At 46.3% G+C, this 545,242-nt stretch overlaps 4 protein-coding genes and 1 non-coding gene across 9 annotated transcripts; 4 read left to right on the top strand and 1 right to left on the bottom strand.

Moving 5' to 3' along the window:
- Window positions 1-7,574: 7,574 nt before the first annotated feature.
- Window positions 7,575-31,189, top strand: amn1 (antagonist of mitotic exit network 1 homolog (S. cerevisiae)). The gene is made up of 7 exons (XM_087997499.1): window positions 7,575-7,656; window positions 19,103-19,235; window positions 19,900-20,041; window positions 23,148-23,365; window positions 27,727-27,783; window positions 28,725-28,836; window positions 29,572-31,189. The coding sequence occupies exons 1-7, from the start codon at window positions 7,622-7,624 to the stop codon at window positions 29,643-29,645; spliced, it is 771 nt and encodes a 256-aa protein (XP_087853625.1). The 5' UTR covers window positions 7,575-7,621; the 3' UTR covers window positions 29,646-31,189.
- Window positions 20,458-57,567, bottom strand: etfbkmt (electron transfer flavoprotein subunit beta lysine methyltransferase). Of its 3 annotated transcripts, none has more exons than XM_087997498.1 (3): window positions 57,087-57,567; window positions 46,730-46,860; window positions 20,458-20,557 (listed from the first exon to the last, which is right to left on the bottom strand). In XM_087997498.1, exons 1-3 carry the CDS (start codon window positions 57,536-57,538, stop codon window positions 20,547-20,549), a joined length of 594 nt encoding a protein of 197 aa, XP_087853624.1. In that variant the 5' UTR covers window positions 57,539-57,567; the 3' UTR covers window positions 20,458-20,546. The 3 variants fall into 3 exon arrangements, with proteins under 3 accessions (XP_087853624.1, XP_043564800.2, XP_087853623.1); XM_043708865.2 differs by lacking the exon at window positions 20,458-20,557 and adding an exon at window positions 29,633-30,508 and having other exon boundaries at window positions 57,087-57,494; XM_087997497.1 differs by lacking the exon at window positions 20,458-20,557 and adding an exon at window positions 42,335-42,451.
- Window positions 57,568-84,388: 26,821 nt separating this feature from the next.
- LOC122559492 (DENN domain-containing protein 5B-like) lies at window positions 84,389-444,122 on the top strand. 3 transcript variants are annotated; one of them, XM_043708993.2, is made up of 23 exons: window positions 84,389-84,670; window positions 202,990-203,061; window positions 205,043-205,152; window positions 244,208-244,874; window positions 279,805-279,992; window positions 307,353-307,892; window positions 315,471-315,702; window positions 327,315-327,465; window positions 329,620-329,716; window positions 334,911-335,021; window positions 337,265-337,396; window positions 341,511-341,663; window positions 341,782-341,860; window positions 349,452-349,533; window positions 352,166-352,294; window positions 360,997-361,118; window positions 364,453-364,598; window positions 365,181-365,299; window positions 366,148-366,335; window positions 367,764-367,846; window positions 430,083-430,209; window positions 435,756-435,930; window positions 439,746-444,122. In XM_043708993.2, exons 1-23 carry the CDS (start codon window positions 84,556-84,558, stop codon window positions 439,927-439,929), a joined length of 4,002 nt encoding a protein of 1,333 aa, XP_043564928.2. In that variant the 5' UTR covers window positions 84,389-84,555; the 3' UTR covers window positions 439,930-444,122. The 3 variants fall into 3 exon arrangements, with proteins under 3 accessions (XP_043564928.2, XP_043564930.2, XP_043564931.2); XM_043708995.2 differs by lacking the exon at window positions 334,911-335,021 and having other exon boundaries at window positions 84,390-84,670; XM_043708996.2 differs by lacking the exons at window positions 202,990-203,061; window positions 334,911-335,021 and having other exon boundaries at window positions 84,390-84,670.
- Window positions 444,123-465,558: 21,436 nt separating this feature from the next.
- Window positions 465,559-490,888, top strand: LOC122559493 (SIN3-HDAC complex-associated factor-like). The gene is made up of 7 exons (XM_043708998.2): window positions 465,559-465,671; window positions 470,951-471,068; window positions 478,692-478,849; window positions 478,980-479,079; window positions 479,575-479,701; window positions 482,564-482,714; window positions 488,037-490,888. Exons 3-7 carry the CDS (start codon window positions 478,722-478,724, stop codon window positions 488,197-488,199), a joined length of 669 nt encoding a protein of 222 aa, XP_043564933.1. The 5' UTR covers window positions 465,559-465,671; window positions 470,951-471,068; window positions 478,692-478,721; the 3' UTR covers window positions 488,200-490,888.
- Window positions 476,192-476,374, top strand: LOC122559865 (U2 spliceosomal RNA). Its single transcript, XR_015760521.1, has one exon. It is a non-coding gene; the product is annotated as a U2 spliceosomal RNA (small nuclear RNA).
- Window positions 490,889-545,242: the final 54,354 nt, after the last annotated feature.

Genomic DNA, 545,242 nt, shown 5'->3' with positions numbered 1-545,242 from the left:
GGTTCCTCTCTCCCTTTCACCTCCTGATTTACAGTTATCACTTAAATGATTTGTATCCTTTATAGATGCAAGTAATTTGTTCATTTCAACCTCCATTTCCTCATTATCTATGAATAACTGCCATTTTCACTATCGAGAGGATCACCATTTACTTTGCTTATTCATCCTTTTCAGATCACTGTAGAAGATGTATTTTGACGATCAACGGCATTTCTTAATTGTAGGTGACCTGCTATTCTATGATGGAAATCAGTTATTCCAGTTTCACTTTGGGAAGATCTCCTAGAATGGATACACTATGTACCCCTGAGTCAGAGCCCAGTCAATTGTGTGTTAGCTTGAGCTCTTGTAATCCAATCTGAAATCTGTGGCAATATAAGGCTGGCTGCAGTATTTTCCACTTCTATCATCATTGGCAAGGTTCTGAACACAAAGTGTCAGGACTGAGTTATAAGGAGACATAAATTAGAAGAAAGTTAATAATCATCACACCCTCACTGATTCCATTGATGACTATTTAACTGAAGTTATTCAGATGTCAACACAGCCTGTGGAACAAATAATTATGGTAGAATCAAATCTGATGTCAGATACAAGCAAGGGAGCAGGTTCAGGTAGAATATTTCATTTCCTTATTCTCCAAGGAGGATTTGTCATTATCAGTGACATACATTGTGCTAACTATGGAATAATGCTCCACAAACAAATACATTAAGGACAAAAGGGTAACTAGGGAGCGAATAGGGCCCCTCAAAGATCAGCAAGGCAGTTTTTGTGTGGAGCCGCTGGAGAAGGGGGAGATACTAAACGAGTATTTTGTATCAGTGTTCACTGTGGAGAAGGACATGGAAGATATAGAATGTAGGGAAATAGATGGTGAGACCTTGAAAAATGTCCATATTACAGATGAGGAAGTGCTGAATGTCCTGAAACACATAAAGGTGGATAAATCCTCAGCGTCTGATCAGGTGTGCCCTGGAGCTCTGTGGGAAGCCAGGGAAGTGATTGCTGGGCCTCTTGTTTGTATCATCGATAGTCACAGGTGAGGTGCCAGAAGACTAGAGGTTGGCTAATGTGGTACCATTACTTAAGAAAGGTGATAAGGACAAGCCAGGGAACTATAGACCGATGAGCCTGATGTCGGTGGTGGGAAAGTTGTTGGAGTGAATCCTGAGGGACAGGATTTACATGTATTTGGAAAGGCAAGGACTGATTAGGGATAGTCGACATGGCTTTGTGTGTGAGAAATCATGTCTTACAAACTTGATTCGGTTTTTTTGAAAAAGTAACAAAGAGGATTGATGAGGGCCGAGCGGTGGACACGATCTATATGGACTTTAGTAAGGCGTTTGTCAAGGTTCCCCATGGGAGACTGATTAGCAAGGTTAGATCTCATGGAATACAGGGAGAACTAGCCATTTGGATACAGAACTGGCTCAAAGGTAGAAGACAGAGGGTGGTGGTGGAGGGTTGTTTCTCAGACTGGAGGCCTGTGACCAGTGGAGTGCTGCAAGGATTGGTGTTGGATCCATTACTTTTCGTCATTTGTATAAATGATTTGGATATGAACATAGCAGGTATAGTTAGTAAATTTGCAGATGACACCACAATTGGAGGTGTAGTGGACAGCGAAGAAGGTTGCCTCAGATTACAACAGGATCTTGATCAAATGGGCAAATGGGCTGAGAAGTGGCAGATGGATTTTAATTTAAATAAATGCGAGGTGCTGCATTTTGGGAAAGCAAATCTTAGCAGGACTTATACACTTAATGGTAAGGTCCTAGAGAGTGTTGCTGAACAAAGAGTCCTTGGCGTGCAGGTTCATAGTTTCTTGAAAGTGGAGTCGCAGATAGATAGGATAGTTAAGAAGGCGTTTGGTATGCTTGCCTTTATTAGTCAGAGTATTCAGTACAGGGGTTGGGAGGTCATATTGCAGCTGCACAGGACATTGGTTAGGCCACTGTTGGAATATTGCGTGCAATTCTGGTCTCCTTCCTATCGGAAAGATGTTGTGAAACTTGAAAGGGTTCAGGCAAGATTTACAAGGACGTTGCCAGGGTTGGAGGACTTGCCCTATAGGGAGAGGTTGAATAGGCTGGGGCTGTTTTCCCTGAAGCATTGGAGGCTGAGGGGTGACGTTATAGAGGTTTATAAAATCATGAGGGGCTTGGATAGGATAAATAGGCTTGGGTGGTAGGAGGGGAAATGAGCAGTGGTGAATATAATTAGATACAAGTATGTAATGGAAAGAAAAAGCCTGGCTAGATTTTAAGGTGTTAAGGTTGTATCAGATTTAAGACTCTGAAAGGGTTAAGGCTGAGGATTGTATTATGCACTGCACAATATGATGATATCACAGATTTGGTTGGGAGAACAATTCTATATCTCAACGGAGACAAACCTGCTATCATGGTCTTAATAAAAATGTCTATCAAAATAATGTTTCTGGATTGCTATCGTGCAAAAATCTACATCCTGTTTAAAACAGCAGTTGGTGGCAATTGGACTATCTGGTGATTTTCTTTTCCCACATGAGTGCAGTCAGGCTTTTTAGATCACAAGAAAAAGGGAGAATCTTTGATGTATCTCTCACCAATCTGACTGTGGTAAAAAAAATCTAACATACAACAGTTAGTGAGTCCTGCAGATGTTCTTTTGCCTTACATGTCTCTGAATCCATGGAGAGTGCTAACATAGAAACACGGAAAATAGCAGCAGGAGTAGACCATATGGAACTTCAAGCTTGCTCCACCATTCAATATGATCATGGCTGATCATCTAACTGTTCCCACTTTCTCCCCAGACTCTTTGATCCCTTTAGCCCAAAGGACCATATCTAACATTCTTAAAGACATTCAATGTTCAACCTCACGGTGACTCAGTGGTTAGCACTGCTGCCTCACAGCACCAAGGACCCAGGTTTGAATCCACGCTATGAACTGTCTGTGTGGAGTTTTCACATTCGCCCCATGTCAGCGTGGGTTTCCTCTTGATGCTTGGGTTTCTTCCCATAGTCCAAAGCTGTGCGGGTTAGGTGGATTGGACATGCTAAATTGCTCATAGTGTGCAGGAATATGCAGGCGAGGTGGATTGCCATGGGAAATTCAGGGTTACAAGGACAGGGTAAGGGGGTGGGGCTGGGTGGGATGCTCTTCAGATGGTCGGTGGGAACTTAATGGGTTGAATGGCTTGCTTTCACACTCTAGGGATTCTATGATTCATCAGCCTCAGTCAATTCCTGTGGCAGAAAATTCCACAGGTTCACCACTATCTGACTGAAGAAGTTTCTTAATCATTCTTGGTTCTCTTCTCCTAGTTGAAACCATCAACAAGGAAGGGGGGTAAAGTCAGGATCAAGTGACAGTATGTAAATTAGCTCTGACGCTAATGCTCAAATGGGGTGACGTTTTTCCTGTGTACCATTACTTCAATGCCTGATATGTGGACACAATAATTTCTGCCGTTCCAACACACATAAGCAGCAAATAAATTCACCAACTTACTTTAAAAAACATTCTGATGTTGTCACTGGCTGTGTTACTTTTAGATTGTCACAGACACAGGATCAAGTACCAACAGTGCTGAGGTAGGTGAGCTGAGCGAGGCAGACACCATAATAAACAATACAACACAATAAAACAAAATGGCTGCGACCATGAAGGAATGCAGGCTCTCAAACACCACTGGTTGATCAGTTATATCTGTGATCCCTGTGAGTTACAACTGGCCACGAGAGCATACATTCTGATTTCCACAATTTCCCAACATAGAATCATAGAATCCCGACAATGTGGAAGCAGGCCATTTGGCCCATCGAGTCCACACTGACCCTCCAAAGATGGTCCCACCTAGACCCCCCCCCCCACCTTATAACCCTGCATTTCCCATGGCTAATCCACCTAACCTACAGATCCCTGGATACTATGGGCAATTTAGCATGGCCAAACCATCTAACATCATGATTCTTAACTGGTGGTGTCTGGGCATTGTAATTCCACCAAGTCAGGTAAAGGCTGCAGTCAGAGTTGTCATGTTCCAAAGGCACAATCAAAGGTTGAAATGGTGTCAGTCTCAGGGACTGGGTTGAACTGTTTCTGAACTGGCTGACTGCCAGCTTGGTGCCAAAGTACAGGAACTCTTTGGAGGTCATGGCTACTGCTATTGCCTGAACTTTAAGTTGTGAATATCTCGTGACATTGCCAGCTAATGTGAAGATTGACCCAAAGTGAAATGATTCTCTGTGTGCTCCCAATATGTGAAGATTGCAGCTCTGCTAGACAGGCTTTCTGTGCTCCCTCTGCCAGATGAACATGCATGTATACTAGTCCAATTCAGACATTGTAGACAATACAGAGATTCAATTCTACAAACCCTCACCACCCTCCTCAGCCTGAGACCCCTTGTCCTCACCTTCCACCTACCAACCTCCGTATACATCACATCATCCTCCGCTATTTCCGCCATCTACAAACGGATCCCACCACCAGAGATATATTTCACTCCCCACCCCATCCGCTTTCTGTAAAGACCATTCCCTCCACAACTCCCTTGTCAGGTCTACACCCCCCATCAATCCACCCTCTCCTCCCGGCACCTTACCCTGCCATCACAGGAATCGCAAAACCTGCGCCGACACCACCGCCCCCCCCACCTCACCTCCGGCCAAGGACCCAAAGGAGCCTTCCACATCCATCAGAGTTTTACCTGCACTTCCGTACAAGTCATTTACTGTATCCATTGCTCCCAATACGGTCTCCTCTACATTGCAGAGACAAGACACCTACTTGCACAGTGCTTCAGAGAACATCTCTGGGCCACCCGCACCAAACAACCCCACCACCCCATGGCCGAATACTTCAACTTCCCCTCCCACTCTGCCAAGGTCATGCAAGTCCTCGGCCTCCTCTATCGCCACACCCTAAACACCCGACACCTGGAGGAAGAATGCCTCATCTGCCGCCTCGGGAGCCTCCAACCACATGGCATCAATGTGGACTCCACTAGTTTCCTCACTTCCCCTTCCCCCACCTTATCCCAGTTCCAATCTTCCAACTCGGCACCATCCTCATGACCTGTCCTACCTGTCCATCTTCCATCGCACCTATCCACTCCACCCTCCTCTCTGACCTATCACCTTTACCCCACCTCCATCCATCTATCGCACTCTCAGCTACCTTTCCCCCCAGCCCCATCCACCTCCCGTTTATCTTACCACCCCCTCGGCTCACAGCCTCATTCCTGATGAAGGGCTTTTGCCTGAAACGTCGATTCTCCTGCTCTTCGGATGCTGCCCTACCTGCTGCGCATTTCCAGCACCACACTCTCGACTCTGATCTCCAGCAATCTGCAGTCCTTACTTTTGCCTGATATCTTAGACATTTAGCAATCCCACAGCCGCTCCAAATTTCTGCAATAGACGTAGAACATAGAATATAGAACAATACAGCACAGAACAGGCCCTTCGGCCCACGATGTTGTGCCGAACATTTGTCCTAGCTTAAGCACCCATCCATGTACCTATCCAATTGCTGCTTAAAGGTCGCCAATGATTCTGACTCTGCCACTCCCACAGGCAGCGCATTCCATGCCCCTACCACTCTCTGGGTAAAGAACCTACCCCTGACATCCCCCCTATACCTTCCACCCTTCACCTTAAATTTATGTCCCCTTGAAACACACTGTTGTACCCGGGGTAAAAGTTTCTGACTGTCTACTCTATCTATTCCCCTGATCATCTTATAAACCTCTATCAAGTCACCCCTCATCCTTCGCCATTCCAATGAGAAAAGGCCTAGCACTCTCAACCTAACCTCGTACGACCTATTCTCCATTCCAGGCAACATCCTGGTAAATCTTCTCTGCACCCTCTCCAAAGCTTCCACATCTTTCCTAAAGTGAGGCGACCAGAACTGCACACAGTACTCCAAATGTGGCCTAACCAAGGTCCTGTACAGCTGCAACATCACTTCACGACTCTTGAATTCAATCCCTCTGCTAATGAACGCTAATACACCATAGGCCTTCTTACAAGCTCTATCACCTGAGTGGCAACTTTCAAAGATCTATGAACATAGACCCCAAGATCCCTCTGCTCCTCCACCTTACTAAGAACCCTACCATTAACCCTGTATTCCGCATTCTTATTTGTCCTTCCAAAATGGGCAACCTCACACTTGACAGGGTTGAACTCCATCTGCCACTCCTCAGCCCAGCTCTGCATCATATCTAAGTCTCTTTGCAGCCGACAACAGCCCTCCTCACTATCCACAACTCCACCAATCTTCGTATCATCTGCAAATTTACTGACCTACCCTTCAGCTCCCTCTTCCAAGTCATTAATAAAAATTACAAACAGTAGAGGACCCAGAAATGATCCCTGCGGAACTCCACTTGTAACTGGGCTCCAGGCTGAATATTTACCATCTACCACCACTCTCGGACTTCAACCGGTTAGCCAGTTTTCTATCCAACTGGCCAAATTTGCCTCTATCCCATGCCTCCTGACTTTCCACATAAGCCTACCATGGGGAGCCTGATCAAATCCCTTACTAAAATCCACGTACGTTACATCCACTGCTCTATCCTTATCCACATGCTTGGTCATCTCTTCAAAGAATTCAATAAGACTTGTAAGGCAAGACCTACCCTTCACATATCCGTGCCTGGCTGTCCCTAATCAAGCAGTGTCTTTCCAGATACTCATAAATCCTATCCCTCAGTACCCTTTCCATTACTTTGCCTACTACCGAAGTAAGACTAACTAGCCTGTAATTCCCGGGGTTATCCCTATTCCCTTTTTGAACAGGGGCACAACATTCGCCACTCTCCAGTCCCCTGGTATCACCCCCGTTGACAGTGAAGACGAAAAGCTCATTGCCAACCGCTCTGCAATTTCCTCTCTTGCTTCCCACATAATCCTAGGATATATCCCGTCAGGCCCGGGGGACTTGTCTATCCTCAAGTTGTTCAAAATGCCCAACACATCTTCCTTCCTAACAAGTATGTAATAACGTAATGTAATGTACTTAACATAAATGAAACTGAGTCGAAAAGTGTGGTGTTAGAAAAGCACAGCAGGTCAAGCAGCAACCGAGGAGTAGGAGAGTCAACATTTCGAGCATAAGCCCTTCATTCTGCTGCTGCCTGACCTGCTGTGCTTTTCTAGCACCACACTTTTGGACTCTGATCTCCAGCATCTGCAGTCATCAGTTTCTCATAAATGAAACTGACTTAAAATTGATAGGCTTCATAAACTAATGAATAAGTTCAATTTGTAATTGCTTTTGCAATTGTATTGAACTTTAATGAAATAATAATTATCGTGCCCTTGCAAGATGTTGCTTTGGTGTACGTGGCCTGTCAGTGCTAAAAGCTGACCATCCCTGACTGAGACTGAAAACCCAGAGGTAATGGGCTGGCCCCTGTGGACGAGCTTTCCCATGTACCGCAGCCTACATCTCCCATAATCCATCAGGACACCGTATCGCACGTCACGCCGGCGAGCTAAGGACTACAATTCCCATGGTGTCCCTTGACTACAGTTCCCAGAGTGCCGCGGGCTCCCTTCCCATGCTGCCCCGGGGTGTGTTGTTATTGTGACTGAGGAGGTGCCTGCTGCGGGATGGATGCTGCTTTCCGCTTCTCACTGCTCGATCTGTAAGAGAGCGAGAGTTGGCCCGGTTCGGCGTCTACACCTTGTTTTTGCAGTGACAGCCCTAACCTTCCTAATTCCCACCCTCCCATACTCGTTCCATCCCACTCACCATGACTAATGCTCCCCCTCCCTCCGCCATCATCGCCCACCCCCAGTCACCCCTCCCCCATCATCCCCCAACCCACCCCCTCCCCTCACCCCTCCCCCAACCCACCCCCTCCCCTCACCCCTCCCCCCATCATCCCCCAACCCACCCCCCTCACCCCTCCCCCATCATCCCCCAACCCACCCCCCTCACCCCTCCCCCATCATCCCCCAACCCACCCCCCTCACCCCTCCCCCATCATCCCCCAACCCACCCCCCTCACCCCTCCCCCATCATCCCCCAACCCACCCCCCCTCACCCCTCCCCCATCATCCCCCAACCCACCCCCCTCACCCCACCCCCATCATCCCCCAACTCACCCCCCCCTCACCCCACCCCCATCATCCCCCAACCCACCCCCCTCACCCCACCCCCATCATCCCCCAACCCACCCCCCTCACCCCTCCCCCATCATCCCCCAACCCACCCCCCCTCACCCCACCCCCTCCCCATCATCCACCCCAACCCTCCCTCACCTACCTCCCACCATCACACCTCCCCCATCACCCTCCTCCCCATCACACCCCCTCCCCATCATCCATCCCATCCCTCCATCACCCCCCTACCCCCATCACCACCCCTACCACATCACACCCCTTCCCATCATCCACCACAACCTTTCCACACCCCCATCACCCCTTCCCCATCATCCACCCCAACCCTCCCTCACCCCTCAATCACCTACCTCCCCATCACCCCCTCCCCAACACACCTCCCCCATCACCCCCTGTCCATCACCCCCCTCTCCCATCATCAATCCCGCCCTCAACACCATCACCCCTCTCCCCCATCACCCCTCTCCCCCATCATCCATCCATCCCTCTCTCACCTCCATCACTACCCCTCCCCCATCATCCGCCCCAACATCCCCCTCCCCTCTCTCCCCCCATCATCCCCCTGCATCCCCCCATCATCCCCCTACATCCCCCCATCATCCCCCTACCCTCCCCATCAACCCTCTCCCTCCCCCCATCACCCCTCTCCCTCCCCCCATCACCCCTCTCCCTCCCCCCATCACCCCTCTCCCTCCCCCATCACCCCTCTCCCTCCGCCATCACCCCTCTCCCTACCCCATCACCACCCACCCTCCCCCATCATCCCCCTCCCATTACCCCCTCCCTCCCCCATCATCCCCCTTCCCCCCTCCCCCATTATCTCCCTTCCCCCCCTCCCCCATCATTCCCCTCCCCCATCATCCCCCTCCCCATATCATCCCCCTCCCCATATCATCCCCCTCCCCATATCATCCCCCACCCCATATCATCCCCCTCCCCATATCATCCCCCACCCCATATCATCCCCCTCCCCATATCATCCCCCTCCCCATATCATCCCCCTCCCCATATCATCCCCCTCCCCATATCATCCCCTCCCCATATCATCCCCTCCCCATATCATCCCCTCCCCATATCATCCCCCTCCCCATATCATCCCCCACCCCATATCATCCCCCACCCCATATCATCCCCCACCCCATATCATCCCCCACCCCATATCATCCCCCACCCCATATCATCCCCCACCCCATATCATCCCCCACCCCATATCATCCCCCTCCCCATATCATCCCCCTCCCCATATCATCCCCCTCCCCATATCATCTCCTCCCCATATCATCCCCCTCCCCATATCATCCCCCTCCCCATATCATCCCCCTCCCCATATCATCCCCTCCCCATCATCCCCCTCCCCATCATCCTCCCTCCCACCCCCCTCCCTCCCATCATCCCCCGCCCTCCCATCCCCCTCCCTCCCATCATCCCACGCCCTCCCCCGCCCTCCCACCCCCCTCCCTCCCATCATCCCACGCCCTCCCCCGCCCTCCCACCCCCCTCCCTCCCATCATCCCACGCCCTCCCATCATCCCACGCCCTCCCACCCCCCTCCCTCCCATCATCCCCCGCCCTCCCACCCCCCTCCCTCCCATCATCCCCCGCCCTCCCTCCCCCCTCCCTCCCCCCTCCCTCCCCCCTCCCTCCCATCATCCCCCTCCCTCCCACCCCCCTCCCTCCCATCATCCCCCTCCCTCCCATCATCCCCATCCCTCCCATCATTCCCCTCCCATCATCCCCCTCCCTCCCATCATCCCCCTCCCTCCCGTCATCCCCCTCCCTCCCATCATCCCCCTCCCTCCCATCATCCCACGCCCTCCCATCATCCCACGCCCTCCCACCCCCCTCCCTCCCATCATCCCCCGCCCTCCCACCCCCCTCCCTCCCATCATCCCCCGCCCTCCCACCCCCCTCCCTCCCATCATCCCCCGCCCTCCCACCCCCCTCCCTCCCATCATCCCCCGCCCTCCCATCATCCCCCGCCCTCCCACCCCCCTCCCTCCCATCATCCCCCGCCCTCCCACCCCCCTCCCTCCCATCATCCCCTGCCCTCCCACCCCCCTCCCTCCCATCATCCCCCGCCCTCCCATCATCCCCCGCCCTCCCACCCCCCTCCCTACCATCATCCCCCGCCCTCCCACCCCCCTCCCTACCATCATCCCCCGCCCTCCCACCCCCCTCCCTACCATCATCCCCCGCCCTCCCACCCCCCTCCCTACCATCATCCCCCGCCCTCCCACCCCCCTCCCTACCATCATCCCCCGCCCTCCCATCATCCCCCGCCCTCCCACCCCCCTCCCTCCCATCATCCCCCGCCCTCCCACCCCCCTCCCTCCCATCATCCCCCGCCCTCCCACCCCCCTCCCTCCCATCATCCCCCGCCCTCCCACCCCCCTCCCTCCCATCATCCCCCGCCCTCCCACCCCCCTCCCTCCCATCATCCCCCGCCCTCCCACCCCCCTCCCTCCCATCATCCCCCGCCCTCCCACCCCCCTCCCTCCCATCATCCCCCGCCCTCCCACCCCCCTCCCTCCCATCATCCCCCGCCCTCCCACCCCCCTCCCTCCCATCATCCCCCGCCCTCCCACCCCCCTCCCTCCCATCATCCCCCGCCCTCCCACCCCCCTCCCTCCCATCATCCCCCTCCCTCCCACCCCCCTCCCTCCCATCATCCCCCTCCCTCCCATCATCCCCCGCCCTCCCACCCCCCTCCCTCCCAACCCCCTCCCTCCCATCATCCCCCGCCCTCCCACCCCCCTCCCTCCCATCCCCCTCCCTCCCATCCCCCTCCCTCCCATCATCCCCCGCCCTCCCATCATCCCCCGCCCTCCCACCCCCCTCCCTCCCATCATCCCCCGCCCTCCCACCCCCCTCCCTCCCATCATCCCCCGCCCTCCCACCCCCCTCCCTCCCATCATCCCCCGCCCTCCCACCCCCCTCCCTCCCATCATCCCCCGCCCTCCCATCATCCCCCGCCCTCCCACCCCCCGCCCTCCCATCATCCCCCGCCCTCCCTCCCCCCTCCCTCCCATCATCCCCCGCCCTCCCTCCCCCCTCCCTCCCATCATCCCCCGCCCTCCCACCCCCCTCCCTCCCATCATCCCCCGCCCTCCCACCCCCCTCCCTCCCATCATCCCCCGCCCTCCCACCCCCCTCCCTCCCATCATCCCCCGCCCTCCCACCCCCCTCCCTCCCAACCCCCTCCCTCCCATCATCCCCCGCCCTCCCACCCCCCTCCCTCCCAACCCCCTCCCTCCCATCATCCCCCGCCCTCCCACCCCCCTCCCTCCCATCCCCCTCCCTCCCATCCCCCTCCCTCCCATCCCCCTCCCTCCCATCATCCCCCGCCCTCCCATCATCCCCCGCCCTCCCACCCCCCTCCCTCCCATCATCCCCCGCCCTCCCACCCCCCTCCCTCCCATCATCCCCCGCCCTCCCACCCCCCTCCCTCCCATCATCCCCCGCCCTCCCATCATCCCCCGCCCTCCCACCCCCCTCCCTCCCATCATCCCCCGCCCTCCCACCCCCCTCCCTCCCATCATCCCCCGCCCTCCCACCCCCCTCCCACCCCCCTCCCTCCCATCATCCCCCGCCCTCCCACCCCCCTCCCTCCCATCATCCCCCGCCCTCCCACCCCCCTCCCTCCCATCATCCCCCGCCCTCCCACCCCCCTCCCTCCCATCATCCCCCGCCCTCCCACCCCCCTCCCTCCCATCATCCCCCGCCCTCCCACCCCCCTCCCTCCCATCATCCCCCGCCCTCCCACCCCCCTCCCTCCCATCATCCCCCGCCCTCCCATCATCCCCCGCCCTCCCACCCCCCTCCCTCCCATCATCCCCCGCCCTCCCACCCCCCTCCCTCCCATCATCCCCCGCCCTCCCACCCCCCTCCCTCCCATCATCCCCCGCCCTCCCACCCCCCTCCCTCCCATCATCCCCCGCCCTCCCACCCCCCTCCCTCCCATCATCCCCCGCCCTCCCACCCCCCTCCCTCCCATCATCCCCCGCCCTCCCACCCCCCTCCCTCCCATCATCCCCCGCCCTCCCACCCCCCTCCCTCCCATCATCCCCCTCCCTCCCACCCCCCTCCCTCCCATCATCCCCCGCCCTCCCACCCCCCTCCCTCCCATCATCCCCCGCCCTCCCACCCCCCTCCCTCCCATCATCCCCCGCCCTCCCATCATCCCCCGCCCTCCCACCCCCCTCCCACCCATCATCCTCCGCCCTCCCACCCCCCTCCCACCCATCATCCTCCGCCCTCCCACCCCCCTCCCACCCATCATCCTCCGCCCTCCCACCCCCCTCCCACCCCCCTCCCACCCATCATCCTCCGCCCTCCCACCCCCCTCCCACCCATCATCCTCCCTCCCACCCACCCATCATCCTCCCTCCCTCCCTCCCACCCACCCATCATCCTCCCTCCCTCCCTCCCACCCACCCATCATCCTCCCTCCCTCCCTCCCACCCACCCATCATCCTCCCTCCCTCCCTCCCACCCACCCATCATCCTCCCTCCCTCCCTCCCTCCCACCATCCTCCCTCCCTCCCACCCACCCATCATCCTCCCTCCCTCCCTCCCTCCCACCATCCTCCCTCCCTCCCTCCCTCCATCCTCCCTCCCTCCCTCCATCCTCCCTCCCTCCCTCCCTCCCACCATCCTCCCTCCCTCCCTCCCTCCCACCATCCTCCCTCCCTCCCTCCCTCCCACCATCCTCCCTCCCTCCCACCATCCTCCCTCCCTCCCTCCCTCCCACCATCCTCCCTCCCTCCCTCCCTCCCACCATCCTCCCTCCCACCCACCATCCTCCCTCCCTCCCTCCCTCCCATCATCCCCCTCCCTCCCATCATCCCCCTCCCTCCCATCATCCACCATCCACCCTCCCCCCCCACCCACCATCCCTCACTCCCATCATCCTCCCTCACTCCCTCCCATCATCCTCCCTCACTCCCTCCCATCATCCTCCCTCACTCCCTCCCATCATCCTCCCTCACTCCCTCCCATCATCCTCCCTCACTCCCTCCCATCATCCTCCCTATCATCCTCCCTCACTCCCTCCCATCATCCTCCCTCACTCCCTCCCATCACCCTCCCTCACTCCCTCCCATCACCCTCCCTTCATCCTCCCCCCTCCCACCCTCCTCCCTCCCACCGTCCCTCCCATCCTCCCTCCCTCCCACCCTCCCTCCCACCCTCCCTCCCATCCTCCCTCCCTCCCACCCTCCCTCCCACCCATCCTCCCTCCCACCCTCCCTCCCTCCCTCCCTCCCATCCTCCCTCCCACCCTCCCACCCTCCCTCCCTCCCACCCTCCCACCCTCCCACCCTCCCACCCTCCCTCCCTCCCACCCTCCCACCCTCCCTCCCACCCTCCCTCCCACCCTCCCTCCCACCATCCGCCCACCCACCCTCCCTCCCATCATCCTCCCACCCTCCCTCCCATCATCCTCCCACCCTCCCTCCCATCATCCTCCCACCCTCCCTCCCACCATCCTCCCTCCCACCCTCCCACCATCCTCCCTCCCACCCTCCCACCATCCTCCCTCCCACCCTCCTCCCTCCCTCCCATCATCCTCCCATCATCCTCCCTCCCACCCGCCCTCCCATCATCCTCCCACCCTCCCTCCCATCATCCTCCCTCCCACCCTCCCTCCCATCATCCTCCCATCATCCTCCCTCCCACCCTCCCTCCCATCATCCTCCCTCCCACCCTCCCTCCCATCATCCTCCCTCCCACCCTCCCTCCCATCATCCTCCCTCCCACCCTCCCTCCCATCATCCTCCCTCCCACCCTCCCTCCCATCATCCTCCCTCCCACCCTCCCTCCCATCCTCCCTCCCATCATCCTCCCTCCCACCCTCCCTCCCATCATCCTCCCTCCCACCCTCCCTCCCATCATCCTCCCACCCACCCTCCCTCCCATCATCCTCCCACCCTCCCTCCCACCATCCTCCCTCCCACCCTCCTCCCTCCCACCATCCTCCCTCCCACCCTCCCTCCCATCATCCTCCCTCCCATCATCCTCCCTCCCACCCTCCCTCCCATCATCCTCCCTCCCACCCTCCCTCCCATCATCCTCCCTCCCACCCTCCCTCCCATCATCCTCCCTCCCACCCTCCCTCCCATCATCCTCCCTCCCACCCTCCCTCCCATCATCCTCCCTCCCACCCTCCCTCCCATCATCCTCCCTCCCACCCTCCCTCCCATCATCCTCCCTCCCACCCTCCCTCCCATCATCCTCCCTCCCACCCTCCCTCCCATCATCCTCCCTCCCATCATCCTCCCTCCCACCCTCCCTCCCATCATCCTCCCTCCCATCATCCTCCCTCCCATCATCCTCCCTCCCATCATCCTCCCTCCCATCATCCTCCCTCCCATCATCCTCCCTCCCACCATCCTCCCTCCCATCCTCCCTCCCTCCCATCCTCCCTCCCATCATCCTCCCTCCCACCCTCCCTCCCATCATCCTCCCTCCCACCCTCCCTCCCATCATCCTCCCTCCCACCCTCCCTCCCATCATCCTCCCTCCCACCCTCCCTCCCATCATCCTCCCTCCCACCCTCCTCCCATCATCCTCCCTCCCACCCTCCCTCCCACCTCCCTCCATCATCCTCCCTCCCATCATCCTCCCTCCCACCCTCCCTCCATCATCCTCCCTCCCACCCTCCCTCCCATCATCCTCCCTCCCATCATCCTCCCTCCCATCCTCCCTCCATCATCCTCCCTCCCATCATCCTCCCTCCCATCCTCCCTCCATCCTCCCTCCCATCATCCTCCCTCCCATCCTCCCTCCCATCATCCTCCCTCCCATCCTCCCTCCCACCATCCTCCCTCCCACCCTCCCTCCCACCATCCTCCCTCCCACCATCCTCCCTCCCACCCTCCCTCCCACCATCCTCCCTCCCACCCTCCCTCCCACCATCCTCCCTCCCACCCTCCCTCCCACCATCCTCCCTCCCACCCTCCCTCCCACCATCCTCCCTCCCACCATCCTCCCTCCCACCCTCCCTCCCACCATCCTCCCTCCCACCATCCTCCCTCCCACCCTCCCTCCCACCATCCTCCCTCCCACCCTCCCTCCCACCATCCTCCCTCCCACCCTCGCTCCCACCCTCCTCCCTCCCACCCTCCCTCCCATCATCCTCCCTCCCATCATCCTCCCTCCCACCCTCCCTCCCATCATCCTCCCTCCCACCCTCCCTCCCATCATCCTCCCTCCCACCCTCCCTCCCATCATCCTCCCTCCCACCCTCCCTCCCATCATCCTCCCTCCCATCATCCTCCCTCCCACCCTCCCTCCCATCATCCCTCCCATCATCCTCCCTCCCACCCTCCCTCCCATCATCCTCCCTCCCACCCTCCCTCCATCATCCTCCCTCCCACCCTCCCTCCCATCATCCTCCCTCCCACCCTCCCTCCCATCATCCTCCCTCCCACCCTCCCTCCCATCATCCTCCCTCCCACCCTCCCTCCCATCATCCTCCCTCCCACCCTCCCTCCCATCATCCTCCCTCCCACCATCCTCCCTCCCACCCTCCCTCCCATCATCCTCCCTCCCACCCTCCCTCCCATCATCCTCCCTCCACCCTCCCTCCCATCATCCTCCCTCCCACCCTCCCTCCCATCATCCTCCCTCCCACCCTCCCTCCCATCATCCTCCCTCCCACCCTCCCTCCCATCATCCTCCCTCCCACCCTCCCTCCCATCATCCTCCCTCCCATCATCCTCCTCCCACCATCCTCCCATCATCCTCCCTCCCATCATCCTCCCTCCCATCATCCTCCCTCCCATCATCCTCCCTCCCATCATCCTCCCTCCCATCATCCTCCCTCCCATCATCCTCCCTCCCATCATCCTCCCTCCCATCATCCTCCCTCCCATCCTCCCTCCCATCATCCTCCCTCCCATCCTCCCTCCCATCATCCTCCCTCCCACCCTCCCTCCCATCATCCTCCCTCCCACCCTCCCTCCCATCATCCTCCCTCCCACCCTCCCTCCCATCATCCTCCCTCCCACCCTCCCTCCCATCATCCTCCCTCCCACCCTCCCTCCCATCATCCTCCCTCCCACCCTCCCTCCCATCATCCTCCCTCCCACCCTCCCTCCCATCATCCTCCCTCCCACCCTCCCTCCATCATCCTCCCTCCCACCCTCCCTCCCATCATCCTCCCTCCCACCCTCCCTCCCATCATCCTCCCTCCCACCCTCCCTCCCATCATCCTCCCCTCCCACCCTCCCTCCCATCATCCTCCCTCCCACCCTCCCTCCCATCATCCTCCCTCCCACCCTCCCTCCCATCATCCTCCCTCCCACCCTCCCTCCCATCATCCTCCCTCCCACCCTCCCTCCCATCATCCTCCCTCCCACCCTCCCTCCCATCATCCTCCCTCCCACCCTCCCTCCCATCATCCTCCCTCCCACCCTCCCTCCCATCATCCTCCCTCCCATCATCCTCCCTCCCACCCTCCCTCCCATCATCCTCCCTCCCATCCTCCCTCCCATCATCCTCCCTCCCATCATCCTCCCTCACACCCTCCCTCCCATCATCCTCCCTCCCACCCTCCCTCCCATCATCCTCCTCCCACCCTCCCTCCCATCATCCTCCCTCCCACCCTCCCTCCCATCATCCTCCCTCCCACCCTCCCTCCATCATCCTCCCTCCCACCCTCCCTCCCATCATCCTCCCTCCCATCCTCCCTCCCATCATCCTCCCTCCCATCCTCCCTCCCATCATCCTCCCCTCCCATCCTCCCCCCTCCCATCCTCCCTCCCATCATCCTCCCTCCCACCCTCCCTCCCATCATCCTCCCTCCCACCCTCCCTCCCATCATCCTCCCTCCACCCTCCCTCCCACCATCCTCCCTCCCACCCTCCCTCCCACCATCCTCCCTCCCACCCTCCCTCCCACCATCCTCCCTCCCACCCTCCTCCCACCATCCTCCCTCCCACCCTCCCTCCCACCATCCTCCCTCCCTCCCTCCCATCCTCCCTCCCACCATCCTCCCTCCCACCCTCCCTCCCACCCTCCCTCCCACCATCCTCCCTCCCACCCTCCCTCCCACCCTCCTCCCACCCTCCCACCCTCCCTCCCACCCTCCCTCCCACCATCCTCCCTCCCACCCTCCCTCCCATCATCCCTCCCACCCTCCCTCCCACATCCTCCCTCCCTCCCTCCCTCCCACCATCCTCCCTCCCTCCCTCCCACCATCCTCCCTCCCACCCTCCCACCATCCTCCCTCCCTCCCACCCTCCCACCATCCTCCCACCCTCCCACCCTCCCACCATCCTCCCACCCTCCCACCCTCCCACCCTCCCCCCACCCTCCCACCCTCCCCCACCCTCCCACCCTCCCCCCACCCTCCCACCCTCCCACCCTCCCCCCACCCTCCCACCCTCCCACCCTCCCCCCACCCTCCCACCCTCCCCCCACCCTCCCACCCTCCCCCCCACCCTCCCCCCACCCTCCCACCCTCCCCCCACCCTCCCCCCACCCTCCCCCCACCCTCCCACCCTCCTCCCACCCTCCCACCCTCCTCCCACCCTCCCACCATCCTCCCACCCTCCCACCATCCTCCCACCCTCCCACCATCCTCCCACCCTCCCACACCCTCCCACCACCCTCCCACCCTCCCACCCTCCCACCATCCTCCCACCCTCCCACCACCCTCCCACCACCCTCCCACCCTCCCACCCTCCCACCATCCTCCCACCCTCCCACCCTCCCACCATCCTCCCACCCTCCCACCATCCTCCCACCCTCCCACCATCCTCCCACCATCCTCCCTCCCTCCCACCCTCCCACCATCCTCCCTCCCTCCCACCCTCCCACCATCCTCCCTCCCTCCCACCCTCCCACCATCCTCCCTCCCACCCACCCTCCCACCATCCTCCCACCCCTCCCACCCTCCCACCATCCTCCCTCCCTCCCACCCTCCCACCATCCTCCCTCCCTCCCACCATCCTCCCTCCCTCCCACCATCCTCCCTCCCACCATCCTCCCTCCCTCCCACCATCCTCCCTCCCTCCCACCATCCTCCCTCCCTCCCACCATCCTCCCTCCCTCCCACCATCCTCCCTCCCACCATCCTCCCTCCCACCATCCTCCCTCCATCCTCCCTCCCTCCTCCCTCCTCCCTCCCACCATCCTCCCTCCCTCCCACCATCCTCCCTCCATCCTCCCTCCCTCCCACCATCCTCCCTCCCTCCCACCATCCTCCCTCCATCCTCCCTCCCTCCCACCATCCTCCCTCCATCCTCCCTCCCTCCCACCATCCTCCCTCCCTCCCACCATCCTCCCACCATCCTCCCTCCCTCCCACCATCCTCCCTCCCTCCCACCATCCTCCCTCCCTCCCACCATCCTCCCTCCATCCTCCCTCCCTCCCACCATCCTCCCTCCATCCTCCCTCCCTCCCTCCATCCTCCCTCCATCCTCCCTCCCTCCCACCATCCTCCCTCCCTCCCACCATCCTCCCTCCCTCCCACCATCCTCCCTCCCTCCCTCCCACCCACCATCCTCCCTCCCTCCCACCCACCATCCTCCCTCCCTCCCACCCACCATCCTCCCTCCCTCCCACCCACCATCCTCCCTCCCTCCCTCCCACCCACCATCCTCCCTCCCTCCCTCCCACCCACCATCCTCCCTCCCTCCCTCCCACCCACCATCCTCCCTCCCTCCCTCCCACCCACCATCCTCCCTCCCTCCCTCCCACCCACCATCCTCCCTCCATCCTCCCTCCCACCATCCTCCCTCCATCCTCCCTCCCACCATCCTCCCACCATCCTCCCTCCATCCTCCCTCCCACCATCCTCCCTCCATCCTCCCTCCCACCATCCTCCCTCCATCCTCCCTCCCTCCTCCCTCCCATCATCCTCCCTCCCATCATCCTCCCTCCCTCCCTCCCCCCCCATTCCCCTTCCCCCCCCCATTTCTGACGATATAATGTTTCTTCATGATAATTTATTTTCATATCTAGATGCATTTACTCTCTGGTCAAGTCACTTTCTCGGTATTCTGATGATCTACAAACTTTGCCGCCAAACCTAAAAGACAAATTAATTAAAATCATGAGCTCACATGGGATTATTACAGATGAAAATATGCATCAGGTGAGCAAAAAGATAGCTTGTTTGACAATGTCTGAACTCTCTTATTCCGAAAATCTCTTCCAGTGTCAGTCAGCAGCTGACTGTTGCTTTTATTCTGCACATTGTTGCTTTGTGTGTTTCTATTAATCAACACACGTCATTGGAAGCGTTCACATATTATGGACAGATTTATCCAGTGTGAATAATCTCATACCCGTTAGCGACAGCAAATCTATTGCAGGGGAATACTTCTACTGATCTGATTGCATCATTCACTAATTGTGAACCTAGATATTGCATATTGAGAGCTTACTTGAATGTGGCGTCTTTGTAAGAGACTCCACATTTTCTGCCCTTATCCATTCCTGAATACCCGATCTAAGGTTCTTGTATATCTTGTGCGGCAATTGTTTCTTTCAATGTGTTATTTTTTGCCACCATGCACGCTTATTGATTCAAGCAGGCAAACGTGCGAGTGAGGCTTGAGTGCTGTCTTCTGGGTTGCTGCATATTTGAGGAAATATTAACTCATGCCATTTGAATCCTCCTCCTTGTTCAATGCTGCCCATAAAAAGTTCTGCAGATTCAAACATTTCTTCAGTTGGGTGATTTCACTTGGTATTTAAAAGTCCGACTTGTATTCCAATGTAGCGTTACTTTCTAACGGCAGGTTCTTTACGTGCAGGTTTTGCACCCAGGACTTCAGAAACTGGATCTCAGTGCCTGTGACATTACAGATCATGGATTAATCATGCTTCAGATTTGCACCCAACTGAGAGAAATTAACTTGAATTCGAGCGACTGCAAACTGTCTATAACGTCTGAAGGTATTTTAAATATCGAGTTCATTTTGTATGCAACAACCGTTGAGGGGAAAACAGGGCAATTACTCTCGTTTCAGTCTTTCATTATCTCATGGGAAGACTGGATTGTTTCCTTGAGGTGTAAGTAAAATCAAAATAGTCATATCCTCAAGGCCTGAAATGAGATGGACACAGCTCCTTCAATGGACGAGTTAAGGATATATTCTTTACAGTGGTCTGTGAACAGATCATCAGTCGGTCTGGCAAATGAAGCAGGACGTCCAGAACTGGTCAGCCTGATTTCTGACATGATCATGTCAAGACCATTTCTGTGACCAGATTAAGTTGCCAGCTCACTTACCTATTCAGTTGGACAAAGTCGGCTCGAATTGTACATCAAAACATGCCAACAACTGTGGCGGGCAGGGGCTGCAGATTCTCCCTGTGTGCCACCAAACAGGATTTTTATGGAAAGTAGGCATAGATGGAACGGCAAACTGTGGGCCGGGCATCCGTACTGGGGCCTCCGTCATTTACAATCTGGTAATGATGTGGACAAAGACAGAACAATGGATTAAAGTTTGCTGAGATTCAAAGCTAGGTGTGAATGCAAGTTGCGAGAATGATATTTAGATTAGATTAGATTAGATTACTTACAGTGTGGAAACAGGCCCTTCGGCCCAACAAGTCCACACCGACCCGCCGAAGCGCAACCCACCCAGACCCATTCCCCTACATTTATCCCTTCACCTAATACTACGGGCAATTTAGCATGGCCAATTCACCTAACCTGCACATTTTTGGTCTGTGGGAGGAAACCGGAGCACCCGGAGGAAACCCACGCAGACACGGGGAGAATGTGCAAACTCCACACAGTCAGTCACCTGAGGCGGGAATTGAACCCGGGTCTCTGGCGCTGTGAGGCAGCAGTGCTAACCACTGTGCCACCGTTCAAAGACACGTAGGTCAGGTGAGTGGGCAACAAGATGGCAGATGGAGTATGATGTAGCATGACATTGAAAGTGTGACATTTTCACTTGTTTATAACAGAAAAGCAACATATTTTCTTTCTAAAGTTGGGGAAATTTTTAAATGTCGATATTCAGAGAGACTTGGTTCGGATTGTGTAAGGAATACGACATTAGCAAGCAAGTACAGCATGCAATTAAGAAGGACAATGGCATGTTGCCCTGTACTGCAAGGTGTCTGGAGCACAGAGGAAAAGTCTTGTTACAATTGCTTGGGAGTTTGTTGAGAGCCCATCTGGAATACAATTAGCTGATTTGGTCTCCATACTTAAGGAATCATATATCAGAGGTAGTACAATGAAGGTTCACTAGATTGGTCCCTGCAGCTTTAATACGTACCAGCAAGTTCAAGAACAGCTTCTGTTCTGCTGTTATTCGACTGATGAATTGACTCGGTAACTTCAAATAGTGCTGATCTTGTTAATATTGATCTTGTCTAGCACATGTCCTGTGCGGTGTAACCTGTATACTCTATCCAAGTTTTTTTTTTCACCCTTGCTTACTCTGATCTGCCTGTGTCTGTACTGCTCCCAAACAAAGCTTTTCACTATACTTAGGTACATGTGACAATAAATTAAAAATCAAATTAGATCAAATGAGACACTGATAAATTGGAACAATGTTCTTTGGATTTCACAAGAGTGAGGGGTAATCTTAGAGTCATAGAGATGTACAGCACAGAAATCTTATTGAAGATTCTTCAGCAGGCAGAGCTGGTTTCTATAATTGGAGAATCTAAAACCTGGAGCTGAATATTAGGTAAAGGAAAAATAAATTTAGGACTAAATCGAGGAGATATTTCACTTGTGTTGTAAATCCTGGTATTGTTTACTCTTAGAGGTTTGGAGATACTCCATCATTTGACGTCTTTACAATTGGACTACAGAGGAACCTCGATTACCCAAACGAGATGGGCGGGCAGTATTTATTCGGATAACTGATTATTTGGATAACTGATTCAGTGCCTCTCCTCTGGGGCTCAGAGTTTTCTGAAGTTTTCTTTTTCCTCGCTCTGCCTGCCTTGCTGCCTCTCTCTGTCTCAGGGTTTGTTTCTGAGGGGACACACAGTTGTGTGTAAGGGACCTGCAGCATTGCTGTAGCCTCTCGCCGCCGCTGCTTCACTTCAACGGGATTGACAGAGTGAGCACTTGCTATGTTTTCTCCCCATTCAGGAGACTAGGCAGCAGCACACAATACAATAACCCCTACCCCCAAACACACACACACACAATGAGCCCATGCCCCTGCCCACCCTCCTCACGCACCCCTGCCCCCAGAAAGGTGAGGACAGCTGGACTGGACACCAACAGTAAGACTGCTGCCGCCTTTGCAGGGCTGATTGCACGAGTACATGCGTGCATGCGCACACACGCAGCTACACACACACACACAACTGTTTGACAAGTTCCACCTTTGCCCTGTACAGGACAATGTTTGAGAGATTATCTGTGGAAGGGGTGGTTTTCGGTACACCCCTGTCTAGAACTCCAGGGAAAGTTTGAGAGAGAGAGACAGAGAGAGGGTGCTTGGGCTCCCATCGATGTCCAGGACTGTTCTCGGCCGCATTTCTGTAAGCCGGGTTCACTTTTAATCAGTGTAAACAAAAGACGCGATCAGTGTTGGTAACACCTCTTGATGTAATGTTTCTATCAGAACCTTGAGATCTCCTTCTGATAATCCGAAATTCGGATAATCGATATTGAGATATTCGAGGTTCCTCTGTAGACAGATTATTAAAGTGTCAGGGATTATTGGGACCAGATGGGAGAGTTGTCTTGAATCCAATGATCAGTCTTGATGAATTGTAATGAATAGCGGAGTAGGCTTGACACCCTGTACTGTTTACTCATTTATTTTCATCTAGTGCTCTGCTTCGTCTGGAATACTGCTTTCTCCCCATCCACTCCCTTCTAAGTTAGAACCAGACAAAAATAATGTCTTCGTAGGAATAATAATGCAGACTGCATACAAAGACTTGGTGTTGTGCTTAGACTTTTCACAAAGTATTAGAGTTGGTTCATTTATGCTAAATGAATTGTCATTGAAGTATTGACGTAGTGCCACTTTAAAATCCAAACCTCTGACTTTATGGCATTTTGCAGGATTAAAGGTGATTGCTTCATCTTGTCCCTACTTGTCGGAAGTCTGTCTTCGAAGATGCCGGAATGTTTCGGATGAAGGAATCGTCGCCCTTGCACAACAATGTAGACTGCTCCAAGTAGTGAATATCAGTGGCTGCTTGGGGGTTACAGATGCCAGTTTACATGCACTGGGCAAGAACTGCAAGTTTTTGTATAGTGTTGATTTTTCAGCTACCAAGGTACAGTGCTTTTAGTTTTATTTTACAGCATTTGTCTTATTCGCCTAAAATGAATGTAAAATTTTGTGAGTCTTCCTTCTGTAGGTCTTTCTACTTTACTGCTTTGACTTTCATCTTTTGGATCCAAAATATGAAGTGTGCCTAATGGCAGCTCCTCTGTTCTTTTCTCCACATCTTATGGTCTTTCAGTTTCCTCTTCAGTTTCTCACAGAAGCCTCCCATGTTCAATTTCAAGTCGTCAAACATCGTCATCCTTCTCCCCCTCCCCCTTCATATCCCTGTAATTTTCAATCAGTCCCTTCCTTGTTTTTGTTGGTGATCTTCACTAAAGATCTTTCCCCTTCCACCATCCTGAGAACCCCTTTTTTACTTGTGTACTTTCCAAATAACCTGCTCTAGCCTTTTCCAGATCCACAATTCACAGCTTGTTAATCTTCGGATGTCTGCTTTTCTCAAACGCCTGTATTTTCCAAATTATAATCTGGATAATTCTCTCCTTACGTTCTCTACTCATTCCTACAATTGAGAAATTCTTTATATTTGGAGAGTGTATTCATATGGGAGTAACCATCTTCTGACAGGATGCTTCCCAGGTACCTCAATTAGAATAAATGCAAACCAACAGAAGTGGAACTAGAGAAAGATGAAAATATTTCCCAGGATGGTGTAAGGCCTCATCTTGTGGAGTGTGAAATACCTTGAGCCAGTAAAAAGTTAAATGTAGGAAAAAAACAGAAGAATATAATGGAATCCCTGTTGAAATAAGAACTTGGAAAGAAGGCAACATGAGAACTGATGAACCGTGTAAAGGGATCTACACCAAAGGAGAATGGTTGGAAAGGTTCTTTTCAAGAGGACAGTGGAGAATAAATGAAACGATACAAAATGCAAAGAGCATTACACCATAACTTGGATTATACAAGTATCCAAGGTAATGTTAAAAATCCGAGCTAATAGATTGGAAGCCAAAGCAAGCCATTACATCAGCTGTGGTCATTTTGACTTTAGAAAGGATTGTGGACAAGGGAGGCTGTAGCAGCATGTTAAGAAAAAGAAGCATAGAATTCCAAAAAAACTACCAAAGGACATGCTGTATGGATTGCAGAAATGTTTCCGATCAGGTGAACTGACCAAAGCTATTAAAAGTGCTGAAGACAATTAGAGTTGACAGGAAAGACGAAAAGAATGATTGCAGCTCTCTAGGTGAGACGTACTGCTACTATCAGTACAGTGTTTGGTGAAACTGAACCTGATGTAATTTGGCATAGCATTTGGTATCTTCCATAACCATTGCTTTTTAACATCTATGGGAAATCTGTGTTATGAGAACCTCAAGATAAAGTGCAAAAAGGTGTCAAAGTAACAGATCAGTTATTGAATGTAATGAGATTTACAGATGCCCAAATCCTAATGGGTAACACAGCAGAAGACACTAATGGAAAGAATAAATGAGTTAAGTAAAAACAACAAATTACAATTAATGTTAAAAAAAAAACAGGAATGAAGATCAGAATGATGGGAAAGCATGAGTCAATTTAAATGGTCATCAGTTGGAATTGCTATCACAGATGGTATCTGGGACAGCATATACCGCTGGGTAATTCAGCTGTGTGGACATCACAGTTCTGCCTGATTCTGCCCATAAAGGCACCTCTTACACATGGATGACAATCAAGATTCTCTCTGCTTTCAATCCTGGGGCTAACAAAGCCCATGATTCTGTCTCATCTGGAGTTAAGTATCTTAAGAGAATTGAACATGGACTTTGCATAATCTGTTCTGCAATGTGATTATATACCAGTCTGCAGGGGACAGTGGTCTGAGAGTAACTTATAGAGCTCGTTCCTTTACCTACTGCACTGTTTTAAATTGCACAACAAGCTGCTGACTTCTCCCTCATGTAGTCTCATGGGTGCCAGCAATTGGTCCAGTACTTTGCTTATGTAAGCAATGTTCTTGTATGATTCTAGATGGTGGCATGTATGGGTGGAAGGAGGTGAAACCAGAGCAAAGTCTGAATCCACACTCAACCAATATTTTCAGCACACTCAGCCATAGTTCCTATATTGAAGTCAGTAGGAGGCATTTAGGCAGTTGATACACTCCCCCTGTAACTCAGATATGGAAACCAACTGTAGCACTGGTCTGGCATTTGTTCTAAGAGCAGCTAAGTCAGCATAGACTCAGGGACTTTTATATTTGTTGTAGCTCAACTACTAGCAACCTAGTGTGGCTTCTGATAAGCTCTAGATAATTATGTTAGTCAGAAACCATTTAATTTGATAACATGAAAAATAAAGTTCACTTCCCAGAACATCATTAACAAATCAATATTCCACAAGAAACATAATTACTTGTAAGTCTAAAAGCATAGATTGTTCTTTAATTAAAAATGAAGAAAATTAGTCGATAAATTGGAACTGAGCTGCACTAAAGGTCATTCCTATGTACTAAATAATGTTTTTATGCATAGTGTAAATTAACAGTAACAAGGTCATTGTTTTGGATGACTATCTCTATGGTCAGTTTCTCTTGGCCTGCAGGGTTTAATGTTAATACTAAATGAAAAAGTGATGGAAGGTGTCATCAACATGTTATCAAGCAGCACCTCTTAGCAACATCCTGTTGTCTGATGTTCCGTTTACATTTCGCCAGGGTCACTCCGCTCCTGACCCCATTACAGCCTGGCTTCAAACATAAACAAAAGAGCTGAATTCCAGACGTGAAGTGAGAGTAACAGCCCTAGAAATCATGCCGCATTCGACCGGTGTGTGGCGTCAAGGCATCCGAGCAGAGAGAGAATGTTGAAACAAAAAAAAATTATGCATCCCTGAAAGCCTAGCACTTTCCTTGCTCTCAAGGTAGTATGTCAACCGGATGATCTCTTATAAGAAATAAAAATCTTTAGTCTCAAACCATACAGTGTAGAGTGCCCGGAATTTGATTCCTAGTTCCTAGCAAGGTTGTCTAATCTGACATGGGGTACATTTAACTAAGGTTTTCACTGTATCTAATCTGCAGTGGCACTTTTGAGTCTAATTTCAGAGCTTTTTTTTCTCTTTTCTGTTTCCAACGGACTTTCTACTAAGTGCTCTTGGACTGCCATTTTATTGCATTGTTCATTATACAGGAATAAGGGAGATTCTGCTTTACTTCACATTGCCTCCTTAAGGGCTGTCAGGTAGCCTGCCTGTTTCTACCCCATTACCCCACAGGTTCTGAAGAAGCGTCACTGGACCTGAAATGTTAACTCTGCTTCCTCTCCACAGATGCTGCCAGACCTGCTGAATCTTTCCAGCAGTTTCTGTTTTCATTTCTGATTTCCAGCATCCCCGCAGTTCTTTCAATTTTGTTTGAGAAACGGGATGTTGGGTGCTGGCTGCAGGACTTCTCCTATCACTAGATCTGTATCCATACAACATTTTAGTGGGTTGCAAAGGGGAAACAATGGTTTTATCAGTGCAAGCTCATCAACCTGAAACTGAACTGTGAACTGTCTATCTTCACATATGCTGACTGGCTTGATGAGTATTTCCAGTTTTTGTTTTGTTTCTCGAGGTTGTGTGTGTGTTGTGGGTGCAACATTTAGCCTTTTGGTCTGGAGTATAAAGTCAGGCAGTATTCATGCCCAGTGATTCCTTCTGAAAAAGCTGAAAATGTGTTGCTGGAAAAGCACAGCAGGTCAGGCAGCATCCAGGGAACAGGAGAATCGACGTTTCGGGCATAAGCCCATCTTCAGGAATGGCTGATGAAGGGCTTATGCCCGAAACATCGATTCTCCTGTTTCCTGGATGCTGCCTGACCTGCTGCGCTTTTCCAGCAATACATTTTCAGCTCTGCTCTCCAGCATCTGCAGACCTCACTTTCTCCTCATTCCTTCTGAAAAGGCCTGCATGGACCTCATCTGAGAACACTACCACGTTTTGCTCTGGTATCTCCCCCTCACAGTCAAATCAAAAATTCTGCCAACTCTCAAAGATGACAGAGCTTGCACACAAATAATGGACACTAATGTATAGTCCTGGAGGCTTACTATTGCATCTGGAATTTTACCCAGGAAGAATTCTGTACAGTCAGAAGATAAGAGGAAAACAAATCAATGTCCTTTCATGCTAGATATCCATGACAACTACAATTGAGGTTGGAGAAAGCACTAGTGATTACATAACACAATAGTACATTGCGAGTAAGAGCCCACAGGACCTGTCTGGTAAACCGTGTGGAGAAATACATTGGAATGTATATCAAAGATAGTGCACCTGAACAAACATGACATTGAGTAAACTGTTAGTAGGAGTTGGTTTCTTGTAGCTTAATGTTGACACCTGTTTGATGAGTATTGCTGTTTTTAATCTTGTCAGGTTTCAGATGCAGGCGTAATTGGATTGGTGAATGGAGTGTGTTCCCATAACTTAAAAGTAAGTTTTGTATTAATTATTCCTTTGCTGCTGTCCCTGTTTGAATATTGTCCATCTCTGCATTTTCTCTCTCTTCTAATTGACATCTACGGGTCCAAGAATAGTTAGACTATGTGTACAATAACAATCCTATGTTCCAGCTGTTTGGGGTGTAAGCTGAGTTCTGAGACGGAGGGAATGAGGGCAGAAGTGTAAGAAGTGGAACTGAGACGTCGAGATCCATCGCCCATAGCGGACGGTAATCTTTAGGTTGAGGACAAAGAATATATAGGGAAGCATAGGTATTGAGTTTCACATCATTGAAACAGAGCTGATAGAGGTAGAGTAATGGGATAAAGAAACAGATCTCTTTTAGGAAGCAGGTAGGAGTGTTGACTAGGCTGTGGGAGTCAGTGGCGTCAGTGGAAATCAATCCAGGGTTGGAGAGACACCAGTTAAGAAAAGGAAGAGTTAGAGATGAACCATAAAGGAGAGGGAGAAACCTAAGTTGGGAGAAAGGTTGATGAGAGTGCCCAGTTTGGGTGAGACCAGGAGAAATGAGAACTTCCCAGCACATTGTCCTACCCTTCTTCCAAAATTTAATATTTCAGTTATGGCATTGTTTCAGTCTTTTCTCTTTTTGCACACTTCAAAGGGACCACATACTCTTGGTGCTTTTTAGAAAGCAGGAATTTTTCCTGAGCTAACATTCCTCCCACAACCAATTCCCCTGAAAAGAGAATCCATACAATCTGTGTATCTTTTCATTTCCTGTTGGCTTTGTATTAAAAATAGCTGCTGCACTTGTCAATGTGGCAATAACTGTTATGCCTCAAGGTCATTGACTTTATGTGACGTTGCTGAGGAAATTACTTACTATTATGTGAGTGCACTTTAATTTCCTTTTGAAATCGGACTTCACCTTTTCCAAGTATTTTAACATTTGGACACCCTTTCTTTAGGAGATCCATATGGATCGCTGTGTGAATCTAACTGATGAAGCAGTGGAAAGTGTGCTCATTTTCTGTCCCCACGTTTTCATACTACTATTTCATGGCTGCCCACTTATCACAGGTGAGTCAGTGTGCAAGATCTATCCTATTTACTTATGCCTTTAGTTTTACTGCTGTTGCAAATATGGGGCAATGGCCTAGTGGCACTCTTACTTGACTACTAAGTCAGAGACCGAGCTTATGTTTTGGGTTCAAATCATGCCATGGCAGATTTTTAAATTTGGTTAAAAAATATTCCAAATTAAGAATTATTGAAGTAAGTGATTTGGTTCACTAATGTCCTTTAGGGAAGGAAATCTGCTGTCACTATTTTGTCTGTCTTTTGTGTGATACCAAACCCATAGCGATGGGGTTGACTTTTTAACTGCCATCTGGGCAATTAGTGATGGGAAATAAATGCTGGCCAAGCCAGTGATACCCACATTTCAGTGAATTTTTTTTTTAAATGCTTTGTCCTGCATGTAAGGTTCCAGGCTTGGCCCCTGTTCTATGCTGAGGTGACAATTCTGAGTACCTCAGCTGGTTGTCTGATCATTGTTCACCATGTGTTATTAAGTGGAAATCTGGCTACATTTTTATGTAATAGTGTGTAACTGCAATGCCCCGCAAGATCAATGAGCATGCTGATGCTTGTCGTGTGGGTTTACATGAATAATGCCTCCCTGTGAGAGATACTGAAGGCACCTGTTGAATCATCAAGATTTAGCGCCTTCAGTAGAGAAAGAAACTTCAGGAGAGGATCAAGACTTTGGCAAATGTTCTCTTCAACTCCGTTCCACTTTATTTCTGTTTCTAGATCGTTCAAGAGAAGCCCTGCAACAGTTAGCCTGCCCTAATCAAATGAAACAAGTAACGTGGACCGTTTACTGAATTAACTTTATTGCTACCATTTAATATTTGTTAATTAAACAACCAATGTTCTGTCATTTTCATACAATAGCAACAACTGCTGTGAGCATTTAACAGTGAAATTTATGTGACCAAGTAATTATCAATTAAATGTTTAATTTAATTCAATCTAATTACAGAGAAAGTATATAATCTTTGTATATGTGCAGTGTAGCACATGGTAATATATATTAGTACCGTTCCCATTATGTTGTGCTGTGATGTACAAATAAATGTTGGTACAAATGAATTTGTGACAGTTGCTGGGTTTGACTGATTAATGATTTGCTTTTAAGAGTCAGGAAGGATACAAAAGTGTACTTAGTACAGTCCTGAATAAGCAGTTCAAATCCCACTCCAGTTTCTAAAAAAAGTAAAAGTGGGTTGAATCAGAAAAGAAAGAACACACCCCGGTCTGTCGTACATGCAACTAAATTAAGTGAGTATTATGTTTTTGGTATCCAGGATTCTCACTCCTGCCCACTAATATCCAGTTATGTCTGATGACAAAAGTCTCCACACACTGCTGGATATCAGTCCATAATTCTCCTGTCTGCTAATCTCGGGAAGCTCATACTCAATTACCTTCTGCAGGCAATTCTGTGCAGCATAATGTGTGAACTGTGATCTTCCTGGATCCCCAATCAGAATCTCTGATCCGTGAAGCTGCTTGTATTCTGTTAACCAATTGTGAAGACTGGCAGCGAGTTCTTCATCATAAAACATGTCACCTAAAAGAATCACATCCCATTTTTCTTCCATCTTTCCAACTAAACTTTCTGTTGCCACGAGTAGTGGTGGTATTTTGTTAAGTTCACAGTTCATTTGTATGGACACTGCTGCAACTGTAGGACAGCAAAATAAAACAATTTAAACAAATATGACAAACATTTATAAAATTATCACTATTTGAGCGCTTGGATTCTAAAGTGGAGGAATGCTGTATGGCTTTATGTTTTTAATATTGTGCACATTAAGGGGAAAGACAAAGTTTTAGTGTCATTTTTTGAGTTTGAGTGTGACAGCAGCTTGTAGATTTGTTCGCACGTGCACTTCTGAGAGGGTTTGCAGCCTTGGAATAGAACTCAAAGTTAACAGTTCAATGTATTGAAAAACAAATAGGGAAAATTGTGCCATTGCTTAGGAACAAAATCAAATATCCAGAACACTGGAGAGTTAATCTCCATATATGGGCATTAAGGAATGGAAGCTAAAGTGCTAGACGAGTTAAAAAAAAAACTGGTGAGAGAACTGCTGGAAGTGAAATTTCTGGAAACTCATGAATTTGCTTTTAATTTACTGTAAGATATGAAGAAAGCTCCAGCAACAAATTACAGCCATACCAACTAAACGAGAATCCTTAAGAGTGGAGAAAGGGATGAATGTTCACTAAGATTCAAGAGTCTGATGTTGTTGGAGTAATTTGTGTTGAATGTTTCTTTTTGATATTTACTATAAGACTAAGTCAAATGTTGTATGTTTTTCATTTACTTAATAAAATTTTATATTTTGTTAAAAGTACTGGACATTGACTGCCTCTTGTGAATATGTTCAGCAGACTGAACTCCATGGTAGACAAAGAGAAAACGATAAGCTTCTGAACCATCAAACCAAATCTCAATCCGGGATTTGAATTGTCCAGAATTATCATCAACATTTTAATTTTAGCTAGTTTAGGTTCCCCTAACCATTATTTGACTTATAAACTTGTGGGCAGCATGGTGGCATAGTGGTTAGCACTGCTGCCTCACAGCGCCAAAGACCCGGGTTCAATTCCTGCCTCAGGCAACTGTCTGTGTGAAGTTTGCACATTCTCCCTGTGTCTGCGTGGGTTTCCTCCAGGTGCTCCGGTTTCCTCCCACAGTCCAAAAATGTGCAGGTTAGGTGAATTGGCCTGTAGTGTTAGGTGAAGGGATAAATGTAGGGGAATGGGTCTGAGTGGGTTGTTCTTCGGAGGGTCGGTGTGGACTTGTTGGGCCGAAGGGCCTGTTTCCATGCTGTAAGTAATCTAATCTAATCTGAATGAGCATCACTATCTCAGATATCAAGACTTTACATACTTTGAATGTACCTTTGCTTTTATTCATCCATGGGAAGTGGGTGTCTTTGGCTAGACTAGCACTTATTGCCCGCAATGTCCAGGAGCCACATAAGAGTCAACCACATGGCCGTGGATTTGGAGTCAACTGTAGGTCAGACCAAGAAAGATGGCAGTTTCCTTCCCTCAAGGACAACAGTGAACTAGATAGCTATTTCTGACAATGCTTTAATCCCAGATTTCTATTGAGTTCAAAGTTCACTAGCTACTATGGCAGGGTTTGAGCCCAGGTCCCCAGATCATTACTTGGGTTTTTGAATGAACCATCCAGCAATAATACCACCAGACCATCGCCTGCCCCTTGTTGGACCTCTTGGGGTAGAACCCTTGTTTTATTGTTTCTCCTTTTAAAACCTTCTACTTTTACAAGCAAAGATGGAATTTATTAAAGGTAAGTCTTTTAAGACAGTTGATCGTGAAGTAGAGATATCCAATGGTTTTTGGAAGGCATTTGACAAGTGTCACATAGGCTTTCCAAAAAGCAAGTAGATGGGGTCATAGGGAAAGTGGCAGCTCAGTGGCCAAATAGCAATGGATGGTTTTTGAACTGGAAGGTAGATGGTAGTGGCTCTTTTTCAAAGGGTTGGTTTTCAGTCGATTATTCCTGGCAGTTTTTAAAAGACAAGCAAGAACATGGACAGAGTTATCAAACTTGTAAGTGATGGGAAAATTGTCAAAATTGCATGTAATGATGAGAATAGTTGCAGACAATTCTAGATCCCATATTCTAGGAACGCCATAAAAGCATTTTTTTAAAATGACAGGATTTTTACTAGGATGTTTCTGTAGTGAGGGACTTCAATTAGAGAAAGGTTAGCACATTTTTTTGAACAGACAAGGTTGAGATGACCTAGAGAGCTTTCAGGTGTTAAGAGTTTTTGATAAAGTTTGTGAGAAGATTTGTAGCTCGGGTGCTCGTTGTTGTGGTTCTGTTCGCCGAGCTGGGAATTTGTGTTGCAGATGTTTCGTCCCCTGTCTAGGTGACATCCTCAGTGCTTGGGAGCGTCCTGTGAAGCGCTTCTGTGATCTTTCCTCCAGCATTTGTAGTGGTTTGAATCTGCCGTACCAGACAGCTGGAACTGACAACCGGAAGCGGCAGATTCAAACCACTACAAATGCCGGAGGAAATATCACAGAAGCGCTTCACAGGACGCTCCCAAGCACTGAGGATGTCACCTAGACAGGGGACGAAACGTCTGCAACACAAATTCCCGGCTCGGCGAACAGAACCACAACAGTTTTTGATAAATTACAAAGTGAGGAAAGCATTTCCAATGGGCTGCTAGTTACACAAAGTAGATACAAAATCTCTGGTAAAATGAAAGGAGATCAGAAATGTTACCATTGCATTGTCAAGATCTAGACTATTTCCTGAATAGATGGTGGAAAATGGATTTAGTAAATAGTCTTGAAGTAGGTTTGGTCAGATACTGAGCAATAACAACAACACCAGAAATTGCTCGAAAAACTCAGCAGGTTTGGCAGCATCTGCGGAGAGAAAACAGAATCAACTTGTGACCCTTTACAGAACCCAAACTTTTCAAGAAATTTTTGTTTTTGTTTCTATTTTCAGCATCCGCAGTTCTTTGGGGATTTTTTTAAATGTTTACTGAGGATGAGGAACTTGCAGCAGTGCTCCCCAAACTTTTCCACACTGTGACCTTATGTTTGAGACTTGAAAAACTCAGTGACCCCAGATTTCTGACAGGGGAGGAACTGTGAGAGTCAGGGTTTGGAGGGTGAGGGGGAATCTGGATTAGAGGTGCTGGAAAAGCACAGCAGTTCAGGCAGCATCCGAGGAGCAGTAAAATCGACATTTCGGGCAAAAGCCCTTCATCAGGAATGCTGTATTCTCAAATGCCTCGTGAACTGCTGTGCTTTTCCAGCAATTCTAATCCAGAATCTGGTTTCCAGCATCTGCAGTCATTGTTTTTACCTAAGGTGAGGGGGAAGATAGAGTGCTGTGTGGAGATTGGGGTGCTATTTTAGACTGAGGGTTTTCAGATAAAAAGCACGTACCTTTTCACTAGGTTTTTCAGGACAGAAATCTGTAGTATATCTATCAATATTCTCTGTTCCTTGCTGAACAACAACAGCAATCAGCTTCCGCCTTTTGAACACTTCAAATGCATTTATATTACTTTGAGAAAGAGTTCTAGATTTCAATTAACCTTTGGAAAATAAAATACTTCATGAGTCCTGCTTTGCCTAAAGTTAATCATAAAAATACTGCTGATTTTAAATAAAAACAAAATATTTTCACTAAGGGCAAACTTAAAAAAAAATCAAGGGCTGAGGAGGAGAAAGTTACATAAATAACACTAAAATGAAAATAGATTAACACCTGCTTAAAGGAATATTTTAATGCAACTCTATAATTCAGTGCTTTTAAAATACCAAGATTAATCCAATGTTTAGTCATCTGATTTTTATTCCAACAGAGGAGCATGAGTAATCAAATGCTATGTGCTGCTGAATCACTCTTCCTTCCATTAAAATTGGCAGCTAATCCATCTACTTGCCATTCAAAAAGTTGAAATCAGTCTCACGATAAGCTACTCATATTTCAATTTAATTGTTTTCTTAATAAGAGCCCGAGAATATCTCTGCACCAAGACTAATGAGAAAAGCTCGACGTGATTGTTTTTACCTTTTTGAACCTACTTACTAACCAAACTGCTCAGGGATGTTATTACACACATCTTTGACATGATTGATACTCAACAAGTCTAATACAAAGCCTATCAGCCTAATGTTAAGACTGAAAAACATTGCAGGCAGCTTGTGCAAAATGCTATCAAGATATTCGTGTTCACAACCTCGTGGAAAGTGGATTGTATGAGTTACTATCCTGCCTGGTGAAATTTTGAGGAGAGCCTGAAAAGGTAGTGTTGATGGAGCACTCCAGGGTTCACATTCCAAGGTGTTGCTGTATCCAATTCTCAACTCCTTGATTCATTCTCATTGCCTGGGTTTACCAGCAGCCTCTTTTTGAGCTTTCAATCTCACTGAGATCCCATCTGTAGTGATTGTAATGAGGTCAGCCAGCTGGATCTTTTGTAATATGAGGTCCCCGATTGGGGCTGTTAACCTCGTCCAATCAGGGAGCCCTGGCTGACAGATATCAGCAGGAGTGACAGAGGTTCTGCTCACTCTGAGAGCTGGCTCTGAGGGGGTTGAATCAGCATTTCCAAATAAAGGGTGACCTGGTGATGGGATACCGGCACCTATGGAGTTACTTCATGATCTCTTGGACAAAACTGTCCTAAAGCCTGCCTTAAGATCTCCTGAGGTGGTCAGCCTAAAAAAAAGAAAAAGAAAATAAGCAGGAGTGACCGAGGTTCTGCTCACTCTGAGAGCTGCCTCTGAGGGAGCTGGATCAGTGAGTGAAGGACTCCATTTTGTGTCAAGGAGGGGGACTGACCTCTGAACTACCTGGACTATACAGTCAGTGTATTCATTACTGCTGTTATTGTTTCCCTTAAGAAGGAGCGTTTTCCTTTTTTGTCTCTCCCTCGTGTTTCAGGTAGACTTTGCTTTGATAATAAGATAAAGAAAATAAACAGGACTGACAGAGGTTCTGCCCATCTGAGGGCCGACCCTGAGGGAGCTCAGTCAGTGTCAGGGACTCTCTCCGTGTAAATAAAGGGTGACTTGGGATGGGATCCCGGTCTCTGTGAAGTTATTTCACCATCTATCCCTCAAATGATGTAAAATATCCCATGGCACAGAAGAGTGGGGGGGGGGGGGGGGGGGGTTGGTTTCTCCAGTTTTCTCTTTTGATAACAGCACGAGGAGAGATTATCTGATCATTAATCTCCATATTATTTGTGTGAGCTTGCTCCGTGAGCACCTTCACTTTTCCTACCTACATTGCTGCCATAACTACACTTAAAGATGGTACTTTTTCTCGCATGTTAAGTATTTGACTGATGAAAGTTGTATAAAATGCAAGTCGTTTTTTATTTCTTTGGGCTGGACTGCTTCTTTGCTGTCAACTCAAACAAAAACAATAGGTATTTCTTCAAGACCGGGAAGAGAACCCCTCAATTTACTGCCGTCCAAGTGCTTGTCCAGTAGTCACTTAAATGTCCCTAATGTGTCTGACTCTACTACCACCGCTGGCAGTGCGTTCCACGCACCCACCATTCTCTGCGTAAAGGACCTACCTCTGACGTCTCCCCTTTACCTTCCTCCAATCACGTTAAAATTATGCCCCCTTGTGACAGCCATTTCTGCACTGGAGAAATGTCTCTGGCTATCTACTCTATCTATACCTCTCATTACCTTGTGCGCCTCTATCAAGTCTCCTCTCTTCCTTTTTCTCTTCAGTGTGAAAAGCCCGAGTTCACTCAACCTGACTTCATAAGACAAGCTCTCCAATCCAGGCAGCATCCTGGTAAATCTCCTCTGCACCCTCTCTAAGGCATCTACTTCCTACAATGAGGTGACCAGAACTGAACGCAATATTCCAAGTGTGGTCTAACCAGGGTTTTATGGAACTGCAGCAAAACCTCGCGGCTCTTAAACTCAATCCCCCTGCTAATGAAAGCCAAAACACCATACACCTTCTTAACAACCCTATCAACTTGACTGGCAACTTTGAGGGATCAATGTATGCGGACCCCAAGATTCTGCTGTTTCTCCACACTGCCAAGAATCCTGTCTTTAACCCTGTATTCAGCATTCAAATGCGACCTTCCATAATTAATCACTTCGCATTTATCGTGTTTATTGCCTATCCCTAATTGCCCCTTGAATTGAGTGGCCTGCTCAGATATTTCACATTAGATTAGATTAGATTACTTAGATTAGATTACTTACAGTGTGGAAACAGGCCCTTCGGCCCAACAAGTCCACACCGACCCGCCGAAGCGCAACCCACCCATACCCCTACATTTACCCCTTTAACCTAACACTATGGGCAATTTAGCATGGCCAATTCACCTGACCCGCACATCTTTGGACTGTGGGAGGAAACCGGAGCACCCGGAGGAAACCCACGCAGACACGGGGAGAATGTGCAAACTCCACACAGTCAGTTGCCTGAGTCGGGAATTGAACCCGGGTCTCTGGCGCTGTGAGGCAGCAGTGCTAACCACTGTGCCACCGTGCCGCCCACATTGCTGTGGGTCTGGAGTCACATCTGGACAAGACCAGGTAAGGAAGGCAGTTTCCTTCTCTCAAGAGCATTGGTGATCTCTTGATACACTAAACCATCATTAGAAGTTAAAATGTTCTGCCATAATTAGGTTACCTGTTTCAAAGCGAATGTTACAAACAAAACAGATGTTGCCTCATGATTGATAGCACGATGCTCACTTCTAGGTATTACACTTTGTAATGTTCATAATTTAAGGTCATTACCTGTTAAATCTGGATCTCACTGGTTCTTATGCCTGAGCGAGGAGTGGCATTTTTTATTTGCTGTCACCCTAAACCATTGCTTTTGAGAAATGTTGGCTTCACTTCTGCCACTGGGATGAACATTGAGATGGTAGATTTCCATTGGCACAATCTCTTTATTTTGATGAGCCAGTTGGCACATATCATCCATGACCTGATTTGTGTCTCCAATCATTGATGGATGTTGGCATTGAACAGGTACTGACAACCTGCCTCCAGCCACGCTGATTAATTAAAGCCACTTCTCACCTTTATAATTCGGACATTCCTTCGCTATGAAAGTCAAGTTTCTGTAAACAGAGACTTTGATCTGTTTCATGTGCCATACACTAGTGTGCAAGCCCAGTGTTAACGAATACTCACTATACTATATAGTTTATTGTAGCTCATTTTAGGAGAGGCAGCGGCCAAGTGGTATTTTCACGAGATTGTTAATCCAGTGACCCAGGTAATGTTCTGTTCCATGGCAGATGGTGAAATTTGAATTCAATAAAAATCTAGGATTAAAAGTCTAATGTTGACAATGAAACTGTTGCCGATTTGTTAGGGGTGGGGGGATGCCCATCTGGTTTACTAACGTGACTCCAGACACACAGCAATGTGGTTGATTCCCAACTCCCCTCTGGGAATTAGGGGTAGCCAATAAATACTGGCTGGGCCAGTGATGTACACATCCTGAGAATGAATTTGTAAAAATAAATTTGGATCAATGAGTAAAACTATGAGTAAGATGATCATAGAATCTCTACAGTGTGGAATCAGGCCATTTGGCCTATCACGTCCACACCAACCCTGTAACCCTGCATTTCCCAGGGCTAATCCACCTAACCTACACACCTTTGGACAGTGGGGAGGAAACCCACATGGACACAGGGAGAATGTGCAAACTCCACACAGTTACCCGAGAATCGAATCAAACCCAGGTCTCTGGCGCTGTTAGGCAGCAGTACTAACCACTGGGCCACCATGCCACCTGGGTTAACTAATTTCACACACAGAAGCCAAATGATACAATATAATGGATCAAGAATGGATACAGTCAATAAATTTAAGAAAATTGACATTGATGCGGAGGGGTTCAAAGTTTTAAAAATAAATGGCTGTTACCAACTTCAAGGTTTTTTAAAAATTCTCTCATGGGATGTGGGCATTGCTAGCTAGCCAGCTTTTATTGCTCATCCCCAGCTGCCCTTGAAGAAGGTGTCAGTGAACTGTAATCTTGAGTTGTTGCAGCCTTAATTGGTGTAGGCACACTTGCAATACCATCAGGAGGGAGTTTCTGGATTTTGACCCCATGAAATTGATCAGCTGGTCTGCTCCCTTGTGGAACACAACAAAATGATCTGTAAAGTTTTGTATAAGTCAAGCAAAGAGATCAACAAAGACCCAGCAATGGAATACAAAAATGCCCATTGACTGCAATGCAACTGTACAGGGGAGCAGTGTACAGCAACCAAAAGAAATCTGAAATTAAAAACAAATTATTTGAAATGGACAACAGATTCAACAACATCAAAAGAGAAAAAAAACACAACAAATGCTAAGAGTCAAGATCTATTGTGGGCATGGAAACAGGTGACTGTAATAAGATTGGTGGTACGCTGGCTCAGTGGTTAGCACTAATGCCTCACTGTAGCAGGGAGACGGGTTCAATTCCAGCCTCGGGCAACTGTCTGTGTGCAGTTTGATATGATTTTGTGTGTTTCTCTCACACACACACACACTTTACCAAAATTTCACACACGCAAACACACACTCTCGCATGCACTCACACACACTCATTCTCTCTCACTCTCTCATGCACGCCCACACACATATAAGTCTACGGAGTGAATCTGTATTTGCAGAATTGTGTTTGCAGATACACTTTAGTTTGCTCAAAAAATGCACAATCTGCAGGCAGTCAATGCAGGCAGTCAATACATGTAATGTTTTGTAAATTCCGCTTTGGAAATAGAACCAGTCTGACTCAGGATTGGGATAGACAGAATCACGCCTTTAATGCATTGTCGGAGCTGAGATGTCACCTTTTGTTATAAAACCTTAAGTTATCTCGAGAAGGTGACTTAATAGAAGTTCTGGGATTTACATATTAATGAACCAAAACCTGCAACCCATTCTAAAAGATGAAAGACTGAATAACAATCCAAGTTTGTTCAATATATCATTCCAGTTGCTATAAATTCTGTGTCTTATGGTCTTATACTCCACAACCACCTGATGAAGGAGTGTCGCTCCGAAAGCTAGTGCTTCCAAATAAACCTGTTGGACTACAACCTGGTGTTGTGTGATTTTTAACTGTGTGGAGTTTGCTCCATGTCCTCCCACAGTGTAAAGATGTGCAGTTAGATGGATTGGCCATGCTAAATTGCCTACAGTGTGCAGGCTGGGTGGATTAGCTATAGGAACGTAAGGGTTACAGGGATAGGGTAGGGGGTTGGGATGTTCTTCAGAGGGGGGGTGTGGACCCGATGGGACAAAATGGCCTGCTTCCACATTGTAGGGATTCTATGATTCAGCAATTCAAAGACTGGGTGGGGTTAAGAGGAGAACAGGAATCTAAACTATTGACTCTTGTCACAGAGTGGGAGTTCATAGGTAAAATATCCAGTCAACCAGTGTTTACAAGAAGTTGAGAGGAATTGAAAGCTATGCAGAATTTGCTCTGTGTGGAGAGAAAGGCATTAGGAGTAATTGAAAGACAATGAAAAAGCATTCAAAAGGACATAAAACAAAACATAATCAAAATGGAGGTGCAAGAAATGGTCAAGAAAATACAAATAAACAGAAAAGGACACTGAATGGTACAAGATTCTGAATCAAACAAGATGTTAAAAACCCACAGAACATCTGTTGGCACACACAAAAAAAATGGCTATTTTCTGAAAATAAGTCCATACATCACCCTAAAATGTCACCATGTCTCCCTTTGTCTTGAAGCTGTGGTGACATTCATCCCCAGAACACCACCTTCCATGAAATGGGAGAGGTAGCTAAGGTCTACAATTGCTAAAAGCTAACTTGTAGATCAAAAGGCGAACCCTGCTTTAGAAAATAAATTCGACTTTGTTTGTGAAGGCTGAGCTGAGCTTATGTGAAACCTTTGTGAGGGACTAAATGCAGGAGTCAGAGTAAGAATGAGAGATAGACTTAGAGTTATAGAGATGTACAGCACGGAAGCAGACCCTTCAGTCCAACCCTTCCATGCTGACCAGATATCCCAACTCAATCTAGTCCCACCTGCCAGCACCCGGCCTGTATCCCTCCAAACCCCTCCAAACCCAAATTCATGTACCCATCCAAATGCCTCTTAAATGTTGCAATTGTACCAGCCTCCACCACATCCTCTGGCAGCTCATTCCATACACGTACCACCCTCTGCATGAAAAAGTTGCCCCTTAGGTCTCTTTTATATCTTTCCCCTCTCACCCTAAACCAATGCCCTCTAGTTCTGGACTCCCTGACCCCAGGGAAAAGACTTTGCCTATTTATCCTATCCATGTCCCTCATGATTTTATAAACCTCCATAAGGTCACCCCTCAGCCTCCGACGCTCCAGGGAAAACAGCCCCAGCCTGTTCAGCCTCTCTCTATATGCGAAGGGCCTGTTTCTTTGCTGTCTGAGTCTATGATGTTATAACTGAAACATCAACAACCATTTGGAAAGCTGCTGGAAGCAATGGGGGAGAGCTCGAGAAATGCTGTGGAAGGATGAGTTAAGGTGGGGTAAGTGTATTTTTCACAATATGGATATCCCCGAGGAGATGGCATCTTTGAGATGCAGAAAAGGGAAGGATAAGTATAACAGGTAGAAGGATTGTATTGTAGTTGTGGAAATGACAAAAGGTGAAGTGGTGAACTCAGAAACGAGTGTGAGGAAAGGGTAGAGGGTGGGGCTTACAGCAGAAGCAGGAAATACATGGGAAGGATATGCTCAAGGTCCTGCTAATCACAGTCAAGAAAAATCTCTATTAGGAAAAGAGGCATTCAAAGCTGCTTGGTGTGAAAATTTGAGTCAACACTAAGGTACTGGGAGAAGATTGTCAATGAAGATTCTAATGCCTACCCTCAATCAGAGGTGGCATGGTGGCTCAGTGGTTAACACTGCTGTCTCACAGTGCCAGGGATCTCGGTTCGTTTCCATCCTAGGGCGACTGCCTGTGTGGAGTTTGCAGGTTTTCTCCATGTCTGCGTGGATTTCCTCAGCCACTCTGGTTTCCTCCCACATTCCAAAGATATGTAGGTTAGGTGGATTGGCCATGGGGTATACAGAGTTATAGGGTCTGAGTGGGACACTGGTTGGAGTGTCGATGTGCTGAATAGAGGTTTATAAAATCATGTCCACATTGTAGGGATTCTTGGAGTAAACAACCTTTGTAGGGGTACATCCACACTCTGGATGGCTGCTGTGATGTCAGGACTTTGTCCTTGCACTTAACATCTTGATCTGGAATTGACTTTATTTTCTTAAAACTGGTTCCTTAGTGCTTGCAGTTAGTTCCTGTTCAGTTAGGTCAACAGGGTCACCAATATCTCCCGAAAGAAGGAGCTGAGCTAGAGTTCTAATGAGTGAGTTTCCAAAAGGATTAATGCCACCTCTATACATCACCCAAATGGCCATTCTGATAAATCCAGACAGTAGATATTCATTGGCAAAAGAGTTGGGGGCTGAGAGAATCAGAGCAATATGATGTGGACACCACAGGAGGTGTTGACACCACGGTACTAGTAATCCAAAAGGCTAGTGATCTGGGACATGGGTTCAAATGCAATCACAGAAGCAAGTGGAATGTAAACTCAATTAATAAATGGGAATACAAACATGACCATGACACCACCATGGGTTGCTGTAAAAACCCTTCTGGTTTGCTTATATCCTTTAGAGATGGAGATTAGTCATCCTCACCTATTCTGGCCTACATGTGACTCCAGACCCACATCAATGTGATTGATTCATAACTGCCCTCTGAAATGGCTCAGCGAGCCAGTGAGTTCAAGGGTACTTAGGGATGGGTAACAAATACTGGCCTCGCCAGTGACACTCACTTCTCATGAGTGAATATAGGAAACAAAAATGGAGCTGTTCACCCACCTCTATCAGTTGTCGTGATTTTAAAGATGCTGGTGTTGGACTGGGGTGGACAAAGTCATAAGTCACAATGACAGCAGGTTATAGTCCTGACGAAGGAGCAATGCTCCAAATGCTTGCAATTTCAAATAAACCTATTGTCATGTGACTTCTGAATTTTTCAGCCATTAGACTTGGTATGGGGTGGACCTGCAAACTAAGACCACAGGTTAGTAACCCCAGTAACAAACTACCCCATATTTCATGTAAAGATACTTGTAAAGAATTAGTTTAAGTTTTAATGAAGTTTGTGCTTTCTGTTTGAGGCATGATCTATTGATGACGGAGGGTATGGGAGCTCTGGCAGGCACGAGACAATATTCAGATTCCTCATCTTCCTTATATACCTAGTCCAGATATTTCAAAAACACAAACCATCTCACTATCAAACACTACAGGAACCCTGCAGTCACTCTGCAAATGACACAGCACAGACTCATTTTGCTTCTGAGTTAAGAATCTAAGTTATTTGAAAACTGTTCTTGGAATCCTGCCAAGAATGTAATTGGCATTTTTGTTTTGTTTCCAATTCCTCACCTAAATGGCATCATATTCACATAACTGCCTGCCTTGTGTTTTATGGCATGCTGTCTCCTGCTGTGATTACAGTCTCCTCACGTTGCTATTAATAGAGAATTGTTTTATTTCCAATGACTCCCAACCGGGGTACACCCACATTTGCTTTGATTCATGAAGCTAAGAGAGTGAGTGCAGTCTTTATTATCAGTTTGTTTAATGCTGTAATTTTAAAAGCCTTCAACACCGATTGCCACACGAAAGAGAAATGCTTCGACCTGTTAAAACAATTGGGTTCAATTTCCGATCCGTATCAAGTTAGATTATTTCAAATGTGAAAGCAATTCCCAGTAATTATCTATTGCATTCCTGAGCTTGGAAAAGGGGGTAAAAACAATCCCAAGACTCCTGATATGTATTACTAGGCCATAGTATAGGGCTTGAAAATGATGCCCACAATAGTGCTAAGGCTCACAGATTGGGGCAACTGTAAAGATTTGACAGCAGTACATTGAATTAGTTGGTATTAGTAAACCCACACCTAACAAGATTTAGGAACTTAGAACAGGAATTCAGCAACTCCAGCTTATTCCACTTATCATTTTATTTACAGCTGACCTGTACCTGAATTCAATTTGCTCAACTTTGCCCTAGCTCCTTTATAGCTCTTTTAATCAACACATGTTTTGATACAAGTGCTAATTGGATTCATGTGCTAATTGGAGCTTGCTAATTAGACACAAAATTGGCTTGGCAGTAGGAAACACAAGGTGGTGGTGGAGGGCTGTTTTTCAGACTAGAGGCATGTGACTAGCAGTGTTTTGCAGGGATCGGTGCTGCGCCCACTTTGTCATTTTTACAAACGATTTGGATGAGAATTTAGGAGGCATGGTTAGTATGTTTGCAGATACACTAAACTTGGTGGTAGGAGGTCATCTAAGATTACAAAGGGATCTTTGTCAATTGGGCCAATGGGCTAAGAGCGGCGAATTGAGTTTTATTTGGATAAATACAAAGTATAACAAACAAAAGCAGGACATACACAGTTAATGGTAGGGCCCTGGATAGTACTGTTGAGCAGAGGGTTCAGGTACATAATTGTCTGAAAGTGCTGTCACAAGATGGTTAAGAAGGCGTTAAGCACACTTGCGTTCATTGCTCACATTAATGAGTATAAATGTTGGGAGGTCATATTGAAGTTGTACAAGATGTTGGTGAGGTCACTTTTGGAGTACTGTGTACAGTTCTGGTCACCCTGTTTTGGAGAGCATTCAAAAAAGATTTATCAGGGTGTTGCTGGGACTTGAGGGTTTGGGTAATAAGGAGAGGCTGTTTAGGCTGGGACTTTTCCTTCTGGAATGTAGGAAGTTGAGGAGTGACCTTACTGAGGTTTATAAAATCATGAGGGGTATAGATAAAGTGAATAGTACATGTCTTTTCCCTATGGTTGGGGAGTTCAAAACTAGGGGGCGTATTTTAAAGACGAAAGGAGAAAGATTTAAAAGGGACCTTTTCAAACAGAGGGTGGTTCACATGTGGAATGAACTGCCAGAGGAAATGGTGGATGTAGGTATGGTTACTGCACTTAAAAGATATTTGGACAGGTACATGAAGAGAAACGGTTTAGATGGATATGGACCAAATGCAGGCGAGTGGGACTAGTTTAGTTTGGGATTATGATCAGCTTGGACGAGTTGGACCAAAGGATGTGTTTCTGTGTTGTATGACTGTATGATCTCTGGGACAGGTGGGACTTGAACCTACAATTTCTGGCCCAGAGGTAGGGACACCACCACTGGACTGCAAGAACATAAGAATTAATTGCTAGAGTAGGTGAGTTAGTCCCTCAAGCCTGCTCGGCCACTTTATACTGTTATTGTTGATCTCACCTCTGCCTCAACTGCACTTTCCTGCCCGCTCTCCATAACGACTAAACAATAAGATAGAGGAACAGAGTTGGTCCATTCAGTCCACTCCACTATTTGATCATGGCTGAGACGTTTCTCAACCCCATTGTCCTGTCTTGTCCTGTTAACCCTTAATCCCCCTTGTTAACCAAAAACCTATCTATTATGGAAAATAAAGAGCATGAAAGCATGGGAAGAGTTAAAGCATGAGGACCACTGGCGATCTGTTACAAGGGGTCTGTGGAATTGTTACACTAGTGAAAAGGTCACTGTGGCAGGATGAGGTAAGAATAGTGGAATGCTGCTACACTAACTAGCAGAGTCAGATTGGGGCTGAAAGGTCACTATGGCGGGCTGAGAAAACAACAATTAGTAAAGTCAGCCTCATCTACTAAATTCCATCATGGCAGGTTGTGACAGGCCGGGGACAATAAATATTTAGGACATGACAATAAATATCTAATCAGTCGTTAGCAGGGTCAGCCTGGGACAGAAGCCCCTTGTGGTAGTGGGTTAGTAAAATATCTAGTCGTGACATTAGAATAATATTCAGTAGATGTTGGACAAAACCATAGTGACAGAAGTAGAGAGAAAACAGGAACTAACATTATTGGTTCATGACATATCTGGAGAGAGATAACTCTGACTACCACAGTTGGGCATGCTGATAAGCTAACAGAAACATGATAACAAAAAAGGTATAAAGAGCCACGGACTCTGACGTTTGGGGGCAATCATGAATTCGCTTTCTGGTTGTCACGGTTTTTTGTTTGCAAATAAAAGACCTACTTCTTGAAGAACTCTCTCCTGGTGATTCTCTACATTTTCTCCACGACACTATCTCTGTGACACAATGACTTGGCCTCCACTGCCTTCTGTGGCAATGAGTTTCACAGATTAACCACCCTCCGACTGAAGAAATTTCTCCTCATCTCAGTTTTAAAGGGTTGTCTCTTCAGTCTGACGCTCTGCCCTCGGGTCCTAGTCTCTCCTACTAGCAGGAACATCTTCTCCCCGTCCACTCTATCCAAGTCTCTCAGTATTTGGTAAGTTTCAGTAAGATCCCCCCATATCCCTCTAAGTTCCATCGAGAACAGATCCAGAATCATCAACTGCTCCTCATATGACAAGATCTTCATCCACAGGATCATTCTTGTAAACCTGCTCTGCATCCCCTCCAACACCAAGGCATCATTCCTTAGATCCGGGGCCAAAAACTACTCAGACCAGAAATATACACAGTCTCAGTGGTACATCCCTGTTCTTGTATTCTAGCCCTTCTGAAATGAATGCTAACATTGCATTTGCCTTCCTACCTACCAACTGAATCTGCATAGTAACCTCAATAAAATCTTGAACTGGGACTCTCAAGTCCCCTTGTGCTTCAGATTTCAAAAGCCTTTCTCCATTTAGAATATAGTCTACACCTCTACTCTTCCTACCAAAGTGCATAACCTATATTTTCCCACAGTGTTTTCCATCTGCCATTTCTCTCCCACTATCCTAGCCTGTCCAGGTCCTTCTGCAGGCCTTCATTCCTGATGAAGGGCTTTTTCCTGAAACGTCAATTTTCCTGCTCCTCGGTTGCTGCCTGACCTGCTACGCTTTTCCATCACCACTCTAATCTAGACTCTGATTTCCAGCGTCTGCAGTCCTCACTTTTGCCAGGTCCTTCTGCAGCCTCCCTGCTTCCACAACACTACATGCCCTTCCATCTTTCTTTCTGTCATCAGCAAACTTGTAGCAATGCCCTCAGTTCCTTCATTATGTGAATAGTTGTGGTCCCAACACTGACTCCTGTGGAATTCTACTAGTCACCATCTATCATCCTCAAAAAGATCTTCTCTATCTCCTTTATACTCTTAATGAACAAAATTGTCCCAATCCTAGTCTCGAAAGTTTTGACTGGGCCAGCACAGGAGGTTGAACTCATAGCTTTCCATGCACTGTTGATTCTGTTATCATCTACAATGACAGATTTGCAACATAGATTTCAGTCTGTTGCTTCTTACCTGGGTCAATGTCATTGGCAAGAACGTGTGATGCTCCACTCATAGAAGCTGCAATGGCAGAGGCACCACAGCCACTTCCCACGTCCAACACCCTCTTTGACCTGGTGACCGCAGGGTTATCCAGGAGGTATCTAGGAACAATGTTTAGAACAAATGAGTTTGGATGCTTCGGGCTCCTCGGAGCACTGCATCATCACAAAACTATTCTGCCCCTCTTTCCTCTCCTTTTCCACTGCTGGATTTGACTTTAGGTACATCATCTACAGCTGCCTATGGCTTTATGAGGTCACTATTTATAATGTATAAGCCTGAAGTTCACTGATCACTGACAAAGTGCTGAAACGTCATATTCACTCCGAAGCAGCCTTGGCTCAATGGTCGCACTCTTGTTTTTGAATCAGAAGCTCCTGGGCTCACACCATGTTTTTGAGATTCAAACTCAAATCTATGATGACATTCTACGGACAGATTGGGACCAGTGGAGTCATAGAGTCATAGAGATGTGCAGCATGGAAACCGACCCTTCAGTCCAACCCGTCCATGCCGACCAGATATCCCAACCCAATCTAGTCCCACCAGCCAGTACCCGGCCCATACCCCTCCAAACCGTTCCTATTCATATACCCATCCAGATGCCTCTTAAATGTTGCAATTGTACCAACCTCCACCACATCCTCTGGCAGTTCATTCCACACACGTACCACCCTCTGCATGAAAAAGTTGCCCGTTAGATCTCTTTTATATCTTTCCCCTCTCACCCTAAACCTATGCCCTCTAGTTCTGGACTCCCCCAAGCCAAGGAAAAGACTTTGCCTATTTATCCTATGCATGCCCTTCACAATTTTGTAAACCTCAATAAGGTCAGCCCTCAGCCTCTGATGATCCAGAGAAAACAGCCCCAACCTATTCAACCTCTCCCTTTAACTCAAATCCTCCAACCCTGGCAACATCCTTGTAAGTCTTTTCTGAACCCTTTCAAGTTTCACAACATCTTTCCGATAGGAAGGAAACCAGAACTGCGTGCAATATTCCAAAGATCCTGCACTTGAAGGAGGCATTTAACTGAAAACCTGGCAGACCTCTCAGATAAACGTAAAACAATATCCATGGCACAGATCTAAGAAGAGCAGGGAGCTCCCACTCTCCAAGCCAATAGTTATCCTATCAACAATAACGCAAAGGTTGTAAAGCTCAAGCTCCACTCCACAGCTTGAGTATAAAGTTGAGGCTATCGTTTCCAGTGTGACACTAAAGGAGTGCTGCACTGACTGATTTTGATTTCAGGTAAATGTAAAAGACCCACAGTCTGAACAGTTGTAGGGAAGCTATCCCCAGTCTCCTGGTCAATATTTACCCCCTCAATTAACACTACAAAACAGATTATCTGGTCCGTAGTGTATTGTTTGTGGGAGTTTGGAATGTGAACCTTGGTCACTCTGTTTCCCACAGTGACTATGCTTCCACAGTGGTTCATTTACTGTAAACGTCCTTTGGGACAGCCCTTGGTTATAGAAGTGACCAAAGAAACACAAGTCTGTTCTTTTTTTCTCAACCATATTAAAACAGACATAACAGATTTCTTTGCTTTCTGTGGGAGCTTCAATACGATGGTATCGTCATAGTGAGTCTGAGCTTCCAGTTACCTGACACTTCGAAACACCACTGTGTTCCTTGGCCACCATCTCTGTCCTGGGCCTACTGCAGAGCTCCAGGGAGGCTCAGCACAAGCTGGAAGAACAGCATCTCATTTTCCACTTGGGAACCCTGCAGCCTTCAGCTCTTAACATAGAGTTCCATAAATTTAGGGCCTGAATACCTCCTTTCACGACATACCCCTAGCCCTGTCATCACAGCTAAACCCATTTTCACCTAGTCATTGTCAGCTTTACTCTTTCCCTGGCTTCCCATTATCTGCCCGTCAATCTTTCCCTCTCCATTTCCGCCTATCTGTTCACTCCTTTGCCCCTCATTCCCTGTCATCAGCATAAATACCATCCTTTCCTAGCTATTATCAGTCCTGAACATGGGTCACTCATCTCAAACCACAGATACTGCCTGCCCTGTGGAGTTTCTCAGCAATTTGTTACTTATTTGGAATGTCCTGACAACATTATTTTAAATTGCAAATCTTCCTTCCTTTACACACTGCCATTTAATCTGTGAGTTTCGTTAACTGTTAGTAACATAAACATACTCACTTTGTGATTTTTACAAATGACTTGGTGAGGAAGTGGAAGGGTGGGTTCGTAAGTTTGCTGATGACACCAAGATTGGTGGAGTGGTGGATAGTGTGGAGGGCTGTTGTAGATTGCAATGGGACATTGACAGGATGCAGAGTTGGGCTGATAAGTGGCAGATTGAGTTCAACCTGAAAAAGTGTGAAGTGATTCATTTTGGAAGGTAGAATTTGAATTCAGATTACAGGATTAAAGGCAGGATTCTTGGCAGTGTAGAGAAACAGAGGGATCTTTGGATCCATGTCCATTGATACCTCAAAGCTGCCACCCAAGTTGAAAGGGTTGTTAAGAAGGCATATGGTGTGTTGATTTTCATTAGCAGGGGGATTGAGTTTAAGAGCCGCGAGGTTATACTACACCTCTATAAATCCCTGGTTAGACCGCATTTGGAATATTGTGTTCAGTTCTTGTTGCCTCATTATAGGAAGGATGGGGAAGCTTTAGAGAGGGTGCAGAGGAGATTACCAAGATGCTGTCCAGACTGGAGGGCAGGTCTTATGAAGGTTTTGGGAGCTAGGGCTTTTCTCATCGACGCGAAGAAGGATGTGAGGTGACTTGATAGAGGTGTACAAGATGATGAGAGATATAGATAGAATGGATAGTCAGAGACTTTTTCCCAGGATGGAAATGGCTATCACAAGGGGGCATAATTTCAAGGTGACTGGAGGAAGGTTTAGGGGAGATGTCAGACGTCAGTTCTTTACACAGAGAGTGAAGGGTGCGTGGAATGCACTGCCAGCAGTGGTAGTAGAGTCAGATACATTAGGGACATTTAAACTACACTTGGATAGGCACATGGATGATAGTACAATGAAGGGTATGTAGGTTAGTCTGATCTTAGACAGGATAAAAAGTCAGCACAACATTGAGGGCCGAAGGGCCTATACTGTGCTGTACTGTTCTATGTTTAATGTACTTACAGATCTGTATAATGAGAGGTGGATGCCAAGGAAATGAGTGGGTTTAAAGGGGACATTAAAAACATAATTGAAGAGTTCTGAAAACCGAAAGAGATGGGTTGACACAAAATCATTCAAACGAACAAAGTTTATCATCAAGGAGCAATGTGATCCAGATATATTTATTTTACAAATTATTGCCCAATATATCAAATTGACTGCTGAGTTTAAGTCAATGAATATTTTATATCTAACGTTGTCACTGGGATTTAAATAAAGCAAGATGTTGGATGCTGGGAATTAATCTTTATATGAGCAAATCTCCCAAGGTATTGCTTGAAAACAACTCTCTTTATATATCACGGGTTATTATCAATCAGGTTTGACAGGATAATGCTGCAGGAAGTATATGTATAGGAGGCACACAACAGTGTGATAGATCAAAGATATATCTTGCAAACTGAAAAAAGCACTGTGGTAAAATCACAGGCGTGTCCTTTCAGGATGGGTCTGGAAAGAGCATTTTGAGCAATAAAACACTCATTAAATTTGGTGATTAAAGACAACAGTGGAGAACTGGATGGTGCAAGAATAAAAATTTAAAATGGGGATTCAAGTATATTCTTTAAAAGAATCAGGTTAATGGAGAGACTGACAAGGACAGTGTTAATTGGCAATCATTTCCCATTCATTATAAGGCTGAAGATACTCCAGATATGGCATTCGATAAGGAATCCCAAGATACTGACTAATTGAGGCTGACAGAATAGATAATATGTCCATTTTAGGATGGTGTGTATTGGAAGGAATATTTGAGCTGATGGTTTTCCCATGCTCTTTCTGGTATTGACTATCAAACACATTAAGTCAAGTGGCGAAGGCATTCATTGATGTAAATTACCACGAAAGTTATGTACAAATTCCAATAATCGGGATCTAATTGTTAAACTTGTTTCATCAAAGTGGCTCCAACACTGACATTTAAACAAATTCAGTTCCATGGAGAAGGGAGAAGTTGGTCTCAGGACTATAACTTACTGGTGGTACTATCAGTCTTGTGGGGAAATTTCCGCAGAGTTGGCCTAATATAATTTCAGAGGTGTTCTGCTGCCTACCTTTGGGGGTACTTTCAGTCTTCAGTTATTGGGAGATCAGAAGATCTGATCCAATGTTGTTTTAATTTGGTTTTGGGAAGGAGAGAGATAATCCTTATATTTATGAAGGGAATGGGCACGTGATGATATGGTGATGTATTTTAATGGCATTTTCAAACTTTCACTAAAAGTGACCTGTAGAGGGCCACATAGAGTCATAGAGATGCACAGCACAGAAATAAACCCTTCAGTCCAACTTGTCCAAGCTGACCAGGTGTCCTAAACTAATCTAGTCCCATTTGCCAGCACTTGGGCCATATCCGTCTAAACCCTTCGTAATCATGTACCTATCCAGATGCCTTGTAAATGTAATTGTACCAGCCTCCACCAGTTCCTCTGGCAGCTCATTCCATAAACGCACCACCTTCTGTGTGAAAATTGTTGTTCATAGGTCCCTTTTACATTTTTCCCCTCTCACCCTAAATCTATGCCCTCTACTTCTGGACTCCCCCATCTCAGGGAAAAGATCTTGTCGATTTACCCTATCCATGCTACTCAGGATTTTATAAACCTCTACCAGGTCACCCCTCAGCCTTCAACGCTCCAGGAAAAACAGGCCCAACCTATTCACCCTCTCCCGACAGCTCAAACCCTCCAACCCTGGCTACATCCTTGTAAACCTTTTCTGAACCCTTTCAAGTTTCACAACATCCTTCCTATAGCAGGGAGACCAGAATTGCACACAATATTCCAAAAGTTGCCTAATCAATGTCCTGTACAGCCCAACTCCTGTACTCAATGCTCTTACATCTCTTAAAAGCAAATAAATTGTGAGCACAGATTCTCCTGCTCCTCGAATGCTGCCTGGCCTGCTGTGTGTTTCGAGCACCACTTTTTTCAACTCTGGTCTCCAGCATCTGCAGTCCTCACTTTCTGCCAGATTACATGTAAGTTGACTATATTCATTCATCAGGGAGAGCTTGGGTTTAGCATGCAGCATTTATGCACAGTTAACCGTAATGTTTGCCACAACACTTTTTCTCATCATCTCGCCATCTGGGTAGTTCTTGGGGATGTCAAGGATGCTTCAAATGGCTGATTGGACAATCCTGCCAAACCATCAGAGCAGGAGAGATTTCTACAACATCACCTGTACTTAAATTGTGCCATTAAGTGTGCAAGATGTTTCACACTTGACTTTATAAAACAAAATATAGCCCGGGTTTAGTTATACAATTATACAGCACAGAAACAGACCCTTCGGTACAAACAGTCAATCCCAAATCGAACTAGACCCACCTGCCTGCGCTTGGCCCATGTCCCTCCAAACCTTTCCTATTCAGACGTATCAGATGAATGAGACTCCGGGAATTTTTTCAAGGTGCCAGCAGTGATCCCACTGATGAAACGGAATAGTCATCACAGGGATCGTAGAGAAGCGACCAAAGAAGGAGTCAACTTTGACCCCACCGGAGGGCTGCTTCCCTGGACTTGATATGTGTGCTCAAACATTCAGGAAATATATAAATGCCAAGTTCATCAGCCGTACTCACAGGGTAGACCAAAACATCACCCGTTCACAACACAATGCCATCCATGCTCTCAAAACCAATCACATTGTCATCAAACCAGCAGATAAAGGAGGAGCCATCGTCATTCAGAACAAAACAGATTAATGGAAGGAACACCCAGGAACACTACAGGCAACTACTAGCTCATCAGACCAAACAGCACACCCGTGAACTAAACACATTGATCAGGACTTTGGATCCAGTCCTTCAGAGTTCCCTACGCACCCTCATCCCATGTACTTCTCGCGTAGGCGACTTCTATTGCCTTCCAAAGGTACAGAAAGCCAATAAACCAGGACATTCCATCATATCAGGCAATGGGACCCTATGTGAGAATCTCTCCGGCTATGTGGAAGGCATCTAGAAACCTATTGTACAGGGGATCTCCAGCTTCTGTCATGACACTATGGATTTCTTACAGAAACTCAGCACCCATGGACCAATCAAACCAGGAACATTTCTTGTCACAACGGATGTTTCCGCACTCTACACCAGCATCCCCCACAATGATGGCATCATGGCAACAGCCTCAGTACTCAACACCAACAACTGCCAATCTCCAAACACCATCCTACAACTCATCTGCTTTATCCTTGATCACAACGTCTTCACCTTTGACAAACAGATCTTCATCCAGACACATGGAACAGCCATGGGGGCCACATTTGCACCCCAATATGCCAACATCTTCATACACAGGCTTGAACAAGACTTCTTCTCTACGCAGGACCTCCAACCAACATTATACACCACGTACACTGACGACATTTTCTTCCTCTGGACCCATGGCGAGGAGTCACTGATAAAACTACACAGTGACATCAACAAGTTTCATCCCACCATCAAATTACCATTGTCTACTCTCGACTATCTGTCTCATTCTTGGACACATGCATCTCCATCAAGGATGGACACCTCAACACCACACCCTACCGCAAAACCACAGACAACCTCACAATGTTACACTTCTCCAGCTTCCACCCAAAACATATTAAAACTGCCATCCCCTATGGACAAGCCTTCCGCGTACACCAGATCTGTTCAAACAAGGAGGAATCTGATGGGGACTTGGAAGTACTCAAGGATGCCCTCATAAGATTGGGGTACGATGCTCAACTCATTGACTGCCAGTTCCAATGTGCTACAGCAAGGAACTGTAATGCCGTGCTCAGGAGACAGTCACGTGTTGCAACTGACAGGGTACCCTTCGTTGTCCAGTATTTCCCAGGAGCCGGAAATCTATGCCATGTTCTTTGCAGTTTGCAACACATTATCAAAGAGAATGAGCACCTCGCCAAGACTTTCCCCACACCTCCACTGCTCGCCTTTAAACAACCACCAAACCTCAAACAGATCATTGTTTGTAGCAAACTGCCCGGCTCTCAGGACAACTCCATACAACCCTGTCATGGTAGGCGCTGCAAGACGTGTCAGAGTGTGGACGTGCACACCACCATTAAGGGTGGGGACACCTCCCACCATGTACGTGGCAGGTACTCATGCGACTCAGCCAACCTTGTCTATCTTATACGTTACAACAATCAACAGACAGGAGTGTTCCCTCCCAGTCAGAGAACACTTCAACACCTTGGACCTTCGGATGACCATCCTCCAAGGTGAACTTCAGGACAGACAGCAGCGAAAAGTGGCCGAGCAAAGGCTGATAGCTAAGTTCCGTACCCATAGGGAGGGCCTCAACCGGGACCTTGGGTTCATGTCACACTACAGGTGACCACCATTGCACTACACACACACACACCTATATCTACACACACAGGCACTCCTATACACAGACACGCACACAGAGACTCACACACACTCCCACACTCATACATGCCCCCTTTCACAGACTTAGACCCCTTTACACTCATACACACATATACACTCTCTCTCACAGACCCTCACAACCCCCCACCCCAGACAGACACACACGCACAAATATACATTTGTGGGGTGAATTTATACTTGCAGAGTTACATTGTACTTTGCTCAAAAACTGCATGAATCCATGTAAGACTCTGTTAACTCATCTTTTAGATTAGAATCAATCTAAACATTATGACACAGACAACAGCACACAGGGGGCTAACACCTTCAACATATTATCTGGCTGACACCAATTGTTAAAGTTAGCCTGAGAATGTAACTTTTTAAAAAAGGTTTTGTGATTTACATATGAAAGAAGTGAAACTAACATTGTCACTCTAACAGATATGAGACTTAACAAACAATCAAGGATTTTTCAATGTATAATTTCAGTTACATCACACTGTAGACTTTTGCTATAAATTCTGTGTCTTACAATTGTGTCCTCCACAACCACCTGATGAAGGAGCAATGCTCTGAAAGCTAGTGCTTCCAATTAAACCTGTTGGACTATAACCTGGTGTTGTGTGATTTTTAACTTTGTACACCCCAGTCCAACACCAGCATCTCCAAATCATTTCCTATTCATGTACTTATCCAAATGTCTTTTAAACATTGTAACTGTACCCACCACTTCCTCTGAAGTATATTCCACACATAAACCATTCTTGGTGTAAAGAAAAATTCCCCACGTGTTATTTTATAAAAGTCTTTCTCCTCTCACCTTAAAAATATGACCCTTTGTCTTGAAATTCCCCACCTAGTTCCCAGATTGTGCTGAGTTACCTAACCTCAGTTGGGGTGAAGTAAAAGGTTGCTTTCTGCTTTAAGAGAGGATAAAATTGATGGAACTTTGGAGAAAATCTGTTGGGTATAAGGAAGTGCTGGGGTCTGAATAAAAGCCCTAGAGCTCAAGTCATTAGATAATGTTTGACATAGAATGTGAATGTAGAACTCAAAATATAACCTGTCATGATAAGGTCATGCTCTATATTGAAAGAAACTGAACAGTTATATGGGGCATCGATTGGGCAGATAGGGAGAAACGTTTCCCCTTACTGTAGGGGTCAGTTACCATGGGACAGTTTTAAGGAGCAGCAGGCGTTGAAGAATTTTATTTGATTCCGAGGGTGGTGGGTATCTGGAACTACCAAAAAAGGTGAAGAGTTGGAAACCTGCCAGATGTTTAAGAAGTATTTAGAGCTCTCGAAACCTCACAGCATACAAGGCCACAAGGTTCACGTCCCACTTCCCCAAAAATGTCTCGACACGTGATTAATTCACAATATCTGGTCGGCAGAGGCGAGTTGGAACGGAGGGTCTGTTTCCATGCTGCACCTCCCTATGACTCTATGTCTCGACAGGTTGATTAACATAACTAACTGCAAGGCCTTGGTTCAAGTGCTCGAAAATGGGATTAAAATAGGTAGATGCTTGATACCTGGCACAGACACGATGGGCCAAAGGGCTTTCTTCTGTGCTGTAAAACCTTCACATATACTTTGCAAATTTTAGGAATAAATATCATTTTGGGCGGTGGATGGGGGAAATCCCTTGGGCAGGAACATTGTGTGCCAAAACTGTCTGACTGTCATGTGATTGCATTCAAAGACCTGTAAACGCCACCTTCAGGACAAGAGGGCACAGGGATGGAATTAATACCAAATGGCATGCTCCAAAGTTTCAATCCCTTACAAAAACAATTCCAGGAACGGAACACTTCACTTTCAAGGACAGATTGAAGAATGTGGGACTATTCCCCTTGGAAAGGAGATGTCAGTGAAAAGATTTGATAGGGGGGTTTTCAAAATCACGAGCGAGGAGGACACAGTTGATCGGGAGTAATTGTTCCCACTCACAAAAGAAAAAGCACAAGAGGGCACAGATTTAAAGTGATGTGCAAAAGAAGCAAGGTTGATGCAAGGAAAAAAACGTTTTCACACATGGAGTAGTTAGGTTATGGAATGCACTGCCTGGAAATGTGGAGGAGGCAGGCTTAATTGATGCACTCAAGATCATTGGATGAAATAACGTGCATCCATGTGGGGAAAAGGCCAGGAGATGGGCACGCAATAACAGAACAGGTGAAGGCACAGTGGGCTGAATGGCCTCCTCCTGCACAGGAGGATTCTGTGGCATGGTGGCTCAGTGGTTAGCACTGCTCCTTCACAGAGCCAGGGACGTGGGTTTGATTGCTGCCTCGGGTGACTGTCTGTGTGGAGTTTGCACATTCTCCCTGTGTCTGTGCGGGTTTCCTCCCACAATCCAAAGATGTGCAGGTTAGGGTGGATTGGCCATGGGAAATTGCCTCTAGTTTTTCGGGATGTGCAGGTTAGGTGCATTAGTCAGAGGTAAATGTTGGGGAATGGGTTTGGGTGGGTTACTCTCTGGAGGGTTGGTGTGGACTAGTTGGGCCGAAGGGACTGCTTCCACACTGTAGGGATTCTAATTTGTCCATAGTGTTCAGGGATGTTCAGGTCAGTTTGGCAGTTTAGTGATGAGAAATGTAGGGTTACAGAGATTGGGGATGGGGATGGGCGAGCTGCTCTTTGGAGGGTCGGTGTGGAGTCAATGGGCCGAATGGCCAGCTTCCACACTGCAGGGATCCTGTGATTCTCAGGAGGTCCTGACACGCACTGGTTCGGTGGTGGGGGGGTTAGGAGTCCATGCGGGTGGAGAAGGGCAGATACCTGGAGAGTGCCTGGCCCCCCGGCCAGTAGATAGCCCAGTAGGGATCGCTGAAGGGCCACATGTGGGCCGGCTGGCCCCAGAAGCGGCAGCGGGGAGTCAGCAGTCTCAGGCTCACCTCCGGCGTGAGGTGCCCTCTCACCGGCTCCGTGTTGCCGCCGATGAACGCCCGCAGGTCGGGCGCCGCGGCTCCGCTCAGGTGGCGGAGAGGCAGGCGCCAGCGCAATGCAGCGCCGGCCAGCCTGGTGCCGAGCAGCATCCCCTCCCCCTGGAGAGCTGCAGGCTCCTCTCTGTGCCCTCTCCCCTGAAAGCAGCCGGGTCCTCCTCCTCGTTGTCCTAGCCCAGACTGCACAGAACAGCGCTCCTTCCTGCGACCAACTCTGCAGCGTGCAACTCCAACCAGACGGGAGTGTGCACACACACAAACACATACAACTTCTGGGTCCAACTGCATTTGCTCTCCCCGCTGCCCGCCGCTGCTGCAGGCTCGGGTTCTGCCTTCCAGTTTGGTCCTCACTGTCAATTTGAACCCTGCCCACCCCATCTGCCAACTCCCGTCAGGTTCCCGACTCTAGTGACAATCTGGAGGAAGGGCTCTCTCTCTCTCTGTCCCGTTCATTACAAACCTGAACAGGCTAATTCAAAACACAATTGTGTCACTGGGCCGTGTCCCCTATCTCTGGGCTAGAAGGCCAATGTTCAAGTCTCATTTTGCCCCCAGAGGTGTGTCATATCCAAACAGATTTGTTGATAAAATAAATATCAAGGAAATTTGTAGCGTTTACCTCAATCACGGAAATACACTCTGACCTGCTGAGTGTTTCCTGCTTTTATTTAGGAGCTAAAACAGTCACCTTATTTTATATAGAACAGTACAGCGCAGGAACAGGCCGTCCAGCCCACCATGATGCTGTTCTAAACTAGCCCATCTGCTGGTACTGTACAGAACCAAATTGCATTTGTGACTATCTTGATAGAATCCCTACAGTGTGGAAACAGGCCATTTGGCCCAACAACTCCACCCTGACTCATTCCCCTACCCTATTACATTTACTCCTGACTAATGCTCCTAACCTACACATCCCTGAACACTATGGGCAATTTAGCATGGCCAATTCACCTAACCTGCACACCTTTGAATTGTAAGAGGAAAACAGAACACCCAGAGGAAACCCACGCACACACGGGGAAGAATGTGCAAACTCCACTCAGTCGCCCGAGGCTGGAATCGAACCTGGGGCCCTGGCACTCTGAGGCAGCAGTGCTAACCACTGAGACTATGTATATAAACTTTTTTTTATTCAATAAAGTATAATTTTGAAATTAAAACAAAACTCTGCCTGCACGTGGTCTGAAACCCTCTATTCTCTGCCTGTTCATGTGTCTGTTTGAATGCCTGTTAAACATTGCTATGGTATCAACTTCTCCCACCTGCCCTGGGAGCATCTATATACAATGTTTTGCAGTGTTAGCTAATGAAAAAGTAAACACAGATTATCAAGCAATTCTCAGTGATGGATGGATGACACACTGCCATTGAAATACATGATCCAATGTTCAGCCTTTTGTGAGTCGTTGCAACTGGACGCAGCAGCCCCAGGGTAGAGGATCCATCCTTCTGATTGTGATGTAGTGATCCCTCTGGTGGTTCCCTGTAACACTGAGCTTATGATGCAATGTGTCTCCAGAGGATGGGAAGAATTAGACCCTTCAATCATGGGATTACTTGTTTGACCGTGTGTAATTGGCTTTGCATGTAAATTTGAATTAATACCCAAGTGTTTTTACTAATGGTGGATAATAGTCTAAAAAGGTTCACAAAGAAAAAAGTAATGGTGATTTTGATGGTGGGAAAGTTACTCAGTTGTGTATGATAGAGAGAAAAATAAATCATATCACTAGACTTGTAGTCCTCTGGGGATGTGAGTCAAGATTAGAGTGGTGCTGGAAAAGCACAGCAGGTCAGGCAGCATCCGAGGAGCAGGGAAATCGACGTTTCGGGCAGGAGCCCTTCATCAGGAATGAACAGGGCTCCTGCCCAAATGCTGCCCGACCTGCTGTGCTTTTCCAGCACCACTCTAATCTTGACCCTGACCTCCAGAATCTGCAGTCCTTACTTTCGCCTCTGGGAATATGAGTTTAATCTCATCACAGCAGCTTTGAAAATTAAGTCAATAAACTATGGAGTTGAAGGATAATCTTAAGTAAGTATTGAAACTGTCACCTTTTGTTGCTGGTCCTTCAAGGAAGGAAATCTGCCACCTTTACTTGGCCTGGCCTACATTTGACTGCAGACCGGTAGCACTGCCAGTCAAATCTTATCCCCCCCTCTGAAATGGCCAAATCACTCAGTTCATCTTCTGGAGATTATGGATTCAATCCCACTTTGGAAATTCAATTGCACATTTTTGCTTGACTCTCCAGTGCAGTATTGGAGGAATGCTGCACTGCCAGAGGTGCCATTCTTCAGACAAGCTGATAGAATAGGTTTCCGACAGTGTGGAAACAGGCCCCTTCCGTCCAACAATTCCATACCAACCCTCTGAAAAGTAACCCACCCAGACCCATTTCTCTCTGAGTAATGTAGCTAACACTATGGGCAATTTAGCATTGCCAATTCACCTAACCTGCATATCTTTGGACTGTGGGAGGAAACTGGAGCACCCGGAGGAAATCCACGCAGACACGGGGAGAATGTGCAAACTCCACGCAGACAGTCACCCGAGGCTGGAATTGAACCTGGGACCCTGGTGCTGTGAGGCAGCAGTGCTAACCACTGAGCCACCGTGCTGCCCCTAGGATAAAAACACCACCAACTTGAGGTCCTAACTAAAGCAACGATTGGGGACTCGAACCCACACATGCCAAGCACAGTGAATTAGCAGTCCATAACCTTAGCCTCTCGGCCACCTCGTCACCCCCTAAGTTAGTTAAACTGAGGGCTGCTCTCACCCCTCTCAGCGAGACTTTAAATGGGCATGATGCTGTAAAACAAGAGGAAGAGCTGTCTTAGATGAAAATGTGTTGCTGGAAAAGCGCAGCAGGTCAGGCAGCATCCAAGGAGCAGGAGAATCCTGAAGTTCCTGAAGAAGGCCCATTCCTGAAGAAGGGCTCATGCCTGAAACGTCGATTCTCCTGCTCCTTGGATGCTGCCTGACCTGCTGCGCTTTTCCAGCAACGCATTTTCAGCTCTGATCTCCAGCATCTGCAGTCCTCACTTTCTCCTAGAAGAGCTGTCTTAACCTAAAATCATCATTGCAATAGATGGCATGGTCATTGTTGCATTATGTTTGTAGGATCCTGCTGTGCAAATTGTCATGCTTTCACACATGATTATGTGGTTTCCTGTGTAATCCCCCACTGCCAATATAATATGATCCGTTGTTAGTTCTTGTACATTACCACAAAGATTGGGTTCTTACTGAGGCAGATATCTTGAAGTTTATCAACCCCAATACTGTGTTACCTTTTGTTATTTTTGAGGAATTGAGTTTCAGAACCATGAGGTCTTGCTGCAGCTGTACAAAACTCTGGTGTGGCCCACTTGGAGTATTGCGTACAGTTCCGGTCACCACATTATAGGAAGGATGTGAAAGCTTTGGGGAAGGTCCAGAGGAGATTTACTCGGATATCGCCTGGTATGGAGGGAACATCTTATGAGGAAAGGCTGAGGGACTTGAGACTGTTTTCGTTAGAGAGAAGAAGGTTGAGAGGTGATTTAATTGAGACATACAAGATGATCAGAGGAGTAGATAGGGTGGACAGTGAGAAACTTTTTCCTCAGGTGGTGATGGCTAGCATGAGGGGACATAGCTTTAAATTGAGGGGTGGTAGATATTGAGCAGATGTCAGAGTTAGTTTCTTTACTCAGAGAATAGAAAGGGCAAGGAATGCACTGCCTGTAACAGTAGTAGACTCGCCAATTTTAAGGGCATTTAAATGGTCATTGGATAAACATATGGATGAGAATGGAATATTGTAGGTTAGATGGGCTTCAGATTGGTTCCACAGGTCGGCACAACATCGAGGGCCGAAGGGACTGTATTATGCTGTAGTGTTCTATGTTCTACTATTTGCACTGCTTTTGGATTTCAGAGTTGCTTAGATACAAAGATACAATCAATGCAAGCAGACTACTATTATTATGACTTCTACTGAGGTGAAGCAGGTACTTTATACTAGAAGGAGAAAGTGAGGACTGCAGATGCTGGAGATCAGAGCTGAAAATGTGTTGCTGGACAAGCGTAGCAGGTCAGGCAGCATCCAAGGAGCAGGAGAATCGGCATTTCGGGCATGAGCCCTTCTTCAGGAATGAGGAAAGTGTGCCAAGCAGGCTAAGATAAAAGGTAGGGAGGAGGGACTTGGGGGAGGGGCGTTGGAAATGGGATAGGTGGAAGGAGGTTAAGGGTCGGTTTTATAGATAGGTGCTGAGGAAGGAGATGTCGGTTCCGTAGGTAGGTGCTGAGGAAGGAGATTTATACTAGAATGTCACATTCTAGTATACAGTTCAACTGTTTTAAAAAGTACGTTGCCCTGCGTGGTCTCAACTCTCTGCAGAAGTGCAGCATATGACAACAATGACGACAACAAGCACTGAATTGCCATAAAATACCTTGGGAATATCTGAAATCAGGAAAGACTCAATACAAAATTAAATCTTTCTATCCCCTCACACTCTCACATGAAGAATGGACATTTGTTCAAGGCAACAGAAGAATACCATCTCTAGGACTGGATCTTAGTGAGGAACAGCCTTCATGATGATGGCTAGCAAGCAGAGGGTAAAAATCATAGCAAACTATATTTCAATCAAATAACTTAATAAGGAATGCATTCAATGTATAGGTGGTAAACTGAAACTTGCACCTGCAGATCAACAACCTGCAAATTAAAACAATAGCCAGTAAAACTAACGGGCAATAAATACTAAACACAATAGAATGTAGTTTTGTTTCCTGTAAAGTGAGTGCTGCACTGACCTTTCATTAAGATTTGCATTAATTGGTTGCATTTATAGTGCAACTGTTTTTACAACCCCGACATGCAAATACTTCTTGATTTAATTAGTACACGTAACTGGTGCAAGGAAGTTTCGAAATACAAATGTTCCAGCACCGTGGTTGTAATTGTTCAGTGTTGATTCTGTTATTGGTTGCAGGATTTTAATGAGTTTATATTTGACCCCTCACCCTGATATCAATGTGCACAACAACCCTCAACCTTGATTCATGATGTAAGCCAATGTACTGTGTTCGTGAGAGGGTTAAAACAAGTCCATCTGTCGCTCCTCTCCAGATCTTTGGTCACAGGCTGTTTAGAACAGTGTGTAATGATGTGCTGATTTATGTTTCTCACATTCTGTTTCTTAACAACAACCAGTTGTATTTGTAGAGTGTCTTTCACATAATAAAATGTTCCAAAGGCACTTCACTTGAATGCAATAAAACAAAACGTGACTCCGCACTGCATTGGGAGGAACTGGGGAAGGTGACAGAAAGCTTGGGGAAGAAAGGGATAAGTATTGTAAAGGAGGAACGAGCAGTGAGAAGACAGCATGAAGGTGTATGGAGGCTAAAGAGCAGAAAGCATGGTAACCAACTGTGGAGCAATTTGAAACAAAAACAGAAGTTGCAGGAAAAGCTCAGCAGGTCTGGCAGCATCTGTGAATGGAAATCAAAGTTAACGTTTCGGGTCTGGTGACCCTCAAAACTGCTGGTAGCTAGGAAAATGTCGGTTTATATGTGTAAGTTAGGGTGGGGATAGGGGGTTAGGAGTAAACTATGGGTGGGGATAGAGCCCAAAGAGAGAGAACAGTTGGACAGACAAAGGAAAGGATAACGATCTGGCTTGGAGAGTGAATAGCTGTTAATGGAGACTGTTTGTGGCTAACAATGGGTTGTGTGTAATGGCAGACTCTGTCTTGAAGAAAGTTTCCTCCTCTCTCTACAAGAATCTCAGGGAGAAACCTCTCCCACTGCAACTCCCAAGTCATTTCCTCTGCCCTGAAGACTCTATGCTATTTTCTCCCCACCCCCCACCCTCCTCTAGCTTATCTCTCCACGCTTCAGGCTCACTGCATTTATTCCTGATGAAGGGCTTTTGCCCGAAACGTCGATTTCGAAGCTCCTTGGATGCTGCCTGAACTGCTGTGCTCTTCCAACACCACTAATCCAGAATCTGCTTTCCAGCATCTGCAGTCATTGTTTTTACCTCTGTGATAACAAGGCCTGGTGTGTGGGGTAGTGGGCTAGGACATGGGGGAGTTCAGGCCCTAAAATTATTGAACTCAAAATTGAGTCCAGAGGGCTGCAGGGTCCGCACGCAGAAAAGCTATTCTTCCACTGAGCTTCACTGGAACGCTGCAGCAAGCCTAAGACTGAGATGTTGGCCAGGGAACAGGGTGGTGTGTTAAAGTAGCAGGCAGAATGTAGATGTTCTGGGAAGTGGTCACCCAGTCTACGCTTTGTTCCCCAATGCAGAGGAGGCCACATTGTGAGAAACGAATGGAGTAGACTAGATTGTGTGAAGTGCAGGAAAAGGGCTGCTTCGTCTGGAAGGTATGTTTGGGCCCGAGGATACTGAGCAGGGAGGAGGTAAATGAGCAGGTGTTACACTTTCAATGGTTGCACAAGAAGGTGCTGTGGGGCTGTAGGGAATTGTTGGGAGTGAAGGAAGAATGGACCAGGGTGTCCCGGAGGGAACGGTCCCTGCAGAAAGCAGACAAGGGAGGGGAGGGGTTTTAACTCCCCCTCCCACTCTGCTGAGGACATGGAGGTCCTGGGCTTCCATCACCACCGCTCCCTCACCACCCAGACGCCTGGAGGAAGAACGCCTCAACTTCTGCCTCGGAACACTTCAACCCCAGGGCATCAATGTGGACTTCAACAGTTTCCTTATTTCCCCTTCCCCCACCTCACCCTAGTTCCAAACTTCCAGCTCAGCACTGTCCCCATGACTTGTCCGGACTTGTCCTACCTGCCTATCTCCTTTTCCACCTATCCACTCCACCCTCACCTCCCTGGCCTATCACCATAATCCCCTCCCCCACTCACCTATTGTACTCTATGCTATTTTCTCCCCACCCCCCCACCCCCCTCTAGCTTATCTCTCCACGCATCAGGCTCTCTGCCTTTATTCCTGATGAAGGGCTTTTGCCCGAAACGTCGATTTCGCTGCTCGTTAGATGCTGCCTGAACTGCTGTGCTCTTCCAGCACCACTAATCCAGAAAGAGGGGAATATGTGTCTGGCGGTGGCATCTCACTGGAGGTGGCAGAAATGGCGACTACTGATCTACTAGATGTGAATGCTGGTGGGCTGGTAAGGAAGGACAAGGGGAACCCTATCGCTGTTGCAGGAGGGAAGAGGGGGTTGAGGGTGGAAGTGTGGGAGATGGGTCGGACCTGGTTGAGAGCCCTGTCAACAACGATGCTGGAGAATCCTCGGTTGAGGAAGAAGATGGACATTTTGAAGGCTCCCTTGTTGAAGTTGATCTCGTCACAGACATGTACGATGAAGATAGAGGAACTGCGAAAATGGAATGAGGTCTTTACAGGAAGCAGGATGTGAGGATGTATAGCCCAGGTAGCTGTGGGAGTAGGTGAGTTTATAGTGGATAATAATGGCCAGTCCAATCCCAGAAATGGAAACAGAGATGTCAAGGAAGGGAAGGGAGGAGTCAGAAATAGTCCATTTCAGGGCCTGAACTCCCCCATGTCCTAGCCGCCTACCACACATACCAGGCCTTGTTATCACATCGTCTGCCATTACACACAACCAATTGTTAGCTACCAACAGTCTCCATTAACTGTTATCTATAAGCTCTCGTAGCCAGATCATTATCAGCTCCTTTATTTGTCCAACTGTTCTTCACTCTTTTTAGGCTCCATTCCCCTATCTATCATTTTCTCCTTACCATCCCCACCCCACCCCACCCCACCCCCCCCACATCCCCCCACCGCTATTATATCTTCTGCATGTAAGTAGGTATTTTCTTAGCTAATATCAGTTCTGAAGAAGAGTGACCAGATCTGAATCGTTAACTCTGATTTATCTTCACAGACACTGCCAGATCTGCTGAGCTTTTCCAGCAGTTTTTGTTTTTGTTTCTAATCTACAGCATCTGTGGTCCTTTCAGCCTTTGTTTTGTGCAGCAAATTGAAACTGGGTACACTCAAGAGGCCAGAAAAGCAAATCTTAGCAAGACTTATACACTTAATGGTAATGTCCTAGAGAGTGTTGCTGAACAAAGAGTCCTTGGAGTGCAGGTTCATAGCTCCTTGAAAGCAGAGTCGCAGGTAGATAGGATAGTGAAGAAGGCATTTGGTATGCTTTCCATTATTGATCAGAGTATTGAGTACAGGAGTTGAGAGGTCATGTTACGGCTGTACAGGACATTGGTTAGGCCACATTTGAAATATTGCGTGTAATTCTGATCTCCTTCCTATTCGAAGGATGTTGTGAAACATGAAAGGGTTCAGAAAAGAATTTCCAAGGATGTTGCCAGGGTTGGAGGATTTGAGCTATAGGGAGAGACTGAACAGGCTGGGGCTGTTTTTCCAGGAACGTCAGAGGCTGAGGGGTGACTTTATAGAGGTTTATAAAATCATGAAGGGCATGGATAGGAGAAACAGACAAAGTCTTTTACCTTGGATGGGGAGTCCAGAACTAGAGGGTGTAGGTTTAGGGTGAGAGGGGAAAGATTTAAAAGGGACCTAAGAGGCAACTTTTTCTTGCAGAGGGTGGTGTGTATGGAATGATCTACCAGAGGATGTAGTAAAGGCTGGTACAATTACAGCATTTAAAAAAGCATCTGAATGGGCATATAAATAGGAAGGGTTTAGAGGGATATGGGCCAAGTGCTGGCAAATGGGACTGGATTAATTTAGGATATCTGGTTGGCATGGACGAGTTGGACCAAAAGGTCTATTTCCATGCTGTATGTCTCTATGTCTTTATTACTGCAATATTTCAGACTAAAGAAGATTAATAAAGTAGAAAGTGCTGATGCTATGGAGGAGCTTGAAAGCAACGAAGAGAATTACTGGGACATTACTTAACCAGAAATCTAAGGTTAATAAGTGGAGGGAGTGATTGATGAATGTAAATTTCTTTGAGGTAGGGGCAAAGGCAGCAGTGTTGGATGACTTCAAGTTTATAGAAAGCAGAATGTGAGAGGTAGGCGAAAGTGAGGACTGCAGATGCTGGAGATTAGAGTCAAGATTAGGGTGGTGCTGGAAAAGCACAGCAGGTCAGGCAGCTTCCAAGGGGCAGGAAAATCAACGTTTCAAGCAAAAGCCCTTCATCAGGTAACCAGGTCTAATTGGAACAAAGACATGGTGCTGAGGTGTGAATAGAGTCACAAACAGTGGTCTTGGAGATAGTTTTAAAAAACCCAAAAGAACTGCAGATGCTGGGAAATCAGAAACAAAAACAGAGATTGCTGGAAAAGCTCAGCAGGTCTGGGCAGCATCTGTGAAGAGAAATCAGAGTTAACGTTTTGGGTCCGGTGACCCTTCCCCAGAACTGATGGTAGTTGGGGAAAAGTTCTTTTTTTATACAGAAGATGGAGTGGGGAAGAAGGGATAAGAAGTAAACAACTACTGTTATCAAGTTAGAGCCCCAAGAGAGAGAAAATGACAGTTGGACAGACAAAGGAATGGCTAACAATCAGCTGAGGAGAATGCATAGCTATTAGTGGACAATTAGGGGGTAATGGTAGTTAGCTGAAAATATGTTGCTGGAAAAGCGCAGCAGTTCAGGCAGCACCCAAGGAGCAGGAGAATCGACATTTCGGGCATGAGCCCTTCTTCAGGAATGAGGAGAGTGTGCTCAGCAGGCTAAGATAAAAGGTAGGGAGGAGGGACTTGGGGGAGGGGCGTTGGAAATGCGATAGGTGGAAGGAGGTTAAGGTGAGGGTGATAGGCCGGAGTGGGGGGGGGGGGCGCGGAGAGGTCGGGAAGAAGATTGCAGGTTAGGAAGGTGGTGCTGAGTTTGAGGGTTGGGACTGAGACAAGGTGGGGGGAGGGGAAATGAGGAAACTGGAGAAATCTGAATTCATTCTTTGTGGTTGGAGGGTTCCTAGGCGGAAGATGAGGTGCTCTTCCTCCAGCCGTCATGTTCCTATGGTTTGGTGATGGCGGAGTCCAAGGACCTGCATGTCCTTGGTGGAGTGGGAGGGGGAGTTGAAGTGTTGAGCCACGGGGTGGTTGGGTTGGTTGGTCTGGGTGTCCTAGAGGTGTTCTCTGAAACGTTCCGCAAGTAGGCGGCCTGTCTCCCCAATATAGAGGAGGCCACATCAGGTGCAGCGGATGCAGTAAATGATGTGTGTGGAGGTGCAGGTGAATTTGTGGCAGATATGGAAGGATCCCTTGGGGCCTTGGAGGGAAGTAAGGGGGGAGGTGTGGGCGCAAGTTTTGCATTTCTTGCGGTTGCAGGGGAAGGTGCCGGGAGGGGAGGTTGGGTTGGTGGGGGGCGTGGACCTGACAAGGGAGTCACGGAGGGAGTGGTCTTTTTGGAACGCTGATAGGGGAGGGGAGGGAAATATATCCCTGGTGGTGGGGTCCGTTTGGAGGTGGCGGAAATGACGGCGGATGATACGATGTATATGGAGGTTGGTGGTGTGGTAGGTGAGGACCAGTGGGGTTCTGTCCTGGTGGCGATTGGAAGGGTGGGGCTCAAGGGCGGAGGAGCGGGAAGTGGAGGAGATGCGGTGGAGACTTGACCTTGGTAATGGTAGTTGGTGTGTAATGGAAGACCATGTAACAACAAAGCCTGGTGTGTGGGGGTTGGGGTAAGGATATGGGAGAAGATGCCTCATTCCTCCCCCCAATTTATCTTCTGCATAAAAACCAATATTTTCCCAGCTACCATCAGTTGTGAAGAAGTGTCACTTGACCCGAAATGCTAGCTATGATTTCTTTCCAGCAATTTCTGTTTTTGAGTCTTGGAAAGGGTATTGGTTTGTGGACGGAAGCTGGTGTCAGGGTGAAATAAGACGCCAGGATTGTCATGAATATTCTGGCTCAACTTCAGGAAATTGCCAGACAGAGGGATGTTGGAATCATAGAAAGTTTGAGGTTTAGAAAGAGGCCACTAGGCTAATCATATCTGCTCCAGCCAAAGAAAAGCGAGTCATTCAGTCTAATCCCACTTTCAAACATTTAGTCCATAACCCTGCAGGTTCCCACACTTGAGTTGCAGATCTAGACACATTTTAGATGTCCCAAGGATTTATGTCCCTATTACCCTAACAATACCCTTTTGCCCTCTCAGGGACAAACCTATATTTTTTCTCCCCTCTAATTGTTCTTTAAATCTATGCCCACTAACCTCTCTGCTAAAGTGACAAAACAATGAATTTCTGGCAGGGACAGAAATCAATATCTTCAGTATTCTTAATATTTAATTGGAGCAAATATCTTGTTATCATGCACTAAACACTGAAGAAATAAGAAAGGAAGCGTATGTCAGGTACAGACAGGATACATCGAGTGAATCCTTAGAAGAATATAACGGCAGTAGGAGTACCCCTTTATACGTAAGAGGGAAATCAGGAGGGCAAAAAGGGGACATGAGATAGCTTTGACAAATAGAATTAAGGAGAATCAAAGGGCTTTTACAAATACGTTAAGGATAAAAGGGTAACGAAGGAGAGAATAGGGCCCCTCAAAGATCAGTAAAGGCCTTTTTGTGGAGCCACAGGAGATGAGGGAGATACAAAACGAGTATTTTGCATCAGTATTTATTGTGGAAAAGGACATGCAAGATATAGAATGTAGGGAAATAGATGGTGACATGTTGAAAAATATCCATATTACAGAGGAAGAAGTGCTGGATGTCTTGAAACGCATAAAAGTGGATAAATTCCCAGGACCTGATCAGGTGTACCCTAGAACTCTGTGGGAAGCTGGGGAAGTGATTGCTGGGCCTCTTGCTGAGATATTTGTATCATCCATAGTCACAGGTGAGCTGCTGGAAGACTGGAGGTTGGCTAACGTGGAGCCACTGTTTAAGAAGAGTGGTAAGGTCAAGCTAGGGAACTATAGACCGGTGAGCCTGACGTCGGTGATGGGCAAGTTGTTGGATGGAATCCTGAGGGACAGGATGTACATGTATTTAGAAAGGCAAGGGATTAGGGATAGCCAACATGGCTTTGTGCGTGGGAAATCATTTCTCACAAACTTGATTGAGTTTTTGAAGAAGTAAAAAAGAGGATTGACGAGGGCAGAGCAGTAGACATGATCTATATGTACTTCAGTAAAGCATTCGACAATGTTCCCCATGGGAGACTGGTTAGATTAAATTAGGTTCCCTACAGTGTAGAAACAGGCCCTTCGGCCCAACACTGACCCTCCGAAGAGTAACTCACCCAGACCCATTTCCCTCTGACTAATGCACCTAACACTATGGCCTGCACATTTTTGGATTGTGAGAGGAAACCGAAGCAGACACAGTGAGAATGTGCAAACTCCACACAAACAGTCGCCCAACCTGGGTCCCTGACGCTGTGAAGCAACAGTGCTAACCACCGAGCTACCATGCCGCCACTTAGCAAGGTTTGATCTCACGGAATACAGGGAGAACTAGCTATTTGGATACAGAACTGGCACAGAGGGTGGTTGTGGTGGGGGGTGGTTTTTCAGACTGGAGACCTGTGACCAGTGGAGAGCCACAAGGATCAGTGCTGGGTCCTCTACTTTTCATCATTTATGTAAATAATTTGGATGTGAGCATAAGAGGTACAGTTAGTAAGTTTGCAGATGACACCAAAATTGGAGGTATAGTGGACAGCGAAGAAGGTTACCTCAGATTACAACGGGATCTTGATCAGATGAGCCAATGGGCTGAGAAGTGGCAGATGGAGTTTAACTCAGATAAATGTGAGGTGCTGCATTTTGGGAAAGCAAATCTTAGCAGGACTTATACACTTAATGGTAAGGTCCTAGGGAGAGTTGCTGAACAAAGAGACCTTGGAGTGCAAGTTCATAGCCCCTTGAAAGTGGAGTCGCAGGTAGATAGGATAGTGAAGAAGGCATTTGGTATGCTTTCCATTATTGGTCAGAGTATTGAGTACAGGAGTTGGGAGGTCATGTTGCGGCTGTACAGGACATTGGTTCGGCCACTTTTGGAATATTGCATGCAATTCTGGTCTCCTTCCAAACGGAAAGATGTTGTGAAACTTGAAAGGATTCAGAAAAGATTTAGAAGCATGTTGCCAGGGTTGGAGGATCTGAGCTATAGGGAGAGGCTGAACAGGCTGGGGCTGTTTTCCCTGGAGCATCGTAGGCTGAGGAGTGACCTTATAGAAGTTTATAAAATCATGTGAGGCATGGATAAGCTAAATAGACAAAGTCTCTTTCCTAGGGTGGGCCAGTCTAGTGCTAGAGGGCACAGGTTTAGGGCGAGAGGGGAAAGATATAAAAGAGACCTAAGAGGCAACTTTTTCACACAGAGGTTGGTATGTGCATGGAATGAGCTGCCAGAGGAAGTGATGGAGACTAGTACAATTGCAACATTTAAAAGGCTCTGGATGAGTACATGAATAGAAAGGGTTTGGAGGGATATGGGCCGGGTGCTGGCAGGTGGGACTAGATTAGGTTGGGATATCTGGTAGGCATGGACGAGTTGGACCGAATAGTCTGTTTCCGTGCTGTACATCTCTGTGACTCTAAAAAGTCTGACAATTTAAATGATTTGGAGATGCTGGTATTGGACTGGGGTGTACAAAGTTAAAAATCACACAACACCAGGTTATAGTCCAACAGGTTTAATTGGAAGCACACTAAGGAGCGTCGCTCCGAAAGCTAGTGTGCTTCCAATTAAACTTGTTGGACTATAACCTGGTGTTGTGTTATTTTTAACTTTGACAATTTAAAGACATACAGTCGGTTCTGCCATAATGTGATAGTTCCATTCTCATGCAATCCTATGTTATAAGGAAATCGCATAATAGCAGCACCATTTAAACCAATGTGGAGCGGAATCGCATTATAACCAATACATGCTTTAAAAATTCACGCTTTAGAAACAGTCTCCCCAATTTGTCAGCTGCATTATAGAGAATTCACATGAACAAATGTGCATTTGACCTGTCGTTTCTCATCTCTCACTTGATTGTCTTACATATAGTCCTGTATCTTGATGAGATTGCCTCTTAGATTTCTCTGTTGCAGGCTCAAGAAAGAGACTGTGGAAAAGCAGATCTGGATGTCTTCAGCATATGTGTGGAAGGTAACATTGTGTTTTTGGATGATTGTTGAATTCCTACAGTGTGGAAGCAGGCTGTTCAAACCATCAAGTCCACACCACCCTTCCAAAGAGCATCCCTCCTCAACCATGTAACCCTGCATTTCCCATGGCTAGCACACATATCCATGGACAATACGGGCAATTTATCGTGGTCAATCCACCTAACCTGCACATCTTTCAACTGTAGGAGGAAACCAAAGTACCTGGAGGAAACCCACGCAGACATGGAGAGAATATGCAAATTCCCAAGGGTGGAATCAAATTCGGGCCCCTAGCACTGTGAGGCAGCAGTGCTAACCACTGTGACACAGTGCAACCTGATGTTAAACATGATTCGGAGATGCCGGTGTTGGACTGGGGTGTACAAAGTTGTTGGACTATAACCTGGTGTTGTGTGATGTTAAACAGGGCTGTTTATAAATGACTATTTAAATAGATAGGCCCAAGGATAGATTATTAGGTGATAATAGAGATACCAGTAAGAGAGTAAGGAATAGAACCCATTGAGTTACTCTGGCTACAATTAGATAGATAACAATGGAATCAAATGAACAATATCTAAGCTGGATAGGCATGTTGGAGGAGATTGATGCATTCAACTGTGTACAAAGGCTGCAGAATGCTTGAAAAGGACCAGGAGAGAGATTTTATTTTTGTCACAGTCAAATGGGATGTCAGTGGTGACAGTTCCTGTACTGTAACTGAGGAGTAAACATGATCAAAGAGTTTCAAACATGAAGTTCTGGGAAAGAAGTTAAAAATCACACAACACCACGTTAGAGTCCAACAGGTCCTGTTGAACTCTAACCTGGTGTTGTGTGATTTTTAAATTTGTCGACCCCAGTCCAAAACTGGCATCTCCAAATCCTGGGAAAAGAAAGAGTCTAGATTTCAAGATTGTTCAAGGGGAAGAGGGTAAGTTGGAAATGGGGTGGAAGCTTGCAAGGACAATATTGTCAAGGATTAGTTTTTATGAGGAGAGGGCTGCTGCAGGAAGCTGTGAAGGAAAGCAACAGGAGACACAAATTATTATATCCTTTATAAAAGGTTGACAATGTTCGCCCAATCCAAATATATTGGGTTTTTTTAAAAGAGTAACTGAATAGGGGAAAAAAATGTTTCTTTGGGAAATAGAATTGAGAGGTTTGTTTTCTGCAAAATGTGGGTGCAACAAGGTCTGAATCACAATGAAAGAATGGAGAAACTGGGCCAAACAGCCCAGTAAGGAATCAAAGAGCTGATCTTGTGGAGAGAGAGGATCTTTCAGAAGATAGATCAGGGGATATGGGAAGGGGACTCTTTATAGAGTCATAGAGATATACAGCATGGAAGCAGACTCTTCGGTCTAACCCGTCCATACCGACCAGATATCCCAATCCAATCTCGTCCCACCTGCCAGCACGTGGCCCATATCCCTCCAAACCCTTCCTATTCATATACCCATCCAAATGCCTCTTAAATGTTGCAATTGTACCAGCCTCCACCACATCCTCTGGCAGCTCATTCCATACACGTACCACCCTCTGTGTGAAAGAGTTGCCTCTTAGGTCTCTTTTATATCTTTCCCATCTCACCGTAAATCTATGCCCTCTAGTTCTGGACTCCCCAAACCCAGGGAAAAGACTTTGTCTATTTATCCAATCCATGCCCCTCATAATTTTGTAAACCTCTATAAGGTCACCCCTCAGCCTCCGACGCTCAGGGAAAACAGCCCCAGCCTGTTCAGCCTCTCTCGAGAGCTTAAATCCTCCAACCCTGGCAACATTCTTGTAAATCTTTTCTGAACCCTTTCAAGTTTCACAACATCTTTTCGATTGGAAGGAGACCAGAATTGCACGCAATATTCCAACAGTGGCCGAACCAATGTCCTGTACAGCCGCAACATGACCTCCCAGCTCCTGTACTCCATACTCTGATCAATAAAGGAAAGCATACCAAATGCCTTCTTCATTATCCTATCTACCTGCAACTCTGCTTTCAAGGAGCTATGAACCTGCACTATAAGGTCTCTTTGTTCAGCAACACTCCCTAGGACCTTACCATTAAGTGTATAAGTCCTGCTAAGATTTGCTTTCCCAAAATGCAGCACCTCGCATTTATCTGAGTTAAACTCCATCTGCCACTTCTCAGCCCATTTGCCCATCTGGTCCAGATCCTGTTGTAATCTGAGGTAAGCCTCTTCGCTGTTCACTTCACCTCCAATTTTCGTGTCATCTGCAAACTGACTAACTGTACCTCTTATGCTCGCATCCAAATCATTTATGTAAATGACAAAAAGTAGAGGACCCAGCACCGATCCTTGTGGCATTCCACTGGTCACAGGCCTCCAGTCTGAAAAACAACCCTCCACCACCACCCTCTGTCTTCTACCTTTGAGCCAGCTCTGTATCCAAATGGCTAGTTCTCCCTGTATTCCATGAGATCTAACCTTGCTAATCAGTCTCCCATGGGAAACCTTGTCGAACGCCTTACTGAAGCCCATATAGATCACATCTACTGTTCTGCCCTCATCAATCTTCTTTGTTACTTCTTCAAAAAACTCAATCAAGTTTGTGTGACATTATTTCCCACGCACAAAGCCATGTTGACAATCCCTATTCAGTCCTTGCCTTTCCAAATACATGTACATCCTTTCCCTCAGCATTCCCTCCAACAACTTGCCCACCACTGAGGTCAGGCTCACCGGTCTACAGTTCCCTGGCTTGTCTTTACTGCCCTTCTTAAACAGTGGCACCACGTTTGCCAACCTCCAGTCTTCCGGCACCTCACCTGTGACTATCGATGATACAATATGTCAGCAAGAGGCCCAGCAATCATTTCTCCAGCTTCCCACACAGTTCTCAGGTACACCTGATCAGGTCCTGAGGCTTTTTCCACCTTTATCCATTTCAAGACATCCAGCACTTACTCTTCTGTAATATAGACATTTTGCAAGATGTCACCATCTATTTCCCTACAGTCTATATATTCCATATCCTTTTCCACAGTAATTACTGATGCAAAATACTCATTTAGTATCTCCCCCATTTTCTGTGGCTCCATACAAAGGCTGCCTTGCTGATCTTTGAGGGGCCCTATTCTGTGGAGAAAGTGAGGTCTGCAGATGCTGGAGATCAAAGTTGAAACTTTATTGCTGGAACAGCACAGCAGGTCAGGCAGCATCCAGGGAACAGGAGATTCGACGTTTCGGGCACAGGCCCTTCTTCAGGAATGAGCAGAGAGTGTTCAGTAGGAGAAGATAAAAGGTAGGGAGGAGGGACTTGGAGGAGGGGCGTTGGAAATGTGATAGGTGGAAAGAGGTCAAGGTGAGGGTGATAGGTCGGAGTAGGATGGAGGCGGAGAGGTCAAGAAGAAGACTGCAGGTCAGGAAGGCGGTGCCGGGCTGGAGGGATTCGGCTGAGACAAGGTGGGGGGTGGGGGGATGAAGAAACTGGTGAAGTCCAAGTTCATCCCCTGTGGTTGGAGGGTTCCCAGTCGGAAGATAAGACGCTCCTCCTCCTACCGTCGCGTTGTTGTGGTTTGGCGGTGGATGAGTCCAATGACCTGCATATCCTCGGTGGAGTGGGAGGGGGAGTTGAAATGCTGTGCTACAGGGTGGTTGGGTTGGTTCATCCGGGTGGCCCAGAGGTGCTCTCTGAATCGCTCCGCAAGTAGGCGGCCTGTCTCCCCAATATAGAGGAGGCCACACCGGCTGCAGCGGATGCAGTAGATGATGTGGGTGGAGGTGCAGGTGAATCTGTGGCGGATATGGAAGTTTCCTTTGGGGCCTTGGAGAGAAGTGAGGGGGGAGGTGTGGGCGCAAGTGTTGCACCTCCTGCGGTTGCAAGGGAAGGTGCCGGGAGTGGAGGTTGGGTCGGTGGGGGGTGTGGATCTGACAAGGGAGTCGCGGAGGGAGTGGTCTTTACGGAAAGCTGATAGGGGAGGGGAGGGAAATATATCCTTGGTGCTGGGGTCCGTTTGGAGGTGGCGGAAGTGACGGCGGATGATGCGCTGTACATGGAGATTGGTGGGGTGGTAGGTGAGGACCAGTGGGGTTCTGTCCTGGTGGCGGTTGGAGGGGCGGGGCTCAAGGGCGGAGGAGCAGGAAGTGGAGGAGATGCGGTGGAGGGCACCGTCGACCACGTCGGGGGGGAAATTGCGGTCCTTGAAGAAGGAGGCCATCTGTGTTGTACGTATTTTGAACTGGTCCTCCTGGGAGCAGATGCGGCGGAGACGAAGGAATTGGGAGAATGGGATGGCGTTTTTACAGGGGGAGGGAATTTGGGGGAGGGGCACTGGGAATACGATAGGTGGAAGGAGGTGAGGGTGAGGGTGAGGGTGATAGGCCGGAGAGGGGGTGGGGGCGGAGAGGTCGGGAAGAAGATTGCAGGTCAAGAGGACTGAGATAAGGTGGGAGTCCCAACCCTTGGATTCAGCACCGCCCTCTTGACCTGCAAACTTCTTCCTGACCTCTCCGCCCCCACCCCCTCTCCGGCCTATCACCCTCACCCTCACCTCCTTCCACCTATCGCATTCCCAGCACCCCTCCTACAAATTCCCTCCCCCCTACCTTTTATCTCAGCCCGCTTGGCACACCTTCCTCATTCCTGAAGAAGGGCTTATGCCCAAAACGTCGATTCTCCTGCTCCTCGGATGCTGCCTGGCCTGCTGTGTTTTTCCAGCACCACATTTTTCAACGCTGGGTACTCTAGCATCTGCAGTCCTCACTTTCTCTTCCATTTGCAGTCCTCTCTCACACAATGCGACATCAGACACTCTCACAGCTAGTCCCAGCCTTTAAGATAAGTGTTCAGACCCACACATGTGAATGGACCCCTCCTGATCTGTGTTTGCAATGTCAGTCCTTCTGGCACCATTCAATCCCACACTGAAGCCACTTTTACTTAGACAGAACTAAAATGTGGTGGATTCTGCAAATTTGAAATTAAACCAGTAAATACTGGCAACACTCTCAAGCATGTTTCAAGAGGAAAAACAGAGCTAACTTTTCAGGTTGATGATCACAAATATTTATTCTGTTTTTCTCTCTCCATGAATGCTGTCTGAGCTGCTGAGTATTCCCAGCGTTTATTGTTTTCCTCACACTTTTACTAAGAGTTGGATAGTCACAAAAAAAAGGAAAAGCTGTTGCTGTTTTGCTGTTAGGAAAGATTTAATTTTTGTTCGTGCTCAGGGGTCTTTTTTTCCCCAATTAAACACGTTTGCACTGTAGTTAAATAACTGCGGATCTGAAACCAAAGCAGTGAATGCTTGAGAAACTCAGCAGATCAGGTAGCATCTGTGGGAGGAGAGCAGAGTTAAAGTTTCGAGTCCAGTATCAGTTCTGAAAAAGAGTCACTGGACTCAAAACATTAACTCAGTTTTCTTCCCACAGATTGCTGCCAGACCTGCTGAGTTTCACCTGCAGAGTTGTTACTGCAGGAAACACGGCAGTCAATTTGCATACGGCAAGCTCCCACAAAATGCAATGAGATAATTACCAGATAATCTGGGTTTTTTTTTCTGAAGTTGCTTATTCCTCTTGAAGATAAAATAGTGTCAAAGCAAAGAAGAAAGAAATAGTGAGAATACAGGGCCAATGTGTTCCCACAAAGAGTGGGACCAAGGCAAGAGAACCCTAAATATGAAGGGACATAAAGGTTAGGATTAAGAAATAAAAGAGAAGCATATAGAAGATACCGAGGGCTCAATATGGCAAAGTCCCGACAGGACTGTAAAACGTGCAGGGAAGCTTAAAAAGGAAATTAGGAACAATAAGAGAATGCATGGGGAAAGGTTTGATGTACAGAAAAAAGGAAAACTCAAAGGGATTTTCTAAGTATATAAAGAACAAGAAAGTAACTAGGGAAAGAGTAAGGCCCGTGAGAGACCATAGAGATAATTTGTGAGTGGAGCTAGAGACATGGGCACAGTCCTCGATGAATACTTAGTGGCAGTTTTCACAATGGTATAGACATCACGGTAGAGCACTGTGAAACAGTGGAAGAAATTAAAATAGAGAGAGGAAGTGTGAATGGGCTGTACATGAATGATTTATACTGAAAATATTCATAGATTTATTTATTTGTTACAAAATACATTCAAATGTGTTGCCACTCACCAGAGCCATCTTAAAACACACAAAAATAAATCAAAACATAGAATATAAAGGCAAAAAAAAGAAAAAAGAAATAGTGTTCAACGTTACAGTCCTTCTTGCTCAGCTATGGGCATGTTGGCTAGCCACGAGGTACTGCCCCGGCTCAAACTTGACTTCGGTGCTGCCATGAATCTGCTTTGGCCCCACCTCCCTGATGCAGCCACGGCTGATCCCACTGGGTCTTGTAATGTGCCCAAAATATCCTCCACCGCAGCAGCCGTGAGTCAGCACTCGGACCACCTCATCAGAGAAATCAAACTCATCTCCAACATGGCTGCCACAAGTCCGCACTGCTAGGCCCACTCAGTCCACACTGGGCCCACTCTAGTCCACGGGAGAAAGTGAGGTCTGCAAATGCTGGAGATCAGAGCTGGAAATGTGTTGCTGGAAAAGCGCAGCAGGTCAGGCAGCATCCAGGGAACAGGAGAATCGACGTTTCGGGCATAAGCCCTTCTTCAGGAAGAAGAATTCCTGAAGAAGGGCTTATGCCCGAAACGTCGATTCTCCTGTTCCCTGGATGCTGCCTGACCTGCTGCGCTTTTCCAGCAACACATTTCCACCACTCCAGTCCACATTGGGCCCACTTTAGTCCGAGCTGGGCCCATTCCAGTCCACACTGGGCCCACTTTAGTCTGAGATGGGCCCTTTCTAGTCCACCCTGGGACCACTCGAATCCACGCTGGGCCCACTCTATTCCACACTGGGCCCTCTTTAGTCCAAGCTGGGCCCATTCTAGTCCACCTTGGGCCCACTCGAGCCAACGCTGGGCCCACTCTAGTCCATGCTGGGCCCACTCTAGTTCACACTGGGCCTGCTCTAATCCACATTGGGCCCATTCGAGTTCACGTTGGGCCCAATCGAGTCCACGCTGGATGCACTCAAGTCCACACTAGGCCCACTCTAGTCTATTGCATTTCCAATGCCCCTCCCCCAATACCCTCCTCCCTACCTTTTATCTTAGCCTGCTGGACACACTTTCCTCATTCCTAAAGAAGGGCCCATGCCCGAAATGCCGATTCTCCTGTTCCTTGGATGCTGCCTGACCTGCTGCGCTTTTCCAGCAACACATTTTCAGCACCACTCTAGTCTGTACTGGACCCAACTGAGTCACCACTGGACCCACTTGAGTCCACACTGGGTCCACACTAGTTCATGCTGGGCTCACTCAAGTCCATGCTAGGCCCATTCAAGTCCATACCAGGCTCACTCATGTCCACACCATGCCCATTCTAGTCCATGCTGGTCTCACACATCACACTGGGCCCACTCTGGTCCATGATGGGCCCACTCACATCCACATTGGGCCCACTCTAGTCCATTCTGAACCCACTGTAGTTTGTGCTGGGCCAACTCTAGTCCACACTGGACCCACTCTAGTATACACTGGACCCACTCTAGTCCATGCTGGACCCACTCTTGTCTGTGCTGGGCCCACTCTAGTCCACACTGGGCCCACTCTGGTCCATGCTAATCCTACTTGAGTCCAGGCTAGGCCCACTCAAGTCCGTATTCTGCAGTAGAGTAGTGGTGCTGGAAAGCACAGCAGTTCAGGCAGCATTCAAGGAGCAGGAAAATCGACATTTCAGGCAAAAGCCCGTGCTGAGCCCACTCTAGCCCATGCTGGGCCCACTTGAGTCCATGCTGGACCCACTCACTGCCGCCAATGCCATCACTGCATCTGCTCTCTTCCCAAGAGGTAAGTACTGGAAAAGAAAAACAACAAGAAAAGTGAGGGAAAAAGAAAAAGAATGAAGATAAAAGCAGATGAGCTCAGGCTCAGGAGCCCTATTCCACCGCCTAATTAGAAACACTCATAACATTTGAGCAGGATTTAGGTATTCACTTGCATTACCATAGCCTCAAGGGCTAATGTTGTCAGATCTTTGTTGACTTGTGCCGAAACAATGGGCTGAATGGCTTCCTTCTGTTCTGTAAACATCTGTGAGTCTGTGAGTAATTACACAGTGTTGCAGTAACGTGCTGTATCTATTACTGTATAACCAGTATATTACTGACATTGTCAAAGCATATTCTGAACAGATGCTTCCTGTCTAGCGATTATATCAATGCACCATATGCTAAAGAGCCCCACTTTTTTTTACGCTTAATTTTCAGTTGATCCTAAAACAAGCATTTGCAATCAGACTATTACTTCAAAAAGTAATAGTCTCTCTTTCTCCCTGGCTGATGGAGGCCTGATTACAAAATTGGTGGGCATAATGGTACACATGAACTCAAGTCAAATATCTTTCAGCAGATACAACAGGCAGCAGTCTGAGACAAAGAATATATTAGTCACACTAAAGACAAGAAACAAAATACCAATGGGCTGGGTTCACACAAAACAAATGCCTAGACAAGTTTTTCTCTGTTTAATGAAGAACGCACTGAATGTTTAGGACATGCAGCTCCTTTTCTGTGAACCTGTAGGTGTCATAAACCTATTTTCACTTAGTCCAATATGGTACAAAGGACAATAAACTTTAAAGGGACTGAAATAGCATTGTAGAATTATAAATCAAGGATTTACATTGAGAAAGCACCCACAATTCTCAGGATATCCTAAAAGCCAGTGAAGTGCTTTTCAAAGTCGAGTCACTTGTCAAATAGGAAATGCGGCAGCCAGTCTGTACACAGTAAGCTCCCACACAACATCATTAAAAATCACACAACACCAGTTTATAATCCAACAGGTTTAATTGGAAGCACTAGGTTTCGGAGCGCTGCTCCTTCATCAGGTGGTTGCCTGATGAAGGAGCAGTGCTTCGAGGGCAACTTTTTCATGCAGAGGATGGTAATGTATGGAATGAGCTGCCAGAGGAAGTGGTGGAGGCTGGTACAATTGCAACTTTTAAAAGGCATTTGGATGGGTATATGAATAGGGAGGGTTTGGAGGGATATGGGCTGGGTGCTGGCAGGTAGGACTAGATTGTATCTGGTCAGCATGGACAGGTTGGATCGAAGGGTCTGTTTCCAAGCTGTACATCTCTATGACTCTGTTGGAATATAACCTGGTGTTGCGTGATTTTTAACTTTGTACACCCCAGTCCAACACCGGCATCTCCAAATCAACATGATCTGATAAAGCTCTGATGAAGAGCCACCTAGACGCTGACTGATCTGATCATCTGCTGGGGTATGAATTTTGCTCAGACTCTGGGCTCATTGCTGTTCGCCGACTCATGTCACGGGTTACTAATGTGAGAGGAAATGTCTGGCCTCCTTAATCCAGCACTGGGGTATCAACCCAGAATACATGGTTACGTTTCCGTCTTGTGACTCATACCGATTACCTGCTGAGTCAGAGGCGAGAGTGTTACCACTGAGACACAGCTGACAAGTTAGAATTAGCATATGATCCGACCTGACAGTAGTTTTAAACTATTGAGAATAAGACAATACACAGTAAATGTAAATATTCTGGGAGGAGGAAATAGAATCAAAGAGCTGTCCAGCATAAAAACAGACCCTTTGGTCTAACTGCTGACCAGATACACTAAATTAATCTATTCCCATGTGCCAGCACTTGGCCCATATCCCTCTAAACCCTACCCATTTGTATACCCATCCAGATGCCTTTTAAATGTTGTAATTGTACCAGCCTCCACCACTTCGTCTGACAGCCCATTCCATACACATACCATCCTCTGCATGAAAATGTTGCCCATTACATAACTTTTATATCATTCCCCTCTCACCTTAAACCTATGCCCTCTAGTTTTGGACTCCCCTGCTCTGGGAAAAAAGACCTTCACTATTCACCCTACCTATGCCCCTTATGATATTATCAGCCTCTATAAGGTCACCCCTCAGCCTCTGACGCTCCAGAGAAAATAGCCCCAGCCTATTCAGCATCTCCTTATAGATCAAACCTTCCAACTCGGGTAACATCTTTGTAAATCTTTTCTGCACCCTTTCAAGTTTAATAACATCTCTCTTATAGCAGGGAGACCAGAACTGAGTGCAGCATTCATAAAGTGGCCTAACCAATGTCCTGTATAGCTGCAACATGACCTCCCAACTCAATGCACTGACCAATAAAGGCAAGCATACCAAACATCTAGTGAGAGGTTCTGAAGAAGGGTCACCAGATCCAAATCAGATTAACTCTGATTTCTCTGCACAGATGCTGCCAGACCAGCTGAGAGTTTCCAGGAATTTCTGTTTTCTGTGTCAGATTTCCAGCATCTGCAGTTCTTTCAATTGTTTTCTTCCATAAGATAGCAGTACAGGTCGAGAGGCTTAAAGAAGGCATATGGAAAGCTCTCCTTCATTGGCAAAAGTATAAACTACAAAAGTAGGGGTACAATAATAAAACTGTGTAAGACTCTGGTGAAGCCACAGCTAGAGTATTGTGTGCAGTTCTGGTCACCACATTGCAGGAAGGTCACCACATTAAAGAAAGTAATTGTTTTGAAGAGAGTGCAGAGAAGATGTTGCCAGGCTGGAAAGGTTGGAGAGGTATGGACTGCTGTCCATGGAACAGAGAAGGCTGAGGATTGACATGATTGAGATACACAATAATGTAAGGGGCATAGATACAGTAGACAGGAGGGAGCTTGGCAGGGAGTTCAAAAAGCAGGTTCATAGATTCAAACGAAGGGGCAGAAGGATTAGGAGGGACGGGAGGACAGGTGTTATTTACGCAGAGGGTGGTGGGTATCCGGAGCTCACTGCCTGAATTGGTGGTGGAGCCAGAGACCCTAAACTGTTCAAAAAAGTGCCTGGTTCTGCATGTAAGCTGCAGGGCCATGGGCCGTGTGCAGGAAGATGGGATTAGAAAGGGCATCTGCGTATCTTGGGGTCAGCATAGACAAGGTGGGACATGTGGCCCCTTTCTGGCTGTGTCATTCCTATGATTTTCAACTGAGACTGACTCATGAGGAGAGGGTGCCTCATTCTGCCTCACACTTGATTTTCTCTAGACAGGTTTAGCGCCTGTGCTAAAGGTGAAAATAGTTCACACCAGTGCTCAACTTTTCACCCTGAGGTTTAAATTGTTTCTTGTCTCACACTCTCTGTACTTCCAAGGCCCTTTGAATTTCCAAACTAACACCCCGTAAATTTGTCAATCTTCCATTCCTGCCTCTTCCCTCCCCTCATCACTGGTGGCATGCTGTTAGTTACACAGAGGCCTCCCTCTGTAAAGGTGGGGGTCAGCAGGCCCTGAGGTGTTGCTGTCACAGAATTACAACAGTCCTGCTCCTGCTGGAAGAGAGAGAGTTGCTCTCAAACATCCACTTCTCCAATCCCCACCCCCTTTCTCAGGCCTTTCCCTGACCTCCAACCACACAGATCACTCCATTCCTTCTTCCCACAGATTTTCATAAACCATAACATAAGAACTAAGAGTAGGCCATCCTGCCCATCGAGCCTGCTCCGCCACTCAATAAGATCATGGCTGATCTTTTTGTGGCTTCAGCTCCACTTACTCACCCCCCCCACCCCCCTCGCCCTCATCATAACCCTTTATTGTTATTGTTCAAAAAAAATCTATCTTCGCTTTGAAAACATTTACTGAAGTAGTGTCAACTACTTCACTGGGCAGGGAATTCCATAGGTTCACAACCCTCTGGGTGTAGAAGTTCCTTCTCAATTCTGCTCCCTCTAATTTTGAGGCTCTGCCCTCTTGTCCTAGTTTCACCCGCCAGTGGAAACATCCTGTCTATGTCTACCTGATCTATTCCTTTCATAATTTTGTGTTTTTCTATAAGATCACCCCTCATTCTTCTGAATTCCAATGAATACAATCCCAGTCTACTCAGTCTCTCCTCATAAACTAACCCCTCAACTTCAGAATCAACCTAGTGAACCTCCTCTGCACCCCATCGTGTGCCAGTACATCCTTTCTCAACTAAGGAGACCAAAACTGCACGCAGTACTCTAGGTGTGGCCTCGCCAGCGCCCCATACAGCTGCAAAATAATCTCCCGGCTTTTCAACTCAATCCCTTTAGCAATAAAGGACAAAATTCCATTTGCCTTCCCAATTAGCTGTTGTACCTGCAGACCAACCTTCTGTGATTCATGCACAAGGACACCCAGGTCCCTCTGCGCAGCAGCATGCTGCAACTTTTTACCATTCAAATAATAGTCCTTTTTACTGTTACTCCTACCAAAATGGAAATCCTGAGGGATCACCACAGATTTCAAGGCTTGATAGTGGGGAAAGGAATTTTGAAAGCTCATACCAAGGATTAGGTGGGATCTGGTACAGAAGATTGTAAGAAGTCAATAAAATCATGAGGGGCACAGATAAGGAGAATAGCAAAGCTCTTTTCCCTGGGGTGGGGAAGTCCAAAACAAGAGGGCAGAGGTTTAAGGTGAAAGGGGTGAGATTTAAAAGGGATCTAAAGGGGCAACTTTTTCACGCAGAGGGTGGTGTGTGTTTGGAATGAGCTGCCAGAGGAAGTGGTAGAGGCTGGTACAATTACATTTAAAAGGCATCTGGATGGGTACAGGAATAGAAAGGGTTTAGAGGGATATGGGCCAATTTGCTGACAAATGGGACTAGATTAATTTAGAATATTTGGCCAGCATGGACGATTTGGACAGAAGGATCTGTTTTCATGCTGTACAACTCTTTAACTGTTTCTTCCTTTCAGTATCCAGTATTCCCGTTTAATGCGTACTCCCAGCAGTTTAAAACTCAATTCATATCCTGTTACTTGTCAGCTGTTTCCATCCCTCTCCCTCTCTCTAAGGCTGGGGGGTCTGGACTTCAGGTGCTGACAGGAAGAAGATGACGAAGGACTGAAGAAATGAGTGAAACACAACAAAGGTGAAGATGAGGGATTGGAGACTGGTTCGAAATTGGCGCCTGCAGTGCGTCAGAAGGCAGCGTGGGGAAGGGAGTGTGCACTCTCTCTCTCTCTCTCACACACACACACAGACACAGTGTTGAGAGTGAGAAGGAGGCAGGCAGAGAAGCCGCGCAGACTACAACAGGGCAGACAGGCAGAGGGCAGCGCTCCAGCCTCCGGGAGGGTGAAGCCTGAGATATGGGCAAGGCGGAGAGAGAATGAGCCGGAGATCCCAGCTCCCAGCAGCAGGAGCAGGAGCAGGAGCAGAGCAGCGGCGCCCAAGATGAGTAGTAACAGCAGCAGCAGCAGCCCCGGCTCGGGATCATGCCGCTTCGCCGATTACTTCGTGGTAGCGGGGATCGACACTGACAGTGGGCTGGAGCCTGATGAACTCTCGGGTAGGTGAGCGGGGCTGACCCCGGGGTGGGAACCGCGATTGCAATGGGGTGGGTGGGTGGGGAGGCTGCCTCTATATTCCACTGACTGTAAACATTCACGGGAGGGGTCTGTACATTGAAATACACAGGAGCGGTTAAATATAGACCTGTTTGTTTATTTCAGTATCGGCCATTCTCTTGTAGATCTCAGACGGAATGATTCTCCCTCTGGATAAAGATGGGTTCCTGGGTGTGTGTTTTGTTCCTTCTGTATAATTTGACTAATTACAGTTAGTGCAATTCGTTTTGAATTCCTTGTCCGCTCCCACGCTCCCAACCCCAGTTTAATTTAACGGGGACACAGATTCACACACACAAGCCCAAGGTGGCTGTTCTGAGACAGTGTTGGTCATTCGGCTATTCGACCAAGGTGGGCATTGCCGCGTAGCCCTCATCCCGCCCCCTGCTTCACCGTCTCCATCTGCAGAGGAGAGTTGCTTGCCTCTTTAAGAACCGAGCAAGTCTCCTGTCTTACATTTGCATCCCCCACCCCAACAAGTTCCCTAAACCCTACGCCGTGTTTGAGGGTCGACGCGGCCTTGTCGATGTACCACGAAAAGAATTGCCACTAATTGGATAAATCCAGAAGTTTCCACAGCATTGGAGAAACAGACTGGCTGCCTCCACCAAAATACTCTTCCCGTCTGTAGTTTCTTCAAATCCGTGATGTGGAAGCAAGCAGATACCTTGAAAGGTCCCTCAGACAGAAATGTTCTGCATTGCTGTTGCAACAGGGACTTCCCCGGACTGTTTTGTCCAGCAAAATTCCCTACTGAGTAAAGCTGACCTGGGTTCCACTGAGCAGTTGATGTGGGGATTGGGTTAGAAGTGGTTTGTTTGAAGTGTGGGTGTCCTTGGTGAAGTGAAATTCATGTCTTGGGCAGCTGTTCACAAATGGTGTAATCTGTGTGGTTTGGTCTGCAATGTGTCCTGCTACTGTGTTAACAAAAATATTTAAAATATTAGTGAAGCAAAATGTGAAACCTTGGCTTAGTTAGAGAACATCTCAACTCTGAAGGCTGTGAGTTCAAATCTCACTCCAGAGACTCAGCATGCAATCTCTCCAATGTAATGCTCAAGGGAATGTTGCAAGTATTCTCTTTTGCTGGAGATGTTAAACTGAGAGGTAATATTTCCTCTAGGGTGGATGTGGAAGGTAATGTGGCACTACTCAAAGAATAGCAGTGGATTTAATCCCAGTGTTTTTCCATAGTTGTTATTCCTTAATGAACAAGGTTTAAAATAAATTATCAAGTCATTATTTTGCTGCTTGTTTGTGGGACCTTGCTACTAACTTTGTTACACGACAACAGAAACCACTTTTCAAAAGTACTTCGTTTGGTTTCAAATATGCCAGACTGGTCCCAAAGCGGTATTTAGACAAAGCAAGTTTTCTTTCTTTTTTTAAAATTATGTTCATCACCTTCTTCTGTGTTATCCAGGTTTCGGTTATATGGTTACTCTTATCTATAATGGGCACAGACTCAAAAGAGACAGAAGTGGGTACTACAGTTGCTGGAGATTAGAGTCAAGGTTAGAGTGGTGCTGGAAAAGCACAGGTCAGGCAGCATCTGAGGAGCAGGAAAATCGATGTTTCGGGCAAAAGCCCTTCATCAGGAATGTATAGCCCAATTCTACTTGTATTAAGGTTGAATGTATTGAATTGGATACTAGTTGTCATTGGATACTAAATTGATTCTCCAATATCAACACATCATCTCAGATACCCAGTGACTGAATTAGATCTTTATTTGGATTAATCAAGGCTGGTCTGCGCAGAGTTGGCTCAAATTGGCCGGTTGGCAGTAGATGCCATTGTAATTGGATGGGGCTTTGTTTGGTTAACTCTTACTAGACAGTGCATGGAGTACCAGATGTAGCGTGAGCCTAAGATTGGGTGAAGTTTTGATGGCCCCTCATGACTGAATGAACTGCTTGAGGATTGTGTTACTCAAGAAGACTATGACAAGATAATGGAGAGCACATAACAGTGCATGGAACTGTGAGGCATCAATTCCGGGGACAAAAAAGAAACTGGCCTCAGAATGCTCCAACCCAGACAAAATGGCATTAAACAATTGCAAATATGTTGTGCTGCACAAATGACAAACTTTTAAGTTTAATAATTCCGTATACTTCAAGCTAAACGAATTAGATTTCTTCTAGATGCTGAGATAGATTGTGTTATAAAATGTTTGCAATATTTTCAGTCTTGGCAAGGTGTTCCTTTTCTCCTGTGCCTCAGCTCAAACTTGGGTGAAACAACCTGCATTCTGCTGCATTATGCAATGATGCTTTGAAATACCCAGAGGTGCAGTCTCTGCTGCAATGTTAAAATTATCTGAATGAATAAAGGATCCCCCTGGTGATGGATGATGTCTGCCTTGCTGGGGCTATTACATATTTGCATTTTATAGCACAAATCATTAGCACTGGGTGGTTAAGTTAACGAATTGAAGAATTACATTCCAAACCCTCTGGCTTAATGCAGTTCCAGGGCTGAATAATAATTTTGTGATGTCCTGTTTATTGGATTTATGGTATTCAGATGGAGCAACTCTGAATTGTTTAGCTTGTAGGGCAGTTAGTTATTTAAATGCAGCCGTAGACTGTTTCATGATGGATAATGGCACTTGCAACGTTGGGTTGCTATTACAGCCTTCAGGGTTTTAAAAGAGTGAAGATTGGAAATGTTCATCATTATCAGAAACTGGTATAATGTCTTAAGTGTCTACTCTCTGTTTGAAGTGCAAGGTACATAATAAGTGAGCACTTTTCCAAGCATTGGAATTATTTCTTGTTTCAAGGTATATCCACATGCATTCCATTCCTATTGTTGAGGTGCTGAAGTGGGAAGACGTACTGGGATGCTGTGCTCTACTAGATATGACTTATTGTGGCAGCCACGCCTCTCTGCTGGTCGCACTCTTGCCCCTCAGTCGTGAGGTCAGGGCTTCAAGTCCCACTCCAGAGAGTTGAGTGTGCCTACGGTGATGATTCTAATTGGGCACTGAGGGAGGGCTGCAATGTCAGAAGTACAGCTCTTTGGGTCGACATGACAGATCCCTGGTAATATTTGAGCAAGAGCAGAGTTAGTCTCCCCAGTGTCTTGGCAAATATTTATCTCTTAAGCAACATCACAAAAACAGATTATCTAGTCATTATCCCATTACTGTTTGTATAATCCTGCTGTGTACAAACTGTTATGCTGCGTTACACTGCAGAAAAAGATTTCAATGGCTGCTAAGCACTTTGGGATATACTGAGGTCATGGAAGATGTTATATATGGGTCGGTGTGTGTTGCTGTGCAAGCCTATAGCTCTCTAGACTAATGTTCTTTGGTCATGTCTCACTGCCACTATTATCCATGGGGTACAGCTTGTCTCGATAATTGGTGTGTGGGGGTTGTTGCTGAAGATACCAAGAAGAGAAATTCAATTTCAAAAGATTACTCTTGGTTCTGCATTATGGAGAGGGGTGAGAGTCGGGATATAATTTGTGTTGGACAGGGCTATTTTGTATGTGGAACTTAGCACATTTGCGCGTCAAAAGTGCTGTGTTTTTCTTTACAAAACACTTCGGTGTTTGATTTGCTAGCTTTGATTTGTTGGTGAGCAAAACCTTTTTTTTAATGCATAATTCCTCATCAAAGCACAAATCTTTAAATTGAAGCACAAATCTTTAAATTGTTCTCCAGCATCGTACTGATCCTGAGTGATCTATTCTGTTCGCTGCGTGGGGGCTGAATTAATAAGCATCTCAGCTTGCAACTGCTGAATCAGTCTTTCGACACCTGGAATCATGTTTATGGCAATCTCCCATTGTATTGTATTTCAAATATTGACATTATGCAATTTTCCAAATGGTCCTGGAGTAGGAAATGTTTCATGACTGGCCATTGTCCTGCTCAGCACTCCCTGACACCCATTCTGCCTTGAATAGCTTTTGTTTTGAATTGGCTCCCTGCTATTTCCCCATATATTCAATCCAACACAAACTACAGCAAAAACATACACAACAATCCTTATCCTCCTCTTTGTCACAATGAGAAGGAGTTGAGAGATTATTTGGCACAGCATCTCTCCCATTTGCCCTGATGCCTATTCTTGGTTAAGACCCCCTTTCAGTACTTTCCAATCTCAGTGAATTTAAAAGGGCTGAAAGATTGAATTATGAGGACATATATTGCATTTGGTTTGGTTTGCTGCCTTTAGAATGTTGAAGGGTAATCTAATCAAAGTGTTGAAAATGATAAACAGATTCAAAAGGTGGATAAACTGCTTCCAGAAAGCGGGGGTATGACCTTTCACTTAAAGCCGTGATATTTGGAAGTCAATTCAGGGAGTGTTTTTCCTCCCTCTCACTTGGTAGAATACATCATTAAATCACTGTCCAAAAAGCTATTCAGGCTGGGAATTGAGTGCAGGTGTCAGAACCGCCACTTACAGACATTTGATGGCCAATTTAAAGGGTTACAGAATCAAAGTGGGTAGATGAGAGTGAAGGCACCCACCAGATGCGGTTGGCTGACTGACAGAACTGGGAAGTGGGGCTGAACGAACTCTGCTCCTTGTTGTTCAGACACATGGGTGAGGAAAGTCTCCTGTTTTAGCCATTGTCCTGTGGCAGTTGAGTTAAGGGAGTTTCAATAAAACAAAGCTACTGGCAGTGAAATGGTGCCTATCACCTAAAGCTCCGAGCACATTGTTCAGCTTTTTGTTTCCTGGCACTGCTTTCTTTTGCCTTGCTGGTGGTACAGTCTGGGCCAGAGATTTCTCCACAGCCACCATCAAAAGCCTTTAAGATTGTCAGCAGGGAGTGGGATTCATGCTTGCCCAAGTGACTATATCCATTATCTCTCCATTCCTTTAGTTGCCGGGTACCGCAAAAGATTGGCATCCTGCCAGCTGTGATGTTGATCTGACTTGGGCACAGATAATTTTTACTGTTGCGTTGTCAGATTGTGCTAACTGTTTAATATTCTGGCAGGATGCCAGCTGTGGCTCAGTGGGTAGCCCTTTCACGTCCGAGTCAGAGACTTGTGGACTCAAGTTCCACTCCAGAAGTCAAAACACAGAATCTAGGCTCATGCCTTAGTTTTATTTGTGGAGGTCCAAGAACATTCTCCCCTGACTGATATTTTAATCCCTCGATATCAGGCACAGGCACAGTAGCTCAGTGGTTAGCACTGCTGCCTCACAGCACCAGGGACCTGGGTTCAATTCCAGCCTTGAGTGACTGTCTGTCTGTGTGGAGTTTGTACACTCTCCCTGTGTCTGTGTGGGTTTCTCTGGGTGCTCTGGTTTCCTCCTGTAATCCAAAGATATGCAGGTTAGGTGAAGTGGCCATGCTAAGTTGCCCATAGTTTTCAGGGATGTGTAGGTTAGGTGCATTAGTCAGGGGTAATAGGGTAGGGGAATGGGTCTGGGTGGGTCACTCTTCAGAGGGTTGGTGCAGACTTGTTGGGCCAAATGGCCTGTTTCCATGCTATAGGGATTCTGTGACTCAATCTAAAAACGGACGTCGTTTAACACACTTCTGTCTGTGGGATTTTGCTATGCACAAATCAGCTGCTTGCTTTCCCACACCACACAAGTGACAGTAATTAGCACTATGCAATGGTCCAAAATCATGAGCGGTGCTATGCAAATGCAACTTTATTTGTTATATTTTGAGAGAATGGGCTTCACAATTGTCCTCAGCCCTGGCGCCTATCCAGTGGCAGTGAAGAACACTTTCTGTGTGATGGTGAAAGTATTTTGTGATTATTCCCAAAGTGATTGTTTTGCGCTGATATTTTGGTGAAACAAGATGGTGGCTGTGTGTAAAACCTGTCCATTTGAACTGTGAAGAGTCAAACAATCTCAGATGCTACCAGTCCACAATTAGGTTTTTAAAAGTTAGTTCTTTAGATCTGGATGTTGGTGGCACAGGCTCCTTAACGTCGTACTCTGTAAAATATTGTCTGGATGTCAAGAACAGTCACTCTCCTCTTGTTTGTAGAATTTAGATTTTCTGTCCTTGATTGGAGAAAAGATGTAATAAGATCTGGAGAACATTAAAGAGCTGTTTATTCTTGTGTAAACATAAATGCTAGAGCTTTCAACAGCGTTCTCCATCAGAATGCTCTCTGATTAAACTGAGAGGCTGGTACTTGGCTGGATTGGAGGTGTCCTGCTTTTTTATTGTTGGCTCATATCTCAAGTCATGGAGTCCTACAGCATAAAGGACAGGCCCTCTGGTCCATGCTGACCGAAATGTCCATCCACGTTAACCCCATTTCTCTGCACTTGTTTTATCCTTCTCATCCTTTCCTATTCATGTATTTGTCCAAATGCCTTTTAAATGTTGAATCTAGGCCATTACCCCATTGTCAAGTTGATCCCTCCAATGGTAAAGCTTGACTAGGAGCATAAATCTTCAGGATGGATGTTGTAAGGAGCCATAGCCCGAGATGCACTGAGTCGTCTTTATATGGAAGAATGAGTCATATTAGGTGAAGATTAATATCTGAGATGGTGGAGACATCAGGACAAGGGGCATTTCTGGCTTATTGTAAACACTTTACTACTAACCCACCACTAATATGAGGATGCTCACTGGTTCCTCTAATTAGCTGTATCATTTTCCGCTGTATTTCAAGGTGGGTAGTGCAGCACTGCGGAAACTGGATCCAATTTGTTGGCTGTGGGATTTGCTTTACTCTGTTTGTTGTTCGCAGCTTCCAGTGTTAAGCATGTCAGCAATTCTGTGATTGAGTTTGCCGTCTGATTTTCAGGTCTGCCTAGTGCTGTGCGTGACATGCTCTCCTCATCAAATTCAAGTTTGGTCCCATGGCATTGTGCAAATGGGAGAGTGAGAAATGTGCTGGACCAGTCATAAGGTTAGACATTGAGGAATATGATTCTACTGCTGCAACTGGCCTACAGTACCTCATGGAGGCCCAGTTTGTACCTGCTAGTTCTGTCCAGCATCTATTCTATTTAATACAGTGGGAGCTTCATATGACATGGTGGGAAGATGGGATTCATATCCATGGGGACACTTGCATCTGCGATGGGTAGATTGACATGGGCAAGGTCAAGTTTGTTTTCTCCTTACCTCGGTGCTGCTATAGAGCCACTCTTTTTTGGACCCAATGTCGTTCACCACGGGTATGTTCCATATCCTTGCTACCATTTGTGCTTCTTAGAAATGTTGCTGATGTGGAAGAGTATTGATTGATTATCTGGAGGGGGGGGGGGGGGGCGCGGAGGTAGTTGGTGTTTAGGTGGGGCTAAGCAACAGGAGGTTCCATTGCACATGTTTGACTATGGTGTCACATGAACGGATGGTGTACGGAATCAATATTGAGGGCTAACAGGAGATGTCCTCCCAATTGTGTTGCCATTTGCTGCCCCGTCCCCCCGTCCCAGACCAGTGGGAAAGAACATACCTCAGTATGATGAGACAGGAGTCTCACACCAAACCAACTCTTGCAGTTGATGTGTATGATTAATTTGTGGAACAGCTGTCCCGTTATTAACACAGATCCCTGGATATTACTCTAGAAGATTTTGCAGTGTTGCCTGCCCTGCGTATGTCTTTTTGAGGTGCCTTGTTGTCCAATTTTATTGTTTATTATCATTTTGCACAGCAATGGATTAGAATATAAAATCATGAGAGGCATGGATAGGGTAAATAGACAGGGTCTTTTCTCTGGGGTGGGGGAGTCCAGAACTAGAGGGCATAGGCTTAGGGGTGTGAGGGGAAAAATTTAAAAGGGACCTAAGGGGCAACTTTTTCACACAGAGGGTGGTACGTGTATGAAATGAGCTGCCAGAGGAAGTGGGGGAGGCTGGTACTATTACAACATTTAAAAGGCATTTGGATGGGTATGTGAATAGGAAGGGCTTAGAGGGATATGGGCCAAATGCTGGCAAATGGGACTAGATTAGGTTGGGATATCGATGGTTGGCATGAACGGGTTGGACCGAAGGGTCTGTTTCCATGTGGTACATCTCTATGACTAATTGGGAGCTTGTTAAGCTATTTTGGATTCCACCATTTGATTTGATGCCAGACTGAGTAATGATGGTGGATTTGTTTCATTAGGGAATGTTAGGGAACCAGTTGAGTTTTTAGGATAATACATTAATAATACTAGATTTTAGTTCCAGGGTTATTCAATTAAGTTTGCTTCTAGCTGTCACTGTAGGATTTGAACTCCTCCCTCTGGGTCACTATCTATATGTTTGGGTCACTAACAGTAAAATAAAGACTGTTAGGCCCATTGATGTAGTGTATATGGAGAGTCAAAAGACTTTATCAAAAGTCTAATAGAATGAGCTTGTAAAGAAAATCGAAGTCTGTGAGTAATTAGTAATTTCATGGAAGCATAATTGGCGAAGTGGCAGGGGAACAGAGGTGAAATATTGTTTATCAGATGGACAGTCCGCAGAGACTAGTGCTGAGACCAGTCTATATTATTTTATCATATATCATTTTGATTAGGCCTGAGGCATAACCTCAAAGTTTGCTGAAAGACACTGAACCCAGAAAAGTGGTACACAGCAAGGAGGAGAACAACAGACTACAGGAGGACATAGACTTGATAGTGAAACGAGAAGGCATATTATCCAGTTGAAATTAATATGAAATCAGGATGCAGATACGTTAAGAGGTTCAAAAGGCAAATGGGCTTGTTAGTTACTGCAAGGGAATTGGTCTGTATAGTGGTCTATAAAAACCACCTTGGTACAGTTGTACAAGGAGTTGGTGAGACGACATCTGCAGTACTGTGTATAGTTTTCATCTCCTTGTTTAAGAAATATTGACTAGATTAGATTCCCTACAGTGTGGAAACAGGCCCTACAGCCCAACCAGTCCACACCGATCCCTCCAAAGAGTAACCCACCCTGACCCATTTCCCTCTGACTGATGCGCCTAACACTATGGGCAATTTAGCATGGTCAATTCACCTGACCTGCACATCTTTGGACTGTGGGAGGAAACCGGAGCATCCAGAGGGATCCCACACAGACACGGGGAGGATGTGCAAACTTCACACAGACAGTCGCCCGAGGCTGGAATCAAATGTGGGAATGTGGTGCTGTGAGGCAACAGTGCTAACCACTGAGCCACCGTGCCACCCATTAGAAGCAGTTCAGTGAAGATTGACTCGACTAGTTCCTGGAATGAGAGAATTATCTTGTGAGGAAAGGTTGGTCAGACAGGATCTGTGTGCACTGTAAGTTCAAATAGTGAGAGGTGACCTCATTAAAACAGTTAAGTGAGAGCACTTGATAGAGTGGATGCTGAGAGGACATTATCCTATGTGAAAGAGACTAGAACTAGGGGACAGTTTTGGAAAAATAATTTAACACCAATATTAAGGAACACTGTTTCTCTGAGGACCATGAGTTTGGAACTCTCTTCCCAAACAGCCATGGAGACAGAGTCATTGAATATCTTTAAGTTAGACGTGGATAGATTCTTGTCTAATAAGGGAGTCAAAAATTATCGGACTAGTTGGGAATGTAGAATGGTGAACACACAAAAGTGTTTGAAGTTGCGATTGCTTTTGAAAAGGCATAACAATCCTTGGTTTTATAGAGGCACAGAATACAAAAGCAAAGAAGTTAAGCAAAACCTTCACTCCAGCTGAGGCCTTACCAATAACATGTAATGTGTTCAATTCTGGGCACCACGCTGTTGCAATGATGACAACAGTTGATAAGGGTGTGGAAGAGATTTCCTCAGATAATACCAGGGATGAACGGTGCCAATTATGTGAAGAGGTTAGAAAGCTAGGGTTTCCTGACTTAAAGCGGGGAAGGTGATGAGATGATTTGAAAATCTTGATTGATTTAAAATTTATTCAAATGGCAAAAGCGTCATTTAAGGATGGATACAGATTTCAGATCATTGATAAAAGAAGTAAAGGCAACCTGTTAAAAAAAGTTATGCAGTGAGTTACTTTGGCCTATTATAGCCATTGCCTGAAAGGGTAATGGCAGCACATTCAATAACGATTTTCAAAGCAAATTAGCTAACTATTTGAAGGGGGAGCATTGCTGTGAGGAAGGAGCGGTGAAATGGAATGATTTTGGATAACATTTTCAAGAAGCTGGCATGAGCATGATGGGCTTAAACCAAATCCTTTGTGTGCACAATATTTGCTAGTGAGCCTTGGAGGCAATGGGTCACATGATGATTCAGTGCTGCCAAATTTCATTAGTAAATTGACTGCACCACGCTGTGCATTTAAAAACCGAAAGCAGGAAATTATAGCGGTGTCATTAAGCTGTCAGTAAATTGTAAAGAGGGTGGAAGAATTTCCTTACAATCTTTGCTTCTACTGCAGAGGCCTAAATAGCCCCATACTTAACGTCTTCCTAAATGTGGGTTGCCATTGAAAAAACATGTTCAAATCACAGATTTGTACAGCCAAGGAGGCTACTTTGCCCATCCTGCTGGTGCCAGCACTTTGAAAGAGCTATCCAATCTGCTAAGGAGTTCCTCAATGCCGGAGAGTCCAATTGCTTTGATTGGAGATTTGAAAAGATTTTATTTAATGTAGTTTGATGGTTGAGGAATATAAGTGAAATACAGTCTGTTCTGTTATAACACGATAGTTCCGTTCTCAAAGCTGTCATCAGAAAGACTGATTCGGGCCCTACAGTGACAGCGCCTAATCAACCACATTGAGCTTCACACCCCCAGGCCATTAAGTCGCACAAGAGTGTCCAAGCACAACTCACTTGCATTATAAGAAAATCGCGCAATTGCCACGTCATTTAAACTAATGGGGCCAGAATTGCGTTATAGCCAGCACAGGTAAGGAGAGTTCGTGTTCCACAAATAAGAGTATAAATTCTTCTCTCTCATTTAAGCCAATTCGCGTTGAAGAAACGCGTGTTGTAGCAAAACCAACTATACTGTTGGGTAGAGATTAACAACTGGTGGGAAAACCAACTTAAAATGATGAATGAAGAGCATTGCAGGTTTAATATAATTTTTCACTCCTCATTCCCTATATTAGTTGCAATTAGTTAATTTTGTTCGAATCAGTCATCCTATATACTAGGGGTAAATGAGACATGGTATGTCGTGTTGGCATTGCCAACAGTGGGAATTTGAGATGTGGTTTGTTGTGCTTTGTGGGACTGAAGAAACCATCTCAGAATGCAGAATTAATTTATGCTATTTTGTACAAGCTTGACTGAATATTAATGCTTGTATCAAACTCCTTCAGCCCATCTGCAGAGCCAGCGAACAGATAATAGGGTAGCGCTGCTCAGTAAGCATCTCACCTCTCGTTGTTTTACTGACGAGCTTGAGAGGAATTCCGTGAATCTGGGTCCCTCTAGTAATCTATCAAACCTCGTCATTTTCAGCAACAACTCCAGCTTCTGATTATTCAAAGCTGTCAAGTCCTTCACGTGAATGGATGCCCCACACAAGTTAACATCTCTGTGTGTTTGCTTTCAGTGACCAAATGGTGTTCAAACACATCTGAACTCAAAGCCAGTCTTAATCAGTGAGCAGGGGTAGTTAAGTCATAAATCCTTACTGGATTTTCTGAAATAGCACAAGTGAGTTGTGCATGGACACTCCTGTGTGACTTATTGACCTGGGGGTATGAAGCTCAATGTGGTCGATTAGCTGCTGTCAGTGTAAGGCCCGAATCAGGCTTTCTGATGACAGCTTTGAATCTGTGAAAGCACAAGCAACAGAGCATGCCATGAAGCAGAGAATTACAATGATCTCGTTATGAAGAATCTGCATTTTGTCAACTAACTCATACTCCAATGCAGCACTGGGGGAGTGCTGCACTATTTGAGGTGCCATGTTGCAGGTGAAATGTTAATCAAGGCCTTGACTGTCCTCTGAGGTGAATGTAAAATATCCCAACGTACTATTTCGCAGGCAGGCAGTGATGATCTCCCAGGTGCCAATATTTGTCCCTCCACATCACCAAAGCATGGTGAGTGTAATAACATTGCAACTTATGGGATGTTGTCTGCAAATTGGCTCTCCTGTTTCCGACATTACAACAAGAGATTATACTTCCAGTATCTCTTCATCAGCTGTAAAGCACTTGGGGCGTTCTGAGATTGGGTATGGCACTGTTATAATGCAGCTTCTTTTCAATATGTTTCTAATATGCTTCCATTTCACTGCTTGTGGTTTTCTAAGAGTTTTACAACAGAGAGAGAGAGAGAGACGTCCTTCAATACATCATGTCTACACTGCTTATCAAACATCTATGTATTTACGTCCCATTTTCCATCATTTGAGCTTTAGCCCTGTGGATATTTCTTAATCAACCTGTTCTTACACATCTCTGGAGCAGGTGGAACATGAACTTGGACCTGCTGGCTTAAAGACAGGGACATTATCACTGTTCCACAAGAGCCCTTAAGCCTTGTATGCTTTGGCATGCAAATTGTTCATCTGAGTACGACTTAAACATTGAAATAGGTGTCTCAGTAACTTTGCAGTTTTTGCTTTGATTTTATTCCTGGACCTTCACATTGTGATTAGTTTAGACCCTTTAAAGAGGGAAATAAGCCTTGTTGGTCAGTTAAAATGAATACATCAATGCAGTGGGCTATCTATCTATCTTATTAATCTGTGAGCTAAGGCCTGTTGCTGCAAGATGGTGAATTAGTATGGAAAAAAAACCTTACTTTTACAAGTAGTAAATCCAATTTTCTTATCTTGAAAATTGGACAGATTTTGTTTGTTTTCAATATTTTGTACTTGTGCATTTTCACTGACTGGACACAGAAAAGAATAATCTATGATTTTTGTCTTGATTCTATCTGGCTTTGCGGTCCGTAAATCTCAGCCTTAACTGAAGCAAATGAAAAGTTGGATTTAGCGGTGAAGCATTTGCTTGGTGCCACTGGCTTATCACAATCCAGGCTGAGGAATGTCCACTCAGCTTCTACAATCTGTCCTTCACAGCTTTTATTCAGAGCAGATTTAGTCAGAGATCTAATGTAGACATCTTTTGTCATTTTTACACAGAAGCAAGACTCTCTTTCTCTCTCCACGTAAACATTATAAATAAAGAGCTCATTCGCTGAGTTTGTTAAGTGCATGGCTGATCCCTGTTATGTTACCAGATAGCTAAGAGTGACCAAGAGCTACAGAGAGGCTATCACAGTCTCCTATTTGTGCATGCATCCTACTATTTAGGAGGATTTTAACTGAATGTTGAAGGTGCTATATAAATGCATTTCGCTGCTGTTTTCTTGTACCCCTCCAATTCTTTCATGGAACAAATTGTCCTCTTTTGACTGGTCTATTGGTCACTAGCATATTCTAAATGTTAGTTTGGCTCTCCAGTGACAATAGAGTTATCTGTCTAACTATGGTGTTCCAGTCTATAGCTTTTATCATTGAGATGATATGGAGGTGTTGGATTGGATTGGGGTGGACAAAGTCAAAAGTCACAAGACACTAGGTTATAGTCCAACAGTTTATTTGAAATCGCAAGTGTTTGGAGTGCTGCTTCTTTGTTAGATGAAGTCATTGAAAGCTTGTGATTTCAAATAAAGCTGTTGGACTATAACCTGGTGTCTTGTGACTTCTGACTTTGTCAGTGAGATGCTGCTGAGATATTGGAGCGCACCACTTTGTTTTGTAGTTTATGAACCCTGGATAGTAAAGACTCATCATTTGTGAATTTTCCTATCCACATAAAACATTGCACAGGTCCAATGTTCAATTTTGAGGCAAAAATACTTGTAGAAAATGTCGAAGATTGACAAAGAGCCTAAATGAAAGTAAAATAAAGTTAGCCCACTGTGTTCATTATTGTTTCAATGTTGTTGTGATGCAGTCAAAAGGAGTCTACAAGGGGGTATAAATAGATTGAGTGCACGAAAACGAGGCAGATGGAGTTTAGTTTAGGAAAGTGTGATATCGTGTGCTTTGGTAAAATGATTTAAATGTAGATAGATTCCAAAATAGCACAGTGTGGATAGATCTGGGTTTTTTTTGCAAGAAACACAAAAAGTTAGCAAGTGGGTTCAACAAGTGATTAAATGGAATTTTGACCTTTATTGTTGGGGGCAGGGGGTGGGGGGGGTGGGGGGGTTGAAGTTTTAATGTAGTGACGTCTTGTTACAATGGTACAAGGTGTTGCTGAGGCCACATCGAGAGTACTGTGTATAGCTTCATCCCATATTTGAGAAAGGACATTGGAGTTCAAAAGATATTGACTAGGCTGATCCCTAGGATGAAATGGATTGACTTATCAGGAACAGTTGAACAGGTTAGACTGTTATTCATTAGAGTTTAGAAGAATGAAAGATGATCTTATTGAAGCAATCTGAAGGGGTGCTTGATAGAGTAGGTTTGAGGGTAATGTTTCCTGTAGTAGGGAAATAATGAACAATGGGACTCCGTGACAGAGTAAGGAGACACTTAAAACTGAGAAGAGAAGAAATATCTTCTCTGAGAGAGTAAGTGAATATTTGGAATTCACTACCTCCAAGAGTTGTGGATGCTAGATGACTGGAAGTATTTGAAGGAGGAAGGAGATAGGTTTTATTTTTAAAGATGGAGAGTTGTGAGCGATGAGGAGCTGGCACAAAAGAGGATTTGAGACTTGGGGTAGATCTACTTCTCCTATGTCTTATATTCTTAATAGATGATTATGCATTTGTTACAGTATTCAACAATTTGTCCAAAAGGACCTTTTTATATGTATTAAAAATTTGATTTTATTGTCTTTTATCTTCTACTATACTCTGTACATAGCTATACTCTGTGGGCGGCACGGTGGCACAGTGGTTAGCACTGCTGCCTCGCAGTGCCAGAGACCCGGATTCAATTCCCGCCTCAGGCGACGCTCTGTGTGGAGTTTGCACATTCTCCCCGTGTCTGCGGAGCACCCGGTTTCCTCCCACAATCCAAAAATGCGAAGGTCAGGTGAATTGGCCACATTAAATTGCCCGTCGTGTTAGGTGAAGGGGTAAATGTAGGAGAATGGGTCTGGATGGGTTAAGCTTCGGCGGGTCGGTGTGGACTTGTTGGGCCGAAGGGCCTGTTTCCACACTGTAAGTAATCTAATCTAAATATTTGAATGGTTGGAACCTATACAATTAACACCTATTAGAAAGGATGTTCAGTATTTGTGAATATGACTAATAGGAATGATTTACTGTATACCTTGGATTGTGAGATTAATTTCCATCTTTTGGTTTTAATCTGGTTTCCGATAAACCCACTGTACTGGTGTCCTCTGAACAGACGTATTGTTTTCATGGATTTGCATCTTACAGATTTGCTTCCTCTTGTGTTCCCTTTGTTCATATATTCCTGGTCCCCTTCGAGTATGCACTAATTCTCCAAAAAGCATCCTACCCCGAGCCACAAGCCAAATCTATCCCCACAACCTTGCATTTATCATCTAGCCTAGACATCCTGGATACTACGGCGCGATTCAGCATGGCCAATCCACCTAACTTGCAGATCTTTGGACTGTTGGAGAAAGCTGGAGCACTAGAGGAAACCCACACAGACACGGAGAGCACATGCAAACTCCACACAGACAGTCACCTGAGGGTGGAATCAAACCCCAACACCTGCTGTTGTGAGGCAGCAGTGCTAACCACTGAGCCACCATTACCGCCATATTGACAGAGATTTGATGTCTCCCTGGGCCAAGTTGCTTGGAGATTTTTAAGCGCCCTTAACTCATGGAAAAGAAAATTGCCACCTTGACACTTTGAGTGCAAAATCTTCTGAAGAGGAGAAACAAGTAAAGTTTTGAGGTGGGGTGGAGTAGCTCTTGAGTTGAAGTCGAAGACCAACAACAATCAAATAAACACGATTTTGCGCCGAAACCTGATTTTAGAATGGGGCTGAAGAATCAAGTGATAGAGAGTTCCAATTTCAGACCCTCAATGATGTCCTGTTCTATATCCTCTTAAGTGCTCTGTCCTTATGTCGTACATGGACTAGTCAGGCTCCAGTTTGACATAAAGAGTTGCTCTCATTTGGTGAATAGGCCACATACGGTGCTTGGGAAAATGCCATTGAGGCATGAGGTTGGTGAAAGGGACACACTGGATGGATGTTTGGAATGATGCATACTGACTGTGGTACTGTAATCTACTCTACCAGGCTTCTTGACTTTAAAAGACGTAAGATATGGCTGTTACAGTCGGCTTGATGCCATCTGAAAGATGAAGAGGGTCTCTAATCCAGAATCTCTAGTTGAAATTCTAACCAGTTATTTACTTCCAGGTACAGACTTGTGAATTATTCTCAATATTTATTTTTGAGCATTTGCTACTTTCCTCTTTCTTATTTCCACCAGCTTTCAGTTTTGCATTGATATTGGATTTATCTTTGAGAACTTCTATGAAATAAATATTTTTTTTTGCGTGAGGCTTGTATTCAGATAGCAACTCAAAATATTCCAAACTGTTGAATGTGCTTCTGAGGTATGGGCTATGTTGTAATTCAGGAACAGGCAGCTGCCAAGTTTATGTGCAACAGGATCTCACAAAAGGCGATGTGATGGTGAGCAAAGGGGGCTGCAGGTGGGTGAACCAAAACACTTCCTCACTGATGAAGGAGCAGATAACTCGGTTCACATAGTGAGTTCCCCTGTACACCTGTGAGTGTGGCATAGACCTGTTTGGCTGACTTGTCTAGTGGAGGATGGGGAGTCTTAAAGATGTACAGCATGGAAACAAACCCTTTGGTCCAACTTGTCCATACCAACCAGATATCCCAAATTAATCTAGTCTCATATGCCAGCATTTGGCCCTTTTCCATCTAAACCTTTCCTATTCATGTACCCATCCAGATGTTTTTAAAATGTAGTTTACAGATGCATTATAGTTCTTTGTAAAGCAGATGAGGATGGGCCACACAAACATATATCATTTCCAGGTTAATTATCTTTCACAGTGATGGGTTTATTGTAACAGAAACTTCAATGATCAATGGGCAAGATTTAGAATGTATTCTGAGACAGTCATCTCAGAATGTTTAACATTTGTGTTTGTCAGCAGCTGACTGGAGTATTTTACTAAGCAAGCGCTGCCAAACCAGTAAATAATGCATCAGATTGGATTCTTTTCCTGCATGTATGGCGAAAACCGGTGTGCAGTGTATCAGATTCAAATTGGATGTGTTTCAATGTTGCAGTCTGCCCAATCTTGCCAGAGGGTGCCACAAGGATTCCGTATATATTACCCCACACAGCCCCTGCACCTCTTCCGTCTAGGCTACAAACTCACTTCAGGCCTTAAAATTGTTAGGGTCCCTTTTCTTTTAAAAGGCAAGTCGTACCTTGTTTCCTGTGACATTATAACCCATGAAAGAAAAATAAGCATAATGCTCTTCATGGGGGGAAAAACCATGAGGTAATGATGCTTGTTTCAGGAGACAGTTCAGACACTATAATGGCCTCCTGTGCTACAAAGATTCTGTGAATTTTTTTGCAAGTGATTCTGCGTCAGATTGATTAGGAGCGAACAGGTCAAGAATTTTATTCGGCATGCTCACGGAGCCATACCATTTACAATGCAGAAGATGGAAATGTGCTCCTCCATATCTATGCCAGTTCTTTACCAGACCAAAGCAAAATTAATTTCACTTCCCTGTATTTTTCGTTCCTTCTGTCAAATAGTTATCTGGTTTTACCTTAATGGGTGAAATTCCCTCTGTGCCTCCTATTCCCAGTGGAGAAGCTTTCAATGGTCGGTAAGTCCTGTGTGGTCACCCTTCCCCGTGTTCTCTATGACCTTGTCAACTCTTCACCCAATTTTCTCTGACCTGCCAAACTTCAGAGGAAAAAGATTGAAGAACTGCAGATGCTGGAAATCAGAAACTAAATGAGAGATGTGCTGGAAAATCTCAGCAAGTCTGGCAGCATCTGTGGATAGAAAGCAGAGGTAATGGATGATGACGTCATCTTCTACGAGGGGGCACAACTACAAATTGAAGGGTGATAGATTTAAGACAGATGTCAGAGGCAGGTTCTTTACTCAGAGTGGTAAGGATGTGGAATGCCCTGCCTGCTAATGTAGTCAACTCAGCCACATTAGGGAGATTTAAACAATCCTTAGATAAGCACATGGATGATTTTGGGATAGTGTAGGGGGACGAGCTGAGAATAATTCACAGGTTGACGCAACATCGAGAGCCGAATAGCCTATTCTGCGCTGTATTATTCTATGTTCTATGTTCTTAATGCTGCAGAACCAATGATCCTTCTTCAGAACTTCTCATGTTGTTTCAGCCAAACATGGAGAGCTGACATTCCAGACTTACTCTGTTAAAACTTTCCATAACTTTAAAACCAATATTGAATTTTCCACTCGCTTTCTCTAATATTCTGTCTGTCTCAAGAATCTACCCGTCTCAAGAACCTACCCCACATCTCTCAGATAAGGCTAGAAAAGTCACTACAGTAAAACTCATACGACCTGGCCCACATCCAGGACTGGGTGGTGCTGAGTCGAACGTGGAGGCTCACCCTCTCAGTTTGAGGTAAGTGTAAGAATCAAATGAAAACATGAAATCGAGTTTCTTGTCCCCCCTAGAACCTCTGCACCTTTGACTGTTTTCACTGTAGATGCTCAGGGGAAGATAGTTCAGCCTTCAGAATTACCATTTGATGTGGGGCTGGATGATGTAATTTTTGTTTTGAGGAAGGAAGATCAATAATGGAGGCAATGTGGACTTGACAAGGATTAAGCTCTAAAATCAGTCATTGGTCAGCTGAAATGTTTAGAACCTTCCCATAAATCACTGCCAACAGCCCAGATGGGTGATTCCCATCTGTTAGTCAAACTGCCTGTTTTCTGCCATCTCTATTTTTTTCTGTTAACTTTCAACCAAAAGCAACTTTATTTCTTTAACATGAAAGGAACGCACATCCTATTTTTTCGATTCCTGTAGGATTTTTCTTCTGATACAGTCTAAAAGATTGATCATTCTCGAGATTCTGGAATATTCCTGACGGGTCTTTAACTGTAACAGCGTGCGCGAGAGTGAAACAAAGTTAGGCAGCTGTTTTTTTTAATGATCTTTAATGGAGAAAAAAAAGCAAGTTCATATGTAATTTTCCAAACCTAACTGTTATATTTGGGCGGCACGGTGGCACAGTGGTTAGCACTGCTGCTTCACAGCGTCAGAGACCGGGGTTCAATTCCCACCTTGTGGAGTTTGCACATTCTCCCCGTGTCTGCGTGGGTTTCCTCCGGGTGCTCCGGTTTCCTCCCACAGTCCAAAAGATGTGCAGGTGAGGTGAATTGGCCATGCTAAATTGCCCGTAGTGTTAGGTGTAGGGGAATGGGTCTGGGTGGGTTGCTCTTCGGAGGGTCGGTGTGGACTTGTTGGGCTGAAGGGCCTGTTTCCACACTGTAAGTAATCTAATTCATGAAAAGTGAACATTCGCTGTTTATGCGAAATGGCAGGAGTGTGGAACTAATTGGATAGCACTTTCAAAGAGCGGGTGTGGATAGGATGGGCTGAATGGTCTACATCTGGGCTGTATGGTTGTGTAATTCTATTGTATAAGAGACTGAAATTACACTAATCTTCAGGCTAGAGAGGCGTGGAAGATTTGGAAGGACATTCCAAAGGCTTGACAGCTGACAACACGACTGTCAGCAGTGGGCAAAAGGCCAGAGCTGATTCAGGAAGAGAGGCCACGAACAGATGTAGGAGTATTAGAAATGTAAAATTCAGAGGCATTGACCTTGGTCAGGTCCCGGTCTCCCAGTGAGCACAGGGACGAATGGATTGTGGTGCAGGATGGGATGTGAGGTAACAGCGTTTTAGATGCAAAAACGAGAGAAAGGTCAGTTTAATTAAACTGGATAGTGAAAGGTATTGTGGTCTCAATATACAAAACAAAGAACTGTGTATCCAGGAAATCTGAAATAGAGAAATTGCTGGAGAAACTCATCACGTCTGGTACCACCAGAAAGAAGGCAGAGTTATGATTTGGGTCCTTCTTCAGAACTAGGTGTTCTCACACTGGGAATTAAGTCTCCTTGCTATGCTGCCTTGTTTGAGTTGTAGAAACCAATTTAACTGAAATAGATTTGAAGAACAGCAGAAATTTAGCATCTTGTATTTTTTCTGCTATGAAATCCTATCAGTAATCCCGTCTTCTGCTCTCCTGCTTTTGTTTTCTTTGAGTTTCAATAGTCCATGAGCATCACTGGCAATGTTGCCCATTGCTAATTGCTCTTGAACTGCGTGGCTTACTAAACTATCTCAGAGAACAGTAAAGAGTCAACCACATTACTGTGGCTCTGGAGTCACTTGTAGGCCATAACAGATATGAATGTTGGATATTGTCTTTTAAAATATGTCTGGAATTTCTCCAGTAAATGAGGGAACAGCTCTCTGGATTCACAGTTGCTGTTCCTCTTGTGTAAATTGCAGCGGAACGGAGCAGTTGGCTTTTGTGTTGATGGGATTAAGTTTTCCAAGACTGGCCAATTGTTATAAACATGCTAACAATTTCTGCAACAACCATTTTCTCAAGCAGATGTTCTGTCTCAACTGACTGAAATGACAACTATATTTGTGAGATATGATGGTTTAAACCACCCAAACAAACCAAGTCTGCATATCCAAGTGATCAAGGAAAGACCAAGCCAGACAAAACCTCAACATGTAGTCAGTCCCTGACCTTTGCTGAAGCATTGTTGCAGTTTAAACAAGATTCATTACCTCTACCCTAATTTAGTCAACCTAGCCTCCAAACTAAAATGCCTTATCTGTCGTCTCTTTCTTCTTAACCCACAGGCAGCTGAAAGATAAACTTGCTGCCAACTAATCAGTGCTTCACTTAACTGTTTGTAGGAACTTGCATTGCATAGATTGACAGTAACTCACTACTTTGTAGCCCAGAACTTTGGGTATTGCTGCAAAAAGGAACATACTGCCAAAGCTTTTCAACAACAGTTGCTCCTTTTGAGATATGTATTCTTGCAGTTCTGTCCTGATGAGTACACGATGGAAAGTTCCAACAAGTCTTTGTTTTTTGCCTGTTGGCAATAATAGTGACTTCAGACGTACTGCATTGATTGTATAGGATTTGGACGGCCTTGAGTTGGGAAAGGCCCTATAAAATTACAAGTTGATTTCTCTACTCACCTTCTCTCAACAATAATAATGTTTCAGTCTCTTGGGTCTGAATAGCTTTCTCATAATGGGAGCATAGACTATTTCTGGCCCTCTTCCCTTACTGTTAGTGAAGTTGTAATGCAGTGTACTCATTCCACTTGAAATAGATGGGTGTTTTGTTATCCCGGTAAAGTGTATGAAGTCGACCCCAAAATTTTCTGCAACCATTACCTGACAATAAAGATAACTGGACCAATCTTGGCAAGCCTACAGAAACAATGAAGACTCGTCAATTGATATATGGTTAATGTCTGAAATATCTTAACTGTTGGCTAGCGATGCAGCCGCTACTGAGTAATCTGATAGAATGTGGAGTAAGTAATTAATCATAATCCATTAAATGACATAGGCATTTTGCTCCATTAGTGAATCACAATATAACACAACCCTATCCAATTGGGGGGTGAGGCATTTGTTGTGTTGATGGTTTACTATTTTGCCGCAAATATGGAACTCGTGCATTTTGTTATATTTAAATACAGGTAGTTCTTCTATAAAGTAATGGTTGCGTTTTTGTGCAACCCCATGTTATAGAAAAATCGCCCTTTAGACACAGCACTTAAAGTGTTGGCAATGTAATTGTGTTCCAACCAGCACGTTTTAAAAGTTCACGCTTTAGAAAGTGTCCCCAGTTCATCAATTGCATTACAGCAAATTTGCGCTAACGAAACGCGCGTTACGGCAGAATGACCTGTATTGGATTGTGATAGGCTAATCACAGAGGTAAATGGCTTAGGAAATGCAGTGAAATGGGTGCAGCAAAATATTGGCACCAGGACTCTAAACAGTATGAGACATGAGTGCACTTGGAGTGTGGGGCTGAAGTAATTGTTTGCAATCCAGTTAGTCCCCAGTAATGGTGGATGGTGATCTGTAATCAACAGCCAAGTAACCAAAGATGTTAGAGCTCTTGTGGTGCAGTGGTAATGTCTCTACCTCTGAGTCTGTAGGCCTGGGTTCACCTGCTCCAAAAGTGTGTGATAACGTCGCTGAACAGGCTAATAGAGATAATAGCTAATCAAAATCATTGAAACTAGCATTCAGCAATTAGCACCTATGCATAGCAGGCAAGTCAATTGACAATTAAGTAAAAGTAACACATACGATGTTTTAACAAAAATAGACATTAACATCAACTAAAAACAAACTAAAATCTAAATGTAGCATCAGTTGATGCTACATTTAGATAACAATGCAAAGACCACCATTGTAAGTTGACTGCAGCAGAATATTGCTTTAGAAGCAGCTGGGAAACCTGCTTTGGGTCTTGGATCTGGGTTTTTGAACAGATCAGAGAAGGGAATCAATTCTCTTGAATCTTTCTGAGAGGATTTCTCCCCTCATGGGGATACTTAACGTAGGAAATAGTTTCAGAATAAGGCAGAGAGGAAGTGTTTCTTTCAGAAGATGGTGATTCTTTGGAATTCTCTGCACCAGCGGACTGTGTGGGTTAAGTCATAGTGTATATTCACAGTACAGAGAGGCTAGATTGAATTAATGGGGAATCAGAGATTATGAGGAACAGAGGGAAGAGTGGAATTGAAGACCACGCCCTCCACCTCCTCCAAGACTTCCGTTTCCCCGGCTCCCAACGCCTCATCTTCACCATGGATATCCAATCCCTCTACACCTCCATCCGCATGACCAGGGCCTCCAAGCCCTCCGTTGTTTCCTCTCCCGACGTCTCCAACAGTACCCTTCCACCGACACTCTCATTCGTTTGGCCGAACTGGTCCTCACCCTTAACAATTTCTCCTTCGAATCCTCCCACTTCCTTCAGACCAAAGGGGTAGCCATGGGCACACGTATGGGCCCCAGCTATGCCTGTCTCTTTGTTGGCTACGTAGAACAGTCGATCTTCCGTAATTACACCGGCACCACTCCCCACCTCTTCCTCCGCTACATTGATGACTGCCTTGGCGCCACCTCGTGCTCCCGCGAGGAGGTTGAGCCATTCATCAACTTCACCAACACATTCCACCCTGACCTTAAATTTACCTGGACCATCTCTGACACCTCCCTCCCCTTCCTGGACCTCTCCATCTCCATTAATGACGACCAACTTGACACTAGCATTTTTTATAAACCCACCAACTCCCACAGCGACCTGGATTACACCTCTTCCCACCCTACCTCCTGCAAAAATGCCATCCCGTATTCCCAATTCCGCCTCTGCTGTATCTGCTCCCGGGAGGGCCAGTTCCACCACAGAACACACCAGATGGCCTCCTTCTTTAGAGACCGCAATTTCCCTTCCCACGTGGTTAAGGATGCCCTCCAATACATCTCGTCCACATTCTGCACCTCCGCCCTCAGACCCCACCCCTCCAACTGTAACAAGGACAGAATGCTCCTGGTGCTCACCTTCCACCCTACCAACCTTCGCATAAACCAAATTATCCGCCGACATTTCTGCCACCTCCAAAAAGACCCCACCACCAGGGATGTATTTCCCTTACCATCTCTTTCCGCCTTCCGCAAAGACCGTTCCCTCCGTGACTACCTGGTCAGGTCCACGCCCCCCCCTACAACCCACCCTCCCATCCTGGCACCTTCCCCTGCCACCGCAGGAACTGCAAAACCTGCGCCCACACCTCCTCCCTCACTTCCATCCAAGGCCCCAAAGGAGCCTTCCACATCCATCAAAGTTTTACCTGCACATCCACTAATATCATTTATTGTATCCGTTGCCCCCGATGTGGTCTCCTCTACATTGGGGAGACTGGGCGCCTCCTAGCAGAGCGCTTTGGGGAAAATCTCCGGGGCACCTGCACCAATCAACCACACCGCCCCGTGGCCCAACATTTCAACTCCTCCTCCCACTCTGCCGAGGATATGGAGGTGCTGGGCCTCCTTCACCGCCGCTCCCTCACCACCAGACGCCTGGAAGAAGAACGTCTCATCTTCCACCTCGGAACACTTCAACCCCAGGGCATCAATGTGGACTTCAACAGTTTCCTCATTTCCCCTTCCCCCACCTCACCCTAGTTCCAAACGTCCAGCTGAGCACTGTCCCCATGACTTGTCCTACCTGTCTATCTTCTTTTCCACCTATCCACTCCACCCTCCCCCCGCCCCCGACCTATCACCTTCATCCCCTCCCCTACTCACCTATTGTACTCTATGCTACTTTCTCCCCACCCCCACCCTCCTCTAGCTTATCTCTCCACACTTCGGGCTCACTGCCTTTATTCCTGACGAAGGGCTTTTGCCCGAAACATCGATTTTACTGCTCCTTGGATGCTGTCTGAACTGCTGTGCTCTTCCAGCACCACTAATCCAGAATCTGGTTGCCAGCATCATTGTTTTTACCAAAATCAGACCAGCCATGTTTTTATTAAATGGCAAAGCAGAAATGAGGGGCTGAATGGCCTTTTCCTTCCAGATTAGATTCCCTACAGTGTGGAAACAGGCCTTTTGGCCCAACTAGCCCACACCAACCCTCCAAAGAGTAACCCACCCAGACCCATTCCCCTGACTAATGGACCTAACTCTATGGGCAATTTAGCATGAACAATCCACCTGACCTGCACATCTTTGGACTGTGGGAGGAAACCAGGGCACCTGGAAGAAACCCACACAGACACGGGGAGAATGTGCAAACTCCATACAGACAGTCGCCCGAGGCTAGAATCGAATCTGGGTCCCTGGCACTGTGAGGCAACAGTGCTAACCACTGTGCCACCCTCGTTCTTCATTTTGTTATGTCCTTGTGATCTTAAGCCCTTCAGTCCTATAACTTCTCAAGAGTTTTGTTTTCCTCTAACTCTGGTTTCTTGTGCAGCTTGTGCTGCACTTTTCCCCAGAAATATACTTTACTTGCATTCCTAAGATTTGCAAAAGCACATTATGAAACATTTTGACTTGAGAAATACAGACCAATTCACCTTGTCGCCGTACAGCAAATTTCACTCTTGGATGTATCAATGCAATATTTACAGTATGAACTCCATGTCCAGCAAAGAGCTGAGGGCAAGTGAATTCACATTTAAATCTACAGCACGTGTAATAGAATTAACCTTTACTTCAAGTTGTGTGTTCCATTGTGAGTGCCTCAACATGTTGATTACTCTGCTCAGTGCTTGATATCTCCTCTGAAAGATTGCACCTTGGATAATGCAGCAGTGCCCCAGTGCTACTCGCTGAGTGTTGGTGTAGAACGCAGGCCCCAGTGTCTGGCATGGGTCTTGAACCCATAATTTTGCAATGCAAACCACAAACTGCATTAACCTAATTGGATTGCTGCACCAGAGCTTTGTGCTGAAGTGTGCCAGAGTAAACTCAAGGAGAATATTGTGGTCAGCAGAATATTCAGGCACAGCAATCAACATCAAGAGCTGATTTGGTATCTTCAATACTTAATCTTTGAGGGAATCAATTGATTGTTTATTTAAAATGGGCTCATTTTATATACACCGAGACCTCAATCATTTTTGCATAACTTTCTGACAATGAAACAATTTAGGACAGTTGGAACCAACACTCCAAGCACAACACTGTAGTCGTTTTAGATTCTACAGAGCTGGAGTTCCCTACTTTTACTCTGAGCCAACCCACAGGCGTATATAACTCAATACAATTACTGACCTATGGTGACGGTGCCCATCCCTCGCAATCATAAGGTTCTGGTCAAGGTTCACCCCAGAGACTGGAGCACATAAGCTCAGCTAACATTGCTGATGCAGTGCTCCACTGTCTGAGGTACTGTTTTTTGGATGAGGTGAGCGAGTTTTGAGAAGATTTGTAGCTCAGGTTGAGGTTCAGGACGTGGTGTTAAACAGTGGCCCTGTCCCCTCCCTCTGGAAGATGTAAAAGATCAAAGGAGCAGGACAAAGGAGCAAGTTACTTAGATATTACCACATCACTGTTTGTGGGATCTTGCATTGTGAAAATTGGCATATTCCGCATTGCAATTGGTGACTTCGGAAAGTATTGGATTGGTTTGGAAGCTGAAAAGGTGCTACCTAACCAAGCATGAGTCTTTTTCGATTTCTAAAGGTGGAGGGACAGCGACTCTGACAAAAGCGAGGAAAAGTAGCTTCCAACATCCTGCAAAACCATTGACAGGATAGGGTATTCCAATATCAGTGTCCTCTCTGAGGCAAACATCCCCAGTACTGAGGCACTGGTTACTGTCAATCAGCTGCACTGGGTGAGCTATATGGTCCATATTGAATATCCTTTTTATTGTCACTTGTATTCCAGTACAGGAATACAGTGAAGCGTTTATACAATGGCTGCCTTTACTGGTGCCATCATAGGTACAAGTACCTAGGTACAAATCTTACAAAATAACAAAATATAGTGTTGTTATACAAAAGAGGATTAAGAGGAAAGCAACGTTTAAGAATAAGTTAGAAATGAGGCAGTTATAACATGGTGAAAAAAATTTATATCACAGTCCGGTAATGAATTCCAAACAGCAGCAGCTCAGCACATGGCGTCAGGCCCTGGTCCAACAACTGTCTCACATTGCTCCAGCCTTGAGTCTGCTCCTCATTGGCACTCAGCAGCAACAAGGTATGTTGCACTGTATGGGGATTTGCTTCACCTCATGCCACACCAAGACTTGGGTTTCCCCTCATGTTGTTCCGGTATTTGGGTTTTCCCACGTGCCGCTCCGGGACTCTTTTGGTTCCCCCCTATGGGAAAAATATTGTGAAACTTGAAAGGGTTCAGAAAAGATTTACAAGGGTATTGCCGGGTTTGGTTCTACAGGGAGAGGCTGAATAGGTTGCCTGGAGCTTTGGAGATTGAGAGGTGACCGTAGAGTTTTATAAAATCATAAGGGGCATGGATAGGGTAAATGGATAAGATCTTTTCCCTGGGGTGGGGGAGTCCAAACTAGAGGGCATAGGTTTAGGGTGAGAGGGGAAAGATATAAAAGGGACCTAAGGGGCAACTTTTTCACACAGAGGTGGTGCATGTTACTGTTTTGGATTGGATGAGAATGGTGAACATGCAAATTTAACATGAGTGCAGTGAACGAGTAAGTATAAAGTTTAGATGCGTCAACTGTTCCTCAGAAAGGGGAACAGTTCTGGTCTGGTGGAATTTTTTTGAAACAATATTTATTATGAGCCATCACCTCAGAGGAACCTGTTTGAGGCAAAGTTGGTAAACTATCGTCATCTCTGTTGTGGAATGTAACTTTTGATGTTAACATGAATACCTCACTTCAGTCAAGAGTTGACTGGGGACAAATGTTCATTCATTTTCAGTTCCAGCATGGAGTTGATTTCTGAGCTGCACATGTATCAGATTTCAAATAAAATGATTTGACTTTAAAGCATTATCTCCAAATGTCAAGACAGGAGTTGTATATTGCAGCTAAATATATGGAAATACAAATACCTACACCAGTGAACCCCCACTCCACAGCTGTTGGCATCCATTTTAACAGGCAATAATAGCACCATAGGTCTCTGTTGTGGCTGACTGAAAACAGAAAATGCTGGAAATCACAGAGAGTCAGGCAACATCCACAGAGAGAGAGCAAGCTAACGTTTAGAGTCTAGATGACTCTTCATCACAGGTGATGTGAAGGGACTGTTATGGCTGACTGATGTTTGGGGAGGGCTATCTACGCACACGCACACGCACACACACGCGCACACACACACACAAACATGCACACACACAGACACAACACTTATCCTGAATGTTTGGGAACAGATACTGCTGAAATTGGTGATCTGACGTGAACTATTCCTGGGGGAGGGGAGGCACAGTAATTGGGTGTTATGAAATGTTTAGGTAGCAGCACAGGATCATCGAGTCATAGAGGTTTACAGCATGGAAGGAGGCCTTTGGACACATCATGTTGATGTTGTCCATGAAGCCCCTATCTACTCTAGTCCCATTTTCTAGCACTTGGCCTGGAGCCTTGCGGGCGACAGTACTTCAAGTAATCGTCTAAATACTTCTTAAATGTTGTGATGGCTCCTGCCTCTACCACCCTGTCAGTCCCACCCACTCTAGGTGAAAAACAAAATCCTAAATCCTCTCTAAACCATACCTTAGATCTTTGCCCCTGGTTACTGATCCATAAATCATTAATGTCTGCAATACACCCCTCTCCAGAGATACAATCAATATTTTCAAAAGGCCAATTTTAGAATTCCTACAGTGTGGAAACAGCCCAACAAGTCCACAACAACCCTCCGAAGAGTAACCCACCCAGACCCATTCCCTACATTTACCCCTGACTAATGCACCTAACCTACACATCCCTGAATACTACGGGCAATTTAGCAGGGCCAATTCACCTAACCTCTATACCTTTGGATTGTGGGAGGAAACCCATGCAGACACAGGGAGATTGTGCAAATTCTACACAGACAGTCATCCAAGGCTGGGATTGAACCCAGGTCCCTGGTGCTGTGAGGTAACAGTGCTAACCACTGTGCCTCCCTAGATTAATCTATGAATACTAAGCATAAGCAAACAATGGGTTAATATACTTTATAACTGAATGATCTGTTGATAGTGAAGTTGGGTGTACTCAATATACTTTTACACAATTAAGATTTCCCTTTACGTTTTGAGGAACTCTCCAGGAAGTTAACCACCATGGTGTTAAATTCCCATCCAGTTTTGATGACACATTTTAAATGATGTCACTCTGGAAACTCCTCTGTGGTGTTCCTGGGATTTTGGAAGATTTCAGACCCTGTCATCACGCAGTACAAGTGGGGGCTCTGAATTTAGAGCCTTGGCCCATCTCAGTTCAGGACTTCAGCTCATGTCTGTTTGAGAAGACAGTGATACAGTCTTGGCTGATCATTTTGGACTGAGACAAAGTAAAATGACTTCAGTTCAAGGGCTGTGAATATTTGGAATCTCTTCACCAGGCTATGGTTGCTCTGTGAAGCCATTTATGTCTGGGATAGACAGAGTTTTGGTCTTTTGGAATTGAGGGATGTGTGAAGCAGGCATGAAAATGGGTTTGGAGTTCAAAATCAGCCACAATTATATTGAATTGGAGGGCAATGCATCATGTGGTGAATTGCTGCTATTTTTGTGTTGTTGTGGCTTCAAGTCTCATCGTAGGAACTTGAGCAATCGAATCTAGGCTGATGCTGAATTGTAACACTGGGGGAATGCTGCACTGCTGGAATTGCTTTGTAGTTCAAACCAGCGATTAAGCCAAAGCCCTGTATAATAGTCTGAAAAGATTCCACAGCACTATGTGGAGAAGAGCAAGGAGAAATCTCCATGGCTGAGGGAATGTTATTTTCAAAAGTTTAATAATCAAGTTACTATCTCATCTGGTTCAGTTCTGGTCTCCCTGCTATATCAAGGATGTTGTGAAACTTGAAAGGGGGCTGAGTAAAGATTTATACTTAAGTTGACAGGGTTGGAGGTTCTGAGCTATAGGGAGAGACTGAATAGGCTGGGTCTATTTTCCCTGGAGCATTGGAGGCTGAGGGGTGATCTTATAGAAGTTTATAAAATCAGGAGGGCCATGGATGGGTTGAATAGACAATGTCTTTTTCTCAGGGGAGGGGAGTCAAAAGCTAGAGGGCATGGGTGAGAGGGGAAAGATTTAAAAGGGACCTAAGGGGCAACTTTTTCACACAGAGGGTGGTACTTGTATGGAATGAGCTGCCAGATGATGTTGTGGAGGCTGGTACAATTGCAACATTTAAAAGACATGTGGTTGGGTATATGAATACAAAGGGTTTGGAGGGATATGGGCCAAATCTGGCAAAAGGGACTAGATTACATTAGGATATCTGGTCAGCAAGGAAGAGTTGGACTGAAGGGTCTGTTTACCTGCTGTACAGCTCAATGATTCTATGCTGCATGTGGGAGCTTGTCTAATTGAATTGACTGCCAAGAATCCAACATTACAACACGGGCTGCTCTTGACAAAAATGACAATTAAGTGAAAATTGCTGAGGTGCTATAGCAATTTGTTTAAATGAAGGAACAAGTATTTGTTTGAGGAGCTGTTGAGCTCCACCATTACAACTAAACTGGACCCCAGGCAAGCACCGGCATTTTCAGCCAAGAACGAGTGGAAATGGTTGGGCAGGAAGGGTATTGGTGCTGGATTCATGATTGGGGCCTTTTTTTTATTAAAGATTAGATTCCCTACAGTGTAGAAACAGACCCTTTGGCCCAACAAGTCCACACTGACCCTCTGAAAAGTAACCCACCCAGACCCATTTTCCCTCTGAATAATGCACCTAGCACTATGAGCAATTTATCATGACCTTCGCATCTTTTGGATTGTGGGAGGAAACTGGAGCAACCAGAGGATACCCACGTCGACACGAGGAGAATGTGCAAACTCCACACAGACAATCGCCCGAGGCTGGAATCAAACCTGGGTCCCTGGTGCTGTGATGCAGCAGTGCTAACCACTGAGCTGCAGTGGCCTAACGTCCAGGACAATCATCCATTACCTATTTAAGTACCTGAAACAAAATAATGATGAGCGATACCACATTTACCTTAGACTCTGAGCACAAGTGGCCAACAGAATGGCTTACATAATGGCTTTCTGCTGTGAATCAATGTTACAAGCTTATGATTAATGCAATGGATAATCTTACATGGCAACAGGAAGTAACAGGAGGCAGTTCCACATTGCCATTTGATTTTAGTTGTAAGCTCGGGCACTTTTTTTTTGTAGATTGGTATTTGTTGAGCAGAGCACACAGTGTTTCGAAAGATACTGTCCTGCTTTGGACAGAATCCAGCAAACGTTTTATTGCCCAGTACTGTGATTCGTCATTGGATTATAGACAATTGGCTGACGTTGCTTTTACTTTAAGCCGAACGTTTTTTGACCAGCAAAAACAAACTATGTATATGCAAGAAATCTGGAATCAAAACTGAAAAAGCTGAAAGCACGTGACAGGTCAGCACAGCATCTGCGGAGAGACAGAAAAAAGCAAGACACTGTTTCAGGTCAATGACCTTTTGACAAGTACTGCACTACTACTGTCAAACCTAGTGTCCTCATCTCTGTCTCTTATTGTTTCGACAGCTATGGCGTCCAGAATTTATAGAACAATAGATTCTATCCACATATGCAAATAGTGACCCCGTACCCGGGATTTCCCACAAGTTGTGTCACTTTGCTGGGGATTGTCCATAAAGATTAATATTTTCCTGGGGCTTCCCCCCTGTTGATGTGAACTCTCTCTGGAACTTCTTGGAAATGCTGACATGGCCCCATTAAAAAGGAAACAACTTATGAGGCAATCGAGGTTCATAAAGTCATGAATGGAATGGTTTGGGGGAAGTCCAGAACTAGAGGGCAAAGGCTGCTAGATCTCCATTTGGAGATTTCACATACCTATCGTTGCAATGTTTTGTGACCTAAAGCATACTTTGGTGATGGCAATGTTATTGACAGCAGAACCCTGGGGTGTGAGAAAGAGGAACAAGTGCAGTGAGCGTGTATGGGTGCCCATTGAAGGCAGAGATGGGATTTGCAGCGATGCCTTACATAGTTGACCTAGCCGGCTGATGTTTATGGCTACTCAGGCAGAGTTTGATTAGTCTGTGTGGGTGTCACATTTTGGTCTAAATCACTTCAAATTTACGTTCACTTTTACTTGCACCCACCCTCACAGAAGCAGCTGAAGCGACTGGGTCACATTCACCAATCATTTTAGCCTCTGCTCTATTTCATCTCCAACACACTCAGTAAGGTCCCCTTTCCCTCCCCCTGCCCCAGACCCCCTCTACATTGACAATCAGGGTGACCAATGCAGCGATCTTTTGGACAGTCTAGCTTTCAATTGAATACCAGTCTGGGAGGTCTAACGTACTGTGGGGGGAGGTGGGGGGGCCGACAGAGATTTGCTGAGCAGAATGGGATTTCTTTGTCTGATTTTTGCTGTTCTTTTTGCAAAAGGGACAAAGCCATTCCTGGGATTTCCATGTTTTTATGAAAGTGGTAAAACTTAGAAACCACTCCTTTCGCTTAAATTCTCTTGTTATGTTCAGAGTTTAATCAGAGTGGAAAATGACTTTTCTGATTTTCCATACAAACAGAAAGCACAAAGGGAGCCCGTCTGAATTACATTCTTTGAAAAAGCTTGCATGCCGGTCCCACTCTCTTGTCCTTGCCCTCTAATTATTTCCCTCTTTTATCGACGTATCTCATTTTATTTTGAACAATATCATTGAATCTGCTCCCACCACTGTTTCAGACAGGACATTACAGATCAGAGCAACTCACTGAATAAAAAATAAATTCTCCTTGTCTTCCCCTGAGCTCTTTTGTCAATTATCTTAAATTTGTGACATCAGGCTACCAAGCTTTCCCATCTGAGGAAACGATTTCTTACTCTGTCAAAACTCCCCATAATCTGAAGGCCCAAGAGATGTCGATGTCCCTATTCATCTAATAATAAGCAAGAGGCCTGGGTTCAAACCCCACCATCACAACTGGTGGAATGTAAATACAGTCATTAAAAACTGGAACTGAAAGCTCGTCTCAGTCCTTGTGACCACAAAACAATGTTGCTATTTGTTGTAAAAACCTATCTGCCCTTTACAGAAAGAAATCTACCACCCCTGTCAGGTCTGACCTCCATGACTCCAGACCCACAATACACCAATGTGGTTGACTCTTAACTCCTCTCTGAAAGGGCTTAGTGAGTCACTCAGGTCAAAGGTCATTAAGGATGGGCAACAAATGTTGGCCTTGCTGATGATGTCCCGTATCCCTTGTGTCAAATCAGTTAAATTACCCCCATAAGATTACTTAATAATCTTGAGTCTTAGATTGTTAGATTTTAGGATATGAGGAACCAAGGTGGTTGGAGGTTAGAGGACACAGATCAGTTACGATCTTAATAAATGATGGAGCAATTTGGAGGAGTTGAATGAACTGTCCCTATGACAACATTCCTTGCTCTAAAAAAGAAAATGCCAAAGTCTCTGGTCTCCACATGAATGAAGTCCCACCTCCCGGGTATCTGGTAAATGTGTTCTGCACCATCTACGAGATCTTGATGACTTTTGGAAACCAAGGCAGGACTTACCCAGTTAATGATTAGAGTGGTGCTGGAAAAGCACAGCAGTTCAGGCAGCATCCGAGGAGCAGTAAAATCGACGTTTCGGGCAAAAGCCCTTCATCAGGAATACAGGCAGAGATAAGTGAGAGGAGGTGCACCCTTCAGGCTCTCTGCCTGTATTCCTGGTGAAGGGCTTTTGCCCGAAACATCGATTTTACTGCTCCTCGGATGCTGTCTGAACTGCTGTGCTTTTCCAGCACCACTCTAATCTAGACTCTGGTTTCCAGCATCTACAGTCATTGTTTTTACCCAGTTAATGGTAGGACCCTGGGGAATGTTGTTGAACAGAGGGACCGAGGGGTGCAGATTCATAGTTCCCAGAAAGTGGTATCACAGGCAGACAAAAGGATGTTTAGCACACTTGCCTTCACTGTTCAAAGCATTGAGAATAGGTATTGGGACGTCATGTTCAGCTGTACAGGACATTGGTGAGGCCACTTTTGGAATACTGTGTAGAATTCAGGTTGCCCTGCTATAGGAAGGATATTATTAAACTGGAAAGGGTGCAGAAAGGGTTTACAAAAATGTAACTGAAACTGGAGGGTTTGAGTTATAAGGAGAGGCTGGATAGACTGGGAGTTTTTCTCCTGGAATGTAAGAGGCTGTGGGGTGATCTTATAGAGCTTTATAAAGTCATGAGGTGGATGGATGGGGGGAAATAGCCAACGTCTTTTACCCAGAGTAGGGGAGTCCAAAACTAGAGGGCGTATGTTCAAGGATAGAGGGGAAAGATTTAAAAGGGGCAACTTTTTCACATTGATGGTGGTGGTACATATGGAACGAGGAAGTGGTAGAGGTGAGTACAGTGACAACATTTAAAAGACATTTGGACAGGTACATGAATAGGAAAGGGATATGGGCCAAATACAGGCAACTGGGATTAGTTCAGTTTGGAAAACTTGGTCAGCATGGACAAGGTGGACTGAAGGGTTTGATTCCATGCATTATGACTTTATGACTGACTGATAGGATGACCAACTAATGCAAATTCACCAGGAACCAGGAACTGCACGTGCAACTTTGACACAGATATCCAACAGCAGTTGTGCCTGTGGTTCTGCTTTCTTATGATGTATCATTTATTTAAGCCTAATGCCAATGTCCTAAATATCTCTTGTACTCAGTTTCTCGCTCTGCAGTAGATTGTACACATTGAATACAATAAAGGGTATTTGACAGTGCAGAAAAAAACCTTTTAGTCCAAATGGGATCTGTTGCTAGTTATGCTCCACAAAAACTGCGTTCCACTCTACATCTCACCAGCTGGTCCTTTCTCCCTCATGTGCTTAACTAACCTCTTAATCATCGATATATTCATCCCTAATACCAGTGTGATAGTGAATTCCACACAGTTACCAATTACCTCATGTGGAAATACCTCCTCAATTGTTCATTGGATTTATGAGTGTCCACATGATCACCAGTTTGTGACTAATCATAACAGTGACCTTCATCTTAATTGTTTATGTGTTTTTTTGTATAAGAGCATTCTTGCCAGGGGACAGGAGTGTTTTATACAGCGCAGTTTGTGGCTTTCTGCAAGGTTCCACACTATGGCTAATGAATTCCCTTTTGAAGTGCATTCCCTATTGTAATGGGGGAGAGACAGCAGTAAATGTTTACACAGCAAGCACCCACAAGCAGCAATGTGATAGTGATTGGGCATGTTGCTATTTGAGGGATAAATGTCGACTAGTGCGCCAAAGAAATCTCTCTGCTCTTCAACGTGGATCTTCCCCTAATGCAGTACTCCCCAAGTTTGGTAGTTAAGAAGCAATCTGGATTATAACTTTAAGTCTTCAGAGTGAATCCTGAACCTATAGCATTCTCTCTCGCAGCCAAGACTGCTGCTGACACCTTTGTCTTGGGATTTGTTAGCGTGTTGCAATGTGCATTATTTGGATGTATTCTGGGGGTAGGACACAGTCTTTTGTGTGTCACTGATTGACACAGTCACGGAGGCATTCCTACAGCTGAACAAAGTATTTTCAGCATGACACTCAGGAGCGCCCTTTGAACCTTTGTATCACAATCTCCAGCAATCGTCAGTTTGATTGCAGTTAATCGTGTCAAGGTTCACGCTGGGAAATATTGGATCTCATTCCCTTTGCTGACGAGATTGTGCTGTTTGAACCAAACCAGTCTTGCTTTGTTTCAAGCAGTTATTTTAGAATTCGGCCTGAATTAATCTTGAAAGTCGAACTTGTGTCTGGAATGTGAAGCAGAGTGACAAATATGATTTTGCTCAGTTCCTAGGGTGTGTGAGTTTAGCTGACAACCTGACCTGTAACTTCAGGAGCACTGCTTGAGTAACTCCTTAAATGACCTTAATGGGATAGATCCAAGTCTTGGTGCAGCTCCTTTGGGTGACGCTCTTTCTCAAATATGTTGTGGGTTCAAGTGTGGACGCCCCTGTTTTTGTGTCCTACTTTGTTACTGGTTCTGCCTTCAGCAGCCTCTGGATTTCTCTTCATCAACTGCTCTGCCTTTGTTTCCTTTTTTGAAAACAGTCCCATTTTGTCTCCATAACCCTGCATTTGGCAGTGTCACCACCTGACAAATAAACCTTGGGATGGTTTGGTGCTCTAAGGACATTATATAAAATGCCAGTAGTTGTTGGCCTCAATCCATCTGGGATGAAAGTGGTCCATGCCTTGCTTTTAAGATGAGCAAGTAGATTAGATTACTTACAGTGTGGAAACAGGCCCTTCGGCCCAACAAGTCCACACCGACCCGCCGAAGCGCAACCCACCCATACCCCTACATTTACCCCCTACCTAACACTATGGGCAATTTAGCATGGACAATTCACCTGACCTGCACATTTTTGGACTGTGGGAGGAAACCGGAGCACCCGGAGGAAACCCACGCAGACACGGGGAGAACGTGCAAACTCCACACAGTCAGTCGCCTGAGGCGGGAATTGAACCCGGGTCTCTGGCACTGTGAGGCAGTAGTGCTAACCACTGTGCCACCGTGCCGCCTGTATGGACCTTATACAGTTGAATTGTCCTTTTCGAGTGTCCCTCTTTGAGAGTTCCTTTCGTGCTGTGAAACAATTATGTATTGATGACATTGTACACTTGTTACCTCTTCTCTGGCAGTAAATAGTTCAATATCAGTGAAACGCAAGCGGTCATCTTGGCTGACGATTTGCTGATTTGCCGATTTTTTTTTTGGAGCAAAGCGGCTTTCGTAGACACAGTGTAACCCACATCTCGGATTTTGCTTTCTCTCTCTCCCTGCAATTCTGGTTGCTCCTGATCGCCGGAACATTTCACTGCAAGTGCATTTTGATCCTCAAAGCGTAAAAGGGGGTGGTGGGGGTGGGAAGAGCAGGAAGGTGGAACCTGCAGCAAGCCTGTTAACAACTGACGTCACAACAAGTACAGATCACATTGCAAACCCTAGGAATGGAAGAATGAAATCGGGATTAGTCTGGAGGTCTGTGAGCTCTGTCAGCATGCCTTGTACAAGAAACAGCTCTCTGGTTTTACATAGCATGTTACTGTATCCTCCAGATATCTCAAGGCACTTTGCCAATTCGCTTACTGGAATATAACACCCCACATAAAGACGTGGTTCCCTGGGAATCAGTCACTCTGAACAGAATTGCTGAACCGAGAGGTTACTTTTGACCCATCAGGATTGAGTGAAGGCTGGCACATTACTTAGCATCACTCCGTGCCCCAAAACTGTTGTTACCCAGAGTCCGTGTCTACTTTAGGGTGATCAGATCAAGATGGTAACTTGTCACTTCACCACTGCATTGTGGGCAAGGGACAGTCAGTGCAGGTGATGATGAGGAGGTCGGGAAGAGTGCGGAGTGTAAAAGTAGGGACTCATTCTCACGAGAATGTTGGAGCACTTGGCAATTCACATAGTCTTTCGACAGTTGTGTGGTGTGAAAATGAATACCACCTTGAATGGATAGAGATCAGTCTGATTTACAGCCCTTGCACCATTTACCATTGATAGAACTTACACTGGTATAGCACCTTTCAAGAATTCAGGCCCATCCCTGAGTTCAAAGAGTATTACAGCCAAGGAAATTCTTTTGAAAAGTAGTCTTTGTTGTAATGTAGGGAAGCAAGGCAGTCCATGTTCATATAAATTCCCACCAAAGCTTGCCCAGACATGAGCCAAGGAACATGATGGGATATTCTCCACTTGCCTGGATAAGTGCAGCTCCAGCAACACTCAAGAAGCTCGATACCATCCAGAGCAAAGCAACCCACTTGATTGGCAACATCCACGACTTGAAACACAAGATGGCAGATGAGCTCAGTTTTCCCCACTCCACACAAAGCGACCTAACCATTTGGCACTATCGTATATCACTGTTAAACCAGGCTAAACAGCTCAGGTCTTTCAGACAGTTCATCATTTTCTCACACTTTTTAATCATATAAATCCCTTTTAAGGCAGCCTGTCCTCATGTGCAGCACACCTTGGGTCAGACACAGCCTTGTCCTGATAAGGAGCGGTAGCATTTGTGCCATACAAGTGTCATGCGATTCCAACGAGAGGGGGTCCTTGCTATTTCAATGACATTGCCGACGCTGAATTGAGAGTTACCATTGCCCAGGTTACCATTGGACCAGCGAACTCAATGGTGTGGCCTCGAGCAGCTTAGAGGCCTGCGAATTCTGAAACAAATGACTCACCACCTGACTCACCAAAGCTTGTCCAGGCATGAGCCAAGGAGCATGATGGGACATTCTCCACTTGCCTGAATAAGCGCAGCTCCAGCAACACTGAAGCTTGATACCGTCCAGAACAAAGTAACCCATTTGATTGGCAACATCCATTACTCAAAACACAAGACGGTAAATAGGAGGAGAGTGTAGTGATTATAATGAGGTCAGCCAGCTCATAGAAAATGAACTCCCTGATTGAGCTTGTTAGCTTGGCCCAATCAGGGAGCCCTGGCTGACAGATATAAACCAGAGTGTCAGAGGTTCTGCTTACTCTGAGAGCTAGCTCTGAGGGAGCTGGATCAGTGTCAAGCACGTCAAGCAAATAAAGAGTAACTTCGTAAAGGGATACCAGCCTGTATGGAGCTACTTCAGAGCTGGACATTTAGCCCCTTAAACCAGCTAAACACTACCTCCTCAAGGGCAGTTAGGGGTGGGCAGTGAATTCAGGCCCAGATTCATAAATGAATGAAAATCAATCTCTCCATGGATCATCCTGTGTCCATTTTGAAGACAGGATCTCTCTCAATGCAACCATGCCCACACTTCACAAAGACTAGCCTGGCTGTAAAATACTTTTAGGGTACATTCAGTTCATGTAACACACTGTGTAAATGCCATTAACATCTTTCATTAACTCGCTGAACTAGAATCCCACCCATTAGTTCCATTGCCAATCACTGCTTTCAAAAACATATCCTGTCACTTCAGCATTTCTGCACTCCTAATCCTTCAAACTGTAATTTAGGACTATTGGCAAATGCTTTGTCTTAAGTCCTGTACAATTTATCTGTTGATCCCTTGGGTCTTGCCAACAATAATCTTAGGGACAAAACTGGAATAGACCCTACTTTCTGCCTCCTTCCTCGAACCTGCTGTCTCTTTTGGTGTCACTAAATGGCCACATAGTATCAAACTTTGAGCAGATGAATCACATTGACACCAAAAGGTTCCCTTTTTAAGAGTACTACACAGTGTGTTACATGACCTGAATGTATCCTAAAAATATTTTCCAGCCAGGCAAGTCTTTGTGAAGTGTGGGCATGATTATATCGAGAGAGATCCTGTCTTCAAAATGGAGACAGGATGATCCATGGAGAGATTGATTTCCATTCCTTGATAATGAGAGGTGTCCATCATTGTGGATTAAAGTTGCACTAATTCTGGCATTACTTTATGGGAATGTGGCTTTGAGCATTTACTCTGTGTCTAATTCTTGGAATGTGTCTCTCACTTGCTTGAAGAACCATTGTCATTTCGTAGTTGGGCCTTCTTTGGCTGTGAGCATTTAGCAGTGTTTTTTGTCAATCTATGGAAACAGTTAATTGGAAATCATGTGTTGAAAGTGTTTCTGCAGCATGTTAACGGTAGTAGGTTTGAGGTCCTGAATTACAGGAAACTGCTGTATGGCTAATGAGGTCTGGTCACAAGGCAATGTTTGTCAGTTAATTACTGACGGTGTTCAACTCTGCTCCTTTGTCCCACTAGTTCTCTCTGTTCTCTCTGCCCTCTGACCCCAACACTCGCAAATGGATCTTATTGGCAACTGTTTTCAGCAAATGCAACTACAAGAGGCATTATTGGCTAATTTAATCTTGTCCAAAACCAATCTGTACGCAGTTCGGATGACTGGATCAGGAGGATATCTGCAAATATTGACACAGTTCTGGAAAACATTATAAGTATTAAACCATTCTCAAAGGTCCTGTAAAAGCAGACACACTCCCCAAGGACCCCCTGTAAATACTGACACACTCCACAAGGACCCCCTGTAAATACTGACACACTGCCTGGGGTTCCCTTGTAAATGGGTAAAAACAATGACTGCAGATGCTGGAAACCAGAGTCTAGATTAGAGTGGTGCTGGAAAAGCACAGCAGTTCAGGCAGCATCCGAGGTGCAGGGAAATCGACGTTTCGGGCAAAAGCCCTTCCTCAGGAATACAGGCAGAGAGACTGAAAGGTGGAGAGTTCCCTTGTAAATACTGACATATTGGAGATAGTGAGGACTGCAGATGCTGGAAGGTCAAAGTTGATAAAGTGTAGAGCTAGGAAAAGCACAGCAGGTCAAGCAGCATCAGAGGAGCAGGGGAGTATGAACCTTCCTGATGAAAGGTTTTTCCAGCTCCACACTTTATCCCCCTGTAAATACTGACACATTCCCTGGGGACCCCCCCTGTAAATACTGACACATTCACTGGGGACCCCCCTGTAAATACTGATACTCTCCTCAAGGACCCCCTGTAAATACTGACACATTCCCTGGGGACCCCTGTAAATACTGATACTCTCCCCAAGGAACCCCTGTAAATACTGACACATTCCGTGGGGACCCGTGTAAATACTGATACTCTCCCCAAGGACCCCCTGTAAATACTGACACATTCCCTGGGGACACCCCTGTAAATACTGATACTCTCCCCAAGGACCCCCTGTAAATACTCACACATTCCCTGGGGACCCCCCCTGTAAATACTGACATATTCCCTGGGGATCCCCCTGTAAATACTGACACACTCCCCCAGGGACCCCCTGTAAATACTGACACACTCCCTGGGGATCCCCTGTTAATACTGACACACTCCCCCAGGACCCCCCCTGTAAATACTGACACATTCCCTGGGGATTCCCCTGTAAATACTGACACACTCCCCAAGGACCCCCTGTAAATACTGACACACTCCCCGGGGACCCCCCCTGTAAATATTGACACATTCCTTGGGGATCCCCCTGTAAATACTGACACACTCCCTGGGGACCCCCTGTAAATACTGACACACTCCCTCCTGGGGATCCCCTGTAAATACTGATATAATCCTCCCTGGGGACCTCCCTGTAAATACTGACACATTCCCTGGGGACCCCCTGTAAATACTGACACACTGCTCCATGGGGACCCCCTGTAAATACTAACACACTCCCCCTGGGGACCCACTGTAAATACTGACACACTCCCCTGGGATTCCCTCTGTAAATACTGACACACTCCCCCGGGGATCCCCCTATAAATACTGACACACTCCCCCCTGGGGACCCCCTGTAAATACTGGCACACTCCCTGGGACCCCCTGTAAATACTGACACACTCCCCCTGGGGATCCCCCTGTAAATACTGACACACGCCCCCCCCCCCGTCCCCTGGGGACCCCCCTGTAAATACTAACACACTTCCCCGCCCCCCCCCCAGGGAATCCCCTGTAAATACTGACACACCCCCTGGGAACCCCCTATAAATACTGACACTCTCCCTGGGGACCCCTGTAAATACTGACACACTCCCCCCCCCGGGATCCCCCCCTGTAAACACTGACACACTCCCCTTGGGACCCTCTGTAAATGCAGACACACACTCCCCCCTGGGGACCCCCCTGTAAATACTGACGTACTCCCTGGGGATCCCCCCTGTAAATATTGACACACTCCCCCCTGGGGACACCCCTGTAAATACTGACACACTTCCTCCTGAGGATCTCCTGTAAATACTGACACACTCCCCCCAGGGATCCCCCTGTAAATACTGACACACCCCCTGGGAATCCCTCTGTAAATTCTGGCACACTCCCTGGGGACCCCCCTGTAAATACTGACACTCCCCCCTGGTGATCCCCCTGTAATTACTGACACACTCCCCCCTGGGGATCCCCAGTAAATACTGACACACTCCCTGGGGAGACCCCTGTAAATACTGACACTCTTTCCCCCCTCGGGGACCCCTGTAAATACTGACACACTCCCCCAGGGACCCACTTGTAAATACTGACACGTTCCCCCCTGGGGACCCCCCTGTAAATACTGACGCACTTCCTGGGGACCCCTCTAAATACTGACACTCTCCCCCCTGGGATCCCTGTAAATACTGACACTCTCCTTACCGCCCCCCCCCCCCCCCCCCCCCCCGGGGACCCCTGTAAATACTGACACACTCCCTGGGGACCCCTCTAAATACTGACACACTCCCCCCTGGGGTCCCCTGTAAATACTGACACACTCCCCCAGGGACCCTATAAATACCGACACACTTCCCTGCCCCCCAGGGGTCCCTCTACAAATACTGGCACACTCCCCCTGGGGACCCCCCTGTAAATACTGACACACTCCCACCCAGGGACCCCCCTGTAAATACCGACACACTTCCCCCAGGGGACCCCTGTAAATACTGACACACTCCCCCCTGGGGATCCCGTGTAAATACTGACACACTCCCTGGGGACCGCCTGTAAATCCTGACACTCTTCCCCCCCCTGGAGACCCCTGTAAATACTGACACACTCCCCCCAGGGACCCACCTGTAAATACTGACACACTCCCACCCCAGAGATCCCTCTGTAAATACTGGCACACTCCCTGGGGACCCACTGTAAATACTGACACACTCCCCCCTGAGGACCCCTGTAAATACTGACACACACCCCCAGGGACCCCCCTATAAATACTGACACACTCTCCCTGGGGACCCCTGTAAATACTGACACACTCTCCCTGGGGATCCCCTGTAAATACTGACACACACCCCCAGGGGACTCCCTGTAAATACTGACACACTCCCTGGGACCCCCTGTAAATACTGACACACTCCTCTGGGGACCCCCTGTAAATACTGACACACTCCCCCTGGGGACCCCCTGTAAATACTGACACACTCCCTGGGACCCCCTGTAAATACTAACACACTCCTCTGGGGACCCCCTGTAAATACTGACACCCCCCACTGGCGACCTCCTGTAAATACTGACACAATCATCAGGAATTCTTGTGCATAGTGTCAGATTCTCACCTGTTGTCTGACTTTCCAAAAAGTGACGCTTTCCTACAATGGTAAATCGTAAACGATAAGCCCTTTCATATCTGTAAAGCGACCGACGTAGTACAATGAGCAGGGGAAAATGTTGAGCATAAAATTATTGAAGTTCCTGTCTGATAGGTGTCTGCAGGGGAACCCACCTCCCAGTTTCCTCCCAAGGAGCTCCCCTTGAAAACCTGTGACCCTTGCTCACTTTAGCGCTTGTATTAAAAGATGACTGGTTGACTATGATAAGCAGCTGCTCACATACATTATCTCAGTTTTGGCCACAATGTGTAAATACAGAATGAAGTGGGACATCCATAGTCTTACAGTGAAATTGTGTGGGTCTATGTGTCGCTGTCATTCACTAGGCCTTGAAGGAGAGAAAGCCATATTGAGTTCAAGGTTTTCATCCCCCTGCTTCCAGTCTTTTTTTGATACGAGACTTTATCAGCGATCTAACCCTGTCTCTCTATGCTCCTTTGTATCTTGTATTAGAGGCTGTTACATCAGTGAGAGAATGGCTGAGGTGATTTGGATCTTAGATGTGTCTTGCTGTTGTAGGTTCTGAGGTCCAGAATACAGACACTGTTGATGCCACGATAGCTAAGGTGAAGGTACTAGTTGCTGCTGGATCTGTGAGGCTTGACAGCTTCTTAGCTATTCTTGACAAACTGGAGGAGCTGAAGTCATTTGGATAAATGGAAACTCTGTGTGTTTCCCTCCTGCATCGACTCACCCCTCCCTCTCCCTCTCCCTCGCTGCCTTCTGTCAGAAGCTGACACAGAGTCATCTTCGATTATCTCAGCGTTGACAGCACTCTTCATCTCTGGGGTCATAAAGTCACCAGTTCAAGCTACCGGCCTCTTGGGGCTGAAGCATGCAATCTGTGTTCAACTACTGCCCTGGGAAGAGGAGACAGTGCCTGACAATGGAGTGGGGAGGGCCCTGCAGTTGCAATGAGGATGCGTACACTGAGTCGGTACTGTTCTGGGGAGGGATGGATGGGTGCTACATCGACAGAGAGCTGCATGGTTGCATGTGCTCTCTCTCAAAGGCTTTGTCTGCCTTCTCAGCTGGTCATAAGAGCTCAGTTGGCACCGTCTGCAGTAAAAGGTGTTCCCCCTGGTGCCTCAACTAATGTCTATCCCAAAAGTCGGATTACAACAAAGGGAGTGTCTGCTTATTATCACATTGTGGGATCTTTCTGTGCATGCATTGGCTGCTGCTACAATATTGCAACAAACACCGCACTTTGAAGAAGCTGTATGGGCTGTTAAGGCCAGCCTGAAGTTGTGAAAGACGTCGTATAAATGCAGTCCAGACCTGCATGCAAATGGTTTCTTAACTTCCATTTCAGAGATCCAGCATGGCTGTAGCAGGCTGAATGGTCTCCTTTTCTGCTGTAGAATGGAACAAGGATATCAAATAGACACCCCAATCTACACGACACATAATATTCCAAGGAGTTTGAAGGGGAAGATCCTGAGATAACATCCGCCCCCCACCCCCATCCCTTTTGCGAGGGATTCCAAGCCTTGAGGGCACTGTTTCAAACAAGGACTCTCTCATTTAGAGAGAAGATGAGGAGGATTCTTTCTTCCGTCAGAGAGTCATAAACCTGTAGAATTTCTCCCCCAATGAGCAATGGAGGATGTGCCATTCAATAAACTGTAAAACTGAGTTAGATCAACTTCTGATTGACAAGGCTGTCAAGGATACTGGGATGGGGCAACTGCAAACAGGAAGGTGGGTTTAAAACGATAATCAGATCAGACATGATCTTGCTGAATGGGAGAGCATTGGAAATGAGCTGAATGGCCTACTCCTCCAGTTTCTTACATTCTTAATGTTTAGTGGGATCTGTTCCTTATCACAGCGACTGGCTGCATCGTAGTGTCCCAGTGCTGTCAGACCATGACTTGTTTAATGAAGAGAATGTTAATATATGTGATGATTTGTGTGACATTCCATTATTTCTATTGTCTGGGCTTGTGGGCGGGGGGGCGGGGGGGCTTTGGGTGGTGTAATTCCCTCATTGGATGTAAACATTGTGGGAGGGGAGAGTATTAACTATTGATGTGTCAGAGTGATGGAACCCAACCTTCATAGTAAATACTAGAAATGCAAGCATCTGTGAGACAGAAAGCTAGTGAATGTAGGTGGGGTGTAGACTCCACAGCCAGTTTAATACAGTGGGGAGAAACTAGAGAACTAGATGGTTATATGTTAACTACGGGATAAGCGGGGAGCTCCTGACTGTGTCAAGTAATCAGAAAGGTTGACGTTTGTCATGTATGAACTGGAAATAAAACTCTTGACTCAAAAAAAGGGCTCTCTCGCCAACACTTTAATCTCCGGTATTTAACAAGAAAGAGTTTGGGGACAAACATCTATATCAGAAGGATTAAGTGATTGGGCTAACGGGGCTATGCATTATTTAGAAAGGAAAATGAGGAAACAGAGCTGCTGACATGGCTTGCTTCTTCTATAACCGTGGTTTCCTGCCCACCGTGATTGACAGGACTCTTAACCGCATCTGACCTATCAGCCGTGCTTCTGCCCTTGCCCCATTCCTATCACTCACAACAGTGTGATTGGGTCCCCCTTGTCCTTACTTTTCATCCCACCAGTCTCTGCATTCATTCTCCACCATTTCAGACAACTCTAGCAGAATGCTACCACCAAACATCCTCCCCTCACTCTCCTGTCTGTGTCTCACAGGGATCGTTCTCTTCAGGACACCTTAGTCCATTCCTCAACCATCAACACCACTCCCCCTCCCCACATAACAGCTGGAGGTGCCCCTTCCCCTCCTCCCTGCTCACCATCCAAGGGCCTAAACAGTCTTTCCCGATGAAGCAGCATCTCACCTGGACCTCCTCCAGTTCACTAAATGCAATGCGGCCAACTCTACATTGGAGAAACCAAGTGCAGACAGGGTGACCACTTTGCAGAACACCTGTGGCCTGTGCACAAGCATAACCCAACCTTTCTGTGGCTGGTCATTTGAACACAGCATCCTGCTCGCATGCCCACGCGTCTGTCCTCGGCACGCTGCAGCGTTCCAGTGAATCACAGCGCAAACTGGAGAAACAACATCTCATCTTCAGACAAGGTGCTTTACAGCCTTCTGGACTTAGTACTGAGTTCAACACCTTCACATTGTGAACCACCCTCCAATTCCTTCCCTTTCTTTTTGTTTTACTTGTTACATTCTGTGTCACCATGTCCTCTCTCCCCTACCCCCAACCCAGTGGAACTGTCTGCAGTTAGACACACCATTGTTTTGCCACTCCCACATTTTGATCACTTTATCTGCACCATCAGAGTGCAGTATTTTGCTCCTAGAAAGTGAGGATTTGTTAGCCTGAGTCAGGAGACTGAGTGTCCCCACTCCAGAGATTGAAGCAGAAAATCTAAGTTGAACTTCAGTTCGGTGTTGAGGGACTGCCGAAGGGCTGTCTTTCAGACGAGGCATTGAAAGCTGTTTGCTGCCTGCCCTCTCGGGTGGGTGCGAGAGATTGCACAGAGTAGTTTCAAAGAACACTGAGTTCTCCCCGGGGTCCTGGCCAATGTTTACCTCTGAGCTAACATCACCGAATCAGATTCTGTGGTCATTAACAGGTTGATCTCAGTGGGAGCTTACTGTACATAAATTGAATGCTGCGTTACCTAAATTGCAACGGTGATCACAGTTCAAAAGTGCTTACCCTGTTGGCTGTGAAACACTGGTTTTGTCTCTTCTGAAAGGTGCAATGTATGAATAAGTGCAAATCTTCCTTTAGCGAAAAGCGCAAATCTTGTGAGATCGTTGAGCTATTGTGTATTTGACTTTCATGAGGACTGGTCGAAACAAACTGTAAAGCCAGTTCACATTGCACCAAGCCGTATTTTTGACTTCATTCAAAGTATAGGAGCAGGAGGAGGCCATTTGGCCTTCAATACCTGCTGTCTCACTTACTTATAAGGTCATTGTTAATCTGATGGTGGTCTCAAAGCTGACCTGACTTACCTCTGGGTTACAATGATGTATTTTTTTACCATAGAAGCAAATCTTGGAGTAAACCCAGCAGTGAACTAGGGTCACCCTGTCCTCCTTTGCCAATCAATAAAAATAAAACACTTTATTCGTTTTAATTCCTCATGCTTTTATATCATTGTATTTGATTACAGTCTGGCTCTGGGTGGTGTTATGCACTGTCACAGTCCACCTACCTTTGTCTGTGTCAGTGAGTAGATCACCAGTTGGCAGCTTTCGTCACTGGTTGAGAGCAAATTTAATTTGCAGGTGACCAGAATAAAACCCGAGTTCATCGTGAACAGCAAAGTAAATCTGGCAGTGGTTAGCACTGCTGCCTCACAACGCCAGGTTCGATTCCAGCCTCGGGTGACTGTCTGTGTGGAGTTTGCACATTCTCCCCGTGTCTGCGTGGGTTTCCTCTGTGTGCTCCGGTTTCCTCCCACAGTCCAAAGATGTGCAGGTCAGGTGGTCTGGCCATGCTAAATTGTCCCATAGTGTTAGTGCAGTAGTTAGTAGTAAATGGGTTTGGGTGGGATACTCTTCGGCGGGTCGGTGTGGACTTGTTGGGCCGAAGGGCCAACACTGTAGGGGAATCTAATCTGTCTAAAGAAAACTAGTTTGCTGGCAGCAGCAAAGGTGCCATTTAAAAGCCTGCAGCCCCAATATCCTCCCCCAGCTCCTCAATCTGCCTTTTTAATCCCTTTGCTGTTGTGCCACACTTTAATTTAAACAATTTGGGGGTGGCATGTTGGCTCAGTGGTGAGCACTGCTGCTTCACAGTGCTAGGGACCCAGGTTCGATTCCACCCCTAGGCGACTGTCTGCGTGTGGTTTTGCACATTCTCCCTGTGTCTCCCTGTCCACAGTCCAGAGGTGTGCAGGTTAGGTAGATTGGCCATGCTAGATTGTTCAGCAGCATCAATAGAGGTGTGGTTAAGTGAATTACCCATGGGAAATGCAGGGTTACAAAGATTTGTGGGACTGGGATGCTTTCAGAGGGTTTGTATGACTCAATGGGCTGAAAGGCCTGCTTCCACATTATAGAGATTCAACGATTCTCATGTTGTCCCCTTCTTAGGGTCTTCCATCAGTTCCTAGTCTCTGCTGTTGGGCACTACAAGCACACCACCTTCAAAGCCTCCATGTCATCAATAGCTTAACCCCCCCCCATCCCCCCTAAATAAAACCAGTGGCTTCTCATTCCTTGAGATTTTACACTTGATTCCGATTGGAAAGGCTTACTACAGGGTGTTCCTTTGTTTGAAGGTGGGGGTGGAAGGGGGAATGCATTTGCTATTGCTTAGTTGGCACCAGTGTGTGGGTCAGTGACCTGGAGCTTCCCATCCCCCACCCGTCATTGCCAATTGAAGGGTTTTGCAGCCTCTGTAATTGAATTCAAAAGCTGTCCCCACAGGACTGGGTAATTACTATACAGACACTACCCATCCAGAACCTCATCCCGAACGGATGTTTATATTATTCTGCAGTCAAACGACCAAATCTTATTCAGAGCAAAGTTCTTCATGAATCAGTCCTTAATTAGAAGCTTTCAGTAGCAATCATTAACGAAATGCAAAGAGAATCAAACGCTTGCTTCCCGATGCGTAGTTTGAGAGCAAGAAGGCCCACAGTAGATTGTGCAATCAGCAGCTGTCACCAAGTGCTTTTCTCAATGAAGTCCAAAAGGAATAGGGATGGGATGAGGCCTTTCGGTCACTTGTATCTGCTTCACCATTCATGGCTGATCTGACATTCCTCACATCCCTTCCCCAAAACCTTCAATTCCCCGACTGACCAGGATAAGAGGGCTGTTACAACATAGAACACACAGCAGCCAGCTTTCACACAGCAAATGTGAAGGTGGGTTTTTTTAAGTGATGTTGATTAAGGAATCAAATTTGGCCAAGGTACTCCCCAGTTCCTCTCTGAACCAGCACTATGGGACAGGGGAGGCTGAGATTTCATCACTCATCCAAGAGGAGGCACCTCCTGACAGTGTGACGCTCCCTCAGCGCTGCACTGCAGCGTCAGTCTGGATTTTTGTACTCAGGTCCTGGAAGTGAAGTTCCAGCTGGTGACTCAAAGTGAGAGTGCTGCCGATTAAGCTGGGGTTGACTCCCTTGTTGTGTCTGCTGGAAGGTGACGGGCAACAGGAAGACTCTGCTTAATAACTGCACCTTGAAACCGAGTATTTGGTCTCCTCATGTCTCCCCGTGATAGCTCAGTGGCAAAACTCTGAGGCAGGAGACAAGTGATCAAATGCCACTCGCAACTCTTGAGCTCGTAATCTTGGCTGACCTTTCAGTGAAGTGTTGAGGGACTGTTGCACTGTCAGAAGTGGCATTTTTGGATGACTTGTCAAACTGAGACCTCACCCACCTCTTGGATGGACCAATGGGTGGCATTTTGAAGAAGAGCACCATTATTGTGGTGTTCTGACTGATTTATTCCCCGAATTACGAAAACCAAATGAGCCAGGCCTTTATCATCTTGCTGTTTGTGGGACCGTCAATGTGGGCTACTATGTTTCACACAACGCAATGGGGACTAAACAAAAAACCGCTACATTGGTTGCAAGTCCTGAAGTTTGTTGATCCCGGAGATCAGGCTCCCCTCTGCAGGTAAGTCCCCCGAAGCGGCCGTGGACATCTCCGCTGCTGCGGGTGGGGTTGGGAAGGGGTCCCTGTCTGTTGCGAACTGCGGGAATTTTTTCCCTTAGTCATTTAAAAAACAACACCAAACTATCCAGGTTTGATGTAAAATGACTAACTATGCTGGGCAAAAGCTAACTAAAATGATTTAAAGGTTGTGGTGGAGGTGGGGGCCCCACTTTGCCCGAGTCTTAGGCAGAGCACTACAGACTCAGACTTGCTGGGTCGCCGCCATTTTGAATCTCGGTTGCAAATCATGAGAGGTGATATATAAATGCATCATCCCTGTACGGACATCAAATTTTGTTTGATTACATTGCTGTGAAGCACCTTGTTTTACGATGTTGAGAGCGTCGTTAAGTGCAAGTTGTTGCCTTCATTGACTTTGTGATCGCTGTGTAAACCTGGAGCTAACCCCAGTTTGCTCATTTTGGGGTGTCAGTGCTGAATTCCTCTGGAGGAATTGGTTTTGCGATACATTTTTGATGTCACTGCTGGTCTTTCAAAGCTGTGTCTCTGTGACTTTCAAAGGCAATTATATTATGCTAATGGCAGAGTTTAAATTGCACTTGTTATTAATCTGTTGGGTAGGGATAATTGGCGGATGGTTATGCAAACTATGTGCATGCGTCCTTCAAAAGCCCTGACTATTTTGGATCTCATTAGTGCTTAATAAGCTAACTGGCCATTGAAATGATTCTTTTTCTGGGGACGACGTGTGCTGTTGTGCTGGGCACTTTGTCTCAATGAGAGATATCATCAACAGCCTTCAGCTGAAAAGGAACTGAGAAAGATGGCTTTTGCTTGACAAAATATTTTGCCCTTTGGCTAACAAAAGAGTGCACTGAGTGGTCAAAATGACACAAATAGCAATGTCCAGTTGCTCAACTCATTAAGTAAGGCATGATATTGGGAGTTTCTCAGGAGATGCTCAGACTGGGTTTAGTTGAGGCATGCCGAACCTTGAAGAATTGGGAATTTGGTGAAGTAAGACCAGGGTCGATTTGTTAGAACTCCACAACTCTGTTCCCCAGCCAGGCATGCTCATGCCAAATCTTCTCCTCTTTCCAGGGATCTATGTAGCTAACGCTTGAAGTTCGCATGTTGGAGAATGCTTTCATTCTCTCGTGCCACTTCAGCCTCCTTTGGCTTGCTGCTGATTATTTTTCATTGGTGCTAAATGCTTCTCTTGGCTGGGGAAATGAGGATAGAGGGGTGAGGGAAGGCCCGATGTGTCTCGAACCATGGGTGCAGTTTCAGAAGCTACTGAGGACAAAGATGCGAGTGAATATCTTGTCTCTTAAGGTACTGAATCTTCATCATTGTAAATATTTAAGACTGGGATCAGTAGATTTCCAGATAATAAAGACATCAAGGATAATGGCAATAGCCTGGGAAAATGATGTTGAGGTAGATGATCTAGAGGGGCTGAATGGTCCACTCCTGTTCCTATGTTCCTCATCTTATTACCTTCCTGGGAAGCACGTTGGTGGGTTTTCCTACATCAAAAAGCTGTATCAATCTAAGTTTTGTTGATGGACCGTTTACCCCATTGGCAAGGAGGTTTTGGTGGCATGCAGGAGGGGGTGGTGCACAGTTGGCATCGTCCCCCTGTTGCTCTGGTCTTGGTGCACTATTCTTAAGGATGGGTGAGCAGAGGCGGGCTCTGCGGTGCGGCAGGTACATGCTGAGGTTATCTTGGTTGCAATGAGCAATGATTTGGAGTATAATTTATTTCAGTCAGTGCAGTGCTTCCCGTACTATGTTACTCCCTGAAAAGGGAAAAAAAGAAACAGTGAGGTGGGGGGAGGGAAATGTTTTCAACGTTCTTCATCTCCGGGAAAAGCTTCGAATTGAGAGCAGAATGATGGAACCGTAGCTCGCACTCAGCAGGTTACCTGAACTTTGACCTTTCGTCGAAGCAGATCTTGGGGATATTAGCCCATAACATGAAACTGCTTCCAACTCGATACCACAACCATGGAGTGTCTCTTGTAGGATATACAGACGTTTCCCGTTGATACAACAGGGTGTTGAGCTGTGTTGTTGATTCAGATTGAATTTTACTCTGTTACAGAGTCATAGAGATGTACAGCACAGAAACAGACCCTTCAGTGCAACTTTTCCATGCCAACCACAGATCCCAACCCAATCTAGTCCCACCTGCCAGCACCCAGCCTATATTCCTCCAAACCCTTTCTATTCATATACCCACCCAGATGCCTTATAAATGTTGCAATTGTACCAGCCTCCACCACTTCCTCTGGCAGCTCATACACATACCACCCTCTGCTTGAAAAGATTGCCCCTTAGGTCTCTTTTATATCTTTCCCATCTCACCCTAAATCTATGCCCTCCAGTTCTGGACTCCCCCACCCCAGGAAAAAGACTTTGTCCATTTATCCTATCCATTTCCCTCATGATTTTATAAACCTCTATAAGGTCACAACTCAGCCTCCGACGCTCCAGGAAAACCAGCCCCAGCCTATTCAACATCTGGATGTAGGTTTGCTCGCTGAGCTGGAAGGTTTGTTTTCAGACATTTCATCATCATACTAGGTAACACCATCAGTGAGCCTCCGGATGAAGCACTAGTCGTATGGCCCACTTTTTATTTGTGTTTAGATTTCCTTGGGCCGATGATGTCATTTCCTGTGGTGATGTCATTTCCGTTTTTTTTCTCATGGCATGGCAGTCCATGGCACTCCAACCAGAACTCTATCAACAAACACATTGACTTGGATCCCATTTACCCCTGAGAAAAAACAGAAAATGACATCACTACAGGAAATGGCATCACAAACCAAGAGAAACCTAAACACATAAATAAAAAGCAAGCCATACCACCAGTGCTTCGTCCAGAGGCTCACTGATGATGTTACCTAGTATGGTGATGAAATGTCTGGAAACAAACCTTCCAGCTCAGTGAGCAAACCTACATCCAGAACCTCAACCTGTGCTACAAATCTTCTCAAAACTCACTGGTCAACCTCTCCCTATAGCTCAAATCCTCCAATCCTGACAACATCCTTGTAAATCTCTCCTGAACCCTTTCAAGTTTCACAACATCCTTCCAACAGGATGGAGACCAGAATTGCCCGCTATATTCCAAAAGTGGCCTAACCAATGTCCTGTGCAGCCGCAACATGATCTCCCAACTCCTGCACTCAATACTCTGACCAAAACATACCAAAAGCCTTCTTCATTGTCTTGTCTACCTGTGACTCCACTTTCAAGGAGCTATGAACCTGCACTCCAAAGTCTCTTTGTTCAGCAACACTCCCTAGGACCTTACCATGAAGTGTAGAAGTCCTGCTAAGATTTGCTTTCCCAAAATGCAACTCGCATTTATTTAAATTAAACTCCATCTGCCACTTCTCATTTGCCCATCTGGTCCAGATCCTGTTGTATTCTGAGGTAACCCTCTTCGCTGTCCACCACACCTCCAATTTTGGTGTCATCTGCGAACTTACTAACTGTATCTCATGTCCCCTTTTTGCCCTCCTGATTTCCCTCGTAAGTATACTCCTACTGCCTTTATACTCTTCTAAGGAATCACCCGATCTATCCTGTCTATACCTGACATATGCTTCCTTTTTCTTAACCAAACCTTCAATTTGTTTAGTTTTCCAGCATTCCCTATACCTACCAGCCTTTCCTATCACTCTAACAGGAATATACTTTCTCTGGACTCTCGCTATCTCGTTTCTGAAAGCTGCCCATTTTCCGGCCGTCCATTTACCTGTGAACATCTGCCCCCAATCAGCTTTTGAAAGTTCTTGCCTAATACTGTCAAAATTGGCCTTCCTCCAATTTAGAACTTCAACTTTTACATCTGGTCTATTCTTTTCCATCACTATTTCCCGCCTCAGGCGACTGACTGTGTGGAGTTTGCACGTTCTCCCCGTGTCTGCGTGGGTTTCCTCCAGGTTCTCCGATTTCCTCCCATAGTCCAAAGATGTGCAGGTCAGGTGAATTGGCTACGCTAAATTGCCCGTAGTGTTAGGTAAGGGGTAAATGTAGGGGTATGGGTGGGTTGCGCTTCGGCGGGTCGGTGTGGACTTGTTGGGCCGAAGGGCCTGTTTCCACACTGTAATCTAATCTAATCTAATCTATTTTGAAACAAATAGAATTATGGTCACTGGCCCCAAAGTGCTCCCCCACTGACACCTCAGTCACTTTGTCTAGTTTTGCACCTTCGCTAGTAGGTACATCCACATACTGAATCAGAAAATTTTCTTGTACACACTTAACAAATTCCTCTTCATCTAAACCCTTAATAGTATGGCAGTCCCAGTCCATGTTTGGAAAGTTAAAATCCCCAATCATAACCACCCTATTTTTATTTCAGATAACTAAGATCTCCTTACAAGTTTGTTGCTCAATTTCCTGTTGACTATTAGGGGGTCTGTAATACAATCCTAAGAAGGTGATTATCCCTTTTTTATATCTCAGTTCAACTCAAATAGCTTCCCTGAATGTATTTCCAGGAATATCCTCCCTCAGCACAGTTGTAATGCTGTCTCTTATCAAAAATGCCACTTCCCCTCCTCTCTTGCCTCCCTTTCTGTCCTTCCTGTAGCATTTGTATCCTGGAATATTAAGTTGCCAGTCCTGCCCATCCCTGAGCAACATTTCTGTAATTGCTATGATATCCCAGCCCCACGTTCCTAACCCTGAGTTCATCTGCCTTCCCTGTTAGGCCTCTTGCATTGAAATAAATGCAGTTTAATTTATCAGTCCTACCTTGTTCTCTGCTTTGTTCCTGCCTGCCCTGACTGTTTGACTCGCCTCTTTTCTCAACTGTACCAGTCTCAGATTGATCTCTTTCTTCACTATCTCCCTGGGTCTTATCCCCCCACCTTACTAGTTTAAATCCTCCCGAGCAGCTCTAGCAAATCTCCCTGCCAGTATATTAGTCCCCTTCCAATTTAGGTGCAATCTGTCCTTCTTGTGCAGGTCACTTCTACCACAGAAGGGATTCCAATGATCCAAAAATGTGAATCCTCCTCCCAAACACCAGCTCCTCAGCCATGCATTCATCTGCTCTATCCTCCCATTCCTACCCTCGCTAGCTTGTAGCACTGGGAGTAATCCAGATATTACTACTCTTGAGGATCTCCTTTTCAAATTTCTGCCTAACTGTCTATATTCTCCCTTCAAAACCTCATCCTCTTCCCTTCCTATGTCGTTGGTACCAATGTATACGATGACCTCCTGCGCATCCCTCTCCCCTTTGAGAACATTCTGCATCCTGTCTGAGACATCCTTGATCTTGGCACCCGGGAGGCAACACACCATTCTGATTTTTTGCTGCTGCCTCAGACCAGAGAGTCCCCTAACACAATTTGATCTCTTGGAACCTGAGGTGGTACTCATTGCATTCGAGCCAGTCTCAATACCAGAAACTTGGCTGTTCGTGCTATATTCCCCTGAGAATCCATCACCCCCTACATTTTCCGAAAGAGCATACTTGTTTGAAATGGGGATAGCCACATAAGACTCCTGCATTACTTTCCTACCTCTCTTACCTTTCATGGAGTTAAACCATCTATGTGACTGTCTCTGCAACTTTTCTCCCTTCCTATAACTGCCATCCATTACACCCCCTTGCTCTTGTAAATTCCTCATTGCCTCTAACTATCTCTCCAACCATTCCATTCAATCTGCTAGGATTCGCAATCAATGGCATTTATTGCAGATATAATCCTCAGTAACCTGCAAACTCTCCCTAAACTCTCACATCCGATAAGAAGAGCATATCACTCTCCTCGAGGCCATTTTAGCTTCTTCCAATCTATAGACCCTGGAAATAGTACTTTCTTATTTCTCTCCAAAACACTGTTCCAGGCTAACTTAATACTTATGGCTTATAATTTTAAGTTTAATCAAGAGACATAGCTCAATAAAACATATAATCAAGGAAGAACCCACCCTACTCACTAATGCAGACTTACAGGAAGGCCCCAAGGCCATACTTAAAACTATTCACTTATCTGTTTCTGTGCTGTGACCTTTCCCAAACAGATTCCTCCAAGATCAGTTTTGTTAAGTAGTGTAGGTAAAATACTGGAATACAATTGTGACATTAATCCTAAATCAAGTAGCAAGTATTCTACCGAGAGCAGACTTTGAGTATAATGCCCAGTACTAAAACATAAGGGAAACGTTTGAGCGCTCAGAGCTGTTTTTGAGAAAGGCCTAAGGCTGGTGCCTTGTGCTGGTCCTGAAGAAAGGCTGGCGAAGAGTGAGCTTTCCAATTTGGACAAAAGGTGTCTGATCTCTGAGGATGTGCATTGAATTTACAGCACATCAAGAGGCTGTTTAGCCCAAGTCGTCTCTTCATGTTCCGTATTGGCCCACTATCAACCAATTTCAATTCCCACAAGCATAAAATTCTGTTCTGTTCTCTCCCTGACCCATTTATCTATGCTTATTCCTCTTAAATGTAATTATGTTATCCACACTCCACTCCCAACAACTCCAAGTGAGTAAGCTGGTCCTGAGTTCCTCTTGTTTGAGTTTGTTACTATCTGACTTGAATGATCTATATTATTGGGCATCCGACAAATGGAAAAGCTTTCTCAAATTTCTTAATCGTATCAAAGACCTTTTATCAGTCTACCCCACTGCCTTCCCTTTTCTCAAGGTCAGAGTTGCAGTTTGTTCAAAGTCTTTCCTGATACAGTTTTAACCAGCAAGTATGGCACAATACTTGCAAATCACCTCTTGCATCTCTCCTGGTTCATCTCTCCTTTTTGATAACATGAAGACCAGCATTCCAAGTGTGGCCACAACAAGTCTCTAGAGATGTTTGATGCAACATCTCTCTTACATTGAGGATTGAAAGGGGGACATCCAGATTAAACTTGGTGCTAATGCAAGAGATCTAACCAGTGAATGTTAACTTTAGGTTGGATGTACGGACATTCTTCTTCGTACACAAAGTATCAATGATTAGAATGGATAATCCAGCAAAACAAGTGGGTGGAAAAATCTTTGTGTCATTTGTGACACGTTTGCAATCTGAATGTAAGTTCAGACACCAATGGAATGTGTAGTAAGAGCTGTTGTGACTGTAAGATCGATGACATATCATTGCTTGGTAGAAACTTTCAGAGATAAGTGCGTTCTGCAAGATAAACAGGATTGTACTTTTTAAACACATTGAATTACTGTTAACAAAATTAAAAATGCTGGCTCCATTCGTAAAGACCCAAACCTCTATATATTTTTTTGAAAAACCTGAACAGAAAGATAGAAAGCTGTGTAAAAATAAATATCTCCAAAGTTCTTATCAACAGCTTTAATACCATTTTCCATTCTAACTTTGCAGAAAGCATTTATGCAGGAGCTTGTCATCTGTTAGAAACAGCTCCAAGAGGTTCATAAAATAAGTTACTTTGCAATTTTGGTGAATTTTACTATGACCATAACAGCAGCCATTTTGCATGTTTCAATATTTGAGACATACCTAATCCGTTAAATTTGGATTGTGGTGGTTTGAAAGGGGAATGGTGATGATGTAATGCCCTGGAATCGTTTAACATCAATCTGAACAGACATGGGGAATATGTCACCCACAGGACAATGTCACACAGCATTTCATCACTGTAGTGTCAGCATACCTGACGGGGGTGAGGGGCTTAAGAATCAATCACTGAGCTGACTGAAAGATATGGGGAGCTGTAAGTCATTGATTTGATATGTCATTGTTTTTATCTGCACTCAACCTGCAGGATTTATACTCATGCCATGGTTGGTTCAATATTTCACTTTTTTTAACCCAGTGTTAACGATACTGTCTTCCTTCAGAAGTAAAGACTGCTGTTTGCCTTCAACAGTTGACCTTTAGTGGTTTCTCCATGGGCCCTGGTTATTATCACAGAAGGCTGGGAGCCGTGTGCATTCTTGTAATGGTTAGAAACCTTCGTGAGAGGCATTGATCTCATAAGCCCAGGATTTCTTTTATTTTCTCTTCACACAGGATACAAGAAATAACAGCAGGTATTGACTGGTCAAGCCTTTTTCCACCATGTGATCAGGACTGACTGTGGGCTTGAATTTCTCTTAACCTGCCTGCTCCTCCTATCCCCCGACATCCTGAGAGACCAGTTGTCTATCCCATCCATCAACAATGGGGCAATGACAACCCTCTGGGGTAGAAAACTCCGTAGAATCACAACCCTCTGAGTGAAGTAATTTCTCCTCATCTCAGTCCTAAATGATTGGCCACTTATCCTGAGACTGTGCCCCCACCCCTGTTTTCGATTCCCTGGAAACAATCTCTCAGCATGCTCTATCAAACCTCTTCTGAATCTTGTATGTCTCAATGGGATTATTGCCCATTTGTCCAATTTCCAGAGAGCATAGACCCAATTTACTCATCCACATGGACCACGAAGCCTCATGTGTCATCCTGCCTGTGATTTGAGAATTGGCCTGTTCACTCAAGTGGACCCATGGCAGGAGCAGGAGCCTCGTGAGTGGATGTCAGACCTTGAATTGAGGGGCAGCCAATGACAAAGCTAGCCCCAGGTTTATTTCTTAACGTTGTAGCGAAGAGCGAGAGATTCCTTCACTGGGAAAGGTTTATCCTGTTGTGTTCTTGTTCTTGCCAATGTCTCATAACGTCCTGAATTATGAACTTAGTTTGCCCATTTCAGAGTGATGAAGGACATGTAGGTATTTTGCTTGAATTTAACGTTAAGGCTATTTAAACATGAACTCTGCACTCAGCCAACTGAAATAATTCACATAAAACCCCGAACAGAGGAAAACTCATTTCATTGTGGTTTCCACTTGTATTATTAATGAAAAATTTCAATGAAGTCGATAATGTGAGATGTGCTACTTTTGCAGTTCATCTTTTTTGACATCTCCAGTTGCCACTGGCTATCACAGTTCATGGCTGACATTGTACCTCCTGCTCCTTTACCCTAGTGTTAGATAGTTCCAAACAATCTCTCCAACCACAAACCAGCGCTGCAAAGCTCTTAATCTATAATTGTAGCATTGAATAGCTTTAACAACCATTCACATGTGGCCGGGAACTGGATTGCAGTGTGGCTGTTTCACACAGTGTGCCGTGGATATAGTCCTGCCATCCTGCTGGGAAATGTCTTCATGTAGTTCTGCACTTGGACTGAAAGTGAGGGCAAGCTAACAATTCTGAACATTCGAAAGTTTGTGTTGCTGCTTTGTCCTGTTTTCTATTCATCCTTAAAAATCCCAAACTGAGCAAGCTCAGGTAGAGTTGTTCCCCGTAAAGTGGATGAGTGGTGGAGGCAAGTTCAACTGAGACACTCAAGAAGGCATTAGATGATTATTTGGATAGGAATAGTGTGAAAAGGCCAGGGCATTGGCACTAGGTAATGATGCTTGTTTGAAGACTTGGTGCAGTCAAGCCACCATAGTCTTACCAGACCATAAGGCTGCTCTCTCATTAGAGAGACTCACAACTGGTAGTGATTTAATCTGAGAGCCACTACACCCCTGGTGAGGGCACAGGTTGAGAAGAAGAGTTCTTTATGGTAACCTTAGCCAGTATGGGGATTGAACCCATGCTATCAGCACCACACTGCTTTGTAACCCTACTGTCCAGCCAGCTGAGCTAAACCAACCCTAATTGGTGTTGTAACAATGGGCCAAATGACTTCCTTCTGCACCATGACAATTCTGTGACTAGTTAAATCATAGGGCTTTTGTTTCTCTATTTAAGCCTTTGCTATGGAGGGTTCTCTCACTGGGGAAAAGTAACTGTCCCTGTAGGAAAAATCCTTTTAAAACCCCCCAATCAACAAATCTGTGGATTTCCCCCTTGTTATATTTGTATTTTACTTAAAGTGAAGAGGAAAGTGGGGAATATTAAGCAGGCCAGAGCTCTGCTGCTTCCATTACCTAGACTAGTTTGTGTGTTTTGGGCTCATGCTGTTGCTTCTTGCTTTTGTAAACCAATCCCTGACTGACAGGATTTGTGAGTCCTCACTCAAAGCTGTGCCGATTCTCCTCACGATTGTGTGTTTTGGTCATGGCTGCAGCTAACGAAGGCAGCAAAAAATGCCATTGCACGGCAAGCAGTGTTGCCAGGCTGGTGACCGGTCCTGGGAATAACTGACACAGACCCAGCATCTGGAGCTTTTGCTTCTTGTCGGGAGGCCTCTGCAAACCGATGTGTTTTTTTTAATTGAATGTGGCTTTTTTGGTGCTGAACTTGCCAGCTGTCCAATGATGCAGTCTTGGTGCTTGTCAGTGACGCAGCACCACAGAGCTCTCTGAAGGTCACAGAGACAAAATGCAATGATGTAATGTCAAGCTCAGGCGATTATGAATTCAGCCGGGCTCTCCAGCATCTGAAGCAGTCTGTGTGTCAGCGTCTCGCTGGTATTATTAACCGTTCAGCACTTTGAGCCAGTGAACAAATTTGCAGAACAGGAATACAAAGTAACAGCCATGGTGGGATCTAACCAGCTTGTGTGGATAGCCTCAGATCTAACTGAAATGTAATGACTTCTCACTTTATGGATCTATTCCCGTGTCCTCCTGTTAGTTCAGTGACAGTTTCTGGAAGTCCTGGCATTTCCTGAGCATCGCTCCATGGAAGTGTGAGGATATTTCTGAAAGAAGCTGGTTAGCTCAGAATTATGGGGTTCAAGACTGCATTGCCCCCTCAGGTCTGTGCTGTGTGGCTAGGACCCAGAGCCCTCAGACCCCCGAGGTCAGGAACAGTATCATGAGCCAAGACTGACATTGATGGGACAAGAACGTGACATTGGATTGTGTCATTCCTAAACTGAGTCCAAAGGCTTGGGATTTAATTGTTTATTTTGAAGAAACTCAGTGGTTAGCACTGCTGCCTTACAGCACCAGGGTCCCAGGTTCGATTCCAGCCTTGGTCGACTGACTGTGTGGAGTTTGCACATTCTCCCCGTGTCTGCGTGGATTTCCACCGGGTGCTCCGGTTTCCTACCACAGTCCAAAGATGTGCAGGTCAGGTGAATTGGCCATGCTAAATTGCCCATGGTGTTAGGTGCATTAGTCAGAGGGAAGTGGGTCAGGGTGGGTTACGCTTCGGAGGGTGAGTGTGGACTGGTTGGGCTGAAGGGCCTGTTTCCACACTGTAGGGAATCTAATCTCAAATCTAATCTAACAATAAGATTTTTAATTTGGATGGGAGGATGGGTAACCACAAAAGAACCGCAGCTGAAGACAAATATAAGATAAAGTCTCTCGGAAAAATAAGCAATTACATTGCAGGCTCCAGTCTCACCGGTGCTTTCTGGTTGGTGGCCCAGAGGAGAAGATTGACTGATCTTGAACCTTTCAGTTCTGCGTGTGGAAAGGGTGACAGATGCTGAATGAGTAGATACATCTGCTCTATCAATGGCCAAAGTGCCGTTTTAACTAGGGGTGCCGGTCAGTGATTGCTGTTCAGCTCTTCAAGCCTGAGAGAAGATATTGCATTATTTTCTAAAATAAAGAAAACACATCTGAAAAACACTGAAAGCAGTTGCACCTTATTGAGTATTTTGTGCAGCTTATTACTCAGGCAATCGGCAGTGAAGAGGAGGAATGTCGAATTAATTACCATCAAGTGCAGGTGGTGTTTAATTCAGTAAGAGGAAGCTCTTTTGAGACCCCTGCTGCATATACCTACAATGCGTCTGCATTTTAATTACAATGTCGGTTTGAGTCTTACTCAGAGCAGAGGACGCTTTCCAAAGTGTGCCTGAGAAACCTACTGTCCATTGTGATGAAGGAACGCTGATAAATGGCCTGAAGCTGGCCCTGGGGAAAGACAAGGCAGCTGCTGGATAGCTTCCACCACTGTGCTACGGATTAGTGCTGCTTTGGTTTCATAACAGATTCATTCCCGCCAACACTTTAATCCTTCCTGCATTAATCGAGCACAACTGCATCTCGGGCGACCGAATCGACACGGACATTTACTATAAACTGACCGATTCCCACAGCTACCTAGACTACACCTCCTCCCACCCAGCCCCCTGTAAAAACGTCATCCCATATTCCCAATTCCTTCGTCTCCGCCGCATCTGCTCCCAGGAGGACTAGTTCCAATACCGAACAACCCAGATCGCCTCCTTCTTCAAGGACCGCAATTTCCCCCCCAGACGTAGTCGACGATGCTCTCCTCCACATCTCCTCCACTTCCCGCTCCTCCGGCCTTGAGCCCCGCCCCTACAATCACCACCAGGGCAGAACCCTACTGGTCCTCACCTACCACCCCACCAACCTCCATATACATCGTATCATCCATCGTCATTTCCGCCAACTCCAAACGGACCCCACCACCAGGGATATATTTCCCTCCCGTCCCCTATCAGCGTTCCGAAAAGACCACTCCTTCCGTGACTCCCTCGTCAGATCCACACCCCCCACCAACCCAACTTCCACTCCCGGCACCTTTCCCTGCAACCGCAAGAAATGCAAAACTTGCGCCCACACCTCCCCCCTTACTTCCCTCCAGGGCCCCAAGGGATCCTTCCATATCCGCCACAAGTTCACCTGCACCTCCACACACATCATTTACTACATCCGCTGCACCCGATGTGGCCTCCTCTATATTGGGGAGACAGGCCACCTACTTGCGGAACGTTTCAGAGAACACCTCTGGGACACCCGGACCAACCAACCCAACCACCCCGTGGCTCAACACTTCAACTCCCTCTCCCACTCCACCAAGGACATGCAGGTCCTTGGACTCCTCCATCGCCAGACCATAGCAACACGATGGCTGGAGGAAGAGCGACTCATCTTCCGCCTAGGAACCCTCCAACCACAAGGGATGAACTCAGACACAGAACTTATAGCAAAAGTTTACAGTGTGATGTAACTGAAATTATACATTGAAAAATACTTGATTGTTTGTTAAGTCTCTCATCTGTTAGAATGACCATGATAGTTTCACAGCAGCACGCAGGGGGCTAACACCTTCAACACATTATCTGGGCTCACACCAATTGTTAAAGTTAACCTTAAAATGTAACTTTTAAAAAAAGTTTTGTGATTAACATATGAAAGAAGTGTTTTGGATTTTGGATAATAGCTCCTTTCAACAGGGCCTCTTGGGAGATGGGAAGTGAAACGTGGGTTTGTTTTTGTCTGTATTCCGTCATTATTTACCTTGTGTCAACTACCAATGCCATCCAACAGCGTGAGGCATATTAAAATGGAATCATATAATTCCTCTTGTTTACCTATCAGTCAGTAAGAATGCTGCTGTTTGAGAGTGTGGTAAGGTACTGGAGGAAGAGCTGGTGGTGAGTCTCGTTAAATTACTGTCGCAGCTAATTGACAAGAGTCACAATGTGTCAAATCGCCTCCATTGTGATACTGGAGTAGAAAGTCAAGGGTCATATACCAGGCTATTTATGATTTGTGACCTATTTCCACCCTGTCACACTAGATCAGTTTCTTATGCCCATGCTTCCTATCTCCTAGACTTGTCTATTCCAACTCAGTCCTTCGCGTTCACTAACACCTAAACTTGGGGTCATTAAAAACTCTACTGCCCACGGCCTAATTCATAGGAAGTGCTATTCTTCTGTCACTCCTGTGCTAACTGACTTATTTAACTTCCAGTCAGTTTTGTAAAATTCTTATCCTTCAGATTCCTCAATGATCTCATCCTTTCTCTGTAATATCCTCCAACCCTGTGACCCTCTGTGATACCTGAGTCCCTCTAATCCTGGCTTCTTGACCATATCCATTTTTAGATACTTTACCTTCCTAGGCAACTCAACAATGACTCGCTTATGTATGTATGTTATTGTGCCATTCAGACAATGAGGAATCATTTCCCCAGTATCCTCATGGAAATGTCTGGTCATAAGTATAATTGGTCTTGTTTTGTTTTCGGTTGATGTTGCTGGAATATCCATTTTGGGTTAGTTAATTTAGATTTTAAAAAACACAGATACAGCTTGTTAAGGGGGAATTTACTCATGTCAGTCAGAGTGTGACAGGGTACAGCCTCGGATAGCGAACCCATATTGCAGTAACCAGAGACAATGCTAATAAGTTTGGGGATGATTAGCTTGTAAATGAGTTTTCGCCTAGAATGGTAATAGAGATAAATCATAATCATAATCATGTAGATTAAATCAACTTATTAGTTTATAACTAGCCTCATCGTACTGAAGTAATTTCAGGTCTGAGTTCAAGGGACCTTAGGAAATGCTGACGTCACGTTTGAGATGACTGGTCCGACAGCAACAACCTGCATCTGACAAAACGTCCCTAAGTGCCTCACATAAGATTTGCGTTTATATAGGGCCTTTACCATCCACCAAACATATCAAAGTGCTTTACAGCCAACAAAATGCTTGTGCAGTGTGGTCACTGTCGGAATGTAGGAATTACAGCAGTGCACAGCAAGCTCCCAGAAGCAGCAGTGTGATCATGACTAGACATTTGGTGTTGATAGATGCATAATCATTGGTGCTCCGGCTACCTGAGACAGCTCCCCTTTGAATTTTTGTTTTAATTCATTCACAGAATGTGGGCGATGCTGGCTAGGCCAGAATTTATTGCCTTTCCTTAATTGCTGTGAGGCCAGTTGAGAGTCAATCACATTGCTGTGGGTCGGGAGTCACGTGTTGGCCAGACCAGTTGAGAATGGCAGATTTTCTTCCCTGAAAGACACTGGTGAATCTGGATGGGTTTCTATGACAATTGACTGTGATTTCATGGTGATCAATAGATTTTTAATTCCAGATATTTTTACTGAATTCAAATTCTACCATGGCAAAATTCAAACCTGGGTCTCTAGAGCATTAGTTGAGTTTCCGGATTAATAATACTTCTAGGCCATTTATTGTCTCCCAGTAATACCATGGGATCTTTCACATTCAGTTGAGCAGACCCCTCAGTATTGATTTTGGTGCTTCAGCTCTGAAGTGGGATTTGAACCTAGGACCTTAGTGAGTCAGAAACAGGAGTGCTGCCCACTGAGCTATGGCTGGCTATTTATTATCAAGCAAAGTCATTGCTCAAGTAACAGAGTGGAGGGTGGGAAACATGCCGTTCCTCACGGACCAGAGTGGGAGTGGAGCCACAGGCTGTTGCTGGGGTAACCATGAGGGGGTGGGGCAACAGGCCCTTGCCAGGGGCACAGAATGGGGTGTGCTCACAGGCCATTGCTAGGGGAGCAGAGTGGGTGTGGGGCAGCATGCTGATGGTGGGTGGGGAAGAGTCTGGCAGTGGGACCACAGGCTGTTGCTAGGGGAGCAGTATGGCAGAGGGACCACAGTGTGTTGCGAGGGAAGTGAGTGGGTGTGGGGCTGCAGGTCGTCGTGAGGTAAACAGCCTCCAAGAACAGATTCCAAGACTGCGTCAGCGGTGGAAGGTGGCTGTGGCGGTGGTGATAGGGACACAAAGTGGCGGCAGTGAGTCAGCTGTGGCAACAGCATCAGTGTTGGTGGGCCCGGCACAGAACACATGGTGACGGTGGTGAGGCGGTAGTGGGTAGCCCTAGGGAAAGCCCACGGAGTGCTGGCTGAGGCAGTGCAGGAAATGATTGTTGTGAGCCGTGTATGAAATGAGCTGCCAGAGGAAGTGGTGGAGGCTGGTACAATTACAGCATTTAAAAGGCATCTGGATGTGTGTGTGAATAGGAAGGGTTTAGAGGGACATGGGCCAAGTGCTGGCAAATAGGACTAGATTAGGTTGGGATATCTGGTTGGCATCTCTTTGACCTCGCTGTGTCTAAGCACCCAATGATCCGAATGTCTTTGTATGTTCTGATCGACCTGTACTACTCACAAAACAAAACTTTTCACTATACTTAGGTACATGTGATAACAATAAATCAAACCAAAGCAAAAATGTGACAATAAATAAATCACATCCAATCCATCACACTGGGTCTCATGAAGAAATTGTCGAGCTAATGACTCAGGGCTTGAACAGAGTGGTAAATTTTAAGAAGTGTCTTTCAAAGTCTGAAAGGTATGTAGAGAGGAGGAAAAGTGCAGGGATGAGGGCAATGGGAGGTATTTCAGTGTTTCGACTATGGCTGCTAATGGACAAGTGATGGCAAATTTGTAAGGCTCACCAGGCCAGCATTAGTGCAACGCAGACATCATAGAAGTGCTCGAGAGAACATTACTGAGATTGGGAGGGACGAATTGTGGAGGGATTTATCAAGGATGGTAATCTTAGTATCATGTTGCTTAACCCGTACCAATATGTAGGGCTGAAAGCACCCCAGGGTGACTTGTGTTGAGATATGGGCAGTGGCATTTTGTCTGGCTGCACACCTGGGATCTATCACTGGTATGAAATAAATCCAATTTCTCTTTGTGGATACGCTGGACTATTATCTGTTTCCAACAGTAAATGGAACAGAGGAAAGATTGTCCAGCGAACTAGGATGGAGGTTGAATTGTACAGCTCCAAATATTCACAGCAGGGTCTAAATTGTATTGTACTTTACACAGAGAAGGCTGTACAGGAATGGAATTAATTGTATGTACGGATTCAGCTGATTTTAATCATAAGGCTGACACATGTTCATTATAGGGACAGGTTTTTTTGATTTATTTTTCCCCTTTTCCCATTTGTCTTCCCAGCCTTTTCTCTTGCTGGGCTAGAGTTTGACAGAGGTCACTGCTTTTTCAAGTGGCTGTTCTTGGTGGGGTGAGTGTAGCTGGCAAATGTTAGCAACCTTTTCAACAATGGGACTCTCGGTTGTCAAGTCAGGCTTTCACTGATGGTGTGAGCTGACAGTCCCAGAAGGGTCAGTTGAACAGTCGTCAGAGTAGGAGCACGGTTGGGGCTTTCACCTTTGCCCTTTGACCCTTTTAAAGGTTCCCCCTTCCAGAGCCCCTTTGGTGTTGCTTCCCTCCCTGTGGCTTGTTCCTTCACTCACCCAAGGATGAAGAGAAGGGGGAAAAAAAGATCAGATTTGTGTAATTAAAGAAGAAAAACTTTAAAGGGCTGAGGGCTGAGTTTTGGAGGCTGTGGGGCTAGTTGGATGGACCTTTCAAAGAACTGGCAAAATCAGTGTGGGCAAAATGGCATCTGTCTGGACTTTAAGATATTCAGCTTTCCTCAGTAAGAAGTGGCTGACCTATAAAGTCTTATACTCTGTCTGGCTCAGGTACTCTGCTTCTGTGGATGGGTCTGTGGGCAGTGGGACACTACAGTGTGATTTCTCTTCCCTCAGCTGCGGGTGTTTTAGTCTTGTCGCTGCACTTGCTCTGATGGCTCTGGCCCTGGGTTTGAGATTCTGGGTGCTGCCAGTGATGCCAACACTTTGCAGCAACCCTGGCGTCACTCTGCACTTGAGTTTATTGCTCTTTGGAGACCAGCCCACACACGCACACTCTCATTTTGGCAGCAGTTTTGAAATCCAGTGTTGGAGAACATTCTTCTTCCGAGATCTCCGTTTCGTTGTTGCTGCAACGTGATATCGAAGCTGCACCAAAGGCCGTGGCTTTCACCTTTGCCCTCCAACCCTTCTAAATCAGGCACCCCTTACACCACCCCTTTGATGTTGCTCCCCTCCCTATCGCTCTGCCCTGTTGGGAGGGGCAGACCATCCCTTGACACAGAAGTGGGTTCTGCACGCTGCACATTCCTAATGTTTGTGTCACTTTCAAAACAGGGGCATGTTTAACACAGCAGCATGGTCCCTCGATCCATGAGAATGGGAGGTCTTCATGTGGAAAGACCCTCAAAACTACCTTCTTTCGGCTTGCATGCAGGCTTGCTTGTCAACTACACTTCCCTGAAGTAAACGTGTCACCATCAGGTTCCTCCAAAATCCCGTTTCTGAGGGAGATAGAGAGAGAGGTGTTCCTATGCTCACCAGTAGACATCAACATTACCTCCCCTACATGAAAACTGTGTCTGTGTAGGTGGGCGTTGTTGGCTAATTAGACTGGACTTTGTTTTGTACTAACACTTCATTCCCTGCCCCTCCGCTCAGCTGGCAGCACTTGCTGCCTGGGTTTTGTAATTTGAACGTAGTGGCCATTTGGCCTGAGACATGAGAGAATTGCTGATACAATGTTGATCCAGTTTCCCGGGCAGAGCTGGCAACTTTATTGGAACACAACCAGCTCCCACTTCTGTGGACCCAGAATCCAGATAAATACACATTTAAAATAAAATTAACAGCACTGACAGCAAGGGGGTTGATGTCTAGTTCAAGTAAGCTGGAGAGAAGACTTCGACAGCAGTAAATTTGGTGAATAAATCAATATGGAATTAAAAGCCATAATGATGGTTATTTAACCCAAATTCCTCTGGTTCACTAATGTCCTTTTAAGGAAATGGAATCTGTCATCCTTAGCTAGTCAGGCTGTGGTTCCAGACGCCCCAACAGCATTGAGTTCCTAGCCACCTGCTGAAATGGCCTCATGAATGTCACTGAGTTAATCGAAATTAGGAATCAGCAATAAAAGCTGGTCTTGCCTAGAAATGTCCCCATCCACCGAGCGAGAAACAGAATGAGGGTAGGGCCGATCAGGGACAGTGGAGGGAACTTGCGCCTGGAGTCGGAGGAGGTAGAGGAGGTCCTGGATGAATACTTTGCTTCAGTATTCACTAGTGAAAGGGACCTTGATGTGTGTGAGGACAGCTTGAAACAGACTGATATGCTCAAACAAGTTGATGTTTAAGGAGGATGTGCTGGAAATTTTGAAAAACATGAGGACAGATAAATCCCCTGGCCCAGACAGGAAGCGAGGGAGGAGATCGCTGTGCCTTTGGCGACAATTTTTGCATTCTCACTGTCTACTGCAGTAGTGCCAGATGATTGGAGGGTGGCAAATGTTATTCCCTTGTTCCAGAAAGGAAATAGCGATAATCTTGGGAATTACAGACCTTACATAGGTGGTGGGCAGGATTGGAGAGGATTCTCAGAGACAGAATTTGTGATTACTTGGAAAAGCATAGCTTGATTAGAGATAGTCAGCATGGCTTTGTGAGGGGCAGGTCATACCTCACAAGTCTTATTGAATTCTTTGAGGATATGACAAAACACATTGATAAAGGTAGAGCAGAGGATATGGTGTACATGGATTTGAGCAAGGTGCTTAATAAAGTTCCCCATGGTAGGCTCCTTCAGAAAGTAAAGAGGCATGGGATACAAGGAAATTTGGCTGTTTGGATACAGAATTGTCTGGCCCATAGAAGACAGAGTGTGTGAGTAGATGGAGCTCGGTGACCAGTGCTGTTCCGCAGGAATCTGTTCTGGGACCTCTGTTCTTTGTGATATTTATAAATGACTCTGACGAGGAGGTGGAAGGGGGTTAGTAAGTTTGCCAATGACACGAATGTTGGTGGGGTTGTGGATAGTGTGGAGGCCTGTTGTAGGTTTCAATGAGATATTGACAGGATGCAGAACTCTGCTGTAAAGTGTCAGATGGAGTTCAACCTGGAAAAGTGTGAAGTGATTCATTTTGAAAGGTCGAATTTGAATTCAGATTACAGGGTTAAAGGCAGGATTCTTGGCAGTGTGGAGGAACAGAGGGATCTTGGGGTCCATGCCCATAGATCCTTCAAAGTTGCCACCCAAGTTGATAGGGTTGTTAAGAAGGCATATAGTGTGTTGGCTTTCATTAACAAGAGGATTGAATTTAAGAGCCGTGAGGTTATGCTGCAGCTCGAAAAAGCCCTGGTTAGAACACACTTGGAACATTGTGTTCGGTTCTGGGCATCTCATGATAGGAATGATGTGGAAGCTTTAGAGAGGGTGCAGAGGAGATTTACCAGGATGCTGCCTGGACTGGAGGGCAGGTCTTATGAAGAAGGGTTGAGGGAGCTAGGGCTTTTCTCGTCGGAGCGAAGAAGGATGAGAGGTGACCTTATACAGGTGTACTAGATGATGAGAGGCATAGATAGAGTGGATAGTCAGAGACTTTTTCCCAGGGCGAAAATGGCTATCACAAGGGGGCATAATTTTAAGATGATTGGAGGAAGGTTTAGGGGAGATGTCAGAGGTCGGTTCTTTCTGCAGAGAGTGGTGGGTGTGTGGAATGCACTGCCAGCAGTGGTAGTAGAGTCAGATACATTAGGGATATTTAAGCAACTCTTGGATAGGCACATGGAAGATAGTACAATGAAGGGTATGTAGGTTAGTTTGATCTTAGAGTAGGATAAAAAGGTCAGCGCAACATTGAGGGCCGAAGTACTGTGGTATACTGGTCTATGTTCTCTTATGTAAGAACTGACAGCTCAGCAGGAAGGCTTACACCTGATAGCTGCTTGCAAGCTTTCAAGGCTGAATGAGTTGGCTGCTTCTGCCTTCTAATTTTGACTATTGCTTTTCATATTGTGCACTCTGGGATTTCCCCGCAAGTTCTTTGAATTGCTGAAAGTGCATGAGGGCAATTTTGTTTTGAAAGAATGGTCAAGGATGAAACCATATCTTTCAATTGATCCGAACACATTTCATTGAGAAATCAAAATGGAGGTCCCAACCCACCGAACAGAATGCAAGGAGGCAATAGTTATTGGGTGATGTCAATTTTGAGTTTCAAGAGACTGAAGATTGGAAGGAGGAAGAGAGATGGAAATAAGGAAGTTTCCAGTTTTGAGGTCCCAGCAATGGAAATGGAACAAGGTGCAAAGTGCCCTGATTTAAATGCACCGCGAGTGTGTGAGATGGTCACTTAGGAGGAAAGTTAATGGATAATTGGGACGAGCACTAACTGCTGGCACTCAACAACAACCTGGATTCCTACAATGCTTTTAGTGACGTAGACCATCACCAATCATAACAGGAGTGGTATCAGACAGAATTTGTCCCTGAGCCACATAGAGTCATAGAGATGTACAGCACGGAAACAGACCCTGCATCCATCTTGGCCGGATATCCGAACCTATTCTGGTCCCATTTACCAGCACTTGGCCCATATCCCTCTAAACCCATCCTATTCACGTATCCATCCAGATGCCTTTCAAATGCTGCAATTGTACCAGCCTTCACTACTTCTCCTGGATGCTCATTCCGTACACACACCACCCTCTGCATGAAAACGTTGTCCCTCAGGTCTCTTTTATATCTTGTCCCTCTCACCTTAAATCTATGCCCTCTAGTTTTGGACTCTACTACCCTGGGGGGAAAGACTTTGTCTATGTATCCTATCTATGCCTCTCATGATTTTATAAACCTCTATAAGGTCACCCCTCAGCCTCCGATGCTTCGGGGAAAAAAAGCCCCAGTCTCTTCAACCTCTCCCTATAGCTCATATCCTCCAAATGGAGATAGTAGAATAGTTTGCTCAATGGGACAGATCTGAAGTAGCATTTTATAGGAACATATGATACAGAAGCAGAAGTAGACCATTTGGCCCCTTTAACCTGCTCTAGCATTCAATATGATTGTGGCGATCTGTTTGCGTTTCAAGTTCCATCGTCACATCGACCCTTTACCTTTTGATTCTGATACCTGGTCAAGGACTTTCAAGAAGAGTTTTGATGAGACAGTTTTCGAGTTTCGGTCCGGGTGAACGCTGGCTGCCGATGCTGGCGCAGTGTAAATTCTGAATCAACAAGAGATCAGATTTGGAACAGAGACACACACACCCAACAAACAAAAAATAGCGACCAGGGCATTGAGATTCAGAGATATGTTGGAGACCAGAGTTAAATGGAAAGGATCACCTATCAAATGTAGATGTTTTCCAAGCCCCAACCCAGGAGCCTTGAGAGAGACATCTGCAACTAATTCAGATGTCAGAAGGTAACCAAGCCGTACAAATCTGGCAAATTCTCCAAGGACTTGCTTTTGAAGTGTTCTGGCCTGGTGAGCACTCCAGCTCCTCCACACCAGGTATGCATTGCATTGTTCGCTCTTGCGAGACAGTTGAAAAGTGATTCTGTATCACTGGTGTTTCCCACGGAAGATAACAAATCAGCCAAGTCCAACGTGAACTTGTGGCTCACAGTCTGGTTTTTTTCAAATAGAGAGGCAGCTATTAGAACATGACAATAAGCAAGGGTTCCTGCAGAGCTGACTGACTCATTGTCACTCTGGGGATATGTTCTGTGATGGTGTGTGTTGGCTGATGTCTACTCAGTGTCATGAAAATAATTCCTTCATTGAAACACAAACACTTACAGTCATTATTTTCCAAGGAATTGCTTGTTTGAGCAGCTTTTCCTGCTTCTGTTTGGTTTGTTTTTGCCTGATACAACATGGAGGGCTGATAGGGTTAACTATGCCAACCATGATTTAGTCAGTAGCATTTTTGTTCAAAGTCTCAAAATTGTGAGCCTTCAGTTCCATTTGCACACAAGTCCAGGTCTGCAGTCCAGTGCAGTGCTGAGGGAGTGCTGCACTGCCAGAGGTGATCTTTCTGGTAAAAACAATGACTGCAGTTGCTGGAAACCAGATTCTGGATTAGTGGTGCTGGAAGTGCTGTGATCTTTCTGATGAGCTGCTAAACTTGTCTACTCTTAGGGTGAATTCAAAATGAAGCCAACACATTATTTCAAAGAATAGTTATATACCCAGTCTCCTGGTCAATATTTACCAACATCATATTAAAATAAACAGATTACCTGCTCATCATCACATTGCTACTTGTGAGAGCTTACTGTGCACAAGCAAGGTGTCACGTTTCCCATCTTAGAAGAGTGACTGAAGTAACATGAAGACTGTAAAGTGGACTGTTGCGAAATTGGAATGCTATGTGAGCGCAGCAATAAGTGTATACGCATAGAACTGTCCACCCAAGGCTTGTTTGTTTTCAGTGAGGCATTTTGTGGCTAAATACCAAGTACGACACAGCTCATTAGCCTTGCACACAGATTGTAGATAATGATCTTAAATTCCAATCTGAGAGCACAGTGTTTGCGAGATTCCCGCCCTGAAGGCATTGACTCTTTCCTCGGGTTAAGGGTCTGCAGGGACCAATCATACTCCAGTACCAGTCACCCTAATGACTGATCTTCTTCTATGAGTGTTGTTTGCTATTCCACCACTGGGGTATCACCTCTTGTCTGGATCGTCGGCTCACATGAGGTGTACACTCCATGAATGCATCGCGCACACTCTGCGTGCTAGCCTCCATCCTTATTCATGGTAGTCTTCATAAATCAGTCTGCTGTTCCTCTGTGGTATGTGATTAAATTGTCGTCTGCAGTTTATATTCTCGATTGTACTATGTGCAAAACTATAGTTCACAAGCCAACAAGTGAAGTGGGTGTTTCAGTGGGATCTACATTACCCCATTATCCAATGCATGGCATGTTCTAAAGAACAAGGAGCTGTAAAATGCAGGAATGGTGACTTTACCAGGATGGATTAGTGGTCTCCCTCACCTATGTAGAACTTTGCAATGTGTTTTCACAAAGCCTTTCTCCTAGAGGGGAGACATCATTTATAACGCTATCTGAAATTATTGTTTTCAGAATCAGATCCCTTCAAAATGTAGCAAACTCATTAAGAATGAAATGAGGCCTTATGAAATCATATAGGATTCTTTGGGATTTCACAGGGTAGATGCTGAGAGGTTGTTTCTCCTTGTGGGAGATTTCAGGAACCAGGAGGCATAATCTGAGTAAGGGGTCACCAAGTTAAGGCAGAGATAAGGAGGAATTTCTTCTCTAAAGGTAGTGAGTCTATGGAATTCTTTACTGTAGAGAGCTGTCGAAACATAGTCATTAAGTGCATTCAAGGTTGAGATTTTTAATCAGTAAGGAAATCAAGGATTATAGGGAAAAGGCAGGAAAGCTGAGTTGAGGGTGATTAGATCAACTGCGATCTCATTGAATGATGGAGCTGGCTCAGTGTGCTGAGTGGCCTCCTGCTCTTACAGCTTATGTTGTGGAGGTAAGGAGACTAGATTTTACTGATGGTGCTTGTCCACCTTTAAATGCCACTGGTGCGTTTATTTTGTAATCAATGTTTTTGATCTTTGGAGCATCTTTTGGAAACAGTACATATGCAAATAGATGGTAAACATCGAACCCATTTTGAGGGACAGATGACTTGTGCTAAGCAAAGTAAGATGTAACAGGAGCCAGTGATGAATCAGGGTGCGTGAGTAAGAAGAATAACCTACTGGGAATGAATAACAGGAATATGAACACATGAATTTGGCTGGCTTTAAAATGGGGATTGGATTAAATTTGCGTATCACAGTTTAATTATACCACATAGTGGTGTGACAGTGCTCTGGAGTCAACATTAATCAAAAATTACACGCATTCTTTCATTTAAAAAAAGCCTTTCCTAACCCTGTTTTCTGCTGAGGTGGAAATTTAGCCCACTATTTAGTCTATTTTGTTTGACATATCGGTGAGCTGGAGGGTGGGTTAGTGACACTAAGACCATGCCAAGTTAATGGGAGCAATGTTGAGAGAGAAGAGGGAATTAAAGAGCTAAAAAATTCTGAAGGAGTAATGTTCCTGACTCATAAATGTTGATAGGTTTTCTTTTCCTGAAAATAAAAGCTTCTTTACTTTTCCCTAAAGAGGTTTTTGAGTTGAAAATTGATGTTGCTGAGTTATAAAAACAGATTTCTTATGATTGATTGGTAATGGATCAGAACGTGATGGATATTTGTAAGTAGTCTTGAACGTTTGGTCCAGGGAGACCCACGTTTGTTTCTTTTAAGGCTTGGTTGTGATTATTTGTGAGCATGTCGACACTGTCAACCTCCACAATTTATTCCAGCTGTCTCGCACACACAGGTTTCCTACCTCCGCTACCTAGGTCCCTAACCAACCCATTCCTATCATTCAGTGCCATAAGTAACTAATACCTAGCTTTTGGTCAGGCTGTTCAGCAGTGCTTTGCTGTCCTCAAGCCATTTGATTCAGTTCAGGATAGGCAACAAATGCTGGCCTTTTCCCTGATGCCCACAACCCAAAACACACACGTTCTGTAAACAGCCCATCCCCGCCACAATCATTCAGTAACAATCCCTATCACTCAGGTACTCACCAGTACAGGTTTAACAAATCCTGTTGCCCAGTGCCAGTGTAATGCCCCCTGTTGCCCAGTCCATAAGATATAGCAGAATTAGGCCATTGGTCCTGCTCCACTATTCGATCATGGCTGATACATTTCGCCACCTCATTCTCCTGCCTTCTCCTCATAGCTTTTGATCCCCTTACTAATCAAGAACCTATCGCTAACTTAAAGACATTCACTGGCCTCTATAGCCTTCTGTAATAATGGGTTTCACGGATTCCCCACCTCTGGCTGAAGAAATTCCTCCTCACATCAGTTTTAAAAGGTCGTCCCTTCACTCTGAGTCTGTGCGCTCAGGTCCGAGTCTCTCTTACTTGCGTAAAACATCTTCTCCATGTCCATGCTATGCAGGCCTCTCAATATTCTGTAAGTTCCAATAAGATGCCCCCCCCCCCCCCCCCCCTCCCCCCCTTAACTCCATCGAGTACAGACCCAGATTCCTCAACCACTCCTCATATGACAAACCCTTCAACTCCAGGATCATTCATGTAAATTTCTGGACCTCATCATCCTTCCTTAGATATGGGACCTAAAACTGCTCCCAATATTCCAAATGCAGTCTGACCAGAGCTTTACACAGCCTCAGCAGTAAATCCCAGCTCTTGTATTCAAGCCCTCTTGAAATGAATGCCAACAGTACATTTACCTTCCTAAGTGCCAACTGAACTTACATATTAACCTTAAGAGAGTCCTGAGCTAGGAATCCCAAGTCCCATTGTGCTCAGATTTCCAAAACATTTCCCCATTTAAAATATAGCCTCTATTCTTCCTATCACAGTGCATAACCTCACACTTTCCCAAATTGTATTCCATGTGCCACTTCTTTGCCAACTCTCCTAGCCTGCCCAAGTCCTTCTGCAGCCTCCCTGCTTCCTCCACACTACCTGTCCCTTCACCTATCTTTGTGTTATCTGCAAACATAGCAACGATGCCCTCAATTCCTTTGTCCAGATCGTCAACGCAAAGTGTGAATAGTTGTGATCCCAACACTAATCCCTCCGGAACTCCACTAGTCAGTGGCGACATCTTGAAAAAGACCCCTTTATCCCCACCCTCTTCATTCTGCCAGTCAGCCAATCCTCTATCCATGCCAGTACATTTCCCTTAACACTGTGGGGCCCTTATCTTATTGAACAGCCTCCTGTGCAGCACCTTGTGGAAATCCAAATAGATCACATGCACTGGCTCTTCTTTGTCAAACTTATTCAAAGAATCTCCTTGATGAAGCTGTGCTGACTCTGCCCTATTTTACCATACACTTCCAAGCACTGCGAAATCTCATCCTGTGCCAGCTTAATACCCCTATTTGCCCAGACCAGTGCCGAAGTAATGCAGCTTTTGCCCAGAACAGTGACAGTGTAATTCTCTTACTGCCCAGGCCAGTGCCAGTGTAATGCCCCCCACATTTCCCAGGCCAGTGCCAGTGTAATACCCCCCACATTTCCCAGGCCAGTGCCAGTGTAATACCCCCCACATTTCCCAGGCCAGTGCCAGTGTAATGCCCTCTACTGCTCTGGCAGTGCCAGTGTAATGACCTCTGCTAACCTGATCAGTGTAACTGTAATGCCCTCTGCTGCCTTGGCCAGTGCCAGTGTAATGCCCTGCACTCAGGCCAGTGCCAGTGTAACACTCCAGTTGCCCAGGCCAGTGCCAGTGTAACACTCACATTATCCAGGTCAGTGCCAAAATATATCCCTTGTTGCCCATGTCAATGCCAGCATAATATTCCCTGTTGCTCAGGCCAGTGCCAGTGTAACACTCCCTGTTGATCATTACCAGTGCAGCACTTCCTATTGCCCAACCTCCACGAGTGTCAGTGTAACAAAATCTATTCCCCTGTGCCACTCAGTACCAATCCTAATTGTCCGAGGCTTTTACCAGTGCCTCTCTGTTGACCAACCATGCAGTAGTGCCGCTGGATAGCCCTGTCTATTGGTATTCCACTCAATTGCCCATTTTATTCAAACGCCCTTTGTTGGCGCACCCCACAGTTTGTGCTTTTCAACAACATGATGTTTCCTTGGTAACAGTCAGCAAGGGTAGCTCCCGGGTTGCGTGAGGGTTCAATGTGACAGCTGAAAGCCATTGATCCAATACTTTTATCGTCGCCCCCTCCCCCAAATCACATAGACGCACACTTCTACTCATTAAAGCATGTATTAATTTCCACTGTAATTTAACAGACGGCATAAAGTGCTAAGAAATGCATCTATTAAACTCTCCCTGGCCCTGTTCAGCCATACATCACATTGTGTGTGAAATGATCTGGAGAGGCAGTTTGTGATACAGGTCTTCAGTAGGTCAAAGTAATTTCTGCCGTGACTTGATGAATGCCATCTAAAGTGATGAAAATGCATCATAGATAATAACGGTTTAACCTAGGTGCTGGCAGTGGGTCGGAAATTATCCCATTGTCCCTTCAGAGCTATAACCTACACATCTGTTATATTTCCAGGTTCCCGTTCTTATCTGCTCTTTTGACGATAGTTCCAAGTGGATTTTAATCCATAAGGCATTTTCTGAACCTGCAGGAAATTGGGATTAGTGCACTTTTCGTGGTAGTTACGTTGGTGCAGACCTAGTGAGCCAAAGGGCCTTTTCTGCACTGTATGAATCAATGAAAAGTGGGGATCAGCACTTTGCTTCAATGGTTCAAGCTCTGCTTTCCAGTCTCTTCCTCCATTTGATTTTTCTTCTTTATGACAACAGGGTTGTGTAGTTGTAAGCATCAAAAAAGCTGAAGGGGGAGCAGGCTCCATTTGGAATCATAACTCTTTGGGTTTGATGTGCGTCTTGTCCCCACACTCAACTTTTCCATGCTTCTTCCTGACTGGACCCACACTCCGCACTTTGTGAGAATTGGAGGCATGGGAATTGTCCATGAGTAAGTGGTAGCACCTCTGCCAGTGAGTCAGTTGTGTTCCAATTCTAACACCAGAGGCCTGAACACAAAAGTCTTGCAGTTCAGGAGGGCTGCACCATCACAGATGCCAACCTTTGGTTGAGATATTAAACTGACCTTCCGTCAGTGGTTTTGCAAGACCCCATGGAACGATTCAGAAGAAGAGGAAGGGAGCAGTCCCCATTTTTTGAGGAGGCCTAGTGGTATTATTGCTAGACTACCAATCCAGAGTTAAAAACAGAAATTGTTGGAAAAGCTCAGCAAGTCTGGCAGCCTCTGTGGAGAAAAATCAGAGTTAATGTTTCAGAACTATTTGTTTCTGATTTCCAACATCCATAGTTCTTTCGGTTTTTATTTAGTACTAATACAGGTCGTGCTGCCGTAATGCGCGTTTTGTCAATGTAAATTCGCTTTAACGTGATCGACGAATAGGGGACACTGTTTTTAAAATGTGGAATTTTAAAGCCTGTGTTGGCTATAGCGCGATTGCATTTCTAACACTTTGTGTTATTTGTATTGCGCGATTCTTATATAGCTAGGGGCCAAACACATAAAAGAAATGACTGTTCAGAGACCCTGATCATGTTCTGGGGACCCAGACTGAATCACACTGTGGCGGATAGTGGTATTTTGAAACCTGAATTCAACTTTAAAAACCTGGACTAAGGATCTAACGATGACTGAGGAAATTATTGTTGATGGCCATAAAAACTCATCTGGTTCTTTTAGTGAAGGCAATCTGCTGTCCTTACCAACATGTGACTCCAGAACTGCAGCAATATGGTTGATTTTCAACTGCCCTTTGGGCAATAAGGGGTGGGCAATCAATATTGATCTAGCCTGCAAGAACAGCTCATGGCCCTACAACACCAGAAATCGAAATTGCACGGTTTATCTGACAGTTTGCGGGATCTGGCTGTGCTGTTTTCCCTCGGCGACAACAGTGACTACACTTTGGGAGTGCTCCTTTGGCTGTAAAGTGTTTTCTAATGTCATAGAGTTGGGGGAGTTGCTGCAGTAATGCGGCACATGTTATCATATTAAAAATCACACAACACCAGGTTATAGACCAACAGGTTTAATTGGAAGCACTAGCTTTCGGAGCGACACTCCTTCATCAGGTGGTTGTGGAATACACCATTGTAAGACACAGAATTTATAGCAAAAGTTTACAGTGTGATGTAACTGAAATTATACATTGAAAAATGCCTTGTTTGTTTGTTAAGTCTCTCATTTGTTAGAATGTCCAAATCATTTTCTCATGCGTTGCATCCTGCATTTTCCAGCTCAGTCAACAGGCCAAAGGTGAAGTGGGTTGGGGGCTGGCGCAAGTGTCCATGCACGCACCATCACACAGTGACACTTCCAGCCACTGAAATTCCCAGGCTCTTGCCTGCTGCCTTGGTATCGGCTTGGAGGCTGGGAAAATAAGCTGTTTTATTTTAAAATCAGTTGCCTCACCCCAAAGGAAAGTCTCTCCGTGTCAACGGTTTGAGATATTTGTGAACGGCAGGGATCACGGGGTCTGAACTTGACATACAGTAAAACACCTATGTGGATTGCAAAGGCAAAATCTTGGACTACATTGTAGATCCAGAACATTTCCATTTCTATCGTTGTGGTGTGGGTTTCTGAGGAGTGATCAGTCTATACCACTAAAGAGATGTATCTAGAATCTGAGGAATTCATTGACATGTTAATAACTGTACATCTGGGCTTAAGATGAGAAGTCTGGTCTACTGCTTGTCCATCAATAACACTTCACCACTTAATCACCTCCTTCTTTGAATGCTCAAGTTAACTATTTACTTGCCATTCAGGTCTTGCTGCATATTGTAGAGACCGTGTCTTTTACTTTTGTATGATTTTAAAAACTGTGGACTGAGATGAGAAGAACAGGTTTAAACCAAGGGTGGCTGCATGTTTCAAAGATAAGGAATTTGATGTGTTTTGTGAATTCTGTTTGTGTGTCTGTGTTCAGCAATATGCAGATGAACTGGAGTCGGTAGGTCGTTCAAAAGTGGAGCTGCTGGGTTGGTGTGAACTAGGGGCCAATTATCTATGAGAAAGGTCCACTGCCTGTCAACAACAAAATGATTGGTTGTCAATTCGCTGAAGAGCTTGGGTTGCGAGTCAATAGATGTGAAGCTGAAAAAGTACAACAGGTCAGACAGCATCTGAGGAGCAGGAAAGTCAATGTTTCAGGCCAAACCCCTTCAGTCCTGATGAAGGGTTTTGGCTTGAAAAGTTGACTTTCCTGCTGCTTGGATGCTGTCTGACCTGCTGTGCTCTTCCAGCTTTACACCTATTGACTCTGACTTCCAGCATCTGCAGTCCTTACTGTCTTCAAGCGTGGGCTGTGAGCAGGTCAGAGAGAAACTTTATCAAACCAGAAGAGAAACCAGTTCTGCAGCAGCCAAAAAAATCTTTCTTTCCTTCCTTCCTTTCTCTCTTTCCCTTTCTTTCTTTTTCTCCCTTTCCCCCATCTTTCTCTCTCTCTCTCTCTTTCTTTGGAGAGTAGAGAGAATAGAGTGGCTTTTATTTATCATTTCTACCATATACAACAGATACTGTAAAAATGAGACAGCGTTCCTCCAGGACTGAGGGTGCTACATGGACAGCGCAAACTACACAATCGTACATGGCATAAAGTGCACAAGAAGTTCAAAACATGCAAATTACAGTGTAAGAGAAAAACGAGAAATAATAGACATTGTTCAAGAACAATTCCAAGTCATGCAAAGAATTGCAGATGGGAAAGAGTCCGATCATACTGTGTTAAGGAGCCTGATGGCTTGGGGGAAGAAACTGTTGCACAGTCTGGCTGTGAGAGACTGAATGCTCTGGTATCTTCTGCAAGATGGCAGGAGGGAGAAGAGTTTTAATGAGGGGTGTGTGGGGTCTTCCAAAATGTTCTTAGCCTTTTGGATGCAGCATGTGGAGTAAATATCTGTAATGATGGGAAGAGAAACCCCGATGATCTTCTCAGCTGTCATCACTAGCGGTTGTAGGGTCTTATGATCCAAGATGGTGCAATTCCCGAACCAGGCAGTGATGCAGCGGCTCAGGGTACTCTCAATTAACCCTCTGTAGAGTGTGGTGAGGATGGGGGGGTGGAATGTGGGCTTTCCTCAGCCTGCGTATCAAGTACAGATTATCTCTCTTCCCCCCACTTTCTTTTTCACTCCCTCACTCTTTCACTCTCCGCCTCTCTCTTTATTTCTTTCTCTACTTCTTCCCCCCTTTCTTTTTGCTTCCGCTCTCTTTCTCTCTCCCCTTTCTTTCTTTCTTTCTCACTTTTTCTTTCTTTCGCTCTCAGTTATCTGCAGTAAAACACTGTAACTCAAACAAAGCCAGCTTACCTCTATTCCAGCAGATACTGTGAACTAAGTTAGAAGGCATTTGTAAGTAATTCAGCCACCCTGTACCTCTTGCAAAGCAATGAAATTATTTAGAAGAAGAAAGTTAGAGAAGAAAGGTCAACAGCAACATCCTTGTAAATCTTTTCTGAACCCTTTCAAGTTTCACAACATCTTTCCGATAGGAAGGAGACCAGAATTGCATGCAATATTCCAACAGTGGCCTAACCAATGTCCTGTACAGCCGCAACATGACCTCCCAATTCCTGTACTCAATACTCTGACCAATAAATGCAAACATGCCAAAAGCCTTCTTCACCACCCTATCTACTTGCAACTCTACTTTCAAGGAGCTATGAACCTGCACTCTAAGGTCTCCTTGTTCAGCAACACTCCCTAGGACCTTCCATTAAATGTATAAGTCCTGCTAAGATTTGCTTTCCCAAAATGCAACACCTTGCATTTATCTGAATTAAATTCCATCTGCCACTTCTCAGCCCATTGGCCCATCTGGTCAAGATCCTGTTGTAATCTGAGGTAACTTTCTTCGATGTTCACTACACCTCCAATTTTGTTGTAATCTGCAAACTTACTATCTGTATCTCTTATGCTTGCATCCACATCGTTTATGTAAATGACAAAAAGTAGAGGACCCAGCATCGATCCTTGTGGCACTCCACTGATCACAGGCCTCCAGTCTGAAAAACAACACTCCACCACCACCACCACCACCCTCTGTCTTCTACCTTTGAGCCAGTTCTGTAACCAAATGGCTAGTTCTCACTGTATTCCATGAGATCTAACCTTGCTAACCAGTCTTCCATGGGGAACCTTGTCGAACGCCTTACTGAAGCCCATATAGCTCACATCTACTGCTCTGCCCACATCAATCTTCTTTGTTACTTCTTCAAAAAACTCAGTCAAGTTAGTGAGACATAATTTCCCACGCACAAAGCCATGTTGACTATCCCTAATCAGTTCTTGCCTTTCCAAATACATGTACATCCTTCCCTCAGCATTCCCTCCAACAATTTGCCCACTTGGGCTGTTTTCCCTGGAGCATCGGAGGCCGAGGGGTGACCTTATAGAGATTTACAAAATTATAAGGGGCATGGATAGGATAAATAGACAAAGTCTTTTTCCTGGGGTTGGGGAGTCCAGAACTACAGGGCATAGGTTTAGGGTGAGAGGGGAAAGATATAAAAGAGACCTAAGGGGCAACATTTTCACACAGAGGGTGGTACATGCATGGAATGAGCTGTCAGAGGAAGTGGTGGAGACTGGTACAATTACAACATGGAAAAAGGCATTGGGATAGGTATATGAATAGGAAGGGTGTGGAGGGATATGGGCCGGGTGCTGGCAGGTGGGACTAGATTGAATTGAGATATGTGGTCGGCATGGACGGGTTGGACCGAAGGGTCTGTTTCCGTGCTGTACGTCTCTATGACTTTGTGACTCTAAGAACCCTCCAACAGATTTCGTAAATAAAGACAAAGGAAGTATTTTCTCAGTTTTCTTTTTTAAATCCCCTGCTTATGTTTGTTTTTCTGTGTATATTACCTTCAGCATCACCAAATGAGTATCACCAAAACAGAATATCAGCTCATTACCACATTCCTGTATTTCCTTCATCAGCAGAGTGACTATGCTTCAGAAGTTCCTCATTGGCTATAAAGTGCTGTGAGTTGTCCTGTGGTTGTGAAAGGCACTATATAAATGCAAGTCTTGATTTCTTCATGGTGCTCCAGGATTGGCTTGGAATCTTCAGGACCTGAAGTTTCACCTGAAGTTTCATCTCCAGGTCACTGCTGGGAACATCCCTATAGACAAATCATTGATGCATTAAAATGGATACGTTTTCAATGTTATTTGAGCACTTCAGTTTATTAATTGTAAGAATTATTGGAAATGGATGGCTGCTTTAGTGACAGTCTTCACTGGATATGTGGTGTGCTCAGAATGGATATGTTGAGTAATTGATGCTGTAAGTGTGTGGTCAGGCAAGAGGCCATGGGATAAAACCTTATATATTGGCAAGCGTAGTAACACTGCTATCGTGAAGAGCTAGCATTTTTGAGAGGGGGAGGTGTGTCGATGGATGTGTTTCTAGCATCTGTTTGGAAGATCATAGAACGACCAAATGTGGAAGCAGGCCATTTCACCCATCATGTCTACACTGATCCTCCGAAGGGCATTCCACACAGACGCATCCCCCTACCCTATCCCTGCATTTCCCATGGCTAACCCACCCAGCCTGCACATTCCTGGACATTGTTGCATGGCCAACCCACCTAACCCCCACATCTTTGGATTCTGGGAGGAAACTGGAGCACCTGGAGGAAACCCACGCAGACAGGGGGCGAATATGCAACACAGACAGTCACCCAAAGGAGGAATGGAACCTGGTCCGGAGCACTGTGAGACAGCAGTGCTAACCTCTGAACAAAGAAGAATTCTATGTTTCTCTAGCTTCAAGCTGGGGTGAGGAATTACAGCCTCTCACTGCACTAGTGAGATTTTGTGAAGAATTCATTCCTTGACAGAGAAAGACTGACGATACAGGCATTTCGCCATTTCAACCACAGAATGTCTTTTGAAATCAAGCTCAAGTTTCAAAGGTACAGTGTCCTCAAAAGTTTGAGCCTGCTGTTTTCAGAAACTGGAAACAATTAATTTGCAAAGAACAGTGCGGCATGGTGGCTCAGTGGTTAGCACTGCTGCCTCACAGCACCAGGGACTTGGGTTCGATTCCACCCTTGGGCAGCTGTCTGTGTGGAGTTTGCCCATTCTCCCCATGTCTGCGTGGATTTCCTCTGGGTGTTCCTGTTTCCTCCCACACTTCAATGATGTACAGGTTAGGTGAATTGACATAGCGTTACGTGCATTAGTCAGGGGTAAATATAGGCTAGGGGAATGGGTCTGGATGGGTTACTCTTTGGAGGGTCGGTGTGGACTTGCTGCGCCAAATGGCCTATTTCCACATTGTAGGGAATCTATTCTAATATCTATCAAATGGTGTTGTTCTTTGACCCTTGTAAAGCATGGGTAAGAGATTTGTGTAGATTCCCAATCAACATCCCCTTGGAGCATCAAGGTTATTGTGAAATCCAAAAATAGCTGAAAGAAGGCGAGGTTCACAAGCAGGAAGTTGGTGATGTGGCCCAGAGGGTTGTAGCCTGTAATTCCTTTGTTTTTTTTTCACCCAGAGGAAATGGGGAATTCCTTAAAAGATCAAACACTCAAAGAATTTAAAATAAGATTTGAAATTGCAATGAATGATTGTGTCAAGCGTCTGCTGATGTCATTGAGTAAATTTGGAAAAAGTAGTTCAAAAGAAGATTGTTCCTTTCCCCCACACCCTCAGTCTCTCAGTCTCAGTCTTTGTTCATGTTTCTAATCCTTTTGCTTTCTGTCTGTCTGCTTTTCACACCTTTTATTATTTCCATTTCTCTATCTCTATCTCTACCTCTCACACACTTAACTCCCTCTCACTCATTCTCTTTCTCTTTCACTCACACTCCACTCATGCACACACACATAATGACCACACATGCACACACAAACATACACAGAAACACCACACACTTGCTCGCGCACAGACACACACACATACACACACACACACACACACACACACACACACACACACACACACACACAGTAAATTCTTCTTTCAGTTTTTTACTTCATTTACAAATGTGGGCTTCACTGGCTATGTCAGCATGTATTTCCTAACCTAATCGCCCTGAGAAAGGTGATAGTGAGTAAAGTAATTAGAACAAGACCTGGCAGGTGGACGTCACAGAATATGCCAATGTTGAACTGGGGAGCACAACGCTAAAAATCACACAACACGAGGCTGTAGTCCAACAGGTTTATTTGGCAGTATGAGCTTTTGGAGCACTGCTCCTTCAATAGGTAGCTGTGACAGGTAGTGTGACAGCTACCTGATGAAGCAGCAGTGCTCCAAAAGCTAGTGCCTCCAAATAAACCTATTGGACTATAACCTAGTGTTATGTGATTTTTAACTTCATAGAATATGAGTCCCCTGATTGGGGCTGTTAACCTGGCTGTCAGATATAAACAGGAGTGTCAGGGTTCTGTTCATTCTAGGAGCCAGCTCTGAGCTAGCTGGGTCAGTGTCCTTTACTATGCACTTATAAACAAAGCTGAAAATGTGTTGCTGGAAAAGCGCAGCAGGTCAGGCAGCATCCAAGGAGCAGGAGAATTGATGTTTCGGGCATGAGCCCTTCAGCCCTTCCTGAAGAAGGGCTCATGCCCGAAAAGTCAATTGTCCTGCTCCTTGGTGCTGCCTGACCTGCTGCACTTTTCCAGCAACACATTTTCAGATCTGATCTCCAGCATCTACAGTCCTCACTTTCTGCACTTATAAATAAAGGGTGACCTGGTGATGGGACACTAGCTTTTATGGAGTTATTTCAGTGAGCTTCTTTCATGAATTGCTCATAAGGTGGGAATTTCAGGAATTATTGACTCAGTGACCGTTAGTGAACAATTAGTGATATAATTAAGACTGGATGGTGTGTGCATTTGGTGGGTGAGGTGGGGGATGCGGATCTTACAGCTGGACGTATTTCCATTCTTCTACTGCCCTTTTCTTTCTCGATGTCACAAGTTAGGAACCTTGGTAAGCCTCTGCTGTGCCTTGATTGGATGGTACAAACTTCTGCCACTATGCAGTGTGGCAGTGAGGGGATTGAATGTGGAAGGTGGTGGACAGATTTAGAAATCAAGCAGGCTGTGTACTGGATGGGGTCAAGTTCTCGACTTGTTGATGGAACTGTATCCAACACACTCCTGATTTGTGCTTTGAAGACACTGGGGAGACCGACTAGGAGAAAGTGTGGACTGCAGATGCTGGATATCAGAGTCGAGAGTGTAGTGCTGGAAAAGCATCCGAGGAGCAGGAGAATCAACGTTTCGGGCATGATTCCTGATAAAGGGCTTATGCCCGAAACATCGATTCTCCTGCTCCTCGGATGCTTTTCCAGCACTACACTCTCGACTCTGATATCCAGCATCTGCAGTCCACACTTTCTCCTAGTCGGTCTCCCCAGTGTCTTCAAAGCACAAATCAGGAGTGTGTTGGATACAGTTCCATCAACAAGTCGAGAACTTGACCCCATCCAGTACACAGCCTGCTTGATTTCTAAATCTGTCCACCACCTTCCACATTCAATCCCCCCACTGCCTGACCTGCTGTGCTTTTCCAGCACCACACTCTCGACACTGGGGCGATAGATGTTGACTTACATGCCACAGTATTCCTAGCTTCTGACCTGCTCTTGTAGCCACAGTGTGTGTGAGTACATTTCAGTTTCTGGTCGGGGTAACCCTTTAGGACGTTGGTACCATCAGCGATGATAATGCTGATTATATAATAGTAATTAAATGGGGAGAGGGTTAGTTTCTCTATTGTCGGGCATAGTCATTGCCTGGCACTTATGTGACATGAATGTTGTTTGTCATTTGTCAGTGCATGTCTGGGTATTGTCCAGGTCTTATGGACTATGGACACAGACTGCTTCAGTACCTGAAGAGTCGCGAATGGTGCCGAACACTATGCAATTGTCAATTGTTGCAGCCAGTTCAGGAAGTTACATGAGGGGACCAACAGATCATACAGAAAGGGGGCAGGAAGCAATGATAGCACTGCATTGGAAAGAGCTTGCTGCTACGTTGTAACAAACAATCCACAAGCACTAACCAGCATGAAGCAGGGGACTCCGTTTGCTGTGTACAGTTCAGATCGGCCTGCTATTGGAAGGATGTTTTTAATGGAGAGGATTCAGAAGAGATTTACCAGGATGTTGCTGGGGGTGGAGGGTTTGAGTTATTAGGAGAGGGTGGATAGGCTGGAACTTTTTTCACGGGAGCATAGGAGTTCGAGGGGTGATGTTAGGGAGGTTTACAAAATCATGAGGGGTGTAGACAAGGTGATTGGCAGGTATCTTTTCCTTTGGATGGGGAATTTCAAAACTACAGGGCATATTTTTAAGATGAGAGGAAAAAGATTTAAGAAAGACATATGGGGCAATGTTTTTATACAGAAAGTGGTTCTTGTGTGGAATGAACTGCCAGAGGAAGTGGTGGATGTGGGTACAGTTACAGAGCTTAAAAGGCATGTGGATAAGAAATGCTTGGAGGGATATGGGCCAAGTGCAGGCAGGTGAGACTAGTTTAGTTTGGGATTATGGTTGGCATGGACTGGTTGGACCAAAGGGTCTGTTTCCGTGCCTTATGTCTCAATGTCTCTTTTTTTTTCCCCCACTGGATGATTTGCTCTGCTGTGTGAGAGAGGATTATCTAAATTTTAGATGAAACCTAATTAGCCCAGCTATACCTCTGGTGAGGCGGGTTGTCTTAGTCAGTGTTCTCAGGGTTCCCGCTCTATTTTGAAGGCCTACTGGCTTCAGAAGGCTGAGGAAGAAAAATTCCAGGCTACCGCCTCTTCCCAGAGATCACCAACTTATTTAAATACAATTAGTTACAAACCATTTGTCAGATTTGCAAAATCGGCAAGGATAAGGAAAGGCATAGTCCAGTGATGTTTGTGGGAGCTTGCTGTGTGCAAATTTCCTGCATTGCAACAGTGACTCCACTTCAGAAATATTTGACGAATGGGCTGTTATGTGGCGTGAGGCTGTGAAAAGCACGATTATGAATGCACGGGAGAAAGTGAGGACTGCAGATGCTGGAGACCAGAGTTGAGAGTGTGGTGCTGGAAAAGCACAGCCGGCCAGGCAGCATCCGAGGAGCAGGAGAGTCGACGTTTCAGGCATTAGCCCTTCATCAGGAATGAGGCTTGTGGATCGGGGCTGAGAGATAAATGGGAGGAGGTTGAGGTTGGGGGGGGGTAGCTGGGAAAGCGATAGATGGATAAAGGTGAGGGAGAAGGTGACAGGTCAGAGGGGGCAGTGATGGACGGGTCTGAGGGCGGGGCCGAGTTGGAGGCTTGGGGCTGGAATACTGTGGGGGGAGGGAAATGAGGAAGATGTTGAAATCCATATTTATCCCATGGGGTTTCAGGGTCCCAAGGCGGAATATAAGGCGTTCCTCCTCCAGTTGGTACCAATGTCATCTACTGTATCCATTGCACCCGGTGTGGTCTCCTCTACATCAGGGAGACAGGACGCCTTCTTGCGGATCGTTTCAGAGAACATCTCTGGGACACTTGCACCCATCAATCCCACCACCCTGTGGCTGAACACTTCAACTGCGCCTCCTCAACCGCCAAACCCTTACCACCCGACGTCTGGAGCAGGAACGACTCATACTCCGCCTTGGGACCCTGCAATCATACAAGATAAATGTGGATTTCAACAGTTTCCTCATTTCCCCTCCCCCCACATTATCCCAATCCCAAGCCTCCAACCCGGCCCCACCCTCCAGACCTGTCCATCACTGCCCCCTCTGACCTATCACCTTCTCCCTCACCTTCATCCACTTTCTCAGCTACCTTCCCCTAACCCCATTCCACCTCTCATTTATCTCTCAGCCCTGACCCATAAGCCCCATTCCTGATAAAGGGCTTATGCCTGAAACATTGATTCTTCTGTTCCTCGGATGCTGCCTGACCGTTTGTGCTTTTACAGCACCACACTCTCGACTATATAAATGCATGTCCTTTCTTTGTTGAAAGCAAGTTATTTGTGGTAGCTGTCATATTAATGATTGGTAGCTGATTCTTAATTGAATCTGGTAGTTCACCTTGAATCACCTCTTCGGGAAACCCATTTCTCCTGTCGATCTGTCTGAGCAACAGGATATTTTCAATGCCATTAGCTGTTTTTTTAAAAGTAATGAGCCTGTAAAACCACAATTCCTTGCTATTTTCAATCACTCAACTCTAATTAAGAGTGGCACGGTGGTTCAGTGGTTAGCACTGCTGCCTTACAGCACCAGGCTCTGAGGTTCGATTCCAGCCTCTGGCGACTGTATGGAGTTTGCACATTCTCCCTGTGTCTGTGTGGGTTTCCTCCGGGTGCTCCGGTTTCCTCCCACAATCCAGAGATGTGCAGGTCAGGTGGATTGGCCATGCTAAATTGTCCATAGTGTTAGGTGCATTACTCAGAGAGGGAAGTGGGTCTGGGTGGGTTACTCTTCGGAAGGTCGGTATGGACTGGTTGGGCTGAAGGGCCTGTTTCCACACTGTAGGGAATCAAATCTAATTTGTAGACTGCTCATGGTAACATCACAATTCCGGGTCAGAGTGAGATATCATTGTCCAGACATGCTATAGGTGACTGGGATTGAAATTACTCAACATAATTTGTACCTAACTATCCATCACCCACACATTGTGCTGGAGAAATTGCTCTGTCATCATCAGAAATATCGGAGAATGGGCTAGGCAGACAGATAGACAGGTGGAGTTGAGATGGAAATGTGTTGCTGAAGATTCTCCTGTTCCCTAGATGCTGCCTGACCTGCTGCGCTTCTCCAGCAACACATTTCCATCTCTGATCTCCAGCATCTGCAGACCTCATTTTCTCTTCAGGTGGAGTTGAGACCAGAACCAGATCACTCATGATCTTAAATGAACAAAGGAACAGGTTTGATGGAGCCCATTCCTGCTCCTAAATCATATGTGCTTATGTTGCAACAGTTTTGTTTGCTGTAGTTTGTAGAGATTTCTTTTTAAATGGACTCTGAACCATTTGGTGCAGTGCATTGTTTGAAAGAGTTTCTGATTGCTGTATAAACAGACTTTATTACTTATTGCCATGAATCCTACTATAAATCTCGCCCTCCCTCATTACAGTCTGACCCAACAATGCCAGTAGATGCAGCAGTTTACAGCTGTTTTACTTTAGGGAATAATTATAAGTAAATAAAATTAGTGAGGAATTGGACTTGATGTCTCCACCTCAACCACATGTGTAGTCCTCACATGACTCACTAAATCATTTTGACATGTGATCGGGTGCTTTATTATCTTTAGAAGTGGTGGCTGGTACTAGCAAGAGTGTTTTATTTCATCAAAGTGAGCTACTTCAGATAAAGCTGATCACCAAGGTCACAGATTTGTGTTGTTTTTCTGTTGAGATTTGGACCAAGTAACAGAACGCAATCCTCCCACGTTACTCCATGTGAATAAATATAAAAGGAAATTTGAGTAGTTTAATTCATCATAAACAAGCAAGCCTAATTATAAACTGGTCAAATTGCAGAATTCAATCTTCAAAGCACTGGGTTGAAATTCCACAGGATAATAAATTTGATTCACTAAGTCACTGTATATTGTCTTTGGGGATTTGAGCCCTGCCTCGAGTCCATCTTTTGAGTTTGAAGAAAAATAAAGGAATTTTTTTTATACAGTGAATCTCTGGAGGAGAGAGATTAAGGCAAATGGTTATTTATTTTACATATCCGCACTTAGCCTGCTCCAGATCTCCTGTAGCTATCCCTCCCCCTCTCTGGCTCGTAAGATGTCAGAAAGGAAGTCACCCTCTCAGCGTATTTAGTAAAATTGTGGCTGATCTGATCGTCCCCCAACTTCACTTTCCTGCCTTTTCCCCAAAACCCTTGATTCGCTTCCCGATTAAAATGCTGTCTTTAACAGCCTTGGATATACTCAATGACCCAGCCTTGACAGGTCTGTCTGGTAAAGAATTCCACAGACTCACTGCCCATAACCCTTCACCAATGATTTGAAACCTTGATTCCGAAATTCCTCCCCAAAAGAATAAGTGGATGGTGATCAGCTGTGATGCCTGTTTGTTCCATTTCATTCCAAAACTGAAGGATTCGTAAGTTAATCTTAGCATTCCCATCTGCAAACCTAGTTAAATCAGCTGCCTCTGCATTGACAAAGGCAATCCATTCTGGTCTCACCTAATGCCGATCTCAATTCTCTTTTTGTACGAATAGATTGCTATAACTCTGTAATGGAGGGGGGGGGCGGGGTTGCAGACGTGGTCATTACTCAGTTGGGTGAATGGTTGGTTTGTGATGCTTGAGTTCAATTCCCTCACCAGATGTGTTTCCCATGAAGTACTCTCCTTTCTCAATCTCTCCCATCACCTGACACCTTGTGACTCTCAGATTAAACCACCACCAGTCGCTTCTCTTTAATAAGATGGCAAACCTATAGTTCGGTAAGACTGTAATAACTTTACTATAACGCTGCAATAGGACTGGCAGAAAATAAATTGCATAGCGGAATCTCTCTGTGGTACTTGGGTGACATTTTAACCGAGATCAGTGCAATGTGGTAGAAAATTACAATTGAATACAATGCAAGGAAATTATAAATAATAAATTTGGACTTTGAGTAAGTCATAAGAGTCATAGAGATGTACAGCACGGAAACAGACCCTTCAGTCCAACCTGTTCATGCCAACCAGATATCCCAACCCAATCTAGTCCCACCTGCCAGCACTTGGCCCACATGAACCTTCCTATTCATATACCCATCCAAATGTCTTTTAAATGTTGTAATTGTACCAGCCTCCACCACTTTCTCTGGCAGCTCATTCCATACACGTACCACCCTCTGTGTGAAATAGTTGCCCCTTAGGTCTCTTTTATATCTTTCCCCTTTCACCCTAAACCTATACCCTCTAGTTCTGGACTCCCCCGCCTCAGGGAAGAGTCTTTGTCTATTTACCCTACCCATGCCCCTCATGATTTTCTAAACCTCTGTAAGGTCACCCTTCAGCCTCCAACCCTCCAGGGAAAACAGCCTCAGCCTATTCAATCACTCCCTATAGCTTAAATCCTCCAACCCAGGCAACATCCTTGTAAATCTCTTCTGAACCCTTTCAGATTTCACAACATCCTTCCAATGCTATCACATAGGGAACCAGTGTTTGAGATCCAAGCCCTAATTTGAGTTGCAGGCCAGTTAATTTCTGATGCTTCAGAAAGTGGAAAGCTCGAATAGGTCTTAACATAGCATCAAAATTCATCCAGTTGGTCTATCTCTGGTTGCTGTTAGGAAGGGCACGGACCTCAAGCCTGTCAACCTTCACAGTTCAATAGCCCAGAAATCCTGGTCAGCACTTGTGAATGAAGATTGGGAGTAAGGTATGAGGCCTTGTTGGCACTATTGAAGCCTATCCCAGTAATGCATGTTTCCTAGGAAGGAGAAACCTAAGGAGAATTATTGCCGCAGTATTCATAAATTAATGTCCAATCAGTGTGACCCTCTGGCAGCTACCGGACTATAGGTTTGCCATCTCATTAAAGTAAGTCTTATCGAGAGAACGTTAACATTGGTGTGAACTTGACAAGGTTTGAAATACTTCAAGGCTGCCTTGCTAGGGCAACGACAAAGGATAGTCAACTCCGCTGAAGTGAATGTTGTAAATCTTTCTGCTTGACCCACTTTCCTCTGTTCTATTCTGGGGACATATTTCTGTCTACTTCATGCAGCCTACATAGAAAGGCAACAATTCCTCCTCTGAATGTAACTATATAAAGAAGCTGATACCGACAGATGCCAGACTCCCTTCCATAAATAACACTGTGTAAAGCCGGCGTCACCCTCTGTCTGTCTTCCAGCAGCAGATGTATTTGAAGGTCAGATCTTTCAGTGCAGATCAAAGCTTTTAATTATTACATCTCTGTGTGTATCCTTTGAAACAGGGGTTGGCAAATAATTGTCAGGGCAGTGATTTTAGATAGGGTCTATATTTTGAGGCTGGAGTTCACCAACTAGACAAAGGCTGTGAGAGTCTCCGTCCTTTGGCTCCATGTGAAATGCATTTGGAGTACTCTCCCTCATTCTTTGTGTTCTATGGGGCATATATGCCCGCTGGTTGGCTTGAATTGGCAGCCTCTAGCAGTAAGATTTGGATCGAAGCTGTACTGGATGCTTTTCCAAAGTTGGGGTCGGATCAGTCCACCTTGACCTGGGATTGACAAATGCAAACGTCAAGGAGATACTTGAGGTGTGGAATCAGAGATAGAGCTGGGCAGAATCTCAGTGCCTGCTCAATGTACAAGGTCCCCAACAAATGACTCTATTGAAAGTAGTAGAACTGAATAAAGTGAGGAATGTCTAACAGGGAGCAGATAAGGATGTGTCTGTTTCATCTCCCTGCCAAATCATTAGAATCTCTACAGTGTGGAAGCACGCCATTCTGCCCATCAGGTCCACACTGACCCTCTGATCAGCATCCCACTCAGACCCATCCCCTATCTATAACCCGACATTTCTCATGGCTAACACACCTAGCCTGCACATCCCTGGACACTATGGAGCAATTTAGCATGGCCAATCCACCAAATCTGCAGACCTTTGGACTGTGGGAGGAAACTGGAGCATCCAGAGGAAACCCGTGCAGACACGGGGAGAATGTGCAAACCCCACACAGTCACCTGAGGCTGGAATCGAACCTGGGTCCCGAGCTCTGTGAGGCAGCAGTGCTAACCACTGAGTCACCGTGCTGCCCTGTTTTGGTTTATAACCAAAATCTCTCAACCGTGACTAAATAAGACCACAAGACATAAGAGCAGAAATTAGGCCATTCAGCCCATCGAGCCTGCTCCACCATTCAATCATGGCTGATAAGTTTCTCAACCCCATTCTCCTGTTTTCTCCCTGTAACCCTTGATCCCCTTGACAATCAAGACCCTATCTATCTCAATCTTAAATATACTCAATGACCAGGCCTCCACAGCCTTCTGTGGCAATGAGTTCCATAGATTCCTCACTCTCTGGCTGAATAAGTTTCTCCTTATCTCCATTCTGTAGGGTCTTCCCTTTACTCTAAGGCTGTGCCCTCGGGTCCTCGTCTCTCCCAACAATAGAATCATCTTCCCAACATCCACTCTTTCCAGGTCATTCAGTATTCTGTAAGTTTCAATTAGATTCCCCCCCCCCCCTCATCCTTCTAAACTCAAAGAATACAAATACGTGGCATTATTTTTGTGAAGAAATGATTCAATCTTCAGCTCAGCACCTGTTATGACGGAGAGCAGTGATGACAGAAATCCATTCAGTTTTGATTCCCTTACCTTGATCCCAATAGGTCCCTGAGAGTGAATGTATTTTAATTGTTAAAAATCACACAACACCAGGTTATAGTCCAACAGGTTTAATTGGAAGCACACTAGCTTTTGGAACGACGCTCCTTCATCAGGTATTTTAATTGGACAGAGATGCAGCACATCTTAGGGAACCAAACCATTGTAGGGCTGAGTTGCCCAATTTGAGCTGGGACTGTGTGTCTACCTGAGAGTCAGAGAGGCTCAAATTGGCCTCAGCACCCCGGGACAGCAGGGTCAGAGAATCTTAGTCAGGTTAGTGAACAGAAGGAGGCCAATCTGAACATTATGCCTGAGTCAGCGCTCTGCAAGAGCAGTTTAACTAGTCCCACTCCCCTGCTCTGCGCATATTTTCTTTCAGATGCTTATCCATTTAATATTTGGAAGGCACAATTATACTGGCCTCCATCACGCTGTCGAGGATTGCAAGCCAAATCATAACTAGGTTTCTCCAAATGTTCCATAGAACATAGAACATAGAATATAGAACAATACAGCACAGAACAGGCCCTTCGGCCCACGATGTTGTGCTGAACATTTGTCCTAGCTTAAGCACCTATCCATGTACCTATCCAATTGCCGCTTAAAGGTCACCAATGGTTCTGACTCTGCCACTCCCACAGGCAGCGCATTCCATGCCCCCACCACTCTCTGGGTAAAGAACCTACCCCTGACGTCCCCCCACATACCTTCCACCCTTCACCTTAAATTTATGTTCCCTTGTAAGACTCCGTTGTACCTGGGGAAAAAGTTTCTGACTGTCTACTCTATCTATTCCTCTGATCATCTTATAAACCTTTATCAAGTCACCCCTCATCCTTCGCCTTTCCAATGAGAAAAGGCCTAGCACTGTCAACCTATCCTCGTACGACCTATTCTCCATTCCAGGCAACATCCTGGTAAATCTTCTCTGCACCCTTTCCAAAGCTTCCACATCTTTCCTAAAGTGAGGCGACCAGAACTGCACACAGCACTCCAAATGTGGCCTAACCAAGGTCCTGTACAGCTGCAACATCACTTCACGACTCTTGAATTCAATCCCTCTGCTAATGAGCGCTAATACACCATAGGCCTTCTCACAAGCTTTATCCACCTGAGTGGCAACTTTCAAAGATCTATGAACATAGACCCCAAGATCCCTCTGCTCCTCCACCTTACTAAGAACCCTACCGTTAACCCTGTATTCCGCATTCTTATTTGTCCTTCCAAAATGGACAACCTCACACTTGACAGGGTTGAACTCCATCTGCCACTCCTCAGCCCAGCTCTGCATTATATCTCAGTGTCTTTGCAGCCGACAACAGCCCTCCTCACTATCCACAACTCCACCAATCTTCGTATAATCTGCAAATTTACTGACCCACCCTTCGACTCCCTCTTGCAAGTCATTAATAAAAATTACAAACAGCAGAGGACCCAGAACTGATCCCTGCGGAACTCCACTTGGAACTGGGCTCCAGGCTGAATATTTACCATCTACCACCACTCTCTGACTTTGACCGGTTAGCCAGTTTTCTATCTAATTGGCCAAATTTCCTTCTATCCCATGCCTCCTGACTTTCCGCGTAAGCCTACCATGGGGAACCTTATCAAATGCATTACTAAAATCCATGTACGCTACATCCACTGCTCTACCCTCATCCACATGCTTGGTCATCTCTTCAAAGAATTTAATAAGACTTGTAAGGCAAGACCTACCCCTCACAAATCCGTGCTGGCTGTCCCTAATCAAGCAGTACCTTTCCAGATACTCATAAATCCTATCCCTCAGTACCCTTTCCATTACTTTGCCTACCACCGAAGTAAGACTAACTGGCCTGTAATTCCCGGGGTTATCCCTATTCCCTTTTTTGAACAGGGGCACAACATTCTCCTCTCTCCAGTCCCCTGTTGACAGTGAAGATGAAAAGATCATTGCCAACGGCTCTGCAATTTCCTCTCTTGCTTCCCACATAATCCTAGGATACATCCCGTCAGGCCCGGGGGACTTGTCTATCCTCAAGTTGTTCAAAATGCCCAACACATCTTCCTTCCTAACAAGTATCTCTTCTAGCTTACCAGTCTCCTCTTCAACAATACGGTCCCTCTCGTTTGTAAATACTGAAGAAAAGTACTCATTCAAGATCTCTCCTATCTCTTCCGACTCAATACACAGTCTCCCACTACTGTCCTTGATCGGACCTACCCTCGTTCTTGTCATTCTCATGTTTCTCACATACGCATAAAAGGCCTTGGGGTTATCCTTGATCCTATCTGCCAAAGATTTTTCATGCCCTCTCTTAGCTCTCCTAATCCCTTTCTTCAGCTCCCTCCTGGCTATCCTGTATCCCTCCAACGCTCTGTCTGAACCTTGTTTCCTCAACCTTATGTAAGCCTCCTTCTTCCTCTTTACAAGACATTCAACCTCCCTCGTCAACCAAGGTTCCCTCACACGACCATCTCTTTCCTGCCTGACAGGTACATACATATCAAGGACACGTCGTATCTGTTCCTTGAAAAAGTTCCACATTTCCATGACATCCTTCCCTGACAGCCTATGCTCCCAACTTATGTTCCCTTTTGTTCTCCTGGCAATGTGTTAAAGGTTAATTCTCTGGTTCTTGATTCTAATGTAACCTACAATTATACAGCAGTAGGTCTGTACTGACCCTGTACTATACAGCAATATTGTACAGTGACAGACCTGTCCCCACCAGTACTGTACCCCAGTGTTATACAGTGACAGACCTGTCCCCACCAGTACTGTACCCCAGTGTTATACAGTGACAGACCTGTCCGCACCAGTACTGTACCCCAGTGTTATACAGTGACAAATCTGTTCCCACCAATACTATACCCCAGTGTTATACAGTGACAGACTTGTCCCCACCTGTACTATACTCCAGTGCTTTACAGTGACAGACCTGTCCTCACCAGTACTGGACCTCGGTGTTATACAGTGACAGACCTGTCCCCACCAGTACTGGACCCTAGTGTTATACAATAACAAACCTGTCCTGACCAGTAGAGTACACTAAAACTGTTCAGATCGCGGTACTCTTGAAAACCGTTTGATGTACAATCCGCGATGTTGTGTTCTGCACAATTCAAGTGGACAGACCGTGAAAGTTGCTTGTATCCATCATTATGTTTTACTGCAATTCCCACACCCCCAGTCGGAACCTGGATTGCCTTGTCCATGTTAATTGATCATTGTCATTAGGAAGTGAAAGGGTTGCGATTTGCAATTGAGACGTTGCCTCAAGTCATGCACAAAGTTGGCAGTCCTCCTGGAGAAGGGCTCTCAAACGAACATCACTCGCACTATGTTGAGCTCTTAATCACAGGGATCATGCACATCAGTGACACTCGTGCACAGGAAGTAGAGATTAGAACCTGGCATTTCTTTATTTCATCTGGTCATCATGCAGCAATATTTTATGTCCATGCTCAAATCTTGAATAAGCAGCATCAAAGTTGTCAATGGCATTACCATGAGTGAGTGCCCCACCACCAACATCCTGGAGTTACCATTGAATTAAGCAATCCATGTGTCCATTTAAGAGCAGTGTATACCATCTATAAAATATATTGTAGTAACTACCAAGCCTCCCTTGACTGCACTTCCAAACTCATGGTCTCTACCCCCTAGGGAACAATGGCAGCAGGTATGGGGGAACACCAGCACTGACAAGTTCCCTTCCATTCTCACTTGGACCTGGATTGCCATTCCTTCATCTTCTGTGAGTCAAAATCCTGAAACTTTCCCTAACAGGTACTTAGGAGAAAGTGAGGACTGCAGATGCTGGAGATCAGAGCTGAAAAATGTGTTGCTGGAAAAGCGCAGCAGGTCAGGCAGCATCCAAGGAGCAGGAGAGTCGACGTTTTGGGCATAAGCCCTTCTTCAGGAATGAGGAGGGTGTGCCAAGCAGGCTAAGATAAAAGGTAGGGATGAGGGACTTGGGGGAGGGGCGTTGGGAATGCGATAGGTGGAAAGAGGTTAAGGTGAGGGTGATAGGCCGGAGAGGGGGTGGGGACACAGAGGTCGGGGGAAGAGAATGAGGAAGCTGGAGAAATCTGCATTCATCCCTTGTGGTTGGAGGGTTCCTAGGTAGAAGATGAGGTGCTCTTCCTCCAGGCATCGTGTTGCCATGGTCTGGCGATGGAGGAGGCCAAGGACCTGCATGTCCTTGGAGGAGTGGGAGGGGGAGTTAAAGTGTTCAGCCACAGGGTGGTTGGGTTGGTTGGTGCGGGTGTCCCAGAGGTGTTCTCTGAAATGTTCCGCAAGTAGGTGGCCTGTCTCCCCAATGTAGAGGAGGCTACATTGGGTGCAGCGGATGCAGTAAATGATGTGTGTGGAGGGGCAGGTGAATTTGTGACGGATATGGAAGGATCCCTTGGGGCCTTGGAGGGAAGTGAGGGGGGAGGTGTGGGCGCAAGTTTTGCATTTCTTGCGGTAAGTGGAGGAGATGCGGTGGAGATCATCGTCAACCATGTCTGAGGGGAAATTGCGGTCAACCACAAGGGATAAATGCAGATTTCTCCAGTTTCCTCATTTCCCCTCCCGCCACCTTATCTCAGTCCCAACCCTCTGACTCAGCACCGCCTTCTTGGCCTGCAATCTTCTTCCCAACCTCTCTGCCCCCATCCCTTCTCCGGCCTATCACCCTCACCTTAAACTCCTCCCACCTATCGCATTCCCAACGCCCCTCCCCCAAGTCCCTCCTCCTTAGCTTTTATCTTAACCTGCTGGGCACACTTTTCCTCATTCCTGAAGAAGGGCTTATGCCCGAAACGTCGATTCTCCTGCTTCTTGGATGCTGCCTGACCTGCTGCGCTTTTCCAGCAACACATATTTCAACCCTAACAGGTACTTACGCCACATAGACCACAGCAGTTCAGGGAAGCAGTTCACCACCATCTTGTTAAGGGAAAAGGTGATGAAGGTATTAGATGCCAGACTAATAAAGGATGCCCACATATCATGAATGATATATTAAAAAAATTAAAATTTTAAAAGACTTTACTTCCATGAGCTTTAAGGTCTGGCTGCATACTTTCAGCAGTTTAAATCAGAACAAAGTGATAGTGTCTGCCTGTGACACTCTTTGTCCCACGGATTTCCGGAAGCACTTGATTTATCGCTGTCTGACATATTTCACATAGTGACCATGCCACCCGGATAACTGCTACAGAACGACAGGGCTGTGTGGGTGGATCTCACCATCTCTCTGTTGACTTGTTAGCAGAGATGAGCAAAGTGAAAAGGCACATTGAGGCCAATGAGTGTCACCACGTGGGATCCACGGACTGTGTCTAAAAACACAGAGCTGCAACTATTTGCGTGGGATATGAGGAATTATGCAGTGCGGAAACAGGCTATTTAGTCCATCAAGTCCACACCAACTCTCTGAACAGCATCCCACCCAGACCCACCCCATTCCTGTAACCCTGCATTTCCCACAGCTGGTCCGCCCAGTGAACACTATGGGCAATTTAGCATGGCGAATCCACCCAACCTGTACATCTCTGGATTGTGGGAGGAAACCGGAGCACCCAGAGGAAACCCACGCAGACATGGGGAGAATGTGCAGACTCCACACAGACAATTACCCAAGGGTGGAATTGAACCTGCGTCCCTGTGCTGTGAGGCAACAGTGCTAACCAATGAGCCACTGTGCTGCCCCTTGGAAGGGGAGCTTTGTCCAATGGAAGTCTTTGCCATTTACTTAATGATGACGTTTTAGCTGAAGGTGTCATGATGAAGGGCTAATGCTGGAAACATCAATTTTTCTGCTCCTCAGATGTGCCTGACCTGTTGTGCTTTTCCAGCACCACACTCTCAATTCTGAAGGGGTCATGGCCAACATTAGTCATTCATATGACGTGGGCAACACTGACTAGTCCAGCATTTATTGCCCATCATGATCACCATGAAACTAGCTTTTCGATTCCAGATTCTAAATATTGAACTCGAATTCCATAAAGCTGCAGTGGAGGGTTTTGAATATATTTTCCAGAGAATTTAGCCTTAGTCCCTGCATTATAATGACATTGTTACAATGCCATAGTCTCCCCTTGTCTGACATTATTCCTCATACAGTAGCGTGAGAAACAGATCATAGAATCCTATTCGGCCCATTGAATCCACACTAATCCTCCAAAGAACATCCCACCCAGATTTACCACCCCTACCCTATCCTTGTAATCCTGTAATTCCCATGGCTAATCTACCTAGCCTGCACACTATGGGCAATTTAGAATGGCTAATCCACCTAACCTCTCACAATCTTTGGATTGTGAGAGGAAACCCACGCAGACACGGGGAGAATGTGTGAACTCCACACAGACAGTCACCTGAGGCTGGAATTGAACCCAGGTCCCTGATGCTGTGAGGCAGCATTGCTAACCACTGAGCCATTGTGCCATCATTTGATCTGCTCATTATGTAGTTGCTGATTGTGGGATTGTGCTGTGCACCAGTGGTACCATGTTTCTTACATTACAATAGTAACTATGTTTCAAATGTACTTCAGTTGCTGTATAGTACTTAGGTAGACAAGCAAGATGCTGGAAGAACACAGCAAGCCAGGCAGCATCAGGAAGTGGAGAAATCAACATTTCAGGTGTAACCCTTTTTCGGGATTCAAGTCCTGAAGAAGGGTTACACTCAAAACATTGACTTCTCCACCTCCTGATGCTACCTGGCTTGCTGTGTTCTCTCAGCCTCCTGCTTGTCTACCTTGGATTCCAGCATCTGTAGCTGTTTTGTCACTAGTAAAGCACTTTGAGCCATCACAGGCTGCTATAGAAATGCAAGCACTGTGTTTCAAAGCCCAGGCAGTTAGCAGGGACATTAGAAACCTCCTCTAAGGCTAGGGGAAAACTGAGACACTCCCCCCCCCCCCCCGCCAAATGGCGATGGATGCTCGGGATCATTTGGAGCTGTTAGGATAAGAAAGAGATACATTTTTATGAGTTAGGAAACAGTAAAAGATACAGAGTGATGATGAGTAAATAAGGACAAACAATCATGACCCAACAGCTTTGAGGGGCTGAATGGCCTTAGTGTTCCAATGTTTTAACTCATGTGTTAAGAATTTTTTGAGCTGCAAGAACATTGAAGACATTTTGTTTCACAGAGAAACAGGGTTGAAACTGCGGCCCTTAGGCAAATCAGTCTAAACCGTTGATCTAACCACTGAGCATCTATTGAATCATTTTTAACTTAAAGTATCATTCAGTTCCAGTTCCTCTGCGAGTACATTTGAAATTCATGGGCTGTACAAACCTTTTGCCCAGTTTGATGACTTGCTTGTAATAAGCTGCATTTAAGTCTTGATTACACACTAGACCCGATCGATGTACAGTATGCAATTTTAAGAGAAATTGGTTCTCCGATAAAGAGTGGTGCAATCTACAGATACATAATTACAGAGTATGAGGTAGACATCTTCTGGTACACAACACTTGGTAATAACAGTAATTTAAGTTAGCTTCCCACTATTAAGCTGCCAGTTGTTATGTCTTTAAGGTGTAGCAGAAATTGGGGTAATGATGAGACAGTTTATGTAAGGTTTGATTGTGAATCTTCCACTGCTCACCCGACTTGCTACATTTGGATGACACTGAAATTACCTGGAAAGGAATGACAGCACACAGGAAAACGTAAATTAATCCCTCACCTGAAGCATGGTGACTCGATTCTGTTTGTAGTTGAATACGACTGGTTTGAACTGGGACACGTGTGCACTGTGCAATTTAGATATGATAGTTTAGTTGCTCATTTAAGGGCCTCAACTTTGTTTGGAAGGAGGTGGTTGTGTGGTTGGTGTGGTAAAAACAATGACTGCAGATGCTGGAAACCAGATTCTGGATTAGTGGTGCTGGAAGAGCACAGCAGTTCAGGCAGCTTCCAAGGAGCAGTAAAATCGACGTTTCGGGCAAAAGCCCTTCCTGATGAAGGGTTTTTGCCCGAAACATCGATTTTGCTGTTTGGATGGTGTGGGCAACAAAAGAATGCAATGAACTGAGGTTGACGGTGGGCAGAGTTGAGAGCTAGCAAGGAGAAAGGAGGTAAATTCCAAGCAGCCTTTGACTGTAGCGGTGTGTAAATAAAAAGAGATTGTGATGCAAAGTTTGTATGCTGCAAGTGAGAGGATTGCTACTTGGAGGTGTGAGTCCCTTCATGAAAAGCTATTTTGCCATAACAGCAGTGTTCAGGACCTCTTTCATACAATCCCTACATGCACATAGAGGCCATTTGACCCATCAAGTTTGCACCAACACTCCAAAGAGCATCCCACCCAGACACATCCTATCCTGGTAACCCTGGATTTACCATGGCTCAACCAGCTAAACTACACATCACTGGAAAGTACAAGGAAAGTTAATGGCTGTCTATGCAGAGTTTGCACATTCTTCACGAGTTTCCTCCCACAGTCCAAAGATGTGCAGGTTAAATAATTTGGCCATGCTAATTTGCCCATAGTGTCCAGGGTCAGTGTGGACTCGATGGCTGCTTCCACACTGTGGTGATTCTATGATTCTAACTTGCAAACTCCACACAGACAGTAGCCCAAGACCAGAATCCAGATCTGGAACCTTGGTGCTGTGAGGCAACAGGGCTAACCACTGAGCAACAGTGTCACCCATTTGGACATTAGGAAGTTAAGGAGAAGGGAAGAATTTTGTCATGAAATAGCAACCTTTCTTGAGGGCACCTTTAACAATGAAGATGTGAATCCCTACTCTGGTGAAAGAAGTTTGTGAGACCCATCGGATTAATTGCCGAGGAAACTTTAACAATAAGATGGAGGGGAGGTTGCAAAAGGTTCAAATTTTTATTGAATCAGTAGTACATGGATTGATTAAATTGTTTGGTACCTGTAACTTGTCATATGCCAGGGATCCAGTGAATGTTTCCCACTTAGCAGAATCTGAAACACTTATTAGTGTTAGACACCAACAATGGGATTGTGTATTGCAGCATTTTCTGCCCTGCTGATAATGAGGTGCAGATACTCAACATTGTTTTATGACAATAGCATTTCCCTCTCAATGGTTAATCTTGATGAACTGTTTGGCCAATTTGGGGTTAAAGTCCCATCGAATTGTGATGAAGAATTTTTAAAGATGCCATGTGTCACTCTGGAAACGCCTCCCCTTGTCCCTATTGGCTTTCAAAACATTTTCAGACACCGTCGATATCACATGAACGTCAGAAACATTTTCAGATACTGTTGATGTCACATGAACTACAGCTTTAAAAGCAGGGCTTTGACGTATTTAGGCCCAGCTTCTGTTTTGAGAGTGTATGTGATTGAGGGGTATTAAAGTTGGAAAGGATTTTCACAGGATGAATAGGGTGAAGTTGATCCTCACTGGATAGTGAGTTAGTAACAAGAAGTTAACAAGTTAAGTTGTCACTTAAATGAGTGAAGAGAGGGGCCCAAAGAAAAGGTAACATGAAAATAATGATTGAAGCAGAGACTTGTGTTTATAACAAATATGGAAAATTAGCACGCAGGTATACAAGCAGTTAAAATGGCAAATAGCATATTGGTCCAAGAACAAGGAAGTCTTGCTGCAGTTGGACAGATTTAGTCTCCATATCAAAGCAAAGTTGCACTCTTTTAAGCAAAGGTTCACACTATTAGTCTTAGAGTCATAGAGATGTACAGCACAGAAACCCGACTCTTTGGTCCAACTCTTCCATACCAGACAGATATCCCATTTGCCAGCATTGGCGCATATCCCTCTAAACCCTTCCTATTCCATGTACCCATCCTAATGCTTTTTGAATGATGTAATTGTACCAGCTTCCACCACTTCCCCTGGCAGTTTATTCCATACACGCTTAACTTTCTGCAAAAAACTCACTTCCCAGGTCTTCTTTAAATCTTTCCCCTCTCACCTTAACCTACACCCTCTAGTTTTGGACTCCCCCACCCTGGGGAAAAGGTCTTGGCTATTCACACTATCCATGCTCCTCATGATTTTATAAACCCACTCAGCCTCCGACACTCCAGGGAAAATAGCCCCAGACTATTCTGCCTCTCCCTATAGCTCCAACCCTGGCAATATCCCTGTAAATCTTTTCTGAACCCTTTCAAGTTTAACAACATCTTTCCCATAGGAGGGAGACCAGAATTGTACGCAGTATTCCAAAAGTTGCCTAACCAATGTCCTGTACAGCCGCAACATGACCTCCCAATTCCTATACTCAATGAACTGAGCGATAAAGGAAAGCATACTGAACACCACCTTCACTGCCCTGTCTACCTGCAACTCCATTTTCAAGGGACAATGAACCTGTACCCTTAGGTCTCTTTGTTGGACAACACTCCCAGGACCCTATTATTAAGTGGACATGTCCTACCCTGATTTGCCTGACCAGATTAGGTGAGAGTTGTCACATGATGAGAGACTGAGTATATTGGACCAATTCTCCCTGGAGTTCTGAAGAATATCAGGTGATCTTATTGAAGTATGTACAATTCTGAAGGGGCTCGACAGGATAGACAGTGAGAGGTTGTTCAGTCCAGGTTGGGGAGTCTAGAACATGGGCACTATCTTAAGATTATGGGCTGATAATTTAGGACTGAGATGAAGAGATTTGGTTTTTAAATTTGAGGATTGTGAGTTCTCCACCACAGGGTTGTGGTGCTCAGTCATGGAACATATTCAAGACTGAGGTTTTGGTGTCTCAGAGGGACAAACCAGTAAAGTTGACAAAGGAGACACACTGATCTGTCTTGTGTTAAGTACCTAAAAATGGAGCACCAACGTGAGCAGGACATTCATCCCTGAGTTATTATTGGTTTTATCCTCTGGAAGGAGATTCAAAAATATGGGGAGAAATCACAATATTGGAACTGAGACAAGCGATTGTGTTGAATGATGGAGCAGGTTTGAGAGACTGAATGGTCCATTCTTGAGGCTGTTTCTAATGTTTTTATATTCAAAGACCACAGCATCCTTTCAAGAAACAGCAGAGGAACATTTGTAACAGGGGAAGGAAGCTGCTGGCCTCTGAAGAAATGAAAAGATTAGTGAGATTAGTTTGGGATTGCTGTAATAAAACACTGTTATAGATTCAATGGTCTGAGTACCTCCCTTGTATATGGCTTTCTTCTGTTGTTCTGGTCAAGTGCATCACGTTGGCGTAAATACTGATAGAGGCGATGGCCTAGTGGTATTATCGCTGAACTGTTAATCCAGAGACCCAGGTAATGTTCTGGGGACCTGGGTTTGAATCCTACCACAGCAGATTTGAACAGTAGAATTTGAATTCAATAAACATCTGGAATTAAGAGTCTAATGATGACCATGAATCCATCATCAATTGTTAGCAAAATCCAGCTGGTTCACTAATATCCTTCAGGGAAGGGAACTGCCATCCTTACCTGGTCTGGCCTACATGTGACTCCTGACTCACAGCTATGTTGTGAATCTTACCTGCCCTCTGGGTAATTAGGGATGGGCAATAAATGTTGACCATGCCCTTCTCCCATGAACAAATAAAATGCTGGTCTGATACTGGAATGATGTGAGGCATATCCCATGTGGATATTTGATGTAATGAATACAGAAGTTGGGAAGTTATGTTGCAGTTGGTTGGTGAGGCTGCACTTGGAGTATTAGCTTCAGTTTTGGTCACCTTGCTATAGGAAGTATGTTATTAAACTGGAAAGAGTGCAAAAGAAATTTACAAGGATGTTGCCTAGACTCAATTGTCTGAGTTATAGGAGAGATTGCACAAGCTAGGACATTTTTCTTTAGAGTGTAGGAGACTGAGGGGGGACCTAACAGAGATGTATAATCATGAAAGGCATGGATAGTGTGAATGCACTCAGTCTTTTTCCCAGGATTGGTGAATCGAGGACTAGAGGGCATCAGTTTAAGGTTGGAGGGGAAAGAATAAAAAGGAACCCGAGGGGCAACGTTTTTACACGGAGGGTGGTACACGTATGGAATGAGCTGCCAGCAGAAATGGTTCAAGTGGGTACATTAACGGCATTTAAAAGGCATTTGGAAAAATACACGAATAGGAATAGTTTAGAAGCATATGTGCCAAGTGCAGGGAAATGGGACTAGCGTGGACAGACATTTTGCTCAACATGGACCAGTTTGGGCCAAAGGGTCTGTCTCCGTGCTGTAGGACTCTAAGACTCTGTGACTCAAGTTGACTTGCGTTTTGCTGTGATATCGAAGCAGATGTTTGTGGGTTCAGCTCCCACAACATTTCCTCCAGAGGGAGAAGAGAGTCAATAAATTTGCCTCAAGAACACCCCTTTTTCTTTAACAGTGACACTGTTCCCTGTCAGTCAGATAGTTGTGGTTCTGAGTCCTACCGCCTTAAAACCTGGACATAAAATAGAGTGCAACTCCATGCCGTACTTAGAGAGAGCTGCACTGTCTGAGGTACTGCTTTCTGGATCAGATGTCAAACCGAGGCCCTGACTTCACTCTCTGGTGGAACGAAGAGACCAAATGTAATATTTGAGGAAAAGTGGGCAAGGTCTCCCCAGCTCTGGCATATACTCATGTCTCGTATTTACAGGCAATGAAGTGATTATATTGTGTAGTCACTGTTACAATTTAGGTAGAACTGCAGCCATTTTGTGCACAAAAATCCCCCACAAACAGCAATAAACATATGACCAGGTAATCAGTGCTAGTGGTGGAAGAGTTAAATTTCTCCTGGACATTTTGGTGTGAAACAATGAATTATAGCTGAGTCTGATCCTGCACTTTATCTTTTTAAAATATTACTCCTGTGTATGTCTCTGATGAGGCTAGTATTTAATGCCCAGCCCTCGATGGAAAGCTAGTGGGTGAGAGTTGTCCTTGAGCCAATCTACTTTCCTGTGTGATAAAGGTAGTTCCACAGTGTTGTTCAGTCGGTTTTTCCAGGATTTTGGCTGAACAATGATGAAGGAATGGTGATAATTTTGAACTAACAAGTGATGTGTGACTGCCAGGGTGTCCATATGCCGTCTATCGCTGCAGGTGGTGGAGATCACCAGTTTGGGATGTTCTGCTGAGGAGTTGTGTTGATACCTGATAACCAGTAACCTCAGCAAGGTCAGGATCAGAAGTAGTGAATCGTGTTAAACGTTTTTAGAGTCATAGACATGTACAGCACAGAAACACACCCTTCAGTCCAACTTGTCCATGCTGACCAGATATCCCAACCTAATCTAGTCCCATTTGCCAGCACTTGGCCCATATCCCTTCAAACCCTTCCTATTCATATACCCATCCAGATGCCTTTCAAATGTTGCAATTGTACCAGCCTCCACCACTTCCTCTGGCAGCTCATTCCATACACACATCACCCTCTGTGTGGAAAAAGTTGCTGCTTAGGTCCCTTTTAAATTTTTCCCCTCTCACCCTAAACCTCTAGTTCTGGACTCCCTCACCCCAGGGCCCTTGTCTATTTATCCTATTGATGACGCTCATGTTTTTTTTTGTCAATATTTTTGTTAAAACCGATTCTCATTGAATCACTAAGGGTGGAAGTGGGCCATTTCGCCCATACTAACCCTCCTGAAGACCTTCCCACCCAGACCCACACACGTACCTCTGTATTTCCCATGGCTAACCCACCTAGCCTGCACATCACTGGGCCCTATGGGCAACTTAGCACGGCCAGTCCACCTAACCTGCACATCTTTGTACTGTGGGAGGAAACTAGAGCACCCAGAGGAAACCCATGCAGACACAGGGAAAACATGCAAACCCCACACAGACAGTTCCCTGAGGGTGGAATCGAACCCAGGTCACTGGTGCTGTGTGGTAGCAGTGCTATCCACTGAGCCATCGTGCATTTTCTTGCATATCTGACTCTTGCTTTAGTTCAAACCATCCAAACTCAGTCTGGAGCTGGAGTTTGTGCAGAGTCACTTTGAGGAACTTGATACCAGTTAAGTAAGACATATAGAACAGTACTTTTATACATAGTATGCAGTTCACCTTGTGTAAAACCCCAGCACTAATTTCTAACTTGCAACAAGTACCGATTCACCCATTCATTGACTGCTGATCTGGTCCTCATCAAATTTAAAATTCTTTTCATTATTTGTCCATCCAGCCATGGCCTTGAGCCTCCATACACCATCTTCAATCCGACAGCCTTTTGGAGAACATCATGCGGCCACAATTTCCTTCAGCTAAGAATTGGATATGAGGATTCCCTCCCTTCTCCATTCTTTCTGAAGAGGCCTCCCCGTCCTAATTTCAACTCCCTTGGTTGGGGTTGGACTTTGCCTGAGAAGGCTTCAGGCCAAAGCATTTGGCAATGGCGTCTCAATTATAAAATCCCTACAGTGTGGAAGCAGGCCAAATGACTCCATTACAGGAGGATGGGTCTTGAGCAGAGGTCTGACGCCTAGTGTTCAGGTATGTGCAAGTTAGGTGGATTAGCCATGGGAAAGGCAGGGTTATTGGGATAGGGTCAGGTGGGGATGGGGGGAGTGGGGCAGGTGTTCTGGGTGGGATGTTCTTCGGTGGGTCACTGTGGACTCGATGGGTTTATTACCTGTAAAAGCATTCTTTAAATCCAAGTTGTCGCTAAAACTCAGGTACAGTTGAGAAACCCAGAAGATGGGACAGCACGGTAGCTCAGTGGTTAGCACTGTTGCCTCACAGCACCAGGGGCCTGGGTTCAATTCCCACCTCAGGCGACTGTGGAGTTTGCACATTCTCCCTGTGTCTGCGTGGGTTTCCTCTGCAACTCAATGATGTGCAGGTCAGGTGAATTGGCCATGCTAAATTGCCCATAGTGTTAAGTGTGTTAGTCAGGGGTAAATATAGGGTAGGGGAATGGGTCTGGGTGGTTTAGTCTTCAGAGGGTTGTTGTGGACTTGTTGGGCTGAATGGCCTGTTTCCATACTGTAAGGAATCTAATCTAATTAAGGGATCAGGAATGACTGATGGTTGCAGATGACCTCACTGGTGTCTCAAACAATGAAGCTCACTGTTGCTTATTATGTGTTCTGCAATCCTATTGAAACCATTCACGCCAACATTAAAATGTTGTCTGTCGTAAGCAGCATTGTGTCCTCACTACTTTGAAAACTGTGTTTGGGAGGCCTGACTGCTGCACAGCCTAACTATACGACTCAGTTGTAGTTTGCCACTTCAACTGCTTTGAAAATTGGAAGGGACACATGTTCCCCCATAGTGCAGCCTCGGAGGCATATGATCTTATCAGAGTATGACACCGATTTGTTTCTGAAGCAATTAAATCGAAGTGCATGTGCCATTTGAGGATCCTGTTTACCAATTCTGCAGTTGGCACGATTACCCGAGGAGCTCTCTCCCCCCTACCCCAGCCCAATTCTCCCCTCCAGGCTGACCAGTTGGCTGCCAGTACAATCTCGCTCAGTGATTCAAGGGAAATCTCATTTTCACAAGAAGCTTGCACCATGCCTGATGTGATTTAAGCAGCAGAGGCGGTGTTCCCTTGAGTTTAGAAGGTTGCAGAGGGGGACTGGCGGGGGGTGGGATCAGATTCAAAGTATTTAAATTAATTAAAGGATTAATGGGATTGAGCGTGATATTTTGTCAGGAAAGCACAGATTAAAATGTCAACCATTCAGGATCAAGTAAAATCATGGGTGATAATTTCAGTCAGATATGTCTGTGCTAGCTCTTTGGAAGATATGTTCCAGTGCCCTCCATGTTTCTTGTAGTGCCTTATAGTGAGAAGAAGAGAGCAGTGCAAGTCTGGAACTATTTCTGTCATTTCTCCCCCTACACAGCTCTGGAAACTGGGTTGATCGAACTTCTTAAGATTTCAATTGATGGGTTTTTTTTGTTGTTAACTTGAAAGTGGCATGTTGACTCAGTGGTTAGCACTGCTGCCTCACAGTGCCCGGGTTTGCTTCCAACTGCGGGTGATTGTCTGTATTGAGTTTGCTCATTCTTCCCGTGTACGTGTGGGCTTCCTCCGTGTGCTCCGGTTTCCTCCCATAATCCAAAGATGTGCAGGTTAGGTGAAAAGGCCATGATAAATTGCCCATAGTGTTCAGAGATGTGTCGGTTAGGTGCATTAATCAGGGGTAAATGTAGAGTAATAAAGTCAGCAAATGGCTCTGGGTAGGTTACTCTTCAGAGAGTTGGTGTGGACTTGTTGGGCCAAATGGCCTGTTTCCACACTGTGGGGATTCTGTGATTCTCTGAAAAGCTGTTGACAAAGTCTTGCCTTACACTCAGCAGAGTGCTAAGACGGTGATCAATCTCAACACTTTATTCTACAGGAAAAAAGTGACAGAAATGATGACTGAATGGTCCCATTCTGTGCTGTAACTTTTCAATCGTACTAGGGTACTGGTTGGCTGGTGCGTTGATTCTAATTGGCCAAGGCATTGCTCCAAAGAATGCAACAGAGATCTGTGGATAATTCAGAAATGGCCCAAAGCTTTGAACGTGTTCCTTTTGTTTGCAAAGGGTGGATCCCTGTATGTGAACCTATGAATTTCTTCTTATTAACATCAGACCAATCAGAGTCAGCTTGCCAACCAATTGGCCGCTTTTTCTCCTGTCGTATAAATTGTTGTGATTATTTGAAATTTTGCACTCTTGTAATCTGTCCTGATGAGTGTGAGACGAAAAGGCTCAGCATCGTGTTCGCCTTCTTCAGCAAAAATTTACTGTATCACCAAGTGAGTAATTTTATAAATTAAAGGGAGTCAGGCTATAGACCAGCGACAGGTCATTGCAGTTGAGGTGCAGGCCAGCTATAATCTCTCTGAACGGCAGAGCAAAGCTGAAACAGTCTACCAGTTTTTCTGCTACATTGATTATTGTAACATAACTGTGTTCTCCTTTCTGCTATATTCTCCAATTATAGCATTACTTTCCCAGGTCAGAAACCAGAAGCTTGGAATGGAAAGAATTACTGGGATGGAAAGTCCCAGCCAAAGATATTTGAAATCAGCCAAACCAGAGCAAACATCAAATCAGATTAGCTCCGGTGATAATCAGGTTTCTGAGATTAATCTCTGCTGATTTAAAAGAAGTATTAGGGCTCTCTTGCAGCTTAGTAGGAGTGGGAGGCCGAGGTTCAAGTCCCAGCTGCTTCAGAGGTGGGTAATAATATCACCGAACAGGTTGATTGGAAAAATAGGTTAAATAATACTTTAAGAAAAAATGGAAGGAATATTAGGCCCCTCTTGTGGTACAGCAGTAGTGTTCCCAAGATGTCCAAGTTCAAGTCCCAACTGCTACTGAATACATAATAACATCTCTGAACAAGTTGTTTCGAAAAACTAGGTTAAATAAAAAAAAAGAAAGGAATATTAGGGCCTTCTAGTGGCACAGTGATAGCATCCCTAACCCTGGACTGAGAGGCCTGGGTTCAGAGATATGTGATAAGAGCTCTGAATAGGTCGATTAGAAAATTAGGTTAAATAACAAAGAAAAGGAATATTAGGTCCTCTTGTGGTGCAGTGGTAGTGTCTTCACCTCTGGACTGCAAGGCCCAGTTTCAAGTACCCCCAGCTGCGGAGGTGTGTAATAACATCTGTGAACAGATTGATTTTTAAAAAAAAGGTTTTAAAAAAACCTGAAAACGAATATTGTGCTGAACCTGAACCCCCACTCCCACACATTAGCCTGGTTCCCTTCAATTAGAGAAGGTGGGGACTGCAGATGCTGGAGTTCAGAGTGGAGAGTGTGGTGCTGGAAAAGCACAGCAGGTCAGGCAGCATCTGAGGAGCAGGAGAATCATTCCTGATGAAAGCCTTATGCCCAAAACATCGATTCTCCTGCTCCTCGGATGCTGCCTGACTTGCTGTGCTTTTCCAGCAACACACTCGACCCATCAATTAACCGGACAGTGCTCACTAACTAATTTGCTTTAGTTTCTGTGAATGTGTGAATTGAAGGAGGATCTTAAAATTAAACTGTTTTATGCAGGCATCTTTTAATATTAGCTTTCTAATATTATCTATTTTTATTCGCCAAGAAGCTGACTTGTGTATGCCATCGTAATTAACAAATATCTCTGTAGTGTTCTTTGTCATTTTATGTTATTTACAGTCTGAGTTACTCACTGATTGGACTAGAAAATCTGATTGAAAAATACCTATTTTTAATGCTATTTTGAGCCGGATTAGTCAAACTGCACCAGCTTAAAGGAATACTTCCTTGTTACAAAGCGAGGCTCTCTCAAAGGCTCAAGTAAGGCGGTTTCTGATGGCTTGTACACTTGATGAAGAGAGAATGAGTTTGAGCAAGACCTTGCCAAACTAGCACTTCTGTAAACTAACACAATAAGCATCCTGATCACCGATTGTTGGGCCAAAGGCCTCTCAATTTGTGTCTGAGAGCTTCAGTAGAAAATCTGAGTGCCTTAAGAATGGCACATTACAATTGTTCAGTGAAGGACAGTTTGGAGAACAATTTTGGTTGCAGGATTTATGATCGATTCTCACAGTTGAGTGAAATTTTTTAATACCAAAGAAGGAGAAAACTTTCAAAGGTCAGGCGTTTCAATCTGACCTAATATTCATAAGCAATATTTCCATCGAACACAAGCACAAAATAGCAAGGAGCAAGAGTCAAAGAATATTAACCACATACACACAAAACATAAGACATGTTAGAGTAACAAAACAAGTGGCTAATATGATACAAGTAGAATCTCGCTTATTGGAGGCAAGCCTGAGATACCTCTCTATCCACGATGAAATGTGCATTGAATTTTGTGTGCTGTTCCCTATGTAGCAACAGTTTATTTAAAACCCATACATTGTCACTGAAGAGTTGCAATTTAACAACTTATTAACATTAAGTCCGTTCCCTGAATAGTGTATCATAACATGCAAATGAAAATAACACACACACACATTGTGTGTCAGTTTCAACTCAAAAGAATAAGTCACAGCCATTCTCTGGTTCATTTCTCTGGGCAATGCCCTTATCAATTGGAGTCAACTTGCCTCGTTTTCAATTTAGACAAGGCCTTGGAGTTAACTGTCAGTCATCATTAACTGGTGCTCTCTCTATGGTAATGCCTCGATCCATTAGAATTTACTTGCTAACGCTTTATTCTCATACAGTAGAAACATCTATTTAATTAATTTGGGTTTTCCTGTGAATTGGCCTGGTGAGTGTATGGCATAAAACTTCAACAACATGTATCTTTTTTCAGCAAAACTCCAGTTCCGTTATACCAAGTGACTAAAAGAACTGGTTGTGAGAGAAAAACGAAAGTCAAAATAATGGGGAAACTCTCGATTCATTTCTTGATGACATGGAAAGAAATGGTAACATCTGAAGGAGCAATTGTGCAGGGGTTCCAATGCTCTGGTTTCTGCCAGTAAACGCCCAAAATGCTAAGGACTAATAAAGTCAAAACCCATTCCCTCCTATAAATTTTTTGTGTTGGTTCTTGCAATGCAACCAGATAATCGCCCAGGAATGCATGTAGCTGCAGGCATTGCATAGCACGTGAGCCAGAAATCTGAAATAGATTCTGTGGTTTCATATCCACTGTGTGTGCTGTGAATGTGTGTTTCCCATGGTCTTATCATGTGATGAGGATTAATTGTACAATATTAATACATACAATTACACGTGATTCTAACCTTGACCGTGCTTCCACAATAACTTCAGCATTAGATTGAAGCAGTTCAAAAGTGATTGGAAGTACCTATGCACACAATGGGGATGTGGAAAACTGGAGCTGATTTGATTTCATTTATTCATTGTCATGTGTATCTTGTTACAAAACACAATGAAAGGTGTCGTACAGTTTCGCCATGCTCCAGCGCCATCTTCAAACACAGAAAAATAAACCAGAACATAGAGTGTGAAAGCAGAAAAATAAAGAAATAAAGAAAAAGTGTTCAGCTTTACAGTTCTTCTTGTTCAGTACTCCACCAGATGACCAGGCACGGGTCCCTTTCACTGCGCCAATGCCATTGGAACAAAAGTCGCCACTCTTCAGCGCCATCTTGACTCCACTGATGCCCTTGAGGAGAAAGTGAGGTCTGCAGATGCTGGAGATCAGAGCTGAAAATGTGTTGCTGGAAAAGCGCAGCAGGTCAGGCAGCATCCAGGGAACAGGAGAATCAACGTTTCGGGCATAAGCTCTTCTTCAGGAATCCTGAAGAAGGGCTTATGCCCGAAACGTCGATTCTCCTGTTCCCTAGATGCTGCCTGACCTGCTGCGCTTTTCCAGCAACACATTTTCAGCTCCACTGATGCCCTCACCACTATGAGTCCTGACTGGACCTCGCCAATGCAGATGACACTGGGCACCACACTGGCTGAAACTCTACTCTGCCGTTGCCATCTGTCTGCATCGGGTCCGCCTCATCGATTCAGCCATTACCGACGGGAACTGAGCCCAAACTCCCCTCCGCCTCCATGAATCTGCAGTGGACCAGATGCCACCGGGAACCCAAAATCAACACAGCCGTCACGAGTCAGCGCTGGGCCCATTCGCTGCCGATGCTGTTGCAGCAACTGAGCCCTTCAGCAAGACCTAAGTAAAATAAAAGAGAAAATCAATGAGGAAACAAAGGACAAGAGGGGAGAACAAAAAGGAATGAAAAGAAAAGTGGATCGCGAAGATGAGTGCTGGACTCTGAAGCCATACTCCATCTTACAGGAACTCTTACCCTTACACAGCCATCGAGGCAATGTTAATTGATAATGTTAAACCCGACTAGAATTAGACCTTAGCTGTGTCAGGGTCAGAAGGAACCAAAATAGATAAATGGATTTACGATATTGATGTTATGTTTTGATATTGATTTCCTGACTTCATGCCTGAATGATCAATTTTCAAATTCTATTCCCTTGTTCCTGATTCTTTCACAAGAGGGAATGGTCTGCAAGTCATTTTAATTTTAAACACTTCAATTAGGTCAGTCTTTTTCCTTTTTTTTTAGAGGGAATAAAAGTCCACATAACATGTTATGTCACAATTTAACCCTTTAAGTCCTAGTCTGATGTTGGTCAATGTTTCATTGAACTCCATTCCATGGCTAATATTTCCTTTCTGTAGCATGACACCCTGAACTGGTCACAGCTGGCTTGTTACAAAGGCTGCAAGCAGCCAAATATCCAGCTGAAAGTGAGAGCGATAAGTGTTTCCCATCATTCCCTCCCTCGACCTAGGTGTTTGATGGTGAGACACGCTCGAGGAAGCCTAATGGGAATGGTTGAGAGGAGATTGGTCCAAGCTATTTAGCATTGTGAGGGGCCTGCATAGAGAGAAACTGTTCCCTTTGGCAGAACTGTTTACAACCAGAGTGCATTGATTTAACGAGTGTGGCAAAAGTGACATGAACACTTTGAGGGGAGGAGATGGCTTAGTGGTATTATCACTGGAATGTTCTGGGAATGTGGATTTGAATCCAACCACACCAGATGATGGGAATTGATCACAATAAAAAAAAATCTGGAATTAAGAATCTGACAACGACCGTGAATCCATTGTTGAGTGTTGGAAACCAACCTCGTTCACTGATCCCCTTTCAGGAATGGAAGTCTGCCATCCTATGTGACTCCGGACTCTCAGCAATGTGGTTGACTCTTAACTGCACTATGCGTAATTAGGGACTCCAATAAATGCTGGCCAGCCACGCCCTTAACCCGTGAATGAGTGAAAAAAAAAGTCATAACACGTGGTTAGAATCTGTCATGCACTGTCTGAGAGTAAGATGGAAGGGGATTAGTCATGGTTCTCAAGGGAATTGGATTAATATCTGTGTGCATGGGACAAACTGAATGAGTATTGCTGAAAGCCAGCACAGATTTGACAGGCTGATTGGCATTGCATTGATAATAGCTGTAACTATAATACGATTCTGCTGTTTTAAATAACATCTGATTGTCCAAATGAAACAAATATTAGAATTGGCAGCACTGAAGGGCACTGTAGTAGTAAACTCCAAATCACAAATGAAGCTCACAAAATGGTGCGGAGGAGTCATTTTGGAAAGGCTGGGGAGGTAGATGATCCACCTTCGTCCCCAGTGAGCCCATCGGTCATGGAAGGTCTGACAATGTGTACCACATGTTCCCTCTTAGATGTGGGCATAACCATAGAAGACAGAAGGGTAGTCAAATAGCATGGCTCATTGCCTGGACCTGTCCATACACTCTCTAAATCTGTGTCAGCCTGGACACCGACACAATGTTGGAGCCCGTTGCTGTACCTTTTAACTCACGGGAATATATGCCTGGCAATGTTGAGAATTGATAAGAAGTTCTTGCAGTTGTGTCCAGTTGAATTATTCCTGGTGCTACACAAAGTTTTAGGCACCAACATAGATTTTGTATTTTTCTGAATAAGATGAAAGATCAAGTAATAAATGGAATGAGAAGTAAATCTGTAAATAGTGATTAAATTGTGGGTTTGAACAGTCTGCAGCGAAAAGGGGAAGGTTGAGAGATGTATATAGTTTCCCAGTTTCACGGCACTGGGATAGAATGAGCTTGACGGTGAGATCATTGCAATGGTTTGAACAGAGACATTCATTGGGTTTTGTCAAAAGGCAGCTGCTGTTGTTGATTGGCAGAGCTGTCTCCTAGCAACTGAAGATTTCAGGTACATTGGGAGGAAGGAAGAGTGTTATTGGCTTGCTAAGAACGTTACATGAGAAACAAGAAGTGTGTGGGGAAAAGAGAAACCAGGAATCATTTCTCAGTTGGAGTTTGCAGTCATTTGAAGATACGTGGTTAGAAAACAAAACTCCTTATTTTTGACTGATCTTCATTACTGGCAAAGCTCAAAGAGGAGATGGACTGCAATTACCTTATGTTAACATTGATCACAATCTCTGAGTAACCCATCTCCTTTTAATCAGACGTCTTGTCAGTTTGATTTTTAAATTCTGTTTACTCAATTGTGCCTCCCACCTGTTTTGAAATGTGAGTGATTGGATCCATTTATCAGTGGGTGGGGGAGTAGTAATCTTGTTCAGACCCTGTTAGAATGTAGAATCATGGAATCCCGTGCAGTGTGGAAGCAGGCCATTCAGCCCATCGAGTCCACATTGATCCTTTGAACAGCATCTCACCTACCCTGCCCCCGTAACCCAGCGTTTCCCATGGCCAATCCACCTAACCTGCACATAGAGTCATAATGATATACAACACAGAAACAGATCATTTGGTCTAACTTGTCCATGCGACCATATATCCTAACCTAATCTAGTCCTATTTGCCACTACTTCACCCATATCTCTCTAAACCTTCCCTATTCACATACTCATCCAGATGACTTATACATGTTGTAATTGTACCAGCCTCCATCACTTCCTCCGGCAGCTCATTCCATTCTCACACCATCCTCTATGTGAATAAGGTGCCCCTTAGGTCCCTTTTAAATTTTACCCCTCTCACCCTAAACCTATCCTGTCTAGTTCTGGACTCCCCCTTGATGCATCACAGTTGGCAACACAATTGTGCAGCTAGTTGGCTTAGCTTGTTTTGGCATCCAGGTTAATCAATCAGGAGCCATGAAGATGGTTACAGTTTAAAAATGAGCCCATATTGCACCCCACCCCCACCCTCACCCTCACCACCAGCTGAAGCTGGCACCAGGGTTGACAATTGATTGCGGATCTTTACATGTAGAGTTAGATTTGTACCTGATTTTGGTGATGGGCCTCTCTTCTGAGATACTCGTTCTTTTCCTTTTCTGTGGAGGTGGTGGTGGTGATGGTGACCCAGAACTTGTGTTTCTACTGCACTCCCTTCAGGATAACTGGCAGGGACAGCTAAATAGAGACCTCTGACCCTCTGTACTCGGGAGAGGGCTGCCATGTCTCATTGCATGTCTTTTAACCCTGCTGACTTGCCTTGTGGCTATTGGCACTACTCAAAGGAACGTTTGAAGTGGTGGGGGTAGGGAGGAGACTGTGACTCATCTGCTGCAACATGTCTTTGTTAAGAAGGTCTGGAGAGACATGTAGTGGTTTTTGTCAAGGTTCATCTCAAGCAGCTCCGTGACACAGGACTCTGTGCTGTACGGGCTGTTCCCCGGGATGCACACCGAGACAAACATCGACTGTGCCTGGAGGACCATCAACTCGGTGAAAGATGTTCTTTGGTCTGCCCGAAACATGTTAGTCTTCCAGGGCAAGGAGTTAAGCTCAGCCGAATGCTGCAAACTGGCACGTTCGAAGGTTCAGGACTACGTGCTGAGGGACACGTTAAAGCTTGGGGCAAGCTGCCGCCGAGGCGCAGTGGAGAAAGACCACTGCTGAAGTAAAACGAGCGTCTGTTCAATGATCAGACCCTCTCATTGCCTCAATGTATGTAAATAGTGTCCTGCATGAGTAAGAAATGCCTTTGGTGTCTGCAACTGCAGGTAATGTCAAATTCCCGTGTTGGTATGTAAAAACGGGACAGAACTGATTTAGTATCGATGAATGTAGATTTTTTTTTATTGGTAAAGCAATAACAAAAAAGCACTGCTTAAAAGAATGGTAGTGGAAGGAACTTATTAATCCTTAAACCAGACGTTGGGATGGGAGAGAATTCTGATGCCATAATGAGCTGAGCTGCTGTCTTTGTGCTGTGCATTTTATTGTGTGTTTAAAACGGTCTGTGTACACTTGTTGTGTCTTTCTTAACAGTTTAATGTTCCTAACCACCTTTCGAAGCAATTTTTTTTTTACTTTTGCATTTATTTTCACCCACCGTTTTGTCTCTTTTATTTGTGTTGTATAGCACTATGCCAGTGGCTAGAAGCAAAGCGATATAGCAGGAGACAAGACACTCCATGTCCAATCAAAGCTTCAGGTAAACAGTGGAAAACATGCAAGATCTCTCACCTTTCTGTTTGCTCTGCGAGTGCATCACCCTCTGCTTTCCCGAACTCTGGAAATTCTGCTGTCATCCCAGCTGACCCATCATTCCAGCCTGAGCAGGATTCTGGGTCTTATTGGGATGCAGCTGCTGCAGTTGACTGTAGAATGTTTTCCTCTCGCTAAACTAGGCTAGCACTGTCTTCCAAACTAATGATCCTTCACTTCTCCATCTTCAACAATCCACGGAGACCTTTGCTGGCTTGAGTAAAATTTGGGGGTTGACGTCTTGTATTAGTTTACTGGTGTTGGTGATGGGCCTCTCTTCAGAGACACTCGATGTTCTCCTTTTCTATGGTGGTGGTGGTGGTGGTGGTGGTGACCCAGAACTTATGTTTCTATTGCACTCCCTTCAGGATAACTGGCAGCTAAACAGAGACCTCTGACCCTCTGGGCTCAGGAGAGGGCTGCCATGTCTCATTGCATGACTTCTAACCCTGCTGACTTGCCTTGTTTTACTATTAATTTAAACAAATTAGGCTGTTCCTGCCAATCATTAATTCTAACTCATAATATCCTGAAAAGATTTAAAAATGGGTAAGAATGGGTAAGCTCCTTTCAACTGTTGGCTAAGTATTTCTATTTACAAGTGTTCATATTGTGATTAATGCCTTTCCTGAATTTGCAGTGATGTTGAAATAATCTGTGCCTGTTTTTGACCAGTTTGGGGATGTTTAATGTTTTTTTTTCTCCCCTTCTCTGCCTGGGACACTGATGTATGATTTTTAGAGCTTATTATACATATTTCTGATTTTTTTCATCCAAGTTGCCACTGGTTTCGATGTGAGGCAGGGCAGTGAGCTTGGCTGAGAAATTTGACTATGACGGGCCTCACCTGCAGCTTGCGATTGTCACCCAGCTTCCACCAGGACACATTTTTTCAGTGTGTCGAACAAGGAACCCAAACCCATTATCTGCTTGCTCCCCTCCCTCCCCCTCAGGACCCCAGAACCACTTGCAGTAACTAAGCCTGAGAGCGGTCTGTGAGAAGTTGGACTGCACGATTCAGTTTGACGCCTGATATGCTGGAATATTCTTGCAATGATGGCCGTCGTAAGGGTCCCTTCAATATAGAATTTGGCAGCACAGAAATAGGCCATTCAGCCTCACTCTTCAATGGTGATGTTCATGCCCCAAATGAATCTCCTCATCTCACTCTATTAACATGTCCTTCTATTCCTTTCTCCCATCTGTGTTTCTCTAGGTTCCCGTAGACGCACTCACACTGTCCATCTCCAATACTCCTTCAGTTAGCAAACTCTGCATTAACACCAGCCTCTGCGCTCGAGTGTTTACACTAAATTCCCCTTTGGATTTATTCATGATTATCTTGTACCTCTGGCCCACAGTCTAGATCTCCCCAGTGATGAAAGCACCTTGTCTGTGTTAACCCTTCCAAATTCGTAAAAGACCTCAATCACGTCTCTTCAGTAGAGGATCCTAATCTCTTCTGATGATATCTCAGTTCTGGTATCAGCCTTGCATTTTTATTATGCAACATCCCCAGTACCGTTCTGTAACATGGAGACAAGAACTGTATCATAAGTGTTGGGAACCGAGTTCACATATTATCATTTCCCATTCCTTGAGTTTGGCTGGTCCTGCTTGGGGAGGAAGAAGTAGCAACACCTTATTAAGGGTCGGTTCTGGTGAGTGTGTTGAAATTAGACACTATCCTGCGCTATTTAGCACGAGGTGATGTGTCTGCAAATCCTGAGACCTTTCCGAGTGCTGCTGCATGGATTTTTTTTATCTTTATAAAAGCCCAGATGTTGGTAATGCAAGTTTTTGAAAGATGTTCTCTCAATGAGGTAAGTTTTCAATGTTCACTATCTTTCGACAATGAGTTGGAGAGCCATCTGTTGAAGTTCCATGGTCATTACTACATGATTTAATTCTCTCTTTTCATCTCTTAGGAGAAAACTTTGATCAAAGCCCATTGAGGAGAACGTTCAAGTCCAAAGTTTTAGCTCACTATCCCCAGAATGTTGAATACAACCCTTTCGATCAAGATGCAGTCAATATGGTGAGTAGCGAATTGTAAAGCCCTTTTTATTATTAGCCATACAGCCAATGGATCCAGACCCATATATGAACCCCTTGGTTTTTCTAAAGCTCCAAAGTAAATAATTGGTATGCTCACTTCTATCCATTGCAGACATGCAGCAAGGACTATGACCTTTTCATCTCATTTTTACCCTAGTCAAGATTTACTCCTCAACTTAAAATAGACCACCTGGCCATCTATCTTATTGTTAGTTGCAAGAATATGCTGCATGCAAATTGGCAACTGTTTTTCCAACAGTGACAACACTTCACCAACTATGTCATTGGCTACAAATTGCTTTGGGTCGTCCTGAGGTTGTGAAAGGCATTATACAAAAGCAAAGTTGAGAAGTCTGGTACTGGAAAAGCACAGCAGGTCAGACAGCATCCAAGGAGCAGAAGAATCGACATTTCGGGCATAAGCCCTACATCAGGAATGGCGGGAAGGCATGCAGGAGGATGGGGGTGTGGCTGGGGGGAAGGTAGCTGGGAAAGCGATAGATGGATGCAGGTGGAGGGTAATGCCACAGAGGGTGGTCTGCTTGAGGTAATCTACAGGACAGGAGAGGGTTGATTTCTGGATGCCTGTCTCGGAGGCTCCCTTTACCTACCATTCCAGAACCACATCTTGATGAGGTTTTTGTGGGGGATGCAGGTCTAACTCAGAATTAGTTACTGTTCAAGTCAAGTTTGACTGTCAATTGTGAGCCCTAGCTTCTCCCAGCAGGGCAAAGGTAACTAATGATTAGATTACCTAGAGTGTAGAACCTGGCCCTTCAGCCCAACAAGTCCACAGCGACCCTCCGAAGAGTAACCCACCCAGACCCATTTCCCTCTGACTAATGCACCTAACACTATGGGCAATTTAGCATGGCCAAATCACCTAACCTGCACATCTTTGGACTATGGGAGGAATCCGGAGCACCCAGAGGAATCCATGCAGACACGGGGAGAATGTGCAAACTCCACACAAACAGCTGCCCGAGGCTGGAATCGAACCTGGGTCCCTGGTGCTATGAGGCAGCAGTGCTAACCACTGAGCCACCCATGTAGGGCACAATTGAATTTCTTTCTCACCTTAATACTTTGTTGTGTGCAATCTGCTAACCCTGAGGTAAATCTGGAATAGAAAAAGCCCTTGGATAGTTATTTCACCCCGATATCTGGATTCATTAGTTGTTCCAGTGTTAGCTAATTCATGGGAGTTACTTTGGCATTTCGGCAACTGTTGAGGACCGTTTAAAAAAAAATGCTTTAAGTTTGTTTTGGGCGTGCGGGTCTTATTGGTACTCATTGTCCACCCCCTCAATTTGCTTCAGAAGATCTTGTACAGCTGACACGGTGACAATACTGTCCCAGTGTATTTCAATGGGGAAATGCAGGGTTTTGACTCTGCAACAATACAGCAAGCAATATGATCACATTGGGCTGGGTAGCACCAGTCTTGTGTGCGCTGTGGAGATCAGGACTGTGTCGGATTTATGTGTACTTAATACGCCCTTTGGGGACTACGTTGCATAAGTGCAATAAGCACATTTTGTTGGGCCTCAGACCTTCGTGAGTGAGTACACTTGCTTCCTCTGAAAGCTGAAGTAGCATTTCTTGTGCCCAACCACAGACTGTGTGACATTGGTAGAGTGGGTGAAGCCAAATATTAACCCCTTCACAGTCATTATCTTGTATAAGACACCTCCATATAATTGACCCTATGCCTGTGTGTCATTGCTGGATACAGTCTTGGTTAGAATGTTGGATGTTTCCAACAAAAGTGCTTGTTTCTTGCCACTGATACTTTTCTGAAGCACAGATAGTGCCCTCTCTAAAACATACAGCTGAATTCATCTCAAAATGAAGGAAGGACCTCCCCCCTCCCCCCCCCCCAGCCCAAATTAAAGGGATCATCTGTGGTTAGTTGTGGGTTGCTTGCTTCAGGACCTTGCTATGATTCCTTACATGTTTAATACTTCCTATAGCTCTTCCAATCTGTAGTCAAAGGGATGGTGTGCCAGGAGCTAAAGGATTTCTTGCTGGTTCCTCAGCTTGTGCACAAGCCAGTTACTCCCAGACATTGGTGCACTCATGAGTACGGTGGCTCAGTGGTTAGCACTGCTGCCTCACAGCACCAGGGACCCGGGATTCCAGCCTCGGATGACTGTCTGTGTGGAGTTTACACATTCTCCCTGTGTCTGTGTGGGTTTCCTGCAGGTACTCCGGTTTCCTCCCACAATCCAAAGATGGATATCAAACCCACAGCTCAGAGAGCAAACCTACACCCTAAACCTCAACCTGAGCTACAAACCTTGCAATCCAAAGATGTGCAGGTCAGGTGAATTGGTCGTGCTAAATTGCCCATAGTGTTAGGTGCATTAGTCAGGGGTAAACGTGGGGGATGGGTCTGGGTGGGTTACTCTTCAGAGGATTGAAATGGACTTGTTGGGCCAAATGGCCTGACTACACCAATAGGGAATCTAACCTAATCATGAATGGTGCAGGATTGGGAAAAGCAGTGGTGGTCTTTCCCTAAGGAAATTAGAAAGACTGAAGGGTTCAGGTACGAAGTTCATTGAAATGTTGCACCACAGGTAGGCAGGGTGGTTAAGAAGGCAAAAGTGGGTACTGCAGATGCTGAAGATTCGAGGGGTGCTGGAAAAGCACAGCAGGTCAGGCAGCATCCGAGGAGCAGAAAAATCGATGTTTTGGGCAGAAGCCCTTCATCAGGAAGGGGGGTTAAGAAAGCAAGATATTCTTTACTTCATTTCACAGACCATTGTGTCCAGGAGTTGGGATGTCATGTTGAGGTTGTTAAGGATGTTGATGAGACCACTTTTGGAGTACAGTTCTGTTTGCCCTGCTATAGGATAGATATTATTAAATTGGAGAGGTACAGAAAGATTTACCAGAATGTTACTGGGACCGAAGGGTTTGGGTTAAAAGGAACATAGGAGACTGAGGGGTGAGCTTACAGAGGCTTGTAAATCAACAGGGACATAGAAAAAGTGAATGGCAAAGGTCTTTTCTTTAAGATACGGGCATTCAAAACTAGAGGGCATAATTTTAAGTTGAGAGGAGAAAGATTTAAAAGGGATCTGCGGAACAACTTTTTTATACAGAGGGTGGTTCATCTGTGGAATGAACAGCCAGTGGAAGTGGTAGATGCAGGTACAGGTACAATATATTAAAGGCATTTGGATAGATACATGAATAAGAAAGGTCTAAAAGTATATGGGCCAAACGGGACTAGTTTAGTTTGGGAAATTTGGTCAGCATGGGCAGGTTGGACTGAAGCATCTGTTTCTGTGCTGTATGACACTATGACTCTCAACGCTGGACTAGCCTATGCCACTCCCCATGAAAAGCAGGTCGGTGAAGTTCTCTGTCGAATGAGAGTTCACTTGATTTAATTCTCTATGTAAAATCAGCAGGTGAACTGGGCCCTCGACCCTATTTGAGTTGAAAGCCGCCCAAGACTGCAGTTGATTGCACACGCATTGCTGGGGCTACACATCCAACACTCCCATGTCCCCGAACCAAACAGGTTTCCATTCCCTTAATGTCTGGCTGGTGTGTGACCAAAGGAAGAGGGTGATGAAAGTTCAGGTCCAAATTCCTGGTAGCTGTCATATTGTCTTCATACTGCTGTGTCATCTCTACTTGGGGCACTGCAACAAACCAAACCAAGTCAAAGACAATTTAGCAACAAAGATTACCACGCACACATCTACATGTACATGTGCATGTGCACACAAGAACACACAAAACACCACCCATACACACATGAACACACAGAAACACACACACACAAAACACCACCCCACACACACACAAACTCACTCACCACACCTAGACACACAAACACCACACACACCGCACACCTGTACAAACACAACACACACACACAACCACACCCTCCCATATACACACATGAACACACAGAAACACACACACAAAACACCACCCCACAAACTCACTCATCACACCCAGACACACAAATACCACACACTGACGCACACACAAACACCACACGCATGCATGCACTCACACAAAAACACCACACACAGATGCACACGTACCACACACATGCATGCACTCACACAAAAACACCACACACAGATGCACACGTACCACACACAAACACCATACACATGCATGCACTCACACAAAAACACCACTCACAGATGTACATGCACCACACACACGCAAACACCCCACACATGCACGCACTCACACAAAAACACCACACACACACAAACACCACACACATGCATGCACTCACAAAAACACCACACACAGATGTACATGCACTACACACACGCAAACACCACACACATGCACGCACTCACACACAGACCCCACACATGTAAACACCACACATATGCATGCACTCACACACAAACACCACACACTCATGCACACGCAAACGCCACACACATGTGCACAGTCACACACACACACACACACAACACACACACACAAACACAAACACACAGAAACACACGCACAAAACACCACCCCACACACACAAACTCACTCACCACACTCAGATGCACACACAGCACACACGCGCACAAACACAACACGCACACACAAACATACCTCTCGCATATACGCGCGCGCACACACCTTCCACATATTCGCGTGCGTACACACACACACACACGCAGAAAATTATGATAACAATGAATTGCCTGACGGGACAGCCCTCCACACCACTGGCACAATGAGCAGCTGAAGAAAAAGGAAATGAGCAGCTTTCCTAGACAGTTCCTTTCTGGCCAGGGCTGTCCTCACAGGACTAACCCTAGTGGGGAGAACAGTTAGTTTGCCCCTGGTTCTCTGTTCACCAACAGAGCCATGCTTTCCATTCCTTCGGTCGCTAAACGTCACAGAATTTTACGCGGCCACAGTGTAGAAAAGGGGAAGCCCCCTCCAAATTAAACATTTCAAACTGAGTTATCAATGAAAACATGCCCATGTTGTAAATGAATGTAAACCAGTGAGCAATTTGGGATGAGGGAAGGTGTCGGTGAGTAAGTGGGGAGTTAAAGGGTCAGATATAAAGGGGTGTACAATGTGGCTAGTTGGTGGGTGATGGGGTTTGATGGTGGATGAGTGTTGGGATTGGTGGGTTATGAAAGAGTGTTGGTAGTTTAGCAAAGGTACAATCAGCAGTGACAGAGGCTGGTATTGCTAGCATAAGTCACCTGGAGAGATTTTTAGTGACCTTGAACTTGTGTCTGGTCATTTAACACTTGTGGTGCAGCATCCAGGTCTCGACAAGTTGATCTCTAAATTGTAATCCCATAGTTATCAGAGCTCATTAAAATTCGATTCTGTCTGTGGAAAGCCATTTTCTTTTTCCCCTGTGCCCTCAGGACACTTCTCCTCCTTCCTACTTTCTCTGAAAAAAACGACAAACACAGTTATCCGAAACCTGAGAAACCAAATGTTGTCCTCTAATGCAGTTTCGAAATTGTTCTGTTGGAGTGCTCCCTTTCTGAATAACTCCCAGCACTTCATCCACCTTGGATGCAACACCCCAGTGAGGTACAGCTAGCTCTCAGTGACATTGGAAGGTTACTATTCAGGGCCCCTGCTGGTGGGTGCAGCTCAGGAGCAAGACTTTTTGCACTAGTTGTAGATGAAACTCCGTGTATCTAAACAGGCAACTCAAAGTTGACCTGCTGCCTGTGTTTTTATCACTGGGTGTATTTTTGAAGCTATTCAATTTAGTCCCGCTTGACTTGTTTTAAAATTCAAGATTAGAGTGGCACTGGAAAAGCAGAGCAGGTCAGGCAGCATCCGAGGAGCAGGAAAATCAATGTTTCAGGCAAAAGCACTTAATCAGGAATAGAGGGCAGGGAGTCTGTGGGGTGGAGAGTTAAATGGGAGGGGGGGGGGTAGGGCTGGGGAGAAGGTGGCTGAGAGTGCAATAGGTGAATGGAGGTGGGGATGACGGTGATAGGTCAGAGAGGAGGGTGGAGCAGATAGGTGGGAAGGAAGATTGGTAGGTAGGACAGGTCATGAGGATGGTGCTGAGCTGACAGGTTGGAACTGGGGTGAGGAAATGAAGAAACTGGTGAAGTCAACATTGATGCCCTGAGGTTAAGGTGTGCCGAGGTGGAAGATGAGGCATTCTTCCTCCAGGTGTCGGGTGGTGAGGGAGCGGCGGTGGAGGAGGCCCAGGATCTGCATGCTCTCGGCAGAGTGGGAGGGGGAGTTGAAATGTTTGGCCATGGGGCGGTGGGGTTGATTGGTGCGGGTGTCCTGGAGATGTTGCCTCAAGCACTTCGCCTTACATTAAAGTTTGTTAATGGGACGAGGTTGTCACTGGTTAGGCCAGCATTTATTACAGTTAAGAGTCAACACTCTGGAGCAAGGATGACAATTTCCTTTCCTAAAGGACATTGGTGAACCAAATGGGTTTTTCCAGTAGTCGGCAATCGTTTCAGGGTCATCAGTCGAGTATTAATTACAGATTATTCACATTCCACCCTGTGTCATAGTGGGATTTGAACCCAAGTTCCCCCAGGACACTACCTGGGTCTACTGCATTAACAGTCCTGCGATAACACCACTAGGCCATCGCCTCCCCACTTATGTTAAAGTTATTTTGTGTAGAGAAGTAAAGTGTGATGTGTGGAATGAGTTGCCCACTTTGAGCATTATTTATAGAAAATAAAGAGAGAAAACTCATGAAATAAGGGTTTAAGATGATAAAAACTAGGAATAGCAGTAGACTATTCCGCCCCTTGAACTTACTCTGCCATTCAATAAGATCACGGCTGCTTTGAGTGTGGCCGTAACCTCACTTTTCCTGACTGTTCAATACTCTTTCCCAATAAAAATACATCTGACTCAGTCTTGAATGCACTCCAGGACCTGGGCTCCACTGTTTTCTGAGGAACAGATTTCCGAGAGAAAAATGTCTCCTCACCTCGATGCTGTGTCGAAACCATGTGCTATTGTTTTAGAACCCCCCCCTCAATCCCACATCATCCTGTGAGAACACACATCCTCCAGCTCACCAGGGCAATTCGGGATGGGCAATCAAATCAAATCAAAATCCTCTGAATCTTGCATATTTCAATAAGGTGATCTCCGAACTGGTGGAATGCTAAAGAGGCCATTTGCTTTGGGAGCTGCTCCAGGGCATTTTGCATAAACCAACTACCACATGCTGTTGATGAGACTCAAACCTTCCAGAACCTATTGCATCTGCAAGGGTGGCCCTCACCTATCCACTGTGCTGGATAGAAATTTCCCAGCTACAAATCTGATTGGATAAGTGATGTGCTCTATGTGCACCAGTAATGGCCTGTTGCTGTGTCGAAGGGAGTTTGTTGTTTAGTGATAATTGTGAAACAGTCTAATTGAACAATGCTGCTTTATGTCTATTTACGTCCTGTGGGAATACAGCGTTTCACAAAAGAAAATTAGCTGCAGCGCTAATTCTGAGTTCCTGAGATAAATCTTTAAATGTCAATTACTTTCCCCTAGTTCGTGAGTCATGGTGAGACAAGAAAGCATTGAAATTATCATTTCAATTTATTCCAAACTATTTTGGAAAGAGTCCTGGGATCAGGTGGTCTTTGTAAGTGCTGGAAGTCAGGAATAAGGATTGCTTTCTAATATCAGTTAATCTTAGATTGAGTGTTGAGCATGATGAATGTCCCTTCACTATGTTTTTTAAACAAACCAGAAACGCTGCTTGCAAAAGCGCACAACTTTATCAAAGGTTGTGGTGCTCATCGTGTGAAATCCCTTTTCCACGGCTTTGCTAAAGTGGGTGATGTTGAGGGACTCATCTTCTCTTCAATACGGGCTCCTGAATGTATTTGCCTTTTGAAACAAAAAGAGAAGTTGCTGGAAAATCTCAGCAGGTCTGGCAGTATCGGTGAAGAGAAATCAGAGTTAAAATTTCAGGTCTGGTGACCCTTCCTCAGAACTGATGGTAGCTAGGAAAATATAATTTTTTATGCAGAAGATAGGGTGGGGGGAGAGGGTAAGGAGTAAACAGTAGATGGGGATATAGCCCAAAGAGACAGTTGGACAGACAAAGGAGTAGGTAACGATCTGGCTAAGAGGGTGAATAGCTGTTAATGGAGACTGTTAGCGACTAACAATGTACTATGTGTAATGGCAGACTGTGTGATCACAAGGCCTGGTGTGTGGGGTAATGGCGATTGCAGATGCTGAAGATCAGAGTCGAAAAGTGTGCTGCTGGAAAAGCACAGCCGGTCAGGCAGCATCCGAGGAGCAGGAGATGTTTCAAGCATAAGCTGTCATGCTTGAAACGTCGACTCTCTTGCTTCTCGGACGCTGCCTGACCGGCTATGTTTATCCAGCACCACACTTTTTGACTGATATGTGGGGTGTGGGCTAGGACATAGGGAAGTCCATGCCCCAAAGTTATTGAGCTTGATATTGAGTCGGGAAGGCTGCACGGTCCCCAAGGGGAGAGTGGGGTGTTGTTCTTCCAGCTCACGCTGTGCATCGCTGGAGCACTGCAGCAAACCTGAGACAGTGACATTGGCCAGAGAACAGTCCTCTTTCGAGTTTGGAAGGGGGTGCTGTAATTAGACTATTTGGTAATCCAGTGACCATTGAAGCAGTCCTTGGCCAAAAGTTTTGGACCAAAGGTACTTAACTTTTCTGCTTTATTCTTCCAAGGGATGTTGAAGTTACTGGAATTTGTTACCCATCCCATGGCTTTCTAAGTCACCTCAGATGGTAGGTAAGAGTTAACCGCATTACTCAGAGTCTAGAATCACGTGTAGGCAGATTTCCTTCCCTAAAAGAACATTAGTGAATCAGATGGTTTATTTATGACAACCAAGGATGGTTTCCTGGTCACCATCAGGATGCCCTTATTCAAAAAGGGAAAGAAACAAAGAAACTGACACAAAAGGCCAGTTAGTTTAACATTTGTCACTGGAAAAATGTTAGAGTCTCTGATAAAGAATGTAATAGCTGAGCATTTAGACATATATAATCAACAGAGTCAGTTTGGCTTCATGAATGGGAAATCATTTGTGTCAAATTCATTAGAATTCTGTGAGGAAATAACAAGCAGGATCAATGAGGTGACACGGTGGCTCAGTGGTTAGCACTGCTGCCTCACAGTGCTCTGGACATGGGTTCAATTCCATTGGGGTGACTGTGTGGAGTCTGCACATTGTCTGCATGGATTTCCTTCAAATGCTCTGGTTTTCTCCCACGGTCCAAAGATGTACACATTTGCTGGATTGGCCATGCTACATTGCCCCGTAGTTTCCAGGGATGTGCAGGCCAGATGGAATTAGCCATGAGGAAATGTGGAGTTACAGGAATAGTGGCGCTGGGTAAAATGCCCTTTGAAGGGGTTGGTGTGGACTTGATGGGCTGAATGGCCTGCTTCCACACTGTAGGGATTCTGTGAAATGAAACAATTAACTAAATATATATGGATTTCAAATGGTGCTTGATAAGTTCTGACAGCTGCAGTTTAATAAGATAAGAGCCTATGGTTTTATAACTAATATAATTGATAGAAATTTGACTAACTAATAGAAAGAGAAAGTGAGGACTGCAGATGGTGGACATCAAGGTCAAAACGTGTGGCACTGGAAAAGCACAGCAGGTCAGGCAGCATCCCAGGAACAGGAATATCGACGTTTCGGGCATAAGCCGTTCATCAGGAATGTGAGACAGGGGAAGGGGGCTGAGACATAAATAGGAGGGTGGATGGGAAGGGGCTGGGGGGGGAAATAGTGGGAAAGAAGATAGGTAGATGCAGGTTGGAGGTGATTGTGATAGGTCAGAGGAGAGAGTGGAGTGGATAGGTGGGAAGGAAGATGGACAGGTAAGACAGTTCAAGAGGGCGATGCTGAGTTGGAGGGTTGGATTTGGGATCAGGTGGTGGGGGGGAGATGAGGAAACTGGTGAAATCGATGTTGATGCCATGTAGTTGGAGGTCCGAAGGCGGAAGATGAGGAGTTCATCCTCTAGGCATCAGGTGGCTTGGATTTGACAGTGGAAGAGGCCCAGGACTTGCATGTCCTTGGCGGAGTGGGAGAGGGGAGTTGAAGTAGTCGGCCACAGGACGGTGGGGTTTTTTGGTGCGTGTGTCCCAGAGATGTTCCCTGAAATAATCCGCGAGTTGGCGTCTTGTCTCCCCAATGTAGAGGAGACCACATCGAGAGCAACAGCCACAGTTGATGAGATGTTTGGATATAGAGGCAAATCTCTGCCTGATGTGGAAGGATTCTTTGGGGCCTTGGACGGAGGTGAAGGGGAAGGTGTGAGCGCATGTTTTACACCTGTTATGGTGGCAATGGAAGGTGTCGGCAATGGAGGGTGGGTTGTTGGGGACATGGACCTAATGAGGGAGTTGCAGAGGGAATGGTCTCTGCAGAATGCAGATAGAAGTGGGGAGGGAAATATATCTCTGGTGGTGGGGTCTGACTGTAGGTGACGAAAATGACAGAGCATAGAATACAGAGGTAGAAGGGGAGCATTTTAAGGATGACAACTCGTATTTCGCGGAGTGCCAGAGGGATCAGTGTTAGGGCTGCAATTATTTACAATATATATTAATAATTTGGATGACGGGCATGAATGTACTTCTGCGGAATTTGCAAGTGACACAAAATCAGGTGGGAATGTGAGGGGAATGGATGATACATAGAGTCTGCAGTGAGTCAGAGACAGGTTAAGGGAATGGGCAGAAACTTGGTGGATGCAATATAATCTGAGGTTATGCATTTTGGCTGAAAGAACAGAAGAAACAAATCCCGTTCAAATGGAAGGGAGACTACAGAAACTGCAGCACAGACGGATTTGGGAGTCCCATAATAGAATAGATCATGTAAGTAGGAAATTCTTGTTAAAACAGTAAAACTACTCAGAGCACAGCTGGAATACCATGAACAGTTTTGGTCCCCTTATCGAAGGAACGATAATGTTGACATTGGAGGTTCCAGAGGAGGTTCACTCGGTCGATACTGGGAATGGAGGGATTTTCTTACAAGTACAGGTTGAGAAGGTTTGGGTTATACTCAGTGGATTTTAAAAGAATGAGAGATGACATGATTCAAACTCTTCGGGGAGCTTGTTGGCGCAGATGTGGAGAGATAGTTTCCTTTTGCGGGAGATTTCTTGGACAGACATTTGAGACAGAAATTGAGAAGAATTTCTTCTCAGAGTGTAGTGAATCTGTGGGCTCTGTCAAGGCCGGGTCATTAAGTATATTCAAGGCTGAGATATACAGATGTTTAACTGGGGGGAGGGGGGGAGCGCAGCGAATCAAGAGCTATGGGGAAAGGGGAGGGATGTGGAGTTGAGGATCATCAGATCAGCCACGATCTCATTGTACAACAGACCAGACACAATGGACTGAATGAACTAGTTTACTCCTGTGTCTAATAGGCAATGCAGTTGAACCATTGTCTCAGCTGATTAGCCTGGATCTGGGTTTCTTGTCAAGTGACATTGCAACAATGCCACCGTATCCCCCTTGTTTTACAAACCTACTGTTCTTAGCTCTTATGCAGACTGAGGGGTGAGTAGATTCAATGACTTTCCACTCTCTAACATTGCTGTATCCTCATGAGGATTCTTTGAACCATGTTGGAAGTTACCACCCAAACATTATCATCCGTGATCTCGCGTTTGTGGGAGCGTGGCTTCAAGTTGATGTTTCTTTTGCATAACATGACCATAAACAAATATTGTCTGTCTTGATGGGAAACTTAATCCTAACAGTGAAGACAAGATACACCACCCTGTTCACCCTGTGGTTCCATGGAATCAGTATTCCGCTTGCGAACTGCAGTAACAACTGGCATTCCCAAACTCCACTACGTCGATGACTGTATCGGCGCTGCCCCGTGCTTCCACGAGGAGGTTGAACAGTTCATCAACTTTACTAACGCCTTCCACCCTGACCTCAAATTCACATGGACCACCTCTCCATCCATCTCTGGCAACCGACTAATCACAGCTATCTACTACAAGCCCACCAACTCCCACAGCTACCTAGACTACACCTCCTCCCAACCTACCTCCTGTAAAAATGCCATCCCTTATTCCCAATTCCTGCACCTCGGCCACATCTGTTCCCAGGATGACCAATTCCACCTCAGAAAGTCCCAGATGGCCTCCTTCTTCCATGATCGCAGCTTCCCTTTCCACGTGGTTGACTATGCCTCCAGTGCATCTCCTCCACTTCACGGTCAAGGTTAGAGTGGTGCTGGAAAAGCACAGCAGGTCAGGCAGCATCCGAGGAGCAGGAAAATCGACTTCTCATTCCCGATGAAGGGCTTTTGCCTGAAACATCATTTTTCCTGCTCCTCGGGTGCTGCCTGACCTGCTGTGCTTTTCCAGCACCACTCTAATCTAGACTCTGATCTCCAGCATCTGCAGTCCTCACTTTCGCCGACTTCCTCCACTTCACACACCACCACCCATGAACCCCACCCCTCCCAACGCAACAAGGACGGAACCCTTTGGTCCAAACCTTCCACCCAACCAACCTCTGCATTTGCATCATCCTCCATCACTTCCGCCACCTCCAAACGGAACCCACCACCAAAGATATATTTCCCTCGATACCCCTATCAGCGTTCTGGTGACACCATTTCCTCTGCGACTCCCTCGTCAGGTCCACACCTCCCACCGCAGGAAATGCAAAACCTGTGCCCACACCACTCCCCTCACCTCCATCCAAGGCCCCATGGGATCCTTCCACATCTGTCCGAAATTTACCTGTACCTCTACCAATGCCATCTAATCTATCTTTTGCACCTGATGTGGTCCCCTCTACATCGGGGAGACAGGACACTTTCTTGCGAATCATTTCAGAAAACATCTCTGGGACACCCGCACCTACCAACCCCACCACCCTGTGGCTGAACACTTCTACTCCCCCACCCACTCCATCAAGGACATGCAGGTTACTACCCAATGCCTGGAGGAAGAACGCCTCATACTCCGCCTTAGGACACTACCACACATGGGATAAATGTAGATTTCAAAAGCTTCCTCATTTTCCCTACCCCCACAATATCCCAGTCCCAAGCCTGCAACTCGGCACCACCCTCTGGACCTGTCCATCACTCCCCCCTCTGACCTAACACCTTCTCTCTCACCTTGGTCCACCTATCGCTTTCCCAGCTACCTCCCCGAAAAACATACCCCCCCCCGCCCCATTAATCTCTCAGCCCGGCTCACAAGTCTCATTCCTGATGAAGGGCTTAGACCCGAAACGTTGATTCTCCAGCTCCTCGGATGCTGCCTGACTGGCTGTGCGTTTCCAGCTTCACACTCGCGACTCTGATCTCCAGCATCTGCAGTCCTCACTTTATCCTATTTCCAAACTGATTTCTATTTCCAAATAAATGGCCCAGTTTTCATGTTTGTTGGGTAACAAGTTGAAACTCTTACCAGCTTTAAGTCTGCGCCCCCACTGTAAAGGTGCAGTGCGGTACCTTGGGGTTTAACACAAACCTCTGCACATAGGTTTCAGATGCTCATTGCTCTAAAACTGGTCTTTACTTGAACTCAGCAAGCACCTTGGTCCTGAATCTTTCTGCTCCCTATCTGGGGCTCTCCACCACACAGGGAGAGCACCGCACAGGGAGAGCGCCGCACAGGGAGAGTGCCGCACAGGGAGAGTACCACACAGGGAGAGCGCCGCACAGGGAGAGCATCGCACAGGGAGAGCGCCGCACAGGGAGAGGACTGCACAGGGAGAGCGCTGCACAGGGAGAGCACCGCACAGGGAGAGCGCCGCACAGGGAGAGCACCGCACAGGGAGAGCACCGCACAGGGAGAGGACCGCACAGGGAGAGCGCCGCACAGGGAGAGCGCCGCACAGGGAGAGGACCGCACAGGGAGAGGACCGCACAGGGAGAGGGCCGCACAGGGAGAGCGCCACACAGGGAGAGCGCCAGACAGGGAGAGCGCCACACAGGGAGACACCCACACAGGGCGAGCGCCGCACAGGGAGAGGGCCGCACAGGGAGAGGGCCGCACAGGGAGAGGGCCGCACAGGGAGAGGGCCGCACAGGGAGAGGGCCGCACAGGGAGAGGGCCGCACAGGGAGAGCACCCACACAGGGAGAGGCACCCACACAGGGAGAGCGCCGCACAGGGAGAGGGCCGCACAGGGAGAGGGCCGCACAGGGAGAGGGCCGCACAGGGAGAGGGCCGCACAGGGAGAGGGCCGCACAGGGAGAGGGCCGCACAGGGAGAGGGCCGCACAGGGAGAGGACTGCACAGGGAGAGCGCCGCACAGGGAGAGCGCCGCACAGGGAGAGCGCCGCACAGGGAGAGCGCCGCACAGGGAGAGCGCCGCACAGGGAGAGGACTGCACAGGGAGAGCGCCGCACAGGGAGAGCGCCGCACAGGGAGACCACCATGCTAAGCCAAGGCTGTCTTTCTCCTCCTTCAAGTTCTCTAGCCTAGTTGCGGACCTGCAGCCTCGGTCTCGCCCATGATTCTGGATGGGATGAGTCATCCCAGTTCCTGCTCCTTGCTCGCTGGGAGACCCCAGACTTGAGGGTGGAGCCGTGTCTGGCTCACCCTGGCATTGCTGCAACCAGAGGGCTCCTCCTTCACCCCCATCCTCCTGGCTTTAGAGAAAAGAAAGAAAGAAAAACAAAATGTTCATCCTTGTGCTCCAATCAAGTTGTCCCTTGCTGTCACAATCACCTTCTTCAGTCCTTTAGGCCTCTGAAAGCTCTGTGTGTCTCCAACTCGGTGCTCTTGACCCTCACCCCTATCCTTTACTCCGGAACTGGAGGCCGTCCATTGGCCAGGTTCGGGGTCAGCCATCTGCAACTCTGGAGCCACATCGGGCTTGTTCACTTCACATTTCCAGCTCCCAAACTGTCCCCGTTAGACCGCATTCACCTGGGGGAACAAAAAAACCTTTGAAAAATTTAAATCAAGAAAAATAATTGCCATGTTTATATTGTGGAAACAGAAGGTTAATTGTCGTGCTGTACTTTACAGTTCCAAATGAATATTTTAATGGAAAACACCATGTTCTAAGTAAACCTTGTTGAGTGTGACACCTCCACCATGGTTGTGGATAATCCTTGACTCAAGCAACAGGTTTCACTGTTATCATTTCTAATGGAGCTGAAATGGTAACTTTTCTGAATGTGCTATTAGCAGGATTTTAAATCATAAGAATCCATACGCAAAAAAAAACTTAATTCTATACGTTTAAAATAAAAACTGTTTTCAAGATGAATTTACTAACTTATGAAGAAAACATCAAAATGAATGTGATAATTCAGAGTTAGATCCATTTTCTACTTCTTGTTTGGTGCAAATGCGTAATCCTGTATTTTATGTTAATTTCATTGGAAGTTATACTTTTAACAGTGTCATTTGGCAGTTAAGAAGTGTTTCCATTTTGTCGTAAGGTCTCCAGGGTCTTTCATCTTGACGTTGCTTTTAAAAAAAGACCCTAGATTAAATAAGGTGACTTGGACATTACATGCTGAATTCCTTACTTTCTTTAAAAAGAACATTAATGGAATGTAGATGTCGCTAGCACTTATTCCTTACACCGATTATTGCTTGCTCTCGGGAAGTTGGTGGCGAGATGCTCTTGAACCACTGCAGTCCTTGGGGTATAGAGACGGCCACAATGCAGTTAGGATGGAAGTCCCAGAATGTAAACATGGCAACATTGAAGGAGCAGCAAAACAGTTTCAAATCAGGATGGTAAGTGGCTTGAAGGGGAACTTGCAAGTTCACATGTATCTCCTGCCCTTGTCCTTCCAGATGCGGGGTTGCACGGTGCTGTTAAAAGAACCTTGGTGATCTATTGCAGTGAATCTTGTGGATGGTAAACACTATTGCCACTGTACATTGATAACGGGGTGTGGGATTGAATGTTGGAGGTATGGTGGATAAGGCGCTTTGTCTTGCATGGTGCCAAGTTTCTCGAGTGTTGCTGGAGTTACAGTCGTCCAGGCAAGTTGGGGGTATTCCATCACATTCCTGACTTGTGTGTGCAGGCTTTGAAAGTCAGGGGGTTATCACTCACTACAGGATTTCTATTTTCCTGGCCTGCCTTTGCAGCAGTCACAGTATTTATATAGTTAAAATTCACACAACCCCAGGTTATAGTCCAACAGGTTTATTTGGAAGCACTAGCTTTCAAAGCACTGCTCCTTCATCAGGTGGTTGTGGAGTATATTTATATAGCTAGCCCAGTTCAGTTTCTGGGCAGTAGCACCCCTCAGAATGTTGCTGGTAGAGGATTCAGTGATGGTAATGCAATTGAATGTCAAGGAACGATAGTTAGATTCTCTCTAATTGGAGATGTATTTTCCCGAGTGCTTGTGTTGCGTTTATGTTGTTTGGCACTGAACAGTCCAAGCCTGGATATCATCCAGGTCTTGCTACGTGTGGACAAAGGCTCTTTGTTATCTGAGGAGTCACAATTGGTGCTGGATATTGCCCGATCATCAGCCAACATCCATCCTTCTGATTTTAAGATGGAGGGAAGTTATTTGATAAAGTAGGCCAGAGGCTTGATTAAAATGCCAACCCCCCATTACACTCACTGTTGAAACTTACACCCACTGCATTACCTCTCGGTTGGTATGGGACCCTTGGAACATGAGCTTTGCTGGGAACCAATACTTTAAGGAGACGTGTGAGGGAATGGGAGAAGACTAGTGCAAATGTGGGAAAGAGAAAAAGTGCACTGCAGAACAGGTCAAAATTGTATAGGATGTCAATAGAGTTGGCAGAAACTGTTGACAAGCACATTCATCATCACAGGACAGATAGTTGGCGAAAACGTCAGGGAGGAGATGCAAAGACTTTTTTTTATGATGAGTTGTTATGATGTGGATTGCAGTGTGTGAAAGTATGGCAGAAGCAGCTTCTATAGTAACTTATAAATGAGAATGAGGAAGATACTTGAAAAGGTATAATTTGCAGGGCGATACGGAAAGAGCTGCGAGTAGGATTAGTTGCATAGCTTTTGCAAACAGCTAGCAGGGGCATGATGGGCCGAGTGACCTCCTGTGCTGTGCTTTGATGTGATGCTAAAAGATGAATAGCAGCAACATGAATCTTCTCACCTTCCAGAGAATTACTGTGTCAATGGCAATTCAACTTGCAGCAACTTGAACATGTTTATAAATTGTTTTATGAATCACAGTTCAGCACGTAATTATTCTCACTGCTGTTCAGACAGTTCTTTCTCTCAACCAGCTGGTAAAGTGTAGGACTGATGATTACTTGAGATAAAAATTTATGCATTACCCAGTGAAGCTAACCTGCGAAAAGGCATTAGCAGCAATGATTTAAGACAGCTGAATGCAGAGTTTGGAGAGTGATTCCTTTTCGTCATGCAGTTGGCTGCAATTTGAAGCAGTTTGTTAATAGCTGCTTTGTCTTCTGACACATTCATGTGAGCCAACCTAGAAGATCAGCAAAAGCTGATCAACAGCTTAAAATGAACTGGTAAATCTCAGGACCATTGGCCAGAAAAAGAAACAGATAAACCTTATGACACATGAAAGTAAGGGGTTAGGAGGGACAGGGGCTTGCCAGTATTACAGCTAATTGCAGAATTGACATAGAATGGATGGAGGCCATTTAGTTCATCGTACCTACATCTGTTCTGCTATCACCTGCCAATACCTTCCCTTTCCCTCCATGTACCACCATTTCTATTCAAATAATCATCCAATATCCTCATGAATGCCTCCATTCAGGTTGTTTCTACTACATTTCCAGGCAATGTCCACACTATTCTTTCGGAAGGATGTTATGAAACTTAAAAGGGTTCAGAACAATTTACAAGGATGTTGCCTGGATGAGAGGTTTTGAGCTAACGGGAGAGGCTGAACAGGCTGGGGCTGTTTTTCCTGGAGCGTCAGAGGCTGAGGGGTGACTTTACAGAGGTTTTTAAAATTATGAGGGGCATGGATAGGATATACAGACAAGGTCTTTTCCCTGGGGTGGGGGAGTCCAAACCGAGAGGGCATAGGTTGGAGGTGAGAGGGGAAAGATTTAAAAGGGACCTCGGGGGAAATCTTTTCATGCAGAGGGTGGTGCGGGTATGGACTGAGCTGCCAGAGGAAGTGGAGGAGGCTGGTACAATTACAACATTGAAAAGGCATTGAGGTTTATGAATAGGAAGGGTTTGGAGGAATGTGGGCCAAATGCTGGAAAATTGGGACTAGATTTATTTATGAAATCTGGTCAGCATAGACAAGTTGGACACAAGGGTCTGTTTCCGTGCTGTACATCTGTGTGACTCTGTGACTCAACTCACAGATTTTTCCACATATAACCGTTACTTCATTTGGACATCACTTTAATCGATGATACACTATAGTGTTACTGAAGATCCTGTATATGAGTGCTGCTGGCATGGGAATTATTATCCAGTAAAGTCATGGAGCTTGCTCCTAACTGTTGAGTTAAAGGAGCTGAAGTGCCAGTTAATATCGACAGCAAAGAACAGAGTTTTCTCGATTAGTAAATGTAGCTTGCAGTGCCTGCAAATAGGCCACACTGCAAGCCTGACTGACAATCCTAAATTGAATGTCAGCTTAATTCTTAATGCCCTCTGAATTGTTTAGCATATTATTCAATTGCAGAATCGCAAGTTGTGCAAGTGTGCGTTGATTGGATACAGCCTGTACCTTCCTTGTTGAGAGCAGCCAAAAGGTTTGTTATCATCCACCAGCTTTTGGGATATGTGGCCTACATACTGACCATCAAACCAGCACTAAAATTTATATAACACATTACTATTTGCATAAAAGGCAGAATATCTTTCTAGCTTGAAGATAGCTTCCCTATTGGTGGTGAGTATCGCTAGTGTTGCTACTGCACAGATTCATAGAGCATGAAAGACTCATCGAGCCATCAAGTCATGCAGCACGGGAACAGACCCTTCGGTCTAACTAGTCCGTGCTGAACATAATAGGAGAAAGTGAGGACTGCAGATGCTGGAGATCAGAGTTGAGAGTGGGGTGCAGGAAAAGCACAGCAGGTCAGGCAGCATCCGAGCAGGAGAATCAACATTTCGCGCATAAGCCTGATTCCTGATGAAGGGCTTATGCCCAAAATGTCGATTTTCCTGCTCCTCAGATGCTGCCTGACCTGTGCTTTTCCACCACCATACATGCCAGACATAATCCCAAACTCAACTAGTCCTATCTGCCTGCTCCTGGCTCCAAATCTTTCCTATTCATGTACTTATCCAAACACTTTGTAAACATTGTAATTGTACCCACATCCTCCACTTCCTCAGGAAGTTCATTCCACACGTGAACTACCCTCTGTGTAAAAGATTTGTCCCTCATATGTCTTTTAAAATTTCTCTTCTCTCCCCTTAAATATGTGCCCCCTAATCCTGAAATCCCCCACCCTAGGGAAAAGACACTTACCATTAACCCTATCTATACCCCTGGTGATTTTATAAGCTTCAATAAGGTCTCCTCTCACTGTCCTATGCTCCAGTGAAACATGTCTCAGCCTATCCAACCTTTCTTTATAACTCAAGCCCTCCATGCCCAACAACATCCTGGTAAATCTCTTCTGAACCCTCTCCAGCTTAATAATATCCTTCCTATAACTGGGTGACCTTGAAAGTGGAGTTGCAGGTAGATAGGATAGTGAAGATGATGTTTGGTATGCTTTCCTTTATTGGTCAGAGTATTGAGTACAGGAGTTGGGAGGTCATGTTGCGGCTTTACAAGACATTGTTTAGGCCACTGTTGGAATATTGCGTGCAATTCTGGTCTCCTTCCTATCGGAAAGATGTTGTGAAACTTGAAAGGGTTCAGAAAAGATTTACAAGGATGTTGTCAGGATTGGAGGATTTGAGCTATAGGGGGAGGCTGAACAGGCTGGGGGCTGTTTTCCCTGGAGCATCGGAGGCTGAGGGGTGACCTTATAGAGGTTTACAAAATTATAAGTGGCATGGATAGGATAAAAAGGCAAAGTCTTTTCCCTGGGGTGGGGGAGTCCAGGACTAGAGGGTGAGAGGGGAAAGATATAAAAGAGACCTTTTTCACACAGAGGGTGGTACGTGTATGGAATGAGCTGCCAGAGGAAGTGGTGGAGGCTGGTACAATTGCAACATTTAAAAGGCATTTGGATGGGTATATGAATAGGAAGGGTTTGGAGGGTTATGGGTCGGGTGCTGGCAGGTGGGACTAGATTGGGTTGAGATATCTGGTTGGCATGGACGGGTTGGACCGAAGGGTCTGTTTCCATGCTGTACATCTCTTTGAAAAAAAAAAGAGGTTTTACTAATGTCCTGTATAACCTCAACATGACTTCCCAGCACCTATACTCAAAGACAGCAGACACTGTCTCTATACAATGTACACAGATGGCCAGTCATACTATCATTAGACAAGTTGACATAGTTCCATTTGAAAGAAGTTGCTTCAACCATAGGTGATCTATGTGGTTTCTAACATCTCTTAGTCTTTGGTGAAACTTTCACTTGTGAACTGGTTCATAGCCTCTTCCCAGTTAAAATCCAGCTGTGAATTTCTTCATCCCCAGCTTCTTCCCCATTATTATTCGACTTCTGAATGGACCTCTCCAATTTCAAATTTAATGTTGACCTTGCTCTTTGAGCACCTTGTCTGCAGCTGTAACTTTGTATTCCTCGCTCTGTTCGATTACCCTTACACACTTTGCATGGGATCTGACTGTACTGCATACAAGACAAAACGTTTCACTGTACATAGGTACATGTGACAGTAATAAATCAAACCAAATCAAATTTCAGTTCTTAATGAAATATGAATGGGGCAGATTAGTCTTCGTTCTTATCCCTGTATTCATCCCCTGCATGGCTGCATCCTTTCCCGTCCCTGAAATTTTTATGTTCCTGCAGTTCTGGCTGCTTAGCTTCCCATTTGTCTTCATTCTATCAATATCAGTCATGTCTGGAGTTATTCAGGCCCCATGTTCATTTCCTAACGTCCTACTTCTCTCTCCTCCTTTGAAGACAGGGTTTAAATCAGCAGCTTGTTCACCTATTGCTGTAACATCTGTACAGCTCATTGTTAAAAATCTGTACACGGCGTCACATAAATGCAAGTTGGTACTTCATAAATACGGCCCGCACAGAGGAAATTCAAATTGCTGGGAATCCGTCGAGAAGCTTTGGATGTCAGTGAAATTAGACTCAGTGTGCCCCTCATGCCGAGGGAATGTCATTCTTTGTGGAAATAATGCTGCTGAATCAAAGAATTTGCTTCTTAATCGTTCAGCATGGGGGATGATGTCATTACAATCTTTCAGCTGTGACTCCTCCTTCCACCAGACTCTGAGGCAGCTGTGGCTGCATTACAGACCGCAGTATTTCTGCATCTACCAATTTGACTCTTTTGAGTTACATCTCAGGAGCGTCTCCACGTTACAAAAGAACGAATACACAGTAGAAATTAAGTGACTGCCTCAGACAGCACGGGCAATACAGGTGGAGCCCCAGTTTAAATTTGCAACGTGATGCAGCAAGTGAGAACAATACAATCAGATCAGGAAAGTGAGCGACACTAATCTCCTTCAGACAGCAACTGTTGCCAAGGGAACAACCGTTTCCATGGGGCTGCCAGTCTCGTACAGTGTGGATTGCAGTTGGTCAGAATTACACAGCATGGGCCTTCAGAGAGAGTGCAATGTCATCAATGACGAATGGCCCTGTATTGAACCAACCTATGGCCACTGTATGAAATAACAGTTATCCTCAACCTCCTGGGATATCATGCAGGAGAAAAGTTTGTCTGTTTCTGAATTACAATTGAATCATAGAATCACTACAGTGTGGAAATAGGCCCTTCGGCTCAACAAGTCCACACTGACCCTCCGAAGAGTAACCCACCCAGATCCATTCCCCTACATTTACCCCTGACTAATGCACCCAACCTACACATCCCTGGACACTGTGGGTAATTTAGCATGGCCAATTCAGCTGACCTGCACATCGTTGGATTGTGAGAGAAACCTGGAGCACCCACAGGAAACCCACGCAGACACGGGGAGAATGTGCAAGCTCCACACAGACAGTTGCCTGAGGCTGGAATCGAACCTGGATCCCTAGCACTGTGAGGCAGCAGTGCTAACCACTGAGCCATAATGAAACATTAACCAACTCAACAGTTCGATAAATACTTTTGTTTCTCTAAAAGTCTGGCAGGTCTTTTTCTTGCAACTAACTCTCTGCTGCAGCTGGGATTCTAAACCAGGTGTATAATACTGTGAAGGAAACATTGTTGGGCCAGGTCTGACAGTACAGAAGGTGTCCGTTTGGTCCATCAGCATGTGTTTTTGAAAGAGCTGCCCATTTCAGAACTGGAATTGGGATTCAAATTAGAATTATTATCACATCTACTCATACGAGTACAGAGAAAAGTTTACAAGTCTCCACCACTTGTGACCGCCATTTTAGGTATAGACGCAGAAGTACAAATTCTTCGGGGAAAAAAAATACAAAAATAAAGAACTAAAAAGTCCTGCAATAAGTTAGTAAACTACAGAAATAAGTGTTGAGAATAACAGTCCTTGCAAGCCAGCCCACACTGGGCTTCACCTCGGGGCCGAGAGTCCTATATCCCAACCTTCTCCTCATAACCTAGTAGCTGTTCAAATGATAAGGCCAGTTCTCTCAGACTTGATATTGTGTTGTGCGGTCATGACTGTCACAGAATAGCTGTATGTGCTGAGATTTATTGTGTAAATCCTTCATGTGAATAAGAGCAGCAGAAACATCAGACCAACTGGGCCCCACATTTGGGAATTGTGATTACCTTTCCTCCCTTTAATATTTGCCTGTCTGACCCTGCAATTGTTGACCACTTTCCATATCACCTAGACCATTTTCCTTGTGCCCAATCTGAGAGAACCTTGGTGCATTTGACATTTTATTGGACTCTATGTAAATGGACATTGTTGGCATTCATGTTTTCAGTCTGCGATTGAGGAGCCTTCCGCCTCAGTTTCAGACCACACCAGGCTTTTCCCCATCCACTCTCCCGACTTTACTCGTGTCGTATTTTCTGAGCTACCCTTTATAGAATTGCCAAATTAGTGCCCAACAAGAGGAACTGGACTGTGACTCATCATTAGAACATCTATTAATGTTCTGTAATCTGCAGTAAAACATGTTAAACATGTTAAAACGATCAGGCAAAACATAACAAAAAATTTTGGGTCTGATTTTGCTGAATGATCTAGATTGAAAGTTGACAGTCCCTGCTGCATCCTCATGCCAATCATTGTCCAACTAATCAGCACCCTCTTCTCATTCCTGTTAAAATAACTGTCACTCAATCCTGAACATTGCGAGACCAAAAGCGCTGAGTTTGTGCTTCTTTTAGCATCGTCCAATTCTTTAGAATTCACCTTCAAAACCCCTCTCCCTATTGAAGAGTTTACTTAAGAATCACTGTTTTGACCAAGGTGTTAGATTTGCAGCCAGTCGAAGATATAATCCCTTCAGTCTAGGCTGAACTGAACTTGGGTTTCAGATGTATGTTGGAAAATTTTAGACACCTTAGTTTCCTGTATCCTGCTTGGTGGTCTAATTCTTCATGAAGAATTCAAATGTATACTGACTGCAGATTGGGATAGTGCTCTCTTTGATTCAAGCTTATAATTGTTGCAGTGCATGTAGGTCAAGTTGAGCATGAAAGTTTTTTCCCCATAATTACACTCTTGTATTAGGCATTGTATAAATAATTCAGATTTTTAAAATAATTTAAATTCAACCTTTTCACACAAATGAGGAAGCGTGCATGTATGCAAGACATCAAGATATTCTTGTAATGTGCTGCCCTGTATGAGCTGATTTGTGTAGTTGTGAGAAGGAAATATGACTGCTATCTTGTGCACAAAGCAAGATGTCACGATCGTAGTTGGAATGAATGAGCAGTGAGATGGTTTTTCGTCAGACTGTCACTCCACTGGAGAGCTCTCCACTGCTCTGGAATATGGGTTGTCTTCATGGAATCCCTGGAGTGTGGAAGCAGGCCATTTGGCCCATCGAGTTAACACCAACCCTCTGAAGAGCATCCAACCCAGACTCATCCCCAAACCCTGTATTTCCCATGCCTAACCCAAATGGCTTGCGCATCCCTGGCCTGTGGGAGGAAACCAGAGCACCTGGAGGAAACCCACGCAGACAAGTGGAGAATGCAAACATCACACCGACAGTTGTCTGAGGCGGCAGTCCTGACCACTAAGCCACCATGCCAGCACCATTTTGTGAGGAACGTTTGGAGGGACTTGTATCCACCAGAGTTTTGAAGAGTAGGAAGTGGCTTGATTGAAAGATCTAAGATTCTGAAGTACTTTTAGAGGCTAGATTACTTAGTGTGGAAACAGGCCCTTCGGCTCAACAAGTCCACACCAACCCGCCGAAGCATAACCCACCCAGACCCATTCCCCTACATTTACCCCTTCACCTAACACTACGGGCAATTTAGCATGGCCAATTTGTCTAACCTGCACATTTTTTTTGGATTGTGGGAGGAAACCGGAGCACCCGGAGGAAACCCACGCAGACACGGGGAGAACGTGCAAACGCCACACAGTCAGTCGCCTGAGGCGGGAATTGAACCCGGGTCTCTGGCGCTGTGAGGCAACAGTGCTAAGCACTGTGCCACCGTGCCGCCCACCAAGATGCAGAGAGAATGTTTCCTTTTATGGATGAAACTACAGCTTGGCGGTGACTTGTTAAGAATCAATCGTCACCCATTTATAATTGAGAATAACCAAAATGTTTTCTCTTAGAGCAATGAGAATCTTTGAAGCTCTCACCTTGCAAAGGTGGTCGAAGCAGAGTCTTTAAATATTTTTGAGGCAGAGGTACGTAGGTTCTCATTGACCTAGGGTTAGGCAATGGCACTTAGTTGAGAAAAGTTATCAGGTAAGCGAGAGTGCAAATTTGAGGTTACACTCAGATCATCATTGATCTTATTGAATGTAAGAGGAGGCTGGAGAGGCTCAATGGCCTGCTCTTGATTCTTGGTTGTACATATTTGTTCATGTCCCAAATAGCTGAGCTGAGCTGCAGCAAAGGAAGGCAATATTTAGTTCAAATGGAGAATATGTTCATGAGGAACCGAAAGAATGACAAGGCAATTGGGTTATTTCGGGAGAACATGGTGAGGTGGCCACAACTTTTAGAATGGATTTTCCTCTGACAGACAATGTTTATGTTAGGTAGTTAATCTGCAGTAATATATTCCATAATTCCAGCACACAAACTGGTCAAATTTTCAATGTGCTTGTCAGACCAATTGTTTGAGGGATTATGAAATTGAAAAATGTGTCTTACCATGTACCAGGTCTTATTTTCATATCTTCTCTATCCTCATTTGCATCTGCTGTACCCAGTCAGCCATCTCTCCTGCTAGTGTCTCCTTGTGCTCTGCAACCCTCCAATAAAAATACTCTCGTCGCAAGCCACCTAGGTTCAAAACAGTAGCTTGCTGTCTCTCCATGGGTTGCTGCCTGACCCACTGTGATCGCCAGCACTTTTTGTTTCCTGTCCCCTTGTCGAATCCTGCCCTCTTGAAAACTCTAACATTTGTCCCTCCACTATTACCTTCAGTTGCCTAAGGCTCTAATCTCTGGAATTCCCACTTTCCAGCTACTTAAAACCTCCTCCTTTGACCTAAGTCAAGAAACTTTACAAAGGTTTACTTGGGCTTTCTGACATTTTAGCGGATGTATTTACTTGCTCAAGGTGGGCATCATGTTGTCCGAGATCCGATGAAGTTTGTTTAATTTTTGGAAGCTGTATTTTTACTCGAATGGATCGTAAACAATTATTACAGAACCACGGTTGCTTCCATGGACAGGTAAGTACTCCACAAGGGAGAAGCTGATATCTTATTATGTCCAAAATACTTTGAACTGCTGCTATTGTTCACACCTTTGTTATTGTATAAAATTATAGATGGATGTTTTCAATTAAAGTCAGTGTGTGGATCAGATAGGTGTGTACTGAATCTCATACCTTCTACAACATATCTCCCACTTCATATTATCGAGATTCATTCTGGGGAAATGAGCAGTTCTAGAAAAATCAGCAACCGTTGCCCATCCCAGATTGCCATTTGGAAGTTGATGATGAGCAGACACCTTAAAGTAGTGCAATCTGTGTGGTGTCAATACTGTTATGAAGGGAGTTCCCATTGACACTGATGTGATATGGCTCCCAGGTTAGGACTGTGTGGGGCTTGGAGGGGACCCTGAAGCTGATGGTGCTTCTCTTGTCCTGTTGTGTTAGCTCTGCTTCGAAGTGTTGACTCAAGGTACTTTATTTGAAGAATAGCAACACTGAATGATGTTGGGAGACTTTGCATTTCAGCTCTTTCCCTTGATCTTGTCAGCCTATTCCATTGGATTGGGTGAAAATTAATGATCCCAAGGCAGTATATTTGTGGGAACGTTGCATGAAACAGTGGGGAATGCTTGTACAATTACTGTTCAATGCAGTTGCCTTATGGTAAACTACTTAGAATAGTGACTGCTATGCACTGTGCTCACACTGTGACCACTAAGATCCTATAAGGAGTGTTGGAGTTAATTGAGGAATTATTCCAGATTGGTGATTCAGTGTGAACAACTGCAGCAGAGAAATGAAATTTCAAGACTTGGTCAGTGCAACTACTGTGCCATTAACAGAAGATTGGCATCAGTATTGGTAGTGAAGAAGGCGTTTGGTATACTTGCCTTCATTGGTCAGTGCATTGAATGTATGAGTTGGGAGGTCCTGTTACGGGACTGGACACTGGTGAGGCCCCTTTTGGAATATTGCATTCAATTCTGGTCTCCCTGCAACAGGAAAGATGCTGTTAAACTTGAAAGTGTACAGAGAAGATTCATAAGGATGTTGCTGAGGTTGGAGGATTGGAACTCTAGGAATAGGCTGAAGCTATTTTCCCTGGAGCTTTGAAGGCTGAGGGTGGCTTTTTAGAGGTTTATAACATCACAAAGGGCATGGATAGAGTAAATAGTCAAGGTCTTCTTCCCGGGCCAGCAGAGTCCATAACTTGAGGGCATGGGTTTAATGTGAGAGGGGAAAGATGTAAAAGGGGCCCAAGGAGCAACTTTTTCACACAGAGGGTGGTGCATCTGTGGAATAAGCTGCCAGAGGAAGTGGGGGAGGCTGGTACAATGACAGCATTTAAAAGGCATCTGGATGGGTATATGAATAGGAAAGGTTTAGAGGGATATGGGCCCAATGCTGGCAAATGGGACTAGATTTATTTAGGATATCTGGTCAGCAACTTTATAAGACTTTGGTTAGATCACACTTAAAGTATTGTGTTCAATTCTGGTTGCCACATTATAGGAAGGATGTAGAGTTTTGGAGAGGGTGCAGAAGCGGTTTACCAGGATGTTTGCCTGGATTAGAGAGTATGAGCTATAAGCAGATGCTAGAAAAGCTCTGGTTGTTTTCTCTGGAGCAGCGGAAGCGCAGGGGAGATTTGATAGAAGTCTATAAATTTATGACTCGCTTAGATAGGGTTGACGATTGGAATATTTTTCCCAGAGTTTAAATGCCTAAAGTTTGTGCAAAGATTTGTAGCTCGGGTGCTCGTTGTTGTGGTTCTGTTCGTCGAGCTGGAAGTTTTTGTTGCAAACATTTCGTCCCCTGGCTAGGCGACATCATCAGTGCTTGGGAGCCTCCTGCGAAGCGCTTCTTTGATGTTTTCTCCAGTGTTTATAGTGGTCTGTCCCTGCCGCTTCCGGCTGTCAGTTTCAGCTGTCCGCTGTAGTGGTTGGTATATTGGGTCCAGGTCGATGTGTTTGTTGATGGAGTTTGTGGATGAATGCCATGCCTCTAGGAATTCCCTGGCTGTTCTCTGTCTGGCTTGCCCTATGATAGTAGTGTTGTCCCAGTCGAATTAAATGCCTAAAACTTGGGGGCATGCATTCAAGGTGAGAGGGGGAAAGCTAAAAGGAGATAGAATCATAAAATCCTTAATATCGTGTATGACACAATTTACTTGACCTCTTCAAATTCTAGCCTCCATATTACTTCCCCTCATATTGAGCTCTGCAGCCATTTCCCTCTCACTCAGACGGGTCCAGGGCTCCTTTGGTATGATGTAACTCAGTTGCAAACAGGCCATTTGGCCCAACAAGTCCAATCTGACCCTCCAAAGAGTAACCCACCCAGACCCTATTATTCTACATTTACCTCAGACTAATGCACCTAACTTACACATCCCTAAACACTATGGGCAATTTAGTACGGCTAATTGCCCTAACCTGCACATCTTTGGATTGTAGGAGGAAACCAGAGCACCCAGAGGAAAGTCACGCAGACACGGGGAGAATGTGCAAACTCCACTCAGACAGTCACCCGAGGCTGGAATCAAACCCAGATCCCTGGTGCTGTGAGGCAGCAGTGCTAACCACTGAGCCAGAGAGTGGTAGGAGTCTGGAATGCACTGTTAGAGGTGGTGGTGGAGGCAGATAGGGCATTTAAGAAACTTTTACATCGGCACATGAATATGCAAGGAATGGAGGGATATGGACCAAGGGCAGGCAGAGGGAATTAGTTTAATTTGGCATTGTGTTCGGTGCAACATCATAGGCTGTACTGTTCTAGGTTCTATATTCTATGGACGAGTTAGACCGAAGGGTCTGTTTCTATGCTGTATAACTCTATGACTCTAATATCCTTGAGCTCAGATTCAGCTTTCAGCCTTGAACTTATTAGTTTTTCTTTTATGTTTCTCCTCCATGCTCTCCCTGCATTGATATTAACTCTTCCTCCTTGCAATCTCTGACACATTAATATCGTGTATGACACAATTTACTTGACCTCTTCAAATTCTAGCCTCCATATTACTTCCCCTCATATTGAGCTCTGCAGCCATTTCCCTCTCACTCAGACGGGTCCAGGGCTCCCTTGGTATGATGTAACTCAGTTGCCAGCATTTCCACATCCGGAGTCAGACGATTGTGGCTTTGAGTCCCCCTCCAATGAGCACATACGACATAATCCAGGCACGTATTAAAGTGGTGCATTGCAGGTGTTGTGCATGTCAGCGCTGTTATCTTTAGGATGAGATGCCCATCCCTCTCCTGGACCAACATCAACCACTACCTAAAGCAGGTGTTACTATCTCATTGTTGTTTTTGGGATCCTCCTGTGCATAGACTGACTGCCTTTCCCTCACTTGTGACTACACTTCTTGAATTGGTTGTTAAAGTGCCTTGGGATATCTTGAGGTCAAGAAGAGTGCACTACCAATGCAAGTCTTTTGTTTAAAATGTCAACAGGCCTGTAAATAAAACGTGATTCAAGCAGCAATACTTTGTCTTTGTAAGTCGCAACTTAGTCCCATGAGCTGACAGACAAAATTTATCACGGAGCATTGATTCCAGTAAATCTCCTTTGGAGATCTCATTTCACACAGGCTAAAGAGTGGAGCTTTTCTCAATCTAGTTAACAACTCCTGCAGTCAGCAGTGAACAGCTCTGCCTCTTGTCTCTGAGGTTATATAATCAGACCATGGAGTTATCAAAACCCATAGCCTCGGGCCAGCCTGATGAAGGAATTTGGCCGGAAACATTGACTTTACTGCTCCTGGATGTTATCTGACCTGCTGTGCTCTTCCAGCTTCACATCTATTAACTGAGATTTCATAAGGGATGACTTGACATGATTGAGGAGTGGTGCTGGTGAGTGGGTTTAGTTAAGGTGGTTTTTTTCCAGGGGTTGGTCAGCGTGAGAGGGGGCTACTGTCCATATACTGTGAGCAGGGCAGTATTACAGGAGGACAGTGTAATACATCTGTAGATGTGTACTGCACATATAATCTTCAAAGTACTCTCCAGTTGTGATGGGCTTTGAATCTACAGAACCTAGGCCATTGCAGAAACAAACAGCCTGGGGCACTGGGAAATGCCCTTATTATGAGATGATCCCATTAAAACCAGGACGGTCTGATCTGTCTTTCCCTGCAGTCAACTGAGCCTCTTCTGTTGCAGTGGTACAGCTAAATTACTTCCAGCCAAATGCTACTGGCATCTTCATGTATGAGCTAACAGGATTCTTGACCACCGGACGGTGCTTTGGTTGCCACATCTTCCTTTTTGGTAGGGACCTACAGGGACTGTTTGGTCAACTGGTAGAGAGAAACCACCTGGTGGTCTAAAAACATTATAGCTTTTCTGTTTATTGCATTATAGTAACCAGGTACCAGTGAGTTAGTGGGATAGATATTGTTACAGAGGCTGGGGAGGGGGAGCGGGGGGGGTACCTAGATGGTAGGTCTTAAAACCTTCAAGATAAAGAGCTCTTCTGCCTTTCCCCATCTAAGTCCTTAGGACATCGGCATTTATACATGCCAGCATTAACCCTTTCAGAAGCATTACCAACATTCCCCTGCATGCATTGTTCCCTATCATTAACACTTGTACATTCATACGTGTACAGTAGTTACATTTCCTCCGACTCCATCTCCCCTCAGTGGCTAACTTCACAAATTCAGGCAGTCTGGAAGTCTCTCAATTCTTCCAAAGCACGTTCTCCTCACACTTGGAAGGCTGGTAGGTCTTTGGTCTGGGGGCTGCTGACTTTGGTTCTGCTCTTGACTGTGTGGGGTCGTTAAGTCCTTTTGTCTCTTGACTTTTCATATCTTGCATCGTTAATCTCTTGGATGTCTTCCATGGAGGACCTTGTTTCTGCAGTAAAAGGCAATTAAAATAACATAAGGGAACTTTTCATTTGATGAATTTCTTTCGAAGAAGACAGATGTTCAGTTGAAATGGACATTTTCTTGCTGGCAGTTTCATTATTCCAAATCTGTGGAAATAGGTTGACCCACCTCTATGGTACCTTCCATGGAATCATATGCAGCCCATTATCTGGGCAAATAAATCTGCTGGTCAATCTGTGCTAATATATGCAGACTCTGTTTCAGCTTGTTAATTGGCTTGGATATTTACATTTTCACCTGTGTCTACTGGTAAACCTAATACGTTTACTTCCTCAGTTTACTGCTTGAGGATTGCTGTTTATTCAGCATGATCATCTCCCTGCTACTGGTTCAGTGGTGCTGGAAGAGCACAGCAATTCAGGCAGCATCCGAGGAGCTTCGAAATCGACGTTTCGGGCAAAAGCCCTTCATCATTCCTGATGAAGGGCTTTTGCCCGAAACGTCGATTTCGAAGCTCCTCGGATGCTGCCTGAATTGCTGTGCTCTTCCAGCACCACTGATCCAGAATCTGGTTTCCAGCATCTGCAGTCATTGTTTTTACCTCCCTGCTACTGGTGCTTATTCCTTGGAAACCGAAGAATCAAATGTTCATCTTGAACTTTTTCACCTTGTCATCTGAGGTCTGACTCAAATGTGCCATAATGATTTGTGTGCCAGGCTGTGTAGCCACTTGAAAAACTTCAGTAAGGTTCATCAATGAGCTTTAATAGGTCACATTGTTCAGTCTCTTTCAATTAATTTATGTCTTTGTGCTAAGTTTGCTGATTGTTGTCATCTGAACTCCCTTCAGTGTTGATAGTCATTGAGATGCACAGACCTTTTAGTCCACCTTGTCCATTCTTACCAGATATCCTAAATTCATCTAGTCCCATTTGCCAGCATTTGGCCCATATCCCTCTCGACCCTCCCTATTCATATACCCATCCAGATGCCTTTTAAATGCTGTAATTGTACCAGCCTCCACCACCTCCTCTTGCAGCTCATTCCATCACCCTCTATGTAAAAAATTTACCCTTTTAGATCCCTTTTAAATCTTTCCCCTCTTACCTTAAACCTATGCCCTCTAGTTTTGGATTCCCCTAGCTTGGGAAAATGACCTTGGCTATGCAACCTGTCCATGTCCCTCTGGTTGGAGTGATAGAAACTAAAACACAGCCTTTATTTCTGGAGAGAGTTTATTGATTTGCTCAGTCTTGAAACTCTCATGCAACACCCCAATATTTCAACTGCCCCTTATTAACAAATGTTGAAAGTTGATTGATATTCACCATCTCTTTCTCTCAGCCTTAACAATGACATTGACAAATTGTAACAATGTAATTGACATTCACCAGCCGTGTGTGTGTGTGTGCGTGCATCTGTCTGTCTTGAGTGTCATGTTAGGCACGGCTGTGATGATGAATTGACCGGTCAACCTTCTTACACAGAGCTTTTGCATTACTTGGACACCAAGTCCATCTGAAACAGAATCCTGCCCTTAACCCCACCCAACCCCCCAAAAGGGATACAGAGTAAATTGTGTCAGAACATAATGAAGAATGCGAACTCGAAGACTTTGCTGATTATTCCAAATCCGTCATTTTGTTAAGATTCTCCATTTTAATCTCTTGAATGGGCTGTCCATTTTGAACTCTCTTGCAATGATGTCACCAACTGTTTTGCCTGTTCAAGTAATGCATTGAAGCTCTCACAATCTACATTTGGAGATGAATCTCAAACTGATTTAATAGCTGGGGTCCTCTAGGTAATTCGGTAAAATCGGATACACTTCCAAAGAAATACAAGTCGCGGCATTCTCGCAAAGTTGTCACAAGGCTGTTGACTGACAGCAGCCTGCGGAACATGTGAGGCCCCCAGACATCACTGGCTGCTGTGTGTATGGTATCAATCCATCTGTTTCTGTACCTGGGAGGCCAGTCTACACAAAATACATTGTGTTTTGTATTGACATGGGGTAAACCCTCCTGCTTAATTTAAACCAGCAACACAGAAAAGATTTAGCCTGTGCAGTAACCTGTGAAAATTTGAGAGACCAAGAACTATTTAAAGTAAAAATTAACAACTTTATTTTTTAACTTATAACAGAGAATATTTAACTAACAACTAATTTACAACTCCTTGCTCTAACTTATCTTTTGCCTTTTCTTCCATAATACTAGTCTGAAAAAATCCTTCCATTAAGATTTACCAAAATTCAACTTTTCAAAAACCAGCCAGATGCCAAATCTTCTTTTCTTCCTCTTTGGGATTTCTGCTTCACAGTCATGGATAAAGGTACCTTTAAGAGAGCTATTCTCTGGGCAGTCTGCAGAAGGTTTTTCTCAAATGTTCAATTTTCCCTGGTCTTATACCCCCAAAGTATCAGATTGTGTCATTGGCTTTTAAGATTGTCAATATACTCAATTCAAACTTGATTGTAGTTTGGTATTTTTTGGGGTAAACTTTAAACTGATTGGCCTAATTTGAATCTGTTTTGTCATTTCCAGGCAACCAGCTAATCTCGCTTTCAACCAAGTGTTACACTGTTACCTTATTCAGAACACTTGGTGCTGTCAGGTAGTTCTGCTAGCTTTTAACTCTCTTAAAGGTACAGTACACCCACATCTTCACAACAGGTTGCCGATTCACAACTATTTGTGATTGCCCAGTAATGATTTTAAAAGAATGAAACATCCCCCATGATGAAATGGCAAAGCAGGTTGACTAGCCTGAATGGCCTAATTCTGCTCCCATGATCGTATTGAGCCTGGACCAGATGGGGTCAGCATTATGGGCTGTTTGCGCAAGTGTCAGCTGAAGATCCAATGTTAATGGCTGTTGAGGCTGCCCATGTGCTGTGCCAGACTGACATGATAACTTACAGCAGGGAAGGCTAACCTCCTTCTCAACATGGACAGTACTGCTGCACTTCCCGTGACAACACGTGGGGAAACTCCACAAGTTGTCACAAGGTCTGAAGCCAGTCAGCCAAAGGAAAACAATGTTTTACAACAACCACCTGCATTTAACTTGATGCAAAATGTTGCAAAGCACTCCACAGCAGTGTCAGTGAAGCAAACCCGGACACCAGACCAGCTATAAAGTCTTACAGCACAGACCCCAAAAGCTTGGAGGGAAATTAGTTTTAAGGCATGCCTTAAAGAAAGAAAGAGAGATTGAGAATATTTAGACTAAAAAATTTACAGTTTAGTCGAGAAGGTCCTGAAATTTCACAATGATGGGCAGAATATGAATTGAATGCAGGACCTTTGTGATATCTACATTGACCTCCAGTGACCCAGGCTTGAAACCCCATCGGTTATACAATCCGTCCCCTCTGACAGAGCAACATGGGTAAATTCGGCCTCCATTAGTCAGCACCTGTCACTTCACCTGTCGTGTTAGCAATAGAGTAAAATGATACGATAGTGTGTGTAAAGGTAAAAAAAAATGAATTCGCACTCCCATAGAGCAAAGAAAATATGCCGCACAGGAGAGCATTGAGCCCATTGTGTCCATGCCTATCCCACCTTCCTGCACCAGGTCTGTAGCCCTGCATGTCAACTCTTCAAGTGGACATACAGGTGTTTTTTTAAATTTGAGAGACTTTCAATCTCTACAGTCCTTTCAGGCAGTGAGTTTCTGAACACTCGTCACTTCCCCATCTCCTCACTAATCCTTTGTGGCAGCACGGTGGCTCAGTGGTTAGCACTGCTGCCTCACAGCGCCACGGACCTGGATTTGACTCCAGCCTCGGGTGACTGTCTGTGTGAAGTTGCACATTCTCCCCGTGTCTGTGTTTCTTCCAGGTGCTCTGGTTTCTTCTCATAATCCAAAGAAGTTCAGGTCAGGTGAATTGGCCATGTTAAACTCAGAGGAGAAAGTGAGGTCTGCAGATGCTGGAGATCAGAGATGGAAATGTGTTGCTGGAAAAGCGCAGCAGGTCAGGCAGCATCTAGGGAACAGGAGAATCGACGTTTCGGGCATTAGCCCTGAAGAAGGGCTAATGCCCGAAACGTCGATTCTCCTGTTCCCTAGATGCTGCCTGACCTGCTGCGCTTTTCCAGCAACACATTTCCATCTCATGTTAAACTCAGAACAGAGTTAGGCTATTTAATAGTAATCAGGGATGTATAGGTTAGGTGCATTACTCAGGGGTGGATGGGGTAGGGGAATGGGTCTGGGTGACTATCTCTTTGGAGGGTCGGTGTGGACTTGTTAGCCTGAAGGGCCTGTTTCTACACTGTAGGGATTCTATGATTCTTTAACCAACCCCTAGTTTTTGACCCCTCGGTTATTTACTAAATAGAAACCAAAATAATTGTGAATGCTGTAAATCAGAATCGAAAACAGAATTTGCTTAAAACGCTCAGCAGGTCTGGCAGTATCTGCGGAGAGAAATCAGCATTAACTTTTCATATCCAGTGACCCTCCCTCGTTTGTTTACTATACCTAGGCTCTTCCGTGAACCTTACTTCAAAGACAGGGGTCTGAACCTTGGGGAGGAAGCAGCAAGAGATTGGGTTCTGTTGAGGATTGTGACCTTTAGCCCAGTGCTGTTTGTGCCAGTTTTAAATTGATCAGCAAAATGAAGCTGTTCTTGTGTGGTTCGAATGCTTTTTGTCCTGGTGAGTCGGGGTATTAGAAGGACAACTTTGTCAGAAAGGACAAAATATCAACTTGCCAGTTTTTTCTGCCCCACACCCACCCCAGCCTACTGCCCCCTCCAACCTCATCTCTCTCTCTCTCTCTCCATATCTCTTTTTTCCCCTCTCTCTGCCTCTAACCCCTACCAAAAGCTACCTCATAAACTTTCCTCGGAGCCAATAGAAAATCAAGGCCATTGACTGGAAAATAAAGAGTGAGAAAAGTCCCTCTCCTAGTCCTACAGGCCACTGAACCCAGTCCAAAGTTTGGCATTATCAGATTAAATGACAATTGTTTTCTCTTACATTTTTATTGAGAAGACAGATACTCTGTCAAGGAGGTTAGAAATTTTATAATGGTGCAGCTAATTTCTGGCATCCATAACTATGGCATTTCTCCCTGACAATAGGAGGCAAGCTTTGGTTCGGAGATACACATTGCTTCAGTGTACCCTGCCAAGCGTGCAAACTGTAGGTTCTTAATACCAGCCGACATGGCTGACATTCCTATTTGCTGGGCTTGCTGTGTTCTTCCAGCCTCCTGCCTGTTTATTCCTATTTGCAAGCCCCCCAATAGCTCAACTATTGATCTCTGATGAGTCACTGCAACCAGACTGACGCAAGCTGAGAAACTCCATGACAGCAGGAAGTGACAACTAACAGAGAATGTCCCTCAGCTCGCACTTTGCCGCTCCCTACTGACTGGCCATGTTGCGGCACCGGAGGAGCTTTGTGGAAATGTCCTCCCCCTACCCCCACACAAGTCTTCAGTTTGAATCCAGGAGATGCATTTTCAAAGGCAAATGAAAGGAACACATTGGGGATTTTAAATGCACCAGAGTCTCCTCGATAGTGGAGAAAGGTGAAACATTCATGATGAGTGCATCAATGCTGACCTTGAAACTTGTAGAGCTGAACTTGAATCTCCCGTTTCAATGTTTTCTCTTACAACCTTGAAAAGGCAGGAACTGGATCTGAGAAGTGCCTTCGAGACAGGGAGTGGTGTGTGTCTTGTCATGACAAGCACACCAACTTGGGAATGAAAAATCTTGTCTGCATTTATATATGTGACATAAACGAACTGCACCTAATCCTCCATTGATTCCTACTGTGAAAGGAATGGCAAGGAAGTTTTTTTTTGTATCATGCTCTTAATGACTCCCGGGCATCCGAAAGAACCTTGTAACCAATGACATACTGACTGCTTGATGTGTAATTCCTCATGTAATGTAGAGAAATACCTCTGCCATCTTATGCACGGCTAGTACCTACAAACCACAATGAGATAAGTTCACAAGTCATCTGTTTTTTTCGGATTGAGAGATTTATTTTGGCCAGTGTACCAGGGACAACTCCCTTTCTCTTTGAAACCTTGATATCCATCAGTGAGGGCAGTTTAACACCTCACCTAAGAGAGACAGAGTCTCCAAGAGTGAAGCATTCTGGGGCTTGGACCAGACTAGCTCCAGCTCAAATAAAACTGCACCCATTCGGCTGAAAATGACACAAGATGCAGTTCTGATTCTTGAATGTTTTGGCGGATGGAAAGATACGTTTTTGTTCTTCCCCCTTAAGTAAACACTGTTTTCTGGTTGTTGTAAGTTATATCTTAAGGTCAACAGGTTCGCCTGTGCCAACAAATTCTCTGATCCTTGAACAAGACGGATTTTCAGGCAGTGAAGAGATTTTTTTTCTTTACCTCATGTCACATAGAATGTAGGCATCGTTGGTTGGACCAGCATTTATTTCCCATCCCTAGTTGCCCTTGAGAAGGTGATGGTGAGCTGCCTTCTTGAACCACTGCTGCAAGTAGACCCACAATGCCATTAGGGACAAAATCCCGGGATTTGAACCCAATGTCATTGAACGAACTGTGATATATTTCCCAGTCAGGATGGTGAGTGGCCTGGAAGGGAATAAGGTGACAATGTTCCCATGTATCTGCTGCCCATATCTTTCTAGGTGGAAGTGGACGTGCGTTTGGAAGGTGCTGTCTAAGGACCTTTGATGAATTTCTGCAGCACATCTTGTAGTTAGTATGCACTGTTACTGAGCATCGGTGATGGAGGGAGTGGATATTTGTGGATGTGGTGCCAATCAAGCTTTGTCCTGAGTGGTGTTAATGTTCTTTAGTGTTGTTGGGGCTGCACCCGTCCAGGCAAGTGGGGAGTATTCCATCACACTCCTGACCTGAGCCTTGTAGATGGTAGACAGGCCTTGGGGAGTCAGGAGGCGGGTTACTTGCTGCAGGATTGCTAGCTTCTGACCTGCCCTTACCGCCACTGTGTCAGTGTCTTGTCAAAGGTAACCCCTGAAGATTTTGATAATGGGGCCTGTAGTGTTAATGTGTCCGTGTCGTTGATTCTTCTATTGGGCTACAAATGAAATCTAACTAAATTCTAAATCAAGTCCAAATTGATGATGACAAGGTGTTTAATATCATCAACATGACTCCATCTTGCTGTTTTGAATATCGCAACGTATAGTTTTAAATGTTGTTTGGTGCGTGTCACATTTGACAAACAATTTGTGGGTAAAAACCATGTTGTATTTCAGATTATGGCTGATGCCATCAAAGTGTTTACTGTCACCCTTATACAACTTCACATTAATGCAGTGCTGGGAACGTTGACACCGATCCTGTTCATTGAGTGGTGGGGCACTATGCCGAGCAGGAGGCTTGAGGTTCAATTTGCAATCTGTGATTGATTCAGTGTTTGGGATGTCATGTTCATCCTGAACTAGTGAGAGTGGAAATCAGCCAGGGTTGGGCTCTCAACAATCATTGGCTGAATCATTACTAGTTTGAGTTTGAGCTGATCAGGCTTGTAGAACTCTCTCCAGCCAACAATGGAATCTGTTCTTTGGGAAGCCAATGGCAGAAAATCAGCCAAAAAAAAAACTTGAAGTATGATGTTGCGTTTTTAAAGCACTGTTCATAACTTCAGGATTTCCCAAAGTGTTTTACAGCCTGAAGTCCTTCCGAGGTGTTTAATGTATGGAACTAAGACAGCCAATTTGCCCACAGCTATACCCCACACCCAGCAATATGCTAATGCTCAGATACTCTGTATTAGATTCGAGCTGAGGGATAAATATTGACCAGGATGCCTGGAGGAAATGTCTGCTCTTGCAACTAGCATTATTGGGACTGTTACATGAGCCCAAGAGGCCTCAGTTGAAGAGATTATCCAATGGCAGCACCTTTAACAGTGCTGCACTCCCCCAGCACTGCACTGCAGTATCATCATGGATTACATTCTCCGGGGCTTGAACTCAAAGAGGAGAGTTATATCAAACAGGTCATGGTTAACAACTGATCACAGTATAAATCTTGAATGAATGGGCCTAGTTTTTTAACCTTCAACTCAAGCTGCCAGTCTCTGTGCAACGTGACAGTAATGAGAGTGACAGGAGACATTGTGACAGTCATTGTCCACAATTCCCCATCTCCCCTGGAAAGGGAAACAGTGGATGGCATGTTCAATCTGGAAGTAGGCTTCATTAGGGTGAGGTCAATGATGATCGGGAAGCCTACTAGGCTGGGGAAATGAATGCTTTAAGCTGGTTGAATATGATCAGTGCTATTTGCTGTGATTTTTAGGTGTTTGTAGACGTTCTCAGTATTTAAAATGTACAATTTTGTTTTGCACCTTACCCAACCCCCTCAACAGCTCTGCATGCCAAAAGGACTTTCGTTCCGAACGCAGTCGGAGAGCAGAGAGCCGCAGTTCCATTCCTTCCTCATCACGCGCGAGGATGGCTCACGTACCTACGGCTTTGTGCTCACCTTCTACGAAGAGGTCACCTGCAAGCAGATCTGCAGCGCCATGCAGACGCTCTACCAGATGCACAACGTGGAGCAGTACAGCGGCGTTTACGCTTCATCCTCGTGCAGCATGGACTCGCTGGCGAGCAGCATCGACGACGGCGACAGCACCTCCCTGGCGAAGCTTCAGCGGTACAACTCGTACGACATCAGCCGGGACACCCTGTACGTGTCCAAATGTATCTGCCTCATCACCCCACTGCCCTTCATGCAGGCCTCTCGCAAGTTCCTGCTGCAGCTCCACAAGGCGGTGACCTCCCAGCAGCCACCGCCCCTGCCCCTGGAGAGCTACATTCACAATGTCCTCTATGAGGTGCCCCTGCCTCCTCCTGGCCGCTCGCTAAAGTTCTCCGGGGTCTACGGGCCTATCATCTGCCAGCGGCCGGGGCTGACTGAGTTGCCCCTGTTTGACTTCCCACTGAGGGAAGCCTTTGAGTTGCTGGGCTTGGAAAATCTGGTTCAGCTGTTCACGTGCGTGCTTCTAGAGATGCAGATTCTTCTGTACTCACAAGGTAAGCAGGTTCGAAGTCAGCAGTCACCCTCAGCTTTGTCAACTCAACGCACAGTCGGAGGCTGGTGCAGTTACTGCAGGGTTTGCACGGAGGAAGGAAGTTAGCAAATGCTCAATCAGTAAGCCTGCTGGAAGTAGTCAGTGAGGCATTTTCTTTTTAAAATATCATGATGGGATCTGGGCATCATTGGCTAGGCCACTATTTATTGCCCATCCCCAATTACCCAGAAGGCTGTTCAGAGTTAACCACATTGCCGTAGACCACATGTCAGTCAGACCAGCTGAAAGTCAGCAGACTTCCTTCCCTAATGTTTACAATAACTGATAGTGGTTATTAGGTTGCTATTACATTTTCAGTCCAGATTGAATTCACTCTTCACCATGGTGAGCTTTAAAACCATATTCCTCAAACATTACCCTGTAGTTCTGGATTACAAAACCACTGCCTCCACCACCCCCACCAGTTATACATTAATTAGAAGCTGCAGGGTGTAGGTTAATGGGTGATTTTCAGATCAGCCTGTCAGAGATGACCTTGTCAGCTTAACACACTACTTTCTAAAAGTGTGTGGAGGCTCTTGTGGTGCGATGGTAATGTCCCTTTTTCTGAGCCTGAAGGCACATGTACAAGTCCCACTTGCTGCAGAGGTGGGTAGTAGCATCTCTGAACAGATTGGTTTAAATAAAACCTGAATGCTGAATCAGTATCACCGAACCAAACCCCCTGGTCTCTTCTCTACAACAGCTCTGAGGATGGCATTTTTTAAATTTGTTCATTCATGGGGTGAGGGCATTGCTGGCTAGGCAGCATTTATTACCCATCCCTAATTGCCCAGAGGGCAGATAAGGGTCAACCACATTGCTGTAGGTCTGGAGTCACATGTCGGCCAGACCAGGTAAGGATGGCAGTTTCCTTCCCTAAAGGATATTAGTGAACCAGATGAGTTTTTCTAACAATCAACAATGGATTTGTGGTCATCATTAGACCTTCAGTCCCAGACTTTTTATATTGAATTCAAATTCCACCATCTGCCGTGGCAGGATTTGAACCCATGTCCGCAGAACATTATCTGGATATTCTCTGGCTTAACAACCAGTAGGCAATTGCCTCCTATTTCTTCCTCTCTGACTGTAGGTATATCTCAGAAACTCATCTTTAGAAAAGATGAGTTTCTGTAGGTATATCTTTCATAAAACGCTACAGACATGTCAGGGGATGTATCAATAAAGAGGGGAGTACCTGTATCTAGCTGAGGAACTGCTGAAAATGCAAAAAAAAGGCCAAATCTAGCAAGAGCTGTCAGCTAAGCCACCAAAATAAAAGAAGGGAGAATAAAATACTTAGCTTCTCAAGCTGGAGGTTGTATTAGACTTGGGGAAATGAGGGTAGTTGAAACTTTATTGCTGGAACAGCACAGCAGGTCAGGCAGCATCCAGGGAACAGGAGATTCGACGTTTCGGGCACAGGCCCTTCTTCAGGAAATGGAGGGTGTAGGTTAATGGGTGATTTTCAGATCAGCCTGTCAGAGATGACCGTGTCAGCTTAACACACTACTTTCCAAAAGTGTGGAGGCTTTCCTGAAGAAGGGCCTGTGCCCGAAACGTCGAATCTCCTGTTCCCTGGATGCTGCCTGACCTGCTGTGCTGTTCCAGCAATAAAGTTTCAACTTTGATCTCCAGCATCTGCAGACCTCACTTTCTCCTCGGAAATGAGGGTAGTCACACGCGGGGTGAGGGGGCACAGGGAATGGAACTCCAAGTCTTGGTGTTGAGAATGTCAATTTTTTGAATTGCCTCTTTAATGCTGTGAATCGTTGAGTTATATGAAGTGTGATCTGAGTAATGTTTTGTAAGAGTGGCTCATTCACAAGATTGATTATGTCCATTTGGTGTCAGATGCAGTGTCAAAGGAATGAGGGGTTTCTCCACAGTCTTTATAAGAATGTGAAGCTGGGCTTAATTCCTTGTTGCAAAACCACTAGGCCAACCCTGAAGAGGAAGCCATTCGGGCCATCTTGCTGTGTAGCTGCCCAATGCTATCCAATAGCCTTGGAAATGACTTTCAGCATCTACCTCCACTTATCCACCTTGCAATCCTTTCCAAGAGTCTGGCTCAGTCTTTGTCTGCTGGAAATGTGAACAAGAAAAAAGACCACCAAATTTGTCTTTTAGCATCCTGGTTGGTGTGATGTGATAATTGTGGAGTTGTTGACAATTAGAATGATGAATAAATTAACAGACCCAGGCCCAACATGAGAGAACCCCCCCGCCTAATTGTCCCTATGATAGAGTGTAAACTCACCACTTACCACATCATCGTACTCAATGGAAGAATTCCCTGCTCCCATTTGAAGAGTATCGTGAGATCTTGAACATGTTCCCAACCGCTATAGCCCAGCAGCTCAATCTTCAGTTCAGCAACTCACCAGAAAGACAGCACCTCTGACAAAGCAGCATTCCTTTAGTGCTTCACTAATGTGTCAGCTTAGACTGTGGGCTCAAACAGTTTCAACCCAGAAATGTCTGTCTCTGAAGCACGGCTGCTACTGAAGGAGCTAAGCTAGAAAGCACAAGAGGGAGAACAGAATAAAAGAGGAAAAGACTTCTCACTCTCTTCTACTAATGTGTTAATCCTACTGCCCTACCTGCTCTCAATCATAATTAGATATTGTGGTAAGAAACATGTCATAATACTGTGACATTCTCACTTTCGGTTACACCTCTGTTTTTGTCACACCTGACAATTGTATATCACTGGATGTTAACCATATTTTCCAGATCACTAGCATGCAATTTATTCACTCAATGCATATGTAAATCTCTGGTGGTACAGCTGAGCTTTTGTTACTTTGCCATTTCTAACAGATATCGTGGATTTGGCTCCCTGGTCCTCATTTGCGAGAGGATGGCAAAATAGCCAGAAGTTTGGCAGCTTTTGGAAAAGCCTACTGTTTATGCTAAGGCTTTTTTAAAATGGCATTCCTGCTATTGAAAGAAAGAGCACTGGCATTTTTATAGCATTCTTAATACCTCTGGTTATCCCAAGATACTTTAGACCAAGATATTGTGTTTGAAGTGTGTTTTGAGGTCAAAACTGGCAGCCAATGTACGCACAGTCAGATCTTGTAGGCTTTTAATCATCAATGATTGGTTATTCTATTGTAGGCATTTTTGACTGGGGTTTGAATATCGATAGAATTCCCAAACTGCTCAAAAGTGTACCATGGGATGTTCTATGATCATGTGAGAGGCCAAGATATGCTCTTAGTTTATCATTTAATTTTTTAAAAAACACCTCTGACGGTCCAGCACTCCCTATCAGCCAATGTTGTCTATACCAGTCCTCATTCCTGATGAAGGGCTTTTGCCCGAAACATCAACTCTCCTGCTCCTCTAATGCTGCCTGACCTGCTGTGCTTTTCCAGCACCACACTCTCGACTCTAATCTCCAGCATCTGCAGTCCTCGTTTTCGCTTGTACCAGTCCTGAGGGCCCACCTCCCACCAAGCTATCAGCTCCAGGATTTTACTAAACTGTCGTGCTGTGGAGGGTGTTTCCTTATTCCCACATCTCCACCCCCCCTTCCCCCACCCCCGACAAAATGTTGAGCCTGTATTTAGTTCATATTTTGACAAATGCAAAGTTCACATGATGCAAATCACTTTCTTAAAGCTCATTCTCAGGATGTTGGTATCACTGACTAGGGTGACAATAAGTTCTCAACCCTAAATGGGCACTACTGACTCATTCTTAAGCTTTATCTATTAAATGCTAGAGTCCCTAACTGCCTCAGGGCAGTTAAGAACCAACCACCCTGTTGTGAGTCATGTAAACCAGACCAAGGAAGGACATCAGATTTCCTCCCCTTGTGCACTAGATTTTTTTTTCACAACCATTGACACTGACTACATGGTCACCATTAGGGTAGCTTCTTCTCTTAGGAATCTATTAAATTCAAAGTCTACCATCTGCTGTGGTGGGGTTTGAACCAATATCACCAGATGGGTTATCCCAGAATTCCAGGTTACATTCCAGTGACATTACCACAGTGCCACCACAAGCAATACACCTGATGGTGGCTTGAAAGTCCAATGAATATAGAAACACAGCATGATACAGCACAGAATGAGACTATTCAGCCCATCTTGCTCATACAGGTCCTTTGAAAGAGTGGCAGAGTTACCTCATCAGTTCCCCATTTCTGCTCCATTCTAGTTGCCAAATAAGTTCTTAGCTTCTTAATTTTTCTGGAGTGCTGCAAACATTGGATTTGTAGGGACTTGGGTGAGACACTGAAGATTGAAACTTTTGCAGAGGGTGTATGTTGTTGAGCCTTGCTTAGTTAGGATGGAACATAATGTTTGTTTGTAGTTTATGCTATGTGGGCATCACTGGCTGGACCAGAATCTATTGCCCACCCTTAATTACTCTTGAGAAGCTGGTGGCGAGCTACTTTGTTGAACCACTGCAGTTCTTGAGGTGGAGAGACACTCACTGCTCGGAAGGGAGATCCAGGATTTTGGCCCAGCAATACTGAAGACATGGCAATATATTTCCAAGTTAGGCTGGTGAGTGGTTAGGACGGAAAGCTGCAGGGGGTAGTGGTCCCATGCATTTAATGCCCTTGTCTCTCTAGATTAGCGATTATGAGTTTGAAATGTGCTTTTGAAGGCATCTTAGTGAGTTGATATCTACAATATCCATGGAGGTACAAAACAGCAGGCTGAATTCAATACAGGTAAAATAATTAAACTTTCCGGGCAGGATATACTGATTCCCACAGGAACTGTGGAATCTCAGAAGTTATTCAAAGCATTTGATGGGTATGTGCTGTACCTCACACACCCATGGCTCAGGAGCCTCCTACCATTTCAAAGACTAATGGAATGAGGATGTGCTGTGGAATGAGAGGTGAAATTGTTGCACAATGAAACCTGCTGCTTTCTTGTAGCTTTTCTACCAATTTTCTTTGGCTCCTTTTTGGGATAAAATTCCATGGGCAGTAGATGTCCCCTTGTGCCTTACCCAAACCCCACAAGTGTCCATGAACCATGTGTAAGCCATGACCGTCTCAGCAAGATGCGGAATTGGGAAAAGGGGTATATCATTGATAAACCCTCCATTTATAGACTCCATCTATATTCTCTGCTGCCTCAGAAAGGCAGCCCACATAATCAAAGACCCCTCCCACCCCAGCCTCTTCCATTGGGCAGAAAATATAAAAGCTTAAACTCACGTATCAACAAGTTCAAGAACAACTTCTTCCCTATTGATGTTAGACTTCTGAATCGACCTCCCAAACTTTAAATTTAATGTTGACCTTATTTTGGTGCAGCTGTACCATTGGATTTCTCGCTCAGTTCTGTTACCCTAATGCATTTTGTATGGTTGGAACTGCCTGTATGGCGTATAAAACAACACTTTCACTGTATGTTGTTGTGACAATAATAAATCAAATCAAAACGTTACCCTATTCCCATGTAACAATGATAAACCTAGATGTGCTCCATGTGTAGATGATGTGAGGACTGTAATCCCTAACTCTAAGACAGTAGTGCTGAGGTCAGTCCTGGTCCTATTTGAATCAGGGGAGATCAAGAGAAGACCCAAGATTGAAAGTGGAAAGGCCAGGCACTGGAGCTCAGCACTGAGGTGTGTAAACTTGCTGAGTTATCAGGCAGTCTAACCTCTGCCTTTGTTTCGTTTTGTGAGATATTTGTCTTCAGTTCATTGATAGCACAGTGCCATAGCAGGATCATTACTGTGTGAAGATGTTTCAATAATTTCCTACCTGCTCACTTGACAATCCTGATCAATGCAACAATACCAAGAAAAAAGGTCAAGCATATTACAGTCAGTTCATCTATAATGCAATGGGTGCGTTCTTGCGCAACTCCGCATTATAGAAAAATCACGTTTTAGAAACAGCCTTTACAGTGGTGGCGCTGTAACTGTGTTACAGCCAACACACATTTTAAAAGTTCGTGCTATAAAAACAATGATCCCAATTCAAATTTGCATTGACCAAATGCACATTATAACAGAACAACCTGTATCTTGGGTTTTTCTGAAACATCTCTAGGGTTTAGAAAGCCCTTGAGGTAAGACACTGCTCTGGAAAGATAATGCACAGTAGAAAAACTATTGTCGGGGCTTTTTTTTTGACCCATAATAAGGCTTCCTCACACCTGCAACCACGCATTAACCTGGTGGGTGGTCAGGTCAGAACTCTGGGGATATCACGATCGATATAAACGTGTCAAGGATCCAAACAAATACTCAGCCCCCTCAATGTAGTTCCTCACGAAGGGACCTTCCAGGATTGAATGATGACTGTGTTTAGATCATTGAGTGTTTTTACACCAGCCAGTTACGATTGAATATGACTGCAACTCACCAACCATCAATTAGAATGCGCACAACTCCTGATGGAATGAATTAATTCTTTCCAGCCACATCATCTGAAGGGAAGTCAGACAGTGCACCATGCACGACAGTTTGTTTATTATCTTATAATTAGCCCTACTCAAATCTTGCAAAAGCAAATACTGAGGAGATATAAATAGTTGTAGACAGGGTCAACTTTCAATTGAACAGAGGTTATAAAGGCAGTTCAGTGAGCGTCAGTGCTAATGTAAGGAATGATGATCAAATTAGAGTTGACATCAGTGTCTGAGACTACTCCCAATTGATAAATCTTAATCATCACTCAATCTTAGAAGGTTGCTCCGTGAGGAACTATTTTGAAGAGGTTAAGGATTAATTTCAAATTATCTCACCAGATAATTGACAAATTCACAGCATTGGGTGGACAGTCTATTGTTCGAGTCTTTATGCAGGCCACTGGTAATTCACTATTTTATTAACAGCTTGAATGATGGGCTCTTGGGGTACATTGGTATTGTCCCTACCTCTAAGACAGGAGACTTGAGTTCAAGTCCCACCTGCTCCAGAGGTGTGTGATAACATCCCTGGATACATTCATTATATAAAAAAACAAAGCAATTTAAATGATAGGGGGTGGGGAACGAACGCATTGCACAAGATTGTGAAGGCACAAAGGGAGGTAAGCAATGAAGGTGGAAGTTTAAAAGTACATGGAATAAATGGGCAAAACTGTGGCAAATAGATTTCAACTGTGGCAAAACCTGAGGTCGTCCAATTTCGACCTGGAATGGATGGAATATTGTATTTTCTACATGGTGACAAACAAAAAAGAGTGGAGGTCTACAAAGACTTTAAGGCCCAACATGTAGATTATTAAAAATTAAGGAGAAGATGCAAAATGTTCATGGAATGTTGGGTTTTAGATCTCAGGAAACTCAAATGCAAGTGAATAGAAGTTAACTTTCACCTATACAAGCTCTGGTTGGACCTGGACTACAATGAATAGTTTTGTACACCACATTTAAGCAAGGGACAAATTGGCCTTGGGGAACAGGTTGTGCTGATTTTTCAGAATAACGTCTTGGCTCCAGAGATTAAACTGCACAAACATATAATATTACCCTGGACCTTAGCATGTCCAAGGATTTGATCAAAGTCTTTAGGAAGATTAGGGGCTCTGAAGTTATTTCTTATGGTTGGGAAGGCTAGGACTCTGGAATTAATGAACATTTAACATTAGAACAAGAACATGCAGAGTGAAATAAGAAAACACTTACACACACTGTGGTAAGAGTTTGGAACTCTTCTGCAGGGGCAGTTAATGCTAAATCAACTATTCATTTTTAACTAACTCATGTCCATCTAATTCCTGACACAGCTAGGGAAGGAATTCCAGATAATATCCACTTTCTCTCTGCCTCTGAATACTGTCCAGAGCACCAGAGAAAAGAGAACATGTGTCTCAGAGTCTATTGATTTTCAATCAAATAAATATCTGGTTTTGTGAATACTCCTCCCCTTGCTTCTGCCTCGACCTCCCATCTCTGCTATTCAGTGAATGTCACTATCAGGGTCAGTACTGTCATTGCAAGTACATTCCAGTTCTAGTCATAGAGTCACAGAGATGTACAGCACAGAAACAGACCCTTCGGTCTAACCCATCCATGCTGACCAGATATCCCAACCCCATCTAGTCCCACTTGCCAGCACCCGGCCCATATTCCTCCAAACCCTTCCTATTCATATACCCATTCAGATGCCTTTTAAATGTTGCAATTGTACCAGCCTCCATCACTTCCTCTAGCAGCACATTCCATACATGTACCACCCTCTGTGTGAAAAAGTTGCCCCTTAGGTCTCTTTTATATCTCCTACCATTTCCTGTCCGTTCTCTCTTTAATAAGAAGGGAAAGAAAATACATATGTATTATTTATATAGCACCTTTCTCAACCATATAAACTCAAAGTGCTTTCCTGTGAGTGAAGTATGATTTGCAATGTGGTCACTGTTGTAATTTAAGGAACCCGGCAGCCAATTTACCTGCAGCAGGTTCTGACAAACAGTTTGTAATGGCGTCGATTGAGAGATGAATGCTGATCGGGGGCTGGGCAAAACTTGCCTATTCATTATTTAAACAGTGCCAAGACACTTGTCCATTACCGAAACACTCTCAACTGGGTTTCCTAGAAAGCTGTTGAGATTGGGAGTGAAGGATTCTTTGTTCACCAATGGCTTTAAGGGTTACAGAATCAAGTCGGGTGTTGAATTTAATGTGCAGACCAACTCTGATCTTATTGAAAGTGGAATCGGCTAGAAGGGCTGAAATGCCTGATCCTGGATCTGCATTCTTTTTTCCCTCCCACAAATCCAAGTAATCTTGGTTCACATTGCCTGTGGCGTGGCTAATTTTGTATTTTGTTGTTCTTTAACTGTTAATATTAAACTGGGTTTATGAAGAATTTCGATAAACAAAAAGTCATTTTCTAATTCACGGTTACATACACTGTCGTCATTGTAGACGTTCAGAGATTTTTTTAGATTAGCCACAATTAGGCAGAGCAGGCTTGGCCAACCATGTCATCAACTCTTCTTTCTGGTTTTCTTGTGAGCTAGTGAGTTATACTCACGAATCAACTGCAGTTATATCTGTCTCCTCATTGGAACTTTGGAAAGGATGGTGTTTTCACTTGCAACCTGAAATCAAATGTATCATCAGAGACTTGTGCTGAACTCCTTCATAAATCACAAACTTGGCTGTTGACTGTGTTTGCGAGGGCCGTTTCAACAGTTGGAAACATTGAATATTTGCTTTGAGCGACAGTTGCAGAGTTATCTGGGAAGACAAAGCAAGTTACATTTCCTACGATCTGCTGCACAGAATATTTAACAATATGAGAAAATTACAAACTGTTTGAGCGTAAGAATTGGAACTTGCATGATTGGACATGTTGAAGGTTTAGTTAGAAGCGTGAAAGAGCTGGCTTTATGAGTAGTTCTCTCCTTTAGTGCGTACAAGAAGTAGTCACTTCCTTGGCAAGTGTACAGGTGAATGGGTGTGGTGCAGTGGGAGTGTCCATACCTCTGGGTCAGAAGGTCTGGATTTAAGTCCCACATGTGTCATAACACATCTGAACCGGTCGATTTAAAAACGTCTACAAGCTAAATAGGGGTCATGTATTAGGATTTAATGACCATATTTCCAGGAAAGGAACTTGAGTTTAGCGAAGTTACTTTTAATGTTGAGGTTTAAAACAAAGCATGCTCCTTATGAAGGCACCAAGACAATGTGTGGATAAAACACCAATAATTTTGATTGAATGCTAACAAATTATTCCTTCGTATTATTTCCCAAATGATAAGGACTTTACCAACCCGTCACACTAATTGGCTAATATCTCATACCCATTGTATTGCAAGTTTTGTTTGGAATGGTGCCAACTGGCCTTCAGTGTGAATACAAGCTGATAAAAATAGAAGCATAAATACCATACAACTACATACATCACACCATAATCACCACACAACTACATATGTAACACCATAACCACCACATAACCACATATGTCACACCATAACCACCACATAATTACATACGCAATACCATAACCACCACACAACATACATCACACCATGACCACCCACACAAATACATATGTAACATCATAACCACCACGCAACTACATACATAACACCATAAACACCATACAACTACATACATCACACTATAACCACTACACAACAGCATACGTAACACCATAACGACCACACGTTTACATACGTAACACCATAAACACCACAAAATAACATATGTAGCAGTAAAGACCAGCTTTGACCAGACTTAGAAGAATGCAAGAGAGTGATTAGAAGATTATGATACTTGAGTGAAGCAAGCCAACCTGCCGAGGTGGAGTTTTAAAATATTCCATCTTTAAAATAACTGAAGAGGTATATGAAGGCAATCTCCCTCGAGGTGAAACAATAGTTTGTTAGATTTTGGACAGTCCACATTGCACATGCTCGGGTCTTTTGCAGCAGTTACTCATTCTGCTGTAGTGAGATGATCTTTATATAACTTCTGGGTGTTTAATTGTATGAATTGGGAGAGATCATCTAAGCTTTTGAATATAGGAATAGAAATGCTGTTGGTTAGCAGCATGATATGTAATGTGTAGCTCTGAACATAGAAAGCAGTGTATAAGGATGAGTGTTCAGTGCCCTTCATTGTCTGGCTCTGAATCCAAACACGAGACGATCCAAAGCAAGGCCCGAAACTCATGACAATGCATGAAACCTTGGTGTGCAACTTTGTAGTTCCTTGAATGTGGAGTTGCAGACAGGCAATGTAGGCAAGAAGACGTTTAGTATGCTTGCCTTTATAGGTCAGCGCATTGAGTATAGGAGTTGGGAGGTCATGTTGCAACTGTACAGGACATTGGTTACACTACTTTTGGAATACTGTGTTCAATTCTGGTCTCCCTGCTATAGGAACAATGTTTTGAAACTTGAAAGGGTTCAAAAAAGATTGACAAGGATGTTTCTGGGATTGGAGGGTTTGAGCTGTCGGGAAAGGCTGAATAGGCTGGGGCTGTTTTCACTGGAGTGTCAGAGGCTAAAAAGTGAACTTATAGAGGTTTATAAAATCATGAGGGACATGGATAGAGTGAGTAGCCAAGGTCTTTTTCACAGGGTAAGGGGGTTCAAAACCAGAGAGCATAGATTTAAGGTAAGAGGGGAAAGATTTAAAAGGGACCTGAGGGACAACGTTTTCACGCAGAGGTTGTGCGTGTATGGAATGAGTTACCAGAGGAGATGGTGGAAATGAGTTCAATTCCAACATTTAAAAGGCATCTGGATGCATACATGAACAGGAAGGGTTTAGAGTGACATAGTTCAAATGGTGGCAATGGGACTAGATTAATTTAGGATATCTGGTTGGCATGGATGAGTTGGACTGAAGGGTCTGTTTTCGTGTTATGATTCTGTAAGTGTTTGCGTGACTATTCTGCAGTTTCTTTTTGATTCTGATGTCATTGCAAAGTAATTGGAAGGTGGGAAGGCTTCAGGCTGGATTGCTGAAATTCATCCTGCTGTCAGGTGTAAGGTATACATCCTTCAAGACAGTGTTTGTATCTCAAGAAAGCACTACAAGATGTGGAAATTCAGGATTCACTGATGGTTGGGTCAGTTTGAGGTCATGGTTCCGAGTATCAGGCTGCAGTAATGGGGAATATACACTAGGCCACTCTCGCTTTGGTAGCTGAGCTTTGAGTTTCATTCATTTGCAATGGTTTCCTATCTAACGCACTAGTGTTTGAAGAAACCATCTCATACATTATCAAGCAAGATCCCCAAGCTCAGTTCTGGCTGTATTGTGATTTGGGTGGTTTCAGAGAACAGTGGGAACATCACAATGGGCATCCAAGACCTCAAGATAGGAAATGCAAACCTAGGTTTATGGTTCTGAATATTATGGCATTGTACTGCTTTATTAAAAAAAAAAGGTAGGTTAGTATGCAAGGTGATTTGGTGAAGTCAAGGCTGTACCTATTTCAAAGACCTGTATGCCTGCTAACTAGAATTGCTGTCTACACTACTTGAAGAGTTAATACTTTGATGAAGTAATGGATGGCTGTGGATGTTGGGGCTATGACTGTAATCATTAGATATTTATTGGTTAATGGAGCAAGATATATGTAAAAGCAATTATAAGGGAGGTGATGACCCAGTGCTTTATCAGTTGGCTGTTAATCCAGAAAGCCAGGTAGTATTCTGGGGACCCGGGTTCGAATCCTGCCATGGCAGATGGTGCAATTTGAATTCAATAAAAATTGGGAATTACAAATCTAATGATGACGATGAATCTATTGTCGATTGCCAAAAAACCCATTTGGTTCACTACTTTCCTTTAGGGTAGGAAACTGCCATCTTCACCTGGTTCAGCCTACATGTGACTCTAGACCCACAGCAATGAGGGTGACACTTAACTATCCTCTGGGCTATTAAGGATGGACAATAAATGCTGACTTAGACAGTAACGTCTATGTCTTGTGAAAAAATAATTGCCCTCTGGGCAATTAGGAATGGATAATAAATACTAACGTAATAAGCAGCATCCTCATACTGTGAATGATTTTTTAAAAATGTTGAATGGGCAAAATGATCTCTTCATGCTATCGTCCTGGTCATATCCTACAACAGTACTTCAGTGTGGGTCATGTTTTTTCATGAGAAAATTGGCAGAAAAGAGGAATGGAAGATAAACAGAAGTGAAGTGATTTCTTTCCAGTTCCACCCCAATTTCCTCTACCCAGGGAGGGAGAGTATCCCACTCCTCTCTTAAGGTCAGCGATTGTCTTGCTGATCCTGAAATGGACACATACATCTGATCTGTGGCTCAGTAACTGAATGGTGAGCAGCCTTGCTATCCCATCTTTCTTGATGTAGTGGAGAGATGAGCACAGCCAAATCAACGTTTACATCAATTGCACTTTTTCCAACTACAGTATCCGCTGGAAGCTGTGACAGTGATTTCAGGTGACCTAGATTTTTTTTTTGCAGTATGCAACTCTCAGAAAGTGAGGTAACACAACATTGAAACCAATCAGAAATTCTCACTTTTTTAACTGAGCTTTGAGTTCAACAATGTCCCCTTCCCCCCAAGCTGGAATCCCAAAGCAGAGTGGAGACAGACATGGGTCTGTGTGGAATGCCAAGACAGGATGATTGGAAAACACATATCTAACCCTGGGACTTTGTCCCAGTTAATTCAAAAAGTATTAAGCACTTTAACCCTTACTGGTCACATCCTTACCTTGCACTCTCAGCCCCTAGTCTCTCTTAGTCCTTAATACCCTCCATGCCACCTACATAACCAGTCATCAATATTCACCCTGCGCAGCCCACTGGAGCTGTGTGGAGGCAAAAGAAAGCCAATAACAATCTAATACAATTCTCACTCATACAAACTTGTAGTGAAAAATATTCCGTTCATGAAATCCATTCAAGGCTTATAAAGATCTTGAAATACAGTTTGTTCAGTTATACCGTGTGTTTCGTTAACACAATTGACGAAGTGGGGACACTGTTTCTAAAGAGCAAACTTTTAAAATGTGTGAGGGCTGTAACATCATCAACACTTTAAGCGCTGTTTCTAAAGAGCAATTTTCCTATAATGCGGGGTTGCATAAGAACGCAGCCATCATGTTATAAGAGAACTGCCTGTAGTAAGGCTTCTGTACATACAAACTTCTACTTAGACTCCCATCAAGAGAGCAGATCCTTTAATAATCTTTAAAACTGTCAGTCAAACTATGAACTCAGAAAAACCTACCAGGAGGAAGGTAACATTTGAAACTCAGCCAAGCATTTTTAATTTCTCACAAAGCTGTTAGGAAATATCAACAGAGATCTCCAAGATATATGGACTTCAGTAAGGCATTCAACAATGTTCCTCAAGGTAGACTGGGTGAAGGTTCGATCACATGGAATATAGGGAGAACTAGCCATTTAGATACAGAACTGGCTTGAAGGTACAAGACAGAGGGTGGAGGGTTACTTTTCAGACTGGGGGTTTGTAACCAGCGGTGTGCCACAAGGATCAATGCTAGGTCATTTGTTTTATGTCATTTATATAAATGATTTGAATGTGAACATAGGAGGTGTACTAAGTTTGCAGATGACACCAAAATTAGTGGTGTAGTGGACATCCAAGAAGGTTACCTCAGACTACGACAGGACCTTGATCAGATGGACCAATGGACCAAGGAGTGGCAGATGAAGTTAAATTTAGAGGTGTTGCATTTTGGAAAGGCAAATCAGGGCAGGACTTATACTGTGGTCCTGGGGAGTGTTGCTGAACAAAGAGGCCTTGGAGTGCAGGTTCATAGTTCCTTGAAAGTAGAGTCACAGGTAGGCAGGATAATGAAGAAGGCATATAGTTTGCTTTTCTTTATTGGTCAAAGCACTGAGTACAGGAGTTGGAAGGTCATGTTGCAGATGTACAGAACTTTGGTTAGGCCACCTTTTGGAATATTGCGTGCAATTCTGGTCTTCCTCCTATGGGAAGTATGTTGTGAAACTTGAAATGGTTCAGAAAGGATTTACAAGGATGTTGCCAGGGTTGGAGGGTTTGAGATATAGGGAGAGGCTGAATAAGCTAGGGCTACTTTCCCTGGAGCCTCGGAGGCTGAGGGGGTGACCTTTATAGAAGTTTATAAAATCATGACAGGCAAGGATAGGGTAAATAGACAAGGTCTTTTCCCTGGGGTGGGGGAGTCCAGAACTAGAGGGCAGAGGTTTAAATAAGAGGGGAAAGATATAAAAGGTACCTATGGGGCAACTTTTTCACGCAGAGGGTGGTGCGTGTATGGAATGAGCTGCCAGAGGAAGTGGTGCACACTAATACAGCTATAACATTTAAAAGACATGTGGATGGGTATATGAATAGGAAGGGTTTAGAGGGATATGGGCCAAATGCTGGCAAATGGGACTAGATTAATTTAGGATGTCTGGTTGGCATGGGCGAGTTGGACCGAAGAGTTTGTTTCCATGCTGTACATCTCCTTGACTCAGTGAGTCTACATAGTACCAAAGGAATGAATATATTTGCACTGGATAGCCTGTTAATTAAACAGTCTGGAAGGAGTATTTTTATATATTCAGCGATAGCTGCAGCCTGTTCTTTTTAAAAAAAAAACTTTAAAGAGCAGTGATTTTTTTTTTTGAAGAATTTCAAATTATGACAATTATAGAGGCCTTATCAAACCGTCAAGAGTATTGTGCCTTGGCTGACTGTCTGTGTGGAATTTGCATATTTTCCCCATGTCTGCATATGTTTCCTCCCACAATCCAAAGATGTGCAAGTTAGGCGGATTGTCCATGCTAAATTGTCCAGGGATTTGCAGGCTGGGTGGGTTATAACATTTAAAAGGCATCTGGATGGGTATTTGAATAGGAAGGGTTTGGAGGGATATGGGCCAAATGCTGGCAATGGGACTAGATTAATTTAGTCAGGTTGATGATAAGTATGTAAGTTAACTTGAAGGTTTGGTTTCAGACGTTTTGTCACCATGGCTGGACAACATCATCAGGGAGAGTCTCTGGTGGAGCGCTGGTGATATGTCCCACCTCTCTATTTATAGGTCTTAGTTGGCACGGACGAGTTGGACCAAAGGGTCAGTTTCAGTGCTTTATATCTGTCTCTGAATCTAAATTGTACCAAAACAATTAACATATTTGCACTGGATGACCTGTCAATAAAAACAATCCGGAAGAGGTATTTTAATGTATTCAGTGGTAGCTGCAGCCAGTTTGTTAAAAAAAAACTTTTACATGCGGGATTTTTTCCTTGAATAATTTCAGATTATGACGATTATACAGACCGTATCCAACTGTCAAGTGTATTGCATTTATTCGATCAAGTCAAAGCCCCCCACACTGCCACTTGCTTGCAACAGTCAAAATGACTGTTTGAGCTCAGCCTAAATTCAAATGGCCCGACTGAGTTTGTGTTTCCTTTCTGTGTGAATAAAATCCCCATCTGTAGGGTGACATGGTGGCTCAGTGATTAACGCTGCTGCCTCACAGCACCAGGGATCCGTGTTCAATTCCAGCCTTGGGTGACTGCCTGTGTGGAATTTGCACATTCTCCCTGTGTCTGCATGTGTTTCTCCCCACAGTTTGAAAATGTGCAGGTTAGGTGGATTGGCATGCTATAGTGCCCAGGGATTTGCAGGCTGTGTGGGTTAGCCATGGGAACTGTGATGGGTCTGGGTGGGATGCTCTTCAGAGGGTTGGTGTGGACTTGATGAGCTGCCTGCACACTGTAGGGGGTTTATGATCCCCAATTCTAGTTCCCTCCTGCCATTTTTAAAAGTCTGTGGAATCTTCCTAACTCTGTGGCAATTTGACCCCTGTGTCTTGTTAATTCAAATGCACTTTATCTTTCAGTGTGACCCAACAGTACACTGAAACGGTGAGCAACTCAGGCTCTGTGGAGCTGAAATCCTCTCGTTTCTTCTGGCTGCCTGTGGCAAATTTTCATTTAACAGAAGAAATTCTGATGTTGGCAAGCTCTCCTACTGTTTGGTGTGTGGTTAAGTAATGCCTGTTAGGATTGAGTGAGTCATGGTATTCTTGAGGCTAATTGTTGGTCTCACATGAAGTCAGATAAACCTGACAATTCAAGCGTCTTCAACTTCTTGCATTTGTTCAGGAAGTAAATGAGCCGCTCAGCAGCAGGCACTTTAAATCAGGGATAATGTTATGCTTCAACATCAATATTTGAGAGGGCTGGAATTCATGTTTCACCATGACAGTTTGACAACCTGAATTTGAATTTAAAAATCTGGAATTAACAATGAAACTACAGGTAAAAGTAACCACAAAAGGGTTTGATTGTAGTTAAGACCCATTTGGTTTATTGACATCTTAAGGGAAGCAAATCTCCCATTCATAGAATCATGCAGCATGGAAATAGACCCTTTGGTCCGTCCAGTCCATGCCGATCATGTTCCCAAATTAAACATTTGTGAATCCACTCCCATTTCAATATCACTGACTCTTCCAGGTTTCCTTCCCAAAGGGGGCATTAATGTACCCACAGGAGTTACAATTTCACAATTTCATGGCCACTCTTTTGACATCCATTTCTTATTTGTCGAATTTTACAAGAGATATTAAATTCTCAAAGTATAATTGGTGAGGTTTGGACTCTCATTCTCATGTAAAGTTCAACCCTCTGGCATACGAGGTCAATCACCGAGGCATTGCACTTCAGCACCCAGAGCTGACGTGCTGGGGCTGGGAAATTGTGCAACTTTCAGATCTGACCTTACCCAGTCTCGCAGTGCAACTCTGCCAGGCCGACTGGGGATTTTAAACTCAGCCAATCCAAAAATATTGCCATGCGTTTTTCAAATAATCAGCTATTACTCAGCAGTATTGCTCTGGCCTCTGAATCAGTAGGTCATTGTTTCAAGGATTCATTCCTGGAATTTGAGTACAAAATCTACAGTCGTATAAAGCTACAGTGCAGAGACCATGCCACATGTGAATAATATTTTAACCCCTCTCAGTCTCGAAGAAGAACCATGTCCTTCTCTTTGTGAATACTGATGCAAAGTATTCATTAAGGACCACTTCCTCTGGATCCACATACTATCTCCCTCCTTTGTCCTACCCTTTCCCTAGCTACTCTCTTGCCCTTACATATGTCTAAAACACCTCGGGATTTTCCTGTTTACCCAAGGTGGGTGGATGCTGAGTCTAGAGAGGGGCATGTTGATATTCTAGAGCATGTGGACATAAAAAAGGAGGTAGTCATAGAGTCATAGACATGTACAGTACGGAAACAGACTCTTCAGTCCAACTCATCCATCCCGACCAGATATCCCAAACCAATCTAGTCTCACCTGCCAGCACCCGGCCCATATCCCTCTAAACCCTTCCTATTCATATACCCATCCAGATGCCTTTCAAATGTTGCAAACATACTCGCCTCCACCACTTCCTCTGGTAGCTCTTCCACACAAGTACCACCTTCCACACAAAAAAAGTTGCCCCTCTGGTCTCTTTTATATCTTCCCCCTCTCACCCTAAACCTATGACCTCTAGTTCTGACTCCCCCACCCCATTTATCCTATCCATGGCTCTCATGATTTTATAAACCTTCATAAGGTCACCCCTCAGCCTCTGCACTTCAGGGAAAACCGCCCTCTCCCTGTAGCTCAAATCCTCCAACCCAAGCAACATCCTTCTAAATCTTTTCTGAACCCTTTAAAGTTTCACACTATCCTTCTGATAGGAAGGAGACCAAATTTGCACACAATATTCCAAAAGTGGCCTAACCAATGTCTTGTACAGCCGCAACATGACCTCCCAACTCCTGTACTCAATACTTTGACCAATAAAGGAAAGCATACCAAATACCACCCTCACTATCCTATCTGATGTTGGGTGTTTTTGAAAAGCATTAAGGTAGAAAATGAACTGCCAGAGGAAATGGTGGAGCCTGGTACAATTACAGCATTTAAAAGACATGTGGATGGGGTACAGGAATAGGAAGGGTTTAGAGGGATATGGACCCAGTGCTTGCAAATGGGACTAGGTCAGATTGGAATGTTGGGTTGGTGCAGATGGGTTGGACCGAAGAATATGTTTCCTTGCTGTATGACTCTGACTACAACTTAAACAGGAAATGTCTGTAGCGTCCTGGTCAAACATCGCTGAAACAAATTATTAACTTATTGTCCTTTTGCTCTTTGTGGGAATTACTGTATGCAAATGAGATGTCACATGCTCTGACATGTCAACAGTAATGGCCTTTCACCCATACCTTGGCAGTTATGAACTTCAGGATATCCTCCAGACATGATAAACTTGGTATGAATCCAACTACTTCCTTTCATTAAAATCACACAACACCAGGTTATAGTCCAACAGGTTTAATTGGAAGCACTAGCTTTCGGAGCAGCGCTCCTTCATCAGGTGACAGTGGAGGACACAGTTGTAAGGCACAGAATTTATAGCAAAAATTTACAGTGTGATGTAACTGAAATTATACATTGAAATACTTTGATTGTCTGTTGGATCTTTCATCTGTTCGAATATCATGACAGTTTCACTTCTTTCATGTGTAAATTACAAAAACCTTTTTTTTAAAAGTTGCATTCTCAGGTTAGCTTTGTGGTGCCAAGGTGGGCTTTGCTATTAACTGGTGAGAATGCCAGCTAACAATTTTACAAATGTGTCCTCCACAACCACCTGATGAAGGAGCAGCTCTCCGAAAGCTAGTGCTTCCAATTAAACCTGTTGGACTATAACCTGGTGTTGTGTGATTTGTAACTTTGTACATCCCAGTCCAACACCGGCATCTCCGAATCATGCCTTTCATTATTGACATGTTCCCATGTCATATTCCATTATAAGATCATAAGAAAGTGGAGCAACTCATCAAGCTTGTTTCATCACTTAACATGCTTGTTGCTGATTTGGTGGGGGCTTTTAATCCTTTTTCCTGCCACCCCTGCCCCTCCATAACCCTTGAAAACCCTGTACATCAAAACTCTGTCTAACTTGGCCCCAACTCTCCATTTCAAACATTCTTCTACTCCCTCCCTTTATGATTGATTTTGACAGTGCTCCAGGGACAGATCTTGGATTCAGTGGCCTATGTTCACTGTTTTCCATATTCCTCCTTCCTTGGCTCAAGATGTTAACACTTGCTATTTTCCCATCTCCTGGGGCCTTGCCAGAATTTTGGGAATTTTGTAGGATTGCAACTGGTGGATCCACTGCCACTGCCATCACTTCCTTAAGGATCAAGATTCTTTTGATTTGATTTTAACTTTGTTTGTTATTGTCACTGGGTACAGTGAAAAGTTTTGTTTTGCATGCAGGATCATACCATACAAAGTGCATAAGTGTAGTAGAACAGGGTGAGTAATACAATGTTGCAGCAGCAGAAAGGCTGTGGTGTCCAGGGGATAAGTCAGCCATTAGTTTTTTTTCCCCATTGAACACAAAAAAATACTAGATGTCACAGCAGATCAGGCAGCATCCATTACAAAGAGAGCAGCAAGAGTCATCTCGACTCGAAATGTGAGCTTGCTCTCTCTCCTTGGATGCTGCCTGAACCGCTGTGAGCTCCAGCATTTTTTGTTTTAGTACAAATTTCAGCGTCTGCAATGACCTCGTACTTATTTTTATTCTGCAGTGGGGAAGTTTTTATTTAAAGCTGCGTCTTTCTTCATTGAGGTTGTGTTGCAGCTGTTTGTGCAATACTAATGCATTTCGGGAATGGTGCTGCTTCAAGCCCTGGGGCTGCCCTGAGCAATTTGTGCTCATCAAGGGGATTCTTTGTTAATTGAGTTCCAGTTCTTCAGCTCCCTGTGCGAGTGACTCACACAAAGATCAGTGTCTGTGCTCCATGTTACATTGGAATTTCTGCCCCTCTGGGCTCAGCTTTCTAATCTGGATGCAATGGAAGTCGCTCCCTTCTGTGCTAGTGTGAAGGTTCAAAGTGAAGTGTGCTTGGAATGAAAGAGAGCTTTTTGTTTGGCATAGAACTTTCCACGATTGCTAGATATCTCGAAGCACTCGATGTTCAGTCAAGTCCTTTTGACATGTCTCCACTGTTATAATGAAGCATAGAACATAGAACATAGAAGAATACAGCGCAGTACAGACCCTTCGGCCCTCGATGTTGCGCCGATCCAAGCCCACCTAACCTACACTAGCCCACTATCCTCCATATGCCTATCCAATGCCCGCTTAAATACCCATAATGAGGGAGAGTCCACCACTGCTACTGGCAGGGCATTCCATGAACTCACGACTCGCTGAGTAAAGAACCTACCCCTAATATCTGTCCTATACCTACCCCCCCTTAATTTAAAGCTATGCCCCCTTGTAATAGCTGACTCCATACGTGGAAAAAGATTCTCACTGTCGACCCTATCTAAACCCCTAATCATGATTAGATTAGATTAGATTAGATTAGATTACTTACAGTGTGGAAACAGGCCCTTCGGCCCAACAAGTCCACACCGACCCGCCGAAGCGTAACCCACCCATACCCCTACATTTACCCCTTACCTAACACTACGGGCAATTTAGCATGGCCAATTCACCTGACCTGCACATCTTTGGACTGTGGGAGGAAACCGGAGCACCCGGAGGAAACCCACGCAGACACGGGGAGAACGTGCAAACTCCACACAGTCAGTCGCCTGAGGCGGGAATTGAACCCGGGTCTCTGGCGCTGTGAGGCAGCAGTGCTAACCACTGTACCACCGTGCCGCCCACAATCATCTTGTACACCTCTATCAAGTCACCCCTAAACCTTCTTTTCTCCAATGAAAACAACCCCAAGTGCCTCAGCCTTTCCACATACGATCTTTCTACCATACCAGGCAACATCCTGGTAAACCTCCTCTGCACCCGTTCCAGTGCCTCCACATCCTTCCTATAATATGGCGACCAAAACTGCACACAATACTCCAGATGCGGCCGCACCAGAGTCTTATACAACTGCAACATGACCTCAGTATTCCGGAACTCAATTCCTCTCCCAATAAAAGCCAGTACGCCATATGCCTTCTTCACAGCACTATTTACCTGGGTGGCAACTTTCAAAGATCTGTGTACATGGACACCAAGATCCCTCTGCTCATCCACACTACCAAGTATCCGACCATTAGCCCAGTACCCCATCTTTTTGTTACTCTTACCAAAGTGAATCACCTCACACTTAGCTACATTGAACTCCATTTGCCACCTTTCTGCCCAGTTCTGCAGCTTATCTATATCCCGCTGTAACCTGCCATATCCTTCCTCACTGTCTACAACTCCTCCGACTTTCGTATCATCCGCAAACTTGCTCACCCAACCTTCTAACCCCTCCTCCAGGTCATTTATAAAAATGACAAACAGCAATGGTCCCAAAACAGATCCTTGCGGAACACCGCTAGTGACGGCACTCCAAGATGAACCTTTGCCATCAACTACTACACTCTGTCTTCTTCCAGCCAGCCAACTCCTAATCCAAACCTCCAACTCACCCTCAATGCCATACCTCCGTATTTTTTGCAGTAGTCTACCATGGGAAACCTTATCAAACACCTTACTAAAATCCATATACACCACATCTACCGCTTTCCCCTCGTCCACCTCCTTAGTCACCTTCTCAAAGAATTCAATAAGGTTTGTGAGGCACGACCTGCCCTTCACAAAACCATGCTGACTATCCTTGATCACATTATTCCTATCCAGATGTTCATAAATCCTATCCCTTACAATTCTCTCTAAGATTTTGCCCACAACAGAAGTGAGACTCACCGGCCTATAGTTACTAGGGTTATCCCTACTCCCCTTCTTGAACAAGGGAACCACATTTGCTAGCCTCCAATCTTCTGGCACTACTCCTGTAGACAACAAAGACATAAAAATCAAGGCCAATGGCTCTGCAATCTCCTCCCTTGCTTCCCAGAGAATCCTAGGATAAATGCCATCAGGCCCAGGGGACTTATCTATTTTCACCCTTTGCAGAATTTCCAACACCTCTTCTCTACATACCTCAAAGCCATCCATTCTACTTAATTGTGACTCAGTACTCGCATTGACAACAATGTCCTGTTCCTGATTGAATACGGATGAAAAGTATTCATTCAGTGTCTCCCCAATCTCTTCAGCCTCCACACGCAACTTCCCACTACTATCCTTGAGTGGACCTATTCCTACCCTAGTCATTCTTTTATTCCTGACATACCTATAGAAAGCCTTAGGGTTTTCCCTAATCCTACCAACTAAGGACCTTTCATGTCCCCTCCTTGCTGCTCTTAGCTCTCTCTTCAGGTCCTTCCTGGCTACCTTATAACTCTCAATCGCCCCAATTGAACCTTCACGCCTCATCTTTACATAGGCTGCCCTCTTCCATTTAACAAGGGATTCCAATTCCTTATTAAAACACGGCTCCCTCACACGACCCTTTCCTCCCTGCCTGACGGGTACATACTTATCAAGGACACTCAATAGTTGCTCCTTGAACAAGCTCCACATATCAATTACGCCCTTGCCTTGAAGCTTACTTTTCCAAGCCACGCATCCTAAGTCATGCCTCACCGCATCATAATTTCCCTGCCCCCAGCTATAACTCTTGCCCTGTAGTGCACACTTATCCCTCTCCATCACTAGAGTAAAAGTCACCGAATTGTGGTCACTGTCCCCAAAGTGCTCACCTACCTCTAATTCTAACACCTGCCCTGGTTCATTACCCAGAACCAAATCCAGTATGGCCTCACCTCTTGTTGGCCTATCTACATATTGTGTTAGGAAACCCTCCTGCACACATTGGACAAACACTGACCCATCTAACGAACTTGAGCTATAGCTTTCCCAGTCAATATCTGGAAAGTTAAAGTCCCCCATAACAACCACCCTATTACTTTCACTCTTCTCTTGAATCATCCTCGCAATCCTTTCTTCTACATTTCTAGGACTATTAGGAGGTCTGTAAAAAACTCCTAACAGGGTGAGCTCACCTTTCCTATTCCTAACCTCAGCCCAAACTACCTCAGATGGCGAGTCTTCATCCATCGTCCTTTCCACAGCTGTAATACTATCTTTGACAAGCAATGCCACACCTCCCCCTCTTTTACCCCCACCTCTGACCCTACTAAAACATTTAAACCCTGGAACCTGCAACAGCCAATCCTGTCCCTGTTCTACCCATGTCTCCGTAATAGCCACAACATCGAAGTCCCAGGTACCAACCCACGCTGCAAGTTCACCTACCTTATTTCGTATACTTCTTGCATTGAAGTATACACACTTCAAGCCACTTTCCTGTTTACAGGCACCCTCCTTTGAAATTGATGCCATGTTCCTAACCTCCCTACACTCCAGGTCCTGCACCCTAAAGCTACAGTCTGGGTTCCCATGCCCCGGCAGAGTTAGTTTAATCCCCCCCCCAAGAGCACTAGCAAACCTTCCCCCAAGGATACTGGTGCCCCTCAGGTTCAGGTGCAGACCATCCTGTTTATAGAGGTCCCACCTTCCCCAGAAAGAACCCCAGTTATCCAAATACCGGAATCCCTCCCTCCTGCACCATCCCTGTAGCCACGCATTTAACTGTTCTCTCTCCCTATTCCTCGACTCTCCATCACGTGGCACGGGTAACAAACCAGAGTCAACAACTCTGTTCGTTCTAACTTTGAGCTTCCAACCTAGCTCCCTGAAAGCCTGCCTAACATCCTCAGCGCTCCTCCTACCTATGTCATTGGTGCCAATGTGGACCACGACTTCAGGCTGCTCCCCCTCCCCGCCTATCTGTGCCCCGAACTATCGAGTCCCCAATTACTATTGCTCTGCTCTTCTCCACCCTTCCCTTCTGAGTAACGAGGACAGGCTCCGTGCCAGAGGCCTGAGCCCCGTTACTTACCCCTGGTAAGTTGTCCCCCCCACAAGTATCCAAAACGGTGTACTTGTTCTTGAGGGGAACGGCCGCAGGGGGTCCCTGCGCTGGCTGCTTCCTCCCAGTCCCCCTCACTGTCACCCATCTATCTGCCATCTTTGGAGTTACTACTTCCCTAAAGCTCCGATCTATGACCCCCTCTGCCTCCCGAATGATCCTAAGTTCATCCAACTCCAGCTCCAGTTCCCTAACACGGTCTTGGAGGAGCTGGAGATGGGTGCACTTCCTACAAGTGTAATCAGCAGGGACGTCCATGGCATCCCTCACCTCAAACATGTTGCAAGAGGAACATTGCACTGCCTTCACTGCCATCCCTCTGAAAGTAACCTTTTATATAAAAAAAAAACTGGGTCTAAAGAATACAACAAGCAAAATGCAGCACTTACCTACTTACCACAATGGGTCTTATTATTTAGGTTAGAGGAGGAGGGCGGGTGGGAGGCACTACCTCTGTAGTGCCTCGGGTTCTTCTCCTGCGTGCTTTTAAAGGGAAAAAAACCTACCCGGCTGCCCCTCTGGTCTTCGTCACTTCCCCCTGCTGCTCCCGCTCTTTCTGTAAAGAGAGAAAAAAACACCGCTGCCCGCTACCGGTAAGTAATTTTAAAACAAACTGTCTTACCTTAGCTGCAGCTAGTATCAAGCTCCCAGATATAGCAACATAATAATGACCAGATAATTTGAGACATCAGAGGTAACTTCCCCGATTCTTCTTTCAAATAATGACATGGGCTCCTCATCTGAGAGGGTGTGCGGTGTTTCTGTTTAACGTCTAGTCTGATGGGCACACTTCCAACATTGCAGCGGTCCATCAGTATTGCACTGGAGTGTCTTGGTTTCTGTTCTCAATCTCTGGTGTGGAGTTTGCCCACCTTGTGGCTCAGAGGCTCAGTGTGTCACTGACAGAGCCACTGCTGGTGGTTCAGGCAGGGCCTGATCAATTCTAAGTATGGGTGAGCCTGTAATGCACAAAGCTCATCCACCATTTACAAGGCACATGCCAGGCGTGTGATGGAAGACTCTTTAATTGCCTTGATGAGTGCAGCTCTAACAACGTTCAAGAAGCTTGACAAGCAGTTCTTTGAAAGTGGACTCGCAGATACACAGCTGAGTGAAGAAGGCGTTTGGTATACTTGCCTTTACTGGTCAGTGCATTGAGTATAAGAGTTGGGAGGCTGTACAGGACATTGGTTAGGCAACTTTTGGAACACTGCATTCTGTTCTGGTCTCCCTGCTATAGGAAGAATATTGTTAAATTTGAAAGGGCCCAGAAAAGATTAACAAGGATGTTGCCAAAGTTGGAGATTTTGAGTTATGGGGAGAGGCTGAATAGACTGAGGCTATTTTCCCTGAAGCATCGGAGGCTGAGGGGTGCCCTTAAAGACGTGTATAAAATCATGAGGAGCATGGATAGGATGAATGGTCAAGGTCGTGTCCCCAAGGTAGGGCAGTCCAAAGCTAGAGGGCATAGACTAAGGTGAGAGGCGAAAGATTTAAAAGGGTCCTAAGGCGCAACTTTTTCATGCAGAGGGTGGTGAGTGTATGGAATGAGCTGCCAGAGGAAGTGGTGGAGGTGGGTACAATTACAACATGTACAAGGCATCTGAATGGGAACATGAATAGGAAGCATTTAGAGGAATATGGGCCAAATGCTGGCAAATGGGATTAGATTAGTTTAGATTATCTGGTCGATATGGGCGAGTAAGGCCAAAGCATTTGTTTCTGTGCTGTACATCTCTATGACTCTATGACATCCAAAGCAAAGCAGCCCTCCTTATTGACACCCAACTGAACCACCACCATTGCACACTGGCAACAGTGTGGATCATCTCAAAACATGCTGCAGTAACTCACCAAGGATCATTCAACAGCTTCTTCTGAACCCATAACGTCTACCTAGCAGGACAAGGGCAGCAGATGCATTGAAACAACAGCACCTAAAAGTCCCCCTCCAAATCATACCCATCTTGAAACAATGCCCTCTTCCCGTCACTGTTAATGCTCAAGTCGTGGAGTCTCTTAATAGCACCATTGTGCTATACCCCAAGAGTGGCAGATGTTCAAGAAGGCAGCTGACCACCACTTGCCCCATGAAGGATGATCAACCTTAGCCAACGATCTCATGAATGACTGAACAAAAACTTTCCATTTCAGTCTATCAGACCCTCTGGGTTAAAACAGGAAATGGAGAAGTTGTGAGTAGTGTGGAAAGGGTGATATTTCTAGGGTTGAGAGTGCAGGAATTTGTTGAGACCATTCCTAAGATCGCAAATGTGTATTCAACTCCCGAACACTGACACTATTGAATGTGAAATTTGCCGAAATGGTGCCATTCAGATATATTTTGGGACTTTGAGCCAAATGGCTCAATTCAGCAGATTTCAGTGTATAATGTTAGTTAATAAGAACCTTGAGCTCAAATAACAGCGAAACACCTCCTATCCAAGGAGAAATTTCAAGTCCAATAAATTACCATTGCTATTGAGTTTCAATCAAACCCCCATGTCAACTAATGGTTCCACAGTAAAAATCCACAAACAAGAAATCAAGTTAAAACCAACCTTTTTAATCAAGCAAACACGCAGACACACAGCAGGCCTGGCATTGTCTGTGGAAAGAGAAACCGTGTTTAACGTTTCAAGTCTGGTATGAGTCTCCTGCTCCTCGGATGCTGCCTGACCTGCTGTGCTTTTCCAGCACCACACTCTCGACTCTGATCTCCAGCATCTGCAGTCCTCTCTTTCTCCTTGGTGTGACTCTTCCACAGAAGAATCTTTCAGTTCTGATTGACAACTCTGTTTCTCTCTCTTCAGCACTCTCTGTACTTGTTACAGACTTTCAGCATGTGAAGTATTTTGCCTTACCATTTTTAGTCACTCGGCCTAACATCTCCTTCCTAACATCCGACTATGCATCGGTTGTGTCTGATCGCATTCCCGTTTAGCTCAGTGAAATGTTTTGCAGTGTCAACGGTGCTATGTCAATGCAAGTTGTTGTGAGTAACCAGCTAGTGGTGGCATTGGTTGGGAGACACTGGGATTAGCCATTGTTCAAGCAATATTGGCTGAGAACAGGGAGAACATCCTGTGATTTTGAAGAAAGGTCGGATCGACAGGGCTTATACTTGCCAGAATTTTTAAGAATGGGGGGGGGGGGATATCTCATAGAAACATTTAAAATCATGATGGGACTGGACAGGCTCAGTGTGAGAAGAACGTTCCCGATGTTGGGAAGTCACAGTCCAAGAATAAGGGGTAAGCCTTTCAGGACTGAGATGAGCAAGAACTCAGAGTTGTGAGCCTGTGGAATTCTCTCCCAAATAAAGCTGTTGGGGCCAGTTCGTTAGATTCATTCAAGAGGGAGCTTGACATGGCACTTGTGGCTAAAGTGATTAAGGGGTATGGGGAGAATGTGGGAGTGGAATACTGAGATTGCATGATCAGCCATGATCATATTGAATGGCGGTGCAGGCTTGAAGGGCTGAATAGCCATCGTCTCTGCTTATTTTCTATGTTTGTTTGTAAATTTACTTGGAACTGCTGTAAGAGGCAGATAGGTCTTAAACTCAGCTGTAATGCAAGGCACCTCTGGTGATGTACTTACCAGTCTGGAATCTAGTTTCTAATTTTGGATTGGACCTATAGGTGCAATCATGCTGGCTCTACAGTGTCAGTACTGCCAGCAATATTTTCTTAATTCAGTTTCTTGATTGTGGGAAAAGCATGTATTCGACTGTCAGTCATGGGAGCACTCTCGTCTCTCAGTTGAGATGCAACTGATTCAAGTATTGCCGCAGGCTTGGAGGGCCAAAGGACCTGTTACTGTGCTGTATTGGCACAGCCTATGCCCCTCCAATCTATTGGGTGGATATAAAAAAATCCCCTGGCACCATTTCGAAGAAAAGCAGACCATCTGGGGTCCTGGTTGACTTGTGTCTCTCAAGCAATATCATGAGTTAAATAGCTTGTTTATGGGATCTTTCTATGTGAAAATTGGCTGTAGCATTTACTTCTTTACTATTGTGACTGCAAAGTAGTTCGTTGGTTATTAAAAGGCTTTGGGTTGTGGAAGGTGCTGTTTAAGCAAAGTCATGTCTTCATTGTCAAACTGTACAGCTCAGGTGGCCATTCAGCCCATTGAATCCGTACAGGCTGTGTGAACAAGTGACCCAATTAGCCCGAGCATATATTGGTCAACTCATCCTCAAGGAAGAACAAGGTACCAAGTTCTAACTTTGAGAGAGGACATAGAGGACAGTGATAAATGGATTGAAGAATGCATGACAGGAGAAGTGTAATGATGAAACGGTTCTGAAGTCATTACGTTGGCCAGTACAAAATGATGAATGTTTTCTGAATTGCTCAGCAATCTTTTGTGTATAAATGCCTTGAACTGGAGAAATCAAACTCCCAGGACTAAACTGCAATGTTTTCCAAGGACACCTGATTCCTTACGCTGACGTGTACAATCGACACATTGTTTGTAAGGATTGATGAAAGCTTTTCTAAAGACGGACATCTGTTGTGATTCCATTAATATTGACCCAACAGATAATGTTACCCTTCTAATGCGCAATCATATTGGATCATTCTAGGGAAGTGGGGCAAGGCTGTCAGCACATCACCCACCTCGAGCACATTCTCTGGTGTCCTGACCAACATTCCCCTCTCAATTAACGTTCAGAAAAGCAAATGAAGTGCTCATTCATCTCATCGCTATTTGCGGGGCCTTTGCACAATGATTGCTGAGCATGTCATCACCGAACAGCCGAAAGTGTACCAGGTTATTTAATCTGCCTCGTTGCTTTAGGGAAATTTGAGTTGGGTAATGCAGCACAAATGATATGGATACGGCCATTGTCCCATTTCAGGGAAGGTGGCCTCAATAGCAGTCAATTACTGTCAGCCAGGTTTAACAAGCAGGATTTGCAACCACTGCTGTCTGCACTCATGGGGTAAGAAAATGAGACACAAAACAGCACGTGAACACAGGTTATAAGCTTATGTCTGGACATTGAGCAACTGAAGTATTAAGCTGTGTCAGCCTCTATGAATGGCAGGTCCTGCTATCTGAGCTAAGACACAAAGGTCAGGCAGAATCTTATGGGAAGCGGGCTTGATGTTGGTGGGAATGTATATGTGAAAACACACTCCAGAAAGAGTCTGCAGAGAGAATGGATTTTGGAAGGTGGAGAGGAAAAGAGAAGATTCCACACACAAACCCTGTCATCTCTAGTCTGAATTTAAACTGAAAACGTTTAGAATGTTTGATGAAAAATTTGAAATGAGAAACCTAAGACGATTTGGATCAAGTGTTAGGCACGAGTGAAAGTTGCTCACGGCTGCTTCGTAATGTTAGAGGCACAGAACAAAGCAACCTGCTGATCTAGTCACCTTGGCAACAGGGAGTCTAGAGCATGCTGGGGCTATCTCCTTAGTAACTGAGCATGCTCTCAGGTGATGGACGTACGTGCAGCTTGCAGTCAATGTTGCATCCCGTCTTGAAGGGGCGTCGAGGGGATTGTGAAATAATTCACAACACTGTGATTAGCCCCGTTGTTCAAGCAATCCAACATAATAATAACCCGCTTTGATTAGTGATGCCTACAGGAATTGAAAGGGGGTTGGTCTGAGTGGGACTGCTGACCTCTACTGCTGAAGCCTGGATTTACTGCCCCTCTCGCTCTTGCCTTTATTCCTCATGATAGTCAGCACTTTTGACAAGTTACATATCAGGCTGTTTAGAATGGATTAAAACGAGCAGGGTGACTCAGTGGTTAGCACTGCTGCCTCACAGTACCAGGGACCCAGGTTCGATTCCACCCTCAGGTGACTGACTGCCTGTGAGGAGTTTGCACATTCTCCCTGTGCTTGCGTGGGTTTCCTCCGGGTGCTCCGGTTTCCTCCCACAGTCCAAAGCTGTGCGGGCTAGGTGGATTGGCCATGCTAAATTGCCCCATAGTGTTCAAGGACATGTGGGTTAGCCATGGGAAATGCAGAGTTGTGAGGATGGTGGGCTAGGTCTAGGTGGGATGCTGTTCAGAGGGTCGGTGCAAACTTGATGGACTGAATGGCCTCTTTCTGCACTGCAGGGATTCTATGGATGTCTGTGAGGTAATTGTAAAATTAACCATCCGACACTTGGTTCAAGCGATTTCAAGCAGCGAATTAAAAATATAACCCGAGCTGTGTAATTAATTTCAGGGCTAATGTTCGTTTAGATCCAGCAACCCTGGTCAGTCCTTTAAGTGGTCTGACATGACATGCAGTCAGGAGTGTATCCAAACTGTTTGGTCAAATTCCAATGATATGGTCCTGCCTCGCCCAGGCAATAAGAAAAATTCCTTCCGATCTGAATTGGGAATGGTATTTTCATGTATACCCCAAAAATAAATGTCTGCAATTGCACAGTGGTTACACAGATGAGACAAGGCATCAGTCTGATCTATTTTAGAGATGGAATGCTGGTTATATTCAAAATTCACCCACATCTCTTAACGCTAAGGCCCCTTTTATGTACTTTGTGCAGACAAAAAGCAAATATTTGCATTGCTATGATCAGTGTTATCCTTTCATCCTACCGTGCCCTCTCTAAACCTGCAGCCTTTCTGAGCTTTATTGAGAGAATGGTAATCGCTTGATTCAGTTTTGATTCATCTACTTTTGAGTCAGAAGCTTGTCAGTTTAAGGTCTTGAGGTTCATTGGAATTTGACCAAACAGTTCAGATACACTCCTGACTGCATGTCATGTCAGACCACTTAAAGGACTGATCAGGGTTGCTGGATCGAAACGAACATTAGCCCTGAAATTAATTACACAGCTCGGGTTATATGCTGCCTGAATTTGTTTGAACCAAGGACGTGAGCACATAGTGCAGTTTGAAACCCCTGTGCCAGGCTGAGGGGGTGCTGCACTGTTGGAAGGGCATCTTTCACATGAGGCATTAAAATAAACTTCTCTGTAGCTTGATTTGAAACACCCAGGAACTTGAAACAAGGGTACATTTCGGCCTATTGTTGTCCCGGAGCTGTCAGAGGCATCTGTGCTCAACTTGGTGGTGATGGGGTGGAACATGGTAGGAACCAGGAACTGGGAGGGGGGCCTAGGGGTCTGGACCAGGAACGTCCAGAGGTATTTTCTGTCGCTGACCCTAAAATGACCCCTCTGGCATTATTTCGATAAAGAACAGGGGCATACTGGTGCTGGCCCAACATTTATCCATGAACCCGTATCACTGCAGGAGATTACCTATTTATTTATCACATTCTAAAAGTTTGCTGTCACATGCTAGCAAATGCGGTCACATATCCTGTATGAGAATGACTTTAGTTAATTGATTGTGAAGAAATTTAGAATATTCTGTGGTTGTGTAAGATTATAGAAAGCAGATCAAATCTTTTTCAATTTTCTTTTAAAACCACTTTGGCAAAACTATTGTTTACTCCTCCTGATATCTCTTTCGGTTAGCATGGCCTCCATTTTTAAGAGGTAGTACGTAAATGCAAATTGCCCTGGCAATGGTGCTGTTTTCAGTGGGGTTGCTCACCACAATCAATTCTCTGGTTCTTTCTTTCAGTGGATATTTCCGACTGACTGATTGACTGGTTCCCCAGTTTTCTGATTCACCTCCTTTCCCCTGTCCTGGAATGGAAATCAGCAGCGGATCCCTGATCATTTCTGTTCCAGGGATTGGCCAATCCCATTGTTTTAGGTGTCACCTTCCCCATCTGTTCTTGAAATGAAGAGATTCATCTGAACGTAATGGCCTCACTCCCTGAAGATTCTGTGTAATTCAGGTTGCAGTTCAATTACGTCGAATTTTCAAGCCAGGAACAGGCCACCTCACAGTCTCCTTCAATCCATCAGCATCATTTTCTGTTTCTTTCTTTGCCATACAGGACTAATTTAATTATGAAAACTGGCCGGCATGGACATGTTGGGCCGAAGGACTTGTTTCCATGCTGTAAACCTGTATGACACTTTCAGATCCACATTCTGAATGCTCTTTGGGTGATGAAGATCTTCCTAAATTGATGAGTTGACAACCTTAGATTAATCTATTTCCTGATCTTGCCCACATGTGCAAACATTTCCTTGACAATGACTGCATGTATGTTATCGGTCTCCGATCAGAACTCTTCCACCAAAGTGAAACATCAAGACAATAACAGGAAAAGACAAACTATTTCCACTGGTTGGGGATTCTAGAATGAGGGGGACAAAATCTGAGAAATAGGGCCAGCCCGTTCAGAGGTGATATTAAGATTAAATTCCCTACAGTGTGGAAACCGGCCCTTCGGCCCAACCAGTCCACACCGAACCCTCCGAAGATTAACCCACCCAGACCCATTTCCCTTGGACTAATGCACCATACACCATGGGCAATTTAGAATGGCCAATTCACCTGGCCTGCACATCTTTGGACTGCGGGAGGAAACCGGAGCAAACCCACACAGACACTGGGAGAATGTGCAAACTCCACACAGACAGTTGCCCGAGGCTGGAATTGAACCTGGGACCCTGTTACTATGAGGTAGCAATGCTAACCACTGTGCCAGTGTGCCACCCCCAAGGAAACACTTCTACACACAAAGCATGGTAGATGTTTGGAACTCTCTTCCACAGGTGGCAGTAGATACTCGGTCATTTGTTAATTTTATATCTGAGTTGGCTAAAGTTTGGTTATGTAAAGGGATATGGGCTAAAGGCAAGTATGTGGAGTTAGGCCACAGCTCAGCCAAGATCTCATTGAGTGGTGGAACAGGCTCCAGAGGCTGAATGGCCTACAGGTAGTTCTCCTATAATGTGAAGGTCGCACCCTTGTGTATTATAGAAAAATTGCAGTTTAGAAACACTGCTTAAAGTGTTAGCGACGTAATCGTGTTACAGTCACCACGTGTTTTAAAAGTTTGCACTTTAGAAACAGTGTGTCCAATTGTCTTACAAAACATGCGTTACAGCAGAATGAGCTGTACTCCTCTAACTTCGGAATAAAATCTCAAACAAATTCTTCAGTCCCTGAGAGGACACACAGAGGATGACAACATCATTTGCAGTTTGGAAGCACTCAATTAACAAGGTATCTACCACTACTTTTACCCTTTTGAACAACTAGGAGAAACTGAGGACTGCAGATGCTGGAGAGTTAGAGTCGAAAAGTGTGGCGCTCGAAAAGCACGGGAGGAATTATGCCTGAAACGTTGACTCTACTGCTGTTTGGATGCTGCCTGACCCGTGGCGTTTTTCCAGCGTCGCACTTTTCAACTTTTACCCTTTTGAACTTTGTTGTGATCTCTCAAATCTACCCATTGAGACATTAGATGCAGAGCTTCAAATGTACTTGTCTAAATTCTGAAATTCACTGCCCACCATGACTGCACACACCAAACAGCCAAGCTAGAGCAGGTAACCTCGGGGAAATATGAAACCCATGTGGCTCTTTCTCAGTGGAGGAAAGGGTGCCAGAGGAGTTGAAAACAGTGGGATGAGGGGAATGAAGCACGTCAATTAGATATTCCACTAAAATTGCCACGTTATATTTCAGCAAAAATCTTGGTGTTCAGGCAAATATGCGTAAATGAATTGTTGACCAATTATAAGTGACCTTTCTTCAGAACTGGAATCGAAATGTTGACTGTGCTTTCCCTCCATTGATGCTGCCAGACCTGCTGAGTTTCTCCAGTAATTTTCTGTTTTTGTTTCAGATTTGCAGCATCCACAGTTCTGTGTTTCATCCATCGAGTCGCAGTCATAGGGCCATACAGCATGGAAAAGGACCTTTCGCTCCAACTAATCCATGCTGACCAAGTTTTCCATTTGCCTGCATTTGGCCCATATCCCCCTAAACCTTTCCTATCCATGTACCTGTCTAAGTGTCTTTTAAATGTTATAACTTTACCCCCATCTATCACTCCCTCTGGCCATTCATTCCGTATGCAATCCACACACTGTGTGGAAAAGTAGCCTCTCAGGTCTCTTTTAAACCTTTCCCCTCTTACCTTACATATATGCCCCCAGTTTTGGTAGCTTAATGCCTTTGTTTATCTGTGGGCTTGCCAATTCCAATGTACTCCTGGCCCCTCTCATCTTACACCCTGTGCAAGTCTGAACTCATCCAAGTCTCTCCTACTCCTATTTTAATTTTGATGGAATCCCATCCACCTATCCTCCTGCTGACCACTGCTGGCTCTTTCCTGGTACTGCCTCAGTTTTAAAATTCTCATCCTTGTATTCTGAGCACCCAGCACGCTCACCCCACTTCCCACCTGGGCCTAGCCCTGTGGTTGTGGGATCGCCCTCTAATTCTACAACCCTCCAAGATCTCTGAAAGTCTTTTGCTGCCATATCGATATGGGTCTGTTAAACATCGCCAAATAGATTGTTTAAAGGTAACTATTTTGCAAACGGCTGTTCTGTGAAGTAGCTCAGCGTAGAGACTTTGACAACAGACTGTTGAAAAAAACTGAACATTTGGTGGGATGATGGTTTTTGTTAACTCTTTTTTTTAAAGTTTTGAAACCTTCCTCTCCTGTGCTTCCCATCAAGAAATAAACACCAATAACTGTCCGCTTTCAGATTACCAGCGGCTGATGACGGTAGCTGAGGGAATCACGACGCTCCTCTTCCCCTTCCAGTGGCAGCATGTCTACGTTCCCATTCTCCCGGCTTCCCTGCTGCACTTCCTCGATGCTCCTGTTCCATACCTGATGGGCTTGCAGTCCAAGGAGCCCAATGACCGGTCCAAGTTGGAGCTGCCGCAAGAGGTAAGAGCAAGAGTCTGGGTGAGGCAGGGGCTCCACTCCGTGGCTGGATAAACACAGCAAGCGTTGGGATAAGTGCATCCACGCTAACGCTTCCAAGATGGGACTTGGCCTGTAAATAGGAAGGGATGGTGACATCAGTACTCTCAACCCCAGGAAGGGAGTTGGGGGTTGGAGAGCAGGGACACTGCAATGAAAATCGTTTGATGTTAATTCTCTGAAAGGCTGCTGGGCCACAATTTTTGTAGTATACCTAACTTAAAGCTGTCCTACCCCTCTTTCACAAGAATGGTGCGGTGGCTCAGTGGTTAGTGTTGCTGCCTTGCAGCACCGGCGAATCGGATTCGATTCTAGTCTCGGGTGACTTTTTTTTTGTGTGGGTTCCCTTCCACAGTCCAGGGATGTGCAGGTTAGGTGGATTGGCCATGGGAAATGCAGGATCACAGGGTAAGGGTGTGGCTCGGGGTGGGACGCTCTTCACACGGTCAGAGTGGACATGATGGGCCAAATGGCCTGCTTCCACACTGAGATAAACTAGCAGGCCATGCATGGACTGCTCAACCAACTGCACCATTCAATATGTAAATATCCTCAGCTCAACTGCACTTCCTTGCATTATTCCGTGATTCTTCCAGTATCTGAAATCTCTGATTGCTATGTGTCAATGACTGACCACGCATAGTGAATAGCAATCCCTGTCTCAGATGGCTGTGTTGGTCCAAGTCACATTCCATAATCCGAGCAGCATAATCCTGCACAATGAGGGAGTGCCATATTGTTGGGCATTCCTTCTATCTTTCACATGAAAGATTTAAACAGAGGCCCTGTCTTTCCTCTTAGCGTATAAAAGGCACTAAATATGGATGAGGTTTATCACTTGGTGTACTGGCCATTCATTTATTCCTCAATCAACGTTCCACACACAAAAAAATGTTATTTGGTTATTATTTGCTGCTTTTTTACTTCATTGTTGTGGTTCTGTTCGCCGAGCTGGGAATTTGTGTTGCAGACGTTTCATCCCCTGTCTAGGTGACATCCTCAGTGCTTGGGAGCCTCCTGTGAAACGCTTCTGTGATCTTTCCTAATCTTCTCCCAAACCTTTTACTTCATTCACGGGAACTGAGTATCAATGGCTGGCCAGCGTTTATGGCCCATCCCTAGTTACCCTTGATAAGGTGGTGGTGAGCTGTCTTGTTGAACCACTGCAATCCACCTGCTGTGGGTTGACCCACAATGCTGTTAGGGAGTAACAGTGAAGGAACAGTGATGTATTTCTTTATCAGGAAGATGAGTGGCTTGGAGGGGACCTTGATGGGGTGGTGTTCCCATATATCTGCTGCCCTTGTCCTTCCAAATGGAAGTGATTCTGGGTTTGAAAAGTGATGTTGGAAGAGCGTTGGTGAATCTCTCCAGTGTATACTGTGGATGGTACCCACTGTTATTCCGGAACATCAGAAATGGAGGGGACAGATGTTCATGGATGTGGTGCCAATCAAATGGATTGCTTTGCCATGGATAGCGTTGAACTTCTTGAGTGTTGTTGAAGCTGCACTCATCCCGGCAAGTTCATCACATTCCCTTGTGCCTTGTAGATGTTGGACAAGCTTTGGGAAGACAAGAGGTTAGATATTCGCTGCAGTATTCTTAGCCTCTGACCTGGTCTTGTAGCCACTATATTTATATGACTGGTCCATTTCAGATGCTGGTCAATGGTAACACCACACCATCAAACACCCCACCACCCCATCCCACCCAGAATGTTGATAGTGGGTGGATTCAGTGATGGTAATGCCATAGAACATCAAGGGTGAATAGTTACATTGCCTCTTGTTAGAGTTGGTCATTTCCTTGCCCTACCTGACACAAACATAACTTGTCACTTCAAACCTGGAAATAGTCCGTGTCTTACTACATTTGGGCATGGACTGCTTCAGTATCTAAGGAATCATGAATAGAGCTGGAAATTGTGCAGTCATCAGTAAACTACTCCACTTCTCACCTGAAGATGGAGGGAAGGTCATTGATGAATCGGCTGAAGATAGTTGAGCCAAGGATACCACCCTGAGAAATTTCTGCAGAAATGTCCTGGAACTGGGCTGGCTAACTCCAACAAGCACAACTATCTTCCTGTGTTCCAGGTATGACTCTAACCAGCGGAGAGTTTGCCCCCCTGATTCCCATTGATTCCAGTTTTGCTCAAGCTCCTTGATGCCACACTTAGTCAAATGCAGCCTCGATGTCAAGGGCTGTCACTCTCGCCTCCCCTCTGGAATTCAACTCTTTTGTCCAAGTTCGAGCCAAGGCTGTAACAAAGTCATGAGCTGAGTGGCCCTGATGGAACCCAAACTGGGCGTCAATGGGTAGGTTATTGCTGAGCAGGTGCTGCTTGATAGCACTGTTAATGACACCTTCCATCACCTTACTGATGATCAAGAGGAGGCTGATGGGACAATAATTGGCTGGATTGGATTTGTCCTGCTTTTTTTGTACAGGACGTGGCTGGGCAAATTTCCACATTGTCAGATAGGTGCCAGTGTTGTGACTGTACTGGAAGAGCTTGGCTAGGGGAGTGACAAGTTCTGGAGCACAAGTCTTCCGTCCTATTACTGGAATGTTATCAGGGCACGTGGCAGTTTTCAATGCCTCCGACCATTTCTTGCCATCATGGGAAGTGAAATGAATTGGCTGAAGACTGACACCAGTGATGTTGGGGACCATTGGAGGGGGATAAGTGCTTTGTGGGAGCTTGCTGTGTCCAATTTGGCTGCTGTATTTCCTACATTACAACAACTATAGCATTTCAAAAATGCTTATTTGGCTGCAAAGTGCTTTGGGATAACCTTTGGGTATGAAAGGTACTATACCATGAAGGCTTCATTGCCTTTTAAGAATATTACATTTCATCTCAAGTGCAGTTGCTGATCATTGAGAGTTTATCAACAGCCATTTTGTTGGTCTCTTGCTGAGTGTTAGAATAATAGACAGAGGGGGAAAGCTTCTCTCTTTTATCCTTTGCAGTTATAACCAGGAGACGTTTAACAAGCTCTTGCTTGCGCTGCCCCATACAGCAGGAGGAGGTAAAACCTTTTCGATCCTCAGATCATCTACAGCAAAGAGGCTACCAGTTTAACCAATTCAAAAAAGTACAAATCTGGCACTTATTCCAATACCCTGCCCCTTCCAAAAAAAACTCAATGAATAGAAATTCGCAAAAGTGAGTTTCATAGATTTTTGTTAGGTAAAGGTGTCAAAGGATATGGATCCAGGGCAGTTAAAAGTAATTGAGGTACAGATCGACCAGGTTTTAATTAAATGGCAGAATAGACTTGAGGAGCTGAATGGCTGATTCTTGTTCCTGTTAGACTGAGAGATAGCTCTAACTCCAGTGTGGTGTTGTGTCCCGTCAGGCTTTCTCCTCTGATTTTGCCACAAGTTACTGAATGAGGAGACTGGTGTTCAAAGATTGATGGTGGAACTGGGTCTTGTGCTTGGAAGAACATTACTCTTCCATTGGATCCACTGTGTGGCTCTCCAGTCCAAGACTTCACTGTTATCCAATATTTACCTGGGGGAAGGCATATTTATCATGTCTGAACTGTAATAGACGGCAACACCAGTGGATATCAAGTTAATAGCTTAATTCAAGTGGTTATAATGTGCTCTGTGCTGTTCAACAACAATGCTGGGTTTGTCAATGGCTATCTAGCCGGTTTGCATATATAATTGGCTCATTTAGGATCTAAAATGAGGCATATTTCAATTAGTTTTATTTGTACAGTTTCCCAGCAATCTCTACTTCTTGGATACTCTTGGTCTCCCAATGAAACAGAGCACAATTGTAGACATTTCCTATTTGTTTCCCGTTGTAGGAATCTAGAATGTAATTCTGTTCAAGAGAAAGAAGCCTTGACCTGGATTTACCAGCACTGGGAGTGCCTTCTACCAAATAAGGCTGGTACATAATCCAGATTTTAATCTCGGAATCACAATTTGGATCATTTCGTGATGCTCCAGTTCCCCGTCCTGCCTGGCTTGGCCTGCCTATGCCTTTTACATGGTGCAAGAGCTTCTAGCTCTGTCATCTCTGTGTCCCTACTGCAGAAGCTCTTTGTGTCTGTAGGTCCTCAGCAACACACTCAATGCGAAGGTGGAGGTGGCCAGGTACCAAGGCCACCTCAATAACTGGGACATTGGGCCCACTTCTGAAAATGAGTATCAGGCACCTCAAAGTTTAGCATATGCCTCTTCTTTGCAGAGAACAGGCCCACGCAAGTGAATATCTATAACTTCAGGCAACTGCGTATAAGCTGTGTCCAGATGGCTGGTTAATCAACTCAGTACATCTCTTCAGTTGTTCATGTTAAACAGTGTGCTCAGTCTGTGCTTACACACCCAAACCAAACTGTCTGTTGTTAGATGTGATTCTGTGATTGGGCATCACTTGCTGAACAATTCTGAGTATGCCAGTAGCTATACCATTAACTAATTTAGTTGAGTTTGTAATGTGTTTCATTTGTATTGCTGGAAATGATGTATGTTCAAAAGCATGATTCAGGAGCCTGATGGATCACAATCTATGTCTCTGGATGAATAAAGCTCCAAGACAAAACTCAAGCAGCTCAGCACCATGCTGGATAAAGCACTCCATGTCTCTCTCTCCATCACCATCCCACTGTGGCTGAATACATACCACCTCAAGGATGTACTGTAGCAAAGACTCTTGTTTGTCAACAGCTTTTCTAAAAGCAGTAGCTTCTACCAACTAGAATGGACAGGCAGGAGGGAGAACACAGCAAGCCAAGCAGCATCAGGAGGTGGAGAAATTGATATTTCAGGTCCCAGCATCTGCAGTTTTCTTGTCTCTGTCATCTAGAAGACAGCAGAAGCAAGGGAAGACCACAAGTTCTTCTGCAAGCCACACAGCATTCTGATTTGGATCTGTTTTGCTGCCCCTTCATTCTCACTGAGGTACAATCTGGGACCTCTCTCCTGAACATCGCTGCAGGTAGAGCAATACCATATGGGTTGCAGTGGTTCATGAGGCAGCTAATTGCTGCCTTCTCCAAGACAGCTAGAGTTGGGCAGTTATGTTGGCTGAGCCAGTGATACATGCATTCTATGCATAAAGATCTATAAGTGGTCATGCTAAATTGCTCATAGTGTTAGATGCATTAGTCAGAGGAAAATGGGTCTGGGTGGGTTACTCTTCGGAGGGTCAGTGTGGACTTGTTGGGCCAAAGGGCCTGGTTCCACACTGTAGGGAATCTAATCTAATCTATTTAAAAGGAAAATTCTCCTCGCGGGAGAGGGTTTGATCCAGCAGGATTTTATACAATAGGAGTGAATGTATTTTGCAACAGAAATAACTATCTTAGTAAATTTCACAGAATCCCTACAGTATGGAAGTAGGAAATAGATTTCAAAATGTAGACAAATCCTGAGATGCCCAGTGCTAGATCCCAAAATATCAGCAAAGGGATAACCTTTTGAAATCCTATGGGGCTGGTTAATGTCAAACTCACTCAAACGAAACAAGAGCATGATCAGCTTTATTCAGGAGGTTATAGAGGTTCCTTATGGAAAGCCTTGTAACAACTGACCTAGATAGCATCAACCTTGAGACTGTTTAACTGTGTGAAACAGCTGCATTTTTAACCTGATAGCACAGATGCATTACACGGATTGCAGCAAAAAAGGTCTGTCTATTTTTACATTTTTCGAACATACATCAGACCCTACTTTGTCCAGATACATTAATTCCAGTACCTCAAGCCCCATTTCCACAGCATTCCAAAACAGCCTCACGATCTTTATTTTTAAAATCGACGTCAGCTTTTAATCCCAGATTTTGAAAAATAAGCTGAATTCAAATTATCATATTGTCATGGGTTTTGAACACACTCTGAATTCGTCACTTGCTAACATTGAGGATGAACAACTCGTCTAATTGAGGCTTTGATGATGAAGAGCAGATTTATCTATTGGAGCTGAAGAAAAGCAAGTTCTCTGGGTTTGTGGGAATCATGGTGGGGGGGGGGTGGTTGAAAATGAGAGTGAGGTTATTTACTGATAATATCCATTCACCAACATGGACTGCAGCGGTTCAAGAAGGCAGCTCACCACCACCTTCTCAAGGGCAACTAGAGACAGGCAATAAAACATTGGCCTGGCCAATAATGCTCATGTCCCACAAGTGAATAAATGAAAAAAGTCAAAGTTCTTCATGTGAGGAGTAAGGTTGGATCTTTCCCACAAAAGGCTGGGGTTCAATGAAAATGCCTGAACTAAGTTTAACAGATTTTTGTTAGGTATTGATGTATTACGGGCCCAAGGTGAGTATCTGCTTACAAATCTGCTTTTTTAAAAAGTCCAGCATTTATTGTCCATCCTAGAGAGGAATTAAGAGTCAGACATGTTGCCATGGGCAACATGGGAGTCTCATGTAGTCCAGACCAGGTAAGGGTGGCAGTTTCCTTACCTAAAGGGCATTAATGAACCAGATGAATTTTTCCTGACAATCAACAATGGAGTCATAGTCATCATTAGAATCTTAGTTCCAAGTTTTTTTAAACTGAATTCAAATTCCACCATCTATCTTGATGCGATTTGAACCTGCATACCCCAAACATTACCTGGATTAATAGTCCAGCAATAATATCATTATGCCACTGCCCCACTACTTTGGAATGGTGGTGCAGGTTCAAGGGGCTGAATAGCTTACTCCTGTTGCTATTACCACCAAAAACATGTAAAAGTTACAATGAAGACCATGAAAAGATGAAAAAATCATGATAGGGAATAAGCAAAACCAACGATGAAATGCCAGCTGAGTTAAACTGCAGTCTGTAACAGACAAGGACTAGCAATTTCCAGGTCTTCAGTAGAAATGTGAAAACTGTATCAAAGAAATACTGATTACTTGGTGTGCGGTTTGAATTATCCTGATTGCTTTGAATCTATGCAATTGTCAGATGATTGTTTCATTGGAATACAGACTTACTTCAGCCCAAATCGAATTTCACCATTTTCCAGAGGATGTGTGTCAGCTTAAATGAAAATGTGTTTTGAACTTGTGAAAGACTGTAAGAGCAATCTTCTTCAATGTCTCTGTCTCTAAAAAGCAAATATACATTTGGCTACTGCAGATTCTTTAGCCAGAAATAGATTAGCAGAATTAAGTAGACAATGAGAGATTTTAAGGTCTGGAGACTGGACTGATACCGTCAGATTTATACACTCGAATTCCCAGAAATAGGCTGTTTGATCATTTTCAGTCAACCCTGCACACTTGTGTCAGCGTTCACAGATCATCAGTATTGCATTTGAAAATTAAAGAGATTATTAATGGTGTGAAATTGGAGCAGAAGTCCAATATGCTGCTAGTTAAGTAAACACATTCATTAGTAACCAGCCATTTGCTTGTCCAAAGCTTGAGTGCGGTGTTTAAAACGAAGAGCAATACAGCACAGGAACAGGCCCTTCGGCCCCTCCAAGCCTGCACCAACACATTTTGCCCTTCCGTTCCAAAACTGCCTTCACTTACAGAATCCTTATCCCTCTATTCCCATCCTTTACATGGATTCATCCAAGTGCCTCTTGAATGCTGTTATGTGCAATGTGTCCAGGCACTCACCACTCTTTGTGTGGAAAAACTTGCCTCACAAATTTTTTTCAAATGTTTCCCCTGCACCATGAACTTGTAATTGACTCCTCCACCCTGAGAAAAGGGCTCATACTTTCTACTCTATCCACGTCTACTCTATTCACAATCTTATAAACTTCTATCAGATAGCCCCTCAACCTCCTACATTCCAGTGAAAGCAAACTCAGTCTATCTGACCTTTCTTCATAGCTAATATCCTCCATACCAGGCAACCTCCTGGTAAACTGAAGCTCCAATTGTATTGTGAGACAATTCACGCAATAGCACTGAGCTCTACATTGGACTGGATCTAGCAACTGTGCTTTTCAGTGTCCCCAGCTAGCATAGGACGATGCAGAAAAATGCTATTCAATCCAAGTTTATGTACCAACTGTTTGAAATAGCTATCCAATCGTTCCTATTCCCTACTGTGTTTCCATAAGCATACAAACTCATTAACAAGTTTCTATTGAAGTTTTCCTTGAAAACGTTCAATGTCTTGATCTCATCCTGAGCTCCTCCATCTTTTGAGGTGTTTATGAAGCCTGCTTACTTTAGTTATTGAAATGTCTGTGATCATTCGTGACTGTGTGTGACAGGACTATATTGCTTTGGTCCGATCCATTGGTTTTAATAAGGGTGTGACATTATGAGGAAAGATGTGACAGTCGCTAATATCTGATTCACCTGATTGCTTTACAGTGATCCTTGCCTGCATTAACTGAAGATTAGAGCAAGGAACTTATTATAGAAATGCATAATACCTTTGTTGGATCACAGCTACAGGACAGGTCAAATTGTTGCAGAAAGGATGTGATCACACTAATGAGCCAACATCAATTTATGAAGATGTTGCCTGGTCTGGAGAATTTTAGGAAGATAAGGAACGGTGTCATAGCCTGGAGTTGTATTTTTTTTGGAACAGAATAAGCTGAGTGGAGATTTACTAATATGATGGAATAGTATAAAATTATGAAGGGCCTAGATTGATTAGATAGAAGCTGACTTACACTGGCTGTGGTCCAGCCATAGATTTAAAGTCATTATTAGAAGCATTAGAGAGGTTTTGACCATTCTTCTTTACTGAGGTTAAGGGGGATTTGGAACTTGAGGCTGAATTGATTTGGGGATACAGTGGGTGATGAGAAGTCCTTGTTGTCTTTCTAAAGTACTTGAATATACACATTAGGCTGCGAAATGCCAGGTGTATCAAAGTTTTTGGAGGGTCTCTCACTGTGAGGCTGAACGAGTTTCCTCACTGAGTTTTACCACGTAGACCTCATTAATTGCTTACTCTATCCCTCTGGCATCTCTCCTGTTTGATTCTAGCCCCATCCTACCGTGCACCATTCCTGGAACAACATGTCCACTGCCAGGATATCCCAGAATTTACTGACCTCACCAATTTTAAATGGCGATTGTGCACCCAAGCAAGCACTGTCAGTCTGGAACTTTCCTGCACTGTTCCTAACATTTGTTCCAGTCATGATATACAAGGAAAAATTGGTGCCCAACATTGTGGGCATGGATCTGGAGCTCTTGCTGGTGAGGATGGTACACAGGTGAATCATAGAATCCCTACAGTGTGGAAACAGGTCATCAGGCCCAACAAGTCCACACCGACCCTCCAAAGAGTAGCTCACCCATTCCACTATCCTATTACTCGACATTTACCCCTGACTAATGCATCTAACCTACACATCCCTGACCACTGCGGGTAATTTAGCATGGCCAATTCACCTAACCTGCACATTTTTGGAGGAAACCAGAGTACCTGAAGGAAACCCATTCAGATATGGGGAGAACATGCAAATTCCACACAGACAGTCACCAGAGGCAGTAATCGAACCCAGGTCCCTAGTACTGTGAGGCAACAGTGCTAACCACTGAGTCACCGTGCCACCCCATTTGGTGGGATGTCATTGTCCCCCAGGACCAGCAGGGAAGCAATGACACTCAATCATGCCAACCTGGAAGATTACCACCGGGTCAGTGCAGTCTCACTCATCTGGACGAATGCCCAGCACTGGAGGAAGAGGTCAGTGGCCTCCTCCACTCCACCATCATCACGTCCAGCATTTTCTCTTCAATACCTCACATTCACTCAAACTCCTGTGCTCTCCTGACCTCACACCAAGGCTCATTCTCTACCTCTCTCACTATTGCATGCAACATCTTCCCTCACCCACTCTCACCCACCCCAACCCCTGACTCACTAACCTTCCGTACCCTCTGTGCTGCCAGGTTTCTCACTCGGGACACATCCCTACTTGCACCAGCTGAACCACCCACTTTCAGCTCTGTTAATATCCACCTCACTCTCATTCCAGAGGGAATACAGCCCATAAAAGGGCAGAATGACTCTGAGTGGGCGGTGGGCTTCTTGTCATTTGCCTCCTCATCCCCCAAGTGCAGACAGTCCTGACTCTGACCATCCTGGTGACTGACTGACTGTGTCTAGGCCTCTGGAGTGGGATCAGAGGCTGCCCATGACTTACTATGTAGGGACTCTTGGCTTGACTGTGCTGATAACCATGACAGATCTTGTGTCTATGCTAAATGATGTGGCAATACTGCTGTCCTTGGACATATCTCTGGCCGAGGGGCCAAGTGGGACAAAAAGTTGGCTCAGTAGTAAGCACTGCTGTCTCACAGTGCCAGGTGCCCAGGTTCGATTCCAGCCTTGCGTGACTGTGTGGATTTCCTCTGGGTGTGCCAGTTTCTCACACAGTCCAAAGATGTGCAGGTTAATGGGTTGGCCATGCTAAATTGCCCATAGAGTTCAGGGATGTGTGGGTCTAGTGTGTTAGTTAGGGGTAAATGTAGGATAATAGGGTAGGACTCTGGGTGGGTTACTCTTCGGAGGATCGGTATGGACTTGGGCCGAATGGTTTGATCCCACACTGTAGGGATTCTATGATTCTAAGCGCAATAAAGGTGTTGCAAAGTTTGGGCTGCTGTGAGTATCCAGGCAGTTTTAGAGTCAAGTGAGCATTATGGACAGCTGGAGATGCAGCCTGGCCCAACTAGGAGCTGGGGGCTGGTCCCTGAACACACAATGTCCTTGCTGCAGCTATTACAACAAGAATCGTATTAAAGTGCAGAAGCTCTTCTCAAGGGATCAGAGATGAGGGTTCTCAAAGGCTGGCACATGGCAGATGTCAATGTCCATGAACTTAGGGCGGGTGTATAGCTAGTACCTATGGAGCGAGCCCTGAAACATTGATGCCCGGTGTCCAAAACCCGAAGCAAATGAAATTGTTGGGTACCCATTCTGGCTTCCATGTCACAAATACTCGATATCTAGCTTGTTAGGCGAGTTTGCTAAGATAGGAGGCTGAACATTAATGTGGTATGTGAGGTGTTAATGAGGCATTTAACAAACTACAATACCCCCCATAACTGACAACCTTCCCCTGCCTAATGACAAACTCACTTCATCACTCGTCAGAAGTATAAAAGGGGGGCAAGTTCCTCCGACACAGAGTCTGGTGAAGCCAGACTTAACCTAACACAAATTTCACCACAGCCTCATAGATTCTTTTATTTTAACTGTAAAAGAAATAAACCATGTCCAACATGAAAGTGACTCCATTGCCTGCAATTTACTTACTAGGAGAAAGTGAGACAGATGCTGGAGATCAGCGTCGAAGAGTGTGGTGCTGGAAAAGCATAGCCGGTCAGGCAGCATCCGATGAGCAGGGGAGTCGATGTTTCAGGCATAAACCCTTCACCAGGAATAAGCCTAATTCCTGATGAAGGACTTTGCCCAAAACATCGACTTCCCTGCTCCTCGGATACTGCCTGACCAGCTGTGTTTTTCCAGCACCACACTCTTCAACTGCAATTTGCTTACTACCAGCTTTGTACAATGCAACTGTAATGAGAGTGCTGTCAGTTTAAACCATTACCATCCATGTTTGCCTGGGGTCTTGTTACTAGCAGAGGTTTGCAAGATATATTACATTTGCAGCTCCTGCAATTTTGCACGTCTGCCATGAAATGAATGCGTTGGAACCTTGAGACTGCAGTCGGAGTAGCTCTGGGGAGCTTTAATGAAGTTGGCAGTGTAGTGATACACCAATGAGCCTGCTAGGCATCACTTATCAGTGATGACTCCATCTCACTGATGATGTGTCTATAAAGCATACTGCTGTCATTCAGGGCGGTGAGACAGTTAATTAAGGAACCAAGAGAAAGACATGGAAGAATCTTGTAACATGAGTCAGTATTGGTTCAGCGATAGTTAGCAACATGAGTCAGTATTGGTTCAGAGATAGTTAGCAAAGTAAGGACAAAAGGTTATTCTGAAATCGGCATCATGTGATAAGTCAAATGTACCTCTGGGAGTCTGTTCTGGAAACTCAGCTTCTCACCCTCCGCTCTCAGTAACCTTGATTATAGAGTAAAGTTAAATGTGTTGGGTTTGCAAATATCTCTTAAGTTAGGAGGCAAAGTAAATTGTGTAGATGGAGGCAGGACCTTATAAAAGGAAATAGGAACATTTAATGGGAAAATCCAAGGAGAGGGACCCTGCTCTTCTTGAAGATAGATCGGGCAGGTACCATGAGTGAATCCATGAGGAAAGGCATCATCACCCTCATCTACAAGCAGAAGGGGGAGAGGGAAGAAAGTAGAAATTGGAGACCGATCTCACTGTTAAACACAGACTACAAAATCTTGTCAAAGGTCATCGCCAACCGGGTCAGGTCTGCTCTGGGATCGGTGATTCACCCTGACCAAACCTGTGCTGTACCGGGCAGGAAGATCGCTGAGAGTCTCGCACTCCTCAGAGATACAATCGCCTACGTGCAGGACAGGGGGGTGGACGCCTGCCTCATCAGCCTGGACCAGGAGAAAGCCTTTGACAGGATATCGCATACATATATGAGGGATGTCCTCTCCAAAATGGGCTTCGGGGAGGGAATCGCTAATTGGATCAGACTGCTCTACACCAACATTGTCAGTGCAATCTCAATCAATGGGTGGGAATCAGATAGCTTCCCAGTCTGATCTGGAGTCAGGCAGGGCTGCCCTCTCTCTCCTGCCTTGTTTGTGTGTTGCATAGAGCCATTTGCCGAGTCCATCAGGAAGGATGCGAGCCTGAAAGGGGTGACTATTCCTGGCAGCGGGGGTCTGCAGGTTAAGGCCTCCCTGTACATGGATGACGTCGCCGTTTTCTGCTCGGATCCGCTGTCCGTGCACAGACTCATGTGCATTTGTGACCAGTTCGAACGGGCCTCGGGGGCCAAGGTAAACCGAGGCAAGAGCGAAGCCACGCTCTTCGGGAACTGGGCCGACCAATCCTCTATCCCCTTCACCGTCAGGACTGACCACCTGAAGGTGCTGGGTATTTGGTCCGGGGGGGGGCTGGGGCGTGCGCCAAGACCTGGGAGGAGCGGATCAGGAAGGTGAGACAGAAACTGGGCAGATGGGAGCAACGGTCGCTCTCCATCGCGGGTAAGAACCTGGTCATCAGGTGTGAGGTGCTCTCAGTATTGTTATACATGGCACAGGTCTGGCGTATTCCCAGAACCTGTGCCGCCGCAGTCACCCGGGCCATCTTCCACTTCGTGTGGAGGTCAAAGATGGACCGGGTCCGAAGAGATGTAATGTACAAAGACCGGTGCAATGGGGGGAAAAAACACACCCAATGCAACCCTCACCCTGATGGCCACCTTTTTGTGTGGCTGCATCAAGCTGTGAGTGGATCCCCGGTACGCAAACACCAAGTGTCACTACGTACTGAGGTTCTACCTGTCCCCGGTGTTGCGAAGGATGGGCCTGGCCTCGCTGCCGCGGAACGCTCCGAGTAGTTGGACCGTTCCGTATCACCTGTCCTTCGTGGAGAAATTTATCAAGAAAAACACCTTTGACCACAAGTCCATCAGGAAGTGGTCAGCACGTAGTGTCCTTGAGACCTTTCGGGAAAAGGAGAGGGCAGATCCTGTTGAGCGGTTCCCTGAGCAGACTGTCAAAGCCATTTGGCAGAATTCCTCATCGCCAGGACTTTCCAACAAGCACCAAGACATGGCTTGGCTGGTGGTGAGAAGGGCTCTGCCTGTGAGATCCTTTATGCACACCCGGACTCTCTGCCGCACCGCACGCTGCCCTCGAAGCGGCTGCGGGGGGGACGAGACTGTCACACACCTCCTTCTGGAATGTGCCTATGCAGAGGAAGTCTGGAGAGGAATGCAGTGGTGTCTGTCGAGGTTCGTCCCGAGCAGCGCCGTGACGCGGGACTCCGTGCTCTACGGCCTGTTCCCCGGGACGCACACCGAGACGAACATCAACTGTGCCTGGAGGATCATCAACTCGGTGAAGGACGCTCTCTGGGTGGTCCGAAACCTGTTGATCTTCCAGCTGTAGGAGTTGACCCCGACTGAGTGTTGCAGACTGGCACATTCCAAGGTCCAGGACTACGTGTTGAGGGACGCGCTGAAGCTTGGGGCAGCTGCCGCCAAGGCGCGGTGGGGAAAGACCACTGTGTAACATCTGCCTGCCTAAGAAGAACAGGGGGCCCACGCAGTCAGTTGGGCTCTGCTGGCGTCTGAGCTCAATGTAATCGCACTAACCTGTGAATATGAATGATTACCCTGTTTCGATACGTAAAGAAATGGAATGTTTACAGAATGATGACATGTCCAATTGTATAGATTAAATATATATGAATAAAGTATATTTTTGAAATTTAAAAAAAAAATAGATGAAGAGGTCTGATTAGAATGGCCCATCTGAAAGATGGTACCCGTGACAGGATTCCATCTGTAAAGGATTCTGTACTTCATTCAGATGTGCTGTGTTCATTTGAACTTGCTACCACTGAGCTATGTCAGGGCAGGGACATGCTGTACCAAGGTGTGTGAGACCTTTGTACACTAGAATGTGATTGCTAGATTATCAGGTTGGACAATTGACGTCTAGGCACTGAATTAATTTAAGAAGCAGCTAGATTGAGTACTAGTCGGGTGGTGCTGTCCCTGGGATGAAGTCAAATGGGCTTTTCTTCATCTGAATACATCCTGCTGACTATAAGTATTCCAAAACCAGAAGAAGTGAACCCTCTGAGGAACTGTTCTGTCAGAACATCATGATAAATATATGATCCTAATGAATCACTGTAACTATTCCCCTTTACACAACCAAACAAGATATCGGCAGCGCTTTATTCAATTCATACTGAAGGATGCACAGACTATATGGTACAGAATATGTGTCCTTCACAATGTACTGAGTGCAATAAAGAATGTGTCCTTCAGACCATATCATGCAGCACACAGTGTGTCTTATCTTTCTGTAAGGGAGAATGCAATATACTGTTTGTGTCCTTCACTATATACTCAATGCAGTAAAGAATATGTTTCCCTCAGATTGCACTATGGAATATAGTGTGAGAGAGCCTTGCAGTATGTTGAATGCACTTTGCAGTATGTGTGTGTCTTTCACAATGTACTCAATTCAATAAAGTGTGTGAGTCCTTCAGATTGTACTATTCAGTTCACCGTGTGAGAGTTCCACAGTGATATAGAATGCTTTGGGCAGTGTGTCCTTCACTCATATCAACAGCAGTAGGCAATGTTGTTTCTCCAACATGTATTGAACACAATCCAGAGTATCAATTAAAGTGCTGATTTGCAGATTTAGATTGGTCTCTAAATGCAGTAGGAGTGAGTCAGAATGGCATCAGGTACAGCTGTGCTAAAGGCACTTCAGTATCGGGTCCAACGTGAAGACTAGGCACCCTGGCAGGAGGACTAGAAAGCTGTTGGCACCTCAGAAACTACAATAAAGGCGCTGTGCCTTCTAGGGAGGAGAATAGAGATGATGAAATAAGCTATCCTTTTTATTTATATTAAGTTTCCAGAATTATTACATAAACATCATAGGGGTGTGGATGGATAAAATCTGGAGATCTGTGTTCGAGATGGTCTTACATTGAAGCTGATGCTTTTAACATTGGTGAGCTGTAAAACATGACTCCTCAGGCATGGTAGCCAGAGACTCTCTTGAGATATATCAGGAACTTAACAGGATAGAGAAAGTGCACATAGAGTTGAGGATGAAAGTCTGAATTTCCAAACCCGTACAGAGGAACTTCCTCCTTAGTACATTTGCTGTGGAACCAACCATTACCAGAGGAAGTTAAAAATCACACAACACCAGGTTATAGTCCAACAGGTTTAATTGGAAGCACACTAGCTTTTGGAGCGACGCTCCTTAGTGTGCTTCCAATTAAACCTGTTGGACTATAACCTGGTTGTGTGATTTTTAACTTTGTACACCCCAGTCCAACACCGGCATCTCCAAATCATGACTACCAGAGAGAGGCTGTGGTAATACTTACGAGACTAACAATCTAGAGTCTCAGACAAATGATTGAGATAAAAGAGTTCAAATTCTACGATGGCAGAGGGTGAAATCTGAAATCACTAAAAATGTGAAATAATTGTTTTTAAAAAGGTGGTCCAATGATGACCATGGTCAATATTTGTAAAACCCCATGTGGTTAACTAACGTCCTTTAGAGGAATAAATCTGCCACCTTTGCTTGATCTGACTTTCACGTGACACCAGACCCATAGCTATGTAGTTGACTCTTAACTGCCCTCCTAAATGGATCAGCAAGCCATTCAGTTCAATGGATTGAGAATAGGTAATTGTGTCGTCAGTGACAACCACATCCTGTGAATGATTTTTTAAAAAATGGTTGGTGTGGAATCCTCATTGAACACATAAACAGTTTAAATTCCCTCCTCCATTCTGAACTGGGTCTAGGGCTAGGGGGTGACCTTATAGAGGTTTTTAAACTAATGAGGGGCATGATTAGGGTCAATAGCCAAGGTCATTTCCCAGAATGGGGGAGTCCAAAACTAGAGGGTGTGGGTTGAAGGTGAGAGGAGGAAGATTTAAAAGGGACCTAAAGGACAGCTTTTTCCAACAGAGGGTGGTGTGTGTATGGAACGAGCTGCTAGAGGAAGTGATACAGGTTGGTACAATTGAATTTCAAAGGCATCTGGATGGGTATATGAATAGAAAGGGTTTAGAGGGATATAGGCCAAATGCTGGCAAATGGGACTAGATTAATTTAGAATATCTAGTCAGCATGGACAAAGTGGACTGAAGGGTCTGTTTCCGTGCTGTTTGACTCTATAAGAGCCTATATGGTTGAGGATGAATCACCACCAAGCCTTAACAAGAATGGTTACTTGTTTGTGCAACAGGATAGTTAGGAAATCTGGCATAGGCTCAAGTTTCCTTAAGGTCTGTAGTGGTTCAATGATACCATTAACCTCCAGGCTAGAAGGACTAGCTTAAACCTATCCTAATGTTTCTAAACAAGTAGATTAAAAATATTTACAAGTTATATTGACTTGTTAGATTCAGTCGCCAAAGTGTTTGGTATGCTTTCCTTTATTGGTCAGAGTATTTAGTACAGGAGTTGGGAGGTCATGTTGTGGCTGTACAGGACATTGGTTAGCCACATTTAGAATGTTGCATGCAATTCTGGTCTCCTTCCTTTTGGAAGGATGTTGTGAAACTTGAAAGTGTACAGAAAAGATTTACAGGGATGTTGCCAGGGTTGGGGGATTTGAGCTATAGGGAGAGGCTGAATAGGCTGGGACTGTTTTCCCTGGAGTATTGGAGGCTGAGGGGTGACCTTATAGAGGTTTATAAAATCATGAGAGGCATGGATAGGATAAATAGACAAAGTCTTTTCCCTGGGATGGAGGGAGTTCAGAACGAGATGGCATAAAATTTAGGGTGAGAGGGGAAAGATATAAAGGGGACTAAATGGCACCTTTTTCACACAGAGTGGTATGTGTATGGACTGAGCTACCGGAGGAAGTGGTGGGGACTGCTACAATTACAACATTTAAAAGGCATCTGGATGGGTATATGAATAGGAAGGGTTTAGAAGGATATGGACCAAGTGCTGGCAAATAGGTTGGGATATCTGGTCAGCATGGACATGTTGGACTGAAGGGTCTGTTTCCATGCTGTACATCTCTGACTCCATGTCTCTATAATTAGGATGATCAGGAAACAATGATGTTGCATCTGTCTCCAATGGGATCTGAAACTAAACTCTCCACCTCAAGGTAATTAAATTGTCAGATTGAGTGGAGTTAATGCAGTTTCCAAAATTAACCCTTTCAGAACTATTATCCAAAACAACACTTGCATTTGCCATCTCTCTCATTCCTCCTTTTACAAGTACGAGTTGATCTCTCCCGATGAGTGGAATGGCTATAAATGGGAATAAAGTTGGATCGATGGAAAACTGGTTGACTAATGAAGAATGGGTTTGGCTAGATCCAATTCTTGGATTGGAATCGGTTTTAATGAGGTGTATACCTCGTGGAATAACACCGTAACGACCTCACCCCTTGGTGTATAATTGATTTGAATTGGAGTTGAGGGTCAGTGCTCAATTGTGAAGAGCAGCAAATTTTTGGTGAGGCTACACCAACATATCAGAGAGATGTGGAAGCCTTGAGAGAGTAATGGTTAGCTACCACGGCAACCTTTCTTCACCAGTGATCTTTCACGAGCAGGATTAGAGTGGTGCTGGAAAAGCACAGCAGGTCAGGCAGCATCCGAGGAGCAGGAAAATAGATGTTTCGGACAAAAGCCCTTCAACAGGAGGGGCTTTTGCCTGAAGCATCGGTTTTTCTGCTTCTCAGATGCTGCCTGACCTTCTGTGCGTTTCCAGCGCCACTCTAATCTTGACTCTGATCTCCAGCATCTGCAGTACCCACTTCCGCCTAGCCATCTTTCACGAGCAACCTTGGGAGCAGTAACAAACTGTTGTGCTAATCTTTACAGCAGGGTGTCCATAACGTTCATGTGGAGGGGCACAGCTCAGTACTTTTCATATGCGGACTGGTAAGCAAATTTCAGAAAGATAACCATTGTAATGACAGGAAACAGGAATTTCAGGAAATAAACGATTCCAAAGCAATTAATAATTAATTAAAATGAATGATTAATAACCATCATAGTGCCAAGCAGCCAAGCTAACTAATAAAAACTTTTTTTTGTTGTTGTTGTTGGTTTCCCATGTAAAGAAGCTGAGCTAGAGAGAGAGAGAGAGGGAGAGAGAGAGACAGACTGGACCTCATGTCCTGATTTCAGGGCAGGAGATGGGGACTGGGCTGAGCTAAGGAGCTGGGTTTCATTGATACTGACCTTGGTTCGCCACTCGTGGGGCACACTGGGAGTCTGCCATGACAGATTCCACATGGGACTGAGGAGTGCAGTGGATTGCCTTTCCGTCTTGGTTTATTCCCTCCTCTCCTTCTTGGTGGATGGGTTTTCCGAAGAGGAAGAGGAGGGAAAGGATGGTTGTATGTTTGGCTCAGTTTCACTTTCTCCACACTCTCCCAACCATTTGTACATCCATCCACACAGCCAACCACCTCACACATTCACTTACCTACGAACATATGTTCACTCACCACACATAAGTCATTTTACAGCTCACATGCATTCTCTCTCACACACACACACCTGTATCAATTCAACCATACACACATTCACTCTCACATATGACCACAAGCATTCACTTATTTACTGGTACATATATCAGCGTTCGCTTACCAACTCAGTTACCACAGTCAGCGACATTCACTTACTCATTGACACCCATCCACTTTCATCAGCTGACACCCATTCTCATTCATTCACTCACTCACGCCCACCCTCATTCACTCACTCACTAAGTCCCACCCTCGTTCATTCACTCACTCATCCACTCACTCACTCAGTCAATCATTCACTCATGCCCACTGTCACTCACTCACTCTCCCCATCATTCACGTCCACTGTCATTCACTCATTCAGACCCGCGAGAGCTCGCTGATCAATATCACTGACCTGTATCACTGAGAGGCACAACCTGTGACTGTGATGGTGCCAACACGCACTTCCCCCCTGCTCACTGAGTCCTGGGCTATGTTGTTGCTACAGCCACCATGATTGGGAGATTTCCCATCTCCCCTGACCAGCCCTGCTGACTCATATTTCCCTTCTTCCCCAGTTCACCATGTAACCCTCGCTGTTCTCCATTCCCTCAGACTCTCAGTTGTGGCTCCAGCCCTGGTTTTGAGTGAAAGCACTCACTGTGCAACTCTCTGCTCCAGTTGCAGACAGTTTCTGTCTCGCAGCTGATGGTCTCCCTGTTATCCACAGCAAATGCAGGAGAGGGATGGTCTCTGATTGGAGGAGCAGCTTCTTGCAAAATCTACCAGCCGCATTATTGGTATTTTATATGAATAGCTTGGCAGGAGCTGTTCTGGGCTGCCTGTTGGACAAGCCTAGCTTAGAGGATACAGAATGTACATTAATAACTTGCATTGAATAGAACATAGAATGTTATAGCACAGTACAGGCCCTTCGGCCCTCGATGTTGCACTGACCTGTGAAAATAATCTGATGCCCATTTAACCGACACCGTTCCATTATTATCCATATGCATACCCAATGCCATTTAAATGCCCTTAAAGTCGGCAAGACTACTACTGTTGCAGGCAGGCCATTCCCTAAAATGCTCCAAGGCACTTCACAGAAGCTTCATCAAACAAAATTCGATACTAGGCCACCTGAGAGGAAATTCGAACAAATGATGAAACGTTTAGTCCAAGGGATGGGTATATAAAGGAGCAGCTGGAGGGATGTTGGAAGGCTGTTCCAAATGTTGATGCCTAGACAGCTTGAGACAAGGCAGCCAGTGGTCGAGCAGGGAAAAACACACAGACCTTGAAGGGAAATGAGAATAGGGATGAGAACATTAAAGTTGAGGCTTTCCAGGAGCTGAGGCCAGTGCAGGCCCTGGGGTGGGAGCAGAGGAATGGGATTGATTGATCTTCAAATGCCAATTCACAGGCATGTTGGGCTGAATGGCCTCTGGGCCAATTGTAGAATTCAGTGAATACCTGCTGGCAAAGGTCAGGATATGAATTCTGATCATTTCCTGAAGGTGATTTAGTCCAATCTGCTCTCCCTTCTCTTGTTCTCTGCATTAATAACCAGAATGCAGAAGAGCAAAGCTATGATTGATGTACAAATTCTACTTTAAGTCACGTGGAATTGGTGCTTAATGACTTCTTTCTTTTAGGCTTCATTGTGTTGATGGAATTGTGGATAGTGCTGAAGGTTGTTGCAGGTTACAGAGAGACATAGATAAGCTGCAGAGCTGGGCTGAGAGGTGGCAAATTGAATTTCATGCGGAAAAGTGTGAGGTGATTCACTTTGGAAGGAGGAACAGGAATACAGAGTACTGGGCTAATGTTAAGGTCCTTGGTAGTGTTAAGGTCCTTGGTAGTGTAGATGAGCAGAGAGATCTCAGTGCCCACGTACATAGATCCCTGAAAGTTGCCACCCAGGTTGATAGTGTTGTTAAGAAGGCATATGGTGTGTTAGCTTTTATTGGTAGAGGGATTGAGTTTCAGAGCCATGAGGTCATGCTGCAGCTGTACAAAACTCTGGTGAGGCCGCACTTGGAGTATTGCATACAGTTCTGGTTATCTCATTATAGGAAGGATGTGGAAGCATTAGAAAGGGCATAGAGGTATGGAGGGAAGGTCTTATGAGGAAAGGCTGAGGGACTTGAGACTGTTTTTGTTAGAGAGAAGAAGGTGACTTAATAGAGGCATACAAGATGATTAGAGAATTAGATAGAGTGGACAGTGAGAGCCTTTTTCTGTGGATGGTGATGGCTAGCACGAGGAGACATAGTTCTAATTTGAGGGGCGATAGATATAGGTCCTGAGATATTGATATAGATATAGATACCAGATGTAGGTTCTTTACTCAAAGAATAGTAGGGATGTGGAATGCCTTACCTGCAACACCTAGGTAATGTTAAGGGCATTTAAATGGTCATTGGATAAGTATGTGGATGATAATGGAAAATATAGGTTAGATGGGCTTTAGATTGGTTTCAAACGTCAACGCAACATCGAAGACTGAAGAGCGCTGTAATGTCTGGTTAACGTGTTATCGGAAGGATATTATTAAGCTAGAGAGGGTTCAGAAGAGATTTACCAGGATGTTCCTGGGTATAGAAGGTTTGAGTTATAAGGAGAGGCTGGATAGGCTGGGACTTTTTCATTGGAGCAAAGAAGATTGAGAGGTGACCGTAGAGGTTTATAAAATTGTGAGGGGTATAAATAAGGTTGATGGGAGGTGTCTTCTCCCAAGGGTGGGGTATTTAAAGACTAGGGATTGAGAGGAGAGAGATTTTAAAGAAACATGAAGGGCACTTTTTTTACACAGAGGGTAGTTCACCCGTGGAATGAACATCCTGAGGAAGTGGTGAATGTGGGTACATTTAAAACACTTTGAAAAGTACAAGAAAAGGAAAAGTTTGGAGGGAAATGGGCCAAGTGCAGGTAGGTGGGACTAGTTGAGTTTGAGACTGTGGTTGACACGGACTGGTTGGATCGAAGGGTCTGTTTCTGTGCTGTATGACTCTTTGACTCCATAATAAAAGAGGTCAGCATTTAATTCTCTGACTTTATGCTCCTTTCATATGAATATCATTGACTTGTATTTATTTTGGTCCTAATTAAATCAATAGATTGTGTTGATGGTTCTATTTAAAAAAAACATGAATAAGGTTTTCAATTATCTTCAAAACTTAGTCACTTTTCAGCACTCACATTTTTTCAACTAAGATTCTCGGCTGGTGTATTTATTTTGATTCAGTGAAATTTATTTATGTTTTATTTATTTTAGTCTGGTTCCGTGCAAATTAATTGGAAAAGAATAGATGAAGTATTTGAATTGTTACTATAAATACTTTTTGAAAATGTTTGCAGCTTGCATTGTCCTTTGGGATGAATATGAGACATTTGAAATCAAATGCTAATGTATACAAAATGTGTAATAATAACTCCCTTAAAAAATTCCACTCATCTTGTTAAAAATGTGATGGTTATGGTTTGATTTTGAGACCACTGACAAGCCTAGGTCTTGAGCTTGTGTTCCATCCCAACTTGAGGGAGACCATATCATCCCCCCACATTCCAGTTCCTCCCTCGCTTGCTCAAAAGTCATTCTTACAATTCCTGCCCCTAATGGTTAAGGGGGGGGTGGGGGTGGGGTGGGGGGCAAGAGTTGTCCTCCGTGCTCTGGAGTTCAGGAGAGGCTCAGATTGGATTGCTGCTGCTGCTTAAAGTCCAACAACTCCTGATTGACCGTACCAATTGTTTCTGAGCTTTGAGTGACAGAAGGAATGGCTTTAGCTGTGGTGCTGCGACAGTCAAATAGTCTTCTAATATCCCCTGTCTTCATGCTTACCTTCATGTACCTACATTCTTGTACTTTTCAAAGTGTTTTAAATGTACCCACATTCACCACTTCCTCAGGATGTTCATTCCACAGGTGAACTACTCTCTGTGTAAAAAAAGTGCCCTTCATGTCTCTTTAAAATCTCTCTCCTCTCAATCCCTAGACTTTAAATACCCCACCCTTGGGAGAAGACACCTCCCATCAACCTTATTTATACCCCTCACAATTTTATAAACCTCTATCTTCAAAGAATGGCCTTTTAGGGGCTAAGGCAGACAGTATCCAGTACTCACCGACCCTACCCCCGATGTGTTCTACCTTTTGTTCAATTCCAAGGGACTCCTGTGATTTGCTTATTGCCTTTGCCTCCTGTTAATTCCAGGAAATATTAACTCAACCATGCCTGATTCTAACTTGAACACTAAGTGGTCATTATGGAAACCAAATAAAATACTGCAACACCCCAAAATCCCCTGGAGGTCTCAATTAAGTCATCAGTCTGGGCCTGTCTTGATATTTCTATTTAACTAAAGTGGCTATTAACATGGAGTGCAGCCATTTAACAGACACAGCATGTTATTGATAGTGGTTATGAATAGATATTTAGCTATTTTTTGCCAATTTTCTCTCCTTGTCTCCTGAAGGCAATGAAGATTGTGCCGTACAGAGTAAGATAGACCTGGCCTCTGCTTGACACTAGCTTATAATGTCTAGCACTTACACCTGACATTGCTGCACATACAGTGAATTGCTGTGAAATGCAGTCATTGCTCATTGGGTATGTTAACCTGGGAATCCAGTGCCCTTTAATATGCACCCATTTGATCTGTCTTCATGCACAAGGTCAGGCAAGATTGGTCACGCTGTTGTAAGGGGATCCTCCCCTTTCCTCACAATGTATCCATGAGTGGACATCTTGCAGATGCTGGATAATGATTGACAGCAAGAAGATTGGCCTAATGTTCTTTTCCACATGAACAATGTGCCCCTTGTGCCATCCGGCGAAAATAGTATTGATCTACTAATCTTCCAGATTCAAATAGGGCAGTGAGTTTGCCAATTGTGACATCAAGAGAGCAGGCACTACATGTGCCCGTGATAGTGATGATGGCACCAGACTGGCTAAACCCACAGGAGCATTTTCTGGTTATAACTCATAGAGACTATAAATTCTGACTCTTCGTAAGCCAGAGTGAGTTTGGGGCAAGCACTATCTTTTGAGTTAGATACATTTGGAGTGAATTAGTATCTGTTGTTGGAAGAGGTCATGCTAATTGGAGAGACTTGGTCCAAAGGACAAATTACATTGAATCAGCCAATGTGTCAGTATTGGTACATGTTCAGTATTAACTAGGCAGTGTCAGATTACTTTTGATTTGATTTGATTTTAATGTTGTCACATGTACCGAGATACAGTGAAAAGTATTGTTTTGTGTGCTCTACAGGCAGATCATACTATACAAAGTACATCAGGTTAGCAGAACAGAGTGCAGAATACAGTGTTACAGCCGCAGAGAAAGTGCAGGGAGAGAGAGAGATCAACATAAACATTTGACAGGTCTTTTCAAAAGTCTGATAACAGCTGGGAAGAAGCTGTTCTTGAATCTGTTCCTACGTATATTCAAACTTATAGATCATCTGCCCGATGGAAGAGGTTGCAAGAGAGTATAACCAGGGTGGGAGGGGTCTTTGATGATGTTGGCTGCTTTCCCGGGGCAGTGGGAATTGGAGATGGAGTCAGCAGATGGATGGTTGGCTTATGCAATGGATTGGGCTGTGTTCACAACTCTGTGTTGGGTCACTTTGAGACTGTCCGGAAAGCTTTTTCTGCCTCAGACAGACAAATCTTCTAACATTACCACTCTGACCCCATCTCTAAGGGAATCACCTTTCATGCTGCTGAATGTTTCATGTCCAGTCAATCTCACATTGTCACTCTATGTGAACAGGCATAGAAATCAAGTAAGCTACCTATCATCGGTACACAATTCTTTGAAATTTGCGTCACATGTAGGCAAGGTGATTAAGAAGGCGTTTAACGCACTTACCTTAATTGCTCAGAACTTTGAGTATTGGGATATCATGTTAAAGTTGTACAGGATTTGGTGAGGCTTCTTGTGGAATATTGTGTGCAGTTCTGGTTGCCCTGCTACAGGAAGGATATTAATAAACTAGAGAGGGTTTAGAAGAGAAGAGATATACCAGGGTGACTGCTTGGTATGGAGGGTTTGAGGACTTTTTCTAATGGAGTGTGGGATGTTGAGGGTTGACCTTATTGAGGTTTATAAAATTTATGAGGGGCATAGATAAGATAATGACAATAGTTATTTTCCCCTTGGCTGGAACAGTTCAAAGCTAGGGGGTGAATTTTTAAGGTGAGAGGAGAAAGACTTAAAAAGCGGCAACTTTTTGCAAGAAAGTGGTTTGTGTGTGGAATGAACTATCAGAGAAAGTGGTGGATTTGTGGGTACAGTTACAACATTTAAAAAACATTTGAATAAGTTCATGAATGGGAAACGTTTAGAGGAATATGGGCCAAGGGTGGGCAGGTGGGACTAGTTTAGTTTGGGATTATGATCAGCACGGACTGGTTGGACTGAAGCTGTATGACTCTATGACTGTATGACCTCTGGGTGGTGGAACATCACCTCATGCCGGCTTGGGGTTAAGTAGCAGATGTTAAATGAGTTGAGGAGTCTCAAGCCTGGGATCACAGCAGGAAGTTATGGCACAGCTTGGTCCAGATTTGACCTGGTCTCCCACTCAGAACATGAGGTAGGGGAATGGGCTTAGAGCCTTGACATAGATGGGGGACACTTTGGACTGGAGACCATTGGGGCAAGGAAGTTCATTTGGTTTATCCGAAATGAGTGAATGTGGCTGTGTATTAATGCCAGCTTCCTGGCATCCACGATGTCTTGTCGAGTTACACCGATGGCGAATCTGTGAATCCATTGGCTAGTCCATTGGCTCTGCGCCTGACCTGCGGCAACCAACTTTAACAGTTGTCCCCTGGAATCAAATTTCAGATGAGATGAATGGAAGGCCATAGTGCTGTCACTGCTATGTTGGTATCCCTCATCTTGACCACATAGTTCACTAATGAAAGGGAAACTAATGAAAGGGTGAACGATAGTGGACCCACTTTGTAATGTGCCTGAGACAGCAGAGTAAGTGATTGGTGAATTACATCCACAGTGTAAGAGAGATGACAGGGTATCATATAATGAAAGCGATTTCAGTGGGAGCCCATGGGTCTTTAAATCCAATTCTTGACGACTGAATCTTTGAATCTCCAGCTTCATTTTTATTTTAACCTTGACGTACTTCAAGATAATATGTTTCATTACTGGAGAATGACTGGTTCTCAGGCTTATTAAGATTTGTTTCCACCATCTTTACTCTTGGGGACAGTAAACCCAATCATCTTGTGCGATATAAACTGCAGCTCATAAGGTGCTTGATTCATCCTCGGAAGGTTTTAATGCCCATTTGATGAGTTTTTAACCATTGCAGGTGAAATGAGGGGTGGCAGATCATGCAATCCCAGGTTTTTTGGTGAACAGTGACTCCCAAGGAGCACAATGCTCGTTAAGTTGATTAAAAACAGGGTGATCGGCAGCACTAAGAGAAATTCCAAGCCAAAAGTGGACACAATCAATCCCCTGATAGCTAGCAATAGCAGTCTGGACAGTTACCCAAGTGTCTTATGTATTGTATAGATAATGGCTGGAAATTTTCCGGCTGGACAGGCAAGTCACAGAATGCAATCAGGTCAAATCTAACCACCAGTTGCTGACTTATGACTCCTCCAGTATATCAGCCTCTCTTCCTTCCCATTGCAACTTCAGACCCCCACTTAAATCAGCCAATAGTAGTTTATTGACTTATCCAATAAACTCTGTGCTGACTTACTCAAGGCTCAGCTTGTGGATTAGGCTGGAATCCCCAAGCTAAGATCCTGAAGGGGAGAGGGGCTTCAAAATGACCCACACTGAGGACCAGTACATGAAGTTGAACTGCACCCACACCCCTCTTGGAGCTCTTTGTTGGGGTTCCTGTCGACCAGATCAGAACGGTATTGTCATTTGATTGTGAATAGGTAGAAATGTTGTGGGGAGGTGAACTTGAGCAAATACCTTCCACATAAAAAGCCTTTATCAAGAGACTCCTGAAAACTGAAATAGAGGAATGGATAATTTCTCTGGCAGTCTTAGAGAAAAGCCCTCTATTTCCATACCAAGCCTCTGCGTTACAAAATAAAGAAGTCCTTTTTCCAAATCCTTGCTGAGGTGAATTCCTAAATTATTGAGTGGTAGAGCAGTCATTGGAATGTTGTGAATTCCAGTGTCTAAGTGGTGGAGTCTTATTTGTATGGAGCAAAGCGAGAATTCTCACTGCTTTCTTTTCTCGATTTTCCCCTCGCAGGCCAATCTGTGCTTTGTGGACATTGACAACCACTTCATCGAGCTGCCAGAGGACTTCCCACAGTTCCCGAACAAGCTGGAGTTTATCCAGGAGATCTCTGAGGTGCTGCTGCAGTTTGGGATCCCACCCGAGGGAAACCTGCACTGCAGCGAGAGCGCCACCAAGCTGAAGAACCTGGTACTGGATGACCTGGCCAACGACAAGAAGAACGGAAACCTGACCGGCAACACCATCAACATGTACGAGCTGCTGAAGGGCAACGAGACATTGGCTCGGCTTCAGGCGTTGGCCAAGCGCACCGGGGTGGCTGTGGAGAAGATGGAGATCACTGCCCCACCGGCTGCGGCCAAGGAAAAGGACACAAAGTGCCACAGCAGCGAGGATGAGCTGCGGGATTACAAGCTCACCGTGCAGCTCCGTGAAGTGTTCGCCAATCGCTTCACCCAGATGTTTGCTGACTACGAGGCCTTCGTCATCCAGCCCACTCAGGACATGGACGCTTGGCTCACCAATCGGGAGCAGATGCAGAATTTCGACAAGGTAGTCACTCTCGTCCTGCCCACAAGTGTACATTGTTCCACCCCTTCGCAATGTCAGAGGTACAGCTAGCCTGGCTTCTATCACCTGTGCTGCTTTCTAAGATAGAGCATCTCTCATTGACCCAAGACCTCTCAAAGCACTTCACTTTCATGATAGTATATCTATTAATGTCCAAAACGGACAAAGAAAGGGCAGCATGGTGGCTCAGCAGTGAGCATTGCTGCGTCACAGCATTAGGACTCCAGGTTCGATTCCTGACTCTGTGGAGTTTGCACGTTCTCCCCGTGTCTGCGCGGCTTTCCTCCCACAGTCCAACAATCTGCAGGTTCGGTGGATTGGCCATGCTAAATTGTCCCATTAGTGTCCAGGAATGTGTAGGTTAGGTGGGTTAGCCATGGGAAATATGGGGATAAGGTGGGCCTAGGTGGAATCCCCTTCAGGGCGTCAGTGCAGACTCAACTGGCTGAACGGCCTCCATCTGCACTGTAGCGATTCTATGATTCAATGAAATACCCTTTGAAGTGTGATTGCTGTTATAATTTAGGACATACAGGGGACGTGGGCACAGTACTGTCTGCTATGGGATAATACAGGGACAACAGTGGCTGGACTAAGCTAGAGGCTCAGAGGTTCAAAAAATAGCAAGGTTCAAAACCCACATTGGCAACATTCAGTTCATAAATGTGCAAGTTAAGCTAAGGTTCAGTATTCATACCGTGAAATTACCATTTGCCGATGAATTGCATCCTATTTTGCTTGGGCCACTGCCAACCAGTACCACCTATTACATAAAGGATTGCAACAAACCCATGGTAGGCGTGAATGTAGAATGCCAGCCTATTCTGGGAGTCAGTGAATGGTAGGCGTGAATGTAGAATGCCAGCCTATTCTGGGAGTCAGTGAATGCAAGAGACTGTGGCTGACATGTTGAGGTGACACAGCATGATTCCAGTTCAGGTATGATTCCTGGAAACAGGGCCAAACATCTCAAAAAGCCTCTCCCCTTTCCCTTCAATTTTACATACCCTGAACCTGTGAGTGGAGTTAGGTTAAATTTACAGATTGGTTATAGCACCTCAATCACCCATGGGTGGCCCGGGTGCATTTCTGATTCTTAGACGTCAAACACTTCATTTCCAAGTGTGTATCCAATTCCAATTTCCTAAAACCCTGTCAAACTTTGGAAAAAAAAAGTCAAAACAACAGCAGCTTTAAAAGGGAGAAGAACAGACAAAGGAAGCACATGGTGAGGTCAGTGCAGGAGAGAGAGAGAGAGAGAGAGAGAGAGAGAGAACCTGCACAGTTACTGCTTTTGCTGTTTGAATTCATATATCACTGGACACCGGAGTGCATCTGGAAAAATTAACAAACAGTGAGATTCACAACTGATCTTGGAGGAACTGTTGGGCGAAGTTCACATCACAGAATCAGATAGGTTAATTGTTGTTTTAAGTGTGGCCTACAGAGAATGTGCAGTAGTGAGTAGAGTAGGTTCTTTCTTGATTATATGTTTTTGGAGATATGTCTCATCATTAAACTTAAAATATAAGCCATAACTATTAACTTAACCTGGGGCAGTGTTTGTAGAGGAATAAGACGGTGTTATTTTCTGGGTCTGTAGATTGTGAAGGAGGAAAAATGGCCTTTAATAGAGGGATATGTACTTCTTGTCAGATGTGGGAACTTATAGAGAGTTTAAGGGTTACTGCAGATTATATCTGCCATAAATGCTGCTGGCTGCGAATCTTATCAGATCGAATGGATCGGTTGGAGAAACAGTTAGAAGCAATGAGGAATTTGCAACAGCAACAGTATGTGATGGATGGCAGTTATAGGAAGGGGGGAAAGTCTCAGATGCAGTCACATAGATGGGTTAACTCCAGGAAGGGTAAGAGAGGTAGGCAACTAGAGCTTTTGTGGATATACCCATTTCAAACAGGTATGCTGTTTTGGAAAATGTAGGGGGTGATGGATTCTCAGAAGAATGTAGCACAAACAGCCAAGTTTCTGGTATTGAGACTGGCTCTAATGCAATGAGGAGTACGTCGGGTTCCAAGCGATCAATTGTGTTAGGGGATTCTCCAGTTCGAGGTACACACAGACGTTTCTGTGGCTAGCAGCGAAAAAGCAGAATGGTGTGTTGCTTCCCTGGTGCCAGGATCAAGGATGTCTGAGAGATGATGCAGAATGTCCTCAATATTCTCAAGGGGGGCCAGCAGGAGGTTATTGTCCACATTGGAACCAATGACATAGGAAGGGAAAGGGTGGAGATTCTGAAGGGAGATTACAGAGAGCTAGACAGAAATTTAAAAAGGAGGTCCTCAAGGGTAGTAATGTCTGGATTACTCCTGGTGCTATGAGCTAGTGAGGGCAGGAATAGGAGGATAGAGCAGATGAATGCATGGCTGAGGAGCTGGTGTATGGGGGAAGGATTCACGTTTTTGGATCATTGGAATCTCTTTTAGGGTAGAAGTGACCTGTACAAGAAGGACAGATTGCACTTAAATTGGAAGGGGACTAATATACTGGGAGGGAAATTTGCTAGAGCTGCTCAGGAGGATTTAAACTAGTAAGTTTGGGGGGGGGTGGGACCCAGGAAGATATTGAGGAAAGAGATCAATCTGAGACTGGTACAGTTGAAAAGATTTACAAGGATGTTGCCAGGGTTGGAGGATTTGAGCAATGTGGAGAGGCTGAACAAGCTGGGGCTGTTTTCCCTGGAGCATCAGAGGCTGAGGGGTGACCTTATAGAGGTTTACAAAATTATGAGGGGCATGGATCGGGTAAATAGGCAAAGTCTTTTCCCTGGGGTTGGAGAGTCCAGAACTAGAGGGCATAGGTTTAGGGTGAGAGGGAAAAGATATAAAAGAGACCTAAGGGGCAACTTTTTCATGCAGAGGGTGGTATGTGTATGGAATGAGCTGCCAGAGGAATTGGTGGAGGCTGGTACAATTGCAACATTTAAGAGGCAGTTGGATGGGTATGTGAATAGGAAGGGTTTGGAGGAATATGGGCCAGGTGCTGGCAGATGGGATTAGATTGGGTTGGAATATCTGGTTGGCATAGACGGGTTGAACTGAAGGGTCTGCTTCCATGCTGTACATCTCTATGACTCTATTCTGAGCTCCACCATTGTGATAAACCGTCTGAACTTACTTCAGCAGCCATCCAAACTATTGGCCCTGCAAAGTGAAATGCTAAGGGGATGAAGAGACAGTTGGCCAATTGAAGTAATAGCTATGATTGCAGAATGGGATGTGGGATTTTGGTCGGGTAAATGGGGGAGGAACTATGTCCATTCACTGACAGGTGGTTTGATCACCGGTAACTAGCATTAGAGCCAGTGACTTTGGAGGAAACATTGCTTTACTCTGAGTTGTTCCAGTCCAGAATCCTCTGCCTGAAGGGATGGTGAAAGCAGAGTCAACATTAGCTTTTCAAAAGGGAATTGGTTATAATTTCTTTTTTTTAAAAGGAGTTAGAGGGCTGTAGATCTATGCATTGGGTCTAAATAGATAGAATGACACTGGGCATGATGGGCCAAAATGGCCTCCTTTGATGCTTCATTGTTCTGTCACCTGCTGTTGTCAGTACAAATATGAAGGATACAATTGAAAGGATGCTGTAACTGGGCTGTTCATCCTAGAAAGGAGCTGGCTGAATAAATATATTGAAGGTGTGAAATGTTGGAGCAATCTGGAGCACAACCTAATTAAACTGAAACAGTGGAACCGTGGGCCACAGGTGCAAATTAACTACAAGTCACATTTAGCTCTGGGGTAGAAATGCTCTCCTCCACACAAAGATTTATCATAGCTTCAAACCAACAGCATAACTGAGTAGTTTCGCTTTTACCACTTCATGGGAGAGCTGGTGAACTCACAAACTGGGATGGTTTTAGAGAGGGAACTGACTGTTGTAGCAAACTCAGGTTCCCCACTTCCCAAAGGAACAATCCAATGGACGATTTGATAGGTCCAGATGCTGAGGTGGACAGTGGGGTTTTCCCGTTTCTCCCCTTTCCGTGCATCATGTGGAATGGAATCCGAAGCAAGGCAAGAATAGAGGAGCCACTTTTGCAAGCAAACACTGCTTTTGTACACATTGAGGCCCCACAGTCAGCAACCTGCTTTTGGTTGTGTGAACATTAACCAGGCATACACTCATGCAATTCTTTGTGGGGATTGTTTCAACGTCCAAGGATACAGTTTGCCATCTGGAATAACCATAAGGTTGTATCCATCAGCAAAGGTCGCACAGAGGTAAAAACAAGTAGTACTGGACCAGTGAAGCACTGTGGAATTTGGGACCTGTAGCTAAAACTGGTCCTGCCACCAGTAAGATTGGTCATTGTACTGGTCAATGTGCTTGTGGCTCTGTTTCCCCAAGAAAAGGGAGGACTGATAGATGACTGGATTGAGGTTATAAAAGATAGATTAGATGTAGAGAAGATGTTTTCACTGGTAGGAGAGACCAGAGCTGGATCTATAGAAATGAGAGAATCACTTCTAAATGCAATGCATTTAGCCAAACAATGCTTACATAGTGGAATTCACTACTACAGACAGCAGTTCATGCCATAAATGCATTTAAACAGGGTGGGATAAGGAGGTGTAACTAACCTGTAAACTAATGGGTAAAGTCAGAGACTTGAGGTGGATGTGAGAGGTGTAAAGTTTTAGGAGGAAGGCCAATTTAAATGGTATTAGGCAAGAAGCTGTCTGGGAGTGGATGTTTGCAGATAAAGGGACGGCTGGAAAATGGGAAGCCTTCAAAAATGAGATAACGCGAGTCCAGACACAGTATATTCCTGTTAGGGTGAAAGGCTAGGCTGGTAGGGAAAGGCTAGGGAATGCTGAATGATGAGAGAAATTGAGTTTTTGGTTAAGGGAAAGACAGATGCATATATCAGGTAGAGACAGGATAGATCAAGTGAATCCTTCGAAGAGTATAAAGGAAGTAGGAGTATACTTAAGAGGGAAATCAGGAGGGTAAAAAGGGGACATGAGATAGCTTTGGCAAATAGAATTAAGGAGAATCAAGAGGGATTTCATAAATACATTAAGGATAAAAAGGTAACTAGGGAGAGAATAAGGCCCCTCAAAGATCAGCAAGGCAACCTATGTGTGGAACTGCAGGAGATGGGTATTTTGGATCAGTGTTTATTGTGAAGAAGGACATGGAAGACATAGAATGTGGGGAAATAGATGATGACATCTTGAAAAATGTCCATATTGCAGAGGAAGAGGTGCTGGATGTCTGAAATGCATAAAGGTGGATAAATCCCCAGGACCTGATCAGGTGTACCCGAGATCTCTGTGAGAAGCGAGGGAAGTGATTGTTGGCCCCTTGCTGAGATATTTCTATTATCGATAGTCACAGGTGAGGTGCCGAAAGATTGGAGGTTAGCAAACGTGGTGCTACTGTTTAAGAAAGGTGGACAAGCCAGGAAACTATAGACCGGTGAGCCTGACATCGGTGGTGGGCAAGTTGTTGGAGGGAATCCTGAGAGACAGGATTTACATGTATTTGGAAAGGCAAGGACTGATCAGAGATAGTCAACATGGCTTTGTGCATGGGAAATCATGTCTCATGAACTTGATTGAGTTATTTGAAGAAGTAATGAAGAGGATTGATGAGGGCAGAGCAATGAACGTGATCTATATGGACTTCAGTAAGGCATTCGGCAAGGTTCCCCATGGGAGACTGATTAGCAAGGTTAGATCTCATGGAATACAGGGAGAACTAGCCATTTGGATACAGAACTGGCAGGAGACAGAGGATGGTGGTGGAGGGTTATTTTTCAGACTGGAGGCCTGTGACCAGTGGAGCGCCACAAGGATCAGTGTTGGTCCACTGTGTTTCATCATTTATATAAATGATTTGGACGTGAACATTGGAGGTATATTTATTAAGTTTGCAGATGACACCAAAATAGGAGGTGTGGTGGACAGCGAAGAATATTACCAGACTACAACGGGATCTTGATCAGATGAGCCAATGGACCAAAGAGTGACAGATGAAGTTTAATTTTGATAAATGTAAAATGCTGTATTTTGGTAAGGCAAATCAGGGCAGGAATTATACACTTAATGCTAAGGTCCTGGGGAGTGTTGCTAAACAAAGAGACCTTGGAGTGCAGGTTCATAGTTCTTTGAAAGTGGAGTTGCAGGCAGATAGAATAGTGAAGAAGGCGTGTGGTATGCCTTCCTTTATTGGTCAGTGCATAGAGTATAGAAGTTGAGGTGTCATGTTGTGGCTGTACAGGACATTGGTTAGGCCACTTTTGGAATACTGTTTTCAATTGTGGTCTCCCTCCTAGCGGAAAGATGTTGTGAAACTTGAAAGGGTTCACAAAACATTTACAAGGAAGTTGCCAAGGTTGGAGGATTTCAGCTATAGGTAGAGGCTGGGGCTGTTTCCTTGCAGCATCGGAGGCTGAGTAGTGAGCTTCTAGAGATTTATAACATCATGAGAGGCATGGATCGGGTAAATAGACAAAGTCTTTTCCCTGGGGTGGGGGAGTCCAGAACTAGAGGGCATAGGTTTAGGGTGAGAGGGGAAAAATTTAACAGGGACCTAAGGGGCAACTTTTTCATGCAGAAGGTGGTACATGTATGGAATGAGCTGCCAGAGGAAGTAGTGGAGGCTGGTACAATTACAACATTTGAAAGGCATACTGATGGATTTATGAATAGGGAGGGTTTAGAGGGATACGGACCAAGTGCTGGTAAATGGGACTAGATTAGGTTGGGATATCTGGTGGGCGTGGACAAGTTGGATGGAAGGGCCTGTTTTTGTGCTGTATGTCTCTATGACCAATGTAAACATGTATAAAAGATAGTTTACATCATCATTGGGAAGTGATTTAAGATCTAATGATGAGGAGATGGTCCTCGCTAGCAGCCCATGACAGAGGTGAAGCCTTGACCTGTATATAATGAATGTTCATTCTGTTTAATCGAAAGGTCCTTGACTCTAGATCAAAAGCCTCCTGAAAAATTTACCAACCACTCTCCCAGGCCCAGTCACAATGTAAGGGGATGCTGGATAAGCACATACAGGAGAGAGGAATAGGAGGTTAGGATGATGGGGTTGAATGATGTGGCTGGGGTTGATATGGAGTGTAACCACCAGCATGGACTGTTGGGCTTAATGGCCTATTTTGTGCAAGAAATATTGGTAATGATTGCCTTGCTCATACCATTTGCCAATGCTGTGGTCCCTCAGTAGAACATACTATTGTTGGTTCAGCCTAAGGCGTTTAAATCTTTTTGAATACAGTATTTTCTGACTGAAAGGCAAGAGTTGCTACCTGTGAACCAAGCTGATACTTCAAGCATTTGAAAGAAATGAAAGACAAGTATGAGTCATATGTTTGTTGTTAGGACTGGGCCACAATAGAAAAGCCATGAATTCTCGTCTTCAATCTAATTTTATTTCATGGAAGAGGTATATTGGACATAGGCCAGCAAGCTTCTGCTTTAAATCAAAAATAAATTTGTATCTTGACTTCCAATGTTTTTCATAAGACTGTTTTAAAAACAAAAAGTAATGGACTATTTACTTTCATTTTAGGCCTCGTTTCTGTCTGACCAGCCAGAGCCCTACCTCCCCTTTCTCTCCCACTTCATAGAAACGCAGATGTTTGCAACTTTCATTGACAACAAGATTGTATCACTGTGGGAGGAGAAGGAGCCCCTTCTCAGAGTGTTTGACTCACGCATTGAGAAGATGAAGATCTACAGCGTTCGCATTCCCACGTTACGCACCTCAAATTATCAGAAATGCACTGTCTTGAAAGAATCCGGTGAGTGGCAGCATTTGTTAGTTTGGGGAGGATACTCTTGTGTGATCAGGTTGGTGCCCTCAATCAGGCTGACCTCAAACCAACTCTCAGCTCACAATATGGAGCTGCCAATGCAGAGACAAGTTCAGCTACATCACTGATGCTGTACTCTAACCTTGGATGACACTGAGGTCAATCCATGTTCCTGAGGCCACATATTAAGTGGACAACACATTGAGAGGACGTCTTGTTTTGTGTTTGTTGATGTTTAAAAACCAAATGAATCTCCAAATTGCTGCTGCAGTGTTGCTACTAACAGTTAGGTTGACTGTTCCTGGAGGATTATCTGACCCTTGAATGGAAGATCATTAATTGATGGCAATGGTAATGAAGTCACTTCCATATCCAATTCCAGGGAAGTGCACCAGAATCAAATGAGTTGTTAGGAATTTCAGAACTTTTACCAATTCAATGACATTGGCACTTCACCTCTCCATCTCCTGTTATCTCCCTTCTTAATCATAGGAACATGGGAAATTGAAGCAGAAATCAGCAACTTGGCCCCTCAAGTTGGCTCTCCATTTACCTATATTGTGGTTGATTGTCTATCTCAATGTAATTTTCCTACACGATCCCTCAAAACCTTTAATACCCAAATTAAATTCTCGGACCACTACAGCCTGTGACCATCGATTCACCTTTTTTTTCACATGTGCTAACTCCCATGACCTTACACCTTACTCCCTGTCTCACTCTGTCTTCTTTCAAGACTAGCTTGAGAATAACAGTTCTTCAGCTTTATCCTGACCTTTCACCCCTAGCCATGAAGCCTGCCTAATGTCTGATCAGTGCAATAAAGCCAGAGAGATGAGGAAAATTGAAACTTACAGAATGAGGAGATTAGAGTTTAATGGGGAAGGGTGTCAAAAGGTATGAAGCAAGGCTGGCTAACTCGAGTTTAGGTACAGATTAGGTCTTTTCTAATGGAACTGTGGAAATATATTACAGAGAATGAATAGCTTACTCCTGGTTTAAATCTTCCTTTCTTTAAACTGACCAAACTGAGATTAGGGATTCTTTTTGTGACAATCATGAAGAGACTAACACTCATTTGACTTCTCCCATCACCCATCAACAATTACAGTGTTAATGGCCAGATTATCTGTTTCTGTGAGAAATAAATGTGGACTAAGACACCAGATAGAATGTTCCTTCTCTTCCTTGAGATATCAAGAGAGTTTTGCATTTGCTTGAGAGAGTGCTTGAAACCTATAGTCTCAAGTCTGACCAGAACCCCCAACCTTCCTGAAGAAGGGCTCATGCCCGAAACGTCGATTCTCCTGCTCCTTGGATGCTGCCTGACCTGCTGCGCTTTTCCAGCAACACATTTTCAGCTCAGAACCCCCAACCTTCAGTGTCTGAGGAGAATGTGATACCACTAAGCCATAGCTGACACCAATTCAACTCCTGGTCATTGAAGGACCTGATGGTAGCAGAACTAGCATTAGTTTCAGGACCCTGGGTTAAGAATGGTTAAAATGAAAAGCTCCCTCCTGGGATCTCTTCCGGAATATCTGTGGGATATGGTTACTGGGCATAATTCTGCAACTCTGTCAAAGTGTCCACTACCACTTGACAACATGTGACAGTGGGGAAAATTCTGGCGAGGAGAAGGCTGCTACTGGCAATCAACATCAGTTAACTTTTCTTTTCCGTTAAAGTGTAAAATGGATCGCAAAATGTCACTATTTCCCCGAACTATTGTGGAAATGGAGCTTCAATGTCAACTGAAAATACCAGCATTGAGTTCTGCTGACACAGCCAAGTCTGCAGAAACTCAATTAACTGTCACAAACATAAGCTTGTTCCATGTTACACAGACCGTATAAATGCAAATACAATTTAAATTAAAGGGTTACTATTGCATTCAAGAGCTAGGCCATTGCGTTTCATTTTAGTTTCCCTGTCACACTGTTGTAATTGCGTTTCCTCTAAAGACCCACTGTTGAATGCTCTTCCGGAAAAGTTACTAGTTTTGACTTGAATGGTTGTGTTGGACACACATTCATTTCCCATGCTGCAGTGGCCCCCATCTCAAACAATCTCTGAAGGTGTTTTTTCATGTCAGCATATTAAATATGCCCTTTTCAGCAGTTCAATGCTTTCGATATCTTGCCTAAGTGAAGTAAGTAGCGGCTCCAACTGGAAAGGAATATTTGGCTGTTGAGGTTGGTTAAATAGCTGTCGAATAATGTTCCATTGGTATTTTCCATGGGTATCTAGCCCAGAGTAGGAACCATAGAACATAGAACATTACAGTGTAGTACAGGCCCTTCAGCCCTCGATGTTGCACTGACCTGTGCTTATCTATCTGATGCTTATCTATCCTACACTATTCCATTTTCCTCCAATGACCAAGTTGGAGAGTCTCCTACTGTTGCAGGCAGGGTATTCTATGCCCCTACTACTCTCTGAGTAAAGAAAGTACATCTGACATCTGTCCTATATCCATCACCCCTCAATTTTAAGCAATGACCATCCGAGGAAAAAGGCTCTCACTCTCCACCCTATCTAACCCTCTGATTACCTTATACCAACTACTCCAAAGGATAGTAACTCAACTTTAACCCTTCAGCTGAGATCCCCCACAGGGATAATTGGTTCTGCCAGTAGACAACATCAGTCTACCAACAAGACATTGCATGTCCAAAAGGTCAAGGGGGAGAAGATCACCATCTTAGCCAGGAGCATCTCAAACGAAGAGAGAAATCCCAAGTGCAACCTACAATCGAATTGGAAAATCTTCACTCATCCAACTCCATTCTAGAACAATGTGGTTGAATGAAGTACTCGATCCCTGTATCCAGACCTTTGGGATTGAGCATCTTGATCATCAGAATCTCCTTGACAAAAACAATGGCTCAAACACGTGACCGACTAGGACAAAGCCAAGTGGGCTCCCTGCCTGACAGAACAACTCAAGGTCAAAACCCGAGAAGGAAGTATTCCAAAACCTCAAGGCTGACGTCCAAAGAAAATTCTGAAGAATGAAGGGCATGTTGTAGGCGAAGGAAGTTGCGCCAATCTGCTGACCATCAATGTTCCCTCTACGCAGTACAGCCACTGGGAATGTCTGTGTCCATCAGTCAGCATGATGACTCATAGCTTCCATTTTCAGAAGCTGCTGCCATGCATCGTCATTGGAGGCCCACACAGTATGTGGAAAAACCAGAGGGAGCGTTGCTAACCATCACAACATACAAAGCCTTTTTTTGTGGGACCATCAAAGCCAACGTCAAACGGACAAAATCCTCTTCTTCCACGGGATGGTGTTCCCTCTTCTTAAGGGTGACAGTGTCCCGTGTCAACACCAGGGGTTTGAAAAATATATTTTCAACAATTCCTCCACCGTAAAACAACAGAGACAGCTGATATCCTGCAGTCTGTCCTCAGTACCCTGTGGTTCAATCCATTTGTGAAGCTCCATGATTCAAGAACCGAAACAAGCAATCAAACGATTGAAAGACACCAAAACCTGAGGCTCCAGTGGTCTTCTAGCAGCAATCTTAAGGCTTTTGCATACATCGGATCTTCATGTAGTCATCCCATGAATTTAGGAGGAAAAAGAACACCCCACACCAGGAGTGTGACAATTGTAAGTACCTTTGAGAAGAGAGAATGAATTCCTGCTGTGGAGACTGTCGAAGTATTTCCTCCTTGTTCATATCCGAGGAATTCCTGGCATTCATTCTCCTGAACCGCCCATTTCCCATGGCTGAGGGGATCCTCCCAGAGTCGCAGTGAAGCTTTCAACCAGAACTTCTGACAGGGGTTCGTGTGGCAACAAAGACCGAGAAAAATGCTCAAAGAGCAAATTCTTCATTGTGTTCATCAACCTGAGCAACCCTCAGTAAATCGCAGGGATCTGTGATTAGGCTGGAAGGATTTGGATGTCCAAGATACAAGATCCTGCAACCAATAATGATGGCAGAACCGCAGCTGTCTTGAGTGAGAGATCTGAAACAGATTCTTTCACAATCCAAACCAATGTCAAGCAAGTATGTAACAGACCATTTTCCCCCCCCCCCCTCTCCCACTCCCTCTGTGGCATTTACCATCTTCCTTACAGTCGCTATTCCACCTCACCATAGACAGATGCTACTTGGTGTCAATATCAAATACTGTGTAAATGGGAACACCCTTTACCCTCAGTCACTAATGTGCCAACACTAAACCGACCAACATGGACCTACAAGAGGACTGAAAAAGCTAGAAAGTGTGGGAGAAACTCAACAGGGCTAGCAGCTCCTGAGTTAGCATTTTGAGTCCAATATGACTGCTTTTCCAAACTTGTGTTTCTCTCTTTGCAGACACTGCCAAATGTGCACAATATTTCCAGCCTTGGTTTAGTTTCAGGTCTCCAGTATCACAGTATTTTGCGTGTCATTACATTGTGCGATGACTGCAGTGTCGTTGTCCACTCTGTCCCAGTTTTGCAAGAAACTCTTCACCTCTTCAGTTCTACTTACTTACTTACTTACAGCCTGTCCTTGAATGTTGCCAGGACAAAATATCAACCCACACCTGGCCAGCCAAACATTCCCCATCTCATTTAGAGACTGTGGAATATTTTGAGCACTTCCTACACCTTGGCAGCTACCTCTCTCAAAAGGGCACCATTGAAGAGGAGAACAACACCAGATCAGTTACATCGGCTCAACTACAGCACTGAGTATTTGGCAACAAAGATCCCAGCACATCAATAAAAGTCCTACTGTTGAGAGTAATTGTTGTAACTTCACCCCTACAGTGAGAGCTGAACTGTGTATCAGCGATAAGTAAGAGTATTAGAGAATTTACTACTACTTCAGATACAGTGGATGGACTGTTGAATTAGTGTCCTTTGTGAAGCCAAAACCACAAGCATTAAGGCAAAACTCCTGCAAAATCAATGTCAATGGATTAGACGCTGTGTCGGGATGGTCAAAAATCATCTCCCCTACCAAGTCCTGTTTTACGAATTATCAAGTAGCCCATGTCCAGTGAAGATAAATTAAGGTTAAGTCATACTTCCCCTTGGTGGCATTGACGGGAACAAGGTTGCTTTCAACTATTCAGAATGATAACAACCCGCTCATTGAGCTGCCTTAAGCTTTGACCCACAATGTCTAACCAATGAGGCAGAACAGTGGCAGAGAAGAAATGCAAAGGATGTAAATCATACCCTCCCCCGATCCTGCTTTCTTGTGGACCATCCTGGCCCATGTCCCCAAAGATGCATGGTTGAGAATTGACCTCCTTCCGGACAGGAAGCCCCTGTGTCAGAAACCTGTGACCCTGAGTAGATGTCACAATTCAATGGAGGGTGAGACGTGTCGCCCATAATCGGTGAGGAAGCTTTTACAGTTGGTCTGAAATAAGGTTTTTGTCCACATATTTTCTAGCAAGGATCAGTGATAGCCACCAGGAGCAGGAACCATGGCCACTCCTACCCTCCAATGCATGCTAGCATATTTGTATCTCCTCAGCTGAGGCTGGTGAACATGCCAATTCATTGGATTGATGACATTGCTGGTTAAGGAATAAAGCACAGCACAAACCAACTGAAATGTTTCAATGAACAGTAATTATTACATCAGTGACAAGTTATTTTGTTGTCTGTTTGGGCCATTCTAAGGCAACGAAAAGCACAATATAAACCCACAACCTTTTCTTTTTCATTGAGACTGAGGCTCCCCTGGTGAGAAAACCTTCTTGCTACCGTGCTGATGAGATTGACAGGGAGATGCCTGAACACTGATTCCCAAATCCCAGCCGAGCAAGCTGGCAGGACTGGATGCAAAGGTAAAGAGAGACATACAGGAGGTTTAAAGGGAGCAAAGCAACAGAGACCCTAGAGGAACTGAAAACAGAAAATGCTGGAAATCGCAGTGGGTCAGGAGTATCCATGGAGAGGGCAAGCTAATGTTTCGAGTCTAGATGACTCCTCGTCAGAGCTTAGAGGAGCTTGGAGACGCAAGAGGAGTGGAGAAAGTGCAGGGAAGGCAGTCAAAGTGTCACATCTTGTGTGTGACCTCTGTTGTACATGCATTTATGCCACAGCAAATAGGCGGGGGAAAGCTCTGGTAAATGTTGAGTTGATATTTTGTCCTGAACATTACGCAGTTGTTTTCTCAAGAGGGCTGAGATCATCAGGGGCAACACGTAAATCTGAAATTGTCCGCAGAGGTGTGAAATATCCTTGTGGAGCATGTTCATTTAATACCTGCAGTGACTGACTCCAAACACTGGTGACCAATTTTCTTCCACATTCACCAGCATGACAATTTATTTCTCTCTCTTGGTCACGGAGAGTTATGTTCCCGGTTATAGGCCTAATGCTAATCAATAAGCTTTTCTGTTCTCCCTGTTGTACTTCAGTTGTTCTCGTTCAGCTAACCCCTGAGGGGATTCATACAGAAAAGATTTTCATATCGAGTACTTTTTTTTCTGTTTCCAGACAGCTGGCTTGCTCGAAGGCACTTTTCCTTCGATATCCAAGCACCAGAGCCTCACATGCTTTACCCAGAAGACCAGGAAGCAGCTGATCAACGTAATAACAGAATTACTATTGACTTTTCCACAGCTAATTCCGTGGAGTGGACGATGGAGTGAATCACTGCCTTGCCTAACAACAGCACTTGATAATAACCAGCGCATCGCAATAGAAAGCAAACTGAGCTTTTCTCTGAATGAATAGACATGAAGGAAATCTCGTGCAAAATGACCAATTTGATCAAATTTGCCAGACAATTCTAAATGTAGTTGCACAGATAAGCCAGTATGGTATTCATCCATTCAAACTAGATGCTGCGAGTGTTTCACTCTCCTCCCTGCGCTAAGATTCTCAACCCCAACTAGGGCAGTGGGGAGTTAGCTCCCTTCAGAGAGCAGAAAGATAAATCATTTATTGTGTTTTTACTGCATCTGCAGTAGACCCTGATGGGAAATTGGATGTGACTGAACAGAGGAGCTCAAATGCGATTCTTCTCAGGTCCAGATTCTAGTTATCTGCAGTCAGTGTCAAAAGCTTCTCCAGAAAGAAAATCTGTTGAAATAAATGTCAAGGGTATTTAGAAAAAAAATTAGCAGACTTTTAAATCCCTAAACTGCTCAGTCATTTTGCAAATTATTTGAAAACAACTTGGTTGAAATTTGTTGCCTGACCTTGTAACAGAACTACGCAGGGTTTTACAATCTCCTTAAACAGGATAAAAACTCTGCCTGACATATTTATGTAAAAATAGCCTTTCCTTTAGCAGATTTCAAATATGTTGGTCTTGGAAACGCTCTGCAATTACTAACTATTGACTTATTACAGACTCTTAATGGGCGGCACGGTAGCACAGTGGTTAGCACTGCTGCCTCACAGTGCCAGAGACCTGGGTTCAATTCCCGCCTCAGGCGACTGACTGTGTGGAGTTTGCACATTCTCCCCATGTCTGCGTGGGTTTCCTCCGGGTGCTCCAGTTTCCTCCCACCGTCCAAAGATGTGTAGGTCAGGTGAATTGGCCATGCTAAATTGTCGGTAGTGTTAGGTAAGGGGTAGATGTAGGGGTATGGGTGGGTTGCGCTTCGGCAGGTCGGTGTGGACTTGTTGGGCCGAAGGGCCTGTTTCCACACTCTAAGTAATCTAAAATCTTAAAACTGCTGACCTGTTTTCAATTATTGACACCCTCACACAATCTATTTAACCATTGACACACTCCTGGGGCCCCACCTGTTAGTACTACCAACATCCTGAGGGTAACCATTGATCATAAACTCAATTGGACCACCCCCCCACCCCCCCCCCCCCCCCCAATATAAACACAGTGGCTACAAAGAAGATCAGAGGTTGGGAATACTGTGGTGAGTAGCTCACCTCCTAGCCTGTCCACATTCTACAAAGCAGAGATCAGGAGTGTGATGGAATACTCCCCACTTGCCTAGATGGGGGCAGCTCCAACAATGCTCAAGAGGCTTGACACTAAAACAATGCATCCCACTTTATTGGCACCATATCCACAAACATCCACTCCCTCTGCCACCGACACTCAGTAGCAGCAGTGTGTACTATCTACAAGATGCAGTGCAGAAATTCACCAAAGCTCTTTATATAGCACTTTCCAAACCCATGACCACTTCTATCTAGAAGGACAAGGGCATCAGGTATATGGGAACACCTCCATCCGCAAGTTCCCCTCCAAGCCACTCACCATCCTGACTTGGAAATATATCGCCGTTCCTTCACTGTCACTGTGTCAAAATCCTGGAATTCCCTCCCTAATGGCATTGTGAATCAACCCACAGCAGGTGGACTGCAGTGGTCCCAGAAGGCAGCTCATCCCCACATTCTCAAGGGCAACTAGGGACCAACAATAATTGCTGGTCCAGCCAGCAACACTCACATACCAAATAAAATAAACTACTGACATATTCCTAAAGACTCATTGTTTCTATTGACACATCCCCAAGGCATCCATATTCCTATTGATCATTCCTGGGGAATCTCTGTTACTATTGACACATCCTTGTGCCACCCACATTCCTATTGACCGTTCCTGGGGACCCTATGTAACTCTTGGCTCATTATTAGCGACCCCTTATAATCCTCGATACATTCCCCCAAGCTGACCCTTGTAACACTTGTTAGGACAATTACCAGAATAATGTTTCTTAATCAAGTGACCGATCACGGCGACAGATTTGCCAAGTGAGCGACACCTGAAAAGCCCAGGAGCCATTATTTTAACATAAGCCTTGATTGAAGTACCAATAAAAGTCAGATTCTGTACGATACAAAAGAAGTGATCAGCTAAAGATAATGACAGGATAAAGAGAATCTTGAGCATTAAGCTGAAAAAATCCAAGGTTGTGGAAGTTGATTGAGCTGCCTGTCTCTTTTCCCGCTGGGTGTCATTAAATGCAGTAATGAGTGAGACAGCAATGGTAGCACACACTGACACATAAACCAGCATTAATTTGGTAGCAGTTCACTTAAATCTAGATACCCCAAAAACTTGCCAGTTTGACCCGCAAAGGAAATGACCATATGGTGCTTCCCCACCTAAATGTACTAACTGGGCCATCAGCCCCTCCACCTTGTATTGAAAATAATTACACTCTGCTTCTAAGGTTTAATTTCAAAGACTTTGCAGGTACTGCAAGTTAGGTGACGAATTATTCAGGTTGAGCATTTGATTTGCTCGGGCTTATCAGTAATTAGAGTTTCAATGTGTTGTGTGACTTCTCTTGGTGTCTGTTCGATCTGACTGCGTTTGCAATTCTTGCCACGTTTAGATTTGCTGCAGTTATCATAAAGTTACAGAAATGTACGGGAAAGGAGCAGACAGCTCGGCCCATCACGTCCGTTCCAGCTGACAAGTAGTGAATGAACTAAACCCCATTTTCCAGATCTTGGTTTGTAGCTTAAAGGATCTCTGCATTGTTACGCACCCTGGCAGTGAGCCCTAGGCCCACATAAAACAACCTCAGCCCATCCAATCTCACACACCCCTTACACACACATGGGCACACAGACAGACACACACACACACAAACAGATGCACGCATGCACAGACACACATGCACACACACGTGTACATACACACAGACGTACATGCACACACACACACGTGGGCTGACACACACATACATAGACAGGCACACACACATTCACAATTCGACATCAGACATACAGAGACACATATCCATACACAGACACAAACATGCACAGGCGCACACATACAGACATACATATATACACACATGCACAGATAGAGACACACACAGACAGACAGACACACATGCACAGACAGGTACACACACACACACATACATTGACATACACACTTGCATGCACATATTGACACGGTCATATAATGCAACCGTATTCCACTCCTCAACTCACCTCCAGAATGTGGCGACCATAATTTCACGCAACAGTCCAACTATGCCTCAATCAGTCAAGTTCCAGAACAACCTTCCATATTCTACACGTCGGCTGATACAGGAAAGGATCCCAGATGCTTTCTGACCAACATCACCCACGCACCCAGCCATCCAGCAGATATCATGTTGGTCCCTGATCAACACCATCCAAGAGGAAGAGTAGTACAGATCAGATGAAGAGTAAAGCTCCTTTGCACTGTTACAGACAAGTTACAGTCAGTTCATTCATTCCAGCCAGGGAGTCTAAGGCGGGGATAGGGTTACAGGGTGTGTGATGCAGCTCTGGTTTGGTGTCAGTAATGAGTGGAAAAGAGTTTATCAACTGATGTCATGCTATTATCCATCTGATAGTAAGAATCAAATCCACAAAACTAGATTCTCCAGAAAGCAACAAATTCTCAATGTATTCCTCTTCTTTTTCCAACTCTCTGTCAGGACTTTTCCAATTCTGTGGCCTTTCACAGACCTTTTCTAGAAAAAAAAATCACACTGATGATGTAGGCGCCGTGTCTAGGACAGCATTTATCTCTATCCCTGACTGCACATGAGGAGCTGGTAGTGAGCTGCCTTTTTGAACTGCTGCAGTCCTTAAGACTGAGGAAAGGAGGTTCCAGGACTTGGGCCCAGTGATAGTGAAGGAATAGCAATAAAGTTCTAAGTCAGGATGGGATGCGGCTTACAGGTGGTTGTGTTTCCAGGTGTCTGCTGCCCCTTATCTTTCTCAGTTGCAGAGGTTGTGTGTTTTGGAAAGTATCAATGCCTCAGTCCAAGTGTCCAATTTTGCTTTTTGATCCTGGATAGTGAGTGTCAGTGAGACCATTCCAGGAAGTCTCAGGCGAGGCTGAATCCCATCCACGCACCTTTCCAACAGGAGGTGGCATAGTTAAATCTGAAGCAGGAACACTCATGCCCCTGAGCCAGGAGATCAGATGTCAATGTTCATTAGTTTCCAATCCTTGGCCTGGCTAGAATCACTGAACGTAGAAGCACTATGGATTAAACCTGAGACCTTCTAGTACAATACTCCCTTGTGTTTAAAACTGAGTTGTGACATATGGATGACTACCCTTGATCTCACTGAATATGACTAGCTGCACAGTTTGCAACTAATGCTGGTTTTGGTTTTATTTGGCTGCACCAAGTCCAATGTCACAATGCAATCCAGGTTCCCAATTGCTCAGTATTCACTGGGGAAGAAGACTAATTGTATCTAGTATGTTTTACACTAACTTTGCATTCAGTCACTCAGCCATTTACAGGTTGATTGCTATGGTCCTCCCCAATTCTTGCTGCTAACGTACTGCTATTTCAAACTTAGATTGAAGGGACCCTATACTCACTGACAGATTGTTATTTCACTAATAGTGGTAAGATCCACAAGTTACCTTTTTAGTTTGAAGCTTACTAATCATACATTATCTCTAAAAAATGTTACTCAATGCTGTCCCTTCACCAAGTGTTTCCAGGGCACGGTGCATGTTTATCTGTGTATCACCCAGACCGAACTCAAAAAGTACTGAAGACGTGGAACGCTGCCCCAGAGCCTTTTTCCTTCATCTCCGACTTGGACATTGTCTGAAACAATTGGGGGCGTTTCTTTCTCATGCTCTGGACTTGTCTATAAGGGCTGGTTTATAGTGTGTTTCTGTTGTATTTCTCAGCCCTAGCCATTGAGCAGCGCCTGGTGAAGATTGACCACACTGCCATCCACCCACATCTGCTAGACATGAAGATCGGACAGGGCAAGTATGAGCAAGGATTCTTCCCCAACCTTCAGTCTGATGTACTGTCAGCAGGCCCAACTAACAACAAGTAAGTATGCCATAAAATTTAGAGAAAATGTATTCCTTCTCTGTGTGTTGTATAAGACAGAATCCCTAACAGCACAACATAGATACCTAAGTTCCTGGACTGTAGCAACTCAATACAGTAGCTCACCACCACCTTATCAAGGGCAATTACAGATGGGGCAATAAAAGCTGGCCCAGTCCGAAGAGTCCACCAATCTCGAACAAATCATCAAAATTACTCCAGTCAAGGCTTCCAGAAAAAGGAGATGTAATCTTCAAATTGCAGATGGAAGACTCAGAGAGGAAGTCAGGAAACACTTTGTCAAGCAATGAGAGGTAGAAGTCGGGAATTCTCTTCCCAGACCATTGGCGGAGCTGGAAATCAGCGGTAATTTAGAATATTTTTTTTCACTTCAAAGCATCAAGTGATATGGAGCAAGGGGCGAGGAAGGGGGTTAAGATACAGATCAGGTTTTATCTAACTGAATGGGAAAGTAGAGCTGAGGGGCTGAATGGCCTCTGGTGAAGTAAGCATGAGAGACCTCTAGAACCTTGACATTTTCTAACTTTATCTGAAGCAGTCCCATTGACCAGTCTGGCCCAGGATCGGTTGGGCTGGCTGATTGGAGATGGATTGTCAGAACAGCAAGAGAAATCCATATGTTCGAGGGGAGGGCAAGATGAAGTTTCAGTGTCAATGACCTGGTGCCTTTAAACACGGAGAATGCACTTGTGAGATTGGGTTTCACTGCAATGTCTAAATAGCTCAGAGGCACTTGTCTGAGGATGAAAGCTTTGTACCTTCCTGAAGAAGGGCTCATGCCCGAAACGTCGATTCTCCTGCTCCTTTGATGCTGCCTGACCTGCTGCGCTTTTCCAGCAACACATTTTCAGCTCTGATCTCCAGCATCTGCAGTCCTCACTTTCTCCTAGCTTTGTACCTTGCTCAGGGAACTATAGCCTAGGAAAGATGTGCTGGTGGGATAATCAGTAATGTGGGGTATGTATGTAATGAAGTGGAGTGATACACCGTCATAGGCCCGAGTGTCCCACTAAGCTCTTCTTTTTTTTTGTTATCTCTGCATTTAAAGATGGTAGCTCCAATACGTTTATGTTTGAGAATTTTGCCCCTAGCAACTTGCAAACTAGGAGGATGGGGGCTAAGAGGGCTCTGTGTAAGTCTGGTAAGGGGCGGACATATGTGTGCTCAACAACATTGTGGGAATGGGCAACACATACTCTTTGCAGTCCTATTGCTGGTAGGTTCAGTGTGGAAAGTGGAGGGGACCTCAGGTGGAGTTGGGAATCTATTTGAAAGAAAATGGAGCTGCAAAGGATTTAACCTTCTGCCCTAGGTGACTCTTTGAGTGTGTCTAATGATTCTTAATTAACCTTGTCAAAGTAGTGACTAAATCTGCTGAGAAATGACCTTTTAGAGCAGCATGGTCTGGTGATCAAACTGTGTCCCTGCGTCATTCTTTAATGCAGCACACAGTTACTGCCATTCATCAGCTGTGTGTATTTTTAACTTGTTCCTAAAATCTCAACCTCCCCTCCGCACTCTTGCTGGAGAGCAACATAATTATGGCTGCAATATTGTCGGTCTCTTTGTACCCCTAAAGGGGATTTGCAGAGTCTGCTGAGGTAAAGAAAACCAGTAACTTTATTTCAGGAACACCATCCCGTGGCTCCATCTTGCCAGGAGGCCGCAAGAACCTGTTATCACTTGCTGCTATGATGAATGATGTGTCCCATTAGCTTGTGACACAATCAGAGCTTTCTGCTTTATCACAGTGTGTCCATCCTTCTTGTGAAATTTAGGTGATGAGTGTCATTAATGTATTGGGCTTGGATGGAAAGTGGTAGCTCAGACTCCCCCAACAAGTAGTAACTATATCCTTTCGGGTAGTGTTATCAAAGATCGATCAGGATTAGGAGGCATGGTGAATCCCAATCCTGTCCTCTTCCTGATCTCCTGACCTGGGGGCAGTGAAGCCAGTGTTCGTCCCAAGCTGCTGTTTCCAGCGACCGGAGACCACACCACCATTTGAGCAGATGGCCTTCCTTGGAGGGGTCTTGCCTTAGCTGGATGAAGCTCTTGCTCTTTTCCTACAAGGCAGGGTGTTGTTAATGGCTGTACATTAAAACTCTCCTGTTGTTTTTTCCATATCTGAAGTCGATGGGCCAACCGAAGCTCCACAGCACAGCAGCGAAGGAAAGACCGGCTTCGGCAGCATTCCGAACATCTGACTCTGGACAATGACCTGAAAGAGGTACATGATCTTCTGGAATATTCCCACTTGACTATTCTTGTTACACAGTGATTATAAGTGTCCTCATCCCACAGTGACCTTTGAGTGCTCTCACCCAACATTGTCCCCCAGCGCTCTTGGCCTGCAGTGACCCAAAGTGCCCTTGATCTGCAGTGACCCAGAGTGCCCTTGATTTGCAATGTCTCAGAATGCCCTTAGCCTGCAATGACCAAGTTCCCTTGACCTACAATGACCCAGAGTGTCCTTGACCTACAATGACCCAGAGTGTCCTTGGCCTGCAATGACGCAGAGTTCCCTTGGCCTGCAATGACCCAGAGTGCCCTTGGCCTGCAATGACCCAGAGTGCCCTTGGCCTGCAATGACCCAGAGTGCCCTTAACCTGCAATGACCCTGAGTTCCGTTAACCTGCAAAGGCCCAGAGTTCCCTTGGCCTGCAATGACCCAAAGTGACCTCATACCAGTTTGAACCCTGACTATTCATGTGCCAGTCCTGAGTGATGAAGATGATGAAAATAAATGGACCTGGCATTGCAACCGCTATATTCTCAGGACTTTAACAGGGGGACTTAGTCAGCGAGGTGATTTTTATTCCAGCTTGACCTATGGAATGGTGAATAGGTGGAGGTTTGGTGAACTGTAACAGAGCCTCCTCTCTTTACTTTTACTAAAGAAAGGAAGAACAGACAGCATTTGGTTTGAAAGTGTAAGCATCTGCAGTTCACAGTGGTTCATACATTTCCAACTCAGGGAAATGAGTGGCTTGGAGAGAAACTTACAGATGATGGTGTTCCCATGTATATGCTGCCCTTGACCTTCAAGATGGTGATGGGTTTGAAAAGTCTGAGGATCTTTGTTGGATTTCTGCAGTGCATCTTTGTAGATAGTACACACTGCTGCTACTGAGAGCCGGTGGAGGGAGTGGATGTTTGTGGATGTGGTGCTGGATACTGTCCAGATCTTGTTGCATTTGAACATTGACTGCCTCAGTATCTGGGGACTCACGAATGGTGCTCATTAGTTACCACGTCAGCCCAAATTTGGATTGGATGCAGACTGTTTCGTTGAGGAATTGCAAATGGTGCTGACTTTCGTGCAATCATCAGTGAACATCCCAGTTCTTACCATGTGACGTAGGGAAGGCCACTTGAAGGTGATGAAGATGAATGGACCTGGCAGTGCAAACACTATGTTCTCAGTTAGCCAAAGGCTGGGTTGGCAAAATGGGGACAATGTTCTATTTCGTCATTGTTGTCCACCCTCGAGCACTTCAAGGATCTCCTCAACTGAGACTCCAGTGTGAGATAAGATTGATTATGCTAACTGCCGAGGGATCTCTCTGCTGTCCACCACAGGGAAAGTAATTGCAAAAATCTTCTGAATCACCTCCACCTCCTGTTTCTATGTCAATTGGTGGGGATTCTATGGAGCTGTGTCCTCAGATTTGGTTGAGCTTTGAATTCCAGATGGAGTCTAACCCATGTTCTGTGTCAGTACAACACCATTTCTAATTTAGCGCCTTTTCTCAGGGATTTATGGACATTCTCTCTGTATAGTGAATTCAAAGACTTGAAGAACGCAGGATCACAGTAACTATAGGCCAGTGAGTCTCACTTCTGTTGTGGGCAAAATCTTAGAGAGATTGGGCGGCACGATGGCACAGTGGTTAGCACTGCTGCCTCACAGCGCCAGAGACCCGGGTTCAATTCCCGCCTCAGGCGACTGACTGTGTGGAGTTTGCACGTTCTCCCCGTGTCTGTGTGGGTTTCCTCTGGGTGCTCCGGTTTCCTCCCACAGTCCAAAGATGTGCAGGTCAAGTGAATTGGCCATGCTAAATTGCCCGTAGTGTTAGGTATGGGGTAAATGTAGGGGTATGGGTGGGTTGCGCTTCGGCGGGTCTGTGTGGACTTGTTGGGCCGAAGGGCCTGTTTCCACACTGTAATGTAATCTAATCTAATCTAATTGTAAGGGATAGGATTTATGAACATCTGGATAGGAATAATGTGATCAATGATAGTCAGTACGGTTTTGTGAAGGGCAGGTCGTGCCTCATAAACCTTATTGAATTCTTTGAGAAGGTGACTAAGAAGGTGACGAGGGGAAAGCGGTAGATGTGGTGTATATGGATTTAAGTAAGGCGTTTGATAAGGTTCCCCATGGTAGGCTACTTCAAAAATCTGGAGGTATGGCATTGAGGGTGAGTTGGAGGTTTGGACTAGGAATTGGTTGGCTGGAAGAAGACAGAGGGTAGTAGTTGATGGTAAAGGTTCATCATGGAGTGCTGTTACTAGCGGTGTTCCGCAAGGATCTGTTTTGGGACCATTGCTGTTTGTCATTTTTATAAATGACCTGGAGGAGGGGCTAGAAGATTGGGTGAGCAAGTTTGCGGATGATACGAAAGTCGAAGGAGTTGTTGACAGTGAGGAAGGATGTGTCAGGTTACAGCCGGATATAGATAAGCTGCAGAGCTGGGCAGAAAGGTGGCAAATGGAGTTCAATGTAGGTAAGTGTGAGGTGATTCACTTTGGTAAGAGTAACAAAAAGATGGGGTACTGGGCTAATGGTCGGATACTTGGTAGTGTGGATGAGCAGAGGGATCTTGGTGTCCATGTGCACAGATCTTTGAAAGTTGCCACCCAGGTAAATAGTGCGGTGAAGAAGGCATATGGCGTACTGGCTTTTATTGGTAGAGGAATTGAGTTCCGGAGTACTGAGGTCATGTTGCAGTTGTATAAGACTCTGGTGCGGCCGCATCTGGAGTATTGTGTGCAGTTTTGGTCGCCATATTATAGGAAGGATGTGGAGGCACTGGAACGGGTGCAGAGGAGGTTTACCAGGATGTTGCCTGGTATGGTAGGAAGATCGTATGAGAAAAGGCTGAGGCACTTGGGGTTGTTTTCATTGGAGAAAAGAAGGTTTAGGGGTGACTTGATAGAGGTGTACAAGATGATTAGGGGTTTAGATAGGGTTGACCATGAGAACCTTTTTCCACATATGGAGTCAGCTATTACGAGGGGGCATAGCTTTAAATTAAGAGGTGGTAGGTATAGGATAGATGTTAGGGGTAGGTTCTTTACTCAGCGAGTCGTGAGTTCATGGAATGCCCTGCCAGTAGCAGTGGTGGACTCTCCCTCTTTATGGGCATTTAAGCGGGCATTGGATAGGCATATGGAGGATAGTGGGCTAGTGTAGGTTAGGTGGGCTTGGATCGGCGCAACATCGAGAGCCAAAGGGCCCGTACTGCGCTGTATTCTTCTATGTTCTATATATTCTATATCAACATTTGATGATTATAGGACGAGTGCTGAGCCTAATGACAAATTGGCATATCTCCACATTCTGGGAAATTGAAGGTGCCAGTGAGTCCTGAAACCTGAACGTGTTTACAATGCAGAACACTGGCAGCCTCCCCAGAGTGTAGAGGACATGCCCTTTTTCCTGTAATGTGTTAGCAGTTGAGTTGTTGTGAACTGCTGGTTTTGAGGAGAGTATGTTTCGTTAGTGACCGTTAACAAGTTTCCTCTGATTCCCAGACAGAAAAATACAACATGCAGTTCATTTAGTTAGTCTCGGTCTAATCCCCAGTGGGCACAGGCTCAGAACATGCAGCTAATTGGGCAGTAATTGGCGTTTATTTGGCAGCTGTACACAGAGACGCTTCAATGGGATGTGACATGTACACAGGAGGGGTGTAGGCTTCAGTGACAGAGAGACTGGGATGTACTTTGTGAGATATTTACCAGCTCAGCTAAAAACACTGGACTTGTTCTGGAGGATAGCTACATGGCTGTGAGCAGCTCTTCGCAGTCTCATCATGTGTTTGTAGATTGTCAGGGGCCATTTTGATGGTGAGTGTTACCATGGGAACATAGGAATAGGAGCAGGCCATTCAGTCCATCAACATTTAACTAGATCATGACTGATCTTGTACCTGATTGCCCTTTTCACCTACTCTGTCCAGATCCCTTGTCTTTAGAGTGTACAAATCAACTGATCTCCGACTTTAACGGACTCAGTGACTGGTCCTTTCTGAGGTGAAGATTCACCACCTCTCTGAGTGAAGAAATTCCTCCCTGTCTCAGTCTTAAATAAATTGCACCTTCTTCTGAGAATGTTACCCTAAGCAGCCCCCCACTACCCCTACCAAACCAAGGAAGCAGACTTTCTGCATCTACTCTGTCAATCTCTAAGAATATTTTATGCCGAAATAAGATCACTGATCAATCTTTGAAACTATAGAGAATATAGGCTTTCTCTCCTCACAGAACAATGCTGGGATCGGTCTTTGTTGCACTCCCCTCCATGGCAAGTATGTCCTTCCTTGGGTAAGGAGACCAAAACTATAGACAATACTCCAGGTGCAGTCTCAGTGGACCTCAACACACTTGCAATAATAGTATCACAACTGAAGCTGCTGCCAATTTTTCACTTAGGAGCAAGAGTTAGTGGATACAACTCAGAAATGACTTCTGATATGCATCTCCTGTCCCTAATACAGGGACTCTGCTATCAACAGTTGGTTTGGTGTCCTCTTGTAGCGCAGTGGTACTGTCCCTATCTCTGAACTGGGGAAACCAAAGTTCAAGTCCCATTGGCTCCAGGGGTGTGTAATCACATCTCTGAACAGATTGATTCGAAAAATTGGTTAATTTTAGAAAAAAACGAGCTGCAGGCCCCTGAGCCGTCTTGTGGTGCAGTGGTAGTGTCCCTACCCCTAGACCGTGAGGCCCAGTTTCAAGTCCCAGCTGCTCCAGAGGTGTACAGTCATATCCCTGAATGGGTTGATTAGAAAAAAATACATTATTTGCTTTAAAAATCAATGGTTGTCTTGGGGACCTCTTGTGGTAGTGTCCCTATCCCTGGACCCAGAGGCCCAGGTTCACGTCCTACCTACTCCAGAGGTGTGTAATACCATCAGAACAAGTTGATTAGAAAAATAGGTTAAATTTTTTTAAAAATCAACAGTTGGCAGCAAAACTGTACACACAATCTGATCAGGTTTCTCTCAGGCCAACTCTACTAACCCCTCTGCGTTTTGCCAGAATGGATCCACCAGGTTTGGAAACTTTGCTTATCATTCGTGTTACTTTTGAAGATGGTTTGCCTTACTTTTTGTGTTCACGTGCCTCTTTTCTTTACCAACTTCTGTTCTTTCTCTTGCCCTCGCACATTTTGCATTGACCTTTCTTGCCTTCAGCCAGCTGGAAGCCTCCTGGTCCAGCACAACTCTATGGCTTTCTGGGAGTGGGACCAGGGGCAGCACCCACCTGTACGACCTCCCAAAAAATCCTTCTCCGAGTGCTCACTGGTATGTCGGGCTCGGGCTCTGTGTGAAGGGGTATGATAAGACACTCTAATAATCCACAGCTTTGATTCACGAGATCTGTCAGGCAAGCTCACCGAAGCAGGATTTGCACTTGGCTGACTAAACTCAAACTCCTTCTCCAACGCCTCTTTCAAGTGTCTGATAAGATTAACTCAAAAGTCAGCATTGGTCACTTGTCTTATTCTTTTCTGTCAATCAAGCGCTGGGGAATGGACATGATTTTTGGTCCTCCCAGAGCCAGAAAAGTAGGAACAAGAGTCAGCCATTTAACCCTTTGTGCCTCCCCCATAGCGTAGACCGTAGGTGATCTGCCATTGAACTCTTTTGCTTTTCTTCCAAGTACTCAGACTTGAAGATTGACTAATTGTGATCTTGAAAGCTCTGATCGTCCAAGTGTCCCCAACTTCTTGGAGAGAGAGTTCCAAGTTTCGTAACAGGAGCTTCCTGATTAGCCTGACTCTAATTTTCTAATGGTGTCCCCTTGTTCTAGCTAGCCCACACATCAGACCAAATAGATCCTCCGTAACAAGGATCTTAAAACTCTTTTCAACAATATCTTACTCCAGTCACCCTTTAATCGCTGATGCTTAAGAGACATTTAAGCAACCTATCCTTTCACAATAAGCGGTCTTTTATATCGAGCTGTTCTGAGATGTTATCACAGACTAATGGAGCAGGTGGGACTTGATCTCAGGCCTCCTGGTCCCTAGGTAGGGATACTGCCCTTTCACAAGAGTCCTCCCACTGCTGTTGCATGCTGGGTGAAGCCTCTATCTGCTCTGCTCCAATGATCACCCCCATGTTACCCACACAATCCTATCCCAAAGGCTTGTTTCTTATTTTGCATAAGTCATTTCAGTTCGATGTTGCCAGTTTAATTCCAATTATTGGTGCGTGAGCAGTGGATTGTGCCATAGGCCTGCTTTGAGCTGGCATAAATGTGCTCCAACCCAGTTTTAAAGGGACTCTGATGTAGCAGTGACCCTACAGTATCTCCTTCACCCAACTGCACCTTACCTCACTGCGTCTCCCCGAGACTTGTTCTGTCAATTGCTCACCTTCACCTCCCCGCCTTGTGTACTCCCTGCACTGCTCATCCACTCAGACCTTCCTCATCGCTCAACTCATGTGATGTGATGCAGAGTGGCACTTGAACTTTGACTCCTCACTTCACCCTTTGACTGAACAACACGACTGTGCATTTGTGGTTTACCGAGAAAATTAACCTGTTCTGTTTTGGTAATTTGTGTTCTGGAAAGCAGTCAGTGAAATCTGATTCTGTTTGAAGGCAGTAACGGGAAGAGGAAATGTCTGTCTGTCCTATAGGAAGGATTTAGTTCTGTAAAGAGATAAGGATGTGGAAGAAGTCACGGAAGACACTGGCTGTGCAGAAAAATTGTTAGGTCCAAAGAAAGTCAATTGCTATGCGATCGAACAATATTACCAGCTTTCTCCTCACATTTTCTGTTGTTCATATTTAATGAGTTCTCCCTCCTCCTCTCCTCCCTCTCTCCTCTTCCACCCTTTCACTGCTCCTACCTCCTTTCCCTTTTTTCTCTTCTGCCACTTCCTTCTTTTCCTCCCCCGTCTTCTCTTGCTCCCCCTGTCTCCTCTTCCTCCCCTTCCCCACTTCCCCCCTTCTTCCCCCTTTCTTTTCTTCAAGTTGCATGACTTCTGAACATTGCTGTCCCTGTCCTGCACCATTTATTCATCATTCCTGTTTGATGATCTACATTAGTTTGTGATCCAAGAACACCTCAAATCCACAGTTCTTAAATAAAAACAGAAAGGGAGTGATGCTCAAGCCCTGGGTCTCATTGGATTGACCAGCGATTGGCATATTAAGAAAGATCTAGCCCCATCCCTCTCCTCCCATCACAAGGAGTCACTATCTAAGGATAACGGGTAAACCATTTAGGACTGAGAGGAGGAGCAATTTCTTCACCCACTAAGCCTGTGGGATTTGCTACTATAGAAAGAGTCGAGGCCAAAACATTGTATGATTTCAAGAAGGAGTTTGACAGAGCACTTGGGGCTAAGGCAGTCAAAGAATGTAGGGGAAAAGCAGGAACAGGCTATTGAGTTGTATGGTGAGCCATGAATGGCCCACTCCTATGTTTTCTGTGTCATTTGTATTCTGATACGGGTCAGTGAGGGATGATATCACAGGAGTCTGTTGGATATTTCAATGGAGCCAACGTCAATACATCTGCTCTTGTTAACAGAAATACATCCAGGAGGCCAGGAGTATTGGAAAAAGCCTACGGCAACCCAAACTCTCCGACCTCTCCCCTGCTGTCATTGCACAGACTAACTGGAAGTTTGTCGAAGGTCTGCTCAAAGAATGTCGCATCAAGGTAACCTGTTTGTTTTGTTTTTCTCAGTTATGCAAAGATCAGAGTACAAAGTTAGAGCAGGTGAATGAAGTGGTTAATTCTTCCCCTCCCTCTCTCTTTTGCCTGGTACTGAGTTTTAATTCCTCATCTCAATGGGGTTTCAGCTGCTGTTGGGGCCTTCGGTACAGAGAGGTGGAGCTGTTCTGACTCCCGAACCTTGACAGGGTTCATGCAGGAAGGATGTTCCCAGTGGGGCAGCACGGTGGCTCAGTGGTTAGCACTGCTGCCTCACAGCGCTAGGGACCCGGGTTATGATTCCAGCCTTGGGCGACTGTCTGTGTGAAGTTTGCATGTTTTCCCCATGTCTGTGTGGTTTTCCTCCGGTTTCCTCCCACAGTCCAAAGATGTGCAGGTGAGGTGGATTGGCCATACTAAATTGCCCATATTGTCCAGGGATGTGCAGGATAGGTGGTTTAGCCATGGGAAATGCAGGGTTACAGGGATGGGGGAGGAGGCGGTGGCAGTGTTGGTCTGGGTAGGATGCTCTTCGGAGGGTCAGTAAGCACTCAATGGGCCTACTTCCACACTGGTTGGAAGAGCCACTGGGGTGTGGTTCCGCATGGGATGCTCCTCAATGGGTGGGTTTGGACTCGATGGGCCAAATGGCTTGCTTCCACACTGTAGGGATTCTACAGTTGTATGATGTCTGTGAAGGTGGCAGGACAGAATTAAAAAAGCTGGTTAAAAAAAAATCACGTGGAATGTTTGGCTTTATGAACAGCACACAAAATCCAGGAAGTTATACTAACCCTTGAAAGGTTATGCCTCATTTGGAATGTCATGTCCAGCTCTGGAATCCACTGTTCGGAAGGATGTCAAGGAGGAGGCAGAGGGGAGCTTAGGAAAACAGAACTGAATTAAAAGGTTGCTGTTTGTTGAGCACATTGGAGAAATCGGATTATTGTTTGAGTAGAGAAGGTTAAAGGGACTTTTGATAGAGGTGTTCAAAATCATGCAAGTGTGAGAAATTAGGGAGGATCTGAGGACTCAGATTTAAGGACATTTGCTAAAGAACCACAGATTAGGAAAAAACATGTACCAAGTGATGATGATCTGGCAAATACTGCCTGAAAGGTTGGTAGAAGTTGATTCAGCAGTAGTTTTCAAAATGGATTTCAAAATTGCCAAGCTGTCGGGGAAGGGCAGGCAAGTTGGATAATCGAATGGATCCTCCGTGAACGCTGGGACAAGCACAGTGGGCCAAACGCCCGCCTTTGAAGCTGCTCTGTTCCCTGGCTCTCCAAGCTGGCATTCTGAAGTAGGGCCTGAATTGTCAATCTTAGGAGTTGGGCAGAACTACTCTTAACTCAGCCAGACTGACAGCTGGGAGTTGCGAGGTAGCTGGCAAGAGTGCGAAGCGAGAATGGATTGGTGGGGATGACATTATGAAGTAAAAGGCAAGGTATAGGGTCAAGAGATCTGCACACCAGTTAGTAACACACCCCTGGTAGTGTCCTCCAGGGATCTGACCTGAGCTTTTCACTAAACAATACAGTGTTATGAACTATGAAGGAACTGAGAGGTACATGTATAGAATTGTAGAAAGCTTACAGTGCAGCAAGAGGCCATTTGGCCCATTGAGTCTGCACCAACAAGCATCCCTTCCAGTTCCAATGCCCCACCTCATCCCGGTAACTCTGTGTTTACCATGGCTAACCCACCCTGAATCCTGTGGAGAATTTAGCACAGCCAATCCACCCAACCTGCACATCTTTGGACTGTGGGAGGAAACTGGAGCACCCAGAGGAAACCCACACAGACATGGGGGAGAATATGCAATCTCCACACAGACTGTCACCCATGTCTGGAATTGAACCTAGGTCTCTGGCACTGTGAGGCAGCAGTGCTAACCACTGAGCCACCATGCCACAGTATAGGAATCGCTAAAAACTGGTGGAGAAACATATGTGTTTAAAAACTCAACAGGCTAATAGAATATTAACCATCATCCCAAAGGGGCTGAAATTCAAATGGTGGTTTTAAGTCCTGCTACATCTGTCTGAAACCCTGGTTAGATCAGAGTGCACCTGAGAAAGATGCAAATTGGAGCAGAGCAGGTTCATTACTTTGGCACCAGCCACAGAGGGTCAACTTGCAGCGATTGAACTTTGATTGTCTTGTGTACAGGAATGGGAATCTAAGTGAGCCGCTAAAAGATTTGGTAGGGTAGACAGAAAGGAAACTTTGTCGAGTGCAAAAATTCAGAAAAGTGGGATTAGCCATCAAGTTAAAGCTTAAATGTTCAGGACTCCCTTCCAAAGACTATTGAGGCTTGAGATCAGTTGAAAATTTCAAATTGTGTGATCGAATTTAAAAGAGATGGAAGTGAGGTCAGTAAACAGTGTTACAGATCAGTTCTGATTTAACTGAACGACATAGCAGGTTTAGATTAGAGTGGTGCTGGAAAAGCACAGCAGGTCAGGCAGCATCCAAGGAGCAGCAAAAATCGATGTTTCGGGCAAAAGCCCTTCATCAGGAATAGAGGCAGAATGTGGCAGGTTTGATGGGCTGCATGTTCTACTCCTGATCTAGTCGCTTGTGCCTGTTCTTGTCCATAATTACCATAGAGGGAATTCAACAGAGTCATTTGGTTGATACTGGAGATGGCAAGAATGTCCTATAAGGAAACATCGGTGTGATGGATTCTGTATTCATTAGAGTTTAAAACGATGAGAGGGGATGTGATTGAAATGTATACAATTTGAGCAGAGCTGGACAGACCAGATGCAGAGAGAATGTTTTCCCTTGTTGAGAGTCTGGAACCATAGAGTCATACAGCATGGAAACAGAGCCTTCAATCCAAAGAGTCTGTGCCGACCATGTTCCCAAACTAGAACTGGACATGTTTTTCCAGAAGAGGCTTCACCAACATCCTGTACAACCTCAATGTGACCTCCCAAATCCTATTCTCAAAGAGAGGACACAAGTTTGAAGAAATGGGGTAAATAATGTAGGACTGGAATGAGGAGGATTTCTTCATACAAAGTGTAGTTAACCTGTGGGATTCTTAACCACAGAGTGTTGCAGGGACCAAGTCACTGAATGCACTCAAGAAAGAGAGAGATGACACTTTCAATTGTAAAGCCATCAAAAGTTACAGGGAAAAAGTTGGAATACAGCATTAAGGTAAAGGATAAGCCATGATAATATTGAACAGTGGCATAGACTCAAAGGCCAAATGGCCTACTTCTGTTTCCTATGTTCCTATGAATCTTAGCTAAATGCTCATCAAACATACCGAGGCATCTCCTGAATTTTTTTTTAAAATGATCTGGAGTTTGTTACCTTGTGGATAAAGGTGTCTCAATGCAAGGGACAAGGCTCCTCCAGTGGAGGTTAATTTCTCAGAATTTCAGTTTTCTTGTTGTTCTCTAACATGTTCTTTTATCAGTTGAGTAAGATCTATTTCAATGAGCATCAAGGTGGGTTGAATATATTTGAATGTAGAACAAAGAGGCATCCTGTTAAATCTTTTCATCTCACATTTAGGACAGAAATTTAAATCATAAATTAGGGGCCATAGTACACGGGTGCATTCTCCATGGCAATGACTCGACCAATCAAAGTCAAAGTATGGGCGGCATGGTGGCACAGTGGTTAGCACTGCTGCCTCACAGCGCCAGAGACCCGGGTTCAATTCCCGCCTCAGGCGACTCTCTGTGTGGAGTTTGCACATTCCCCCCATGTTTGCATGGGTTTCCTCCGGGTGCTCCGGTTTCCTCCCACAGTCACAAAGATGTGCAGGTCAGGTGAATTGGCCATGCTAAATTGCCCAAGTGTTAGGTTAGGGGTAGATGTAGGGGTATGGGTGGGTTGCGCTTCGGCGGGTCGGTGTGGACTTGTTGGGCCGAAGGGCCTGTTTCCAAACTGTAATGTAATCTAATCTAATCTAATTGGTCAAGCAAGCAGCAGCTTTTCCTCAATCAGAATAAATTGTGGCTCACTTTAGGATTTGGTATTCTTGTGATTCTGTCCTGATGAATGCAAGATGAAATGTTTGTACAGCGGGTCTCTCTTGTCGATGATATTCCAGTTGTATAACACCAAGTGACTAACTGGAGGTCTTCTGTTGCAGACTAAACGGATGTTGGTGGAAAAGATGGGGCACGAGGCAGTGGAGCTGGGACATGGAGAGGCCAATATTACTGGCTTGGAGGAGAACACATTGATAGCCAGCCTGTGTGACTTGTTGGAGAGAATCTGGAGCCATGGTCTGCTTATCAAACAGGTGTGTCTTTCAGAGTGGCTCTGCCTGACCCTAGGTTTAACATTGTGCACCATGGAGTGCAGGACTCCCCATGTTTCAGTGGATCACTCAGCATTTGTTCTTTCCTCGTTTAATACAGGGGAAGTCAGCTCTCTGGTCACACCTACTGCACTATCAGGAGACTGAGGAGAAGCGAGAGGCAACAGTAGAGACACCAGGTGAGCAAATATCTGCTTGCAAGAAGTGGCTATCAATCGCATAAGTCGAAGGGGAGTAATGTGCTCAATAAATGAGAGATTGAGGTGGGGAGAGGGATATGCGGTGTCTGAATTAATAATAGGTTGAAACAATTGCAACAGTGTTTGTTAGATGGCAGTGGGAGCTGCAGGAGGGATGAGCTACCTGACAACAGCATCATGGTACCAATCACCATGCATATGGGGGACAGTGAATAAGAGTTTGGTGGTAGTAGGGGACAGTATAATAAGGAGGATTGGCACTGCTCTTCAAAAGAAAGAGTGTGAGACAAGTGGTCGTGTTGTCTGTTCAGTGCCAGTGTTTGAGATATCTGTTCTGGGCTAGAGTAGTCTACATTGATACAATGACAAGAACTAAGAAAGAGGTTCTGCTGAGGATTAGGTGCTAAATTATAAAGCAGGACTTCAAAACATTTATCAATATTATCTTAGCCACATGCAAGTTGACATAGAAACAAATATGATCAGAGAAATGATTGAATGGCTCAAAGACCGGGTGGGAGGTGTGGATTTGAGTTTGTGGGACTTTGGCATCAGAACGGAGGAAAGTGGGATCTATATCATTGGGATGATCTACACATTCTGGGAGTGGTGTTCTAGCAAGCTGCAGAACTAGGGAAGGAAGAGAAGTCTCTAAACCGAACAAGGGGGTGGGCAGGGGGGGGGTGCGGTTGAGGAAACAAGCTTGGGTAGATGTAGCAAATCAAGTGGAGTGGTTGAAACAGACAAGCAGAAAGATAAATATTGGAAATGAAAGACAGAAAAAACCTTAATAATCCACCACAGTCTAGCCGAGGTGTTATGATGCCAACAAAAAGTTGAAATTAAAAGCTGTATCTGAAAACTCATAGGATGCATGAAAATATTCATTGATTAGTAGTGCACATTGAATTGAATTGACATTATCTGATAGCCGCTATGGAGAAGTGGCTGCAGGATTATATCCTAAATTAGATTACTTACAGTGTGGAAACAGGCCCTTCGGCCCAACAAGTCCACACCGACCCGCCAAAGTGCAACCCACCCATTCCCCTACATTTACCCCTTTTACCTAACACTACGGGCAATTTAACATGGCCAATTCACCTGACCTGCACATCTTTGTGACTGTGGGAGGAAACCGGAGCACCCAGAGGAAACCCACGCAGACACGGGGAGAATGTGCAAACTCCACACAGTCAGTCGCCTGAGCCGGGAATTGAACCCGGGTCTCTGGCGCTGTGAGGCAGCAGTGCTAACCACTGTGCCACCGTGCCGCCCACAATATTGGGAGTTGTATAGCATTTGAGGAAAATAGGAAGCTAGGGAAAGGTGGAAGGTGTAATCAAAGATGCATTTGTGTAATACATCAGCTTCATTGAGATGATCAGGATTTCGGTGTAACTGAGGAATGGTAGAACACATAAGTCACCAGTGGGAGTGATCGATAGATTCTTGAATAGGAACCACAATGTAGGAAGAAGAAATAATAAAGGAACAACGAAAATCAGGAGTGGCTTTAGTCTTCACATAATCTGGAAAAATCAAATTAGCAGTAGTAGCTTGGAAGAGGAGTTCATAGAATGCCTTTGCAAAAGTTTCTTAAAGTAGTGCATTCTGGAACCAACCAGAGAGCAGGTTATATGAGACTTGGTATTGTGCAATGGGAGAAGGTTAATTATTGACCTTTGGGAAAATGACACCTTAAGGCAGCAGCAACCACGATATGAGGTTGGAATTATAAAGAAAAAGTCCAAGGAGAGGATTTACTATCATTGCTAGCTGAAGAAGTTAAGGGAAGCATCAAACTTAAGGAAAGAAAAATCATATAATAGTGGAAAGGTGAGTGGCAGGTCAGATGTTTGGACAGGATATAAAAATGGCAAAGAATGATGAAAAAAATTAATCAGGAGGAACAAATAAGGTATGAGAGGGAACTATCTCGAAATGTAAACAAAGATAAGTAAGAGTTTCTACAAGGAAAAAAAAGAAGAGTAAGTCCAGTGACTGCTGGTCATCTAGAGATTGAGACTGGGAAGTTCCTAGTCATAGTCATAGAGATGTACAGCACAGAAACAAACCCTTCAGTTCAACTCATCCATGCTGACCAGATATTCTAGTCCCATTTGCCAGCACCCGGCCCATATCCCTCTAAACCCTTCCTATTCATATACCCATCCAGAAGCCTTTTAAATGTTGTAATTGTACTCCACCACTTTCTCTGGCAACTCATTTCATACAAGCACAACCCTCTGAGTGACAACGTTACCCCTTGTGCCCCTTTTAAATCATTCCCCTCTTGCCTTAAACCAATGCCCTCTCGTTGTAAACTCCCCAACCTGAGGGAAAAGACATTTGTCTATTTATCCTATCCATGCCCCTCATGATTTTATAAACCTCTATAATGTCAGCCCTCAGGCTCCAACGCTCCAGGGAAAATAGCCCCAGCCTATTCAGCTTCTCCGTATAGCTCAACCCCACACTAGTAAACGATAAGGAAATGTTGAATGAAATGAACAAATTATTTGCTTCTGTCCTCACTGTAAAAGATACAAAATCATTCCAGTAAGAGCTGTAAATCAGGAGCTGGAAGAGAGAGAGGAACTTGGTGAACTTACAACTACTAAGGGAAGGGGGTACTGTACAAAATGATGGAGCTGCAAGCTGACAAGTCCCAGGGTCCAAATGAACTTCATCCTAAAGTCTTAAAAGCTGTGGCTAATGAGCAAGTAGATTCACTGGAATTAATTTTCCAAAATTCCCTTAATTCGGGAAAGGTTCAATTAAACTGTAAAGTAACAAAAGAAGCCATTCTGTTCAAGAAGGTGACTGGGAAGAGTCAACATAGTTGGGAAGGGAAGGGAAATCACATTTAACCAATATATTGTAGTTCCTTGAGGAACTAACACATGCTCTACATAAGTGGAAGCCCTTGATGTCCTTTTTTAAATTTATTCATTCATGGGATAAGGGAATCGCTGGCTAAGCCAGCATTTATTACTCATCCTGAATTACCTAGAGGGCAGTTAAGAGTCCACCGTGTTGCTGTGGGTCAGGAGTCACATATAGACCAGATCAGGTAAGGCCAACAGTTTCCTTCTCTTAAGGATATTAGTGAACCAATTGGTTTTTTGCCCCTGGTAATCAGCAATGGATTCATGGTCTTATTAGACTCTTAATCACAGATTTTTTTTTTTATTGAATTCAGATTCAATCTCCTGCCATGGTGGGATTCGAACCCAGGTCCCCAGAATATTATCAGGTCTCTGGATTAATGGTCCAGCGCTAATACCACTAGGCTATCACCTCCCCTTGTATTACAGCCAGATTAACAGAAAGTATTTGACGAGCTGTCACATAAAGGGTTATTGCACATGTGTAGAGGCTCATATAGATGCATGGTGAGAGGATTGGCTGCCTGGCTGACAGAAAGTAGATTATGCATACACGGCTGTTTGTCTGATTGGTCAAATGTGATGCGTGGGGACTCCCAGGGATCCGTGCTGAGGGTCTAGCTTTTTACAAATCACATCAGTGGCATCGATGTGGGAAGCAGTGGGTATATTTTCAGCTGCCACAAAGGTAGGTGAAGAATACATAAGGACTCTAGATTGATACATAGTGGGCAAAATTCTAGCATTAAGGAGTATAATGTGGGAAAATGTGAAATTGTTCACTTTGGTAGAAAGAATTTAAAAAAGAGTAAGATGTAAATGGAGAACAGCTACAGAATTCTGGGCTGCAGAAGAGCTAGTGTATGAGTACAGTGTTAGGATGCAGGTACAGCAAATAATTTAGGAAGTTAATGCTATCCTTTATTATTGAGAAAAACTGAACATAAAGGTAAGGCTTCACTTGTGCAGAACATTGGTAAAATTACTTCTTAAACTGCAGTTTGATCTCTTTATTTATGGAAGGAAACAGATGCAATGGAGATAGTTCAGAGGAGATTTATTAGGTTGGTGGAGTGAGTGTGTTGTCTTTTGAGGAAAGGTTGGGGACTGGGGTTGTTTCTGTTGGAGTTTAGAAATGTGAGGGGGAGACTTAATTGAATTGTGCCAACTCCTGACAATGAGGATGTGAAGACGATGTTTCCTTTTGTGGGTGAATCCAGAACTAGGGAGCACTGTTTGAAAATCAGCGAACAGAGAAGAGGAGAAATCTTTTCTCCCAGAGAGTTGTTGTGCCTTTGGAACTGTCTGCCAGAGAAGATGGTGGATGCAGGGCCATTGAAAACTTTTTAAGGCAGAGGTAAATAGATCAATGGAAATCAAGGCTCAATATTTGGGCCTCTCCATTCAGATACATGAGTAACTCTGCCCAAATTATTAGGTCCATTGCTCACAGCGTATAGCTGAAATTGGGCTAACATCTCTGAGCGGCTGCATACAAGGTTATGTGGAGTGAATGTGGAATTCAGAATAAAAATAGATCATCCATGAGCTTATAGAATAAGAAAGCAAGCTTGAGGGGCTGAATGTCCTGCCTTTGCTCCCAACTCATGCGTTCACATTGCTAGGTGGCAGGGAGTAAAGCCAACCAGATGTGTTTAAGGATCAGTATTGAGATAAAATGGTGAGGTAATCCTACTCCTTATGGATAGTTAGTGTATTTGGAATATTGGATACCGAGAGGTGACACTGTAGTGATTGTAACAAGGTCAGCCAGTTGAACGTGAGTTCCCTGATTGGGGCTGTTAATCTGGTCCCCAGCCATGGAGCCCTGGGTGACAGATATAAACAGAGAGTCAGGGGAACTGTTCACTCTCGGAGCTGGCTCTGAGGGAGCTGAATCAGTGTCAAGGACTCTCCACATGTAAATAGAGTGAGTTGGTGACAGGATACCTGCCTCTGTGGAGTTATCTCTGACACTTTGCTGCTTTTAAGATTTTAAAGGGATGAGGTAATGTCAATTGATGTGGTGTTTCATGTTGACCAGAACTAGAACTAAAGGCAATAGACCTTGGATTAAATTCAAAATTAATCGCACAAGCATTCATTCTTTCAGGAGGTGTACATGTTGTTGGGAAGGACAACGTGAGTTGCCCATCCCTAACTGCCCTTGAATTGATTGGCTTGCTAGACCATTTCAGAGGGCAGTTAAGTGTCAATCATATTACTCACATGAATCTGGAGTCACGTGTAAGCCAGACCAAGTAAGGACACAATATTTCCTTCCCTGATGATAATTACTGACCCAGATATATTTTATGACAATTGAGATAGTTTCATGATCATTATTACTGGGATTAGATTTATATTCCACATCTTTAAATTGAATTTAAATTCATGTTCCCAGTACATTAACCTGAACCTCTTGATACATATGGCAGATTTCCTTTCCTGAAGACCATTAGTGAGTGGAATGGTGTTTGCAACAATTACCAACAGTTTAAAGATCACTCTTACTAGCTTTTCAATTCTATGTTGACTGATAGAACTTAAATCAGACCAAATGCCATGGTGGGATTTGAACTTGTGGTCTCGGGATCACTAGTCAAGTGACATAGGTCAAATATAGACAATGAGTGAATCCCCAGAAGAATATAAAGACATACGAGTATACTTAAGAGGAAATCAGGAGGGCAAAAAGGGGTCGTGAGATAGCTTTGACAAATAGGGTTAAGGAGAATCCAAAGGGATTCTACAAATATATTAAGGACACAAGAGTGACGAGGGAGAGAACAGGACCCCTTAAAGATCAGCAGAGCAACCTGCATGTGGAGCCACAGGAGATGGGTAAGATACAAAACAATGATTTTGCATCAGTGTTTATTGTGGAGCAGGATATGAAAGATAGAGAATATGGGGAAACAAATAACAGCATCTTGAAAAACGTTCATATTATAGATGAGGAGATGCTGGTTGTCTCAAAATGCATAAAGATGGATAAATCCCCAGGACCGGATCAGGTGTACCCTAGAACTCTGTGGGAAGTGAGGGAAGTGATTGCTGGGCCTCTTGCTGAGATATTCGTATCATTGATAGTCACAGATGAGGTGCCGGAAGACTGGAGGTTGGCTAACGTGGTGCCACTGTTTAAATTTAAAAGGGACACAAGGGGCAACTTTTTTGAGGCAGAGGGTAGTTCGGGTACGGAATGAGCTACCAGAGAAGGTGGTGGAGGCTGGTACAATTACACCATTTAAGAGGCATCTGGATGGCTATATGAATAGGAAGAGCTTACAATGATACAGGGGACCAAATGCTGACAAATGGAACAAGATTAATTTAAGATATTTAGTCGACATGGACGAATTGGACCATATGGTCTGTTTCCATTCTGTACACCTCTGTGACTCTCTGACTATGACCCTGCCCCCACACCACCATTTTCACTTGCTCTGTGAATTAAATGGACACTCTATGCAACATGCACCTTAGGGACATATTTAAAAACGTTGAAAGGGTCTTGTGGCACAAATAGTACTATCCCTGCCTCTGAGTCAGAAGGTCCCGGTTCTAGTCCCACCTGTCTGGAGGTGTGCCAGAACATGGCTGAACAGGTTATTAAAAATAGCTAAAAGAGATAGAATGTTTATTCTGAGGAAAATTAGATTAGTTTGTTTTAGAATTCAGTAGAGGTGCAGTTTGAGACGTTCCATGGTGAGTGGAAGAAGCTCAGAAGAACAGATGGCTTTTGACCCAATGGTGAGACTTCCTCAGGCTATGTCCGAGTCCCACCTAGCCTGAGTGGCCTTGAACACTTATGGGTCGGTTTACCATGGTCAATCCACCTCATCTGCACATCTTTGGACTGTGGGAGCTTTGGAATTGTTTTGCTCAAATTATTAGGCCTATAACTTCTGACATGGCTCAGATTGGATTATCACCTCTTGATTGGAACATTGTTGAAAGTTTGATCACATGACACACTGCTTTGAGCCACCATGTACAGGCAAACAGCTGTTTTTCTCCCATTTCCAATATTTCCTTGTAATTAATAAACCAACAATGCTCAATGAGAATGATTCAACATACACACACAATCTCCTTTGAATACTTCTGTGACTCTTGGGGTCACTCACGGCAGTGTTCTGGAATTAGTCTTTAATGCCTGCAGATTGTTAGACATTCCTGGAGGATCAACCAACTGAATCTGTCTTGGTCTAAACTTGTCTCCTGATCACTGACATGGCTTTCTGGTATTGTGTTATAACCATGATCAAGAGCATTGAGTAATACTCTGTTAAAAGGAGAATTTAGGATCTGGAAATTGCACACAAGTGTGAGAAAGTGTGTATAACTTTATAGTGAAAGGCAGGAGGTTTATAGGCGATTAGAGGAAAATATTTGTGGAAAGGTGGAAAGATTTGAGGAAACGCGGTGAGGGTCTGGAATGCACTACCTGGAAGGGTAGTTGAGGCAGGAAACCTCACAGCCTTAACAAAAGTACTTGGATAAGTACTTGAAATGTCATAATATCTAAGGCTATGGGCCTAGTACTGGAAAGTGGGACAAGAGTAGATTCTTTTTTCAGTGCAGACTTAATGGGTGAAAGGTCTCTTCTGTGGGATTCTATAAAATCTCCCTTCAAGTCCAGACTCTCACTTGCTTTTTTGCTTTTCTTGCAGTCACCGCGGCGCCTGAACGGCGAAGATCAGACTCGGGATTGATCTTGCCAACCCTCCGAGTCTCCCTCATACATGACATGAGGTAAATTGTGGCAGTGAGTTGTGAATAATGTGGGAAAGCATGTCATATTTGCAGCTCAACACATACGCACACAAAATACATCCAACGGCTAACCAATCTTACAAAACATATTTTACGTAAGTGCAAGGGCTTAACAGATCTAATAATCAATTCAATGTTCCACTCAGTCTCTAATCAACTGAAGGGATTATACAGAATTCACAGGACAGAAGCAGGCTATGTAGCTGATCTATACTAATGCTCGTGCTCCTCTAACCTTACTTCATCTCAAGTCCAACTTTCTAATCCCTTTTCCGTCATGTGCTTATCTGCTTATGAGCAAACTCCACATTCTAATTAATCTCTGGGTAAAGAGGTTGCTCCAGATGTCCCTGTTCAATTTATTAGTGACTATAATGACCTCTAGTTTTGGACTCCCCACAAGTGGAAACACTTCCTTTACACCAATCCCGTCAAACCTCTTTACGCTGACAAAAAAATCTTTCCTCAGCCTTCTCAATCCCACGTTATTCAAACTTCCCTGATAGATCTAACAAGTGACTCAGAAATCATTTTGCATCTTTGTTCCAGATGCTCTGTATTTGACTATTACTGAAAAATAAGATGCACTTGAAGTTGAAGTTCGCATCTTGTCCCATCTGACTGGCGCAGGGTTACCAAGCTTCAAAGGAAACAACAATTTATATTTCAAGAGAGGCATGGTGTTGATTGGCTAACAAGTAGACTTTAACTGGCTGTGGTTTTTCACTGACAATGTACAGGGAACAGAATTCCCCAAAGCTTTTGTTTAATTCCAATAAAGGCAAGTTAATAATGATTTTTTGAGACTTACCTTTGTGAATGAGCCAGGAAACTGTGTCCCCAAGTTTCTTTTCTTAATTAAAAAGGCAGAATGCTATTCCTTTTGCCTACAGACCACTGGGCCCCATGTATGAATATATCTAGCCTCTAGCAAGTGTAGATGAGTCATAGTGTGAGTGGTTATCAATGTAATTCTTGACATGCCCTGGATTGTTCAGAATGTACTTTGCAATCATGCAATCCCATCAATCTGACTAGTCAGAGTCTACTTACCAACCAGTTCGCACAGTGTTCCGCATGCAGGACACATTGTTGTTTCCCTTGAGATTTGGCATTTTTGTATTTGTCCTTATGGGTGGAAGACAATGAGTTACTGCTCTGACACTCTGATGAAGAGTCAGCTAGACTCGAAACATTAATTTGCTCTCTCTCCATGGATGATGTCTGACCTGCTGTGATTTCTAGCTTTTTTAGTTATCAGTATGGATTCCGGCATTTTCAGTAATTTGTGCTGATAAGTTACTGCAGCATGTCAGGTTTTTGTTTTCAGTAACATTCACGTTCTTTACTAAATGACTATCTTTTACATTTGCTTTTTGATGTTGTACTATGCAGGGCAGCGAGTCAGGTGAAACCACATTGCTCAGAATATACCCCTGAGGTATTTTGAGCTGTCATTTTTATTTCTCTTTCCTTTAGTTTTGCTGTCAGCTATGAACTAATTTCACTGTTGTATTTTATACTGCAGGGTGACTGTGAAATTACTATCAGAGCCAGCCCACCAATATAAAAGGCTGTTTTTGTTTCGGGCTGTTGATTCAAGTGGGGTATGCTCATTAAACACTGAATACCCTCGTTAATAATTGATGCAACAGGCTGTTGACTTCACTCAAAGGAACCCACATCAGCACATTATAAATAATTTGGCAAATCTTACTTTCACCATCTGTTAGCGTGGGTTTCCTCCGGGTGCTCCGGTTTCCTCCCACAATCCAAAAATGTGCAGGTTAGGTGAATTGGCCATGCTAAATTGCCCGTAGTGTTAGCTGAAGAGGTAAACGTAGGAGTATGGGTCTGGGTAGTATATGCTTCTGCGGGTCGGTGTGGACTTGTTGGGCCGAAGGGCCTGTTTCCACACTGTAAGTAATCTAATCTAAAAGACTTGCACTTACATAGCACCTTTCATACCCTCATTATGTCCCATTAAGGCCCTTTTTGAAGCTTTGTTCACTGTGGTAGGATTCAGGAAACAGTACAGCCAATCTGCACACATCAACTCCCGCAAACAGCAAAGCAATAATGATTTGATAATCTATTTTAATGATGTTAATTGAGAGTTCTTTGTTGTTCACGAAGTCCAGAAAAGTGTCCTGATTTTCTGCCTGACTAGCTACCTGATGAAGGAGCTGCTCTCCGAAACCTAGTGTTTCCAAATAAACCTGTTGGATTGTAACCTGGTGTTGTGTGATTTTTAACTTTGTCCACCCCAGTCCAACACCGGCATCTCCTCATTATGACTTTCTTTGAGTAATGTCAATGACAGAACAATGTGGTGTTCCATCTGAAAGACAGACCTCCAACAACGCAATGTTCCCTCACACTGCATTGAAGTGTCACCCCAGATACTGCACCCAAAGTTCTTTGATGGGTCTTGAACCCTCGGTCTTCTGACGTTATAATGGATGCATTACCAAGAGCTGTTGATTCCTTCATTCCTTTCCCATCCCGTCCCGGCCAGTGGCTCCATGAGGTAGGATGAAAGGAGAAATTATCAGAAGGGACTCGGTGGACCATTTTTGTTTGGAAATCTGAATGCCCTTTTCTATTTCAGGCACGTCCAAAACATGAGTGAGATCAAAACCGACGTCGGCCGAGCCAGGGCGTGGATAAGGCTGTCCCTTGAAAAGAAGGTGCTTTCTCAACAGCTCAAGCAACTCATGTTCAACGAAGGTCTTATCAAGTAGGTTGAAGCAATCAAGTCTCTATTATTTGTTGATGGGATGTGGACATCGCCGGCTAGGCCGGCATTTATTGGCATCCCTAATTGCCCAGAGGATAGTTACACAACCACACTGTTGTGGTCTGGAGTCATGTGTAGGCCAGACTGGATAAGAATGGCAGATTTCATTGCCTGGAGGACATTAGTAAACCAGGTGGGTTTTTCCAACAATCGGCATCATTTGACTGCTAATTATTGGCTTTTGTTGAAATCAAATTCAATATTGAATTCAGTTCCATCTGCTGCGGTAGGATTCAAATTCAGGTCCCGAGAACATGACCCTGGTCTCTGGATTAACAGTCCAGTGGTAGTACCACTAGAGCCAAAAACAGAAATTGCTGGAAAAGCTCAACAGGTTTGGCAGCACCTGTGAAGGGAAATCAGAGTTAATGCTACAGTTTTAGATTAGATTACTTACAGGGTGGAAACAGGCCCTTCGGCCCAACAAGTCCACACTGACCCGCCGAAGCGCAACCCACCCATACCCCTACCCCTACATTTACCCCTTTAACCTAACACTATGGGCAATTCAGCGTGGCCAATTCACCTGACCCTGCACATCTTTGGACTGTGGGAGGAAACCGGAGCACCCGGAGGAAACCCACGCAGACACAGGGAGAACGTGCAAACTCCACACAGTCAGTCGCCTGAGTCGGGAATTGAACCCGGGTCTCTGGCGCTGTGAGGCAGCAGTGCTAACCACTGTGCCACCGTGCCGCCCACCACGGAAGGAGGAAGGATCACTGGAACCCTTCATTAACTCTGATTTCTCTCCACAGATGCTGCCAGACCTGCTGAGCTTTTTCAGCAATTTCTGTTTTTGTTTCTGATTTGCAGCATCTGCAGTTATTTTGGTTTTAATGCCACGAGGTCATTGAGGAGAAAGTGAGGTCTGCAGATGCTGGAGATCAGAGCTGAAAATGTGTTGCTGGAAAAGCGCAGCAGGTCAGGCAGCATCCAGGGAACAGGAGAATCGACGTTTCGGGCATAAGCCCTTCTTCAGGAATGAGGAAAGTTTGTCCAACAGGCTAAGATAAAAGATAGGGAGGAGGGACTTGGGGGAGGGGCATCGGAAATGTGATAGGTGGAAAGAGGTCAAGGTGAGGGTGATAGGTCAGACTGGGGTGGGGGCGGAGAGGTCGGGAAGAAGATTGCAGATTAGGAAGGCGGTGCTGAATTCGATGGATTTGACTGAGACAAGGTGGGGGGAGGGGAAATGAGTAAACTGGTGAAATCCGAGTTCATCCCTTGTGGTTGGAGGGTTCCTAGGCGGAAGATGAGGCGCTCTTCCTCCAACCGTCGTGTTGTTGTGGTCTGGCGATGGAGGGGTCCAAAGACCTGCATATCCTTGGTGGAGTGGGAGGGGGAGTTGAAATGTTGAGCCACAGGGTGGTTGGGTTGGTTGGTCCGGGTGTCACAGAGGTGTTCTCTGAAACGCTCCGCAAGTAGCCAGCCTGTCTCCCCAATATAGAGGAGGCCACATCGAGTGCAGAGAATGCAATAGATGATGTGTGTGGAGGTGCAGGTGAATCTGTGGCGGATATGGAAGTTTCCTTTGGGGCCTTGGAGGGAGGTGAGGGGGGAGGTGTGGGCGCAAGTCTTGCACCTCCTGCGGTTGCAGGGGAAGGTGCCGGGAGTGGAGGTTGGGTTGGTGGGGGGTGTGGATCTCACGAGGGAGTCACGGAGGGAGTGGTCTTTACGGAATGCTGATAGGGGAGGGGAGGGAAATATATCCTTGGTGGTGGGGTCCGTTTGGAGGTGGCGGAAATGACGGCGGATGATGCGCTGTACATGGAGATTGGTGTGGTGGTAGGTGAGGACCAGTGGGGTTCTGTCCTGGTGGCGGTTGGAGGGGCGGGGCTGAAGGGCGGAGGAGCGGGAAGTGGAAGAGATGCGGTGGAGGGCATCGTTGACCACGTCGGAGGGTAAATTGCGGTCCTTGAAGAAGGAGGCCATCTGGGTTGTGCGTTTTTGGAACTGGTCCTCCTGGGAGCAGATGCGGCGGAGTCGAAGGAATTGGGAGAATGGGATGGCGTTTTTACAGGGGGCAGGATGGGAGGAGGTGTAGTCCAGGTAGCTGTGGGAGTCGGTCGGTTTGTAGTAGATGTCCGTGTTGATTCAGTCGCCTGAGATAGAAATAGAAAGGTCGAGGAAGGGGAGGGAGGATTCTGAGACTGTCCAGGTGAATTTGAGGTCGGGGTGGAAGGTGTTGGTGAAGTGAATGAACTGTTTAACCTCCTCGTGGGAGCACGAGGCGGCGCCGATACAGTCATTGATGTAGCGGAGGAAAAGGTGGGGGGTGGGGCCAGTGTAGTTGCGGAAGATGGACTGTTCCACATACCCTACGAAGAGGCAGGCATAGCTGGGGCCCATGCGGGTGCCCATGGCTACTCCTTTCGTTTGGAGGAAGTGGGAGGATTGGAAAGAGAAGTTGTTCAGGGTGAGGACCAGTTCAGTCAGTCGAAGGAGGGTGTCAGTGGAAGGGTACTGGTCGGTACGGTGGGAAAGGAAGAAGCGGAGGGCTTTGAGTCCTTCGTGATGGGGGATGGAGATGTACAGGGACTGGATGTCCATGGTGAAAATAAGGCGTTGGGAACCGGGGAAGCGAAAAGCATGGAGCAGGTGGAGGGCATGGGTGGTGTCCCGAACGTAGGTGGGGAGTTCTTGGACTAAGGGGGACAGGACGGTGTCAAGGTATGCGGAGGTGAGTTCAGTGGGGCAGGAGCAGGCTGAGACAATGGGTCGGCCAGGGCAGTCAGGTTTGTGGATTTTGGGCAGGAGGTAGAAGCGGACAGTGCGGGGTTGTGGGACTATGAGGTTGGAGGCGGTGGATGGGAGATCCCCCGAGGTGATGAGGTTATGGACGGTCTGGGAGATGATGGGTTGGTGACCGTCCATAACCTCATCCACTCGGGGGATCTCCCATCCACCGCCTCCAACCTCATAGTCCCACAACCCCGCACTGTCCGCTTCTACCTCCTGCCCAAAATCCACAAACCTGACTGCCCTGGCCGACCCATTGTCTCCGCCTGCTCCTGCCCCACCGAACTCATCTCCGCATACCTTGACACCGTCCTGTCCCCCTTAGTCCAAGAACTCCCCACCTACGTTCGGGACACCACCCATGCCCTCCACCTGCTCCATGATTTTCGCTTCCCCGGTCCCCAGCGCCTTATTTTCACCATGGACATCCAGTCCCTGTACACCTCCATCCCCCATCACGAAGGATTCAAAGCCCTCCGCTTCTTCCTTTCCCGCCGTACCGACCAGTACCCTTCCACTGACACCCTCCCTCGACTGACTGAACTGGTCCTCACCCTGAACAACTTCTCTTTCCAATCCTCCCACTTCCTCCAAACGAAAGGAGTAGCCATGGGCACCCGCATGGGCCCCAGCTATGCCTGCCTCTTCGTAGGATATGTGGAACAGTCCATCTTCCGCAACTACACTGGCCCCACCCCCCACCTTTTCCTCCGCTACATCGATGACTGTATCGGCGCCGCCTCGTGCTCCCACGAGGAGGTTAAACAGTTCATTCACTTCACCAACACCTTCCATCCCGACCTCAAATTCACCTGGACAGTCTCAGATTCCTCCCTCCCCTTCCTCGGCCTTTCTATTTCTATCTCAGGCGACCGAATCAACACGGACATCTACTACAAACCGACCGACTCCCACAGCTACCTGGAATACACCTCCTCCCACCCTGCCCCCTGTAAAAACGCCATCCCATTCTCCCAATTCCTTCGACTCCGCCGCATCTGCTCCCAGGAGGACCAGTTCCAAAAACGCACAACCCAGATGGCCTCCTTCTTCAAGGACCGCAATTTCCCCCCCGACGTGGTCGACGATGCCCTCCACCGCATCTCTTCCACTTCCCGCTCCTCCGCCCTTCAGCCCCGCCCCTCCAACCGCCACCAGGACAGAACCCCACTGGTCCTCACCTACCACCCCACCAATCTCCATGTACAGCGCATCATCCACCGTCATTTCCGCCACCTCCAAACGGACCCCACCACCAAGGATATATTTCCCTCCCCTCCCCTATCAGCATTCCGTAAAGACCACTCCCTCCATGACTCCCTCGTCAGATCCACACCCCCCACCAACCCAACCTCCATTCCTGGCACCTTCCCCTGCAACCGCAGGAGGTGCAAGACTTGCGCCCACATCTCCCCTCACCTCCCTCCAAGGCCCCAAAGGAAACTTCCATATCCGCCACAGATTCACCTGCACCTCCACACACATCATCTATTGCATTCTCTGCACTCGATGTGGCCTCCTCTATATTGGGGAGACAGGCTGGCTACTTGCGGAGCGTTTCAGAGAACACCTCTGTGACACCCGGACCAACCAACCCAACCACCCTGTGGCTCAACATTTCAACTCCCCCTCCTACTCCACCAAGGATATGCAGGTCTTTGGACCCCTCCATCGCCAGACCACAGCAACACGATGGTTGGAGGAAGAGCGCCTCATCTTCCGCCTAGGAACCCTCCAACCACAAGGGATGAACTTGGATTTCACCAGTTTCCTCATTTCCCCTCCCTCCACCTTGTCTCAGTCTAATCCATCGAATTCAGCACCGCCTTCCTAACCTGCAATCTTCTTCCTGACCTCTCTGCCCCCACCCCAGTCTGACCTATCACCCTCACCTTGACCTCTTTCCACCTATCACATTTCCGACGCCCCTCCCCCAAGTCCCTCCTCCCTACCTTTTATCTTAGCCTGTTGGACAAACTTTCCTCATTCCTGAAGAAGGGCTTATGCCCGAAACGTCGATTCTCCTGTTCCCTGGATGCTGCCTGACCTGCTGCGCTTTTCCAGCAACACATTTTCAGCCACTAGGTCATTGCCTAGTTTAAGAAAATTCCCTCCTGGCTAAGACTCCTGATTTTTAATTGAATCCAAATTCCACCATCTGCCATGGCGCGATTTGAACCCAGGTCCCCAGATCATTTCCTGGGTTGCTGGGTTAACTGGCTAATACAACTAGGCCATTGTGTCCCCTAAATTTTAGACATATGTTCTGACTTTAAAGTGTCCTCACTGTTGCAATGCAGCCAGTTGGTCCCACAGGTCACTGTGATAGCTGACTGACAAAACCCATTTTAGGGGGTGATTGCTGAGGGATAAATATCGGCCAATTACCTCACCCCTCTCCCCACCCGAAACTCTCTCCCATCACCCTTTATCTGCAACTCCCCTCACCCCAACCCCCCCAGTCCTGAAGAAAGGTTATACCCAAAACGTTGGCTTCTCCACCTCCTGATGCTGCCTGGCTTGCTGTGTTCTTCTAGCCTCCTGCTTGTCTACTGGATTCCAGCGTCTGCAGTTTTGCTTTGTCTCTAACCAGGGGAGAAGCAACCTCCCCTTCTTTGAAACAGTGCTGCAGGATCTTTCGTGACTCATCAAAGAGAGCAGAACAGTCTTGGTTTAATGTCTCACTGGAAAGGCCTCCAGTACTGGAGCACACTCTCAGTACGACACTGGTGTGCCAACCTGAATGATGCACTCAAATTCCCTGATGTTCAACTTAAAGCCACAATCTCTCATGCTGAGAGTGCTACAGTAGACTCCTGAGATGGCCATTCTGCCTGCTAATCTTGTGCCAGCTGTCCGAAAAAGGTAGCCACTTGCTTCCAGTCCCCTACCCGTTCCTCTACACTTATACATTTTTAATTTTACAATGCTTTGTTCACATCCCATTGGCAATCCCTTACAGATTCGACTGGCTCCACCATATCTAGCTGGGTATTCAACAGCTTACAAACAAGCAGCGTTTAAATAAAATTCTCTCAGCCTCTCGCTCAAAACTACCACAGTGCCAAGTCTAACTTATTTAATTTGCAGGCTATCATAACTGAAATAAAACTCTCCCTGGGCTTTCACACACTCCTCCAAACTTCAGGCTTTTAAGAAGCCAACTTGGCCCCAGAAAATGGATGTACTTCAAGTAATTCATTTCTAACAGACATTAATTTGCCGGATTGATGAAAACCCGTAAATTTGATTACCATGTCAGATCGGTGGATGGAGTAAATGTACTTTCTGTTTTTGAACTTAGTTTAGATCTGATGTGGCAAAGTGTAATAAAATGAGAAAAGCCAGTTCCCCCACTGTGTGAAGTTGAGCAGCTATGAGTGTGAGGCTGATAGCTTGGTGTACTAGCCAGCAAGGATCGACCAGTATATGTTTGATCAATAAAAGCAGCAAGTCAGCCCATTAACCTCGCTCTGCTATCTGAGGGAATTGTGGAAGTGAGTGATGTTTCTTGACTAGATGGGTTCCCATCTCAGCTCATGTTCCTTCTTGGGATGGCTCAGTGGCTCTGTCGTTACCACTGCTTCCTCTCAGCACTAAGGACCTGGGTTCAATTCCAACCCCAGGCGACTGTCTGTGTGGAGTTTGCACATTTTCCCTGCGTCTGCATGGGTTTCCTTCCATAGACCAGAGATGTCTAGGTTAGGTGGATTGGCCATGCTAAACTGCTCATAGTGTCAGGGGTGTGCTGACGAGGTGGATCAGCCATGGGAAATGCAAGGTTATGGGAATAGATTAGATTAGATTAGATTAGATTACTTACAGTGTGGAAACAGGCCCTTCGGCCCAACAAGTCCAACCGCCCCGCCGAAGCGCAAGCCACCCATACCCCAACATCTACCCCTTACCTAACACTACGGGCAATTTAGCATGGCCAATTCACCTAACTTGCACATCTTTGTGACTGTGGGAGGAAACTGGAGCACCTGGAGGAAACCCACGCAGACACGGGGAGAATGTACAAACTCCACACAGTCAGTCGCCTGAGGCGGGAATTGAACCCGGGTCTCTGGCGCTGTGAGGCAGCAGTGCCGCCGTGTGGGCGGCACGGTGGCACAGTGGTTAGCACTGCTGCCTCACAGCGCCAGAGACCCGGGTTCAATTCCCGACTCAGGCGACTGACTGTGTTGAGTTTGCACGTTCTCCCCGTGTCTGCGTGGGTTTCCTCCAGGTGCTCCGGTTTCCTCCCACAGTCCAAAGATGTGCAGGTCAGGTGAATTGGCCATACTAAATTGCCCGTAGTGTTAGGTAATAAGGGGTAAATGTAGGGGTATGGGTGGGTTGCGCTTCGGCGGGTCGGTGTGGACTTGTTGGGCCGAAGGGCCTGTTTCCACACTGTAAGTAATCTAATCTAATCTAATCTAATCTAACCACTGTGCCACCGTGCCGCCCACAGGTCTGGGCGGAATACTCTTCAGAGGATCAGAGTAGGCCTGATGGACCAAATGTCCTCTTTCCGCCCTATCAGGACACTATGATGCAAAATCTTGTTGCAACATATAACATATTCTTGTGCTTTCAGCTTCAAAGCCCTCTGCTTCTGACACCCTGTCTACAGTCCCTTGCTAGGAGTTGAGTGATTTTACCCTGAGCTGACTTGTGCTGTAAGTGGCAGAGCCCATGTGTGAGATCAACTGATTAGATTAATCCGAATTATGGAGAACTGACTGTCAGCAAAAGAGTCAACTTGCTAATTTTAGTTTCTTTTGATATTAATGAAGCTAAATTGTATGTATGTGTACTTACAAGTAAATATCCATCAGGAACTGCAACTACTTACCAATATAGGCCAGTTCCCAGCCTGATTTATACTTCCCTAGATGAATAATGTCAATTGACAAGCACCAAACGTACTCACTCTGAGATTATTGTTATGTCAACTGTTCATGCCACATGCTGTTACATTGGTGTAAGTGGCAGTATAGCACCAAGTATAGCTCATCCTCACCAGAATGTAAATATATATTTTTGGGAAGGTTGTCATTGTTATCAATACTACACGAAATCAGCGTGATAACAGCTGAAATGTAGATGTACGTGTTGGCTGGAAACTAATTCTGATTTTTACACAAGTTCTTTGGTGCTCCTTATATTTCAGTAACCTAACACCTCCAGTTACTGAACATTCCCTTCCTAATAACCTTATCGAAATCAACTGTCAGCCTCTATCATACCCAGTACATTCTCACACAACAGTGATATAAATACCGTGAAGTATGTTCATTATTCAACACCACATACGTTTAGAGGAAAGCAAAGCAAATTCCTGACTGATGAGGGGACAAACAGAAGGAAAGATGAAGGACATTTTCACTAGTTCTACCTTAGTCCACCTAATGGTCATATTTCTAGTCTGGGGAAAGACCACTGTCTGTGGTCTTCCCGCTGAAGGTAGGTGGAGGTCTGTTCACTTATCGGACCCTCCTAGTGCCTCGAAGCATGTGAATATAGTCTTGTAAATCCATGAGCGGACTTTGGTTTGTTGGGATAGAAACAAACTTCAGTGTTTGTTTGTTTACCTGGGATGTGACTCTACAGACTGCATTTGTGACAATGTATGTATACTAAGATTTTTTTATGAATAGAGTATATTTTTGAAATTAAAAAAACAAATGGTCAGGCTGAACTCTGAAAATCCCTCACAAAATATTTCCACATCTCTCTCTGCTCTTTTAAAGACTAGTCAAGATTTGATCAAGATTTTTGGTCGTGTTATGTGATTCAGTGTCAAATTTTATCTGTGCATCTTGTGACTCTGCTGAGGCCAGGCTCTTGTCACTGATGTAGTTTTCAGAGCTATTGATCAGCTGGTGTTCACTATCTGTCTTTCCCACCAACAGGAAGTTGTACAAGCGTTATGCCTTCCTGCGTTGTGAGGATGAGAAGGAACAATTTCTTTACCATCTCTTGTCGCTCAACGCCGTGGACTACTTCTGTTTTACCAGTGTGTTCACGACAATCAGTAAGTCGGGACAGTGCCCTGTCAAGCCATGAGAGCTGCACTGGAATTATTGCCAAAAAAATCTCCAGAAAAGGAATGACAGTTTTTTTTTCTTTTTACCAACGAGTTGTAACCATCTGGAATGTATGGCTTGAAAGGGAAATGGAAGCAGATTCAATAATAGGGCAGCAGATAAATAAGTAGCAACAGAAAAATTGGCAGAAGTGTGAGGAAAAAGCAAGGGCACTGGTACTAACTGGGTAGCTCAAAGAGCTGGTATAAGCACAATAGGCTGAATGGCTTCCCCGAATCAAACATCACCACATCATCACTGACTCAAACACGTTCATTCTACAGGAGGCAAAATTATAATACTTCCCACTTGCATTGATTTTACTTCTCTCTGGTAAACAGCAAGCACTTAAGGCCCTCCCTTCACCCTCTGTGTTAGACTGCAGTGTGCCAGGTCACTTAGTCACCATAGAATCCCTACAGTGTGGAAGCAGGACATTCGGCCCATCAAGTCCACACCGACTCTCCAAAGAGTGTTCCCACCAACACCGAGGAATGAAACAAGAGTAGGACTTTTACAGTTAATAGTAGGGTCTTGGGTGGTGCTGTAGAACAGAGGGATCTCCGGGTTCAGTTACATAATTCTTTGAAATTTGCGTCACAGGTAGAGAGGGTGGTTGAGAAGGTGTTTGGCACGCTTGCCTTCATTCCTCAGACCTTGGAGTATATGTCATATTGAGGTTGTACAGAACAGTGGTGAGGCTTCTTCTGGAGTACAGTGTGCAGTCCTGGTCTCTCCACTATCAGGAAGGCTATCATTATGCTGCAGAAAGTTCGGAAAAGATTTACCAGGATGTTGCTGGGAATGGAGGATTTGGAATATTAAAATTAGACTGGAAAGACTGGGACTTTCTTCACTGAAGTGTAGGAGGGGGGATAACCTTATTGAGGTTTATAAAATCATGAGGGGCATAGATAAGGTGAATAACAAAGGATGGGTCAGTTCAAAACAAGGGGGCATATTTTTAAAGTGAAAGGAGAAAGATTTAAAAAGGACATGAGGGGCAACGTTTTACACAGAGTGTGGTTCTTGTGTGGAATGAACTGCCAGAGGAAGTTGTGGATGTGGGTACAGTTACAATATTTAAAAGACATTTGGATAAGTTCATGAATAAGAAATGTTTGGAGGGATATGGACTAAGCGCAGGTCAGTGGGACTGGTTTAGTTTGGGAACATGTTCAGCATGGACTGGTTGGACCAAAGGGTCTGTTCTGTGCTGTACGACTCTTTGATAAGATGTTTTGGAAAAGCATTAACTGGTGTATACAATCTGGAATATCTACAGTGCACTACTCTTTACTGTGTCAGCTGTTGTCACCTGCAACAATATCATGGTCATGAACTTGAAAAGGGTGATAGATTAAACTCCATCTCCAGAAGACTAAACCCAAAGAGGTTCTTAGCAGATTGAAGTAACCCACTGAACCTAGCTCCATCAACATGGAGAATAGACACGATGACGTATTGCCGTGCTTGGGGGGAGCTGTCCCACTCCGTTTGAGTCACAAACTTCAGCTGAAAGAAGATTTGGGGAGGGGTTGAGGAAGAAATACCCCACTTTGGACTCTTAGCCAGTGCCATCTGAGCCAGTTCAAAGAGCCATGAGCCCATTATCCAGGCACATACTGCACTGCTAAGGGAGTGCTGCACGGTCAAGGCAAGGCATTTCAAGTGAATGTAAAAATCCTGTAGCACAAAATACCATCTGGCCTCTGGTAATAGCAGACTGAGTTTTTCTCAATTAGAAGTCCAGAATTGTCTGACTGACTCACTCTGAGTAATCCAGTCTACAATGCAGGCAGTACAAAGCCATTGGATTTTGCATAATACTGTAGTACAGAAGTGGACTCCTTTCTCAATTAGTGAGTCTCCCCTTAACAATCATGATTCGGTCAATTTTAGATCGAAATTTACTTCAAAGTTAAACTTTGTAGTTACTTTAAAAAATGATGTCGACCACATAATGCATGAGATGAGAGGGATGAGAGTTTTATGTTTGACTCTATGTCTAGAACATTCGCGGGTGATGTGAATTTTTTTTTAACATTCTTCCGCAGGTAGGGTCTGTGCTCCAGAAACATTCGGGGCTCTGGGAAGGGGTATTCACCTACCATGTCTGTTTATAGGATGGTATTGGTAGTGGGAATACTACCTAGCAATCAATATAGAAAGCAAAAGATTGATTAAATCAATCAAGTCACCATATTCTTACCAGAGCATTGGGCTGCTCTCTCATTAGACAGAGACAACTTGGTGTTGGTTTAACTTTAAGGCCAGCACATCTCAGGTGAGGGAAGAGGTTAAGAAGGAAAGTTCTTCATGGTAACCTCACCTAGTGTGGGGATTGAACCCACGCTGTTGGCATCAGACTGCTTTGCAACCCTACCGTCCGTTCAACTGAGCTAAGCAACCCCCAGTCTGGATTTATACAGCACCTACCATGACCTCAGAGTGCCCCAAAGTACCTCAAAACCAATCAAATACTTTTGGAGTGAATTCATGGTTGTTACATAAGAAACACCGCAGCCATCTGGTGCACGCTAAGTGATAATATGGTGATGACCAAATAACCTGTATTTTAGCATTTTTTGAGAAGATTTGTAGCTCAGGTTGAGGTTCTGGATGTAGGTTTGCTCACTGAGCTGAAAGGTTCGTTTTCAGACGTTTCATCACCCTACTAGGTAACATCATCAGTGAGCCTCCAGACAAAGCACTGCTGGTGATTCCTGCTTTCTATTTATATGTTTGGGTTTCTTTGGGTCATGACATCACCATAAGAAATGACATCACCAACCCAAAGAAGGCAGGAATCATCAGCAGTGCTTTGTCCAGAGGCTCACTGAAGATGTTACCGAGTATGGTGACAAAACATCTGAGCATGAACCTTCCAGCTCAGCGAGCAAACCTACATCCAGAGTCTGTATTTTGTTGAGAAAGAAATATTGAGCAGAACACTGGAAGAGTTTTCATGTCCTGCTCTGAGCATTCATCAGAGAGACGATATGAGCCCCCTTAGAGTCATATCTAACCTGAAAGATGGCAGCACCAACAATGCAGCTTACCTTCAGAGTTGCACTGCAGTCCTCCCCTCAACTGAGGGTCCAAATCTCCCAAGTGAGACTTGAATCCACAATCATCCAGCTTCGATGCTCCAGTGAGGAGAGTGGAACTGATATATATGTGAGTTAAGCTTGTGAGGGATGGGTTCGGGTTAGTTCAGTGTGCTGGGATTTATTATTTGTTCCAACAATTCCTGCCATGTCTCTTCTTGCTTCCCCACAGTGATTCCGTACAGAGCTGTCATTATTCCCATCAAAAAGTTGAGTAACTCCATCACTACTTCCAATCCTTGGATCAGTGTGTCGGGCGAGCTCGGGGACACTGGGGTCATGCAGGTTCCCAAGAACGTTTTGGAAATGACCTTTGAGGTTTGTACAGGTCCTCCCTTACCTTCATTTGTGCTTTCCTTGATAAACAGTCTGACTGTGAACTATTTTCGAAGATTTTATCTTAGAATCCTCCTTGTCTTCAATCCTCCTCCTCTCTGTAACCTCCTCCTGTCGAGAAACCTCTCCAAATTCTCCTCCAGGTCTGACCTCGCGCCTCATCCCAATTTTCATTGCTCCTGTAGACAGTCAGCTCCCCAGGTAAAGCTGTGGAGTTCCCTCTCCGCATTTCTCCACTCCTTTACCTCACGTTCCTACTCTAAGGACCTTGGAGGATGTCGGAGGAGAAGTAGGCCATTCAGCCCAATGAGTCTGCCCCGCCCTTCAATGAGATCATGGCTGCTCTGATAATCTTCAACTCCACTTTCCTTCCTTTACCCCATAGCCTTTGATTCCCTCACTGATTAAAAATCTATCTCAGCCTTGAATATTTTTAATCAGCCCAGCCTCAAGAACTCTCTGAGGTAAAGAATTCCACAGACTAATTAACCCAACATGCTGTTGTGCCTATTCCTTTGACCAAGTCACCTGTCCTAATTGAAATAACTCTTTTCTCTCACCCAGTGCCAGAATTTAGGCAAACTGACCACAGTTCGGATCGGACATGACAACTCCGGTCTGCTGGCCAAGTGGTTAGTGGATTGTGTGATGGTCAGGAATGAGATCACCGGCCACACCTACAGGTAAGGACCCAACATCAACACTTTTATACAGATGTATAGAAAGGATGTATATATGCACACGTAAACTCAGGTATTTCCACATGTACACATATGTTATACAAAAATAAATCTGCCTTTATTGGTCAGTGCATTGAGTATAGGAGTTGGGAGATCATGTTGTGGCTGTACAGGACATTGGTACTTTCACAACACTGTGTTCAATTCTGGTCTCCCTGCTCCAGGAAAGATGTTGTTAAACTTGAAAATATGTTGCTAGGGTTGGAGGGTTTGAGCTATAGGAACAAGCTGAATCGGCTGGGGCTATTTTCCCTGGAGCGTCAGAGGCTGAGGGGTGACCTTATAGAGATTTATAAAATCATGAGGGTTATGGATAGATTAAATCAACCAAGGTATTTTCTGTAGGGTAGGGGAGTCCAGAACTAGAGGGTTTAGGGTGAGAGGGGAAAGATATAAAAGAGACCGAAGGGGCAACTTCTTCATGCAGAAGGGGGTGCATGTGTGGAGGCTAGTACAATTACAACATTTAAAAGGCATCTGGATGGGTGTATGAATAGGAAGGGTTTGGAGGGATATGGGCCGGGTGCTGCCAAATGGGACTAGATTAAGTTAGGATAGCTGGTCGACATGGACAAGTTGGACTGAAGGGTTTGTTTCTGTGCTGTACCTCTCTATGACTCTATGGTACTTAGGACATACATAGATAGGTGCAGCTCCTATTATACAGTGAATCATCAATAGAACGTCTTTTGAAAACAGCAATACTTACTTTAGATAGCCCTGTGCCCTAAAGGAAGGAATGGTTTAAAGGCAGTGTTGTTTATTTGACGGCCTGTGTTACTTCACATCAGGTTCCCCTGTGGACGGTGGCTTGGGAAAGGGGTAGACGATGGCAGCCTGGAGCGGATCCTGGTGGGTGAACTCATCACCCCTGTGGTGGAGGAAGACCTGAGCAAACAGTGCCGCACTCCGCCTCAGCTCCGATCACCGACTGTTGCCCGGCGACTGAGCATCACGTCCCTCGGGGGGAAGTCAAACAGTGAGTGAGCTAACTACCCCATGGGCTGCATGGCCAACTTGCAACATCAGGCCTTGACATGAGGGCAAGTGCAGCTCCAGCCCAAGGCCACGGTAACCACATTAAAATGAAAGTCCCATTAGTTAATTTGGAACCCTCCCATTGCCGTTCATTACAGGGTACAGCTCTGAGGTTGAGCCACGTTGATGGGAGAAAAGCAGATGAAGCCTCATTCTGCATCTAACAATGCCACCTAGACCTGCCCTGGAAGCATTTGACCTCCAGTGCCAGATCTGGAAAATGTTTCACCCTCAGCATTAACATCTCACAACTTACAAGCACCAAAGACGCTGCTCCATTTTCTTTGAAAGATGGTGACTAATGCATAAAACGGCCTCTGAGTAATTTACTGTGTCCCTCTTAGCCGACATTAATCCTGCTGTAGGAATGATCTTGTGGCAGTGTTCCTGCTTCTCAGTCAGAATCAAAAAGTGCTGGGTTCAAACTCTGCATCTGACAATTGTGCAAAGTGCAGATTGGAGGCTTGGCTCTGAATTCCAATGGGATATTTTTGTCCGATAGGCCTGGATGGTTTCAGACAGACACAGATACACAGACGCACCTCTCTTATTCACACAAACACACACATTCGCACGCACACACTCGCATGTTCTCTCACATACATTCTATATCATGCCTGCATACATATTCGCTCATGCACACACACACACACATTCTCTCATGTACACATTCTCTCTCAGGCACATTACACCTAGAGTGCTAGAACATAATGAATCAAAAGTCATGCCTCAGGTGCCCAAAGCCCGAGTTAGGCCACAATTGGACTGTGAGCAGTTCTGGGCACCTTAGCATCAGAAGGAAGTATTGATGCTGGATGGAGTGTACTGCAAATTCACCAAAGTAATACATGGACTATAAGGGAAGCTTAAACAGACTAGGATTATACTCCCTAAAGGTTCGATGACTGTAGGATGATTTGCTGCCAGTTTTCAAAGTATCAAGGAGAACAGATTGAGTAGATAAAAATAAATTGTTTTTTTCTTGCTGTGTGGAGGAGTCTAGGGCAAGAGCCTAAAATTTAGTGCCAGTCTATTCAGGAGTGAGGGTAGAAAACATGTATACACACGGGGATGGTAGAAGATGAGTAATCTCTTCAGAAAACATCGATCAATACAAAATTATCTGTGAATTGTAATTGGTAAAATTTTCTAAATCACCTTTACTCAGGAAATGTGAGCAAATTTGTGTTTGTGGAACAAGGCCACAGATCTTGTAGAAATCTTGGTTTGTGGCAGAACCAGTAGGAGGGATTGAATGGCCTCCCTCCAGTTGGTATGTTGCTATCATTCACTAATGGAAGGACTTTCATCACGTTCTCCATGGAAACCTGTCAGCCCAGTTAATCTTTTTCAATTTTGTCCCCGGCAGAACCCAATGCTGGCCAAATCCAGGAAGGAATTGGGGAATCAATAAATAACATTGTGAAACATTTTCATAAACCAGAAAAAGAGGTAGGTTTCAAAAACATTGTACATTGGTGTCTTGGTGATGATATCGGTCAGCGTTGGTTTATTGCTTTTCGTCTTTTCTTGCCTACTGTCAGTTTTGTTAGTTATGACTGCATTGGTCAACTTGTTGGAAGGCTGTTGGTTCAGATCCCAGCCTAGAGACATGAGCACTTCAGTTCAGTCCTGAAGGAATGCTGCGTTGCCCGATACGCCATCCTTTTCAGAGATATATAAAACTGAAGCCCCATCTGGTTTCTTCCCTCTGCACTATCTGAAGACAAGCACAGAATTTTTTCCGAGTGACCTGGTCAAAGTTTATCCCTCATCAACCAACATTTCAAATGGACAATCTTGAATCGTTGATCTCCCTGCTGTGTGTGACACCTTGCTGTGCACAAATTCACTCCCAATTTTTCGACATTGTGAAAAGTACATCACTGGGTTCAAGCCACTTCCATTTCTGGAGGTCAGAGATGGAGATGTGTGTAAATGTGAACCCTTCCTTTTCTCAAAACGGCTGACTCTTGCCATATGTGGTTCTTGGGTATTAGCTTACCTCTGTTAACTTGCGAAAGTTGCCTCCCATCTCCCCAAAGCCTGTCCATAAGGAGCGTGATGGAATACTGCCCACTTGTCTGGATAGGTGCAGCTCCAACAACACTCAAAACCATCGGGGAGAAAGAAGCCCATGGAACTGGCACCCCAACCACTATCTTCAATATTCACTCCCTTCACCACTGATAAACAGTGGGCAGCAGTACGTACCATCGCAGCATGCACTGCAGCAATTCACCAAGGCTCCTTCAACAGGACCATGCAATCTCTATCACTTACAATGACAATGCAGCAGACCTGCAACTTCCCTTCCAAGACACACACCACCTTGACTAGGAAATATATAAGCGTTCCCACTCTATTGCTGGGTCAAACTCCTGGACCTCTCTTTCCTAACAAGGTGTTTCTAGACACCAAAGACTGCAGCAGTTCAAGAAGGCAACTCACCACCACCTTCTCCAGGGCAGTTAGGGAGAGGTAATAGTTGGCACATTCTCCCTGTGTCTGCGTGGGTTTCCTCTGGGTGCTATGGTTTCCTTACACCCTCATCTGCAAAGATGTGCAGATGAGGTGAATTGGTCGTGCTAAATTGACCATAGTGGTTGGTGTATCAGGCAGAAGGAAATTGGTCTGGGTGGGTTACTCTCCGGAGGTTTGGAGGGCCAAAGGGCCCGTCTCCATACTGTAGGGATTCTAACCTACTAAATGCTCACCCACCCTGCAACACCCACACCCAGTGAACAAAATTTTGAAACATATTGTATCTTAATGTTAACCAAGTTGTAATAAATAATTATTAGTCCCTGTCAAGATTAATCCTGATCCAAACCATGCAACAAGCTGACTGGATACTGATCAGGTGTTGGTGACTCAGTGGTAAATCACTGAACTAGTGACCTTGGGAGCCAGGCTAATGTCTGAGGGCAAACATTTAAATGGCGTCACAAACGATTCACCAGGATGTTGCTGGGAATGGAGGGTTTGAGATATAAAAATAGACTGGAAAGGCTGGGACTTTTTTCACCAAGGCACAGAAGGTTGAGGGGTTTACAAAATCATGAGGAGTGTAGGTAAGGTGAAAGGGGGGGGGGCAGTTCAAACTAGGGGGCATATTTTCATAGTGAGCGGAGAAAGATTTGAAATGGACATGGGGAACAACTTTTTTCCACAGAGAGTGGTTTGTGTGTGGAATGAACTGGCCAGACAAAGTGGTGCATGTGGGTATAGTTACAACTTTTAAAAGCCATTTGGATAAGTTCATGAATAGGAAAAGTGTAGAGGGATGTGGGCTAAGCGCAGGCAGGTGGGACTAGGTTAGTTTGGGAATATGTTCGGTATGGACTAGCTGGACTGAAAGGTCTGTTTCTATAAGACTTGGTTGAATTGAAATTCCATTGATAAATGTGGATTATAAAGTTAATCTCAGGAATGATGACTATGTTAATCATTGTTAATTGTTGTACAAACCTATCTGGTTCATTGATATCTGTTTAGGGAAGGATATCTGCCACTGTTACCCAGTCTCGCTGACATGTAACTCCAGACCAACAGCAATATTGCTGACTCTGAACGGAGTCGGTAAATGGCCAAAAAAGCCCCTCACTTCCGAGCTGATTTGGAAATGCCGGTGTTGGACTGGGGAGGACCAAGTTAAAAATCATACAAGACCAGCTTATAGTCCAACAGGCTGATTTGGAGGCACTGGTTTTCAAAGCGCTGCTTCTTCATCAGACGGTTGTGGAGCAGAATCATACGACACAGAATTTATAGCAACAGGATTGCAGTGTTATGGAATGTATTATTTGTCATAGAATGTTAAATTTGTTTAACAGTACACTCCATGACACTGCAATCCTGTTGCTATAAATTCTGTGTCGTATGATTCTCTTCCACAACCACCTGATGAAGGAGCGTCGCTCCGAAAGCTAGTGCTTCCAAATAAACCTGTTGGGCTCTAAGCTGGTGTTGTGTGATTTTTAACTTCAGAGCTGATTAGGGATTAGCCACAAATGTTGGCCTTGTCAGTGATGCCCGTTTCCCCAAAAGAATAAAAACAAAGCTTACAGAATCCCTACAGTGTGGAAGCAGGCCATTTGGCCCATCAGGTCCACACCCACCCTCTGAAGAACATCCAACCCATACCCACTCTATTCCTGTAATGCTGCATTTCCCACCTAGCCTGCGCATCCCTGGAGACTATGGGCAATTTCGCATGGCCAATCCACCCAACCTTGCACACCTTTGGGCTGTGGGAGGAAACCAGAGCTCCCACACAGAAACAGAGAGAACCTTCAAACTCCACACAGACAGTCACCCGAGAGTGGAATCAAACCCGGGTCCGTGGCGCTATGAGGAGGCACTGCTAAAAAGTGAGCTACTGTGCCTGTATCAGACTTATTCCTTCCCATCTCCGAGGCGGGTGTTGGACTAAGGGTAGGGGCAGTCTAATTATGTTACCCAACCACTGTCTTGAAAAGGATTAGCTAACTGGGCCTGATTCAAGAATTAACCTTGACCTTGGTGGTCTGTAAGGATTAAGACAGTATACATGATCTTCTTACCCACAAGCTAATTTGGACAGAGATGAGTTTTGACAGGAGTAGTCAAGAGATATGAAGAGAGAAAGAATGGGGTCCGAGGTGAAAGTGGGTAGTGCAGATGCTGGAGATTAGAGTCAAGATTGGAGTGTTGCTGGAAAAGCAGAGCAGGTCAGGCAACATCAGAGGAGCAGGACATTCAACGTTTCGGGCAAAAGCCCTCTATCAGGAATAAGGCAGGAACCCTTAGGGGTGGAGGGATAAATGGGAGGGGTTTAACATCGATTTTCCTGTTCCTCGGCCCTGCTTCATTCCTGATGAAGGGCTTTTGCCCGAAACATCGATTTTCCTGCTCCTCAGACCTTCCCATTTATCTCTCCACCCGGAGGCTCCCTGCCTCATTCCTGATGAAGGGCTTTTGCCCAAATTGTCGATTTTCCTGCTCCTCGGATGCTGCCTGACCTGCTGTGCTTTTCCAGCACCACTCTAATCTAGACTCTGATCTCCAGCATCTGCAGTCCTCACTTTCGCCTAGTTGATTTTAACCTTACTGCGAATCTTCTTGTAAGGGTGCCTACCTTGAAGAAGTTCTCCTCCTTTCTCTACAAAGATCTCAGTGAGTCTCTCTCTCCCTGCAACCCCTAAGTGATCTCCTCTGCCCTGAAGCTCTTCAACCATGTCACCTCCATCCCCAACCCCACTCACCTATTGTACCTTCTCCCCACCCCCACCCTCCTATCCTTTATCTCTCCACCCCGGAGGCTCCCTGCCTCTATAACTGATAAAGGGCTTTTGCCCGAAACGTCGATTTTCCTGGTCCTCAGATGCTGCCTGACCTGCTGTGCTTTTCCAGCACCACTGTAATCTCGACTGGGGCCCTAAGTGGCTAGATAAACAAGAGGAGCTGTTATCACAGGGGTTTGGGATGAGGGTCAGAATTGCAAGAATGGGCAGCAGCAAGGCCCAAAGTGATTTTGACAAGAGGTGAGGAATTTAAATTAAAATAACTAAAGAACTGCAGATGCAGGAAATCAGAAACAAAAACCGAAATGGCTGGGAAAATTCAGCGGAGTTCTGAAAGAGGGTCACCGGACCCGAAATGTTAACTCTGCTTTCTCCCTCCATGGATGCTGCCAGATCGGCTGAGTTTCTCCAGCAATTTGGGTTTTTGTTCGGAATTTAAATGACGAGGCAGATGAGTGTTGGGAACAGGGCTGACCTGAGGTTTACGGAGCAAGGAACCAGAGCTTAACTCTGAAGAACCCTGGAATAGTCAAGGCAGGAACTAGCTATTGAAGTGACCAATGTTGTGGAGGCTGAAGGAGGCACTTGCTGGTGAATATGGGTTTGTAGGTCAGTTTGGGGTATTGGGCTAGCACCTGTCATGTGGAATTATAAACCTGGCCTGGTAAAATGTTACATTGGCATCAGCAGGAAGTGAAGGTTAATGTTTGAGTCATGTTCCTTGTTCAGTACTCTATATGACTCTTTGCTACCTTCCCCCACCCTCCCCTCTGACCTATCACCTCCATATTCTTTGCTACTTTCCCCCACCCTCCTCTCTGACCTATCACCTCCACCCCACCCCCATTCACCTATTGTACTCTTTGCTATATCTTCTCCCCAGCCCACCACCCCCATTTATCTCTCTACCCTGGAGGCACTCTGCCTCTATTCCTGATGAAGGGCTTTTGCCTGAAACGTCGATTTTCATGCTCTTCGGATGCTACCTGACCTGCTGTGCTTTTCCAGCACCATTCTGGTCTGAACTCCCATTGAAAATAGCTTCAGTGTCTGAGAATATTCTGGTACAGGTACCAATGGAGCTACAGTGACATCAGGTGGCACCACCAGGAAATGTTTATATGGGAGCTCCCATTGAAACCAATCGCCCTGGTGTTTTCAACATTAAATATTGAGAGATATGAATTGTCATAGTCCTAAACAGCATCCCACCCAATCCCTTTATCCCCACCTTACCTGCACGTGTTTGGATTGTGGGAGGAAACCGGAGGAAATCCACACAGACGTGGGGAGAATGTGCAAACTCCACACAGTCACCCAAGGCTGGAATCAAACCAGGTAGCTGGCACTGTGAGGCAGTAGTGCTAATCACTGAGCCACCTCTGCGAGGGAACTTTTAACTTATCTACCTGTGCATAGGATGGAGTGTGAGTTTCACTTCTGCTTGATTTTAATCTCTACTAAAGGTGGTGTATTCCTTCCACCTCTCCACTTTGCACACTCAGTGAGCTGCAATTAAACTGACTTCAAAAGACTTTGAAGGTAACATATTGCAGACACACGGAAGCATGTTTACAATGTATCTGCCAGTGACCCGGTTTGGCCAGACCCATGTTCTTTCAAAGTACTTTCAGTAAAATGTAGAGAGGTACACGAATTATCCAAGGGTTGATGGCTAGTCCTGCTCACCCACCATCTTCCTCACTCACCCACCTTCATCCCCACTCACCCACCATCATCCCCACTCACCCACCTTCATCCCCACTCACCCACCTTCATCCCCACTCACCCACCATCATCCCCACTCACCCATCATCATCCCCACTCACCCATCATCATCCCCACTCACCCACCATCATTCCCACTCACCCACCATCATCCCCACTCACCAACCATCATCCCCGCTCACCCACCTTCATCCCCGCTCACCCACCTTCATCCCCGCTCACCCATCTTCATCGCCGCTCACCCACCATCATCCCCACTCACCCGCCTTCATCCCCACGCACCCATCATCCCCACTCACCCATCATCCCCACTCACCCACCATCATCCCCACTCACCCACCTTCATCCCCACTCACCCAACATCTTCCTCACTCACCCACCATCATCCCCACTCACCCACCTTCATCCCCACTCACCCACCTTCATCCCCACTCACCCACCATCATCCCCACTCACCCACCATCATCCCCACTCACCCACCTTCATCCCCACTCACCCACCTTCATCCCCACTCACCCAACATCTTCCTCACTCACCCACCATCATCCCCACTCACCCACCTTCATCCCCACTCACCCACCATCATCCCCACTCACCCACCATCATCCCCACTCACCCACCATCATCCCCACTCACCCACCATCATCCCCGCTCACCCAGCTTCATCCCCACACACCCACCTTCATCCCCGCTCACCCACCTTCATCGCCGCTCACCCACCATCATCCTCACTCACCCACCTTCATCCCCACTCACCCACCATCATCCCCACTCACCCGCCTTCATCCCCACGCACCCATCATCATCCCCACTCACCCACCATCATCCCCACTCACCCACCATCATCCCCACTCACCCACCTTCATCCCCACTCACCCACCATCATCCCCACTCACCCGCCTTCATCCCCACGCACCCATCATCATCCCCACTCACCCACCATCATCCCCACTTACCCACCTTCATCCCCACTCACCCACCATCATCCCCACTCACCCGCCTTCATCCCCACGCACCCATCATCATCCCCACTCACCCACCATCATCCCCACACACCCACCATCATGCCCACTCACCCACCATCTTGCCACTCACCCACCATGCCACTCACCCACCTTCATCCCCACTCACCCACCCTTTATCCCCACTCACCCACCTTCATCCCCAATCACCCACCATCATCCCCACTCACCCACCATCATCCCCACTCACCCACCTTTATCCCCACTCACCCACCATCATCCCCACTCACCCACCATTATCCCCACTCACCCACCATCATCCCCACTCACCCACCTTCATCCCCACGCACCCATCATCCCCACTTACCCACCATCATCCCCACTCACCCACCATCATGCCCACTCACCCACCATCATGCCACTCACCCACCATGCCACTCACCCACCTTTATCCCCACTCACGCACCATCATCCCAACTCGCCCACCTTTATCCCGCTCACCCACCTTCATCCCCACTCACCCACCTTCATCCCCACACACCCACCTTTATCCCCACTCACCCACCATCATCCCCACTCACCCACCATGATCCCCACTCACCCACAATCATGCCCACTCACCCACCATCTTGCCACTCACCCACCATGCCACTCACCCACCATCATCTCCACTCACCCAACTTCATCCCCACTCACCCATCTTTATCCCCACTCACCCACCTTCATCCCCACTCACTCACCATCATCCCCACTCACCCACCATCATCCCCACTCACCCACCATCATCCCCACTCACCCAACTTCATCCCCACTCGCCCACCTTCATCCCCACTCACCCATCTTTATCCCCGCTCACCCACCATCATCCCCGCTCACCCACCTTCATCCCCATGCACCCTCCTTCATCCCCGCACACCCACCTTCATCCCCGCTCACCCACCTTCATCCCCATTCAACCACCATCATTCTCACTCACCCACCTTCATTCCCACTCACCAACATCATGCCCACTCACCCACCAACATCCCCACTCACCCACCTTCATCTCCACTCACCCACCATCTTCCCACTCACTCACCTTCATCCCCGCTCACCCACCTTCATCCCCGCTCACCCACCTTCATCCCCGCTCACCCACCTTCATCCCCGCTCACCCATCTTCATCGCCGCTCACCCACCATCATCCTCACTCACCCACCTTCATCCCCACTCACCCACCATCATCCCCACTCACCCACCATCATCCCCACTCACCCACCATCATGCCCACTCACCCACCATCATGCCACTCACCCACCATGCCACTCACCCACCTTTATCCCCACTCACCCACCATCATCCCCACTCACGCACCATCATCCCAACTCACCCACCTTTATCCCACTCACCCACCAGCATCCCCACTCACCCACCTTCATCCCCACACACCCACCTTTATCACCACTCACCCACATTTATCGCCACTCACACACCTTCATCCCCACTCACCCACCTTCGTTACCACTCACCCACCTTCGTTACCACTCACCCACCTTCATCCCCACTCACCCACCTTCATCCCCACTCACCCGCCTTCATCCCCACGCACCCATCATCCCCACTCACCCATCATCCCCACTCACCCACCATCATCCCCACTCACCCACCATCATGCCCACTCACCCACCATCATGCCCACTCACCCACCATCTTGCCACTCACCCACCATGCCACTCACCCACCATCATCTCCACTCACCCAACTTCATCCCCACTCACCCACCCTTTATCCCCAGTCACCCACCTTCATCCCCAATCACCCACCATCATCCCCACTCACCCACCTTTATCCCCACTCACCCACCATCATCCCCACTCACCCACCATCATCCCCACTCACCCACCTTCATCCCCACCCACCCATCATCCCCACTTACCCACCATCATCCCCACTCACCCTCCTTCATCCCCACGCACCCATCATCCCCACTTACCCACCATCATCCCCACTCACCCACCATCATCCCCACTCACCCACCATCATCCCCACTCACCCACCATCATGCCACTCACCCACCATGCCACTCACCCACCTTTATCTCCACTCACCCACCATCATCCCCACTCACGCACCATCATCCCAACTCACCCACCTTTATCCCGCTCACCCACCATCATCCCCACTCACCCACCTTCATCCCCACACACCCACCTTTATCCCTACTCACCCAACTTTATCCCCACTCAACCACCTTCATCCCCACTCACCCAACATCATCCCCACTCACTCACCATCGTCCCCATTAACCCACCATCATCCCCACTCACCCACTTTTATCCCCACTCACCCACATTTATTCCCACTCACCCACCATCATCCCCACTCACCCACCATCATCCCCACTCACCCACCATCATCCCCACTCACCCACCGTCATGCCACTCACCCACCATGCCACACACCCACCTTTATCCCCACTCACCCACCATCATCCCCACTCACGCACCATCATCCCAACTCACCCACCTTTATCCCACTCACCCACCAGCATCCCCACTCACCCACCTTTATCCCCACTCTCCCACATTTATCGCCACTCACACACCTTCATCCCCACTCACCCACCTTCGTTACCACTCACCCACCTTCGTTACCACTCACCCACCTTCATCCCCACTCACCCACCTTCATCCCCACTCACCCACCATCATCCCCACTCACCCATCTTTATCCCCACTCACCCACCATCATCCCCACTCACCCACCATCATCCCCACTCACCCACCATCATCCCCACTCACCCATCTTTATCCCCACTCACGCACCATCATCCCCACTCACCCACCATCATCCCTGCTCACCCACCTTCATCCCCACGCACCCTCCTTCATCCCCGCTCACCCACCTTCATCCCCGCTCACCCACCTTCATCCCCATTCAACCACCATCATTCTCACTCACCCACCTTCATCCCCACGCACCAACATCATGCCCACTCACCCACTAACATCCCCACTCACCCACCTTCATCCCCACTCACCCACCATCTTCCCACTCACTCACCTTCATCCCCACTCACCCACCTTCATCCCCGCTCACCCACCTTAATCCCCGCTCACCCACCTTCATCCCCACTCACCCACCATCATCCCCACTTACCCACCATCATCCCCACTCAGCCACCTTCATCCCCACGCACCCATCACCCCACTCACCCACCATCATCCCCACTCACCCACCATGCCACTCACCCACCATCATCCCCACTCACCCAACTACAACCCCGCTCACCCACCTTCATCCCCACTCACCCACCATCATCCCCACTCACCCACCATCATCCCCACTCACCCACCATCATGCCCACTCACCCACCATCATGCCACTCACCCACCATGCCACTCACCCACCTTTATCCCCACTCACCCACCATCATCCCCACTCACGCACCATCATCCCAACTCACCCACCTTTATCCCACTCACCCACCATCATCCCCACTCACCCACCTTCATCCCCACACACCCACCTTTATCCCCACTCACCCACATTTATCGCCACTCATACACCTTCATCCCCACTCACCCACCTTCGTTACCACTCACCCACCTTCATCCCCACTCACCCACCATCATCCCCACTCACCCATCTTTATCCCCACACACCCACCATCATCCCCACTCACCCACCATCATCCCCACTCACCCACCATCATCCCCACTCACCCATCTTCATCCCCTGTCACCCACCTTCCTCCCCACTCACCCACCATCATCCCCACTCACCCACCATCATCCCCTCTCACCCACCATCATCCCCACTCACCCACCATCATCCCCTCTCACCCACCATCATCCCCTCTCACCCACCATCATCCCCAATCACCCACCATCATCCCCAATCACCCACCATCATCCCCTCTCACCCACCATCATCCCCTCTCACCCATCTTCATCCCCTCTCACCCACCATCATCCCCTCTCACCCACCATCATCCCCTCTCACCCACCATCATCCCCTCTCACCCACCATCATCCCCTCTCACCCACCTTCATCCCCTCTCACCCATCTTCATCCCCTCTCACCCATCTTCATCCCCACTCACCCACCATCATCCCCACTCACCCACCATCATCCCCACTCACCCACCATCATCCCCACTCACCCACCATCATCCCCACTCACCCACCTTCATCCCCACTCACCCACCATCATCCCCACTCACCCACCATCATCCCCACTCACCCACCTTCATCCCCACTCACCCACCTTCATCCCCACTCACCAACCATCATCCCCACTCACCCATCATCCCCACTCACCCAACATCAGCCCCACTCACCCACCTTTATCCCCACTCACCCACCATCATCCCCACTCACCCACCATCATCCCCACTCACCCACTTTCATCCCCACTCACCCACCTTCATCCCCACTCACCCACCATCATCCCCCAATCACCCACCATCATCCCCACTTACCCACCATCATCCCCACTCAGCCACCTTCATCCCCACGCACCCATCACCCCACTCACCCACCATCATCCCCACTCACCCACCATGCCACTCACCCACCATCATCCCCACTCACCCAACTACAACCCCGCTCACCCACCTTCATCCCCACTCACCCACCATCATCCCCACTCACCCACCATCATCCCCACTCACCCACCATCATGCCCACTCACCCACCATCATGCCACTCACCCACCATGCCACTCACCCACCTTTATCCCCACTCACCCACCATCATCCCCACTCACGCACCATCATCCCAACTCACCCACCTTTATCCCACTCACCCACCATCATCCCCACTCACCCACCTTCATCCCCACACACCCACCTTTATCCCCACTCACCCACATTTATCGCCACTCATACACCTTCATCCCCACTCACCCACCTTCGTTACCACTCACCCACCTTCATCCCCACTCACCCACCATCATCCCCACTCACCCATCTTTATCCCCACACACCCACCATCATCCCCACTCACCCACCATCATCCCCACTCACCCACCATCATCCCCACTCACCCATCTTCATCCCCTGTCACCCACCTTCCTCCCCACTCACCCACCATCATCCCCACTCACCCACCATCATCCCCTCTCACCCACCATCATCCCCACTCACCCACCATCATCCCCTCTCACCCACCATCATCCCCTCTCACCCACCATCATCCCCAATCACCCACCATCATCCCCAATCACCCACCATCATCCCCAATCACCCACCATCATCCCCTCTCACCCACCATCATCCCCTCTCACCCATCTTCATCCCCTCTCACCCACCATCATCCCCTCTCACCCACCATCATCCCCTCTCACCCACCATCATCCCCTCTCACCCACCATCATCCCCTCTCACCCACCTTCATCCCCTCTCACCCATCTTCATCCCCTCTCACCCATCTTCATCCCCACTCACCCACCATCATCCCCACTCACCCACCATCATCCCCACTCACCCACCTTCATCCCCACTCACCCACCATCATCCCCACTCACCCACCATCATCCCCACTCACCCACCTTCATCCCCACTCACCCACCTTCATCCCCACTCACCAACCATCATCCCCACTCACCCATCATCCCGACTCACCCAACATCAGCCCCACTCACCCACCTTTATCCCCACTCACCCACCATCATCCCCACTCACCCACCATCATCCCCACTCACCCACTTTCATCCCCACTCACCCACCTTCATCCCCACTCACCCACCATCATCCCCCAATCACCCACCATCATCCCCAGTCACCCACCATCATCTCCACTCACCCACCATCATCCCCACTCACCCACCATCATCCCCCAATCACCCACCATCATCCCCAGTCACCCACCATCATCTCCACTCACCCACCATCATCGCCACTCACCCACGATCATCCTCACTCACCCACCTTCATCTCCACTCACCCACCTTCATCCCCACTCACTCACCATCATCCCCATTCACCCACCTTCATCCCCACTCACCCACCTTCATCCCCACTCACCCATCATCATCCCCACTCACCCACTTTCATCCCCATCATCCACCGTCATCCCCACTCACCCACCGTCATCCCCACTCACCCACCGTCATCCCCACTCACCCACCTTCATCCCCACTCACCCACCTTCATCCCCACCTTCATCCCCACTCACCCACCGTCATCCCCACTCACCCACCGTCATCCCCACTTACCCACCTTTATCCCCACTCACCCACCTTTATCCCCACTCACCCACCATCATCCCCACTTACCCACATTTATCCCCACGCACCCACCATCATCCCCACTCACCCACCATCATCCCCCCTCACCCGCCTTCATCCCCACTCACTCACCATCATCCCCAATCACCCACCTTCATACCCACTCACCCATCATCCCCACTCACGCACCATCATCCCCAATCACCCACCATCATCCCCACTCACCCACCATCATCCCCAATCACCCACCTTCATCCCAAATCACCCACCATCATCCCCACTCACCCACCATCATCCCCACTCACCCACCATCATCCCCAATCACCCACCATCATCCCTACACACCCACCTTCATCCCCACTCACTCACCATCATCCCCACTCACCCCCCTTCATCCCCTCTCACTCACCTTCATCCCCACTCACCCACCATCATCCCCACTCACCCACCATCATCCCCACTCACCCACCATCATCGCCACTCATCCACCATCATCCTCACTCACCCACATTCATCTCCACCCACCCACCGTCATCCCAAATCACCCACCATCATCGCCACTCACCCACCGCCATCCCCACTCATCCACCTTCATCCCCACTCACCCATCATCATCCCCACTCACTCACCATCATCCCCATTCACCCACCTTCATCCCCACTCACCCACCTTTATCCCCACTCACCCATCATCATCCCCACTCACCCACCTTCATCCCCATCATCCACCATCATCCCCACTCACCCACCGTCATCCCCACTCACCCACCTTGATCCCCACTCACCCACCTTCATCCCCACCTTCATCCCGACTCACCCACCTTCATCCCCACTCACCCACCGTCATCCACCCTCACCCACCTTTATCCCCACTCACCCACCTTTATCCCCACTCACCCACCATCATCCCCACTCACTCACCATCATCCCCACTCACCCACCTTTATCCCCACGCACCCACCTTTATCCCCACTCACCCACATTTATCCCCACGCACCCACCATCATCCCCACTCACCCTCCATCATCCCCACTCACCCGCCTTCATCCCCACTCACTCACCATCATCCCCAATCACCCACCTTCATACCCACTCACCCATCATCCCCACTCACGCACCATCATCCCCAATCACCCACCATCATCCCCACTCACCCGCCATCATTCCCAATCACCCACCTTCATCCCCAATCACTCACCATCATCCCCACTCACCCACCATCATCCCCACTCACCCACCATCATCCCCAATCACCCACCATCATCCCTACACACCCACCTTCATCCCCACTCACCCACCATCATCCCCACTCACCCACCATCATCCCCACTCACCCACCATCATCTCCACTCACCCACCATCATCTCCACTCACCCACCATCATCCCCACTCACCCACCATCATCCCCCAATCACCCACCATCATCCCCAGTCACCCACCATCATCTCCACTCACCCACCATCATCCCCACTCACCCATCATCATCCCCACTCACCCACCATCATCCCCACTCACCCATCATCATCCCCACTCACCCATCATCATCCCCACTCACCCACCATCATCTCCACTCACCCACCATCATCGCCACTCACCCACCATCATCCTCACTCACCCACCTTCATCTCCACTCACCCACCTTCATCCCCACTCACTCACCATCATCCCCACCTTCATCCCCACTCACCCACCGTCATCCCCACTCACTCACCATCATCCCCATTCACACACCTTCATCCCCACTCACCCACCTTTATCCCCACTCACCCATCATCATCCCCACTCACCCACCTTCATCCCCATCATCCACCATCATCCCCACTCACCCACCGTCATCCCCACTCACCCACCTTCATCCCCACTCACCCACCTTCATCCCCACCTTCATCCCCACTCACCCACCGTCATCCCCACTCACCCACCGTCATCCCCACTCACCCACCTTTATCCCCACTCACCCACCTTTATCCCCACTCACCCACCATCATCCCCACTCACCCACATTTATCCCCACGCACCCACCATCATCCCCACTCACCCACCATCATCCCCACTCACCCACCATCATCCCCACTCACCCACCATCGTTCCCACTCACTCACCTTCATCCCCACTCACCCACCATCCTACCCGCTCACGCACCTTCATCCCCAATCACCCAGCTTCATCCCCACTCACCCCCCTTCATTCCCACTCACCCACCTTTATCCCCACTCACTCACCATCATCCCCACTCACCCACTATCATCCCCACTCACCCACCATCATCCCCAATCATCCACCATCATCCCTACACACCCACCTTCATCCCCACTCACTCACCATCATCCCCACTCACTCACCATCATCCCCACTCACCCACCATCATCCCCACTCAACCACCATCATCCCCACTCACCCACCATCATCCCCACTCACCCACCTTCATCCCCACTCACCCACCTTCATCCGCACTCACCCACCATCGTCCCCACTCACCCACCATCGTCCCCACTCACCCACCATCATCCCCACTCACCCACCTTCATTCCCACTCAACCACCATCCTCCCCAATCACTTAACTTCGTCCCCACTCACCCACCTTCAACCTGACTCAACCACCATCATCCCCACTCACCCACCATCATCCCCACTCACCCACCATCATCCCCACTCACCCACCATCATCGCCACTCATCCACCATCATCCTCACTCACCCACATTCATCTCCACGCACCCGCTGTCATCCCCACCCACCCACCGTCATCCCAAATCACCCACCATCATCGCCACTCACCCACCGCCATCCCCACTCATCCACCTTCATCCCCACTCACCCACCTTCATCCCCACTCACTCACCATCATCCCCATTCACCCACCTTCATCCCCACTCACCCACCTTTATCCCCACTCACCCATCATCATCCCCACTCACCCACCTTCATCCCCATCATCCACCATCATTCCCACTCACCCACCGTCATCCCCACTCACCCACCTTCATCCCCACTCACCCACCTTCATCCCCACCTTCATCCCGACTCACCCACCTTCATCCCCACTCACCCACCGTCATCCACACTCACCCACCGTCATCCACACTCACCCACCTTTATCCCCACTCACCCACCTTTATCCCCACTCACCCACCATCATCCCCACTCACCCACCTTTATCCCCACGCACCCACCTTTATCCCCACTCACCCACATTTATCCCCACGCACCCACCATCATCCCCACTCACCCTCAATCATCCCCACTCACCCGCCTTCATCCCCACTCACTCACCATCATCCCCAATCACCCACCTTCATACCCACTCACCCACGATCATCCCCAATCACTCACCTTCATCCCTATTCACTCACCATCATCCCCACTCACCCACCATCCTCCCCACTCACCCACCTTCATCCCCACTCACCCACCTTCATCCCCACCTTCATCCCGACTCACCCACCTTCATCCCCACTCACCCACCGTCATCCACACTCACCCACCGTCATCCACACTCACCCACCTTTATCCCCACTCACCCACCATCATCCCCACTCACCCACCTTTATCCCCACGCACCCACCTTTATCCCCACTCACCCACATTTATCCCCATGCACCCACCATCATCCCCACTCACCCTCAATCATCCCCACTCATCCGCCTTCATCCCCACTCACTCACCATCATCCCCAATCACCCACCTTCATACCCACTCACCCACGATCATCCCCAATCACTCACCTTCATCCCTATTCACTCACCATCATCCCCACTCACCCACCATCCGCCCCACTCACCATCATCCCCACTCACCCACCATCATCCCCACTCACCCACCTAAATCCCTACTCACCAATCATCATCCCCACTCTCACCTTTATTACCACTCACCCACCTTCATCCCCACTCACCCACCTTCATCCCCACTCACCCTCCGTCATACCCACGCACCCATGATCATCCCCACTTATCTACCTTTATCCCCACTCACCCATCATCCCCACTCACCTACGTTCATCCCCAACTCACCCACCATCATCCCCAAATCACCCACCATCATCCGCACTCACCCACCTTCATCCCCACTCACCCACCTTCATCCCCACTCACCCAACTTCATCCCCACTCACCCACCTTCATCCCCACTCACCCACCTTTATCCCCACTCACCCACCATCATCCCCACTCACAGACCTTTATCCCCATCATCATCCCCATTCACCCACCTTCATCCACACTCACCCACCATCATCCCCACTCACCCACCTTTATCCCCACTCACCCACCATCATCCCCACTCACCCAACATCATCAACACTCACCCACCATCATCAACACTCATCCACCCTCAACCCCACTCACGCCCCATCATTCCCACTCACCCACCGTCATCCAACTCACCCACCATCATCCCCACTCACCCATCTTCATCCCCACTCACCCACGATCATCCCCAATCACTCACCTTCATCCCTATTCACTCACCATCATTCCGACTCAACCACCGTCCTCCCCAATCACTTAACTTCGTCCCCACTCACCCACCTACAACCTGACTCAACCACCATCATCCCCACTCACCCACCATTATCCCCACTCACCCACCATCATCCCCACTCACTCACCATCATCCCCACTCACCCACCTTCATCTCGAACCACCCACATTCATCCCCCATCACCCACATTCATCCCCACTCACCCACCTTCATCCCCACTCACCCACGATCATCCCCACTCACTCACCTTCATCCCCACTCACCCACCATCCTACCCGCTCATGCACTTTCATCCCCAATCACCCAGCTTCATCCCCACTCACCCCCCTTCATTCCCACTCACCCACCTTTATCCCCACTCACCCACCATCATCCCCACTCACCCACCATCATCGCCACTCATCCACCATCATCCTCACTCACCCACATTCATCTCCACGCACCCGCTGTCATCCCCACCCACCCACCGTCATCCCAAATCACCCACCATCATCGCCACTCACCCACCGCCATCCCCACTCATCCACCTTCATCCCCACTCACCCACCTTCATCCCCACTCACTCACCATCATCCCCATTCACCCACCATCATCCCCACTCACCCACCTTTATCCCCACTCACCCATCATCATCCCCACTCACCCACCTTCATCCCCATCATCCACCATCATTCCCACTCACCCACCGTCATCCCCACTCACCCACCTTCATCCCCACTCACCCACGATCATCCCCAATCACTCACCTTCATCCCTATTCACTCACCATCATCCCCACTCACCCACCATCCTCCCCACTCACCCACCTTCATCCCCACTCACCCACCTTCATCCCCACCTTCATCCCGACTCACCCACCTTCATCCCCACTCACCCACCGTCATCCACACTCACCCACCGTCATCCACACTCACCCACCTTTATCCCCACTCACCCACCATCATCCCCACTCACCCACCTTTATCCCCACGCACCCACCTTTATCCCCACTCACCCACATTTATCCCCATGCACCCACCATCATCCCCACTCACCCTCAATCATCCCCACTCATCCGCCTTCATCCCCACTCACTCACCATCATCCCCAATCACCCACCTTCATACCCACTCACCCACGATCATCCCCAATCACTCACCTTCATCCCTATTCACTCACCATCATCCCCAATCACCCACCATCCTCCCCACTCACCATCATCCCCACTCACCCACCATCATCCCCACTCACCCACCTAAATCCCTACTCACCAATCATCATCCCCACTCTCACCTTTATTACCACTCACCCACCTTCATCCCCACTCACCCACCTTCATCCCCACTCACCCTCCGTCATACCCACGCACCCATGATCATCCCCACTTATCTACCTTTATCCCCACTCACCCATCATCCCCACTCACCTACGTTCATCCCCAACTCACCCACCATCATCCCCAAATCACCCACCATCATCCGCACTCACCCACCTTCATCCCCACTCACCCACCTTCATCCCCACTCACCCAACTTCATCCCCACTCACCCACCTTCATCCCCACTCACCCACCTTTATCCCCACTCACCCACCATCATCCCCACTCACAGACCTTTATCCCCATCATCATCCCCATTCACCCACCTTCATCCACACTCACCCACCATCATCCCCACTCACCCACCTTTATCCCCACTCACCCACCATCATCCCCACTCACCCAACATCATCAACACTCACCCACCATCATCAACACTCATCCACCCTCAACCCCACTCACGCCCCATCATTCCCACTCACCCACCGTCATCCAACTCACCCACCATCATCCCCACTCACCCATCTTCATCCCCACTCACCCACGATCATCCCCAATCACTCACCTTCATCCCTATTCACTCACCATCATTCCGACTCAACCACCGTCCTCCCCAATCACTTAACTTCGTCCCCACTCACCCACCTACAACCTGACTCAACCACCATCATCCCCACTCACCCACCATTATCCCCACTCACCCACCATCATCCCCACTCACTCACCATCATCCCCACTCACCCACCTTCATCTCGAACCACCCACATTCATCCCCCATCACCCACATTCATCCCCACTCACCCACCTTCATCCCCACTCACCCACGATCATCCCCACTCACTCACCTTCATCCCCACTCACCCACCATCCTACCCGCTCATGCACTTTCATCCCCAATCACCCAGCTTCATCCCCACTCACCCCCCTTCATTCCCACTCACCCACCTTTATCCCCACTCACCCACCATCATCCCCACTCACCCACCATCATCGCCACTCATCCACCATCATCCTCACTCACCCACATTCATCTCCACGCACCCGCTGTCATCCCCACCCACCCACCGTCATCCCAAATCACCCACCATCATCGCCACTCACCCACCGCCATCCCCACTCATCCACCTTCATCCCCACTCACCCACCTTCATCCCCACTCACTCACCATCATCCCCATTCACCCACCTTCATCCCCACTCACCCACCTTTATCCCCACTCACCCATCATCATCCCCACTCACCCACCTTCATCCCCATCATCCACCATCATTCCCACTCACCCACCGTCATCCCCACTCACCCACCTTCATCCCCACTCACCCACCTTCATCCCCACCTTCATCCCGACTCACCCACCTTCATCCCCACTCACCCACCGTCATCCACACTCACCCACCTTTATCCCCACTCACCCACCTTTATCCCCACTCACCCACCATCATCCCCACTCACCCACCTTTATCCCCACGCACCCACCTTTATCCCCACTCACCCACATTTATCCCCACGCACCCACCATCATCCCCACTCACCCTCAATCATCCCCACTCACCCGCCTTCATCCCCACTCACTCACCATCATCCCCAATCACCCACCTTCATACCCACTCACCCACGATCATCCCCAATCACTCACCTTCATCCCTATTCACTCACCATCATCCCCACTCACCCACCATCCTCCCCACTCACCCACCTTCATCCCCACTCACCCACCTTCATCCCCACCTTCATCCCCACTCACCCACCTTCATCCCCACTCACCCACCGTCATCCACACTCACCCACCGTCATCCACACTCACCCACCTTTATCCCCACTCACCCACCATCATCCCCACTCACCCACCTTTATCCCCACGCACCCACCTTTATCCCCACTCACCCACATTTATCCCCATGCACCCACCATCATCCCCACTCACCCTCAATCATCCCCACTCATCCGCCTTCATCCCCACTCACTCACCATCATCCCCAATCACCCACCTTCATACCCACTCACCCACGATCATCCCCAATCACTCACCTTCATCCCTATTCACTCACCATCATCCCCACTCACCCACCATCCTCCCCACTCACCATCATCCCCACTCACCCACCATCATCCCCACTCACCCACCTAAATCCCTACTCACCAATCATCATCCCCACTCTCACCTTTATTACCACTCACCCACCTTCATCCCCACTCACCCACCTTCATCCCCACTCACCCTCCGTCATACCCACGCACCCATGATCATCCCCACTTATCTACCTTTATCCCCACTCACCCATCATCCCCACTCACCTACGTTCATCCCCAACTCACCCACCATCATCCCCAAATCACCCACCATCATCCCCACTCACCCACCTTCATCCCCACTCACCCACCTTTATCCCCACTCACCCACCATCATCCCCACTCACAGACCTTTATCCCCATCATCATCCCCATTCACCCACCTTCATCCACACTCACCCACCATCATCCCCACTCACCCACCTTTATCCCCACTCACCCACCATCATCCCCACTCACCCAACATCATCAACACTCACCCACCATCATCAACACTCATCCACCCTCAACCCCACTCACGCCCCATCATTCCCACTCACCCACCGTCATCCAACTCACCCACCATCATCCCCACTCACCCATCTTCATCCCCACTCACCCACGATCATCCCCAATCACTCACCTTCATCCCTATTCACTCACCATCATTCCGACTCAACCACCGTCCTCCCCAATCACTTAACTTCGTCCCCACTCACCCACCTACAACCTGACTCAACCACCATCATCCCCACTCACCCACCATTATCCCCACTCACCCACCATCATCCCCACTCACTCACCATCATCCCCACTCACCCACCTTCATCTCGAACCACCCACATTCATCCCCCATCACCCACATTCATCCCCACTCACCCACCTTCATCCCCACTCACCCACGATCATCCCCACTCACTCACCTTCATCCCCACTCACCCACCATCCTACCCGCTCATGCACTTTCATCCCCAATCACCCAGCTTCATCCCCACTCACCCCCCTTCATTCCCACTCACCCACCTTTATCCCCACTCACCCACCATCATCCCCACTCACCCAACATCATCAACACTCACCCACCATCATCAACACTCATCCACCCTCAACCCCACTCACGCCCCATCATTCCCACTCACCCACCGTCATCCAACTCACCCACCATCATCCCCACTCACCCATCTTCATCCCCACTCACCCACGATCATCCCCAATCACTCACCTTCATCCCTATTCACTCACCATCATCCCCACTCACCCACCATCATCCCCACTCACCCACATAAATCCCTACTCACCAATCAACATCCTCACTCTCACCTTTATTTCCACTCACCCACCTTCATCCCCACTCACCCACCTTCATCCCCACTCGCCCTCCGTCATACCCACGCACCCATGATCATCCCCACTTATCTACCTTTATCCCCACTCACCCATCATCCCCACTCACCTACCTTCATCCCCAACTCACCCACCATCATCCCCAACTCACCCACCATCATCCCCACTCACCCGCCTTCATCCCCACTCACTCACCATCATCCCCAATCACCCACCTTCATACCCACTCACCCATCATCCCCACTCACGCACCATCATCCCCAATCACCCACCATCATCCCCACTCACCCGCCAGCATCCCCAATCACCCACCTTTATCCCCAATCACTCACCATCATCCCCACTCACCCACCATCATCCCCACTCACCCACCATCATCCCCAATCACCCACCATCATCCCTACACACCCACCTTCATCCCCACTCACCCACCATCATCCCCACTCACCCACCATCATCTCCACTCACCCACCATCATCTCCACTCACCCACCATCATTCCCACTCACCCACCATCATCCCCCAATCACCCACCATCATCCCCAGTCACCCACCATCATCTCCACTCACCCACAATCATCGCCACTCACCCACCATCATCCTCACTCACCCACCTTCATCCCCATTCACCCACCTTCATCCCCACTCACCCACCTTCATCCCCACTCACCCATCATCATCCCCACTCACCCACTTTCATCCCCATCATCCACCGTCATCCCCACTCACCCACCGTCATCCCCACTCACCCACCTTCATCCCCACTCACCCACCTTCATCCCCACCTTCATCCCCACGCACCCACCGTCATCCCCACTCACCCACCGTCATCCCCACTCACCCACCGTCATCCCCACTCACCCACCTTTATCCCCACTCACCCACCTTTATCCCCACTCACCCACCATCATCCCCACTCACCCACATTTATCCCCACGCACCCACCATCATCCCCACTCACCCACCATCATCCCCACTCACCCACCATCGTTCCCACTCACTCACCTTCATCCCCACTCACCCACCATCCTACCCGCTCACGCACCTTCATCCCCAATCACCCAGCTTCATCCCCACTCACCCACCTTCATTCCCACTCAACCACCATCATCCCCACTCACCCACCATTATCCCCACTCACCCACCTTCATCCCCACTCACCCACCGTCATCCCCACTCACCCACCTTTATCCCCACTCACCCACCTTTATCCCCACTCACCCACCATCATCCCCACTCACCCACATTTATCCCCACGCACCCACCATCATCCCCACTCACCCACCATCATCCCCCCTCACCCGCCTTCATCCCCACTCACCCACCATCATCCCCAATCACCCACCTTCATCCCCACTCACCCACCATCATCCCCACTCACCCACCATCATCCCCACTCACCCACCATCATCCCCAATCACCCACCATCATCCCTACACACCCACCTTCATCCCCACTCACTCACCATCATCCCCACTCACCCCCCTTCATCCCCACTCACCCAACTTCATCCCCTCTCACTCACCTTCATCCCCACTCACCCACCATCATCCCCACTCACCCACCATCATCCCCACTCACCCACCATCATCGCCACTCATCCACCATCATCCTCACTCACCCACATTCATCTCCACGCACCCACTGTCATCCCCACCCACCCACCGTCATCCCAAATCACCCACCATCATCGCCACTCACCCACCGCCATCCCCACTCATCCACCTTCATCCCCACTCATCCACCTTCATCCCCACTCACCCACCTTCATCCCCACTCACTCACCATCATCCCCACTCACCCACCTTCATCCCCACTCACCCACCTTTATCCCCACTCACCCATCATCATCCCCACTCACCCACCTTCATCCCCATCATCCACCATTATCCCCACTCACCCACCGTCATCCCCACTCACCCACCTTCATCCCCACTCACCCACCTTCATCCCGACTCACCCACCTTCATCCCCACTCACCCACCGTCATCCACACTCACCCACCTTTATCCCCACGCACCCACCTTTATCCCCACTCACCCACATTTATCCCCACGCACCCACCATCATCCCCACTCACCCTCCATCATCCCCACTCACCCGCCTTCATCCCCACTCACTCACCATCATCCCCAATCACCCACCTTCATACCCACTCACCCATCATCCCCACTCACGCACCATCATCCCCAATCACCCACCATCATCCCCACTCACCCGCCATCATCCCCAATCACCCACCTTCATCCCCAATCACTCACCATCATCCCCACTCACCCACCATCATCCCCACTCACCCACCATCATCCCCAATCACCCACCATCATCCCTACACACCCACCTTCATCCCCACTCAACCACCATCATCCCCACTCACCCACCATCATCCCACTCACCCACCATCATCCCCACTCACCCACCTTCATCCCCACTCACCCACCATCGTTCCCACTCACCCACCATCATCCCCACTCACCCACCATCATCCCCACTCACCCACCATCATCCCCACTCATCCACCATCGTTCCCACTCACTCACCTTCATCCCCACTCACCCACCATCCTACCCGCTCACGCACCTTCATCCCCAATCACCCAGCTTCATCCCCACTCACCCCCCTTCATTCCCACTCACCCACCTTTATCCCCACTCACTCACCATCATCCCCACTCACCCACTATCATCCCCACTCACCCACTATCATCCCCACTCACCCACCATCATCCCCAATCACTCACCTTCATCCCTATTCACTCACCATCATCCCCACTCACCCACGATCCTCCCCACTCACCATAATCCCCACTCACCCACCATCATCCCCACTCACCCACCATCATCCCCACTCACCCACCATCATCCCCACTCACCCACCTTCATCCCCACTCACCCACCTTCATCCCCACTCACCCACCATCGTCCCCACTCACCCACCATCGTCCCCAATCACCCACCATCATCCCTACACACCCACCTTCATCCCCACTCACTCACCATCATCCCCACTCACTCACCATCATCCCCACTCACCCACCATCATCCCCACTCACCCACCATCATCCCCACTCACCCACCTTCATCCCCACTCACCCACCTTCATCCCCACTCACCCACCATCGTCCCCACTCACCCACCATTGTCCCCACTCACCCACCATCATCCCCACTCACCCACCTTCATTCCCACTCAACCACCATCATCCCCACTCACCCACCTTCATCCCCACTCACCCACCTTCATCCCCACTCAACCACCATCCTCCCCAATCACTTAACTTCGTCCCCACTCACCCACCTTCAACCTGACTCAACCACCATCATCCCCACTCACCCACCATTATCCCCACTCACCCACCATCATCCCCACTCACTCACCATCATCCCCACTCACCCACCTTCATCTCGAACCACCCACATTCATCCCCCATCACCCACATTCACCCACACTCACCCACCATCATCCCCACTCACCCACCTTCATCCCCACTCACCCACCTTCATCCCCACTCACCCACGATCATCCCCACTCACTCACCTTCATCCCCACTCACCCAACATCCTACCCGCTCACGCACTTTCATCCCCACTCACCCAACATCATCCCCACTCACCCAACATCATCAACACTCACCCACCATCATCAACACTCATCCACCCTCAACCCCACTCACGCCCCATCATTCCCACTCACCCACCGTCATCCAACTCATCCACCATCATCCCCACTCACCCATCTTCATCCCCACTCACCCACGATCATCCCCAATCACTCACCTTCATCCCTATTCACTCACCATCATCCCCACTCACCCACCATCCTCCCCACTCACCATCATCCCCACTCACCCACCATCATCCCCACTCACCCACCTAAATCCCTACTCACCAATCATCATCCCCACTCTCACCTTTATTACCACTCACCCACCTTCATCCCCACTCACCCACCTTCATCCCCACTCACCCTCCGTCATACCCACGCACCCATGATCATCTAAACTTATCTACCTTTATCCCCACTCACCCATCATCCCCACTCACCTACCTTCATCCCCAACTCACCCACCATCATCCCCAAATCACCCACCATCATCCCCACTCACCCACCTTCATCCCCACTCACCCACCTTCATCCCCACTCACCCAACATCATCAACACTCATCCACCATCATCAACACTCATCCACCTTCAACCCCACTCACGCCCCATCATTCCCACTCACCCACCGTCATCCAACTCATCCACCATCATCCCCACTCACCCATCTTCATCCCCACTCACCCACGATCATCCCCAATCACTCACCATCATCCCTATTCACTCAGCATCATCCCCACTCACCCACCATCCTCCCCACTCACCATCATACCCACTCACCCACCATCATCCCCACTCACCCACCATCATCCCCACTCACCCACCATCATCCCCAATCACCCACCATCATCCCTACACACCCACCTTCATCCCCACTCACTCACCATCATCCCCACTCACCCCCCTTCATCCCCACTCACCCAACTTCATCCCCTCTCACTCACCTTCATCCCCACTCACCCACCATCATCCCCACTCACCCACCATCATCCCCACTCACCCACCATCATCGCCACTCATCCACCATCATCCTCACTCACCCACATTCATCTCCACGCACCCACTGTCATCCCCACCCACCCACCGTCATCCCAAATCACCCACCATCATCGCCACTCACCCACCGCCATCCCCACTCATCTACCTTCATCCCCACTCACCCACCTTCATCCCCACTCACTCACCATCATCCCCATTCACCCACCTTCATCCCCACTCACCCACCTTTATCCCCACTCACCCATCATCATCCCCACTCACCCACCTTCATCCCCATCATCCACCATTATCCCCACTCACCCACCGTCATCCCCACTCACCCACCTTCATCCCCACTCACCCACCTTCATCCCCACCTTCATCCCGACTCACCCACCTTCGTCCCCACTCACCCACCGTCATCCACACTCACCCACCTTTATCCCCACTTACCCACCTTTATCCCCACTCACCCACCATCATCCCCACTCACCCACCTTTATCCCCACGCACCCACCTTTATCCCCACTCACCCACATTTATCCCCACGCACCCATCATCCCCACTCACGCACCATCATCCCCACTCACCCGCCATCATCCCCACTCACCCACCATCATCCCCACTCACCCACCATCATCCCCACTCACCCACCTTCATCCCCACTCACCCACCTTCATCCCCACTCACCAACCATCATCCCCACTCACCCATCATCCCGACTCACCCAACATCAGCCCCACTCACCCACCTTTATCCCCACTCACCCACCATCATCCCCACTCACCCACCATCATCCCCACTCACCCACTTTCATCCCCACTCACCCACCTTCATCCCCACTCACCCACCATCATCCCCCAATCACCCACCATCATCCCCAGTCACCCACCATCATCTCCACTCACCCACCATCATCCCCACTCACCCACCATCATCCCCCAATCACCCACCATCATCCCCAGTCACCCACCATCATCTCCACTCACCCACCATCATCGCCACTCACCCACGATCATCCTCACTCACCCACCTTCATCTCCACTCACCCACCTTCATCCCCACTCACTCACCATCATCCCCATTCACCCACCTTCATCCCCACTCACCCACCTTCATCCCCACTCACCCATCATCATCCCCACTCACCCACTTTCATCCCCATCATCCACCGTCATCCCCACTCACCCACCGTCATCCCCACTCACCCACCGTCATCCCCACTCACCCACCTTCATCCCCACTCACCCACCTTCATCCCCACCTTCATCCCCACTCACCCACCGTCATCCCCACTCACCCACCGTCATCCCCACTTACCCACCTTTATCCCCACTCACCCACCTTTATCCCCACTCACCCACCATCATCCCCACTTACCCACATTTATCCCCACGCACCCACCATCATCCCCACTCACCCACCATCATCCCCCCTCACCCGCCTTCATCCCCACTCACTCACCATCATCCCCAATCACCCACCTTCATACCCACTCACCCATCATCCCCACTCACGCACCATCATCCCCAATCACCCACCATCATCCCCACTCACCCACCATCATCCCCAATCACCCACCTTCATCCCAAATCACCCACCATCATCCCCACTCACCCACCATCATCCCCACTCACCCACCATCATCCCCAATCACCCACCATCATCCCTACACACCCACCTTCATCCCCACTCACTCACCATCATCCCCACTCACCCCCCTTCATCCCCTCTCACTCACCTTCATCCCCACTCACCCACCATCATCCCCACTCACCCACCATCATCCCCACTCACCCACCATCATCGCCACTCATCCACCATCATCCTCACTCACCCACATTCATCTCCACCCACCCACCGTCATCCCAAATCACCCACCATCATCGCCACTCACCCACCGCCATCCCCACTCATCCACCTTCATCCCCACTCACCCATCATCATCCCCACTCACTCACCATCATCCCCATTCACCCACCTTCATCCCCACTCACCCACCTTTATCCCCACTCACCCATCATCATCCCCACTCACCCACCTTCATCCCCATCATCCACCATCATCCCCACTCACCCACCGTCATCCCCACTCACCCACCTTGATCCCCACTCACCCACCTTCATCCCCACCTTCATCCCGACTCACCCACCTTCATCCCCACTCACCCACCGTCATCCACCCTCACCCACCTTTATCCCCACTCACCCACCTTTATCCCCACTCACCCACCATCATCCCCACTCACTCACCATCATCCCCACTCACCCACCTTTATCCCCACGCACCCACCTTTATCCCCACTCACCCACATTTATCCCCACGCACCCACCATCATCCCCACTCACCCTCCATCATCCCCACTCACCCGCCTTCATCCCCACTCACTCACCATCATCCCCAATCACCCACCTTCATACCCACTCACCCATCATCCCCACTCACGCACCATCATCCCCAATCACCCACCATCATCCCCACTCACCCGCCATCATTCCCAATCACCCACCTTCATCCCCAATCACTCACCATCATCCCCACTCACCCACCATCATCCCCACTCACCCACCATCATCCCCAATCACCCACCATCATCCCTACACACCCACCTTCATCCCCACTCACCCACCATCATCCCCACTCACCCACCATCATCCCCACTCACCCACCATCATCTCCACTCACCCACCATCATCTCCACTCACCCACCATCATCCCCACTCACCCACCATCATCCCCCAATCACCCACCATCATCCCCAGTCACCCACCATCATCTCCACTCACCCACCATCATCCCCACTCACCCATCATCATCCCCACTCACCCACCATCATCCCCACTCACCCATCATCATCCCCACTCACCCATCATCATCCCCACTCACCCACCATCATCTCCACTCACCCACCATCATCGCCACTCACCCACCATCATCCTCACTCACCCACCTTCATCTCCACTCACCCACCTTCATCCCCACTCACTCACCATCATCCCCACCTTCATCCCCACTCACCCACCGTCATCCCCACTCACTCACCATCATCCCCATTCACACACCTTCATCCCCACTCACCCACCTTTATCCCCACTCACCCATCATCATCCCCACTCACCCACCTTCATCCCCATCATCCACCATCATCCCCACTCACCCACCGTCATCCCCACTCACCCACCTTCATCCCCACTCACCCACCTTCATCCCCACCTTCATCCCCACTCACCCACCGTCATCCCCACTCACCCACCGTCATCCCCACTCACCCACCTTTATCCCCACTCACCCACCTTTATCCCCACTCACCCACCATCATCCCCACTCACCCACATTTATCCCCACGCACCCACCATCATCCCCACTCACCCACCATCATCCCCACTCACCCACCATCATCCCCACTCACCCACCATCGTTCCCACTCACTCACCTTCATCCCCACTCACCCACCATCCTACCCGCTCACGCACCTTCATCCCCAATCACCCAGCTTCATCCCCACTCACCCCCCTTCATTCCCACTCACCCACCTTTATCCCCACTCACTCACCATCATCCCCACTCACCCACTATCATCCCCACTCACCCACCATCATCCCCAATCATCCACCATCATCCCTACACACCCACCTTCATCCCCACTCACTCACCATCATCCCCACTCACTCACCATCATCCCCACTCACCCACCATCATCCCCACTCAACCACCATCATCCCCACTCACCCACCATCATCCCCACTCACCCACCTTCATCCCCACTCACCCACCTTCATCCGCACTCACCCACCATCGTCCCCACTCACCCACCATCGTCCCCACTCACCCACCATCATCCCCACTCACCCACCTTCATTCCCACTCAACCACCATCCTCCCCAATCACTTAACTTCGTCCCCACTCACCCACCTTCAACCTGACTCAACCACCATCATCCCCACTCACCCACCATCATCCCCACTCACCCACCATCATCCCCACTCACCCACCATCATCGCCACTCATCCACCATCATCCTCACTCACCCACATTCATCTCCACGCACCCGCTGTCATCCCCACCCACCCACCGTCATCCCAAATCACCCACCATCATCGCCACTCACCCACCGCCATCCCCACTCATCCACCTTCATCCCCACTCACCCACCTTCATCCCCACTCACTCACCATCATCCCCATTCACCCACCTTCATCCCCACTCACCCACCTTTATCCCCACTCACCCATCATCATCCCCACTCACCCACCTTCATCCCCATCATCCACCATCATTCCCACTCACCCACCGTCATCCCCACTCACCCACCTTCATCCCCACTCACCCACCTTCATCCCCACCTTCATCCCGACTCACCCACCTTCATCCCCACTCACCCACCGTCATCCACACTCACCCACCGTCATCCACACTCACCCACCTTTATCCCCACTCACCCACCTTTATCCCCACTCACCCACCATCATCCCCACTCACCCACCTTTATCCCCACGCACCCACCTTTATCCCCACTCACCCACATTTATCCCCACGCACCCACCATCATCCCCACTCACCCTCAATCATCCCCACTCACCCGCCTTCATCCCCACTCACTCACCATCATCCCCAATCACCCACCTTCATACCCACTCACCCACGATCATCCCCAATCACTCACCTTCATCCCTATTCACTCACCATCATCCCCACTCACCCACCATCCTCCCCACTCACCCACCTTCATCCCCACTCACCCACCTTCATCCCCACCTTCATCCCGACTCACCCACCTTCATCCCCACTCACCCACCGTCATCCACACTCACCCACCGTCATCCACACTCACCCACCTTTATCCCCACTCACCCACCATCATCCCCACTCACCCACCTTTATCCCCACGCACCCACCTTTATCCCCACTCACCCACATTTATCCCCATGCACCCACCATCATCCCCACTCACCCTCAATCATCCCCACTCATCCGCCTTCATCCCCACTCACTCACCATCATCCCCAATCACCCACCTTCATACCCACTCACCCACGATCATCCCCAATCACTCACCTTCATCCCTATTCACTCACCATCATCCCCACTCACCCACCATCCGCCCCACTCACCATCATCCCCACTCACCCACCATCATCCCCACTCACCCACCTAAATCCCTACTCACCAATCATCATCCCCACTCTCACCTTTATTACCACTCACCCACCTTCATCCCCACTCACCCACCTTCATCCCCACTCACCCTCCGTCATACCCACGCACCCATGATCATCCCCACTTATCTACCTTTATCCCCACTCACCCATCATCCCCACTCACCTACGTTCATCCCCAACTCACCCACCATCATCCCCAAATCACCCACCATCATCCGCACTCACCCACCTTCATCCCCACTCACCCACCTTCATCCCCACTCACCCAACTTCATCCCCACTCACCCACCTTCATCCCCACTCACCCACCTTTATCCCCACTCACCCACCATCATCCCCACTCACAGACCTTTATCCCCATCATCATCCCCATTCACCCACCTTCATCCACACTCACCCACCATCATCCCCACTCACCCACCTTTATCCCCACTCACCCACCATCATCCCCACTCACCCAACATCATCAACACTCACCCACCATCATCAACACTCATCCACCCTCAACCCCACTCACGCCCCATCATTCCCACTCACCCACCGTCATCCAACTCACCCACCATCATCCCCACTCACCCATCTTCATCCCCACTCACCCACGATCATCCCCAATCACTCACCTTCATCCCTATTCACTCACCATCATTCCGACTCAACCACCGTCCTCCCCAATCACTTAACTTCGTCCCCACTCACCCACCTACAACCTGACTCAACCACCATCATCCCCACTCACCCACCATTATCCCCACTCACCCACCATCATCCCCACTCACTCACCATCATCCCCACTCACCCACCTTCATCTCGAACCACCCACATTCATCCCCCATCACCCACATTCATCCCCACTCACCCACCTTCAACCCCACTCACCCACGATCATCCCCACTCACTCACCTTCATCCCCACTCACCCACCATCCTACCCGCTCATGCACTTTCATCCCCAATCACCCAGCTTCATCCCCACTCACCCCCCTTCATTCCCACTCACCCACCTTTATCCCCACTCACCCACCATCATCCCCACTCACCCACCATCATCGCCACTCATCCACCATCATCCTCACTCACCCACATTCATCTCCACGCACCCGCTGTCATCCCCACCCACCCACCGTCATCCCAAATCACCCACCATCATCGCCACTCACCCACCGCCATCCCCACTCATCCACCTTCATCCCCACTCACCCACCTTCATCCCCACTCACTCACCATCATCCCCATTCACCCACCATCATCCCCACTCACCCACCTTTATCCCCACTCACCCATCATCATCCCCACTCACCCACCTTCATCCCCATCATCCACCATCATTCCCACTCACCCACCGTCATCCCCACTCACCCACCTTCATCCCCACTCACCCACGATCATCCCCAATCACTCACCTTCATCCCTATTCACTCACCATCATCCCCACTCACCCACCATCCTCCCCACTCACCCACCTTCATCCCCACTCACCCACCTTCATCCCCACCTTCATCCCGACTCACCCACCTTCATCCCCACTCACCCACCGTCATCCACACTCACCCACCGTCATCCACACTCACCCACCTTTATCCCCACTCACCCACCATCATCCCCACTCACCCACCTTTATCCCCACGCACCCACCTTTATCCCCACTCACCCACATTTATCCCCATGCACCCACCATCATCCCCACTCACCCTCAATCATCCCCACTCATCCGCCTTCATCCCCACTCACTCACCATCATCCCCAATCACCCACCTTCATACCCACTCACCCACGATCATCCCCAATCACTCACCTTCATCCCTATTCACTCACCATCATCCCCACTCACCCACCATCCTCCCCACTCACCATCATCCCCACTCACCCACCATCATCCCCACTCACCCACCTAAATCCCTACTCACCAATCATCATCCCCACTCTCACCTTTATTACCACTCACCCACCTTCATCCCCACTCACCCACCTTCATCCCCACTCACCCTCCGTCATACCCACGCACCCATGATCATCCCCACTTATCTACCTTTATCCCCACTCACCCATCATCCCCACTCACCTACGTTCATCCCCAACTCACCCACCATCATCCCCAAATCACCCACCATCATCCGCACTCACCCACCTTCATCCCCACTCACCCACCTTCATCCCCACTCACCCAACTTCATCCCCACTCACCCACCTTCATCCCCACTCACCCACCTTTATCCCCACTCACCCACCATCATCCCCACTCACAGACCTTTATCCCCATCATCATCCCCATTCACCCACCTTCATCCACACTCACCCACCATCATCCCCACTCACCCACCTTTATCCCCACTCACCCACCATCATCCCCACTCACCCAACATCATCAACACTCACCCACCATCATCAACACTCATCCACCCTCAACCCCACTCACGCCCCATCATTCCCACTCACCCACCGTCATCCAACTCACCCACCATCATCCCCACTCACCCATCTTCATCCCCACTCACCCACGATCATCCCCAATCACTCACCTTCATCCCTATTCACTCACCATCATTCCGACTCAACCACCGTCCTCCCCAATCACTTAACTTCGTCCCCACTCACCCACCTACAACCTGACTCAACCACCATCATCCCCACTCACCCACCATTATCCCCACTCACCCACCATCATCCCCACTCACTCACCATCATCCCCACTCACCCACCTTCATCTCGAACCACCCACATTCATCCCCCATCACCCACATTCATCCCCACTCACCCACCTTCATCCCCACTCACCCACGATCATCCCCACTCACTCACCTTCATCCCCACTCACCCACCATCCTACCCGCTCATGCACTTTCATCCCCAATCACCCAGCTTCATCCCCACTCACCCCCCTTCATTCCCACTCACCCACCTTTATCCCCACTCACCCACCATCATCCCCACTCACCCACCATCATCGCCACTCATCCACCATCATCCTCACTCACCCACATTCATCTCCACGCACCCGCTGTCATCCCCACCCACCCACCGTCATCCCAAATCACCCACCATCATCGCCACTCACCCACCGCCATCCCCACTCATCCACCTTCATCCCCACTCACCCACCTTCATCCCCACTCACTCACCATCATCCCCATTCACCCACCTTCATCCCCACTCACCCACCTTTATCCCCACTCACCCATCATCATCCCCACTCACCCACCTTCATCCCCATCATCCACCATCATTCCCACTCACCCACCGTCATCCCCACTCACCCACCTTCATCCCCACTCACCCACCTTCATCCCCACCTTCATCCCGACTCACCCACCTTCATCCCCACTCACCCACCGTCATCCACACTCACCCACCTTTATCCCCACTCACCCACCTTTATCCCCACTCACCCACCATCATCCCCACTCACCCACCTTTATCCCCACGCACCCACCTTTATCCCCACTCACCCACATTTATCCCCACGCACCCACCATCATCCCCACTCACCCTCAATCATCCCCACTCACCCGCCTTCATCCCCACTCACTCACCATCATCCCCAATCACCCACCTTCATACCCACTCACCCACGATCATCCCCAATCACTCACCTTCATCCCTATTCACTCACCATCATCCCCACTCACCCACCATCCTCCCCACTCACCCACCTTCATCCCCACTCACCCACCTTCATCCCCACCTTCATCCCCACTCACCCACCTTCATCCCCACTCACCCACCGTCATCCACACTCACCCACCGTCATCCACACTCACCCACCTTTATCCCCACTCACCCACCATCATCCCCACTCACCCACCTTTATCCCCACGCACCCACCTTTATCCCCACTCACCCACATTTATCCCCATGCACCCACCATCATCCCCACTCACCCTCAATCATCCCCACTCATCCGCCTTCATCCCCACTCACTCACCATCATCCCCAATCACCCACCTTCATACCCACTCACCCACGATCATCCCCAATCACTCACCTTCATCCCTATTCACTCACCATCATCCCCACTCACCCACCATCCTCCCCACTCACCATCATCCCCACTCACCCACCATCATCCCCACTCACCCACCTAAATCCCTACTCACCAATCATCATCCCCACTCTCACCTTTATTACCACTCACCCACCTTCATCCCCACTCACCCACCTTCATCCCCACTCACCCTCCGTCATACCCACGCACCCATGATCATCCCCACTTATCTACCTTTATCCCCACTCACCCATCATCCCCACTCACCTACGTTCATCCCCAACTCACCCACCATCATCCCCAAATCACCCACCATCATCCCCACTCACCCACCTTCATCCCCACTCACCCACCTTTATCCCCACTCACCCACCATCATCCCCACTCACAGACCTTTATCCCCATCATCATCCCCATTCACCCACCTTCATCCACACTCACCCACCATCATCCCCACTCACCCACCTTTATCCCCACTCACCCACCATCATCCCCACTCACCCAACATCATCAACACTCACCCACCATCATCAACACTCATCCACCCTCAACCCCACTCACGCCCCATCATTCCCACTCACCCACCGTCATCCAACTCACCCACCATCATCCCCACTCACCCATCTTCATCCCCACTCACCCACGATCATCCCCAATCACTCACCTTCATCCCTATTCACTCACCATCATTCCGACTCAACCACCGTCCTCCCCAATCACTTAACTTCGTCCCCACTCACCCACCTACAACCTGACTCAACCACCATCATCCCCACTCACCCACCATTATCCCCACTCACCCACCATCATCCCCACTCACTCACCATCATCCCCACTCACCCACCTTCATCTCGAACCACCCACATTCATCCCCCATCACCCACATTCATCCCCACTCACCCACCTTCATCCCCACTCACCCACGATCATCCCCACTCACTCACCTTCATCCCCACTCACCCACCATCCTACCCGCTCATGCACTTTCATCCCCAATCACCCAGCTTCATCCCCACTCACCCCCCTTCATTCCCACTCACCCACCTTTATCCCCACTCACCCACCATCATCCCCACTCACCCAACATCATCAACACTCACCCACCATCATCAACACTCATCCACCCTCAACCCCACTCACGCCCCATCATTCCCACTCACCCACCGTCATCCAACTCACCCACCATCATCCCCACTCACCCATCTTCATCCCCACTCACCCACGATCATCCCCAATCACTCACCTTCATCCCTATTCACTCACCATCATCCCCACTCACCCACCATCATCCCCACTCACCCACATAAATCCCTACTCACCAATCAACATCCTCACTCTCACCTTTATTTCCACTCACCCACCTTCATCCCCACTCACCCACCTTCATCCCCACTCGCCCTCCGTCATACCCACGCACCCATGATCATCCCCACTTATCTACCTTTATCCCCACTCACCCATCATCCCCACTCACCTACCTTCATCCCCAACTCACCCACCATCATCCCCAACTCACCCACCATCATCCCCACTCACCCGCCTTCATCCCCACTCACTCACCATCATCCCCAATCACCCACCTTCATACCCACTCACCCATCATCCCCACTCACGCACCATCATCCCCAATCACCCACCATCATCCCCACTCACCCGCCAGCATCCCCAATCACCCACCTTTATCCCCAATCACTCACCATCATCCCCACTCACCCACCATCATCCCCACTCACCCACCATCATCCCCAATCACCCACCATCATCCCTACACACCCACCTTCATCCCCACTCACCCACCATCATCCCCACTCACCCACCATCATCTCCACTCACCCACCATCATCTCCACTCACCCACCATCATTCCCACTCACCCACCATCATCCCCCAATCACCCACCATCATCCCCAGTCACCCACCATCATCTCCACTCACCCACAATCATCGCCACTCACCCACCATCATCCTCACTCACCCACCTTCATCCCCATTCACCCACCTTCATCCCCACTCACCCACCTTCATCCCCACTCACCCATCATCATCCCCACTCACCCACTTTCATCCCCATCATCCACCGTCATCCCCACTCACCCACCGTCATCCCCACTCACCCACCTTCATCCCCACTCACCCACCTTCATCCCCACCTTCATCCCCACGCACCCACCGTCATCCCCACTCACCCACCGTCATCCCCACTCACCCACCGTCATCCCCACTCACCCACCTTTATCCCCACTCACCCACCTTTATCCCCACTCACCCACCATCATCCCCACTCACCCACATTTATCCCCACGCACCCACCATCATCCCCACTCACCCACCATCATCCCCACTCACCCACCATCGTTCCCACTCACTCACCTTCATCCCCACTCACCCACCATCCTACCCGCTCACGCACCTTCATCCCCAATCACCCAGCTTCATCCCCACTCACCCACCTTCATTCCCACTCAACCACCATCATCCCCACTCACCCACCATTATCCCCACTCACCCACCTTCATCCCCACTCACCCACCGTCATCCCCACTCACCCACCTTTATCCCCACTCACCCACCTTTATCCCCACTCACCCACCATCATCCCCACTCACCCACATTTATCCCCACGCACCCACCATCATCCCCACTCACCCACCATCATCCCCCCTCACCCGCCTTCATCCCCACTCACCCACCATCATCCCCAATCACCCACCTTCATCCCCACTCACCCACCATCATCCCCACTCACCCACCATCATCCCCACTCACCCACCATCATCCCCAATCACCCACCATCATCCCTACACACCCACCTTCATCCCCACTCACTCACCATCATCCCCACTCACCCCCCTTCATCCCCACTCACCCAACTTCATCCCCTCTCACTCACCTTCATCCCCACTCACCCACCATCATCCCCACTCACCCACCATCATCCCCACTCACCCACCATCATCGCCACTCATCCACCATCATCCTCACTCACCCACATTCATCTCCACGCACCCACTGTCATCCCCACCCACCCACCGTCATCCCAAATCACCCACCATCATCGCCACTCACCCACCGCCATCCCCACTCATCCACCTTCATCCCCACTCATCCACCTTCATCCCCACTCACCCACCTTCATCCCCACTCACTCACCATCATCCCCACTCACCCACCTTCATCCCCACTCACCCACCTTTATCCCCACTCACCCATCATCATCCCCACTCACCCACCTTCATCCCCATCATCCACCATTATCCCCACTCACCCACCGTCATCCCCACTCACCCACCTTCATCCCCACTCACCCACCTTCATCCCGACTCACCCACCTTCATCCCCACTCACCCACCGTCATCCACACTCACCCACCTTTATCCCCACGCACCCACCTTTATCCCCACTCACCCACATTTATCCCCACGCACCCACCATCATCCCCACTCACCCTCCATCATCCCCACTCACCCGCCTTCATCCCCACTCACTCACCATCATCCCCAATCACCCACCTTCATACCCACTCACCCATCATCCCCACTCACGCACCATCATCCCCAATCACCCACCATCATCCCCACTCACCCGCCATCATCCCCAATCACCCACCTTCATCCCCAATCACTCACCATCATCCCCACTCACCCACCATCATCCCCACTCACCCACCATCATCCCCAATCACCCACCATCATCCCTACACACCCACCTTCATCCCCACTCAACCACCATCATCCCCACTCACCCACCATCATCCCACTCACCCACCATCATCCCCACTCACCCACCTTCATCCCCACTCACCCACCATCGTTCCCACTCACCCACCATCATCCCCACTCACCCACCATCATCCCCACTCACCCACCATCATCCCCACTCATCCACCATCGTTCCCACTCACTCACCTTCATCCCCACTCACCCACCATCCTACCCGCTCACGCACCTTCATCCCCAATCACCCAGCTTCATCCCCACTCACCCCCCTTCATTCCCACTCACCCACCTTTATCCCCACTCACTCACCATCATCCCCACTCACCCACTATCATCCCCACTCACCCACTATCATCCCCACTCACCCACCATCATCCCCAATCACTCACCTTCATCCCTATTCACTCACCATCATCCCCACTCACCCACGATCCTCCCCACTCACCATAATCCCCACTCACCCACCATCATCCCCACTCACCCACCATCATCCCCACTCACCCACCATCATCCCCACTCACCCACCTTCATCCCCACTCACCCACCTTCATCCCCACTCACCCACCATCGTCCCCACTCACCCACCATCGTCCCCAATCACCCACCTTCATCCCCACTCACCCACCATCGTCCCCACTCACCCACCATTGTCCCCACTCACCCACCATCATCCCCACTCACCCACCTTCATTCCCACTCAACCACCATCATCCCCACTCACCCACCTTCATCCCCACTCACCCACCTTCATCCCCACTCAACCACCATCCTCCCCAATCACTTAACTTCGTCCCCACTCACCCACCTTCAACCTGACTCAACCACCATCATCCCCACTCACCCACCATTATCCCCACTCACCCACCATCATCCCCACTCACTCACCATCATCCCCACTCACCCACCTTCATCTCGAACCACCCACATTCATCCCCCATCACCCACATTCACCCACACTCACCCACCATCATCCCCACTCACCCACCTTCATCCCCACTCACCCACCTTCATCCCCACTCACCCACGATCATCCCCACTCACTCACCTTCATCCCCACTCACCCAACATCCTACCCGCTCACGCACTTTCATCCCCACTCACCCAACATCATCCCCACTCACCCAACATCATCAACACTCACCCACCATCATCAACACTCATCCACCCTCAACCCCACTCACGCCCCATCATTCCCACTCACCCACCGTCATCCAACTCATCCACCATCATCCCCACTCACCCATCTTCATCCCCACTCACCCACGATCATCCCCAATCACTCACCTTCATCCCTATTCACTCACCATCATCCCCACTCACCCACCATCCTCCCCACTCACCATCATCCCCACTCACCCACCATCATCCCCACTCACCCACCTAAATCCCTACTCACCAATCATCATCCCCACTCTCACCTTTATTACCACTCACCCACCTTCATCCCCACTCACCCACCTTCATCCCCACTCACCCTCCGTCATACCCACGCACCCATGATCATCTAAACTTATCTACCTTTATCCCCACTCACCCATCATCCCCACTCACCTACCTTCATCCCCAACTCACCCACCATCATCCCCAAATCACCCACCATCATCCCCACTCACCCACCTTCATCCCCACTCACCCACCTTCATCCCCACTCACCCAACATCATCAACACTCATCCACCATCATCAACACTCATCCACCCTCAACCCCACTCACGCCCCATCATTCCCACTCACCCACCGTCATCCAACTCATCCACCATCATCCCCACTCACCCATCTTCATCCCCACTCACCCACGATCATCCCCAATCACTCACCATCATCCCTATTCACTCAGCATCATCCCCACTCACCCACCATCCTCCCCACTCACCATCATACCCACTCACCCACCATCATCCCCACTCACCCACCATCATCCCCACTCACCCACCATCATCCCCAATCACCCACCATCATCCCTACACACCCACCTTCATCCCCACTCACTCACCATCATCCCCACTCACCCCCCTTCATCCCCACTCACCCAACTTCATCCCCTCTCACTCACCTTCATCCCCACTCACCCACCATCATCCCCACTCACCCACCATCATCCCCACTCACCCACCATCATCGCCACTCATCCACCATCATCCTCACTCACCCACATTCATCTCCACGCACCCACTGTCATCCCCACCCACCCACCGTCATCCCAAATCACCCACCATCATCGCCACTCACCCACCGCCATCCCCACTCATCCACCTTCATCCCCACTCACCCACCTTCATCCCCACTCACTCACCATCATCCCCATTCACCCACCTTCATCCCCACTCACCCACCTTTATCCCCACTCACCCATCATCATCCCCACTCACCCACCTTCATCCCCATCATCCACCATTATCCCCACTCACCCACCGTCATCCCCACTCACCCACCTTCATCCCCACTCACCCACCTTCATCCCCACCTTCATCCCGACTCACCCACCTTCGTCCCCACTCACCCACCGTCATCCACACTCACCCACCTTTATCCCCACTTACCCACCTTTATCCCCACTCACCCACCATCATCCCCACTCACCCACCTTTATCCCCACGCACCCACCTTTATCCCCACTCACCCACATTTATCCCCACGCACCCATCATCCCCACTCACGCACCATCATCCCCACTCACCCGCCATCATCCCCAATCACCCACCTTCATCCCCAATCACTCACCATCATCCCCACTCACCCACCATCATCCCCACTCACCCACCATCATCCCCAATCACCCACCATCATCCCTACACACCCACCTTCATCCCCACTCAACCACCATCATCCCCACTCACCCACCATCATCCCACTCACCCACCATCATCCCCACTCACCCACCTTCATCCCCACTCACCCACCATCGTTCCCACTCACCCACCATCATCCCCACTCACCCACCATCATCCCCACTCACCCACCATCGTCCCCACTCACCCACCATCGTCCCCACTCACCCACCATCGTCCCCACTCACCCACCATCATCCCCACTCACCCACCATCATCCCCACTCACCCAACATCGTCCCCACTCACCCACCATCGTCCCCACTCACCCACCATCGTCCCCACTCACCCACCATCGTCCCCACTCACCCACCTTCATTCCCACTCAACCACCATCCTCCCCAATCACTTAACTTCGTCCCCACTCACCCACCTTCAACCTGACTCAACCACCATCATCCCCACTCACCCACCATTATCCCCACTCACCCACCATCATCCCCACTCACTCACCATCATCCCCACTCACCCACCTTCATCTCGAACCACCCACATTCATCCCCCATCACCCACATTCATCCCCACTCACCCACCTTCATCCCCACTCACCCACGGTCATCCCCACTCACTCACCTTCATCCCCACTCACCCACCATCCTACCCGCTCACGCACTATCATCCCCAATCACCCAGCTTCATTCCCACTCACCCCCCTTCATTCCCACTCACCCCCCTTCATTCCCACTCACCCACCTTTATCCCCACTCACCCACCTTTATCCCCACTTACCCAACATCATCCCCACTCACCCAACATCATCAACACTCACCCACCATCATCAACACTCATCCACCCTCAACCCCACTCACGCCCCATCATTCCCACTCACCCACCGTCATCCAACTCATCCACCATCATCCCCACTCACCCATCTTCATCCCCACTCACCCACGATCATCCCCAATCACTCACCTTCATCCCTATTCACTCACCATCATCCCCACTCACCCACCATCATCCCCACTCACCCACCATCATCCCCACTCACCCACCATCATCCCCACTCACCCACCTTCATCCCCACTCACCCACCTTCATCCCCACTCACCCACCATTGTCCCCACTCACCCACCATCTTCCCCACTCACCCACCATCATCCCCAATCACCCACCATCATCCCTACACACCCACCTTCATCCCCACTCACTCACCATCATCCCCACTCACTCACCATCATCCCCACTCACCCACCATCATCCCCACTCACCCACCATCATCCCCACTCACCCACCATCATCCCCACTCACCCACCATCATCCCCACTCACCCACCTTCATCCCCACTCACCCACCTTCATCCCCACTCACCCACCATCGTCCCCACTCACCCACCATTGTCCCCACTCACCCACCATCATCCCCACTCACCCACCTTCATTCCCACTCAACCACCATCCTCCCCAATCACTTAACTTCGTCCCCACTCACCCACCTTCAACCTGACTCAACCACCATCATCCCCACTCACCCACCATTATCCCCACTCACCCACCATTATCCCCACTCACCCACCATCATCCCCACTCACTCACCATCATCCCCACTCACCCACCTTCATCTCGAACCACCCACATTCATCCCCCATCACTCACATTCATCCCCACTCACCCACCTTCATCCCCACTCACCCACGATCATCCCCACTCACTCACCTTCATCCCCACTCACCCACCATCCTACCCGCTCACGCACTTTCATCCCCAATCACCCAGCTTCATCCCCACTCACCCCCCTTCATTCCCACTCACCCACCTTTATCCCCACTCACCCACCTTTATCCCCACTCACCCAACATCATCCCCACTCACCCAACATCATCAACACTCACCCACCATCATCAACACTCATCCACCCTCAACCCCACTCACGCCCCATCATTCCCACTCACCCACCGTCATCCAACTCATCCACCATCATCCCCACTCACCCATCTTCATACCCACTCACCCACGATCATCCCCAATCACTCACCTTCATCCCTATTCACTCACCATCATCCCCACTCACCCACCATCCTCCCCACTCACCATCATCCCCACTCACTCACCATCATCCCCACTCACCCACCTAAATCCCTACTCACCAATCATCATCCCCACTCTCACCTTTATTACCACTCACCCACCTTCATCCCCACTCACCCACCTTCATCCCCACTCACCCTCCGTCATACCCACGCACCCATGATCATCCCCACTTATCTACCTTTATCCCCACTCACCCATCATCCCCACTCACCTACCTTCATCCCCAACTCATCCACCATCATCCCCAAATCACCCACCATCATCCCCACTCACCCACCTTCATCCCCACTCACCCACCTTCATCCCCACTCACCCAACTTCATCCCCACTCACCCACCTTCATCCCCACTCACCCACCTTTATCCCCACTCACCCACCATCATCCCCACTCACAGACCTTTATCCCCATCATCATCCCCATTCACCCACCTTCATCCACACTCACCCACCATCATCCCCACTCACCCACCTTTATCCCCACTCACCCACCTTTATCCCCACTCACCCACCATCATCCCCACTCACCCAACATCATCAACACTCATCCACCCTCAACCCCACTCACGCCCCATCATTCCCACTCACCCACCGTCATCCAACTCACCCACCATCATCCCCACTCACCCATCTTCATCCCCACTCACCCACGATCATCCCCAATCACTCACCTTCATCCCTATTCACTCACCATCATTCCGACTCAACCACCGTCCTCCCCAATCACTTAACTTCGTCCCCACTCACCCACCTACAACCTGACTCAACCACCATCATCCCCACTCACCCACCATTATCCCCACTCACCCACCATCATCCCCACTCACTCACCATCATCCCCACTCACCCACCTTCATCTCGAACCACCCACATTCATCCCCCATCACCCACATTCATCCCCACTCACCCACCTTCATCCCCACTCACCCACGATCATCCCCACTCACTCACCTTCATCCCCACTCACCCACCATCCTACCCGCTCATGCACTTTCATCCCCAATCACCCAGCTTCATCCCCACTCACCCCCCTTCATTCCCACTCACCCACCTTTATCCCCACTCACCCACCATCATCCCCACTCACCCAACATCATCAACACTCACCCACCATCATCAACACTCATCCACCCTCAACCCCACTCACGCCCCATCATTCCCACTCACCCATCTTCATCCCCACTCACCCACGATCATCCCCAATCACTCACCTTCATCCCTATTCACTCACCATCATCCCCACTCACCCACCATCATCCCCACTCACCCACATAAATCCCTACTCACCAATCAACATCCCCACTCTCACCTTTATTACCACTCACCCACCTTCATCCCCACTCGCCCTCCGTCATACCCACGCACCCATGATCATCCCCACTTATCTACCTTTATCCCCACTCACCCATCATCCCCACTCACCTACCTTCATCCCCAACTCACCCACCATCATCCCCAACTCACCCACCATCTTCCCCACTCACCCACCTTCATCCCCACTCACCCACCTTCATCCCCACTCACCCAACATCATCCCCACTCACCCAACTTCATCCCCACTCATCCACCTTCATCCCCACTCACCCACCTTTATCCCCACTCACCCACCATCATCCCCACTCACAGACCTTTATCCCAATCATCATCCCCATTCACCCACGACCATCCCCAATCACTCACCTTCGTCCCTATTCACTCACCATCATTCCGACTCAACCACCGTCCTCCCCAATCACTTAACTTCGTCCCCACTCACCCACCTACAACCTGACTCAACCACCATCATCCCCACTCACCCACCATTATCCCCACTCACCCACCATCATCCCCACTCACTCACCATCATCCCCACTCACCCACCTTCATCGCGAACCACCCACATTCATCCCCCATCACCCACATTCATCCCCACTCACCCACCTTCATCCCCACTCACCCACCTTCATCCCCACTCACTCACCTTCATCCCCACTCACCCACCATCCTACCCGCTCATGCACTTTCATCCCCAATCACCCAGCTTCATCCCCACTCACCCCCCTTCATTCCCACTCACCCACCTTTATCCCCACTCACCCACCATCATCCCCACTCACCCAACATCATCAACACTCATCCACCCTCAACCCCACTCACGCCCCATCATTCCCACTCACCCACCGTCATCCAACTCACCCACCATCATCCCCACTCACCCATCTTCATCCCCACTCACCCACGATCATCCCCAATCACTCACCTTCATCCCTATTCACTCACCATCATCCCCACTCACCCACCTTCATCCCCACTCACCCACCATCATCCCCACTCACCCACCATCATCTCCACTCACCCACCATCATCTCCACTCACCCACCATCATTCCCACTCACCCACCATCATCCCCCAATCACCCACCATCATCCCCAGTCACCCACCATCATCTCCACTCACCCACAATCATCGCCACTCACCCACCATCATCCTCACTCACCCACCTTCATCCCCATTCACCCACCTTCATCCCCACTCGCCCTCCGTCATACCCACGCACCCATGATCATCCCCACTTATCTACCTTTATCCCCACTCACCCATCATCCCCACTCACCTACCTTCATCCCCAACTCACCCACCATCATCCCCAACTCACCCACCATCATCCCCACTCACCCACCTTCATCCCCACTCACCCAACTTCATCCCCACTCACCCAACTTCATCCCCACTCACCCAACTTCATCCCCACTCACCCACCTTCATCCCCACTCACCCACCTTTATCCCCACTCACCCACCATCATCCCCACTCACAGACCTTTATCCCCATCATCATCCCCATTCACCCACCTTCATCCACACTCACCCACCATCATCCCCATCATCGTCCCCTCTCACTCACCGTCGTCCCCACTCACCCACCATCAGCCCCACTCACCCTCCTTCATCCCCACTCACCCACCCTCATTCCCACTCAAACACTCACATCCCCACTCACCCACCATCATCCCCACTCACCCAACATCAGCCCCACTCAGCCAGCTTTATCCCTACTCACCCACCATCATCCCAATCACCCACCTTCATCCCCACTCACCCACCATCATCCCCACCTTCATCCCCTCTCACCCACCTTCATCCCCACTCACCCACAATCAGCCCCACTCACCCTCCTTCATCCCCACTCACCCACCCTCATTCCCACTCAAACACTCACATCCCCACTCACCCACCATCATCCCCACTCACCCACTATCATCCCCACTCACCAAACTTCATCCCCACTCACCCACCATCATCCTCACTCACCCCCCTTCATCCCCACTCACCCACCATCATCCCCACTCAATCCACTTCATCCCCACTCACCCACCATCATCCCTACTCACCCACCATCATCCCCACTCACCCACCATCATCCCCACTCACCCACCATCATCCCCACTCACCCACCATCATCCCCACTCACCCACCATCATCCCCACTCACCCACCTTCATCCCCACTCACCCACCTTCATCCCCACTCACCCACCATCATCCCCACTCACCCACCATCATCCCCACTCACCCACCATCATCCCCACTCACCCACCATCATCCCCACTCACCCACCTTCATCCCCACTCACCCACCTTCATCCCCACTCACCCACCATCAGCCCCACTCACCCATCATCCCCACTCACCCAACATCAGCCCCACTCACCCACCTTTATCCCCACTCACCCACCTTTATCCCCACTCACCCACCATCATCCCCACTCACCCACCATCATACCCACTCACCCACCTTCATCCCCACTCACCCACCATCATCCCCCAATCACCCACCATCATCCCCAGTCACCCACCATCATCTCCACTCACCCACCATCATCCCCACTCACCCACCATCATCCCCACCTTCATCCCCTCTCACCCACCTTCATCCCCACTCACCCACCATCATCCTCACTCACCCACCATCATCCTCACTCACCCACCTTCATCCTCACTCACCCACCTTCATCTCCACGCACCCACTGTCATCCCCACCCACCCACCGTCATCCCCAATCACCCACCGTCATCCCCAATCACCCACCGTCATCGCCACTCACCCACCGTCATCGCCACTCACCCACAGTCATCGCCACTCACCCACAGCCATCACCACTCACCCACCGCCATCCCCACTCACCCACCTTCATCCCCACTCACTCTCCATCATCCCCATTCACCCACATTCATTCCCACTCACCCACCTTCATCCCCACTCACCCATCATCATCCCCACTCACCCATCATCATCCCCACACACCCACCTTCATCCCCACTCACCCACCTTCATCCCCACCTTCATCCCCACTCACCCACCTTCATCCCCACCCTCCCACCATCATCCCCACCTTCATCCCCACTCACCCACCGTCATCCCCACTCTCCCACCAACATCCCCACTCATCCACCTTCATCCCCACTCACCCACCTTCATCCCCACTCAACCACCTTTATCCCCACTCACCAACCATCATCCCCACTCACAGACCTTTATCCCCATCATCATCCCCATTCACCCACCTTCATCCACACTCACCCACCATCATCCCCATCATCGTCCCCTCTCACCCTCCTTCATCCCCACTCACCCACCCTCATTCCCACTCAAACACTCACATCTCCACTCACCCACCATCATCCCCACTCACCCACCTTCATCCCCACTCACCCACCTTCATCCCCACTCACCCACCATCATCCCCACTCACCCATCATCCCCACTCACCCATCATCCCCACTCACCCAACATCAGCCCCACTCACCCAGCTTTATCCCCACTCACCCACCATCATCCCCACTCACCCACCTTCATCCCCACTCACCCACCATCATCCCCCAATCACACACCATCATCCCCAGTCACCCACCATCATCTCCACTCACCCACCATCATCCCCACTCACCCACCATCATCCCCACCTTCATCCCCTCTCACCCACCTTCATCCCCACTCACCACCATCAACCCCACTCACCCTCCTTCATCCCCACTCACCCACCCTCATTCCCACTCAAACACTCACATCCCCACTCACCCACCATCATCCCCACTCACCCCACTATCAACCCCACTCACCCCTCATCATCCCCACTCACCCACCATCATCCTCACTCACCCCCCTACATCCCCACTCACCCACCATCATCCCCACTCAACCCACTTCGTCCCCACTCACCCACCATCATCCCCACTCACCCACCATCATCCCCACTCACCCACCATCATCCCCACTCACCCACCATCATCCCCACTCACCCACCTTCATCCCCACTCACCCACATTCATCCCCACTCACCCACCTTCATCCCCACTCACCCACCTTCATCCCCACTCACCCACCATCATCCCCACTCACCCACCATCATCCCCACTCACCCATCATCCCCACTCACCCATCAGCCCCACTCACCCACCTTTATCCCCACTCACCCACCATAATCCCCACTCACCCACCTTCATCCCCACTCACCCACGATCATCTCCACTCACCCACCATCATCCCCACTCACCCACCATCATCCCCACCTTCATCCCCACTTACCCACCTTCATCCCCACTCACCCACCTTCATCCCCACTCACCCACCGTCATCCCCAATCACCCACCTTCATCCCCACTCACCCACCTTCATCCCCACCTTCATCCCCACTCACCCACCTTCATCCCCACCATCCCACCATCATCCCCACCTTCATCCCCACTCACCCACCATCATCCCCACTCACCCACCAACATCCCCACTCATCCACCTTTATCCCCACTCATCCACCATCATCCCCCAATCACACACCATCATCCCCAGTCACCCACCATCATCTCCACTCACCCACCATCATCCCCACTCACCCACCATCATCCCCACCTTCATCCCCTCTCACCCACCTTCATCCCCACTCACCCACCATCAACCCCACTCACCCTCCTTCATCCCCACTCACCCACCCTCATTCCCACTCAAACACTCACATCCCCACTCACCCACCATCATCCCCACTCACCCCACTATCATCCCCACTCACCCCTCATCATCCCCACTCACCCACCATCATCCTCACTCACCCCCTTCATCCCCACTCACCCACCATCATCCCCACTCAACCCACTTCAACCCCACTCACCCACTATCATCCCTACTCACCCACCATCATCCCCACTCACCCACCTTCATCCCCACTCACCCACCTTCATCCCCACTCACCCACCTTCATCCCCACTCACCCACCTTCATCCCCACTCACCCACCTTCATCCCCACTCACCCACCATCATCCCCACTCACCCATCATCCCCACTCACCCATCATCCCCACTCACCCAACATCAGCCCCACTCACCCACCTTCATCCCCACTCACCCACCTTCATCCCCACTCACCCACCATCATCCCCCAATTACCCACCATCATCCCCAGTCACCCACCATCATCTCCACTCACCCACCATCATCCCCAATCACCCACCATCATCCCCACCTTCATCCCCTCTTACCCACCTTCATCCCCTCTTACCCACCTTCATCCCCTCTTACCCACCTTCATCCCCACTCACCCACCTTCATCCCCACTCACCCACCATCATCGCCACTCACCCACCATCATCCTCACTCGCCCACCTTCATCTCCACGCACCCACTGTCATCCCCACCCGCCCACCGTCATCCCCAATCACCCACCGTCATCCCCAATCACCCACCGTCATCGCCACTCACCCACCGTCATCGCCACTCACCCACCGATATTGCCACTCACCCACAGTCATCGCCACTCACCCACCGCCATCCCCACTCACCCACCGCCATCCCCACTCACCCACCTTCATCCCCACTCACTCACCATCATCCCCACTCACCCACCTTCATCCCCACTCACCCACCTTCATCCCCACTCACCCATCATCATCCCCACTCACCCATCATCATCCCCACTCACCCACCTTCATCCCCATCATCCACTGTCATCCCCACTCACCCACCGTCATCCCCACTCACCCACCTTCATCCCCACTCACCCACCTTCATCCCCACCTTCATCCCCACTCACGCACCTTCATCCCCACCCTCCCAGCATCATCCCCACCTTCATCCCCACTCACCCACCATCATCCCCACTCACCCACCAACATCCCACTCATCCACCTTTATCCCCACTCACTCACCTTCATCCCCAATCACCCACCTTCATCTCCACTCACGCACCATCATCCCCACTCACCCACCTTTATCCCCACTCACCTACCATCATCCCCAGTCACCCACCTTCATCCCCACACACCCACCTTTATCCCCACTCAACCACCTTCATCCCCACTCACTCACCATCATCCCCATTAACCCATCTTCATCCCTACTCACCCACCTCCATGCCCACTCACCCACTTCCTTTCCACTCACCCACCATCATCCCCAATCACCCACCATCATCCCCACTCACCCACCATCATCCCCACTCACCCACATTTATCCCCACTCACCCACCTTCATCCTTACTCATCCACCATCATCTACACTCACCCACCTTTATCGCTACTCACACACCTTCATCCCCAATCACCCACCTTCGACACCACTCACCCACCATAATCCTCACTCACCCGCCATCATCCCCACTCACTCACCATCATCCCCACTCACCAACGTCATCCCCACTCACCCACCATCATCCCCACTCACACACCATCATCCCCACTCACCCACCATCATCTTCACTCACCCACCATCATCCCCACTCACCCACCATCATCCCCACCATCATCCCCACTCACCCCCCTTCATCCCACTAACCCAACTTCATCCCCACTCACCGACCTTCATCCCCTCTCACCCACCTTCATCCCCACTCACCCACCGTCATCCCCACTCAACCACCTTCATCTCCACCCACCTACTGTCATCCCCACTCACCCACCATCATCCTCACTCACCCACCTTCATCTCCACTCACCCACCGTCATCGCCACTCACCCACCACCATCCCCACTCATCCACCTTCATCCCCACTCACCCACCTTCATCCCCACTCACCCACCTTCATCCCCACTCACTCACCATCATCCCCATTCACCCACCTTCATCCCCACTCACCCACCTTCATCCTCACTCACCCATCATCATCCCCACTCACCCACCTTCATCCCCATCATCCACCATCATCCCCACCGTCATCCCCACTCACCCACCGTCATCCCCACTCACCCATCTTCATCCCCACCTTCATCCACACTCACCCACCGTCATCCCCACTCACCCACCTTCATCCCCACTCACCCACCATCATCCCCACTCACCCACCATCATCCCCACTCACCCATCATCCCCACTCACCCATCAGCCCCACTCACCCACCTTTATCCCCACTCACCCACCATAATCCCCACTCACCCACCTTCATCCCCACTCACCCACCTTCATCCCCACTCAACCACCATCATCCCTACTCACCCACCATCATCCCCACTCACCCACCATCATCCCCACTCACCCACCATCATCCCCACTCACCCACCATCATCCCCACTCACCCACCTTCATCCCCACTCACCCACCTTCATCCCCACTCACCCACCTTCATCCCCACTCACCCACCATCATCCCCACTCACCCACCATCATCCCCACTCACCCATCATCCCCACTCACCCATCAGCCCCACTCACCCACCTTTATCCCCACTCACCCACCATAATCCCCACTCACCCACCTTCATCCCCACTCACCCACCTTCATCCCCACTCACCCACCATCATCCCCAGTCACCCACGATCATCTCCACTCACCCACCATCATCCCCACTCACCCACCATCATCCCCACCTTCATCCCCACTTACCCACCTTCATCCCCACTCACCCACCTTCATCCCCACTCACCCACCGTCATCCCCAATCACCCACCTTCATTCCCACTCACCCACCTTCATCCCCACCTTCATCCCCACTCACCCACCTTCATCCCCACCATCCCACCATCATCCCCACCTTCATCCCCACTCACCCACCATCATCCCCACTCACCCACCAACATCCCCACTCATCCACCTTTATCCCCACTCATCCACCATCATCCCCCAATCACACACCATCATCCCCACTCACCCACCCTCATTCCCACTCAAACACTCACATGCCCACTCACCCACCATCATCCCCACTCACCCCACTATCATCCCCACTCACCCCTCATCATCCCCACTCACCCCTCATCATCCCCACTCACCCACCATCATCCTCACTCACCCCCTTCATCCCCACTCACCCACCATCATCCCCACTCAACCCACTTCAATCCCACTCACCCACTATCATCCCTACTCACCCACCATCATCCCCACTCACCCACCTTCATCCCCACTCACCCACCTTCATCCCCACTCACCCACCTTCATCCCCACTCACCCACCTTCATCCCCACTCACCCACCTTCATCCCCACTCACCCACCTTCATCCCCACTCACCCACCTTCATCCCCACTCACCCACCATCATCCCCACTCACCCATCATCCCCACTCACCCAACATCAGCCCCACTCACCCACCTTCATCCCCACTCACCCACCTTCATCCCCACTCACCCACCATCATCCCCCAATTACCCACCATCATCCCCAGTCACCCACCATCATCCCCAGTCACCCACCATCATCTCCACTCACCCACCATCATCCCCAATCACCCACCATCATCCCCACCTTCATCCCCTCTTACCCACCTTCATCCCCTCTTACCCACCTTCATCCCCACTCACCCACCTTCATCCCCACTCACCCACCATCATCGCCACTCACCCACCATCATCCTCACTCGCCCACCTTCATCTCCACGCACCCACTGTCATCCCCACCCACCCACCGTCATCCCCAATCACCCACCGTCATCCCCAATCACCCACCGTCATCGCCAATCACCCACCGTCATCGCCACTCACCCACCGTCATTGCCACTCACCCACAGTCATCGCCACTCACCCACCGCCATCCCCACTCACCCACCGCCATCCCCACTCACCCACCTTCATCCCCACTCACTCACCATCATCCCCACTCACCCACCTTCATCCCCACTCACCCACCTTCATCCCCACTCACCCATCATCATCCCCACTCACCCATCATCATCCCCACTCACCCACCTTCATCCCCATCATCCACTGTCATCCCCACTCACCCACCGTCATCCCCACTCACCCACCTTCATCCCCACTCACCCACCTTCATCCCCACCTTCATCCCCACTCACGCACCTTCATCCCCACCCTCCCAGCATCATCCCCACCTTCATCCCCACTCACCCACCATCATCCCCACTCACCCACCAACAACCCCACTCATCCACCTTTATCCCCACTCACTCACCTTCATCCCCAATCACCCACCTTCATCTCCACTCACGCACCATCATCCCCACACACCCACCTTTATCCCCACTCAACCACCTTCATCCCCACTCACTCACCATCATCCCCATTAACCCATCTTCATCCCTACTCACCCACCTCCATGCCCACTCACCCACTTCCTTTCCACTCACCCACCATCATCCCCAATCACCCACCATCATCCCCAATCACCCACCATCATCCCCACTCACCCACCATCATCCCCACTCACCCACATTTATCCCCACTCACCCACCTTCATCCTTACTCATCCACCATCATCTACACTCACCCACCTTTATCGCTACTCACACACCTTCATCCCCAATCACCCACCTTCGACACCACTCACCCACCATAATCCTCACTCACCCGCCATCATCCCCACTCACTCACCATCATCCCCACTCACCAACGTCATCCCCACTCACCCACCATCATCCCCACTCACACACCATCATCCCCACTCACCCACCATCATCTTCACTCACCCACCATCATCCCCACTCACCCACCATCATCCCCACCATCATCCCCACTCACCCCCCTTCATCCCACTCACCCAACTTCATCCCCACTCACCGACCTTCATCCCCTCTCACCCACCTTCATCCCCACTCACCCACCGTCATCCCCACTCAACCACCTTCATCTCCACCCACCTACTGTCATCCCCACTCACCCACCATCATCCTCACTCACCCACCTTCATCTCCACTCACCCACCGTCATCGCCACTCACCCACCACCATCCCCACTCATCCACCTTCATCCCCACTCACCCACCTTCATCCCCACTCACCCACCTTCATCCCCACTCACTCACCATCATCCCCATTCACCCACCTTCATCCCCACTCACCCACCTTCATCCTCACTCACCCATCATCATCCCCACTCACCCACCTTCATCCCCATCATCCACCATCATCCCCACCGTCATCCCCACTCACCCACCGTCATCCCCACTCACCCATCTTCATCCCCACCTTCATCCACACTCACCCACCGTCATCCCCACTCACCCACCTTTATCCCCACTCACCCACCTTTATTCCCACTCACAGACCTTTATCGCCACTCACCCACCATCATCCCCACTCACCCACCTTTATCCCCACGCACCCACCTTTATCCCCACTCACCCACGTTTATCCTCACGCACCCACCATCATCCCCACTTTCTCACCATCATCCCCACTCACCAACCATCATCCCCAATCACCCACCTTCATCCCCACTCACCCACCTTCATCCCCATCATCCACTGTCATCCCCACTCACCCACCGTCATCCCCACTCACCCACCTTCATCCCCACTCACCCACCTTCATCCCCACCTTCATCCCCACTCACGCACCTTCATCCCCACCCTCCCAGCATCATCCCCACCTTCATCCCCACTCACCCACCATCATCCCCACTCACCCACCAACATCCCACTCATCCACCTTTATCCCCACTCACTCACCTTCATCCCCAATCACCCACCTTCATCTCCACTCACGCACCATCATCCCCACTCACCCACCTTTATCCCCACTCACCTACCATCATCCCCAGTCACCCACCTTCATCCCCACACACCCACCTTTATCCCCACTCAACCACCTTCATCCCCACTCACTCACCATCATCCCCATTAACCCATCTTCATCCCTACTCACCCACCTCCATGCCCACTCACCCACTTCCTTTCCACTCACCCACCATCATCCCCAATCACCCACCATCATCCCCACTCACCCACCATCATCCCCACTCACCCACATTTATCCCCACTCACCCACCTTCATCCTTACTCATCCACCATCATCTACACTCACCCACCTTTATCGCTACTCACACACCTTCATCCCCAATCACCCACCTTCGACACCACTCACCCACCATAATCCTCACTCACCCGCCATCATCCCCACTCACTCATCATCATCCCCACTCACCAACGTCATCCCCACTCACCCACCATCATCCCCACTCACACACCATCATCCCCACTCACCCACCATCATCTTCACTCACCCACCATCATCCCCACTCACCCACCATCATCCCCACCATCATCCCCACTCACCCCACTTCATCCCACTCACCCAACTTCATCCCCACTCACCGACCTTCATCCCCTCTCACCCACCTTCATCCCCACTCACCCACCGTCATCCCCACTCAACCACCTTCATCTCCACCCACCTACTGTCATCCCCACTCACCCACCATCATCCTCACTCACCCACCTTCATCTCCACTCACCCACCGTCATCGCCACTCACCCACCACCATCCCCACTCATCCACCTTCATCCCCACTCACCCACCTTCATCCCCACTCACCCACCTTCATCCCCACTCACTCACCATCATCCCCATTCACCCACCTTCATCCCCACTCACCCACCTTCATCCTCACTCACCCATCATCATCCCCACTCACCCACCTTCATCCCCATCATCCACCATCATCCCCACCGTCATCCCCACTCACCCACCGTCATCCCCACTCACCCATCTTCATCCCCACCTTCATCCACACTCACCCACCGTCATCCCCACTCACCCACCTTTATCCCCACTCACCCACCTTTATTCCCACTCACAGACCTTTATCGCCACTCACCCACCATCATCCCCACTCACCCACCTTTATCCCCACGCACCCACCTTTATCCCCACTCACCCACGTTTATCCTCACGCACCCACCATCATCCCCACTTTCTCACCATCATCCCCACTCACCAACCATCATCCCCAATCACCCACCTTCATCCCCACTCACCCACCTTCATCCCCACTCACCCACCTTCATCCCCACTCACCCACCATCGTCCCCACTCACCCACCATCGTCCCCACTCACCCACCATCATCCCCAATCACCCACCATCATTCCTACTCACCCACCTTCATCCCAACTCACTCACCATCATCCCCACTCACCCACCATCATCCCCACTCGCCCACCTTCATCCCCACTCACCCACCTTCGTCCCCACTCACTCACCATCATCCCCACTCACCCACCATCATCCCCACTCACCCACTTTTATCCCCACACACCCACCATCATCACCAATCACCCACCATCATCCCCACTCACCCACCTTCATCCCCACTCACCCACTGTCATCCCCACTCACCCACCATCATCCCCTCTCACCCACCTTCATCCCCAATCACCCACCTTCATCCCCAATCACCCACCTTCATCCCCAATCACTCACCATCATCCCCACTCACCCAGCATCATCCCCACTCACCCACCATCATCCCCAATCACCCACCATCATTCCTACTCACCCACCTTCATCCCAACTCACTCACCATCATCCCCACTCACCCACCATCATCCCCACTCGCCCACCTTCATCCCCACTCACCCACCTTCGTCCCCACTCACTCACCATCATCCCCACTCACCCACCATCATCCCCACTCACCCACTTTTATCCCCACACACCCACCATCATCACCAATCACCCACCATCATCCCCACTCACCCACCTTCATCCCCACTCACCCACTGTCATCCCCACTCACCCACCATCATCCCCTCTCACCCACCTTCATCCCCAATCACCCACCATCATCCCCAATCACCCACCATCATCCCCAATCACCCACCATCATCCCCAATCACCCACCTTCATCCCCACTCGCTCACCATCATCCCCACTCACCCACCTTCATCCTCACTCACCTGCCTTCATCCCCACTCACCCACCATCATCCCCTCTCACCCACCTTCATCCCCAATCACCCACCATCATCCCCAATCACCCACCATCATCCCCAATCACCCACCTTCATCCCCACTCGCTCACCATCATCCCCACTCACCCACCATCATCCTCACTCACCTGCCTTCATCCCCAATCACCCACCATCATCCCCACTCACCCACCATCATCCCCAATCACCCACCTTCATCCCCACTCACCCGCCATCATCCCCAATCACCCACCTTCATCCCCACTCACCCACCATCTTCCCTACTCACCCACCTTTATCCCCTCTCACCCACCTTCATCCCCAGTCACCCTCCATCATCCCCACTCACCCACCATCATCCCCAATCACCCACCATCATCACCAATCACCCACCATCATCCCCACCCACCCACCGTCATCCCCACTCACCCATGATCATCCCCACTTATCTACCTTTATCCCCACTCACCCATCATCCCCACTCACCCCCCATCATCCCCACTCACCCACCTTCATCCCCACTCACCCACCTTCATCCCCACTCACCCACCATCATCCCCACTCACCCATCATCCCCACTCACCCAACATCAGCCCCACTCACCCACCTTTATCCCCACTCACCCACCATCATCCCCACTCACCCACCTTCATCCCCACTCACCCGCCATCATCCCTACTCACCCACCATCATCCTCACTCACCCACTGTCATCCCCACCCACCCACCGTCATCCCCACTCACCCACCTTCATCCCCACTCACCCACCCTCATCCCCGCTCACCCACCGTCATCCCCTCTCACCCACCTTCATCCCCACTCACCCACCTTAATCCCCACTCACCCACCATCATCCCCACTCACCCACCATCATCCCCAATCACCCACCTTCATCCCCTGTCACCCACCTTCCTCCCCACTCACCCACCATCATCCCCACTCACCCACCATCATCCCCTCTCACCCACCATCATCCCCACTCACCCTCCATCATCCCCTCTCACCCACCATCATCCCCACTCACCCACCTTTATCCCCACTCGCCCACCATCATCCCCACTCACCCACCTTCATCCCCACTCACCCACCATCATCCCCTCTCACACACCTTCATCCCCAATCACCCACCATCATCCCCACTCACCCACCATCATCCCTACTCACCCACCTTCATCCCCACTCATCCACCATCATCCCCACTCACCCACCATCATCCCCAATCACCCACCTTCATCCCCAATCACCCACCTTCATCCCCACCCACCCACCATCATCCCCACTCACCCACCATCATCCCCAATCACCCACCATCATCCCCAATCACCCATCTTCATCCCCACTCGCTCACCATCATCCCCACTCACCCACCATCATCCCCACTCACCCACCATCATCCTCACTCACCCGCCTTCATCCCCAATCACCCACCATCATCCCCACTCACCCACCATCATCCCCAATCACCCACCTTCATCCCCACTCACCCACCATCATCCCCAATCACCCACCTTCATCCCCACTCACCCACCATCTTCCCTACTCACCCACCTTTATCCCCACTCACCCACCATCATCCCCAATCACCCACCATCATCCCCTCTCACCCACCATCATCCCCTCTCACCCACCTTCATCCCCAATCACCCTCCATCATCCCCACTCACCCACCATCATCCCCAATCACCCACCATCATCACCAATCACCCATCATCATCCCCACTCACCCACCTTCATCCTCACTCACCCACTGTCATCCCCACCCACCCACCGTCATCCCCACTCACCCATGATCATCCCCACTTATCTACCTTTATCCCCACTCACCCATCATCCCCACTCACCCACCATCATCCCCACTCACCCCCCTTCATCCCCACTCACCCACCATCATCCTCACTCACCCACCTTCATCCCCACTCACCCACCATCATCCCCACTCACCCATCATCCCCATTCACCCACCTTCATCCCCACTCACCCACCTTCATCCTCACTCACCCATCATCATCCCCACTCACCCACCTTCATCCCCATCATCCACCATCATCCCCACCGTCATCCCCACTCACCCACCGTCATCCCCACTCACCCATCTTCATCCCCACCTTCATCCCCACTCACTCACCATCATCCTCACTCACCCACTGTCATCTCCACCCACCCACTGTCATCCCCACTCATCCACCTTTATCCCCACTCACCCACCGTCATCCCCGCTCACCCACCGTCATCCCCGCTCACCCACCGTCATCCCCACTCACCCACCATCATCCCCAATCACCCATCTTCATCCCCTGTCACCCACCTTCCTCCCCACTCACCCACCATCATCCCCACTCACCCACCATCATCCCCACTCACCCACCATCATCCCCTCTCACCCACCATCATCCCCACTCACCCACCATCATCCCCTCTCACCCACCATCATCCCCAATCACCCACCATCATCCCCAATCACCCACCATCATCCCCTCTCACCCACCATCATCCCCTCTCACCCACCATCATCCCCTCTCACCCACCTTCATCTCCTCTCACCCACCATCATCCCCTCTCACCCACCATCATCCCCTCTCACCCACCATCATCCCCTCTCACCCACCATCATCCCCTCTCACCCACCTTCATCCCCTCTCACCCACCTTCATCCCCTCTCACCCATCTTCATCCCCACTCACCCACCATCATCCCCACTCACCCACCTTCATCCCCACTCACTCACCATCATCCTCACTCACCCACTGTCATCTCCACCCACCCACTGTCATCCCCACTCATCCACCTTTATCCCCACTCACCCACCGTCATCCCCGCTCACCCACCGTCATCCCCGCTCACCCACCGTCATCCCCACTCACCCACCATCATCCCCAATCACCCATCTTCATCCCCTGTCACCCACCTTCCTCCCCACTCACCCACCATCATCCCCACTCACCCACCATCATCCCCACTCACCCACCATCATCCCCTCTCACCCACCATCATCCCCACTCACCCACCATCATCCCCTCTCACCCACCATCATCCCCAATCACCCACCATCATCCCCAATCACCCACCATCATCCCCTCTCACCCACCATCATCCCCTCTCACCCACCATCATCCCCTCTCACCCACCTTCATCTCCTCTCACCCACCATCATCCCCTCTCACCCACCATCATCCCCTCTCACCCACCATCATCCCCTCTCACCCACCTTCATCCCCTCTCACCCATCTTCATCCCCACTCACCCACCATCATCCCCACTCACCCACCATCATCCCCACTCACCCACCATCATCCCCACTCACCCACCTTTACCACCAGAACCCTGCAGATCGATTTCTCCTTGAGTTCTTATCCCATTCCCTTTGGAAAGCCAGGATTGGATCAGTTTCAGTCAGGCCGTGCATTCCCAATCCTTGCAGTGAATAAAATGGCATTTCCCTCATGTTGCCATCGGTTCCCTTGTGTTGCCGATGGGAAATGTCAGTTTTTGCCATCCGTGGTTTTCAGCTGTTGCGTTTTCACTTATTTTGCTCTGACTGAAAACAGGCCAAATTTAGCACCATTGTTTTGTTGCTGTCTGTTGCTGTGGTCTTTCTGGTGTCGAGTGATCTGCTCGGTAAAGTGCTGCGAAGGGTTCTAGTCCAAGAGCTTCATCAAACCCCATGTACCTTTCTAGTGAGGCTAAGATGTGAATCACAATGGCTTCTGTATTGTTGCCTTGCTATATGAGATAATTGTGAGCTCTGAATTTGTGCTTCCACTGTCCCCCTGTGGTTCAAACCTCCTGGAAAGGGGTTACCCTTGATGTCCGCTCAGTAAATTCATCTCGCCTTCCCATTTCTCCCTAAACAATTTCCATGGCACAGGCATACGAGCCCGCAGCAAGGTATAAATCTCATCACCATTGGAGATTTCTGTCATCCCTGTGTTCAAGACCCTCCCAACCGGTTGTGTTTCCACAGAGAGGCAGTCTGACCATTCTGCTGTGTGGGGAGTTTGGCCTGGTCTCTGCCCTGGAACAAGTCTTTCACCACGGGTTCAAGTCCGCTCGACTCTTCCAGAAGAACGTCTTCATCTGGGACTTCATAGGTGAGTGCCAGAAGTCTGCTGGTCCTCCTGTGCTGGGCAGTGGAAGGGAGTCACAAAGCTGATGGCTACGTTACACAGAACTGAGCCTTCCTCCATCCCCTCATGTGATACAACCAAAGGATGATGATATTAGGGACAACATAAAGGACCTCACAATTACAGGACGAGTGACATCTGATTAATAATCAGACAGCAAAGGCCATTTGTCTCCGTTGATGGTCAAGTCATACAGCAGGGAAACAGACCCTTCGGTCCATGCCAACCATAATCCCAAACTGAACTACTCCCACCTTCCTGCACTTGGCCCGTATCCCTCCAAATGTACCTTGTTCATGTACTTATCCAGATGTCTTTCAAACGTTGTAATTGTACCCGCATTGATTGCCTCGTCTGGAAGCACATTCCACACACGAACCACTCTCTGTGTGAAAAAAAATGCCCCTTGTGTTTTTTTTTCAATCTTTCTCCTCTCACCTTAAAAATATGCCCACAGTCTCGAAATCCTCCGCCCTAGGGAAAAGACACCTGCTGTTCACCTTATCCATGTCCCTCATTATTTTATAAATCTCTGTCAGGTCATGCCTCAACCTCCGACGCTCCAGGGAAAAAAGTCCCAGCCTGTCCAGCTTCACCTTATAACTCAAAGCCTCCATCCTCAGCAACATCCTGATAAATCTCTTCTGAACCCTCTGCAGTGTATTAATATCCTTCGTATAACAGGGCGACCAGAACTGGACACAGTACTCCCGAAGAGGCCTCATCAGTGGGATTGTGCTCTCTACAGGAAAACAGAGACCCCAGTCCTGATGAAGGGTCCTGCCCGAAACATTGATTCTCTTGCTCTTCAGATGCTGCCTGACCTGCTGTGCTTTTTCCAGCGCCGCATTTTATCGACTCTGACTCTCCAGCATCTGCAGTCCCCACTATCTCCTAGGTTTTTAGATATTAAAATTATCAATGGATAGTGCAGGAAAATAGCATTGTGGTGGAAGATCAGCCATACTCTAACTGAGTGGCTCAACTGGTAATGCTCCCATTCCTTATGAATGAGTGTTTTCGACAAGTCTCACATAACTTCCTTCCTTCTGTATTTGATACTCCTGTTGATAAAGCAAGGATGCCATTTGACTTGTTAACTGCTCTACTTTAATGGAAATCTGATATTGAAAAGGAAGGAAGCCTGGAACCATTCTGGTTTTATTTTCTAACAGAAGTTCTCTCTGCACAGCTTTATGCTTCTGTCCTCTCGCTGCTCTCATTCTAAAGGGACTGAGGTTAACTGCTGTCCCACTGAGAACAGTAATTGGGATCAGCTTTATTCTGTGGAGGTGGCCTGTGTACATAGAACATAGAAGAATACAGCGCAGTACAGGCCCTTTGGCCCTCGATGTTGCGCCGATCCAAGCCCACCTAACCTACACTAGCCCACTATCCTCCATATGCCTATCCAATGCCCGTTTAAATGCCCATAAAGAGGGAGAGTCCACCACTGCTACTGGCAGGGCATTCCATGAACTCACGACTCGCTGAGTAAAGAACCTACCCCTAACATCTGTCCCATACCTACCACCCCTTAATTTAAAGCTATGCCCCCTCGTAATAGCTGACTCCATACGTGGAAAAAGGTTCTCATGGTCAACCCTATCTAAACCCTTAATCATCTTGTACACCTCTATTAAGTCACCCCTAAACCTTCTTTTCTCCAATAAAATCAACCCCAAGTGCCTCAGCCTTTCCTCATACATCAGCAGTATAGTGCCATCTTGTGGAAACTGGGTGAATGACTTTGATGATGATTGGATTGAGTTCCATTCACATAGTGAGCAAACAAATGCGGGGATGCTGGAAATCAGAAACAGAAATTGCTGGGGAAAACTCAACAGTATCTGTGGAGAGAGAATTAGAGTTAACGTTTCGGGTCCAGTGACCTTGCTTCAGAAAAGTTCTGAAATGGAGGCTTGGGCAAAACAGGGAATACTGTCATGGAATCCCTTCGGTGTGGAAGCAGGCCATTGAGTCTGCCCTGACCCTCTGAGGAGCATCCCACCACCACGTCCCCATAACCCTGCATGTAGCATGGCTAATCCACCCTAACCTGCGCATCTCTGGACTGTGGGAGGAAACCGGAGCAAACCCACGCAGACACGGGGAGAATGTGCAAACTCCACGCAGACAGTCACCTGAGGGTGGGATCAAACCTGGGTCCCAGCCGCTGTGAGGCAACAGTGCTAACCACTGAGCTGGCCCTGTCAGTGTGATTTTTTTTAAATGGGTCAATGACAGAAAATGTGATAAATGAGTGTTTTTCAGACTGGAAGAGTGTAAGAGGTGCTGGGACCGCTGCTTTTCTGATAGATGGAAATGTCTTGTACATTGGAGGACAGAGTAAAATTTACTGAGGATCCCAAGCTTGTTGATGTGGCTGACGGTGACGCAGATGTCAGTCAACTGCACAAGCTAATATAATGGGTGGGAAAGTGACAGAGGGAATCAAAAACAGAGAGGTATGAGGGCAGCGAGAAGAGGGAAAAGTAATCTAGATTTAATAGTTAGGTTCTCAAGATCTGCAGAGATAGAGGCATTCACGCAAATCACTCTTTGCAAGCATTGAGAGAACTTAGCAAAGCCTGTAGGTAGATATTGCTGAGCCTCTGGTGATGATCTTTGTGTCCTCACTGTCCACTGGAGTAGTACCAGATGATTGGAGGATGGCAAATATTATTCCCTTGTTCAAGAAAAGGAATAGGGATAACCCTGGGAATTACAGATCAGTCTTTGGTCAGTGGTGGGAAAATTATTGGAGAGGATTCTGAGAGACAGGATTTATGATTATTTGGAAAACTATAGTTTATGAGAGATTGTCAGCATGGCTTAATGAGGGGCAGGTCACGCTTCATAAGCCTTATTGAAATCTTTGAGGATGTGACAAAACACATTGATGAGGGGAGAAGAGTGGATGTGGTGTACATGGATTTTAGCGAGGTGTTTGATAAAGTTCCCAAGGTTGGCTCATTCAGAAAGTAAGGAGGCATGCGATACAGGGAAATTTGGCTGTCTGGCTATGGAATTGGCTGGCCCATAAAAGACCGAGATGGTAGTAAATGGAAAGTATTCAGCCTGGAGCTCGGTGACCAGTGGTGTTCGCAGGGATCTGGGAACCTCTGCTCTTTGTGATTTTTATAAATGTCTTGGATGAGGAAGTGGAAGGTTAGTAAGTTTTCCAACGACACAAAGGTTGGTGGAGTGGTGGATAGTGTGGAGGGTTGTTGTAGGTTGCAATGGGACATTGACAGGATGCAGAGCTGGGCTGAGAAGTGGCAGATGGAGTTCAACCTGGAAAAGTGTGAAGTCGTTCACTTTGGAAGGTCAAATTTGAATTCAGATTACAGGGTTAAAGGCAGGATTCTTGGCGGTGTGGAGGAACAGAGGGATCTTGGGGTCCACATCCATAGATCTGTCAAAGTTGCCATCCGAGTGGTAGTGTTGTAAAGAAGGCATATGGTGTGTTGGTTTTCATTAGCAGGGGGATTGAGTTTAAGAGCCACAAGGTTATGCTGCAGCTCTATAAAGCCCTGGTTAGACCACACTTGGATTATTGTGTTCAGTTCTGGGCATCTCATGATAGGAATGATGTGGAAGCTTTAGAGAGGGTGCAGAGGAGTTTTACCAGGATGCTGCCTGGACTGGAGGGCAAGTCTTATAAAAAAAAGGTTGAGGGAACTAGGGCTTTCCTCGTTGGAGCGAAGAAGGATGCGAGCTGACTTGATAGAGGTGTACAAGATGCTGAGCAGCATAGAGTGGATAGTCAGAGACTTTTTCCCAGGGCGGAAGTGGCTGTCACGAGGGATCATAATTTTAAGGTGATTGGAGGAAGGTTTAGGGGAGATGTCAGAGGTCGGTTCTTTCTGCAGAGAGTGGTGGGTGTGTGGAATGCACTGCCAGCAGTGGTAGTAGAGTCAGATACATTAGGGACATTTAAGCAACTCTTGGATAGGCACATGGAAGATAGTACAATGAAGGGTATGTAGGTTAGTCTGACCTGAGAGTAGGATAAAAGGTCGGCACAACATCGAAGGCTGAAGGGCCTGTACTGTGTTGTACTGTTCTATGTTCTATGATAGTGAACTTCAAAAATATAGGTAATGAGCACAAAGGTGTGTTGGCTTTCATTAGCAGGGGGATTGAGTTTAAGAGCCGCAAGACTATGCTGCAGCTCTATAAAAGCCCTGGTTAGACCACACTTGGATTATTGTGCTCTGTTCTGGTCACCTTATTATAGGAAGGTTATTGAAGCTTTAGAGAGGAGGCTGAACTTTTAGGAACTTCTGTTTAGTCACACTCCAGGGACTGTGTTCACTTCTGGTCACCACCCTATAGGAAGGGTCCTTAGTAGTATGTGGATGGAACGTACCAGGATGGTTTGAGGTCTACAGGAGTTTTAGCTACAAGGTGAGGTAGGAGAAGTTAGTGTTGTTTTCCTTCTGCAGAGGAAGTCAAGGGGAGATTTAATAGGATGTATAAGACTGTGACAGGTTTAGATAAGGGAGATGGTCGCTGATGTACAAGACTGAGGGGCATGGACCTGGGGTTGTGTGTGAGAGCCGCAGGAGGAGTCTGAAGAAGAGCTTTTTTGTCACATAGTGAGTGGTAATGACAGGACATTGGTGAGGCCATTTTTGGAGCGCTGCGTACACTTCTTGTCTCCGTGTTAGAAGAAGGTTCAGAAAAGACGTTACTGAGACAGGAGGCCCTGACTTATAAAGAAAGGCTGAATAGGCTGGGGCTTTTTTTCCGGAGAAGGTTGAGGGGTAATCTTGAAGAAGCAGGAGGAGCATGGACAGGGTGACTATCCAAGGCCTTCACCCCCAGGGTAGCAGGCCAAAACTAGAGGGCAAAGGTTTAAGATGAGAGGGACCTGAGGGGCAACATTTTCACATCAAGGGTGTATGGAATGAGCTGCCAGAGGAAGTGGTGCAAGTGGGTACAATTATAACATTTAAAAGACATTTGGCAGGTACATGAATAGGAAAGGCTTAGAGGGATGTGGACCGAATGCAGGCAAATGGGACTTGCATAGTTTAGTTTGGGATTATGTTCAGCATGGATGACCTGGAACTCACTTCTTATGATGGTGGTGAAAGCATAAAGTATGAATGATTTCAGAAGGGAATATGATGGAGACTTGAAGGAACTATGGTTGAGAGGGAGTAGGTAGGGCTAGGGCGTGAGACTGATTGGAGCATTCCAAGGAGACAGAGAGAGACATGGATTGATGGGCTAGATGTCCTACTTCATTAGCCTAAAGAGTCTATGACTCATTCAACAACTTGTATTCAGGTGGATAGGCACAGCATTGGGGAGGGGGAGTAACTGTGCTTGTTCTGGTACTTGCCGAAGTTACGGCAATTCTGCTACCTAGTCCTCTCGACCCGCCTTTCCTCATTTACCCAGTAAACCAACCCGTGGGCTGGGCCAGTCAGGGAGCTCGTGTTCAGGTTGTGGGATTCAACAATCTGTTCGATCTTTCTACATCTCTCGAAACACAGAGAAAGCCGTCACCTACTTTGAGACGGCGGAAGATGACGAGGACTCTCAGGAAAACCTGCTGAAGCTGAAAGGCTGCTCTGCGATGTTCTGTCAGTACGTCAATGCCATCACCGCAGCCCCCCGCAGCATTGGGAAGGACGGCAAGTTACAGTTGCTCGTCTGTCTCGGGGCAAGGTAAGATATGCAAGTCCCAGAAGGGAACTGTAAAGTTTTGTCCTTTTGTTTTAATGGGGCCATCCCTTGCATTTTTCTAATATGGACCATTGTTCCTTGAAAGTGCAGTCGCAGATAGACAGCATGGTGAAGAAGGCATTTGGCATGCTCATCTTCATTTGATAAAAACATTGAGTATAGGAATTGGGAGGTCATGTTGCAGATGTACAGGACATCGGTGAGGCCACTTTTACAATACGGCAGTTTACCTGCTATTAGAAAAATGTGAAATTTGAAAACATTCAGAAAAGATTTACAAAGAATTGGAGGCTTTGAGCTATCGGGAGAGGCTGAATAGACTGGAGCTGTTTTGCCTGGAGCATCAGAGACTGAGGGGTGACCATACAGAGGTTTTTAAAATCATGAAGGGCATGGATAGGGTGAAAAGGCAAGGTCTTTTCCCCAGGGCAGGGGAGTCCAAAACTGGAGAGCATAGATTTAAGGTTTGAGGGGAAAAAGGAACCTGAGGGGCAACGTTTTCATGCAGATGGGGTACATATATGGAATGAGCTGTCAGAGGAAGTGGTGAATGCCTTTAAAAGGCATCTGGATGGATATATGAATAGGAAAGGTTCTGAGGGATATGGGGCAAACACTGGCAAATGGGACTAGATTAATTTAGGATATCTGGTCAGCATGGACAAGTTAGACCATAGAGTCTGTGTCCGTGCCCTACGTGTCTATGATTCCATGACTCTAAATTGATGCAGATACTCAGCAGGTCAACAGTATCTGTTTGAGAGAGCACAAAGCTAACATTTCATGTCCAGTGAAAGTTTTTCAATTTAAAAAAAATTGGATGTTTTTGAACCTGACAATCCCAAATCTCACTCTTCTGTCTCATTAACGCCCTCGCCCTGACTCACCCCCTCGCCCTGACTCACCCCCTCGCCCTGACACACCCCCTCGCCCTGACACACCCCCTCGCCCTGACTCACCCCCACGCCCTGACACACCCCCTCGCCCTGACTCACCCCCTCGCCCTGACTCACCCCCTCGCCCTGACACACCCCCTCGCCCTGACACACCCCCTCGCCCTGACTCACCCCCACGCCCTGACACACCCCCTCGCCCTGACTCACCCCCTCGCCCTGACTCACCCCCTCGCCCTGACTCACCCCCTCGCCCTGACTCACCCCCACGCCCTGACTCACCCCCTCGCCCTGACTCACCCCCTCGCCCTGACACACCCCCTCGCCCTGACTCACCCCCTCGCCCTGACTCACCCCCTCGCCCTGACACACCCCCTCGCCCTGACTCACCCCCTCGCCCTGACTCACCCCCTCGCCCTGACACACCCCCTCGCCCTGACTCACCCCCTCGCCCTGACTCACCCCCACGCCCTGACTCACCCCCTCGCCCTGACTCACCCCCTTGCCCTGACTCACCCCCTTGCCCTGACTCACCCCTCGCTCTGACTCACCCCTCGCCCTGACTCACCCCCTCGCCCTGACTCACCCCTCGCCCTGACTCACCCCCACGCCCTGACTCACCCCCTCGCCCTGACTCACCCCCTCGCCCTGACTCACCCCCTCGCCCTGACTCACCCCCGCGCCCTGACTCACCCCCTCGCCCTGACTCACCCCCACGCCCTGACTCACCCCCACGCCCTGACTCACCCCCACGCCCTGACTCACCCCCTCGCCCTGACTCACCCCTCGCCCTGACTCACCCCCACGCCCTGACTCACCCCCACGCCCTGACTCACCCCCTCGCCCTGACTCACCCCCACGCCCTGACTCACCCCTCACCCTGACTCACCCCCTCGCCCTGACTCACCCCCGCGCCCTGATCCACCCCCTCGCCCTGACCCACCTCCTCGCCCGACCCACCCCCTCGCCCCGACCCACTCCCTGGCCCCGACCCACCTCCTCGCCCGACCCACCCCCTCGCCCCGACCCACTCCCTGGCCCCCACCCACCTCCTCGCCCGACCCACCCCCTAGCCCAGACCCACTCCCTCACCCTGCCCCACCCCCTGGCCCTGGCCCTGACGCACCCCCTGGCCCTGACCCATCCCCTGGCCCTGTCCCACTCCCTCGCCCTGTCCCACTCCCTCGCCCTGTCCCACCCCCTCGCCCTGTCCCACCCCCTGGCCCCGACCCACCGCCTCGCCCCGACCCACCCCCTGGCCCCGACCCACCCCCTCGTCCCGACCCACCCCCTGGCCCCGACCCACCCCCTGGCCCCGACCCACCCCCTGGCCCCGACCCACCCCCTGGCCCTGACCCACCCCCGGCCCTGACCCACCCCCTGGCCCTGTCCCACCCCCTCGCCCTGTCCCACCCCCTCGCCCCGACCCACCCCCTCGTCCCGACCCACCCCCTGGCCCTGACCCACCCCCTGGCCCTGACCCACCCCCTGGCCCTGACCCACCCCCTGGCCCTGACCCACTCCCTTGTCCCGACCCCACTTCCCCTTCACAGATTTACTATTTTTCTGCAGTTTGGTATGTCTCTCGCTGACCCTTCTCTTGTCAGTTTTGACCAGCTGCCCCTCTCAGCTTCCTGCTGCCACCTCTATTCTGCGCCCTTGCTCACTGTGCCCTTATTCTCTCTGCCTATTCCTTTCCTTTTATATTCTCCTTCTCTCTCTTTTCGTGTAATTTTCTCATTCTCCCAGTGTCCCTCTATTCCCTCTCTCCTTCACACCTTCTGTCACATTCTATCATGCCACTCACTCACTCTCTCTTTCCCCTCTCTTTTGCCATCTCTCTGTTTGCCTCATTCTATCTCTCCATCTCCATCTCCCACCCGCAACCCTCTCTTTCTCTGTAGAGAGTGTTACCAAACTCTGAGTTAAAGGTGGAATATAGGGATGGGTGACCTCGCCCTTGATGAGGTTGAAGAAGAATTTTAACAGAGGGAGAGAGAGAGAGAGATGTGGAAAATGTCCTTAGGGATGGAGCTCCAGACCTGCAAATGGAGGCACAGCAGCCAATGGTGAGATGGGAATGGGAGGTCACAGAGACACCAGGAACTGGCACACTGGCAGAAGTGACAGAGGTGTTCGAGGGGAGAGGAGGGTGTTGGATGGGAGGGGAGTGGAGGGCAGGGCTGTGGAAGGGAGTGGAGTGGTGGGGAGTGAATAAGAGGATGGTGGAGAGGGGAGTGCGGTGAAGGGGCATGGTCAGAGCTGTGGAGAAGAGAGAGGCAAAGAGGAGTGGAAAGACATGGCGGGGAGTGGGGGACGGTGGAGGGGAGTGGGGGACGGTGGAGGGGAGTGGGGGATGGTGGAGGGGAGTGGGGGACGGTGGAGGGGAGTGGGGGACGGTGGAGGGGAGTGGGGGACGGTGGAGGGGAGTGGGGGACGGTGGAGGGGAGTGGGGGACGGTGGAGGGGAGTGGGGGACGGTGGAGGGGAGTGGAGGACGGTGGAGGGGAGTGGAGGACGGTGGAGGGGAGTGGAGGACGGTGGAGGGGAATGGAGGACGGTGGAGGGGAATGGAGGACGGTGGAGGGGAATGGAGGACGGTGGAAGGGAATGGAGGACGGTGGAGGGGAATGGAGGACGGTGGAGGGGAATGGAGGACGGTGGAGGGGAATGGAGGACGGTGGAGGGGAATGGAGGACGGTGGAAGGGAATGGAGGATGGTGGAAGGGAATGGAGGGAGATGGAAGTGCGGAGGAGGGGAGGAACGGGCAGTGGAGAGATGTGACACCCACGTCTAGTTGAATCTGGCTAGGGTGATGGAGATTGCAGCTGATTAGGAAAGGGGTTTGGAGGGGGTACGTGCAGGTTGACCACTGTCTGAAAATCATTCCTTTCTCTGACATAGGGATCACCTGTTACCCCAGTGGATTCCATTGCTAGCCGAATGCCCGGTGATCTCCAGGATGTACGAGGACGGTGCCCTGCTCCGGGACCACGCCGCTGTCAACTCGCTGATCCGGGTGCTGCAGACACTGCACGACTTCAACATCACACTGGAAGCCTCGCTGGTCAAGGGCATTGACCTGTAACATTGAAACTTCAGAGCTGCAGAGCCTGGCCTCACATCCCTATCCCCGCCCCTCTGCTCCCTTCCCCGCTCATCCCACCCACTTAACCTCCTCTGACTGAAGCTGATGGGGCTGGGGGAGGGGTCTCTCAACATGGTGTCTGGACTACTGGTCATGTGACACAGCTTGAAGACCGAGGTGAAACCCACCCTGCACCTGCCCTTGGGCCAAGGAGATAGTATTGACCATTTCACGAAGGCGCTGGACAGATGAGGAGGGTTGGCCTGTTCGATGTGGGACCGTAAATTGTACCTTCCTTAAAGGTTACGATACTGTCAGACGACCGATGGGACTCACTGATTTGTGAAGAAGGGTTCCTGCTCCCCTCCGTCCATGGTGTACTCACGTTGTGTAAATACTGTGAGATCTTCATTATCTTTGGTTTTTTTGCATTATGCTTGCGGGTACATCTGTAGTTCAATGAAGGTCACCTCTGAATCCCAATTTTGTGTGGGATGCCGTGTGACCAGAGAGTGGGCCTCTCTACTTCCTCCAAATTATGTTTCTATATTTTTGCAGCCTCTCATTCTTTCCCCGAATCTCAAAGATCCCGAACCTGCTCCTGATGTCCCGTCCCCTCCATTTCCCCCTGCTTCATTCTGCCCACAACCCCACCCTCCCAACAAATCACCTTTCTCACTCCTGCTGCAGTACTAATGGGCCACGGGTGAATTCAGTCTCTGTTGCAGAGCTCCTGTCGATGAAGGAGATGCCCCTGTTTAATATCCTGTGGTGCTGGGGCCTCCTGTAAATAAGTTGACCAGAGTCCCCACACAGACCTGTTTATGAGCCCAGGGGTTTCTGCCTTCCCAGACTGGGGCTGCTATGAAGAGGAGCAAAGTACCGCAAAGGGCACGTGGCAGGGTGTGATCGCCCTTTGCCCAAGTGCCACTCGGAGTAGCATCAGTCTCCCCTGCCAGTCTCAAGTGGAACATCACTCGTATTTCCATTATTTATTGGTCGAAACTTGAATCCTCAGACAGTTTTGAGAGAACCAGCGTAAATATGGTTGCCAGTGATTTTAGCTGAGGTAGCACTCCCCTCTGTGGATGAGTGAGGGAGTGCAACCCTCCCATAGAGTTCCTCTCTATCTCTCTCTCTCTCTCTCTCTACAACGCATGAAGCCTCCCCCTTCCGTGCCTGCAAATGACCGCACAACATATGGGTGAGAGAGGAGGAGATTATCCCAGATTCCAGCTGCTAGCGAATGTGCTGCCTCCCTTGGCCAAAGTGCCAGTCTACGCACACTGTCCCAGCTGACCTTATTGAACCTTATTGGATGTAGGCCCAGTTTCAGAGTGGGGAGGGGTGCAGAAGAGGTTGATGTCAGTATTTGAAGAAACCCTCTGTGAATTCCTGCAATAAAATTGGAACTAAGCTGTCAGTGTCTGAGAAGACGATGGATGTGTTGGTGTTGAAGAGGGGAGGGAGCCTTCGAGCTGAGGATGGCGCCTGGAGCCCAAGAGTTTGTCTGCTTTCTGGTTTCAGACACTGCACACATTTTCAGTCACTTGGAGGAGTTGCCCTTGGAGAGATAACGGAACACCATTGGGAAAGATTCCTAGAGTTGTGAGGAATTCCTAGACAGGACGTTTGTGAAGATAAAGGCCCTTTATCCCAATCGCAGCGTTGGGCTGTGAAACAGTGGACTAAGAGGGAGTCACTGCTGCCTTCACTCCCACTGTCCCTGGAATGCCACGTTGGAACATTCTTGGTCTGACAAGACACACTGCAGGTGCATAATGTCTGCTGTTGCTGCCTCCTTGGGTGGATCCCAGCTGACTGGTGAGATCTCAAATCACCACGCGGTGACCCTGATTTTGACCATGAATGCTTTTGCTTTGTCTGTTTTGTTCTATCAAGACCACGGGACGGCCACCATCCAGAAAGACTGTTCGGGAAGAGGCATTCTCTCCACTGGGCAATTCCAGGCTTCCCCAGAAATGGTCCACTTCAGTAAAACTCAGGAAGATTCCTCCCTGAGGATCCCCCTGGTTTACCCGCTGACTATTTCCACACCTCCATCTCATGCTCATTCCTGACCCCTCATAAAGGCTTCCAGAACTCTCATGGTTCACGCAACGAGTATGACCAACTCTCCAGAATCAACCCGGCAATGACAGGTCAAATCACCCATGCATTGCTGACAGCGTTTCCAGGGGAAAGAGAATGAGGGCATTAAAAGAAAATGGCGTATTTTCAGTTTCATCATAGTTTGTTTTACGAGTCCCAATGACGTGGAAGATGGAAAAATGCATCAGGAACTCTGTGGTGTTGGCAATTGGAGGAGGGGAGACCATGTGGTGACGTCTCCCAGAATTTGTCCGTACAGGGCTTGGAACTCTGAAAATTTACAAAGTATCATTACGTACACACAGTCAGTGTTGAATCTCTTCAGTATCTCAGAATGGATCCAAACTACCATGGATACAGAGTTGTGCAGTGAATCAACCCATGGGGCTAATGACCCTGGGAGCACTGTTTTATTTTCCTTTGAAAACTGCTGCTTAAAGAATTTATGGCACTTTATCGGAATACTGGATTAAATGGCCCATCCTCATTGGATGGGGAAAAGCTCTATCCTTTTGGATAGTAATGAGAACCAATTGTATGCAGGTTACATAGGACTGTTCCAGTGTGAAGTTGGTCAGTGCACTGTGTGGCTGAATTCCCCCCGCCAGATTTAAAAGTTTCTGGTTTGTATTCTAGTCTTTGTGGAATGAATCAGTCGTTGTTTAGGACTACAATTGACCTCAGTACCCTCGCCTGCTGTCCCTTGGCTCTTGAGCAGAGAAGCCCAGTTGGGCCCTTACTCCAAGTGACCTCCCTGTGATTGTCGGAAGCTGCCAGTGTGGCTTTTGGGTGAGGAATGAAGCCCACCCTGGCTGAACTGCCAATGGTGCCCCAGTCTAAAGAATAACTGAGCACACAGGCGAGGTATAGGAGAGGAGATGTGGTCCTACAGGTACCAACACCCCACTGTGCAAATGGGCAACAAAACACCAATATACAGGTGACACTGTGCTGCATTTCAATGTCCCTAATGCAACTATGGCAACAACTGGCCAAGTAAGTCGTTGAAATGAGTGCATGGATAAAAAGTGTGAGGGCCACCTGTGGGTTCATTTTGCATTGCACACCCACGCACGATTTATCTGTGACAGTGTTAAGCCTTGCTGTAGAATCATTCTGACACAAATCTCTGGGTATGGGCGATGGTTCTATTACGGGTACCTAGATGATGAGACTCTAATCACGTGAGCGAAGGTACCAGGCCATAATGCTATCCAGCAGCTGCCCACTGCTGTGTCTCAGTTCCTGCTGATTGCTGTAACTGCTGAACTGGTATTAATATCTACTTAGTAATCATAAAATAGACGTGATTGTAGATTTATTTTGAGTGCTCGATCTTAGGTTACTATTTTTCCTCTTTTTAAAATAAAAATGACTGTTAACTTCACTTGGAATTGACAGCTCAGAAACAGGCCATTTGGCTCCAGCGGGCAATGCCCCACTGTTTATGCTGTGCACAAGCCTCCTGCATCCCAGTATATTTCATCCTGTCAGTAAAACTTGTCTATTCCTTTCTCTCTCGCAACTAACTTCCTCTAAAAGGCACCTTGACTATTCTCAGTTGCTCCGTGTGCAGTTGCAAGTTCCACATTCTCACCGCAATTTCTCTCAAATTCATCACTGGATTCGTTAGCACTACTTATATTTTGGGATTGTCCCACCAGTTGAAACATCTGTATGTCTACTGTATCAAACTATTTTGTAACTTTTCAACACTTTTACCTTCAGAGGGTAAATGACCTCAGCAGACTCTGTCTTTTTGAAACATTACAGCCTCTCAGTGCTGTTATAGTTTGGCCAAGTGTGGAATTCCAACATATCAGAATGCTTCTTTGACCCTGCATCACATGGGCTTTGCTTTTGCAATGAGACAGTACTACAGACTAACTTTGTACACACAGGATTCTCTTCCTTCGGATCCTTCCTGAAGCTTCTGGCTGTTTAGATACACACACTACCCAGATTTGTGTACAATACGGTGTTATTATGAAACAATCTGATAAATGTCATAAATGTGAATTGCTGACTTTGTACATGTGTCCTATAACTCTTGCATTGGTAATAAAAGATAAGGAAGCTGACCAGTCATGTACTCACTGTTGGGCTGTCATTTTGTTCTTGCAGCTGAACAAATCTGCAAATTTGGTGTTTAATCCGGACAAATGCAAGGTGATGCGTTTTGGAAGATCAAATTCGGATGCAAATTGTACAATACATAGCAGAACCCTTAGGAGTATTGACATACAGAGAGATCTGGGTTTACAGGTCCACAAATCCCTGAAAGTGGTCAATCTGTGAAGGTGGTCAAGAAGACATACAGCATAATTGGCTTCATCGGCCAGGGCATCGAATATAAAAGGTTCACAAGTTATGTTACAAATGTACGAAACTTTAGTTAGGCCACATTTGGAATGTTGCATATAGTTCTGGCCGTCAAACCACCAGAAGGATATGGATGCTTTGGAGAGGGTGCAGAGAAGTTTCACCAGGATGTTGCCTAGTCTGGAGAATTTCTGTTACGAGGAGAGGTTGGATAAATTTGGATTGTTTTCACTGGAAAGACAGAGGGGCAACCTGATAGACGTCTACAAAATTCTGAGGCGTGGATAGTCTGAGACTTATGGTTCAAGCTGGGGGGGGAGGGGGGCAACGTTTAGGAGAGAAGTGTGGGGAGAAGTTTTCTCATGGGGCGGTGGGTGCCTGGAACACACTGCCAGTGGAGGTAGGCACATTACCAACGTTTAAGGCGTATATTGATGACACATGAACGGGAGGCTATCGGAGGGATTGGCAACAAGTAGCAAGTCTAAACATAGATTAGGAATTGGCGCAGGTTTGGTGAGCTGAAGGTTGAAACTTTATTGCTGGAACAGCACAGCAGGTCAGGCAGCATCCAGGGAACAGGAGATTCGACGTTTCGGGCACAGGCCCTTCTTCGAATCTCCTGTTCCCTGGATGCTGTCTGACCTGCTGTGCTGTTCCAGCAATAAAGTTTCAACTTTGATCTCCAGCATCTGCAGACCTCACTTTCTCCTCCCTGGTGAGCTGAAGGGCCTGTTTCTGTGCTGTATTGTAATGTGTAAAGCTGGTCTATCTATGAGCACGTGTTGCAGCAGCAACACATTTTCAGCTCTGATCTCCAGCATCTGCAGTCCTCACTTTCTCCTATATATGAGCACACAAAGGTGGCTGATCCATTCTATGACGTCTGCAGTCACAAGGCTGGGTGCTTTCCATATACCCCCTGTTCCTTGGGAGAGGCAAAAGAGCAAGGCAATTCAGAGCCAGTAAGGGAGAACATCTACCTGGAAAATTCCACTCCAATTCAATCCAGAAAACACACTTCTCCTGCCTGATACAATCTCTATCTTGATGGACAAGTCCAGCTCCCTCTTGAATGCAGCAACCACTACGCCCCAGGGGATTTAAGGGAATATAGTGTCAATGGACACTGATCCAGAATCCACTGGCCACTAATCCAGAACCAATGCTGTGGGGACATGGGTTCAAATTCCAACATGGCAGCTGGTGTAATTTATAAACTATTCATAAAATCTTAAATTGACAGCTAGGCCCAATACTGGTGAGCACAAAACTGTCACCAATTGTTATTTTGAAAACTGCTTAGTTCACTTCTGCCCTTTGTGACTCCAGAACCACAGCGATGTGATTGACTCTTGATCATCGTTCCATGGAATGTTATTTGCCACTTGTGCAGACCTCCCAAGTGTGTATGCAGTTCATTGACACACCCAACAACACGTGTGAATCTTTCTCACAATTGCACAGTCATGCAGCTTAGAAGGGACATGGCTCTTAAACTGCCTCTGCAATGGCCAAGCAAACCACTCAGTTCGAGGCAACAAATCCCCGCATCCCTTGAAAGAACAAACGTTTATTCTGACAGTTTATAGCAACGTCTTGCACTTACAAAACACCTTTTAAATGAAAGTAAAAATCCCAAAGGAGCTATTGAGCAAAATTTGACACCAAACCGCACAAGGATTTTAGACAAAAGAACAGTCCAAGGAGCAACTTAAGGGAGAAAAGAGGGGCAGGGTGGTTTTGAGAGGGAGTTAGAGACTCAGATGAAAATTTTAAAATCATGAAGTTGCTTAACCAGGAGCCAGTTTAGGTCACAAGTACAAAAGTGATGTCAGAGCAGGATTCAATACAAGTTGGGGCATGGGAAGAAGAATTTTGGATAATAATTTAGAAATTCCAGAGAGGAAGGTGGTAGTAGTGTGGTTGGGTGTTAACGGCGTATGCATGAAAACTAATGCACTATCTTCAGGTGACTTTGCTGAGCGCTAGCATATGCAGTCATTGAGATGTACAGCACAGAAACAGACCCTTTCGTCCAACCCGTCCATGCCGACCAGATATCCTAAATTAATCTAGTCCCATTTGCCAGCACCTGGCCCATATCCCTCTAAACCTTCCTATTCACATCTACATACCCTTCAGAATCCCATCTACAAGCCTTTTAAATGTTGTAATTGTACCAGCCTCCACCACTTCCTCTAGTAGTTCGTTCCAAACACACATCACCCTCTGTATGAAAACAGTGTCTCTTAGGTCCCTTTTAAATCTTTCCCCTCTCACCCTAAACCTATGCCCTCTAGTTTTCAACCCGCCCACCACAGGGAAAAGACTTGGTCTATTTATCCTATCCATGCCCCCCCATGATTTTGTAAACCTCTATAATGTCACCCCTCAGTCTTCAATGCTTCAGGAAAAACAGCCCCAGCCTGTCCAGCCTCTCCCCATAGCTCAAACCCTCCAACCCTGGCAACATCCTTGTAAATCTTTTCTGAACCCTTTCAAGTTTCACAACATCTTTCCTACAGCTGGAAGACCAGAAGTGAATGCAGTATTCCAATAGTGGCTTTACCAATGTCATGTCCAGCCGCAAAATGATCCCCCAACTCCTATATTCAATACTCTGACCAGTAAAGGAAAGCATACCTAATGCCTTTTTCACTATCCTATCTACCTGCGATTCGACTTTCAAGTAATTATGAACCTGCACTCCAAGGTCTCTTTGTTCAGCGACACTCCCCAGGACCTTACCATTACGTGTACAAGTCCTGCTCTGATTTACCTTTCCAAAATGCAGCACCACATATTTATTTAGATTAAACTCCACCTGCCACTCCTCAGTCCATTGGCCCATCTGATCAAGGTCCTATTGGCCTCCTCGCTGTCCACTACACTCCGATTTTGGTATCATCTGCAAATTTATGCTCTTATGCTCACATCCAAATCATTTATATAAATGACAAAAAGCAGTGTACCCAGCACCAATCTGTGTGGCACTCCACTGGTCACAAGCCTCCAGTCTGAAAAACAACCGTCCACCACCACCACCCTCTGTCTTCTACCTTCAAGCTGAGGAATTAGAGAGAGCCAAAGATTAATCCTTGTAGAATACCAAAGATAATGGCACAGAGAGTAGAAAGTAAAACCAGTATAGTTGATTCGATAAATGAAAATAGTACCAGGTAATTTGAAAATGCTGGTGGGGTGTACGAATACTTAATTGGAGTGATTAAAATGTAGAATTCCAGAAAAGATCGGCATGAATGTGGAGAAAAATGGAAGGTTGGGGTGTGGGGAGGGATTTGCTCAGATGGTGGGGTTAAGGGGAAATTTTTCAGAAAAGAAGTACTGACAGCAGATGTAAATCTATTTGAGCGCACAAAACCTCCTATCAGCTATCAGGGGGTGTCAGCAATTTTAGTAGGAATAAGATGGGAGGGAGCAGGATCAGGTCTCATGCATAAAGTGAGCTCTGAGAGTCTAGAGTTGTTTTCTCTTATGAGAGATTTAGAAGTAGGGGGTCACAGCCTAAAGGTAAGGGATCATCTATTTCATACAGATTTGGGTGAAAACTTTTATGAGGATTGTGAATCTTTGGAACTCTTTTCCTCAGAAACTGTTGGTAAGCAGAGTCTATGAATATTTTAAGGAGATTTTGACAGATTCTTGAGCAATGAAAGGTTATGCGGGGAGGGTGGTTAGATTGAAATGTGGAGTATGTGATCTTAGTCAATGTCAAAGCATGAACTAGGAGCTGAATGGCCACCTGCTGCTCCTAATTCATGGGTTTGACTATTGATGCATGTGAGGGGAGATTGGAGAGAAAGGTGATAGTTCAGGGTCGGGGAGGAATCTACTTCAGATGGAGTTTGGCCCAGTGAGCTCATTCTAAGGGAGGGGTGTGGCAGAGACAGACCTCAACCTCCGTCACAAAGGGTTCTAGTTACTGTTGGCGAGGGTGCAGGAGATATTTAAAAATACAGTTTGTGATGATGAAACAGGTTATTTTCTGCATCTCAGAAGATCCTGAAATAATGAGCCAGTTTAGCAGCTATGCGTGGACCTAATAGTGTTCTTTGTGGCCAAATCTGGTTATCATTAGATCCATCTGTTTGACATAATGGAGTGGGAATGAGGTTCCATACTATGGGGAACATTCTGGGTGAGAGAGGATAATGTTTGCAGAGAGGATTTGGACATCAAAGGTGGTGAGAAGCTGATCAAACAGATCAACAAGTGAACAGAGGCCCAAAGTTGGCAAAGCTGGGAATTTGACAGTACAGTGGACTTGATCTAAGGAGAGATACAGAAAAAGTTCAGAAAGAGCCTCCTCTGTCCCACCATCTTTAATATCTCAAGATGTGCAGGTATGGTGAATTGGCCATGCTAAATTGCCCATAGTGTTAGGTGCATTAGTCAGGGGTAAATATAGGGTAGGGGGACTGGGTCTGGGTGGGTTACTCTTCAGAGGGTCGGTGTGGACTTGTTGGGCCAAAGGGCCTGTTTCCATACTGTCGGGAAACTAATATAAAGATGAGCTGAAAGAGTGGCCCATGAATATGGGTTGAGGAGTTTGCACAGAGAGAGAGATATCAAGGGATGATAAGAGAGCAGAGAACTCAAAGAGAACAATGAGGTTGAGGTTGAAATCATGAAAGAGGTGAAGCTGTTCAGGATGGAGGGAAGAGGGAGGAAAGTGGAGACATCACGATGAGAAAATGTTCATGGGAGGAAGGCAGAGAAATAGGATTTTAAATGAAGGGAGGTGGAGTATGGTGAGACACCCAAAGAAAAGAAAGTAAATGGACAGTGACACTCTTACCACCCTGGCCTGGCCTGGCAGGAGAAGCGGTGGGAGGTAAGGGGCAGGAGAATTCCTTTAGGAACTGGAGGTCATCACCACTTCAGCCACTTCTGTCGAGACCGTGACGTTACTACATCATCCATGACATGTTCCTGGATGACAAAGGCCATTGCTCTGTTGTGAATGGACATCGCAGAGGGACAGGTGAGAGCTGTTGTGCTGGAGGTGTCCACAGCATAAGAAACACACAAGTTTGAATTTCTCTCTCCTTCCTTACTTTGTTCCTTTAAATTATGAACAAGTTTGGTACTCTCAGAGTTACAAATTCAGGCAAACTATGTTTATCAGTTGTCGATTCCATCCCTCTCGCTGTTCACAACGTTGGGGTTGAATGACCTAACGGCATGTCTAGGCCTCATTGTGGTATATTTTTTCCCCTCTACAGCATTGTCTAACTTCTCTCTTATCTCAGCTCATCAGCTGCTGAAACCCTCATCCATGCTTTATTACCTTGTGAATTTGTGTGTCCATTTAACTTATCTTTCCAGCTTGGCATAAAAGAGAGCTCGAGATGATGATCATTTGATGTAACCTTTCTGAAATCCCAGCCCAACACCATCAAACCAATGTTTGCAGAGTGGTTAACCTACTACAACTGAGTCCATACGGTTGCCTTTGCTACCGTTTGACCACAGGTCTGGGGGGGATGGTGAAAACATGGCAGGGTTGTGAAGGGCTCTTGCCCGAAACGTCGATTCTCCCACACCTCGGATGCTGCCTGACCTGTTGTGCTTTTCCAGCACCCCACTCTCAACCTACCTCAACTGTTGATCATCCTTGGCAAACCTATAATTCATAATCCTGACCATGTTTCTCCCGGACCTGCTGTCTTGAAAACTACCAATCTAGGATTGCTCTCTCTCTATCCAATATCCCAAAGTCAACTTGGATTCCTTCTGCTTGAAGAGAGAAGACGTTGCTGGAAGCAAGTTATCCAAATTGTGAAGAAGTTCTTTAAAAGGAATTTATTCATCAAAAGGGAAAATGGGTCGGACTATGTCTTCTGAAGGTTAATGGCATTACCAAAAACATGACATTCATTTCCAAATGCACATTGACAACACCCAGCCTGCTCAAGAGCAACTAGGGATGGGGAATAAATGTTGGTCAGCCAGTGACATCCTCATCCCACAAGTGAACTTTTTAAAAATTGGACTGTTTATCTAACATCCAGCACTGCAAAAATTCCCTCCATGTAAATATTAGGAGAACTGGAGTCATTGTCCTTCATTCTTGTCAAACTCTGTTCCTCAGTTACTCTTTCCCTCACTCTCCCCAGCAGTAGTTCAAAGCTAAACTGTTTGTGACCATGTTTTCTTACTCAATGTCCAGATACACTTCTGAAGACATTTGCACCATCACCCAACTGCTCCCCTGCCACAGCTCATCTGTTGCTGAAGGCATGAATTCATGCCTTAGTTTGCACTAGACTTAAATCTTCCAGTGAGCTCCTGGCTGATCTATCATTTTAAATTCCATCTCCCCACACTAGCAAACTTAAGATCATCCAAATTACTGCTACATTAATTGACATAAACTAAGTCCCATTTACCCAACTGATTTAATTTGAGTTTAACAGCAAAATGTTCTGGATTTCCCAATATTATCTTTGTCTAATATAAAGGAAACATCCTCCAATTGAAACTAGACAGAACTGGCAAGACTTTTAATTCAAACTTCTCAAAGATTTAAGTCCCTGTTCAATTTGAACACTTGAATTGAGCTGTACACAGATCGGCAGTCAATGACGTTGCACCAGAGTACTGCACCTCGGCCACTTCCAATGGGGAAGTTCTGAAGAAGGGTCACTTGCCTCAAAACGTTAACTCTGCTTTCTCTCCAAAGATGCTGCCAGACCTGCTGAGTTTCTCCAGCAATTGCTGTTTTTATTTAAGATTCCCAGGCATCCGCAATTCTCGGTTTTACTGTACTTACAATAGAAGTTGTGAAACTTGAAAGGGTGCAGAAAAGATTGATAAGGATGCTGCCAAGGTTGGAGAGTTTGAGCTACAGGGAGAGGCTGAACAGGCTGGGGCTGTTTTCCCTGGAGCATCAAAGGCTGAGGGGTGACCTTATAGAGATTTATAAAATCATGAAGGGCATGGATAGGTTAAATAGCCAAAGTCTTTTTTCCAAGGTAGGGGAGTCCAAAACTAGAGGGCATAGGTTTAAGGTGAGAAGGGAAAGATATAAAAGGGATTTAATGGGCAGTGGGTAGTGCATGCATGGCATGAGCTGACAGAGGAAGTGGTGGAGGCTGGTACAATTACAGCATTTTAGATTAGATTAGATTAGATTCCCTACAGTGTGGAAACAGGCCCTTTGGCCCAACTAGTCTACACTGACCATCCTAAGAGTAACCCACCCAGACCCGTTCCCCCTGACTAATGCACCTAACTCTATGGGCAGTTTAGCATGGCCAATTCATTTAAAGCATCTGGATGGGTATATCAATAGGAAGGTTTTAGAGGGATATGGTCCAAGTGCTGGCAAATGGGAATAGATTAATTTTGGATATCTGGTCGGCATGGATGAGTTGGACTGAAGGGTCTGTTTCCATGCTGTACACCTCTATGCTGGATGATCCCTATTATTGATGGGTGAATGTACTGATTGGGCAACGAAGGGGTAGGCTTGGCGAGGATGCAGCCAGTTTCTGGTTTGCATTAACCCAGCTCACTCACTATCTACATTGACTTCTTTGGGAAGGGGGTCAGAAAATCACAGCTGTTTCCGGGACCACATGCAGGGAAGGAGTGGTTACTTTCAGGAGCGAAAGTGACAAAACTGGAAAACAAAAGCAATTACATGAAATTGAGAAGATGGAGAGACAGAAAGCATGTAGAGAGGAAGGTGCTAATGTTGATGGAGGGAGTTCCAGAGTTTAGGCTAGCAGTTCATAAATTGTGTGTCACAAAAGAGGCACTTGGATGGGTATATGAATAGGAAGGGTTTGGAGGGATATGGGCCGGGTGCTGGCAGGTGGGACTAGATTGGGTTGGGATATCTGGTTGGCATGGACAGGTTAGACCGAAGGATCTGTTTCCGTGCTGTACATCTCTATGACTCTATGAACTTATTTGGAGTCATAGAAAGAGCAGTTGGAGTCAAATCAAGATTTTATTTTCATTCACTAGCAGTGTATGCGTATTGCTGGCTGGCCAGTATTTATTCCCTATCCCTAGTCCTAAGGTGGTGGTGATGAATTGTTGCCTTGAACTGCTGCAATCCATGTGCTGTGGGTAGACCCACAATGCCACGATTCCAGGATTTTGACCCGGCGACAGTGAAAGAACAGTGATATATTTCAAAGTCCTGATGGTGAGTGGTTTGGAGGGGAAATTGTGGGACGGTGTTATCATGTATCTGTCCTTGTCCTTCCAGGTAGCAGTGGTCGTGGGTTTGGAAGGCACTGTCTGAGGATCCTGAGTGAATTTCTGTGCAGAATGAAGCTCCAACAATCCCTACCTCCTCACTGCCTCTATTAGGACACAGCACGTGGTTGGGGGCTTCAGCACATGTCAATCAAATAAAACACTGGGTGTATGGAATGAGTTGCCAGAGGAAGTGGCACATTTAAAACAACATTTAAAAGGCATCTGGATAGGTATATGTATGGAATAGAAATTTATTGTCACATATTTTTACATTAAAAAAATGAAAAGTTTTATAAAGTTGCCCTACGTCAATGACAGAAGTCATACATGATAACAAAGGAGTAAAATAAAGATAAAGCTCATCACAGTTCAGAATATATAGAATAGGAAGGGTTTAGAGGGCTATGGGCCAAATGCTGGCAACTGGGACTAGGTCAGATTGGGATGTCTAGTTGACATGGATGGGTTGGAACCAAGGGTTTGCTTCAGTGCTGTATAACTCCATGACTCTCTGACCTCCTGCTGCTCTGTCCTGCAGCAGCTAGGTCTAACAAAGGCATTTTGAATAAATAAGCATAACTTGCATCAAACACCACTGAAGATGTATTACACCGAGCTTCCACCTCCGGCAGCAAGCTATCTGACTCAGTTGCAAATGGTCAGAGGTCAGATGACACCAGGTTATAGTCCAACAGGTTTATTTACAATCACAAGCTTTCGGAGCACTGCCCCTTCATCAGGTCACTTCGCCTGATGAAGGGGCAACTCTCCGAAATCTTGTCATTTCAATAAACCCATTGGACTATAACCCGGTGTCATCTGACCTCTGAGCTTGTCCACCCCAGTCCAACACGAGCACCTTCACATCAGTTGCAAATAAGAAAGGAGAGGGGAAGAAACTCGTCAATAAACATGATGAGGCTTTCACAAGTGTTTTTCCACCTCTGGAGCAAAACCAGTTTGCCTCAGTTGTAACCAAGTGCTCTCATGCACCAACCTGAAGCTGAGGAAGTGTAAGCAACTCCTGGAGACAGTTCACAGGAGGTTCATGCATCATTCTACCAACATCAGAAAGAGGAGCTCTTGCAGCAACAAGACCAGTTTAAGAGGACCTTAACTTTCGATCGAAGAGCATCAATGGAGATAAGCTATTGAAATGCACAGGCAGAGGACCCTCTCGCAATTGCAGACACTTTGTTACCTTCTCCGAGCAGTTTAGTTAAAGTAATACGTGGACTGGAGGAGATGAATAAACTCTCAGGTTGTATCCTCTCAAATGAGAAATGAGAAACTGGACTTAGGGTTTCCATGTTTGGGGTCACATTAATTTTCACATATTAAACAGGAGTCCATTTTGGAAAATAGTTTAGGAAGTAGCAGCTTGGGGTCTCAATAATTCAGTAGACTCTGTAACTTGAAGAAGGGATCTGTCTCATTTGAAACTTCTGGCCAAAGAGCCTCTTTTAATCCCGACATAAAAAGGTGATCTGGTGCCGCAGCTAAAATCCTTGGGGTTCCTCCAATTTCTTAAAACTGAAGGTTTTTAAAAATACTTTTGTGGGATATAGGATTGACCACCTGGGCCAGCATTTACTGTCCATCCCTAACTGCCTTCTTGAACTACTGCAATTCAAGATGGTGGCACAGTGGTTAGCACCGCTGCCTCACAGCGCTAGAGACGCGGGTTCAATTCCCGCCTCAGGCAACTGTCTGTGTGGAGTTTGCACATTCTCCCTGTGTCTGCGTGGGTTTCCTCTGGGTGCTCCGGTTTCCTCCCACAGTCCAAAAATGTGCAGGTTAGGTGAACTGACCATTCTAAATTGCCCGTAGTGTTAGGTGTAGGGGAATGGGTCTGGGTGGGTTGCTTTTCGGAGGGCCAGTGTGGACTTGTTGGGCCGAAGGGCCTGTTTCCACACTGTAAGTAATCTAATCTATGGAGTTTTTAGGAGTTACGTTCCAAGATTGTGACCAATCACATCAAAGAAATCTATGTATCTGCTGCCCTTGTCCTTCATGGGCTTTGAAGGTGCTGTCAAATACAGCTTAACAAGTTGCTGCAGTACACCTTGTAGATGGTAGCCACTGCTACCACTCTGGTTAGCAGAATGTATGTTGAAGTTGGTGGATGGGATACCTATCAAGTGTTTGTTCTGGATGATGTTGAGATTCTTGAGTGTTGTAGGATCAGTTCTGATCGTGACTCGTGGAGAGTATTCCATCACACACCTGATTTCTGCACTGGATTTGGGGAGTCAGGAGGCAAATTACCTGTGTCAGAATTCCTAGCACCTGACCTGTAGCCACCATGCCTATATGGCTGTTCCAGTTCAGTTTCTGGTCAATGATAACCCCAGGATTTTTTTTAGAAGACAGGGAAAATTGAGGAGACTATTGATATGAATTTGATTGTCTGACTGCACAGCAGAAAGGGTAAAATTTGGGCCTGTATGTGAGAGAGAAGAACAAGCTCTGGCATTGTGAATGTTCTAATACTGGCACTATTGTGATGAAAGGCAGTGAGTTATCCCTGGTATATATCCTTAGTCAACATTGCAGTAACAGGTTATCTGATCTTATAATACAGCTGTTTGAGAGCTCTTGAAGAAAGTGAGGACTGCAGATGCTGGAGATCAGAGTCGTGACTGTAGTGCTGGAAAAGCACAGCCGGTCAGGCAGCATCCGAGGAGCAGGAGAATCGACATTTCGGGCATAGCTCTTCATCAGGAATCACTAATTTGTGAGAGCTTGCTGTATATAAATTGGCTGTTGTTTTTACTGCATTTTACAATTGGAATTTTACATTACAGTCAATTTTGTGCTTTTGAAATGTATTATCATAGAATCAAACAATAGAATAATTGCACACTTGGCCCAGCATCTGTGCCAGCTCTCAGCAAGAGCAGTTCACTATCCCACCTTTTTCCATAGCAATGTATTTGACGTTCTCTACAAGATATCCTGAAGGTTGTGAGAGAAGCTATTTAAACGCAGGATTTTCTTTCTTCTTAAAAGAAATATTTCAGAGGTTTCAGAAGTGACAGAAAGAATGAAGATGTAACACATCAATCAATGTTGTGATTTTTGTTTGAAATCGGAAGGCACCCATCGGGGACAAACTTCCTAAGCTAGGACTGAGGCAGTTTGGAATGCAGAAGCCCTGTATCAATGGTGGGCTGACAGAGGGTGTTTTTGTTGGGATATCTGGTTGGCATGGACGAGTTGGACTGAAGGGTCTGTTTCCATGCTGTACACCTCTGTGACTCTGTTCCAGTGTCAACGGAATGGGTTTTTCGTGGATTTGGGGGAAATGGCCGTGACCTGTAGAGATTATACAGTTGAAGGAAACTGCACAGAGAGGATTTGGTAAGTTCATGAAGGGATTTATAATCCATGGCAAAGATGTTTAATTTACTGCACTGGAGGAGAACGGGTTAATGCAAGTCAGCAGGTACTAGGTGAGTTGAATCGAGTGCAGGCAAGATACAAAAAGACAAGTTGGGGTTTTTTTTAAAGGCTGGAGGAAAGCATAAATGGTCAAACCTGAAAGTAGAAGGCTGCATGATGGTGATTAACATCCTTTATCGAAGCACAAAGCCACAATTTTCAGGGCTAGAATGACCGCATTTACCCCAATATAGGGCAGAATGAAGAAAGGAAGATCAATTCTAGTTCATCCATGCTGAAGTGAGGCAGTATCACAGAAGGCCAGAATCAATTGATTAAGGGAAATGGTTGGAAGGGGTCACTGCCCAGTTAAAGAGCGATGAGGTCAGGGGAGGAGATTGTTAGCAAGTGTGCAGATAACGAACAAAATGTGTTGGAGACGGAGTGACAAAGTCATGGGCAATGGATGACAGGAACTGGACAGGGCATGAGCAGCATGTATTTCAGAGACATTAAGCTGCAATTTGAGGATAAAGAGTCAAACCTGAGCCTTGAAAAAACACAGGCGAAAGTTTAAGTGCTGGGGAATGGTTGGTGAGATGGGGAGGGAGCAGGCAGCATTGCACTGGTGAAAGCAAGTGGTATTTACCCTGCAGTGGACATTCAAGTTCATTCATTTGTCCTCACTTATCACACCCAGTTTCTCTATGGCTCAGTGATTGCCCTATTGCATCTGAGTTAGATAGTTGTGGGTTCAAGCCTCAATCCGGAGTCTCAGGCACTGTAATCCTTGCTTATACTCTTGTGCAGCACTGAGGGAGTGCTGCACTGTTCGAGGTGCTCACCCAGATCTCCATACTTCATCCCTTCCAATGGTTTCTGCCTCTGCTTCAGCTGCTTTTTAATGTTATTTTTTTCATGGGATGTGGTCAGTTGTTGCCAAACCTATGTGCCCTTGAACTGAATTGCTTGCTCGACCATGTGAGGGCCGTTACAAGTCAACCACTATTAATGTGGGAGGGGTCTGGACAAGTAAGCCAGACTGGGTAAGAATGGCAGATTTCCCTCCCTCAAGGACATTAATGAATCAGATGGGTTTTACAACAAGCGATGGTTCTGTAGTTTCATGTGTAGCCTTACCTTGATATTCCAGAATTTTAAAAATTTTATTAACCTATTTTTCTAATCAACCTGTTCAAAAATGTTATTGGAGCAGGTGGGACTTGAACACAGGCTTCCTGGTCCAAGGGAAGGGACATTACCACTGTGTCGCAGAGCCCCTCATATTCCAGATTTTTATGAACTAAGTTTAAATTCCTTCAGCTGCCAAGGTGAGATTTGAACCCATCTCCCCAAAGTATTAGACTGAATCTCTAGGTTACTAATCCAGTAGTTGTTAGCAGTTTCCCCATATACAGTATTGAAACTACTTTCAAAGTCAGATAGTATAAAACTCCGACAAAGGTAAACTTCTTGTCTTTGTTGACCCATCTGCAACCTGTCATTCTCCGCGGTCATTCAACTGGGTGGGGCTGCACTCCCCTTATTCCAACTGATCTGTACAATCATAGCCAGATATTCAATGACTTCATGCTCCCACACTTTCTAATTTCATTATCAAACAAAGATCTACACTGATTCCACCCACAACACCCCATCCCACCACCACTGTCTTGACTACATGCTGTCCCTGAGCAACATCATCTGAAAACTGTTATAAGGTGAATATTCACCTCTGCTCACGTAAGATTCATCTGATAGATATGTTGCCACCATCCTCTTTCCAATTGGGTCTCGGTCTAGTGTAGTCGAGAGAAAACAAAAGTTCAAATCTTAAATATCTTGAACAATACGTAATTTATTATATAACAAGTAGGGACAATTTACATTGGTGTGATAGACATTGCTGTGGAGACTATGAGGGAGAACTCAAAGTTAGATCTTTCTCTTTTGAGATCGAAAGCAGTTCCCCTCCAAGTCTAGAGGTGCTTAATGCATTAACCCTTTCAGACCCTTGCACAACATCTTCTTCCAATCTATTTTTGACATTATCCATTTGTGTATATGATTATATTTACCAATACCACAATTACCCCTTCTCCACCTCCAAGACCCTGAATTCACAAATCCTGGAAGTCGAACTATTCTCCTGACATATTCTCTTTGGAATTGGAAGATTAGTAGGTTTCTGGTTGACTTTGGTTCTAGTCGTGACTCTGAGGTCTGTAAATTCCTTTAAACTGAACCTATATCGGGCAAGTTTTATCCCTCAAACAGAAAAATCTACCCTAGAGAAGCTGGAAAGGGCTGGGGAAAGCCAGCAGCAAATGGCAGAAAGGCTGGGGACCATATTAAACATAAAATATTAACTCTGTGTCAGTGTTCACAGATCCTGTCGAGTTTCTCCAGCACGTTTTGCTTTTCTTTCAGACTTACAGTATTTTGACATTGTCACAAGTAGATAGAATAGTGAAGAAGGGTATTTGGTATGCTTGCTTTTACTGGTCAGTGCATTGAGTTTAGGAGTTGGGAAGTCGTGTTGTGGCTGTACAGGATATTGGTTGGGCCACTTCTGGAATATTGCCTGCAATTCTGGTCTCCCTGCTATAAGAAGGATGTTGTGAAACTTGAAAAGGTTCAGAAAAGATTTACAAGGTTGTTGCCAGGGTTGGAGGGTTTGAGCTGTAGGGAGAGGCTGGGGCTACTTTCCCTGGAGCATTGGAGGCTGAAAGGTGATCTTACAGAGGTTTATAACTTCATGAGAGACATGAATAGGGTAAATAGACAAAGTTCTTTTTCCCTGGGTGGGGGAGTCCAAAACTGGAGGACATAGGGAAAGATTTAAAAGGAATCTGAGGGGCAACTTTTTTACGCAGAGGGTGGTGCTTGTGTGGAATGAGCTGCCAGAGGAGGTGGTGGAACCTGGTATAATTACAGCATTTAAAAGTCATCTAGATGGGTATATGAATAGGAAAGGTTTAGAGGGCTATGGGCCAAATGGTGGCAAATGGGACTAGATTCATTTAGGATATCTGGTCGGCATGGACGAGTTGGACCGAAGGGTCTGTTTCCATGCTGTATATCCCTATGATTCTATGAGTACTCATTGGAATTAAACCAACAGGAAATGGCAAACAGCCCAGGAACCAAGAGATGTTCCAGGGGACCTCTGAGATTTGGGATCTGAGAAGGGTCACTCAAACAGGGCTGAAATCCAGTTAGAAGAGTTAGAAAGGATTAGGACAGATCCCAAATGAGTTAAAAGGGCCTAAGCCAGGCCAACAGCTATAAGTGAAGGCGAGAAAGGGCTTGAGAATGTGACAAAGAAGGGCAGGTCAGAGCCAGACATCGGGTTAATATATGCCTTTATGGTGAAATTAGAGGAGTATCTCAAACAAGTTAGGAGAAAGTAAATGGGAAGTCTCAGCTGGTGGAAGAGCCACAGAAGAGAATGGCAAGAGCTGACCAACCACCTAATCACAGTGGTGTTCCAGGAAGAGTGGAATGGCTTAGGGGAAACCCCATTTCCCAAAATCAAGAGAAAAGAGATAGGAACATTCTCCACAGAAAGCACCTTGGAGGAAGATACTAGAGCCATAACAGTGAGTTAAAAATGTGTATCAATGACTGGGGGATCCAAGTCTCAAACTTCAACCAGTCAAATCAAATCCACCTGAAGATAAATGTGAACAAGGTGGAGGATACAAATTTAGACATCTACAGGAGGCAAATAATAGAATACCACTTAACATAACTTCTAGAAATCAAATCTTCTAAGATGTCTGAATCCAAATCTACAGGACCAGGCAATGAAAAGTTAAGAGTTAACAATGAGGCACAATTAGAAAGCATGTCCTACTGCTAGTCCCAAAGCAGGTTTTGAATCCAGGTTGATTTAATGACGGTAAAAGTGGAATGTATGTATATTGTCATCTCAGTTGTTATCTCGTGTTGACCTCGAGCAGAACGCTCACTGTAAACAAAAATAGGAAATACCATTGGCATCTGTTCTTCATAGAGTGGACGTGCTTCAATAATGGTAACATCAACAACCAATATTCAACATCCATCATCTGAGCTTAATAACCAAGACTTAAATGGATTGGAGATACTTTTTAAAAAGAGGGCAAATCTTGACTTAAATTGGCTGCAGTGATCACAAAATCATGTAAGCCAAGCTCATGAAATAAGGCTCAGTCTGAGTCTGTCAAAACTAACATCATTCTAAAACTGAAACTTACACAGGAGTGGCATGGTGGCTCAGTGGTTAGCACTACTGCATCATAGCACCAGGGTCCCAGGTTCGATTCCAGCTTTGGGTGACTGTCTGTGTGGAGTTTGCATATTCTCCCCATGTCTGGGTGGGTTTCCTCCCACAGCCCAAAGATATGCAGGTCAGGTGAATTGGCCGTGCTAAATTGCCCATAGTGTTAGGTACATTAGTCAGAGGTAAATGGATTTGGGTGGGTTACTCTTCAGAGGGTGAGTGTGGATTTGTTGGGCTGAAGGGCCTGTTTCCACACTATAGGGAATCTAATCTAATCTGCATCTCCCCATTGATTCGCAGGTCTCTGAAGATGTTCTTCCTAATAAACCTATTCGAAGATGTTACATCACACCTCTGGAGCAGTGAGACTTGAACCCAGCCTTCCTGGCTCAGAGGTAGGGATGCTACCACAGGAGCCCTGAACACACCTTTTTGGATATCTTATTGATGGTTCCCTAATCAACCCACATAGAGATGTTATTATCCACCACTGGTTTTGATCCAGGCTGCCTGGCCCAAAGATAGGGACATTGCCGCTACAGCACAAGAGCTCCACACTTTTCTGGAGTTCTTCTGTAATCAACCTGTTGGGACATATTATGACACACCTCTAGACAATGATGCCAGACAACAGAATCAACAAAGGAGATATACTTCAGTTAACAGCTGCTTTGAGCAGCAAAGGAGAGAAATAATTATAAACTGATGACAGAAAGGACACAACAAGCCTTTCTTGCCCTATTCTCTCAACCTTGAAGTCAGTGCCCAGTGAAAAAGCAACTTGGGACAACAACCGTTCACCAAGAACTGAAAATCTACACACATTACCACTGCTGCAAAATTTGAGTCACTAACCATTAACCAACTAGCATCAAGTTTCAAATCTAACTCCTCAAAGACTCTGAGAACTTTTAAAAAAAAACTGCATAGCCTATTCTTCCTGTCCATACCAGACACTATTCAATTTTTACTTATTATCTGTGTCTTTGTGTGTATGAGTTTGTATTTTTGTTAGCTTGGTGTTGATAGGTAATATAATTACTCTTTCTTTTACTCAAGAAAACTTGCTAGATTGGCTCCTTCATTTTCTGGGAGAAAGTGAGGACTGCAGATGCTGGAGATCAGAGCTGAAAATGTGTTGCTGGCAAAGCGCAGCAGGTCAGGCAGCATCCAAGGAACAGGAGAATCGACGTTTTGGGCATAAGCCCTTCTTCAGGAATTCCTGAAGAAGGGCTTATGCCTGAAACGTCGATTCTCCTGTTCCTTGGATGCTGCCTGACCTGCTGCGCTTTGCCAGCAACACATTTTCAGCTCCTTCATTTTCTGACAAACTATGTTTTAAATTAAGTGCTATAGCTGCATTTATGATGAGACTGTACCCTTTAAGAGTGATGGTCTGCCCTGTTTCTTTTGCAGAGGGCCGTTGCCACAGCGGTGCTGGACAGGCAGTTGGCAAACAACTTTTGAGCTCTCCCTGGGTTGTTTTTTAAGAATGAGACAAAAGAATCAAGAGTGGGTGGGGTCCAGGCTCACAGACACAGGATGACTTTGAGTTTTGCTTTCAGATAGGAGGTGGTTTCTGCTGGCTGTGGAGAGCTGCTAGAATGAAGTCTTAGACTCTTCAAAATCAGAAAAGGCAGCTTGTTTCTTTCTTCTGGATTGGAGAGCCAGCACGTGAGAATCATAGCTGTTTTGGTGAATTGCATATATGCCAAAGGGTGGGTTTGTGGGATGCTGTCTTTATTTTTTTTTCTTTTTTTTTTAATCGCCTGTTATTTTATTTTTTTTTAATTAACCCCCACACTACCACCTAAGTGCGGTAGTGCTCATTCTTGCCCCAGCACCCATGGTGTGTGTGTGCAGGTGTGAGACACAGCGAAAGACACAAAGTGCACAAATCTTTATTCAAATTCCACCACCAGGAAGATAGGAAAACACCCGGGTGGCCAGTGACAAACACTGCCCTTCACATCAAAGGGCAGTGCTGTGTGATCAAAACAGTGAAGGGGAGGGTAGGGACTAAATCAAAATAGAGTTGGAGGGAGAAATAATGCACTCCGGCTGCTGTCTTTATTTTTTTTTAATTTTTTTTCCACCACCAGGAAGATAGGAAAACACCCGGGTGACCAGTGACAAACACTGCCCTTCACATCAAAGGGCAGTGCTGTGTGATCAAAACAGTGAAGGGGACGGTAGGGACTAAATCAAAACAGAATTGGAGGGAGAAATGATGCACTCCACTCCCTGCGGAATCTCCTGTTTATTTTTTTTTTATTTTATTTTAACCCCCACACTACCACCTAAGTGCGGTAGTGCTTATTTTATCCCCAGAACCCATGGTGGGTGTGTGCAGGTGTGAGACACAAAGTTCACGAACCTTTATTCAAATTCCACCACCAGGAAGATAGGAAAACACCCGGGTGGCCAGTGACAAACACTGCCCTTCACATCAAAGGGCAGTGCTGTGTGATCAAAACAGTGAAGGGGAGGGTAGGGACTAAATCAAAATAGAGTTGGAGGGAGAAATAATGCACTCCGGCTGCTGTCTCTATTTTTTCTTTTTTTTTCTTTCCTCTCTTTTTTTTTTTCTTTTCCTCTTTCTTTTTTTTTCCTTCTCTTTATTTCCCCAGCACCCATGGTGTGTGTGCACAGTCCTGTTTTTTTCTTCTTTTTTTTAATTTTTATTTTAACCCCCACACTACCACCTAAGTGCGGTAGTGCTTATTTTTTCCCCCAGCACCCATGGTGTGTGTGTGCAGGGGTGAGACACAGTGAGAGACACAAAGTGCACCAATCTTTATTCAAATTCCACCACCAGGAAGATAGGAAAACACCCGAGTGGCCAGTGACAAACACTGCCCTTCACATCAAAGGGCAGTGCTGTGTGATCAAAACAGTGAGGGGGAGGGTAGAGACTAAATCAAAATAGAGTTGGAGGGAGAAATAATGCACTCCGGATGCTGTCTTTATTTTTTTTTTCTTTTTTTTTCTTTTTTCTTTTTTTTTTATTTATCCCCAGCACCCATGGTGTGTGTGTGTGCAGGTGGGAGACACAGTGAGAGACACAAAGTGCACCAATCTTTATTCAATTTCCACCACCAGGAAGATAGGAAAACACCCGGGTGGCCAGTGACAAGCACTGCCCTTCACAGCAAGGGACAGTGCTGTGTGATCAAAACAGTGAAGGGGAGGGGAGGGACTAAATCAAAATAGAGTTGGAGGGAGAAATAATGCACTCCGGATGCTGTCTTTATTGGGACAATTGATGATTCGTGATCAAATCATATAATATTGTGTTAAGTATTTCAATGGAGTTAAGGTGATGCCAATCACTTTTTGTATTTTAACTGTGCTGAAAGAATAAAGTGTGTTTGATGAAAGCCTAGTGATTCAATTCATCCACCACATCTGAACCACAGCACCTCACATATGCCTTGAAATAAGTATAAAAGTTAGGATCTCCCCAGTCACCTCTTTCACTAATAACTTGTCTGAGGGTGAACCGGGCTGTTCACAACCTCAGTGGCCTGTTTTATGGCATGATAAGCTTCTAATCATATCAATAAGATATTTCCTATTTCCATCTCCACCCAATCTCAGCTCTCAAACCTTTCATCCATACCTTTGTTACCTCTGCACAAATTCTAACTAACTCCTGACTGACCTCTACTAGTAAACTAGAAGTCATTTCAGAACTTGCTGCATTCAAACACCAAATCCCATTTATGTATAAAGTTAAAGTCACCATAATCCATCTTGCTGCTCTATCACTAGGCGGGAGTGATGATGGTTTAACATGAGGGTCACTATGCCTCAGAGAAGTTGAGAAGGAGAATCCTCAACCAGTGTGGGAATTTAACCCACACTGTTGCCATCACTCTGTATTACAAACCAACCAACTGACCATTCACATATTACCCCTCTGTTAACTGCTCCTGTTGTTAACAAACGGAGAGTCATACAGCATGAAAACAGACCCTTCAAGTCCAAGCCAACCACGTTCCCAAACTAAGCTAATTCCCACCTGCCTGCGCTTGGCCCATATCCCTCCAAAACTTTCCTATTCATGAACTTAGCCAAACGTCTTTTAAACATTATAACTACACCTGCATCCACCACTTCCTCTAGCAGTTCATTTCACACAACAATCACTGTAAAAAAAAAGTTGCCCCTCGTGCCCTTTTCAAATCTTTCTCCTCTCATCTTAAAAATGTCCCCCAGGTTTGAACTCCCCCACCCTAGGATCAAAGATCCTTACCATTCGCCTTACCAATGCCCCTCAGGATTTTGTAAACCTCCTACGATTTTAAAATTCTCGTCCTGGTGTTCCAATCCCTCCGTTTAATTCCTACCTGGGTAATCCCAGTCAGTTCCATAATCTGCTGATTGTCAAATTAAGACAATGTCTGCCTTCTGGGTGGGCAGAGAATACCCTGTGGCCGGTATTACGAAGAGCAAGGAAGTTGGCCTCCTGCTCGGTATTTATCCCTGAAATCCACATCACAAAAGCAGATTAGCTGGTGATTATCACATGACTGTTTATAGCCGCTGGCTGTGTGTGAGAAACTGTCGGCTGTGATTACAATGTTGATAACAGTGTAAACAAAGCACTGCCTGCTCGGAGTTTTGGGGATGAATATTCCCAAATATTACTCTCGTTAATTCCTTTAAAGTTAAAAATCACACACCTCCTACAGCAGTCGAAGTAACGGATAAAACAAAACCTTTGTAATTTGTCGCCAAAAACTCGCAATGAATGTTCAAACGGTGGTGACTTCCCCTCCACTTAGTTTTCAGATTACATTCTGCCTTAGGGTACTAACACACGCATGGGTGGCTGAAGCAGTGGACCAGCCATTGCTGGCAGTTGCATGCGACAGATGGACCTGAGCTGCCCTCTCCTTGCCTTCCGTCTCTCCAGCCAGGACATGGACGGACAGGTATAGTGGGAATCCCTCTAACTCTACCTGAATAAAGTGACAGGACCTAATGCATGTTTCTGCTTTGCTCTGGGCTCTCAAGGGGAGTTGCTCCCAGCGTTTTGCTGCGTCACTCACTCACTCACTCACTCAAACTTGTGCAGACTCACTGAGCGGAGTTTAAAGCGCACACACTCCTTCTTCCTCTTTCCATGTACAGTCCAAACATCCTGTGACGTGTGCAAGGAAAGGGGCGGAGGGAGCGCGTTTCCCGCGTTCCTCTCTTCCCTAATTTGGTGTTGAGACTGACATCATCGCCCTGATGCAAATGAATTTGATTCAAGAAGATTTCAAAAGAAGTCCCAGTGCGCCTGCGCAGGACGTAACTCACAGGCAGCACCGCCCCTTAAAGCGCAAAAAAAAAGCAAAGCAGTGGAGCTTTATCTACATCAACAACGAGGTTGTAAAAAAGAAAGTGAAGTTCACGCTGCGTGCTGGTGAGTGCATTTTAATGTAACACGTTTGTAAGTAAATGTGATCAGCAATCTCTTGTCTGACGCTACACTGTTCCATTACTAACATGACTGTATTTTATAAGACACAGTTGTAAACTTTTTTGTTCCTTTCTCGCTGATCTTGTGGAACCTCCCGTTCGCAACAATGAGCAGGGAATGGAACGTGGGCGCTCGCCGCGTTCGAATTTAGAACCTTGCCCGGACGGATCAGTTGCTACATGCGACCGCGGGATTCCAAACGTTCTGACATTCTCCTGGAACTTCCCCGGCCCCCTCCGCGAGAAAACTCCAAACTTTTTATTTTGTCCATTTCAACTCAGTATCCGTAACTTAAAAAAGAGGATCACCCGCTCCCTTCCTCCCTGTCCTCAACCATTTCTTTTCAACCTTTCCCCAGTCTGCAGCGTGCCCGCACACACACACACACACAAACCACTGTGGGTGATCGCCTCTGCGACACGAGTTACTTAAATAATCCCGTTGCACGTCTTTTAATATTAACTTGGGCGTGTTGATTTTTTTTTCTCTCTCCCTCTTGATTCAACGGCTTTTTAATCGCTCGTCCTCAGAACTTTGTGAAATGATTTCTATGTTTGTGGATTTGATTTTATATATCCTGTGCCGATGGCGTCATGCATGTGAACTCTTCGTTCCAAGCAACTCCGCAGGCCGTTTTTCCTTCTGTTCATTTAATGACTTTTGTTTTGAGCTGGGTAAGGGAGACTGGTTGAACAGAGTTAGGAGGATCTGGGGGTGACGGCGGCGATGCGTGGGTTGACCAGCGGACGGAGAGGGGACGAGATGCAGTTTGCTGAGGTCTTTTTGTGTGTGTGTGTGTGTGTATTGGGGAAGATTGTCTCCCAGTGTTAGGGAGGTGATGCAGCACGTAGGCAGCAACACGCCAGAGTCTGAAAACAAAGAGCAGCGTGGATCGCTCACCCAGTCTATCACACATCTCTCCACTCAGAAATGCGTCTTCCACTTCATTTATGCACCGCTCTGTGCAAAACATGTCACACACCCCACCTTCCCCCCCGCTCAGAAATAGTTAGCAACCTGAGACACTTATTACTCAACGCTGCGATCGGCGCATCTTATCATTTGGGATAGACTTCAAGTGGTAGGAACTGGGTGGAGGGTTGGACCTGTCTCCTTTCTCCTTGGTCCGGTGGTTTGTGGCTCGCAGATTTCCGGTGTTGTGATAAATGACCCTTTTTTTTGAAAGGAAAGAGAAAGTGTCGGGTTTCGGGCGGGTTTCTTTCTTTGAGAGAGATTGCAGCGTGCCCAGAAAGGCAGCGGAAGCAAGACGACTTCTGCAGGATTAAAACACAAACACACACACACACCAAACAACAAGCAGCGTGCGACCCCACCTCCCAGACACGTCTGAGACAGCGATTGCGATATTGCACTGTTGTGATGCTCCAGTGTCGGATTTTTAAATATATATATGTACATAAGTATACATGCCGAGGCTTCAGAAGTGAGGGCGATACTAATGTAGCATGAAGTTGTAAGTGTAACCGCGGTCTCTGCTGGGCAGTTTTAACCAATCCATTTCCTTTATAGCTTCTGAAAGACAGCAGCCAAAATGATCAGGGAGGCATGGTCAGGTCGGATTTATGTCCTGCTGTAGCTCTCCCACTCTCTCTCTCTCTCTCTCAAACCGTGAGATTAGACCTTCTGAGCAGTGGTTCGAATGGATAAACACACCGATGGGGCCATCGACCGAAACATTAACTTCCGCCCTCCCTAAGACAATTTGATGAATTTTCCGATGTGTTTTTTTTCCCGAGCTACCTTTTTTTTGTTTTGTTTCGGGAGCTGAGTATCTGACGCCCCTTGGCGCATCCCGCATCTTAGGAGGAACCCGGGAGACTGAGAAGGTCCCTACGTGCTTTCAAAAATGATGAAAGATTTCGAAATCGCAGACAAGGGTCGATCCATACCTGAGGTAGTTGACAAAAGAACCACAGGGGCGGTGAGGAATGGATTCAGGCAGCGAGTTATGGACTCGAATACACAGAATGGAAGCAGGTTCATCACTAACTTTTAAAAGGAAATTGGATAAGCACGTAGAGAAAAAACAATCAGAGCTTTGGGGCATGTAGAACAAATTTTGGAAACGTTGCCGTGACCTGAAAAACTGTTCCTTTGCTCTCTATAATTGTCCATCGACATTGACTCTGGCCCACTGATGCCCAGACCTTAAACATTTCACAATGTCCTGTTCAATTCCCTCCTGGCCCTCACCTTTCCCAACCTGTACTGTCAGATCCCTGCATTGATTGAAATTCTGGCCTTCATTGTACACCCACATCTCTTGCACTTCATTGAAGGTTGAGCCATCAGTTGGCTGTGTAGCTTTCATTGGAAGACATTGCTTCAAAACAACCACTTTTACCGAGCTCTGATTATCAACCTGCTCAAAACTTTCTCGTTAGCACATGAGACTTTCCTGTACTATTTAAATGTAGCTGCTTGTTACCGTGTAAACATGTGAATTTGAGTGAAGGGATGTAGTCAATTTAAAAAAAAATCTCCACAGTGTTCCCCCTCAGGACATATCACAAAGTACAAATGTTATATTTTGGGATGTGATGTGGTGAGACACTTGATAGTTGAGACACGGATAACATGAGGACGAACTGCGGTTACACAGCACTGTATTGTATTAGCTCTGTTACTGTTTGCGTTGGGTTAAGGTGGCTTTGTTTCTTTGAGCTCTCAATGACTCAGAATTCCCTCCCTTTGTATCTGGGTCTGTTGTAGGCTGACTGATGGAGATTGATCTGTGTGATTAATCAATAATTCCCATTGTTGGTGTACCTGAAGCTATCAAAGTGGTAGAAGTTAAACTGGATTAATCTGGTCGTTTTATGTCTATTCTTACCAATAATAAGGAAAAGGAACCTATTGCTCAAGTTGTCATCCAGCGACTATTTTCACATTTACTAGTTGGGTAAGGCTGACAGTAGAGGAACATAGAGTTGTACAGCACGGAAACAGAGTGTTTGGTCTAACTTGTCCATGCTGACCAGATATCCTAAACCGATCTTGTCGCATTTGCCAGCACTTGGCCCATATCCCTCTAAATCCTTCCTATTCATGTACCCATCCAGACGCATTTTAAATGTTGAAATTGTATCCACCTCCACCGCTTCCTCTGGCAGCTCATTCCATGCACACACCACCCTCTGCATGAAAAAGTTCCCCCTCAGGCCCCGTTTAAATCTTTCCCCTCTCACCTTAAACCTATGCCCCCTCCTAGGGAAAAGACCCATGACTATTCACCTATCCATTCATCTCATGATTTTATAAACATCTATAAGGTTCTGATGCCTCCAGCACTGCAGGGAAAACAGACCCAGCCTATTCAGCCTTTTCCTATAGTTGAAACCCTCCAAACGAGGCAACATCCTTATAAATCTTTTCTGAACCCTTTCAAGTTTCACAATATCTTTCCTGTAGCAGGGAGACCCGAATTGAACTCAGTATTCTAAAAGTGGCTTCACCAATGTCCTATACAGCTGCAAAATGACATCCCAACTCCTACAATCCCAGAAACTCTTTATAGTGAAGGCAAAGATGCCAATTACCTTCTTCACTTTGAGGAAGGGCTCATGCCCGAAACGTCGATTCTCCTGCTCCTTGGATGCCTACTGACCTGCTGCGCTTTTCCAGCAACACATTTTCAGCTCTGATCTCCAGCATCTGCAGTCCTCACTTTCTCCTCCTTCTTCACTACCCCATCTATCTGCGACATCACTTTCAAGGAACGAAAAGGCACTTCAAAGGAACTGCATCCCTCGGTCTCTTTGTTTGGCAACACTCCATTAACTGTATAAGTCTTGCCCTGGTTTGCCTTACCAAAACGCAACAGCTCACATTTATCTAAATTAACTTTCATTTACTACTCCTCAGCCCATTGACCCATATGATCGAGGTTCCGTTACCCTCTTCACTGCCCACTACAAGACCAATTTTGGTGTCATCTGCAAACTTACTAACCATTGCTCCTATTTTACATCCAAACCATTAATATAAGTGATGAAAAGCGGCAATCCTTGCGGCACGTCGCTGGTCACAGGCCTCCAGTCCAAAAAACAACCCCATCCCTCCTATTTTTAATTGGCTAGCTTCCCCTGGATTCCATGAGATCTAACCTTGCTGACCAGTCTGCCATGAGGAACCTTGTCAGATGCCTCGCTGAAGTCCAGATAGAAAACGTCTACTGCTCTTCCTTCATCAATCTTCATTGTCACTTCTTCAAAACAACTCAAATCAGTGAGAGATGATAATCAGTCCTTGCCTTTCCAAATACATGTAAATCCTAGCCCTCGCAACTTACCCATCACTGACACGCCTGTGTTGGACTCTGTCTGCCATATAGCCTTTCTGTGCTTCTCACCTGTTTCCACCTGAACATCATATTGAACAGTTCCTTTTCCCTCATGTGCCTCAACCCTGTGCTTAAATGTATCACTGCTATTTTATTCCACAAGGCAAGAGGCAGTAAGTTGCACATTCTTGGTGCTCTCTGTCTTTTAAAAAAGAACTTCCTAAATACTTCTATTTATGTTCCCTTCAGCCAGATCACTTATTAGGCAGGGAAACAGTTTCCCCACCTTAAGTACCATCATAATTTTTAAGACCCCGCTCAGACCAACTCCAGAGGACAAAGTCTGAGCCTGCTCAATCTCTCCTGCAGTTTCTTCAGTGTTTCCAAATCTTTACATTAGTGTAAAGACTAGAGCTGCTTGCATGTAGATCCTTTGTCCAAGAATGGGAGTCTTTAAAGTTTTTAAGTAATCAATTCAAGAATTTGTCAGAGGTCTTGCTATAAAACCAGTCACAGGTCATATCTCTGGCAGACCAGGTATTTGAGGTAGCGGCATGGTGGCTCAGTGGTTAGCATGGCTGCCTCACAGCACCAGGGTCCCAGGATTGAGTCCAGCTTCGGGCGACTGTCTGTGTGGAGTTTGCACATTCTCCCTGTGTCTGCGTGGGTTTCCTCCGGGTGCTTCGGTTTCCTCCCACAATCCAAAGATTTGCAGGTCAGGTTTAATTGGCCGTTCTAAGTTGCCTGTAGTGTTAGGTGCATTGGTCAGAGGGAAATGGATCTGGGTGGGTTACTCTTCAGAGGGTTGGTGTGGACTTGTTGTTCCGAAGGACCTGTTTCCACACTGTAGGGAATCTAATCATAAAAGAAAACGCGTGAAACTTAAAATCATTTTCCTATTTATTTTCCTCTGTTTCAGTTTTCTTGGATCTTGGAGCCTTGATTTAAGATACATCCGTCACTGAGGAAATAACTTAAGCAAAGCCGCTCTTGATAATCCTTCAGGACTGTGGCAAACAAGCGAAACAATTTGGGAAGTAAGTATATTGTAGTAAGTCAAACTGATATCCCATATGATGCTTGAGCTTAGGACTGCAAGTGGATTGCGGGTTATCGTTTGAAAATACCTCCTTTTAATACAGTTGGTACTATCTGCTCATAAGACAGGAGAGAACCTGGAAGCGTGGTTCTGGATTAAAAGGAGAGAAAGAGTTACATCTTTAGAGTTGTAATCACAGTCTTGGAAAACAGTTTTGTCTATTGCAGCCTCGATAAACCGTAACCACTACAGAAAAATCAGAAGGGGGGAATTAACCTTTGCAGACTATGGTATATTGAAGAAAATTAAGAGGGGGTGAAAGGGAAAGCGAAGCAAGTACATTTATTACAGACAGCATGTTAACAGTGGAGGGCAAAAAAAAACAAACTGGAGAAATAAACCTAAAACATTGAATTATAATAAAGGGGTTGATTTCAATTAAACAGGAGGTGATGAGTAAAGGGGACAACGATCTTGACTTCACATGGGTTCAATCCTAACTTAGCATGTAGGAAGTTCAAAAAAGGAGCACATGGAATTAGATTTAGTAATGGGGAAAGATTCAGTGCTGATGAAAAAAGTAAAGGCAGGGGAACATCTCTGCAATAGTGACCATAATATTACACTGTTTAACCTAATCATTAAGGTGGTGATAAGCAAGACAAAAACTAGGATAAAACATTGGAGAAAAGTTGATTTTAAAGCCCTGAGAATAGAACTTGTTAGGGCAATAACATGGGCAACAATACTAGAACATATCGGTAGAGAACAGCAATGGAAAACAGGAGTGTGTTCGGGAGAGTCTGGGAAGAATATATATCAAGTGAGAATATGATGAGGTTCAAAAACAATTGAAATGGCAAAGAGGAGCCACAAAATCAAATGATCAAGGAACATAAAATAGTAAAATAATTTGCAGGTACATGAATAAAGAAAGGAAAGTTAGGGTGAGAATGAGGCTACTGAGGCATGTACAGAGGATATTCACAACATCAGTTGTAAAATGCCAAAAATGTTAAACGTTTTGCTTGGAATTTTCCAGGAGCCCGATAATTTGGAAGATGTGACTTAAAAGTTATATAATTGCATTTAAAATAGGAAGATAAATGCGTAAAGCAATCTCAAAAGAAGGTAAAACCTCTAGTCTAAACAGACTGCATCTTTTAAACGGATCTAGAGAAGACACAGCAGAGGAATTATTGCATATGCTTACTAATCGATTCGAAAAAGATGCAGTGGGCTGGTGGAGAGCAAGCCTTGTAACTGTATCTAAGAAGTTGTTCCAAAAACTATGGACCATCAATGGCAGGAGTGGTGATGAAATCCCTACTAAAGGAGAAATTGGAAGATGTCTAGAAACCCAAAGTATAGTAATGAAGAGTTAGCATAGATTTCTGAAGGTAAAATCTTGCTTGTGCAGCTTCATTGAATTTGAAGTGGTATCGGAGGATCAACAGAGGTAATGCAGTGGATGTAGTTTACTGGGATTTCCTGAAGGCCTTCAATATAAGCCTCAGAATATACAGAGGAATAAGTTCAAAAAATGCAAAGCAGACTGGTAACTATTTGGGTGGAAAGCAAAAAGCAGAGAGAATGAGGAAAGGATTGCTGTCAGAATTGGCAGAAAGTGAGTAGTGGCGTGTCAAAAGGATCAGAGCTGGTATCACGCTTGCTCACAATTTCTATGAAGAAATTAAATTTGTGAGGCAAAATTTCTAAACTTGCTGATAACAGCAAATTGGATGGGATAGTTAATACAGCAGTATGGGAAACTGCAACAAATTACAAGAAGATTTATAATAAACACACTGAATGGGCATTCATTTAAAATGAATTTCAGAACAAATAAAGGTGAGAGATTACATTTTTGTAAGAAAAATACAGAGATCGCAAGAATGTTCCCTGTAACTTCTGTTCACTGTGCCTGGCTACTTGTTATGCTGTGTGGTCCCTTTTAATGAATACGCGGCTGCAAATGATATTTATGTATCTTAAGGGAGTGTTGCTTGGAAGGGCGCCTGTTTGTTGTCCCTTTAACCCATTCTGAATGTAGCATGGCTTATATGTTGGTCACAATATGATGAGCAAATAATAATTTGTAATGAAGTAAAGGAGCACCAGAACCCGGGAGAACAAACACAAATCACTGGCAGCAGTGATGCAGGTTAACAAGACTGGCTTTTAAAAGTGGATCTATCCCACGAGAAGTAGGCATGTAAAAGGGTGGAAAACTGTAACTGCTATAGAAACATATGTCAGTTATCCATCTGATGCACTGGCTATAGTGGTAAACAGTGGTTGAGTGTCTCTTCTAAATGCCCAAGTTATTAAAACACGTGTCAGTGACAGGGAATGCAGCCTGGGTAGCCTCCAGTACTGTGTAGGGAAGGAAAGGGTTGAAATCACTGACTGAGAATAAAATGCAACCGAATAATGTAGCAGCCCTGTTAAGTAAAGAGTTAAAAATCATACAACATCAGGTTATAGTCCAACAGGTTTATTTGAAAGCACTAGCTTTCAGAGCACTTGTGCATCACCATGACTACCTGATGAAGGTTCAGCGCTCCGAAAGCTAGTGCTTCCAAATAAACCTGTTGGACTATAAACTGGTGCTGTGATTTTTTAACTTTGTACACCCCAATCCAACACTGGCACCTCCAAATCCTGATAAGTAAACATATCACCCATCCTTCTTTCTAATATTGTTAAAGCAGTCTTATGCTTTACTCATGGATAACTTCCGAAAGAAAAGTTGAATTGAAAAGGATGACATTCTTTGATTGTTTCCCTTGGCAGCAGAGTCCAGAACTAATCAGGCATGGGCCTGATTATAACTGTGTAAATGAATGGGTTTTGGATTTGTTAACATCACTTCCATTTGGGACTACACTGGAGTAGTGTACACAACTTCATCTCTGTAGCTGAGCAAAGATCAAATTGTCGGTAACAATGGATTGCTGGATTAAGTCCTGGGATAGAAGCATTGTTTAACAAAAGCAGGTTGAGTAGAATGGTCTATAATGGCAGGAATGTGGAAACATGAGAGATGATTTATTTGAAACTGAAAATTCTGAAAGGGCAGGGGAGGGTAGATGCTGAGAGAATGCTTCCCCTGGCTGGAGAGTCCAGATACCTAGTTTCATGATAAGGTGTTGGTAGATGGAATTGAAATGTGGAGAGATTGCTTTATTCACAGACTTGTGCATATTTGAAATTCTTTATCCAGATGCACTGATCTGCTTCTGCCCCTAGATGGAGCCTGATCAATTAAAACATCAGGTGTATGTAATTTATTTTTAATTTATGTTTGTCATACTTATAAATTTTTTAATGAGTTTTATCTAAAGGATTATTTGACTTAAGAATTTAGGCATTTAGGAATGCATACCATATAAAAATGATGAGTTTTTGAAGTTACTTTGTACTGAAAAATGTTCGAAAATATCTTGCTGTTCAATGCTTCTTCTATGTTTTAGTTATTTTATGTTGCAAGTTATTTCAGCTAGGAATACACAGTGCTGCGTATCGGCAGTACAATATTTCAATCTAGACATTTATTTCAATTCTCGAGCAAGAAATGTCTGAAGTAACCTAATTTCAACTTTAACATGATTCACTTAACATCATTTCACTTAAAGTTATGATTTTCAGGGATGTAACTATGACTTTAAGTAAGGACTTACCATTTTAAAGATAGAAAAGTCTGGAAATTTTCTGAAGGTCAGACAGCATTGGCGAAGAGTGGATAGTTCAGATCGATGATCTTTCATCAGACTCTGCTGCTATTGAATGAACTTAAATAAACTAACTTTTCACCAAAAGAAGACCCACTGTATATCATTCCCACTTTGTGACTTTGACAAGCACAGCGACGTTGGACAAAAGCAAAACACTGTGGATGCTAGAGATCTGAAATAAAAACAGAAAATGCCAGAGAAACTCGGCAGGTCTGACAGCATCTGTGGAGAGAGAAACCCACAAGTCCGATTTGACTTCAGAGTAGATCATTTGGCCTAATAAATCTGCTGTGAAATTCAATACCATTGTGATTGGTTGTGGTCTCAGCTCCAGTTTTTCTGACTGTACCCCATAAACCTCCCTTGTCTATCTGTCACACTCAGTCTTGAAGAAATTTAAATAACCAGCCTCCACAGCTTTCAGGGGAAGAGATTTCCACATTAATGATCCTTTGAGAGAAAATAATTCACCTTATCTCATCTTTGTATAAAAAGGAGACTTTTTGTTCTTAAACTATGTCCTCTGGTTGTAGATTCACCCACAAAAGGAAAAGTCCTCTAGAAAGCCACCTTTTCCAATCAAAGTGCGTGTTCATGAATCATACCTGAGATTGGCTTATGGCCTTTTAAGTTCAGTGGAGTTACATTACCTGAGCATGTTCTTTTGAATGGGGACACGTATAATTCCAAATTATGCATTGTGTTAAAATTTAGCACTTTGCGATGTCCAGCCCGAGGAGTACTAATTGAATATGACGGTGTGCGCAAAATTAATATACTACAGATGCTGTAAGTCTGGAATAGAAAGAAAACTTGCTGGAAGTGTTCCTCGGGTCAGACATTTCTTTACTGTTCTCTGGATGCAGCCCTCATTGGTAAAGCCAATCCCTCCTGCCCATTCCTAAATTGTCTGAAGGTCAGTGTGAGCTGTTTTGTTTAACTGTGAGGTGAAGTTCAGCTTTAAGAGAGGAAGTAGAGAGATGGTGCAGTAAAATGAGCCTTGAAGCAGTTGGAATGTGGTAGAAGTCCAACTGATTCATTAATGTCTATTGTGTGACTCAAGACCACAGCAGTGTGGTTGGCTCATCAGTGATGTGCCTGGCAAATCTCACAATTGTATCAAACGACATTGACGGAGAATTCCTCCTGAGACATTCAATGTTACGAATGCTATCCATTTAAAGGTCACCCCAGAACTGATTGAGAGCAGACAGTGCTCATTGAGTGTTATGTTTGAGGGCTCATGTGGTGCAGCGGTAGTGTCTCAATGTTAGAGCCTGGGGTTGCAGGTTCAAGTCCTACTTGCTCCAGAGGTATTTAATCGCACATCTGAACAGGTTGATTAAAAAAATTATCAAGAGTTGTGATCTTCATGAAAATAAGAATGAAAAGCCTTTTGGCAAGGTCAAGTATAGTATCTGTTCTGATCAGTTTACTCCCTGACATGTTCCTTGACTAGGGGAAATATATTAAATTTTTTTTATTTCATCAACTTGATGGTGGGGCTATTAAAAGAAAAGAGGATTCTATTTTGGGTGTTTCAGTGGCACAGTAGTAGTGTCCCTTCCTCTGACATATAAGAGCACAGTTCAAGTTCTAACAACTCCAGAGGTATGTCATAACATTTCTGAACATGTTGATTAAAAATTAAATAGAAGCTGGATTTTTATTATATCGTAACTGTATTTTGGGGTGATTTTTAGGTTCACCGGTGGGTAAGGGTTTCTGCATAGGGAAAAGTGGAAACTGGTGTTTGTGCTAAAATATAGATTCGCAGTAAAGCTCTTGTAAATCTCTTGGAAGTGTATAGCTGTCCACCTATGGATATCACTCTGTAAACAGCTAGGCATGGGCAGTTAATCCTGGTCATGGCCAGTGATCTCTGAGGGATCATTGCCCCATTAGCTCCACTGGGTAAAATGGTGCTCTATCCTAGCAATACACAGGAGCCTTAGCAGGGAAGGAGTTTAGTGGCAGCCTAGTGGTATTATCATTAGATAGTTAATCCAGAGACCCAGGTAATATTCGGGGGACCAGGATTCAAATCCCACCATGACAGATGGTACTGAATTCCGTATTGTACAGAATACTGAATTTGAATGCAATAAAAATCTGGAATTAAGAGTCCATTATTGGAAAAACCCATCTGGTTTAATAAGGAATCTGCCATCCTTATCTGGTCTAGCCTACAAGCTCAATAGTTAGCACTGCTGCCTCACAGCATCAGGGACTCAGGGTTGATTCCACCCTCGGGCGACTGTCTGTGTGGAGTTTGCACATTCTCCCCGTGTCTGCATAGATTTCCTCTGGATACACCGGTTTTCCTCCCACAGTTCGAATGGATTGCCCATGCTAAATTGCCATTATGTGCAGGATAGGTGCGTTAGTCATGAGAAACGTGGGGTTACAGGGATAGGATGTGCTGGGTTGGATGCTCTTCAGTGTGGACTTGATGGGCCAAATGGCCTGTTTTCACACTGTAGAGATTCTATGCTACGTGACTCCAGAACTGGGGCAGCACGGTGGCACAGTGGTTAGCACTGCTGCCTCACAGTACCAGAGACCCGGGTTCAATTCCAACCTCAGGCAACTGTCTGTGTGGAGTTTGCACATTCTCCCCGTGTCTGTGTGGGTTTCCTCTGGGTGCTCCGGTTTCCTCCCACAGTCTAAAGATGTGCAGGTCAGGTGAATTGGCCATGCTAAATTACCCGTTGTGTTAGGTGAAGGGTGGGTTGCTGTTTGGAGGGTCAGTGTGGACTTGTTGGGCCGAAGGGTCTGTTTGTACACTGTAAGTAATCTAATCTAAAAAAACCACAGGGAAGTGACTGATTCTTAACAATCCTCTGGGCAATTATGAATGGGCATTATTTGCTGGCTTAGCCAGTGATGTTCACATCCCATGAATGAATAAAATAAAACCATGCTTTCTACTGCCACCTTTTTAAAGGTTAAATGACAAGCATTCTAAATAATCTGGTAGGAAATTTATTGGTTTAGCAGTAAAGCTGTTTCGGTAAAAAAGAAATGAGGAAAACAAGATTCTGCATCATAGGCACTTCCTCACGCCTCAGAAATATGGACAATAATTAAAGACCCGAGGAAGAAATGAAAGGCTTTTGAAGTAATGTGTGCTACAACGACTGTTACAGTGCACAGACCGTAAGACCAATGAAGTGGTAGTTTGAAATTGCAAAAGTAAAAAGAACCCTCAAAATTGACAAAATTTGCCAGGAAAAAAAAGTGTTTAGATCTAATTTCCTCTGGAGGACAGGCAGCAGGAACGGGAGTTGACCAAGGAACACTTGAATGACAGAGGTCAGTGGATGTGAGAGGATGGTTTAAGGCAGACGAGTGTAACATATCATGACAGCAGGTGTCCTGGCTGGAGTAACTGCATTATATTGGTCCCACTGTCCAAACTAAGATACCCTTTCTGAGCCAGAGAAGGCTATTCACCCCCTCCAGTCTGTTCCATTCAATTGGATTCACATTTTGACTCAATTTTACATGCTGCCATGTCATGTTTATCAATGCTCTTACCGAAGGAAAATAAAATAGACCTTGGTTGATGTTCTAAATGTCTCATTCCATATCTACTGCAGTCAATACTAGGGTGAAATCAGGGCAACTGAAGTGAATTAAAGTCCGTTTTCAGATCTTTAATTCAGCAAAACTTTGCAAGCCAGAAGGGGATGGGGCAGTGTTTAACAAACCTGTGGGTTAGTCCTGCAGGTCTGTGGCGGAGTATTGAGCTTCCTAATTTTAAATGTGCGCTTTATCTGGCACTGAAATAAATTGGCGGTTCAGCTGAAACATGCTTTAGTTCCTGGCACTGATCGCGGTTCTATGTTTCACCCTTAAACAGCTCGACTCTTGCTTTTTAGGGCGTGTATTGTTTTTGAGTCAACCGGAAGATGTTCGGCTTCCACAAGCCTAAGATGTATCGGAGTCTGGATGGCTGTTGCATCTGCCGGGCCAAGTCGTCGAGTTCGCGTTTCACTGACAGCAAACGCTATGAGAAAGACTTCCAGAGCTGCTTTGGGTAAGGAGGGGGGCAGAGAGCATACCTGATTTTCTTTGTGTACAAAGAGAGATTTAAACCATGAAGGAAGCGTGTAACCTTTTCACAGAAGGACCCATTCCCAGTCAGATTTGCTCATGTTCTCTTGCAGGTTAAATGAAGCCCGTTCAGGTGAAATCTGCAATGCCTGTGTGCTGTTGGTGAAACGGTGGAAGAAGCTCCCTGTTGGTTCCAAGAAAAACTGGAATCATGTAAGTAGAGTAACAGGGACAGAGTATCTCTGCTGTGTTATATTCTGAGTGTCCATCGACACCTGTACAGGTTTTTAACTGTATCCCTTTGAGGTCTGTGTGTGTCTGTGTGTGTGTGTGCGCTGATGAATTAATGTCCTTTTTTGGCATTCAAAAATAATAGTGCCCTATTTGAGCAACGTAAGCAGTGGAGGCCTTAGGAGAAAGAGAGATCATTTGTAATAAGCAGTATCAAATCAAGTGCAGGCTGTAATTAAAGTTTTCAAATAATTTCCACCAAGAATGTACTATGGAGTAGTGTGAAGATGTGAAATAACGATATGTCAGGTATGAACTCATTCAGGAATGAACTTGTCCAATATTTCATACTGTTGCAAAGGTGCAACGTCCAATTTGCTTTACTGCCAGTTTAAATGGTTTCCGGGTATTGGGGGCGAGTATTTCTCAACCGTATCGGTGGCTGTAACTATGTACATGGATTACTGTGTCCCACAGGTGGTTGACGTTCGAGCAGGACCAAGTTTGAAGACAGCATTGAAGCCCAAAAAGGCAAAATCTCTCACCGGGAGCAGAATCAAAGCCAGTCAAATAGGCAAGATTCAAAAAGAGCTCAAACGGCAGAGTAAGTACATCTTATGATACTTTTGTTTGGTTCTCAGGCGCAATCAGTCAGCGTTTCCGACTGACAATGCAGTTTGTAGATAGCCTGGTACAACATATGTCAACTTGCCTGTGATCTCAATACCTTCGCCTGCATCTGTCTGATGATAAAAGTATCTCAGCCCACTGTCAGTTTTACTCAACTGATGTCCTTGATCCAGCCACCTTTAGCTGCTTCATGAATGGTCTTCCCCCATCATCCTAACAATAGAGGTGGGATGTTGACTGATGATTTTGCAGTCTTCTTCACAGACTTGGCGGCTGACCCACCGAAGTCAGGTAATGATCATCACTTCTCAACTGATGCTTCACCAAGTCCCCTGACATTAATATCCCTGGTGGGGGTGGGGTTGGGGCTGGGGCTGGTTTGCCACCATTGGCCAGAAGATTAACTGGTTATGGTTACAGTGTGGATGGGGAGACAGCCTAGGTATTCCATGATTCTAATTCACCTCCTGTCCACTTTATGCTTCTTCACTATTTACAGGACTGAAGATGGATATGTGATAGAATCTACCACATGTTGGATGGGTGCATTTGAGTACACAATGCAAGAGAGAGTAGCTTACTTGTCCCAGTCACTGGACTCCGTTTCTAGCTTTGAAGCACTGTAACTGCAGTGTGCTTGATGCATTTCAGCATCTCACCAACTTTATTTCCACAGCAATCTCTGTCCCTGAGAAGGACAACAGCCATGTGGATGGGGGACCATCACCTTCCCTTCAAATCAGGCATCATCTTGGCCACATCCTGCCTGGTCATTCAATCTTTGGGCATGATAAAAGTGCTTTGGCCACCAAACGGTAGTGGCTAAAGGCAAAGATCCCTTCTGTGGCCCTCTTAATATGGACAATAACACAAGACAGCAGCAAAAGACTTAAACAGCATAGGAAGAGCCATTTGCAGTTGTTAGCAGTTTTAAATTGAACTTGGATTCAATGTCCAAATCTCAGCAATTATAGAAATGAAATATATGGCTGGTGTAGAGGGGAGGGGACAGTGTTGTTTTTCAAAAGTCATTGTTGTCTGCGCCAGTTGATAATGGTTGGTTAGTTCCATGCTATAACATTATGATATGGTGTGTACACCGACATCCTCGTCAAATAAAGCCACCAATAGCTACATCCCTAAAACAATCCAGGGACAAATATTGTGTTATTATTACAGTTATTGTTAAGGCTTCTGTTCAATGTGCACACTGAAGGTAGTGCCCCCATTGAATGTGATGTACGTAATTGTTCACTGTGGGATAATGTAACTTGTGAAAAGTGCAAGGCAAGATTACCTTTTGACCTTGCTGGCTGAAACGCATTCTGGGGAGAAAAATATCTTTAAATTGAGTTGGTGGATGCACGTCATCAATGTTGAATAGCCCCTTACAGAAATATATGCAATGAGAGATAAGTTGCGTTGAGTCTTAGAGCAGAGGTGCATTGCATTGTTTTATCTAGAATACCAGTGGGGTTGACAAGGTTTGACAAATGGAGTGCCTAGGGATCAATACTCAGATCTCAAGTACTCACAATCTCTATCAATGACTTGGACAATGGGACCAAATGTGTGGTAGCTAAATTGACTGATAACACGAGCTGATTAAGTTGTGAAGAGGACATGAGAAATCTGCAAAGGGACATAGATAAGTGGGTGGACCTATAAATTTGGCAGATGGATAATATAAGTAGCTATGAACTTGTCCACTTTGGCAGGAAGGATGGTCTAAATGGTGAGGGCTGTCAGTTACATGCAAGGGCTGGAATTCCTGGGAATATTCTCCTTCGAACAGAGAATATTATTGGCAAGATTTATTAGAGGCGCGCAGCATTGAGGGGTTTTGATGGAGTAAGTCAGGAGAAACTGTTGCTACTCCGGGAAATGGATTTAAAGCAATTAACAATTGAAGCAGAGGAAAGATGAGAATATATTTTTATATAGCAAGTTGTTGTGATTTGAAATGCACTGTCTGAATGGATGGAAGAAGGTTATCCATTACCTTTCAAAGGATGAATTGGATATGTATTTGAAAAGAAAATATTTACTCGGCTATCGGGAAAGAACAGGGGAATGGGGCTAATTGGACAGATACTGAAAATGTTCAGCTCTGATCTCCAGCATCTGCAGCCCTCACTTTCTCCCCTAATTGGACAGATATCCTATTACAAGAGCTGGCGTGATTTGTTGCACTATGATTCGAGGAAACAGTTTCACTGCAGTTCATTTGTACCAGTGCACTGAATACAAGGAATGAGGAACAACACAGTATCAGATCCTGAAGGCTATCTGGATTTGAGTGAAGATTCTGTTCTTGTGTAACCCATGCTTCTCTGTGTTAGTTGCAATAGCTGCCTGCAGAATTAAAAGCAGAAAATGCTGGAAATACTCGGTAGGTCTGGCAGTGTCTGTGGGTAGAAGTACAGAGATGACAGAATTTTCAAATTGATGATCTGCTTCAACATTTTCTGTCTTGATATCAAATCTGCAGCTCCTGCAGGATTTTGCTGCTGTGTATTTGAAGAGAAGATTTTTTTTCTCAAAATTGAGGGGAGGGGAGAGGCAGAATTAAAAGCAAACAGGGTGAAGTGGGTGTGGCCAGTGCTAGGTGTTTCCTCAGTGAGGGTATTAAGGGTGATGAAACCATGCAGGGTAAGTGGAGTTAGGTCACAGACCACCTCCCATTTAACTAGCTTGCAGAATAGTTCCTATATTCCTACAGATTTATGAGTATGAGTAAGTGGGACAGATTGGAATGTGGTGCCAATTCTATGTTAAATTATGCTCATAATGATCTTGGTGACCTTTGATCTAATTTTCTTTTGTTTAACTACAGACTCTGATGCGCACAGTACAACGTCCAGTATGTCTCCTGCACAATCACCCTGCTACAGTAATCACTCAGACGAGGGCTCTGATGCAGAGATGGCTTCCGGGTCAAATAGGGTGCCTGTCTTCTCCTTCCTAGACCTCACTTACTGGAAAAGGTAGAGTGTGCACGTTTTGTCCATTTTCCACGCTGCGTCCATCAGACGGCAAAGCAGAATTGTATTGAGCAAGATGTACTGAGAAGATAACCTGAGAGCGTTTGAGTGTTAGCAGTGGCCAGAACACTGAAGATCTCCCTGCTGTTTTAAATGTTGTCATTGGATTTTTTCTTATATCTACATATGATGGTAGGCTAGGCCTCAGTTTAAAAGCTCGCCTGAAAACAGACACTTACAACAATGTGTCCTTGAACATGAATCGCAAAAAGTGAGGATGTTGGTAAAAGTGGGTAATTAAGAAGAGAAATAGAATAGTGTTTATGAGAAGGGTATGGCATGTAAAAGTAGGGAGGTTTTGTTACAGTTGTTCAGGGCATTGATGCAACCACATCTGGTCCAGTGTGTATTTACATTTCAAGCCATATTTAAAGGTGAATGTAAATACATTGAAAGTAGTTCAGAGAAGATTTACTTGACTAATATCGGGGCTGGGCTGGCTGTCCTATGAGGAAAGGTTGAGCAGATTCAGCTTGCATCCACGTTAGGAGTTTCAAAGTAAGGAGTGATTCAGATTGAAATATAGGAGATCCTCAGATTTTGACAGGGTCAATCTGGAAAGGATGTATTCTTTTGTTGGGCAAGCTCAAGCCAGGGACGAGAAGGAGTGAGCCATTTCAGACTGGGATGAGAATTTATTTTTCCTCACAAGATTGTGAGCTTATAGAATTCACTTCCTCAATAAATGCGTTAGAGGCAGAATCTGTGATCTCTTTTAAAACCGAGGAAGGCTCCTGATCAGGAAAAAGTGGGAATCTGGAGTAATCAGCCATAACCATGGCAAATGGCAGAGCAAGTTGTAGGGGCTACGCCTGATCCTAATTTGCATGTACAATTTTGGAGTGCAGGTTCATAGCTCCTTGAAAGTGGAGTCGCAGGTAGATAGGTTAGTGAAGAATGCGTTTGGTATGCTTTCCTTTATTGGTCAGAGTATTGAGTACAGGAGTTGGGAGGTCATGTTGCGGATGTACAGGACATTGGTTAGGTCACTGTTGGAATATTGCATGCAATTCTGGTCTCCTTCCTATCGGAAAGATGTTGTGAAACTTGAAAGGGTTCAGAAAAGATTTACAAGGATTTTGCCAGGGTTGGAGGATCTGAGCTACAGGGAGAGGCTGAACAGGCTGGGGCTGTTTTCCCTGGAGCGTCGGAGGCTGAGGGGTAACCTTACAGAGGTTTACTAAATTATGAGGGGCATGGATAGGATAAATAGGTAAAGTCTTTTCCCTGGGGTCAGGGAGTCCAGCACTGGAGAGCATAGGTTTAGGGTGAGAGGGGAGAGATATAAAAGAGACCTAAGGGGCAACGTTTTCACTCAGAGGGTGGTATGTGTATAGAATGAGCTGCCAGAAGATGTGTGGAGGCTGGTACAATTGCAACATTTAAGAGGCATTTGGATGGGTTTATGAATAGGAAGGGTTTGGAGGGATATGGGCCGGGTACTGTCAGGTGGGACTAGATTGGGTTGGGATATCTGGTCAGCATGGACGGTTTGGACTGATGGGTCTGTTTCTATGCTGCACATCTCTATGACTCTATAAGTCTGTTCTTCTTACTCTGCAATGGTCTTATCCTGAGACAATATCTCCACATTGTAGACTGTTTGACTAGAGCAGTGTAGCTTCTCAGTGTCTACCCTGGCGAGCCCTTGCAGAATTTCTTTTATATTTCAATGCAATCATCTCTCAGTCCTTGAAACTCAAGAAGGCAGACCTTTCTACTCAATACTATCCTCATTGGACAACATCCCAGGAATGACATTTGCTGCCCATCATCTAAGATAAGTGCATCCATTCCTCAGGTACAGACTCTAAAACTGTACATTGTCCTCCAGCCATGGTCTCTGCAATGCCTTGTGAAATTGTCGTAGTTTGTCCATAATGTTGCAGTGCAGTGTCTTCTAGTAAAGCCTTTTGCTCTCCCAATTGCTAGCTGCACCTACATTTAACTCCTATTGTCAGCAATCTTGGCCACACAAAGAGACTGAATGTAGAGTCATAGAGATGTACAGCATGGAAACAGAATCTTCAGTCCAGCCCATCCATGCCGACTAGATATCCCAACCCAATCTAGTCAATGTGAGTCATTCACCTCAATTGAGGACAGTTGAGGCCACAGCACTGATCATTACAACACCACTGCTAATAACAACATGCCACCCAGAAATGTATCGATTTATTCTTGATCTGCTTTAAATCTTTTAACAATTCATTCATTGATAGTAATGTATTAACCTTTTAACCTCTGTGCAAAAACACCTTCTTGCCATGTTTTGATAATCTAATATGCTTAGTCTACTGATTTATCTATCCTGCTAGTTAAATACTCCCAAAACCAACCCAGTAAATTTGTCAAACATGATTTCATTTTCCTAAAGTATTATTGAGTAACTACATTACCGTTTTCTAAGTGTAGCTGCCACTTCCTTAACAATGCAATCTAGCATTTACCTGACATCAGACTAAGTTTCTTGTTGTTCCCTGTTTTCTATCCCTTTCCCATCCTCAGGGTTCTGATTACAGATTACATTACAGTGTGGAAACAGGCCCTTCGGCCCAACAAGTCCACACCGACCCGCTGAAGCGCAACCCACCCATACCCCTACATTTACCCCTTACCTAACACTACGGGCAATTTAGCATGGCCAATTCACCTAACCTGCACATCTTTGGACTGTGGGAGGAAACCGGAGCACCCGGAGGAAACCCACGCAGACACGGGGAGAACGTGCAAACTCCACACAGTCAGTCGCCTGAGGCGGGAATTGAACCCGGGTCTCTGGCGCTGTGAGGCAGCAGTGCTAACCACTGTGCCACCGTTCTGTCCAGCACAAAGCCAAATTTGAAAGAGCACAGCCAGTGTATCCACAATCTGCAGTCACTTCTTTTCAAATCCCAGGGATAGGTCACCAGTTTCACCGGATGTGTTGGGTTTTAGTTCCATTAACCTCTCTAGTACTTTTTTCTTGACTAATATTCAATGCTTTAACTTCCTTTCCATGATAAGGCACCTTGATTACACAGCGTTTCTGTTATTTTGTTTTTAATGGCTTTAATTGTCAAATGCAGAAACAAAATATTTAACAGCTCTGCCATTTCCTTATTCCTCGTCATACCTCCTGGTTCCGCCTTAACTTTTATCAATATTTGCCATTGCATATTGATCCTTATATTTGTTAATATAATGTTTCAACCTACCTTAGCTAACTCAGCTGTCATACCAACGTAATTGACTTTATTTAAATTTAAGGACCCAGTTTTGTACCCCGTTGCAGCACACTCAAACTTCAAATGAAATATCATATTATGATCACTGTTCCTCAGGGATTCTCAGATGAGATCTCTAGTTAGGTTTGAGAAAATGATAATGATTGGACTTCTTTCCTAAACTGCTGAAGTCCTGGATGAACTGAAATTACTTGCAATTAAATATTGGAAGGATAAAGATCATTGCTAACACCTTTGACACAAACTCTATTGACTCATCATCAATTTAATTCCCTTCCTCAGCCATTGAATAGATGATTCACAGCTTCAGCGTGCAGTTTGACCTAAGGATTCTGATTTCTCCATCACCAAACCTTCCTACTTTCCCATCTGTAAAATTCCCCCCTCTTCACCTCTGCCTCATTCCTATCTCCTCACTGCTCTCCCATATTCTAATCTACGTTAATTTGAGTTCATCCAAAATTCTCTCTGTATCAGAACTCAAACTAACTCCCATTTGCTCATCACTTTCCATATTTGCTGGCTAGACCAGTCTTCATTGTCCATCGTCTCTAGTTGCCCAAAGGCAGTTAAGAGTCAACCACGTGGTCTGGAGTCACATGTAGACCAGACCAGGTAAGGAAAGAAGATTTCCTTCCCTCGAGGGCATTTATGCACCTGTTGGGTTTTTACAATGTTCGATAGTGATTGCGGTTAAGCCAACTTTTTATTTCAGATCTTTTTAAATCGAATTCAGATTTCACCAATTGTCATCTTGGGATTTGAACCCACATCCCCAGAACATTTAACAGAGGTTCCAGATCACAAGTTCATTGACATTATCATTCACAATGGACGACCAACTTTCTCATCCTCCTGTTCAAAGTTTTCAAGAGCTGGCCCCTCCATGTTGATTCTTGACCTTCTGAGAACTCTGCATTTCTCCAAATTGGGCCCTTCATCATGACTTCCTTTCTCACACCATTGGTGCCTATATTTGCAACCAGCTAGGACCTGAACTCTGGAATTCCCTTTCTAAAGCTCTCCAGCTTCCCTCCTTTTAAAATGCTTCATGAACCCTTCTTCGAGCCAAGTCTTTGGTCTCTGTGTGACTCGCAGTGTTAATTTTTCTCCTTTGATGACATTCCTGTGAAGGGACTTGAGATGTTGTTTGGTGTTAAAGTGTTCTTGAGAAGAATTTCCCAATGTAAAGTTTGTTAGAAATCTCTCTTCTTGAACCTGAGAGAATGAGTGTGTTTTGTAGGGAAGTCGGAAGTATGGAGGCACAGCTCATGGGACATAGAGTCAGAGTCATACAGCACAGAAACAGACCCTTTGGTCCGTCTTGTCCATGCCAACCAAGTTTCCAAACTAAGCTAGGCCTACTTGCCTGCATTTGGCCCATATTCCTTTAAACCGTTCCTATTCATGTACCTATCCAAATGTCGTAACTGTACCTGCATGCACCACATCTTTTGGCAGTTCTTTCCACATAAGAACCACCCTCTACCTTAAAAAAATTGCCCCTCAGGTCCCTTTTATATCTTTCTCCTCTCACCTTAAAAATGTGCCCTCTGGTTTTGAACTCCCCTACTCACGGGCAAAGACCTTTGCTATTCACCTTACCTATTCACCTCCTGATTTTATAAACCTTTATAAGGTCACCCTTCAGCCTCCTACACTCCAGTGAGAAAAGTCCCAGCCTCTTCCTATAACTCAAACTGTCCATTCCCGGCAACATCCTGGTAAATCTTTCCTGAGCCCTCTCCAAATTAATAACATCCTTCCTATAGCACGGTGACCAGAACCGTACACAGTACTCCAAAAGTGGCCTCACCAATATCCTGTGCAAACGCAGCATGATATCCCATCTCTTGAAGAAAGTTTACATGACTTTTCCAGTCAGACCCTGTTTTGGCCAGCTGCACACGCATTATTGGTGACCTCGGTTGCAGTTTTCATCTTGCATCTTCACATCGTGAGCTTGGGATAGGCTTGACAGGCCAGCTTGTTCTTTGCCCTCTTTCTAAAACCTTTCCCCCTTCTTGTTGTTCTACAGGCAGAAGGTGTGCTGCGGAATCATCTACAAGGGTCGGTTTGGGGAGGTGTTAATCGACCCTCAGCTCTTCAAGCCCTGCTGTGCTAATAAAAAACGAGTGGTCCAAGCCCCAGAGCAACAGGTGGCTCAGTCTCCATCCACCCCCAAGGATGATGAATGGTGAACTGGCTCATTCAGAAAAGAGAGAGAGAGGGAGAGGTAGACTGAGTGGGGCAAAACACATTGAAAAGAATGTGTTGCCTGAGGGATGAACTGAACAGAGGGGGGGGAAGAAACATGCCCAAAAGGCGCAAACTGCGATTACTTTGCAAATGAACTGACCTTCTCAAAAGACTGACTATTTGCATTTTTATTGTTCCCCAGGGTCAGTTGGTTTGACTTGTACATAAGAACAGACTGTAAATGTTGTAATATTTCATGAGCTGCACGCATATTAAGTGGAGTGGAGCGCAGCAGTAAAGCGCTTTTATTTAGGGTTTATCTCATGCGGTTATCGGTGGACTTCTCTTTGCCCATGCGGTGAGTAAAATTGGGAAGAGTTTAGTGAGGGTTGTAATATAAGATGTGACTAGCTCCTTTGTGTTTAGAGCGAATTGGCTGTGTTGACTGTCTGTCTGTCTGTGAGCTGGCTGGCCTCCCCTTTTGTGTTCTGTCCCAGTGTGAGCTATGCCCACTGAGATACATTGGCAAAGCAAGGGCCCAGGACATGATCCATTATATCCCTGTTGAGTTGTGGCCATGACTGTTAGCTTCCAATTATCCCTTGGGGCAGAACAGGAAAGAATGGGGTCAGAGGGTGATGCGGTTCCTAGTTGTAACATTCCCCAGCCCCTTCCCAGTCCACAGAGCTTGCCTACCCCTTGTGGGTGAAGCTGGGTAGTTTAATGGGGTGTGGAGAAGCCAATGGGGCTCAGTTATCAGAGTGGCGAACATTGTACGAACAGATGAGCAACGTTTTGAATAATTAGTCTAGCACTTTCTCAAGTGATAGAATGCAGCAAAGCAGAACCAGAAAAAAAGACTTGTGGTTTGTTCAGAGTATGTAGAGTGGCTAACCCATGTCAACTATAGTGGATGGACTGTCTCTTGTTGCCCGTTTTGGTGTATGCCATTAAGAAGGTTTCACCTTGCTGCAGCCTGGATCACCCAGCGATTTCAAAGGTTCATGGGTTAGACCCACTTCCCACAACATTGCCATCCCCTTCCTCTCGGTATTGGAAGGTGAATCCTTGGCCGCAATGGCAAATCTGGGAAGGGGGTGGAGTGATGCAAATATGCCTTGGTTTTTCCTTGCCTGCTATTGAAACAGGTCTTGTTTGCTCTGGTTTATCTGTTGAGCGCTGAGACAGCTTCCAAAAATGCAAAAGCAGTAAAATATCTATTGCCGTCATATTAAGTCTTCCACTTTGCTTTAAGTGCGAGCATTGGTTATTTGTTACGATTGGCTATTGTTCTAGCGTAGTCGGCAAATGTTTAATCTCCACTTCCCTTCCCTCACTGCTGTTTGGCTTTGGCTGAAGGGACAGTGCCATTGTAACCAGTCCTATCATCACTTGGTTAATCCTCTTGTGTGGGAGCAGGCAGGACAGTGAGTGCAGGGGTAGCTTGGTCCTCTGCAGTACCCAACCAGCCACCCAGCAGGTTGGCTTTGGATCGCAGTTGTGGGAGGATCATTCTTTTCTTTGTAACTGGACCATGGGCTCAACCTTGGCAGAAGGACCACTGAAGTTAGGGCTGGCAAGCGGGAGAAAACCTCACCTGAAAGACATTCCAATTCTCCCCCCTCGCCAACACCACTCCGAGGCCAGCTGCAGATGTCCAAATTGACCAGATGAAGCCCTGCCCTCCAATGGAAGTGTCTCCCTTCTAACCCGGCGCTGAACAAACAGCTTTGTCAGCTTGTTTGGTTCTGTCTAATACAGCAAATGTAAGCTAACGCTAAGAAAGCAAGTGCCCTGTTATAGACGGCTCAATACTAATGAGGGTTCCCAAACACAAAGCTACCAGATGTAACGCAAATGATAGTCAACGACAACTAATTCTGTGGAAAGGTTTGGGCTGGGGAAGTGGTGGAAGGTGCAGTTAGTGATTGGATTACCCTTACTAAAAGAACTGGAATAGGTACAGTGAGCTGAACAACCACGTACTGGGCAACATGACCTTCAGACTATCAACTTCTCTGCAATTTGTGCAATGGGGAACAAGCACCCAAGCTCATTCGGCCACCAGTTGTCAAGGCAGCAGTAATGATAACAGACAGCTTTCAGGGAGTTGAAAATGTACAGAAATTTATCTTACGCCATCCAAACTGTGCCGCTCTGAGGAGTGGGTGGGGAAGGTGAGAAGGAGGCTCCACCTCAGCATCTGCCTTTTCTGTTTGCATGTTTCCCACTCTGCGTCCTTTCAGTAGACTTGACAGGGTTTGATCGCTGTTCCCTGCGGTTCCTGTCGAGGTGGGGTTTGCTATTGATCTGCCTGCATACATCCCTTGGGAAAGGGATGCATGAGATCACAATGGCCACTTCACCCCCATCCCTTGTGTTCAGGTGAAACTCAGTCCCTGCTTGTACAGTTTGTGACTGAATGTAAGTTTGAAATCTGTTTTGCAATTCACTCCCCCTGTCATTCTATTTATTATTATTTATTTTTCTTCCTTGCAACAAAGACAAAACACCACTGTCTCCTTTCACTTCTTGAACTAGTTTAGTGCAGCAAGATGTATTTTAGTGATGCACTTTGTAATGTATTAGAGATCTATGGAGCCAGTTTTGTACTTTTTTTATACTGTTGATATTCTTCTACTCAAAATTTTTTTATTAGTCTTGAAATAAAGTAGACTGCTTTATAAAGAAGGTGCCTGTGTTTGTAATTTTATTTCATTGGTGACAGTCCTGGTCCATCTCAGAAGGTGGTGACTGTGTCTGGGGTCCATGTTGTTTCAGGTTTGAGCATGATCTGTTGTGGCTGCAAAAGGTAGTGGTCACTACATCCCAGAGTTGTGACTGGGGCAAGTGCACTTCAGTGCGACCTCCGGTGTATGCTGTCGTGATTTAACTCTAAAGGTGCTCCAATAATCCTGCTCCACAAGCCGTCAGAAAATGTATACCTTCCTAATTAGACCACTAAAGGTGATCCTTTACCTGCCTGTTATTCAGGATAAAAGCAATTGACGTCAGGTTTCATCACTGACAGAAAATAACTATTTATTGTAATATTCGTAACTTTTTTAAAAAAATTGGCAGGGAAAAGAAACTTTACAAATCTACCACTCTACAACTTAAAATATATTGCTTTAGAGAATGCACTCATTCACTTTTTAAGGCATATTTTAGGTCAAAAAAAAGAGGAAAACAAAATTTCAAAAATCGAAAGTCCAAATCATGAGGGTTCCAAACAAACGAACAAGAATAGGCCTGTCAGTCCTTTGAGCCTTTCTCATTATTAATAAGATCTTGGCTAATCTGAATTCGATGTTCCTGCATACCCCATATAATTTTCAACCTTAAATTGTCTCATGATTCCTTTTTTTAAAATCATGACACACTGTTGTTCAGAAAGCAATGGGATGATAGTTGGGTGGCACAGTGGCTAGCATTGCCTCCTTGTGGTGCCAGGGGCCTAGGACTGATTCCAGTTTCAGGTGACTGTGTGTGGAGTTTGCACGTTCTCCCTGTGTCTGCGTGGGATTCTTCTGGGTGCTCCAGTTTCCTCCCACAGTCCAAAGTTGTCCAGGTTAGGTGGTTTGGCCATGGGAAATTGCCCATAGTGTCTTGGGATATGTAGGCTAGGTAGATTAGCCATAGGAAATGTAGGGGTAGGGAGGTGGAGCTGGGTGGGTTGCTTTTTGGAGGGTGGGTGTAGACTTGATGGGCTGAATGGCCTGTTTCTACACAATAGGGATTCTATAAATCTTGGTCTTAGAATTCTTTCTTTGGTGCCTTTTTGGCTTCTCCCACATGGAGAATGGAAGAGAGAGATTTTAGTTAGATTCTCAGGATGTCTCTGATTCCATGCATTTAGAGCTTAGTAACATACATCAGGACAACCTGTGACTCTCGATGCCACTCAGGTTCATGCCATCTTTCAGACTGCTTTGAAAGCAACAATTTGTCTCGATTTATCAATTTGCAACTCACTAGCATCAATTATGTTGTAAACTCAAGGGCACCCAATATCAGTTCACTTATTAGGATTGCCTTCTGACTGTCAAAAGCTTCTAGACACTCTTCTGAACACTGTACCTTTGCTTGATTTTGTAATAGAACTGTGTCAACTTGACTGAGGTTTTGAAGAAGTAACAAAGAGGATTGATGAGGGCATAGCGGTAGACGTGATTTACATGGACTTCAGTAAGGCGTTCGACAAAGTTCCATATGGGAGACTGATTAGCAAGGTTAGATCTCATGGAATACAGGGAGAACTAGTCATTTGGATACAGAACTGGCTCAAAGGTAGAAGACAGAGGGTGGTGGTGGAGAGATCCTTTTCAGACAGGAGGCCTGTGACCAGTGGAGTGCCACAAGGCTTGCTGCTGGGTCCATTACTTTTCGTCATTATATAAATGATTTGAATGTAAGAGGTACAGATAGTAAGTTTGCAGAAGAGTAGTGGACAGCGAAGATGGCTACCTCAGATTCCAACGGGATCTTGATGAGTTGGGCCAATGGGCTGAGAAGTGGCAGGTGGAGTTTAATTTACATAAATGTGAGGTGCTGCATTTTGGGAAAGCAAATCTTAGCGGGACTTATACACTTAATGGTAAGGTCCCAGGGAGTGTTGCTGAACAAAGAGACCTTGGAATGCAGGTTCATAGCTCCTTGAAAGTGGAGTCGCAGTTGGATAGGATAGTGAAGAAGGTGTTTGGTATACTTTCCTTTATCAGTCAGAGTATTGAGTACAGGAGTTGGGAGGACATATTGCGGCTGTACAGGACATTGGTTAGACCACTGTTGGAATATTCCATGCACTTCTGGTCTCCTTCCTATCGGGAAAATGTTGTGAAACTTGAAAGGGTTCAGAAAAGATTTACAAGGATGTTGCCAGGGTTGGAGGATTTGAGCTATCGGCAGAGGTTGAATAGGCTGGGGCTGTTTTCCTGGAGTATTGGAGACCGAGAAGTGACCTAATAGAGGTTTATAAAATCATGAGGGGCATGGATAGGATAAATAGACAAAGTCTTTTCCCTGGGGTGTTGGAATCCAGAACTCAAGGGCATAGGTTTGGGGTGAGAGAGGAAAGATATAAAAGAGACCTAAGGAGCAACTCTTTTCATGCAGAAAGTGGTGTGAGTATGGAATGAGCTGCCAGAGAAAATGGTGGAGGCTGGTACAATTAGAACATTTAATTGCCGGGTGCTGGCAAGTGGGACTAGATTGGGTTGGGATATCTGGTCGGCATGGACGATTGGACCAAAGGGTCTGTTTCCATGCTGTACATCTCTATAACTCAATGTTAAGGGTAGAGCTGTTGTACTGAAGCTAGCCAAAAGTTCTGATTTAAACCCACATTCCCAGAAATCTCATTGTTTTTCATTTACTTTGAGAAATGTGAATTCAAACATAGACTTTACTTTCACTGTTCTTGGCACAAAGTCCCCTTGCCCTACGAAGTTCTAGCAATCATTGCTTTTGCAAATTCACTCTTGGTGAGATTAATTACTAAACTGGTTAACTGGAATTGTTTAACCAGGTCTTCTTAGTGTTTTGCATGTTCTTCCCAGGTGTTAACCCAGATTACGACATTGTTAATTAAACTACATTGTAAGATACTTTAGCTACAACTTGATTCATAAGTTTTTGAAGTGTAGATTCGAAATTGATTTCGGGATTTTTAAAAAATCAAATAGCATGACTCAACATTAATGTAACCATTTGGTGTAACTAGAGTGAATATATTGCTTTAGCTGTTGATGTTCATTATACTTACCCTGAATCCTTCAATAGATAATTTTAGAAAGAAATATGGCACTGCCAACCCCATCAATACAATCTCTGAATTAACAAACTTGGTTTGAATCTAATTTCATTGCTGCATTTACTTTTTTCTAATATAATCTATACAGAATTCAATTGACCAAAGTGGTTGAAGAATAAACCAATGGTAAACTCCAACTGCTTTGGTGAAGTTTAATCCAGTATTTTTACAGCATGTATTGAATTGCTGTTTCCACTTGAACTTTTCTGGGTTTATCAATAAGTATGTAGTTTTATTGGTACTGATCCCCTCACATCTGCATAATACTCGCTAACGTAGTATATCTGTGTTTATCTCAACAGACCCCTTGATTTTCCTAAGTAACCTAACTAGCAATTCCCATTGTCCACCTCAAAGTACAAAATTATGGTGTCTTAGCTGACTGTCCAATATTTCTGTGCTGACTAGTAGGGGTCAGTTAGCTCAGTTGGCTGGAAGATTAGTTTCCATTACAAAATAATACCAACAACATGGGTTAATTTCCCACACCAGCCGAGATTAATATGAAGGACTTGCCTGAGGTATGGAGACCCTCAGGTTAAACGACCACCAGTTGGCTGACTGTAATGAAAGAGCAGCCTTATGGCCAGGTAAGACTATGACAACTTTACCTATTGATTAATAAAATCAAAGGAAGTTCACTTCATGCTTTGCCTATCTAACTCATTGTCTTTGCCATTCTCTACTGCTCTTTATACCTGATACATTTGTTTATTCTTCTCTTTCTCTCTATAATACCACTTTAACATGGTTGTGTTTGTGTGTTATGTTTATGTGTTGTAACATTCTTCTTCCTGCAATCATGAGTACTTACCAGATAAGTCACTTTACTAATCCTCTTGATTTACCTTGTGTGGATCACCTAATCCAGCCAATCACCCTATAAAGTTAATAACACAAGCACTTCATCTTGTGTTCAAAATGTTGTTGAAACATGTTTGCCTGTTTTTTAACCTTTGATCTTTTAAAAGTTTGAAAATGCTCCTCTACTACTTTATACATTTCTGTGAGTCTCTTTAGAAACATGGACAGATGATCCAACATGGAAAGCTCATCTTTTTGCCTTAAGAATGTCTCCTTCATCCATTTTCATGAACCTCTTATCCCATGACCATAGATCAATTCCAATGCACTAAATCCATTTGATTAATTTGTGGTATCAAATAGCAGGGAATCTAATCCTTTGTCCCAAAACAGATCCTAGAGGTACACCACCAGGAACTGAACTCCAGGATGAACATTTCCCATCAACCACCACCCCCTGTCTTCTTTCAGCTAGCCAATTTCTTATCCAAACCGCTAATTCACCCTCACTACCATGCCTCTGTATTTTCTGCGATAGCCTACCATGGGGAACCTTATTAAATGCCTTACTGAAATCCATATACACCACATCAACCGCTTCACCCTAATGGTAAGATTGTTGGTAGTGTGGATGAGCAGAGAGATCTCAGTCTCCATATGCATAGATCCCTGAAAGTCGACACCCAGGTCGATAGGTTTGTTAAGAAGGCATACGGTGTGTTAGCTTTTATTGGTAGAGAGATTGAGTTTCAAAGCCATGAGGTCATGTTGCAGCTGTACGAAACTCTGGTGCAGCCGCATATAGTTTATTCACCTTCTCAAAGAACTCAATAAGGTTCTACCCTTCACAAAACCGTGTTAACTATCCCTAATCAAATTATTCCTTTCTAGATGATTATTAATCCTATCTCTTATAATCCTTTCGAAAACTTTACCCAAAACTGAAGTAAGGCTCACTGGTCAAAATTACTAGGGTTGTCTCAACATCTCATGTCTGCCTTACTCACCTCTCCTTCACTCACAGCCATGTTTACCTCTGGTTTCTTGGTTGTGATTAAAGCTACAACTTGATCCATGATGTTTTTGTTTCGAGTTCCCTTTTTGGACTTACTCTTATAAACCTAATAATTCCCTAGGTCTTCCCAGATAACTTATAGTGTTTGGAACTGAGGTATCCGCCCCCTTTATTACAAGAGAAACAATTAGGTCTTTGATTTTAAGCTCTGCCCTCATTACTGATCTGAGGAGGGAATTATACAGCATTCCCAACTGTCTTTAATTTATAGAGTCATGCAGCATAGAAACAGACGCTTCAGCCCACCATCTCTATTCTGACCAACAAACACCAAACAACACAAATCTAATTATCTGCACTTGGTCCATAGCCTACTATGCTCTGGCATGTTAAATGCTCATCCAGATGCTTCTTAAATGTTGCAAGAATACCAACCTCCACCATCCTCTCAGGCAATACATTCCATATTTCCACCACTCTCTGGATAAAAAATATTTTCTCAGATCTGTTCGAAACCACTTACTCCTCATCTTAAGCATATGCCATATTGTCTGAGATATGTATGGGAGGGGAAGAGATTCTCATGATCTATCCTGTCCATAATTTTGCATACATCAATCAGATCGCCTTTCAGCCTCGTCTGCTCCAAGGAAAACAAAACCAGTCTATCCTACAAAGAAAATAGTTTACTTGCCTTCCTTTCACTCTCCCAATCTCGATCGGGCTTAGGCCCATGGAGGTGACAGAAAAATCATTCAGTTTTAAGGATTAGCGCTGAATCGTCAGCCTTGACTACTACCTGTCTAACACTTGCAACCTTCTGGTCTTTAACATAGGTTCTTGTTACAAAAGATGGTGTTTTAATAGATTCTTCCAGGAGAATACTTTCTCTGAGAGTTTCATACTTGGCACTTACCTCCTCCCCCTGGCCGTGCTCAGTTCTATCTGTCAAAATCACTTTGCTTACCCTTTCAAGTTTGATTTTAGGTTTGCCCAGGCTGTTTTGTCAAATTTCAAAGCTTTTGCTTGTATGTTTCAGTTACTAACGCATAGGCACCCAGGGTAGCATTTTTACCATGTTGTAAGTGTTAGAAACCTCCTTTGGTTGTCATAGGGTCAGATAGCACGGAAACAGACCCTTTGGTACAACCAGTCCATACCAAACATAATCCCAAACTAAACTAGTCTCACCTGCCTGCTCCTGGCCCATATCCCTCCAAATCTTTCCTATTCATGTATCTGTCCAAATTTCTTTTAGTTATGTGTAAGTTTCATGTACTCTACCTGAAACCACTTGTCTTTTGTCTTAATCATAAAAACATAAGAACTAGGAGTAGGCTGTCTGGTCCCTTGAACCAACTCTGCCATTCAATGAGGTCATGGCTGAGCTTTTGCATGGATTCAGTTCCACTTACCCACCTGTTCACCATAACCCTAATTCCTTTACTGTTCAAAGGAATTGTGACTAATCATATGTATTTATGTTCTTAAGTGGGTATAGTTTAAGCTATCTTTGCATTGGCAGCGTCCAGTTTTCGATTTCACAATTTTCTCAAATGACATAAAGAACGCCTCCACGCACTTTAACTCAACTTTTGGTCCAGTCTGCACAAATTTAAACATTTCCTTCCTGGACTGTAGGTTAAAACTAGGACTTTGCTCATCAGAACCTTTTTTTTGTAAATTTTTTGTTTTGAGAAAAAAAAAATTTAAGTTTTTTACAAAATTACAAAATCACTACAAAATAGTGTGACAACTTTATAATGTAATGACAATAACAAGAGACCAACTACTACTCTACTTCACAAACCATTGAAACGAGAGAGAAAAATCCATACAAAAACTACAATTCAATAAATAACTAAGGAAAAACAAAGAAAAATAAATTGATAAACAAAATGAAATTAAATCAAGTTATACCTAAGCAACTTAAATTATATTCAATTAAATTACTACATTCAGTGCAATCCCACCGAAGCTCCCTACCAATGGGACCATTAGTAAGCAAACCCGTATTTATTCAGGATTCCTCCCCCCAGGGGCCCCCAGATCGCCAGACATAACCCTCATGACAAAGGCCCTGACCAATATAACAGACAAGTCTGCACCGATATAGTTCTGAAAGGGCTGCCTTGTTCTATAAACCAGTTCAGTTTTCTGGTGCACCATACTTGTAAGGAAGTCCGGGGGATGTGCGCTATAACTAATCTACGCCAGCCTGAAAGTCCCGAGGGATTCTCTGACACCCAGCTTATTAGAATGTTCTTCCTCACACAAAATGAAAGAATGTTAAACAATTTCTTCCCATGCACTTCCAAACAGGGGAGATTTGGAAGACCCAAGAGGAAGGACACTGAATACAACTTAACCTCAGTTCCCAAAACCTCTTCCAAAACACTCGCTGTGGCATCCCAATACCTATGAAGCTTGTGGCATGACCACAAGTACTGAGTAAGATTGCCAACATCTGTTTTACATTCAGGGCACATTGGGGACAATATTGTCTTCAATTTCGCAAACCGCTCCAGTGCCAGATGAGACCTGTGGAGTACCTTCAATGGGATAGCCTGGATCCTGTTACAGATCGAAATCTTCCTTACGTTCTCCCAAATATCCTCCCACACCTCTGATGGAGGGTGCTGACCGAGAGAGCGTCTGTAGACCGGAGTACTCTCCTTTCCATATCCGACTCATAGGGACTAACCATCAATGTAGTCTTTTTTTAGGAGAAAGTTCCTAACCTGGAAATAATGAAAGAGGTCTCTCCTAGATAACTCGAATTTCTGACTCAGCTGCTCGAAAGACACCATGACCTCCCCATAAAATAAATCTCCCAGACAGGAGACTCCTTTAGACTCACAGAGCTTAAAGCCAGAGTCCATCAACCCCAGTCAGAATCCCAACATTCTCACTATGGGTGTGAACGGGGAAGTTTGTTGTAAGTTGCCCTCACCTTGCTGCATCATTCTCCATGATGTGTTAAGGACAATCGGGTTTCTGCAATGGTCCATAACAGTCCTCATCTTGTCCATAAACAACACATTGATGAGAGGGCACTTTGCCTGGAAGGCCTGAATGTCCAACCAAATTGATCACAGGTCCTAGCAGGTCCAGTCAGCCACATAGGATAGTAAGGAACTCAATTGATATTTCTTAAAGTTCAGGAAATCTAAATCTCCCTTCCCCTGTGGAAGCTGCAATTTATCCAACTTAATAAGAGGCTGCCTATGATGCCAGATAAAAGACCTGAGCCAACTGTTAAGCCTCCGTCGTGCTTGCCTTGGCAGCATCAAAGGGAGCGTTCATATGGGATTTAATAAGCAAAGAAGAATATTCATTTTGACCAGAGCTATTCTACCCAACCAGGATATCGGAAGATCCTCCCAGCGCAAAGGTCCTGCCTTATTTTCTCTTGCGACTGCACAAAGTTGGCTTTATATAATTGATTGAAGGCCGTGGTGATAAAAATGCCTGAATACAGGAAATCTCCCTGTGATGGAAAGGGAAATGGGTTCCATCCCCAAAAATCGGATATTCTAGTAAGGCCCCCCCCCCACAGGCATGGCCTCCAACCTCTGTTTTGTAAAAGAGAATTCCCTCTTTGCTGTCTGGGTGACTGCAGCGTTCAAAGTAGCCCTAAGGGCTGTAATCCACTGCAATTTGGTTACAGACGGTCTGTCAAAGTATGCTGTCTCAGCTGCCTTCAGGCGAGCCTCGAGCAAACATTGCTGTTCTCCCCTCTGCCACTTCCGAGTCGCTGAGTAAGAAATAATTAAACCCTGTGCATAGGCCTTGGCAGTCTCCCAAAGTACCGATCGATTACTGGCCGTACCTAAATTAATGTCCCAAAAGATTTTACATTCTCATGAAAAATCCTCTAGAAACTTGCTATCTTTCAAGAGGAAAGGGTCCATGCACCAGTGCTGGGAGCCTATCCCATTACCACTGGCCTTGACCATCATGTACACTGCTGCTTGATCAGAAAGGGCTATATTCCATATTCTGCAAGACAGCACCAAATTCAAAAAGGTCAATGGGTCAAAAAACATGTCAATTCTGGTATAGCACTTATGTGGATCAGAGAAAAAGGTGAAATCCCTACCTTCGGGATGAAGGCATCTCCACACATCCACCAACCCCAGCTCCCTGTTCAGGTCCGCCAACTGCCTGGATTGCGGGGACATACCCGCATCTGTCCACCTCAGGGTCAATAAGACAATTAAAGTCTCCCCTTATAATTGTATGACGCGCCCAAGGGCCATCAACCTGGAAAGCACATCTGTTAAAAATTTAAGGGGGTGCACCAGGGGGATAATATACATTCAAAATCCCATATTCCTCTCCGTGTATTAAAGTTTTAAGAATTATAAATCGCCCATATTCATCCTTAATTTGCTCTAACATTTGAAATGGGAGATTCTTCCGAATGAGAACAGCAACTCCTCTACTTTTTGAATTAAAGGATGAGAAAAACATCTGTCTGATCCCTCTCTGTTGCAACTTCAAATGCTCCTTATTGGTTAAATGTGTTTCTTGCAACAAGGCTACATCCACCCTCTCTTTTCCAAGGCTTGACAGTATCTTTTTATCTCTTAATTGGTGAATGACTCCCCTTAACATTCCAGGTGCACCATTTAAACTAATGGCTAGCCATGATTGTTCAAAATAGTCCATGACCTCCCCAGAAGGAAGAACCCCACTCGTAGCGCGCCTAGTTAAAACAATAAACAGTTCATATAAATTTAAAAATACAACTTTCCAAATTACCAAATCAAAACTTCTAACAGCTACTTCTACAATATACCAATATATAACACAAATGAAAGGAGACTTTCCCCCTTGCCCATAGGGGGCGCTCATACTACCTACTAACCCCTCCATTACTCCTTCTAGCTGAAGCAATGTCCCCGCCCCAGACAACACAAAGTGAGAAAAAATACATACATCTTCTAACAGGTTAGTTAAAAGTGGTCACTCAACCTGTCCCCTCCATACTATAATCCTCGGCGCTCTTGGTAGAACAGAAATATATAACCTCTCCCCGCTTCCTCCAACCACTCCCCCCATCCCACACCAGAAAAGAAGAACAAAAGGTAATAATAAGGAACAAAAAACAGGGAAACAAAGAGTGCTGGTAGGAGAGAGAGAAGGGAGAGGAGAGAGAAAAAGAAAAAAAAGCAAACAATTATGACCCCAACATATATTTAAAAAAAGGCTGTCACCCAAAAACCAGATAAACCAAGCAAATTACATAGAATAAACAAAATAAACATTATTGTCCATTTTATTCAGGCCAGCCAGTCTATTTTAAAGCATCCAGGAAGTCCTTTGCCTTTTCTGGTGAGTCAAAATTGAACACAGACCCTGTGTGGCTGAAACGTGGTATTGCAGAATATCCAACAGAATACTGGATATTCAAGTCCCTCAGCCACCTTTTTACCTCATCAAAGGCTTTCCTCTTATGAATCACGACAGGAGAGAAGTCTTGGAAAAGCATAATTTATGATCCCTTGTATATCAGAGCCTGTGGATCCTTCCCGAGTGCTCTAGAAGCTTCCAGCATCATTTGCTTGCTTGAGAGGCGATGCTAGTCCAATCCAGGTCTGCACACTGCAACCCGGTCGGCCCGCTCGACCATCACCCAGCCTACCTCGACTTCCAGCTTCAAAACTGCAGGAGCCATTGCCCCAAGAAACTGACGAGCTGGCCTTCCTCCTCCCGTTCAGGGAGCCCCACTAGATCTTCCGACGACCTCGATTATCGAGGTCATTGACCTGCTCCTCCAAGGCCATACCCACCGTCCCAGGGCATGGACCTGACCCGCCGAGGATTCCGCCGTGGTTTCGGGTGGCCGCAGCCCATCGCTCCACCTCCACACATGCTGTCTGAGACGTTGGATGTCCTGGTCATGCCTCTGCAGCATGACCGAGATCGGTTTCAGGCCTGGCCTGGGTCTCCTCCATCGACGAATCAATCTTCTCTCAGAGTTTCACAAACTCTTGAGTTCAGGCTCTGCTCTGTCGGTAAGTCCCCTGGGACAATCGCAGAGGCCGACGTTGTGGCCATGGGCACATCCGTTATTGAAGTGGGGGGGGGGGGGGGGCCCTCTATGCTGTGATCCTTGTGTTCCCTTCCCTTTGGTCATTTTCCTAATAACTTTAAACTAACACTGGACATTCCAAGTAGTCAAAAAATAATTATGTCTATCACATTAGATAATAAAGGGAGGCTGAGTGCCCCACCTTGTCTGGGTTCTATTGCAGAGCTCAGCAGGACAGACATACTGGGTCGCCGCCATCTTGAATCCCTCCAGAGCCTTTTTTCTTAAGTCTGCACTTGCTGACACCAAGGAGCAAGTGCACCTGCCTTTATGTGAATGTCTGGACAAGCACTATTCCATCAACGGTCTGCCGGATAACAATTAGCTAGAGACAAAAAAGAATGCAGACGCTGGAATCTAAGGTAGACAAGCAGGAGGCTGGAAGAACACAGCAAGCCAGGCGTTCCTGATGCTGCCTGGCTTGCTGTGTTCTTCCAGATAAAAGTTAGCAGCAAATGGTGGTTTAATTTATTTCTGTTTAGAGAAAGAGTACAGTCAATAGTATGGGCACACACTCATTGCTGTGGCAAATCAGTAATGTGCAAATTCACACAGGTAAAAGAGGTCAATCATATTATTAACCACTTTACAGAAAGTGTCTGGAGCAGGTTAGTCGTACTAAATAATACAAATGAATGAGGCTATTCTAATGAACCAGGTTAAAAATCACACAACACCAGGTTATAGTCCAATCGGTTTAATTGGAAGCACACTAGCTCTAGGAGCGCTGCTCCTTCATCAGGTGATAGTGAAGGAGCGTCGCTCCGAAAGCTAGTGTGCTTCCAATTAAACCTGTTGGACTATAACCTGGTGTTGTGTGTGATTTTTAACTTTGTACACCCCAGTCCAACACCGGTATCTCCAAATCATTAATGAACCAGTATATTGTTGTCATACTGTGTTCATAGAAATAATCTGTTAAACAAAATACAATTTTTAATTGTAATCACGATAATTTTAGTTCAATATCGTACATGTGCATGTACAGTCAGCAAAAATGACAGGACTTGGGTCTCAGCAAACGCATCCTCCTTTTAACTATATCATTTTAAATTGGCATTCCCTATCTCTCTCGTCCTGTTATCTTTGCGATTATACCTTAATGACGACTGACTTGACACTGACATTTTTTACAAACCCACCGACTCCCACAGCTACCTGGATTATACCTCTTCCCACCCTACCTCTTGCAAAAATGCCATCCCGTATTCCCAATTCCTCCGCCTCTGCCGTATCTGCTCCCAGGAGGACCAGTTCCACCACAGAACACACCAGATGGCCTCCTTCTTTAGAGACTGCAATTTCCCTTCGCACGTGGTTAAAGATGCCCTCCAACGCATCTCGTCCACATCCCGCACCTCCGCCCTCAGACCCCACCCCTCCAACCGTAACAACGACAGAACGCCTTTGGTGCTCACCTTCCACCCTATCAACCTTTGCATAAACCAAATCATCCACCGACATTTCCGCCACCTCCAAAAAGACCCCACTACCAGGGATATATTTCCCTCCCCACCCCTTTCCGCCTTCTGCAAAGACCGTTCCCTCCGTGGCTACCTGGTCAGGTCCACGCCCCCCCTACAACCCACCCTTCCATCCTGGCACCTTCCCCTGCCACCGCAGGAACTGTAAAACCTGTGCCCACACCTCCTCCCTCATCTCTATCCAAGGCCCTAAAGGAACCTTCCCACATCCATCAAAGTTTTACCTGCACATCCACTAATATCATTTATTGTATCCGTTGCTCCTGATGCGGTCTCCTCTACATTGGGGAGACTAGGCGTCTCCTAGCAGAGCGCTTTAGGGAACATCTCCGGGACCCCACGCACCAATCAACCCCACCGCCCCGTGGCCCAACATTTCAACTCCCCCTCCCACTCTGCCGAGGACATGGAGGTCCTGGGCCTCCTTCACCGCCGCTCCCTCACCACCAGACGCCTGGAGGAAGAACGCCTCATCTTCTGCCTCGGAACACTTCAACCCCAGGGCATCAATGTGGACTTCAACAGTTTCCTCATTTCCCCTTCCCCCACCTCACCCTAGTTCCAAACTTCCAGCTCAGTACTGTCCCCATGACTTGTCCGGACTTGTCCTACCTGCCTATCTCCTTTTCCACCTATCCACTCCACCCTCTCCTCCCTGACCTATCACCTTCATCCCCTCCCCCACTCACCTATTGTACTCTATGCTACTTTCTCCCCACCCCCACCCTCCTCTAGCTTATCTCTCCACGCTTAAGGCTCTCTGCCTTTATTCCTGATGAAGGGCTTTTGCCCAAAACCCGATTTCGAAGCTCCTTGGATGCTGCCTGAACTGCTGTGCTCTTCCAGCACCACTAATCCAGAATCTGGTTTCCAGCATCTGCAGTCATTGTTTTTACCTCCCTTCTTGGTTCTCCGTCTGTTCGCCCACATGGAGAAAGGGGAGAAAGAAAGGGGGGGAGTTCAGTTCCCAGGCTCTGGTTATCAGTGGCTGCCCTGCACATAACAGCTTTTTAACCAACTCCAGCTGAACCAATCAGACGTCTGTCGTCAGGCAGACCCCTTCCCCCAAAGATGCTTGGTACCACTGTCTCCCCATATGCACCATTCAAAATGGGCAGCATATAATCCCACTTTTTTTAAACTTGTAAAAATCTCCTGGTATTGTAGAAATGTACCAACTTATATTTTCCAGCTTATAGTCCAAGAAGTGTATGTTATATAGTCCCTTACAATATTTAGGAGAGATTGGAGGGGGTACTGGATATCTGGAAAATGCAGATATTATCATCCCGCGAGATGCAACTTGTATTCTCTGATTGCCCTGAATTGTCTTGCTAGGACCATTTCAGAGACCGAGTTAAGAGTCAACCACATCGTTTGAGTCTGGAATCACATGGAGGACAGATCAGTAAGGAATAGATTCCTTCCCTAAGGGACATTAGTGAATCAGATGGGTTTTCAAAAGAATCGACAATGGTTATCCTGCTTATGAATTGTACCTCAACGTGGCCAATTGATTTACAAGTGAAAGGACTCTAAGGGTGAGTGATGTTGGTTGAGTGATTAACTCGTGGCCAATAATACTGGAAGATCTCCCCTTCACGTCTTCAAATAGTGTCATGCGGTCTTTTATGATTGCCTGAAAAGGTATGTTTAGCATTTCATCTGACTCCTATCACCATGACTACACTTGGCAACATCTGTATTGCAACCCTTTTTGAAAAGGTTCTTGCGAACATGGGGAAGAAACTTTCATGCAATATGAAGTTGTCCTGAACAGATCCTGACAGTGAGCCAAGTGGCTAGAAATAAACCAGCAATGAAAATGCAGCACTCCCTCATTACTGCTCACTGAGGAGAGGCCATACCTAAAAGGAAGCTGGGTAGACTAAAATTGATAACTCAAGTATTGATGAGTTTTGAGAAGATTCGTAGTTCAGGCTGAGGTTCTTGATGTAGCTGAGCTGGAAGGTTCATTTTCAGACATTTCGTCACCATACAAGGTAACATCTTCAGTGAGCCTCTGGATGAAGCGCTGGTGGCACGATCTGCTTTCTATTTATGTGTTTAGGTTTCCTTGGGTTGGTGGTGTCATTTCATGTTGTGATGTCATTGGGTTGGTGATGTCATTTCTGGTTGTGATGTCATTTTCTGTTCTTTTTCTCAGTGAGTGGTAAATGGGGTCCAAGTCAATGTATTTATTGATAGAGTTCTAGTTGGAATGCCATGCTTCTAGGAATTCTCGTATGTGTCTCTGTTCGGCTTATCCTAGGAGGGATGTGTTGTCCCAGTTGAAGGGGTGTCCTTCCTCATCTGTATGTAAGGATACTAGTGAGAGTGGGTCATGTGTTTTTGTGGCTAGTTGATGTTCATGTATCCTGGTGGCTAGTTTTCTGCCTGTTTGTCCAATGTAGTGTTTGTTACAGTTCGTGCAAGGTATTTTGTAAGAGACATTAGTTTTGCTTGTTGTCTGTATAGGGTCTTTCAAGTGCATTAGCTGAAGTTTTAGTGTGTTGGTCGGTTTGTGGGCTACCATGTTGCATGATGCCATGAGGTCTGAGTGGTCCTACATCAAAGACATATTGGGAATGAGTGCCAGACTACTCAGACCTCTTGAGGAGAAAGTGAGGTCTGCAGATGCTGGAGATCAGAGCTGAAAATGTGTTGCTGGAACAGCGCAGCAGGTCAGGCAGCATCCAGGGAACAAGAGAATCGACGTTTCGGGCATAAACCCTTCTTCAGGTATCTGCGAGCTGGTGTTTGGCCTCAGCAGTGTAAAAGTCGGTGCGCCAAACTACTACCGCGCCTCCCTTATCTGCTGGCCTCACCTACGTTCGGGACACCACCCATGCCTTCCACTTCCTCCATGATTTTCGCTTCCCTGGTCCCCAACGCCTTATCTTCACCATGGACATCCAGTCCCTGTACACCTTCATCCCCCATCACGAAGGACTCAATGCCCTCCACCGCATCTCTTCCACTTCCCGCTCCTCCGCCCTTGAGCCCCGCCCTTCCAACCGCCACCAGGACAGAACCCCACTGGTCCTCACCTACTACCCCACCAATCTCCATGTACAGCGTATCATCCGCCGTCATTTCCACCACCTTCAAACGGACCCCACCACCAAGGATATATTTCCCTCCCCTCCCCTATCAGCATTCCGTAAAGACCACTCCCTCCGTGACTCCCTCGTCAGATCCACACCCCCCACCAACCTAACCACCACTCCCGGCACCTTCCCGTGCAACCGCAGGAGGTGCAAGACTTGCGCCCACACCTCCTCCCTCACCTCCCTCCAAGGCCCCAAAGGAAACTTCCATATCCGCCACAGATTCACCTGCACCTCCACACATATGATCTATTGCATCCTCTGCACCCGATGTGGCCTCCTCTATATTGGGGAGACAGGCCGCCTACTTGCAGAGCGTTTCAGAGAACACCTCTGGGACACCCGGACCAACCAACCCAACCACCCTGTGGCTCAACACTTCAACTCCCCCTCCCACTCCACCAAGGATATGCAGGTCTTTGGACTCCTCCATCGCCAGACCACAACCACACGATGGTTGGAGGAAGAGCGCCTCATCTTCCGCCTAGGAACCCTCCAACCACAAGGGATGAACTCGGATTTCACCAGTTTCCTCATTTCCCCTCCCCCCACCTTGTCTCAGTCAAATCCATCGAACTCAGCACCGCCTTCCTAACCTGCAATCTTCTTTTTGACCTCTCTGCCCCCACCCCAGTCTGACCTATCACCCTCACCTTGACCTCTTTCCACCTATCGCATTTCCAATGCCCCTCCCCCAAGTCCCTCCTCCCTACCTTTTATCTTAGCCTGCTGGACACACTTTCCTCATTCCTGAAGAAGGGCTTATGCCCAAAACGTCGATTCTCCTGTTCCCTGGATGCTGCCTGATCTGCTGCGCTGTTCCAGCAACACATTTTCTACTCAGACCTCTTGGCATTCCAACCGGAACTCTATCAACAAACACTTTGACTTGGATCTCATTTACCACTCCATGAGAAAAGAATGGGAAATGATGTCACCAACTCGAGGAAACCTAAACACATAAATAGAAAGCGGGCCATGCCATCAGTGCTTCATCCGGAGGCTCACTGATAATGTTACTTAGTATGGTGATGAAATGTCTGAAAATGAACCTTCCAGCCCAGCAAGCAAACCTACATCCAAAGGTTGATGCTTAAATTTAATAGTCAATAAGTGTGGGGCTAGAACAGCAAAGCTGGCCAGGCAGCATCTGAGGAGCAGGAGAGTCGACGTTTTGAGCATAAGCTCCTCATCTTTCCTAATGAAGGGTTTATGCTCGAAATGTTGACTCTCCTGCTCCTCGGATGCTGCCTGACCGGCTGTGCTTTCCCAGCACCACATTTTTTGTCTCTGACCTCCAGCAACTGCGGTCCTCATTTTCTCCCGCTTAAATTTAGTAGATTTTTTTTTGTTTGTTCACAGGATGTGAGTGTCACCAGAAAAGCATTTGTTGCCCATCCCTAAATGCCCTAGATCTTAGTGACTTCCCAACTCTATTGCAGAGGGTAGTTAATTGCAATGGATCTGAAGTCACGCATAGACCAGGCACGGACAGCAGATTTTCTTCTCTAAAGGACTTGAATGAATCTGATGGATTTTTATAACATTAGGTTAGCTTTTTAATTCCAGATTTTTTTTTTTTTAAATGAATTCAAATTTCACCATCTGCCATGGTAAAATTTGAAGCTATGTCCCCAAGGCATTAACTTGGAGTCCTCGGTTACTAGTCTAATGATATTCCCACAATGCCACAGCCTCTCCTCCAAGTTATGTGTCAAAAATGATCCAACCTGTTAGCTTCTGCTGGATGTGTGATATCCGGAACGACCTCTGCCATCTCCAATAGCAGGTGGTTGAAACAGGGTCCACTAGCACCACACACTGACGATACAGACACATAACACAGTGACATTGCTCCACACTAATCACATAAATCATGATACACTGTCGACTGCAATAGACTCCGACTGAATAGTGTGTGAGGCATAAGACTGCTAATGGATGAGAAAAGTTTCTTATCGCCATACCAACAGAATCCACTTGGCAACATTAAACTGCAAGCCATCGCAATGTACTTAAAAAAACACTGCTGCTACCATGGGGAGGGGACTTGGATGAAAAATGAAGATGGCGTTTGCACAATGTATTAATTTTTTTAAATCAGTAAAATATCATGAACACAGCCAACTAGTTTGGGATTAAGACCCTTGTATTCATAGGGTCTCTTTTAGGCTGAAGAAAGTTTCCAAAGTAATCCACAGAGACAGAAAAATGAATGTCAGTCATGGTAGCTTCGAAAAATGCTCAATCAATGATGAGGGTTTTAAGGAGGGATTTAAAGGAGGAGAATAGATAGAGGGGCATTTTTGGAAATTCCAGACTGTGAGGAGACAACTGAGGGTTTAGCTACCGATGGTGAACGAAAGCAGAGGAGATGGAGAGTTCAGAAAGTGGTGTGTATGGAATGAGCTGCCAGAGAAGGTGCTGCAGGCTGGTATAATGACAACATTTAAAAGGCATCTGGATAGGTAAATGAATAGGAAGGTTTCGAGGAATATGGGCCAAGTGCTGGCAAATGAGACTAGATTAGCTTCATGGAGGCAGTTTTCCTGAAGTAGCCCAGGACGCCGTGGCAACCAGTGACTCATTGACCCAAAGACAAGTTCAGGGGTAAGGAAGACAGCACCAACCCTAACTCCCCTCAAGTCCACCAATGCCCATGAACTCTCTGGAGATTACCCCCTCCGATTTCCCCCTTCAACATTTTATATCTGTGGAACATTGGGCTTAGTCACTTGATCTTTTAAAGGGAATCAGGCTTATTGAGAAGGGGAATTGTGAGTTATGAATAGATGAGCCTTGCTGCTTACTTTTGATTCCAGGGAAGCATGATTCCTGAGAATGAGTGAGTGGTGTGGCTACAGTTCACTTCTGTTGCTGTAGTGACATGTGCATATGTACATGCATAATGTGGTCTGGACAGTAGAGGCCCCAATTTCCTCTCCAAGACACGTGGACCCAAAATCTCTCCTTTTCTTACTGCCTGCTGTTGTCGTGTGTTGGAAGGGTTTGCAAGTTGAGACACACCCTGTTTTCTAGTGGTATGGTTACTGTTTCCTTGACCATCCAGCTCTGCAGGTGAGACTTGAGATGGGAGCTTCTGTTTCTGAGGCAGACACACTACACACTGCATGACTAGGCATTCATCGTGCTACAAGACGGCAGTTTAAATTAGATTACCTACAGTATGGAAACAGGCCCTTCAGCCCAACAGGTCCACACCGACCCTTCGAATAGTAGCCCACCCAGACCCATTCCCCTACCCTATACTTACCCCTGACTAATGCACCTAACACTATGGGCAATTTAGCATGGCCAATTTGCCTGATCTGCACATCTTTGGATTGTGGGAGGAAACCGGCGTACCCGGAAGAAACCCACACAGACAGTCACCTGAGGTGGGAATCGAACCCAGGTCCCTGGCGCTGAGAGGTAGTAGTGCTAACCACTGAGCCACCATGCCGCTCTTCCAAAAGAATTACAGAGGAACCTCAATTATCCAAACGAGATGGGCGGGCACTATTTCGTTCGGACACTGCCAACACTGCCCACCCCCAACATCACCCCCAACACCACCCCCGCCTGTACCCACCCCCCACCCCCCATGCGACCCCTGTCCACCCCCAACACCTTTCTCCAGCGCCCCCCCAACCCCTCTCTGGGGCAGCCGGACTGGACACCAACAACAAGACTGCTGCTACTACTGCCTTTTGGGGGTGAGAGATTATCTGGGGAAGGGGGGGTTTAGGGTACACACCTGTGTAGAACTCCAGGAAAGTGTAGGAAGAGAGAGAGAGGTGGGGTGAGAGGTCAGTCATTTAGAGACGGTGCCTGCACTCCCGTCAGTCCAGGACTGTTTTCGGCAGCACTTTTAATCACTGTAAACAAAAGACACGATCAGTGTTGGACACCCATCTTTGATGTAATGTTTCTGTCGGGACCTCGAGATCTCCTTTGGATAATCAGATTTTCGGATATTGATATTCGGATAATCGAGGTTCCTCTGTATACATTAGCTTTGGGATGAAGAGAGCATCCTGAGCCCATTGATCTTTCCACTTTCCAGGCATTAAATTGCAAATGACATGACATGTTTCCCCAGCATTCCCTGTGATTCTTTCAGATTTCCAGCACCCACAGTATTTGTTTGAGATGCCAACATGTATTTGCACAGACAACGCGTCTAAGTAGCATGATAGTGTTGTTCTGAGGTGGATTTCAATATTGCACTTCACTCGTGTTTCAAAACCCCTGATAGCTACACTTCACCAGGGCTTGAAGTGAAGATTTAAAAAGGACCTGAGGGGTAAGTTTTTCACGCAGAGGGTGGTATGTGGATGGAATGAGCTGCCCGAGGAAGTGTTGGAGGTGAGTACAATTGTAACATTTAAAAGGCACCTGGATGTGTATATGAATAAGAAGGGTTGAGAGGACGTTGGGCCAGATGCTGGCACATGGGACTCGGTCATTCTAGGACAATTTGGACCAAAGGGTTTATTTTCATGCTGTATGACTCTATGATTTACAGGCTCCTTTCCCTGTTCACGACTGCACCATTTACAATTCTCGCAACAGATGGTCACTCTGGTGGTCCTGTATCTTTCGTTGAAAGGATGTCAGATAGTAAATAAAAGCAAATTATAAACTAAGGGCCTGAACAATACCTGTAGACAAGCTGAGTTCAGACCCTTTGAAAAGAATCACATTTAGGCTCATTCTGGTCCTTTGGGTCATGTAACGTTTCTTTCCAGAGGCCCCAAATACCATTGTCTACAGGTCCCCTTTCTAAACAAAGTGTTGGTTTGTTATGTCTCTTCATTTCTTGGACCTCCAGATAAAGGACACCTGACCTGCATATCTTGAATAACTGGGGCAAGAGAATGAATCACTGGGGTATACCCCCCATCGGTTTCTAAACTTTCAGCTAATTCTCAATCAATGCCAGTATATTAGTCACAATCCCCTGTGCTTTAAGTTTCCCCACTAACCTTTTATATCTGGCACGTTATCAAAAGCCCTCTTGAAATCCAAATATACTACATTGTCAGGTTCTCCTTTACCTGTTCTACTAGTTCCATCCTCAAGCAACTCAAGATTATAAACTCATGCCGACCTTGTTAAATCCTTTCCAAGTAGATCCATCATTGTATGTCCAGCAGCAACAGCTCAGCCTGTGCAGTGGGAGATTTGTTGCCCTTGTCAGAACTTACATATAGCAGCCTTGTTGCCAATTATTGTCAAATCAAAAAGGTGCAGCACACAAAGAAACAAAGGCTTGACTGGTCCATAACACCTTTGTGATCTAAAGATGTTCGAGCGATAGGAAGAAGTTGAATAGGCTGGGGCTTTTTTACTCTGGAGTATCAGAGTCTGAGGGGTGACCTTATAGAGGTTTATAGTATCACGAGGGGCATGGATAGGATGAAAAGTCAAGTTCTTTTTCCCAGGGTAAGGGAGTCAAAAACTAGAAGGCATAGGTTTAGGGTGAAAGGGGAAAGATTTATAAAGGACCTAAGGGGCAACATTTTCACACTGAGGGTAGTGCATGTGTGGAATGAGATGCCAGAGCACGTGGTGGAGTCTGCTACAATTACAGCATTTGAAAGGAATCTGAGTGGGTATATGAATAGGAAGGGTTTAGATGGATATGGGCCAAATGCTGGCAAATGAAACTAGATTAATTTAAGATATCTGGTCAGCATGGATGAATAGGGCCGAAGGGTCTGTTTCTGTGGTGTACATCTCTATGACTCTAAGACCCAAAGTGCTTTAGTTTTGAAGTGTGGTGACTGTTACATAGTAGAAAATATCTACACAGTAGGATCCACTAACAGTGATATGGCAGTAACCCTGTTGTGAATTCTAAATTGGATAACACCCAAAATTGGTACATTGATTATGATTCATGAATGACCCATATTTGTTCATCATTGTGTAGCCAATAAGCTGATCTCATGCTGATTGGTCACTACGATGGATTGTAACAGCAGATAACACCAACCCTGCTGTTCATCGGTTGCTTTCGTAGTTCAGGACGCCACACCTGATCATCAACGCCACACTCACTGGAATCAGGTTCACGAGAGAGGACGAAAAGGATAACCAACTCCCATTCCTAGACGTGATGGTACAGAGAACACCGAACGGAGATTTCACCACAAAGGTATACAGGAAAGCCACACACACAGACCACGTCCTGAACTACGAAAGCAACCACCCCAACACACACAAAAGAAGTTGCATCAAGACACTGTTCAAAAGGGCCACAACACACTGCAGTACACCAGAACTGCAAAAGAGGAAGAAGAACACCTCTACAATGTATTTGCCAAAAACGGATACCCCCGCAATTTCATCAACAGATGCCTAAGGGAAAGACAACGGAATGAGCACATGCCACAACTCTAAGGACTAGCCACACTACCATATATCAAAAAGATTTCTGAACTGACAGCCAGGCTACTACAACCACTAGGACTCATAACAGCACACAAACCAACAGCCACTCTCAGACAGCAACTCACCAGGACAAAGGACCCGAAACCCAGCATGAGCAAAACCAATGTAGTGTACAAAATCCCATGCAAGGACTGCACAAAACACTACATAGGACAAACAGGAAGACAGCTAACGATCCGTATCCATGAACACCAACTAGCCACGAAACGACACGACCAGCTATCCTTAGTAGCCACACACGCAGATGACAAGCAACATGAGTTCGACTGGGACAACATTACTATTATAGGACAAGCTAAACAGAGAACAGCCAGGAAATTCCTAGAGGCATGGCACTCATCCACAGATTCTATCAACAAACACATCGACCTGGACCCAATACATCGGTCATTGCAGCGGATAGCTGGAACTGAAAACCGGAAGCGACAGGTACAAACCACTATAAATGCCGGAGGAAAGATCACAGAAGTGCTTCACAGGAGGCTCCCAAGCACTAAGGATGTCACCTAGACAGGGGATGAAACATCTGCAACACAAATTCCCAGCTCGGCGAACAGAACCACAACAAAGTGACCTGTACGCAGTGCACTTTGAGGAAATCTGGCATCTCAGTAAATAGATGTTGTGGCAGGACAGAATGAAATTTCATCCACTTTGAATTAAATAGAGAGCCCAAAGGCGATGCAACAGCCAGTGGAATACTGAGCTTTCAGCTCTAGAAGTCAGATGTACAGAGGCTCATCACCACAATCACATTTACAAATGCAGGGTAATCTGTTACCCTGCCGAGGTTACCGCTTTGGCTGTAGCAGGTACCAGATTTCAGTGGGTATGTACTTATTGAAACATAGGGATGGTGTACATTGTTCCTGACTCAGGTTTAGAGAGGAGAATTGTTCCTTGAGTACTTTAGGTTGATCTGATCTGCTGAGTGACCATCACTCCGTCCTCTTCATTCTCCCAGCAGCTCGTCCTGCTCAGCTTAATCTCCAATCATTCTTCAATCATATTATATTCCAAGGGGAAGGGTTACTAGAGCTCAAATGCTAGGAGCAACTGATTGGTGCATTAGTCTTGAAGTCACCAAATTGTCCTTCTGCACCTGCCACACCAATCCATGTTGACATTTTCCACTTGAAACAGCTATAGAGAAGACCAACCTCCTGTTGAATCATAGCATTTACCAAAATAAATCATCTAGCAACTAACCTATAAATAACTAATAATGCCTTTAAATAGGCTTGGTGGGAGTTCCTTCCTGCTGCTCAGTGTGCATTCAGAGGTCTTTGGTTAGGAGAGTGCTAATTGCAGTATTGATTTCCAAAATTGCTCTACTTCTGTTACAAGTTGACTAAAGTTATCATTTGCCTGCTCTGCATACAGATAATCACTGTGGATGTACTCATGCCTTCATCAATACATCTTCCAGCACAATTCACTTCATCTTCATTCTCTCCAGAAACCATTGTGGAGCCTCACCTCTTGTAATACTCTGAAAAATGTGATATGCACATGCCCAATCTCTCCCCCAGTTGGTTTTAGTGATGTTAGTTAAGGGATGACTGTTGGCTGTAATTCAGGTATTTTCTTTTCAGATAATGATTGGGATCTTTTACAGTAACTGGTTGGGAAGGTTGGGAGCAGATGGGTCTTTGTTTCAACATCTCAAGCCCCACTCTAAAGATTAGAGCACAAAATCCAGGCTGGTCGTCCAGTTCAGGACTGAGGCATTGCTGCACCACTAAGTCTTTATGGGGAAATGGCCTACAGACTATTCAACCAATAGGTTTTTACAATCATATTCACCAAATTATACCTTACCACTAACATCCTGGATGCCACTGGCATCAGGACTGAGTATGCCCTGCCCCACCGTTGGTGTAAAAAAGGAAGGAATTTCCATTAGAGCCATCAAATATGACTGTAGATCCCATGAAGTCTCATGGCATTAGGTCAAACATTAGCAAGGGAACGGCCTGCTGATCACCACCTACATGCCTCCCCTCAGTTGAAGAGCCTGTACCATTCTATATTGACTATCACTTAGAACAAGTACTGAGGGTATTGAGGGTAGAGAATGTACCCTGTGTGGGATACTTCAATGTCCACCACCAAACATGATGTGTTAAGCCCCATTATTAACCAAACTGGCCAAGCTCTCAAAGATGTATCTGTCAGCAGTTGATGGGGGACCAACATATGGGAAAAGTCAACCTGACCTCTACCTTAAAATCTATTTGCCTATCCATGTGTCATGGTTGAAGTGACCACTGTAAGGTCCTTGGAGAGAAGATGTCCTGTCCTTACACCGAATACACTGTTCATCATGTGGAACTACCACCGCGATAAATGGAATAGACTCAGATCAGAGCAAATAGAAACTGAGCACCCATGAGGCACTGTGGGCCATCAGCAGCAGCAAGATTGTATTCAGCCACAATCTGTGATGTAAGCAATTCACATTTCAAATGATTCATATATGACAGGCGAAAGGGGTTGGCAAACCAATTCTGATCAGCCGAGGTGTTGCCATGGACAAAGCAATGGAGACATTAAGACTCTCTAAGCTGCTGAGTAATTCAAAAAACGTGCAAGACCTGAATGCATTCCTTTTGTTTGCAGTGAACTGGTCCCTCTTTATAAATGTCTGCTGTTTCTAATAGGCAGAAATGAACAACTTATTTGGGTTTGACTGAGTATTTTAAATTTAGATCAATTGAATGTCAACTGGGATTTTGATTGGGCTGGAAAGTGTGCTGGTGTAACCAACACAGTATGTCAATACATGCCTTTAGTCCTCCACTGCAGGGCCATCATTATAAATGAGAAGCCATCTTCAAGTTCATTGAGACACTAATACAGCACAAAATAAATCTCATGAAGCCAACTCTTTCTCTTCTTCAGTTGCCAGAACATTTGTCTCCGGAGTGGAGTTCTTCATTTCCATTGGCTTCCCTCATCTCGTTTGAACATCAATGTGGTAGAGTAGGCAGAGGATGGGAATAGAACAATGTGCAGCGGGGTTCAATGAAATAGGGTCTGAGGAGACTCATATGGAGCAGAAATAGATTGGTTGGTATGAATGGTCTGACTCCGTGCTGTCAACTCTATGTCATTTTGATGTCAATTCTATGTCACATTGAAGTTAAGGCATTCCATCTGGGTCATATTATATCTTGAGGATTTCCCGAGATCACATTGCAAGCCTAAAAATATGCAGAGCTAGAGAGTGACTGAATTGACTATCTTGCTGTGTTAGTGACTGGATGCATGGTGGAAATGGGTCAGCATACCTTTCGTTTTACTCTCTGGGTGCAATAATGAGACCTAATTCCCAGCTATAATGAGAACGCTGATTGTATCTAATTGGTGTGGACTGAAACGAACCTTATATTCAGACCCTGAAGTCTCTTGTTTAAGTACAGGAAGAGTATAATTTCTAAACAAGGAACAAAAATAACTCATTGTTGGTAAGTTATGGAATTGGGAGAAAGCTACTTTACATCTCACCCATTGGTGATATACAAACAAAGGCAAAACACTGCAGATGCTGGAAATCTGAGACAATCACAGAGAATGCTGAAGAATCTCAGCAGGTTGGACAGAAACAGCATTAAGATTTCGAGTCTATTGTAACTCCTTTTCAGAACATTGTTGCTGTAGAGTTTGAAGTTATGTAGGGGTGTAATTAGCAGTATTGCACCTCATCTTGTAGGTTCTCCATCTGACCAGTTGGTCTATCATTAACCCCATGATTTTGAGTCATGCTGGTGCCTTTTTTCTGCTAAAGGCCATTCTCTATTGAGTCAATACAAAATATATTTGAAGCTGAAAAACATTTTCAGAGCTGTGGGGAAAACAGCAACAGAGTGACCTTTTCTGTTGTATAATTCTGGAATGCTGAATGAGATGTTGATGTGGGTAAAGAAGGTATATTTATCCCCAACACACTGTGAAGCAATTCACTTTCTTTGAAATATCTTTTGACATTGTCACTGTAATGGAGGCAGTCAATACGTCCTCAGAACAATGCCACAAACAAAAAAACTGAGGATGCTGGTGGCCTGGAATAAACAAAAACAGAAATTGCTGGAGAAACTCAGCAGGTCATAGAGTCATAGAATCTTAGAGATGCACAGCACAGAAACAGACCCTTCAGTCCAACTCATCCATGCCGACCAGATATACTATCCTAATCTAGTCCCATTTGCTCGCATTTGGCCCATATCCCTCTAAACCCTTCCTTTTCATTTTTCCATCCGAATGTATTTGGCAGTACCTGTGCAGTGAGAAACAGAGGTCATGTTTCAAATTTATTGACCCGGCCCCCCCCCACTTTGGAACCCTTCTGCCACCAGAACAACATTGAAATAAACTGATGCTTGCAAAGAGATGCGTTGGTCAGTAATGTTTCATTCCATTGTTTCTTGAAAGTATGCTATGGGATCTTTTACACCAGAGAGAGCAGTTGGTACCTCTGACACTGCAGCCCTCCCTCAGTGAGGCAGTAGAGTATGACACTAGATTCTGTACTCCAGTTTCTACATGGTTGAACCTATACCATGGTTGAACATCCATCAAACAGAGGCAAAGCTGATAAAGGACTGACTAGTTCGTCACAGGAGATAGCCAAATCCAATCATTCTCTTCTTTGCTAATTCTTTTTTTTCCTTTTTTTAAAATCTACTCTTCATTCTTCACAAGCTGCCTGGGATTTCTAAGTTGTTTTTATTGGTGCATAATGCAGTCGGAAACTTCTTCCCAAGAAAAAAAAATCTAGGTTAGCAGTTCTTTGACCTAAGGAATACCTGCTAAATTTAAATGCTTTTGCTTCGACCTTAAGTGTGCAAACAGAGAGAAAAAAGGAAGTATTTTTGGAACCTTGTTTAGGTTTTATTTTCATGAGCTTCATTTTCTAATCACACAGTGGTTAATTGTGGCAGAAATAATGGACACTGGGCAAATTGGTTTTGTGCACGTGGAATTGCAAACATCATTACTGCAATTTGTAATAATTAATACTTTCTCAGTTCATGTGAATCTCACACTCTTCTCTCAAAGCATCATTGAAACTTTTATACCCACCCCAAAGGATCGGTATCAAAGTTCACAATTCAGATTTGCCTTAGTTATACTGGGAATTGAGTGATCCCATGCAAACCATCGACTTTCTTCAGACAAGAGGATGGGATCATCTTATCCTGAAGCGTCTTACATCCAATGAAGACCTTTCCATTAAATTAGATTGAAGCCAGACAGAAATCCAGACAGCATTCCTTTGTATATAGGGTTTAATAGTTGCCTAGTCTTACAGCTCTTTCCATCCCACAGTTCCAGCCTTTCTAGACATTTTCTCATCCCTAATCAGGGATGTTGACACACCACTGGAGCAGGTGGGACTTGAACCCAGGCCTCTTGGTCTAGAGGTAGTGACAATGCCTCTGTGCCACAAGAGACACCTGTTCACCCTTTTTATCTATCCAGTCAATTAATTTATCAATTAACCTCAATCACCTGCATAACAACTTAGTATTTCAGACCATATGAGTGACATAGCATAATGTCCCTACCTCAGAGCCAGAAGGCCTGGGTTCAAGTCCCACCTGCTTCGGTAGTATGTAATAACATCCCTGAACAGGTTGATTAGAAAATGTCTATGAAATCTTCAGACATAGGAGCAGAAACCGGCCATTGATCCAATGGGTATGCTCTGGCACTAAGTGAGGTTATAGCTAATCTAATAATCCTTAACCCCACATTCATGCATAATTCTTGACTCCCCTCCTGATTAGAAATCTGTCTCAACCTTAGATATATTTAATGACCCAGCCTTTACAGCACTCTGCAGTAAAGAATTCCATAGACTCACTCTGGTCTGAAAGAAGCTCTTCCACCTCATCTCTGTTTTAAATGGCTGACCATTTACTCTGAGAGTCTGCCCTCTGGTCCTTGACTCTCCCACAAGGGGAAACAAGCTCTCTGCATCTACTCTGCCAAACACTAAGAACCTTATAAATTTTATAGGTTGGCTTCTCATTCTTAAAATGCCATTGAATACTCAACCTCTCCTCATAAGAAAGTCCCTTTGTCCCCAGAATCGACCCAGTGAACCTCCTCTGGACTGTCTCCAATGTCAATTATCTTTGCTTAGGTCAGAGGATCAAAACATTTCACAGGATTCTACAGCTGCCTTCTCAATTACCTGCTGAACAGGAATGCTAGTTGTTTTGTGGGTCATGCATGAGGACTCCCAGATCCCTCTGCACTGCAATTTTCTGCAGTTTTTTTTTTGCCAATCAAACAAATATTCAGCTCTTCAATTCTTCCTGCAAAAGTATATAACCTCACATTTCATTCCAATTTCTCAACCTGTCCATATCCCTCTGCAGACTCTTGTGTAATTTTCACTAGTTACCTTCCCACTTATTTTTGTGTCATCTGCAAACTTGGCAATAGTATATTCAAAGCTGTCATTCATCATTATCCATCATTAATAAATAATTGTGGCCCCAACACTGGTGCTTCTGGCTCGCCACAAGATACAGCTTGCCATAAAATGCACCCTTTAGCTAAATTCTTGGTCATGTAGTCATACAGTCATAAGTCATAAAGTCATATAGCACAGAAGCAGACCCTTCAGTCCACACTGACCATATTCCCAAACTAAACTAGTCCCACTTGTTGACCTATCACCTTCATCCCCTCCCCCACTCACCCATTGTACTCTATGCTACTTTCTCCCCACCCCCACCCTCCTCAAGCTTATCTCGCCACGCTTCAGGCTCTCTGCCTTTATTCCTGATGAAGGGCTTTTGCCCGAAACGTCGATTTCGAGTTTCTCTGTGTGTTAGGTTTAAATTAGCAGAGGAATTTACCCCGTGTCATAATAGTTTGGGGGCTTTTGTCCATTATTTGAACAAGTTTAGACAGATCTGGTCTGAGGTTACTTGTGGTTGGTTAAATTAAAAGTGAGAGAAATGGCTCTTAAAATTGCTAAAGAAGTTCTGGGTTTTGAACCTGATTCCCAAATTTGCCAACTTTAGAAAGAAAAGACCATACTCTTCAAATTAGGGAGAAGGTTAGGATTGGGTTTAACCAAGTACAAAAATAAAGCATAAATTGTAAGGGAATTACTCAAACACATGGAGGTGTCAAAGAAACAGACAAGTGCAGTCGAGTTGGAAAAACTTAAATTACAATTGAGGAAAATACAATTAGAAGATAAAGAAAGGGAGACAGAAAGAGAGAGAGAAGGTTCTTAGCTGAGCAAAAAGAGAAAGAATTTGAACTTGAGAAGTTGCTACTTAGTCAGCAAAGTCAAGCTAACAGGATGGAGATTAAAAGAGAAGGTAGCGATATACACAAATACGTCAAAACTCTGCACACTTTGATGAGAAAGATGTCAAAGCCTTCTATATTTCAGTTGAAAGTTGGCTAGGCAGATGGAGTGGTCCAAGGATTTATGGGTAAAGCTAGTTCGAAATAAACTGGTAGGCAGAGCTAGTGAGGTATTTGCCACACTGTCGGATGAGGAGTCAAGAGATTATGAAGAGGTTAAATAGGCTATTTAAAGTGCTTATGAATTGGTATCAGAAGTGTATAGACAGTGGTTCAGAAACATAAAGAAGGAACCAGGTCAGACTTATGTTGACTTTGAAATAATTAAACATAGTCATTTTGCTAGATGGGTTTCAGATAGGTAAAACCCATGAGGCTCTAAGAGAGATTATTCTGCTGGATGAGTTTAAAAACTCACTTCCAGAGATGGTAAGAATTCATGTGGAGGGACAGAAAGTTCAGGAAGTGAGAAGGGCAGCAGAATTAGCAGATGAGATGTTGGTGTATAAGACAAGCTTCTGGCCGGAGTTTCGTCCCCTTGAGAAAAGGGGAGACCCCACCCTGCAAAACAAAGAGTAGAGAACACTGGTAAGTGTTTACCACAGTTTAAAAAAGTAGCCCAAGAGGGTGGATAGGAGGTGAAAGGCCTCAGGTGTTTCCACTGTGGCAAAGTGGGACACATGAGGTCACAGTGCTGGTTGGTAAAGAAAGGCGCTGTGGGAAAAGATGGTGAAAGAAGCTAAGCCAGTGGCATTAATGAAAGTAGTAAAGGAGACCCCAAGAAGAGCCAAAGAGCTGCAAGAGAGTGCACAGCCTAGGCATGGGCTGTGTATGGAGTTAGTGCCTGATCTCTAAAGAATTCACCTCTGTGGATCAGAAAGAACAGGGTGAGAAAAACAAGAAGTTATAATTTTGAGAGACAGAGGATCTAACCAATCTCTAATAGTGTGAGGTGAATGAATTTGCACTCTTTCTGATCTGTTACCTGAGAATGTGGTAATTTGTGGGATAGATGGACAGAAATATAGCATTCCCCTATGTAAGATCAGGTTGGAGTGCCAACTTAAGACTGGGGGAGTAATAGTGGGAATGAGTGACAGCATGTCAGTTCCAGGGATCCAGTTTGTTCTTGGGAATGATTTAGCAGGGTCCAAGGTGGGAATGACACCCTTGTTGTGGAGAAGCCCAAGGAAGATCAAGAAACCGAGGACTTAAAAGAAAAATATCCTGGTATTTTCCCAGAAGTTGTGGTAACAAGATCCCACTATCATGTCACAGTACAAAGTAAAGAGAAAGATGAAGGAGTTGAGGTTCAGTTAGTGGATACCCTGTTTGACGTAATGGTGCAGGAAAAACCTGAACAGGCAGAGTGTCAGACAGAAGTGTTTAGTCCTGAAAGGCTAAGAGACTTGCAACAGCAAGAAAAGACAATAAAAGATACGTACTCTGAAAAGGAGGCAGAGAATATTCCTGAGGGCTATTTTCTGAAAGATGGAATCCTAGGACGGAAACGAGAACACGGCAGGTTAGTGCAGAGGAGAAATGGGCCATAGTGCACCAGATTGTGTTGCCGGTAGCATACAGACAGGAGGTGTTATGGGTAGCATATGAACTACCTGTAGGAGGTCACCTAGGGGTTTGAAAGACTCAGGCTAAGGTGCCAAAACATTTTTATTGGCCTGGAATGCACAAGGATGTGGTTAACTTTTGCCGTACATGTCATACGTGCCAAATGGTAGGTAAGCTACAGGCGGTAATAAAACCAGTACCTTTGTTGCCAATTCCCACATTCGAAGAACCTTTCACACAGGTTATAATTGATTGTGTAGGTCCCCTCCAGAGAGCTAGAAAAGAGAAAGAATTAGAGAAACAGGTGTAAGTCACTGCCCTGCAGAGTGAGGAATCAAATCCAGATGATGTGGATTTTGATGTACCTCAAAATATATTTAAAAATGAAGAAGTCCTTGAGGTGTGGGATAGGTTAGTAACCTATCTGTCTCAGGAGCATAGAATGCAGTTGAAAGATTTGTTACTGCAGTATAAGGACATATGTAAGAGTCAGATGGGGAGGACTAATGCTATTGTACCTGAGGTCAACGTAGGGAATACTGTTCCAATAAAACAACACCCGTATCGGCTTAATCCTTTCAAAGCCAGACAGGTCCAGATGGAGGTGGAGGCCATGCTTGACAAGGACATCATCGAACCAAGCCAGAGTGAGTGGAGTTCGCCAATCATCTTAGTTCCCAAACCGGACGGGGCTCAACAATTCTGCGTGGATTATCGGAAGGTCAACGTTGGTACAAAATTGGACTCATATGCAATACTGAGATTGGAGGACCGCATCGAGAAAGTTGGACAAGCCAGTTACTGACAGGTACCTTTATCAGAAATGATGAAAGAAATTTCTGCATTCGTAACTCCAAATGGGCTATATCAGTTTAAAGTGATGCCCTTTGGAATGAAGAACGCACCCACCACATTCCAAAGACTCATGAACAGAGTTGTGGCTGGGTTAACAAATTGTGTAGTCGATTTGGACAACGTAGTGATCTTTAGTAAATTCCGGAACGATCACATGGTACAGTTGGCAGACCTCTTTGAACGACTACAAGCAGCAAGACTGGTGATAAACAAAATTGAATTCGCAAAAGCAGAGGTGACGTAACATCAGTCATGGAAGGTTGACTCCACAGAACGCAAAGATGAAGAACATCGATGAATTTCCACGACAAACCTTGAAGAAAGAGGTTCTTTGATTTTTGGAACTAAGCGGATTCTATCAGAAGTTTGTTCCAAATTTCAACACTGTAGTGGCACCGTTAACCGATTTGCTGAAGGAGAACACAAAGTTTAGGTGGATAGAACCATGCCAGGATGCAGTCAACCATTTAAAAGCAATTTTAACTACCACGCCGGTTTTAGCTACACCAAACTTTTCGAAACCTTTCAAAGTTGCCATCAATTCTAGTGACACAGGAGGTGGAGCTGTACTGCTGCAGGAAGTTGATGATGGGATTGAGCTGCCAGTTGGTGACTTCTCAAAGAAACTCAACATCCTCCAGAGGTAATACTCCACTATCGAAAAATAACTGTTCAGTTTGGTACTGGCCACACAACATTTTAATGTGTACGTTATGAACAATGTGTCGGAGACAGTTGTGTACACGAATCACAATCCTCTTATATTCTTGGAATGCTGTAAAGAAAAAATATGGAACTATTCCATTGGAGTTTTATGTTACAGGCTTCTAATTTACAAATCATACATGTTGTGGCTCGTAAGAATGTAATCGCAGATGCGTTATCACGGATTTAACTGATAGATTGGTATCTATTCAATGTTTTATATATGGGAAGAAGTTAATATGAACTTAGATTAAAGTTATATGTATGTCATGATAATGTGGTTAAGGAATAGAAAATAAAAGAAACCATCTTTTCATTATGATGGTACATTTTTTCTTAAGGGGGGAGGTGTTATTAAGGCATGTACTATACCTTCAAGAGTGAGAGGAAGCTGGCAAGGACTGACCAAAAGCACAGAGAGTGCTGAACAAGGTAAAAATGTAACACTTGGTTAAAACAAATAGCTGGAGTTGTGTTGCCATGGAACAAAAACAATTCAAATTTGGCCAGTCAGTTTAAATTATGCCCAGATATCAAAATCCAATCGAATTTGAATTTAGTGTTTTGAAGACATCAAACCAATGAAATGATCCAATGTTTGGGGGTATAAAACCAGATATTTTGAACAGTTAGGGGGAGAACTGCCAAGCACCAACAAGTATAGACTGCTAACCAAATAGCTCTCTAAAAGGTACCTGTCCATAAGCTAAGTTGTGCAGCAAAAGACCGAAAAAGTGATGACCCCGAAAAACCCAGAGGAAAATCTACAGAGGAAATTCGACAAAGCTGACTGGCTTTGAAATGTGATTTTTTAAATATAAATCATAATCAAGTTTTTTTTTTAATCAGACCAGTATTGTAGAATGGGAGGTAAAAGATAGGCTTAAGAGAAAGGAGTTGTAAATAGTGGTTTTAATGTTCTCTGTTGAACTTAATGAATAAAATTGTTAATTTTTATTTTAAATAGTGAAATCTGGAATAGCTCATTGCCTCTTGAAATTTAACAGATTACGCATGAGTGAGCTTCTCCGTGTATCAGGTTTAAATTAGCAGAGGGGTTTACCCTGTTCATTACAGTTGTAATTGTACCCACATGCATCACTTCCTCTGGCAGTTCATTCCATGCATGAAGCACTTGCTGTGTGAAAACATTGTACCTCATGTTCTTTGTAACTCTTTCTCCTCTCACCTTAAAAAACATGTCCCTTAGTTTTGAACTACCCCACCCTACGGAAAAGGCTTTTGCTATTCACCTTATCTATACCTGTCATGATTTCATAACCTTCTGTAAGGTCATCTGTCAACCTCCTACGTTGTAGTGAAAAAGGTCCTATTTTTATAAGTTAAACCCTCCATTTCTGGCAACATCTTGGTAAATGTTTTCTGAACCCTATCCAATTTAATAATATCCTTCCAATAACAGGGTGACCAGAACTGCACAACAGTACTCTCGAACCTTTATTAGTTAGACAATCAGTATCCATGCTAATATACTACGCCCAACATCTTTTATCTTGTTAAGTCACCTCATGTCTGGAACCTTATTGAACGCCTTTGGATATCCAAGTATATTGCACAAACTGATTTCCTTTTACCCATTTTGCTTGTTACTTCCTTAAAGAATCTGATGAACTTGTCAAGTCTGATTTGCCCTTTCTGAAGTTATGCTGATACTGTCAGATTATGTTACTTATTTATATTCTGCTATTATATCCTTTTCAAAGGATCTGATATTTTTCTAATGACAGATATGTTCAACTAAGTGCCCTATAGTTATAACATGTTTCTCCCTGTTTCTGAAAAAGGTTATTATGTTTGCCATTTTCTGGGAGCTTTGCAGAATTTAGGGATTCTTGGAAGATTAGAGTCATAGAGATGTGCAGCATGGAAACAGACCCTTTGGTCCAACTCGTCCATGCCGACCAGATATCCCAACCCAATCTAGTCCCACCTGCCAGTACCCGGCCCATATCCCTCCAAACCCTTCCTATTCATGTACCCATCCAAATGCCTCTTAAATGTTGCAATTGTACCAGCCTCCACCATTTCTTCTGGCAGCTCATTCCACTCTCTGAGGCCCCTTAGGTCTCTTTTATATCTTTCCCTTCTCAACCTAAACCTTTGCTCTCTAGTTCTGGACTCCCCAACCCCAGGGAAAAGACTTTACCTATTTATCCTATCCGTGCCCCTCATAATTTTGTAAATTTCTGTAAGGTCACCCCTCAGCCTCCGACGCTCCAGGGAAAACAGCCCCAGCCTGTTTAGTCTCTCCCTATAGCTCAAATCCTCCAAGCCTGGCAACATCCTTGTAAATCTTTTCTGAACCCTTTCAAGTTTCACAATATCTTTCCGATAGGAAGGAGACCAGAATTGCACGCAATATTCCAACAGTGGCCTAACCAATGTCCTGTACAACCGCAACATGTCCTCCCAGCATCCAGTAGCTCTCCAGCTATTTCCTTTAGAATCCTAGGATGCAGCCCATTAGATCCATGGGATTTATTAGGCTTTAGTCCCATCAATGTCCTTAATGCTTTTTCTCTAGTGATAGTTATTGTGTTAATTTCTCATATGGCGGTCCGATAGCTCACGTGGCTGGTTTGTAATGCACAGTGATGCCAGCTGTGTTATCCAATTTGGAACTTACAACAGGGTTACTGCCATATCACTGTTAGTGGGATCCTGCTATGTAGATATTTTCTACTATGTAACAGTCACCACACTTCAAAACTAAAGCACTTTGGGTCTTAGAGTCATAGAGATGTACACCACAGAAACAGACCCTTCCGCCCTATTCATCCATGCTGACCAGATATCTTAAATTAATCTAGTTTCATTTGCCAGCATTTGGCCCATATCCATCTAAACCCTTCCTATTCATATACCCACTCAGATTCCTTTCAAATGCTGTAATTGTAGCAGACTCCACCACGTGCTCTGGCATCTCATTCCACACATGCACTACCCTCAGTGTGAAAATGTTGCCCCTTAGGTCCTTTATAAATCTTTCCCCTTTCACCCTAAACCTATGCCTTCTAGTTTTTGACTCCCTTACCCTGGCAAAAAGAACTTGACTTTTCATCCTATCCATGCCCCTCGTGATACTATAAACCTCTATAAGGTCACCCCTCAGACTCTGATGCTCCAGAGTAAAAAAGCCCCAGCCTATTCAACTTCTTCCTATCGCTCGAACATCTTTAGATCACAAAGGTGTTATGGACCAGTCAAGCCTTTGTTTCTTTGTGTGCTGCACCTTTTTGATTTGACAATGATTGGCAACAAGGCTGCTATATGTAAGTTCTGACAAGGGCAACAAATCTCCCACTGCACAGGCTGAGCTGTTGCTGCTGGACATACAATGATGGATCTACTTGGAAAGGATTTAACAAGGTCGGCATGAGTTTATAATCTTGAGTTGCTTGAGGATGGAACTAGTAGAACAGGTAAAGGAGAACCTGACAATGTAGTATATTTGGATTTCAAGAGGGCTTTTGATAACGTGCCATATATAAAAGGTTAGTGGGGAAATTTAAAGCACAGGGGATTGTGACTAATATACTGGCATTTATTGAGAATTAGCTGAAAGTTTAGAAACCGATGGGGGGTATACCCCAGTGATTCATTCTATTGCCCCAGTTATTCAAGATATGCAGGTCAGGTGTCCTTTATCTGGAGGTCCAAGAAATGAAGAGACATAACAAACCAACACTTTGTTTTGAAAGGGGACCTGTAGACAATGGTATTTGGGGCCTCTGGAAAGAAACGTTACATGACCCAAAGGACCAGAATGAGCCTAAATGTGATTCTTTTCAAAGGGTCTAAACTCAGCTTGTCTACAGGTATTGTTCAGCCCCTTAGTTTATAATTTGCTTTTATTTACTATCTGACATCCTTTCAACGAAAGATACAGGACCACCAGAGTGACCATCTGTTGCGAGAATTGTAAATGGTGCAGTCGTGAACAGGGAAAGGAGCCTGTAAATCATAGAGTCATACAGCATGAAAATAAACCCTTTGGTCCAAATTGTCCTAAAATGACCTAGTCCCATGTGCCAGCATCTGGCCCAACGTCCTCTCAACCCTTCTTATTCATATACACATCCAGGTGCCTTTTAAATGTTACAATTGTACTCACCTCCAACACTTTCTCGGGCTGCTCATTCCATCCACATCCCACCCTCTGCGTGAAAAACTTACCCCTCAGGTCCTTTTTAAATCTTCACTTCAAGCCCTGGTGAAGTGTAGCTATCAGGGGTTTTGAAACACGAGTGAAGTGCAATATTGAAATCCACCTCAGAACAACACTATCATGCTACTTAGACGCGTTGTCTGTGCAAATACACGTTGGCATCTCAAACAAATACTGTGGGTGCTGGAAATCTGAAAGAATCACAGGGAATGCTGGGGAAACATGTCATGTCATTTGCAATTTAATGCCTGGAAAGTGGAAAGATCAATGGGCTCAGGATGCTCTCTTCATCCCAAAGCTAATGTATACAGAGGAACCTCGATTATCCGAATATCAATATCCGAAAATCTGATTATCCGAAGGAGATCTCGAGGTCCCGACAGAAACATTACATCAAAGATGGGTGTCCAACACTGATCGTGTCTTTTGTTTACAGTGATTAAAAGTGCTGCCGAAAACAGTCCTGGACTGACGGGAGTGCAGGCACTGTCTCTAAATGACTGACCTCTCACTCCACTTCTCTCTCTCATCCTACACTTTCCATGGAGTTCTACACAGGCGTGCGCCCTAAACCCCCCCCTTCCCCAGATAATCTCTCCAATATTGTCCTGTGCAGGGCAGAGGTGGAACCTGTCAAAAAGTTGCGGTAACAAGGTGTGTGTGTGTATGTGTGTGTGTGCTCTTGTAACCACTGTGTTTACATAGTTAAAAATCACACAACACTAGGTTATAGTCCAACAGGTTTATTTGGAAGCACTAGCCTTCGGAGGGTTACTCCTTCATCAGGTGGTTGTGGACTATAAGACCTTAAGACACAGAATTTATATTAAAAGTTTACAGTGTGATGTAACTGAAATTATATATTGAAAAAGACCTGGTTTGTTTGTTAAGTCTCTCACCTTTTAGAATGACCATGTTGGTTTCAGTTCTTTCACATGTAAATTGCAGAACATTTGAAAGTTACATTCTCAAGTGAACTTTAACTTTAAACACCCCAGGAGAAAGTGAGGACTGCAGATGCTGGAGACTAGAGTTGAAAAATGTGATGCTGGAAAAACACAGCAGGCCAGGCAGCATCCGAGGAGCAGGAGAATCGACGTTTTGGGCATAAGCCCTTCTTCAGGAATTGGCTTTGAACACCCCAGTCCAATACCGGCATCTCCATATCATGTGTTTACATAGTAAGTCCAGTTCAGTTTCTCGTCAATGAAAAGCCCCCAAGGTCTTGATAGTGAGGGGGGGGGGGGGGGGGGGGGGGTGTCAGTGATATTAAAGCCATTGAATGTCAAGGGGCAGTGTTTAGATTCTCTTTTGTTGGAGATAGTCACTTCCTTGCTCTGCCTGGCACATATGTTTCTTGCCACTTGTCAGTCCAAACCTTGGTATTGTTAAGGTCTTGTTTCGTTTGAATGTGCGCTGCTTCACTATCTGGGAATCATAAATGGTGCTGGACATTGTGCGATCACCAGTGAACATCCTCAATTCTGACCATAGGATGGAGGCAAGAATCACTGATGAAGCAGCTGAAGATGGTTGGACCTAGGACATTATCCCGAGGAACACCTGCAGAGATGTCCTGGAACTGACATGACTGACCTCCAACAACTAAAAGCATCTTGCTTTGTACTAGGTCTGACTCCAATGAGGGGAACATTTTCTCCTGATTCCCATTGACTCTCGTTTTACCAGGGCTCATTGATACAATACTCGGTCAAATGTGGCCTTGATGTCAAGGTCTCTCACTCTCACTTCATCTCTGGAGTTCAACCACAAAAACTGAATTCTCCAAATTCAACAGTCTTACTTCAGTCCTTCCTGTTTACAGGGCTGTGACAACATTTTAGCCAATCCACTCCACATACAGTGAATTTGCATCCGCTGTCCAGCAGAATGCAACCGGAGTGACTAAAACATTCATTACTTGGCAAAGCTCATTCTTACATTCCGACTGCTGGATCACCCTCATCATATTCTCATTCTGAACCTTCCTTGTCATACAGAATTTCAAAAACATTGTCATTCCATTTAGATCAATTCACTGCATAATAGTATTCTATTTACGGTGGCTCAGTGGTTAGCACTGCTGCCTCACAGCACCAGGGTCCCAGGTTCAATTCCAGCCTTAGGTGACTGTGAGGAGTTTGCATATTCTCCCTGTGTCTGTGTGGATTTCCTCTGGGTGCTCTGGTTTCCTCCCACAGTCCAAAGATGTGCAGTCCAAAGAATTGGTCATGCTAAATTGCCCATAGTGTTAGCTGCATTAGTCAGAGGGAAATGGGTCTGGGTGGTTTATTCTTCAGAGGGTCGGTGTGGACTGGTTGGGCTGAAGGGCCTGTTTCCACACTGTAGGGGATCAAATCTAAATTTAGAACAATTCACTGCATAATAGTATTTTGAGTCAATATAAAACCGCTATTGACCATACCCTGGGCTTTCTTGGGGCGCATTCTTCTGTTAATGCTCCAAGTTCCTGTTATCTGTTAGAATTGCCAGAAATGTTTCCACCCTCATTCCTTTTAGTGATGATTTCTCTTTTCCATTGACACTTCTGACCAGCATTCTTTATCCCATATAGAAATAACAGTCACTGACAATCAATGCTTTCCGAGGAATCTTTTTAAAGCTTCTAACATCTGTTTCAACAGCACATTTCTGACTGAAAATCTAATTCCAGTTGATATGAGGAACCTATTTGTGTTTGACACCTTAGCACAGTCCAAACAAAAAGCACAGAATTAGCAATGTCCAAATGGAATGACTTCAATCTTTCATATAATCTGTTAAATTCCATTATATATTCTGCTGTGGAATAACTATCCTGATTTCTAAACTTATTAAAATTTGACCATGTTTCATCTGCATTTAACAGATCTTTTTTCTGATAAATTTTGTCCATATATGTTAGTGGATTACCGAAGGCACCTTCAGTGTCTAATTCTAGGTTTGAGAATACTTCATGCCTGATCTTGCTTCTAGTAACCCAGGCGCTACCTCGTGCTCCCACGAGGAGGTTGAACAGTTCATCCACTACACCAACACCTTCCACCCCGACCTCAAATTCACCTGGACAGTCTCGGACTCCTCCCTCCCCTTCCTAGACCTTTCTGTTTCTATCTCAGGCGACCGAATCAACACGGACATCTACTACAAACCTACCGACTCCCACAGCTACCTGGACTACACCTCCTCCCATCCTGCCCCCTGTAAAAACGCCATCCCATTCTCCCAATTCCTTCGTCTCCGCCGCATCTGCTCCCAGGAGGACCAGTTCAAAATACGTACAACACAGATGGCCTCCTTCTTCAAGGACCGCAATTTCCCCCCCGACGTGGTCGACGGTGCCCTCCACCGCATCTCCTCCACTTCCCGCTCCTCCGCCCTTGAGCCCCGCCCCTCCAACCGCCACCAGGACAGAACCCCAGTGGTCCTCACCTACCACCCCACCAATCTCCATGTACAGCGCATCATCCGCCGTCACTTCCGCCACCTCCAAACAGACCCCAGCACCAAGGATATATTTCCCTCCCCTCCCCTATCAGCTTTCCGTAGAGACCACTCCCTCCGCGACTCCCTTGTCAGATCCACACCCCCCACCGACCCAACCACCACTCCCGGCACCTTCCCTTGCAACCGCAGGAGGTGCAACACTTGCGCCCACACCTCCCCCCTCACTTCTCTCCAAGGCCCCAAGGGAAACTTCCATATCCGCCACAGATTCACCTGCACCTCCACCCACATCATCTACTGCATCCGCTGCAGCCGGTGTGGCCTCCTCTATATTGGGGAGACAGGCCGCCTACTTGCGGAGCAATTCAGAGAGCACCTCTGGGCCACCCGGACGAACCAACCCAACCAACCTGTGGCACAGCATTTCAACTCCCCCTCCCACTCCACCGAGGATATGCAGGTCATTGGACTCATCCACCGCCAAACCACAACAACCCGACGGTCGGAGGAGGAGCGTCTTATCTTCCGACTGGGAACCCTCCAACCGCAGGGGATGAACTTGGACTTCACCAGTTTCTTCATCCCCCCTCCCCCCACCCTGTCTCAGCCGGATCCTTCCAGCCCGGCACCGCCTTCCTGACCTGCAGTCTTCTTCTTGACCTCTCCGCCTCCACCCTACTCCGACCTATCACCCTCACCTTGACCTCTTTCCACCTATCACATTTCCAACTCCCCTCCTCCAAGTCCCTCCTCCCTACCTTTTATCTTCTCCTGCTGAACACTCTCTGCTCATTCCTGAAGAAGGGCCTGTGCCCGAAACGTCGAATCTCCTGTTCCCTGGATGCTGCCTGACCTGCTGTGCTGTTCCAGCAATAAAGTTTCAACTTTGATCTCCAGCATCTGCAGACCTCACTTTCTCCGCAACAGTATCAAGGCAATGTCTTGCTTTTTTAAATTGGGGTAAGGACATAACCCAAAATATTTACTTTATTTTTCCATCAATCAACTAAACAGAACACAGTGTAAGATGATATCCTGTATTTTAGCCATTCTTCTCAAAAGTAACATAGATTACAAACTCCTGTCTAAAAAGCATTCTTAGTTTCCAAACCTTTCCGCAGCCACCCTCTAATACCAATGTCATGTATGATTAGGTTAATGGCGTCGAAAGCTTTCCACTTGACAAACTGGAATAATGTGTGTGTGTGGCTGTTGAAGGGAACTATTCCATTCACATATGAGAATCAGCAAAAATTGCTACTGGTCTTGGGATTTACGTTTTCCCACCATGCCCTCGGAACAGAAGGTACCTCAGACGTTTTGACTTATTATTGTTATATGTAACTGGGTACATTGAAAAGTTTTGTTTTACAGCAGTACAAGCAGATCATACCATAACAGGTGCAAAGGGTGGTAGATCAGACTGAGGAACTCAATGATACAGTTGCAGAGAAGGTGCACAAAAGCACTCTAAACCTCAATAAGTATTCCTTGCTGAAACGTGCTTATAAACATCCTGAGATTGTTATGAGTGAATTATAGACGGCAGGTTTGCATTTGCTGAGATGCAGGTGCTAAACCTCGGCCAAGTGGCTGCATTTTTACATATGTTTTCTGGCAGGCCATTCGAAATTGGGAAGAAGCACATGCAAACCCAAAATTACTCGTTGATCCAAAATACAGTTGCCCTTTCAGCTGGGATCACTGTGGGATTGAGGAAACACTGTGACCTTTCCTGTACGTGATTGCAAGGTAGTTAGTCCTGCTGGAGAGCTCCAACAATCATTGGGCTGGAATCCATTGGCTGAGCACACAACTAGGTCCTCACCTGACCCCCTGCATTTGGAGGATTGCCCCAGTGTGACATGTTCACTCACCAGTACGCAAGCATGATGTTTAGCCCCAACCTGTTAAAGAAACTTCCCCTGAAGTTCTGTTGATGTGCCAAGAATTTGAAGATATGGAGCAATTCCCTGTAACAACTGTTAGTGCTGGAATGCTAGTTGCCTGTTGCCAGGTTAGATATTTACCAGGTGAAGTGGGTCAAGAGGAGAGAGAGAGAGCGAGACAGACAGAGAGAGAGAAAGAAAGAGCAAGTCTCAGTTGGTGCAATGTTATTAGGGCATCCCATCTTTCCATCTCTAGATAGCAGCTACGCTGATCCAGTTTATTATGGAGCATCCTTCTAATGCTGTCCACAGCCCCAATGGTCCTTGTATGTAGGTACCCAGCACCATTAGCCTGGTTTGGCCAGTTGGGTTACATTTGAACCCCTAGGTCAGAGCCAAGGAGCTCCTCATGGCTGCGCACTGTCACCTTTCTGTTCATCCTCTATCTGAATGAATGTCGATCTGAGTACGGTGATATAATAGTGGTGAAGTGTACAGATGGTAAGGTACTTGTAAGTCCTAAAAGGAATAGTGAAGGAAGCTCCAGGAACTCCGTGGAGATGTTCATGAAATGGTGCGATAACAATTCTCTCTAATGAATGAAAACAAGACAAAAAAATACCCCGGCTTCCCCGTAGCCGGTCATTTTAACACAGCATCCTACTCACATGACCACTGTCTGTCCTTGGCATGCTGCAGTGTTCCAGTGAGTCACAGAGCAAACTGGAGGAACAACATCTCATCGTCACACTAGGCACTTTGCAGCCTTCTGGACTTAACATTGAGTTCAACACCTTCACATTGTGAACCCGCTCCAGTACTTGCCTTTCTTTTAGCTTCACCTGTTACATTCTCCATCACTATGTCCTCTCTCTCCCCTCCCTACACCACAGTGGGACTGCTGTCATATCCAGTCTGGCTGTTAGACACAACATTGTTCTGCCATTCCCACATTCCGATATCTTTATCACTTAAAGTACCAGCATTCTTTCTCCCCCAGCACTTCACCCCACTATTGCATAAATTCTGCCCCTCCCCACTTCACGTCAGCTCTGCTGAAGAGTCATCCAGGCTTGAAATGTTGACTTGATCTCTCTCCATGGATGCTGCCTGACATGCTGTGATTTTCAGCATTTTTTGTTTTCAGTTCAAAATAACTGGCTATGGACTTCAGGCACAAGCTAGCTGATGCTATTTCTCCTGGGGAACATACATGCTGTGAACACTGAAGTAGTTACTCACAATATAAATATCAGAGTTGATGATAAGTTGAATTGGAGGAAATAATGTACAGACGTAATGGCCAAGGGACAGACACAACCACACTGCCATAGAAAATGTTTTGAGTAATCCAACCATTATGAAATAATTTTATAAGGCTGTAGTTGAGAGTGATTTCCTTTCTGGATATCTGGTAATGTGGTTGTAGAAAAGAGGACTCCTTAGGGGTACAGGGCTTATTGAACAAGGAAGGAAGGGAGTTTGATGAGTAAATCATTCTCAAGAAATTACATTCGCGATGTAAGTAAAGAGTGTAATGAACAATGAGAATCATCCTTTATCTCAGTATCACTGCTAATTGCTTTCTGGGATTAGGTTGAAATCACTCAGATTTTTTCCTGGACGTATTTTCCCACTCTCTGTCAGAACCTTTAATGGGGTCAAAGTATCGATTTTGATTTGCATTCTGCACTGATGGATAATTTTAATTTAATTGAATAGCCTTTAATACACATTTTAATTAAAGGTAGACCTCTGTGAAAGGGTAATTCTCTTCGGTATGACTGTTATTATTCATTTACATGGATGTTTTCCTAATGAATGAGGCATGTACCCAAAATGAATTTCTGTGTGAACAATAACGTGAAATTGAAGTGGAATTATAATTGAAATTGCCGTACTGCTGAAGGTATCCTTTTCAGAACTGTACCAGGACTAAAAGGATTAAAAGCTGAGCACACTTTGTATTGCCTATAATTTGTCTTTGGTATAAAAGATTAATCTAATTGATTTGCTTAGACCATTAAAGGATTTGATCTGGGTGGATGGACAGAAGCTTGTTTCCTCTAATGGAAGATTCTAGAAAAAAAAGAGGACATTAATTAGAGTCAATAGTGAGATCAGGAAGGATTTCTTCTCCCAAAGGGTTGGGGAAATCTGGGAATCTCTCCTCAAATCTGAAAACATTCCACAAGCATTTTACAACAAATTGAGGACTTTTAAAGCACAGTCAGAGTTGTGTGGCAGGAGACACAGCAGACAAGTTGAATGATGCAAACATCTACAAACAGTGTTTGGATAATGACCAGATAATCTCTTACAGTGCATGAAGGATAAGTATTGGTCAGGAAATCAGGGTAATCCCCATGCACTCTTCTTCAAAAGAGTGTTCCAGGATCTTTTATGAATGAAGGAATGTGCTGCATCCTGAAAAGTAAGTTCTTGAGAATGGTCATTAACCACGAAATTTCTTTTATCTAATTTCAGTGAGAGAACTGCCTTTGAAAGGTAATATAGCACCATCTCGTGGTCACGATGGAACTTAGCATGGCAACTACTTGGGTGTTCTCAGTGGGGAGACTCATATCAGTGTGAGGATCATCCTTAATAGGGACACACCCTAGGGGATCACTGCATGTGTTGGCAGAGATCTCAGTGCCCAAAGTAACATTCCTTAAGTAACTGATGCTAAAAACATTTCATCAGGGTTAAAAATCACACAACACCGGGTTACAGTCCAACTGGTGTATGTCGATGTGCAAGCTTTCAGAGCGCTGCACCTTTGTCAGGTAGCTAGTCCAACACTGGCACCTCCATATCATGACTTTTCATCAGTGCATTAACATCCCAGTAGCAACATGCTGGTGAGGGAAAGAGTACAGGAAATACTGTTGGTAGAGTTGCCAGACTTGGCCTGCTACTCTTAGCACAAACTGATTCTATTCCGGCAACAGCCCAACAAAACAGCACAGTAAGATGAATGAAAGAAAGAGATGGGTTGAATTTATATGCAACAACCAGGACTACCAAAGCACATCACAGCTGCTGAAGTACTTCCAAAGTGTAGTCACTGTTGTAATGTCAGAAAAGCAGCAGCCAATTTGTACACAGCCAGATCATACGGGTAGCAATTGAATAAATGACCCTATAGTGTGTTCCAGTGATGTTGGTTAAGTAATATATATTGTGTCAGGCACCTGGACGAATTCCTTTGCTATGCTTCAAAGTAGTGAGGTGTGATCTTTTGTGATCAGCCGAGATGGTGGACAGAGTTCTAACTTTAAGTCACGGGGCAATATAACAGCACCACTGACAGTGCAGAACATCCTCAGTAATGTAACAGTGTTTGAGGCTGCCTCACTCAAAAGGTTAGCAGAGACTGAAGCCACATTTCCAGGACCTGGGCAGAATATGTTCAGTTGAAATAGGAAATTCGGATCAGGATAGACTTGAGTTATAATCACAAGTACCTACTTGGTCCTATAAAGGATTGGGGCCTTTAACTGCTACTTGTGTGATTCTAAAGGATAAAGACTCCCAATGCTGAAAATTCCAGTTTCCCCATCTTATTCTGGAGATAGTTATCTCAGACAAGGTTTCCAACATAATCAGAAATGTTCAGACTTTTTGTGGACGATTTTCTGGTCCCTGAGGTGGCAAGAGTAAGGATGAAAGTCATGAGTTAATTGGGCAAAAAATCCAGAAGGAAGAATCTTGTCTTCAATGTAAACCTTAGCACCTCCTTCCTCACCATCAGAATCCCAACAACATGCATTTATGATCCATCTAGCCAGAATTAACTTGCTCTTCCTAAGCCACCTCTGCCCAGTCAAGATACTCAACACTTCATAACTGGAACTGCATAAATCAAAGGTGTGCCCATCGACTTTACTCTTCTGACTGAGTACATAGCTCTGGCTACCTTGTGACAGAAATGTGAATATTATTGAGTTGTCTCACTTCTTGAAAGTGCTCCTTGTGTGCCTTATGCCCTCATTTTCCCCTACAGTGCTGTGGAATGTAATAAGCCATCATTGTATCCTTGTATTGCCTGAGCACCTTCACTGCGAAGGCTTCTACTGCCATGGACTATGAAGTGTGATCCGCCTCATCCATTCAATGCTATACTCACCGTAAAATGACATGATTTGACCGTTACACACTTCACAGTCATAAATGTTGCAGTATGCAATTTGACAGTCCCAGACCTGGGACAGACTATTCTCTCCTGAAGCCTGTAGACACGTGGACAATTCTACCATTGCTCCCAGAACGCAGGTCCCGTACAGAATATGTGACTTGGCAATCAGCCATAAGTCATAGAACCATAGTTATACAACATGGAAACAGACCCTTCGGTCCAACCAGTCCATGCCAACAATAATTCCAAACTAAAATATTCCCATCTGCCTGCACTTGGCCCATAACCCTCCAAACATGTCTTATCCTTGTTGTTAACCAAATGTCCTTTAAACGTTGTAACTGTACATAAGTTACGCAGTCAATCTTGAGAGGGCAACATGGGAACATCAAGTTGGTGTGCCAGGGGCTCTCGGGAGGCAAGAACTGAAGTAGGAAGGAGGAATCCGTTTATATTCTCATCATGGTGATGAGTCTGACATGCCACCTTGGAACGAATGGGAACCACCTTTGAGACTCAGGCCCAGCAGAGCACTTAATGGCAGTCAATATGGACTCAGACCTACACTCCATTACTTTAGCCATGAATGCTCAAGATTCACCACCTCATCCTCAATCCAGGAGTCCCTTCTTCTCATTGAGCAGGTGTCTGGTTGTGTTACTTCCTCCACAGACTGCAGACAGTGCTGTGCTCACCAGATTGTTTTAGTTAATGGACCCAATAAGGTCTGGTGGAAGATAGGGTGAACACTTTCCATCCTCAGAGCTGGTGCTGGCATAGGATGGACTCGGGCTGCAGCCACTTTACTGAGGGTGGTGCTGGGGTGGCATCAGTGCCTGGAGAGGAGAATAGAGAGAATTGATTCGTGAAGGCACAGTATAACTGATGTAGACCAATGTGTCAGCGTTAATGCTTATCTGAGATGAATGGAGCCCAATGTTCCTTATTGGGTTACTGTCCCATTTGTTAACACAGTTTTCCTCAGCTTGCTTGATGGCCCTTCCCTCAGAAGATCTGCAGACATTTATTTGCTTAGCCTCACTGGTCTTGGCCTTCCCAGCAAGGTTTGTGCATCTGCTTCCTCTGCAATGAGATAAAGAGAAGTGGTGTAGGAGGGATGATCTAGTTGTACTATTGCTGGACTGTTAGCCCAGGTTCAAATCCGACCATGGTAGATGGCAGAATTTGAATTCAACAGAAGAAAATGTGGGATTAAGGATCTGGTGATGATCATAAATCCATTGTCGATTTGTGGAAAATAAGCATCTGGTTCTTCAATGCCTTTTAGAAAAGGCATCCTTACCTGTTGTGGCCTATTTGTGACCCCAGACCCTCAGCAACACGGTTGACTCTCAAAGTTCGCTCTGGGAATTAGGGTTGGACAATAAATGCTGGTCTAGTCAGTGATGCTCATGAATGAATAACAAAAGGAGCAATTTATGAGTGCATTGAAAGGCGGTGAGGGGCGCCCAGTGAGTAGGAAGTGCACTGGGTAGGAAGGGCTAATAGTTTGAGAGTGTGAGGTCGGTGTGATCCTTTGAGTGTTCACATCTCACATGCGAGACTGAAGCTTGTAGCCTACGACTGCTTGAGATGCCTGTGAGGTACAAGAGTGAGACTGAGTGATGTGAGGTGACAGAGAGGAGATAGTGTCATTTGCCCTTGTGAATGGCATGAGGTCATTCATTTTCTTCTGGCACTGTTTGCCATCCCTAATGCACAGGCCAATAATATTGCCACACACTGCTTCAAGTCGAAATTGTCTCATGGGATGGCCTCCTGGTGCCATTCTTTGGGAATGGGATGGATCTTCCTCACAGTGATTTCATCCAGCAGCATCAGTGACTTCTTGGCAAGCATTTCCCGGTTTCTGAGGGCAGTCACCACAGGCTCCTGGGGAGTTTATGGCTTGTAGCGAGTGACATGGTGTCCAGATGGCCTTTAAATGTGATACCAGAACCTTCCGGCCCAGAAGGGCTCATTGAAATGGCAAACACCTCTGTCTTGTTCACCACTTGAGATTCACCAACTAGCTGGTACAACATCTCCCTTGTTGAGATAATAAGCCGAGAAGCAGATGCTTACCCACAGGCATTGACGGACATGTGCTATCCAACAGGCTCACTGCTAGGCTTCAACTTCAAAATGGAAAATCTCAGCCTCAATTACACGTCCTTCATGTGTGGAGGAACCATTGACTCCCCACAAATGAGATGCCCATCCTGTCTAATGATGCTGTGCGGGACTTTGCTGGAGGGCACTGGTTATCCCAACCACGTTGTTATCAACAGCGTTGTGACTAGGGCCAACGTACTCACTTTGTCTGTTCTGACTGGTAGGTGAAAGTGAGACTGCAGATGCTGGAACTCAGAGTCGAGAGTGTGGCACTGGAAAAGCACACCAGGTCGGGCCGCATCTGAGGAGCAGGAGAATCAACATTTTAGGCATAAGCCCTTCATCAGGAATGAGGCTTGTGGGCCAGGGCTGAGAGATAGAGGGGAGGGGGGGGGTGGGGCTGGGGGTTATGACCAAGGTTCAGTTGAAATTTTATTTGTGGGTTCAAAGGGTTTCAAAAACTATGATAGCTGACAGATTCTGCCATAGGTGAGTTGGACTTCTGAAATGATCAAGCTGAGAGGAGAGAGTTCTAGGTGCAAGACTTTGGAGTTAAATAGAAATAGAACCAGAGATTTCTTTTTCCCTATTTGTTGTGGGATTTTTGCATTGCTGGCTAAACCAGCATTTATTGCCATCGCTAACTGCCCTGGAGATGGTTATGGTGAGCTGACTTCTTGAACTGTTGCAGTTCCTAGGGGTGTGGGAAACAATTAGGAAGGGAGTTTCTTGACGAGTGACAGTGTAGGAATGATAATGTAATTCCAAATCAGGATGATGTGTGCCTTGGAAGGGCATTTGCAGATGTGGTGGTTCCATATATCTGTTATTTTATAGATGGTGGACAGGCTTTGGGGAAACAGGAGGTAAGTTAGTTGCCGCAGAATTCCGAATCTTTCACCTAGTCTTGCAGCCATGGCACACAAGTTCAGCTTCTGGTCAATGGTAATAATTAATAATGGGAGCATTCAGTAATGGTAATGCCACCAATCTTAATGTATGATGATTACATTCGCTCTTTGTTGGATATGATCATTGCGAATGTTACTTGCTACCTACTAGCCCAAGCCTGGATAATGTCCAGGTCTTGCTGCATTTGGATATGAACTGCTTCAGGTGTCACAAATGATGTTGAACATTGTGCAACCATCGGTGAACGTCCCATTTATGATGGAAGGAAGGTCATTGATGAAGCAGCTAAAGATGGTCGGGTGGCAGACACTAGGCTGAGAAACTCCTGCAGAGATGCCCTGGACCTGAGATGACTGCCCTTCAACCACCAAAACCAGTTCCCTTGCCAGTGGAGAGGTTGCCCTCTGATTCCCATTGATTCCAGTTTAGCTAGAGCTCCTTGATGTCACACTCTGTTAAATGCGGCCTTGATGTCAAGGGCTGTCACTCTTACCTCACTTTTGAATTCAGCTCTTTTGTCATGAGATCAGCAGCTATGTGGCCCTGGGAGAACTGAACCCGAGTATCAGTAAGCAGGTTATTCCTACGCAAGTGCCACTGATGACACGTTCCACCACTTTGCTGAGAGGTTGTCAATTGGTCATTTTTGACTTATCTTACTTTTTGTGCAGAGGACATTTTTCCATATTACTAGTTAGATGCTTACGCCTCTAGCAAGGCCTGTGTTAATCAAAGATTCTACAACCATGGGATGGTTGGAAGGAATTTATTGGGGAAAATCTTGCTAGAATTAAACAGAAGGCCCAAGGAATCTCAATCTTTGTACAATACTTGAAGTCGTACTCAGACCAAGTGGTTAACGTTCCAAGCTTGACTCTTGAGTTTTTGGTGTGTATGTCCAATGGCTGTGGCAGAAACTGTGAGCTAGGAATTTCAGGTTTAAGTCTAAGTAACTGTGTCCTTTGCACTTTTAATATCTTTAATGTAACTATTTTCGATAGACTGCAGTCATTAAGTTTCAGCTTCTCTAAATTCGTAGTTTTCTTGTTTAAAACAGTGAAGCCTGTTGCTTAGTTCTTCCAAGTAAATACCTGAGTTTTCAGAGTCTTAAAATTGTCCATTACTGTTCTTTAATGTTGTCTTAGGAATTGTCATCTGGAAACACCAACATAAATTGGTTCCATGCATGAATTGCATGTTACTCTTCAGAATGTTGACGGAGAGAATTAAATCAGGACTCAACATGCATAAGTTATCCAGAACAGTGGTTAGTTTAGTGTTAACCAAATAATAACAAGTTAAGAACCTGGCACAACTGATTAATTCGTTAACAAAAGGTCTTCCAAATCTGCAAAGCTTCATGCACGTGACATTATCTAATGTGACAACCCTTTGTGATGAGAGAACAGTAGAAAGATATGCTGATCGGGTTAGTCACAATAGAGTGGGAAGAAGCTTGTGAATTGTCTAGACTACAGCAGAAACCGGGCGATACTTAAAGACCAGTCAGTTTAACCTCAGTGAGGGAGAGCTTTTCGAGATCATGATCCAACGGTAAGAACCTGCATAGTGCCTTCAACATGATATAGTGCAGATGTGCTTCATGGGAGTGAGATAAAACTAACACTCACTCAAATGTAGATGAATGAGAGAAAGCCAACATAGATTTGTTATTGGTGAGTTGTACTTAATTAACTGATTGGGTTTTGTGGTGGGTTAACAGAAGTGATAAGTGTAATGCATTTTGATGTGTATCTGGATATCCAAAAGGCTTCTGATAATTAGATTGCCAGAGGAGTTGAAACTCAGGGCATTAAAGGGTGGCACAGTAGCTCATTGGTTAGTACAGCTACCTTATAGTGCCAGGGACTACAGTTCGATTCCACTCTTGAAGAACTGTTTGTGTGGAGCTTACACATTCTCCTCTGTGTCTGTGTGGGTGTGATCCAGTTTCCTGGCAAAGTCCAAAGATGTGCAGGTTAGATGGATTGCCCATGGGAAATGCACAATTACAGGGATAAGGTAGGAGGGTGGGATGTTCTGAGTGGGATGCTATTCAGAGGGTTGGTATGGGCTAAAAGGCCTGCTTCCACACTGTAAAGATTCTCCGATTCTTCTATCAATGAAAAGGGACAGTGGTTATGAAACTGGCCAAGTGACAAAGGTCTCTGGCCCACATCTTCTCATTTGGAGATGGGCCTCTGACTCACTTTATGAGACCCTGAGGAAGTCCCCATGTAAGTAGATCAGTGATGATTTATAACTTCCAGGTGAATAACTAATAACACCCCTCCTCACCCAGAAATTTAATGTTTCCTATCTGTAGGTTTAACAAATTGAAGAACTCTTGCAGGGAAATGGGGTAACCTATTAGAGTCATAGAGATGTATAGCATGGAAACAGACCTTTTGTTCCAATTTATCCATGCTGACCAGATATCCTAAACTAATCTCGTCCCATTTGCCAGCTCTTGGCCCATATCCTTCTAAACTCTTTCTATTCATATACCTATCCAGATGCCTTTTAAATGCTGTAATTGTACTAACCTCCACCATTTCCTTTGGCAGCTCATTGCATACATGCACCATCCTCTGCATGAAAAAGTTGTCCTTTAGGTCTCTTTTATATCATTCTCCTCGCACCCTAAACCTATGCCCTTGAGTTCTAGATTCCCCCATCTCAGGGAAAAGACCTTGTCTATTTAGCCTATCCATGCCCCTCATGATTTTATACACGTCCATAAGGTCACCCCTCAGCCTCCAACGCTCCAGAGGAAACAGCCTCAGCCTATTCAACCTCTCCCTATAGCTCAAATCCTCCAACTCTGGCAACATCCTTGTAAAGCTTTTCTGAACCCTTTCAAGTTTCACAACATCCTTCTGATAGGAAAGAGACCAGAATTGCACAAAATATTCCAAAAGTGACCTAATCGACGTGCTGTACAGCCGCAACATGACCTCCCAACTCCTATAGTCAATGCTCTGACCAATAAAGGAAAGCATACCAAACGCCTTCTTCACTATCGTATCTATGTGCAACTCTACTTTCAAGGAGATAGGAACCTGCACTCCAAGGTCTCTTTGTTCAGCAACACTCCCTCAGACCTTATCATTAAGTTTATTAGTCCTGCTCTGATTTGCTTTTCCAAAATGCAGTACCTCGTATTTATCTTCTTAGAGAGCTTGATAGGGTAGAAGCTGAGAAGTTGTTACCCATGCCTGAAGCGACTAGGGCTAGTGGTCATACACTCACAATAAGGTGTTAATCATTTAAGACTGAGTAATAATAAGACACGAGTAATATTCCAAAAAATCAAGCGACTGAGGGGGCAGAGCTGAGTATGGTGGACATTACCAAGGAGAAGGTTCTAGAAAAACTGAATAGCCTGAAGGTGAGTAAATCATCTGGAACAGATGGACTACAACCAGAGTTTTAAGGGAGATTGCTGAAGAGATAGTGGAGGCATTAGTGAAGATCTTTCAGGAATCAGAGAGGGTCCCAGAGGTAAAGTAGGGAAAAGTCAGCGTGGTTTCATCAAGGAGAGATCATGCCTGACAAATCTGCCAGGATTCTTTGAAGAAGGAATGAACAGGTTAGAACAAAGAGAACTAATGGATGTTACCTACCTGGACTTCAAGAAGGCCTTTGATGAGGTGTCACACAGAGGGCTACTGAGTAAGATAAGGTCCTATGGCGTCAGAGGCAAAGTGCTAGCTTGGATAGAAGCTTGGCTGTCTGGCAGAAAGCAGAGAGTGGGGATAAAAGGGTCCTTCTCAATATGGCAGCCAGTGACAAGTGGTATTCCACAAGGCTCAGTATTGGGACCACAACTTTTCACTTTATACATTAACGATCTTGATGAAGGAACTGAGGGCACTCTGGCTAAATTTGCAGGTGACACAAAGATTGGTAGAGGGATAGATAGCATTGAGGAGGTGGGGATGCTGCAGAAGGATTTGTCAATTTAGGAGAGTGGGCAAAGAAGTGGCCGATGGAGTACAACGAGGGAAAGTGTGAGGTCATGCACTTTGGTAGGAAGAATAGAGGCATGGACTGTTTTCTAAATGGGGAGAAAATTCAGAAGTCTGGAGTGCAAAGAGACTTTAGAGTTTTAGTCCAGGACTCTCTCAAAGTAAACTTGAAGGTTGAATCAGTAGTGAGGAAGGCAAATGCAATGATAGAATATCTTTGGAGAGGACTTAAATATAAAAGCAGGGACATACTTCTGAGGCTCTAAAAGGCTCTGGTCGGACCACATTTGGAGTATTGTGTATAGTTTTGGGCCCCACATCTCAAGAAGGATGTACTGGCCCTGGAGCGTGTTCAGAGGACTTTCATGAGAATGGTCCCAGAAATGAAGAGCTTAACATATGAAGAACGTTTAAGGAGTTTGGGTTTATACTTGATGGAGTTTAAAAGGATGGGGGGGGGGGGGGGGGGGGGGGATCTAATTGAAACATACAGAATACTGAATGGCCTGGATAGCATAGATGTAGGGAAGATGTTTTCATTGGTGGGAGTGACTAGGATCCAAAGGCACAGCCTTAGAGTAAAGGGAAGACCTCTTAAAACGGAGATAAGGAGAAACTTCTTCAGCCAGAGAGTGGTGAATCAATGGAACTCATTGCCACAGAAGGCTGTGGAGCCTAGGTCATTGAGTATATTTAAGACTGAGATAGATAAGTTCTTGAGTATGGGAAGAAAGTGGGAAAATGGGGTTGAGAAACTTATCAGTTATGATTGAATGGCACAACAGACTCGATGGGCTGAATGCCCTAATTTCTGCTCCTATGTCTTATGCTCTTATGGAGTGAGGAGACATTCCTCTACTTGAAGGGGTGCAAATCTTTGGGATTGTATACTGCAGAGCGCTGTGGATACTCAGTCTATGAATAGGCTGGGCTTGATTGATCATTTGTCTCTGAAGGAGACATAGAAATAGAGTGGGGAGTTGGAGTTGATGTAAATATCCATCCATGGTCTTTTAAGAATATAACAACACAGGATATAGGTGGGGCAAAAGTGAGGCATACAGTCCCTTGAGTCTACTGTACAATTTAACAAGTTCATGGTAGTCAAATCCTGGCCTCAACTCCACTTT

Source organism: Chiloscyllium plagiosum, unplaced genomic scaffold (assembly GCF_037043375.1).
Source record: "Chiloscyllium plagiosum isolate Xiang-an unplaced genomic scaffold, Cpla_swu_hap1 HiC_scaffold_19, whole genome shotgun sequence".
In the NCBI taxonomy this organism is placed as follows: domain Eukaryota; kingdom Metazoa; phylum Chordata; class Chondrichthyes; order Orectolobiformes; family Hemiscylliidae; genus Chiloscyllium; species Chiloscyllium plagiosum.
The sequence above is the reverse complement of the archived record's forward strand: the minus strand, read 5'-3'. Positions and strand labels throughout refer to the sequence as shown.

Bases quoted from the DNA above. Each gene is read 5' to 3' on its own strand.
- etfbkmt (XM_043708865.2), bottom strand. From the start codon at position 57,343: ATGCTGCTCGGCACCAGGCTGGCCGGCGCTGCATTGCGCTGGCGCCTG. The intron at 46,861-57,086 runs GTATCTGCCCTT...CATTGTTCCTAG, and splicing joins GGGGGCCAGGCACTCTCCAG to ATACCTCCTGGATAACCCTG. The intron at 30,509-46,729 runs GTAAGAAGCAAC...GCTGTCCTACAG, and splicing joins TGCCAATGACATTGACCCAG to TTGCAGCAGTGTCCATACAA.
- amn1 (XM_087997499.1), top strand. From the start codon at position 7,622: ATGGATGCTGCTTTCCGCTTCTCACTGCTCGATCT. The intron at 27,784-28,724 runs GTAAGTTTTGTA...CCCTTTCTTTAG, and splicing joins TGTGTTCCCATAACTTAAAA to GAGATCCATATGGATCGCTG. The intron at 28,837-29,571 runs GTGAGTCAGTGT...TTCTGTTTCTAG, and splicing joins TGGCTGCCCACTTATCACAG to ATCGTTCAAGAGAAGCCCTG.
- LOC122559492 (XM_043708993.2), top strand. From the start codon at position 84,556: ATGAGTAGTAACAGCAGCAGCAGCAGCCCCGGCTCGGGATCATGCCGC. The intron at 349,534-352,165 runs GTAAATTGTGGC...TTTCTATTTCAG, and splicing joins TCCCTCATACATGACATGAG to GCACGTCCAAAACATGAGTG. The intron at 430,210-435,755 runs GTGAGTGCCAGA...CTCGAAACACAG, and splicing joins CTTCATCTGGGACTTCATAG to AGAAAGCCGTCACCTACTTT.
- LOC122559493 (XM_043708998.2), top strand. From the start codon at position 478,722: ATGTTCGGCTTCCACAAGCCTAAGATGTATCGGAGTCTGGATGGCTGT. The intron at 478,850-478,979 runs GTAAGGAGGGGG...GTTCTCTTGCAG, and splicing joins GACTTCCAGAGCTGCTTTGG to GTTAAATGAAGCCCGTTCAG. The intron at 479,702-482,563 runs GTAAGTACATCT...GTTTAACTACAG, and splicing joins AAAAGAGCTCAAACGGCAGA to ACTCTGATGCGCACAGTACA.